Genomic DNA, 531150 nt, shown 5'->3' with positions numbered 1-531150 from the left:
GGGAAGTTGACTGGCATATGCCTGCGGGTTCAGGAAGCTGTAGAGCGCAAAGGTCCGAATTGAAGTCAGTTTTTATTTCGAACCGAAACTGATATGATTCGAAGCCTTGGATCATGGACGCGGACGTAATTTTAACGTGAACAGCTCATTGTACGATATTTATAGCAAGCGATACTAACACCAGGTAATAGTTATCGATATTATCGTTCGGATGATTGCAAAAGCAGCGTGATTGCGAAGCCGGAAGTAAAACATCACCTGCCAGGCAAAGGCATTCAATCGCCTAGCAGGGAGAGTAAAAATAGTCGCAGGCAATCTGAGGATCCACTGGTCTTCTTCCTCCCGGATCCGGTGATTACTCTTTCTCTTGGGGGGTTCCGTGAAATGGTAGAGGTGTGTGATGTTTGCTGCAGGAAAAAGATAACAAAGTTTATATTTATTGTGAGATGCTTAGCCTTGCTGTGCCTTTTGCTGTCCCTTTTTTTCTCGATGAGTTTTCCCAGCTTTGAAAGAGAAGCTATCAGCATGACAGTTATAGGCAATATCTCTTTTTTAAGTGATTCTGAGAATGTCCTGGTTTCAGTTACCGGATGGAGATGCTAAGTTCAGCTACGGATACAAGGCCGTACCCCGTAGGTCAATGTTTAGATGAAGACGCACTTGTATACCTTCCGGGTTTAGGTCCCGCATGCACTCGCCCCACGTGCTCTATCTTCATTTGGGCGCTGGAAGTAATAATCAGTCAGTAAACAAACTATCAAATCTGCATTTTGCTGCACACGCTTTCAACACTGCACGTTCAACCCCAGACGAGGATAGTATCTCCGGTCCGTATTTGTGTGCGCGCCTTCAGCCTGCATGCCCATGCAGCCTAAAGCCATTTGAATTTAGATTGGTTCATTTAAATTTTAACGTACCCATTTATAAGGTGTCAGCATGCGAGGGGAGTGGGGGTCCGGTGCAACAGCAAACTTTCAGCTTTCAACGGAAAAGTGTGCATAAAGTATTGCCAGCGAACGTGCTGGGTTGGGTTGTGGATGCCTAATACCCATCATCTTTTCCACCACCCGGTAAGATGCAGCTGGTTCAATTAAAGTGTTCATTTTGTTTTACCCTATTTTCTCTTGGGGTCTTACAAGCCATCACTAACTAGTGCAATTGGTAGTGGTGGTGGTGGTGGTGATGCATCTCACCAGGTGCACTTTCAAGGTCAGAAAACGAAGTAAGCGTTGAGGTTGGTTTTATGCTCTCTAAAAACTATCCCGATGCTGCTCGCCTGCATGTGGAGAGGGAGACAGAGCGAGAGAGAGAGAGAGAGAGAGAGAGAGAGAGAGAGAGAAAGAGAGCATAAATTAATATTTTGGTGAAAACAAAAAGCTGATCGCATGGAAGCATAAATCAAGTGCGCAGGCAGGGGAGGTTGGTTGGTGCTGACCTTTCTTTGTATGTGTGTGTATGTGCGAAAGGGATGCATATTTACGGTGGCGATATAAATATTCATTTGCGGGAGGCGGACAAACCAAAACGATCTGGCGGCCCATAGTTGGGCGAATGTTTGAATAGGGGCATTGGGATTTTGTTGGTCCTGTTTTTTTATTGTTAAAATTGATTTGGTCAACTGCTTTGTAAAAGCACAAACATTTGCTGAGCAAATGGAGGGCAGACCGTTCAAATATTTATTTATGATTCGAGTAGTGAGCACGCAGCACGAAACAATGACAATAACTTGTCCAAATGGAAATGAATGGAAAAAAATAATGGAAAGTCAAAGTGTAACCAGCAATTGTAGATTACATTTTTCTGAAATTTTGTTTCTAAGATCAGCAACTGAAATTTTCCAATTACCACCATTTTTTTCCTTGGAAAGCCTTTCCTCCTCCAAAAGCCTTCAGTTCATCGTACTATCACGCTCGGTGTTGTCTCAGTGTTTATGTTCATTGTAAATGATTGATTATTTCTCTCTGCTGCATTCTGTTTCCATTTCCCAGAACTAAAAGGCCAATTTGAGTGGAATGTTTTAGCTGATGCTTGGGAAAGTGAGAAAAACAGGGAAATAACACCTAGAGGAAAAGAAATAAAACGTTTTGTCCGGTCTCTCTATCTCTCTCTCTCTTTCTCCCCCTCTCTTTCCTCCTGGAAAAGCTGTGTGAGTTGAAGCGATCAATTTGCGTTAACAATACCGATCCTCATGCTTATCTGATGTGAATGTTTTTCGAATGTGTGGAATTTTCTAGCTCTATCCGGGTTTTTTTTAAATTCTTGTATTCAAGCAACAACGAGCATTCCTTCGATGTAGCAACAGTACATTCCAAAGCGATTACTTTGGACATTTCTTTACCACAATCAACTAAAGGTGAACCTTTATGGAATGCTTTGAATACCATTCGTCAAGTTTACACAAGAATGCACCCATTGGAACACAGTTCTGCCAAACGTCCCTTAGAAACGTCTGCTGAACTGCTGAACTGCTAGAACAGAATTGCTTGAATTTGCTTTCGCTCGTTTAACATTCGGTTCCGTTGCCGCTTTAGCTCTTTAAACCTTTAAACAATAAATTCAGCTAGTAAATTGCTCATTTGCAGTGCCCCATTTCCTCGACGGAACGCTTTGTTTAATAGATCCTCATAATCGGGTAAGCGCTTTCCTATTCATTTCATCACCTCGTCGGTGTGCTGCAACGTGCCAGGATACGTCCCCCAGGGGGGAATCTGTCCGCTTATTGTACTAGTCCAGTGCAAATGAAGCGTTCGATTGAGACATTACAAGGGGACGGGTTTCACCGCGATCCACTTTCGCCACTTTCTTCCAGTCCATCCAGTTATTGTTGCTTTCCGGCTTCTCTGTACGATGTCTTTGTGTGGAGTTTGGTCGAACGATGGCCGGTTTTTGGTGGTTTGGCGTCTGTTACGGAACTGCCCCGCTGAAATGTAAATCATACAGCGTGAAACGACTCGCGTAGCTCACGCTTTTGGGGTGTAGTGTGCTGTAGCCCCATCAATTTTGCATGAAATATTCCGCTTTAAGCTCTACCACTTGAGGAGAGGAGTTTGAGGGTGCCAAAGGGGAGACTTTCACGAATTGCTTTCGGGAAAAGGCGGCTCGATGCTGGTGACAGTGAGTAATACTTTCTCGAGAGAGAGAGGGGGGGATGAAACGATCACCCTCCTCCCCGTCGTTGTTTGAGTTCCCGCGTTCAATGCTTAAGCGATTATGTTTTATTTCCACTTTTCAGATACATCATTTGTATAGTCGAACGAGCGGCGTGCATTATTGAAGTTGCACAGCTGTATTTATTTTTGAAATTATGGTTTATGAGTTTTATGTTTTGTTAGCAAAACTTTCCATGAAGTTCGTTGGAAATGTTTATTGCTGTCCCGTTGAACAGGAAAGAACAGTGCGCTAACAATATAACGCAACGCAGCTGAGCCTTTTCCATTGAAAAGTATCAAGCGCGCGATTGTCATGTGGGTTGCATACCTTTAGGCTCGTTTGTGCTTGAAGCCGTTTTTACCCCAAAAAAGTACACCCGTTAGCATTAACTGTACAAAATCACTCTAACATTGGATGATTATTTGCATCCGGGAATGAATGCTATTTCGGGAACGTATTCAATCAGATTATTTAATGTGGCTGCTCTTACCTGGTCCATGTTTGGCTGGAGCTTTCGCTTCCACATATACCTAGTAGTCGGCAGAACAGAGTAGCTGTTGCACGTGTCTGTAAGCTTTCAACTACTTACAGTGTCGTACGGGCACGTGGCCTCGACTTGCAAAGTACATGCAGCGGAAAACTTCTGTTCCTGCTGTACCACGGTAGCGTGGTAGGGCTTAAATATGCTTCAGCAAGGGCGCAACTGTACTGCAATGGGGAATTCGGTACCATCGGTTGGCCGTGAAGCTTGTGTGCCGCACAAATTATCAAGCGACTGCCGAAGTGTCTTACCGGTAGTGTCTCCCGTCTTCGAACACATTTTCCATCCCTCTCTGCTTGTTTAGTCGTTCCACTATGTCCTCTATTGTCGTGCCCTGTCTCTGCTCGACAGCAAAATCACTCGACGCGGCGCGTGTTTCAGCTCCGGTGACCCCGTTGCACAATTTGCATTTAAATTTGTTCCCCTCGCTGCGTTGCCTGCTTGGTTGTAACGATTCTTGTAAAATGAAATTTTGCCTCTCCTGCATTGCCCGCTGCTCGATAATGCAGAAGCTTTTACTGTAGTGCCTGGCATCGTCTCGAGCTCTCCCCGCCTGACAAATCGTTTGTCATCGACTGTAGAGGTGCAGATTTATGTGGTATCGTTTCGGCAGAATGCATCGTAATGGTGTGGCGGGTTTGTCTGTGGCGCTGCGATGGTAAGGGGCATAAGTAGGGCAGGCGGGCCATAGAAACCTTTTCGAAAGTGTGGCTTGCTACGATCGCGAAAGAGTACGTTGCTTTGTATATTAGAGAGCGAGGGATGCTGTGGTGCTTAAATTTCGCCACAGTGCCACCAACACCATACACGCGGAGGATAGCTTTATAGGTACCAGAAGGTGGTGTACAAGCAGAAAATTGGAACATTCTTTTTAATACCTATTACCTTTCCCAAACCAATAAAGTGTGTTTTTGGTACCATTAAATCTAAGCTCGGATGTAAGAGCATTGCCGAAAGTTTCGTCCTGTCGCTATGACGCACATTGGGACGCTTTTGCAGGCAAGTTCGGTTGCCCAAATATGTTTCCCAAATAGCCAGCTCGTACTTTATAGCTGATTTAGGGCTGTTTAACAAAAAATCGTTCCTATGTCGTACTTTGTGGCTGATTAAGAGATAGATGGTACTTTACGGAACTATGGAGCTTTTTAACAGGCACATGGTACTCTTTGGAACTTTGCGGCTGATTAGCACTATGCGTAGGGTTCATGATGGAACTTGAAGGCTTGTTAAGAAAGGGTACTGAACTTGGTGGAACTTTATAGCTTTTTAATGCATGACATCGGTACAAGGTGGCTCTTGTCAAAGTGTCAAAGACGGACGCCGGCAATAATCTCATTGCTGCTGCACAAGTTAGATTCGTTAATTGAAGAATGAATATTGCGTGAAGTGATTGTGAATTATCAGTAAATTGTGTAAAATTTTGTGTAATCATCAATACAAAGGATTTAAAAATATACATATGTGTTTAAACGAAACAAATCTTGTTGTTTATTTCATCGATGACGCTTGCTTGAAAATAAAACACAAAGAAAAATAATCCCTGGCATCGTGGCATAAGGAAGCTGCTTAGGCGCTGTTTGAAAGACCCACATAGAACTTTGATGCTGTTTATCTACTGCAAAAGGCGAATTAGAGCAGCGATCTTTAGCGTGCCAAAATGTGCCAAACAATTCTGGGTATTTGGGTTGTAATTGAAAATTTCTTCCCGAGAGCCGCCTGGAGGACAATTTTCAGCATAACTGCACCAGATTGTCACAGTTACAAACGAGAAAGCATCCTTTCTTCTTTTTTTTTGTACAAATATTGGTTCTACATAAAAGGTTCACCTAAATGGGACGGGCTAGCAAAATGCAATCTAAATAGCACATTCTCCCTTTAGCACTGGAGGGCGTAAGCGATTCGAAGGCGTATCGGTTGCGAAAATTAACAGCAACAATGTTTTAATTAAAATCGATCGTCTGCAGTGTAAACGGTTTCCTCCCCTCGCAGTACACAGACTTCCATTCAAACTAAGCTGCTCAGCAGTGGAGGGGCCCGCTGCCTTCGATTTGCAGCAATCATGTTCGATAACGATTGCCAGCTCGCCCGTTGTCCTTTTTTTCTCTCTCTCTCTCTTTATCTCTCTGTGTGCTCTGCTGTGTGCAAGAAGCTTAAGCACGCTTTTGCTAGCCACCGGAGACCATCGTGGTAAAAGGAGAAATTTATTAGAAACCTGACGCTCGCCACATTCGGATGGCGCTTTTGTTCGGACGCTGCTGCAAAACCCCCCGTACGGCGACAAATGCTAACACGCTCGTTTGAAGAAGTTTTTGCGATTCAAAGCGTTCGGCGATAAATTCGCACCCATTTCACGCGATATGTGTGTGTGTGTGGGTTATCCTTTTAGAAGCGAAGCGAGCAAAGAATGTCGTTTAACACCGCGGTGTGCAAAGGAACGGCGCCAACTGGTCGTCCAAGGCCGTCCGAGGTGCTAATCTGACGCTTCGGCAAACCGCAAATGTGATTTCCCACTCCGATTTCGGGTCCGAGGGTCGAGAGTGTGCTTGCGGGCTGCAATCGATACTGCAAAAAGGCAATGACTTGGGATGCGCATCTGGTGCCATGTAAACGGCGTGCCAAGTAATACTTGTGTAGGACGAAAACCCCGGCAAATGGGGGTGAGTGTTGACTTTTCCCGCCAGCAGCAAGGAGTCTTATTGTTTCGGAAAAGGTTAGATCGTTTTCTAAATAGCTGTAGTGTAGCCAGTTTATCTAACTTTAATTGAATCAGCTTTGAATTTGGATTTTCATGCTCGTACAAACGACCAGGCGTCTCCATTGCTTTCCGTCTCAAGCGTGGTTTTATTTAATTACAACCCACCAACAGCAAAAAAAAATAAATAAAACCACCCTTTACACTTCTTTCAACCACAGCAATAAAAACCTTCTCTCCTTTGACCCTGTAATGAGCATAATAATCGTTATTTTTTTATATTTCCAACGTGTGCAACGAGCTGTGGCAATGTGGTTAGCCGAAAAGGAAAGGACCCAAAAGTTCGGTTTTAAAAATTCACCCCGCGTTCGGAACTCGGGGTCCATCCGGTTTAATTACCGGTTTTGACCACGCAGCGCCGGAAGTTATCCGTGCTGATAATTGTTTCTCTGGAAGCGCTTTTCGGTGTTTTGTGACTTTGGTCGTTCGCACTTCGCTCGCTTTCGGGACACCTGGGCTGGACACCTTTGCTTGGACCGAAAAGCGTCCTTTTAGTACAAAGTAAAGATAATGGTTACAATTTGCCCTTGGAGTGAGACTGCTAGTGGTTTTGATGGTGTGTTGTTAGTTGTCGTTAGTTATTGACAGTGTTAGGACACACTCCCATAAAAAACTGCCCTAAAGCCTGGCTGCTGCCCCACGAACGAGCGTTCGCTGTGGATCATAAAAAGTGACAAAATCCCACAAAGCATGTGTTACGTTACCCCCGCGAAAGCGATCATTAATTCCACTTAGCAAGCCGGCCACTGCTGTTTACCGAAGCGAAAGCCTAAGATCAATACACAAAAACGGAGCACACACACACACACCATCTCACAGACAGCAGCAGCTTTAATTCATCCCAACAGCGAGGCGGCCTCGGCTAATAAAGCGACCAATCGTTTGCAGTATTATCAGGACGTAACCTTTTATCTTACCCACCGCGTGTGTACATTTGTCGACAGGGTGACATGGCGAGGCAGAGTGATTAATAGTCGCCAACCGACTGGTGGGCCGGATTGACACGACCGTTGCGATGTAATGCGCAATCATTTATCATTCCACCTACATACTGGACTGGGGGGGAGTGAGCGGGGAAGCACCACCACATTGATTAGCCCGGTTTGCGCGTTCGGCCGGAGTTGCGACAAGTTTGTCGTTATTTTATTTACAGTTCATCTATTGCTCCATTTTGTGGGCGTGTTTTTTTGTGTGGGATAGATTTTGTTTTTGGATTAATTTTAAAAGGGCAGTGACTTTCGGTTTGGAGCTTTGATTTTTGGACAGCACGTGCAGTTTTGGAGCTTTGGATTAATTTAAAAAAAGGTCGCACGTCATCCGTGAGGTCTTTTTGGTCTTAATGTTTGTAGCGGAAGCACCTATTTTCCTGACGGAATGGAATGGCTGTTTAATGAAAATAAATGAAAAAACTTCCTTTTTTATAGCTCAAAACAAGCAACCAAAGCAAGGCTTTATTTAAAAAAAATTGTTGATATGTATTGAAAGAAAATCAATCATAAAATGAAAAAAGAGACACTCATTCGTATGATTACTTTTCAAATTTCCTCATGCAATAGACTTCATGTTGTATCTATTTGGAATCACAGCGATCAGATGTAATTTTTATTATTATTATTATTATTATTATTATTATTATTATTATTATTATTATTATTATTATTATCATCATCATCATCATCATCATCATCATCATCATCATCATCATCATCATCATCATCATCATCATCATCATCATCATCATCATCATCATCATCATCATCATCATCATCATCATCATCATCATCATCATCATCATCATCATCATCATCATCATCATCATCATTATTATTATTATTATTATTATTATTATTATTATTATTATGATTATTATTATTATTATTATTATTATTATTATTATTATTATTATTATTATTATTATTATTATTATTATTATTATTATTATTATTATTATTATTATTATTATTATTATTATTATTATTATTATTATTATTATTATTATTATTATTATTATTATTATTATTATTATTATTATTATTATTATCATTATTATTATTATTACCGTAAAAATACACGTTTTTAATCCACTACAACTAATTGCCTGAAATTGCCTTACAAGCGAGTTAACATTTTTTTTAATACTATTTATTTCAGCAAATGCAATTTTTCATCCATTAAACGACCCTTACCTGTTGATGCGTTGCGTACCAAAAAGCGGGAAAAAAGAAACCAACAATTAAGTAAATAAATGTAGCGTCATTTATTGTACCCGTTTTTACCTTTTACCCTCCAAAAGCCATTAAGCTCCTCGTTTAAGCACACCGAACCTTGCTTCCCTCCGCTCCGTTAGCGTGTGCGTGAGTGCGTTACCAACGGCGTAACCACTGGCGCTAACGAGTAGCGTGGCGCAAACACCGAAACGCATAATCGTTGCATGCGTAAAAGCTAAAAAAAGGGATAGTGAAAACCCCACCATCCCGAAAAACAAAAGTCAAACGCATACATCACCCGCACTGTGTGTCATGGAGCCCTCGTGCCGCGATGGGAATACTGATAAGCTAAGGGTAATTGAATTTATTGTAGCAAATTTTGAGTACGCGCTGAATTTGTACCCCGTTTGCGATCTGATAAAAGTAATCGCGCACCGGCGCACGCTTTCCGGCGCGGAACTTTCGCGGATTGGCCATTACGGTGTGGTATATTAAAGTTCTGTGGAAAATGCAATAAGTTTTGGTAGCCACACCAGCTATGGACGTGTGTGTGTGTGTGTGTATGCGTGCAAATGGATCAGTACACAAGTAGGACTGGCGCGAAACATTGGTAGTAGTCAAGGCTGTGTGGCTTTCCCGTTGTGGCAACATGGGAAACGAATGCTTTTAATGTTACTTTTACCATTTATTTCTTTTTCGCCCTCCCCATTTGATTGTTTTTTTCTTTTCGGAGTCTTTGGGAATGGCTTTTCCAGCTTAGTGCTCTCGCGCGCTCTCTCTCTCTCTCTCTCCCAGCAACATGGTACGGATGCACGGAACACCATAAATCGCCCCAGTGGGGTTCTAATTTTCCCTTGCCGCGTGTGCGTGTGTGTGTGTGCGGTGTACCGAGGTGTACCGAGCAGCACTGTGGGATAAAGTGAATTTTAAAATATAGTTTTTTTGCGGTCTCGTACGGGCTGAAGAGAGAAAAGGTGTACTTTAACAGGTTCATGCCACAGTTCAGAAACTTTTCAACCCCGCCAGCCCGAGGGGTCGCGCTTGATTCGGTCACAAACACCACCCTTCCTAACAGCTTCCTTCTGTTCTGCTTTAAGCTTTCTAGCTCTAGCTTCTTCTTCCACTAGACAGTTCGCTCTGAAAGGCCATCGCAGATGTTTGATATCCCGTTTTGCAGGTGAGCCCGTGTCTTGTGGGACCGTAACAGTTCGTGCACTTTTATCAATCCTCAGGCGTCGGTGGAAAGAGGCGAGCTATTAAATTGTGCACACTTCCTGTCACTCGGCATCGGGTGAACCCTTCCGGTGGCGCGGCCGCAGCCAAGGAAATGCATCATTGCGTTGACATAAATTTCATTTCCTTGGCGGCTGCTTTCACAAACTGCAGCAAAAGATTGTCCTGGCGATGGAAAAGGTTTAGTGTGTGGGGCGAAATGTAAGAAAAGGCTTTACTCAGCTGCAAGATGAAAAGGACTGGCAAACGGTTCATGCCGTTCGTGTTGGCGGAAAGTTTTGGTTTTGGGTGTGCTAGCAAGCAAGAAGATTTAACTGATTGTGGTTAGATTTTGGTTTTTGTTCCAAAACCGCCCTGGCCGCGTGGTCGATGAAGATTTAGAAAAAGGTCCTCCAAAATGTGCCATAAGTAGAGAGAGAGAGAGAAAAAAAAAAGGATAATAGAGGAAAGTATATTAGCAAAATATGAAAGACAAACTTTGTTTGCCATGATCCGTCCAGAAGTCGTTCCAGGGGAAGCAAATGCAAGATGTATGATAACAACTTTGGAGAGGAATATTAATATTTGGTACCCAGGGGAAAGATCCTTCAAAAGTCTTTTCGACGTTAACATCTTCCAATTAAGTGATATTTTTCCTTCAGAAAAAACGCTAAAAAAGTCAATCTATATATTTGCTTTCCTTTCCTATCACACGAAAATTCCGGCAATCTTGTTTGATCGTTGATAAAGAACTATCCGGAGCTAAGGGAACGAAAATTCATTTATTAATCCTTTGTTTGCTGTACTCGTATTTTTACCATTTTCCAACATTTCAAGCAATAAAATTATAGTAGCCCAGTGAAGCATAAAAATTAATATTAAAAATTCCCAACATATCCACCTTCCTCTTTTTAAACCAGGTTCACCGAAACATTTCACACACGACCCTGTCAACACGGCGGACGGCGCACGTGGTGAATGTTTTAATATTAATTTTGAGTTGATTCCCAATATTCCCTGGCCCCCTCTTTTCCACCGAAAAAAAAAAACAGGCAAGCGGACAGGATGGATGTACGGTGCAGCTCGCCAATGATGATGTACGGTGTGTTGAGTACGTCCGGCCGGTGACCTTGATTGATTTGATTGCTTTAGGGACCATTAGCGTATCCTCCTGGAACGGTCACTATTTGTTTCCTTAGCCGTTGGTACGGGCCAACATTGGCACGACCCGGAACATTGAAGCGCAACGTGGTGGAAGAGATGAAATTACAAATACGTCCCCTTCCCCCCGAGTGTGCGATGATGTGGTCCTGGTCAGTTTTGACCTTCGTTTGCGTTGCGGTGGGTAGATTTTACGGGGAAGTCAATCGCATGCTGTGCTGTCACGACTTTAATGGGCACGACAGCATTTCTTGAGGTAAGGCATCTCACGGTTTGTTTCCCATGTTTTTGGGGCCTCTTTTTCATGCTTTAGCATCATTGCATGTCACAGCAACGGAAGGACACACTCACACACTTAATGTGGTTGTTTTTGATAGGAGGAATAAATGAGAATCTCACCCACCAAGGGACACGCGCTGTTCGGTGAACCGTTCAGCTAACATTTCCTGCACCAAGCTCTAGGACATTTTCATTTCACGCGAATGTGCCTGTGTTATTATTGCAGGCTGAAGAGTTCCGGACTCCTTCCAGTGTTGCCAGAAAAAACAATAAAAACTCCACACAATTAGTTTTCGCAAGAAAACAGTTTCTTTTACGAAATACATAAGCAGCAACGATAAGGGTGTAAAAAATGCATTACATTTTGCGGCGAAAAAAAACCGTTAGCTGTGATAAACGATGCTGAACAACCCGGTTCTTAGTACAACTTATTACTAAGCATTGTAGCCGGTTCGTTGAATCAATCCCGCTGGATTTATAAGGTATAAAGGTGTTTCGTTTCTTTTCACGAATTCACTCACATTCCTCCCATTTATTTCTATTGTCAAAACCAACGAACGAACGTCACGCGTGCTCCACTTGAATGGAGCGTTTAATTCATCATTAAAATCGTAAAGCGTTTGGGAAGCGTTATGTCTATTGCCGGGCTTTAAGTGAAACCAGCCGGTCAAAGGAATGGTAAGGGCGCCCTCGTTATCCCTCATTAAACTTCGCTCAGACTTTGCTAATGGAATACATGGCTTTTTTGTTGTTGTCGTTCGTGCTTAAACTTATAGAACAAGCGGCTTTCACAAACACAATGCCTCTAGCCTTTTTTGCTGGTATTATTATTTGCTATTTTAGCTGGCTGAAAGCACCTGCGGCAGGGTGTTTTTGTGTATCGCACGCTGGTCGCAGACAACAGACATTGTTGGAGAGTATTGAAAGGAACAAGAACAAGAACATACATTTCAAATCCCCTTGTAGCAATGGGATTCTTTTCCAATGAACAAGGATGTCATAAATAGCGCAATATTGTGCTAATTAAATGTTTAAAGCAAAGGGAATCAGCATTACTTTGCTTAGGGATGCATCAAACGATAAACCATCATCCTGGCAGTGTTCAATCGAAACACGTATGATTATTGATATTTTCTACAACCACCTTGCATTGGACCGTTTTCTGTTTCAAGCCAACAAGCTGAAAATGGCAGCAGGTCAGTGGAACAATATTCATCATCCAGGCTGTATCCGTTTGACAGTTACAGCCCGCCATTTTGAATTGCACCATTTGTGTTCAAAGCAAGATGCATTTTAAAAACGCTTTGTTTCCTTTTTTTCATCAGATCTACTCCGGAATTGGTTCCGGAATCGGCTCCATGTTTGATTTGATCTGGAATCGAAATCGGCTCTCGAATCAGAATTGGCTCCTAAATTAGAATCGGTTTCCAAACGTCAGTTCCGGCATCGCCGTAAAAATAGGCGTTTTGGTCCAATTGATAACCGCAAAACTACGTATTGATAACCGCAAAACATACTTGTAAAAGATCCATTCTCATGGAGATTCCCAAACTGATTTCGCTTCTAAAACTTCTTTTTTCAATTGAAGAGCTAGTTCACATTCTCCGGAGCTAATTCTAATTCTGGAGTCAATTACGATTCCGTTATCGGAGCACATTGCGACTCATGAGCCGATTCCGCGATCGACTTCGAAATCGACTTCGAAATCGACTCCGAAATCGGCTCCGCAATCGGCGCCGCAATCGGCGCCGCAATCGGCTTCGGAATCGACTCCGGAATCGGAATCGATTCCAGCATCGGAATCGGCTCAGGAATTGATTCCGAACACGGAATCGGGTAGGTCCGATTCCGAGCTTCCACAACTAGTGAGAACTATCAACAAGACCACAGCAAAAATACAACGTCCCCAACAATGGAGTGGTACTATATGATTCGAGTAGTCGAAACCCTTAAAAGAGTGCTTAGTCTTTGAATATGGCTTAATAAAGCATCTTCTTCTGTTAAGCGTAACTTCCTATGCGGACATGCCGGTCCTATATACAGGCTTTCGAGACTTAATTCATTACTACGCAGTCGGATTGTCGATCGTTGCTACGGGGGGACGGTTCATTCTGGGCTTGAACCCATGACGGGCATGTTATTGAGTCGTCCGAGTTGACAACTGTATCACGGGACCGCCCCGGCTTAATAAGGCATAGGCTTTATAAAACATAGACAACTACATCCTGCTCCACAAAAGAAGAAGCAGAAATACTGAGGCTAGTTTTGCGTGTGGTTTTGTTTGGAGTTTTGACATGATTTCTGCCGCCAACTGTCAAACTCCATGTAAAACAACTGGCTAGGATCGTAAAACTCCCCATTGACAGAGTATGCTAGCTAGGTAAGATTAATTGCTTTCCAAAGCGATCGTTTTTAAAGCGCTTTATTTGTGTTTTAAATCGAACGTGCCCTTTTTGTGCATATACTCTATTTTCTACTGCTCACAGAGCTGCTGCACCTGAACCTGGATGTGTCAGAAAGCGGAAAGGAGCGAGTGAAAACTGAATTATATGTCGCTCAATTTCCTCCCTGTGTGTGTATGTGTGTGTGTGTGCACGTGTGCTGGCATGTCTATAGTGAAAGCATGACCCACTCTTCCTCCTCTTTCTCCTCCACCATCCCCTTGCATGGCCATCGGAAAGGGTTGCCGCTGCCGGTGCCGGACAGGAAGCAATATTATTCAACTCGTCGACTACTCGATGTCGTCCTGTGCTGTGGTGCGCGCTTTATGCTTTATGATGGTGACCGTTTGTTGCTATCGGGACGCTTCGATCCGGGGGGAGTTTTGGGACATGCAGCGAAGCGTGCAAAATTACGGCCCATCCGGCGTCGGTGGGGTTTTGTACAACATTTTTATTGTTATTTTCATTATTACTTTTTTTGTGTTAAAAATATACTCTCTACCAGCGGCCACAGCAAAACAGGCAAAGGCCCGTTGTTTTTACTGTCCATACCGCGGGGTGAAAAGGGAAAAGGGCTGGGCTGTGATGGATTTTAGTTTGGTAGACAGCAGCGCGATTTAGGAACGGGCTCCATCGAAGCTGTACGAGCATAAATAAAGGGTTGGCGGCACAAAATATACCGACACCTCGTGTGACCAGGTACGTAAAACCCCCCGGGGGAATTGGAACAGTTTCCGCGAGAAAGTGTAGCTCCCAGAATTTAATTACGCGAAACGCACTTTCGTTGTTGGAGAATGTATCGTATCATTTTGCTCCATTTACGTTCAGAAATTGAAAATAATTGTTTTTTTTCTCGATATCGTAGCAATATTATGCCTAATTTGTTATTCAATTCAATTCCTACTTACCACATAACAATCAGTCTCTTTTTAGAGAATTCAATATTCATGATTGCACGCTGTACACTTTGACCCTTTTAAGGACTAAAACATGTTTAAAAAATGTACATTATTTATACCCTCCTTTCAATTCATCTTTCAGCTACTCAGCAAAATAGTAGAAAGCTAAACTACACACCTGCGATGCGCAACAGCAAGTATGTGATCATGACGGACTTTTGATTAAACGTCCGAACCTGGATAAGGCCCTAAATTGTGTTTGCCCATAAATTAGACTTTCCCGGTTCCACCTGTCATTTGACGTGACGGGTTGAAGCCATCCTATGAAATCCAAAACGACAGCAAGCGGAAACACGCATGTATGTACCACAACCCGCTCAGCTGTGTTGAGTTATAATGCTCCCGTACCTTAATGGCATTGGATTGGCAAATTAGACTTTCCCCCGACTTTCGTACGACACACTCTGTTCTGTTCGTTATGATGCGTTCGCTTCAGGTCTAAACAGGGGACGACCGCAGCCGAACGAATCATGTCCTACCGCTCCCCCAAGGGCAACACATTATTTGTCCCGCTGACGCGCATGATGAATTGATCCGCAAGCGCGTGGAAATTAGCATGCTTCCCCGCCCATGAACACAGCACACAGCATTCCACGCGACTGGTTAGGCTGAATGCGACAGCACGCACACACACCACCACCAGCGAGACAAAAGGGAGTCGGCTGACCTCCACTGTTAACCTTCCAGACAGGGAGGATCAACGTACAGGGATGGGATTTAATATTTCGCGAAACTGTCTAATCAACTATCGTTTGGGGCGCCAGGGGAGTAATCAATCTTTGACGCATTTCACCGCAGGACCACCGTACGCCGGACGTTCGTTCGTTCGTTCGGACATATCGTGTTACGGTGAGCTCGTTCGGCCAAGACTCGTTTCGGACATTGCATCGCGAATGCTTCGAGCAATGAAGGACGGAACGGAGAAAGCGAAGAGTTGAGGACATTTGAAAGAAATCAAACAAGAAATCACAACAATATCAGATTATTTCTTCTCCCAAACCTTTCTCATTTTATCGCTTTGAAAGCAAATCTTTTTTCCCTCCGCTTACTGAAAGCGAGCAACCAATCCTTTGTGGGCTGTATTTTGATATGTTTACTCTCTTAACCATCGCACCGCTGGTGGGGTGAGTTTCCATGGAAATGATAAGCACTGCCCACGGGGCATCCAAGCAATCACTTGCTGAGCGCAGCTAAATGTGAGTACCACTTCAAGCGAAATGTTGTTGTGTGTCCATCGTACCTGTATACTATTGCACCTACAGTCATCAACAGCTAGTGGCTTCCAGAAGAGACTCCTGTTCCACCAGCAAACCAGTCAAAAAAAACCCACCACTCGAACCCGTTCCGCTACAACAAGCTCAATCCGTCGGTAAGGCAACAATCCGACGTACCACGCCAACCCACGCCAATAAACATTGGCTTCAAGGGTTGGGTTTTCATCGCCTGCCCCGCAATGCAATAAGTTCACGGGCATCGGCTAGAAACTGATTGCTTTTCCCGGACACGTGCGAGCGGTTGGGTTAGCGCGTAGTGTAGATAGAATTATCGTAAATTGATCCGAAATGTGTTCGCCATTTCCTGGACAATAATCAACGAGCACAATTGATTCGCACCCATGTGCTGTTGTGATCGTCCTGGGGTTTGTTTCAGTGAACCAGGTAGTAGATTGACCGACGGGTGCCGGGCACAAGGGTCAGCAGCACAACAACCGCGTCGGAAATGTACGCGAACGCGCGCGTGGGTTAAGTGGAGCAGGTTCCGATTTTGGTTCCGATTTTGGGCAATTCGCGGTACCGATTCGAACGGTGAGTTGTAGCTTTGATTGAGATTGTGGTGTTTTTTTTTTGAGCTTCATTGGTTTCTGATTGAGCTGCGATGGGAGCTATTTTCAGCTGCGATAGGAGCTATTTTGAGCTGCAATGTTGGAATAGAATATTTTGAAATTTTACCATTGGCCGGTCTGGGTTGAGGTACTTTTCTCATATTTTGTATTTTTAGCGTTTCCTTTTCAATATTTTTGTTGCTTCCCATGCATAGATTTACATGCTTTTGAGAGATAATTTAAGAAATTGAAAACATTAAATTTAAGGCAATAGAAATTACCGTGCAATCGTGTTACACACATAAAATATACACTTTGGGTTGAATTAGACAACGCGAAGGGATAGAGTTCTTTATGAAATTTAACACGCTGGTCATTAATGGGTTGATTAAGCAATTTTGAAATGACCCTAAATCTATAACGTTATCAGGCGCATGTAAGCCAAAGAGATTTTTCCCATATTGAAATGTAAGAAAAACGTATAAGAGCGCCAAACAATGTCCGTTATCATTGCCCATTTCATCCTGCCGCAACTAAGCGCCTGAAGGTATGCAATGCATTTGTTAGCTTTGCGTGAATACTAGCTTAGCTTATAGCTTTAACAATTTAATGATTTATGTTCCATACTGATTTTGTGAACTTTTCAAACATACACATATACAAATATACTTGAATAGGCAAATAATTGATCTAGATAAAATTGTCTACTTTCAGGCGCTAGTCACAAACAAATTGAGCAACCCATGCACCTGCCAAAATTAGGACAATAATTGACGTCTTATGTAAGTAATAATTTCTTTCAAGCTAGCTCTCACTCACACAAACACACACACCATTCGGTCGTCCATTTAATGACATATATTTATTTCAAATTTGCAAACGAATCTCGTATTCGTTTTCAAGAGTGCAACGAACAGAATGCAATTTGTATCACAACATGCCTGTTTCCCTACACGCGCGCACGCTTACAAACTACACAGTTTATGTCCAATTTAAAACACACTCGCTCAAACGATGTACATGTCCGATCGATGGGGACGTCCACTTTCCTGCCCAGTGTTGTGCATTTATAAAACCCCTATACAACGAGTAGCTGTTCAACATGATTTAAATAACCTACGATTTGTGACAAGAATGGACAAGTGGATTTGAATCGCTCTCTATATATGTTTATACAACGTTGTACGGTGCACAATGTGTCCGCAAGCCTAGCCAGTAACTGAAACCACCAATTGTTATACCTACGAGCATCACTTACAATCTATATGGGCCAGCGGCCGCCATGCTAACCGATGCTAACACGCACCTAAACTATACCCAACTGGTAGCAACGGGTGGCAACTGGGCCGAAGGATCGCCAGTCAAAAACGGACACGGAAATCATCCACACCACTACCAGCACCAGTGCGGTGAGCTTCCAGCACGCCAACCGCACCGTCCCAGCCGAGCAAACCGCGTGCTCGATCTTATCACAGTTCAGGAAGTGTCTGTCGGTGGACAGCAGCTTCGCGACGGTACGCAGGAAAAGGGCCGAATCATTCCGGCACTTGTAGCGGGCACTGTTGTAGACACACTTTTCATACCCGTACCGGGCGCTAGAGCAGCAAAAGAAAAAAGGGAAGGGGAGAAAAAGTAATTGGACAGGGATGAATCGAATTTCCTGACCGTGTGCCGGCTGAGTGGCATTACCAGCAAAAGTGCATGTACTGGAGATTCATCGATTGTTTGGTCGTTTTGGACATTTCCTCTTTGAGAATGCTGATAAACTTGCCAGAACACGCGTCCCAGTCGCGATGGACGTGCTGAAAGCATTCTCGATGCCGCAGAAACTCTGGAAAGGAAAAAAAATTGCCGAGAATTTAAACAGGTGCTTAATCCGCTGTGCAATCGGTGGGAAATGATTAAGGACCGCACGATCGACAGCTCGATCGAGGTTCATTGTAGCTTGTGAAAATGAGTTTGAATGCTTGTTCAACTCCCCGTCTTCAACATCAAGTGGAACATAATTTAATCTATTTTAAACATCGCTAGGAAACGGTAAGGTGCTGCTTGGCCCATTCTTAAAAGGCTCTCCATTCTTAACCCAAGCTTATCCGGTTAGCCGGTGGGTTTGGTGGGGGGTGGTTAGAAGCTCCAAGCATCGAACGGTTTGATTAATGTCTAGATTTCATGCACGTGCCATTCCTTCAGCGAGCAAGCTTTTATCAAGTGCGCCAATCCACTGACAAAGAATCCTTCCTTTCCCACACTCTGTTAGTTCGTTTCCTTCCCTGCTTTCACTCACTAAGTGGTTAGGTTCTTGCTTACCCTGCTGAAACGAGCGATCCCCGCACAGGAACTCGTACAATCGTTTCGCTCCGTACACCTCATTTTCGATGATTTTGCGCTCCTGCTGGTCGACGCACACGTTCAGATAGTGCTGAACGCATTCCATGCCCCGGTTGAACAGTCTGCGCGGAGAGAGAGAGAGAGAGAGAGAGAGAAAGCGGAAGGAAAACATTCATTACACTTCTTTGTGCGAATCGCAAACATTCCGGGCTTGAGAGTGTACAGTGCTGGCGAACCTCACAACAAGGAGCGCCGACAAGTAATGCAGCACGACTTACAGACACCGGTCGCTAATTTCTTCTACCGTGTCCGGTATCTTGACGGAGTACAGCAGCTCGACGGCAATCGTTGGGGAGGAGTTGCGGAAGCAGCTGTCCAGCATTTGCGAGATCTGGCCACAGACCGGCTCGGGCAGTGGGGCTGACAGCGTTTGAGCAGTCGCTGGAATGGAATGGAATCGATTGTTAGGGTATAGAATTGTTAGGAACGTTATTTTTTATTGAGATCAGTAATAGGTTCGATCATTATTTTTCACATCGAGAGAGCAATGAGAATTAAGAGCTTCAGTTTGGGAAATAATAAATACTATACTACTTCGTCGATCACATCCCAAGGGCAATGAAACAGCATCGAGTGAGCTCTTTAAGGAGTAATTTTGGTTCAATCTTCAGCCATCACCCAAGTTGCTAACCAGCGTAGACAGCTAATGTTGTTCGAGAGCGTTAATGAAGGTTAACACTTTGTCACGTCCATCCATACCCGCTTCGTGGAAGGTTTGGACGAAGTTAAGTTATTTCTTGGACAATTTGGAAGAAGGTACGGCGTTTCAGAACACAACGAGCAATTTAATATTGTTTCGTTTTTAGGCAATTTGGTACGATTTGTGATGGAGTCCTCCCTAGAGTTAATAATTCGAACAGAATTTTCACTCAAACTGTTACAACTAATTTATTGTTGTTCAAACATTCATCAGTAGGCAGTCGATGCTTTGTTTTGTATTTACAAAAGTGATGCAACTGCAAAAAAAAATCTTTAAAACAGACATTTTGAATAGACGCATTGAACAAGGGCAAGCTTGTGTTATGCATCTGAATCCATTGTTTGTGTCATATTTGTGTTAATTATTAACAGCATTGCAGCTTACACCGTATTGTCTTTACAGCGCACATTGTTGATTCGATGTTTTCAGGGCTGTGTGAAAAAACCTTTATCGCGTAAATACTAATTTAATTAATGTAATATTGCACCCGAGTGTTTGTGTTTGTGCGTTATAACAAATTAACCCAATTAGCAGTCCAGATCGTTTACCTTTTCGATTGAAACACAAAAGGGATTGTGTTGTGCTCTCCAATAGTCAATCCACTGAAGCAGAATCCGATCAAGGTGATTGATTCGATACTGTTTGTTAAACATAATTTCTCCGAAATAAAAATGGGAAAATTCCCCTGGTTACCATTATACCACTTTCAACGTGCTGTATACATAATTTCCACCTCGATCGAAATTAACTGGAAACATCACCACTCACACCCTGGAGAAAGTGCCCAGACCAGGGGCCAAATAGGCGAGCCGTGCACGTGCAGCTGAGCGTCGCTTGTGTGTATGTGCTTTCACCGACAAACAGAGCCACGCATTTTTGATTTTTCGCAATCCTAACGGGTTTCAGGAATCAGTGAGTGTATAAAAATATGAAACACGAGCGTATTCATCGAAGAACGCCACCGACAAGAAGTTTCAAAAAGGAATTGTTGACCTTTTTTTGCTTGATTCGGGTAGGAGATAAACCATTGCCGGCTCAGTGGGGGGCCATAGAAAGGTAGGTGCGTGTGGGCAAAACCATTAAACATGTATTTGATCTGCTTAGCAGACGCAATTTTGGGGCAAAGTTTGGTTGAAGAATGGAAGCATGTTGCTATCAAAAATAAATTAAACCACGATCCCTTCTTTGCGTTGATGGTAAACATGGCAAACGATGTACTTTTGACTTTCAAAGGTTCCAGATCAATGGGTTTCCCTTGATGGAACGATGATAGGTTTTATGGGCATTACGCTTTCTATAATCGTATTATGGCTTTATATTAGATGATATGTAATGAAAACGTATAGCGTGCTCTGAAGCTAACTAGTTCTCTGAAGTACATAATAATTCGCTTAACCTTAATTTAAAATGAAACTTAAGATCAAATTCTTCACCGTTTACGTGGCTTATGGTTTACGACTTATTGTTGATACTTTTTACTTCTTTAATTACTCGTTCTGGTGTTAATTAGATGGTGGGATGATTTGTGTAACGCATACCGTGTAAAATTAACCCATTAATAACAAATTAATGCTAATTGCTCGTGCTGTTGTGGTGTCACACACGTACCGGCCAAGGTGAGTGGGACCATTTGATGAATCAAAACTTGCAGCACATAAAAGCCAATCCTCCTCCAAGGCCCTTTGAAGTAACTCATTAATGCACAACAGAGCGCTCAACGGCACGCGAATAAAAATTCGTACGAAATGGTAATTAGTAAACCGAAGCAGAGTTGCGACCTGCATAACTTTAGGCGTTTGCTACGAAGCGAAGCAGCGCACGCTTTGATGCCGGTCGACTCAAAGGAGTTAAACATATTAAGTAACCTGTCAATCAAAACAGCCTAAAGGCATGCAATTTGCAAGACACAAAAGTGGGTTTTATTTATAGGCAACACGGTTTGTTTCCATGTTTGCGCTAATGGATGCAAGCATCAATCTAATATTGAGAAGAAGAAAAAAACGACTCTTTAAGTCTTGAAAGGGCTCAATTAAAAAGTTTGCGCTTAGCAATAAAAGGCTGCACTTAGCGGTGTTATGTAAACCTTTCGTACAAACTTAACTTACTCTTGCCAAGACTTGATGAAATTATAGACAAAAATAACCACCACCAAGCCAAGGCCGCGTGATTCCCCGAAACCTTTCCCAAACTTCTGGAAATAGTTTTTAACAAGCCTAATCGACCGCCAAACCATGCCATCTGGACGGCCCAAACTTTGACTTGACTTACAAAATGTCTTTGTGCCGAACTTTCATTGCCCGTTTGCCGCGCTCCCCATAATCCGCTTAACAAACCTTGGGCACTTTCGCTGCCTGCTACCTTGTTTGGCTCATTAAGTAGGGATACAGAGGCAGATTAATTGCGGGAGTCCCTGAACCACCGGAGTCCAATTCCTGGAAGGTCGGTAGTCCTCCCCATCGTCACATAATTAACGAAGGAATAAATCCAACGGGTGAGAGTAGCCCTCCCGGCGCCTAGGGAAAACACTTACCACACCGACACATCACCGTCAGCATAAATACACCGAATATCCAAATTTTAAAGCCCATCATTCTTAAACCGTACCACGTGCTCGTGTTCATGGTTGAACGAAAAAAAAACATCCTCACTCACACGCGCTACACTATTTGCACATGAATACTTTTTTGCGTGTGTGTATACACAACGGAACACTCGGTCTTTTATCTTGCACGGCCAGCCGAACAGTCCTTTTACTTTTCCGCAATTCCTTCCGCACTACACCCTCGCAGTCTCACTTTGAAGTGTCCATTTTTTAAAGGATGTCTCTTTCTCTTTAATGGTGTTCCAAGCGGTTTAAGTGGGCTACTTGCAACGTTTAGCATAAATCACATCACAAAGCACCGACGGACGGCCGGTGTATCTGCGTACCGGCTCAATAAACATCGCCACGCACACGAGTCAATCTGCTCCGCCCGCAGGAAGTGGGCCGTGTTTACTGGAGATGAGTAAGCAAGCACTGCTGAAGGATAACTGACACGTTCGGTTGATAGGATGCTGTACTAAATAGCCAGTGAAGGGAAGCGCTCATGAGTTCCTGCCGAGAGCCCCTATAGAGCTTTCGTGCTCGACACTCACACTCTTCGCTTCGGCGTTGCTAGGAAGCGCACAAGCAATTCCTTAAGGTAATGCAAATGTGCCGGTGCGGATGTCTATTGAATTGTTTGAATGTTTTAAAAGGAATTCGATTAGAGTTACTTTCTAGTCCGGAAATAAATAATTTATTTAAGATAATCCGGCAACGGTTTGAATCTCATTAAATCACTTTCAAATCGTACGCGCTGATGGTTCCGTTTAGGAAGAAAGCTTTAACTCCAACTCAAGAACAGATGGAGTAATCAGAGGATGATGAAAATGCCTTGTTTACATGCTTTTTAATTACGCTTGAATCAATTCATTTGATTACGTTGAACACACAGATCAGCCTACAGAATGCTTTTGATACGTTCAAGCAATTGTACTTCTCAAAAATATTTGTTTCCATTACTGCTGAATTGTTGCTCTCCTTTGTAATTTTATCATTTAATTTATATTCAAACAATAATGCAATCATTTACAAAAATATAAATCAAGCATTAGTAAATTTCAAGCTGTAAAATACAAAAAAAACACGGAAAATACATAATGTACAAAGATTCTTAATATTTTAAATACAGCTCAGCGTTGAGCAATGTAGCATCAAGTGGAGTAGTAATATAGTTATGTCATAGGCCGTTTAGATTATTTGTCAATACTAAAGTACGAAAGTGCACAGCAATGATGGAATCAAGTCGAAAAGCGATGAGTAAGCTACTCGTCATTACATACTCGTTATGGGACGCTTACTCACTGCCTCTTTCAGATGCTTTATTTTTTTTTCGGTCATCTCCTGCTACTAACTGTTTCACATTGAAGGAAAGACATCTTCAATGGTCTCTATTGCACCTTCCACCTTCGTGTGAATGATGCAGCATAAAACAATATCGAGTGAAGGAGCTATTGAACAGGGCTGAGACAAATCGAACGTCACAAGTACGAGCCAAAGATTAATTGTACAGCAGTCGTGCTAGTAACAATCAATAAATGTGCTGCTTTTTTTTGCTTGAAGGTCGTACCGATAGATGAGGCAATAGGCTGTATCATACATAAAATGTTTACTTTGTTTCTTATTTTGATAAGAAAATCTCCGAAAATTGATGAGCAATTCTTCGAAAAGCAAACTTCAAAAGCGTTCTTACATTCTAAACAAGGGGCCTTTAAAAAAAGGAAATAGAGTTTAAAAAAGGCATGCCAGTTCATAGGTAATTACAGGAATTGGTAACATGCGAGGGATAATCTTAAGCCATTAAGCAGCTTTTGAACCAATGCAAAAAGCATCTGACAAACAAGCGCGCAATATTGTCGGCTGGTGCAATACCTTGCTATATTCCATTCTTGCTGCTCTAATAAAATTGATAAGGGTTGTAAAGCCCATTTCCGATACCAATTAAAAGGAGCTTTTCCCCGGTTTTCTTCTTACAAATTGGAAGGAAGAAACACCAAAGAACGCACACCCTGCCGCATGGCCTACTGCAGTGTGCTGACAATGATAAAGAACACTTGTTGACACGTTTGTTCCGGCAGCTTTCTCATCACAGCAGTCGCGGATCAAAGTATGGAGTTAATTAAATTTTACCACGTTTTTCTTTGTGCTTTGTGCTGTGCCCGCAAAATCGTTTCGCCTAGCACAAACGAATTCGTAGAACTAAATTAGTGACGTTTTGACCCGATCACGATATCCGCGATTCGCTTTCGTTTCCGCCATGCCGCGATTGCTTTACTACGTTGGAAAATCGGATTAATTTCACTGTCAACACTGTCGCGTGCGTGACAGCAGACAGAAATCGCGCGCGCCGTTGACGACAGCACCAGTTGGACGGGAACAAAACGACAGGTCAGTGAGGCCACCACGGTTCACCAGCCGGTCTGAGAGTGCGTCACTCGAAACGGTATAGCTCTTGCGGTTTGTCCTACAATAGGGAGCAAGAAGAAGAAGAAGAAGAAGAAGAAGAAGAAGAAGAAGAAGAAGAAGAAGGGAAGGATTGTTGAGGCATTTCCGAACCATGCCCCCTCCCCTCTCCATTAAACGATTCCACTCAAATATCATCGGGATGGGAAATGCGCTCTCAAGTTCGTTCGTGCCCGTCCGTGTGCCTGCGTCCATGGTCCATGCTGGGCAATCAATATCCGAGAATCGGAGGACGAAAAACGACACATAAATACGGGCGATATTTGGAAAGCGATTTTTCACACCCCACTCCACCCGTCGGTATCGGTTTTCCTTCGTTTGTATCGGGTCGTCATCGAACGAGGCAGCATGCTTCAAACGAGAACGGGAGAGAGCGGGAGGATGTTTACTGTCTGTTATGTTCACATTTGTTTAGCTTAACGCTTATAACTGGTTGAGTTTTCCATTCTTCGTATTTTGTTTTGCTGGTGGAGCATGAAATACAAGAGTAGCTGTTAAAAAAAGGGATACCTACCAGTCCGACTCCACAGTCAGTTAGCGTCCAGCTGAGAGGACACGGGGTAGCAAAATATCCATTCCGGTAAACAAAAAAATCTCAATTCTCGGAAACACATTGTTTTCAAATTAAACTTATTTTTTCCTATGAAACGACAATGAAACATTTGGTGCTTTGTGCAAGCTTTGAGTACTTTTTCTTTCGCATGATTGTTAAGACGTTTTCTGCTTAATGCCAAACGCCCTCGTGTATTGATATCGGAAAATATTGATTGCATTCCAGTATGGAAACGGGTCGGGTCGGTTTCCTACGCAAAACGTACGAAAACTTTCTTTCTTCAGCTCAGCTCAGCTCGTTCATTAGATAATTGAAGTACATTTTATTCCTTTCCTTTTCGGCGTTGAGATTTGGATGCATTTTTTATAGCCTCGATGTGAAGCGAAATCCAACGATAATTGATTAGCGATGCAGCTTTTTTGTACAGTTTGTTGGTTCAACAATGTAATCAAATTAATTTCCTTCGATATCCACCCCGCACTTTCATTATAAAGCAAAGGCAAAAAAGCTAATAAGCACTTGAAGCAAAGTGCGCAAAAAACTACTTCAAACAAGTGGCGTGTCGTTTATTGTGCTTTTTTTTAGCATTAAGTTTCATGCCCAGCAATATCCTTATATTTATTTAATTCCTTTAACCTTTCACAAATCTCCAAAGATATAATTTTACATTAACGTTCCCCATGCCGTTGGAGCTGCTTGGAGCAATGCCGATTGGTTCTTGGTACGATGCATTTACGGCATCTTGATATGCATTTCTCGATTGTACAACTTCATTTCAATAGCACTGTGCCACACTTGGCAGCGAATAGTGCCATCCATTCGCACTATTTATGGCCGACCGATAGGACGATCATCCCGGCCACACTCGGGCCTGTTGAGAAGTTATGCGGACCGTTTGTCGTCGTTCTCGAGCGAGGAGTGTAATAGACTGCTTGCACCAACCCTTGGTCGGGGGGAGGGTTCGAGGGTTTTGCTATCGTTTGGCAATGTGTATCTCAAAAGCAATAGTTCACATTCTTCTGAGCCGTTGTGCTTTTGCGAAGCTTTCTGGGTGTGAATGTGAAATATGCCTAAAATGCGATGATTCAAAGTAAGTGAGTGTGCTCCTCCGATGCAAGGCGTGAGCATTTGGGGATTAAATAATAGATTTGTAGCAAAATTCTATTTTTACATCCCCATTTATTTTGATTTCCAATTATTATTAAATTGAAGCAGCTACTTATATAAGCAATTATTAAAACACAATCAACTTGGGACACGAAAAAGTGTAATCCTTTAAAAAAACTCACGAATACAATATAATACAGGTTCACACGCACGTGGCACAGAATGGATACAATATTTCAAATGTAACGTATTTTTTTAAATTAAATGTACGATTGAGTCCACTGTGCTTCACAGCTGCTAACCACTATGCATCAACGTTTAAAATTCCCATTTCAACTGTGGTAATCTGTACTCCAGCCCTTCTCTGTCTCTCTTTCTGTTCTTTACCGTAACGTAAAGGGCAATTTTAGCTCCTCCTTCTTTTCGTAACGCATCGTGTAACGCTTGCACAATGGAAGCGAAATGCAGAAAAATGCTTTTATTTAAATTCATTGCACAACTTGTTACGATGGGCAGTTTATCTTCTGTTTTATACATTGAGTATTTTTAGTAAAGTATGAGTAAACTTGTTGTAATATAAAATGTCTTTATTCAGATTACAGGATGACCATGGCTGACCTAACAATTGTAGATTTATCGTATGTTAGTTTACCGAATAACATGTTGTTTTATCAAGTTAAATGATGTATCATAATGCTTCTTAAGAAGAAAAATGGCTATAAAATTCAAATTTTTAACACATTTTCCTTTCTTCACAACAAAATTACAATAAAAACATCGAATAAAAAAAGTATCTTAAAAAAATCTATCAAACAAGTAAAAGTTTCTTCTTTTCGACATCCTTCTCACATCCGGATATAACGGTTCTCAGGGCGGGACAATTTTATTACTTCTAAACTGTTACTCGAACGGATAGATTCCAACAAATATCACTCCAATCCTCAACCCAAGACAACCCCATTAAAAATTAATTTTATTGATCACTGAAGATCGTTTTTTTTAGTCCGAGGACCACCATTTATTTCAAGCCTCCCTCAAACACACACACACACCCGTCCAGTCACCCTCACACACCCGCGCCGCAGCAGCAAAACCTAACCCCTCTAACACGTGTTTAAACGATCCTGTTCCAAGTTCGATCGCGCAGGGGCATGATGCATGCGCGTGCCAGATGACTTACCAACCGATGAGTTGTGCTGAAATTAGTCGAGCCGATCGGGGCCCCTCGTGCCCATGTGTTGTCTCAAGATCCTTGTATGCGCACCATTGCTGCTTTCAATGTTCACCCCGAAGACCGTGACGAGGCTCTTGGGGTGCAAGGCAATGGCATATCCGCAGGATCCTTTTACTCCACCTCCAGGACATGGCATACGTGTGACCACAAATTCCTGGAACGCATCGTGGGTAATCGTTTTGTGCCTTCGCGCCGACGACCCAAGCCCAAGCCGTCATCTGCATCATTGTAGTTTTGCGCTTTGCAATTCTTGCATTAATTCACCAAATGCTTATTCCAAGTGCGCTTCTCGTTGCCCATTCGCACCGAGCAAAGTGGGCGCACTTGTTTCGGCACTCCTGCCCAAATGGTAACGGCTGCAAACACCGTTCCTACTATCATTATTATTATTGCTTTGCCAGGGGGGGAAATTATAATAATATTCGATGCATCTTGTCTTCCCCTTTACGGTCCAAGCCCGGTACAAGCACACCTGATTGGCCGAACGGCACGTGCTTAGGAGGCTGCGATTCGTTTGGCTTGGCGTAGGCTTGCACACTGCACTGCCTTTCGGTTGCTATAGAAACGAAAGCCCGCTTCCCGGAGTGGGGATGAAGCCGAAGTGCCCGAGCTCGAAACGAACAATGGCAGGATCTTTCGATCTTGGGACCGAGTTCGAGGGAAGGGTGGAAGAAAACACAACGCAAAACGGGCCTGAAGCCTGAAGAATCAGGTGAATGAAGCAAAGGCCGTGAGCTCCGAAGCGTTCCGTAAGGGTATAAATACAAGCGGATTAAACCGAACCCGAAGTCATTGCGGAACGAACCCTTGCAAACGAACCGTCTCGAACTCATCTGCTCGAAAGATCCTGAAAAGCGTCCGGCCCGTGAATGTGTGCACATTACTAGCTGATCGGTGTTTGTTTGTGCCTTGCGTCAGTGTGAAGCATTCAGTGTTTTGAAGAACTCCCGTGACGAAACGATTCAGCGAACAGAACGTGGTGAAAAATGACAAGTGAATTTGGCCGACACGCTCCCTTCTACTACTACGGCCACGAACCCGCATGCGGCAGTGTAAACGTCAAAATGGAACAGCTCGAAGTGCCATCATCCTTAGCCGAGTCGAGCTACCTTAACTCGAACTACTCGTACGCATCCAACACCGTCACCACCACCTCCGCCAACAGCACCAACCTTGTGGCCCAATCGGCTGCACCCAATGTGGTGATACTGCCCGGCTTTATGGACAACTACCCAGACAGCTGGATGACCCCGAGCCCCTCGAGCTTTGGGTCGGAAAGCCCCGACTACTACTCGCTTGCCAACTCCCCCCAGCGTAGCTTCGTCGATGTGGAAGAGTACAAAGAAAACCTGATGGCCATGCAGCAGCAGAAACCCTCCCCGCTGCCGTCACTACTTCCCTCCGCCATACTTCCACTCTCGCCACCACCGCCAGCACCACTCGCCACCGTACAATCGGTACACCCTGCCAGCAATGGTTGCAGTACATCACCTCCCACCACTAACCTGCCGGTGAAAAAGCGCCAGTACAACCGGAAACCAAAAGCGAAACCGGAACCACCGAGCGGTGCCGAAACGGATGCCACCTCCCGTGCCGACCTGTCCTGTCTCACCTTCCCGAAGAGTCTGTTCCCCAGGGCGGCAGACCCGCACAACGTGCACTCCGAAGGCACCACCGGCGGTGTCGGTGTGATCGGCAAGCGGAAGCGCAAACAGGTCCCACCCCAGATCAAGAAGAAGCGCCGGCTGGCGGCAAACGCACGCGAACGGAAGCGGATGCAGAACCTGAACGATGCGTTCGATCGGCTGCGCCAGTATCTGCCCTCGCTCGGGAACGATCGGCAGCTGTCCAAGCACGAGACGCTCCAGATGGCACAGACCTACATTACGGCGTTGTGTGATCTGTTGCAGTAGTAGCCGCGCTCGTTGCTTTTGGGGCGAAGGTTCTGGGAGGCTGCATGCCCCCTTTGTACAGTCCACGGGTTGTGTTTGAAGCCTGCGGAGAAACGTATACAGCGAACGAAACCTAAAACGAGGCTACATTTTCTTCCCCTTGCCTGCCCGAATGCTCGCTTCCGTACGCTTTCGGGGAGCTTTCTTTGGGATATTCTGTGGGGTGATGCACCGGCGATAGCAATAAGGTTAAGTTTGAAGTGTAAAAAAACAAAACAAAACTGAAAAATCAATGTTAAATTATTTGTCTACTGTTACTTTTATTAATATTATTGATTAGTTATTAGCGAATAAAACAAACTACAAGTATGAAAATTATACCGCTATATGTGTGTGTGTTTTTTTATTGTTCGATATTTTATACTTATTTCAGCTCAGGTTTCCTCCCAATACAGCGGGTAATTCCCAACCTTGAAATCGATCGCTTGCTTCCTAAGGCTTAAGAATTCTTCACCCAAAACGGTCCTCCAGTGTTTGAAGGTGACTGACTGACTTGTGTTAGCGCGTCAACTTTCTCACGGCACTCGCTCTACCAAAGCTGCGGGTTGCGTTGAGATGACCGGGCCGTTGTATACCGCTAATGATAAACATTGACCAAACGCAAAGAAAGGGTGCGAATAAAGCAGAAGAAAAAAAAACACATACACACATCCGAAGAGGACCGTTTTTACGTTGCATAAGGGTTCTTGAGCGAAAGAAAAACCCCGTACGGAGATGAATTTTAAACAACGCTGGGTTCGTTCCTCTTGGCTGTACGGCCAAGTTGCTGCAGGCAGAAGAGAGGGAGCTAGCAAAAACGCCGTTAAGCGATTTGGTCGGTGCAAACGGGGGTTGACGGGTTATACCATTTAAATTATTGCTAATTTTGGTTAGTTTTTACTACGTAGCAGACCTTTGAAGGATGCTTTCAGTTAAGTTTATTGACTCTAGATATGCAGGAACTCTGGAGCTTCAAGAAAAATAAACAAGATATCTATAAAGACTCACCTAATACATCTATAAACCTTGCAAATTAAAAGCAAGATGTAACAAGCGCGCTGCAATTAATGATCTAGTAGCCACTCTGTCAACGACCACCCCGAGCACTGGCTTCCCGTTGTCAAACAACACTGTCACAACAAACGAGCTGCAAATTTCCCCTAAGCGGTGAGTACTTAGTACCTGTTAACGCAATTGCAGGTTTCAATTCACACAAAAGTGCAGGTACGGGAAAGGCCAGACCTTTTCAGACCCTTTGGGTGACATTATCCGTTGTTGCCTACTTGTCCATTTCCCCCCCTGCAGTGCGGCCCAGGACATTGTCGGCAACCGACAAAGCGACATCCCGCCAAGATCCCGCCCAGTTCCAGTAATCGACTTTACGGCGTCGTTAGGCGAACTTTACTGCCACGCGCTTCCATTGATCCTTTTTCGGGTTTTTTTCGGGTGGTTTGCGGAATACTTGTGGCATCATAAATTATGCTGCGATCGTTGGGCGGACGTCCGATTCGAAGCCGGTCCATATTTTGCGCAATTAAAACTGCTCCGTCACACCCTCCCTGAGCGGTGCCGAGTTGCAGTTCAGTTCATTGAGCGCTCATCTCGGATGGATGAGAAGTCAATATTTGCTCGCATTTGGGCGCCTGTACTACGAGGGTGCTGGCTGGCGCCGCTTACACCCGCCTACTTCGGTAAGGATCGGTTACAAAAACGGCAAACGCTCATCACGCTCGCTCGCTAATGATGGCTGGTCGGTTGGTTGGGGTGAGGCCCGAGGATCGTGACTCGAGAGAAAGCAACACTTTCCCTGTGGTGTCCATGGTATGGCCAACGGTCAGGGACTGTGTCCGTTTTGTTGGGTATAATGATCATCGAGTTTGAAGGATCCTGCTCTTGACAGGATGTAGGAGGGGTTGGCTTGGGTTGCGATACGTTCAGAAGTTATTTTGCTACATTAGCATGCTTCAGATCTTTGAAAACTTTAACGATATAGGTCGTGGAATAGAACAATATACTGTTGAAATGTTTTAAAGCAAGTTTTTCCAGGAAAATCTGTAACCAAACGGAGCTCTATATTTATCTCCACTTAGAAATGGATAGTAAATCTCATAAACCTCAACACACTCAATCATGCTCTTTTGTAACATTGAAACCATCCATTGTTCTGTTTGACAGTAGCAAACTCTTCAAAAACTCCAACATATCTCCCCTAAATCGTTTCCGGGTAGCAGTGTTTTTTTTTTTTTTTTTGCTCGATCATTATTATTTTATTGATCCCATTTGTGATCTTCAGCCTGTTCGATACGCACCAATATGTTACACCAACCGAAAGCTCGTCGTACGCCTGTCGTACGCTTCCGATTCGCTCGTCTATGTTGTGCTCTGAGCGCTAAGAAAGATTCCTATTTCCTACTGCTCCGTGAGTCTAGGTGCTCGCGAACAGATCACAGCTGTGCGCAACAGCAGCTCCGGTGTGCGTCGTGTGCCCAGAAACATCCCGAGTCTATTTCCTCCGTTTTTTTTTTGCTGTTGTTTTGTAACTTTTTCACTATATTTCTCTTCCGTTTGTCCCTAACCAACGGTGCAACATCATGCAGATACGAGCAAGAAGTCACGCACATGTTGCTTTAATATTACCAACTTCTTTGTAGTCTGTTTTTGCTTCCACTTCTTTCATTACCTTTTTTTGGTTGGTTGGTTCAAAAAGAATCAAATGAATTACAACAACTGCATCATAAAAAACACAAATCCTATTTCATCAAAACTAGTGTTCACAATTCTTGGGGGTGATCATAAGGAAGTTGAAATAATTGGATTAATTTTTCTTTCGCTTTTTTGGCTTCTTTCAAAACTGACCAATCTGCTAAGAAATTACAAAATTTTTGAAGCTATCTTTTGTTTTGCAAACAAAGCATCTGGCTGCAAAGGACCCGGAACGGGAGGCGCTAAGAATTGCACCGCCTTGTAAACAATATTTTTTTATTATTCAAAATCGACCACCAAAAGTGACCACCACAGAAGAAAGAACAAAGAGCCTCGGTCACAGTGGCCATATTTTGGGACTCTATTATCGGTTGAATTCATGCACAAGCCCTGGAGGCAGCAAGGATCTATCGGATCTAAACCGCCAAGATGCGTGAAAAATGAGAAGAACAAAATGCGCAAAGCGGGTGGTATGCCACCACTGGACAAAAGGAGCACAATAACATGCAAAACCCCGCTGATTGAGGTCCGCATAGATCTGGAGGGAAGTTGCCCTCATGCCCAGCGTGCAATTAGGATGGTCAGTGGCGGCTCTTTTCTTTTGTGCTGTGCTGGGTGTCTGTGTGTGTGGTTTGCGCTACTGGGATTTTTGATTGATTTGCCTTTGATACACGATACAACTGCTTGGAAATATCCTTGCGCCAGGGCACGGCGTGCGTGTCGGCGTGTTTTCAAAACATCACCGCCAGGATCCAAGCTAAGAAGAGGAAAGAGGAAAAATTAATATCTCCTACAGGACTTTTGTAGATCCATCATGCAATCGTGCATGTTTCGATAAGTATTGATATCATTTGAACCGATTACTAACCCTTCCCTGGCCGTATCCTTGGAGTGTCCGTCTCAGGTGTGCCTGGTGGCTGGTTGTGCTTCAGATTTGTACCACACCATATGTCCAAGGTAGGTTTCGGTTTTTCAGTCAGGACCTAAAGGGGTTGCACCGATTCAGGATGCACAAATGTTTTCGTCGAGTTTGAGTGAGTTTTTTTTTGGTTCTGTCCCCCGGGGAGGTTATTTTTTTTTTGTCCTATTCACCTTCGGCTCTTCTACTTTGTTACCTTTGCACCCTTACGCAACACGTGCGTAGAGCGCCAAATGCCGCCACGGGGAAAAAGGGTGTTTTGTTTTGCCCCGGCCTTTCGAGAGCGAGGTGTACCACATGTTATCGAAAAACGATGATTGAGGCAGGCGCTGCACTGAGTTGCTACGATGGCAGTAGTTTAATTGTTTAAGGCGTTCGGGAGACTTCCTTCCGAAAGCGTCAGTAGCTAATAGTTTGAGCCCTTTTCGAGGAAGTAATATTGATTTAGATTGTATATGGGGGGAGAGAGCCACTTTTTTCAGTGTTTTTCGTTGTAAATTTCATGCAAATTCGTCTGAGTGTAATGCATACTAACCAATTACAAATCATCCTCATAAAGAGTTAAATAAAGTAATTCTACAGGTCATTAGTTGCTTCCTTACGAGCAGGAAATAAATATTCTTCTTGCGCTAATCTATTCCTAAGTTAGTTCTCCTTTTTCTTTACTCTAAACCTATTCTTCACGGTGCTGTCAGTGGAAAGGCAACGGTTCTGCGCGAGCAGTAATGCACCGAAACCACTCATTTGTTTGAAATGAATTTAAAAAAGAAAACCTAAACCCAGAAAGGAAGGAAGTAATCTTTCCCGTTTAGTCTTTCTGTTTTCCGTAACTTTACACGGTGCATTATTCCTCGCGCGGGATAAACACTTACTCAAACCCGAAATGTAAGCCCCAACGATTCGTGTGAGCAGCCATATCGTTCGGTATGGCACTGCCGCATTATCCCCGCCATCCCAACCCTTACCAGTGACCTTAACCAGCGCACCGACAATTAACCCGGGGCCCCGGGTTCCCGAAAAGTGCCCAAATAATCGGCAACCACTGCAGGCAGTGGTACCCTAATTTGCCTGTCAGACAAGTCACCGAAACGGTGCAGGATGCGTCTTCCGCTGCACCAGAGCCGGCCGTCGCTAATGGTTGCCCGTGGCTGCGCTTTTGGACATGTTTCCCTACAGCCCATCAGCCTTTTTTCACATACTTTTCACTGCGCGTGTGTGTGTTTTTATTCGGCAAGCGCGATTATCGATAATCGCAGTTCCCGGCGCAGTTCCCCAGCAAAGTGAAACCGCTTCCCTTTTGCTGCCGTCTCCTACTGCGGAAGCTGCCACCGGAACGGGAACGGGAAAGACCATGCCAAGCCAAGGATGAATGGCCGTGCGTTTGGACTTTCTTCCACACACTCACACCGAATCGTATCCCCCCTTCGAGTTTCCGATGTGGCACTACCGACCATCGTATCGGAATTACGAAATTACGCTCGACTGTTTCGGTTGAGTTTTGGGGTGTTTTCGCTTAAATTATCGGACGAGCCCAACGCCTGATCTTGAAGATCCCTTAATTCACCTTCCCAGGTCCTGGTAAAGTCAATGCGTGCGGGAATGATGTTGGGTTTTTGGGGTTGTTGTTGTGTATACTTTTTTCTGTGTAATGAAAGGAGAAAAATAGCAGTCACAGTGGGTTTGATTGGAACTGCGGGTTGAACGTAGAATGAGCGACAGTACGCTGCGTATTCATTCAATCGGGCGAATCGGTTTTGGTTCACAATTTGGTGCGTTGCTTAATGCTGTGATGGGAATGTAGTGTTAGTTTCTGAAGGGATAATTTGTCGATCGCTGAAACAGAAATCACCCTCTTATTCGCATTGCCCCAGCCCGTGAGAACTTATCCCAACAATCGTTTGTTTGAAAGCTGCAATTGATGGACTTTTTTTGTACGTGCAGATCGTCCTTTCACCCCGAAAGGACACTCAACACTGATGAGAACTGACGTCCCAACGGGTAAAAACGGGCTGAGGACATGATAACGACAAAAAGAAGCTTGAAGCGATCATCATCACCTACTTGGCAGAAGAACACTCCGAACACACGCATCTCCGTATCTTGTTAAGCTAATGAGAATCCACTTTTGCGCTCAGCTTTGCATGCGCAAACGGAACGAATCTTCTAATCAATGGTGCGCTCTAATCACTGCTAGCACCGAGCACTGGGCCTTCCACTTTAACTTGTTACGACCACTTGCCCGACATCTTCTAACCAAACCCCCTAGAAGCCGTTCTCCCCCAAAGGACCCCGAAGTAACGTCTCATTAGAGATTAGGCTAGGCTTCATGAATAATACTTTGTAATTTGAGCGCTTCCCATTACCCACTGCTTGACCGACCGGCACGAGTCGCGTGTACCGAGCGTGACTTTAGGACGTGCGTGCTCAAATCGATAGAGCAAATTGGCCGCACACAAACGAGCGGGTTAGAACAGAAACAACAACCAAAACAAGTCGAGCAAGTGGAAAAAAAGGGGTAACACCATGGGTCCAGAACTGGGGTGGAGCTTGACATTGGGCGAAAAACAGAGACCGCCTGTTACGACCTGTTTAGAGCCTAATGATGGTCATTGTTAGTGAGTGCGGTTGGCACCGAATGATTAGAATGAGACACATCCAGTTCCTTCGTCGCTTTGCAAGATGCCGACATCCAGGGCTGCCCGTAGGCTGCCCGTACATCTTTCAAGAACCTCCCGGGGAGATGTGTTATATTAATCAGGCGACCGGCGGATCAGTGAAACGAATCCTTTCTAAGCGGCAACATACAGTCGATGATCCTCAAAGCAGCTTGTAGAAAAATGATCTTATAGCAGCAACTACAATACGTTTGAATAACCTTGACCGAGTCTTAAGATAATACAAGTTCCGGTGGAAGAATACAGTGCATCAATCTTCTTTCCCAATATCCGCTAGTCCCTTTTTGGGGTGCTTTTGTTTACTCTACGAAGGTGGTCTTTTGACGCCGACACCGAAATTAATTAAGGACATCGGCACGGTACGGTAATTAAACACATTTAGCGTGCTTTGCTAATGATGATGAGTGCGGAAAGCCCGCGCTACCCCTGGGCAGGATATCTCCGGAAGAAGTAATTTTCGAAGACGCGGCCCTTGATGATTGCTACTTGGAGGACTTTCTTCCCTTGACCCCGTAGAATGATGATCCATTCGGTGCCATTATTCGCTCGTTAGGATCGATGGCTAGAATAAGAAGATAGAGCTAAAGACAATCAAAAGAAACTGTGACTGCGAGTCCGGTGTTCTTGCGATATTGCAGACTACTCTCGAGCTGTTCTCACGTCTCGTCATGCGAGACGGCTTACCGTTGCAGTGAACGTTCTGATCCAGTCGAGTCTGATCCATTTTCCTCCCCACGCAGCGAACCCTCGAGCTTTGAGCCTCGGTTGAACGGTACCGGTCCCAGGACCACCAGTACGGTGCTGGTAAGGCTGATAAAGGAGTTCCCAAACGCCTGGGTAACCAATCCTCGGGGTTTTGGCTTTGGGAAGATGCTTGGGAAGGATTAAATTACACGCAATTTGACTTACTGCACCTTGATCATCGTGTCTTCTGTTTCGTCGCGCTTCTGCCTACCTGCACAGACAGGATACAGGCTGAAGATCTTGCGCCGTTTAAATCCTTTGCTTGTTATGCGTAGGTCAACAACACCTGATCCGCAACGGCGCTCCCCGTACCCTTTGCACGCTGATCGTACTATCAAGCCCCGTTGCACTTGTCCCGCGAAACGAAGCCGAGTTACGATCTTCGCCGTAGGAAAGTCTGCCAAAAAGAAACCCAAAGCGTATCCAATAGCAACGGTCATGTTCTCGTGCTTTAAAGTCCCAGCGCAGCAGAAAGGATGCTGCGAAGAGGAAAGAAATCGTGCGTAAAAGTTCCACGCACCACGACCTTTCAACCACAAAACACCTCCTGCGCGGTCACGGCACGGCCAGGACCAGCCAACAAAGGAACGGCACCACCGGAATCCGCTTTTGTCTGTCCGGGCGGGTGGCACCTTTACGTCAAACAAATTTATTAAGTGAGAAAATTTCTCCCCATGCGTAAATCACAACAAAGACCGGCCCACCCGACCCGACCGGTTCGATCCTGGTGGCCGCGGTTCGGTTGTGCCGAACCCCAGTTTCCTTTGCTCCTTCGGGTCCTCGTCCTCGAATGATGCATCTTTTGTTTCGTTTGGGACACCCGACCGTGTCGCGGATGCTTTTGTGCGGATCGGAGGATCGGTGTGGCTGCGTGTAAGGACAGCGTGATGGAATATTAATTGCCCGTTGCAACCGTGGCCAATTTTATCGCTTTATTAGACTGTGCACCACGCGAGAGAGTGGCCGTTGCTGGGATCTGGAGCATCTGGAACCACCGGGGCGTGTTGGGTTCAAAGCCAACGTTACCGCCAATGCCCGCGTTCGGTCAATACAATCATATCCCGCTGACCAGTTCGATCGATGAACAAAGCGTTCCAAGCCACGGTTATGTTCATCTAAATATTAGCAGGGATCCTTATGGGACCCGTGCATAGCACCAGAAATGCTTTAGGGAATGATTCTTTTTTTTCAGTATGCTTAATCCAAATTGAAACAACGCACTCTTCTCAAAACTGCCCAACAACATCAACGTGGGATGGGGTGTGCAAAAACATCATGTAAAACGCGTTCCTTCCCTTGCGCATTGCGCTATACGCCTTCGGGCTATTTAAAGGAATGTACTCTTTTCGGGTGAACGCAGCACACCCTTGTGCTCAAACGCACATAATTACCAGTATACACTTGTTTTTACAGGCCCCGGGGTAGGCAGGGCTTACCGGGCGAGCCGGTAAATCGGTTGTAATGCCATGTACACCGATCGCTTCAATAAAGCAATTCTTTCGACATTATTCTTTGGGCTATTTGTACGTTCTTATTCAATTAGGATGGGGTTTGTTTGAACTGTTGCGTTGAAGCAATTACGGCACGCTGTTTGCTACTCGTTTGGTGTTTTTTTAATGCGTTACGCACTGCCAGGAAATGTGAGGAATTGAACATGATGGTAATTGATTTGGTGAGGGCATTTTACTGAGCTTCTTACTGTATTTTAATTTTTTTATAAAAATAAAATAAAATCAGTTGTTCATAAAGGTGTCAAATGCTTCAAATAACATTAGAACACAAGCTGGTTGTTCCTCCCTCTCACCGTAGATTGGAATCCACTCATACTGCTCTGCATAACCTGCAAGTAATGGAATGGAAGATGTCTGACCCTCTATTCCACTATCTGCGTGCCTTCGTGCAACCCTACGGCAACACGGATTCTTTGCACCTTCGCTTCGCTCAATCAGAAACCACCTGAGCAGCGAAAACAATGACAAGAATGGTAGGAATGTCTGGGCGGCTCAGATCACACTCAGGCCCGCCCGACCCGTGTACTTGTTTAGCATAATGGCTTCTAAATGTGCGCGTTCGCGCCCCCCTCCCGTCGCGTACCGTTACCAGCGCGACCGTACCGCATACCGAACGGCTCGATTGCTGGAGCCGAACACTTGTGGGCAGCCTCCGTTGGCCTGCCAGCGCTCAATAGCGTGCCGTGATATGACCGCTTAAAGTGATCTTAGCCCGCCCCATCATGCCGATTGCTCGATTGCCGGGAGATTCCAACCGCCCCGAAGAGGCTACCTGTTCAAAAGTGCAAAATCGTCATTAGAAAAAAGAGACGCTTACATCGACCCATGTGTTTGCGGACAAACGAGACACGCGAGAGAGAGGTATTGGATATTGGGGAGTAGTTAAACTTTTTTGGGAAGGTGTTAAATTATCTTTTAATTTGTTAAATTCGACAGTCGGCAATCGCAAGATGTTCGTAAATCGCGTAAGAGAGTGTGGCATGTAGCTCGTTTTTCTTTTGGTCGTTTTTCTTGGAGCATTCTCGACCAGTTGGCATCTTAAATATAGAGCCATCAATCATACTTTGTACCGCACGCATCACCGAACGCACAATGTTGTCTCAGGCCATACAAATGGGCCTCAATCGCGGCGATGCAACCTGTTCCGGAAGCGTCGGTCAGTTTTTGTGCATCGAGCATCAGTGCAAATCACGGCATGGCAACTGATTGCCGAGGACCTGGCAATTAGACCGTTTGCGGCAGTTAGTGAACAACCGTTTGCGTCGACACCGATACTACCCAAATGCCGCCTGTCAGGGACAGTTTTCGGAGCTGGTTGCGGGCTCCTCTCTACCAGGGCCGTTAACGCATCGTCAATCTATCGAACGATCGTAATTGGTCGGACAAAATGCCGACGTGCCGTGGAGATGATCCGCTTTGGCGATTTAATCTCCGGGCGCGGGCGCCTTTCATCCTCTCGGACGCTGCCCTTGTTAGGACGCTGCCCTCAACAGTAACGGAGTGATGAAAACCGTGCACTTTACTGTCGGAAACCGCTCGGCGCTAATGCGTTCGATCGGTTTCGGGGTTTCTGGGCCTGTTCTGGAGCTCTGGTGCGAGTTGCATTAGTGCGAATTGGATCATTATCGCTACATCTTTTAAACTAATGCAAGTTCCTCGAAAGCTGAATCTCGGTCTCGGACTGTCGACAGCAGCAGGTCCTTCGCTCGTAGGCTGGCGTGGATTGGCGTTCTCTCACCCTTGCACATTGTACCTGGCTTCCAGCAGGACGAAGGGACGAACTTCAGCGCCACCAGAAGACGCCGTACACACTCACGCCGTACATCTCAAGTAGAGCCACTTCATAATGTCTCAATTTTGTTTGTTTTTCAAACTCCCCTTTCTTCCCTAACAGAAGCCTTCCTTCTCCTTACAAACACGCCTTTGCCTTTCGATTCCCATGAAAACTCAATCCATCACCCTTTCATCAAGTTTCTCTAGATTTCCATCATCCTTGCTTCATCGTCATCATCGCACCGCAACCCGGTAAAGCAATCCAGTTTCGAAGGGCCAAACCGCGGGACCCTTCAAGCATCGCAATCGATTAAATCCTACCCCTGGCTGCCTCCCGTTGCTATCGTCTGTTGTGCAGAGCGATGAGAAAATTATTGCCGCGGCAACGAAAAAAACCCTTTTCTCAATAATCTTAACCGTGCCTGGCGTGAAACTTCGCGGCACTTTCGTCAGCTTCGGTGCCGGTGCCGGTAACACATATCGCACCCTCGTTTAATCCTTCTGGTCCTCTGGGTCCTCTGGGTCTGTTTTCGGTTAAACAAACAAAGCCCATTTCCGAATCCTTCCCACTTGCACGCTTGTCCACGATCACCACACGATAACGGACCGATCTTTGCGCTCTGCTTTCGCTGTGGATGATGATGATGATTGAAGCTTTCGCAGCAAATTGGCAGGTTGCGCAAGCGAATCGCTTCTACGGCAGCGCAGCAGGTTTCCTCGAGGTGCCGTGCGCTATGGTGCCGTGTGGATGGAGGGAAACCCTTCAGAGGGATACAAGTGGTGCTGCCGGATGTAAGGATTATGATTAGCTTAATAAACTGCCCTGCAATCGGGACTGCGATTGGGATTGAATTGAGGTGATTGAGTAAAACGGCAAATTATAGACCGCGTCGTGTTTGGGTTCGCAGTTTCGGTGTTACCTTATGGGTTCAGGTTGTTTTTATTTGGTGATGACGATTCTAATGAAAAAGAAATAAAAAGAAACACATTTTATACAATATCAATTAGTTTCTGGGGTACTTTTTAAAATTGCCCTCGTTTGAGATAGAAACAGATATAAAAGACATAAAACAAACAAAACAAAACAATTAAAACGAACGTAAAGTATGATATATAGTTATTTAGTTGAGTATAGCCCATAATGAGTAATGAAAACATAAGTACAACATTTGAAGAGTAATGTCTTTATTCATCTCTACTTAAGATCAAACTCAGGGAAAGTCCTTTATGAACTAACCTTTTAAAAGCAACGACCTAGTGCCTCAATAACGCTAGTATTGTTGAAATGGGCGATTTATTGTGCATAAAAAAATCATAAATATATCGTTCCTCAATGTATGGGGTGAAACCCCGTTTTCTTCTAGTTAATCCCAACAGAAACAAGGTTAAATCTCATAGCCTGAGGTTATTGTAGAACAAACCGGTTATCGCAAATGACAATATTTAATCAAATGCTTACCATTTAGAGGCTATCCTAAAGAGGATATTAACATAATGAAATTTGAGCAGCTTAACTTGTCTTGAAACTAGACCACATTAATAGGCTGTTTGTAGAACATAATGAAATACCTTCCACCAATGTGTACCAATGTTCAACTCCTTTTCTGGGCGGTCACAATAAAATACTAATAACCTTTCAACCTTTAGACTTGAACCTGGAAAACGATCAATACCGATTATTGAATCGATCCTTCGTCCCGGGGAACAAACGCGTAAAATCTTGACCACCGCCTTTGAAAGAGAAATTTCTTCCCAATATCTAAAATTACGCCCCTAAACCGCCAACCTAAAACTCATTTCTACGAACCGGACCACTCATATATCCATCCTCATTCCACTGGCGCATCCTTCTTATTGCCCTTGATTTATAACTCTATTGGCTCCGTCCCGTTCCAATCGTTCCGCCGTCCACAATCAAGCGTCGTACCGCCTGCGTTAAACGGTGCTAACCGAATCGGGGTCATCGATAAATTTTATCGAATTTTAGCGTAACCTCCAAACCCCGGGTCCCAAATCGTGCCCGGTGGTCCTGCTTTGCCTTTATGTCACTGCTGCCCCTCGGCTCTGTGTAACCAGTTTCACGGTCCGAAGCGAAATCCCAATCGAAACGAATGATACGCTTCTTTTCTTTTCTTTTAAAAAAAGTTAAGTGGTAAGCAACATTGTTGTTGCGGTCACTTTTCACACCTTCCGATCTGCTGAAAGCTTAACGGTAACTGATTCTCTTTAGTCCCGAACTGACCATCTCCAAGACGGGTATGCTATATCTGCATCTGTGATAGCATCGAGAACATATTTCCAGAGCTTTCCAGTCTGCTTGCTCGCCCCCGGAAGCACGCCCGCTTTTCCTTCCATCACTGTCCGCCTTCTCATTACGGTAGCAGTAGATTATTTTTGCGCAAAGGATGCAATTAGTTAAAGCAACACTCGTGCCGACCGGGATCCACCCTCAACCTAATCCTCCGGTGCTCCTGCTCGAGATACGGAAGTGGTCCGCATCCTTTTGGCTAGTTTGTTTTGCCCTCCGCAAACCGATGATTTGCGGGCATGCGATCGCTTTTTTTCTTCGTTGTTTGTTTCGGCAGCGTTTGATCCAGTTCCGACACACGACGGTTTTGCGAAGGTGGCCCTAGACGGCCCCGTCTTTGTGGCCCTAATTGGTGACGGGCGGCGGCGGCGGCGTTTCGATGTCATATCTAAGGCAAAGGCGGAAAGGAGATCACAGACCCGCACACCGACTGTTTGTCCAGCGCACCGAGAGTGATGTTATGCCGTAGCTTCCGGATGGTGTGAATGCGTAAAGAGAACAAAAGCGATCAGGTAGTCGCCTTTTTTACGTGCATTTTCTTGCAAGATGTTTAATGACAGAGAAGCTATCATGATTATCAGAGAAAAATGCAGCATCAAGATCCACAAGATTACTCTCCAATTAGGCAAATGATCAAACCGATCGCCAATACTGTCACATTCAATGTCACCAACAAAACAACAGCGACTGAGCGAATCAATCATGTGCGAGATGCTTTGAACCTGCCGCCAATTATTAGCCTAATCTACGCACGTCAACCAATCTATTGGTTGGCTGGGAATGCGACATGGGTGTACCAATATTGAACCAACCCGCTGGTCTTCGCGTGCTGAGCTATTTCTTCAAGGTCAATTTCATACCAGAAGCCCTCAAGATCACTCAACCATAGCGCCAAAGGACATGGAATCGTTTCTACCCGTTTGCGATCGCGATCTGTAAGCGATACTTTAACGCTGGATTTGATATTGATCCGAGTGCTCCGACAAGGACGAAATAAAGCGCACTGCGAGCTACGGTCATCTTGCCCACAAACTCTAACAACTGTTACCAGGAGGGAGGAAACATATTCGATCGATCCTTTTTTCTCTCTTCTGGTCGATATCTAGCAAGCTAATTACGCTGCCGACTAGACTGGGCAGGCGAGATGCCTAGATGAAGATGAAGAAGAAGCAGTAACAAGAAAACAAATAAAAACCATCAAACATATGTCAGCACGTGCGCCGTCACCGTAAAAGGGAAGATCGCCGCCATACGATCACTCTGGACCGCTGGACCAAACGAAGCACCCGAAAGCAAAAGGAAAATAACGAGAGAGCAAAGTAATCTAGTTTCTCGGCCAGTCTGCGCTAAATGCATCCCATCTATTTTTGGATAGTAATCTAATGACCACGATGCGCTTCTACGTCTAGTCCTCAAACGAGAGGCGCACACGTGTCCACGCGCGGTCCGCAATGCATTGCTACGGGTACAATGTTGTGTTCGGCCTTTTCCTTGCTTCTTGCTGTACTGCACACTGCAAAGAGTTCCTCCGTCAGTTGGTGCGAGTCCCGAGTACGATCGCCAGGAAACTGATCCTTTCGCGTCAATCGTTCAGCTGCCATGGACAGGATTTTGGTTTCTTGCTTGCCTCACCCATGCACCCGAGGGTTAAGCTTTATTTTGGCAAAAGTATTTGCGAAAGTTCCCCTCTTCTTGAGATCACCTGTACATTGCAAACTTACTCAGAAAAAAAACAGACCCCTCAAAATCGGAAGTATCACCTGGAGGATTGAATTCTTCTTAAAATTGCTCATCCACTGGCAGCCTGTTTCCGGTTGCACCACGGGGATGCTTCCTTCGGGTCGCGCTATCCTTGCTGCGCGGTGACCGGATTTACATAACCAATTTCCGGTGCCGGGCGCTTTTCACACGCCTGCATCACTTTCTTCTGCGTCGACCTCTCTCCGGGGCGTTCGTTTGCATCTTCTGGCAGGCAGCGCACCAAAACCTCGGAAGCAATAAATAATTGGCCAGCGTGCGCAACCTAAAGGGTGCACAGGATTCGTGTTCCATCCGCGGCATACTTAATCCACCGGAACATATCCTAGTCAAACCGCGAAGCTACAGTGCTACAGCGCGATCATTTTTCCTCCTTGATCGTTCCGGATCATCACGAGCGTGACGGGGCAACATTTGGAGGCGTCCCATAGATCCTTACACCTCTTGGCGGGATGGTCGTATCCAGCATGGATGGGCTACACAGTTTATCGCCATCGCCGAAGTCATTTGAAGGGTTTTTTCTACTTTCTTTCTCTTTCGCGCTATTGCTCTACATCCACCCGTGCACATCTCCAACATCTGTTATCACACCGAGAAATCGTTTGCGTCCTCGCCTTTCACCTACGGCTACAAACGAGATCGAAAAATAACAGACCGAAAGACACGAAAACAGATCCTCGGAGGATCTAGGAAATTCATTTTTCGGAACTAGAAATTAAATTATGTTTCCTATTCTTCTGATGAATCCTTTCTCGCCGGCATGATAGTACGCTCAAACTGAAAGCCCTCAGAGCATAGGAAAAAAAGGAACGAATGGAAGGGTTTTGCTGTTTCCAAGGAAAACAGCCATCATTTCTGCCGATGACACAATGGCACTTTAAACGAAGGTGTGTGTATGGTTAGCAATTTAGTACTCCTTTCGGCATCCAATGTTTGGCCGAAACCGGAAATCGATTTTGACCCAGTTCGATCAGCCCGATCGTGCTGACTTAATGACTATCATCAACTGTTCAAACAGAGATCGTTCGACCGATCGCGGGCTCTCGGTCGCGGTCTTCTAGGAGGGAACGGTTGTATGTTTGCGAAAGGATTCCCTTCCGAACGTAATAATTAAACCAAACAATTAGAATGGTTTGTTGTTTTTCCCTCTGAACCAATGAATTAAAGTCTTTAATTTCGATGAGCTTTGATGATGATTGAAGTTGCTTTAGTGATGGCAAATATTACGTATTTTTTCTGACAAGGGTCCTCCGGATTGAAATTATTGGAAAGAGTGTCCCTTAGTTGTGCTTAAATGTTATCGTTTATCGAAAGTACAGGAATGAAAGCACATGAAAAACTTCTCAAACATCATGTTCACAACATCCTTTTGGCTTATATCCACAGCACATCCTTAACCAATCCATTCGCATCAATCAATCCAATCATCACCTTCAACACTTTGAGCGCTGCTGCACAATTTTCATCCAGTCACGTCCGCAACACATGGTTGTACAACCAACGTACTCCTGCAACCTTTGTACCCAATTAAACTTCCTGACAAGCATGGCAAACTGTAAGGACGAGAACTCAATTCGCTCGATCCTACCCACCACGTCCCAGCACTAATGCAACTCATCCAAAGCCAATGCCTAACCAATGCCTCACGTTGCAACTAGTCGGTCCAAAGCAGTTTCCTACTGTCGCTAGGACATCCCTAACCCAATCCGGCCAATCCTTTCCCTTTGTGTGATGGATTAACATCTCCACCAGTCATCGCCGTCGGTAGATTTGTTTGTTTTGCCCGCCAACCGATGCGGCAGTTCGGGGGGCGTTATTATTGAAAACAAAAACATCCGACGACGCCGTTCGGAGGCACCCGCTTGGGACTTTTGTATCCATTTCTCCCCGTCAAACACCATGGTTATGAGCACACGCTGGGATAATCATACGCACTGGACATCGGCGCGATACGCGCACATTTGAATGTATCTGTATTCTTTTTTTATTTCGTTGGATTGATTTCTTACGAACCTAATATCTTCATTCGACCTGGTCCGGCATAAGGTTTAACCGTTTTAGAATAATAATAAATAGCATTTACCGAAGCCACTCGTAGCCCGCTCTCAGTTCCTGGAACAGCGAAACCCAACGCATCAACCGGTCATTGGATTTCTAGTCCAATCCAGGGCCCTACGCATCCACCAGCTCGGGGTATCCTCGTCGGCCTGTTTGGGATCAGTGTTTGGTGCGTGTTTCGGTGCGGCACGCACTATACGGTACGTTGGCTGTGTGTGTTTTTTGTTGTTGTTTATTCCTCCCGCTTAATGCGCTACAAAGTTGTGGCCGTTAGATAATTATAGGTTTGCCGCCTTCAAAACTCGAACACGAGCACGTGAAGAAGTCCTGAAACCAAAAATAACTCTAAAAAGTGAACCTGGTCGCAACTGGCCGATGCTCGGGCATCTAGAGCTCAGTTGTCGAGGCAGTATGATCGATGTTTAGCTTATAGTAATGGGGCCTAAAGGAAGAGATTTGCTGCTGCAAAAAACAATGCCATTTTTTGTGCAACTAACCGTACAGTGACCCTCGCAAAACCATCTACCTGCCTTTATTATGACAGTTATTTGACACTGATAACCGTCCGTTGCCAATTCCTCTTCAGAGTGGAGGTTAAGCGAATCACAAAGGCATTAGCATGGAACGAGTTAAACGGTAATATTTTCTTCATCATTGGATGAATGCATACGAGATTGATTGCGTGGAATGCAATGGATGTAATGGACGTTTGTTTTCCCTTGCACTCGATGGCAATCCCGCCTCTCGACTCGGGTGCAACGTTCGAGAGTGGACATAAGCCCGTACTCACCCTTCGATAGGGGGTCGTTGGGTTGTTTGAGGCTTCCACTCTTTACCCGACCATGATACCGTTTGTCGGGAGGCATCCATACTCATCATGAAAATTTATATTCATAATGGTAAATTCTGAACCCGTTCCCATTTGTGTATCCTTCGCCTCTCCGTACTCGTACATTGCGCACAATAAAAAAGTCAATTTGCAAATAAATAATGTTCATGTTTGCTCAAGAAGCGAACCCACCGGCACAGCATCGGACAGTATTATGCAATGCTCGTAGTTTACCCTCCCGTTCTTTCTTTTTTCATCTCGTTCACTCGATACGTAATCGCCCAGCGCTAATTGTTTCACCGGTTGGGCGCAACATAACCCCATTCTGGCTCTACCCTACACCAAGCCTCGAGTTCAAAAAGTCAAGTGAAACCAAATCTGTCTCACCGGACCCCGAGATCGAGGACCGAAGCAAAGGGTGCAAACTTCAATGTCTGAACCAATTAATGCGTCAATCACGGACGGTCCAGGCACTGGTGGTACTGGTACTGGCCCGGTGCTACCAACTGCGGAAAGTCAATACGCGCAGGCCGAATCGTCCCATTCAGCTCTCGTAACAATCGGACGCTCGGCAAAGTCCGCGTTCCCGGGAACCAAACAACGGTCGTACGCGTAGTGTCCCTCTAGCAAATGTGTGTGTGTGTGTGCGAATATGATTGTTTGCACTTGACAAATAGTGGAAAATTTCGCGGGATTTGTTTAACCAGGACGAGCGCACGGAATGTAGGTGGTTCGAGTTTTCGCGCACAATGCCGGAATGATTTTCCATTTTCTCTCGCAAAGGAAGCCACAAACTCAGTTGGATGGGATTGGTAGTTGTAGAGAAAGGTAACATAAAGTTGGTTCATTAAACAGTCGCTTTTTCAGGTTTTTCTAATGTTATGTTCTAGTATAAGCTTTCATTGTTCAGGTCATTATTTCATATGGGTTATGGATAAAGCATTAACAATAATAAATGATAAGTATGTTTATTAAACTCACTCAACCAGCCTTCATGTGAAAAAATTGAGGTTGACTTCTGATATACATTAAAACTATCCAAACATTTCATCACATTCAGAATAACATTTTATACAAGCTGCAAGGACAAGGTCCTCCTTTTATGCTAAACTGTTCCACCATCCTCATGTATTTTTTCCATTGGACAAGCCACGCGACTGGCACACGCGTCGGTAACACAATACAATTAACATCGTCCGCCTTACAGGGAACGCAGCCATGCGTAAGGCTCTGTGAACACACTAGTGGCGATCGTGCACACACACCAATACTAACCATGCTAGTGAATATGCACTTTTTCCCCTGCTTCTCCCGTTGTTTTCCATTCCATTTTTCCTGCTCCTTATTTCTAAGCGAGCCAGTGAGAGTCAGTTGGAAAGCCACAGCCACAACTAACCGCACCAAAAGGTACGGCAGGCACGCAGGGTGCAAGGAAGCAAAGGGATCAAACCGATCGTGCCCTGTTGTGCGCAAAGGAAGGCGCATGGCTTACGTTGGCAAAGGAAGTGTGGAGAAGGGGGATTGAGACGCTTTTCTTTTCGCCGGTTTCTTTTGCCCCGAATCTGCTCCTTCTTTTACACACAGACAAAAGCAACAGTCTGCGTAACACACATACAAAGACACAGAAAAAAGTTGTAGGAAAATTCATCACCCAAAGGATCTGAGGGGCAACATATGTTGCCATTTCGGATGTGGCAGGCAACACTACACGGACACCCCAAAAAACCGATGAACAAGTGACGCCTTATGCTGTCGGTGGTTTCTTCCAGGTTGACGGTGGAAGGATCAAAAGGGGAAGATGAGATGAAAAACGGAGGAGCAAACGGTTCCTGTTTCTTCCTTGCCTTCCTTTGACGGTCACTTCCGGACCGGAGTTCTATTGCGCTGCAAGCTTGGAGGGGAACAAAACTCCTCCAATTTCTTCAATTCAACCATCACCGCCCCACTCAAGCAAGAACCGCACGCCGTAGGCACCCTCCAAACGATCGCTGCGAGCATTTCCAAGTAATCCTCACCGCCCCAAAAACCAAACCTGCACACGCTTCAGATGATGCCCATTTTGCGTGCCGGCAAATTATGGAACTAATTTTCGGTGATTTTGTTCGTTCGTTCGCTAAACCGCCGAGCACGCCAGGGCTAAACACGATCACGCTCCAAATTAAGTGCCTGTCTCGTGCCTGCGTCCGATCACTACACGAAACCCACCGCCTGGCCAACACGTGCCCGCCAACAACCATTTGCCACAATACCGACAAAAGCTGAGTTGAGCGTTTGTGTTCGTGTTTTTCCTTCAAATTTGATTGCTCCGTACTATCACTCGGGCGATAGGAATCCGACGAGATAGGCTCCCTGCGTCAAGCATCTGCGAACGGCGCTACGTCACATTAGTTCCAGTGTTGCCGTCTGTGTACCAGTTGGCAAATTTGTATGGCATGCTTCGAGTCTACCTGATGCTGCTAACGCTGGCTTGCTTATCTTATCCGAGCTCCGTAGAAAGCTTTGCTAGATTCGCTTCTTAAGAAGAGACGAGCCTGCCATCCTTTGTACCTTTTTTTCGACGGAGGCATCTGTCGGGGTCGGGCAAAGGGCCATACGTTACGTGATGTTTGTTTTGTTAAAATCTGCCCACAGACGCATCACACCCACGTGCTTGAGGTCGGGGATGGGTTGCCGTTTTTCCTTTCCTTTTGTGTGCATGTGACGTACATGTACCGAAAACCTATCATTTTCGGCAGAATGAAGTATCGTTTTGGCACCTTGCGTGCTTCCGAGGACTTTAAGGATCTTGAAGGATGCCGTTCACGATCGGTGTTTTGCTATGTTACGGTTGTTACGGACAATAGAGTTGGTTGATGGAATAAGGATAGGTAGAAGACGTCGGACGGTGCCTGATATAAAGTAGAAGTACTGCATTTTGTAGTATTATTTGTAACGTCTGCATAAGTTTTTCTCATACGCCTCATGCAAAGGCCTTACGCAGGGCAAAGGTACTGGAGGGCTGAGGTACTAACGAATCTCGAAGCCATGACGACAATAGTGTTACTAGACTCTGTAGAAGATTCATCATTAATGATAAGAAAAAATACAATATTGCATCCTTGAGTCATCAATATTGCGCATACTGAGCCATCCGGCATTCGATTAAAATGGGAATCGAACCCCATTCGATCTTTACAGGAACTGTTTAGTTTTCTATGTGACTACTTGTTTGTCCTCAGATTGAACTCAACTTGTAATCTAAACAATTCCTTAAACGAAAAGCGATTTTTGTTATGATTTGAATAAAAACATTGTTTGGTTTAACACCTTGTCAGATGTTATCTATTTTAAAATGTTCTAAAAGATACTTTTAGTACTCCGTAGGATAAATATACATTGAAATGTCGAATTTGCTTGAACACGTATAATTACTGTACTAAATGCTACGGTAATTTGCTGTGGTATGTAAAAGGCCGATCTCGTGGTACAGTCGTCAACTCGTACGACTTAACAACATGCCCGTCATGGGCTCAATCTTCCAATGGATCGTGCCGCCATACGTAGGACTGAATATCGTTCTAGGGGGGGAAATCAATTAGTCATTGAATGCAAAGCCCACGAGTGGTACAGGCAGGTCTTGACCGACAACGGTTGGTGAAGACTTAAAAGGCCAAATATAAGGTGCTAAAAGTCTACTACTAAGTGATCAATTTTGAATAGTTTACATTTCTTTCATAATAAACCCGATACGACCACAAATAAAATACATTATTTAGTTTCACATTTTCCATTAATGTATTTAACAGTTAAACAGCTTCATCTTATGTACATTCTCATCCTTAACGCGACGCATAAATAAACATAAATAAATTAACTATTGCATCCTTCAGATGGGCAAAAACACACTCTGGAGCATCTGCCATCGTTCCAACTGCAAACGGCGGCTAATCCAACAGTTCCGCCAGCGCACTGATGTAAGATTGGGCCATTTGTAGTGTTTCGTGCTTGGACAGCTGCCGATCATTTCCCAACGACGGCAGATACTGGCGCAATCGATCGAACGCCTCGTTCAGCCCCTTCATGCGCTTCCGTTCGCGTGCATTGGCCGCCAGACGACGCTTCTTCCGCACAACCGTCGGCACACCGCTGCCCCGCTTGGACTTGCTCTTTGCCGGGGCAACCGCAACCGTCACAGGGATGTCACATTCCGAACCGGCACTACTGCTGCTACTACTACAACTACTGCCGCTGCTATCATCGGACGTTAGGCTTTGCAGTAGTTGCAGACTCTGAGGGTCGGCCAGTGCTAGCGGACTTCCCTTGCCACTACTGCTGGTGTCAGTGCAGATGGAAAAGAGTTGTTCTTGCTGAAGGAAGCTGTCACTGCTTGTCACCGGCTCGAAAGACTCGGTACTGTTGCCGCTCGGTGCCGGATAGGCACTGTAGCCATTGTAGTAACTGTCGAGTCTGTTTTGCTCGAACGACGATCCGGCACTTCCCAAACCAAACTGTTGACCGTAGTACGATGGAAAGCTGTGCTGGTAGCTGAACACGTCTGCCGCACTCATGGTGTAACGCTGGTTTCACTATCTCTTTTCGCTTTGCTGCCGTGAAGAAGGACTGACGTTCAAGAACTGATCTGACTCGTCCGACCTATGGTGCCTTTTTATACCGCTCCGAGTGCGAGGCTTCTTTCGTTCGTCGGGCTTTTCTTCGGGTTCGGATCCGGGCCCCGAGGTGCAAACGAAGCGAACCGCGATTGTAAGCTCTTTTTTTCTACTGTACGTACTGCTGGTCCTTCTCGATGTTGCTTTACCGTGCTTCTTCCATCTTTCCATCCATCCAATCCATCCGTGGGTTTTGTGCTCGCTTCCCATAAAAAAACCCTCAAACACGAACGCGTGCCGTCCCCTTGCTGCACCAATCATCGGCTTCGACTGTTGCCTGCCACTGCGCAGAAGTCATCATCGGATGCCCCGAAGGCACCACCGTCAGGAATGGAAGCTCGCCCGCACTGATGCGCCCGGAGGGTCAAGGGTTGATCACATCGGGGCTAGCTTGTGTTGCGTTTGTGTACTTTTTCCAGCATCCAGCCTCTGCGTTTAATAATTCGTTCAGTTCCCACGAGGAAGCTGCTGAGATTTCATCAGCTTCCGTGCTTTATCCGAGCGAGAGCACGTTTCGGTATGAAAATGGGGATTTTTGGAGGATCAGGAGCCTCTTCTCGGAGTGGAAGGTAACGTTCTCACGAAACGGTCCACAAGATACTTCCACTTTGACCCTGAGACTTTTTAAAGACTGCAAAAAAGGAAACATAATTTGGATCTTGCCCCTCAAAAAAAAAACGCGGGGAGCTACTTAATGAGAAGGCGTTCCAGGATGCCGTTCGGGCTGAGTTGGCGGATATGGCTTCCAATATTTGCTGATCGTAGATAGGGCGTGCTGAAGCCGTGCGGAAATTAAATACCCGTCAACCAATTTCCTGTCCCAATGCCGAGCCGTGTAAGATTAATCGTAATGTCCTGCATTTCTGCACTCTACTTTGAGAACGTGCATTCGGTTCAGTGGAAAGGATTATGGTATTGGGTCCTTTCGGGACCGCCGAGTCCCAACCCGACGAGTGGCCTATTTTTGCTAGGACAAGTAATGTTTTCGTACACTCTTTCCCTTTTCCTTTTGATCTGCCCGATCCGGTATCATTGCAAGAATACCACACACAACCAAACACACGTATACACGCACTCCGTAGATCTCGATCCTCACAAAGCAAAAGCGACAAAAAATGGGCAGGTGGATTAGACCGTGCGCAAAAATGCAAAACCCCGCACGTGCTGGTTGACGGCACCCGGGTTTGTGCTACCTTTTGTCGTTGTATCTGGTGCGGCAAATCAAAATTCCCTTCGCTTTAAGGCCAGCTCGTGCACAGCGAACCGGAACCTGTCCAACGAATCGGAAGGGTCGAGACAAATGGGACAGCGACAAAACTGGTGGACAGCGCCGTGGTAGCACCCGTTGCCCTCAAACTGGTGATACTTTGATATTGATACGCTCTGAGAGGATTATAATTTTATGATTATCGATTTCCGAGCCCCTGCCAGTGGCACAGCTCGACCGAAAGTGGTGCGGAGTATGGGGGGTTGGGGGGGGGGGGGGGTGCATAACATTTTCCCCAGCCAATGTTTATGTCTCGAGCGTGCAGTTTTGACAGCGTGCAGGAGGTCTCTCGCGCCCTCGACGACGGCATAGTCCTGTCTGTCATGGTACGCCGTTGGCGATCGCCCAACGATCGTTCCGCAGTCGGTCAGCGAACTTGCGAAAAATTCCACCGACCGAACGGAAAACAAGGACCCTCGTGAGCGGAACAGGTGAACTGTAGCTTCGTACATGCTCGTCCTCGGAAAAAGGGACCAAAAGCCTTAAGATGTGTTACGCTGGTGTATGGTGCTTGCGGAAGGATAGAACGGCGGTGACAGCAATGGTAGCATTTATTTATGGTTGCCTCTAGCAACTGCTAGGTGAGGCAGCATTGGGCCTGGAAGGGCCAGCCGCAGGCATGTTGGGCGTGTGTTGTTTGTTGATATTGCCTTCCTACCGGGCGGAGATCTAGCGACAGAATGATAAACGGACTCGGTGGCAAAATGTGTCCCGAAAGGAGAAGAAAGGAAAAAAAACACGCTACCAAAAATTAAAATCCAATAAAACGCCTTTCGATGGAAAATCTTTCAAAGCTCCTCCGCACACAGTTCGTTAGTCTGGCGCCACCATTGAAGTATTTTTTCCCTTCCTCTTAGGTGTGTTGGCTCTGCAAATCTGATCTGCTCTTTCGCTGCCTATTGGGACAGGTCCTTTTAACGGGAGAATTTATTGCACAGAGCACCCAGGGACCTGCCCTAATATTGAAGCACGGCGTTCAATCACACACACACACACGGGCTCGGGCGTCTGAGCCCGACATGCAATGCCACCCACGAGTACGTCTGACCGGTCGGTAAAAGGATTAGGAGGTTTTAGTATTAATGTTATTCAATACCCTTGATCGGGAGGCTGCTCAGCCTCAACCTGAAGCAAGCTCTTTGATGGAAGAAGAAGGCAGCTTATGAGGCTTTGGGCCAGTACAGTGCTGGGCGGTATAGTTGTGCATTTGCAAAGGAACGGATAAGCTGGGATAAGCACATTGCAAACAAATTGCACACAGCACGAAGCAGGAATTATACGAGATAAGTGTTGAGTGTGCTGTATGTTTATGTTTATTTGTGTGCTTACGCGTTACAGTGAGTTTCAAAAGAACAATCAAACTGTGATCATAGCACAATGGAAGCTCATTTTACGGGTCAAGATCGCCCTTTCTCATCCATTGCCTCTTTTCTGGCGGTCACTGTACCCGGTACAATTTGTTCTAACGCACAGTGAAAAAAAGTGTGGGTTTGCGTCCTTTATTTGCCTGCCAAACTAATTGATTAGCCTTTGTTTTGATACGTTCCAACACTTTCAGCAAAGCGTAAAATTCAACACCACCAAAAACTCCCTCCGTATCCTTGTCGTGTGCACCGGTACGCACCCATACGCAACCTTCCTAGCAACGCGTTTTGCGTATGGTGCGTGCGTGTTCTAACGCAAAGCGCTTTTTTTTGTAATCATATTTGTTCTGATCGTTTTGTGTATGGGCTGACTTCTAGCGCCGACGCATGGTAATCGAATCGCTTCGACCGCTAACGGTTCTAACTTGGATCACCCGGGAGAACTACTTCTACCTTCTTGGAAAGTGACCTTCGGCCGGCGTTTGCGTTTTCGTTTGCGCACTCGCCTGCTCTACACGGCGTCTTTCGGACGGAGAAGTAAAGCTTTGCAACCCCGCAAGTCTGCAAGCTTATGTGACTTTTTAAGCCTTCGCTTTGCTGTACCCAACCGGCCACCCTGTCTACCGGAGGGAATTACGCTCTATTGAAGCTTCCGTTCTGAAGATGGGGGGAAAAAAGAGCTGCAGGAAGTGCGCTTGCTTCTAGTAGTAAAAAAAAAACAACGCAGGAAATTAAAATCACATCTTCCGTTGTTGGGGAGGTCTCGCAATTCGCTCCTGTCCTGGCTACTCGTTCTGTCCGAAACGTTTTGGTCACTTTCCTACTTGTCCTTTTCACTGTCCGTTTTTTTTTTCTTCTTTCAACGCTTGAAGCTCCCTTTTTTGTGCAATACCCTTTTTGCTCCTTATGCTCCCCTGTTGCTTAAACTCTCTCTCTCCCCTCCTGGGACGGGTGTAAAAGGTGCATTCGGATCATCCAAAAATTGCCCCCGGTCCAATATGGGCTCATGTTTCAGCTGTATGGGACGTTTGTGTGTGTGTGTGTGCGTGTTTTATTCTTTGACATCACTGTGCATCTTGTCTTTTCTAAGACCTCACACACAAATCGTCGTGTGTACCTGGGTCGGGCCGTAAGCTTACATGTGGTTTTGAGACATTTTCCGCACTACTGAAAACGTGTGCGGCTTGAACAAACGACTTTAAAGGCTGGTTGATACAACAGAAGAAGTAGAAAAAAACGCTCCCCACAAAAACCGTCAAACCACACACAGGTGAGAGAACGTGCATGCGGTTTTATGGTTTTAACATTTATGGTCATAATTAAATAATGTTCAAACGACCGTGTGGATTTTTTGTTGCTCTGGCAGAGATTTTTTCTCTCCACCTGCACTCTTCTGCGCAATAATCAAGCGTGAACAGCGTGTGTGTGTGTTTTTTTTTTTGTGTGTTCTTAGCGCTGCAAACACGAAAAGTGCATGCATCAAACGCATCAAATTTGCTTATTTTTTTGTTATCAATTGCCTATCGTCCCAAAATGGGTGATTTTTTGTTGCTGTTGTTGCTCTGCCCACTGCACCTGAACATCTTGCTTTCGGTAGACACTTTATAGCAAAAGCATACGGTAGCATACGCACCAGCATCGAGTGGCGTGGGCACTGCTCGCCAAACAATGGCCGTGGCAAATAAGAAGTACTCCAATTTTCCACTCCAGTTTTCCCATTGCCGTTTGACATTCGTTTCCGGGTTTGGTTTGGTGGGCATGGCACGCTGCAAGCAAAAACTATGATTAGACGAAACAATAGCGCCAATTATGGTTCTGACAAATCATATCACAGTGCACTGAGACAGTTTACTGGGACTCGTGCGTGTGTGTGTGGGTGTTTCCGGACGACACGATCGAAAACTATAATTATAAATCAATTTCTGCTCGTCCTTCAAATGTGCCACTCGAGCGCTCTCTTCCGGGATTCTGGGTGAATTGGAAGTTTTTTTTTGGGTGTGTGTGATTTTGTTCTAAAGCTTTGGCCCTTTTATCAGAGCCACACAGCCACACCAAATCTTCCACTTCCTGCACACAGTGCTCAAGTGCTCTCGTTTTCTTCCGCTTCGCAATAATTTTCACACACACCAGCGCGTTTCCATTGAAGAGTCTGGCGGCTATAATCACGCACTGTCCGTGATCCTTTTTGGAGCAGTACAATGGGTGAAACAATTATTATTTTCAAATATAAATGCTTTGGGTCTGGTCGGTGTGTGCAGATTCGGGGCCATCCAAGCATCGCCCTTGGTACGGTTGTATTGCTTCTCCCAAGACGTCGAGAGCTTGGCGATGCCACTTCAGGTTCGTCTACCTGTTCGCTGCTAGGATACGGTTTCTAGCACTTCTCTTATACACCAAACAAGCCAAAACATCAAAAAGAGAGAGAGAAAAAATCAACCTTCCCAACACTTGTCAGCATTCGGTGGCAAAAGATATTCTCTTAAGGGAAGAGAGAAGACCATCCCTTAGGTTAGGACCATCGATCGGGGGTTTTTTTTGTTTTGCTCTCTGCCTGAGTTTTAATTTGTATTTTTGTTCTATTTTCCTCTCCCTCCCACCGCGTTCCTCGCGCATTCGAGCCGTTGTGTCAATTCGGTACAACTTCAAATGAAAAATCCCAACCCCGCGGTGCAAACCCCGGGGTGATATAACTTTCGACCTCCAAATTCAATGGGAAAAAAGGAACCCAAGCGCGCGGTGTAAGGTACAAATATTATTTCTATTTCCCATCCCCTCTCCATCGGTTTCCCCTTGATCTACCGTTCGAATGGTTCGGAGCAAATTGCGGATCCTGCCCGTTGATAGAGATTTTATTTCCCACAACAAGCCAACACGCTCGGCTCGGTGCTGCAACAATTGCGGCGGATAGGGCACAAAACAAAACCACTGTTTGCTAAAGCGCAATCCACCCTGCGCAAGGCAGCGCGTTTGAAAGTTGCGGTTTGTGCGGCGGTTCGGTACCTTTAGAAGTGCTGCAGGAAGGCGTGTACGCGCCAAACAACTATCCCACAGCAGCAGCGACATTCATTGAGCGTTTTGATGGACAGTGCGCACTGGAAGACTGGTACGATGCCGCAAGCGACGAACCTGTGCTGCTCCGAAGCGCTGCTCTTGAGAAATTGTAACAGGTAGCAAAAGGATAACAAAAGGATATACCATGATGATCTCGGCACGATCAGGATGAGGGCTGTGGGACAACCCCTTTCCCAGAGGCCTTTAGGCCTGTCAGGTGCCGGTCGATCTTATCGATGCATGGGAAGCATTTTTGGAACGTCTCAAGATCCCTTTCGGGCGAACCAAATCGTCATCCAATTTGTAGGCGTGAGGCGTTTGTGAGGAAACGGCGCTAATCTTATCCTTTAACCGACCAAACAAGTGACAAAACCAGTGTCCTTCTCACGGTAAACATCGAGCAGACGGTTAAAGTGGTTTAACAGCGCAATAAAAGTGTAAATTTATTGACCGTTAACTTTTACTTTTACAACCAAACCACAGCCATAGGGTTTCATTTCGAAACCATTCAAACAAACCCACCGAATGGAGTGGGTCTGCTTCTGCTTCATTCAAATTTCGATTTCATTCATGATTTTCGACCCGGGGGCCGCCCTGTTCCTGTGCAACTTCCGTTTTTGCCGAACCGATCGGTTTCGATCGGTGGCTTCTTTGTTTGGTGGTTGGGGTTGCGTTTCGGCGCCGGATTCGTTCGATTCGTGCGGTGCAGTCGAGGCGTGTGAGAACTCGAGCTGAATGGGATTCTCAGAAGAGCCTCAGAAGCTCTGCTTGCCATCCTCAAACCGGGCAGAAGATCAAACAGATCGGTTATAGTTTGATTAATTCGATAACCGACAGGGGGAGGTTAGTCGGTTAGTCACCTGAACTGTGTCTTCGCCGCGAATCGACCGTTTGCAGAACCGTTTTAGGCAAAAGGTTCGCAAAAGCGTGTTTGGGATGCGCTTTTTTAGCAAAAGCAACGTGCGAAGGGCTATAAATCTTGCCGAAACTACGTTCTCATTTGTCAAACGATCACAAAAGATTATTCGGAACAAGAAAAAAGCAGTTTTTTTTTGGCAAAAGAACACTTAAAAACGTGTGTCATCAAACGATAAAGATTTTTGCACAAATTTTGACAAATTTGCAGATTCGCCAGTGAAAGGGGCACTTTTTTCTTAAAGTAATCCTTAGACATTGGAGGTATTTCGCTTGCTTTGGAGCCTAAAAACGTTATAATGCCCTCATCATCGGACGATTTTTCATTACCCACGCTTCAAACTCGGACTCTTTCTGTGAAACGAGCACACCCAAACGCAGAGAGGATCGTCATTTGAGGCACTATTGTTGCAAAACTGATGCATCGTTACTATTTTATGCAAAAAAAAACACAATCTCATCTCTTTCCAAAAGTCTTACACACACACCCATCAGGGGCTGGATATACAAACTTTCATTTTAAAAAAGTTCTCGCTGAATCCAATGCTGGAAAAAGAGGGTCAATCAACTTATGGTTTCATTTCTCTCTCGCGTTTGTCCGGCACACCGGCACCACCGACCTGTGCGAACCAAATAATGAAGACATCAACGATCACTAATAGGACAGCCGAATCCGCGAACCGCGAGCCGTACGGCACGGCGTGAAACCTCAACTCACTCATAACTCACGCGGCGCTGCGTGCCCATTAATTAGCACGTCAATGGTGTTGGTCCGGCCACTCAACCCTTACAGCCGCTTCGACGCTTCCACAGCCAGGCTGGAGTGGAGTTGTTTGTTTAACGCCTTCTAATTTGAGCTCCCAAGGATGGTGAGGGAACGCGTTTCGCTTCCCTGAAGGCAACTCCCAGCAAACGTGTTTGCGTTTTACGATGCAGTTTTACTTTGATGAGTTAGATTTTCCCGTTTATTAGTTTTCAGCTTTTTTGCTTTCATATTACACAACGGCAAAAAATCTCACTCCTTGCCCTGGCAAACCCTCACGAAGCGTTCTGGGAAATTTCAGAACACAAGAAGCATGTTACCCTTGAAGGGCTTCGCGACAAGGACTTTTTGGGCCGTCGGTTTTTGCTTGAATTTGATCAGCAGAAGACCGTTTTTTGTTTGTGATCGTCTGAAAGTTTATGATTTGATGGTGAATAGGGCCGTTTTTTTGTTGTTGATTGCTTAATTAAAACTTAAGCTTACGTTGTGGTTTTTGAGGGCGCAAAACCGCAACAACGCGCGAGCTGCACCGTTCAGCATGCAAATCGAAACATCTGTCGAGCATCGAACGCGTGTGCCTCGTGCTTGCATGTTGAGCAGGAGATAGAACAAGATTCTGGAACAAACAAAAACCAATGCTTTCGAGACGGCTACACTTGCAGGGAGCAAAAAGAGTTTATCTGCAAGCTTTTTATAATATTTTAACGATAGTGGTTTACGTTATCCACGTTATCCACTAGAACAATACTGATGAACTGATCTTTGATGCGCTCAGAGATGAGTAATGATGATCCTTTCCAACATGGCCACAATCCAACGGAACCAGCTCATGACTAATGGTGTAATGATGACTCCCTAGATCCTAGGGAGTTCCACTTATGATTAACTGTATCGACCTTTAGCTTCCTTTCCGCTTTCTAGTGTGCCTTTTTGAATATAACCGATAAACTTCCGGTGCTGTTCGGTACCATACCGACGCCCTAATAGACCGCATAAGCCACCGTTGTAGCAGAATAAACGATCGAGTGCGATCTGTATGTTGCCAATTGATTTCACGGTATGCCGGCTTTCCTGCAACTTTTCTAACGGTATAACACACAAATTGATGCTTCCGTTTACAGAGATCTGAGTCATTTTTTATGGTCAATCGTTTAAACCTTGCCGCTAGACTAGACCCTTGATTTTGTTTATTAACAAATGGGAGCATCCGTTTTGGAGGGCTTCCTTCGGGTTGGATTTGTTTACAAAACAAGCGTTATGAACGTTGACTAAGAATAATTAATCCCATCCAAGTCCTTCGTCGATCCAGCAAGCAAGCTTTCCGTTCAATAAGGCCAAACAACAGCGGAAATCAAATTTTCCACTAATTAATCACCATCCTGTTGTTCGGCCGTGTCTGTATTCCGTTTTTAGGTAAGACTGTGTAAAGTTTTTTTTCGGGTTGCAACTCATCTTTCTCGAGGCTTCATATCCGGTACTGCTTCTGTTGCTACTGGCATCTCGTGTGTGTGTGTGTGTGTTAAAAAAAATGTAAACACTTCGTTCGAGAAGAAGCGGATACACTGTCTTTGCGTGACTTCCAAACCTACCATCAGGGCTTCTACCTGTTGTAAGGCTTACCGACTTTACCGTGTCCGTTGTCCTGCGACAAGAAGATGAGCTCTTTTCTCACACTTTCCTTCTCACTCATCTGTGCGCAATATTTGTCAAGCACGAGTGCCAAAGTGATCCGAAAACAAAACACCACCAGGGGCGACCTGTCACCGGGTGAAAGTGAGGACATAATTCTAACCCATCGGAAGAACATCCTTCCCGGAGCGGAGCACAAAAACAGAACCCAACAGACAAAAAATGCACTTTCTTTAAAACCCCTTCTTCTTTGACACCCTTACATGATCGTGTGGTATGTTTTTTGGTCGCCCGACATGACCGGGTTCCTCCAGTCATACCGGCTACAGCAGCATCCCGAATTGTGAATTGTGTGCATTAAAAAACGATCAGCGTGACAAATGGTAGCTCATTTGTTCTGCCACCAACCTAGCGCCAACCTTTTTAGGGACCCCAGGGGCCCCGAGATGACACTATCACCTGGTAACGATCGGTCGATCGACCGTTGAAAATGATCAAGTGTCCGTGATCAACCTTCCCGGAAGCATCGATGATAGAACAAATCGTGTAGCAGATAATGGACTCGATCGAATACGTTAAAAAAGAAGTAGGTCCCTGCCAAGAGAAAGTGCTGAAAGAAATGAGTTCCTCTTCATCGTCCTTTGCGTATCGATTCGTACCTCCTTTTGGTTCGGCGCCAGCACAACCCAATACAGGACCCAGTAGCAACTCACATCTGCATAAGTAGAAATGTAGAGCACGCGCTCAAGTGCCCTCGACCCGCGGCCGATCGCGTTAATCCATTGCCGTGCTCTCCAGTGGCTGCCCACCCGAGTGGCAGCATGATAATAACTCGCCCTCTTGCTCTCAATTCAATTATCACGCCCCACAAAAGGGATCAGTTTATTGGAGCAATTACGAGCTGTTCAGGCTGACATGTGCTCAGCTTCCGAAAGCAAACCCCGTAATCCCATCCGAACCGAAGGTTGGTTAGCATTTGAGATACGGTGCGTTTCCATTGTTCACGACGCCTCGTCACGGTGGGCTCCACAAAAAAGGAGAATCCAAAAGAGCCACCACACACACACACAAAATAAACGGGAACTACCGAAAAAGTGTTATCCAAACACACCGGACTCGGCCAGTGGCATGAATTTACATATTCTGAATGGTTCCGAAGCCGCGATCGAGGGCGTCCAATCGAGAGGGACCCGCGCTTGATGAGAACGCGTGATGAGAACGAACGCTGATGATGATCAGGATGATTAATCGCTTTCCCGCCGTGCGCGTCGCGTCCGAAAGAAAGCGTCCATCACGCGCCATCAAACCATCCACGGAGTCTCCCCGCCCTCTCCACATCCACGGGGCTACGAGCGCTCGCTCGCCGCGCACTCATCACCCCGGACGTTTTGTTATGATTATTTTTATTGTTATTCTAACAAAAATAAGAATTTCGAAGCCTCATCGGACAATCGCACCAACAATCTTCCTTCTTCGATCCACTTCTGGACAGTTTCTTCTGCTTCTCGGCTGCTAGACACAGCCCTGGACATACGGGGAACCAGTACGGTACGGTGCGGTGGAGCTTGAAATCAAAAACAAAATCCTGCTCTAGTGGGTGCTCGTTTACATACTTACGCTGTGCTCGCGCAGTGCTCTTTAGGCTCCGTTCATTCGCTCCACCGTCGATCCACACTACTTGAACTCTATGGAATCTCCCCCGTCCCGGACTGGCGGGCTGCTCCGTTCGATTCCAGTCACTTCCAGAGACGGCGCATCGGTCTCCGGGACCTCACTTGCGCGTCCACATTCTTTGATTCTTCGTATCAGTCTCAGTCGCACTTGAGATGCCGGACCGGATCTCAAGCCCTCGCATCGCTCGGTCTGGGAGCACTCGCTGAAAATTGTCCGAAAATAAAAGGACCATCGGCAAACGGTTTCGGCCGACTTCATGGGGGAAGCACGTCATCCGAGTTGCCAAACTCCATCCAACAATGTTGGCACAATTTTTTTTTTGCACACTGACCAGAGGATGAGCTCGATGACGTGAAATGAAGCAAATTGATTCTAATTTTCCGAGCTCTATTGCCGGCACGCTACACACAATGAGTTATTGCGCGCGTGCACACACACACACACACTGCACGACATTAAGCGCTTCTTCCGTTCTTGGCCAGATTGTGCATATCCTGAGGCTGTTTGCTTAGCTCCTGCACGTTGCACAGCTCGAGAGTAGCAGCTTTTGTTTACTTCTCTGCAGCCAAATTACCTTCCCCCCGTTTGGTGTTCAGACACGAGGGCCGGGTTTCACACGCAATTCCCATGATTTGCATACGTAATGAAAGTGAATCAAGGGAAAAACTGGCGATCCAATCCGAGCGATACCGGTCACTATTAAAAGCAGACCGACGACGCACCGTAAGGACCGTTTCAACCGATCAAGTGTGCAGCCCCGAAAAATACCCACAGGCTGCAAGAAGCTAAGGAAGGAGGGCATTGAAGTGCACTCGTACCCGTGGAGCTCAAGAATTCAAAAGAAGGACCATCTCTACCCCGTTACCCCGAGCGGGCAGGCCTCTCTGGGCCACGGAAAAAAGTGTGTCTAAACACGAAAATCCTTCAGACTTGCTTTGGTTTTTTTTCCCCATCATCATTTAAGATTAACCTTAGAGCACTCTTGCCTCTGTGTGTGCCGTGTCGATTCCAGAACCATCGTCTTGCGCGCTAGAATGCCCTTACCTGGTTGGGACGTGCGCACTTTGGAAATTTCAAACGTTTATTAGATCTCGTTTTTGGGGCATCGAAATCGAAATCAAATCATGCACATTCACGCGACGGCAGATGGCTACTGGTGCAACTGTTGGAGAGCCCGTTGGCGTTTCAGGCTTGCCGCCCCACACTCGCCACTTTGGTTTCACGCCTTCGGTTCGGGTGCCTTCGGTTGGACGAACCGGTAGTACATCGTACCGATCAGCATCAGTGTCAGTGTCGTCTTCGCCACCTGTAACGTGGGAAGACCGAGCAGAACCGTCGTGATGACGAACTTTTTGAAAGGCCACATTACCACCGGGCAGGGAGGCAGTAGGGGAAGAGAAGGTAGGTTAGCTGCAGGCGTGCCGGATATACTTACATTCGCTCGGCCTCGAATTGTGCGGTTGTTGAAGTATCGGGACCACCCGCGAATGGACGGATCGTCGATCGGGATCCCATCCTTATCGGTTTTAAGCTTCTGTTCCGACATGCTGCTTTTTCGATGCTTGTACACACTCACACACACAGCCCAAGGGGAAAAGGAGCAAGCTAGAGCTGTCAAAATTAACTCTAACGTGGCAGAGCATGCTGCGAAATGCTACACTTTGTCTGCTTCTATTTCTAGCGCAACCTAGCAACGCAACACTCTGCAGTAGAGGTAGAGCGTGCTGCTGGTGATAGTTCAGTGTTTGTTTTTTTTTTGCATCTCACCCTTTCCAGTGCAAGATCTGATTAACGAAAGCAGGAAATATGAGAAAAGGGAAGATATCTAGCGTGTGGACGTTCCTGGAAATGCACCTTTTTCCAGCAGGAACCAAACCTATCATCTCAAGGCAAAAGTCATCTTCGCTGACGGAGACATTACCACGGTGACCTAAGAGCCAGCCATCCAGCAGAACCGACCAGAGCTTAAGAGCAGTGGTGCAAAAGGTGCGTCTTACTTTTTTCTGTTATGTTCTGGCGCTACTCAAGCGGAAAAGACTTCTTTTTTGCCCAACGTCACCATCGTCCTCCTCGGTGCTTTCCTTGCACAGCCAAACCGTACTCTCGGTGGCGTACTGGGAGTAGCTGTAATTTGATCACATTTTTCGTAACCTCACCCTGAGGGTGAATGTGCCAACCGGGGGAATAGTGGGAGAGTTTTTGTGTCCCACTTGGTTCGGAGATTGGTTCGGTAAAAGCTTGAAGATGTTTCTGTACAGCATAAAACGTTGATGTTTCGGTTTTTTCTTATATGTTTTCTCTCTTTCCCTCTCTATTTCTCTCTTACCCTCTCTTCATCTCTCGATTTATTTCTCCAGCATCAAAAAAGCATGCAAGCGCACTTTGCTCATCCCGCTTGATTCCGCAGCAATATGCACCTTCCCTAGCGCGATGTCAAACATTAAACTCCAATTACCAGCCTTTTCTAACAAAACCACCTGTGGTGCATGGGACGACAGTCCGTTTGATGCTCGGACTCGGTTTTGGTTGCTGCCTCGACGCTCCCGACGCATCAAAGCACGTGCGATTTCGGGCGTGATTAGTGTCGCTGGTGGGCAAACACATTCATTATTGGTGAGTTGCCTGGCGTGCCAATAAACACCGTGCACTACATTGTAGCAGCTTCTAAGCGACCTCAAACGATACCCCCAAAAGGCACCATTTTAACTGTGTGATTAAAAGCTACTCACCTTCATTACACGGTGCGTGGGCCACTGCGATTCCTCCCCAATGATTGATGACAGTGAGATAATGCAAATGCTTCTATTGCACCGAAAGGGTGTAAATGGGACACAAGCAGTAAAAAAGGAGGCAACAAATACGCCCCCCTTGTGAAGAAGAAAATACCCGTTGCACGGTGATGTTTGGCCACCGCTGGGGCCACCGTTTTTGATCGCTGAATTAGTGACGTCTCGTTTGGCAGCTTAACGTTCTAAACCACACACAGTTTATCTGAAACATGACACACCCGAGCCGATTCGCTCGGTCGTTGTTGTCTTTGCTGCTGCAATTCGTCGGCCCCCAGCCCTTGTTTGGCGATGATCTGCAGACAGGCTACAGGGGTTTGTGCAGTAGTTTTGGGGGCTCAGTGGGCGACTGGGATGACAAATGGGACATGTGATAATGTGCATAACGGTGTCTAAAGAGATGCTGGGATGAGAAGCAGTACTATTTAGGTCATGGTATTAGAATGTCGCACAAAAGTCTTTCATACGGAAGATTGATACGTTCTCAGTTACAGTTTATTAAAACATATCCAACCTATTTTTAGTTCTCGCTGTACAGTCACTCATTGCCCTTTTCCAACTGATTTCTAAAATATGAATCATAAAAATAAACAAAACTTTTATTCGATCGCTGAATGATCATCCTATCCTAGGGACACAAGCATTGTTTTACAAGTCAATCTAGCCCCGGGCCTACTGCGCAACCAGCCACAGGATCAATGGCGCTATCCTAATCATAGCATGGCTTCAATCGCCCGACCACCGACGACCATTAACAATTTCACACAACCATTACCGGGCACAGGGTTCCTTGTAATTTAAACGGCGCCCGCAACGCCATCGTACGACCTTTCGAGGGGACCACCCGGTTCCTTTGATTCCTGGTGCCACGAATACCTTGTCACGACTATTAAGACCACTTTCCCCCTTTGGCGGCTTGGCATGTAAATAACGCTAAACAAAAACAATAATCCCTTAGCACGCATCCCAAAAAAAAAACAACACCACTGCTCCGTTTGCGGGCCCGCAACGATCAAGGATGGTATTAAAATTTTATTTCTATCGTCAGTTTCTCTAATTTGTCGAAACACACCCACCGAATCGATCGATTGGAAAGCGCTCGGCCGAGCGTATCCTTTTTTCGGGGCGCCGAAGGAGACTGAGGAGGTCCTTTTTCCACTCGGCACTGAACCCTTTTTGATCGACTTTCCCCCGTTGGCGGTGGTGATCCTTGCGCGGCGATCGTAAAAGCTGAGTTATTAATCTTTGGAAGGTTAGAAGACACTCCCTTTCCAACAAATCCTACACGAAGCAAACAGGTAAAAACGGGAAGGGAAGGGCTGGAACGAGTGGCTGGAATGTTTATTTTTATTTTCCGAAAAAGAAATATTAACAAAATCCAGAGCCCCGAAACGATTACAACCCGCCGCCGATCGTACTAGCGTTTTATCGCACTCTACGAAGCGTTGCGGGCTGCGAGCCCCTGTAATTATCGGTCTGCCTGTTTGCTTTACCTGCTATCCTTGGGCATGGTATGGCCATGGTACGCTACTAATCAGGATTCCGCGCCGTGGCCGAGTCGCGCACTGTTTGCCGATCATTATTATATCACCGCAAGCTGTACATGCTCCTTCCAACGGTGCAATGATAAGCTGCAAAATAAACAGTTCTAATCCGTACTACTTTCCCCTCAGGGGGTGGTTGCAGTTTCGCTAATCCTGTGGTAAGGTTTTGCGCCAGCAGCTCGTTAAAACGTTTAGCACGTTCGCGAAATGTGCTCAATTATGTCTCTCTTCACGTGTATTTGTGTATTTGTAACGAGGTGTTAGTTTGACACGCAAATCGGGACAACGTTGAGTTGAGCTTCCATTCCTTATCGCCTGTTGGGCATGCAGTACAACCCTACAATCAAAACCAATTGAGATGAGTGCGAATGGAGTTCGAGGGCCTTACCACATGGATTTAAACATTCCAAAATCCATGTCCTTTTAATTTGCGTCACTGCGAAAGAAAGTCTCACAATTTGTGTTAGTTTGTAGCAGCGTGAAGGCTACAGGGGAAAAAAACGAAACGCAAACGACCACGATCGAATAACCGTGTTGAATTGTGTTGTGTGTATTGCATACATTCTGGCGCTTTGCTTCGCCGCACGCTCGTCGACATGTAGGACGCTGTATGTCGATTTTTCTGGGCGTTGCCTGCTCCGACTACGAAAACCGGAAGCACGCTGGCTGTAGTCGGTACGAACTGCCTGCTGAGAGGGTGGCGTACGGTACTGTTGATTCAACTAGATATGAATTAAGTCGGAGAAGTAGAATCTCACTTTTCTGAAGCTAAGCGATGAGACCACTACTCCACTTATTCCATATCGTGATATACATATACATTGGATGACGCCACCGCACACCTTTTCACACGGCACCGTTTTCTTCTTCTTCTTTTTGCACAAATCGCATGAGTCACGTCGCTTTCACGCCACCATTCATGGGTATGAAGTAGATCTGACAGTATGGTTGGACAGAGCACTGGACGGGAGCAGATGCGAACCACGAGTGAGGGTTTGGGTTGAGGCCGCATCTGCTCGGCCTTACAGTGCCAGTGACGAAAGTGCCTTGGTCTGTCGATGATCTAAAATACCCACGATCGTAGCGTGAACGTGTGAGAAGCCGGCGATGCAGCAGAGGAGTTTTCGTCGCAATCATTTTTTCGCACACAATTTGGCCACACTTCACTATTAACTGCCTATCGCATTCACTGCAACTGTAACAAGCGTTCGTTCAAGCACTTCAAGCACTCACTTCACACTGCCCCTTCTTGTGTGGGAGCATCGATGCCACATCGACAAACTCTCCAATCGTGTCACACCGGAACCGAACCGCCGGTCCTTTCCACACCAAGCGATCCACCGTAATAGGAGCAGTTTAAAGTGTACACAGCTTTTATAACCGATAAACGGATGGCCGTTTTTTCTTGTCACCTTCAGTGCCTACAGTGTGCAACAAGCGAGGCAGACTAGCTAGCCGGGCCCTCACCGATGTGGCGCGATGTGCGGACGACAGAAAGAGAGACAGAGCGCAACCGTTATCAGCCGCACCGCATGCTCCAGGATCACCGGCCCGTGTTGGGCCGGGACGGGGAGGGCAAAATCAACCCCTTCCGATCGATACCGAAATGGCCGCCCTCGGTCACAACTATCAATGAGTGTGTGTGTGTCCGTGTGTACGAAAAAACAAACCGTACCGATCCGTTATCAATCGCGTTCGAAGCCTGGGGCCATATCAAATAGGTAACGCACACCACCGTGGCACGGACAAGACCGCGGTTCCGCAAGATAAATGTGACTCAGTGTCGATGTGAACGTGCCATCGATATTTATACACACACGGCGCTGGTCACACAAGCCCGCGGCACCCGCGGTCCCCGTTCCCTTCCTGCGACGGTGTGAAATCACCGATAAGGAAAATCGCTCAACGTCACCTTCTCATCCGCGGGACGCAACGCTTCACAACGACTGGCCTCTGTGCCGCGGTAAGTTGTCCCTCCGCACCGGAATCACCTACACTTACCTGTGGGGCACAAGATATGGTATTTTTTGATCTTTTGTGTATGTGTTAGGGCCCCTGGAACTGGGCCCGGGCATGGGGTGTACGGTTATGCACACATGCGGTCTCGTTTCCGAAAAAAAGAACTATCAACGATAAGCGGCTTCGCGCCCGATTAAGCTCTCGATGCAAAGTCGGGCATGTCTATTTTATGGCTGAGGACAGTACAACACAAACTGAAGAAAAATGGTTCCGAAATTTCTCAAATTACTTTGCTAGTTCCGTAAGACGTTCGAACATTGGAATACGTCGACTTGTTTGTGTTGTTGCGAAATTGAACCATCGTGGCACACATACGCACACGCTTTATCAATACGATCGTACGATGAAGAGCTCGGGACTCGATCATAAGTTGCGCCATGAGTTTGCAGGTTTTACCAATCGCACGCAACGCACACAATTGCAAACCCTGGTACGATAGGAAGGGTCGGTACACGCTTCCCCAAGGAGATACAGAACCCCAACCCAAAACAATCTACCCACAGGATTAGTGGAAGAAGTCTCCGTGTTTGTGTGTTCCAGAAACAGTGATCCTTCCAGAAATCAAATGCATTTCCTGGTCCTTCCGAGCCACTGGCTGGGATTGGCTTGATCGGTAATATAAAGGAAGACATCTCAAAGTATCAGGTACACTCATCAGACATTGCGCAATACAACATAACGCTCAATGCACCGGTGGGTTGACGGCAGCAGGTTGATGCGACCCGCGAGCACATGTTGGCTTGGGAGGAGTTTTTGGGAGGGAAGCTTATCGGCGTTCTACCACCAAACATGCCGGCCGGATGCTTGTGCAATGGGGTTTCTCTTTGCACCCCTCCCCGGCCGATTCGCTGGGGAAGACGCAGGCAAGTGAAGCAGCGCAAGACACAAAGCCCCGAAGATAACGCCGTTTCGAAGTTGATCAACCTTGCGGAGCCGGGGGTATCATAAATCGAACCTGGAGGCTAGCTAGCTCGGTCCATAAATGCCATATAATCTTCATCGCAATGATCGGGCTTCTCGGGTGGGCTCAGGTGCGCAAACGCTGAGCTCCCAGAAGTCCCCAAGTTACGAGACGTAGGCATTAATTTGGGGCTTTATTTTGCGACCAGGCGCTTATCGCGAAACGATTACTGCTACGCGGATATTCCGCGAAAACATTGGGCACATCATCCAACGAAATTTCAATGCCTTTGTACACTAATCCTATAGATTAGTAGTAAATAGGACGGAGTCGCGTCCTTCGTTTCTGTGAAGAGAGTATGTTTGTTCAGGAGTTCCAGGACATTGACGAACGACTGATCAACTGCAAACTATTACCTTGATAGAAAAAAAGGAAAAATTTGATGATATCATTCTCAATAAATCTCTTTATCCAGAAGGCCCACCACGCTACAGCTAGCAGGCGCTTTTTGTACCGAAAAGTACCCCCAACAACAACGGGGCGAAAGGCGAAAAAAGGAATTTCTTTATCGTTGAACCAAAATGATTGATACACAACGCTACCATCTTACTTTTTTTTTTGTTCTGTTACACATGCTCCACATGCTTGCAGTACGAGCTCCGTCCGCTAGTATTGCGCAGCCGGCCGCCCTGCCCTTACCTCCAACCTCCATCCTCCTCGCCAGTGGTTTGCCACGAGGTGCACCTTGAATAAACAACGGACCTCAGTGTACCTGAGACCGGCGGCGGCATCAACTGATAAGATAAACGGTGCTGTGTGTATGTGTGTTTTTATGTTGTATTCATCTCGATTCCATCATCAACGTTATTTGCTTTAGCGGCGAGAATGTCTAAGGTTTAACGGCCCTACAGAACTTCCGAGCCGAATAGGCGATACGTCGTCAATACTGGAAGAACACGTCAGATGTGCTAAGATCAACCCTCTAAGAATGCGATCGCGACTTCCAAGCGACACCATCACATGACCATCGTGGCATCAGTTTGGTAAGAACCTGTTTCATCACTTCCCTTCCAAACCCAATGCCAATTTCGTGCGGGAACACGTTGCACAACGGTGGTGACCCGGGGGTTTACGAGTGGATTAATTGTACCGCGCTCGCTCGATAAGATAGCTGATCACACAAATCAATGTAATCACTCAGTGGGTAGGGGCGTAATCAACCCAGTGACGGCACCAAGCAGCACCAACTCCATTGCGAAGGGGTAGCGCAACGATAATGGAATATGGGATTACGCTGCATATTTTGTTCCTTCGGTTTATCCAGCTCCAAATCTTCAACTACTAGCCCGTAGAATGTACCCGTCAACGCACTCAGCCCACTGTCCTGCTTTCTTTCCGAATGTACTCTGTCGCGTGAAACGTTGTACTGATTTCATTTCATTTATTTCGCTTTCATTCGAGGGAAAACAAACATCAATGCTCCGTTTCTTTTGGGACGGGCGAAAAACATGTACAGTAGAGACCGGTAGAACAACGTAAATGACGGAACATCAATAGAATTGAGAAGCGGGTTTTCGAACATACTCCACAGCCCTTCCTTTTTCAGCAAGCGCAACTCCATAGACATACAAAAAAGAACATCGCAATATCATTTACATCCGATTCTTCTAGCGCATCCATTTTGTTTCTTCTGTTTTAATGCCCAACCACTTGGCTCTAAATATCTTCAACATACTCTCCCTACGATTCTTTGCGCTCATCCCGAACCCTTCCGATCGGGCTCGAGAAATCCTAAGCTACGGCTCTTCTTCAACTCATCGCTACGTTCGCCGCTACGCCGGAAGCGATTACAGATGGCCTGTACACTGCCGGACTTTTTCAGCGGTTCAGCACCGTCTCCATCCCGGCCCTCATCCTGCTCACCATCCTCACGGCCAGCCCGGCGCGGCGAACCGAGACTCTGCGCACTGCCCATCTTTGCCGCGGCCTCACCACTAATGTCCACCATCAGGCTCTGCCGACACAGTGCGGAAATGGCGTTCATCTTGCTTAGATCCTTGCTGCTGCGCCGCAGCTTCACCTTGCGCAGCTTCGAGGCGAGATTCGAAAGACCACCGAACCGACTTCCGCCACTGCCCGCGGCAATGGAACCGGTGGCCACTCCAGCCGTACTGCCCGTGCTGATACTGTGCCGCGAGCTTGCTCCCGGTGGACCAGGCTCCCCCTCAACGTACGACGATCCGGATTCGTTGCGTCGCAACGTGACCGTACCATCATGATCGGGCACCGATCGTGCTCCGATCACCCCAGCACTTGCACTCTTCATGAGCAGTGTCAGCTCTCCCTCGACCACACTGGACGAGGCCGTACTGGTCGCACTGATTTGACTGATCCGATTGCTCCACGGCTGATGCTCTGCTGCCTCCTGGGAACAACCGTTCCCGAGGGCCGCCCTATCGCCACCGAGCGGAGCACGCAGGAAGTCTTCCTTCGCTTTCTTCAGCTTCAGCGCTCGCTGGCTGAGCGGTACCAGTATGCTGCGGTTCTCCTCCAGCGGAGTGGTTGGTGCGGATTTCGAGAACTCCCCCGTACGTTGCTGCTGCTGCTGCTGCTCGAGATTAAGCCTCCGCCGGGCGATCAACCGTGGGCTGGGCGGTTTCAGTGCTTTCGAAGAGATCAGCACCTCCACCGCGCACTCTTCATTCGGTACGGATCGGCAGCGTGTGTACTTTTCGGTACGACCCGCCGACTTCTTGATGCTTCCCGTGCCCGTCCCCGTGGCGATGGGTGACTCGGTGCGCTTTTTGTACAGCCGTTCCTTCCGGATCGTGCCCGTCGCACTGGTGATCGTTTGGCAGGACGGAGAGCTGGCAATGCTTGCGGACGGGTCGTTTGCAACCGTTTGCTGCTGCTGTTGTTGCTGCTCTCGCGTTCGCTCCAGCCGGGATAACGTGTCACGCCTTCGCAGACTATCACAAGCGAGAAACGTCCCGAGCTCGGGTGAAGGTTCCTTTTCCGTTCCGCCACTGCCAAGCTCACGCTCAATCACATCCTTGCTTGTGCCCTCAATTTTGCTTGCACTGAACGACTTCAGCACTCTGGTCCGGTCTCGATCGGCACCAAACTCACCCCGGTTCGAGTCCGTACCGCGCTCTTTTTCCTCCTCCAGCTGTTTGAGCGATTTGCGCAAACTTCCAGCACTGGCCGACTTGGAGAGCTGAATCGTTTCCTGGTACTTTTCCGTCTGTTTGCGCACGCGCCGATCGAGGACGGGCGAGCGCCACGCGACGGGCGAACACGAGCCCGAGCTGTGCGGTGAGGCACCTCCCTTTTCGGTCGTCAGCCGCTGGTTGTACTTGGCGATCATGAGTCGAATGTTGGGGGAAAGCTCCTTGTTGGGCGCTTTCGACGCGTCCATGCGTCGCTGCATGCTGGGGGATTGTGGCAGCGGGGGCAGGTTGGTGACGATCTTCTGTTCCTGGGGAGTGGGGGACGATAGTACCACGTTTACCACCGTTTCGGGGGCATCGTTTCGATCCGATGCACCCGAGCCTGACTCCAGCTCTTGGCTGATGGCGACCGGTTGACCTGCGACTCCTCCCGCCGACAGGTTGTCACCGTCGACGGTGGTGAAGATTTTGCGCTTCGTTTTCACCAACACGCTGGCAGTGCACGTGACCGACGGCTGGATGGTCGACTGTGTCCCAACCTCCATCAACTCAACGCACGTTTCTTGGGGAGAAATAAGAACCTCATCCCCGGGAGCCATTCCAAGGGACGCATTCTGTGGTTGAGGTCGCTCCACCTGTTCAATCTTCTGTCCGGGCTTGATTTTCAACACATAAACCACATCTTCGCACACCTTTTCCCCTCCAGCTGGTGCTGTCGCTAGCTTCTCCATCGAGTCTGATGATGGCTTCTTCGCCCGGCTCGTCTTGCGCTTGGCTTTGCGCGGCACATCGAGCACATAGTTCTGCGGGCTGTCGTCACTGTCGCTCTCGGTTTTGCTGCTCTGCCGCGAGCCCATCCGCTTGATGCGTGCCTTCCGCCGGCTTCCGTTGCTGAGATTGCGCTGCAGCTTCTTGCCGGCGCCCGGTTCGCGTACATCCTTCTCCGGCGAGTCCAGCTTGCACTGGGCAGCTTGCGGTTGAGCGTAAGCCGACGAATCTGGTGATTGTGACGTAAGCGGAGCCGGTTCCGATTCCGAGCTGACCGGGAACCGACGCACCACGGACGATGGGTTCGGTTGCATCAGCTCCACCGTGTTGACGCGCACCGCATTACACACGAAGGTCGGCGTCACGTTGATGGTGGCCATGCTGCGGAACGAATCGTCCGTCCGCTGGATCGAGGACGTTGCCTGCGCACCAACGGCCGGTGTAATACTGATCTGGGGTATGTCCTCGTCCTTCGCCGAGCGGCCTCCGTTTGCCGCCTGCGCGGAAGCGTACTTCATGTAGGAGTGAAGCGATTTCTTCAGCTCGGCCACCGACCCGTTGATGGACTGCACGTTGCCGAGCACCTCGCCCGCGTCCCGCAGCGTACCGTCGTCGAAGCGATGCAGCTGGCGCAGCACGTCCAGGGCCAGATCCTTCATGTAGGCGAAAAATGCAATACTATCACGCGAGCCGGTCTCGACGAACTCGGGCAGTGTGGCGATCAGGGCGCGCAGCACGATCTTTAGCCGGCGCACCTCGTCCCGGTTGACCGAGTCCTGTTCGCTCAAGCGTATCAGCAGTTTGGTGGAGTCCTTCAGGATGGTACTGCTGTTGCTGGACGGTCTCGACGAATATCCAGGCCTGCGGGGGAAGAGGTAGAAGAGTGAAGAATGAAGCACACGATTATGTTCCCAACGTTATCCAAACCGACTTACTCTTTGGCTTTCTGGTTCACTCCTAGTGTGGTCGATTCTCGTCGTCGTTCGCCCTCTGGCGGCAGTACCGGCATCAGCAGTGGGTCAGCCACCTCCAGTACTTCGTCCTCAACCTCCACTAGGACGGCACCCGGTTCTTCTCGTTCAGCCGACAGCTCCAGCTCCGGGTTGGACGATACACGCCGGTTAGAACCGCTGTCCTTATCGACGTCCTTCAGCTCGTCGGCGTCGTTCAGCGAAAGGCTGGACGGTTGGTGTGATATGGAGGATGCCGAAGGGATAGGCGCTATGCTGTCCATCGACAGTGATCTTGCTAAGGCTGGTGACTTTTCTCCTGAAATTATGCAATTGAAAATGCGTTAACTTTTTGTTCATTCACTTATAACTAGAGATGGGCGAAATTCAGGTTCAACTTCAGAAAACCTGAGTGATTCTTCACAGCGATTCATTGAATCTGAATTTCTAATTTTGAGGTTCAATAATCTTCAAACTATTGCAAAGAATCTATTCTAGAGAAGAATCTAAAGTTGATTCTAAAGATTTATGAATCTTCAAAGATTTCTATGGATCTGTAAAAATTCATATGAATCTTCATAAATTCTTGAGTCTCCAAAGATTCAATCAGTCCATCAGTCATGTTTCAGGATTTATACGAATCTTTAGAGATTTTATTCGAGTTGCCAATCATTCATCACTAACGATTCATATGAATCTTTACGAAAGATTCATGAAGAATAACACCTACCAACAATAACCTACGGATCTACTTACGTTTGTTCTCCAGCACTACACCCCTCGTTTCAACGACCACCGGCGCATAGCCCGGATGCAACAGCGCAATGGTGGACGCTTCCGGCCCAATGCCTTTGGCCTTTTCCCACTCGAACAGCTTCCGGGTGAACTTGCGCGAAATGCCCTCGAACTTGATGAAACCCTTGGTCGTCTGCACTACCAGCTCCTTCTTGGGCGCCTCCGACGTGGTAACGAGTGCCTTCAGCTTCGACAGACCTTCCGCTTTCGGTAGATACTGCTGCTGGTGCTGCTGCTGGTTGTGGTGGTGCTGCTGCTGCTGCTGCTGTGCTGCCTGATGATGGTGCCGTTCCTTCTCGAGCTCGTCGGACGTTTTCGACTTCTTCACCGCACCGCCGGACGCTTTCGATTGCTGGCGCTTCATCGACGCTCCACTATCACCCTGGGAGGACTGCGTCGTATAGGACGGGACTTTGTTCGCTGCCTTCATTTGCTTCCATTCAGCTACAAGTAAGCGAAAAAACAACAAACATCAGATACACTCACAACGGTTTTGCCATCACATGCCCTTAACTTACACAACTTTTTCTGAAAATCTTCCGGCAAATCCTTTGCATCGGGCAGCTGCTTCAGTCCCTGCCCTTCCAGCTTGATCTGTCCCGTCTTCCACAGCTGCCAGTCGGTGATGGGTTTCTTCTTGGCATCCACGCCCGGCTGGTGCTATAACGAAAAAGAGCGCGCGAAACCTTTCAACTTCAGTCCTGAGGCCTCTCCACACATTAGCCGCGTACCTTGGTGCGCCATTCGTTGAGTTTCTTCTTAAAATCAGGCGTCAGATTGTCCTCCACGATCGGCGGTGGTTGGGCTTTGGCACCATGCATCCCTGCCGCCCCGGCAGCTTCCTCCTTCAGCAGCTGGTTCACTAGAAGCAATACTTATGGGAATATACCAACCCGCTACAATCGTAAGTACTCCCGATCTCAACGGAGTTTTGTCACGCGTTTTTGGATACTATTGTCCTCTCAATTGCTGGAGGCCATACTTACAGGGACTATTGTTCAGCATAACTGCGGCCGGGCGCATCCGTTCCCACTCCTGCTGCTTCGCATCGAACTCATGCTGAAGTTTCTGCTGCAGCTCCTGATACCGCCGTTCGATTTCCTCCCGCTGGCGCTGCAACGTCCGATGATGGTATTTGGGTGACGGTCGTCGCTTCGGCGTATTCTGATCCGACACATCGCCGCTCGAGTAGTCTGGCTCGATCAGTTCCGCAACCATCCGATCGGCGGGGCCGGCGAAGAAGCTAAACTGCTTGCCGGATGGGCTGCCCGGCAGCGAGCCGCAGCCATCCGGATCGAGGCAAATCCCGGCGTAGCTTTTGCGCTTCGGCGAATACTTCGGACCGGGCGATGAGGCGGCACCAAGTTGCGCAACCGCCACGTCCGATTGGGCCGCCGGGTCCGTGCTCAACACATCGATCGAGTCCGGCTGCCGGTGCAGGCTGAGCGGTTTGGGGGGCGATTTTCTTAGCTTACTAATACTGCTGCTGCTGCTACTACTGTTGGTGGTGGTGGTGGCGGTAGTGTTGTGGCTGGTCATGTTGGTGTGCTGGGAGTTGCTGGGTGACCTCGTCTCCACCGGGACTCCTTCAGGTACGGATTCAATTTCAGGTATGTGTTTGCTTTTGCGCGATCCCCGACCCGTGCCGGGCGTTACCAGGGTGGCCGTCGGTACACCCCTGTCCCCGCTGCCGCTGCGCGTCGTTCGACCCTCGGGCGCCGGTCGCCATTCGCCATCCTCGCCGCTGGAAAACGTGCCCTGCGTCCCCGGGATGGAGCTGCACGGGGAGTTTGGACCGCTCGGGGCACTGGTGTCACCACCACCACCAGCAGCCGCCACCGACCCAGGGGATGCTGCCGGTAGCAGCAGAAAGGTCGGTGTCATGGCCGACGACCGGTGGCCCGGTGACGCCTGGCTGGAGGAGAACGAATCCGACCGGTCGCGCTGCATCATCTCGCAGGCATCCATCGACTCGCACGGACTCGCCTCCCGGCTGCAGCCGACACTGTTGGAGGGTTTCGCGTCCCGCCGCGACTCGTTCGACTTGAGCGAGCCGCGGTGGTTCTTCACAATACCCTTCACCTTGCTCCAGGCCGATTTGTTCTTGTTCTGTAAAGGCGAGTGGAACGTTACATCAAGCAATGCAAGAAGATGGGAAGCACACAAAGCAAACAAAAAAAGCCGCCACTAACCTTATCCATCTGACGAATCGGTTCGAGAATAGCTTCCCCATCGAGGGACCGCGATCGGCGCGCATCCTCCTCCTGGCTGCTCCGTTCCGTGCTCTTCACCGAGTCTCGCTTGCCGTCTGAAATGAAGAAATTAAGATGCAGAGACAGCATGACACCAGCGCGTCTACCAGATCCAACTGAAGCAAAACCAAAAAAAACACACGCACACACACACACCACCCGCTGACGAATGGATACGTCTAGTAAACAATTAAGCAAATTGACGGTGTCCACCGACGCAGGCGGGCAGGCGGCGATCGACATTCCCGTCGCGTGCGCGCGCGCGCACACATATCTTGCGCGTCGTCCCGCCGCGTGGATGTCGCGCATCGGTTAGGTCGCGCGTAACGCAACCGAATGGGGACGGGACGCTATATTTAGCTGGCAAAGATCGTTCGCTACTGCCATTACACCCTTGCCGGACACTCTGGACATTATTTCACCGTCTATCACCGATCGGTTCCAGCGGGTTTCCGATCGAAGTAATGAAAGCGCGCGTGTGCGTGTGCACACCTAGAAGAAGTACTCGAAGTGTGTAGATCTCGACATTGTGAAAAACGAGCCAAACCCGGACCTCTTTCGATCTCCATGTGCCCGCGCCGATTCCACCAAGCCCCCCGCCTCCCTTGCCGAACGAAAATTCCAAGAACTCCACCCGGCCGGGCAAGGTTCGGCCGATCGGCGTCACTTCACCCATCCTCGAGTGCGCCATCAGGACCATATGTTTTCACTTTCGAAATCATTCGAAGCCATGCGCTGCTTCGCCCCCTATCCCGTCCCCAAACCGACGCAACCAACCCATCCACCCAAAATCCACGCGCTCTGGCGGCAGAGGACGCTATTGGCGTCGTTGCGAGCGTTTTTCTTGTGCGTTTGCGATGCCCCTAACTTTACGACTTGTTTACTTTGCGCTTAAACTGTTTATCGTGCGTTCGTCTGCATGTGTGTGTGTGTGTGTGTGTGTGTGTTTGTGTGCTTTTTTAGTGCGATTAAATGATCGTTTTCGTCGCGGTTCGGATTTTGCAACACTTTTCTCTTTCGGGGGAAGGGCGGTTTTCAATCGCTTAGAGCATTTTGGAACCGTGTTCCACAACACCTCCACTGCTCTAATGTCGCTTCCGCCCGTTATATACAATAGCATGATTGAATCAACATGTATGCTGCCTACATCTTTGTTAGCTAAAACTATTACCAATCGAATCGAGCAGCGTGTTGAAATTAAACGCAATGTGGTGTAGTACAAGCACAAACACCCATTTCTCGCAAGGAAATCGTTAAATCCACTCCATCCGCCTTCCTTTCCTAGCCCGCTCAACAGACTAGCCCGTACTTCCCGGGCTGCCCCTCACTAGTAGGCCCACGCCGGACTTAATCCGGCCACCAATGCGTAACGAAACGCTTTGAACTATTCTCGTCTGGGGGGGGGAGGCTTTTTTGTTGCTTCTTTTACTTTATGACCCGCGTACTGGATGCAGAGTGTGCCCCCTCTACTCCTTCCCCCCAAAACTCGTCTCGTACGTTGCGGAAAAGTGATCGTCATATTTATTTTCTCCCACCACGGAAGAGGCACGTTTACGATTTACGCGAATTCTCGCAGCACTTGCGCTGGTGCGCCGCGCTTTGAAGTCAGTCTGCTACCCGGCCACGGTCTGTATTTTTTGTAGGAAAAATGAGTTTCGAAATCGCGCTTTCCCGGCTGTAAAGAATCTGTTCCCAAACTGGGTAAAGGAAGGCTGCGAGCTGTGGGTAACGGAAGCGCGTCAACCCAAACACGTGCCACTACGCAACCAACTTGCAGCATGTGCACAAGAGTCAAATTCGCGTGCGTAAGCAAACCTATTCATTCAACACGGTGCGTGTGACATTGTGCTTGCTCCCCCCCCCCCCCCCCCCCTCCGCCTTCCACCACCGTGAGGGTGTCGGCGGTCAGGGTGATTATGCCGCGAGGTGTGCAAACTGCGGCGGAACAATCGGAACAGAGTCAACCGCATCCTTGGACTTTCTTGCCGCGGTGCATTATTTCTGTCACATTACACTCCTTCCGAACTCATATATATTGGGTAGGGTGACAAGGAGGGGGGTAGAGTAGGCAGAAGGGTTGCTGACTATTTTTACACTGACATCTAGAGCAAAGACCGAACGCCGACTCGGTGCATGACGCAGGTGAACTTTGACATCCTAGACATCCTGGGGGCAGCATCAGCAGCAGCAGCAGCCGACGCAAAACGCTATTAGTTTAATACGCATTAAACCCCATCACTACTTCTCTACCTCCCCCCCCCCCTCCTTCTTTCTTTCCACTGTCGATCAAAAGCGACGGGTGTCGGCCGATTTGAGGTGGCGAATTAATGCGTTTTCAATTTTGTTCACCATTAGAAATGCATTCGCGAGCAGGCTGCACCGGCCGAAACCAAATGGATCCATTCACCGCATTCAAAACAAACAAACAATCTAGGCTTGGGGTTAGGATTAGGCCAACGCTACGCCACGCGAGATGGATGGAACAATTAAATTAATTATTTTCCCACATGGTGCCCTTCTCCCTTTTCTGGCCAGCCCAACGAAAACATTCACCAGCACGAAACTGTGAGGTCAATTAGAAAGAAAAGTCCTACCAGGCCTGTTCAAGGTGCACCAAAAATAACCATCACCACTCACGCTTTGTTGTGGTTTTCTGCACAATGTGTTGGCATGTGATGATGATAAATCCCACCTCTTACCTCAATACAGGTTTGAGAAGGACTAAAGTCGACGAAAGATCATTTTACTCCAATAGGTATAATGGCAAAAAACGAGTAAGTGGTGGCATAGTTCCACCAAGGAGAAACGGGCCACAACTGCGACTTGCATATGGCCAGTTCCAATAGTATCAATCAATGACTGGCTCCAGGGTTTCTGGCACCAAATGGTTGGCTTCCGGGCACTAACTTCCCAAGCAGGAGAAGTTAATCTTTTACATAGCTCGCCAAGAACCAACTATTGAATCCGGCGCACTCCTTATCAGAACACGACTGCGACATGCATATGGCCTGTTCCACTGGTACCAATGGTTAGCTCCAGGGCACTACCTTCCGAAGTCCTAGTACTACTACCTAATGTTTCTAGCATTGGCCACCTTACTTTTCATACATCTTATCATCATCATCAAAACCGTGATGACAACAGTGCAGTTACACATTACATAGTGACATAGTACATCTACACATATGTCACGTTACACAGTTTGCTTAACATAGGTGACGCACTTACGTTTGAAATCTAATAAGCTTCTCGTAATCTAAATTTCTCCAGGTAGTCTGACGTATCCCGTTGAAGAACAAAGAGTTTCTGGCGCTTTGAGAATGCAAGTTGGGTACCCTCCTCGGCTCACTAGCCTTACAACCCTGCCCTGGCCTTTTAACATTAAAAAAATGAAGATCATGGTCTGATACACATTCCTCTGCTCTACCGATATTTATTGAAGAGTATCTAGATCCATTACATGCGGTCGGTGTACGTCGATCTTACCCCAGAACTATCCTCATAATGCGATTTTGTAACCTTTGAAACCTTTGAACATTAGTGAGGGGGGGGGGGGGGAAGGAATGTTAGGAATGTTCTCAAACAATCTCGCAAGGTTTGCACGTGTTTGCACGGTTTGGGTCGGTTTGCGCAAGTGGCTGCAACTAGCTGCCCTTACATCAACCAAACTTTCGTGGTGCTTCGTCTTATCGGGGAGCGTCACCGTACGCGTTGAATCATGCCACGCACACACACACACATGCGCCGCCCTCTTGCCCTCTTGAGAGTGTTATCAGTTTGCGTGAGTACATTTGGTTCGCACTTTTCCCACGTGATTGAATACGGAAATGCGCTGAAACTATTCAGCGGCTGTCGGAACTTTAACCAAAATCCGTCTTGGGAAGGTGAATGACCACTGCAAAGACAGCATTTACACCCATGTAGCTAATCTCTTACACCATTTTAATGATGTCTGTATCTATAGGAGCATCGTGTGGTGTGGTGTGGTGTGGTTCCTCAAATTCATCAGTTTTGCGCAAAAAACAAACACCGTGGTGTGTCACCGTGCTTAAGTTTCACACACCGGGTTTGGTTTATGTTATACAGAACCATCAAAGAAAAAAAACACACACACACAAACTGCGACTGCTAGAGAAAGCAACGATAGCACACACCCAAAAGAAAAAAAAAAGAGAAATGTGCGAAACTGCGCGGTGCGAAAAATAAATAAACATAAACACTCACAGACCACCCTCCCCCCCCCCCCCCCTTTCCCCTATTGGCTGTCTCCGGCTGTCTGACTCTGGCGATTCCGTCTACGGCAGCCAATAGGAAGATCATCTTGCGACCGGTTTGGCGTAAAACGTTCGCCCACGTGAGCTGGACGCGCCGACGTGTGACGTTTTGCGTATCGTCGTGCGTGTCCGCGCAGTCACAACTCCTGCTGGTCCTTCAAGGACACTCGCACAGAGGGGTTCTTCTGCTGCTAATAAAATCACTTGAAAAATCTTCGCACAAACACACTGATTGATTGTTGTTGGCCGTGTGCTACCGTTGAGCGCCCATGTTTGGGCGTGTCGTTGCCATCTTGCCAACGTGCCAACGGTACACGCACTGGCGGTTTTTCCTGCACTTTTGCAATGTTTTTTTGTACTTGTGCCGCTCTCTCTCTCTCTCTACTGCAGCTCATTATTTATGGCCCCCACACTTTGGTTTTTTCGCTTTGTGGTTGGGCCGGGTTGGGAACTTGGGAAAATATTTCTTTTTCCAAAACCCACCATTCCACGTTTTGATTTACGAGCACCCGGTACGGCTCCGTGTAGGCAAAAACGGGGTTTATGCGAGGTTTGGCTGGTTTGGCCACTCTCTCGCTCTGCTGCGCCACTGCACACTACCGCCGCGATCATCCCAAACACCCTGTTTCACATTTTCACACGTCCCGTGACTCCCGTTGGCGTGGCCGCACGGATCGTGCAAAGTCCATTTGCGCACAGGACGTGGCGTTACCCTGCTGGCATTGCTTACCCGAAAAAAGGGGGAAGCTGCATGGTACATGGGGAAAGGGGGGGGGGGGGGGGAGGGGGAGGGAGGGGGAACAGGAAAGTGGAGGAGCTTTAAATAAGCGTAGCTGGAATGTCTGCTGAACCGAACCCCGTCTGGTGCTGCGTAACTGCGGTAAGGGCAAGAAACAAACAGCCAAGAGTTTGAAGCAATTATTGCGCGAATACTTTTGGAATGTTTTGCACCCCAAAGAAAAAGGATTTTCTTCTCCTAAAGGAAAAAGTAGTCAGACCGGTGGAAAAGTCCTTTCATCGGTGTCTGCCGGCATGTTCAGCCGGCGTCACAGAATCGAGATCGCAGAACGAACCATCCTCTTGGGGCGCCGCGGCACGATCACACGGCAAAGATCATAAACAATCGAGCCGTGTGTGTGTGTGTTTCCATTTCCGTTCTGTTGATATACAGCTGAGAGCACATCAGTTCCGGTATGCCGATGTGCGCTTTTAATCTACTAAACGCTGCTCAAGGTTGAAGAGCATACCCTTTTTGCTGCGGCCCGTGACTCTTGAATTGCATACGCTTTGATCGCTTTTGTGCTGGCGTGAGCCGCCCCTCGATTGTTCGATCGGGTGGCAAAAATAGCACTTTATGCTTGCGAGCGGGGAAGTGTTTTTTTTCTTTTTCCTTTTTTTAGTTTTTTTGCTCCATTCGCTTCTCTGATAAACATCGGCACAAGGGGAAAACAAAAAAAAAACGGAAAGGTGTGAGTTGATGTAAACCAGAACACCCGGGGCCACTTCGCTGGATCGCGATCGTTTGGTGTGATTATTTTAAGCTTGTTTATTGTTTCCCTCCCCCCCCCCCCTCATTTTGAGGGGTTTTGGAAAGCTTCAGCAGCAGCAGCACCAGCACCAGCAGCGACGGTAACAATTTCCCATTTCCCACGGCTCGGCTGTGTGTGATCCTCGCTTCGACACGATCAGGTGCTCGATTCATGCATGTTGGAAAATTCGACCAACATTTACCTTCCCTCAATCCCTCCGTTGCTCCTTCGATTGGGGTCGATTCTTCTTGCTTGCTTGCTCTTTTCCTCCCTACGCCATTTGACCCACTTTCTTCGGCATTAATGATGCGCCGCTGTTCGGGTTGTGTCAATTTGAAAGTAAAATCACCTGTTTTGCGCTTCCTCCGTGATGCGCCCGCTCTCCCTTACCATCCTCTTTCCGCTGCTGTTGCACCAGAGCGCACCAGCCTAGCTGCATTAGCCACCTTTCCCTTTCCCAGCGCCCAGGAAAACTCGCTCCGGTTCTGTGTGTGTGTTTGTGCGCGCGAGTGAGCAAACGGAGACGCACCGACCGCAGCGACGGCGCAGCGAATTGGCGGGCGTTAAAAATAGCGCGATTATGTCATAGCATAGCTTGAAACCTTCCACTCTATCCTACCCCCCCCCCCCCCTCCCCCCCTTCCTCACGATTCCGGGGGTCTCTCCAACGGCAGACGTGCAAAGAAACGAACGCAGCAGCAGCAGAAGGAACTGTGCCGCCCAACCGAACCCGACTGGTTCCAAACTTTCATTCCCTTCGTAACAGGGCCGCTGGGAAGGAGTGACTGGTAGGGAAGGGAGGACATTCCTGCTGGCGCTTGCTCTGCCACCTCGTGTGAGTGTGTCCCGTGCGCCGGATCGCACATTAAACCCGGAACCCTTTTGGCGGGTTTGGCGGGTACGCAATGCACATACCCAAACACACACACACACACACACCCTTACACACCGATATCTGCGTGCGCACGCTCGTGATCGTCAAATACAAACAACAGCGGCACTCCCTTCCCTTCTTCTTCCCGCGATGGTGATCGCGTTCCGTGTGAGTGTTCCGTGGCGTGAACGCGGTCCGGGGGTTTATTTTTAAACCCCATTCCAACAAGCGCCAACCTGCACCGATCCACCCCACACGCCCGTTCGGTCAATGCCGTGCGCCGTACTGTGCCCGTCGGAACCAATGCGTGTGTGTGTGTGTGTGTGTGTGCTGCAGCAGCCGAGTAGCACAATTGGCAGACGCTCTTTTGCATCCCGAAACGTGGGCATTACGTCAGGGCCGCGTAACGCCCGGAGACGGGCGGCGGGACACGGGCGCATAATGGCCCCGGGGACGGGTGGGCTCTGCAAGTGCAATGACTGCTGCACAGTGTGCGCAATGCATCCTTTGCGGCAATGCGGGCGGGTGTGTTCGCACGATCGCTGTGTAATCGGGTTGACGCTGCCGCCGCCACGGCAAGCTTTACACACACGGACTGCTCTCACTCCACTCTACAGGTGTTGTTGGGACGGGACACCGCCGGAGCGGACCGAACCGACCCGAAAGAGTTTTAAAAATAAATCCCCCAAATTCCTGCAACGCTCCATTGGTGGCGGTTGGCGTTATTTCGGTACACGGTGGCAGAAGGGGTAACGAGTTCGAGGGGAGAGAGAGAGATAGGATGTGCTATGGTTTTTTTCACGAAGTGTGCTGAGGAACACCCCTCAAAACACTAGCCAAACATTCCCAACAACTGTAGCCGCAGGATACAGCAGGTGATGTACTCTGTCGAGTACATCCTGCTTGGTTGTACCAGAAGAACCGGATTATCTAACCATTTTTTCGGAGGTGTATAGTACAAGTGGTACAAGTAGGCATGATCCTCTTCTAGTCCACTCCAAAGTTAAGTATGTTCCAGACATTCAAACTGTGCATCACTTACACTGGATTGAATCCGGCAAATTGCAATGCGCTTTATGGTCTCATGAATTGCGTTTGACGCAAATCGCACACACTCCGCCAAGGCGAATGTTTGCTCTCGTCGAATGTTCCAGGCGCCAGGCAAGCCAGGGTACCGGGAAGCGAGTGTACAGATTAGTAACGATCTCATCTCCTTCAGAAAAGATGCTACAAACAAATCGGGGTTTACATCCACTTGGGGTGTTTACTGTTTTACTAGGGTGTGGTTGCAATCGGTACTCTGTCCCTCTCGGCTTGAGGAATATTAAGAGCAACATGATCTAGTTTAGTACATGCTGAGCATGAAGATTCTTGCAGGTTACTAAGCAACATAGTGATACCCTCACGAGACGTGATGTCTTTTTGTCTCCTACGGCACTGTATGACAATATGGTCGCAGCCGCCTAGGACCCGCACCACAACGAGCAGTAATCATCTAGGCCAGTGGTTCCCAAAGTGGTCCAAAGATATTACAGTCAGAATGCAATCTTTTTTTTCCTTTTTCATTAGCACAACACTGTTGTCGGTCAAGGCCTGCCTGTACCCACTAGTGAAGTGAGCTTGGCTTTCAGTGACTTATTGTTACCATAGCAGGATAGTCAGTCCTACGTATGGGAGCACGATCTATTTGGGGGTTGAACCCATGACGGGCATGTTGTTAAGTCGTGCAAGTTGACGACTGTACCACCAGACCGGCCCAAACCAGACCCAGTCAGAATGCAATAGTTGAACGCTTTTTAGTTGACATGTTGACGGTCCCGTCATATTCCATACATTTTATATCCCTTCGAGATGAATGTTTATTCCCAAAAGCGAATATTCTTTAAGCTACATATGCGATTTGCATATGCCGAAATTCTATAAGATTATTTTTTGGCTCCAATTAACAAAACTATTGATAAAATGGTGCCATGTGTTTCACGTGGTTTCTTGGAAACTTCATACCAACATCTTCATTAGTTTTCCATAACACGAATAACGCTCTAAGCTGACGATCCCTTGAAGATTCAACTTAGAGAGATAACACTGTACTTCATCGAATTATTTGAATTCAGTATTCTTCTAACAGCTGATGTCTTCCAAAACAGTCGGTGTCTTTAATCCTCAAGAGATATCAAGGTACAGAGGTGTTTCGCTTAATTTTTACTTATACCAAAGTCTATAGTCAACAGCAATCAAGCTTTCGTCCTATCAAAACCCTCAAGTGGCTCCCGTATCAAGCTCATTAGGGGTTCTAAGCGGATATTTGCAATGCCAAGGGCCACGCAATACACGTGGAAAATCTGGTACAAAACACATTCAACAAACTTTCTTCTTCTTCTTTGGCACCACAACTACCGTTGTCGATCAAGACCTGTCTGTACCACTATTGGGCTTGGCTTCCAGTGACTTACTTATTACACATAGCAGGATAGTTAGTATGGGGCTACGTATGGGGGCACACGCTCCTAATCGTAATGCAGATGTCTTTGGCTGTTCAAGATTGAAAAGATGTAAAAAGAGCCTAATTATTATTGATCCTGAGGGAATTCCCGATGAATGGATGCCTAGCATCAAAAAGTCTTGAAAAGTGGGCGCAGGTGCAGATTAAGCAGTACGCAAACTAAGCGACTCTTAGGACCCCGAAAAAAGGAACCCATCCCCCGCTCACAAGTACATTTGCTTTTCAATCTTTCTCTGGTTTAGAAAGTCTCTTACAACTTCTTGCTCGACTCTTCAGAAAGGCCTACATTCGTGTGACTGCTTAGAGCCTCCACTCGTGTCAATCCGCCAATGGGTTGGCGCTGGTCGCACCAAGTTTAAGATCCACTGAACTAGCTCATTCGACGAAATTACGACGCCACCCATTGGAATGCTTCAGGATGGTGAGCACTGTTCTTCCCACTCTGCTTAGCAATCCGAGCACCCATTGCCCATCGCAAGTTGAATGCAGTGCCTCCCCACCTAGACCAAGAATGTCTAATGATGATTTAAATGCAGATCACATTTCTTCCACCGTGGCAGAGTTGGTTCAGAAAATAAAACCGAAATTCCCCACACAAAACAAAAACACACCATCATACCCCCCGTGTGTGGAGGGTGTCTGTGTGTGTTTTTGTGTGAATTTTCTACCCGAAAATAGCACCACCAAAATGCAATCAAACCCTTTCACCAACATCAAAACAAACATCACTTGGTCCAGCCGCAGGGAAGTGTGTTCTTTCCTTCCTTCCTTCTCACAGGGCGTTGGAAATTCTCGCACACTTCACAGTTTTACCAAATGTTCACGCATCGATTTGTTATTGCCCTGCGCCAAAGTAGTTGCGTGCGCTAAAAATATGCCCACACACACACACGAAATGATCGTGGTCAGTCGCACGGGGGGAGGCATTCCTGAGTTCCAAATCAAACTGCGCGTGTATTAGGGAGGAGGATGATTGTTTGCAAAGTTGGCTCCCGTCAAACTCCGGCGCACTGCGCCACACCCCTTCGCACACCCAAAGAACCCCCCCCCCCCCCCTCTCCCCTTTTCGTACCACCCAACAAAGAAGTGCCAATGTAAGCAACCGACGATCGATTGACGCCCCGGAATAGTACCACGGGCGTGGCGGCCAGAAAGAAACGGAAAGGAATTGCTGCACTTACGTCTCTCTCGCTGGCCCGTCGCGGCGCCGGCTTCTTCGTTCAGGTCGGTAAGGTTTTCGGCCGAGCTGGCCAAACTGTTCTCACCGGGCGTGCCGGGAGCAGAGCCACCGCTGACCACGATGCCGGACGAGGAGCTGAACACGGAATCGCCCGAGCTGCCAACGCACGGAATGGACGGTACGCGCAGATATCTGGGAAATAGACGGGAAACAGTGTGAGCGTTAGGCGGTTGGGGGAGTGCCCTAAGGGACCTCTCTTGTTTGTGCCTCTCACCTGGCCACCTCGTTGTTGACCGGTATCATCATCGCTTCCGTGCTTTTGATCTCGTTCGCGGGCAGTGCGCTGGTCTTTTCCCACTTGAAGGCCGCCTTCACCTTCGTCCACTTGGACACCTTCGGCTTGAAGTCGGAAATGGCACTCTGGCGCCGGAGCGGATAGTTGCGGCCACTGCCACCACCACCACCACCACCACCGCCACTCTCCTTGCGATGCAGCTGAAAGTTACCGATCTCGTCGTTGATCACCGATTTGCTACGCTCTCTACGAAACGAAGGAGCAGAAAGGAGAGACATTACTGCCGACGAAGGGCCAACAACATCAACCAGCACTGTGTACAAACCTTTTCGAGCTGCTGCGCTTGCTGCTGGCAGAGTTACCGGCGGCCAGGATCGTTTCCAGCAGGGCCAGATTCGGTCCGATCTCGCTGTCCAGCAGATCATTGTCGGACGTGTCCTCGGGCAGTCCGACCATGAACGCGTCCGGATCTTTGGCCATCTAAAAGGGACCAGAAAGACAAAAGAAATATGGCACATTTCTGGACAGGCTTACACACAACCCCCCTTCCCTCGCCGCACATACCGCCAGCTGCATCAGTTTCAGCTTCCGCAGCGTCTCGACGTTCTTCAGCTGCCAGTGCATGCGCATGTTCTGCTCCTGCAGCGTCAGCATCTGCCCGATCAGCTCGTGCAGCCGATCGAGCTGGTCGATCGCATCCTTCGTCGACAGGGCGGCCGCCACCGATGGGCCGGCACGGTTCAGCAGCATCAGGAACTCGTTCGCCGACTCGAACCCGGGCTCGTTCCTGCCCAGTGTCGGCGCGTCCGGCGTATCGGGCTCCTTCGCGTTGCTCCCGGGTAGCGACTGGGAGTGGCACGGACCGGGTGGCTTCTTACACCCAACACCACCGCCATCCTGTACCGCCGTCGCCGGATCGCCTTCACACAGCAACCGCAGGAACTGTGCCTCCCGCTCCCGGTACGTGAACAGACGCTTGAACGGGTCCGTCTCGGCGTAACTGCCGGTGCAGGCGTACGCATCGCCCTCGACGACTGGACCGGACGGTGCAGCGGCAGCGGCGGCGGCGGCGACAGTTGGATCCGGCGGTGGTGTTGGCAGTGTTTCCCGCCTCGTCGAGTGCAGCGGCTGATGCTCACCGGAACGTTTGCGATGTGCTTTCACCTTTTCCTTCTCCTTCTCCTCCTTCCTCTCCATAGGCAGAGTGTCGTTTTGCAATCTTTATCACACACACACACACACGCTGATCTTTTCAACACAATCTCACTCACTTATTTTCACTGGGTCGGACAGCTCTGCAGGAAAGGAGGCCGAGAAAAAGATTATTTAAACACCAGAACCTGTCAACCTGTCCCCAGAAGCTATCACACAGAACTGACCGAAGTTGCCCTATTCTAACAAAACATCTTGAACATCGTTTCCATGTTACAAATGCGCCCCTTTTCCTGCACATTCTTCCACAGCAGCCCACATTTCGGGTTCTTTCTCTGGGAGGAGTAAACCGTGAAACAGCGACACGCTGTCAGCAAATTCCATGCTCACTTCCGGTTTCGATGCTCTGGAAGAGCTGGTAAGAGGTGTTGGCCCAACATTCGCTAGACAGTCTATATTAGTGATGGGTAAAGATGGTAAAAGTCTGGAGTCGACTCCGATCCGACTCCGATAAATTTGATATCGACTCCGGAAGGTAGGTCCGCCTTGCATTATCCGGAGTCGTCTGGAGTCATCGAGAGTCGCCCAGAGTCATTCAAAGTCAGAGTCGGCCGGAAACATTCGGAGACGTCTGGAGTCGCCCGGAGTCATTCGGATTCGGAGTCGTCCGGAGTCGTCCGTAGTCGTTGGGAGTCGTTCGGAGTCGTCCAGTGTTATTGGGAGTCGGAATCATTCAAACGAATCGTTCGAGTCGACTCCGATCCGACATCGATAAATTCGGAATCAACTTGGGAAGGTAGGTCCGTCCTGCGTGTCGTTCAAGTCGTCCGAGTCGTCCGGAGTCGGCCAGAGTCGGCCTACGAAACAAAAGTCTGTATACCACAACCAAAAGAAATGCCTGATCACACGCACATAAAACCACACGACTGCTGTTGACTCCGACCGATTCCGATTCCGATCGACTCTAGACAACTCCGAATGACTCCGACTCCAGACGGCTCCGGACGGCTTCAGACGGCTCCGGACGGCTTCAGACGGCTCTGGACGACTCCGAGCAGATCTATTGGTTCCATTTTGCCTAATCGGATAGTGGTCGGAATCGGACTAACAATAGCCGGAGTCGGATCTGAGTCGTTGGTGCGCTCCAGAGAGCACATCACCAGTCTATATCGCCCTTCAGAACACGGTTGCGATTCCGGCCTGAAGATGTCAACCAACCCACCACGACATCATCCACTCTCTTTTGTCCTCTCTCGATCGGAAGTGGCGCGCGCGCGAGGAGACGCAGCAGCATGTTTACATTCCAAGGCCATTAATGTGCACACTCACACACACACACACATACACTCCCGAGTGAGTCACGGCGAACCATTATCGGAGCCGGGATGTTACGCGGGTCCATCGAATGAATTACGAGCGTCCCGCCTGTCGCCCGGATCGGAAACACGCAGCTGCTTGCGGCCACTGGCAGTTCGGTGCGCGCGCGTGCTTATCGTATGAATTTCAAGAGCAGACGAACGGTTCGACTAGTGACTGCGGCGCAAACTGCTGAGGCGTTTGTTAATGAGTGTTGTTGTTCTTACCCAACAGCGCTAGACAATTTATTGAGCGGCTCCGCTCAACTATCGCGAGTTGCGAGTGGCAGAGGCCACACTGAATTGAACGTCCTCACTAATTGAACAACTGTCAATTACTCCCAGTGCATCGCTGCGTGTTGTGAATTCCTGTCCCGTGTAGTCTCCGGTAGCAGCTACCGCACTAAAACCACTAATCACTGCTATGGGCGGAAGCTAGAAGCGGGATCGAAGTAGTAAGGAAATGTATGTGCCGCCCCACAAATGTAATACGGTCCACCCCAATTAAGCCAAGGCACAACATCCTCTTACGGGTTGTGTTCAACCGGGCCGAGTTGTTCGAGCGCTGGCGAACGATCAAGAAACACCAGGCTTCTCCATGACCTTTTTGCACGGGACTCGTTGCACGGGACATAAATATGGTTGATCTTTTCCCGGATCGTTTGCCAGTGCGCTGTTTTTTGCTTCTTCTTCTTCTTTTCGGAGGTGATGAAAGCGCTCGCTAACACCCGGGGAAGGAGAGAGTGGCTAAAGAGGGAGGAACTGTTGGACAATTTCGTTTTCCACGTCCAACGCTCGATCGTCTAACGATCGTCACAAACACATTAAGAAATCACACACATACATCTGTAGGGGAACACGTGCCTGCTAGTAGTACCACATCGCCACATCGCCAAACTGTCTCCCTAAACCTCTCCGCCACGTCTCCGCCCGTTTGTCCCTGACAGTCCCTGGTTTGCTCCGCAGGGGCAAACACGCCTGCACACGGAACCACTTGATCGCGTTCAGCTCTCTATCATTTGTTGCCATAGCCGTACGGTGTAGCGGACACGCCGACCGACTCTCTCTCTCACACACACACACACACTCAAACTCGTGCACACACTGGCACGAAGTCACGACATAATAAAAAAAAACCCGTTCGGATCCGGTGCAAAACCGCACGCCCAGGGCAGGGGCAACTCTTGGGTTTTGGTAACATTTCTTGGCCTTTTCATTTTGGCCCGCTAGTGAGATTTCTTTATTAAGACTATTTTGCTCACCGTTCAATTTTTTTTCTTTTTTTTTAACGCACCGATTTTCACACACACACACACACACACACACACACACACCCGCACACTTACTTTGACTCACATTCACTTCCCGCTTTTGTGCGCCCGGGGGGGACGTGAAGGCTTTCAATTACACTTTTCTTGCTCCCCTTCTTCCGGGCGATCTCCACGAGCAAACCACTCGGCGTGATGGTGGGTGGGGGGTAAGGGATAGGGCGGAATGCGGCTTACGCATCGATCGTTATTACGCAGGCCGCACTAGAACGGTGCTGGACGTAGCGGCACCACCGGTACGCAATCCGGAACACATCGTGCGTCTGATGACCGAGTGTCTGCTGCATTGGTACAAACGGCACACGATCCGGTGGTGTGTGTATTGATCGTTGAGAGAAGGGTGGGTGGAGGGGTAGGTGGAAGGCACACACACACACACACACACACACACACACACACACACACAAAAACGGGCAAAAAATCCGGAGATCACAGCGATGCGTTGTGTACGGGGCGAGCGTTTGAACCGAACAGCGCGCAACCACCGAACCGAGCACACACGTACGGGACCCGCTCGACAGCACGATCAGCAGACGGTTGGCCGGCGCAGCATGAATTCCGTGACCGCGCACGCGCCTAACGGACGCGCCGATTGAACGTCGAGAGAAAAAAAAATAAAACACCGAAACCGAACAGTTTTCGTTGTGGCCTAAAAACCCGAACGCAAATGAAAGTGTAACCTCCGGCTCCTCCTCTCGCCGCAGTGGGATTTCCTGCAGGGGAACGGAATGGCAGCTGGACGAGCTACCGAGCAAGTAAGCGGCACTTGTAACACTGATTGCTAACGATCCGAGCGTTTTCGCACCCCCAAAAACTCTACTCAAGGACACAATGGTCCAGCGCCGTGGTGCCGTCTTCACATCGCAAACGTTCCCGATCGACTGGATCCTGATCGGGCTAGCTGCGATGGAAAAGCCAGGTCGGAAAATATCGGCGTCGGAAAACATACATACAAATGCATCTACTGTACGCATTTCCCTGCTAACCCTTGCCATCGGATCTCTCTGCAAAACATAATGCGCCGTGCATGTGTGTGTGTTTGTGTTTGTGTGGAACAAGTTCCATTTTTATTCTATTTTCCTAACACCGTGTATTGCAGCAACCAGTATGGCATCGGTTCACACACCGCTCAGGCCCCTCCGGACGCCGCACTCCGCTGCTCCTCCTCCTGCTCCGCGTCCTCCTCCTCGCCGGCGGCCGCGTCGGTCGTTTTCGCTGACCGTTTGCTGAACACGCCCTCCTCCGGGATGTACAGGAACGGGTTAATCTTAAGGTTTTCACCCGACGGTGGACTTTTCAGCAGCACCCGCGTGACGAACCGGCCTTCGCGCTTCGGTCGCATCGAGTTCACGTCCTGCAGCAGGGCGGTAAGGTTGCTTTCCAGGTGTGACGCTTCCATTTGTAGCTAAGCATACCGGGTGAAAGGGAATGGAAAGATGGTAATGAATTACCCTTCAAATTGGCACCCAAATTCGGGTTCACCAACTTACCGTTCCGATGCAGGCAACGATCGAGCCAAAGTCCTTCTGCTGCTCATCCTTCGCCGCACTGTAGTTGATGCCATGGGCGTACTTTTGGATCATTTCCGCCAAATTCACACCGAGCGTGCCGGACCGTGGGTTTGGGAACTTGTTCTTCTTCAGCAGCCCCCGTATCACGACCAGCTCGGGCAGAATGTTGGGATGGGCCAGCACGAACGGATACTCCGACAGCTGCAGATCGCCGTTCTGGATTTCCTTGATCAGCTCCATCCCGCCGACCAGCGTAGCGCCCGCATCCTTCGCTTCCTTCAGCGGATCCTGGCCCTTCGCGAACACGATGATGTTGCGGTTTTCACCGTGCTCGAACCGGTGCGGTATCGCCACCATGCGCTGGAAGTTGTCCACGAAGCGGGTCACCTTTTCGGCCTGCATGTTTAGCTCGACGTGCGCGTACAGCGGTGCATTGGGAAGGTTGTACACGGTCGGATGGTGCGTTTCCCGGTGGCACTGGATCGCTTCCTCCACCGTGTACACGCGCCATTTGTAGTACTTGCTGACCCAGCAATCGTCCTTCGGCTCCTGCTTCCAGCTGTCGTCGATGTGTTTGTTCGCTACATTCAGGTTGAGTCTGTGGTAGGGGGGAGGAAATTGATTTTTAGAAACAAGTCACTTGTTAATACAACCAAATCACATACTTTCCCTTTTTCCGCAGATCGTGCCGGATGAAGCCAACCTTTTCCACCACCTTCTTTACCTTCGCCTTGCGGGCCTTTTCTCGCGTGCCCTTGCGTGCGGCCAGATCAAGCGTGGCCGTGTGCAGCAGGCGGGCCCCCGCTACCATCAGCGGTGTCGTTGCCCACCGCACGAAACCGACGTTGGTGAGGGAAAGCATCCTGTGTTGTCCTGTGCTGGAGATTAGTTCTTTTTTCTCGCCAACGAAAATGCAGAAATTGTTAAATAATCACACAAACAACATGCGCGACCCGGCACGTCTGTTGACAACCTGCCCAAGGCGGCGTTTGACAGCACGGGATGAAGCGTTTGTTGTTGTCAGTTCGGTGGAAACGCTTCAGCATCGCGACTGTCAGTGGTGTGTGTTGTTTACAAATTTGCTGCTTCGCGAACTGCACGGGGCATGGTGGAAAATGTGGTAGCAAACCGACAAAAAGTGCTGGAAAAGTGGTGTGAAAAGTAAAAACCAGAAGCGTTGGGGTGCTACTGAGGCTGCGGGTTTTTGTGCGGGAATGTTAGAAGCTGTCCCAATCGCTCAACCGTCCCGTACCTCGCCAGCCAAAGCGTACCACCTCCATCGCTCGCAGTAAGAAGGAGAAGAAGAAGCAGCAAAGTCGGTTGTGGCGCGTATACAATCCTCCAGTGCCTGTGGTTTGCTCCCATTTTTGCACAGTTCACAAAGTTTGCCAAAAAATCACCGAAAACCGTTTCGCGCGGACGTGTCCAGAGCGATCAACGCCAGCCATGGGAGAAATGAACGGCGAGGGGCAAATCGAGGTGCTGGAAAACGACATACGCACGTTGCGAAAGCAGCTGCAGGAGAAGGTTCAGCAGCTGAAGACCTTGAAAAAGCATTTTCAGAAAGTGAGTATCGGTGGTGCCCGTAGAGCGGGCCAGCAATAGAGCCAGCAGAAGCCTCCGCTCTGTCGTCCGTTTGTCTATTGGCGGGCCTCGCGCAGGGTGAGCGTGAACGAATCTCTTCGTTTCATGGACACCCCCTTCTCACACACCATCGTCATCGTGACGTTGGCGGGCGGTTGCAAAACCACGGCAGACGACGACGACGAGGACGGAGCGCGAGCGCGAGCGCGAGTCAAGAATTGCGACACCCACCCAGCCGCACACGCGGGGTAGTCGTATCTTTTGCATTGGTCAATCCCCGGTGGCCTTGATAGTGGGAAAGCGTAATCACCACTTCTCGAGACATGGGCAGCGCCCACCTCCCGCGCTCATGCAAAGCAGCAACTCATGGCAGCCGCCGCCAATCGAACATTATCACCCTTCTTGCACAACCTTTTGCTTCTCTCTCTTCGTGCTGTGTGAACGTTTGTGTGTTTGCGTGTGAATTGTGCTAATTTCTTTCGGTTCTCTTCTACTTACAGAATTGCATTACCAAGCTGAACAACGATGAAATTGCACGGTACAGCCGCCAGATTATCCTATCCGAGATCGGGGTGCAGGGGCAGCTGAAGCTCAAGAAAGCCTCCGTGCTGGTGGTGGGTGCCGGCGGGCTCGGCTGCCCTGCCGCCCTCTACCTGGCCGGTGCCGGTATCGGCCGGATCGGCGTGCTGGACTACGACGAGGTGGAGCTGACCAACCTGCACCGCCAGCTGCTACACACGGAGGCGACGGTCGGGCTGACCAAGGTCACCTCGGTACAGTCGTACCTGGAGCAGCTCAACTCGCAGATCGAAATCGAGACGCACCACGCGCAGCTCACGAGCGAGAACGCGCTCGCCCTGCTCGAACCGTACGACGTGGTCGTGGACGCGACGGACAACGTGGCCACCCGGTACCTGCTGAACGATGCGTGCGTCCTGCTGCGCAAACCGCTCGTCTCGGGCAGCGCGCTCCAGCTCGAGGGCCAGCTGACCGTGTACAACTACCGCGGTGGGCCCTGCTATCGCTGCCTCTTCCCGACCCCGCCCCCGCCCGAATCGGTCACCAACTGTGGGGACGGGGGCGTCCTCGGAGCCATCACCGGTGTGATCGGCGCTCTGCAGGCGCTGGAAACGATCAAAATCATCCTGTCGAACGAGGGCGTACTGGCCGGGCGGTTGCTGCTGTTCGATGGACAGCAGAGCGCGTTCCGCAACCTCAAGCTGCGCCCCAAAAAACCCACCTGTGCCGTCTGCTCCGAGGCGCCCACACTCACCAAGCTGATCGACTACGAGCAGTTCTGCGGGATGCGGGCCACCGACAAGGACGCCGCCCTGACGCTGCTCGAACCGTGCGAGCGAATTTCGGTGCGCGACTATCACGACGGCTGGCTGGCGGCCGGTCGGGACCATCTGCTGGTGGACGTGCGCAACGCCAATCAGTACGAAATGTGCCAGCTGCCGGGCGCACCGGTCAACGTACCGATCGAGGACATTCTTAGCAACCGGCGCACGGAGGAGCTGCTGGCACGGGCGCAACAAGCGCAGCTACCGGTGTACGTCGTGTGTCGCCGTGGCAATGATTCACAGCTGGCGGTGCGGCACCTGGCGCCACTGTTCCGGGAGCGCAATCTGCCCGCGCCACGCGACCTGATCGGCGGGCTGCACGCCTGGACGAAAACGATCGATCCAAACTTTCCCATCTACTGAACGGGACTTCCCGCCTTATCATCATTTGTTTTGTAATATTTGTCTTTTCGAGCACAATAAAATCATAAACCACTGTTGGTGGCGCATAGCGCGACAGTAACAATATTGGCGGGTGGGCGGGTTTTTATTTTGAATTTTGTGTTGTCTACCTTCAAGTGTGCGTGCGTGTGCGCGTGTGTGTGCTCCATACATACAGCCAGCTGTCATCGGCAGTGCGACCTTGAAAAGGAATCTCTCGTTGGCCTCGAAAGTGCGTATCAGCTGATGATTTGCCGTGGTTCGCACAGTCCAGCGGTATGTGTTTCCGATTAAACAGTACGGCCAGTGCGGATCAGAGCTCTATGAGCAGCGGAACAGACGAGGACGACAAGGAAGATGAGGCTGCGGGTGGAAAGTTTACCGCCGAGCTGCCAATTGGCCGTGACCGGATACCGATCGTTTATCGGCCCGAGTATGGTGTACGGTTTCTCGGCCTCCAGAAGCTACACCCGTTCGATGCGGCCAAGGGTGGCAACATCTATCGGCTGCTGAAGACGAACGGGTTGATACAAACCGACGGGGATGTGTACGCGCCTAACGAAATCACGCTCGAGGAGCTGTTGGCCGTTCATACGCAGCGTTACATCGACAGCCTGAAGGTAAGGCACAAAGAGAGAGAGAGAGAGCCAAACGGGGGAAAACTCTAATTTTGTCACCTTCGTACCGCACTTTCAGTGGAGTTTAAATGTGGCCAAAATCGCCGAAATACCGCCGCTCCTGTTCGTGCCAAACTGTTTCGTGCAGCGAAGCTATCTGCGCCCGATGCGCTACCAAACGGGCGGCTCACTACTGGCGGCCCGTGCCGCCCTCGAATCCGGGCTGGGCTGGGCCATCAATTTGGGCGGTGGGTTCCATCACTGCAGTGCCGACCGGGGCGGTGGGTTCTGCCCGTACGCCGACATTACGCTGGCGGTGAAAATGCTCCAATCGAGCGGCAAGGGCATCGAGCGCATCCTGATAGTGGATCTCGACGCGCACCAGGGCAATGGGTACGAGCGGGATTTGATGGAGGATCGGCGCGTGTTCATCCTGGACATGTACAACTATCGCATCTACCCGCGGGATCAGCACGCCAAACTGGCGATACGGAGGGCGGTCGAGCTGAAGCCCCACACGGACGACGAGGAGTACCTGCGGAAGCTGAAGCAGTAAGTGTGTGTGCTCAGGAAGCGTGTGTGTGTGTGTGTGTGTGTATCGACAAAGGATGTCTCATTTTGGTTTCTTTTTCTTCCCATTTCCTTTCTAGCTGCTTAAGCCAATCGATTGCGGAATTTGAGCCGAACTTTATCATCTACAACGCCGGCACCGACATCCTGAAGGGTGATCCGCTGGGCCTGCTAGACATCACGCCCGAGGGTGTGGTGGAGCGGGATGAGTTTGTGTTTCGCAGCGCGCTGGAACGCTCCATCCCGCTGGTGATGCTGCTGAGCGGTGGATATTTGCGCAGCTCGGCACGTGTCATAGCCAACTCGATCGTGAACTTGCGCGACAAAGCTTTGCTGCCAACGGTCCAGTAGATGATGGGAACTGCTTTTAATGGAACACAAAAGTGTTAAAAAGAAAAGAAAAACGATATGTGATGCTATTTGTACTTAAAGACATACATTTTCCAACGCATTGGTGCTCTCTAGATGTGCATTTACATCTTTCTGTTCCATTAGATTGGATAAACCCCAAAGAGAATAGATATTTTTTTCCTATTACCAAGCTAATTGATAACCTTACTGTGCACTTACTTAAATTGTTCACCGTGAAAAATAAAATTAATCGTAAATTAAAGATTATTTTACATCCAGTCCGATACGAAATCCGATACTACCGTACTGCCTTGTGCACGGTGCGTCGCATGAACCATATCGATCAAGTTGCCCGCGGTTGCCATGGTAGAGCGTCGTCGTTGGTTGCGTTATGCATCTCGAAAAAAAAGTACCTTTCTCAGTTGCTGTTAAAGACGTCTAGCACGAACAAGCAGGTCGTTTCGCTTTTGGATTGTGGTGCGCTTCAGCTGTGGTCTATAAAAATGCTAAATTCTCTTTTCGTTAACCATCAAGATCAAAAGGAGGCGTTAGCTATCGAGCGTAGAAGACGCTTCGAAGAGTCGCGCAAGCAACGCATCTTCAATGCTAGACGACGCATTATCGGGGTAAGACCTCCGCCCAATTCGAAAAACATGATCGAAACGTTGCTAAATCCATGTTCTGCCATTGATTTTTTTGCAGGTTGACACCGATGCACTCGGCCTACAGGTACAGCAGAAGCATGAGGCCGAACAGGCCCAGGCAGAGCAGCAGCGCAAGTTTGCGGAAGAGATGCGCCGCCAGGAGCAGGTCCTGCTCTTGAAGCAGCACGAGCAGCGCCAGGACCGGGTGCGGGAGGAGAACGAACTGAACCGGTTCCGCGCATCGCACCAGAAGCCGGAACAGTCGCGCGACTTTGACCTGTTCGATCCGGACGGTTTGAAGAAGTCGCTCCCGGCCCGCCTCGGCGATGACGATCCACGGCTAACGATTTCCGGCGCCCAGAAGTTTGACGGCGAAGACCTGGAGGAGCGGCACCGCCGCAAGGTGCAGATCGAGCAGCAGCGGTCCTGGCTGGAGCAGCAGATCCGCGAGAAGCAGCAGGCCGAGCTGGACCGCCGGGCGGCCGAAACGTTCCTCGAGAGCTCGCTGATGTCGCGCGAGCATCGGCTCCACCAGCTTGCCTCCCAGGAGCGGTACGCGCGGGGCAAAATTCAGCAAGCGGTCAACGAGTTCAACCGCCGGCTGATGACCGAACAGGAGCAGCAGCGTTTGCGGCGCGAGCGCGAAGAGCAGGAGGACAATTTGGCCGAAATCTACAACAATCTCACGAGCGACGTGCTGACGGAGAATCCGGACGCGGCGAAAAGCAGCTTCGGCCCGAACCGGGTCATTACCGCGCAGTACAAGGGTATGTCGCCGGAGGAGATTGAGCAGGTATGGCGCACGCAGGACCGGCAGCTCGAGGAGCTGAAGCGCAGGCGGGAGCAGGAGGCCAACACGCGCAAGGCGTGGGATCAGCTGGCGAACGAGTTCGATCGCACGGTCACGCTGAAGGAGCGCGAGCTGAACCGACGGCGTCACGCGCTGGCCGAACAGATACGGCACGAAAACCGCGAGCTCTCGATGGAGCAGCAGCGCCGGGTGGAGTATCTCGACCGGGTGGTCTATCAGAACCGACCGACGGAGGCCTACTTCGATCAGTTTAACACCTGCACGCGATAGACCGTTAGCAGAAATTTTGAAATCGGTATTTTAAAGAGCATTTCCCGACATTGCTTTTGGCACGCGTTTTGTGTGAGTGTGATTGTAGGTGAATAAATTAACTTGTGCACAATTTCTCTTTTTGGCGGAGAGAGAAAAGGCATCTCGTACTACGAATGTTATAAATATCAATTGTATTACGACATTATGTTACGGACAATGTTGTTTTTTTTATCATTAGTTTGCTTTGTTTAAGTAAGCTAAAGTCTGATGGAATTGTAAGATTGCCTAGTGGGTGATGTGGACAGACGGGCAACAACGACCAACACGGGGCGTGTGGGGTGAATTTTGGGAACCACAACGAACGAACTTGTATCACCGATTACGATATAGTGATGGTAATGTGCTGCACCGTGTTTCTGGTAGCGTCCGTTCGATCATATCACCATTGCTGCTCCGATAGAATGTCGGGACGGACGATTCTTTTCACCCACCCCATTCAACATTGTGTCGGCTGTGTGGCAATGCTGAAAAAGAAAGAAGGGGAAAAAATGACGCCAAAATGTTAAACAACATACAGTTGCCATGGAAACGCATTTTGTGACGCAACGTGCTTTAGCAAGGGGGAGCCGAATGATAGTGGTGTTAGTGTTAAATGATATGCACAACATCGACAAGTATGGTTCATGTTAATAGTTTTATTGTAAGCATGCAAAAAAAACAGAAATAAAATCTTCACACTTACGGTATCGACGAGGTGGAACCTTGATTGAACAGCACGTCCGACCGGCTGTTGATGAGAAACACCAGCACGAACGATATCACCATCACCACGATGCCAATGGACAGCGTGAGCGTTTCGTGGGCGGGCGATGGCCGCAGGAAAATGCGCGCCGACATCTCCGACCACGTCGACTCGGTCCAGGTCGAGTAGCGGTAGGAGGTAAAGTCGTACGTTTCGTTCATGAAGGCGGGCGACAGGGCCAGGCTCATGTTTTGCGTTGTCCGGCGGCACTCGCCCGCCCCGCCGTACCCGGCCATCCACTGGTACGGCAGGTGCAGCGCGGAACAGTTCGCCTTGGTCGCGTTCTCCACCTTCTGCCCGAGCAGCAAACCAAGCACCCGGTACGTCCAGCCCGTCGCATCCGACGTCAGCGTCGTGTGCACGCTAATGTACCGGGAGGGCGGTGCTGGGTAGACGTGCGGCGTGTCCGGTTTCACCGTCGCCCGGAACAGCGGACAGTCGGCCGACTCGAGGAAGCAGTGCAGGAACTCGTCGATCAGCACACTGTTGGTGCCGTTGCGCTGTCCGTACGCGCGCCCCGTCAGCAGCTCGTAGATGCTCATGCCGATCAGCGTGGACGCGTTGCGTATGCGCATCTGAATCGAATCCTTCCCGTACAGGTCGCTCCGATCGCCCAGATCCAGGTCCTCCAGCTGCGTAAAGTCGTACTTGCGCGAATGGTTGCCGTAGCGATAGTGCAGGTTCTCCTGGTCGTCGTAGATCGAGTGGTAAAACCGATTGGCCGGCCGCGACGCAACGATCACCGCCGGGAAGGTGATGTTTTCCCGCAGGAACGATTGGGCTGACACCGGGGGCAGATTGGTCGTCATCACCGGCTGCCCTGCCTGGATGCCGAACCCGAACTGCTGGTTGATTTTGCGCAGCAGCTCCGCCACCTTGGTCGCCATCGGTTGCGGCGCCGCGTGGTACACGTGCAGGTCGGTCAGGTTGTCCAGCGCGCCCAGATCGATCATCAGCTCGATGTTGTCCATCGAGATCGGTTTGGTTTGGGTGCCGCGCGAAGGAAACGCACCCGTCTGCAGATCGTACACGAAGCGCTGCGAGCCGATGTAATCGTACGACTCGCCGTTGAAGAACAGAAACAGCACATTCCGATCGTTGCTGAGAAGCGCTTGGGAGAGGAAGTGGGCGACGGCCACAAGCACGGCGAACGGGACGACCGAATCCATCGCCCCGAGTCCCACGCCGTCGAACATGGTGGTGGTGTCGGTGCGCGTCGACACGAGCACTATCCGCTCCGGTCCCTCGACCCGCTGCTCCTCGGGCACGATCGGGCGCGGGAAGAGCGTCGCGTACACGTTCTTCCCCTGCAGCGGATCGCAGAACTTGGTGGCGGGGATGAGCGAATTGTACGAGTTGGAGCGCCGCATGCAGATGTCCGTGCTGACGGCAGCCGACATGAACGCTTTCACCTCGATCGCGCACAGGCTGCGCTGGTGCTGGTTCTCCAGATCGTGCGCGTTAAACTTTTCGTAGCAATCGAGCAGCTTCTCCATCTCGGACACGCCCGCCACGTAGAAGATGGGGAAGGGAAAGTCCTCCAGCAGCAAACCGCTGCCCCACGGGTTCCAGCTGTCCTCGGCCCGGTCCACGCTGCACCGCTGCTGTTGCTGGCCCGCCGCCAGCCCACTGTACTGGTTGGGGCAGCGCGACTCCTGGCTGAACTGCTCCAGCCCGCTGGCATTGTTCATCAGCACTAGCGCGGACACGTACGGGCCGGCCTCATCGCGCAGCCGGAGGATGTTCTCGCGCGTGTACAGGGCGGGCGGTACGATGGGCGCGTACGGCGGCGAAGGATGCTTCTGTACGATGAAATCAATGTCCGCCTTGCTGTTGATTAAATGCAACACTCCCACCGATCCACCGTTGCTTGCTGCGAGCAAACAAAGAGCAAACGAAGAAAGAGAAAGACATTAGTTACAGCTTTGCGAACGACGGCACTCCGCACACTTACAGCTGCAGCCGGTTACGTGCGTTCCGTTGAGGCGGCGAAAGCAATGCGCCCCATTCACCGGCGTGTACATATTATCCTTCATGCGCTGTCCATGGGCTGAAAATTACAAAAACAGATAAAGCGTCAATGATGCCTCCCGAAACGGCGGGTCCACTTTGTTGTTGCTGCTCTGACTCACCACCCAGGTCAATCTGTTGTAGTGCGACCCAAACGGCAACATACCACCAGCTAACCCGTTTCACGCCAATCAGTCCGCGCGAAAGAACCATGCTGTGGCACGGTCGAGCTTGGAACTATGCCCCGAATGCGCGAAAACGGGGGAAAATCACTTAAAATAAGCTACTAAAACTAATGCGAACGGACGGGCTGTTTCTTTTTGGGCCCCTGGCTGTGTTTACATTTCTGCCAAATGTCAAATCACAACTGACACATCGGGTGGAGAAACGTCAAGCAGGATTTGAATTTTTGTTTTCGACCGTTTGCGAGCCTGTTGTGTGCGTCCGTGAGTTGAGGCGTTTTGCATATTAGTTCATTCGGCTTTTTATTAAATAAAGCGTATTTGGTAAGTGTGTTTAAATATCAGCTTTAGAATAATACGTTCCTATAACTTTGATCTGCTCGGGGTCATCCTACGTTCTACAGAAGCGGCGTTTGATTCTTCGGTCCTTCCGGACCATCCGTCGATATGGATTTCTTTTTCGTTCGACAAGATATCCATATAAACGCGTCCAATCAGGGATCCACCACCTGCAAGCACATGATCTGCAAGCGGATGTTGTTTTTGATCGTCTTAACCGTTTCGAGCGTTCTGAAATGAAAGCAGCAGAGCGTTAGAAGACAGCGTAACCAATGAATCGCCCGATAGTGTAACGAACCTCTGCTCGCTTTCCGGAACGGATGGAATTGCATCGAGCGCCTCCACAAAGAAACTCCTGAAACGATAAACAGTTTAGCCAACCAGTCCGTGCAGCTCAGTGTGCCCAAGAAAAGCTTACTTTGCTGTTTCGTTGCTGTACACGCGCACCGCATCGCGAATCACGTTAATATCCACCGTCGCCTGCAACGCCCCGTTGACGTTAAACTTCTGCACGCAGGTCATCAAGCGGGCCAGCTCCTCCGCCACGGTCTGCACGATCGGTTCCAGGATGGGCCGCAACAGCGACGGCGAGATGGCAAAGATCTCCGAGTACACCGACACCAGATTGTCGAGACATTCGTGCGCGTACGGGCTTAGCTTCTCGGACGGACCGACCTGATCCCACTGGAACCGTCCCAGATACATGGACGGCTCGATCGTACCGACCAGCGGATCGCTCTTGTGCTCAACGTACATCTCCAGCAGGCTGGCAAACAGCCCGTTAATAGTGGAGCGTGAATTTTCAATCGCCAGTGTCGGTACCGGGAAGCTGTGGCGCGTGAAAAGGCTGCCCAGCTTCGGGAAGAAGATGCGATTGCAGTAGATGCAGTTCGACAGGCAGCACAGCAGCCGCTGCTCCCAGGTGATGGCCGGATTGGCCCACTCTCGCTTATCGCCCGTGCTCATCTGTTGCTGCAGCAACGCGGCCGGAAAGCCAATGAGCTGCGACAGCATCGGCGCCTGCTGCGGATCCTCGTCCGACCGTTGCAAGGCAAGCGTTTCGATCACGGTACAGAACGAGGTGAGTATCTCCTGGAACCGTTTCGATAGCTCCCGCTGCCCGTCGGACTGCGGCTCGAGCAATGGTCCTTCGCGCACTTCCGGCGTTAGGCAGGCGAGCTGCGCGTCATCGATCGCTTCCACGAGAATCTCCTGCAGCTTGGCGGGCAAACTGGTCGCCCCGGCAAACTCCGTCACCGACAGCTCCCACTGCTCCTTCTCGTGCAGCTTCTTTACCCGCTCGTTTGCCTTCTTCAGGATGGTGGACATGCAGTAAAGGCGCAGCTCGTCGATGAACTTTAGCACAATGTCGAGCGCCTCGTTCGGGAGATCGAGCCGGATCAGTGTGGCGTACGAGACGCGTACATACCGCAGACAGTGTGGCAGCCAGGTGATGAGAAAGTTTAGCGAAGGGCTGGAAGAGGGCCAAGCGGGCAATCCCTTTACCGCGCTCACAGCCGCAACGAGTGATCGGTGCGCGCTGGAGGTGGCCAGCAGGGCCGACCGGAGATAGGAGCAAAACTGTTCGATCGCTGTCAGGATAATGCGCTTAAAGTTGCCCGGCTTAGGTGGACTGGCCCCGCGCAGTTCGCCATTGAAGTGGGCCTGTCCCAGCCGCCACAGGTCCGGGAACTGGCTGGCCGCTATTTCGGTCATTTCCTCGCAGAACTGTACGCGCACAGGCGTTACGGCCGGGTCGGTGCGCGATTTCGACTCACTGCCGTGCGATTCCTTCCCCGAGTACTGTTCGTACGCCTTGAGGAACGTTTCCTCCAGGTGTTTGGCGCGTGCCTCGATCGCGTCCCAGGCCGGGTCATCAATCTTTAGCTTCCCCGCAACGCTCGTGCCCGCTTGCTGCGCTTCCAGACTAATCAGTGCCTTTATCATCTTCTTCTGCTGCTCCACGCCTTGCGGCATCTCCCTTATTTTGCCGTGCAGCTGCTGCCGGATGGCAAGTATTTTAATGTCCACCTCCTCCAGCACCTTGCGAAAGATCTGGAAAAAACGGAAGCGAATCAGAGATAAACTGCGCTGCTTTTCCTTCGCATCCCTCCAGCGTCCCTTACCGGCACCTCCGTTTTGCCAAACAGGTTCTTCACCCGCGCGTAATCATTCACCACGATGTCGAACTCGTTCTTGGCGGCCGCCTTTTCCACCGTGTTGGGCAGACAGAACAGAAACTTGTGTCGCGACATGGCCGACAGGGCGGCCCGGGTCGCGTCCGCCTTCTCCTTCCGCACCAGCACGTCCTTGAACAGCTCGTGCGAAGCGTCGATCGAGCCGCGGATCGTCACGTCCAGCTGCCGCACCGGCTCCTTCCCGTGCACCTTGTTGTCCTGCGTGATGCGATCGCGCAACGTCATCAGCGTGTCGAGCTGGTCGATCACCGAGCCGGCATTTGACTTCAGGAACGACAGCTGGCCCTCCTTCTGGCTTTCCACCCGCCGGCGCAGGTAGGACAGACCCGCCTTCAGGTCCTCGAACGAGGTGGCATGGTGGTTCTCGAGCAGAAACCAGCCGGGCGTAAAGTTTTCCTGCGACAGATCGCCCGACCCGTCCGGGAACAGGTCGCGCAGATCTTCCGGGAACTTTTTCTCATTGCCCTCGTTCGACAGGCCGAGCGGATCTTCCTGCGTGTAGCCGGTGGGTGCGAGGGACCGTCGGCCCCAGGCGAGCGATTGCATCGGCGATTCCTCGATCCACACGGCCGACTCCTTCATCGGGCCGATCGTTTCGTAGTACGCGCGGAACTGCACCGTGCACATGCCCGTGCCGCCGCCGCGTGTCGTCACGATGATGTCGCCCTTGCCCTTGGCCGCTCCCGTGCGGGCAATGATCTTTTTGTCCGATTTCCATTCCGCCGACAGCAGACAATCGCAACCGCAGATGGTCAGACCTGTGTGGAGGTGTGGAAAGACATCCGGGCGTTTACCCAAAGCCGACTCGATCCCGTCATCCTCCCCAAACCCCGCTTACCGATCAGATCCGTTGCCTTGTTGCCGAGAAATTCGCCACGTATCGTTACCCGCGTGCCGGGTGGACCTTCCTTGGGCGAAATGCCCGTAACAACCGGGCTTTTCACCATCGTGCCTTATCCAGTCGCTCTTTATCGCTTGATCAGATGATTCACAACGCCTCTTTCACTAGTGTTTTCTTTACCAAAACAATGGTGCACAGCGAATGTTCCCTCACCACGTTTGGATTGGATCGAGCAAAAGAAAAGTGAGCGAACTGGAAATTGAAAACTAACAATTATCACCTGCTTTTTGCGTACTTTACTGAAGCATTATGCAAAAAATCGCATTATCGGAATGCACTGTTTACGTGTTTTGGTCGTGTTGTTGTTGGTGTTGTTGTTGTATGCAGAACCTGTCAGCATCAAGGCCGTCGATCTCGCGGACATGCGAATGACAGTTGGTTAAATAAAATGATATTAATTTTTTGAAAATTATTCTGCTAAAAGGCCAAACAAATAAGATTTTAAAGGTACAAACCTAAATTAGTAATTTGACAACACAGCTTCATTACAGCTCGTATTGTTGCATTGTATTTCATTGCAAAGTTGGTATCCTTGCTCCATGCACTTTTCAATCCAAAGTAACGGCTTCACGGGGCGGCTCGTTTGCATGGTAACGCTTCGGTGTTACACAGCCCCTCGCATTACATCTGGGAGTTGTTACGTGCCTCGTAGCATTCCGTAGCAACTTCAACGGATTATTACGCACATTTAATGGAAACAACACTTCTTAGCTGATTAAATTGAACACAAATAATTGAATACAGTCAGAAATGATCCCTATCTAACGGGTGGTTTGGTCTCATTCGTTCTGCTCACTCTCAGAAATGAGCAAAAAATCGTCCAATGGTACACTCATCAGTCAACTGGCAGACATGATTCAGCATAAAAGTCAACAACACCCGGAACTCTACAGAAAATCAGTTTGTTGTTTTGTCTGCATCAAGAGTACACAAGCATATCGCTTGGTCTGATGCAATAAGCCTTGCAATCGTTCCCTACTGATCGCACCCAATAATGAATGAACCTCATGAAGTAATTCCTCCAAAATGAGGTACTTCTTATCTATCCATAGATATCCAGGGGAATGGAACTCATCAGATAATCAATGACATTCCAGCGCGTGTGTAATCGATCGTGTTAGTTTCGTCATAGTTATATTGGTCCTACATGTATGTGATTTAAAAATCTCACATTTAACATCACTACAACAGCTGACTCATAGCCCGTAGCGTAGAATGTAATGCTTATGCTCACTCCTTCCAGCAAAGTACACACACACACATTGATTCGCTTTTTTTCTCATTTTTCTAGAAAGCACATTAGCCCATAAAGAGACTTCAAGAATAAAAAAAACCGGTCTTCATAAGTCTTCAATCTTTGCTTACCACCTCGGCCAGAACCACCCCTTTCCAAACAATGATGCGTCTTCCTCCAGAGAAAAAGCACGAGAAGGGGAGGGATGCAAAGAGGATGTACGCAACAAAAGAGAACGCAAGGAAGAAACACGCACGCACACACACCTGCTGCTTCTTCGGTTCGGTTACCCCGTGGCTAGCTTATGCGTGCAATGCAGCGCAAAGCCAACCCGTTCTGGGTGCCAGGGGTGTCGAACACAAAACGTCCTCTCGTCTGTCGACGAACACCCCATCGTTTTGGGAAGTCTTGAAGCTACGTGTATGGGACCGATCGTTGCCTTCTTCGATCCGGTTCGACACCACTGCGTCTCTGTCTCTTCTTCGTGGTCTGGTAACCAAGAACCTGGCTCAACCTCCACCCCAATGTACATTACAGCAACACACGCACGCACGCACCAACACCAACACCACCACGGGAGTTTCTTGGTTTGCGTTAATCGACCACCCAAAAAAAGCTTCTACCCTCTTCCGTTGAACCATTACAGCGCGATCCACCGTCGACGGTGTCGATTCGGTGTCAGTCAGTCTGTACAGTTCAATCGTGGAGGCGATTTGGATTTGATTATTTATCCCACACACAGCCACAACACAGCGCACAGCGGGATGATGTAATTCGTTCGAAATAAACATCTCTTGCGCGTACCGTTCGCGCGACCGGCCATTTGGCGTAAGCATTGTGCACTTATACGCAAACGCACCGCCGAACGTAACGGACGCGAACGTTCGCGGACTGGAAGATATTACGTTTGTTTTCTAAAATAATTCAAAGTGTGACCAGTATTTCGGTTGGTGGTGGACAAAGTGTGTGGACAAAGCATAGTGTCAGTGGAGGAAAGGAAAAATCGCTTTAGCAAATCTTCACCCTCTTTCTGGAAAAAAAAAGATGGGACTGAAGAGTAAGCTGTTCAAGACGGGCGTGGTGCTGTTGCTGATAGCCGTTCTGCCTGGCCTGCCGCCGAAAACGGTGTTCCCGTTCAGGCCGATCAGCATCGTGCCGGCCCGACCGCTGGCCGGCGTGCTGGCCCCGAACCAGCTGCTTAACGGAGCGGAACGGCTGCACGAGGGCGGCCTCCAGCAGCCGGAAGGAATTGCGGTGCGCGGTAACGCTACCTACGTTACGGTTTACGGTGGCAAGATACTGGAGCTGGGCGACCAGGGTTCGGTGCGCACGGTGGCCAAGCTCGGGCCGGACTGTGGTAAGTGCAGGATGATGAGCGAATGAGCGTGCGAAAAAGGTGTTAATGCTGTTGCCCCTTTTTCTCAGTCGGCACCTACTCGGAACGGATCTGCGGACGGCCGCTGGGGCTCGATTTCGATACGAAAGGGAACAATCTCATCGTGGCCGACCCGTACCTCGGCATCTGGCAGGTGCACATTAAAACGGGCGACAAGAAGCTGCTCGTCCCGAAGGACAAAGCCATCATCGTGGAGGATCGAGAGCAATCGTCTTCGTCGTCGTCGGAGGCGGCCCGAAAGCTGCGCACCCGCCAACCGAACATCCCGAACGGGGTGGCGGTCGCGCGCAACGGTGACTTCTACTGGTCGGACACGGCGTCCGACTTTATCTTCGAGGACGCGATCCAGGCGCTGCTGTGCAATCCGTCCGGCCGGCTGCTGCACTACTCCCGTGCCGAGGGCAGGAGCCGCGTCCTGATCGACGAGGTGTACGGCGCGAACGGTGTCGTGCTCAGCCCGGACGAAAGCTTCGTGCTGGTCGGCGAGCTCGGTGGCCAGCTGATCCGGCGGTACTACCTGAAGGGACCGAAGGCGGGCACGCACGACGTGTTCGTCGACGGGTTGCCCGGTGCGGTGGACAATCTAAACGGCGATGCGACCGGGTTCTGGGTCGGGCTGGTCATTGCGGCCGACGAGAGCAATCCCTCGTTCGTCGGTATGCTGGCACCGTTCCCAAACTTGCGCCGGCTGCTGGTGCGTTTGTTCGTGCTGGTGGAGGCCCCGTTCCGGCTGTGGTACGACGCGACCGGCAGCGACTTTGCGCTCTGGGTGACGCATCATATTGGCCACCTCGGGGGGCTGGTGCCACTGTTCCCGGACCGTGGTACCGTGCTGCGGATGGACTGGGAGGGTAATATCGTGCTGGCACTGCACAACGACGACACGTCCAGCCATGTCATCTCGCAGGCCGTGCCCGTCCCCGGGACGGACCAGCTGCTGCTCGGCTCGCCCGTCAACCAGTGGCTGGGACGGGTGAAGCTAACGCCCGACACGCTGGCCGTGCTGAGGGGCGGGAAAGTGGACCGAAAGCAACCCGCAACCGAAGCGCCCTCTAGGGAGGAACTGTAGAATTGCGGGACTTCTTCTTTCCGGAACTCGAGCTCGTTTGCAATAAAACTCGAACCAAGTACAATTTACATTTATTTAAGTTTTCGCTTTCCTTTAGTTTATAAATATCAGTTTTGTTGTTGTGTTGTGTTGTTTGGTTGTTGGTTTTATTTTCTGCTTTGCTTATACCTCATTCATCTCTCCTTTTTCTTCGTTCCTTTTATCCTCGCTTTTTCCTACGCTACTGATAGGAGCTGGTTTGGTTCTTCTTCTGTTCGGCATTTTTCTCTCTTTTTTTAAGACGTACGATTTAATTAATGCTGTTTCATTTACCCATTGGCTTTTTTTCGTTTACTATTACAGCTTTCTCTTGCTTTTATCTTTGTTACTAGTTTGCAACTTGATTCTCTTCTTCTTCTTCTTCTTCTTCTTCTTCTTCTTCTCTTTCTTCTTCTTCTTCTTCTTCTCCTCCTGTTTCTTCGTCTTGTTTTTCTTCTTCTTCTATTTTTCTCTTTCTTCTCCTTTTTCTTCTTCTTCTCTTTCTTCTTCTTCTGCATCTTCTTCGTCTTTTTCTTGTTCTTTTATTGATTTTACTTTTGTTCTTTAAATATTCATCAGACACACAAATAAACACAATTTAATCAATCACACCTTCCCATTGGTTTTTTTTATAATAATGATCAATTAGAGCGATTTTTCCTCACCTACCGTCTCAGATGCCTGGCTTTAGCGTTTTCCCTTCTTTCCTTATCAGTTTTCTTTCGTTTTTTATTTAATTCTACTATATCAAGTCTTCCTGTTGAGTCTGGCGTTCTGTCTCTCTCTCTCCTCCTCTCTCGCCCTTTCTCTCTTTCTCTTAAATTGTTGGCTGCTTTGGAGAGGCTCTGTCGCCGATGCGAGATCTGTCTGTCGCCACACCCACCGCAAATGGTAATATTTTGTTTCCTTTTTATATTGTTATAAGCTTAACTACTTTCCATTCTTGTTTGTAAGATATTTCTTTGCACCACATGCGCATCCGTTCGTTACGAATTTCCGTTACTACCACCGGTGTTCGGTGTTGCGCACCACGTGCTTTCCTCCTTCACTTTCGTTATGATTAGTAGTAGTTTAGTTTCGGTAGTTTAGTTTAGTGTACTTATTTGCTGCCCCATCAATTGTTCATTTTTGCGCTCAAAACATCGTTTTTTTGCAGGGTTTTTCTCCCCATATGAATGCGGTACCGAAGCGAATTGTTGTTTCTTCCCTAAATTGCAAACTTCCAAAGTGTGAGCATTTTTTTTCGAATTTCCCATGCAAGTTATTGTGTTTTGTATGAATTTGGAAGGGGCATTAGGGGGTGAGCTATTGGGGGGAGTTTATTAGAGTTTAAAAAACGCCAACCTTTACTTTATATTCTTTACGTGTTACACACCAAAACGAGTTGCAAATAGGGTTCCACGCGCTTATATTCCGTCTTCCAGTCCTGTGTCCTTCGACTCTAAACGGGTTTTTTATCGCAATTCCTACACTGTTTAACCTGTTGCAATATTATAGTACGAACTGGTCGGAATGCCAATTGTGCTGCTTAATGTGATGTATTAATCTGCTACGATGCTTCTTACGCTCACACTAATTCCGCACCAACTAATCTTTGTAAGAACTTTTTTGGGATAAGGATACTCGCTTCCTTACAAACAAAGACGAACAAAAAATACACATTTCCTTCACATTTACAATTACAGGGAAAAGGGAGGAAGGAAGTTTAGAAAATCTGCGAAAGATAGTGTGTTAGAGAGAGAGAGAGTAATAGAGACAGAGATTTTGGACATTGCATTGTAGTTCTGTTTTTTACTTCATTTTTTTTTGTGTGTGTGGATTTATAATACTTCCGGGGTCCGGTTCACAATTTCGCTTTCCAACACCCGTTCAATTAAAATGTGGTGATATTGCGCACATTGTGATCGATTTAATTCACTATCTCTAACGAAGAGTTGTATTTACACAGTCGTGCATAAATTAGTACCGAATTGTAGATGTGTGTGTGTATGTGTGTGTTAATTTATTTTGTTCAGTCAAGCAACGCAACGAACCAAAAGGTTGAGAATGATTTTGTTGCACCCGTCTTCCAATATGCTGATAGTATGTACTTGATTTTAATGCTTTTCGTATATCCGTCAAGTTCAGAGCTGGAACATTCAATGTCATTTGTTTCGCTCATCGAGTACGAAAAGAAAAGATCGCGTTTCCTAATTGTACGATCATCATTCCATCCGTCATCGATCGATTGCGCGCTGCTTCTTTTCTGGTGTACTATTCTTCCCCATTCGTTATCATGTATTAACTTCGTTAAATCAAAATAGTTTCCATTAGCATCGTTTCCTGTGTGCGATGTGACATATATATATATTTTTGTAATGTATTTATATATGTAAATATGTATGTTGCCCCTACATGTCTAAATGTTTTAAATCGATCGATCGTGTCCGACGATAATGAATTGCTTATTGCTTGTCTTAACGCTAATCGCTGGTCGAACTTCCCCGTTTCGCGCTGCCTTGTGTGTTTTTTGGGTTCGTTCGAGAATAGAGGGAGCATTGGCGATTGGTTCTTCTCCCCAGACCGGTCTGGTATTGGTTACACATGGCGAGAAGAGATTACTGGTGATAATACTGTGTGTTGTGCACCTCTCCTCTTTACTCATTCCAGGGTGTTTTGTTCGATTTGTTTGTTTTCAAACATTTTCTTTCAATCTGTTTCTTGCTTTCCCGAACCTGGATGGAGAAAATAAAAACGAAAATAAAACATAAAACAATTCCCCACCGCCCCACCATTTCCCACTCAATAGAAAAGAAAAACAAAACAAAACTCAAAATTCTCATACAGCTGTACTTTATATAGGCATTAAAAATGAATCGATAATAAAGTTATCCCTTTTGTTGTTGTTGTTATAGCGTACTTTCCAAAAACACATACTGCGAGCGATCCTACTCCTAGTAGGCCGTTTAGTAGCACGCGCACCTCCAGAGCGTACACACTAGTGGCTTGTTGCCCCGCACCCATCCATCATTACGACTACGACACGTGTGTGTTTTGTTATTGTTGCGAGAGACTTACACTACCAAGTAATAAAATATTAATACACACACACACACACGCAGCTGTGTTTGTAGCATTTTGTTTTTAGAGAGACAATCCGTGTACACGTGTGCCGCGGGAAGGATGATGGCATGGGGCAAGGCTCAACAGTGTACGCACGCCCGGGAGGGAGTAGGCGCTATCGCCCTACGGTAGAATTTGATCGCGCCTTATGTCCAATAGTGTGTCTGTGTGGGTGTGTATAATATACGTACATTTGTTACGCGGCTTTGTTATTAAAACTATAATTCGATCCTATAAATATGTGTTTTTTTTCTCCTAACGTAATAAAATGAGAGCGCCGAGTGGTGGTAAACTATAGATCTAATAATAATAAAAAAAAAGTGTTTTATAACCTAAACGACGATATACGCGTGATAATAATTTATACAATTACAACGATACACACACACGCACACACACGCACGCACACATATTCCCTTACCCTTCATCCCTCCCGCCCTGCTTCATCTCTCAATTCCCTCATCATTCGACCCCCACCCCTTTTACTAAATTAAGACGCTAAACACATGGAATTTGTTTAAAAGAGTACACGCTCTTAAGACACACTCTCACACACATACACGCACACACACACGCACATACACACGCACAATCACGATCGATTCCAATTACAAGTACGATTATGTAGACGATGTACCAAAAGCAGTTTGTGTGTTGGGCGGGGGTCTGGGCGTTAGAAGAAGGTTCAATCTGCACCCGGGGATGACTGATGACTACAGATAGACACAGAGACACTTAAACTAAACTCATTATTGTAACACAGTATTTAAAAAAGAAAAGAAACAAAAGCATCTGCAAACATTCATTCGATTTTACGTGTTTTTTGTTTTGTTTTTGTTTTATCAAGCGCCTGCCTTCATGTTTTTTTGCTCTTCTTTTGCATTACTCTAATTGTATCATGCTGCTGAGTTTGTTTGTTTTTTTTTTCATTTGTTTTTCGGGTTTTTCCTCGCAGTTATCTCTATCATTTTGCTCTATCAATTGTCTGTCGTGCTTTAAAAAAAACCCCACATTTGGGTCACACGAGCGAGCACTACAGCGAGCACACAATAATATCATACAGGAGCAGACGAGAGGAAGTGAAGAAGTGGGAAACGAGGGGAGAGGACGCGTTACTATAATTTAGAGATTAGCTTTAACATATATACCGTAGGTGAAATACAATAATAGAAATACGATCACGAATCATACGATAAGATCCTGTACTAACACAGATAAATGCACTGGGACGCGGGATTGTATGCTTTTCGGCTCCATCATCTCGGATTCTCTTTGAACTTGCATGTGTGTGTGTGTGTATGTTTTGAATTTGTGGTTTGTGGAGCCCGGGGGAGTCCTTTTGTTGCGGTACTTTCGGTATAACTGTAATTCTGAAAACACCATCTTGCAGCAGTGGAGTGTGTGTGTGTTTGTACTTGTAAATTAGTAGTTTAACTTAGAAAGGGATTCCTTTTGCTTCCTTTTTGTGCACAAAAACCTGTCCCACGAGACACAATGAACGGGAAGTGTCTTTAAGACCTGCCGGGAGAGGAAAATATGCAACCCTTTTAATTTGTGCAGGAAGAAAAACCCTTTTTGCCAGAACAAGTTCCACTTCAAGGAGTAAATATGATTGCCATCGTTTTGATTTTCCGGGAAGATGCAAACGAACGTACGAATTGCCGGGTTAAAAAACAGTCTTTTTACGAGCAATGAAAGGCTAGCTATTTCCTTTTTTTTGTGCCGGTAAGTAAAGTGAGACAGCAAAGAACGAAATAAAAAGCAAATGAAAAGTTAAATGTATGCCAGTCTACAGCAGCAAGCAGCCGCTTGCTCTGTGGTTCGTACTAACTATAACAAGACAACCTAAACTAATTCAATCTTCACACACCGAACGATTTATGGCGGAGGAGTCATGCTTTCGCTGGACGAAAGCGGCTCCTCGAAACAAAACACGCAAAATAAAAGGAACAGGCGAAGAGGAAGCGATTCCTTCCGAGAGCTGCCGTATCGTAGCAGAGAATGGCTTAAGCTTACAGTATGAGTAGTGTAATGATGATATGACTGTGAGCAGGATGATCCACCCGAATCCTGGGTCTGGGGGGACACTCACGCCGGAACTGCTGCCCCAAAACCCCACCCCCAAGCCAGCTGAGGTGGCAATTAATATCAATTTTCTTCGATTGCAATGGACAAGATTGATTTCGTCTGCAGGTGTGTAGCGTGCAGTAGTAGAAAGCGCTGAAAAGGTACCGGCCAAATCAGTTGCACAATCCAAGCCACCAGAACGAGGACACGATATCAATCTATATTCGTCGCACAGAACCTAAACTAACGCACAATAATACTTGTAATCCCTCCGTGCAATCCCTCTGCTGGACCACCCCTCTGCAGTGGACCCTTTCTCCTAGGCGGCATTTGCATTGTCTGGGGGTGTGTTTTCATTTTTCATGGTTTACTGTGTGTGACGAACACTACCTCAAAACAGGGGAAAATTTCGTGTTTTTTTTCGAACACGTACAGCACACATACACACACACACACAAAGTCGCTCGACGCACACACACACTACTACTGACGCACACACACACACGCACAAACTGAAATGGCCGCAAGCACAGACACGAGATATAGGAGCTTACACACGACGCACACGTACACGCAAACACACATACCGACACACACACACATACACAAGCACACAATCATCCCCTTAAATCCGTATGAATTGTCCCCCCCTTCCTCAAAAAAAAAAAACCTTACACAGTAAAATACTATCGCTTATTACGCTGCGCAATTGCTTCGAACCATGTGCGCGCCAACCCCGCGTATGTATTGGTGGCCACCGCCAGGGTGCGTACCATCCAGTGTACCGGGTCGGCGGGAACCTTGGCTCCCTTACTTAAAGTGATTGCCGTGATTTGTTTAAAGTGATCGATATCAGCAGAACAGTTCCATTTCCAACAGTGCACGACGGACAAGGCGACGGAGCAAAGGCGGAGGCAAACCGCTATTCACCGTTATCCTTTTAGAAAAAAGCCCACTAGACTCGTTTCTCGGTTTTCCCCATTCTGTACACACACTGTTGTGTTTGTTTTGTTCGGCCCGAGAAATGTGTTTCTGCACACCCTGCACCCTGGGCGTTTCTAATTCACCATCAGCGTGTGGGATTCCATCGGCGCCGCCGAATCGTACAGCGTGTCGGTGTCCTGCGTCGGTTCGCCCTGTAGCTGGCACTGGTTGGTCAGCGTACCGGCACCGCAGTCGCAGAAAAATCTGAAACAAACGATAAGATTCGTACATTTAGCTTCTTCTAAAACAAACCAAACCTACACACACACACACACACACTTACCTATCATGGCGTATAAACTCAACGTCATGACCGGAGTGGCACGTTTTGATGCAATTCACACAGATTGCGTTGCGATCGGTGGTATTGCACGTATGGCAGCGGTAGAAATCATGCATCGGGAACGAGGTGTAGGACGAAATCTTGTACAAACACTGCCCGCCCGACACCGCCTTCTCCACCTCGTCCTGGTTGTTGAAGATCTTGTTCCCGCCCACGATCGGCTGCACGCCGCTCGCCAGGCACAGGCCGCCGAACTTGTTGTTGAAGATCTGGTTGTACTCGAGCGTCGCGGTCGCGTTGTTGGTGATCTCGACGCCCGCCGCCAGCCCGTCGAAGATCCGGTTGCGCTTCAGCACCGGGTGGCTCTGGGTCGAGATCAGCACGCCCGCCTGCGTGTTGCGGAAGATGTCGTTCTCCTCCAGGATGCCCTTGCCCCCGTTGAAGATGCAGATGCCACCGTCCCGCCCGTCGTAGATCTTGTTCCGCCGCAGCGTCGGGTTCGAGTCGGTCTTGATCCACACGCCCGCCATCGCGTTGTCGAAGATTTCGTTCTGCTCGAGCAGCCCGAGCCCCCCGTTGTACACCAGCACGCCCCCGTTCTGGCCGCCCCAGATCTTGTTGCCCCGTATCACCGGATTGCTGCCGGTGCGGATCTGCACGCCCGAGTACAGATGGTTGAAGATGTCGTTGTCCTCCAGCTTGCCGTGCCCGTTGTCGTAGAAGTACACGCCGACCTGCTTGCCCGAGTGGATGCGGTTCCGCCGCAGCACCGGCGTGCTGCCGGTCGTGATCCACACGCCCGCCAGCGTGTTGGCGTACACTTCGTTCTCCTCGATCAGCCCCTGCCCCTTCTCGTGCACGTAGATGCCGCCGTGCTGGCCGTGGTGGATCTTGTTGTGCCGCACGATCGGATCGCTCGTCGTGCGTATCTGTATGCCGGCCAGCGCATTGCCGTAGATGTTGTTGTGCTCGATCAGTCCGCGCCCCTCGCCGAAGATGTACACGCCGCCCTGGTGCCCGTTGTAGATCTCATTCTTTCTGATCGTGGGATTGCTGTTCGACGTAATCCACACACCTGTGCACGGGGAAGTGGTAGACACAAATTACGGGTCAATTAATCGAATTGCTTCTTGTCACAGCAAACTAGTGGTGGGAGCTCGGAATCGGGCCTACCCATTTACGATTCCGTGTTCGGAATTAATTTCATAACCGATTCCAATGTTGGAACCGATTCCGATTCCGGAGTCGATTCCGGAGCCGATTCTGGAGTAGATTCCTATGTTGGAATCAAGTCCGATATTGGAATCAATTCCGATTCCGAAGTCGATTCCGAAGTCAATTCCGAAGCATATTCTGGAATCGATTCCGGAGCTGATTCCGGAGTCGGTTTCGGAACCGATCCCGGAGAAGATTTCGGAGCCGATTCCGAAGCCGATTCCGGATCCGATCCCGGAGCGGATTCTGCGATCGGAATCGGTTCTGGAATCGGAATCGACCTGGGAATCGCAAGTGGCCCCGGTAACGGAATCAGAATTGACTCCAGAAATGGGATTAGCTCTGAAATAAGAATCAGTTATTGAATTGAAATAAGAAATTTCAGAAGCGAAATCAGTCTGGGAATCTCCATGAGTATGAATCGTTTACAAGCAAATTTTGATTCTTTACGGCTATCCATTACGGACACAGACCATTACGGACCAAACGGATCATCATTGGATTCAAATGCCTATGCTTATGGAGATGCCGAAACCGCACTCCGAAGTCGAAGTCAATTCCGATTCCGGAGCCGATTTTGATTCCGGAACTTATATCGATTCCGGAACCGATTCCGGAGCCGATTTCGACTCCGGAACTGATTCCGATTCTGGAACAGATTTCGATTCCGAAACCGATTCTGATTCCGGAGTCGATTCCGGACCTACTATCCGGAATCGATTCCAGAAAACTTCGGAGCTAGCCGGAATCGATTGCGATAAAAACTTAATATTTCCCATCACTAAAGCAAACCCCAGATCATCTTCCTGTGGCCGCTTGAACTTACCCGCAAAATTGTTGGAATGGATTTTGTTCTCAATAAACTGGCCCAGCCCGTTCTCGTGCACGTAGATGCCACCGGTTTGGCCGTGGTGTATCTCGCACTTCACCACAGTTGGGTTGGCGCCCGCCTTCACCTCAAAGCCCGCTATTCGGTTGTTGTGGATGTCATTCTTCTCAAAGTAACCCTGGAAGCGGAAAATGGAAAACAAAAAAACAGGAACGTGTGTTACAGCAAGCGGCAGAGAAAGGTGCACAAGCGACGACCAGCGTACCATGCCATTGTCGAATGTAAAGATGCCCACGTCGCGCCCGTGGTGGATGTGGTTTTCGCGCATGATTGGACTAGCGTAGTTCTTCACCCAGATGCCGGCCAGCGCATTCCGGCTGATCTCGTTGTGCTCGTACGTGCCCTGCGCGTAGTCCGTCACGTACAGGCCCACGTTCTCGCAGTCGCTGATGTCGCAGTACTTGATCAGCGGATTGGCACCGACGCCGATCACACAAACAGCGGCTCCAACTGTACGTAGAAAAGGGAAGGAGACAAATCGGTCAACGGTGCTCACGGTCTAATAGCTATCGATGCGAGAGACAGTATATACACTTACCAACCGATGTACTCCGGATGATGCAGTGATCGATCGTGGGGCTGCAGTTGTCGCTCACCTCCAGACAGTAGTGCTTGTGGTGCGGCACCGTTGACGTAACGTCCGGCGAAAACTTTAACGTCATATGCCCGATGTACGCATGCTTGGCGCCCTCCACAAACATTACCGTCGATTCGGACTCCCGCTCGAGAATGATCGACTCGGCCACGTTGCCCGGGGCCGCCCCGATCAGCGCCACGTCCGAATCGATCACCAGAAGCTCGCCCCGGTACGTGCCGCTGTGCAGGAATATTAAGCTACCGGTCGCCAGCGTCTCACCAACACCTCCGGCACCGGCGGTCGCCGCTCCTCCAGCAGCTGCTCCGATATCATCACCGTTGTTGTTGTTGTTGTTATTGCTATTGTTGTTGTTACCGCCCATACCATTGTTTCCGTTCCCGCTAGCGCCACCGTTACTGCCGCCGCTGTTGCCGCCCGCCGTGTTCTTCTCGTCCACATAGTCCAGCGCGCCCTGCACCGTGTTGAAGTACGCGATCGTGCGCCCCTGGTACCGCCGGTCCTGGTAGCCGGGCCGCACGTGTATGCCCCGGTACAGCTGCCGGAAGCTCTCCTTCCACGGGTTCGCGTAGTCCGCCTCGTCCGGCTTCACGAACACAAACTTACACAGCTCCGGGTTGAACAGCGGCAGATCGTACTCGTACACGTTCTGGTACAGGCGCTTCCACAGCTCCTTGTCGTTCGCGATCGTCTGGAAGCGCTTGCAGACGAGCGCCACCCTGCAGAGATCCTGCTCGTACAGGTAGGAGAAGATCGTGAGCAGCACCTCGTCCGGCATCTCGTACTGCAGGTAGTGGGCCGCCGACTGCATACACATCGTGCCCGCCATCGCCACCGACGCGGTCGCCATCGGCGGTGACGGGGTGGCCGGGGAGGTGAGCGCCACCACGGCCGCGGTCGCCGCCGGCCGGCAGGCAACGGAGGAGGAGGCGGACGAGCCGCCGCCCGTCGCGGCAAGCAGTGCGGCGGCGGCCGCCGTCGGCTGCTGGGGCATGGTGGCCGCTGCCATCGACGTGCCGACCTCGTTGCTGTTCGAGTACGTGCGCCGGGGACGCTTGCGGGCCGGCAGCATGTAGGCGGCCGCGTTCGGATCGTACCCGCCCGAGGACTGATACTGCTGTTGCTGCTGCTGTTGCTGCTGTTGCTGATGGTGATGGTGATGGTGAAGGAGCAGATTGCCACCATTGCCGCCGCTGCCAGCTGGCGAGCAGTTGTTGCCACTAATACTAGATGAGGAGGAAGATGCCACGCCACACCCTAGGCCGAACGGTGCGGACGGGCCGGCACTGGACGAGGAACATCCCGCCGACGACGAGTTGCCTGCCAACGCACCGGAGGACGATGCCGTGGACGAGGTAGACGTTGCTGGACCGTTACCACCACCCACGCCTCCTCCTCCTGCTAACCATCCGCCTCCTCCTCCTCCTCCTCCACCACCTCCTCCTCCGCCAGTTCCACCACCGCTAGCAGAGTCTTGCGCCGTCAGTGGGGACTTTTTGCGCAGATCGTATGGCGAGTTGGAGCTCTGCTTCACCTCCGACAGTGTCACAGAGGATACGGGGCCGGCCAGTCCGCACGTCGACGTGCCCGCCGCTCCGGCCGTCCCTGATATGGAAGTGGAGGAGGAAGTGCTGGAACCGCCGAACGCGGACGACGACGTGGCGACGCCTGAGGAGGAAGCAGCCCCAGTAGTGCCCGATCCGACGATCGCGTACAGTGAAGCCGATATCGCCGACAGACACTGCGACGAGGTGGTCGTGGAGGACGAGGTTCCAGCGGCACCGGAACCGCAGCCCATCCCCAGTGGACCGACCAGCTCCGCGTTGGTTGTGGAGCTGGCGCTGAAGCTGCCGCTACCGAAGCCGGCCATCCCTGCCGCCGATGTGCAGACACCGGGGGGCGGCGCCATCATGGACGAGGATGAGGTGGCCGAGGAGGAGGACGAGGATGCAACGGACATGATGCCGTTGATGGAAGTCGCACTGTTGCCGGCTGTCGCTAGTGCCGTTGAGGCGGAGCTTGTCGATGCGGACGATGAGCACGTGGCCGAAGACGACGCGGACGAGGACGTGGAAGGAGCGTTGGATGTGGACGAGCTGACGGAGGTACTGCTAGTGGTGGTGCTGTTGATTGTGGTGCTGACGGCTGTCGTGGGCCCGGTGCCGGCTGTCGGTGGGGCTGCTGCCGTCACGGCCGGACCGCTGCCCGCTCCGCCACTGCTGCCACCGCCATTGGACGACAAGGCTGCACCGACGTTCGGTGCTGGAATGTTCTGTTCGCAGATTGCTGGAAAGGGAGAGAAGAGAGTAGTATTAGTTTTCAGGTGGCCTATTATTAGTAGACAGAATTTAACCGTTTTGAAGTCATACAAACAAAGGCACAACAAAAAATGACTCTTCAAAAGTTAGGCTGACGATTCTGAACTGAATCTGTGTAAACATTAATAGAACATTGGTGAAATGATAGACCAATTTCCCCTAACAGCAATTATTTCTTTTTTGGATTAAAATAACATCATTCCACGGGACACCTCGACCAGCGGTGACATTCCTCTCCGGTTTCTACTCGTTCATCGTCCTCATTACTTCCTCCTGGACTGGACTGAAGCGGTTTGGAGGGTGTACGGGGAAGGCGCGATCGAGCAAAACACCGTCGCGTTCGGGAGAAAGTGATCTACACCGCCGCCGCGGCGACCGATTTATCCGAGGATCCTCCTCCGATGGAAAAATGTCGTGTCGGGAGGGATATTTTCAGCCTGTTCGACTTGCCTTTCCCACCCCTTACCGCCGTATGCGCGTTTTTTTGGAAAGGGAAAACGTATGAATACCGTCAAACGATGGAGACGACGACGGAGAGAGAGAGAGAGTGCTCCCTTCTTCAGTAGTTAGAATTTATTTCTGTACACACACAAAAACCGACCAGCGGGGCCCGAAGATGGTGTTCTCCGTGCGCCCACACAGTTTCTTTCCGGTCGACCACCTTCCACCTTGGCTCGAGTTTGTGTGGAACGCTCCCCCCCCTGAAGACGACGACCGCACGGCGCACAGCATCTCATTCGTGTTGCTGTCTGCGTGTGTGTATGTGCTGTATGCGCTTGCATTGCGCCGTGTTTGTCTGAATCCCATGTTTCGGGAGGGGTGTGAACGTGCGTGAGTGCGTTTATAGTACGACGGTGGCCCTTTGCCCCCTTTGCTCACTCTCCGGAAGCTATTAATAATGATACACAGGCCCACGTTTCGTGAGCCTAGCAAACGTTAAAGCTGTGGTGAGAACAAACCCTAAAAGGTAGCAAAGGGCTTACATTGTGCACCCAAGCTACTTCATTCGAGCTAAATCCCATGTTAATAATTACCAACGAGCGAAATATGCGAATGGTTTGTTACAATTCAATCCACTACCGCACTTTACAACAGTCTTCAACAGTCTTCCGCTAGCGAAAAGCATTTCCTTTCGGAGCCCCAAAGAAGATGGCAAAAAACACCGCAAAAAGGATGCACCACAACCAACGAGGTTCGTTTCTACTGCCGTTGCAGCTCTAAATTTAAAATCCGTGCAGATTTAGATCCGTCGCGTCGTGATGGGTGTTTCGCTGACCGCGAGTGTGCTTAAGCCATTTTTATGACAAACAGTTATTAATCCCCGTACCCCGTCTCCCGTCACCCCATGCCTTGCGTATGTGTGTCGCACAGATTTCATCTCTTGCTGACGTATTAGGACAACTTGCAGGTGAAGCTAAAAATAAACGAATATATTAAGCTGATTGTTATTACAATAACAAAACAAAATCATACTCATCTCACGTGCAGTAAAGTAGTACACAACTGTGCAGCCTATATTACATGCACATGTAGAATGCCGGATTAGCGGAACCAATCACCAAACATTCATAGCTCCACTTATGATTTTGCAATCACGGGCTGAAACAGGGCACACCCGGGTAGCGGTAAAGGCAAGAATTACCTCCTCCCCCATTAGCAGGCCGCCGCAGCAGCAGCAACATCGCACTCACCCCCCCCCCCCCCCCCTCGCCCAAAATACCGGAACCTCCCCTCCGCAATATCGCTTTAACGGCATCCAACCACCGGCGGCTAACTGTACACACGACGCACACGGGGAATTGCTCGTGAAAGTGAAAGTGGGCGGGGGGGGGGGGGAGGAAAAACGGTTCAATCATTTGAATAAATTTTCTAGTTCTTTTTTCCGTTTTGTTACCCGTTAGTACCCTCCACCGCTAGGTTTTTCCGTGTTCGCTTCGCTTGCACCGGGGTTTACACATTTACACGCAAACACAAACGCACTGGGGCGCGCACACACAGACACAGACACACAGGCACACTTGGTGTTGATTATTTTGGGCTCGGAAAAGCCGTTTTCGGTTGCTGGTGTTTTGTACACACACACAGCAACGCCAGCACATTTCCATGGGATGTAGCGTAAACTGAAGCGTTTTGGGGGTGAAGAACGGCACAGTTTCAAGTAGGGGGAAGACACAAGGGATGTTTTTCTTCAGTGCAATGGAGGGCTAATGGAGGACTAGCAAATGTTAATGCGCTTGTTGGCTAGGTAAGTCGCTAGTATTAAAAGAGTTGAATTTTCACCATCGCCTGATTAACCAATTTTAATTGCTACAAAATCAATAACTTTAATTATTGTTAAACATAGATTTTTTATGCAATAAACGAAACGAAAAGAGGAATGGAAACGAAATTAAAATGATCACATGATACATGCTTTTGGTCGCAGCATCAAATGTGATGCAGCACACGGCGAGAAGAGGCCAATTCTAGACTTGGCACAGTGCAAACGCAATACTAGCAAAACCAGCAAAAAAAAATCTGCTTGAGCAGTACACTAAAAACATGTGGCGGAAAAATATGAGTGTGCATAATACAATTTTACACAGGGTGGACGATTTTTCCTTATCGGGGGGCCACCATTTTACAGCATCCCTTTTCTTTGTACATGTTTGTGTGTGCGTTTTTTTTCCTTTCGTTCCATTTTCCACACCAACAGCAGGCCATGGAGCAGGCAACAACAGGAGAATCCCACAGCAACCTCGTCTATCCTCCGTGCCATATGGAAAAACCGTGCAACACGAATGTGGCGAGCACGGCGTGAGAGGAAAGAGGAGAAAGTGTTTCTTCACATCCTAAAAAGAAAATTCTGCAACTTTTTTGTTTTATTGTGGTTTATATTCCCACCTACTACTTACCGGAAGTTCTCGATGGCAGCGGTATTCGGTTGCCCTTTCGCCGGGATCGGCGAACGTACGATCGGGACGACGAGAAGGAAGCGCTCGGCATTTTGCTCGATTGACGCGCGTTAAGGAAGCAGCGCAATCACACACACAAAAAAGCACACACACACACACACACGCGGGGTGATACCCAAAAACGCAGCAGCAGCGCGTGTTTTACGCGAAACTTTTCCTTCGGCCGAGGTTGAAATTGCTTCCTTTTGTTGTCGTTGTTGTTTGCCTCGTCGCAGTAGTAGCGGGCACAACAATTCGCCACTATTACACACAGCTGGGACTGCACAAAGGGATTTTTGTGGGTGAGGGGAGGGGAAGAGACGGCCACACACCACTTCCTTTAAATTTGTTGCACGACTATTGATGCATTTTTTGTGTTTGTTTGCTGTAGCTGAAAACTGTGCGCACGGGACGATGACTTTAAGGGTGTACCGTAGCGCTTTTTTCCCTTTACTTGTAACTTCGAATTCTTGGCTATGTGATTGGATATAACACTGCGTATTTCGGTAGTCCACTTCACTGCCAGCAATACCTCCAGCTCCCGATCTTACACACCTGCCGGGATAGTATACGAATTTGGGCGCCCTATGTCCTGTGGCCTGGTGCAAGAGGGAAGAGAAAATACACGGTTGAGAAAAGTAGAAACACACACACACACACTTATACATATAGATGGCACACTGCTGTAATCAATAATGCCAGCGGAGTACAGCAGTGTTCACACTCATCTGCCTTTTAACCACAAACCACCACAGCACAGAAAGGATACGTTTTGCTCCGGCAGTTGGGAAATGTTCCCAGAAAGACAGAGTATCCGCAGAAAACTTTGTTTTGTAGATGGTTCTAGCAGCTCGATGCAAAGGGGCAGGACACAGAAGACGGAGACAGATTCGGAACGGTTTCTTTGTTGCGTGCCTAATTATAATTGCGCGTCCCGACCTGCTGCGATGCCATTGACTCTACCGTGCGTCGTGTATCCTTTTTGCTTGTACAACGAGAAAACCGCAACCAATTCCACCGCACGAACATGTGTGAAAGTGTGTGGATGATCGGCAGCAGCAAAGGTTGCTGGGACCCCGTTTTCAGGCTCTAAATCGCAACGAAGCAGCAAACGATGGCACGGGACCAAAAAGGGAATCCTCCCGGGAGTGGTGGGGGACGACGACACCCGCGTACAACCAGACGTCATCAAGCGTGTGTGTGTGTATTGTGCACGGGAGAGCGTTTGCAACATAGGGAACACATAAAGAAGAAAATAAACAATCCATTCACAATAGGAAAAAGGATAGTGTGCTTCACGCACACGCACACTTCCTCTTTGTTGGCAGCGTACCTGTGCCCAGCGCGCGCACACACACGCGACACACAATGATGCTGATGACGGAGTTTTTGCATATGTGTTTCCTGTTTCTTGGCGTTTCTTTTGTGATTTTTTTTTGTTGCATGTGCTCATTTATAATTTGCCTTGTGTATTTTTTTCGCTACACCGTCGCCGTCTGCCCTGAGGTTTTGGGCCTATTTTTTCCTTTCCTTTTTAATCCATTGGCACGCACGGGTTGGTGTACAACGTTGAATGCGTCGTACGTTGTTTTTTTTTAATCTTTTTTTTTTGTTTCCCTAAAACACACAACCAATGCCGCTACTGCTGCTACGTTTCCGTTTTGTTTTATTTGGCAGCACCGCACGGCCACACAGCCACAAACAAAGAGAATTTGTGCCTGCGCTTCTCGGTGGTGGTGGGCTGTGAGATGGATTTTCGCTCAAAGCAGGCAGTGACGTTTGCAGTGACAATGTTGTTGTGGTTCCTGCGATGCGGCCATTTTTAATGTTTAAATCAGCTCTCCTTTTTCAGCTGCGCTCTTCTCCGCTTCCCTCCTTTGCTTCGTTCAGCTCGTTCGGCTCTGTTTTCTTCCGCCGGCTGCTGGCTGCTGGCTTGCTGCTGCTGCTGCTGCTGCTGCTGCTGCTTCCACTGCTACCCTCTACCGTAATCAACCCTACCGTTCATCCAGCAAAATACCTTTGCTTCGTCAAGGCAGCGGGGAGATTTTAATGTGGATCCTTTCTCCCTTCATGCAGACAGAGCACTTCCCACCCCTTGACGCTTACTTCTGATGCTGTTGAACAATCCTGACTTTACCAATCCATCCTAGCAGCAGCACCAGAGCACTGTTTCCACACAATTTTCACATCCACGACCACGACCGACGGACGGTGAACGAACAACGGCAAGAGAGAACACATTGAAAAACGAGATGAATTGTACCATTTGCTGCGCACGATGCGCTCGCACACACACACATACACATACACACACAAACACACACACACCAGCGCAGCCACGCTCTCATGCAAGCTTTCCTTCCTTCCCCTTCACTCTAACGCACACGCATACACACTCAAGCGTACATACACCATACCAACAAAAAAAAAGAAAGAACGTAACTACCACACACTACTTTTTCGACCAATTTTTCGGTCACTAATTTACCGTTTCGAGCCCACACTTCACGACAGTCACACGCACGACATCTTCCGACGCCCGTTGTCGCACTTTACGACCGCGTACGGTGCGAAAATCGTGATGCAAATTGCATAATTTTCCACAGATTTTTCGCACACGGACAACTCCTTTCTCAGCGAGCAAAGGCAAAGTGTGTCTGGGCAGGTCGTACCACTGCACCACACGCCATCATGGTCTGTCGGGCTGACAAGCGTTCAATCGCATTCCTAATGGTTGACAGTTGAAGCCTTCGAATTATCGTTTTTTCAAAGATGATTGCAAAACTATCACTTAATTTTGCAATCGCTAAAAATGATAAAAATGTGCTGTTCATCACTGATTACATGGAATTGTTTCATTACCGAGGGATGTGTTGCATTGGGCAAATCTCTCTGTGGTGAATTAGATACCGTTGGTACATTTCTAAGCTGAGGTGAATTATCAGCGTGTTGAAATGAGACATAATGGTGGGTGTCTTAGATAATCTAATAGATGGCGCCACTAGCTCAAAATTCAAGCGAATTTAGACTCCGTCGAATCGATGAAGTTGCTTTAAGTTCAAATTGGAATAATTTCAGTTTCCCAGTTATTTAGACCGTACAATTCAGATTTGTACATGCATCAGACTATTTAAAACAGCACAGATTATTCAAACCATCTAATTTAATATGATACTTTTAATAAATGTTAATTTATATAAATATGTGTAAATTATGATAAGATTAAATGTTCAAAAAACGAGGTTTTTGCTACCAATAGAAATACAGTAAGAATTCAATAGTTGAACGCTTTTTATTTGGTATGCGTTTTAGTTGGACGCTCGATAGTTGGCCGACAGTTCAATTAAAAAGCATGCGTTTGTATGGAAATACCGGTTTTTGGAAAAATCACAAAAATCTCATGTCCTTTTGCGATAAATTTCAGATTTTTTTGTATGGAAAAACGTGCCAGCTAAAAAGCACATACAGGCCGAAGACGGCCATAAAATAGCACATATTGCGAATTTCCGCGTAAGCCAAATCTCGTGTTTCCAGCTAATATCTCTAACTTGCGTGTAATTTTGCAAGTATGGGGGTGATTTTAGACATTAAATTGATTATTAGATATGATTCTGCCTGTATATAAAAGTTTCAAACCTTTTGAAACAGTTTTTAACATTCGAATAAAGGGAAATTTTATGGCATTTTACAATTGATGTGCCAAAGTAGTACAAAGAACCGTCAAATTTAGATAACCGCGTATCTCCAAATCCGCGTTTAAAAAGTATCATTTATCTCGGGGACCGCCTGTATTCAATACTTGGCAGGGAATCGAAGTTCAACCAGTGAATTCAGACTGTTTGTGTTTGACAGATATAACCATTAAAATGTGTTTAACAACATGCCCTATTTAGATGTCTTTCCCGTATAGACTTAATACTGGTCGTGAATAGAATCAGTCCTTTATTTGATTCAGAATACAAAAGTTTCTCGATGATCTTATTCTTCTCATCGGCGTAACGAGCTACGTGATGATACCGGGTTATACAGGCTTTCAGGATTTATTCAGTCTGTATGATACTGGATAGTCAGTCCTTGCTATGGGGGGACGGCCCATATAAGACTAGAACCCACGAAGGGACATGTTATTCAGTCGTGCAACATAATTACTGTACCATGCAACCGCTCCTATGACCCGAAGCAGTGCTCTTCAACCTTTTTAGAATCACGGTCCACTTGGCTTTGAAAATACATATGCGGCAGCCCACATATATTTTGTAGACTTAACCGCAGTTTGTAGACTTAGTTCAAAGCATTTTAATCAAAAATATGTTTATTTTAGTTATGCCTGATGAACATTGATTCTTGATTGTGGGGAAAAATGCCGTAGACACTTTCTTCTTTCGTATTGAGTACGATTTTCAATTATAAATAACATTGCTGTTGATGCTCTCGCTGTCTTTAGAAATTCCTCCACCAACGCCGCTATCCCAGCTCACGCAACTGCTCGAATGGATAAGCGAGCAGCAGTTCGATTGGCGATGTTGGTTGGTCACCTGGGAACTGCTAACTACAAATTCCAACATCACACCAACACACACGCCGACCCTCTTGATTGTTTACACACAAGCGAAGGCAGCGCATTCTTTGTTTGACTTTCATCATAGTCGTTTGGTTCGCGAAGACGCACGGAGGCGTTCTCGTCCTTGCAGTAGAAAAAAAAACTCATACACTGTGGTACCTTTACGGGAAGAAAAATTGTAACACCAACTTAAGTAAAGTGTGATATAGTTGCTATAGCCCTTGAAACTATCTTAACCCGATCCAAGTCGAACCAAACACAACCAACCAATAATGCAGTGAATAAAGTGTGATGGGACGCGAATAGGACGCGCGGCTCCATGGCGAATCATCGTTCTGCAGGACACTACTGGTAAAAACGGACCCCCCAAGCATCGTCCCTCGGAAAATTCGCTCGGAAAAACGGAACACACGCACGCACGCAAGGCTGGAATGGAATTAGCACGGTAAATTGGTGTACAAAATATTTCATCATCAGTCATATTTCTCCCATGGTTGTGTGGGGTGTGTTGCTAGGGGGCTTTGAAAAAAAAAGAAGGAAGCAAAAACTCAGCGTCTCCCACCCCAACCCTAGTCTATTGGGTTTCGGGGCTAAAGCTGTGATAGATAGAATGAAAAGCAAGCGCTGCGTTGGAGTGGGGCAACCAAGCGACGCTCACTCGCCATTTTCAAAAGTGCATCTTTTCGAGTGTGTACAGCGCATTGAAATTTGACGCACCCTGACAAAAGGGTAGTCAGTCCCTAGGCTGAGGGTTTTTTTTACACTCTAGACAAAACAAGGGAAAATTGAGCTCCTCTTCGCATCTTACAGTGGGATGATGAAATAATGGACGGTGCCCCAGCATTTGGTTGATTAGCTGGTGGTGGTAGTGGTGCTGCTGGCGATGGTGGTAACGGGATACAAGCTCTCTTTCTATTTGTGTGGGAGTGTGTATTATCGCTGGTGCTGCGTACGAAAACACAACCACAGCATCGACACGCTGTGTGTGTGTGTCTGTGCAGTCAAAGGGAGTTAGCATAACGGATTTCAAATCATACGACGTTATGGAAGCGTAGAGAGTTTAGCTCATCTTGCGTTAGGGCAAGCAAGCCGTCAGTAGTGGGGGAAAGGATGCAGAAATGAGAAAAAAGAAATGGATGGAATGCGTCGTCACACTCGCGTCACGATTATCCCTAAAGCCATATTGCTGAAAAACTAGAAGCTATTAGCATACGAGACGCGCACACACAGCAACGCACAGCTGGTTGACGACATAGTAGCAGCAGCAGCAGCAGCAACACCACACAAAGCAAACAACAAACCTCATCCCAAGCAGGTCGAGCCCAGCCAGCCACACCAATACAGCCCTACGAACGAGGGGCGAGTTGCGTCGTCCAGCGCGAGAGCGCGACAGAGCAAACTGCGTTTGCGCGCGAGAGAAAGAGATGAAGAGCTTTAGAGTGAAAGAGAAGAGAGAGACAGAGAGAGAGAGAATGAGTTCAAGGGATCGGGGACCGTATTAAACACAACCTACTCTGCTGGCTGTGTTGGGTTCTGTTTTGAGCCCGCGGTTCGACCATCCAAACAAAGCGCACGACAAACGACCGAACGCGTACGACACGAACGGACACAGTGTGCGCGCGTCCGCATACAGTTGCAAGGGTAGCAAGCAAGCAAGCAAGCAAAACACTCAGCTCTTAGTTTAGGCAAGCCTTGCTCTCGGAAAGTCAACAGTAGTGACAACAAACCTGCTCGAAACGGAAGAAGATGGTCCTGCTTGTTGTTGTCGCTTAGAGAGGTGAAAGCAGTGGCGCTGTGCGTTCATAAGGCGATCTGTGGCGCACCGTGACGACGACCAAACAACAAACATCATCTGTGATATACAAGAGCGCGCGCGCGCGATCGTCCCGTCCATCATCAACACCATCACCACAGGCGCTCCTTTCTCGTCCTGGTGTGTAGTGCATTCCCGCATCATCCAATTATTCCGTGTGAAATGCGAGGAAAGCAATAGAAGAAAGCAACATTGTGACTGATAGTGGAAAGAGTGGAAGAGTTATAGTTTAAATGCCAGTTTAGTGTGGATAGCTTGTATGTGATTTTTTTTTAAATTATTTTGAACAACGGTGTACAGTAGCAAATGCTGAGCGAGTTAGTCATAATTTCGACGCTGCACATAATTATACATTTTAAGCAAAAATCTCTTAAGCACAATCACGACCAAAGGTAAGTCGGGGAGTGCAAAGGATGGGGTAACTGGTACCACTGAAAGAGGGTGAAGGTTGTTGCGTTTAACTCTGCTAGTGACTAAACTATCCTTAGCAACAGCTCTCCAGGGGGCAATGAACACGCGACACGGGAAGCAAGGGCATATCGGTTAAAAGGTTGTGGCGAATGTGTGCAAACCGTAAGCGCGGAATGATGCAATTGGAAAGGAAGAACACAGGCAAGACGAGCTGCGTTTTTAAGGTCTTTTCCTTCCGACGACACCAGCTGACATTGAACCGCCGCGGGTGTACACAATGAGAAGGCGTTGGGGAGAATGTTACAATCTTCCGTTTCTCGACGCGTTCAGGGCCGCAAGGCACAAGCGGGTCACGATGGAGATGCATATGATCAATCAATTTTTGCGCTTGTATGTGCAACTGAATTAATAGCTTTTTTGCTTATTTCTTGCGTTTTTGTCTCCCATCCCAGATAACAAACAAACCCTAGCCAAGCCATCATCACTCACGTTCATCACTCACTTCATCATCGAGCGCGCCTGTCGGGGCTGTTTGTGCTGCAAAGGACAACCAAATTGCAACCCCCTTCTCACCAACTGACGCAACATTTTCAACGACAATTTCTAAATACGAAAATTGAAATCCACCAGCGCAGAAGGGAGGAAAAAACACAGCTGCTCGCACGCACACAACCACCGCGTTAGCTTATGCGTGGAGACCTGCTCGACGTACCGCTGTGTGCGTGAACCGAAGGCTCGCTTCAAGTGTGTGGAGACCCCGTTGTGTGCTGTGGAGAGCGCAAGCCAGCACACTCGCACACACACACCGACACCCCGAACTCTACACATCACAGCAGCCCTGTTCGAATGTGCTAGATTTCGCAGCTCGGCCCCGTCCAACTCTCCACACGGGCCGTCATTGTAGAATCTAATACCGAATTGAATAGTTCTTTATTGCTGGACACTGGGGTGACGCAAAAGTGAGAGCCACAATCACGGAAGCATCCGGGTAAGTTTTGTCCCTTCTGTTTCATCATCTCCTCGCGGCGGATCTTGCTCTCGAAAATGTAAAACGGTGTGCTAGCGATAAAGGGTTCGAAAATGGTGAAAAGTTGCCGTGCGCTGCGCCGTGCAGGCAGCATGGTCACGCGGCAGCCATCTTGATTTTTTTTTGCTTGTGTGTGATGTGTGTGCGCGCGCGGTGGTGTGTGCGATCGGAATGTGATGTCAGCCCTGCGAGGCCTTTAGCATATTGAGCACAGTGTGGTGGATGTGTGATCCTGTGCGTGTGTGTACCCCCGTGAAGAGTAGTTTTGGAGCAAAATGTAAGGAAAGGAAGGCAGGGTTCATATTTACATTTCACGTTCCCTGCCAAGAAGAAAGATGTGCCGAAGAAAGTCAACAATCGTTTGTGCGTGAAAGTTGAGGAGGAAGTTAGGAACAGGGTAGGCTGTTAGAAAGTTGAGGGAATTGGGAAATTTATTTTCGTTGTTCCCAACGTGCCCGTGATGACGATTGGGCCAATCCACGCACTCGCCGTTTGGTTACGAGATGCAGTGAGAAGGTTCGCGAAATCATCACGCGTCTTCTCACTCGGGTGCCTGCTCACTGTCACGGATTCGGATCCGTAACATGTTTGTGCAAGATTGAACATGTTTCTTGCCGTGCGCGCGTACACATTTCAAGCCGTGGCACGCGTGTTTGGCACGACAAATTTAGCAGGGATGACGCATTTTATTCGTTGCTTCGTCTTTTGCTTCTTCCCTGCCCTACTGTTGCCAAGTGAAAACGGGAAATTTTTAGAAAAAAGAAACTAATTCAAGCAGCCCAACATCATCACCAACACTACTGCACTGTCTATGTGTGGTGTGTGTAGACATTTCAGTAGCGCAATCGCTGAACGAATTTTCTCTACACAAGCTCCATCAGTGTGTGTGTGTGGTGTGTGGAACGGTGGAGCTGATGATGGTGGAGCAATGTGTGTGCGTGCGTTGGCAGAGGTTGTTTTGTTGTTGTGTGTGTAGTATGTTTTGAAGGTAGCAATGACGAGTGGAAGAAGATGGAGCACACCGAAGCAAAATCATCTGTTTCGATGCGCGAAACAACATCGCGCGAAAGAGGAAAAAATAGGAGAGGATTATGATGAGATGGGGTGAAAGAAGAAAAACTGTCGATTTGTGGGGAGCTTCACTAAGTGGAGAGTTTTCACAAAATGCACAGCTAGCTCGAGACCAACTTTAAGTAGATAAATAGCAAATGATTGCTGTCACTGTTTCTGTGCAACATAAATCAAATGTGTAGTTTGTTGCAATTGGTCATAGAAATAGAAATGGCAGCAGCAACTATCTTACAATGAAGCTACTAGTTTCGGAATTATCGCTTTTATGTAAATTTAACCTGTACAATAGTTGAGCTGTGTTCTCTGTATCAAGCACTCTCCCCACTGTTGCAAATGTTTTAAATAGTTTGAGGGGTGTCCCTTTAACGCCCGTTTTTGTCACAACCCCTTTCGTCGTGCCGCGCTCCCCGGGGAAGGAAAGGAGGCCACAAAAAACGGGAATTAATTTACATACAATTCACCCCGTGTGTTGTTCTCCTTCCTTCCTCGCATTTATTTCTTTTAGTCCTGCGCACTCCTCCGTCCTCTTTCCCTCTCTCTCTTTTGCTCCCTTGGTGCACAATTTGCACAACAAATCATCACACCAACACATACAACAACCAGTTGTTAGGGGGGTGGGAGGGGGGGGGGGAGCGAGCAGCACGGAAAAGATGTTGATGCTGTTGGGGGGAAGTGGTAAGCTTTTCACCAGATGCTCTCTGAGTTGCTGTTGATTCTTTTGCTCATTATTTCTACCGTTCCTCAAATGGAGCAGTAGCAGCAGCAGCAGCAGCAAAAAACCCAGAAGCTCTGCTGCAAGCACTCTTTTGGCGAGAGACGACCATTGCTTCGCAGTCGAGATTCCTTCCAGAGCGTTCCTTCGAATGCAATAAAAGCGCATACCAAGCGCGACAGCACAGCGTCACAGCTCTTTGTCATTCGCACGCACACACACACTCACTCAACGCAAATAAACAACACTCGCGCTTGGGAGGTCAAAGAGGAGGTAGCTGGGGTTTTTTTTTTTGCATACTTGCCTGACCGATTTTGATTACCCTTTGCTTTGCACAACGCCAAATACACTGCTGTTGTGCGCATACTCATGCCTTTTTTTTTTGGTAAAGAAAAGTATTTTTATTCTTCGTAGCAAGCCGAGCCAACCCCATCGGAGTGGGTCACCATGGAAACGAAGAAATGTAGCGTGTATTCTTGGCCGTGCAATAGAACGATGGAAATATGCTTGTGTTGATGGTTTAACGGGTCGCTGGACGAGGACGTTGTTGCGATTAGTGGACGCGCGCGCCCCCCATCGCCATAGCTGCTTGCTTGCTGTGGATTAACAGCGCAGTAAGGTGCGAAGAAGATGGCGTGCGGTGTTGTGTCCTACTTTCTTTCCATGCGACAACACCATATCACTCCGCAATGGCGTTATTCCAACAACGACAACAGGACACGGACAGTGGTAGTGTCGACCTGACCTTGTTTGGATTCGGTGTAAAGTGCAACCCGCCGTGTTTTGTTTGCAGGTGGGGTGTAGGGGTGGGTGTTCCATCTAATTAGTTCATTGCCGATTGACTCACGCGTGCGCATTATTACCTTTTGGGCTGGTAAAATCCCGGATGCACGCTTTTTTGTGCATGTGTGCGTCACTCATATTTCCTGCTATTGCGTCAAAAGGTAGCTTTCGAACGATGGATACCCGACCATCGTCATCGTAGGGTCGAACCATCACCACCCGATACACGAGTATCACTTTTCAACCTCTTCCTTTTGTCATTGTCGCGGAGGGAAGGGTAACGGCGCGACCACGCGCTGAAAAGCTGTGTCATGCCCTTTCGAATGATGGCTCTGTCCGGGTGTTTTGTTTGATAAGGACAGAGTGAGAGTGGGGGGGTCGCTAGTTGTGTGTGCTGATGGTGCGACCGTGTGCTGCGCGTGATACGCACCCGGTTGGGTGTAAAACCCGAGAGCCCGTGGAGTTGAGTGTTCGACTGAGCCAACTCTAACCCACCAGAGGTCCAACACTTATCGCTAAGCAGCAGCAGCAGCATGGCACGACAGCGAATAGTCAGCTTATGTTACACTCCCGGCACACTTGCTTCTATTGTGCTTCGAAATGGTGCGCTACTTCCGTCTAGAGTTGCCCTAGATGTGTATGTGTGGGACGACGACGATGACGACGGACCGACTTGTTGTACGTACACACGTTTCGCTCCTCCGATCGCAGGGCAAGTCGTATACGACTGTAGTTGAAACTTTTGCACTGTAAGCATTGCTGAAAACGTGATCGTTTTCACGTAGCGCTTCTAACTGTATACTCTGTGTTTAGTAGGTACATGGGGTAGAGGTGTGGTTCAGCCGAGTAACCTTGTGCTATCAGCCCATGCAACAAACACACATCTGCGGCAAAGTTACGCAGTTTGTTTGCATCTACATTACGTGGAAAGATTTTAATACTCCCCATGGGATGTGGAATGGTTGCAAACCAAAACTGACGCACACCTCCTGAAGCGCTGATCGCTGATAAGCCGAAGCGGTGCGATAGTAAGATGTTGTTGGAAACGGTTACGTTTGGAGGAGTAATCGTCATCCCGAGGCAAAGTATGATTTCAAGGAAGCTGATAATTCTTGTAAAGGATTCTGAAATTCTAGGTAAAACCTCTACTCCCTGCATTGAAGAGTTCAGGAACGACTTCAAAAAGAATTAGGAGCTAGATTTGAAATTATTTGAGGAAAACAAACATACGTCATCGTACATAGCTGCATTTTGATAGGTTGCTTATCGATACAGATAAGATCTTAGCAGTAAATTTGGGACTTTGGACGCGCGCTCTCCTCGCACACGCCACACACTTCTGAGTAATTTTTAAAACTCTAAAAAGGAGCAGATGACTCGTTTCTGGGATATATGGGATATTCTGAATCTAACAAATTTATTATTTTTAGACAAAAAAAAACAAGAGTGTGTACCTTCTAATGATGTCTCTCGATGTGCTGTCGATAACAACGTGTGTCTAGCGTTCCCCGTACCTCACTAATGAGTCATTGGCCTGTTATGATACAATGGCTAGCCAGTCGTATCTAGAATTCCAATCTATTTCCCTGTCGCGACTACAGACCGAGGCTGATTTTCGGGTTGAAATATACAAACTATCCAGACTAGACGAACGGGGGGCGCCCTCGCTGCTAATGAACGGCGAACTACGCTACCCGTCGAGACACACGCATTAGCAGGTCACATTCTTTCGCCCGCCTACGTCCCTGCACCTTTATTATCTATCACCATTCCCTCCTGCCTTCATTCCTCCTCTTCCAATTCCTACCCGAAATTTGTCCCACACCTTGCTGCCTTGCTCCCAACCCAATGTTTTGCCCCGTAACCATTTCCTGTGTTTTGATTTTTCAGTTTCGGAAAAGAAGACATGCGCTTTAACCTTTTATATCCAAATTTTCCAGATTTCAATGTAAGTGTCGCGCATAGAAGCATAAAGGGGCACGGACGGAAAAGATTCCAAAGCAAGATCGCTAAAACTGCTGCTTGGCATAAAGAAGCATAGCGAGAAGCTGCATAAACAAAGAGAAAAAACAACAGGGTAGACAGACAAGACAGTTCTAGCCACGTATTCTGGTTGCTCCAAGCTCATCCTAGCTCTGGTTCTCTTGTGCACTAGTGTGTTGTGCGTTGGTCTGGTTCTTCCTAGGCCATTGTTCGGCGTTTCTGTTGCGTGCGTACGGGCACTGGTAGCGCGACGCGAACCAATTATTAGAGCAAATCGTTCACCCTGCTGGTTCTCTCAAGGATAGATTCCGTATCTGTCTCTTCCCGTTCGCGAAGAAGCAGCAGTGTGCGCGTGCCTTTTCGTTGCTACTCGTGACCAGATCCGCAGCGTAACCAGACCTTCTCCTTGAGGGATACACGCTCTCTCAGATCAAGGACAATTGGTCGAGAATTGTCAGCCATCGTGCAAAAGCTCCACCAGGTGCATACGGAAACACAGGCTCGGACGGAGTAAACCGAGGAAGAAGTAAATCGTCGGCTAACCATAAAAATCGTACGAAGGTCTTTTAGATCGATCGAGCTCCTACTCTCAAACCCGTCTCCTGAAGCGAGCGAGATCTAATTGACCGGTGTGTGCGAAGGACTAAGAGATTGTAGTTGAAAATACTGTCGCGAGCCGCCGCTTGGTTTGCTCGTTTGTAAGATCGCAAGAAAAAAAGAGGGGCTTGTGATCTCTGTGGTTCTGCGTGAGTCCATTCTCTCCTGCTGTCGCTAGCTTGTGCCGTTAACATTACTCTGCTCCATCACACGATTCTGGCCCGGTGCAAGGCGGGTGTGTGTGAGTACACAATTCTCCCACAGAGTGCGTCCGAGCGACAGACCGTAAAAAGAGTATTAAAGTTAGTTCGACGCAATCGCGGCCGAACCCAACTGGTTTATGCTCACGTAGAAGTCTCCGCACTCGGTTTGGGATAGAAACACCGCGCAACTGCAACCCTGTTGTTGGCTTTCTGAAGAATCGAACTGTCCTGTGAGCTGTGAAACGAAAGAAAACACAAACACACAGCCAGCAGCAGCAGTAGTGTAGTTAAGGCCAAGCGGAAAGGAGAGAGAAAACGTTGAGGGTTTTTTTTTCTGAGTGTCACATTTCAGAAGAAAAAAAGATTACGTGCAGGACGAGACTGTGTACTGCACACAGTCGGTGACTCACACAAGTCGCGTAATCGCCATACTTAGTACCGATCGTTTTGCAAATTCCACAATCAATCGAATAATCCGCAGACGCGCTACGCAAGTTTCGCCGGCGCGTACCCTATTGGATTGATTGTGTGCAGCATTTCATCCCCGTTTTTGACAAGAGCAAGATAAATCAACTTAGTAGAAGTCCGTTGGAGTTAGAATTTCCTTAAAAAAATTAAATCAATTTTTTTCTACGACAAATCGAATCTCTTGTTCTTGTTCTCCTTTACCCGATTCTCTCCCGAAATCCTCCAATCCTACCCAATCCATTAAAAAAACAACACCCGTTCAATCTCGCGGGGCGTCACTAACCGTACGATCAATCCGGACTTCCAAAATCCGTTTTGCTCTGTCGCGGACGCGCTGTGTTTGCAAACGATACGAACGGCATACGTTAAAAAATCCCCTCTCGGTGTTACCGAATACACACACCACCACCTACAACACGCCGTATATAGGTACTAGGCCAGCCCTCAGTATGTCTGTCCCTGTGAGCTGCTACTCTGTCGATAGCATGAACAACATCGACCAGCAGCCCATCGGCATCAGCGGCCATGGTCTACCCACGTCCTCCTCCACTGCCCGCATGATGACGATGCGGATGGAGGAAGACGATGACCACCGGCCAATGATGAGGATGAGCCCCGCGACCAACGTTCATGCGCACGACCAGACGATGCATCACGATCAGCGGATGTTGTCAGAGGAGGGCCGGCTTGGGACACCGGATGCTGCTGATGGAGTTCTGTTGGCGTCGCACGACTGTCGCCACGGTGGCCACAACACCAGCGCCACCGGCAGCGGCTCCATGCACTCATCGGGCGCGTCGTCGGGCAGCGAAAGTGCCAGCTATCACTACCCGCCGCATCACCATCATCAACACCACCGACACCGCCCGATGATGATGGATACCGTGGACGACGACGGTACGGCATGCGCCAATCATGACGATGGCCAGGACTTAGCGGATGCTGCCGGGGCAGCGGCAGCGGCTAAGTGCACCTCACCACAAAAGCACACCACCACCACCAACAATGGATCATCATCATCATCATCATCACCATCATCGGCACCATCATCACCGATGGCAGCGGCTGGTGGAGCAGCAGCAGCAGCAGCAGCCGCCGCAGCCGCCGCCGGAACAGCAGCGATGTCGTTCGAGGAGATGATGGCCAAGCTGAGCGAACTGCTCGCCTTGGAGCCGAAGTACCAACCGAACCTTTACCTGCCGCAACAATCAGTCGTAAGTAGCAAAAGCCTTTTTGTACCTTCTTTTTTGTATACTTTCTTTTCCTTTACCACCCTTACTGTCTCACCGAAGAAGAGAAGAAGAAAATTCGATCTTTCCAGAGGGGCATAGTCGTTGTCTCCATCAGTTTGGTTTGGTAGATCGTGGTTTGCATTTTTCAAGTTCAAATGTGCTTTGCTGCTCGCAGCGAAACACGACCACGAACGTGTGCGGTATGAGGTGTACCGATAACATTCCAAAATATTTCATCAGCAGGAGGAGAAAATCAGTGAAGAGTGGATTGGAGCAGAGAGGTGTCATGCGCTCGAAGCACACGAAAAAATCGAAAGTTTTAATGAGTGACGTTGCGTTCCCCACATACTCCACCGTGATTGGTGCAAAAAGAGCGCTGAAGCGAGCTGAAGTAAACGTCGTACATCCATCCATCCCCTCTAACAACGTACAAAAAAGCAGAAGCAGCATATTTTCTTCACACTCTCTCGAGCACCACACCCGACACACAGGTGTTGGAGCAGAGCGCGCGGAGGTGTGTGCTTCTCCATGCCTGAGGCGCGCGGGGACGGACCGTACGGCACGTGTGTGCCGCCACAACGACTCGCAGTCATGCTTTGCCAGCTGTTTTTCGCCTAAGACGATTAGGCAGACGGTGGTGGTGCAGCATGGAAAATTGCACGTGAATTATGGACATGCTTTTTAAAAGCAGTTGCCTTTTTCTTCGATAATCGTTTTAGCTGCAGAGAGCTGCACGAGAGACGCATATTTGCCAGCTCTGTGTGTGTGGCGCGTGCCTTTTGAAGCCCGTTTGCGGAATGATGATGATTTTGGTAATGGTTTGATAACGGATGATTAAACGAGACACCCAGCACCGCCGAGTTAACTAGCTTTTTGTGGTAAAGGCAAGTGGTGGTGTATCGTTAGACGATCCTTCTTTGTCACGAAATATGGTAAACAACATTGTGGTTGGTTGTATTGACACAACTGTTTGCGCAAGAGAGGAAAAGGGATATGTATTTGTTCCTGTGGTTGATTTGTTTTGCATATCTGGTTTTGATATCAGCCAACCAGACAGATATGTCGTGGTTTTGGGGTTCTATCTTTTCCACCGTATGTGTGGTATAGGGTGTTGATAGCTGTTTATGTCTATGAAATGAAATGTGTGAATCCTCTCAATCGGTTCAAGTTCAAATAGCGGCCGTGCATGCAATGTCGATCGATCAATGTACCAAAAAATGTAATGCAAATGTTTCTGGAATCAATTTGAACGCTTCAGTTAATGCGCGTGAATATGGGCAAGGAGTGTTGCAACAAACGGGCCGTAGATCCACATAGGAATGATTACAATATGTTGCGAAATTTCTGAATAACATCCAAATTGTTCCATCTAGCGAATGCTGGCACCATTTTTTTAATTTCCGCTTGGAATAATGGTACATTTTAATGTACGACACTTGAAGGATTTCTCCTCAAAAATGAAACATCCGTTGCAATCCTCTGTGTATCGGTTTAACCTTCTTCCTTCATTTTCGTCTACTGCAAGCAAGTTCACCCCCCAAAAAAACCTGTTTTGCAGACATCATGACGAGTCGTGGGCAATTCTTCCTCTTTAGATATGGACACATACACACAGCGATGTAGGAAACCGACGCTAAAAGGAACTGAAATTTGGTGCGTTCCGCTGAGTGTGTGATGGTGTGTTCTGTTGTGGGGTTAGAATGTATGCGTGTTATGCTCAACAGTCTCTCGTTCGTAATAGGGCGACAGCTTAGGGGGTGGCTGTTTTTTTTTGCACAGTTGCTCCCCACAAAGAAGCAAGCTAAGCGTGTTCGTGCGATCACGTAGTCACTTATTTTTAGAACCGGCTGTGTGGCTTGCACGAAGGAGGTGGTGGTGGAGCTCGTCCGCTATGTTGAGCGGTTCGAATTAAAGCCGTGCCTACCAACACACTACCGTGCTTAGCTAGCATGTGTGTTAGGGACATGCTGAGCATGTGTGTCGTCAATTAATCTATAGGACGTAAAATCGAATTTTCTGGAACAAAACATCTGCGTGCATATTACACCATGTTGTTTTCGTTCAGACTAATAAGTGTTTGTTTTTCCTTTAATGACGTTCTTTATTTGTAACCTCAGCAAAAGAGAGGTTTACCTGGTTGAAAAATTTGCATCGATTGCTACTATTATTGGTCCACAGGGACTGCAAAACAACGGCTGACTCTGCGGCCCTGGGCGCACGGTCTAGTTGCTGTTGTTGTTGAAATGTGGAAATACATGCCCATAGGAAGAGATAGCCAAACAAAAAATCACACACACACGCAAACACATCGGCCCATTTGTCCGTTACGCTGATAGCATATTTTATTATCGCTCCCCTAGAGTCTGCCTGTCTGATGGCATGACCCACTGATAACGGGCATGACACGGTTAAGGGTTGCCTTTTTCAAGACGGAATGGGCCAGGATAGGAGAGGAGGGTGTATCAGAATCCGAGCCCACCGACAGAGTGTTGTTTGCTTTGCAGAGCGTCTCTTAGCACCTCGATGCTTAGTTTGTGTCGTCACGTCTCGGCTTCACAGTGTCAAATCAATAACATGAACTTTATAGTCGGTGTTTACCCTTGGAGGAGGGAATGAGAGGTTTTTTTCCACATGTGTTGCTGGTGGTACACTAATTAGAGCAAATCCTCCCCTATACATCCGACACGACCTTCTCAATGATAGTTTTGGATTAAGAACGAACCAGCACACTTGAGGAAAGTATGATGGTACACGTTCCGTTTAGTTTTGCCGTCTTATCTATTCCAGACGGCATTTAGTTCGAATTGCTCGGATGAGTACAGAGTTCGCTAAAACATCATGCCATTGTGACTCTCACGAAACTCACTACACAAAGAAGAAGAGATGGTGCATTTCCTGAGTAGAGTGTCCTGACCAATCGCACAACACATTTAATCATAGCGACGGTTTATTTGTTTGCAGCATGAGCTTGCCGTTTCCATTTTTGTTTCACGTTATCAGTCATTCAATTTGGGGCGGATGGCCATTGGATGGGGTGAAATTAAACCGAAAAAGTATACTGCCAGTGGAACAGAAAGGTGAACGACCGGCAGCAAAATGGCGAGGACACACTAACTGATCTGTGTACTGTACCCAACGCTTCATCCTTGCCTCCAAACGCCCTTTTTGGAAACACGGGGGAGGTGTATTGCTATCAACGTCACCCCATCGAGTGAAGTGTGTGTGTGTGTTCCGTAAAGGCTGCGTGATAATGTGAGATAAAATAGAAATAATAACAGCTTTACACACGGCGTACTGTGCTGCGCGCACTGGCTGTGTATCATGTACGTCAGTCCGAGACCTGTTGTCTCGGCTGTTTTTTGCCAAGATAACCGATTAGGATGGCGGTTTGAGGGACAGAGAGATAATTGTTCCTACCACTCGACGGAAGATGATAGTGAGGTTGTCTTGACGAAATGATACAGGGCGGATGGGCAAGTCTTAGGGCGATGGCTTTTCTTCTGTTGTTCAATAACGTTTTGATACCAAAAGCGCTCAAACAAGGGGAGAAAGATCTCCCTTTGTTTTGAGAATGGACAATTAACTTCGGTGCTGATTTCCATGTTAAGGCGTACGCTAACAGACATCATTACCGCTTGTTCTAGTGTAACTAGGGCTTACCGAGCATGAATGGGACTTTCTGGACTAGTTAGGTTTATTGACGCAGCGGCCCCATGGCCTTCAGTTTCATGTGTGCCGCTTTTCTAAGCAAATAATTGCTCAGCCTAAGCCGGCTGCGTCGTGTTTCTATTTTCTACGCATCTGTTGCGTATCGTATCGTGCGCAATAAAACAACATCAAAAAAAGGCATGTGGCGCAGGAGGAAAGGCTTTGTTCTTTTTCGTCGCCTTACATCTCGAAGTACAACTTAGTGTGATGTACGGTACAATGCCTCTGTGGAGAGTCGCGCTAGCTAAAACATGAACTTACAATGATAATCATGCTACTGGTGCTATTACTCTTCAAATGTGGGCATAAATAGAACACTTGTTCGTTCTGCGCGACGTTTCGTTGCTTTTCGCTCGATCGGTGGAGCGAAACAGAGGAAGAATGGATTATGAAGCAGCACTATTCTTTGGTTTGCTGTAGTGCGCTTTCATGGCATCCGCGAGAGAATGATGTACAGCTCGCAAGTTCACTGGTACTTGTCCGTTAAACATAGCATCATAATTTCTCCCACCTACTGTTGCGCTCTCGGTCTTTGTGAGAATTTTCCTCCGTTCAGTTAGCATTGGATGTACCGTTTTTATTATCAACCAACCCACATGAAAGCAAAGAGAATCGGATAGAAAGAAGCAAGAGAAGTGAGTGAACGAAGACAATCGGAGGCAGTGTACTATATTTAAAAGATGAATTTACATATGAATGAAGCAGAAACAACGCATTTCAAAGATACACAAGCACAGAGGAGATGTAAGCGGAGGGACACAAAGCAAACATTGTTCTGGCCTGTGAAGAGACAGAGAGAGAGAGAACTATACAGCGGAAGCGTCATTTTATGTATGCTCTTGTGATCATCGTCCGTTGATCGGTCAGCCATTATGCACACAGGGAGAGAGAGAGAGAGAACGAGGGAAATGTAGTATGCTTTTGTTATGCGCGTCCACCTCTTTTGTCCGTTTGCTGATTTGGCCCCAAATCTCTACGGTTCAACGCGCCCGGACGCAAGAAGTGGGTGGATGGCCATCGAAAGCACAACCAATCCAATAGTAGCCTGGGGTGCTGGTAGAGTGCTTAGAATGGCTGTGAGTTGGTAGGCTTGGTTAGTTGGTGTAGGATATATTATTGTCGTTCATCGTTTTTTTCCGCCCGCCCGCCGCTCGCGTGCTCCCTTTTATACATTTATTGCGAGCGTGACCGTCACGGTAGGGCGATCTTCTTCGGCATGGCACCGTGTGTAGCATGTGAACATAAAGAGAAGGGTGATCTGGGACACAGTGTTTGCAGGACACACAATATGTGATTGTGTCGTGCATAGAGATTACGAGGAAAATGATTAAAACAATTATTCTCTATACAAAAGCGGTCGTCTCCATTACAGCCCGAAAGTGAATGGAATTGGATTGATGAATCATACTAAAAAAGATCAGTTTCCTAAATGCATCTAGCAAAGGGACACAGCAAACGATATGATGCTGCATCTATAATTATTTCCGCCTGATCGACTCATCGATTCTGACGCATTTTTGGTTTTAGGATGACGCCTGAAACCTCCACCCCCCAGACTGGATGCGAATTTTGGAACCGGTCGAACGAGTTTAAAACTGGTGCCAGTAGTGACTTGTTTGGGTCTCTTATGCGCGCACGTATATATGCCGTTCAATAGAAGGTTCGAAAAAGAAGAGACAGAGAAAACCAGCTCGTCGCAGGAAAGACGAGACGGCGACGCGAAACCATCATTACGTACGAGGGACAGACACACACACACACACAAAGAGACATTATAAATGCCCCATTAGTGTGTGCATGAATGTTCGTGTGGATTCTAGTTTTGCGTTTCGCTGTACGGTTTGACGTCCGTCCGCACCCGTCTTGTTATCGTCGTTTGGGTCCCAGTGAAGGGGTGGAATTGTTTGAGCAGGATCAGACAGGCAGGCAGGCAGCCAGGTAGTAGTAAGATGTGGTGGAAGTGAAAGAGAGGAAGAGGCAGAAACGAGCTATTCGAGATTTATTTTCGGTTTCAATGTCAACCGCTTCAATCCCGTCGTCGTAGGCTCACTTGTTCGCGAGGTTGTTGTGGGGAGTCGTACACTCCCTTCTCCCTTCTGTGTTTACGCGAGTGTTGTCGTTGATTTTGGACAGGCAACAGGCGCTCCAAGGGGATGACTCCGAGGTAATCGGTGCTTGATCCGATTCACTTCTTAATGCGTCTGGTCACACAGCTAATGGCTTCTGATGTTGGAAGCACGAAGCGGCAGAGCCCCACACACATCATCATCGCATATGTTGTTCAGGTCACAAGGTAGAGGTTGCTCTCAGAGTCGTTGTTCGCAGATGCATATCGTTCCCATCCATCGGTTGGGGATGGTTATTCATGCATGAAGTGTACAACACTTCCTCAGTCACTCTCTCCCCCACATATACGCACCCCGACGGCCTTTCAAGCAGGTCGGATTTAGTGTCGATTATTCAAATGTGCAATCGTGCGTTTTTTTTCTGTCTTCCTATTTACGGTTCATTGAGCAATTGACACTCGCAGCAGTTGTTAGTTGAACCATGGTCTTTTTGTTTTAAGACAAGAGCGAATTTTTTGCTCGAATAACACCGTCACACAACAGCTGGTTTTGGTAGTCTTAAAGCTGTCGTTGTCTACCTACGCTACGGCGTTTAATGTTGGCTTGGTTCGTCGTATTAAAAGTTCATGCCCCAAGGATGTCCTTCTCAGCAGAGTGTTGCTCTGTTGTTGCCTTCAGCTGACGAACATACGATGATGTGACTACATCGCACACACACTCACACACACAGTGCGATACACAGCTGACCGTATTTAGTTGGGTGAAGGATAACAGAAGCAAATACGTGCTGAGGGAGATTGATTAACAATGTTGTCAGCTGAGTCCTTCAAGCTTATCCTACAGCGAGGAAGGAGGAAGTATGGCAGTAGAGAGGACTCATGCTCTACTGCTGCCACCCCGTCAGGGTTGGTATTAATTTTCCAAATCTATGTATTATAAATAGGACTTTCAAATATGATTTGAATGCATCCTTGAATGAAGTGTGCGCTGGGTGTGTTGTTTCTTCAACGTGTTTAACATTCGGAACCAATAAAAGTGAAACTTTGTTGAACCGGTCGGTACGGCCAAAATAGAAAGAGACCTTATGTTGCGATGAACAGTGTTGTACCCTCTCTCTCTCTTACTCTCACTCTCTCACCCATCATTTGCCCTCCTTAAGATGGTGTGGTATGTGGTCAATTCGAAATACCCCTCACCAAGCGGGGAGAGGTGAAATTTGAAGGTTGGTGGGTACGATGAGGTAAACAGCGATGTTGTGGTGACCACAGTGTGTTGGTGCGAACTCCTCTTCTGCGGTTTACGGTCAGGTGTGTGCATGCGTGTGTTGCTTTATATGCGCAAGACAACATCCACGAACCACCATACCCCACCAGTCAACAACTTTGGGGAAGAGCAGCGGCGGCACCAGCTCAGCATCGTTGTTGACAATCTCTCTTCCATAAGATGGTCGGGAGACGTTTCGTTTCAGGTTATTTTTGACCTCATTTTTACATAATCACTACCACTACCACCTCGGTTTTGGTTGGTGGTGGTGGTATGCGAGCCGTTCCGTACCGTTTTCTCGCAGCAGCAACAGCATCAGCAGCAGATTGCTCTAGAGCAGGAGATTGTTGTTGTTTATATTTATGAAAAAAGAAATCTCTATTTCTCTTGCACTTCACCACTAACCAAAAAAACACTGATGGGCATTTTGTTTTGGGGTTCGAGGTGTATACATTTGGGTCCTGATTTTGCTTTGCTATGCGTCCAAGGTTGTTTAATATTTATGAACGCTTTTGGACAAACCATCCCCGTTGTTTTTTTGTTTGTTTATTGTTTACTGATGGTTTCCTCCTTCCTCTTCTGCGATTATCCTCCTACGACCTATGCTACGCTTATCCTTGACGGAGGCCAATGACACTGTGTGTGTATACTAATATATGTTTTCCTCCCCTTCTTCTCGCTTCACAGAATGGCGAAATCACGATCGGCACCCGCGACGGAGCGGCCCATGTGCTGCGCTGCCTGAAGGTTTGGTACGAGCTGCCGAACGATGTCCTGTTCGCTGCCATTAACTTGGTTGATCGCTTCCTGACCAAGATGAAGGTCCGCCCGAAGCACATGGCGTGCATTTCGGTCAGCTCCTTCCATCTGGCGGTGCAGCAGCTCAGCCTGCCGATCATCGACACGGAGGATCTGATCGCTATCTCGCAGGTAAGTGATCGTTTTTACTCTATTACAGCCCAGTAATAAGAAATATATATAGATCAGATACATCAGAGGACCATTCCTCTCTAGGATAGAATTGTGGTTGAGTAATTTAAACCCTGAACTCTGGGAATAAGAAACCATCATCACACAATCACTACCACGATAGAAGCAAAGATCTCGGGCAATTTTGTTGTGAGGCGCGGGATCTGTGAAGTTATGTATAAAACCTACTGCGTGTGCGTGTACCACATCATTCGCTCCTAGTCCCTCCCTCTGCTCTGTGCGATGTGGTGGCCCTTTTGCGTTGACTTGACACGCTTCGGATTCCAAGGGGCATGAAAATAGAAATCGATCGTTTTCGACTGAGTAAACACACCGACGGCCGGTGGCGGGGCGGGATGGTGGTGTTATTGGATTAAGGTTTTGTGTGAATCTTCAACTAAAATAGGGTGAAGAGGTAGAACGAGGGGAAGGGATGGAAGGTATTAAATGAATTGACATTTCCGCCCTTCCGCGCGAGGTAAAATGTTTATACAGTGTACAGAGGAGGGAGCGTTCACGCACGGCCATATAATGATGATGTTGCACTTTCCTATTGCCATTTTGTCGAACACAGCGGGCCGGTAGTGTGTTGATGAACGAAAATTAGCTGTGCACACACACCTCTACATGCGCGCTGTGGTGTGTTGAACCAAACGTACAAAGCAAACAAATAGGAGCTCTCTTGTTTCATATCTAGATTCAAGCTAGGCAACGCGCGCACTCCACCACTACCCTCACACGAGCGAGGGCGAGGGTGGTGTTGATTAGTGTAACAATAATCAACACCACCATTAAACCGCCCTACAGCGAGTAACATACTTGTATCACGCACTGTATGCATGCATTTGAGGGGCTGGCCGTTACCAAACTAATCTCTTCTTCCCCGTCTCCCCTCGTCCACACGTTCAGGCAGACAAAGCGTAAACAAACCACCCATCCGCGTTGGAGGAGTGTGAGTGTTGTGTACGCAAGCGGTAGAGGGATCGCGTATGATCGATAAAACTGTGAAGTACGCAAAACGTACCCGGGCTTCTTGTGTACGGCGGCCATCGCCCAACTGCAGATGTGCTTCGGGCACATGAGGGCAAGCCCAACGCGCCAGCAACGCATACCGTTGTTTGGTTATCAAACTCCCTAGGTTTAAAGGCGACGACCATGGTCAGCCAGCGACTGTTTACCATCGTCTATCCAACGCGTCGTGGGCTTGGTTTCTATTGGCATGTTCAAATCACTTAACACTTGCAACATTGAGTGTTGTTTCGGTTGCACTCTTGGTGTGTTGGTGCCTCTGCCTTCTCTTGTCCCTTTTTTCTATGTGTAAACATAGACATCATCGTGTGTGTAGTATGTTTGTGTGATGCATAAATCACCCTTGTCTTGATAGTCGGCCAACGACTGTTGCGGACACACAGTAGCAGTAAATGTAGCATTGGGAGAGGAGGGCACATACGTCTATCGAATGATTTCATCAACATGAGCACATACAGCAGTGTGTGTGTGTGTGTGCGCATGCATTTGATGTTTCAAGTAGAAGCGAGGAACGGTTGAGGAGTGGTGCTGAGTGGTGCAATGAAATAAATGCCATATGAGTTTTCGTTTAAATGGTATGAAATATCGTCTGAAGGTCTTTACGAACGACAAATTGTTGTTCATTATTGGTCGATAATGGTATAATAATAACTTAGGAAAACTGTTAATTAATGTATGTTTAATCTAATTTGCTTTATTGCGCCCTTTCTTCTATTCTAGTGCCGTTGTACGTCACGCGATCTGGTGCGAATGGCGGACATTGTCGCCAACAAGCTGGGCGTTCAGATGAACCTGGCCCCGGTAACGGCGCTCTCGTTCATCCGGCTGTTCTACTACATCTTCGAGAAAGCCGCGAATGCACTCGGGCTGTCGGAAATATTCAAATCCGCCATCTCGCTGGCCGATCTCGAGATGCGGCTGGAGATACTGGCGTGCGATGCGAGCTGCGCGAGCATTCGCCCGTCCGAGCTGGCGCTCGTGATGATCTTCACCCAGATGGATGTGTACGTCAGCGCAAACAAGGACAACGGGTTGGTGCACCAGCAGATTCACGATCTCGTTGACTACGCCATCCAGCTGCAGAAATTCTGTCGAGTAAGTTTCTTCGTCGATTTCTTCGTAACCTGTTGTTTGTAATAGTCTTTTCTATAATTTTAATATCATTTAAATTTCTTTCTTTACCCACTCTCTATCGGCACGTTTGCTGCAGATCCCGGACAGCAGCTTCCTTTACAGTCACAGCATTGTGACGAAGATTCTTTCGCTGTACAACGGTCAGCACAAGATCCCGTACAAGCAGCGGCTGGTATGGAAGCTTTCGTCCCGTACCATGCGCGTGCTGCGCCCTACTGACAAGTTGACCTCCTATTTGCCAACGATTGCCGAACACCACCATACCCATGGTCACATGAGCAACAGCAATCTTCGCTTCAGGTATGTGTCGTTTTTGGTTGAATTCTGCAAACTCAACGTCAAGTGGGAGAGGCCCAAGCCTTTTTGTCCCCAAGAATGGCCTCTCTAAAACAACCCCCTCTCTTCTTTCTCTTCTATTTCATCATCAGAACTGGCAGCGTAAGCTCCGAAGACGATGGGGAAGATTGGCCAACATCGCCGATCGTAGCAGTGTGTGAACAGTTTGTTGACGAGTAAAATGGCGCGCGGCGATCAGTCGATCGAACGATCGCTCGATCACGTACACACAAACACACCCTCTTATCTCTTTAAATAATTGTTTAGTATCGTATCGAGTCGGATGTATGGTTTGAATGCAACTTTTCGGAAAAATGACCGCATTCAGCTTCGCTCAGTATCGATTACGACGACGGATATGTAAAAGAATGGAGAAAGAGAGCGGTTTTGTTGCAACAAACTCCCTTCACATTGCTGTTATGACGAAAACAAAAAACAGAATGAACGTTTGTGACTGTCCAGACAGTGTTTTATGCTGCAACAATGCACGGGTGCGCTGTGCACAAACAAAACTTCAAAGTACGTACATCCCCCCGGCCCCCTCCCCGCCCCAAATATTTGACCAGCTTTCTGAAACCCTTGACCTACCATCGAGCAAGGTGGACTATGAAGTGGCGCCACGAAGCATCAAGGACGGGGTATTGGGGCTATCGGGCTTTGAAAGGATCCGCTATCATTGCATAGCAGCATCCCATATTGTGATAACATCATCGTATAGTGGACGGTGGCACCAGCAGAAGCAGCAGCAGCAGCAGCAGCGAAAAGAGTGATAAATTTGCTTTACTAAAGTTGACCAAGGCAATGTGGCAATAGAACGACGACGACGTGAGCACAGCGCGCACCCCAAAGAAACGATTGCACAGCATGTGGTGTTGTGCGCCAAGGAACAAATCGTAGCTTTGGTTCGATGTCGCTGGCGAGATTAACTGATGTTGACGCGGTTCGGAAGAGAATCAAACATAATCAACTGCATCCGTGCAAACGAAACGAATGGAGAAGCAAGTAAGAAAAGGACTAACAACGGGACGGCACACTAACATCAACAAGGCAAGGAAAGAGCGGCAACAACAACAGCAGCAGCACGTGCGGAGAGCACTACTCTTCGGTTGGTAAATGTTAATTTTATTTTGTTTTCCTCCCTTTTTTTGAGTAAGAAATTGCATACTTCTAGAACACACTTATTTGCTATAATAGTGTAGAACAAAAAAAGCGCAGTCAGAAAACAAAAGAAAAAAGAAACAATTTAATTCGTTGGATAAGATCTATGAATCGTTTAAGCGGGAGGAGAGAGAGAGAGTGGAGAGAAGGTTTAAGAAAGTCGCGTCGCGGAATAGTACGATAAAAGTAGGATTACATCGGGAATTGAGAATAACATGAGAAAAAGGAGAAACTTACGCGATAATGGAAAATGGTTACAAATGACATAACGCCAGCTCGCAGGCGGTTATCGTATATTTGGGGAGACAGGAAAAAACAGAAGAGAAGAAACAAACCATACTTGAAATGATCAACAATATCAACAAAAAAAAGTCCAAAATTAGCGAAACAGAAAAAGAAACAGCAAACAAAAAAAAAATACAAAAAATCTCTGAAAAGTTACGCAAAAGTATATGCAAGTATAAAAAGAAAGATAAAAGGAAAATCAAAAAAAGTACAAAATATACAAAACGGTTTAAAAAAATCCTAGCTAATAAGTTGTGTAGGATTTAAATGGCAGATGGTAAAGCAAGTGACATTTAACAACCACAGCAACTATATTTGAGGAGGGGGCGAATGCTCTTTTTAACAAACTATCCTTACCGCTGGGTGTTGTGTTTAGGCTGTTTAAAAGAGCATTCACCTGCTTATTAGGATAACAGCAGCAGCAGCAGACGAGAACGTACGACTATTAAGCAAGTCATGTTGGAACACACACACATACACGGAACGACGAGAATTACGCGACGCCAAAACACGAGAAATGAGAAAGGAGAATAACCGAAGAATAACAATCGGCACATAAGAGCTGTGCAAAACGAAATATGCGAACATCTTGCATTGCAAACAGCGCAGCGCAGTAGAGAACAAGCGTGTATGCTTTTGCCTACGGACGGTAGAAAGCGGAGCTAAACAGAGAAAAGGAGACACATCTAATAGGGAAAGAACGATAGATGAGGAGGGAGAGAAAGAGCATTTTTGTTAATGTTTACAAATGTTACTTTTTTCGTTTTGTGTACCACGTCAAAAACTGTTTTTTGGAATAATATTGATTTTCTCGTTACCTTTTTTACGAACAGAATTTCAATACACCACGATTTGCACATTTTTATTATTGGAGCAAGCGAAAGAAAAGGAAAAGGAAAGAGCGCTGCGAACAGTATAAAAGGCAGCAGCAAGCAGCAGCAGCAGCATCAGAACGACAGAGGACCAGATGCAGGAAGATTATTAATCAAAGCCACGAGCAGACATTGAAACCATCAGCCAGAAGCAGCGAGTTATAGAACCTTGGAAAACTCGTATTGATCGTAAAGCCAGTACTGAATGTGTTATTAGTTTGTAGGGAAAAAGAATCAACCACAACGGTGTTAGAAGCGAGTAAGCAGAACAGAATTTAAATATCCGGCCGATACACTACACCAGTAGGAGATGTTTTAATTTGCAAAAAACAAAACAAAGCGAAACTCATATACTAAACTTGTCCTTTTCTACGAAGGTGGTAGAGGTTCCTTTTAAAACTCCCGCAACCCCTTCGCTCTATATTCCACAAGGATCATCCGACTCGATCGTGCTTTGTTCGTTAGTTGCTCTACTTACGCTTTTCATTTTTAAAGTATAAGTAACCAGTAGCGTGTATTGTCACGGAGTCAGTCGACGAAACAAAAAAAAAAAAAAAAACGCAAGACAAAACGTACAAGATCTGCAAACTTCAATCATACTACGATTTATTGGACTCTAGTAAAATTTGCGAAATAGTCTAATGCTGATAGAGCGTGAGAGAGACCGGTCCGGTGTGTACCGGAAAATAGTCAAATATCCAAACGAATCGAAGCTCCCCCTTCCCTTTAATCCTTAGAAACAGAACGATTGAACCAGCAAATCAGCGACAGCATTAAGCTCTACTAAGTGCATGTTGCGTTTAGGCAAAGTTTTGAACACTACCAAGCTCAATCAATTGAAACAACAGGTAACACACTAACGCTACACGGTAGCGATAGAGATAAACTTGTCCCGTTTATTTCCCTCCCTCTCGGTCAGCTTATATTAATGTAATCCCCGACGATGTCGTAGTAGCACGTGTTGTTGTTTGTAGAGAATGTGTCTATGTGTTTTCGATAAATGTGGAATAATCGAGCCTAGGAACTAACTAAGGAAGGGGAACAACCAACCGTTCGTGGAAGTAAAGACAAGGCATGTAGCAAAGAAACCAGGACGACAAGAAAAGAATGTACACACAGGGATAAAAGCAGCGTGTTAGAAAAGCATTACAGGTTCACAGGGAATTTGCAAACAATTGCATGTATCGCCTCTCCCCATGCCTGCCCACATTCCATTTTGGTGGCACCACAATACGAAATGGATGTGCACGTGTGTGTGTGTGCGTGCGCGTGTGTTTTTAGTGTCACGGTTGGTTTGGTTTCGTCTTTGCCGATGCGATAAGCAAAAGACCGGCGTGCAACAAAACATACGCGATAGCGGTGAACCGTGTATCAGTTTTTACTGTCGGTTTACCTACCCTTCCTCCGTGTCGTTGTTGCTGCTCCACTTTCACCTCAAAAATCTTAGAGCCGCGCGCGGTTGCACAATTTTAAACTTTTGTGAAGCAGCATGAAAATACCGCAATTGATCTCGAATATTTATGTATATTATGTGTACTACGCAACCGCCGCGCCCCTCCCCCTTCCTTTTCACGTTTCTTTATTTGGTGTGGGATTGTGTGTACAGGCGCTTGGATGAAGGACGGAATCATTCCCCCCCCCCCACCCTTGTATGCTTGTTTCCTGTTTTAACACACATACACACGTAAGCAAAAGAAAAAACGCTTTTTGGAATAAGACAGGAAAATTGGCACACTTCTAGAAACGTGCTTATTTGATACTATAAAGAAAACAAAAACAAAAACACAGGGACACAATGTGAACGGTTTGATGAAGAAACATCCTTATTCACTAAAAGGCATGGAAAACGAACGAACGTATTTCCCAACAAGTGAGACAAAGCCTTGCCAACATAAAACACCATCGCCGTCGTACTATTACTACTACTAACTACGTAATAATAATAGGGAGCGCAAAGAAACAAGAAAACAAAGGAAACAAGAATCAAGGAAGCGTCTGGAGGAAAAAAAGGGAGCACGAAAAACAGAAATGAAGAAACACAATTTACAACAAAAGCGGGCACGCGTGCACGAAGAGAAGAAGGAGGAGGGGAGAAAGCGGATGTTAAAACGAACGTACGCAAACAGAAACGCAATCGTGTTTAGGAGCAGCAAAAAAAAGAAGTATTTTTTATCTGATAAATATTATTAATTTATGAGAAACAAAAACAAACGAAAACCCGACTTACGGTAGAAGAGCGGAGCAAACGGGGAGGAGAAAAAGAAAAAGAAAAAAATGTGATTAAAATTTATTTAAAATGAAGAAAAGAAGGGTGACAACAAACAGTGGAGAGAGGAAACAAGAGATCGAAAGCAAATCGAAACAAAAGAGGAGAAAACATGAAAGCTAGAGAAACAGAGAAACAAGAATGGAAGAAAAGCAAAAGGAGAGTATCAGGAGAATGAACAGAACAATGATGAAAATGAAAGAGCGAAAGAGAGATAATGAGATAGAGCTAGATAGAGGAGCGTAAAACGTAGCAAACCATGAAATAGTGGTGTAGTGCGGGTCAGTTTCGATTGAATTGTGTGTGTGTGGTGTATTGGGAAATGGGTGCGTGGGGGAATGTTGAAATTTGTGTTAGGTACAATTTATTCCATTCCTTGCTGCCTGCACCACGGGGAGGCGATAATACAGGCCGATCGGTCGATACATTCACCTTTTTTTGGCGTCTGATAGTATCTTCATCATTGTCTGGTTTTTCAGTTGATAATGGCATATATATTTTTTTATTTATTCTAATTTTGCCCCAACTGAACGAACAATGAATGTATGTAAGCAAAGTCGTTTTTTTTACGCTAAAGGTGCTCTATCACCTTAAACTTGTTTTTATATGTCACGGAAAAGCCTGTGCACCTCCCCGCCAAGAACACGCACACACACAGAGAAAGAGACAGCAAACACCCTGCCTCTGAGAGTCGTCATCCACGCGCACGCATGCAAATGGCACAAAAGAAGATTTGCCGAGCAGAAGAAAATCATGCTCGGTTCCACGTTTCCACGCACACTCATCGTGTAATGTAATCATTCTCGCCATCCTGCAAGAGAGCAGGATCTGCAGCAGTGCGCGCAGCGCAAACGGAGCGGAAGGAAGGAAGGACATCCTTCACCATCACCATTCCCTTTGCTGTTGTGTGCGCAGCTTCAGCTTGTTTAGTTTTTGCTTCATTGTTTTCGACATTGTTAAACAGAGAGAAGCGCATGATAATGCACTCTTTATTATGAATTATGTTGAATAATATTATAAAACCCACCTGCTTTTGAGCACGATACTGTTTTTGTATCTGCAAAGCCTCTTTTATTGTAAATTATTTCCCTATACACCCCCGCCCCTCATTGCGTGATCTTATCAGTGTATGAGGAGGATTTTAAACGAATTAAATTATTTATTACAACAAAACAAAACCAACATCCCATGATCATCATATCCCACCTACTCCATCTCCCGTTATTCCTTCAAAGGTATCCTTATTCCCTTATTGTACACAATCCCCAAACCCTGAAAGTTGCGAGCTCATTTAGCATCGGTTCCGATGTGTGGTGTGCGTGCCGAAACGACGTGTTTGGCATGCATCATGTGCGTGTGTGGATGAATGAAAAAATCGAACAAGAAATGCGCAGCCTTAAGTGAGTGAATACAAAACAACAAAGCCTGAAGGTGTGTGTGAGTGTGTGTGAATAATAGTCAGCTCAAACAGAAAAGAAGCATTAGAGTATACAGGAGAAAGAAGAACGAAGAGAAGATAAGAGAAAAGGAACAACAAGAAGAAGAAGAGAAGATAAGAGAAAAGGAACAAGAAGAAGAAGAAGAATAAGAGAACACGCTTGTGCAAAGGGAGACATGAAAGGAGAAAAGCATATACAACAACACACAAGACGACACACGCTATCCTGGGGGTGTGTATGTGAGTGTGCGCGCGCGCGCACTATCTGTCGTAATTCTCGTTCGTTTCATAGTAATTTTTGTATAGTTTTTATGTTTGTTCTTAATATATAGTAGCATCTCTATAATCGTTCACGTCTAAGGATGGTAGTAAATTAAGTTATATCCTCATCGCTTTCCCCATTATTATTATTTCCTCATCCTCTTACTCCCCCCACAATTGAGATGCAATTAGAGCAAAACTACTTGTGTGCAATCATTTCCCTCCTTTGGATCCCTCTCTGCGGGAGACACCCCCACCCTCCTTCCCTGGAGGAAGTTCATAGAACAAGATAAAACAAGAAAAAGGGGGTTTCGGTAGAAGAAGCTATGATATAATGGTGTGTGGGCCCCAAACATTTTCCTCTATTTTTTTTTTCTCATAGTTTAGTTTGGTTAGACGACTACGCAGATTAGGAAGAGCGTTTGTGTGCGTATGCGTGTGTGTGTATAGAAAGTCTAGTATGATGTGGATGCAAATGTGCATGTGTGTGTGTGAGTGTGTTTGTAAGTGTGTATGCGTCAGTATGGCTGTACATGACCACTTCACTGGAGGAAGTGCATAGAGATAGAGAGAGAAAGAGAGCAAGAGAGCGCGTGTGTTAGGAGGAAGAGCAGTTACAGGACGAGTTATCACAACTTTATACATTATCCCCATTTATACAGTATCAAATTCTCCTTTTTCTCTCTAATCGAAAAACAACAACAACAAAAAGTGCAAGAAACAGCGCGCTAGAAAACTTGAAAACAAAACTAAGTTTACAAATGTGCAGACAAAAAAAAAACATAATTAAACACACACACACGCCTTAACAATTTCCATTTTATGAATTAAAACCACTTAGCGCGTTAAGGGAATAGTGATTGTGAATCGTTAAAAGAAAAACACACAAAAAACCCATCGTTTTTAAGAATCTGTTTATGTGTCCTGTCTGTTCTATTTTTCTGTAATTTATTGTAACACACCTTTCTACACGATATCATCGCAACAAACAACACGAACACAGTTTCGCTCCTTTCACGTCTATTTTTAAAAAAGCCAACACAACCCTTGAGGGAGAGAACGAAAAAAGGCAAAAGCGGCAAGGAAAGGGAAGCTAGAACCACAAAAGAGAAGTGCAACATTAAGAAGTATAAAAAAAAAACGTGTAAAGTGTAGCTAAAAAGGAAAGAGGAAAAAGGATTAAGATGTAGTAGGCAGTGGATAAGCGAAAGAGATCGAAAAGTAGTGACCACGCCACGCGAATATGCCACCAAAAAAGGAAGAAAGTAAATGCGAGAACCGAGGTGTTAATATATGATGCAATAGAGCGAGTGGTAACAATAGAGGAAGAGAGCAAGAAGGCAAAAGAAAGAGCGAGAGAGAAAATGCGTGGTGGCATGAGTGGTGGAGAGGAAACGAGAAAAGAAAACGGAGATAGATCAGAGCCAAGAAGCATGGAAAAAAGAAGGGTTTGGATTTAGAAAAGAAGGTGTGAGAGAGAAAGAGAAAGCGATGTGAAATGTGGTGTGTGTTGTATTGTGAAATATACTATTAGTTGTACGGAGGGAGGAAAACATGCAATTAATAATATATATATATTGATGATGAGCAAAACATTTCTCAAGATATGGCAAATTTACTACTACTCTTACCTGTAAAACACACAGGTGAAAAAGAGAGAAAAAATGAGACGATGAGACAACACGAAACACGAAACAAAGAAAAGAAATGATACGTGAAATCATCATCAATAACAACAAAAAAGCCATTCTTAGGAAGGGAAGCGAAGAAGAAAAAAAAATAAAATCATTGATTTATTTATAAAAAAAAAACAACAACTTCTTTTGGTGTATTTCATTTTTATTTTCATAATTAAGAATTTTATGTTGTTTTAGGAAAAAATGAGTTGAGAGAAAACTGTGTGCCCCTATATTGAGCAAATTGAGAAAGAAAAGTGGTGGCCAATTTTGTTTGTTTACTTGCCCCACTATTATTTGGTCTTGCGGTGAGGGCACAACTACTGGAAGAGGAAGGGGGCGATACACCTCCAGCAGTAGGCCGCGCCGAGTTAGTGGCTCATCTCTATAACAACGCTTTTCGAGATTGATTGCTTGTGGATTCATTGGATTTGCTGTAAGTTATTGCCGCCTATTTGCACTCACGGGCGGGTGTGGTGGAGTAAAGCACGATTGGTACATTTTGCAGTTTATTAAAAAAAGAAAGAAAAGAAAAGAGCAATCACAAAACCGAACCTACCGAAGAGGAGGTGTCCCCTAAAATGTCTTTCAAGTATCTCAAACAGCCGAGGGCCGCATGCATGCATTGCTCAATATTCCGACGCTCGGCTGCTCGTGTAGTTGCTGCTGCTGTCCTCGGACGACATGTGCGACGAGGACGTTGGCCGGTCGGACTCGTTCTCCGAACAAGCGTCCATCGGGTCGGCCGATTTGCCATTGCAGTGCTTCTCCTCGCTGGCCGATCCGGGTTGATCGAGCTCGAGAAAGTACCGGTAAGCGTCCAGCGCTGCCTTGGGTGGAATATTGTGGACCGGGTGCGTCGGCAGCACCTCGTTCCGCTCGTCGCCCAGCACGAGCGGTGGGCTGTGCGTTTCGCAGTGCTGTGCGACGGCCAGTCCGCTGAGCGTGTAGCAGGTGTGGTACAGATCGGCTGGTCTACAGTACAAAAAAAAGCGCAGAAGAAGCGTTTCATTATAACGGTTGTGGAAAAGGATTGTGATTTAAGTTAAACACTTACTTGCCCGGCTTATCGATCAACCCGCCGTTGGGTCTTTGGCAGCATATCAGCACGTACTCCTGCAGCGCGTAGCGATTGAACAGGCTCACGTTCATGATGCTCTGGTTGCCTTCCGCCCGTGCGATAAGCCCCTGCACGATCGGTACGAGCGCGCCCTGCCAGAACGAGTAGCACCCGTCGACCAGCTTGTTCGTGCGGCCCTGAAATCCGCCCTCGTACGCCATCTGCCGGTTCACCGTCCACCGGAGCAGCGCCTTCAGGTCGCAGCGGTTCTCGCCCCCGAGCAGCATGAGGGCGGCCGCAGCACAGAACGAGTACCCGCCGTGCGCTTCCAGGTCGGGCGCGCCGCCAAACCCACCCTCGTACGTTTGGCATTCCGCGATCCAGCCGGACGTGCCCTCGAACAGCCGCTGCTCGTCCTCCGGCGTGAAGGAGCACAGCTTGGCGGCCGAGATGGCACAGTAGGCGCCGCGCACATCCACCTCCCCGCCGACGTGCATCCGGAAGGCGCCGTTGCTCTCCCGCACCGACCACATGAACCGTTTCAGCGAGGGCCGATCGATCGCGCTCAGTGCCCGGTCGGTGCCGATGATGCACAGCGAGTTGACGGCCGCGTACGTCGTGGCCAGGTGCGGATCCTGGCCCGGTCCGCCCCCGAAGCCGCCGTCCTTGCCGCGGCACTTGACCAGAAAGTCCACCACCCGGTCGAGCAGCTCGTGCGGAAAGCGCAGGTTCAGGATGCTGGCCGCATTCAGTATCCAGTACACCATCCAGGGCCGGCTACTGTCCAGGCTTTCGTAAGCGGTCGAGAGGCGCTCGAGTGACAGCTGCAGGTAGCGGGCATGGTCCCCCCGGAGCAGCTTCGGCAGGGTCGCGTCGAGGGCCGCCAGCTGCTCGTACCGGTCGTAGATCCGCTCGATCGATGCTTCGGTTTTTATCTACAAAGAAGGGCGGACGAGCGCGTGAAGAAAAAGCGGGTTTTCTATTTATAATCACACACGCGCGTATCACGCACTCGCAACGGCACCCAAAAAACCCCGCTGCGAGGCACGCACCTGATCAATGGAGGAAAACGTTTTCCGGCCCTCGTCGTTCGTTTGAAAGCGTTTGTACTGCGACAGCGTGCGGGGCCTCTCGTTCGATTCCATCCCGATTTTGTTCTCCCTTCGGGGGATCTCACCGTCCTCGTGCTCGTGTTGTCGGATGCCGGCACGTGCTGCGCGTTAGTAGTTATCAGATAGTGACTAACTTTTCGCGGAACCTAAAACGGGGCCAAAACAGCTTGCGGTACAATTTCGTCGTGTTTTTTTTTCTACTTCCCCTCGCGTTTGGTGGTGTTGGTGAATAAAAACAAAAACAGTCCAACTTTTTCTGGCTGTCACTTTCTGACAGCTGCTGGCGTCGCGTTTGACGTTTCATGACCGTCGCCAGTGCCTCCAAATCGGTGCGAATTTCCCTTGCCGGCGACGTCGTTTTTAAGTACTTGCAACGTCTTTTTGACGTTTTGCGACGGTTTTGCGACGGAAAAAGCTCGTCTGGGGCGTGTGTTTGTGTGTTGGTGGCCAAAAGCATAAACAAACTCCGCCTACCCTCCCCTCCCGGCATGTGTGCATCGCTCCACCGTCACTGAAGGGATTTTGGGTATGGCCAACGCACACGCAAAAAAGGCTTCATCCTAAGGTAATTACATTCCTCCTAATTGTAAAGTGGAAATTTTCTTCGATTTTCCTACGATGTTTGGGGTAAATAAAATTTTGTACGGAAAATGATTTCAAATCGGTGCGTTTAGGGTAGCAGGTTGAAAGGTGGTGAATTTGAATTTCAGCGGAAATTGATGCGAACTGGCTGTGGTATTTAACTGTTTTGAAAAAGTAAGATACGTTTTTGCATCTTTGTAGAGAACGGAAATTTTAAATTTTGAAAACTTTTTCCTGCTTTGAATCGTTAAAAGCGCATCAGTGTCTTGCCGTTGTAACGGTTTGCAACCGTCGAAAGTGAAAGCTTTCAACCGATTTCGAAATCTTTCTCCCAAAGTTCACTACAAACCGTGAACTGCTGTTGTGCATGAACTCGCGGCACTCATTTTCCCACTGGATCGGGCACTCATTTTCCATCGCAAAAAAAAAACTATGTAAAGAATAAACTTCATTCGGAACATTTCGGAGCATTCGGGCTAGCACGACCGTGAAATGCATTGGGTGGGCCACCGGTCCCTATCACCGAGCAGAAGGGTGCGTTCGCATCCTTCGCGTCAGTATCGTCGTGGATTCTGAACCGGCGTGAGCCTTCCTTTCGTACGACCGGACCGAAGTCCGCGTGCTTCAGCCAACGGGGACAGGACCGCGCTTCACATCCAGTCCAGTGGGTACGTCACCCCGTAGTGGTTCACCGTCTTGCTCGCAAAGGCAAAGGAAACCGCGAATATAAAGGTTGGAGTGAGGTACAAAGCAGCCAACGCCACAAAACCAAACCATTAGCGGGTTTAATTGTGAGACCGATCGGAATCGTTTTGAGTTCACAAACGGGGGAAGAGGGGAGGGAAGTCCTGTTCCTTCTTTAGCCTTTCATCCATCCATCCATTCCTTCTGTGGTGTCGTCTTCCGTAGGGAAACGAAGAATTCCCCCAACATTCCGGATTGAGAGGAATACTTTTTGTGCTCGCTTTTCCTATTTCCTATACTCGTTCACATTTTTTGTTATGGAAATCTACGAGGAAATCTACTGCTTCGTATGAATTAAAATCCTCCACTCAACCGAGCACATTCCATTGCTCGTATTTCAAGCTGGAAATGATTTTCTTCTGCTCTCCTTTGCGTACAAGTGCGTACGGAATCAATTAGCCATCGCAATCCCCCCCCCCCCCCTTCCTGTTCCATCGTTTTATAGGATCCCCCTTTCTTCCACTGAAGCCTGAAGGAAGGAATGGTTGAATCTCCACTACACAACGTCTCATGTTCACGGACGACGACCCCGGAGACGCATTTAATTGGAAAGTGCAATGGTACGCCATGTGATAACCCCCCCCTGATCAGGGAAGTGATTAATTAAAAAGCGTGTGTGTGCGCGTGTGTGTGCAATATAAACCGAAAGCTCAATCATATGTGGGATGTGCAGGCGTGTGTGCTTGTGTGCTGTTTTGTCCGTTAAAGATGCCTGCCCTGAAGTGCAGCTTGGGTGAATACGAAACGGTCCTGGGAAGGGAAGGCACAGGAAGCTGGCTTCACGCGATATCCCGTTACGGTGTGTGATTGTGCTACTGACCCAAGCGGCCTGCGAGCAGTAGGTTGGTTTGATTGCGATGAGTGTACCGAGCGATCCGAGTGAAGTGAAACGAAGGCATCTGCTAGTGACAGTTCTGGATAAATCAAACATTTACCTGGTTTCGCTTGGTGCAGGTCCACGAACCTGACCTTTTGCTGTTGCAGCGCTACAGGTATTAAAAATAGTTTTTTTTCAACATAAAACACATATCGCAGAGATATGTTGCAGGACAATGCTTTCGAACAATTTATTCGCGTCCAACGTGCTCCAACTGCTACCGTTCGGTGCGTTCACATGTTAATGACAAACACTTTGCGTATACGCGTATAAGCTTCCGTCGCTAAGGTAACCGACCTAAGCGTGTTTGTACGCTGCTAAACTTTCTCTAAAAAAGAGGATAAATCCTCTTTTATTTTAACCAGACCTTTGGAGGGCAGTGTTTGTAAAGCACATAAAACAAAAGCTTCGTACAAAACTTTTATCGCAAACTACAAAACCCGAACCAACACAACAAAAAAACCGTTCTTTTAATTTTAATTTAAATTACAAAAAAAAAACACGCTCCCTCCCATTCGGTCGCGCAAAACCCCCCAAAAAAGCCCCCCAATTCCCCTCGTAAGTAATGGAATATTTATTTAGCCATTCGCTATCCCTTCGACGAGAAAGTTTCCATCTCCCTAATGCTCGGCACACATACACTCACACACATATTCTAGCGGGCTTCTTCCTGCTGCGAAGTGTGACGGTATGCGGGGTAGGGTGCGTTTTTGATTAGTATTCCGGATGGGTGGTGAAAACTTTTTCTCCTTTGCGGGGGGGTTTAAAAAAAAAATGGCAAAAGCATAGATCCAGCGTTTTTCCAACGCACCGTTGCTACTAGCCGTTTGTTTGTGGTGCTTTCCACACACTCGCACACACTCTTGCACACATATTCCGCATGGACTCCTTGCAGTAGTGATAAAATCGATCTGTTTTCGGTTTCTGGGATTTGGGTTTCGGGTTCGGCAGCCCCACGGAAATCCCCCCAAAAGCAGAAGGATCAATCGCTGCCCGCAATGCGAACGAGCGCGCTCTTGGTATAAGCTTTTTCATTTGCAAAACCCACATCGCAGTAGGCGTACTCGCCATCCCATAGACAAACAGTCGTACTAATCGTCAAGGGAAACGGTGTCTCCTCTCATTGGTGTTTGTGGTCTTTTGCGCCGAGTTGTAATTGATAAGACCGTAACCGAGTGATGGTGCGCGGAACCTTCAACTCGTTAATTCGCGTGTGCGGAAGTTCATTTTAATTCTCCACCTCCCTCCACATAGTGCCATGGCATTTGTTGCTTTAATTGAATTCCAGCCCAACAAATTTGCACACATTCGCCGTTTTTTGCCGTTCCGTACCGGGTGAAGTACCGAGCAAGATTCGGGGAAGATCCGGGCCGCAATCTATTCCATTCCGCCGTAAGTCGTAGCTAAAGCGCCAGCAGGGGAAACAATGTTCTGTGTGGCAATGGGACGGATGGGTGGTATTCCAATTTGCATTACAATAAATATAAGCCGTTTAGCATGACAATAGTGACAGTAGTAGTAGTAGAAGTCTGGTGCCGAAATGATGATTAAAATGCTTTAAATTGTATCGCACCCACGGGGCGTTTTACGCTTTGCAGGAGGGTTTAATTTCCCTTCAAGACCAGGAGTTCTCGGGAGGGGTGGATGAAACCATTAACAAAACACAACTTACCGTGTGGCGAAGAATGCAGATTCCACACAAACACACACACACACAGTTTTGTGTGTGCTTTTTTTTTCTTTTCCCCCCAAAATTCCACGACGCACTCGTGCGCAATGATTGATGGAGATTCCATCGTGCCTTTTCCCAATCCCATTCCATTCCCTCAAGGTGCGCACACTGTACACTGTCTTCCGCAAGATCAAATAACTTGACCGCAGACGCACAAAAGCGCGTGCAAGCAAAAGAATCAGCGAAGCGTATCGCGCACAAAGTTTTAGCAAAGCTTCCAGTTGAGATGATTTCGACGCACTTTCTTCGCAAACAAACAAAAAACACACTGCAAACCGGCTAATGAACTGGCCGAGTTTGACCAGGAGCCGAACTATGGCCGAAGCTCTACCACAACAACAAAAAAAGGAAAAAAGAAAATGTGCCAACCAATGTGGTGGAAAAATGGAAGTTTTCTTTAGTTCGATTTTGGACGGGTCTGTTAAAGTTTTACAGGGTTTCCCACGATAGATTGGTTGGTTCCCACGATTTATTGGTGCGTTCCCACGATTTTTTGGTCATTTCCCATAATTTTTTGGTAGCAACCCACGATTTATTGGTCGGTTCCCAAATATTATTGGTCGTTTCCCAAATATTATTGGTCGTTTCCCAAATATTATTGGTCGGTATTATATTATATTATATTTGGGAACCGACCAATAATATTTGGGAAACGACCAATAATATTTGGGAACCGACCAATAATATTTGGGAACCGACCAATAAATCGTGGGTTGCTACCAAAAAATTATGGGAAATGACCAAAAAATCGTGGGAACGCACCAATAAATCGTGGGAACCAACCAATCTATCGTGGGAAACCCTGTATCTTTTGCTGGATGGAAAAAGGGAAACGGTGGGAAAGGCACGCAAAGCATTGAAGAAGAAGACGGGCAAATTGTGAGCTGAACGTGTTGGCACCGGGAAGTGTGTGTGTGTGTGTGTGTGTGTGTGTGTGTGTGTGTGTGTGTGTGTGTGTGTGTGTGTGTGTGTGTGTGTGTGTGTTTCGTATCAATTTGTTTGCATTTGTTGTGTGCGCCTACCAGTTGCTACGAGGGCACGACCGGTGGTTTGAAAATGGTAATAAATTCAAAAATCAACTCACAACCCTTCAAATCAAACAAGCTTAGACACAAACACACCCACACTCACACGCGCATTTGTATTTTCAATTGAAAGCGACAACACTTGCGTAAGCGCGCGCCCGCGCCCGTGTGTTGCGTACGTGCTTAGCGTCGCTCGGAGTGGGTTAGCAAAGGAAACTGTAGTAAAAAAGTATTTCTCTAACTGATTTTCCGTACACATTTTCCAGCGTCCGTTTTCAAATATGTATGAGATGTATGTTTGGCTTCACGTACGCAACCCGGTGGGAACTTTCGAGTGTTCGGTGGTTGGTCGGTGTGAAGCTTACGAAACAATCGCGCATTAGTATGCCTGTCAAGAATTCACACACCGAAGCGCTGGAAGGAGTTCACGTTTCGGGGAAGGATTTTACACCAGCAGGCAAATGAATTTATTGTTTGAGCTAGACAAACGCGTGTGCGTGTGGGATGTGTTGGCCGTCAGATGTGTTTGTTTTGATGACGTTTTAAATTGAGGAGTGTTTATAGAGTGGCTACAATGAGCGAACGCGCATGGGGAATATATTATTGACGCACGTTGGCGGAGATCGAGCTCGTTGTTGCAGTGAGAACGATTGTGAGAAGGAATATGAAAATAAACATAACAAAAAACGGTACCACTTGGGAAGCTTCTCTTCAGATGCAACTATTTCACTAATCAATCGTTTGAAATGCATGGGAGAAATTGTAATTGCAAGTATTTGGAAACTGTTCCAAACATACTTACTCAAAATTGCAATCAAAAGAGTCTATATTGCCATGATGCCATATTGTATGATTCAGTATGATTAACTGGCAAGAAACCCCGAAACGGACAAAGATACAACCCGGTTCGTTTGCTGATACTGGTTTAGTTTGCTTCATCCTATTTCTTATCCTACCAAGTTAAAAAGCTCTGCTTCCTCTTTCCATTCTTAAATCGAAACATCCTTCAATCTCAACGCACAATCTTCACAATAGCGTGTCAATCGCGTCATTTTTCTCCTTATATTTCGCGTGGATATGCCTACATGACTGTAAATGTGGTTAAGATGACAATTGTAGATATATGCCAGGCTATATAGGCTTTCGAGACTTGTTTAGTGGTTAGCCAGATAGTTAGAATCCTTGCTTCTTCTTCTTTTTTTTTGCCACAACAACTGCTGTCGGTCAAGGCCTACCAGTACCCACTAGTGAAGTGAGCTTGGCTTTCAGTGACTTATTGTTACCATAGCAGGATAGTCAGTCCTACGTATGGGGGCATGGTCTATTCAGGACTTGAACCCACGACGGGCATGTTGTTACGTCGTACGAGTTGACGACTGTACCATCAGACTGGCCAAGACATCCTTGCTACGGCCACATTAAGCCACTAATGCTCTAATTCACAACTCATACGACTCAATAACATGCCCGTCATGGGTTCAAACCTTAAATGGATCGTCTCCCCCTAGCAGGGATTGACTATCCTGTTGTGGGGTAAAGAATTCGGTCTCGAAAGCCTGTTTAGGCCGGAATGTCCGCGTAGTACGTTACGCCAAACATAAGAACAACAAGATGTTCTTTATCAACTTGATAATCCCTGATTTCCTTCACACAATTGGTTGACGATTTTTGTTTGACAAAAACATGGTTGTCGATTTTCGTTCAACACTTAAATAGATGAATAGCTATGTCGTGGGGTGAGAGTGCATAAATACCTGCAGGGTCAAGGCTACAAAAATTATCCAAGTAATCCGCATTTAGCAACAACACACTCACCAACATCCTCTCACTATAGAGTAACACTGATAAGTAGCTCTCTGTTGTGAGACGATTGAAAATGATTTTTTTAAATAGAATTGTTACAGGATGGATTGATTTAACAATTTGAATGAAAAGAGGGATTGTAAACTTTTATTTGAGTACTTTTGTAATGCAGATTCCGAGGATTTAGGCGTTTTATTTTAAACGAAAAACGACCAATCACAAGCTGAGTCGTACATTAATACATTTTTTTTACAATGAAACACCAAAAACTGTATAAAAATACAATGAGTACCCCGCTATCTTATCGTCTTGATGCACCTCTATTAATGACAAATTTTGTTGATGAAAAAAGAAAGAATGAATTTGGACCAAATTGGAGGGAAAATGAATCATTTTCATAAAAGTAGTATCCGCTAGAACCGAATGCTTTCTCTCTCTCTCTCTCTCTCTCTCTCTCTCTCTCTCTCTCTTTCTTTGTATCAATTTATTTTAACCTTCCTAAAAGCTCGATCTTTTCCCGACCTAATTGGCTGTTTCAACCATGTAAAAGCAAGCAAAAACCCATCACCAGCACAGACAAACAAAAAAGGCCTCAAAATCTGCAACCTTTGCTCTAATCATATAGCAACACAGTGTACCTTTCCAGCACAAAACAGCCCCCCTTAAAAAAAGGGGAAGGATAAAACATAATTACACCCATCTGTGTCAGGCTCCAGCGCCGTCTGCAGCCGGGCCCGGACCTGTGATGAATAGATTTTTCTATGTAGGTACGTCCAACCCGCCAACGCCACAGCAACGAATCGAATCGGTCTGTGGTTCACAATAAATGTGGATTGAAAGGACTGAAGAGAAAAAAGAGAAAAAAGACAGCGAATGTAAAATATTTTCATAGTAATTACGCTGCTAGTACACCGCTGTCACAATCACGGGTTCGTTAGCGCACCAAACGCAACGGGACGGCACGGTGCATGGGGTGCCTGGAATTATGTGGGTTATAATTTAATTTTACATTGCACAAAACCAGTAAAGAGAGAAAGAGAGAGAAAGAGAGAGAAAGGGAAAGTGCTCATCGTCGTACCGGCCCCGGGGGTTGTTACTAGGAAGGATGATAAACTCATCATCATCAGCATCATCGACGCGTAATTTCGGTCTCAAAATCAGTGGCCGTGCAAATGTGGTCGGTTTGGGTTTGAATAACATATTCCGTTCGCCTCACACTGTTGCCACTGTGGCAGCTGTTCTATCCGGTGTATCCGACGGTACGGTACACCAGGCTAACAAAAAAGGGATTTCAGTGTAGCGTGTAATTTTTGAGGTGAAAAGAAAAGGTTTGAGAGAGCGCACACGTGAGAGAGAGAGAGAGAGTGAGCGAAAGAGACATAAATAAAAAAGAGATAATGAGTGTAAGGTGCTTCGGTTCGCACGGAACCACCAACCACGGTGACCTTGAAAAAAAGGGGTGGGGTGGGGGGTGTTTTGGGGTCCTAAACAACCCCGGGTGCTGTCGTCAGCTTTTGCATTTGACGCAGGAAAAGAACGTAAGGCATCCCCAACCTCAGCACACTCCCATGAAGAAAGAAATCGGGGTCGATGTCCATGCTTTTCACACCGAGACACTTCAAAACCTCCATAAATAGAAGTTTCCAAAAAAAGCGAGCCCAAAGACCCAAAATAATCCAGCTCATTGGGCGATTGGTTTAGAAAGCAAGTTATTAATAGCATAACGGCACGCGAATGAGGCTACGTTTTTACAGAGGCGCACAGGTGTTATCCTTCCTCACCTTTTGTTTGTTTTGCATTACAAAAAACGTATTTTTTCTGTTTGTCATACACGGGGTGTAATTATCGGGTAGCACAGGACAACCGTGGGCAAGATTGCAGTACTCCGTGTCAACGCATTCTTATCACAAACACACACTCCCACAAAAAGCCTCCCCGCAAGCAATCGTACCGTTTCTATCAAACCGGGAAGTAATTTCCGACACCCATTAGCCGGGAGTCCGAGCGTCCGGAGGGTTTTTGGGGTCCGTCGATTGTGCTAATCGCGTGCAATTAAAGCCATACGCCACCCGATTCCATGTTGCTCTGCGCTTCGCTTTAGGGCGCCCTTTGCGCTTTGCTCGAACGCAGTGGGTTAGGTGGGCAGCGAGCAGGTGAAGGTGACCTCCTCCGATAAGCAGGTCAGGTTTTTTTTGTTGTTTTTTGTTTGAATAGTTTGCCCCATGGCATTATGCGTAGTCACGGTGAGGCGGCCGCAAGAGCCGCAAGGAACGTTACCACCGGGGATTCAACCATCGTTAAGAGTGTTAAATGCCATCTTGCTGTTGTTGTGCTGTTGAGCGCCGCAATCAAGGGTGTAAAAGCAAGAGTGGCAGTGCTTTTATTGATTTTGGGGAGGGGAGGGGGGAGTAGTGCACGATAACGGGATGTGATTATTCGTGAAGGGATAAAATATGAAGTTACAATTGAGTGGAATATTGTTAGCCTCGTTTGTGTTAACATCTGGAAGGAGGCACTAACTCGCAGGGGCCACAATTAAATGTAACCTTGTGGGAAGCTTTTCGGTTCATAATTTAGACGAGCTATTCTGACATTTTCTCTACGATAAGGGTCCACGATTAGACATTTTTGGTATTTTTCTTATCTGAATTTCCTTCCAAAGGCTTCTAACTGCACTCAACTGAGTATGACTTTACTTCATCATTATGCGTGTGTGAGAGAAAGAAGAGAAAACGGTTGATGGGTTTTGGCTAATGTCTTTTCCTAGACCTTGAAACATAAAATTACAACCTTCCTGTAATTACGCTTGATCCTTTCACCAGGCAAAATTAGCTACAATACACAGAAACAACAAAAAACGAGGCAAACTAACCCTAGCACCGCTTCAAATGAGGCTAAACACACGTCTATTGCTTCTTTTCGCTCAACCTGTACACACACACGCACACACACACACACACACACACACACACACACACACACACACACACGAACACACACACACACACACACACACACACACGCACACACACACACACAAACAGCTGGAAAGGATTGTTTCGCGCAAACATCAGTTGTTCACTTGTAGCCGGTTGAAATGCTTCCCGTTTTGTCGTCGGAGTCTCAAGGACACAAGGCCGGGCCTTTGCAGCGGCAGCACATAAAAGTCCGTGCTGATGGTTGAATGGATGATGGAGTGAGCTTGAGATGTGTTCCGGTCCGGTTTCCGTTTTCCGTTTTTCGCTCAAGTGGTGTCGATGTGAGGAGGAGCACTGGCGCGTTTACGCTCGAAGAGTACTGGAATGCATTGCAGGAAAAAAAATTGTGTAGCAAAATGTGTTTTGGGTTAAAAAATGGTTCAATTTGTGCTATAGTTTGTATTTCACAACCAGTAAATTGATTGGAGCACAACGCAAGGAAGCTTTCGCTGTAATGGAGACGCATGGTAGTTTACGCAAAGTGCATGGAGGCGCATGGTGGTTAACAAAAATGGCATCAAAAATCGACTTTCAAAAATAAATTAATCAACAAAAGTTCACTTCTCCTTCAACCTATAGCCAAAAACTACCAACTTCGCATAACTCCACTCTATCCCTATTTCTGTGGGCAAAAGTTATCACTTTCCCTCTTGATTCCAACGGCAGCGAAGAAACACTTTGGCATATTTTTTTCATGAGTGTTTTCACATGATGCACGTGTAAGCACCGAACCGACATGGCCACCACCCCGTGCCAAATAAATCATGGTACATTCAACCACCATCCTCTCACACTCAGAGCCGCGCTTCGAAACCAGAGCAACCGGAGGCTTTTTGGCAAATGAACGAACATCGGCTCGGCTTGGCGCTTGCCGGAAACGGGCTGCGTGTTCGTTCCGTTGCGGCGCAGTATTAACATCGTACGTGCTACGGTCTACGCTACGCTTGCGAGCTGTTTCACCTTTTCGTCACAATTTTGGAGGAAGTGGGAGCGTGTTTTTTTTTTGTTTCTTTTTTCACGTTCACGTCGAAGGTCATACGGTAGGGTGAAGCAGGAAGTGTGAATTTGGAATATGGTTTCAGTTGTTTATCATTCAAACCGACGAACCGTGTGTGGATGCACGGGGTCGAAAAGTTCATCCAATTGAAGCAACGAACGGAAACAAACGGAACAAACAGTAGCTAACCAGCTAATCAAAACTGCTGTCTGTAAGATTTGTTCAAATATGGAAGCGTTTGCATTGTAGCGCAGTGCAGGCGCAGGGCGGATTCTGCTATTCACCACACACACTGGCTGCTGCTGCTCCTCGGAAAGCTACCCTTATATGTAGTGGTCCCTTTGAATGCAACCATATCGTAGTCGTAGGTGGTAGGCGAACCTTACTCGGCCTTGGTGAGTAAGAGGACGTAGCTGTTAGACTCGCAACTGCAAGTGCAACTGTTCGCAGCACAGTGTTTCCGCTGTCTCGAGCATATTTAACAACCTTCTGCCACGGGTTTGGCCACGGTGCGGATGAGCATGTTGCTTTTTACGATCACCCGGGTTACGGCTGGTGTACGTGTGTACGAGTGTGTGTGTGCTACTACTACTAACCAGCACCTCGCATAAGGGTGATGATGAGCGGAATGCGTAATAACAGCCACTTTGTTAGTACTTTATCGTTCTCTGTTGAGTGGAAATCCGAAGTGCAACAACAAAAAGGGGGAGCTTTTTTGTGAGCTTTTGCTTGCTCGGCACACATTGCAATATAATGGGCTGTTCGTACAATGTTCACACACACACACACACACACACACACAAACACACCTACTTTCGCAAAGCACACTTGGATGCTGCAGCGCTGTAGCAATGAGTGATTTACACTTTTGATTTACTTTTGCCGGGTCGTTACCGCAAATCCGGATGTACAGAGCTCATTTTCCTGTTCCTTTGAGCATGATACAGTGAATTCTTAAGCGCTTTTACAGCCCCCTTTCCACTTAATAGACTGTGAATACGCCCAAAGTTGGAAGATTTTTAAACAAAGCCCAACATTTCTGTCAAATCACTCGATTAAATGATATGCCACGCACTTCCATATCAGCGACCACCATCTTCAATGGCTTCCCGTGTAAAGTGGTTCCGATTTACACACCAAACAGAAGAGAGAAAGAAAGAAAAAAACACCCAACTACAATGCCTGTGCTAATCGAGGCAAATGAAACTCTTCCTTTTCGTCCCTCCCTTTCTTATCATCATCGTCATCAACACTGTCGGCGTGATTGTCAACGTGATGTGTCGGCTTCATCATCCCTTAATCCGTTCCCTTGAACGGGGTGGGGGGGGGGGGGGACATTTGCCCGCGACGTAAACAACAATAGCCGACCCAAATTCGTCTTCCCGTTGCCACACACACACGCACACGCACAAACACACAGTCGGTGGCATGTTTTCGTCGCATGCTTCGATTATGGCACGGATGCGCGTCAATTCAATCGCCTTTCAGTATCGGAAGGTTGCGGGGAAGCCAAAAATAGGCACACCGACACAGTGGAGGAGCAGTGGAGAAGTCACAATAGCACACAGCAACCGACTGGCTGGCAGGGAGGGAGGGAACGAACCGGTAGTGCACCCTTGGAAATTCCGGCTGACGGCATGAATTATCGTAAATTATCATCGGCTCCGGGGAAGTTTTGTCATGGGTACAACTTTGTTTTGTTTGTTTTTTTTCGCTTTTCGGGGGTGATTCCCGTTCACACATTAGCCTACTAGGGATGTTTGGTTGTTTACAGGCTGAGCTGCGCCAGATACAAACAGTTGGTAAGGGTGACAAATGAAGATACATCGCTTTTGGAAGAGCAATTTTTGAAGTTTGTTTTTTTTTTTGTATATTTTGGGGGGAAAACACCTCCAAATCGAAGCGTAAAAGTGGTAGAGGCAGTGTAGATGAAGGTACATGTGCTCCCTTTTTACGTTCGTTTGAAGTCTTAAACTGCAAATCCTAACTGCCGCCATGCTCGTGGATAGTGTTAACGATCTTCGAACAACAGCGCTGGATCAAGCGCTGGATCAAACACGTTGAACTTGACAGGAAACTGACAAGCTTTCCCATGTCTTGCGATGAAAATGGCTACTGGCGTTCAACAAAAACACATGGCAGCCCCCAAACGTGCACTGTGTGTGTGCGTCTTTAGGTGCAACGTGCTAGAGGGTCGAATGTTCTCAGTCTGCTGTGAATATGACTTACATCATCCGTTTTTTTGTGTTTTCAGATCATTTTTTGATTGATATTCGAAGTGATGACATTGATGCTGTGCTGTGGAGTGTTTTTTTAGCAGCATTCCAACGCACGCGACAACAATCTTTACCCTTCCCGGTGATGACAAAGTTGCCAACATCAAACGAGACAGATTTCATTCGCGTCACTACAAACAACAAGCTTTAAGGTCGTTTTTTTCCTTCGGGTATCCATCATTTCGGTCGAAAACATCTAACAGCACATTTGCAAGGTTCGAATGACGAGAAGCGAGAACGTGACGCCTTTCTACCGGTAGTCCGGCATTGTGGAAAGTGTGCTATTCTGCGCGAGCTCGCACAACACAAAGCAGAACACGTTTAATGCAGGCAAATTCGTAGAAGTATAGAGAGCAAGATGTCGGTCGGACATCGGTGGACAGTAGAATGTAGAAACGTGTAGTTTGAATTCGATTCGAATAAATGACAAATTGATCCTGCATTGCTTGATCTGCTGGTTTGTTGGAGGGGAATTGCAAAAACAAGGCAAAAGCAACAAACTGTCCACATTGCTGCCCATCAACAGATGCTACCGGTTGATGCTAGCATGTTTGCTATAAAGGCATGCTATTTTGCAACATTTTGTCTTCCCCCATTAGCTATTCTGTCTACAGCTCAAAAACAAGGGGACCAAAACCGAAAGCTGCAGGAGAGTGAAAATGCTTTGCAAGTTCTATGGCAAAACAACAACAGTGATGACACAAATGGAAAAAAAACCCTCATATACAACATATACATAAACACGAATGGAAGGGTGAAGTAGTGAAGTAGTGCCTTCCGGATGAGCTGAATTAGACACGACACGCTGAACACAATCCTTTCCCCATTGGTTTCGGTACGATGAGATGGTTACGAAAGAGGCCCAGCGAGAGAATAACCCTCTATCCGTCCCCGTACCAAAGGCCAACCGCCTACAACGGTGCGCAACGCTGCTTTAAGCGCGATGCAATGTTCAACATGGATGAAACAGGAATGATTTATGATGCGTCATACACACATGCGCTACTCGCTATTCGTGGGTTCATGAAGGGGACAGGTAACACACGCCACGCTTGGTGACACTTTGCACCACGTTGCATCACGGTGCAGAGGTGTATGGATTTTTTTGTTTGTTGTTGTATCACTCCTGTCTGTGTGTCTGTGAGGTATTATTTCGTCCTTCGGTGGTTTTCTACCAACTGGCAACTGTGGGGCAAAGCTCAGCACAAAGGTGATGCGCTCCAGTGCAACATGTTTCGTTGCAGCAGGCATTTTATTCATTCCGAAGAATAATAGAAGCTGCTTTTCCTGCTCATTGAACGCGTGTAGTGGGTGTGTGTGTGTGTTGCTTTATTTTGAGTCGAGTAGTGATAACAATAGTATAACAATAGAAGAACTGAACCTAGACTAAATGATACGAAGCGGAACAATAATGCATTGTCTAATTTGCATTGGCTTTGGGTCACACAACTGTAGGTGGAACTGAACTGGAAAATTAGTTTTTAAATGGGTTTAACACGTAATGATACTAGTACAAGGATCAAATATTAGTAATAACCCAGCACAATACAAACTAATTAGTATTGGGCATTGGTAGCAAAAGCCTTGAGCTCTGAGCCCTACCTCATGTGCAGTTTTAAGCCATCGATGTTTTTTTTTCACTTTTTATTAAATAAAGCTAAGCCTTTTTTCGCATTTAAATGGTTCTTCCAATAATCTAATTTGTCTAATAACAAAACACCCCCTCGGGTCGGGCTCCGTTCGATCGCTCGGAACCGAAGCCCAGACAAGCTTCCCGTCGGGCCGAGCACAACCGATCAAGCCGTCCAATTAATTATCCGCACCTTGGCAAACAACACCACGTGCCAAAAAACAAACAAACATGGCACACAAACACACACACACACGCAACACGGACAGGTACGTCCCCATCCACCGCGTGTTTGCACCGCTATGCGAACAAATCAAATTTCCAAAACCCCGAAATGTCCTTTCGGTCGTGTTTGGAGATGCGGCTCGTTTACGGCACCGAAAGTGACTTGATTGACGAAAATCCATTTAGCAAAGGCAGTGTGAGCAGTAGATGCGGGGAAGTGGGGGGATGAGGTGAAGAGGGTTCCCCAGCACCAACGGTAGAAAGGTGTGTGCATGTGTGTGTGTGTGTGCTTCACTTTAAAAAGCCGCCCTCTTATCCGCACGGCAGAAAGCTCACGCAGGATTGGAAATGAGAGCACGAGCACGAGCTTTTCGACACAAAATTATAACGCACTTGCGAAGGCACTGACACGCGATGAGCACACACACACACACACACACACACAGACTGACTTACAAATTCGGGGGTTTTTGGGGTTGGAGGTGGTGTTACAAGAGGATGGAAGAGGATCTTACTTTGCATAATGGAATTATTAACAACGTTGATGATAGCCTCCGAATGTACGGTCTTCTGTCGTCGTCGTCGTCGTAGTCGTCTCCCCCCAATATCCGGTGGATTTGCGAAAGAGAGAGAGTGCTTTTACAAAGAGATGGAAGATAGAGCGGCACACACACACACGGTATGCAAGCGACCGGAAAAAAGGATCTGCTCTTCACTGCCATCATCGGTGTGATGGCTGGGTGGGTTGATAGTCGACACCCTGCCCACCATGTGAATTGTTGTGTACGGGAGAGTGTGCAGGTACAAACACACACATACACTAAAATATGGTTGGTTGGAAAGTTTCGAAATTGAATTTTATGCTTCATCTCCCTGTCCCCACGGTGGTGCAATGTGGATCGGTTTGCCAATCTGACGACAGAAAGGTGACCGCCGGCCGGACCTAATAGATCCGACCGGATGTACCATAGCCGGGGTTCGTTTCCGAGGATGGCCTGGGTTTCCTTTCCCCTCCCCCCCCCCCCCTCCCCCACCGAGATATGCACAGGTTGTCAAACATGCTTAGCATTGGAAATGATAATCCACCGCAACTCGACACCTCGTTTGAAAGTTTTCTTACCTTACCTTACCGTCCATGCATCACAGCTCGAGCTTGAGTGAGTGTGAGCGGGGCTGTGTTATTGAAATCTTCGAAAATGGACAGCTATTGGATTTGTCTGCCTATGTCACTGGCAGAAGTTTGGAATAATCAAGCAGGAAACAAATCTCGGAAACAACAAACCAAAGAGAGAGGGAAGAGTGTGTGTGTGTGAGAGAGAAAGCGTGGGAACAGCTCTTGATGTTGATTGAAAATGAATAGTATTAATAAGATTATAAGGCACACGACCTTCCTGGGGTTCTGCCGGGTCCAGTTACAGCTACGGGGTTTGGTTGTGTTGAGATGAGTTGTAAACGTATGTATGTGTGTTGAAAACAACTTTCATCAAGCTGTACTAACGACACAAGCTTGTTAGAAAGTTTTGAAAGAGATCTGCGTTGTGTTGAGTTTACAACTAAATTCAAGGGTTAAAAAGCAATTGATTTTACAGATAGCATACAGTGCAGGCGTTGTTAGCTCATTTGCCTGAAGGTATGCAATTGGCATGACATTGAGGACAGCTTAAGGTGAATCTTCTGAATACGACGACTGTACCACGGGACCGCCCAATGCATATGTTTGTTTAAGGTGAATATGGTTGTTTAGAAGAGCCTAGGGAAAGGAAGAGGAACTTAAAGAGGAACAGGAATAAACTTTATAATAATTTAGATTTTTTTTTGTTAAATGGACAATCATAAGACGTCCTCTTGAAAGCCTTAAAAACAAAAAAAAGTAAATGGATTTTTTATTCTACACAAATGACCTCACTTTCCTAAAAAAAAGGACTTTGAAAAACTTTCGAAAAGCAGCCATCTAGCCAAAACGCGCTATAATTTCTCCCATTAACTCTCATTCTATGGGTTCTTATGTTACGCTATACCTGCTTGCCAACGCTTGATTTCCTTGTCTCTTGTGTGTGCCAATGGTGCCGCAGGCTAAACTTAGCCAGGTGCTTCCAGACTCAGCAGCAGCATTAATTTTCATCAATTTATTCAAATCGCAGCCGCCCCCCCTTCGAGAAGTGTACAAATGATGGGGCTGCACGAGCGAGAACGAGCAGGGCAGGGAAAATTTGTATTCCATTATTACAAGCTTACGGGCGGTGATGGTGAGGCGATGATGTTTCACCAGACCAAACTCCGGCAAAATTAATGACATTCGCATAATCGTTTCACCGTTTTTCATGCGCTCCATACTTGCAATACATATGTGTGTGTGTGTGTGTGTGTGTGTGTGTGTGTGTGTGGTTGGTATATTTATCTTACCCATTTTTTCCATTTCTATTTGCAGAATAGTTCGCCCCGTATTCGCAAGCTGGCACATACCGGCGCCTGAAAGTTATACTACACGCCGCACACGAAATTCGATCGAACCGGCGATGGAAAGCCGATCCGTGGCAAGCGTTGGAAAATGACTCAATAACGTTGCGAGCGCACTTTGCGATGGCGTAGAACATCGTTACCATGTGTATGTGTGTGTTTGTGTGAGTGAGTGTGTGAACATATAGCGAAACTCACTGGTATACCGCGAAACGGTGAACCTTCTCCCGGCAAGTCAGTCAGCAGAGATACCGAAGCGCTTACCCGTAATTAAAGTCGCATCGGAGGGTGTTGAAAATGTCAGAATAATCGGGCTGGCCGCAATCGGATCAGCCATTCTGCGCGTCATCGCTACCCGTTTATCCTTGTTTTTGGTTTGTTTCTTTATCTCTCTCTGTTTCTCTCTTTCTAGCAGGAAGCTTATCCCCTCCCTAAGATAGTGGATTTACAATTAAAGAACGATTAGTGTACGAATGATCCGGCTGGAAGAGAAGAAATGTGCCGCAAAACGATGGGCAAAAGTGTGTGATTAAGTCGTTGCGGAAGGCCCCGTCACCCGGTGGCCCACTCGGTCGGTGAGGTGGCGTGTGTGTGTGTGTGTGTGCGTGAGGGTAACCGGGTGTGTGAAAAATGATTCCGCGCCATATTATTTGATCGACCAGCGCCAGCACAGGACCACGATGGCAACATCAGGCAGTGGTGGATGGCAGTGAATTGACCGTCAAACGTGTGTGTGCGTGTGTGGGTGTGTTTGTATGTGTGCGTTTTAGTGTGGCCCGGAGGCGCAGTAGGGGCAAACGAGGGGGGGGCTGGACGGAATTTCTACACGGCAACGGTAAACGGACGAGGCAGAAATCGTGAATTCGCTGGGTGCCTGCGTGCGTGGGGATCCACCCGGTGGCCCGCCAGACGCCACCATGGACGAGGTGCCGCCGCGGAAGAGTTCGCTGAGCATTGACCGGGCCGCCTTTCTGCTGCTGCGCGTCAAGAAGGCGTTCAAGAAGAAGCGCCAGCAGCGGAAGGACAAACTGTAAGTAGTCGTCCAGGAGGATTCGATGTAGAATGGGAGTTTGGATTGTTTGGATGCTCAAATTGGGGGAATTAGTAAATCAAAGCCTACTACTCTCGTTTCACTCTCTAGCTATAGCTGTTGAGCTCTGTTGAGAGTGCAATCTTCTAGGAAGGCTTCCGTTTTTTGAGCGTTGCACCTTTTTCCAGTATTCAGCTCCAATTAAGCTCGTTAGCATCGCAAGACTAAGGCAGCGGGTCAAGGCAGACGGTTGCTGCGATTCACCCTAAATGAACTTCATTTGCATCTGCATGAGCCCGGTTGTTGGGGCTCAGCTCCAAGGACACTGATGGGTAGATCGAATCAGAAACCCCCAAAAACGGAACACATGAATCGCAAAAAGACCTCCCCCCTCCGCCGGAAGTCCAGCTCATTCCTTGCTACTCTGGGTGTACTATGTTTTCAAACGGTTTCGATACCACCTGGTAGTGAATAATAAGGTTATGATTATCCGCCCCAGCATTCGCGCAGTCGAATCCTTCCGGGAAGCATGTCGTTCGAAAGCGCACGGTTCTCAAAAACCTTGATAACGTCGGTTCGTTGTTTGCAGAAGACGGAATAGAGGGGAATGGGGCCTGGAAGCAAGAGAATATATAATCCCCCCCCTCTCCGCGAGAACAACATTCCACGCTGCTTAACCGCGTTTGGCGGGTCGATCGATCGATGGCGATTGAAAAGGGCAGCTTACACACAAACACATCGCCCAGCAGTCAATCACTTTAGGGTTTTTGGTAAGACATTTTGGGAAGTTTTCTGACAGCAGCCCAAGCAACAACCCTCCCCCCTCCCTGATGACCTTGGCAGGTACAGAAAGGGTAAACACGAACATTTAAACCGATGCATCATTTAAAAAAAAACCGTCTTTTCCGGTTGCTAGAGTTCACTAAACTTCCTCCAGCTTGAAAGTTACAAGGTGTAGTGTAATGTGTACAAGGTATTTTTGAAGGAGGTCAAAATTTAAGGTTTTGATAGCGCTGAAAAGGCCAAAAGCCAACCTCTTGCTACTCCCAACCACAACCCAACCAACACGATACATCATCGACTTAACTACATGCAACTACACAAGTCCCTCATAGCGCCTGGTTCTCGGCGTCTGTCAAGCCATTATTTAGCGACCGCATTAGCATAGCGCATATGGTGAACACGCTTCGATTACAATTCAACACACACACACACACACACACACACACACACACACACACACACACACACACACACACACACACACACACACACACACACACACACACACACACACACACACACACACACAAACACAAACACACACACACACACACACACACACACACACACATACACACACACACACCTTTCCCTTTTGGTAGGATCCACTTCCAGCAAGAGTTTGCCTCCCAGCCAGGTGCAAGCACGAGACTGGCTGCCTGGTTGGTAACCTGCCATATGTAAGCTCGCATAATTTATTGCAGCTTCTTATCGCGAGTGCAAAAGGGGACCCCCCGTTAGGTGTTAGGTGTCGTTCGGGGCCTTAATGCCTGTGGCAGTAACATTGTAATGCACACAGAAACAACGGGCCGCACTCGTGCGAACGGTTTGTGTTTTCCCTGTGAGTTTGTCACCCACTAACGGCAGCATACAGCAATATCGCCGCGTCGCGTCGCGGATTATTCCAATCATATTTCCAGGCACGTCAGCAGCCACCTCCCCCCCCAAGGCAGCCATGATCCCGGGTAGCGTCGGAATAGAATTAACCTTTGCGCACGGTGGCATTAAGGAGGGATGTTCGGGGGGTGTTTCAGGGAGGCTTTCTTCGAGATATCCGTGCACAGGAAAGACAAGCCCCAACGGTCGTCCATCGGGATACACATGGCGTCCTTTCCCCAAATGGCCGCCAATGGTGGTGGTAGTGACGAAGGAGATTGATGTGCTGAACGGGGTAAGCGTTTCGGAAGCCCGACGAGCATACTTACGAGCAGCTACCGGGTAATACACGCGTTTTGTTTGGGCGGCATTTTTGGTTTGTTTTTTTTCCGTTCGGTCCTGAACAAGAACCATTTTGCCGGGCTTTCGGGTGTTGATAGTATAATTTCCGGATTGTTCCCCCACGTTTGGACATTTGCAGATTTTGCTCACGTACCCATAAGGAGGCCATTTATCATGGCCGCCTCGTTGCGGTGGCGTGCGGCTGAGCAACGGGGAACGGGAAATATTAGCTCGAAGCGAAAAAATGACCGTTATGACTAACTGGACTGGAGTCGTTTTCGTGTGCCGCGTGGTGTAGTAAAAGCCTTTCGATGAGCAAAAGGGGCTAAATAATTAGCTAACTTTTCGTACTTTACGAGTGCAGACAGAATATAGAGCAGATTAATGAATTATTATTATTATGTTACGTTACGATTGCGACAGAACGAAAGTGATTGCGAAAGCGCCTGAAAGGTAGGCTCTCCTCCTCACAGCAACCAGCTGCGTATTCAGCTGTTTTGTGTTTTTATGTTTGCCACATCGATAATACGCTATAATGTTATCCTAGCAAACCCCCGCGAGAACATCTGGCACAAAGGCCTGATGAATTTTACCCTCGGGATGTTTTAAACACTAATGAGGCTTTGATTAATTTACATCTTTTGCGCGCCTTCCGCATCCGGCCCTAATGTGTCGCGCCTGTTCAACTTTCAAGGCCAGCCGAATTTGGGCGACTGCCGAAGGTGCCCACGATAGTGCGCTCGAGGAAGTAACCGGAGACAACGGGCTGCGGGAAAGGCGGCATGGAGAGAAAAGTAAAAGCAAAAACAACATTATACAAATTACCATTCGTTTTTTTCTCCCCTTTCTCTCAATCGTCCAATTCCCAGATCTATATACACGTATCTGCTTGGCCAGAGGCGAGACATGTGAGACATGTTGAATGATGGCTTGCGCAGTGAGCAGATTCCCGGAGCAAGATTTTTCACTCAATGTGCAATAAATTTTCTTCACACGGTGCGATGCATGTGTCTGGTTGCTGGAGTAAATTGGCCCGGGGGGGGGCATGGTTTCTTTCTTCTAAGCCAATGATTAGTTTACATTAAAGTTACCGATTCGAACGAATGTGGGGGAAAGTGAGCGATTGAGATAAAGCGCTAGCGATAGCATGAGAGAGAGAGAGAGTGAGATGGAGATCAAATCAATTCATTTAGATTTAAAGACAGACATTTGAGGAGAGTTAATGGTGGCATTGTTTCTGCGAATCCTCCAAATGCCAGAGCACTCGACTCGGCAGTGGGTAGGGCAGTGATTTAGTTACTCGGAAGCAATGACCTATTAGGAAAATTGGTATACTTTTCCTTTACCATTGGCAGTATTCAATTCAAGCATTAGACAAGTGCTGTCTACTAATTGCTTATTGATTTTCCAATAACGATTACATAGAGTTGTCCTAAGAGTATAATACATTTTACAAAGTAGTCAAATGAATAAAAAGACGAATGAAATAACGCCTTAAAGTATGCAATTCTTACTACAAAACCCTTCTTTTGTTCTTTTTTAAACCCATACAAATCGATAATTGAGATGGAAATGCTTTCTAAACAATATTTTATTGCGCAAACTGGCGTTATCATATTTCTCCACTCATCCCGTCTTGAAATTGTCCTTTGACACTTTTCCTTCCGATCGAAATGCCTCTTCCACACCGTCGTACATTGAACTAGGGTAAATAATTGAACAACGTAAGTGTCACCGTAATCTATCGTCATCGTTTGCTGACAATTCGTTTCATTATAGTTTCCACCAATAAAATGTTGAAGCAAAATCAATTCCAGTACCTTCACCACCACCACCACCACCACCATTACCATCATTTCTAACAACTTTCCAATCCCCATTCTTCTTCCCCCGCTCTGTCTACTCTGCTGCGGTTATGTTTACCTTCTTGCCCAACGACACCATCGGCAAAGTTGGCTGGAGTTCCTATTTGTGGGTTACATTTACAATAAATCAAACGGAATTGATACGAGCAACTCGGTCCTTTCCACGCGTACCCGATCCCGGCCCGAGCCATCTCCTCCCCCCCCCCCCTCCCTCCCACACTCTGTGATCACTTATTCAGCTCGATAAAGCTTGATGACGCTTGGAATATAGGAAACTCGACCAAAGACATCGAAGTTGCACACTAAGTGGACGGCAAAACATCGAAAGAAACTTTATACGGTCGGTGCAATAAATCTCGGCGCCACCGTCGTCGTCGTCGTCGTCCGTAATCTGTCGTGTGCCGGGCGATGCCACTAGATGCAGAAAGGAAGTTGCACTGCACACTGCACACAGTTTATCGCTGCAATGTGGATGGTACAAAACAAGGGCGCATAGTACACCACGCCGTGCTGGGCTGTTGTTGTTCGAGTGGCAGCAACAACACCTAACCCAACCAAAACGTGTATCCGATACGTGCACTGCTCGACACGATTTCACACTCTCTCTTTCGCTCTCGCTCTCTCGCTCTCACGTCGACATTGCTGATGGTGCGTGTGCGTGTCACCAAGGTGAAATGTCACGCTGGGCATCAACCATGGCCAACGCTGTTCTCTGCGCAAATGTGCTCGTGCTCGTTGTTAAACATACATTTGCAATTTTCCCTTTCCGCCTCCTGCAGATGCAGACCAGGGTGGCTAGAAGGCGGATTACACCCGTTTACCCAATCAAAAGCCGAACAACATGGGCGCTGCGTTTTGAAAGGCTGCCCAGCGTTAATGGCATTGCCGCATACTGACCATCCACAGGGCAGGAAACGAAAACAAAAAAAAAAACACTTCCGAAGGCCGGCTGGAAAGGTCGGAAGATAATCGGAAATAATTACAACGATACATGGGACGACACAACGATGCGTGCCACGATCGCCATGTGTGTGTATGTGTAGGCTGGGGATGTAAACCTTGGAACCGGTGCCATTGCCATCGTATCTCGGGGACAACGGTGCTGTGCTCGTTGATAATTGAATGGTTGCTGTACTCAAAATTAACACAATGCACAGATGGTTTTTAGAATGGTGGTTGAGGAGAGAGGGGGGGGGGGGGGTGGTAAGGAAAGCCACAAGCGATGGAGTTGAATTAATGAACGAGCTTCAAGGGGGAAAGAGAAAGGAGGGGCGCCATTTGATTATGTTTTCACAAACCCTTCCGTACCGGCACCAAAAAACCCCCCGGTTGGAAAGGATGGCACCGGAGGCTTACGGAGATTTTCCATCCATACCGGAAAACTTGAAACACTCCTCCACGTCCTACGAACGCAAGATGAAAAGCACTTTTGATTTGACTTCAAATTGACCTGTCCCTTTTTGAGGGGGAGGAAGAGAGGGAGAGCAACTTTCTTCCGTTCGGTTTCGGGCTGCCTTCCGGACATTAATTCAATCGAACATTGAGCTCCATGGGACGTGATGGCGAGCTGTGGTTTGGAGAGGTTTCGAAACGTTTCATACCCAACCCAAAAATGGGAACTGCCCGATGCCTGATGTACCCGATAAATGGTCTGTTCCCTCCTTCGGCCCATTTTACCCCTAAGCAACTTAACTTATGGTCAATGAAAATGTCTTTTCGTTCGCCTTTTACTTTACTTTTTTATCACGTTCCACCAGAGAGAGAGAGAGGGAGAGAGAGCTTCCATTTCCTCGTTAATGGAGATTTCTTTCCCACGGTGCAATCAAATCGAAGGGGCTAGGGGCTAGACTTTTCCGAATCGTGGCCGATTCACGGAAACGCATGATCGATGGAACGGTAAGCTTAAAGATGAAATTGAAGTTGCTCTCTGCGAAAGGGAAAATCGATTGTTCAATTGAATGAAAAGGATCTTGGTTTTGAGGGGGCTGCTGGCTGGGGACTCCAAAAGCGGTACCTCCGGTGTTAGGAAAGGATTCGTTAAAAATATAAACCCTTCACGGGCTAGTGGTTAAAAAAAGATTGTTCGGGCAGATTACTCTTCCCGATATTGAAAATAAACTCTCAGCATCGCTCGTTAGGTTTGCGCTTTTATTGCACCGTTCGCCAGTAAGTAAGTGATTGGATATGATTATTGGTTTTGGGAGATGTGCTGGAAAATGTTTGAATTTTAACGATTTTTGGAAGGTTAATGTTATGAGAAAGATACGCCCGTTTCGGTGTTTAAAGCATTCTATGATGTCAATCATTTTGCCGCTGTAGCAGGCGCTGGCATTTTGTGTGATGTGGCATGCCAGTTAATTGGGTTGGCAGGGATCGCCTACTTGCAGACAAAAATTGGTAAATTGCATCGCCTTTTTAAACGCTAGAAAATGATGTTTGTAATGTAGGGGAAAGCGGGGCAAAATGGGCATGTGGGGCAAAATGGGCACCCTCTATTTAAGCATTATTTGACTACAAAGCTACTTTCCAATGCTCAAAATGTATTCATTAGAGTGTTTTATGAACACCATGTAAGTTTCATAACCCTAACACAACAAATAACCAAGAAAAGTGCAAAATAAGGTTTAGTAGCATATTGATGTAATTTTTGTCACTTCGAAAATAAGCTTAACCCAGTGTCACAGGGATGCGTTGAAGTTTTACATTATATATTATTAAAGATATGATATTTCTATACAATTTGTCTGAAGAAAGCAAGGCGATCGAATGCGTATTTTTACTAATATAACATAAAATACAAAAATGCTTCACGTGGGGCAAAATGGGCAGTTACGCTTGGGGCAAAATGGGCAGATACTTTTGACAAATGGCGTTTGGTGAGGCTATGGTGTTGTATTTGTCGCCTCAATAATGATAACAGACACAGCTTCAAAAGAATCGATTTTGTAGATTTAAACGTGTAAAAACTGTTTTAATTTTGATAACATATTTTTGGAAGAATTTTAAGGGCTTTCCTGACCAGCAAAACAAAAGATAGAACGAAAATACAATTCACGAAACGGTGCGCAAAAGCATAGACCATTACCTAAGCGCAGTTGTTGTGGCCCATTTTACCCCAGTGTTTTGACGTTTCACAGTTTGTTTACATATGCCCATTTTGCCCCAGGGCTATGCCCATTTTACCCCGCGTGTCAAAATAGCTTCTCGTAAAACATCAACTTTTATTTTACACTGTTTTCATGATTTTAAGTTGTTTTCATTCTATGTGGCAATTTTAATCCATAGATAAATAGTGGAGGCATACAATAATGCATGAATAATTGTGTTTTGTGGCATATTCAATGGAATATTCAGTAAACTGCTTAACATGCCCATTTTGCCCCGCTTTCCCCTACGTTTAAAAATGCTTCTCCTATACAATAGTCTTTCTGTTTGCTTCTTCCTTAAAACATCACCTTTTAGAATACACTTGAAGCAATTATTCAACCACACGACTCCAATTAAGACAACAATACACCATTTCGCCATGGTTTTAAAATCTTTAAATTATGAACATTATCCATACACATCAACGTGGATACCGTACTGAAATAATACACTGTAAGGCATTCTCCAAACACGCGCGAAGAGCTTTCCGTTGCGTATTAATATTTGATCGGACCCGTGTGTGTGTGTGTGTGTGTGTGTGTGTGTGTGTGCAGAAATTCGATCCCACACCCACCCACCCACAATTCATTATGTTTTCAATTTTGCAATAAGTTCAGAATATTCAAATTTCACCATTCAGCATCATTTCAGCATCAATCCAGCCCGGAAGGTGGGAAACTAATTAGCTCTGCCCGCCGGTTGTACCGGGCCGGGTGCTCGGAGTTGAGTAAGGATTTACTCGAGCTCATTTCTTTTCTGTTAACTTGTCTCGTCGCCCACTTCTCCGCTGGTTCTCATCGTTCAGCACATGAGTAATTATCGTTCGATTCGCGGAGCGGTGGTGTTGGAGCGGAGTGGGTTTACAATGTAAATTATTGCAACAGCTCGATTAATTAGCATACACGCGCGCAACGATAGGGCATTTGTCAATTGGATGGGTGAATTTAATTTTTGAACAGTTAATTAGGATTAGGTGTTTATTTAGTGAAGGGAGTTGCCGGCGGTATAAACGTAACCATATACGATTTAAGAGCACATTAAATACAGAAACTTCATTTAGAGCAACGAATCGCACAAATTATGATGTTTTTCAACGTCACAACATCGTCACAATAAGCGCCAATGAGCTGTGCATTGGACAGGGACATGAACAAATAAAGCCATCAAAAATATATGGTCCAGCCCCAGCAATGCTGCCGAAAGGAGAATGAATATAAAACAAACACACAGCACCAACAAACAACTTTCGTATCGTATGCGGAATGTGCCAGAACCCAATGGATGCGCCTGGTAGTTGGCGCGATAGTTTTTCCTTCGCGCACGCTGCTGCGTACGGCACAGTCTGTCAGCAAGTGTCTGCGTATAAACACGCTCACTAACAAACACACAAAAAACCCGATGGGTGTAAAAGTGGTTCGCATTTTCCATCACGCGATGTTCGATCGGATGGTAGCGCAGTCTCTTGCACGCATGAGACGCAAGTTTTGTTTGTTGCTCTTCGCGCAGAGAGTCGAGGCAGGCACATACAAAAATGAAGCGAATAACAAACTAACCCTTTTTTATTTGCTTCATTTTTGCTTTGCAATGGCAATGGAACTTACTGCACTACACTACTGTTTGCCGAAGCTTTGGGAGGAAAAGTTTTGTCTGCACGTTTCCCCGGGCAAGGCGCAAGAGGGTATTGGGCGAAGGAAGTGTGGCGCCATGATTGGCGAGAAATATTTACCAGTTGCTGAGTCATGGACAAATGCTATACGATTGTGCATGCTACTGCTGCTGCTGCTGCTGCCGTTTTTAATCCCGATGCCGTTCCGGAACCCTTCTGCAGTCGAATCGAGTGTTGAACGAAGGGCGAGTCATTGCCATTGCCGGTGCAGCACCGGGTTAACCGGCCGGATTGAAGTTTTGATTGGTTTTTACAGAACGATTATGGAAATGGATGGTTCATGATTGGTTGGCCCAGTTTATGGACGTGTTTCTGCTGTTGACACTTCTATGGCATAACGCTCTCCTCTCGCTTGTGGGTTTGGTTTTCTGCCTTACCTCGCACCAAGTTTCTTCGCACGATTTACTACTGAACCGAGGCAGTTATGATGGTAAATTTAAAGTGTAACTAGCTTGAAGAGCGAGTGCAAGATGACAAGTTGTTCGATGCAAAAGCTTACCCTGTGAAGTGTGCAAATTGGGTTTGTTTGGGTAGTAAATTGAATCGTGATAAATAGTTTTAACCCACTTGACAGGAGAGCGTTATTGGCGAATAAATTGCTTCCAACTTGTGGCTAGTATTAACGGAATCTTTTACATTCTTTTCGGATTGGATGATGTAGTTCAGATCTACGTTAGAGCAGAAGTTGCTCATCATCCAGCTATGAGGCAAACAACCAAACTTTGATCCTTTTTTCCATTTGTACAGCCCAACTTCCGCGAAACAAAAGTACGCTCTACCTTCACGCGTGTATCCTTTTAAGCTACGGCATGGGAAAATCCATCAAAGAGTTGCGGCTAGAGGTGGGTTTTCCCATCGAGCAAACAGAACCACGAGACGAAAGGGCTTTTTTGGCCATTGATACAAAAATAAACACATTACGAAAGGTCAGAAATGGTTTAGCAATGAATCGTCTAAACACAGCCGCCCTTTTCGTTGCTGTTTCCCGAAATCGGTGAACCGTGCATGCCATGTATTTGGGGTTAGAGAGAGAGAGAGAGAGAGAGGGGGAAATGTGAACGGTGCAAAGGCAAAGCAACAGCCTCAAAACAGTCTTAAGGAAGCCGATTTCACGGGGCACCACCACCATCACCACAAGCACCATGGAAAGCAAACGGTGCTCGAAATGGTTTACATAGGATTATGTGAGCTTCTTAAACTTCAATTCAATGTTTGCCGGCACTCGGGGTGGCCACTATCAAACACACTCGTGTATCGCTTTCTCTTCTGGCACAACAAACAACCCAAGGGAGCAGGTCCGCGGGGGAACGGTATGGGGCTCGATAGGCGCACCCGGTAGTGCGCGAAGGCCAAGAAGGATTTGCGCGCAAGATGACACAGAGTGGATTTGCGCTTTCCATATTCCATGGGTGGTTGAGCGATAGAAAGAGAGTGTGTGAGCAGGCCCGGGGCGGACGTGTCATGTGCTTTCCGTTCTGACGCTTGGCAAATACACACATAACTTCCAGCGCGTTGACGACACCCTCTCGAACGACGCGCGAGAAGAAGTCCTGTGTGTTGTTTGCCTTCAGACAACACTGCGACCGATCCCATTTTTCCTCCATCGTTTTGGGGGCCTGTAGCGCTTGCACACATTGGCAGGGGAAAAGAAAAGCGCTACTGTGTACGTATGGGCAGAATCGGAAGAAAAGAAAACAACATACCGGGTTTGGCCGCCCGCTGGGGGGACGTCCAAAGTGTTGATTGGTAGGGCGAAGAGCACGGTAGAATAGCTTTTCGAGAGCCGAACAACAACAATATTTGCATTTTTCAGACAAACATTACTGTTAGTTTGGTTCGCCATTTGATGGAAAGGAATTATTTATTTCGCCCATTTCGTCCAGGAACTGGTTCAAGCTCTTACTCATGTAAAAGACGGTATTTTCAGGATGCATTAACCGTCGATTGTGCTCCAAAGCTTCGGGGGTTCCATTTTCAATATTCCTACGAAGATGTCTTACGACCTAGAATAGAATAAAATGGGCGATGAGTGTCATTTTCATGGTAGTGTAAACCCCAAACTATGCAGTGGAATTTCTATGCTTACCGATCAGAACTCGACAAAGAGCAAAAACCTAGATTTGGAGACGATTCGGTTCAATCAGCAGCAATCGAGTCAACCAGTAAAGTATGCAAATCGCCCCATACGCTACTCCCAGCACGGCGATCAGTGGCAGCACGAGCAGCAGCACGACTTTGTTCGCCATTGCATCGTTCCTTGCCGGCGAACCGTCCGCAACGAACGGTTGAACGAAGCGGCCCCAAAGGTACAGCAGGGCCGTTTTCGTGTGGTTCCGCAGGAACGTCAGCATCTGGAGCGTTATCGGCAGCAGCAGCTCGGCAAGGTGCAGCAACATCGACAACAGCTTGCCGACCCATCCGTATCCAGCATCGTTCGTGCTTGTCTTGCTGGGGGTTTGCGGCGCAGTGACTTCCTGCATCTCCGGTGGCTCCGATTCCTGGGGTTTGGTTTCCACTGGCTCTTTGTTCAATGTTTCACCTTCCTGCTGCAAGTCGTTGGGTTTCCCGGCGTCTAAAAAATCCCTTGGCGCCCGCAGGTTTTCATCCTCCTCGCTGGAACCGTACCCGGCAAGGCGCAGGTCGGTCATGCTGCGACCTTTGCCCCGCTCCTGCTGGTAAGCGTCGAGCCATTCGTTCAGCTTCTTCATCGTGGAGGCACGCATCGAGGAGGGCCGGGAGGAGCGGCGAAGGCGCGGCGTGTACCAGCCGCCCGCAAACTCCGACAGCGTATCGTCAATGTCACCGTCCGTCTCGATACCGTCGCCGCCGGGATGCGAGAGCGTGTAGATGGGATGGTCCTGGCGGGGTCTGCCACGACCTTGCGTGCGTCTCACCAGCTCCGGGTAGCGGGCCATCGTCGTGCGCTGCTGCATGATGGCGGGCGGTACGCTATCCTCATTCGCGCTATCCCGCTCCTCGGGCGTTCCTCTGGGGCGGTTGTAATGGTGCAGATGCTGCTGCTGCTGCTGCTGCTGTTGCAATCGCTCACACAAAAGCTGATTCCGATAGTGGCGCTCATCGTTCGGATAGGGCAACTTACTCATTGTAGGGAATTTATAAACGTAATTAGCTGACCCAAAAGATAGCTGATCACCACGAAACTGGGAAACATTGAAGCCGAGCGCTCGTCTGGTGTCTGTGGAAACTAGATTGAGGGAAGTGACAAGTGTCAGCAGTGCCATCCAACCGAGAGTTATGAGCTCCAGTGCTTACTAGATGATGCCAATAAGCAAGTGTTTAGAAAAGTGTGGAATGAAATAAGCCATGTGATCTGTGCTTAAATTATCTATCTGCAAAAACAGAGAAAGTTGTTGTGCGAAGGCAAAAAAAAATGTTGCCCGGAGTTGTTTCCATCGAACCGCTCATTATTTGTCATCAACCGGAATCAAGACATCGTACGGATTCCTTTCCAAACCTCCCCGACGGGAGAAAAAGCGTCCCGCAGTGTTTCGTCGAAATCAAATCACCATGTGGGGGATCTTCCCGTCTATTTGCAATTTCATCCAAATCGGTGAAAAGAAATAGCAAGTCTCTCTTTCTCGCTTTTCTTTCTCTTTTGCACACACACACACACACTCTCTCTCTCTCTCTCTCTCTCTCTCTCTTTCTCAATGTCTACCGTTTCTGTGAAACCCCATGTGGATAGAACACTTGATCGATGTAAGCGTGTGTGAGAGTGTGTGGATAAAATTTCCGGTTACTTCATCCTTCGGGGTAGACCGGGCTAGTCTGGAAAATTACAGACCCGGGAAAGAAAAACGACATCCCTCCCGGCGCTAGCACAAGTGCCTCATCATTCGTACGTTGATGGCAACGGATGGGCACGAGTGCGGCCAGCAAAAGCGACCAGCAGAGAGTGGCATACACACACACACATACAAACGGAAAGAAATGCTATGAACGTCCTTAGGCGCTCGTGCCTGCCAGGCCACGATTCTTCGTACAGATCGTACATATGGCACTAGAGAAGGGGGGGAAGGGACTAAGTAAACATTGCCCGTTGCTACATGGAGCTACGCGTTGTTACGGGAGCTTGACGAATGTCGAACGATGCTGACTATCAGAGAGAATGAGATAGACAGTGCCAAAGAGTGAGAGAGAGAGAGTGAATTGCGAGGTAAGGAACGCTGTCAAAATGATACCGACTGTCGCGACTATCGACCGCACGTGGCTTTGGGGGCCGTGAAACGTAGCCCGACGGGGTTGCCCGGGAGACTGATGTGATGTGTTCGCGTACACTACGCCAGCCAGCCCCGTGGCTGATGTTTGTGCAGATCGCGCCTGTTCATGTTCGTTACCATAATGTGGTCGCATGCTAGATTGCACCATCCAGCGGATGATGATGGTCCTGGGCAACCGACAGCACTACGTGGGCACAGCGTCCTGGTGGTTCTGGTGGCGTCAAACTGTCGTCCTCATTATTCCCCCCTGGTACGTACTGGCAATAGCAAACGGTAGACATTCGGAGGAAAGTGTGTAGGTCGCACTGTAAGTTGTGGTACCGAGCGCTGGCCAAGGTGGATGGGTGGTGATTGGTGGTTGAGTGTGTGTAAACAGCTAACTGCATCAACAACAATCGTATTGATTGTTTCAACTCCGCAACATCAATTAGATTTGTTCGATACGGACATGTACCGAATATTCAAAGCTCTCGCGTAATGCCACTCAAACCACTATTAGATTCTAGCAAAATGTTGTCGTTGGCAACTATTTTAAAGCATCTAAATGCAAAACTACGGTTTTGCACATGTTTTTGTTAATTAAAAGTAAACTATAAACCATTCTGTGCTAACACTCATTTCATTCCCTCACACCAGTTGGTGAGAATCTTTCAATAAACGGAAATAGATCCCATGGAATGAGTTTACCGAGAACATCGTTTCTGGAATCGTTCCACCAGGAGTTGCTCTACTACTGCTTGCCTCACGGTTGAACCTTTCATTTATTTAACCGGAGCAATATGAAAAAGCAATCAATTAGTCACGAGGTAGAAGATTAAAACCCGACCCGGGTGCGAAATGTCTGTGGCAGTGCCTGGCACTGTCGTTGCTTTCCGAAACCGGTAACTCGTAGCGAAAGGATCAAACGAAATACGGTACGAGAAATCTGTTAAATTCACACTTCAAAGGCTGAGGCTCCATCTGCTATTTTAGCAGAGCGCTGTATTAATTTGACGCCGCTGAACCTTTCCGGCCACCGTTGAAAGGTGTGTGCACCACTGGTTGGTGTAGAGCGACATCTTTACGGTTCACCGGCGATCAGGCGATACTACACCCACTACAACCACTCACGGCTGCACACGGCGAATGTGTATTAATGGAAAATGAAACGAGCTGTCAAACATCTCGTTTCCGGTGGCCGATTACTTAAGCATGCCGGTCGAGCAAATATCTGCACAAAAATAAATAAAGGGTTTGTGATGGCACGATTCGCATCGCTGTTTGAGTATGCGTTCGAAATAATGCGATTGCAATGTTGATCGAAAAGTGATGCGCCAAAGCGGATTAAAAGAAAAACAAACTTTGGAGCTGTCAAGAGGTAAAGCCAAGTTTTCAGATGGTCTTTATTCACGTTGAAACGTTATTTGGGATGTTTCACCACAGCAAAAAAGAATTAATAGCATAATTTTACCCTGCACATTGCATACCTTCAGGCGTTCATTTGGCCAAATTGCATACATTTAGGCAAATGTATGTACAGAGCAGGCATCTTTTGCATTTTTGTCGCCCCGTATTTTATTTCGTGCCTATATTAGTCTCTTCATTGCGCTGCCACCGTCAAGCACCACCATTTGCATCGGCTCTTCTTCACTAACAACGTGCTATTTCTGTAGCATTTTTTTGGGGACAACACAACACAACAACACCGACGCTAAGAGAATAACAGAGCCAAAGTAGATTTCGTCAATTTTCTTCAATAACCTCAATGTCAAGGGGGCACAAACGAATCCAAAATTCAAACCATTAGCAGATGAGTGCGGCGACGACCGTCTGCTGGCGTCCGCTGTCAAATGTCCACCGTTGCCGTAACAAGCCGTAAACTTGACGATGATGGTGGAAAAAGAATACAGACACCGTTCCAAGCTAATAGACCCCTAATGTACACTCTGTCAGCCTCGGAAGGTACGGCAGAGCTGGTTTGGTAGGGTGCTTTTTGGCCAAAAAAAGAAAGTGTATCCTTCCCCTTGCGCCTATACTGTTCTGGCGTCGTTTCACAGCCACACACACAAGCACAACATATCCATTTTACGCGAATGTTGTCACTTTACTACATTGGAACTGACGTGGGCTCGTTCCATGCCCGAAGTAGACGCGGGGTCCAAATGTTTTAAGCTCCATTTCCTACCCAAATTGTCGTCCCGTAATTGACGAAGTTCACTTTTTACCAGCGTTCTTCAGTGACGGGGGCGAAATTTTCCTCCCTAGCTGGTTGTTTTGTGCTTCAGGTGTGTGTGTTTTTTGTTTGTTTGTCCCTTGAAGGCATTGTAATGGGTGAAATCGCGACGAATGGGAAAAGGGAAGCGCCTTCCGCGCGTGGTCTGATTGATGAACGTATCTCTTCCGGCTAGCAAAGGCAAACGATCGATCTTCATGAAGGTTCGGGCATTAGGTTCTTTGTCTCGTTGTTGGAGCACTAAAGGCAGGGCATGCACAACAAAGCTGTTACAAACATACAGAGGTCGATCTGGAGGCAAAAGGCTCGTGTTCTTCGTAGCATAAAATGATTATGTTCCGTTATGTAGACAGGTATTAAGCAGGGGGAATTTGGCTCACTATATCCGACAGAGATTTGTGCTGCCAAGCTGCTGCTAAGTACATGGATAATATGCACACGTATATTGGCTTAAGAATGGATTACACTTATCCAGAAGGAAATTGTTAATCCTCACTGTGCTTTGTTCTTATCCATACGAAAAATGAAGAAGAAATAAATAAGCCATCACAGCTTTGCAGTCAAAGTATTGCAGATTGCATACATTTAGGCGAATTATCTTCAAAAACCCCCGAAAAGTATGCAAAACGCAAAGTATTACTCGATTATCAACCATATTTGTTAGAATTAATTATATTTAACATCCACAGAAGCTTTTTATTTTCATGTTCGCTCATGTTCTAATGCCAGCACGCTCTAAAGTTTCAGCTTATTCATGAAGTATTCAACAGCTTACCGAGCCCCAAATGTAAACGAGCAAAAGATAATTAGCATTAGCGCTTGGAGCAGCAAACGACCAAAAAGAAAAGACCATCCTATACCCCACCGGTTGTAAGCGTAGAAACGAAAAAAAAACCCTTAATAATGCAAACCTCATTTCACAAAGCCGCGAAAGTAATGCACATTCGCCTTTAATGGAAACTTGGAATGCTCTTTGCTCGCATCCTGCCCGCTTAACAACAACGAACAGAAAAAAGAAGCAAGATTCTCCTTCTCGATCTCGGCTAAAAAGCCAACAGTCAGTCGGCAAGCAACCACGAACGCCGCTACGTGCGGGGGAAATCTTTCCCTCGTTACCGTTTTACAAAGTTGGGTAAAATTTAATTGAAATTGAAAGCAAACCCACTTCCTCGATCACTTTCGGGGTGCTTCGGCAACGGTTGCTTCTGGCTGGGCTGGGCTGGGATGGGTTAGGTGCATCTTTATTCCTGGTGCGCTTCTTGGATGCGCTCGGGTTTCAAAAGTTTCAACTGCCAAGTCTTCCGCCCAAGTCCCAACCGATCCAGAGCGGAACGTCCAGGGTTAGCCGCACAAGGGTGTGACGTTCGATTTAGCTGCCTGTAGCTTCACCGTACGCCACGTTCTGGTACAGGATCGGTTGAGGGATTACACGCACACAAACACACACACATGGACACACATATTTATAGGAAAATTGCTCCACGATCGATAGAACGCTGCAAACAAAGCAGAAATGAAACGAACCCGTTTTGCTGTCGGGTTTTATTTTAGAGCTTCCCAGTTTGGATTTCCAAGAAATAAGGGGGTTGTAGTGAATTGCCCTCTACTTTTTGGCTTGTGGGCTATTTTTCATCCTATCCAAATAGGAACCCAACCCGTTCGGGATTGGTAACATGCGCTCACAGGCAGGCAGGCAGGCAGGCACAGGGGGTTTTGTGGGGATTTTCGTCATAACGAATAAATTACCCATCCGTTCGCTTCATTTCTTCTTTTTGAGGCGTTTCGTTCCACTTTTTTTGTGTGTGGCCCTGCAAACGATGTGCATGCGATGTGTGGTATTGGTCAGAAAGATTTATTACCATTTGGTCGTCGGTCAATCAAAAGTGGAATCGTTGCCAGCGTGATACACAATATGATGTAAGCTTGTTTGGGATTGCTTTTTTTAGGATCTGCTTTTTCGAATGACCTTTACTTGCTTTTTTTGGATAGAAATTGCCGCTTACGAAGACTTGTTCACTAAACGATCATGTATAGTACGATCTTACTTAATAGACATTGGCAAAAAGGCAATATATTGTTATGCTTGCTTCTCTTTTCGTTTTTGCTCCTCCGTTAGATTCCTTAGCGCTTGTCGTCACTCCTCATCCAAGCGGGCAGCATGTCCCCTTGCCAGAGAAAGTCGTTCCCTTAGATCAAATATTTAAACGAGGGATTGAGAAATTTATCATCCGTCTCGTCCGGACTGGGCACTTCCCTCCCCTCCCCCGACAGAAAGATCCAAAATATCTCGAAAACAATTTAACCAACGCTGAGCGGGCTGAGCGGGACTACGGGTAGAAGAGCAGGAGCGGGCGAGCTGGCGCTTTTGTAAATTACCCTAGCTTTGACCTTTATCGCCTGTAGGTCACACGCATGGTCGTTTCGATTCCCCAAAGCCATTGACCGATGGGCATATATGGCTGGGCGGGCGTAACTATCCTTCTCAGCTACACCATGGCACTATGGCAGCACCGGGATGACACGTGCGGTAGAGGCGGTTGGGGCTGGGGAAAACTTTATTTTCACACACAGTCACCTTCTGCACTCTTGCCTTCAGGTACAGGGTAGGCACGCAGACAGGTGTGGGAGAAATATTTCTCTTGTTTATACCTCAATTAACCGACTAATGAAGGTTCCGCTTCCGGTTCGCCGGTCCTTGTCCCCGGCGTCCCACTTGCCACCAGTAAGCTTTTCCAATGAACCACAATTTAGTGTAAGCACGCATAGCACGAGGAAGCGATGACAGTTGGGTTGATAGGGAACAGGGAATTAAGATAGCTCAACCAACCAAACGGGCCAGACCGCCCACGGATAAACCGCCCTGGAACCTATGCACACAAAAACTCGTATAGTGGCCACCATTGCCTGAGGTGTGTGCTGACGAGAGAGTGAGTGTGTGTGAGTGTTTGCAGGATAAGCCGGGAAGGATGATAGTAAAGTCAGCTCGTGGAGCAGAAAGGGACGCGCTTATTTGAAGCTCGCCGAGATGGAGATGGAAAGTTCCTGGAAATATACGAACGATACGAATACATCTAACACACACGGTACCACACGGTGGGAGTGCTGTTGGGCGTGTTGGTAAAAAATTTGCATTCCACTACACGGATCACAAACAGATTTACAAGCTTCCTAGAAATGGGTAAAATATGGAGAAGGTGAATCAAAAGCACAAGTGCTGAATTATCTCTGGGTCATTTATTCCCTTCAGTTGGAAATTCCCGGAAAATTTCGTCGGAATCATTGAAACTAAAGCTAGAACAAATATCGGATTTTTTCTCTTTTTTTTTTTGAGAATTTACAAACATCCCAAAGCATAAATCGACACATCAAAGCGTGAACGGGAGGATTATGTCATGTGGATTGCATACTTTTGGGCGTGCCTACCCTGAAGATGACAGCTTAAAGCGTTGTGCTACTTCAATACGGTTCCAATCACTATTCGATGCTCGTAATTGAATTCGTTTTCGGTAGCAGGAATTCCTCCCACCCCCCAAAAAAAGGAACTTCAATCAAACCGGTAAACCTTAAGTGGGCAGGGTAGAAATCGAAATAATCCAAATAGGTTCGTCTGTGAACCGGACGGGGCCGGGCATACACGCTTTCCGATTTCCATCATTTTCCAGGATGTCGCGTCGAAAATGGTGCATAGGTGCGTGACCAATTCTGGGTTCAATGGTCGGGAAAATCTATTTATCGTCCATCATCATCATCATCATCCCACCCGCACTATCAGTGGCGAGGATAATGATTATTATGATGTAATATCCATTTTTGCGGAGTTTTCTTGCTTGGCGTACCACCACCACCACACGTACAGTAGCTTTGAATAGCGCTACTAGGAGAAGATAACATGAAAAAATACATCACGCCTAACACGCCATGTTCGCGCCATGCTGTTGATGGTTTGTTTCGGCGACGCTCCAACCACCCGCTACGGTGGGCCCCCTTCCTTCGAGTGTGGAGTAGAAAGTTGTAATCGATAAAGTTTCAATTTATCGCTCGTGGTCTCTAATCTGTAACGATTAATTGGCTCATGTTTCGTTACCAGTGCTCCAGTGGATGCCATCGAGCCTGCGGCCCCAAAAACGGGGTGGGCCGATGCGGTCGACTACACGCCGACTAGTCGGTCTTAGACGGTGGCAGTGGCAGTTTGCTGGATGAAATTAATTAGCACTTTAGCTAATCACTGACAGAGGCTGTGCCGGCAGGGGGAGATTGCCCCAGTGGTGTGGTAGGACCATACCGAGGTAGTGTGTGAGGTATCCCGTTGAAGTTATGGCTAATTGGAGGCTAAAACAATGATCCGTGTCGGGCATACGCTTGCAGCTTATGGTGCGATGCCCCGCCCGAACATAAGGAGAGCTGGACGATGGATGGCAGAATGATGATGTTGAAGGTGCCGGGCAATCGACATGCCCGCACTGGTCACGATTTGTACGCTGGACGGGCCGCTGTCACCGCAAGGCAATGCAGTCCCTGACATGTACGTGATCGATAATTAAAGCTTGCTTTGATGTGCTCGTAAAAGAGCGAAAGCCTAGCAACAGAAGGATTGGCAACGTTTGTGTCCGGTTGTTGGGCAATACTGCTATGGCTGCTTCGATTAATGGAGAGCGTTAAAGTTAATAGCGATAATTAATAAAGACGATTAGTTCTAGTTGTACATCTCGCTTAAAGTATCCCAAACACACACCCATACAAGCATGGCATCGTAAGAACCAACTAACTAGTGCCTGTCATCCAACTTCACTTGCAGGACCCTTCAAAATGTCGGTGAACCCCTCGGAGGAGCACGTCCAATTTCCGGCGGTCGGACGGCCGAAAAGAAGGCGCGGCTATCCCGTTCCCTCACCTTACCCCTGTTCAACTTCCCCGGTGCAGGTGCATTCAGCAAGGTGCAGCCACCGGACAACCCGATCTGCTTCAAGGCATCGTCCAGTAAGTACATCCCTGGGTGCACCTGGGTCGGAACACTAGCAATCTTGCCCATCGGGACAGTGCTTGATAGTTTCTTTGTTTTTCGCTTTTTTTCTCTCTCTCCTTTTCTAGACAATTTCCTGTACGAGTCGAAGCTTGCGACCAGCACAACCCCGATAAGCAGTAGCCCCAAGATCCTGTTGACGGCCGACGACAATACGTTCGACTATCGGCGCAAGTCGTCCGGCGGTAGCAGTATCTTCGCGGCCGGAAGCTCCGTAGTCGGACCGGCCGAACCGCACATCTACGAGTTCGACGAGAAGCGCTCGAGCGGAGATGGTTCGGTTGTTATCAGGTACGCCTTCCCCGATGTTGCCGATAAAGGTGACCCCCGTCAAAAGCAGGACAACCGAAGACAACCGGAAATGAGCTACAAAATGGAAGTAGATACAATCAACCTTCAAACTCTTGCGCTCCTAACAAGATGTGTTCTTAATGCACATATGTTTCACCTGACTTGGCTGCTTATGTCGTGTGGATTGCATAGTGCCAAGCGTAATGAGTGCTGCCCATTGCAGTGCGGATAAGCAGAGAACCTATATTATGTTTTTACTGCCTTGATTATCTTCCCCTCGCTCATTGTTACCATTTAAATTCTGTTCCGTTACAGTATCACCTCCCCCGGGATGTATCCGGCCATACCGACGTCAAAATCGTTCGGCATATCGTCGTTCAACTTTGTCAATTTTAACAATGCCGCCAACAGTGGCGGTAGCACCACGCCCCTGTTTGGCAACAGCCTGGCCAGTACGCTGGCCGCCGGTGGCTGCGGTCCGGGGCAGGGCGGTAAGCGGGGCAGCGATGTTTCCGTTACCGGCAGCGGGGGCAGCGGAAGCGGTGGGTCGGCCCAGATGATTAGCAATAGCACGAACAGTGCCATCTATCGGCTCGCCCGGATCATCAACCAGACAACGAAAACCAGCACTAACTGCCTGCAGCACACGGTCAACGATGATAGCGCGCGTCGTCTGTCGTGGGAACGGTAAGCCAGCACAAACGGGGAGAGTTCGGACAGCCTTAACGTCGTTTACTTGCCTTGCCTATTCTGTTTTGCACAGGCGGGACAAAACCAACAAGCCAATACCGCGGTCGTCCAGTATCGATTCGATGGTGGACGCCGTCTGGAGCGAATTCCCACCGAGCGTACCGGGCAGTGCGCGGAACTCCGTCTCCACCCAGATACCCTCCAACCTGAACATCTTCCTCGGGTCGAACCGGCGGGAAAGCATGCTCAGCCCATCGTCCAACCGGCGGTCGAAGCAGCAGCGTGGCATTTCCGGTACGTACCCAGCGTTCCAGAGTCCAATGTATATGGGGGAAGGAATATATTCATTCAGGGGGCCGAAAGTCCGCTCGTTCCGAGGCCGAGGCATGCAATCGATCCAGTTGCTGAGCGGTTGACGGGAACGTACATAAAACGCCACAAAAACCGTGCTCGCTTCCCGGATCCCGGTTCCCGGTCAGCTTGTTGAAACATCGAATTTCGCTTTGCGGCTGATGCGGGTGATGCCGCCCTGCCTGCACAGGTCCGTTCGTGACCAGGGAAGAAATATTTTAAACGTGCCGATTGATCGGCTCATCCGTTATTAGATTTTGTGTTTCTACGGGTGTTGCGTCCACAACAACACGGCCGCATGGGGTGACACGTTTTGTGTGGTCCGGCGATGCGGCGATGTGTCCCGCTGTGAACGAAATGCAATCAATCGTAACCGAGGCTTAAATTCGACCACCCAACATTGATTGGCGGTTTGTACGTGACCGTGAGCGACAAATGGAACCCTATCGCCCTTTTCGGTGACCACCAGTGATAGGTTTCCCCACCAATAAAATGGTCGGTTTGCATCGTGCCCGCTTACCGCATGCACTCATTAAGAGTGTTGTGTCTAATTTATCCGATGGATGTGTTTGCAAAGCGATTTTAATTGGTCATCACATGGCTAGGCACCATTTGCGATTAGCAGGAGCACCATCAGCCATGGTTCGGAAAGTACAAAGCGTTTTGCACTAACGATGGACACATTTGTACAGCAAATGAAATTGTACACTACTCCAAGAGAGCACTGCCGTCCTGCCCTGGATGACAGTGGGAGGATTGGATTTGCATATTGCACTATTGAGGAATGCTGAAGAAGCTATTCCCCCAGTCGGGTACGTGCTTCATGGCTGAGTCCATGCAGAAAAGGTCGAACGAAGCCGAGCTAGGAGAACCAACTTGAGCGTCCAGGGATGTTCGTGATGGTTTAGAAACAGCACTCATTAATCGCATCATTACGCCCGAGTGCCATGAGACTTCTCGTACTGTGAAATGGATTGTTTGGCTCGGTGGGAGTCCTGTTTGATCTAAACGAAAGTGCTGTAACAATCGAGGTGCTGCTACAGCAAGACAGGGATGAGGTTTAATTACTTTGATGCAGCTATTAGCTAAGCCCGCGGGGTGGGTTGGGGAGAAGCTGGCGATGGTAAAATGGAATGGGTAGGCTTCTTTAGAGTGTTACGGGGGTGTACTTGGGGGGGGGGGGGGGGGGTGTAAGTTCGGTGGTTGTTAGAACTTGTGTCAGTTTACTGTTGAAGATGTATAATCATTTGCTGTGGTCTGGAATTTAGTCTCAGTGCTAGCAAAGGTATTTCATGCCATACTTTGATTCTCAAACATATAGAATGAGCTCATTGATTAACATAGAAAAATCTATACATTGTTGAGACATGAGTTTTCAATGTATTCTTAAATAATACCAACCATAATTAATAAATAATTAATTGAATTTCAAATTCAAACATTTCAAACGGTCATTTGAACGATCGGCATACGCCTTTGAAACACCCTGTACGAATTTGACAGTTCGTCTTTTCGTTTATACCGTTCGCTCGTACTTTAGCCTTAATTTGCTTGCGGTGCTGGTACAAATTTTCACAAATCTGACCGTTTACATTAGCAGGTTGAGTAGCGGCAAAGCACGAAAGCGATTGTGCAGGTGTCTATACACGATCAGGGCTAAAATGAATGCCTTAAAAACTAAGCAATTTATTATGAGTTGAGTGTGGAAAAACACCCTCATGAGATCTATTCAATGAACCAAAAGACACCCAAACAATAATATGCTAAGCAAATAATGAAAAAGCACAATGAAAATGCATGCGCAGTCGTGTACGCTTACCTTAAGCTCAACTGGTTTTTTTTTTGGCTTGGAGGGTGATCGTTTGTTTTCATGCCTGAAGAGGTAGCTGCAGACGCGCAATGCTCAAACCCGACCGTACCGCAGCGAGGTAAGCGCCAGTCGCCAGTCTCACCTCTTGTAACTTCTGTGTAATCACGACGGCGAAGGTATTTGTGTGCTTCTCGCCAGCAGTGTGATCGTGAACGTGTAATTGTGTGCTATCTGCTAACTACTGGGCAACGTTTTGCGCGCGGATCGGTTACGAGCAAAAGCTTCCAGCTTCTGCAAAGCTCTGCTAACCATCCCCCAGAGGAAAAAGGGCAAAACAACTCAGCAACTCCGATGCTGCCCCTAGCAACCACAGAGGTAGCAACGAAATCATGCAACCTGTGCGAGGGTGACAACCTGTGAAACCATTCTTTCGGGAGTTGTTTTTTGCGATCGAGAACAGCTTTACAGCCAGTGTGTGCGTGTGTTTTTGATGTGTGTTTCTCCTTTTTCGTGTTCACCGCCGTATAAATCTTCAAAGTGAAAGTTGCCCGTGAATCCAGCGTCCCCGTGTGTGGTGGGGTTTCTCGCTTGTGTGGGCTCTTTGTGTGTGCTTGGGGCGCCCCAGTACGCGTGTTGCTTACACGTGAGAGTGTGTGTGTGTGTGTGTGTGTGTGTACCGAAAGAGTGATCTTGCTCCCCTCCAAATGCCCTTTCGGTCGGATCTTCTCGCAAGGATCGATCGGGCAAGAGCGTGTGTTCGCGTGTGTCTTTGAGGATCGCAAAAGTGGGCCAAATCACGACCGATCTCCATCTTTTTGCAACCACAATGCGCCGTTTAAATTCCTGTGAAGAAAACAACAATTGTGCAAATTATTACAAATTGCATTAAAAGCGAGCCCCCTCGCGGCCTGCAAGTGTAGAGGAAAGGTGCAGCGATTTATTTGCAAGTGTCGTTACGTTTGGCTGGCTTTTTGGGGCCCTGGTGCATCGTTGCAAGGTGTTTCCGCACATTCATCGTGCTTCCCCGTGCATAACTAACCTGCAAACCCGCGAGGAGGGCAATATTGCACGGGTTTGTGCACTCGAAAATGCGCTTGCGGTTTTTCGTGCTTAGGTGAATGCAAATCTTTCCCGTTTTCGTTCCAACGGTGGAACAGGTGGAGCAGAGGTGTTTGACGTGCCAAGGTGACGTGATCAAATTGAGAGAACCGTTGGAATTGGGGGGGGTTGATCGATTTTTGCGTGCGTCGTGAAATATGGTTCAATGAACGGCTCTAGATCCGCCGCTAAAGCATAGTGTGTGTGTGTGTGAAAATAAAGGCGAATAACCGCACCTGGAACCTGGTTGAACAAGCCACACATCGAGTGCCGAGCTGAACGGAAGCTGACTGAAGCGGATTTTTTTACAAAGAAGCTGGCAAAACATATTTAAAACCAGCTGCCGGTCAGAACAAAAAAAAAACACGCTGAAACTGCAATAAACTGCTTTTGTTGGAAGGTAATTATTGTTTTATTTTCGTTTTTTTTATTATTTTTTTTCACTCCAATAGCCTTTCCCGTTATGGGTGTACAGAAACTCATTTGGCTGTACAATGTATGCTAATTATTGCTGGTTAAGTTAGGGTCATTTAATGCTGTTGAGGGATTTTATTTATATTTTATCGTTCTTTGTTTGTCAGACTTTAAAAAAAAGTGTTGGAGGGTAAATTTAACCTAGCACCTATGCAACTTTCCCGCTCTGCTCACTGCTTTCCAAATTAGCGTTACTAAGCCCGTTTCGATTGATTACCCGAATTAGTCTAGTCACTTGCAAATTGGATAATCATTCACCGTTGAGTGACTCTCTCACGGCCATTTCACGACCGATCGGGCCGATAACAATCCAGGCACACAACGACAATCATAACAAATGTCCGTGTCCAGCCTGTCAGTCAACGCGCGCTGCATGCAGCTACATCAAATTGGCAACAAAAGCCAGAGGATCCTGGTCGGACAGGAAGTGTGTGTGTGTGGTGTATTAGCAGAGCGTATTGAACAAACACAATATGCGAGCTAATGCAGAAGCAGAGGGCTGCAACCGATAATAACTATTATCACCAGCTTTTGCCCCGCTCCAATAACATTGAATTTGATGTCCCTTTGGTAGTAGTAGTGGACGATGCGGAAGAGGTTTTGTTATCGGTTTCATTCTTGGATGAAAATTAATCGTTTAATTGAAGGACTTGGCGCGCGAAAGCAGAGATGGTTGACAGTTTTCCACGAATGCATTAACAAACCATTCTGCCGGGGAATGGAGCTATCTAGCCCAAGGTCCCATCTTCCGTCAAAATCACGCCCCAAAAACGCGTCCCGTCTTGAATGGACAGGAAGGGGTTCGAAAAAATTGTGCTAATCATTTCCTCCCTTTCGCGTCTAGACCAGCCAGGCAAAGACACCCGGGCGGGGTACAAGGCGCACATCCCTTCCGGTTGCTCAGTTCGAGCGCCGAGCCTTATATTCGCCAAAGGTTTCCTATTTCCAACTTGGCCTTCAGCTTTCGCTATACCGAGTTGCCGTACGTACCGCTTTTGATCACTTTGTGCTATGACCTTTTTATGCCCGTTTGTGCAACCCTTTTTAAGGTGTGTATGTGTGTTTTTTTCTTTTCTCTTTTTTTTGGGGTTTGTTCTCAACTTCCGGTGTTCTCAACGCACACACGGGTCGTAAAACCTTCCGCAACACCTTCCGAATCACGGCCAGAGCGGAAGAGCGCAAGAAACGGTGTATTCTTTTTTGTTACGCAAATCGTCACTTCCTTCTTGTTAGCACCATCAAAGGAAAAAAAGGGAAACGGGCGAGAGAAAAATGGGAAAGAAAAGGAAGTGTGTGTAATACCGCACGGAGATGGTCCGACGCTGCTGCTGCGTATATTACGACATTGGCGGGGCGCACACGTTGTGACAGCAGCCCTCACGCGATCGGACGCTGCCGTAGCGCCAGCGCGTACACGTGGAGTACGCATTTATCGGCGCACCGCGCAAGAACATCGCGTCCCGGTCGTTTCGTCATGATTTTCGCCGAACCCGGGACCGGGTTAAGGTAGAAGGGCCAACAGGCAGAAAAGGTTGTGAATAATCAACGGTAAGGTAATTCGCATTTGAATAAGCGCACCCATGGTTGCGCAGTACAGGAAGTGCGTTGGAACACTACAAAAGCAATGGTTTGCGCGTGGTATTTGGGCACTTAACTGACACTGCACGCTGACGAAAATAGTGAGATAATTGAATTAATATAATTTCATTTCACACTAAAAAGGCTCATTGTTTTGTGTTACATAAATCATTTTTCCAGCAATTGCCGCTTGTTTTACCGCCACCCACCGGTTTCCACAGTGCCCGGACGTTTGCCTCTCTATCCACCATCATCATGATGAGATGGTCAGTTTCGCCAGCTGCTGGCATTGTGTTTGAGTCTGTGCAGCACTGCTGCGAGCATATTAGCGTCGACGAATGGTCGGTCGAAAGGCGCATGCAAACGCACAGCACGTGCTGTACGCCTCGCCCCCCTTAGTAATGCCCTCACAGCGCTCACACGAGCATCGGTGTCGGTATCGGTATCGGACTCAGTTTCCGTCTCTCCATCATGCGGAAGTCGATGCTTTGGCTAACGTGTAGTCGTAGACGTGCGATAAGCGCATGAAATTACCTACAGCTTCCGCCCCCTTTCGCGCCAACACAGGCCCATGGTCTGGCGCGGTCTGGCCTGGCCGGTGGTGACGCGACGCGCAAGTCGCAAGCGTCGAGCATTATGGGATTTGATCTGCTGTTCCCTTTTGGCTCACACCTCCCAGTCCCAGTGATGGTGTCATATTTCGTGATAGAGGAAGGAGGTTCCCCTTTCCTTTCGGTGTGCCTCTATCTCTACCCCGAAAACTCATAACACTTCGCCGCGTAAGCTAATGGAAACGCTAATGTTGGTTTGGTGAGGAAGGCAAAATTTACGAATTATCCAGATATGCTGGTGCTGCTGCTGCTGCTGCCGCCGTATGATGAAACCTACAGAGAGCGTATGTACGTGGAATAGAATAACACTATAGGAAAATAGCTCCAAGTAATGAAGCCACTCATTGACTTCACATTAGAGTGGGTTGAATTTAAATCGTTTTTATCCAAAATGCATGAGAAAACATATCCTTGGGTGTTTGATTTAAAGCTCACTGATACGATTTGCCGGAGGAACGTGCGTGGTTGTGTTGGTTTATTGTCGTTCTTTTTATTTGAGTTTTAACCTATCCAAAGTAGAACTACGAAATAGAGCCTGTGGCTAAGAGGCCCGATACGTGGCGATACGATAGTTAATGATAGGTTCAAATCTCGCCTGGACCGATGTTTCTTCGCAATCTCAATGCGTTTACGTGAGCAGGTATTACGAGAAGAAACTGATATTATGTGATTGGCTTAGGCGCTCCATTAGGTTATCCATAACCTCTCAACAACAATGTTATCCACTTTTGTAACAACACCATTACAAGCTTTCCGTAAATATCCACTCTGCGTAATAATAATGATACTGAACATTATTTCCCGCTAATTATTGTTGTTATCTAAGCTGGATCGAAAATAATGCCCACCCACAGCCATCCATCCATCCAGCTCTGATGTTTTTGTATTGCGCTGCTGTAACGACACATCAAAAAAGGCAAAAAGGCTACTCCAACATGCAAAATACACGCACACAAGCAGCAACGCAATACCATAACTTGCGATCATAATTAACATCGTGTTTCTTCCTACCATTTCGGACGGTTACGGATACAGGCAAACGGCTCTCCCCGTGGTAGTGCCAAGATGCTGCGAAGAATAATTGGATTCAAGTGGGCAGGAGCAGCTCATCCCACTCACGCAACACTCGCCGGTCGAGGTTCTTACTCGCGCGACTGCTTGCTGGCCAATTGCCAATTGAAACAATTTAGCTACACTCCACAGCCCGCTCTCTTCCCTTTAATGGCATGCGAAAGGTGGTGGTGGTGGTGGTGATGGTGGTAGCTGTCCTTTGGTACCAGCCACCAGCGTGTTGCTGAAGATCATCGGGTTCACGCTGTGGATTCCATAACGCAATTATAAAATTTACTGCTTCCGGCACTGGTTCCGGCAAAACTCTGGTCCCCGGTCGTGGCATCCAGTGCGAGCGAAGGATCTAGTAGCCGGAGATGCGGGCCCCTGGGTGAGAGAGGAGTTGCTGCCATGTCCGCTTTCCTTTTCTTTGGTTTCTAAATTAGATTGAATTAAGAATGATGAGCGAGGACGCCTGGACCGGACACACGACGGGCGAGAACCACCATACAGATAATAAACAAGTGTGTGTGTGCGCTTGTGTTCGCGCGCCCGTTCGGAGACGTTAGCGAGACCTTCGGCCTGCACTTTCGAGACCAGTTCCACTTGCCGGAGGTATCCTTTTGTTTGCCTCCGAGGATGAGACGCTTCTATAGAAGGGAGTTGTAGGGAAGGTTCTCGATTTGCTTTGCTACGTTGTCTGTGTTTGGTCCTAGCCTCCAGTGCGTCATCAGTACAGAGATCGATTGTAATCAGAGTTTGTGGCGGGGTAGTGAGAGTAAAAAGAAATTACTAAAGAGAGAGAGAGGTTAGAAAAAATGAAAAAAATGATGGAACCAGATAACGAGAATATTTGTTACTTTTCACAGAAATTCACAGACTCTGGGAAGTCTGGTCCATGAGAGGTCAACTGCCAGATACGATGGGAAGGGGAAGGGGAAGAACCCGTGAGGCTTTTTAGCAAGGTTGATTTTCCATTACACTTTTTTACAGCCTCGGCTAGGTTTCCAGCCCTAAGCTGGGAAGGGCATCCCTTTGGGAGAAACTAATAAGCGCAGGAGAGTGGTGGGAGCGGCGTTGTGGAAGGTTTGGATTGGCCGAAAGTTGATTACGTACCGAAAACAAAACCTTGGACAGAGGCGAGAAGGATCGTATCGTCTCCGTGATTGATACAGTTTCATATTTCGATTTCGATTATTTTGGACCCCGAGCCCTGAGAGAAGCCCCAGCATAGAAAAGTCGCACGAAGCGCGCCCGCGTTCGGTCGGTCTCTGGGCACGAGATTGCACAAAGACCGGTAAATGTTGATTTATGACCCCGGGGTGTATGCATAGCTTTTGCTATTGCTACTGGTAGAGCGCTGTGGTCTTGCGTTTCAGCCGGCTGAAGCGTCTGGAAGCTGCAGACGACCACCACCATCGCGGACCATCATAGAGTACGGGGCATGTTGGTGCGTTGGTTGGTTGTTTTTTTGCTTGTTGCCAACGATGAAAATTCTCCTACCCGGTGATTGATGGGGATTTTATGAATCTGGACTTTTATTGGACTCAATTGAACGAATCTGGCTGGGCGCGCTAGTATGGTTTTGGTCTTTGGTTTGACTTTGAAATTCGTTTGTACGGTGGGCGGTGTTGCACGAACGGCCGGAAAGCCCTGTTGCTTCCGTGCAGCAGCGATAGTACGATGAAATGCGCTTTCTCAGTAGTGGTGGAGAATCTGTGGAGTCTGGTGCATTGCTTAACAGATCATTAGGCAGCCCCGTTCTACCCTCTCCTTCAGTGCGTTATGGTTCTCTTAATTAATGGTGCAACGATTGTGTGCTCTAGTCTGGCCTGGCGTTCTCGGTGAATGATGGCATTTTAATGAAATGATTGATCTGAATTTTGTTTTGAATGCTGCGTACGATGCGCATCTACTGAGCGAGATGTGCATCAGGTTATTAGTATTCATCATCGTGTTTAAATTAATCGATGTGATTTGTGTCCACATTTCGATCAATCATTTAGTCCATTGTAGCATGGTGTGAAGCGTAGCAATTATCTGATGCAGCCCCAATAAACATGCCTTTAAACGGCGAAACCTTCATAAATTCAGCTTGTTAAAATCGGTTTGTCTCACGAGCCGATAAGTTGCCGACTTTACTGCACACTATCATCAGTGCCAATTTATGCCATAGCCATTGGGACGACGACGGTCAGCAGTGGCGACATGAAAACACCGAACCCACCAACAGAGCACGCGCGCATATCCTTTTCGCTTGACGCAAACACGCAGCGCCACGTTCGGGGCTATCCTTTGCCGCAGCATTAGTGGTCAATAAAGTGCGCTTCTTAACGATAAACACTTGCCCTCAGTTTGCCGCGCGGTGTCCAATGGCTATCGCTATCCCAACTCTCCATTCCCAATCTGCTGCTGTGTGACCTGGGATGTAACTTTTGTCATGCGAGGGAATTTCCCCCGTGCAAAACCAGTCAAAAACTCCTTCCGCAGGCTTGCGGTTTGGCTCTGTAGTTTGCTTGACATAAACAATCGAACATGGCAAAGTTCGACTTGAGCCCACACACACACACACACACACACAGAACACTGGCGAACTCCAGGCACAAACTGTGTGTGTGTGTGTCCCTCGTTCGTCGGAAGGAACGGATCGATTGTGCCTTAATTAGAGAGCAAAGTTTATTTCCGACCATTCCGGGGGTTGGGTCTGGGTCCGGAGCTGGAGAACGCCAACGCCAGATGCAACTTTTGAGATGCGCTCGTGCTGCATGAACAATCACTCGAGTTTCCCTGTGGCGGTGCAGCGCTCTCGGTACGAGGTGCACGAAAGGGAGCGGAAAAGCAGGGGGGAACGAGAAAAGCGTGAAACAAATAATTAGACTCGAAAGCTCATGCTCATGAAAAGTGGGTTCACAATTAGTGTGATTAAATTAGTTGGACGGAAAAGGGAAGCAACACAAGGCAAAATATTGAATAATTGCAAAAGGATTTTACATGCACAACATAAAAATAAGTAATACAAAAAAAATGAAACATCTTTCAACGACCAGGTCATAACAAAATTAATTGAATTTTAGAGAAAAAAAAAGTAATTTTGCTCTTAAAAGCGAAAACAAATTGCGATTGCTTGATTTGCATACTTTCAGGAGTAATGGTAATGGAGAAAAAATACCCCGTAAAGTATGCAATGTGCAGAGCAATTGTGAGTAACGAGGCCGTTTTGAATGCTTCGAGAGGCTTCTTTCGCGAATTACGAGCGAAATAAATACGCCCGATGCTCTCTACTTAACAAAATCTGTGCTACAATCAGTGTTGCGAACGGTGATAGTCGTCGACATAAAATTTTACAAAATGATACTTTTTGAAGCATCGCATTCTAGATCCACGCATTCATTCGACAATCACGGACAAAAATATCATTTGACACGATGATATTTTTTCTGCTACAATCATTTAACTTTTTGATTTTGCCGTACCTCAAGTGAACTAGATCTTCATCGAAAATGGGTCCTTTTTTCGTGTTTTCGCGTGAATTTCTATACTCCTGTAAGAGAATACCATTTTCCTGGTTCACTGAGTGAAAATATCAAGTGGTCTAATGGCTTAGTATCGGTAAACGCACGATTAAGCAGTTCTGGATTCTCACTGAAAAATGTCAAATGACATTCATTCTACATTTTTTGCAATCATGTCATCGCCAAAGCATTGATTGTTAATGCACAAATGATTGTCGCTTTTGGAAAGTCGTGTCATGGTAACCATGAATATCATGATCAAAAAATGATTTTGACACCCGCTTACTGCGAATATCATAAAAACATGTCGACAATTAACAACACTGGCTACAATAATCGTAATGTAATGAAAAAATCCAGAAACTTGCACTTATCAATTTAGTGTTAACACATTACAACCTCAAAAAACGCATTAACCCAACTTATTGCCGAAAGTCGATGAAAAAAAAAACGACTAATGCTGGAAAACTGTCCGGGGATTGTTCGTGCTTCAGTGAAATCGCGATATTTCGCTTTCGATGCCATCGATCTCTTTTGCCCGTGCTTACCCGAAGCTTTCGCAATAGAAATGTGCTATCGTTGCGACTTTCCATTTTTCACGCCGATCACATGCCGCGTAACAACGTCAATATGGTATGGTATGGCCGTCTGTGCGGCGGGTATTGGCGGTTGTAAATTTTCCCAAAAGGCTAGAGAAAGGCCGATAAATTTTCCCAAATAATACCACCGACAAACCGACGTGAAACTGGCGTTACAAAAGTGTCCCACACGAAAGTACTGTCATTTACCAGTGAGGCGATCACTTCTGTCAAAGTAAGCTCTGTTCACTGCTGCTTCGATGTAAACAACTTTTCTAAATACAAATTGCGAAGGAAGTGTGAGGCAAGATTTTGTGAGAATTTTTGGATAAAACACCCAGGAAAATCATTTTATAAGTTTCCAAATCAATGCAAAACATGGGAGAAGTACATAAAACAATACGCATTGGAATTTGCGAAGAAAAACAAAAAGGGGATTTAGCAGTTTCTTCTCTGTGTTAGTGTAGTAAGCGAATCATTATAGAGATGGCGCTAGTGTTTAACGTATTTTCATTTGAAATCAGGAGACAACTTTTGAAGCTCATTTTTTTCGAAGTGTCACGTCGGTTTGTCGGTGATAATACTCCCGCACCGCGTGTGGTACAAATGCCATAAACCGATAACGCACATCCTAGCTCTCTCTCTCTCTCTCCCCCTGTAGTCCGTTGGACGTGCCTCACAAATCGACACTCCTATTTACTGTTTGTGTCTGTTCGTGGTATTTTTTATTTGGCTCTCCATCAGCTTGCATTGAGCTGTCGATAATGTTAATGCCGCCTAGTGGTAACGAAAGCAAAACTGAACGCGCTTCCCCCGTTTCCCCACCGAAAAATGGTGTTTGTGATGAAAATGAATCAACAATTTTCACGAGGCCGCAAATTGCTCGTCGTGGTGCAATTTTCAAGCAACCTGCACCACGTGCTGACGCGCTACAGCGCAAGCAAAACAGCACTGGCTCGGGGCGCGCGCGAGCGATAGAGAGTGTGTTTGGCCACCCAGTTCTAATGGGTTGCACGACCGACCACTTCCCACCTCCCATCGTACCTGGCGGCTATCACGAAAAGTTGGGCAGTTGTGTGGGCAGAAATTGTATGCACATTCTCCCACTTCCAGCCCACATCCAGTCCAGCTCTCTGCCCCAGTGCACCACGTGTGTACAATGCAATCAATCAAAGTGTGTCTATTGGGGGTTGGGATGGTTGGTGGGAAAAGAAGCCCCCCCTTCAGAACGGAGCGGAGGAACGCGAGCGTGCGTCTAATGAAGCGAACCGCACTAATCGGTCCCCTACCTCCGGCACTCCAGATAGTTGGCAGTGGCTGGACCTCTCGAAACGTCCTCACTAGTGATGCTCCCACGTTGATTAGATGGAGGCAAGTAAGGGAGGTGTTGAAGGTGTGCGTCATTATCGGAAGTAAGAAGGCACGATGGGGCACTAGAACATCCCTCCCCCGCCAAACAATGGCGGTAAGTGGCTCTGGCGGGTTGTAAAGTTATGCCGATCGCACAGTTATCGTTCGCGGCTCATTCTCGACTGCAACACAGCGCGGGTTCGCATCCCTAAACTGCATCCGAAATGGGAATAGGGAACACCCAGCACACATCCAAGTTCACATCGCCGCAAGCCTACTACAGCAGAGTATGAGCCCTCTCCACACTGTTGGCACAACAGTGACGTGTGTGGCCTGTGCTGTGATGAGGGCATCCTTCAGCAAAGTAGTTTCCGCAGCATTACACCGTTCAAGTGTGTTCCTGGCCTGCGCCAAAGTGCCTATTATAATAATATTGCGAATCGATTGCTCTTTGTGTGGTGCGTGTGTGTGTTTAAACCCTTTGCGTTAATTAGTTAATTAGGAGTTTTTTTTTTGCACTCCGCTACGAGTGGCGAAAGACCAGCGTCACGAGGTGATGGTGTAATGTGTTGAAAGCGTTCACCTTCCCCGGTCCGTGTGTGGGTGATGAAATGTGTATTTCCGGTGAAGCTTTGAAATGGCGCTACTTGGACGCGCGTGACCCTTAACACACTTTCCAGCTCAAAATGGAGGAAAGCAATACGACACCACCCACGAGCGGCCGGTGTAATAATGCTTTTGGTGGCTGGTCCGTTTAACACTTTTTGCTAATTGCAAACAGTGGATAGGGTGCTGCTTGCCTTTGCCTCCCACTGCCCCCCAGCCATACATTTCATCCGGTGCTGTGCTGCTCGAAAAGTGCAAAAATGAGCTTCCAATTTGATCGGGAGCTTCCGGTTCTGGTGTGGTGCCTGCCGGTGCAAAGTTGTAAGCGATACCAAACGAGCAAGTTTATTTTACATTTCCACACTGCTTGATATGGTGCACTGTGTACGGTGGGTGGGGTGAGAAGAAGAAATTATGATAAATGACCCTTACGTCTAGTAAGTTTTTAGCACACTGCTGCTCGGTTCTCTTGGTTTTGTTAGTGTGTGTGTGTTGTTGTGTGTGTATCTACATCGATCGATGATCGATGAACAGGCGGGAGCGGTGACTATATTCATACCAACTTGTTGAGATGGAAGAGCAGGTTGCCCGTCTAAAATATCATATTTTTGCAGTCGTTCGTGTCTTGGGCTTTGGGTCTTTAGGTGTTTGACGACATTATATGATTAAGTCGTACAACAAAAACATCGATCGAAGCGAGCAAGCATTTTTGTTTGCAGCTTAAAGTGTGCCCTTTGCTGGCTGCTGGCTGGGGATACACTTTATCGCGTTTGAAGGTTATTTATCATCCTTAAATTGCTCACTCATATCTGGGTGTATGCAAAAACGAGATAAGAGGTTGAACTTTGCTTTCCAATTTAAAACAATTTATACTCCAAACTCTCTGCACGTGCGCGAAATTATGTTCCGAACGTATTGCGTCTTAGAGTCAACGTTTTGCATAAAATATGACCCAAAGTGGCTGCAATGAAAAGCACACACTTGCCGCGAATGTACGCTGCGGTTGCGCACGCTTTTGTTTGGCATGCCGGTAATAAGATTTCGTTAGATTAGAGCCAACCGAAGGAGCCAAGCGTGTGGTGAATGATGTAGCTCGCATTAATTGATGCGCTGCTCGCCTCTTGACAACGTGGTTGACTTAATTCCGATGTAAATGGGCATTACAGCACTGCTCGCGTGTGCATAATGCTGCGAATGCGCTAATTACCGAAAGTGTTTGTCTTTCGGCACTAATCAAGTGCAATCCGCTCACTAATCCAGCGTAGTAACTGCTTGTGCTGCTAACTGCTCGAAGCGTGTCGAATAGTTTTGTTTGAATTTCTCACTTGCCCGGAACTATCCATTAAACATGCAGTATTCGAATTGTGTGTGTGTGAACCTGTGCAAACATTGGTTCGCGTACTGATTGCGTGTGTGTGTGTGTGTAATTGACAAAAAGAGATAATAGCAAGTTGGTAAGCTGCGGAAAGCTTTCAGATGAAACTATATGCCATCTGCCGGATAGAATCCAATTTCTTGTCCCCACTCTCTCTCTCTCTGTGGTGTGCGGAATTGCCATTGGCATGTTGAAGTATCGCAGCTATTCAGCTTCGCCCGATACACACACCTCTGGACAATGGGAGACCCATCCGGGCATTACTTATTAATGTCAATAATTATTCAATTTATATGCCATCAATTGGTAACCACCTACGAACCGGGAGCAGGAAGCAACGAGAGCTGTGCGTGTGGGCGCGGTCCGGTTATTTCTGCCCTTTTGTCATCCTTGGTGTTTGAGCGTTCGGGCCGGGCTGTATGGTACGGCGACAGTGACAGTGAAACCCATCCACAGTTCCACGTTGGTTGACACACGTACCAAGCACCAAGCTCTCTTCCCTTTTCCTACACAGTAGATCCGGTTACCGTGGTGAGAGAGCCTTGTCGATGGTTGCGCGAAGCTATCGCTTTGACAATACATTCCCCGCGCTTGTACCTCAAACTCTGGCGGTTCACTGGGAGGGGGGTGATTTAGAACCGCATCTCAATTAGAAACGAGGAATCGATTACATGCTATCGATCCTCCGGAGCACCCGTGTCCGGTGGTGTAGTAGTGTCTTGTCGAGCAGTTGAAGTGTTGTTTTCCCCCCGGTCGAACTTTGGCACGTGGAAAACCGTGCCAGCGACACACAGTTGGACGGTCCGATGGGAACGAACGAAACAGTGTCATTTTACATGAGCTTTATGAGCTTTAAGGTGATTCAGTTCTATCAAAGTTTTGCAGGTGTGTTAAAAATTCCCCTTTCGATACTGTTTGCAAAAAAAAATAAAGCACGAAATTGGTGCTCGCAATTAATTATTTCACATTCCAACGTTGGAATGGAACAGACAAAAACTCCATTGAAGGTTACTAATGTGTTCCTGGGTCCGTGTTTTTTTTTCGACTGCAACTCTACCGGCCAAAAGGCTATTACACTTCTGCACTTTGTTTTCCTTCGTTTCCGGCAACCAAATGTACTGAGAGCCAAAAATCATCGCTGGATGGCAGTTGGAAGGAAAACGTAAAACCAAAATGCGGTTTATTATGTTTGTTGCTCCCATTCGAGCAATTTTATGTAAATCTTCCGCACAAAAAAAAACATCACCCGACACTCGCTATGAAAAAGCCAACGGTAATGTTTATCGAGTGGAATGATTACATTTTCTACGATCGCTTATCGCTTTGAATGCGTTGCCTCTGTAGAGATACTTTATTTTATTATTTATCATCAGCGGATACTTAATACCGCTTGTTCATGCATTTTCAATACATCGATTAAAGATTGTTTTTCGGGATGAAAAAGGAAGAATTGTTCATGCTGCATCCTAATTGCAGAATGTGTATCATATTTACTGTGCTTCATTTAAAGCACCGGGAGCTGTTTACCCGGAATGCAATCTGTATAAAATAATCTGCATTTGTAAATTAATTAATATCTCCCGGATGTTGGTTGGGATGGTATGCTTCACGGAAGAAACGAAGCGACAGTCACAGAAACTGCTTCCAAGCGAGCTGGATGGAACGCACACGAGATTCCCCTTTCCCACGAATGGCGTTGCTTCCAGGCTGGTGATGAGCTCTCTGGAGCGTACCCACGACTTCGATCCAATTATTGAAAGTCCGATTCCGACTCCGAAAAAATGGGAATCACTAGTTCCGACCGGAGTCGACTAGAGTCGTCCAGTGTCGCCAGGAGACATGCGGATCGCAGTCTTTCGGAGTCGTAGTCGTTCGGATAGGAGTCTTTCGGAGTCGATCGGAGTCAGAGTCATCCCGAGTCGGTAGTAGTCGTCCGCAGTTGTTCGGAGTCGCGTTCTGAATCGTTCGGAGTCGTCCGGAGTCGCTGAGAGTCGTCCAGAGTCATCCGAAGTCATAGTCGTCCGGATCGCAGTTTTTCGGAGTCGTAGTCATCCGGAGTCGTCCGGAGTTGTCCGGAGTCGTTCAGAGTTGTCCAGTGCAATGTGCTTGTGATGTTTTTTGTCTTTCACTTTGTGCACTTCGTTTACAGGCTCACTCCAGGCGATTCCTGACGACTTCGAGCGACTCTTGATAATGCTGAACGGACCTACCTTCCAGGAGTAGGTTCCGACATTTTAGAAGTCGGATCGGAGATGTCTCCGGATTTTTGCCAACTTTACCCATCACTGCTCCGGACTGTTTGATTGGGAAAGCTTCAGAAGGCAACGAAATTTCCACTTCACACACATGCCTTTGCTAATAAATCCTTCCCTAGCACACAGACGCGGGCACAGTTTTCCCTCCGCGGAATCTGTAATTGAATTCGGAAGATGGAAGTGAAAGCTCACCAAACAAGCGCAGCGATCCAAAAGGAGAGACTTACTAGTGGTGGTGGGACATGGTTTGCACTAAAACCCTGCTGAGAGTGTAAACAACTTGTAGATGCATCCCCGTGGCACCACCAGCAAGAAGGATGCTTCTCCTGGAAGATGGAAAATCGATAACCAACTGAGCTGAGATTGCATGTGTCTTGCTCCGTTTTTGGTTGGAAGGCGCGGACTAGTGTGAGTGGGTGTGTAAGACACGGAATGTTTTGAAGTCGAAGAGATAGATAGCACAACAACAACATCACGTCTTCCCCCCACGTCACCACCCTGCTGGACTTCAAAACACTCAGTGCGGCGGGGAGGTGAGTACGTTAAGTGCAACACGTGTGTGTGCATATGTGCAACTCCCCCAAATAAACAAAACGGTGTTTTGTTCGTGCTTCTAGCGCATCTCAAACCCACATAGACAGACTACCACACGCAAACAAACAGCCCAACAGAGGATACACGGTGCGTTTGCTACAGGGGAGGCACATATGTTTTTAAATGTATCGGATTGTTTTTTTTTTTTGGAAAATGATTTTTAGAAATAGCTCATCTTTACTCTCTATCCCAAACGAATGCAAGTGTGTATGATTGGATTGCAAATGAGCAAAATAGGTTCCGAAGGCTGTTACGAAAATATGTCCAATTGGATTTGTACGGGTGCGTAAGCTCACTTCTACACGCTCACAACCCAGTGAGCTGCAAACATAAAACTTTAACTTTGTAGATTAGGCTTACAAAGCGTCGCCAGTACAGTACTTCTGTCGTTTGTTAAAAATACATTACACAAGCAGTAGACATGTGCGGTACATGGGATGGCTGGCTGGAGGGTGCAGTACAATAGAACGCGAAAAACAGGTCGCAAGTAGCTATAAATAGTACACAGTTTGTTAGAGCTTCACCGGTTAGCAAGAAGGGACCCAAACCACTCTCGCTGTGCCTTGATTGTGCTTGTTACGGCAGTTTTTAAAGACGTATGGCATTTAAGCTAGCTACAGCTACTTACTAACGAAATATGGCAGCTGCTGGTACGGGCCAGCAGTAGAACACGTGCGCGACCCCAGGTACGGTAAAGGACTCCCGAAGTGCTCAAAATCCGACCGTGTGCAAGCAACCCGAAAGGCCCGAGAAAATGTGTAAAATACGGCGATCGTTTTTCTTCTTCGGTAAGATTTTACACACCAACCAACCACACACACATACACACACGCTCCGGATGATGTTGGAGGAAAGCTTCACCAAAACGCACTTGCCCGTTTGTTTCTTCCCCCCTTTGCAGGCGGAAGGAAGCAAAGCAGAGGGAAGAGTTATTGTTAACGTTGTATCTCATCACCACCTACCATCCACCAGCACGCCCACACGCACACACGCACAAAAGCACGAAAAGGAAAATAGGCTTACCGGGTGAGAGACACAGCAGTGTACACAATGTGAAAATTTGCACATTCATTTCCGAGGAACTGCACCTGTTTCACCTGGGGTTTTTTTTCTTCTCTTCGTTTATTGTTGGCACGCTGCTGTCGATTATTAGACTGCCTCAAGAAAATGGCAATGATGGGGAAGCGAGAAAGAAGGCAGTGCGTGGGGCGGGATGTGGTTGGAAAATCGAATCAAAAATCCCCTTGCTCGAAAGCTTTGAAAGTTTGCTACTGCTGCTGCTGCACGCCACCATCAACCTTCCTACCTCTACCCCATTCATAAATATCGGATGCTTTTGGCAAGCTCCTCGGGGCTAACGACGTCTTTGCGCTTTTGAAGGGGAGAGAGAGAGAGCAGGGAATCCTGTTGGGAGTTGGCACCTGAAAATGGGCAAATAAAAAGTACGCTCCGAAATTATGATACAACCCCCCTGATGGCAGGAAGAAAGGTTACAGCGTCCAGATTGGTCCGATACACAAGGGGGAGGGGGGGGGGGGGGGTTCGGAGTATTGGAAAATGTCGAGGGAAAAAAGGACGATTTGTTAACGAGATTTCTGCTGAACGACGCAGGTGGTGTAACTTTGGGCGAGAGTTGTTTTATAAATTGTTGTTTGTTTTTAACTGCACCCGTGCTTCTTGCTCTGATTGTTGGTGTGTTATGTGTGTGTGTGTGTGTGTGTGTGTGTGTGTGTCTGTGTGTGCAAGGGCAGACAATATGATTCATTTCTCTTTTTAAAGGTCAACAATAATGATGTCTTTAGCGGAACGAGTAAGTGCAAGCTATTTATTAGATGTTTGCAGAAATATTAGGAAACTTTAAGGATCATGTTCGAAGAGATCTATTACTGGCTTTGAAAGTAACTAGCGAAACTTTAAAGGCGATTAATAAGGTGTGTCAGAGTTCTATGAATCATTAACGTCGGTACGTTTTGTTTGAGCCCCAAATATCAGACAATTCAATTACAAGTAATACATCATCTTATTACCAATATGAACAATTTCGATATTATACTTTATTGTATAAAATTGACAAATAACAGTTTATAATATTTTGCTCTCTTTAAGGACTCCAATGTAATGGACCTATATTTAAAATCTCTATTAGAAATTCCCTTACTATTCTTATTCGTTGAGAACCACTGAAAATCCTGTTGGAATAAAAAGGGCAAGAAAATATTCGCCTCCCTCCAGCCGCTCAAGCAAATCCACCATGTGGCTGGATAAAATCAACACAGAACACACACACACACGCTCGCACACCCCTTGTGAAGGGTGCAAAAGGGAGTGGAAAAAGGGAACAGGGTCGCTGAACAGCTGCAGCTGTTTCTGACCGTTATGGTGCGGCTTGTTTTCAAACACAACACCGTTCGTCTCGCGCCGTACCCGTACACGCATACTTCACAGCTCACTGCGTTGTACGTAAGCTTGATGCGCGGCCGTCGTTTGGTAGTGGTAGACGATGCTAGCCGCGCGTTCTCCATTGACAACGCTTGTGGTTGTGGTGGTGCAACATAACTTTTTTTTTCATTTAAGAACATCTCTACGCGAGTCTGTGTGCGTGTATGTGTGGGTAGAGTAGAAAAGATGCGTGAACATACAGCATAAAGCGGACACGCGAGAAGAGGGCATTTGTTTTTGTCAGTTAGAACGAAGAACGCGCGCGCGCGCACACACTCACCAAAGTGCTGATCGAAGCGAATTTGAAGGCTGACATTCAAATTGCTTACTGTGTTTTTCAAGATCAAGTGAAAAGTTCCCCGTTTTTGTGTTTTTAGTGCCATTCTGCAATGCCGTCTACCGGTAGGAGTCGAAAAAGCGAGCTGCTGTCGGCGCTATAAGCTAAACTAGGGTTAGGGGGTGCTTCAAGACGCGCGTGCGATCCGCCGACGCAGAAGTTGGTTACGCGAAAGAAAGAAGGGGTCGGCAAATGTGAACACGAGAAAGTGCAATCACCGATCGTTTGTGGTTCGCCGGGGCGCGTGTCTGTGTTTCTTTTCAGTTTGTGTGTGAAGTTTGAGCAATGCTTTCCAACGATGAAGCTAATAAATGAATCTAGAAAACAAGCGTCTCGAAAGTGAAACAAACAGGGAAATAAAATCCCAACCAACTCCACACACACAGATACGCGTGTCTCGCGCCGCTCCTCTTGCTTCTTGTTATGATGATCGTGTGCGGTGCTCAGTATGATGGTGCCGAGTTTCCACAAGTTCAATTAAAACTCACAAAAAGGAAGAGAAGCGAAAAAACAAACCTTCCCGTTATGGCTTTAACCAGGCAGTGCCAAGTGTTTTACGCTTGTAGTGGGTGTGTGGTGTGTCTGTGAAGCCGAAGGAAATGTTGAAAGTATTAAAAACGCGTTGGAAAAGTGTACATTTTTATCGTCTTGTGTTTGCACATAACACACACGCACACATGTACACTTACCGAAAGAAGCTCCCGCGTTGCTGTGGTGACGGGCTTTGGAAAATGTGAAACGTGTGCAGTGAAGAGGAAGCAAGAACGACGTCGTCGACAGTGCAGTGAAAAACCTTCTTCCCGCGCGCGCACACACGGTTCGAAAGATAACACAGGGAGGAGAGAAGAAACGCAGCGTGTATGTGTGTGGGAGGGCGTGCGGGGGCCCCGTGTGTTGTGGCTGAATGTATGTTGGAAACGTTCTCCACCTTTTTCCCAATGTATGCCCCGCATAACAAAAGGAAGAAAGAAACGGTTGGCAATTGAGCGTGGAAAGCAAATCGACAAACGACGTGGAAGACAAGAAGCTGAATGGATGGGCGGCAACGTAGCAAACAAAAAAGTGAAATTAATCGCGGAAAAATTGCTTCACTGTCTCATTTTCCGAATGAAATGAAGAGTGAATTGTTGTGCTGTGAGCAGTCGGAAAAAAACAGTGGAAGGAAAATCCTCCGTAACGATGGAAAGATGGAAAACCGAGGAGAAAGAGATAGAGAGAGAGAGAGAGAGAGAAGCACAGAAGAATGAGGATGGAAAACAAGCGCCAGTGAAAATCCACTCCCTTTTGGGGGCCTGGTGCCTATGATAATGTCGAGCTGAGTTCGAGACAAACGTGCTGCGCGTGTTATGGGAAGGGAATATTCATCTAACAAATGAAAAAAAAAACAAGAAAGAGGGAACCCACCGTCTTCTCCACTTCAGCTTTACATTAGCTGGATCGGTGTCAACATTGCCTTTCTCCCATATTGGCCAAATGGATATGCAAAAAAAAAAAAAAACCAAAAAAACAATTGTGTGCTACTTGGACCATGCAGCCTAGAACCGACCGTGTACCGAACGTCGCTCTGTCACCTTGGAGCTGTTGGTGTCGGCGGCGGTTATTTGAATTCAAACTGTCAAATTCCGTTCAGTTTCGGATTCACTTTCGTGCTGTGTTTGTCGCGCGTTCTATTTACGCTTCTCCCAGCCCACTTCGAGGGGTGGCTCTTTACGCTTGTCTGGCTTTAGCTTGGCTGTTGGCGGCAATGCATAGCCTGGGGCCGTAAAGCAGAATGTCAAATGATGTGTTTGCTCGGCGCACACAGAACGGGTTAAGAGCGCACGAGAGCTTTTTACCATACTGTACGCACCACCAGTTTGTTTTGATTGTTGCTTTCATAGCTAACCTTTCCTCTTTTTTCTCTTTCTCTCTCTCTCTCTCTTACGACACTCCGTTGAGATAAGGGTCTAGAAATGGAAGACATTGTTGTGCTGTCAGTTGTGGAACAAAAAATGAACAATTTAATGGTGAGGCGAGAGCCATGGGAAGAAGCAAAGCACCGTCACCGGAACCAAAAAAAGCTTGTCAAGCTTTGACAACCTCGACAGGGTTAAATCATCCGGATGTTGTCATGTTGCGGTTCGTCGCGTCAAAAATATTAGGTGTCCGACCGCCCGGTCCCGTAAGGCCCCCGCTGCCGCACTAACGGGTAGGTTGGCGTATTGCTTTCTTTCTTCCTCGTTGCCACAATTTTCCCGCCTCCAGCTGCGTATTGTTTGTATCGCTGGGGCCGGTGCAAAGAGGCTATGTTTGAAAAGGAAAGCTGCGGAAATTGTATTACTACCGCGCACGGTGCGAGACGTTGTTTTCTCCCACGCACGGCAATCGGCGGGGGGACGTACGAGCACGGCTTTCGCTCCAGTGGGGAAAGAGAAAGTAAGTTTCTCCACACCGTGCACGCGGGCGACGGTTTTTCCATCTCGCGATCGCAATGAAACGAGCTTTCCTCTTCGATCGTGTTAGATGCTGCATCGCATTACTGCTACTACTCCATTGTATCGGGGAGGGTGCAGACGACGACGAACACCACGGTAGTTTGCTGCCGCGTATCGCATTCATCTTTGCTTTTATGTAACGGATTAATTACATCTTTCGTGGTTCATGGGGTCCCGGGAACTGCCACGGTGCCACCGTCTCATTAAACTGTGCAACTTCGACAGACGGTGGGACGGTTCTTGCTGTACCCTTTGGTGTAGTCATCCTTATGTCACAACGCGCGCGCGCTATTGACAAGGCTATAATCGGCCACAGTTTTGAGCATTATTTGTGCACCGGTTACGACGTTTGGGAAGCAAGTGGCATGTAAATATTGGAAGGTTTCGTACCCCCGCCAAACGATAGAAATCCCTTGCTGGCTTCCGTGAACAGATTGCTATCATTTCTCGAAAGTCAGAAAACAAGTCATTGTGTTAAGCGTCGGACGATTTACTTGGGCTGCTACCGACGGGGGGAGCTGATCTAATCATTCCGTTTCGGAATGACAGCATAAATGTGTCCTTCCTCGAACGTGCCGAACATGTTCAAACAACTTATCAATCAAGCAGAATAAAACCCCGAAAATCCCTTCCAAAATGCGTTGCGCCGGCAGCCAACAACACCATCAAACAAATTCACGCCGTAAGCGAAACAAACACATAATAATCATTTCTGGCAACCTCGCAATTCTTCCTGGTCCGGGGCCGATTTGTGGGCCGTGTTCCAAGCGCCAAAAGCGAAGAAACCAATTTGTATCCCTCTTCTCCATGCCGGCGTTCCCCAGAAGGAGCCGGCTTTTCCCATCCGAGCATCCCAACCCTAAACACGATGGACGACGACGGCTCGCAGATGCCTCCTCCCGGATCGCTGGCGGGGCAACACCAACAAATCGACCTCAATTTGGCACCCGTTGGCAGCTGCTCGCTTGAAGATCGCTTCGCCAACTCACCCGCCGAACCGTCGTCAATCCTGTGACCTTGTTTCGCTTTTTGACAAACCAAAAACGGAAGAGGATGAAAAAATCGTCCCACCGGAATGGTGCGCTTTGCCACGGGCCCCTACATGGTACGGATCCATTAACAGCTGGTCCGAGAGGATGGAGGGAGGATGCGAAATGGGGAATATTTGGCTCGCTCGCATTTTCTGACCTACCCATCGACCCGAAGAAGCGTTCGTTGAGAGAGGAAAGAAGGAAAAACACCGTTCACCGATGAGTTTCCAGTTTCCCCACGAGGCTTGACCACACGGTGTCACGGTGAAACGGCAGAACACACACACACCCCGTACTGTGAAGGGTAGGGGAGCGGGCAGGAAAACTCTCGATGGGCAACCGTCAGGAATATGGGGCAGAGGATTCGCAAAGGGTCTCGTACTTTGATGGAATGACGTTTTGATACTTTTTGGCACGCCGCGCGTCTAATGCTTTAACGAAATTTCGAAGCAAACGATGCTGGATCGATTCTGCACAAAGGAAACGGGACACCTGGAGGAGGAGAAATCGGCTATTTAATCGGTGTGGCATTTTGAAGGTTCACCGCGGATGTACCGCGGCCTCTCGGTTGACTCCCTTTTTGGGCGGCATTTCTTTTGACTCGAAAAAGGACTCTTTCCAGCAGAAGGGGAAATAGCATAATTTACAGTAAAGATGGAAACGAAGCAAAGAAGTCAAGCATAAATCAAGGTTTGTGGGATCGGGTTTTTTGAGGGAGGGTGTCCCTTTTTCACTTTTCATGCTTTTGAGCCATTGGTGATGAATGTGCTGACTAGCGAACATACGAATAAATAGCGAATTTTACACATATATAGAGAGCACAGAAGGAAAATCCAATTTAAAGTATAATAATTTACCGAAGTGGTTTTGAGACTCGAACTTACATTTTCCCTGTCGCAAACCGAACACGCTTGCATTGAACCAGAAAGCTCCATGGGAGCCAGCACGCAAGCTTTCAATAAGAGCTGTAAATGTGTTTTGCTCCACTAAATGTAATGTATCGTAGCAGATACAAACCATTGTACCTTAACGGACAAATGTCCTGACATCAATATTTAAAGCTAATGTATATTGCCCGCGCCCTAACTAAGCCGTCACGCTTTGATTGAAATATTGAAGCATTGGACTGCCATCAGCGCGACCTGAGCGCGACTGTATTTGTAGCTTCGGTTCACATCAATCGTTCTACTCAATCAGCAGACCGAAATTGTAGTAATTCGATTACGTACATCTCGCTTCCTACCCCCCTCCCATTTTCATCCCCTTTTCCGAGCGCCTGGCCAGGTTCCAGGGCATCCACTAATAAACCTTGTGTGTGTGTGCCTCGGCACGACGACCCCGTGGGGAAATCGAGGTGTGCCTGCTGTCCTTTTCCCACCGTGTAACCCCGGTAGCTAATTCTGAAAGCAATTCGTTATCGGGAACTGTGGGGGCACGCGAGGCTCATCATTCATGGACCCTCTCTCCCTCCAAAACGACGACTTCAGGCGCCTCTCTTTCACCTCCACCGGTGGAGTGTCGTCTGCTTGGTGGAGTAATGATGTGACGTGACGAGATAAAAGTACGATCACAACACAACTAACAAACGCGGACCCCTTCGACACCCCTTCCCGGGTGGTCCTGTGCACATCGGATCCGTGCGGGTGCTGGTCGTCGTCCCATTGATTGTGAGTAATGGTTAAGCGAGCAGCAGAAGCGGCAAAATGACAACGAATAAAAACTTCACTACGAAAACTCTGCTGCTCCACCGGGAAAGAGCTCGCGCTCCCTGCCCAAACTTCAAACGGGAAAACATTTCGTACCGAAAATTGTGCTCCCTTCCCACCCCTCCCCCAGAGGGCAAAAGGAAATGAAGGCAGCATAAATGGAAATACTTTGGTGCGCGGTGGTACCATCGTACTGCGAATGTCACAAATTCCGACGCCAAATTCGGGCGCGCTGCTCTCTGCAATTGTAAACATTCTCGGGTAGAGCATTTCCGCCGCTGGGTGGATGGGGTGCCCCGTGCGCGCTCCCAAATGCCATCAACAAATCGAGTTTGGCACTTTCTCGTAGCAAAAGAGGAGGGAATGTTGTGCGCCATTTTGGGGTTTATTTTATTTTATTTCAGTCTCGTTGAGTGGCATTGATGGGAAAAAGATTTCAATCAAGCCAGAAGATTGGTTGGGGGACCTCCCCTTTTTGGAGGATGGCTGGAGTGCGGAAAGGAGAAGCCAAATGGGGAGAAATTGTGTGCACGCATCCCATAAGCAAATGAAAGGCCCCGGGAAGGTCGTTGGTGCAGGCGACAGCAGCATCCGGAACATGTTTTTGAACATGGCGGAAGAGGTGCGGAAGTTCGGTTGCAAAATACATCAACAGGCGGCTGACGACGGCTGGTTGGTGAAGCCGAGACAGTTGCGAGAAAAGTTGCAAAAATAAATGGATAGGTTTGATGTGGCCGCAGCCTGTTTCCTGGTACAGCAAAGGGTGGAGTGTGTACAGCCTGGAAACATTTGGCAGTAGCACACTTGCGCGCGGGCAAGACAAAAGACGCAAGTGAGCCTAAGGTTAACGAGCAAGACGTGCAAAAGAGAGGAACACAGGCAAGGGTTAAAAGTTGGTTGGCGGTGGAAAAGTCACAGGGAAACTTTGCCCGACCGGAGGAGGAAAGCCCAGTCGAACATCATCAAACATTTTCATTAACCGTTTCCTCGGAGGAAAACTTGAAGCTGCAAAATTATCCTCCCATTCTGATGGTACTACTGCGCTCCTCCGATCTCTTCCCATGCACCACTCCCCTCGGGTTTCTAAGATGGTCGTGTCGTTCGTAAACTCTGCTCTTACTACTAGTTTCCTAGTGCCGTCAAGTTGGTGCGCGGTGAAACTTCCCGGTCGGGTTTGTGCAAGTTTCTTCAGTACCGCAGCACGCAGTTCCCTTCGCTACTACCCCCTTGCCTGCCACAGTCAGGTGTACTCGGGGCGGCGGGTTCGTTAGCATGATGCTGCTGCTGCACCGTCTCCGGGGTCAAAGAGTTTCTAAATTTTATTATCCAACCAGTGTCATCAAAATCCGATCCCCGGGTGAGTGAGATCATCCGCGCCAGTGTGTTCCCAAAAGATCATAGCAAAGAGCCGGTAATCAAATATTGTGCAAACTGTCGGAAGTAGACGTGTAGACGTGTACAGAGCGCGATAAGCTTTCGCCATGGTGCCGGTCACCACACAGCTCCAAAGCTAAGCTCGGGACACACCGCAAAACTAGTACCACCAGCACCGTAGATGTGGTTTTTATTGGAAAAGTGCTCGCTGGAAAGTGGAAAAGATCGGCTGGTGGTGGAGGTTTTTGGTTGCTTTTGCGACAAAGTGAATTGGTTTACATTTTTACAGGACATTCTTCGTTTCTGATGCTTTGTGATTCACAATTGAATACACTTTGTGTCACAAAAAAATGCTATTTTCTCCCTATTTGCATTTTGTAAGGGATGCTGTAACCTTTTTAGGAGCGCAAATTGTAATTTATTTTTCCCCCCCCCTCAGAAAATGGACACCATTTCTGTGTAATTTTTCATTTACTCGATAGCAGTGCAAAGCAAAGCAAAATGAAATATATTTTCCAGTCACACAGCAAAACAGCAATTAGTTGACCGAACGAACCGACCGACTGCTGGCCCCATGCTCTGAGGCGATATGAAACATTGCGCGCTACGTGTGCGCGCCATATTTGCTGCCATCTTCCCATTTGTCGTTAGCCGTCTCTTGATTTGTGGAAAATCTTTGTTCTACTTTTATCATTACAACAACCTTCTCCTCGCTTCCTCAGCAGCAGCAACCCGCTGGGTATTGCGTGGTGCATAATTTCACCCACTGCAGCAGCGCTTCCCTGTCCAGCATGCGCCTGCGCTCTTTGTTGTGTGGAAGCTTTTGCCCTCCGTTTTTTGCGGACGACACGGTAGAATCATGACCCGAACGCCCCTTGAAGAGTATGCTCTCTAGTAACCGAAGCGGAAAAGCGAGCCACTTTGCTCGACGCGGATTAGCTAAGATAATGGATTTTTATCGCCCGAAAGGAATGTTTGTGTGTGTGTCCCCGGTGTGAGGTGGAGATGATGGGTGGGTTGGCAGCACCGGTTCGGTTTTAGACCATTCTCTTATCCCCTGGGTGGTATTGTCGTAGAATATTTGATCAGTACTTTGGTGTGGCCGTCGCTCGCTTTGCTACTCACTCGATGGCGGTAGCGAAGCGCTGAGCGTCTAATGGAATTAGGCAGCATTTTAAGGCTAATGAAAGAGTCCAGGAGGTCCAGGGGAGAAGTGAAGAGTCGTGCTAAAAGTTTGCTACCAGAGAGTTGGGTTATTTTTAAAAGTTGTTATATTTTTGTTTCGGCCCAGAGATAATGATCCGTACTCAAACAAACGCCGCTTTGGTGGAGGGGACTATCGGGAAAAAGGAGACAGTTCAGACAGTTGACCTTGAGCTGTTACTTTCAAAAACAAGCAAGTACTTTCCATAGTATCTTTTACACCGCACAAACATCACATGCATCACAAAACAGTAATGGAAACCTTTATTTGTGTTCGCTGTCGTTAGTTTTTGAACAAACTTTGCGTATTGTTTGTTGTTACTGAGCGCACACGTCTCTTCACCGGCGGCCGTCGTCCGAAGCGAAGCGTGTGTCATAAAACTGTACTCCATAGCGCTGTTTTTTGCTGGGAATTTAGTGTCGTGCTCGGCAAGGTTGGAGGTGGTGGTCGATGTTTGTGTGAAATGTCTACGCGTTCTACGCAAACCATTGGAATTGGGTGGTTTGGCACTAAAGTAATGTAAGATGGCATGTTTCCCAATGGGCGAGAACCGTACAATTTTCAGCTAGTATCGCAAGGCTCGCATCCTAACCTTATCCAGCACGAGGAAGCCTAGAGGAACATAAACCATAAAAGTACATTTAAATGACTTTGGCAGGTGTGAACAGAAGTTGTGCCGGGTTGTAAAAAAAAAATAATCGGAATTAATTAATAGATACCCGCAGCGTTCTACACTCCATTGGGGCTGCGTTGTTGGAAAAGCTCTAGCCTTACTAAGCGCAGGTGTGCAGGCAGGTTATGCCCACCGAGACAAGCGCTGCTTTTGCTGTTTTTCCCGACGCCTTCTCTGGGCCGGTAGTATCGCTGGGTAGTAGGTAGGCAATAAAATTAAACTTTTCGCAATTAATTGCTTCATGGCGCATGGCGAGGCAAGCACAGAACGCTTCGTCCTTCCAGCAGTGTGCTTTATTCTGTTTTCCCATCCATAGTATCCATCACCTTGGCATATAACCAAACTGCTGGTGGACGGGGTGCTGTGTTTGGGCAGACCGTTGAGCGTAGCCTACTTCTTCTGCTCGCTCATGTTGATGTGTGCTTCACGTGGCTAAAAAGCGCGCCGTTGTGTGATTTAGAGGCTTTCCAGGAAGGAGTTTTGTGTGGATGAAAACAGATCGTGCCTCACATCTTGCACATGCATCCCCATCCCCATCAGCAACACAGACGGGAAGACACAGCGCATATTAAGCAGGTTCCGGTTCTGCAACATGTGTGGTGCTAAAGTTCAATTCCCGCTAAATTTAGGCTCGTACACACCTGGTTTGGTGTATTTGTGTTTGGCACGCAGAAAACTTTAACAATCAACTCAAATTCAGCTCGGAGGCGGGATCGCAAAATTCAATCCCATCATTCTTTCCATCGTCCCAAATGAGCGAAAGAAAAGAATGGGACGCGTTGGGAAAGCACACAGAACTTTTTGAACCACAGTGCCACCCTTCGCGGTCGGTAATAGCGCACGTCGGCGTTAATACGATCGTGTGCTGTAAGCGTATAGCTTAAGTATATACAGAAGTCTTACGAGAAATCCCAGATCTGGCAGGCACGTACCGCACGTCTCATTTCAAGTTCTGGAACAAGTATAGGCTGCGTGCGCCTGAAAGGTAGGCTAGCCGGGAAACACCAACGTAAAAAATGATTGTTTTTTGTTGTTGGTGTTTGGGTTAATAATCTCTCTAAGGTACAAAGGCGCAGAGGAAAGAGTGTTTGCAGCTTCATTCCGTGAGTGAATCTATTGCTTACTTTCACAAGGTCATTTTACACGTTATTCTGCAAAATCGTAAAATTCTGTAAAATGTCTTTTTTCTGCTGTGCACCATTCATCACCGTTAACGGGCGTTTTTAATCGTTCCGAAAAAAGGTGTACTAAATATCAATATTCGGATGCTTCGGATGAAAGTTGTGAACGCGCGCACTCGCTGCAGAACAAACGGCAAAGCTAAAACTCTCGTTAAAGCTCGATAACAGATGGTGTACGGTTCATTCGCGCTTAGCAAAACCCATTAAAACACTGCTTGCGCTGCCCTCTTATTGCCGAACTGACGACAGTAATGGGAAAACTTGTTCTACAAGCGCTATGCGCCGCGCCCAGACGGTGATTTATCAATAAATTTGATTTCATGCAGATTTTTAAAATGAAATCCACACTTTATATTCCAAGCCTGCCTGGGGAAAGGAGGGTCATTGAGAAATAGCGGTGGACGACAATTCGGGTATTACATTTTACCGATTGCCCAATCGTCTGGGACGGCCACGTTTCTGTGTAAGCCCATCATCGTGGGGCTTACCGAGAATGAACCCCGGGAAAAGCTCAGTAACGATTGAAATTGCTTCATTTCGGCAGAACACGGCACGGGAGAAAGCATGAAAAGAAGAAGAAAGGAAAAATACAACCGAAAATCACGGTCGAAAATCGATGGGGATGATCTTTTCTCAATTACGCTCACTTGAGCGCAAAATGCTCTAAGCGACAGACCGGAGCACGCCGGAGCACAGCGCAACGAAAATCGGTAAATCACTTTTCATTCCAAGTTTCATCTCGACTCACACACTCGACTAACGCAGCGGGAGGAAAGTGATTTCGCGTCTACTGCTTTACTGCCATTGAACTTACAGCAAGTACGGCCCACACAGCAGCGAACCAGCTGCTTAGAAATTGTATTATCATCCGCTCTTTTCTATGGCCATTCACTGCCACCCTGTCAGTGGTTGCCAAAATTAGACAGTAAGGTACGGTGCTAGAGAAGAAGTAACCAAGAAACGTAAGGAGTAAACGTGAAGCAAACAAGGAACGTGAAGCAGCAAGGATTTTCGACACTATTACACTAAACGTAATGAAATGTACAGCACACATACACACTCACAAAGTAAGAAAAGTAGGCAACGAATAATTAACGAAAGTCCGAAGTACTTCCGGTTCGTTTGGTTTGGTTTGTATTGCTGGCCACCCCGTCATCCGCATCATCATCATCATCAACGGTGCCTGCCGGAAACGAAGCAAAGGCTACGTCCGTCGGTGGTTTTCTCGGTAACGCCTGCAAGGTAGGCTAACCGCACAACACCGTGGTTACAGTACAGCGCTCGCGCGCCACCTAATCAATTTCCTCGGTGCTAGCGCACGTCTTGACAGCTTCTTAATGCTTGCATAAGCTTGTTTAAGCCTCGTTTCAACGGTGTGTGTGTGTGTGTGTGTGGGGGGGGGGGGGCACAAACAAAGAAAGATACGGACAAAATAGATCGAGAAAGGAAACGCGGGCACAATGAACGGGACGAAAGGGTGACAGCAGCATGAACTGTGGATCGTAATTAAATTTTCTACCGGTCATGAACCGCGCACCCCGTGTGCACTAAGCATTGATCAAACGGCTCTACTGCTTCACCAGCGTCCTTCATCCAGTGTTTGGGCATTTATTTCCCTTCCAAATGCCTTCCTTCTGGACCTTAAGGCTTGATTAGGGTGTCGAGTTTCTTTTCCGTCCGGCCCCAGAGCCGAGCGCTGATTTGCAGCAGTAAATTTTCCGCCAGCCCTATAATTTACCGGCCCGGCTCTCGATAATTTATTTGGCAGACCTACTAGCAGTAACCTACCATGAAGCAGATTAGTGCAAGCTTGAATTGAAGCCTGTCGTCCGAGGCTCCCCTTCCTTTGCGGGAGTAATTTTCCGCGATGCGAAATCATTATTATCACCGGCCGTGTGTTTGGAACAAAAGTTTCGCCAAATCTGCCTAGCCGCCAGAGTGTTACTTCCGTTGCCGACTGCTTTTCGGCAGGTCCTCCGGATTAAGTATTTCAATTTGAAGCAATTTTCAGGCATTTTCATTCCTCCGAAAAGTTAGTCTTGGTAGCGCGGGCTCTATTTCTGGTGGCACTCGCCTTGGCCAGTCCACGGCACAAACAATAGCGAGTGCGAGAAGGTGCGCTTCCCCAACCCGATAAGAGAACGATCATGATAAGGGAGAGCCGGCTTTGTTTGCTTCTTAGTGTACTCATCCAGAGCTCATCCTGTGCCTGTGCTCGTAGATTGTTCGAGTTGTCGCCTTACCTTTCCTTATCTCACAGTGTGTGGAGCTTATATTGGTCTCCATTTCGTGTCCGTTCCACGGCGCTCCTGCTGCTGTTGTTCTCTTGCTCTACCTACCAGCCGACCACCTTCTAAAACCACCGGAATACCTTCCGGTGTGCGGTGTAATCTGTCAGCCCTCTTCAACCGAGGCGACAACCGAGGCAGGACGAAAAAGTGTGTCGCTGATTAAAAAATACCGTTCCACACCAGCACAAGGATTAAGTTTTGCGCCAAGGCGTCGTTCGTGTTTGTATTAAAGCACGGCGGTGTTCTGTACGGTTTTAACGCTTTAAAAAAACACAGAGCCAGGACTTTGGGATTTGGGGGTAAGAGTAGAGTGATGGTGGTTGTGTGCTTGGAATAAATTGATTCCAGCAGCGAGTCGAATTAAAGCATTTACTTTTGTGACGCCCGTGAAGGCGGCAGGAAAGGGAAACTTTACTTACGGCTCCCTATGCCAAAGACGCTTGCCCTTCTTATTTGCCTCCTTCATTGCAGCTAATCCTACTTGGAAAAGTCGAAAGATTAAGCATGTTTAATTGTTGGAAAACAAAATTACATCCAAACGTAAATATTTTACTTCATCCTGTCAGTGCTGTGGGCGTGCCTCTGGAGTGAGGAAGGGTGAGAATTCACAAAACTTTTCCAATTCGATGTGACCTCCTTATGTGTGTGTCTGTTTCTGTTGGTACAGGGTACAAGTCCTTCTCGTGTACTAGTACTGACCGTTTACTCTTTCGCACGGAGTCGTCGGAACGGGACGAGCGTCCTTCGTTCGTTTTGCACAAATTAAATCCTTTCGTTCCATTTTCCCGGTCCCGGCACAAGCCCCACGCAAGTTTGTGCCGTGCCGTGTACTTTGCTATTAGTTTGACACAAATCGTTTGGCACATCGGTACGTTAAATGGTGGGAATAATAATTCATAATTTAACCTTCTTTGCTCAGGTGCAGCCATGCGGGAGGATGTGGCGCATAGGAAGGAAGCACACTAATAACGCCACAAATGACATCCGAAGCAACGAGAGTGGTGCTCTCTCGAACACAAGCCCACCACCATCTCGTTCAAATCAGGACGAGTTCGTGCTTTCTGTGATGCAAACGGACGACGAATCGCGTTTTCTACAAGGGGGACGACGGTGAAAGGCAGCCATAACTATTCTTAGTAGTAGCATCCTTCAGGGAAAACTCTTGACAGAATTGTTCCGTGCAGTTTTATTAGAACCCAGTGCCGTTCCTGCAAGGGACCATATTCATACCGCTTGTGCCCGCAAGCGCGCTTTTCTAATTGAGTGTTAGCGGATAACGGTTGTGCTCCTCGGTTTGAATGTGACATCAAGCAGCGAAACGCCGGCTATCTTGCATCGGTAGCGCAAGCTACTAGCAATCAGTCAATCCTTTCGAGCACTTGTCGAGGCTGTCTATTTTGCGCATTCTGAGCAGGCACGAGTGTGTTAAGAACGATTTGTCAAACCGCCTTTTCCCTCGGCATGGAACACTCCAAGAAAAAGGGATCAGTCGAGCATTAAAAATTCCGTCTTTTCCCTTTTTTCAAACGAACCAAAAGGCAAAAGCTCTCTGGCACGTGTGTGTGCATTGGCCGGCGGGTGCATTGGCACGTTGCGTGTCACGGTATGTCACGGACAAAAATAGCGCCGTAAAGAATATATCGCTAAGTGCGCTTGATTTCCTCGGTACCAATTAATCGCTAATTGTGATACGTCATCTCGACACGCTCCGGTAAAGCACCACCTCTCATTAGGTGCTAATTCGAAAGGAAGGCCTGAAACTTTCCACACCTTACAACACACACACACACTAACGACGAAGGTGGTTTCTTTACTTCGCCACATCGTTCACGTTATTTTTGCCCACCGGGCGGGTGTAGATTTTCCTCAAAGTGTGGCAGGTGAGAGCAGGGGTGGAGGTTCCGTTTTATTGCTTCAGATCAGTGATAAACCATCGAGTTGCGTTGCCCACAGGCTCTCGCTGGATCGCCACCGGGAAGCGGTGTTGGTGTGTGAAGGGAAAACTGTGCCCACAAGAACACAGACTACACTCGTTAGTCCGACGTGATGGAGAGGAGGCCATCGAACAAAGGGTTATCGAGAGGGGGGGGGGGGGAAGAGCAGAATGACAAAATTAATTACCGATCGCGCGTACGTACGCGTACCCCCTTCCCTGTTTGATGGGTCACTTTTGGCACTCGAACAAAACCTGGGTGGGTGGGTCTGGGTGGCGAAAAAAAGGGAAAGGGTCCACACGATAGTGGTGCTTAATTTATGGTGGCAAATTAAATTAATAACTCAATTGTCGTGCGCAAAATTGCGGATGAGTGGTGGAACCATTGTGACGGGCACTTCATTCCTGTCACGCTCGTTTAGTGACGGATCCGGCTGATGGGGTGGTTTAAAAATAGCAATTGGTGTAGCTGAAAATAGAAACCATTTTGATAAAACGGAAAGTGTGTTTCTGATAATGGTAAGGTTGTTCGAACGGAATTCTTTGCCATATTTTGATCAATTTAACGCTGAAACTATTTTTCACCAACTTAATACAATTATGGTAATATGGTCTTTTTCTGTTATATTTTAACTGCTCTTTCCTCTACGAAAGAAGTAGTAAAAGTAACAGAGAAAATAATAATGGGCTACGCTCTGGCTTAACTTTACCGCATACGCATGTGCTTTCGCAAGCTGTTGCCAATTTAGCACACGAGCACAACAGGACAAGATTTTTCCAAACGATCAATCCCGCTGTACATGTGTGTGTGTGCATATCTGTGTGCAAATTTTACACTCGATTAGTTACGGAGGATAAAATATGGATGCTCGCATGAAGGCGCACCACGCTGTGCTGTAGGGCCATCCACTCTGCGAACGCTTCTCTTCGTTGGCGTAATTAAATAAATCAGACAACCGCCTGTCTCTGTGTGTTGGTGTATGTGTGTGTGTGGCCAAAACAAGGGACACACAATGACAAGCACCGGATGCGCCACATCACCAAATGTGCCAATGTGCGTTGCCGGGTTCAGTCCCACTCGCAACCGCACCGCCCCAGACTGACTGCGCTCTGTTACCAGGCCCAGGCCGTGTGTCGAACATGCTTTCAATGTGCCAAAGTTTCCCGATAATTGATTGCGAAAGGATTCCCCCGCGCGCTACGAGAGAGAGAGAGAGAGAGAGATAGAGAAAGTAGCAAGCAAAGGGCTGCGGGTTGTTGTGGGAAAAGTTTGCAAACTTTAATCCCGTGCGCCAGTGCGGTTTCCGGGCAGAAGCTTTCTACCCCCGGTTTGTAGCGCAGCACGTATACGCACACATACCGGGCAAAGATAATCAACCGATCCAAGCCACCCATGTGTGTGAGAGTTTGTGGTTGCTTAGCGCTGAGATTTATCGCTCCGGCAAGCTTAAAGCTTTATCGATTAAATTAAGCAAAACGTATGGGAAGGTGGCTACCAATTTGTGGTGAAGATCAAACGCGGAAGAGAATTCTTGTTTTTTTGGGGAGGAGATGGAAACTTACTCAAGAAAGTAGCTTAAAAATTGAACCGACACCGACCGGTACGAACGAAACAATAAATTACTAGCCCGGTTTGTTTTACCCGAAACGCCCACAAATGAACGATTTACGAGCACCAATTAGTAACCCCTTTTTATTCGGGTTGCGGGCGAAAACCGACGGCAGCTACACTCTCTTCCGTAAGCGAAATGGAAAATGGTTTTGGGAAAAATCCTGATAGCGGAATGTGCTTCATGCGAAGCAGCAGCAGCAGCAGCGGCGCTTGCAGAAAGCGGGGGAACCAATGTACTGCGGTATTGCATAACATTCAGGCGTAAATCAACTTTCCGCGCCAACGGTGGTCAGGTTGTGTGTACTGAAATTTTAAATTATGTCCCACTGCCAGGTTCACCGCAACGGTTATTTGGAAAGGAAAATAATGATCCTATGAGGATGAAAGAGAGAGAGAGATAGAGAGAGAGAGAGAGAGAGAGAGAGAGAGAGAGAGAGAGAAGAATTTACTTTCCTTGCACCTTTTTTATCATCGTGACAGGATCGAGATTTTCGACCAAAGCCGCCGTCCAAACCTCATCCAAACAAATGCGCCATTTTTGGTGGTAATGTTTTTTTTTTGCTACTCGCTTTCTCCTGCTGCTGCTGCTTTGTCAATGTCGCACCGAGAGTATCGCGTGTTACTGGAGGTGCTGGTTGGAAGCGATACAGCGTGCTTCGAGACCTTCGAGATATTAGCAGAAGAAGCTACTCGATCTTTTAATAAGACACCCAACGAACACACACACCGACAAGGGACTCCGTACACAGCGTGTGCTGACGTCAACGCCATAAATAAATAAGCCAAGTGGTTGTAGCACCAGCAGCACCAAGTTTTGCCCGTACTTAGGGGATGCTTTTCGCGCGCACGTTAAGGGATCACATTTTTATCAGTGCTAAAATGTTGTCGCATCGTGTGCGGTTTTCGTTTTGTCGAGGGTTTCGTTCCACTACGTGCGTTTTTGACCTTTGCCTCCTTCCCGTTCGTGGGTGGGGGGATGGGTGGGCAGGATGGGCACGGGTGGTAATCGCGCTAGAACGCTTCCCATTAAAGTCCCACGGCGCGGTGTGTTGGCTATAATTTATAGATTAATTAAATCGCATCATCTCTCCGATGGGTTCGTCGCTCATTTGGGGCAGCTCAACGGAGCACATGATTTCTGTCCCACCGCTGGTGGGATTGTGGGATTAGAATATACTTTTTTAAAGCATCTTATGATGTTCAAATGAACCCCAAAGTCCCTCAGGAAGGTTGGTGGTGTCGTCTTCGCGCGTCATCGCGCCCCGTGACGACAACAGTGAGCCCCCCTCAAACCAAAGGTGACGGTGGCAGAAGGTACTGCAGTGCGGATGAAGATATTTTCGCTTCACCAACATCCACAGAGGAGTAAGAGAGAGGAGGGACCGTTTCCTTACTGTGCAATCGAGTATTGTGAGTGGACTAGTGGAATCATCTTCCGGTTGCGCTTAGTTTATGGATTCCGGGGAACACATTCCGTGTTTACGATCCAAAAATCGTGCGGCGTGTGTTTCGCGGCTAGAGCGATTATCTTCCTGCCGGGACGGAGTGTGGATCCTTGCCCACTGCCCGCCCCCCCTACTAAAACACGTGGCCCGTATAGATTGGACTAAGCACAATCGCTCCTTCCAGGCAGCCTTTAAAATGTCGCGGTTTGTGACGAGGTGAAGAAGAAGTGTTTGTCTTATGTGCTGTGTTTGTGTATGACGGCCTCCAAATCCCAGTTCCATTTAACGCTGGCTCCGTTGCGTGTCGCGTGCGTTTGATTAGAATGGATGGTTGTCCCGGGGGAGCCTTTTACGTCGACGTCGATTGGGCGGGTGGGAAAGGTAGGTGGGACAAGGCTTTTGGGAACTTTTTTGTGCCACCGGCAACGCTGGTAAACACTTCCTAGAAGCAAAGGGAGCGACGGAGTAGTCTGTGAACCGAAGGGGGAATCCTTTGCGTTAGCGATGGTTCTGGAAACTGCAGAGCAGACACGGTACAGCACTAAGTGATTGATCACACGCGAAGGTTGTTTACTGCTGCTAAAGATAAAAGTGTTGCAAAAGTATCTGCCAACATACGAATCGCTTGCATTTTTACTAGCGAAGACAGCTGCACCCTTTTCTACAGTGTGTGGTGTGCCCCCTGGCTATAAATATCCTCTCAGCAGCTAAACCGATCGCCTGTGCCAAACACGCAACACTTCCAGTGTCACTAGTGCTTGCGCTGCTAACAATCGGTCACGAGCTACGGAAAGCGGAAGAGCACTTGCAAGGAAGTTTTTACATCCAGTGAGGCTGAGAAATTATTCATTTTCTAGCAAACTTTCCGTTTTCTATTTACTCGCACAAAGCCGCCGTACGTTAAGAGGATTACAACGACTCCCGCGCACACCGATCCTGGGTTTACCGTGGGCCACCTCCTTTCCACGATCGGGGCTCCTTTTTTCTACTCCTTTTCCTCGTCGCCATTATCGTGCACAGATCCATCACAGGGAAGAAACCTCGTTAGCTCCTCGCCATCACGCGGGAAAACAACGGCTGTAGGAGGGTCTATTTTTTCCGTTTTCTGTTCCTACTTTATGTGTGTGTGTGTGTGTCTGTCCATAGCTCCATTCGCACAACTGGCACGCTCAGGACTGGTCGAACAATTTCGAAACAGTTTCAATAGAAATTACTTACGCGAAGCTGACGCGAGAAGTGTGAAAAGCACCTCGACGACCATCGACGGGAAAGTTGTTGCGAAGGAGGGACCATTATCCGCTTTGTGCCAACGTCCGGGTTGCGATTTGTTTTGCTCGGTGTGGAAGGAAGAGGATGCTTTTTATGCGCCGGTTTCATGTGCAATCCATTTCCACGTCGTATCGGAATCGATTTCGATTAAAAACTGTACAGCGACAGAGGACAGAGGATGGGAGAAAATGGGATTGAAGGGCCAATTTTTACTTCGCGTAATTAAACGCGAATCGGATGGGAAGCTAGAAGAGCTGCTGCAGTTTTCCAAGCGACACAAAGCGTTGAATCTAACTGCAAGCTTTTTTTTCCAACATTTAATTCAAAAACTTGATGACTATTGAACGCTGCATCACTTCACAAGTGTTCTTAATGCTCTCTGAAATGTAAAAACACAATTAAAAATCAACAAAGATATATTCTACTGACAACGGGCCTTTACCAATGTGTCAGGCAACGAACCTTCATCGCTTCTCGTTCTTCCATGTGTTTTTCCGTAGACTTCAAATGTTGATTTGCTTTCCCGCGCTCAGTTGCCCCGTTTGTGTGTCGTTTCGATGCACATGATTTTGATTTGTAATCCTTCATCATATTACAGCCAGTCTAGCGTCCGTCAAGAGACAGTAACCCCTGAAACAAAAAACATAAACGAAACAAATGGAACGCATCCACAGTGCAAGCGGCAGTGATACAGCAACCGTTCGGCACGTTGTGCGTTGCGAGAGTTTTGACAGCCGTGAAGCCAAAGACAACAGCAGCAGCAGCAGCACATCATCGTCCTTCTACCAGGATCGAACGTCCTCGCGCACTGGACTCGCGGCCGACGGATGCTATTTCAATGCCGTATTCAACGACAGCAGCGAAACGTACGTGGACGTTGAGGAGGAGCCTTACGACGGGCACGCCCTAAAAACGGATTCCATCAACACAGCGGCAATGGTTCGCGTGACAGTTCCGTCAACACCGGTCGCCGCGGACGGATCGCATCCCTTCCGCCGGGGACACTCGATGCGATCGTCCTTCAACTCGCTGCGTGGGTTGCGCACGAAACTAAAGCAAGGAGGAGGCAGCACCGGCGTTGGATCTACCACAGTCAATGGACACAACAGCGCCCGACTGGCTTACTGCCATCTGCCAGCCGTCGGTGACCTGGCACGGTCTCCCTCGGCAGCGAGCACCATCATCGGCAAGCGCAGCAGCAGTCGCAGCAGCTCCAGCACCTCCGGCACACACTTTGCCCGCTCGGCCAGCGACGATGTGCGGCGCAGTTTGCGGAACAAGCTGCACAAGCTCAAAATCACCTACAACGAGCTGCGCCGGCTCCAGACCAAGGTGCTGCAGGACAAATCCTCCACCCTGGACGAATCGTCCGAGGTGGGCGAGTGCGAGAGTCTGCCGGAAAACATTCCCCCGAAAGCTGCCGCCCTGCTGATGGAAGGATTTTGCCGTGCGTCCGGTGTGCAAAGTTCGCTGAAAGTTCATCGCCGAGCGCCAGAAGTGAAGACGACCTCGGTGGCACGACGATCCAACTCACTGCGAGCGGCCAAGGAGAGCAACGTTAGTGTACCGTTTGTTTTCGTCAATCCAGTACCGGCGCGGGAAGACGCACCGAGCACGACGGGGATGACGACCGAGGGCACGACTTTAACAGTGGTCAGAAAGCGACACCAACAAGAACCAGAACAACGGCATCAACGCTCGCCAAACACTCCAATGTTCGGTGCAAAGGCGTCGCAGCAGGCGGCAAAGGTGACGGTTGAAGGTGAACTGTCAAACCAGCGACCCGCTGCTGACCAGCAGCAGCAGCAGCAGCAGCAGCAGCAGCAGCAGCAATCGTCATCACCCGAACATCAGCAGCAACCGTCACTAACCGTCACGAGGACCGCCACCATACGGAAAGGATCCGTGTGGGCAAACAATACTACCAGTAAGAGTCTCAATTGCAGTGGTGGGGAAGGTGGTATTGGTTGTGAAAGTTTTTCGTGGTTGGGAGGTGGGAAGGTGGGAGGTGCAAAAGCTGTTCAAACTTCGACAAGTAGGGGGAGATAAAAGTTGCACACTCAGTGCCAAATTGCATCCGTAGCCGGTGGGGCCATTCTTTCGTTTGGGCAGTGTCTTGAGAATACGGTTACGGAAACGCGGTGTTGGAGAAGTTCTTGTGGCATCGGAAGAACTTTCGTGCGTTGTTCTTGAGATGTGTTCAAGGTCGCTTCTATCGCAGCATAAGGGAGCGTAGTTTCAACGTGACATTTTGCACTCTCCAGCTTCAGTGTGACAGCTTCAAAGTGGACCTGTGGTAGATGTCGGTGCCTTTGTCCACTACTACTACTGCTGGGGATGTCTCATATTTCTTCCCACCAATAATCGACCCCATTGGTATTGGTCGTTGGTACTCCAACAATCGACCGAATCAGAAACAAAGTGATATTAAATCCTCAGTGTCCACTAACAAACAATTTAACATCCAGCCGATTTATCAATACAAACTAACAACAAATACCATATCGTGCGCTGTGTGGCCCGACCCAACTCATCGCCAACGACCCAAGGACGCTGGGATGGGTTTGTGTGTGTCATCGGGTTATTATGTCGGCGCCGTCTAGTGTTTCATCTCCAGACAGAGGGAAAATTGCGCTTTTACTGTGAAAACAACGGGAAGAAACGCAACTGCTGCTCAAACCACCCCGAATGACGATGCACATGGGACAATGGGAGCGGGTGTGAGTGGCTGCACTTTTGCCCTGGTGGTGGGAAGTGTGTTGCCCTGGTGCTCCTCCTGCCCTGTGGCTTGAAGCAGGGGTGGGATGTACTGCACTGACCAAATACAGCAGTGGGTGAACGGGAAGGGTAGGAAAGGGTTCTATTTTTAGATTGGAAAATGTTTCCACTTCCGGAACTGGAACTGCTGGAGACAACTACAGTGACGAAGAAGGGCGACGCCATTAGGTCATCGCTGTCTTTCTTTCCTTCTTATTTTTTTAGTGTCCGCCCTCAGAAAAGCTCACTTTAATACTGGATCGTTTTTGCGTCGTGTTGGACAGAATTCGATTTGAGCAATAGAAAGAAAAGTACATGACAAGTGTAATGGTAACTACCGTTAGTTACCTACTTATTAACACAGCAGATGGCTCGTTTTCTGCTTTTCTGGAAGTTGGAACTGTATGGAGCTTCCCTTCTTTTTTGGGACTTTTTTTTATCTACATTCTTTTGCACTCAGAGCGATTGATTTGATTACATACACACCCACCCATACCGGAAAACTGCGCTAAAAAGCTCATTGAAGGAAGCAATGTTGACAGTTTTTTGTGCGTTTTGTGCGTCGCATAATTGAAGCACTACGACAGCTGCCAAATGAAACATTCGCCTCCTGCAAGTTGATGGAGAAGTGTTTCAATTTTAATAATTGGTTCAATTTGCTAGCAAACTTCTCTCGACAGCGGAAAACGGAGGAAAAAAATGGATTTCCTTTCACTGTTTGATTGAAACGACACCACTTCTGGTGCACGCTCCTGTTCGAACCTGTTTTTTTTTTTGTAATAGCGCTTTTGAATAAGAAATGGAAAATCAATATCTCGCTTGTAAATTGTCCGCGCTTGAGGAAAAAAAGAGTGCACATTTTAATCCAAACCCCGAGTGTTGTTAGGTGCTTGGCGTGCTTGCAGTTTTTCACCGTGCTAAGCCGCCGCCGTGTCCATGTTCCAGCGGGCAGCGGGTACCCGGAGATCAACAGCTGTCAACGAGCTTCTCTGGACCGATCTCATCCATCCAGCTCAGCTCAGCTGTCGATTTGTCTCTTCTTTCCGTTGCCCTTTTTTGCCTTTGGATCAGTTAGTCGTACGCCTTTAAACCATTACCAACTTTTCTTTCCTTATCACTGACAGTGATAGGGTAAGGTCGTCCCTTCCCCGGGGGGGACGAACGAACCAACCGCAAAAAATACGTTGCTAAAAGGATGCAATTTATGGTTCCAGTCCGTTCGGTTCCAACGGCTCACACGCAGTAGCGAAAAGGGGGGAAGGGTCCTAAATGCAAAGTAGGGAAAAAGACTGCCGCTGCCACTTCGATTCATCAAGATGAATTTTCCACACCGTATATACCGTGTGTGTGGGTGTAAAAACTAAAAACCCCTTTAAAAAAAACTCCCTTTGCGCTTTCTCAGACACAAACTGCCGGCAGAGAGGGACGTAGAGTGGGAATGCAAGGACTACCCCGTGAGACGGTGCGATAAAAATAGTAACATTCAAACTGTGCACTTCTTCTTAGCTTGCGTGCTTTTCCATAGCCTGCTACGGTTGCTTCACTCACGAGAAGGCAAAAACGCACGGCACCAGCAGCTGCTGGCGCAGGAGAAGAAGAAAAGCTCTTGGCCACTTTCAGGCCAAGCGAAATGAGCTGAGCGAAAGGTGGTGCTGGGGGGTGGGTGGGGTTTTTCTTTTTATTTCAAGGTGTTTTGTTTCAATCTCTTCGCTGCGCGCGCTCTGTTCACCGTTTTCACGTGGCATGAAGCACCCTTTTCTTTCTTCTGTACTCACCGTCCGTACTCGAGACGGGAAAAGGACTGGGGCGGTTTGCACAGCGCCAGTTACGATGGTACAGAAGATGCTGGCGCCGGGGAAAAAGGATGGTTATTCCATTAGCGCAGCCTGCAGCAGCAGCAGGAGCACCAGCAGCCGCCCCAGGTCGGGATCGGTCCAACCAAACCGGTCGAAAGGATTGTTTCTTCCTTCAACGAGAAGCCACAGTGAGACGCGCTTTAAAAATATTAAATTTCCTCCCTTGCGCGGACGCCTCTTGTCCAGCGCCCTGCAGACATCGTCTCTGGAATTCTCCTCCGGGAGTTCGGGAGAAAGAGAGGAAGAAGTCTTGCTAAAGAAACCAACAGCATGCGACCGGAATGGTATGAATGCACCCCCGACACACACTGTATGAATGACGCTACATTAAGCCTGCAACGTGTTTTTGTCCGATGAAAGCCGTTCGCTGGTAAGTGTGCTTCTTTCAGTGATGTGATGCAGTGCGAAAGGATATCTGGAGATGCATCTTTTTGCGCCTTTGCGTATGTGGCGTTACGGCATGGTCCGAACAATAAATGCTTCAGATTAACACCATTCACCCAATGGCCTGGCTTTGTTCTGTCTACGCTGTCTGTCTTTCAACAGACACGTGGGTGGACGGTTTCCCAGCAGTACCTTGAACGCTTGGGGCAAAGATCACGTACCGCCAGCGACCAGGGCTGCCAACTGCTCCCATTCATTAGTGTGTGCCAAGGTGTTGAGGCACTGCTCGAAAATGAACTGCCCTTTTCCTTCTCCTGCCGCCTGTACGGCGCATTAAACGATTCGCCTATTTCGCCTCCCAGCCGTTACGGGGCCGTTGTTTCTTAAGCGACCCGTTTTCGCGGAATCCTTGGAGAAAGGTACCGCAAGCAGCAGGAGTAGGAGAAGGAGGAAGTGGTGAAACGGATGCGTCCGTGTTAAAATAAATTGAGAGCAATTTACAACTATTTCAAACCGTCTTGTTTGATAGCGATACGTGTCTTACGGGACAAAAAGGGAGCTTTCGGAAGGAAAAGCTCTGCCCTACCCAAACTCTCTCTCTCTCTCTCTCCTCTATTAAATAAAGGGTGTTTTTAGTGTAATTCAAATTACGCTGTGTGAGTCACGCAGCCAGTGGTGCTCCCATTTTCCCATCTGAATGTCGTCCCTCCAACGTAGAATTAATTTCGGTGTTTTTATGAAGTGAACCGGAAATGTACCATCCATTATGCTTGTTACACAGTTTTGTCCTTTTTGTTTGTTATTTAACCTGTTTTTTTATTTATCGTACGGGGTACGGGAAAACCATTTCTGCCTTCTTCTGTTTTGATTTATTGCTTTGTTTCACCTTCCTGCTTGGAATGTTCTTCCGTTCCCTTGTTTATCAATTTCATTTTTATGTTTTTATTACATTTTGTGTTGTTTTCTTTTTCTTTTCCTTTCTTTTCATTTGCCCCCTGCACGCTCGCCTCCGCCACAGAGATCAGCCTCCCGGAGCTGGTCACCCGGTCACTCTCCAACCTCGAGCTGCCCAGCTGCCGCCTGCCCTGTCCCAACCTTATACCACGCCCGGCCGAGGTACCGACCACACCGGAGCACAAATCGGCCGCCAGCTCCAGCTGCTCGCTGTCCACGCTCGAAACGCAAACGGCGACCGCCGGGGCATCGGTCCAGTCGTTGCCCATCGCGATCGCCACCGGCGCAACCAGCAGCACCGTCTCGCTGACGTACGAAGATGAGCTGTCCCCCGGTGGCTCGGCACGCAGAAAAACCAAACCAAACTCTCCGCTCGGGTCCCTGCTGGCTGCGGTCACCTCGCCCGTGCTGAGCCGCATCTCGAGCGCCAGCTCGCCGAACCTGTCCAGCAACGGTTCCACCTTATCGTCCCCGTCCGGCAGCCGGATGGAGTATCTACTGCCCCACCAGCAGCATCCGCCCGGTGCAGGGGTGCAGGGTGCGGGACCCATTCCCTCCCAGCAGAAGCACCAGCAGCAGCAGCAGCAGCAGCAATCGGTACTGCTGCCCAAGCACTGTACCGCACGGCAACATTCGCCCAAGATTGTGAAGAAAACGCGCCACCTATCCACCAGCTCGGCCGACGAGCCGGACGCGTGCGACAGGAAGGCGGCTGGTGGTGGTGGCGGCGCCGACAAACTGTCCTCGAGCCGTCACGTGGAGGCGGAAAGAAATGCGCGCAATGCACAGCATTTGCTGCTGCGTGCGAACCGGCTCACCGTGAGCGATAATCATAATTTAAGCAACAGCGGAAGTGGCAACACGGCCGGTACCATCATCACACCCGCCACGACCAACTCGGTCGATGTGCTGGCGGTTCACAATGCGAAAAGCGTTTCCCCGCTACCATCGTATACGCAGCAGCAGCAGCAGCAGCAGCAGCAGTCGGCAGCAGCACCACCGTCCTACTGGAAGCAGAAGAAGCTCCCGACCAAGAAGCAGCACAAGCAGCTGCAGGCGCAACTAGACAAGCTGACCCAAATTAACATCCATCTGCATGGTAGGGACGGTCTCCATTACGATTGCGCTTATGTAGGCTTTGGTAGGCGGGTGGGTAGGCCTTGCGAGAAGGAAGAAAATTCATAGTTTGCGTGCGACCGATTTGCTTTCATAATTAAGCTCAATTTGTACAGGATGCTTATCACACACAACACACTACACCACACCACCCACTGTAGTGTCGTGTTTGTTCGCTAACGCCGTCCACTGTTTGTTGTCATAATTACGACGCCACCCCGTGGGCCACACGTGCTAACGGAGCATTAGCTGCTGTCTATTTGACATTGTTTATTATCGTGGAGTGGTTTTTTGTGGGAATATTATTACTGTTTGTTTGTATAAACCCACGAATGACGAGACCCCCATCCAAAGGACTTTCAAGGGGAAAAACGATCTAATTGATTAAACAAACAAATCTACTGTAAGGAAAACACTTTCTAATCGATCAATTGCACCGATCGCTCAACTGCGACATTGTCAGTTCGTCATAAATCGCGACTCAATTAAGCAAGAGCGGCGCACTTTGCTCGCCTCGCGGACGCCCCATTGCGGACGTGATAAATGCGCATTTCAATCGCGGCGTATATTCATTCATTAAATCGCGCACACGTACTAGGGGATAATGTGGGGAGGGAGAGGGACCGGTACCCTGATTGCACGCGCCATCGACCGTATCAATATGCTGTTAGAGGTTCATCATTTATGCATGCGCAATTATCGCGATTGCCTCGGTGTTGCTGGGATTGCATCAGGACGACGACATCCGTCACCGTAACGAGAAGCGCGGAATTTCGGGACCTCCGGCTGCATAAATCATTAGGCACCGTTGTGGAGTGGCCGTCCAATTGCACCCACCCCGAAAACACATTCACACACACATACCGTTTGGTGGCGCTGAAGTTCCGCTTTGCAGTTCGCAACACACGTAACGAAACAGGACAGCTGTCATTTTCGATCCAGCTAGGAATGTGTCCGCGAATGATCCGAGCGGCCTTCCCGCACACATATAAATAGTGGGTTTCAAAATACGCCAAAGCAACCATGGCACCGATTGCAATAGGACATCGTTTGGGTAGAAAAACAACACACTTGAAGTGTGATACGCTCTGGTCTGTGGGACCAATCAATTATTCCCGCGGTGTTGCGGTAAACCGCGCGAGGTATGCTGAGTAGTGATTGTAAAGTGTGTAGTGAATGGAATTGCGACTACAAAGGTTAGCGAGGAGAGTGTGTGTCCTTTCTGTGTGCGTTAAAATTACATAAACAATTAAATCAAATGGTTTGGGTGTAAAATCTACATTCGATACGTATTGTAACGCTAGGAAAGGAGCTTTGTTATGCGGGTTCATTATCCGGAACGATAATTATGCATGAGCAAATGTGGGCGCCCGAATATATGCATTGTAAATCGGTTCGCGTGTTTATGTCGGTTGAAACGATCGAAACGACCCCCACACCATTAGCAGAGCAGGGAATTCTAACCCAAAAAAAAGCATTTTCTAATGTAAAACACTCTTTTCTATCCCGCAGCACTCTTCTCCGCCGTCGAACATGGCCACCTGGAAAAGGCACGCACCATCCTGGAAAGCACGGACGTGGACGTGAACAGTCTCAACAGCGACGGACTCACGCCGCTGGACGTGGCCGTGCTCAGCAACAATCGTTCGATGACGAAAATGTTGCTGCAGCAGGGTGCCATCGAAAATGCACACTCGGGTAGGTTTGCGCACTGCTATTTAGCTTTTTCTATTTGATGTTACGCTAGTTTAACCTTCCCACAACACCCTCGCTGCTCATAAATTTCCCCCTGAGATGGCTTGACTTTTAATTATTTCTTTTATAATTAAAAACTACTGTACACACTGTACTTCCAACGACATTGGCCGTGCATCCAGGTTTTGCCTGTCACACCTTGCCACCATGACCGCAACTACTTACGGTTAAAGACGCAATAGCACCACCCACACACACACTGACTAAAAATAGCTAATCCATCTCTCGGGGCGGCGTGCCAAAGACACATGTTGCTGCTGCTGCTGCTGCCGCCGGATGGAGACCTAAAACGAGCGCACAAAAAGACAAATGATCTTGCTCTTTCTTTTTTCGTCGACTGTTTTGACCTGATGTCACCACCCCCCCGGGTTAAACGATAACTACCCCTCCCCATCTTCATGGTCTAACTAACGAAATCACCTTGTCTCTTCCAATTAGTGCACGCGGCCAACAGCAACATGGGACTGCATCTGAACAATCTGCTCTGCGATGCCGAAGCGACCGTGCACGAGCTCGGGAACTTTGACGGCAGCCAGGCGGGCGGACTGGCCGGCAGCGAGCGGACCGGCACCGGGACCAATGCAGGCAAAACCACCTTCTCCAACATCATCGGTAAGTGATGCGGAGGGAGGAGAATGAAGATAATCTCTGGTTGCTTACTCGGTGGAAGAAGAAACGAGAAAGATTTGTCCGGGGGTGAAAGTGTTTGATGTTCATTACGAGGTTCATTGTGCTCAGATTGACCTGCCTTCCCTCCCGAAATGGTGGCTGCTCTTTCATGTTGATAAGATTATGGCAGTATAATGCGGCACGATTGTCCTTTTCGGTAGTGGTAACCTGATAACAATTAAGGCGCGTAAAGTGAACAACTGTTGGGAGGCGCCACCGCAACACCGCGGAGGTTAAGGTTGGGTAAGGTTAAAGTTTGTTTTGCAGCAAGCGTTTTAAGCGCCTTTTAAGCGGCCCATTTTGCGTGAGTCTTTCGCCTAGCCGAACGTGTCTTTGAAGATGAGGTTGAAAGGCTGTGTCGGTTTTGGGCAACGGCAACAACAACCACTCTTCGGCTCTTTGATATTAAATACCGTGTTACCGTGCCACGTGTTTATTGCAAGCCTACGCCTTTTGTACCGTACCTCAGTGTAAGGACACATCCTTCATACACACACACGTTCGCTACAATCTGCCGCACGGTAAGCTTCTCTGGCAAGCTTATTCGTCCGATTCTGACTCGCTTCGATTTTCCCGCTCTTCCTCAATGCAGCGCCTTAAACGATCCACCTCGAGCCGCAGACTCGCCTCGTCTGGATCGAGCCGGCTGGCGGCTATCATCTCCTCGTACCCTTGCTGTAGAAAGCCCAGCTTTACAAGGGCGGCTGCTCGCCGTGCCAGACACGCTACCCGGGCCCTCCGGTTCGCCTCGACCGGTGGTTGCAAAAGTTCCAGCGCCGTCGAACAATCTTCAGCCTATAAGAAAGGGGAGAAGAAGAAAGAAAAATCCGTCTTTTTATCCGAAAAGTTTATCCTCATTCCCTCGACCTCGGAGAGCGAGCTCTCTCCTGTATTGGGAGGTCCTCCGACAGGGACACGTACACAGCGCTGGTAGTTCTCGAGCGCCAAGTGTGCAGCGGACCGGTTCAGGAACAGTGCATAGTAATCCTTCGTAAGCCGTATGCCGGCACTGTACGCCGAGATGGCAGCCAGAAAGTTTCGCTGCTGGAAAAAGGTATCGCCGCGCTGCTTCAGCCACTCGGGATTTCGCTCGTCCGGGCGTAGATCGTCGTCGGCGAAGCCCACCGCACGGCGGGCGGCGGCCTGCTTGAGTGTCCACTCCTGTTCCGCCTGCTCCATCGATTCGCGCTTCGGCGTAACGAACGTTCGCTCGCTGAACGTTACCTCGAGCGTACCGGAGCGCCGAATTGCCGGTGGCGAAGAAGGACGGGGTTCCTGCTGCTGGTCGCAGTGCTGTGTCCCGGTTGCCCCAGCCCCCTTAGGTGGAGTGGGTTGAATGTTGGACAAACTTTCGCCCGTGCTCGGTGCAGAAGCTTTAGCCGGATCTGGACGGTACTGCTTTACCATCGCGAGCTCCATCCGCTTCAGCTCCCGCTGCTTCGACTCTTCCAGCAGATTATCGATGGCCGAACGGTCGGCTCGTTCCCGCTCGATCTGCCGATGGATTTCGTCCTTTTTCTTGCGGTCCTTCTCGATGGCTCGCTGCTTCGACTGCTGCTCCAAACGCTTCCGGTGCTGCTCCTCGTACTGCTGCTTGAGCGTGGCTCTTTCCGCCCGCGGTACATCCAGCTCGACCGTATCCCAGCACACGGTCGGGTCCTGCTTGACCAGCTCGAACACCACCTCGTTCTCGAGGATGCTGCAGTGGCTCGCGTCCGCGTCGATCGGGTGGGCCAGAAACAATTCCCAGTAGTGGGGTGGGTGGGAAATTTTCAGAAACTGCTCCATCGTGAAGATGTCATCCGGCTGAAATCGATTCGCCGGAAATGGCACGCGCAGAACAATGCTCACTACTGATTGGCTGGATGTGCCGGTGCTGGGGAAACTTCGCTGCTGCCAGGTGTAATTTTTAGGTATCAGTGGCATTATTGGGATGGGAATTTGTGTTTGCTTGGCGGAGAAGCAGAAATGTACCCGCGACTGTTGCCTAACAAGGACTACACGTTGACGGCACAATCAACAATGCGCTGGGCATGGCGTTGCTAAGGTAACATGACGAAGAGTATCGCCGTCGTTGTAGCGACTAGTGGCGACATCTCTGTTTTTGAAAATGGAACTAAAAATTTGAATTTGTGTTGGGTAGATTAACATCTGCTGTGTGTAGTTCCATAGAATTCTTCTGTGAAAAAGTCTTTACCAGGTACTGGTATAGAACAAAATGTGGCCTTCTAACCTAACAAATAAACTTAACAACACATTTCACTTCAAGTTCGTGTATTTACCGCCCCAAATCAACCAAACTACAGTATCCAGCGCAGGGCCTGGGGAGTTTCAACTTGTACCACCTCAAATTAACACAGAGCTGCTGCCCTTTATGCGCCACACACCCGTCCGTATTGAAGCCGGAAGAAAGGGATTTTAGTTGCTTTGGTGCTAAAGACTTTTTACTCCGCACACAACAAACACTGGACAGAGCGGTAGCCACCACCCACCACCAACCTTTGGTTTGGTGTTCGTTTTTTAAGGATAGGCTCCTCTTTTTGTTACAGCATTTACAAACTTTCCTAACTTTGACTACTGCTCAAAAGAACTGAGTGTAGCGAGTGAACAACGACCTCCACGCAATCCCTTTGCCGAAGAAATTCAGTGCTAAATGTAATGAACGAAATAAGTTGTACTGTTTCCCCCCCACAGGACACCACCAAGGGCTCAACGTTCCTTTCGCAGCGGGATGAACCAGTGGCCAGTGGTGTAGTTTTTGGGAGTAGAGTAGTGAAACTTTGCAATTGCAATTCAACGTTGCTGGAGGGTTTACATTTAAAGTTAAACCGAGTCTCCGAGACCCTTCTTCTGTTTGGAAGTTTTATGGCGAAAGCCAACCTGGTTTGGTGTCCTTCCTTTGCCGGTACGGCAACCACGAAGCGCTGGGCTGACTTTTTGGAGTGCTGTTTTAATTTGGTAGGTTATAATGCTCTTTTGTTGTTTGGAAGATTGAGTTGAAAGTTTCATAAATTGTTGTATCCTCACCTTGCTGCTTCCCTATGGCAAGGGGGTTTGTTGTACTCGGAACAGGGCATGTACTCGTGGTAGTACTTGTGTGGTCTTGTGTTGTACTACAACAGTTTACGTTTTTTATCCGAAACTTCCAACCTACATCACGTCCCTGTGGACATTGTCACGTTGAAGGATGATTCCTTTTTTGGGGGGGAAGGACAACCAAAGATGATAAGCAATGATGCGTAATTGGTCATGTGCGACGGCACTTGACATTCGATCGGAGGACTATGATATGATGAATTTATGCGATAGTGTCACACAGAAAAAAGGAAACGGGGGGACATGAGCGTAGTACTAATTTAATGAACTTCTTGCTTGTCACTCTGGCCGTGATCGTACGCACACGAGTGGGGCTGTGTGTGGAGCTCAAGGTCCTAGCGCAACCAGACTGTTTCCAGGAATGCGTTCTAGGAATGTTCACATAAAAAAAGGCTGGAACCGATACAAAACAACGAACCAATTAGTTTTATGCATTTGCGTTAAGTATAAACTATTAAACCTTCTTAAAATGAGGAAAGGAAGTGGTACACACACAGATCTTATTCAACATCACTCGTTCAACTGTGCAATAAAGGCACCGCCTCAAAAGCAATCCGGACGATTCTAACTAGCCATAAAAAATCAATAAAAAGCCACCTCTGTGTAGCGCTATCCCATTAAGATAGGTCGTGATTTTATTCCCCCTTCTCCCCCTCCTTCCCTGTACAACCCCCTCTCTCAGCGCGGCATTTCCAATCGGAATGGTTTACACAACGAAAGCTACTGCTCGCGCGGGGGGATTTTATTGCATAAAATATGCATCAAGCATATCAATCCTCGCCCTCTCGGGTGCTGGCTCTCGTGTTCGAAGTATCTATGCCGAAGCCTTGGCCCATCCTACCTAACCACACAGAAACCTCCCGCACGGATCTCTGTTGTTCCGTTTTAAAGCGTGGCAATAATCACATTACACCAGTGAAGTGAGTGGGAAATCTATTTCCCTAGCGAGCACGCACACACACAACATACACACACTCACACAATCTTCGCTTTTCTAGATGCAGATGGTGTAATTCAATGCTGTTTTTCCTCTGAGTCGGCAGTTGGGTGTAGCAGTAGGGTCAGATTTCGAAATCGGGCTGCATAAAAAAAAAACACCCGCTGCTGCGATTAGAAAATGCGCTCTGCGTCGGTGGAAATTGTGGAATCTTCTTGGCAAATCGTCAAGGGATACGCAGGAGGGACGGGGTGGACTTCATACCGTGCGAAGCAGTTCACAATAGCGGCATTGTCGGCAGCTGTACACCATCCATCCGATACGACGTGGCAATCTTTTATCCACATCTCAAACAGTAGCTCTGCTTTGCGCAAAACGTTTTCCTCCTTCGCACTCGATAATGCACTTTTGTTAGTCATATTTCGAATTCATTCCTTTGATGGGAACATCTAGGCGGTGTTTTGTTACAAATTCTCTTTACTTCAATGTTGAAAAGGTCACGGTGAAATGCTTTGCACAAAAAAAGGTTATCTCAAAAAGTCAATATGCTAACCATCATAATGCTCTTCTCTCCTCTCTACAGGTAGCAGCGGCCCCTCGGTGACGAGCTGCACCGGAAGCGAAATCGACAAGCAGGTGGGGCTGTGGGAGCGCCGCGTCAAGGGTCTGCGGCGGATGATACTCGGCTGGGAGCAAACGAAACCGCCCGATGTGCCGAACCGGATCGACATCGACGTGACCGGGTGCAGTGCGGTCAGCTTGCGGTTGTACGAACCGCTCGAAGGTGCCATAACTACCAAATTCAAAGGTGCGCATTGTTGTTGTTGTTGTGCAGCGGTTTAAACACCGATAAGCGCAGGACCACATAAAACACTTACACCTGTTCCCTTACACTCTCGTTCCCACAGTGCAATGGTCATCCCGGTCGGACTTTAGCAACGTGGTGGGCGAGCGCGAAATCAGCGAATGGTGCAGCTTCCACGGGTGCATGGGTGCGGTCTGCAATCTGAACGAGCTGATCCAGGGCCGGCGCTACTTCTTCCGCGCCTGTGCCGGCAACGTCAAGGGCTGGGGACCGTACAAACTATCCGTCCCGAACTGTGTCGTACCGTCGAGTAAGTAGGCAACGCGAAACCCGCAAACTGGGAAAACTGAGCGTTTAGAGCGAATGATTTAAACGCGAAAGCTTTTTGTAGGCGCTCTCGTACTGTTGGGCAATACAAAGTAGGCAAAACGTTTTACCAACAGAAAAAAGGACGTTAAATAGCCAAGAGTGGGTAAGATATACGAGCAGTGCCAATTGCGAAGCACTCTCGGCTCTGTTAGAGCGAACTCCGTCGTATAACTTGTGCTTAGTTGCCACCGGACAAAAAAAACACACACACACACACACACAGGGGCACGTTAATGCGTTCACATCCTTTTTCGTTAGCACATATCGCTCCTGTGGGTCCACTGGCCGCCGGACGCATGACCGGCAGCGCATGGTGACCATTTTCCCGCGGGGCAAATGAATGGTGTACGAGCGTTTCTGTGGTTCCTTGGACCATTGTTTTCCGCTCTTCTTCCATTGCCTGGCAACGCTTGGAAGTGTATGGGGGACGACCTCGTGGTCATCATTATTGGGACGATGTTTGTCGTGCCTGGCTGTGTTGTACGCAAGTGTTTTCGAACGCATGTGCTAAAAGTGTTCGGTGGCTGCCCCACACGTGGCATTCCCATGAGGCATATGTGAAAGCATATCGAAAGAGACAGAGAGAGAGAGAGAGACAGCGTTGTTGCCGGTGCTGCGGTAAAGGAAGAACCCTGTGGGGGGGGAGGAATGTTGGGCTGATACACTGCAAATTGCCCTTTTGCAGACCGTACCCTTGTGACCATAATTCTTACACCTTCGGGCGTTCCTCTCTTCGCTCCATTTTGCCAGGCTGGCGTGACGTCGAGAGCCGAGACAATCGATTCGCGGGCAAGCAGCGCAATCTGGACGAGCTGTTCAACGCGGTCCGGTTGGCCCGGCCCGAGGATGCGTCCGAGATTGCGCTGGACGGTGGGCAGCAGCAGAAGCGGGCGACCAAGAAGAAAACCACCATCAAGCAGCTGTTTTCGGCAGCGTCCAAGTTTCAGAAGAATCTCAAACGGTAAGTTGCCGGTCCCTTTCTTCGCTTAGCTATATACTTACACCTCTCTTTCACCGTTTCCAGGGGCATCTATTTGGCTTGCGTCCTGTACCACGAGGATAAGCTATTGCTCACCAACGAAGACTTCGTGCCGGTAATTGAGATTGATGAAACCTTCACCAGCAATTTGCACACCGATTTCTACTGGCTGATGAAGGTGAGAACCCGTCCGGGGAGGGGTCGCACTGGCATGACGCCACAGCCGGATGGCACGGGAAGCTAAATCAGTAAAAATTACGAACCCCATCCAAGCGACAGGGCTGACGGACTGTTTTCAAACACAGTCCCCGAGCGGCTGACATTTGCAGATGGGCCTTCCTTTCTCTTTTTCCGCCTAAAATGCGTAAAGTGTTGAGTGTGATTTTATTTATTCATCCCTTGCCAGTGGCACTGCTAGTGGCCGGTCTGCTTGGCGTGCCAAACACTGGGAAGGATTTTTATTTTCGTTTTGTTTGCTCTTTTTGCGCTATGCTTCTGGGACCTTTCATTTCCCCAGTCGCGCCCTCGGGGTGGTGTGGAATGTATTTTTCACATAACATGTTTAGCCCATCCAATAATTCTGTTTGTTTACGACGATTGGGTGGGCAGTATTGTGGTGGAAAGCCTCATGACAGGGAAAAATTGTTATTGACAACCATATACAAAAGCACACAACACAGCAACGGTCACGCGATGCAGTTTGCGGTGCAAATGAATCAATCAGGATGAGCAATTCGGTCTAAACCCGGCTTTTTGTTGTGCGAATTAAGTCTTTGCGTGAGTGCATGATGTGCTAAATTTTTTTGCTTACCGTTTTGTTTAGGTGGCCTGCACGTGGGACGACGTGAAGCTGCTGCGAATGGACATGGAACGGAACGCGTCGTCGGCGATCCACTTCCGCACGAAGCTGCTGTCGGCCGCCTGTCAGATGCAATCGGCTCTCTCCATTACCGATCTGGGGCAACTGTTCTATCGCCCGCTACGAGACGTCCACGGCACGGTGGTACTGTCCTGTGTAAACTGTATTAAGGTGAGCGGCGATCATCCACTCGCAAATGGATCTTTCACTCAACGCAAACCGTTAATGTTACGTCTTTTTCTCGCCTCTCCACTTTCCACAGAGCCCTAAAGCGGTATCGGTGCTCAACTCCCGATGGATACCGCTGAACAAAATCCACAAAAAGCTCGCCCTCTCGACGGAGGAGAGCAGCATCAACGAAATTCTAATGAACTCCATCCAGGAACAGATCAACTACCACCAGGTGTCGAACATCAGGCTGTCGAGGGGCCTGTACGTCGGCTACCTCAAGATGCAAAGCTCGGTGGACGTCATCCAGGTGGTGGTCCCGGTGAAGGCACCGAACGTTCTTCCGCACTGTAAAATACGCGACAATCCGCACGTGTCGGCGTAAGTGTTCCCTTTTCTATCGGACTCGCTGGTCCACTGTGTAACCTCCCGGAATAACCCGTGCTCTCCCCCTCTTTTTTGCCCAATTTCTAGCGAGGAATGGGAACTGATCAAGCAGCACAAACCCTCCACCATACTGGAGTTCCGGCCGAAGCATCAGGGCCCGAGCGAGGTGCAGCTTCACTTTCTCGAGATGCTCACGAAAGCCGTCCACAATCTGTTCCAGTACATGGACATCCCGGTCGATGTGGCGGTCGCCCATCGGCTGTACGACGTCGAGGTGATCGAGCTGAACGCGGACGTTAGCTTCCTGATCATTTGCCCGCCGGCGGAAAGTAGCTGCGCCGTGCCGGGGCAGAAGGAAAGCTTGCTGCAGCGCGGCGACCTCTTCTCGATGCCGATCCAGGCGTTCGAGATGATCCATCTGAAGACGTACCAGGGCAGCATCATACAGAAGTACTCGCGGCTGTCCTGCATCCTCGAGCTGGACACGATGCTGGCGAACCATCTGCACCGGGAGGCGTTCAGCAGCTCGGAGCTGCAGAAGGCGAAGGACCGGCTGGCGAAGCTGCAGGAGCTGTCGGGCGGCCTGAACACCATCTGGAAGGGCGTGCGCTGGCTGATGGATGTGATCGGGTATGCGCGCGACCGGGCCAACATGCCCGAGCTGAACATGAAGCAAATACTGGACTACAAGGCGGCATACTTTGGCAAGCTGCCGAAGCATCAGCACCAGCAGCAGGCCAGCGACGATCAGAAGAAGAAGGGTGGCAGCGAAACGCAACTGCTCCATCCGCCCGGCACCGCGCCGAACAGCTTCCACAAGAGCAGCCCGGGCAGGGGGTCGTGGCCGGGCCCGGCCGTCGAGAACACGCTCGGCCACAACGGACTGCTGGACGCGGAGCACTCCAAGTCCGAGCAACTGCTGAAGTACAACAGCGCCCGGTTTCTGAACGTTAGCCAGGCGGGCTCGCGCAAAAACAGTGCCGACTCGAACTCGGTCGCGACGCACAGCAGCTACTACTCGGTGACGGGCGTCGAGCCGGAGAAGGAGTTTGTCGTGATGCCCCGGTTGCCCCCTTCCAGGTCGGAAGATACGCTCAACAGCTCCCATCTGCACCATCATCTGCACCACGGCCACCACCATCATCATGGTGGCGAGGGAGGTAAAGCGATCGGTCCGGGTGGTGCGATGGGAGGAGCCGGTGCCGGAGGAGCAGGAGGAGCAGGTGGAGGAGCAGGTAAGAAACGGCCACCTACCATCTACTCCAGCTACTCGGCCACCTCCAGCCCGCTGTTGAACGTTCGCTCGCCGTTTCTAGTGCCGATGGGACCCGCCAACGCCGCCCCCAGCAGTCCGGCCGGCGTTCTCGTCGCAAAAGTTCCACCGGTCGCGGTAGAAGATATTGAAAACTCCAAACAGCAGCCACCCGTGCAGCAGACGGCGGCGACCAGTGCTGCAGCCGGAACGGGACAGCAGCCTTCACTAACGACGGGCGGGGCCGTGCCGTTCAAACTGCTGACGAAGAAATCGCGCGATCAAGCACTGAAAGCGATCAACTTCATCGAACGGGAGCAGCAGCAGGAGATGGAAATATTTGAAGAGACGAAACCCATCCTCACGACCACGTACCTTAAGCCCACGCTAGCAGCGCTGCAGAACGAAGCCAAATCCTCCTACCAGCAGCAACCGGACAGCGGTACCGAACAAGCTCCCCGCGAGGCGACAGCCCAGCTTCCCCCGGTGCAACCACCGGAAACGCTCACTCCCGCCGGTTCCGTTGCAATCACCGTCGAACCATCGCTACCACCCGCTACCGCCACCGATCTCGAGCCTGAATCAGGCGCATCGGAAGCACCACCCGGGACGGACGGAGCAGCGGCAGCGCCAACCGGTGGAGCTGCCGTAACGAACGCTACCAGCATCCTGCAGGTGTATGCGGCGTACGAAACGGGCCTACCGAGCGGGACGTCGCTAAAGCTGCGCGTAACGCCCAAAACGAGCGCCCGCGAAGTGATCGATCTCGTGGTGAAGCAGCTCAACATGGCGGTGGTGCTGAAGGGCCGCGAAGGACCGATCTACAGCTCGGAGCGGTTGGACAACTTCTGTCTGGTGGCCGTGATTGGTGCCCGGGAGCGTTGCCTGCGGGACGATTTTCGCCCGCTGCAGCTACAAAACCCGTGGCGCAAGGGCCGGCTGTACGTGCGGCAGAAGCACGATCTGCTGGCCGCTATCGAGCATTCCAACCGGGATACGGCGGACATTTAAAGGGCGGAAGGGCAAACGGCGCCATTGCTCTGAAGTGTGTGATAGTGCGATTGACTAAGTTTTCCGAATTTACAATTCGTATAGTTGTTGTTTTGAAATTTTGTTACAAAATTACCTTCCCCTCCCCTTCCCCCTCGCGGTCAGTAGCTTTAGGAAGCGACCGCGTATGTGTGTCGGACTTGTTTGTAAATTTGTTTGCACAGTTCTGTACATTTTGTAAAACCCTAATTAATGTAGCGATAGGAAACGGGAGGGAGGGGATAGAGGTGGAAGGCATGCAATGGAAATGTATTGCAAGAAGGGCATGACGCCCCTTTAGGACTATTTTTACCAACTTGACTAGCAGAGAAAGGGAGAAGAGAACACGTGTTTTAGAAATTGGGGAAAAAATCAAAATATTAAAAACGTAGTGTAGTACCGTTTCATCAGCTAATACAAACAGACTCAGAGGCAAAGGTGTTAATTAGCAAACCACATACCAAAAAAAAAAAACAAACAAACCGATAACGGCAGTTCCCCTTCCCTCGGGCGGTGCGGAAACGCGAGCTACGCGCAAACGCAAACGTGTTTTAAATGCGCCTCCAACGCTCTAGGACGCGCCTGACGCCGCAATGTTGGAATGGTTTTCCCGATGAAATAGATGGAAAACTAAAACCTAAAAAATCAATTACTCTCAATGGAAAAGATGATAGATGTTTTTATTTTATCCTTTTTATACGCGAGAGTAGTACTAGTAGTAGTGGTTGCGTGAAGGAAGGGTTAGGGAAAAGCCGTGCGCAGCCAGTGCGCCAGTGGTATGAGGGGGTGGTGCGAATAGTAATTAGGAGTAAAATATTAGAAAGGAGAGTAATTAGCGGGTAATACAAGTGTGTGTGTGTGAGAATGTTTGTACACATTGCGTAAACTAATGCCAGTGAATTGTGGGAGTAATGTAGAGCTATATATATAGATGAAAATAGGGAGAACAAGGCAAAACATCCTATTTCCATTCAAAACTGTTGGAGTGTGCAATTGCGGTACGAACAGCTGTGTGGAGAGCAAGGATTGTGGAGTTTTTTTTAATATTTAAATAATTATCATTAATATACCGATCTCACAATTCTGAATCAACATTTCACGCAATAGACCATTACAATTAAGGGATTTTTATCATCTACCAACAAGTAAAGTAAGAGACATAACATTCATTTACTATTATCTCATAGCCCCTTCACTCACACACCCACAAATACCAATAGGATCGAGCTTAGTGTACTTTTTACCACCACCACCACCTCCAGCAGCGAAAGCTACAGGAACAAAGTAATATCATACCGATGGGCAACGGAAAGCAAAACCCCCGCCCGCCTATATGTACCTATTTTTGTGGCCGAACGCCAGTGTTCCACACTCTACTAGATAGACCAATTGAGACAACGATCTTTGCCAGAATCGCAACAGCATCGACCAGCAATAGTAAGACAGCTTTGGAGACCCGTTTTTTGGCAATCGCCTCCAGGCCCTCCTCCCGGCGGTCCGCTTGCGTAGGTAAACCAATAGAATTGATCGATTTTTTTAGTGATATTTAGAAGAATTTTCATTCATGAAGTGCACCCAGGATTGTTAAACAGGGATGCGCATGTGAGGAGGATGGGGAAGCATGGGGACAATACGCTCAAGAGTATCCGATTTCAAAAGAAAACATACACCAATTACGCACTAGCGCAACACACGTACGGACATCATATATACGACAAATTTGATATTAATGTTGGTTGTTGAAAGTTTCAGGCACACGAGTGTGTGTGTGTGTGTTATTTTGTTTTTTTTTTTTGCGTTGGCCACTTCTTCTCCAAGAAGATAAAAAACGAAACCAAACCAACCGAGCTGATGTTAGGAATTCCAATCGCTGGTTGAGCGAGCATACTAGAATGATGATGGTGATATCCTGGGCGCACGTGGTGCTTTGGATACAATTTCTCCATATATATGTGTGTGTTTGCATGTGAGAGTGTTACAGGGTTTTCCAGGAGTTCTCATAGCTGTGGGACTTTTATTGACTCTTTCTTACGCGAAACGAACAAAATGTAATGGGAATTGGGCTCTTGTGGGACAAATCGAATAGGAATTTCAAAGGAGCCTGTGAATCATATCATATGAAGTTCACTTCCCATAGGAAAAAGTCAAGAAAGTGCCCCACAACTAAGAGAACCCTTGGCAAATCCTGTTAGATTGGAGAAACAATGCAACAATCGATTAATGAGACTAGCAGCAGCAGGGTAGTAGGATTTTAGAATGCAAGTACATCAATCCATTTTGCTGATAGCGGGGGAACAAACACACCAAAACACACGCTTAATTAGGAGCCCGAAAAAGAAAACCCAAAATATCCAAAACCGAATGAGACACGCGTGTGTGTGTTTGTATATTAGGGAGACGTAATCAGCATCTGAAAAACAGAAGGAAGGATTAACGGAAAATCATTAACTATTCATATGTGGTGTTATTTAGTGTTGGCATGGGGAGCGAAGACACAGAGCAACAAGCAGACACATACTAGGCAATTGAAAATTGCGTTGATAAAAAAGGGGCATGAAGATGGTGACACCGAATGGTAACCATGGTGAGCAAAAGCGTGATGTGTGCCCGTGAACATAGCTTCCCTTCCCGTCCCCCATAAACCATCCATCGTGGTAAGAGGGGTAGGCTCTGGAGTGCACCGCAGTAGTATCAGCTTTAAGGTGGATGACGTTGCATATTGGCCAGGCAGACCTGGGTTGGTTCGTTCGGGTTCGTGTCTAGATTGGTAACGAAAATTGAGAGCTATTTGAAGGTAAAACCGTGTCGTATGTGTCCCACCGAGGGAAGAAAACTAGGAGAAAAAATGCACCAGAAGATTCTATCCATGTTGATCATAGTGAGGCGTTGTTGGACCGGTTTTTTTTGTGTGTGTGCGACAAAAACATGATGACAAACAACCCAGCAAGAAGCTTACGGTAAGTCTTTGGACAGTTTTTCGGTTTTATGTGTTACGTAGAAGTTAAGTTTATTCGTCAATTCATGAAATTCGGAACACCGCTGTTGCCATGTCCCCGCTGACTTTACACACACACACACATACCCTTAGGGGGGGTAATTAATACTACAGCGTTCGTTTACAGAATCTTCACGAAGCTCACGCCCGGCTTCGGGTGTATTGCTCGCATGTGCAGCTGATAGTCCTGCCGCTGGGAGAACAGCTTGTGGCAAATCGTACACTTGATGCCAAAGTTTTCATTGCTTATTCTGTGCACCTCGTACTCGTGCTTCTGGTACTGGAGCTTCGTGCGGTAGGACATGTCGCACAGGTTGCACTGAAACCGCTGGCCCTCGCTCGTGATGGTGACGGCTGAGCCCGCTGTCCGGGCCGGTTGGCTTTGGTTGTTGCTGCTGGCAACGGCGACACCATCCTGCGCGGGTGCCTTCGTGCAGCTGTGGTTGTAAAAGTTGGTTAGCTCGACAAACAGATTGCCGCAGGCGGGACAACGGTACAGATGATGGTTCGTCGGAGCAGCGGCCGTGTCGAGCTGCTGCACTTTCGGTCGTTGCATCTGGGACGACGATGGGCGCTGGCTGGCCGGTTCTCCGTTCAGCGTCCGGGTGGGCGTGCCCATCGGAACCGGTTGATAGGAGACTGTCGTGGATTTTTTAGAATAATGAGCCGCCCCAGCAGTTGCATTCGCTGCGTTGGTTCGCTTTCTACTCTGCATCTGCGAACCGCGGTTCGGGATGGAAGTGTTCAGTACATTATTAGTACGTAGTGATCGTGGTACTGGTGTTACGATTGGTACAGGTGCTGGTTTCGGTGGCCGGTAAGGCTGTAAATCGATGTACGTGCCACCCTCCATGACGATGTGCTGCAGCTGACCATCGACATGGTACACATCGATCTGTGCCTCCTCCTGTTCGTTAGATTCGCCCTCCACACTGCCATCCTCCAGCACGATCTGATCGTCCGTGTTCACCTCCACCACGTTGTTCCCGGTGTCGATCAGCACCACCGGCGGCGGTTCGTACACCTCCACCAGGTTCGGTTCGATCGTGCTCACCGGAATCGACGACTCTACGTCCTCGCTTTTCTGCGTCTCCAGAAGCAACCGCAGCGCGTACCGGTGGTCGTGCACGTTCTGGTACAGCGTGTCGAAATCGTGAAGCAGCGCGATACACATCTCACACACCGCGCTCGGGAAGTCCTTGGCGGGCACCAGCTCCAGCTTCAGATAGGTTTTCACCAGCCGGAACAACTCCGCGTGAGATTCTTGTTCGGCCGCGCTGGGACCGATCACGTTCAGCAGATTAATCTCCGACAGACAGAAGCGGCAAAACTTCGTACAGTCCGCGCTGGGGCTGGCGGGTGAAGGAATAGGATTACTCTTTGTGTTGGTATACTTATGTAGGGTAATGGAAAAAGCGCTTTGCACTTACAGGGTTATGGTAGCCATTTCACCATTCGTTTGTTTTACCAATCCCGTGATTCGTTTTTTGATGCCGAATCGAAGCGCCGCTGGAAGTAGCCGTGGCTTGTTATTGTTTGTTGTTTACAAGCTTGCTGTCAAAATGCTACAGTGCTGGCTAAACGTCAACGTCAGGAAGAATGAGCTTGGGTCACACTTTGAGCGAGATAAATGTATTATACTAAAAAAATTAACTTCATGTTTTGTTTAACTCACCAAATCATTTTAATTTAAACTCATTATATTTTTTAAAATCTAAAATGCAAAATGTAGTCACAAATGTGCTAATAATATGGCACGCACTGTGCATGTTTACGTTTTTAAAGTGACGTTTCCTGTACGTGTGCTGTCTCAGCGCAGTATTCCTCCGATTTTCCTCCGAGGACGGCGAAGGGAAAGCTGTTGCACATTGATTATTGACGAAATTTTAGCTTTTTTTTGTTGTGAAATTAGTTAAATAATGAGTTTATTATACAATTAAACAGCTTCGATTAACGTGTGTAAGTAAAAGTACACCCATTTCAGAATCCCAATTACAAAAGCAATCATTTGCTGACAGTAGGCCGCACCTTTCCTTTGTTTTGCAGCAAGAATTTAAACACTCCTCACGACACTGTACTCGCTGGAGACTTTGCCCCAGGTCCAGGCAGGCAGGGCTTCGGCTTCGTTCTTACGCCCGTTCCACGAGCAGAGCGAACGCGTTAATCTTTCCATTATCATCGCCTCATGCATCGCTCTTATCAGTAGTGGCGGTGTCATTATCGGAGATTGCACTGGTTCCCGCCTCACACAGCGGGACAAGTTCGCGCACTGCCAGCGCCAGTCGTAATCAGCATCAGCTACCCGTTCGCTGCTAAGATATGGAACCTCACCTGCGACTAGTGACCGGGTCGATCGATCGGGTGTTCACCGGTCGCCAGCCGTGGCAGATTGTGGCCATCACGACGACCACGGTGCTGGGCAGCATCTGGCTGTGTCAGGTGCTGTTCCAGGAGGAGAGCCTGTACCGACGGGCGAAGAAGAAGGTGTTCAAGCTGGCCCGCCTCATACCGGCCGTCCGGAGGCGGGTCGATGCGGAGATTGAGAAAATTAACGCCGGCTTCATCAAGGACATCAGCCAGACGGGCAACTACTACACCGAGCTGCCGCACGACAGCATGGGCCAGGCGGAGATACTGAAGAAGGTGGACGAGTATCTCGATCTCGGCCACTATCGCTGGAAGGAGGGTTTTATCTCCGGCGCCGTGTACTACTACAACCCCGAGCTGATCAAGCTCGTGACGGAGGTGTACGGGAAAGCGTCCTACACCAATCCCCTCCATCCGGATGTGTTCCCGGGCGTGTGCAAAATGGAGGCGGAGGTGGTCCGCATGACGGCGACACTGTTTCACGGTGGGCCAGCGGCCTGCGGTACGATGACGACCGGCGGCACCGAATCGATCATGATGGCGTGCAAAGCGTACCGGGACTATGCGAACGATCAGCGCGGCATCACGAAGCCGAACATGGTGCTGCCCGTGACGGCCCACACCGGCTTCGACAAGGCGGCCAAGTATCTGGGCATCTACACGAAGGTGGTGCCGGTAAACGGCGACACGACCGAGGTGGACATTGCCGCCATGGAGCGTGCGATCAATCGCAATACGGTGATGCTGGTCGGATCGGCCCCGAACTTCCCGTACGGTACGATGGACGACATTGAGGCGATTGCAGCGCTCGGCCGCAAGTACAACATCCCGGTGCATGTGGATGCGTGCCTTGGTGGGTTTTTGATCGTGTTCATGAAGCGGGCCGGCTATCCGGTGCGACCGTTCGACTTTAGCATTCCCGGCGTGACGAGCATTTCGGCCGACACGCACAAGTACGGCTTCACGCCGAAGGGCTCGTCCGTGATACTGTACTCGGAGAAGGTGTACCGGCACTACCAGTACACGGTCACGACCGAGTGGCCCGGCGGTGTGTACGGTTCGCCGACGGTAAATGGGTCGCGGGCGGGCGGCATCATCGCCGCCACCTGGGCCACGATGATGAACTTCGGACTCGATGGTTACGTGGAGGCGACGAAGCGTATCATCGATACCACGCGTTACATCGAGCAAGAGTAAGTGAGAGACGGTGATAAATCAATGACTCACAGCGAAAGCAAATGGGTGCAAAAAAACGGATAAAGCTAATCCATAAAGCTCATAAAGCTAATCATTAACCCCTGCTTTCAGACTACGTGCCATAAAAAACATCTTCATTTTTGGCACGCCGGCCACAAGCGTCATCGGGATTGGATCGCGCGACTTTGATATATTCCTGCTCGGTGGCGAGCTGAGCAATCTGGGGTGGAATTTGAACTCGCTCCAGTTTCCCTCAGGGTAAGTGTGTTTGTGCGCTTGTGTTCGCAGCATTGCACCGGAACATTCTAATTCTCCTCTCTCTCTCACACACACACCAATCAGCATTCATATCTGTGTGACGTACATGCACACCGAGGCAGGCGTAGCGGACAAGTTCATCCAGGATGTCCGCTCGAAGGTGGCCCTGATTATGAAGAATCCCACCAAACCGGTCGAGGGCAAGATGGCCATCTACGGTGTCGCGCAGTCGGTGCCGGATCGCGAACTGATTGGAGATTTCACCAAGTGCTTTATCGATTCCATGTACTATACGCCCGTCGACCAGAAGGCTGCCAAGTAGATGACATTCCGATAGGGAAAGTACGTTTAACGTAAGGCAGAGGAGCCAAATGCAAACATCACAGGGCTACTGAGAGAGCGATTGTGAGAGATTTCAAAGCCGACTCAAAGTCGTGCCCCGTTACGCAAAGTATAAAGAACATTGTACGAAACGATCGAAATGCTCGCTAATTAGTTTATTCACCCGAACGTGCATGTAAGTCCACACCGCCACAGTCATTTTAATCATATTTCAAAGGGTGCATTTGCGTAGGTTTGCTGCAGATTGTACCACAGGTTCATGCGAGTTGGGTTTGGCGTTTGCTGGACCGGTAGCAAATCGTGCCCAATCGACAGGTACCCAGTGCCCGTCGCTCCGACCGTTGGCCACTGCACGTTCTGTAGCAAGGCGTCCTGCCCAGGGGTAGGATTGCTGTGGACGAACAAAAACGAGATAGTTAATAGTGATTGAACAAGTCTGCGGCTTTGAAGCCCTGTTTACCCCGTTTTGGCAAAGTTGGTCCACATCCGAACGACACGGCTGCTCACGGTATTCGCGTGGCTGTCGGGCGACACCGGCACCAGCATTGCCGCCGGTATGTGGAACAGGTACGGCAGCTCGTCCGTATGTATCGCACCCGGGTGCTGCACGCCGAACAGCTTCTTGTATAGATTCAAATCCCCGTCGTACGCGAACTGGTAGTAGTACAGCGGAGCGGGCGTCGTTTGCGCGTGCAGCCTGACCGTCTGATCGATGGCAAACGCAAACATGTGGTCGGACTGGTACACCGTCCACTCGTAGTCCAGGCTGGCGTCCAACGGTCGGCTCTGCCAGTAGTGCTCGCGAAACGCGCCGCTGATCTGACTCGAGGCGGCAGTACCAGCGCCAACATTCCAGAAGAACGGCACGAACAGATGAGGATTCGCATTGAACTGTCCTTTCACCGTGGGATCGATCGCATTGTCCAGCGCAGTGAAGAAGGCACCCTCCAGATCGGTGTACCCCACGAGGAACGGAACGCGATGGGCCCGGGTTCGGATCAGCTCGATCGGGCGCTGCCGTACGATGACCTCGTCCGGTGCGTCACCCGGCTCAACGACGGGTCCAAAGTCAAGCGGACGAAGAAACCGTGGCACCGGGATGGTAACTGTAGCCTCCTGGAAGGGAACGAACTGTTCCGCCGGAACGGTTCGCAGCCGCTCGACGTACGTGCTGCTGTCCGTGCCGAACCCGAGCGCCGACGCAATACGATCGGCATAGAAGCGTGGCCTTGTCTGGAAGGCGTACGGTACGAGCGCGGTACTGCTCTGTGCAATCGCCCGGTGGAACAACCCGGCGCCAGCGTCGGTCAGTACGAGCAGATGCACCAGGGCAGCGCCGGCCGAATTTCCAAAGATCGTTACACTGTCCGGATCACCACCAAAGGCGGCAATGTTGGACCGTACCCAGCGGAGGGCCTGCAGACAATCCTTCAGTCCCCAGTTGCCGGCCGCGTACCGATCGCCCGTACTCAGGAAGCCCAACGCACCGAGCCGATAGTTGAGCGTCACCAGCAGCACATTGTCTTGGACCAGCTTTTCCGGCCCAAAGTCAACACTGTTGCCCGAGTTGATGCTGTAACCACCGCCGTGAATCCACACCATCACCGGACGCAGGCCCACGAGCTGCTGGGTGTAGATGTTGAGGTAGAGACAGTCCTCACCGCCCCGCACCTGCCCGGGAACGACGGACACCTGCAGACACTCGGACCCATGGTTGCTACCGTCCCGGACGCCGGTCCACATTGCTCGTGGGACCGGATTGCGGAAGCGCAACGAGCCGACCGGTGGCTCTGCGTACGGAATGCCCTTGAAGGAATAGTAGGTGCAGAACAGACCGCAGGACTCCGTTGTGCCCTGCACCTGCCCGGCCGGACTGTCGATGATGGGCCGCGTGGGGTCACTCTGCGAACTGACGGGTGGAAGAAGGGTGAGCGTCAGGACGCTGAGAAACGCTAGGACAATGCCAAGGGCGCGTGGTTTGTTCTGTGTAGACATTTCGGTAAAATATCTGCTACTAAGGTCGCTATGTTTTTGGGGGACTTTTGGAATTGGAGCTTGTGTGTTGCCACTGTGATAAGATTGGCTTGTCGATTTATCCCACATTAGTGTTGTGCTCTTTGGATCGCACCCGCGACTCCAATCCGACTGCGACTATTGTTAGTCCGATTCCGACTCCGGCAAAATCCGAACCACTAGTTCCATCGGGAGTCGGAATCGTCCGGAGACGTTCGGAGTCGAAATCGTCCTGATTCCACCGGGTTCGGAGTCGTCCAGAGTCGATCAGAGTCGTCCGGAGTCGTTTTGAGTCAGAGTCGTCTGGATGCCACAGGTGTCGGAGTCATTCGGAGTCGTCCAGAGTCGATCGGTGTCGACCGGAATGGGAGTCGTTCGGAGTCAACAGGAGCCGTCCGGTTCAATGTGATTGTGATCAGTCATTTCATAACGTTGTGTTTGTGTACTCCGTGTATTCCGGACAACTTCAGGCGACTCCGAACGACTCCCGATGACTCCAACTCCGAACGACTCCGAATGTCTCCAGATGACTCCGGTTCAGAACGACTCCTGATGACTCCGGGCGATTCCGGACAATACCGAACAACTCCGTATAATGCAGAGCGGGCCTACCTTTCGGAGTCGGTTCCTACATTATTGGAGTCGGATCAGAATCGATTCCGGATTTTTGCCAACTTTACCCATCACTAGCCCAAATCTCCATGACGGCGATGATTTTATTAACTCTTGATAAGACACCGCTAGAGAGCTCTGTATGTTTGCTGAATTTCTGCTGTAAATTAACAAAAAAAAAAAAAACAAATAATTTTGCTGCCAAGCTACAACGTCATTCTACGTCATCCGCCTCGGGATTTTACATTAAAAATGACGAAGATTATCCCCATTCGCCCAAAAAGGCCCCCCCATAGTCACCTTAATTGCTCCTTTTATCGATGTGGTGACTTCTAACGGCGGGGTCTTATCGAATGCGCAAAAACGTGCGTACCAAACAATTACATTCTGGATTCGCCGGTACACCCATCTGGCCATTAATCCCGAGTCCCCCAAGTCGATGTTGATAATCCTCGAAAAAAAACGCGATTTACGGTCGTCCGATGGGACCAAAACAAGATAAAACATTGTACGAACCAACCCCTGTCGATGTTTCCAGGTGGAAGGTCTTTTGCCGATAATCTTCGAGATGCGTCTACACGACTTCTGACCACAAATGACGCTCATAAAACAAAAGATAGAACAGGCTGTCGTAAATTGAAAACAAATATCTTTTTTAATAACAGTACACACCCTCTCTAACGCTTATTACATTATTCAGATTATGAGGAGGAAGATGCGCGGACCCTCCCCAAGGGCTTAGTTTCTCGGGAAGCGGAACGGATCGTTGGCGTAGCGGGCCTCCAGATCGCGCCACACGGCCGTCCGCTGGCCGTTCGGGTTCACGCCCGTCACCAGATCGTGCCCAATGTCCATGTAGTGTACGGTGGCGGCCGTGACCGGCTGCCACTGGCGGCTCTGCAGCAGCGTGTCGACCGCGTTCGGCGTCGGATTGCCAAACCGGGCAAAGTTGGTGAACAGTCGCACGAACCGGTTGCTCACCGTGCGCGCATGGTTCGTCGGCAGGATCGGCGAGATGGTCAGATCCGTCACCGACCACAGGTACGGGATGTCGTCGGCATGCATTGCGCCCGGCCAGCTGCCCAGCATCAGCACGCGCTTCACCAGATTCAGATCGCCGTCGAAGCTGAACTGATAGTAGTAGGTCGGGGCGCTGGAGCGCTGTGCGTGCAGCCGCACCGTCTTGTCGATCGCGTAGATGAACTGCTGGTCGGTGTGGAAGGTCAGCCACTCCACCATGATGTCGTCGCCGAGCGGCCGGTCCTGCCAGTACGCGTTGCGGATGCCCTGGCTGACGGCGGCCGACGCGGCCGTACCGTGCGGGATGTTCCAGAAGTGCGGCACGAAGTAGTCCGGGTTGCGCGTGAACGCGTTCCACACCGTGCTGTCGATCGTGTGCTCGTACACCATGAACAGGCTCTCCATGCTCATGTAGCCGGCAATGAACGGCACGTGGTTGAACGTGCCGGCGTTGATGATGTCGATCGGCAGCTGGGTGAGGAACGTTTCCTCCGGCGAGTTGACCGGTTCCGCGTTCGGCACAAAGTCGAACGGCTTGAAGCCGCGCGGTATCTCGATGTCCAGCCAGCCCTCCTGCGTCTCGATCAGCGTCTCGATCGGGGTGTTGCGCAGGCTCTGCACCAGCGTCGCGCTGTCGTGCGAGTACCCGAACCGGTCGGCCAGCCGGTAGGCGAGCTCGCGCGGCCGGTACTGGAAGCCCCACGGCACCAGCGCCGTGCCGGACTGGGCGATCGCCTTGTGGAACAGGCCGCTCGCCTTGTTCGACAGCACCAGATAGTGGACGGCCACGCCGCCCGCGCTCTCGCCGAAGATGGTCACGTTGTTCGGGTCGCCGCCGAACGCGGCAATGTTCTGGCGCACCCACTGCAGCGCCATCACGCAATCCTTCATGCCCCAGTTGCCGGCCGCGTGCACATCGTCCGTGCTGAAGAAGCCGAGTATGCCCAGCCGGTAGTTGATCGTGACGACCACCACGTCCTCCGGCATCAGGTTGTCCGGGCCGTAGATCCACGAGTTGCCCGACCCGCCGGTGAACGAGCCGCCGTGGATCCACACCATGACCGGCCGCGACCCGATCAGGTTCTGCGTGTACACGTTAAGGTAGAGACAGTCCTCGCTGCCGGACACGCCGCCCAGGAAGCCGCCGGACGGGCAGGTGCTGCGGTGCTCGCTGCCATCCTTCACGCCCTGCCAGCCGCCGTGCGGCCGGGGGTTGCGGAAACGCAGCTCACCAACCGGCGGCTGCGCGTACGGGATGCCGTTGAAGGCAAAGTAGCTACAGAACAGTCCGCAGCTGGCCGTTATGCCCTGGATCTGGCCGCCGCTCGTGTTAATAATGGGCCGCGACTGTGAACGTTTTAATGAAAGGGATCGTGTCACTAAGAGGAGGACTACTACAAAACCGGCGAACTAAACTAAAGGGCGAACCTACCGCATCCTGCGCGTGCACCGCAAGGGCCACCAGCGATAAAACAACCACAAACTTCAACATCCTTTCTGCTGTCGCTTGGCGCCCTCGCAGTGGCCCAGTATTTATATAGGCGCTGCGCAGGATTGATCGCACGCTTATTCTATCCATTCCCGGGGTCAGATAAGCTTTATCTTACTGTTAAGCTTCCACAGGGGCGCACGGTAACACGTCGATTAGGCAAGACAAGGGGCCCGTACGATGGGCTTGTAACCGTCGCCATTGGTTGATAAAGTTGTTCTCAATCCCCTCTCCCATGTCGGTGAGGTTGAATTCCTCTTGCTTATCCTTTATCATGCTTGTGCGTATGTCCCCGATTATGATGACTCGGGTGGAGTGGGATTTTCCTTCAAAAACAAATCGTTAAACTATCTCACTGGGCGGGTGGAGCAAACACCATCAGCGTCACTGATGTCCCCGGGTGGTCTGTCCTCCATCCATCCATCGAGCCAGTAATCGGGGTAATGATTCTGTTGGAAAGATTAAAAACTGATACACAGAATCGAGGGAAAGTGGAATTGATGGAAACATGGCGACGAAGGACCTGTTATCTCACAGGAGAGCAGGACCGTTAAGAGTTCATTTAATCGAGTAAAATGCCCTAAAGAAAGAACATCCACATTCGGATGTGAATTAGTAAAATAACCGTGTGTTTCTTAGAAATGTTACGACAGACAGGGAAAGCAAGCATGAAGCAACTGGAATTTCAAAACGCAACCACCACCACGTGGCTTTTTAAACGGCAAAATTCGTTGCTGTCATTCTTGCACGCAAGCTCCAGCTGCTTCTGTCACCCGCCACCTGATGGCGCTTCGGTCAAGGTCGTACAACGTGCACGCATCGATGCTGTTGCTGTGAGAGAGAATCCCATTAGATAAACAATTAGAGTTTTGGTTTTGAAAGTCGTTAACCCTTGTTTGACTCTCATTGAAAATGCATTTAGATGCTTTACAATGTTTGTCTGAAAAAGAAAAAGAACATTATTAAGTTGGTTTCTTTCTGCAATACGCATGAACCGAAGCAGTGCCATTATTTTGTTTGTTATCTTCTCTTTTATTTCTCTGTGTTCACATGCTTTCTTCTCATTAAATTAGTAGTAAAAACAGTTTAACTACGGACAAAAAATGACAGAAAAAAAAATCCTTTCCTATCGACTCCATTGAGTAAAGATATACCCAGTTGCCTCATTGCAGCGGCGCTGAGGTGATGATGAGGTGCGCGCCGTAGTAACGACTACCGACCGACGAACGTAATAATCATGAAGAAACGTAATTATAATTTCAACCGAACGAGCCCTTCTCTGAATGGGAAAAAAACGGACGACAAGCCAATCTCCGCGAAGCTTAACTCAACTTGTTTTGTGCCTGCTTGCTTAGCTGTGATCGTAACGGAGAAGAGGAATAAGCCCGTCTACTAAACGTCCTACTGTTGTTGCTGCTGGAAGCGCCTAAACACGTCTGATTGCTGCCTGATGCACCGTGACACCTTCTTTTTGACGGGATGCGGAGGGAAGGAGTATTGCTGCACTTTTTGGGCTTTTCTCCCTCTCCCTCACTCTCTCTCTCTATCCTCTAACCATTCTCATTCGGTTGCAGTCTCACGAGTGTACACAGCGGGAAAGGGGACAATTACATTCTAAGTTGCCTGATGCGCTGAAGGATGCATCATCAAGGGGAGAGATGATGAAAATGTAGCAACACGGCTGCGGTTCTCTACATGGGAAAATGATACGATGTTTGTACGACACTGTGACAGAGCGGAGTGGGATGGGGGGTGGGAGGAAAGCAGGGAGGAAAAGGGATGAGTTGTGGTGATAAAGTGCACACCAGCACACGGAGGGGTGGGTGGGCGCGAGCGAGTCTTTCACTGTCTCACGGACGCCTGGCGGGGGAGAGTTTAGTGCGCTTTCGCCTTTCGCTGCCGGGGGCTCTGCTTCGGGGACGACTTGGGAGCACCCTTGGGGGAGTTTTCTGTTTGGAGGAGAAAAAAGGGGGAAAATACACAATTAGTGCACCGTTTTGCTTTCTGCTATGTCTCGTCAGAACTTACGGAGCTGCTTCAACGTTTCCGACGGGATCCATTCGTAGTCGACGTCCTTCGTGCTGGCGGTGCCGGTTTCCACGACCTTGCGGGCCGCCGTCGGGCGTTTCCGCTTGCCGTACGAGCCGAGGAACTGTTGGCCGAGCACCAGCAGCAGAATCACGATCGCGGCCAGGAACACGTACAGGAAGAACGTCTCACCGTCCAGCCCCTCGTCCACCTCGGTGATTTGGACGGTTTCGTTGAACACGGCCTCGCTGAACTGGTTGCCGCGGCCGTCACGGTAGTTGAGCGCAATGTTCAGTCCGAACGGGCGCCCGGCGAAGGATTCGGTCGGCAGGAACGAGTACGCGACGGTCGCCTCGTGGCCCGGCTTCACCTCGCGGTTGTACGGCACGGCGGAGAAGTTCTGGATGAAGTAGCTGAAGTCCATCGCGTACCGGAACGAGGCTTCCACCGACTCGACGACGAAATCCTCAAACTGGCCCTTGTTGGTGAAGCCGACCAGGAACTCTACCGGATAGCCAGCGGGCAGCTCGAGCTGCGAGCCGGACGCGTGCAGGGGCCGGGTGAAGAGCAGGTACGTGTCCGCATCCGGCGACTTGGTCGTTTCGAGATCATCCTCCGGCTCGGTTTCGTCTGCCACGACGGCGGCATCTTCCGTCTCCACATCGACCAGCTCCTCGTCCAGCTCGTCTTCCGCGGCAAAGGCGAACGGACTCGAACCTGCACAGAACGGGAGAGTGACGGAGTGACCGAGGTAAGTAAACCCGAAACCAAATCCCTCCCCGCACACGAGACAACAACGGGGCTGCCACGTTGAGCTCGTGCACTTGGGGGACGAGTTTTACCAATCCCCAGCCAAACTTACCGGTGTTCACCGTCAGCAGAACGGCCGGCAGGGCCAGCAGCAGCAGCACGAAAAACTTTTGCATTGTTACGGTTCAGCTTCTATACTCGCGGTAGGCGACGATGTATTTCGCTTCAGACAACACCACAGTGGCAAAAAACAGTATTTACAACTGGACGCGGCAGCAGAATAAGCGTACGGGCAGACGTGCGCTGCACGAAGTTACATTTAATGAAGTTGTATTTTGAAGTTATGTTGACGCGTGGAATCGCATCGGTATCGACTCGGCCACGTCCTAACGAACGTATTCGAGCAGATGTTGTGACGGCCATGGACTCGAGCACTTTTGGCAGCACGGTGCGCAAGGTGCATACATGCGCTAAAGGTATGCTGCTCGAGAAAAATTGTTTTATGTTGTGGATAAGAAAAACAGTGCATTTTGTGCATCTTGTTGTGAAAGAAATCACACGAAAAATTAAAACAGAAAAGGAAAAGCTGTTTTATGGTAAAATGTTAAACAAAAACCATTGCTGGAATGCACGAACCTTGGTTTACAAGTATTCGACCATTTGCTGTAACCTAACGGCGAAAGAAACTGTCAAAATCAATATGACAGTTGAATCATAACAATTGCCGCCGTTCATTGCGTTACGTTGTAAACAAATAATACCACAAAACTCGTGGTTCGTAACGTTTTCAGCCGGTAAAAGCCATTTATTAACGCTTTATTTTTCTAAAAGTATGTAAAAATAAGAACAAAAGTGAATAGCCTTCCCTTATTAACCGAAATTCACATTGCACCGGGGACTACGAATTACGTGATCATCAGGTCCAGCATGACGAGCAACAGCTTACACATGCTGCAACGTATATTTCCCCGCTGGCGAAGCGCACAAACATCGCTCTGCCGAACGATAGTGAACGATGCAGTGGCAACTAAACCCAAAACACCACGTGTTCGAAAGCCAAAGGCAACTGCAGCAGCATCAGCAGCAGCAGCAAACAGCACCACCGCCGCCGATACTGCCATACCGAAACATGTGCTTGAATACTTTCAAACCACACCCGGCATGGATGCGTCCGTGCTGAAACAATTCCCCCCCTCGATCCTACGCAAAAGCTCCCTCAGTACCGAACGCTTTTACCTAGCAAATCGCACGACGGCAGCACGCATCGCCGATGTGCTGACACAAGACCTACCGGCCGATCGGTTGCTGGTGGAGGTAAATCCCGGCCCAGGTCTGCTGACCGAACAGCTCCTGCAGCGTAACGTGCAAAACCTGCGCCTGTACGAAACGGATGCATCATTCGAAGCGCGACTAAACGCCACATTCAACCTGCCAAAGGATGCACTGCGGATAGGAGATTTCAACGGGCTGTGGCGATTGTCGTACCTGGACGGGTTCGACAATGGGCAGCGGGTGTGCGGCATGCTGAGCGGCATACCGCACAGAAAGTGGCAGGAAGAGGTCAGCTTTCGGCTGTTTTCGGTCATCGGCACGGTCAAGTATCTGCGCTATCTGATGAACTCTATCACGCAGCAGTCGGAACTCTTTTCGCTCGGCCGGTATGAAATGTTTCTCGTAATGTCACCGCTACTTTTCTCGGTAAGTTGAAGTGTTGTTTGTTGTGTGGTGGTCCCGGTTTAATAACACATTCTCCCTCCGCAGCACATTGCCTCCACCAAAGACGCCGGCTACAAGCTGTACCGCGGCGGTACGATCGTGTTTCAGCTGTACTTCGAGCACGAGTTCCTGGGCAAGGTGCCGAGCAAACACTTCCTTCCCTGGTGTACGACCGGCGGCACCAAGAAGCTTCGCACGCTGCACAAGAAGCTCATCGAGGACGGTGCGGAAGAGTGGTATCTGGTGAGGATCGTACCACGCCGCAACCTGTTCGACCATCTGCTGCCCGACAATCTGAGCCTGTTTGCGTCGTTTGTAACGCAGCATTACGTAAGCAGACGGAACCGCATCATCCCGTCGCTAGAGTGAGTAATGGACCGGACCGTCTACACCGAACGTTGTGAACGAATGTTTGCAGTAAACCTTTCGCTCCTCTTCCACAGACACTGGATACCGCACTGTGGAGCACGCCTAATACTAAACTCGAACTACACGCGCAAATCGTCGTCGAAAAAAGATCCCACCAGCGGTGTGCTACCCAGCCAGCTGTTAAAATCGGTGCCCCTGTCCTCGAACGACTATGTGGACAATTTTAACATTTTCACCGAATTTGGTGAGCTCACACCGGCGCAGGTGCTGACACTGTTCAACGAGTTCATCAACTGGTCCGAGTTTCACCAGTCCCCGTTCATGCAGGCGGTCGAAAGCCAGAAGCACAAGCAGCAGCGCTTCGCACGGTCGCTCGACGACGACGAGTCGGCCGACGAACCGGGCGAAGTGCAGCGAGCGAAAAGCAAGAAAAGTACAGACACACTTTAGAAACACACTAGTAGCTGGAAGCCCTTTTTATTTGCAGATAATACACAGAGGAATGGACCCCTCACCCCCCATCCCCCCTTTCCGAATGGGTAGTAGAGGTCGTAATCCAAGGCCCTTGGGAGATTACGGGCATCGTCCATTGTACATGGATTTGGTGCCATTCTGGCACAGCTTGGCATCCTTGAAGTAGACGGGCTGCACGATTTTCATCGCAACCGGCGCGTCCGTTTCGTCCCCATCCTCCATGTTGCGGTTGTTGACCGTGATCTCGAGCAGGTCGGTCGTGCCCGCGATACAGTCCAGCTCGAGCGTGGTAATGTTAACGCCAATCACCCAGCTGACGCGTCGCTCGATCTTGCACAGCCGATTGTTCTGGTGCAGCTTTACGCACTGCTCCCGGTACGGTACCTCGTTCCTGCCCGTGCACACGTTGCGCGTACACTTGACTATCATCGACGGGCGGGCCAGATCCACGTACTCGCCCGGCTGACAGAAGCCCTGCTGGAACAGTGGATAGCAGCTGTCCTGCGGTGGGGAGTACACGTATCCTGAAACGCGGGAAAGTGTGAGTGAGTGAAAATGAGTGTGCCGCTCGGGAGGGAAAGCGCGACCTATGCTCGACTTACCTGGACGGCAGTCACACACCCAATCATTGTCGTGATCGCCGGGGTAGAGAATTTCGTTCGTGCTACACTTGCCCGGTATATAGACGGGTGTGCGATTCTGTTTGAAAGGAATTGGAAAAAGGGGGAAAAGAAATGAGGGAAATGTAATGATATTTGTGCAAATTAATTGCATCTTTTTTGTCCTCTCTTTCACCCACTGTTTTTTTGCATTGTTCCCACTTTCGCCTTTTATGGGCTGGACTCATCCACAGTTCAACTTTCACTTCCGTGTCTGCCATTGTAGGTCAAAAGGGGAACTCAAAAAAAAAATGGTTTTTGTTGTGCCTTTTTTGTTTAAACAGCCAAATTGGCAAAACCGATTATTCTGCGCTTCAAAACCCTGTGCCCCACACGGCGTGCGATTGATCAATTCGGTAAATCCACTAATTATTGGCTCACTGTTCTCAAGGTTAACCTGTTCGATTGTTCATTCGGACTCGTCCGATGCTTCCTAACGCACACCCCGGGCCCAACCAACCATCCCACCGGTTCTGAGGGAGAGCAAGATACCGGTTTAGAATCTACGTAAATTCCACCAGGCCTGTTGCTTGATGCTAAATCCATGCATGCTTTAGAAACTGCAAAGAAGAACACTCTGAACGTGTTAAACACACCAATAAGGCCATTTCTATGCTTCACGCACACTTATTGATCGTTTCGGGGGTTTGTTTGTTTGCCCGTTCTGTGCCACCACCGCCACCGATGGATGATAACCTTTTGAGCCTTCCTTCCTTAGTGGCGCGTCTACTTACGCGGGCATTTTCCAAGTTCGGGCTAACCACTACATCCGCCGGAAAGGCAAACAGTTCCTGCGCCCCGACGGACGGGTGCAGCAGCACCGTCAGCAGCAGCAGCTGTACGATCGCAACGGTTCCGGCGATTGTTGCCACCAGCGGGGACGAGAAGCTTGCCATCATCGTGATCGATCCGTCAAACGCACCGGTCAATACACTACTGCGCAAGTTTCGCCGATCATCGAGCCAGCGCGCCCGCACACGCCCGGCTTTACCGATCGACCGCGAACAGACCGCGATCTTCCTCACCCTTGCGGCGCGCGAGGCTGCGTGATAAGATCGCGCAAAAGGCAAATCCCCCACACACTAAACAGCAACACAGCGAAAAAACGTATTTTTTGTTTGAATTGCGAACATCGCGTCCCATTTTTACTCGGAGCCGGAGATTGTGCGTTTCCGTGTGTATGAGTGAGTGTTGCGGGCCTGGTGGGGGGATTTACGTTTGAAACAGCGTTTGTAACTGTAAATTGTTTTCCATAGATTCCTGGTGCCATCTTCAAGTGCGCGAGAGTATTACAGTATCCGCAATTGTTGTTATAATAAAAGTGGCGCAAAACCTGTTTTCCCTGCCCCGACGTTGGCGTACGTTGACTTAGAATCGGACAAAAACCGACGACTCCACTCCATCGGTGACGTAAGTGGTCGAACGAGTCCACTGTCTAAGCTACTACGACCTCCCTCTCTCTCGCTCTCTCTCTCTCTCTCTCTCTCTGGCTCTCTTTCGTGCTCTTTCGATCTCTCTGCCGAAGCCGGCGGGACCATCGGCGAAGGTCGCCGGGCAGGTCGTGGTTTCGCGCCCTTGTAAACTGTGCGCCCGGTTTCGTTGCGTCGCCCTCTCCCCACCACCACTGAGTGTGTGCGTGTGTGTTTATGTGCGCACACGATCGTGAGCCAAGACAGGTTGCAGTAGGGGTTTCCCACCCAGCTCACAAAAACAGGAACTCCCTTGTGGTGTGTTGGGGCCTGTTTTGTTGGGGAGGCCACTATCATCATCATTCACTCGCTCTTTCTCTCGTTCTCTCTCGTTCTCTTCGCTGCTTCGGTGCAAGCTGCTGCGGGTGTGCGATCTGCTCGGGCCGGACCCGTCGGGAGTTAGTGCGACTCAGTTACCGTCGTGAAGCCGGTCAAGCAAGGATTACTTTGACCTTACCGTGCGGAGCCGCGTGTGGCTGTTTGGCGTTCGTTCGTAGCCCAAATATACGGACTGTGATTTTTTGTTCTACACACACACACACACACGCACACACGCACACCTCGTCGGCAGGAATAATGCTGAACACAGGTCGCATCTTCTGCCTGGTGCTGCTTATCGCCGGGTGTTGCGCGCTGCCCGCCAACACTAACGCTCAAACGAAACAGGACAGCAGCAACAACAACAACCGGACAACCGAACTGTTCGCCTACCCCGCCGAACAGTCGGCCATCGAGTCGAAGCAAAACGCACGGGTAAGCCACGCATCGCCTACTTCGCACTACTGTGTCGTTGTGTCGAAGGCTTTTTAGTAGGCTCATCTCGTCGCTGCTTTTCCTCTTTTGCAGAACCGTACCCCGATCTTTATCCCCAAGCAGTGTGCCGAAAACGAGATCCTCTATCCGGGCGACCACGAGAACGATTGGGTGTGTGACTGTAAGCCAAGTAAGTGTCGTCTGGCTCTGCTACCCACTGTGTTTGTGTCGCTCTACTGTTATCAGCAGCCTTTGGAGCTGCATATGTGTTCCACGGCAAGGCACGACGGTTCGGGGCATTTTTGTTTATAGATGATAGGATGGGGGGGATGTAGTTTGGCGACTGATTCACTTACAAAAATCCCCATTTTCCCCTCTGCTCTGCTTCACACAGCGTACGTGTACCATCCGGAAACGCAACAGTGCTACCAAATGTACACCCGCGGCTACTGTCCCTCGGGGAAGATCATCTACATCGAGCCGAAGGGCAAGCACCCGGAATGTGTGCCAAACCAGTGTGCCGACGGGAAGGTGCGCTTCATGAACGTGTGCGCGGTGCTGAACCAGGAGCATCAGCTGTGCCATCTGGCCAACATAAAGCTGGTGGTCGGCATCGACGAGGATACGCACGAGCTGGAGTGTGTTAACATTTCCGACGTACCGTTCAACCGGACGCTGCTCAGCAGCCAGCGGGAATCGGCGGGCGTATGAAGAAGCACACAGGAGTGAAGCACACAGTTCCTCCAGTGACGTATGCAGAATACCGCGTCGCAGTTTCCTTTTTAGCACCTTCGACAAATCGTTCAGTTCCCGATCCGTTTGTCCCACAACCGCGAAACATTCAAATTATAGCTAACCGCCGGCTTGATGTAAACGGAAGTAAATGCATGTTCCCCACGCTCGTTTCATCTGACAACGGGCATTGAGCTAGAAAAGAGAAAAAAAGAAGAATATATTACAATAAAGTGACTATTTTAGATGGAATTAGTTAGGTGTTTTAAGATTAAAAAAGAAAAACAAACCACTGAACCAAAACATCGGTTGGCCGTTGTTGAAATGAAAAGATGAGAACCGCAACTGCTCTCATGCGGTGAGAGTGAGTGATCGGCTCACAGTGAGAAAGATGCGAAAGGCAGTGTGGCCAGATTATTTTGCCGGATATCGGTAGGAGCACCAACATTTTATCGGTAGTTTACGATAGAAGCTAGGTAGGAGCTTAAAACTCGGTAGTTTTAGAAATTACAATATCTGTTAAAAATATTTGTCGAATGGGAGAAAGGGGGGTGGCATCAATCACACGAATGTAGGTCTTTCTGAAGTATCGAGCAGGAAGTTGTACGAAGGATTCTCCTCCAAGGAAAGATTGAGAAACATAAATCGTTGATTTTTGATAGGAGAAATTAAAAATCAGTTGTTTTAGGATGCTCATCTTTGAATAGGTAGAACTACAGATAGATTACTATTTCTGGTCACTCTGACAAAGGGCGGCTAGAAGATTCCGTTTGAATTGACCGTTTGGGTTTTAATGCTGGAGAGAACAATAACTATTTCAATTTACTCCGTTTCCTTTGCATGCATATAATTCTTTCGGTTAGTTCCAACAGCAACGAAGAAATGCTTTGACTATTTTAAAGCAAATATTCAAATTTTGTTTTAGAGCAACTGAAACAGTCAGAGTTTGGCTGACATGAGCCGAGCTGGAATCAAACTTGTTCGAAGCGGACACTTATCGACACTTGATCTATCGTCCAGGTGATCATAGAAACGCTGAAGAGATTTCCCGTACAAAAAACGAAGGAGTTTAAATGAATTAGCATTGTGTTAGATGAAAGCATACAGCCAGCCGACGTGCTCACGTGCTCTCTCCCTCTCTGCAGGGCCATCTCTGCAGGGCCCGGCTCTCTGCAAGGCTGATCCGATGCGATTTTATGGGTTTTGATAACGTCGGGCGTGCGATTTCATCGTACGACGTTAACTGTCAAATCCTATACAAATCTCGTCCGAACGCTGATCCGATGCAATTTTATCGGATGAAATTTATATGAGTGCTTACACTGTGCTTTTATCGTATTGCGAGAGAACGCTTCAACTGTTGTTGCTAAAGAACGGATGTTCGGTTTAGCCTGAACGCTTCCGGATGTGTGTCAGCATTTAGTCGTCATAGAAAAGTGCTAAAAAAGACAAAATATGAATACCCATAAATAGCTTGTGTACGCGGAGCTTTTTAAAATAAGTAATAATTTCTCTTCCGCAAACAGCAAGAGCGATCACAAGATGACCATAAAACCAGCAACACCATTCCGGGCAGAGCCACTTTTGCTTTCCTCCCCCCGCTGTTAATGAGCTTCCTCCGATTGGAAACATGCTCGATTTGCGCACCCGGTAGTAGTGACACTTTCAAATCAAATTAACATGCACAACAAGCACACGCCGCGAACGAACAGAAAACAGGTGGCATCTCTTTGTGGTGTGTGTCGAACGGGTAAGCAAACGGTGAGAACGGGCGGCTCCACCACCATCATCGCGGACACGTGCGTTTAGATGATAATGAAACACCGTGCCGAGCAGCGGCGCGCAGGCAGCAGGGGCCCACTTTTCCACTACCACCAGAGCCTGCCTGTGTGGTAACCAGTTTTCCCGGTTTCCGGGAGCGTGCAGCACTGAGCAACAATGTACCGCGCGGGCTGAGAACGACACGAGAAATGAGAAAGAGAGCGCGCGCTTTTGTTTAGCGCTCCCCCACGTGCGCAACTTGTTTTCCCAGAGCCGCACCCAGGGCTTCGCGCTTCCACCTTCAATTTCACCCGCTGCTGCTCCTCCCTCTCGGGGACCCAACACACAACCACATTCACATCCTCATTCCGTCACATGAAAAACCATTTCCCGAAACAACACCACTTCTTACACTGAATCACTCTCACGCACACACACGCAAATACACATTGTACGGATTGTATTGGTCGGAAAATCAATATCGCGCGCCCTAACACACACAAATACACCGAAAAGCCGTTTACCGTATCTACTAAAATGAATGTGTGAAGGGATGTTCGCGCATGTGTGTGTATGTGTGTGGGTTGCATTCTCTCATCGCAGTTTTCCCGCACTCTCATTTCGCTCACCGGACTTTCGCTCGCTCGCTCGGCTTCGGGCAAGCTTGTGGAAAATCTTGCACAGCTCGCACAGTTGCAGATTTAACGTTGCCAAGCTAGGAGGGAGCAGCAATACAGTAACTGGCACGGCTGGCGCACTGGGTTTATTGTTTTTTTGTTGCTGTTGTTGTTGTTTGTTTGCCTCTCCCGTCCCTCCCTCCCGGGAGTGACGCACAAGTGCGGTGGAAAAGAACGCCCCAAAAGTGGTCGTTCAGTGGTAGATTTTTCAGCGTAAAGCGGCGCAGCGTTTGTCCGTTCCGGTTCTCGTGGTGTCCTTCTCCTCTTAACTCGCGTTTGGTGGTGTTTTACTGGTAGGTGCAACTGTTCCCCCCACCACCCCCAAAATGCCTGAAATGCTCAGCTTTCCCCGGGGAAAGCAACCGCGAAGTGTTTTTATGTGTTTCGTGCTTGCCATTACTGTGACACCCATTCGGTGAAAGTGGCAATGGCAAAACGCGGAATTTGTGGCAGTAACAGCGAAATACCGAAAGGCAAAGGCTACTTTGGCTACGGGTGGAGTGTCGCGAAGGATGTTTCCAGTGAAGCTGACACACAAACCTTTCTCCCTGCCTGTGTACGAGGCGTGCGTGTGTGTGTGAGTGTGAGTGGGGAGCTTTTTTCCGTTCGCTCGCAGATGAATGAATCGTCCGAATGAGCGAAGAAGCTGCCGCTGCCGTCAAGCAAGCAAAGCGGAAAAACCCCTCCTGGCAATCTCACGCTCCCCGCGTACAACTCTAACTGTCAGTGTCAGTGATGTGGCTACAGCAAAGTGTGTGAGTGTGTGTGTACGTACGGGTGTGTATAGATTTGTTGCGATGATTCTATCTCCCTTCTTGCGACCGTGTGCCGATTTTCCGTTTCTTCCCTTTCATTAAAAACCACGCCACCTACTGCCATGTGTAATGTGTCTACTTCTCTGTATGTGTGTGTGTGTGTGTGTGTGTGGTTTGTGCGAAATGCCCCCAGGATTGCGTGCGGTACGTTACGGGTAGTATTGAGGGGTTGGATGGGGACGTAGACGGTTGAGCGAAGGGCGAACCGAAACGCCCCAAAGGAAATCGGCGCCGACCTCCTTATTCGTGACGACGGTCCTTTTTTTTCTTTCTTTCAAACGGCAACGGCACGATATATGGAAGGATCGGAGCACAGACAGCACACACACATACACACACACAAACAAACACATCCATACACCAGCGGTTGAAACGCGGCCGGGATAAGGCGACCGAAAATATATGCAAGTGAAGTTTATGCATAATTTATTTTTAGCTACAGAATTGTTATTAAATCGATAAATACCTTACTGGGAGGGGGAGGGGGTGGTACCCTTGGGACCTGGTGGCGAATGGGGCAGAAAACGGGCGCTGCCCGTTTCGCTGTTGCGTGATGATGGGCCGATGTACTTGCACGGACGATGTACGTACGGTCGATCAGACCGGATTGAATTGTTCTTGCCCGTTCGCGAGCCGGCTTATCGTGAACGGACGGACCCGTTTCTTACTGACTGTCACAATCATGTCCCGAACCTGTGTTACTCTGCCGACGAGATGGTATTTTTACTGCTTCGTAATCTGCAAACAAAACTACACACCACACAAAAAAGTGCATTAAAATCCTAATGAAGTACGGAGAGGATCCTTCTCGGGCCCACAGTTCCCGTCCTAAAGGGTCGTTTTACTCTCGACGGAACGATGTCATCGCATCAACGGCGATTGATTCACAAATCATCGACAGCTGCAATTGAGTGCAATCGCAGCAAATGAATAATGTGAGTGGTCTTCCGGAACCGTGCCAAAAAGCAGCCGTCGGCGTGCCGGATTTTCAGCCCCCCCGTCAGCCCATACAGGGTTTTCCAGGAGTTCTCATAGCTGTGGGACACTTTATTGAGTCTTTCTTGCGAGAAAAGAACTTAATGTAATGGGAATTGGACTCTATAGCACCCTTGTTGGACAAATCCGATAGGAATTTCCAAGGAGCCTTTCCAAAAAGCATGCCAAAGAGTTTAATTTCCATCATATGAAGTTCACTTCCCATAAGAAAAAGTCAAGGAAGAGTCCCACAACTATGAGAACCCCTGGAAAACCCTGTAAGAGACCGTTCGAATCCCACGAAACTCATAGTGGGGCCTGGACTATCGACTTTGCTCGTACCATTCGCTTCTACCTGCGAGGTGGTGTGCTGTGTCCGCAAAATTGATAGCAAAATGGCCATTGCATAACACCACTGGCATGCTGGAGCGATATTAGACACTTGTCGTTTGATGTCTTTTGAAAGCGACAAAATCGCTGCAAGTTCATTCCAACTTATCTGCGCTGCCCTTGTTCTACACGTTGTACCATCACTGAGCGAGCTCGTTTACTGTTGATAGAAAAAGGAGTTGATTATGTGCATGTTGATTGATTCGCGAATTATTATTGCTGCCGGACCGGAGCAAACAAACCGCCGCGCTGTTGTGTTTTCGCCCCCAGGCCAATCGATCGCGGGGAGGAAAAGACAGTAAGTTCATTACCATAAATTCGGTGCCAAAAATAGCTGATCTAGTCCTCCCTCCTGCCCCGGCGTCGTTCAACGGGCCACAACAGCACCACCCCATCAAACGATGTGTCCGCGTCTCTTCGGGTGACGTCCGATCTCGTTTTTCAAAGGCAAGGTAGGCCATGGGAGCGCAATAGTGTGTGGTTGAAGGTTACACGCTCTCTCTCTCTCTGCCGCACACTCAAAGGCCCCCCAACCGGCCCCACAAAGAATTTGTCCGTTTTTTTTATATCCACTTGCTTCCATCGAAATATTTTTCTTCTTCGGTCAGCTAAAGAAAAAGAAAGAAGATAAAGAGAGAGATAGAGAGAGAGAGAGAAAAAAAAGAGAAAGAGCGAATGGAAGGGATTTAAAAACTCACTTTCGATGGTAGGATGTTTGAACGAGGCGAATGATACGGTGTCATCCGTCGCTGCTGCGCCCCGGATTCTCGGCAGCTATCACACTGACCCGCGCTGCGAGCGTTTTGATGTCACACAACAACACAACCAAGCAACGGCCACTACGATGTGGAGGGCCTTTCTGTTATTTGGTGTGTAAAGCATGGTGTGTAGCTCGCGGTGTCTAGCAACCGCACAGCACAGCACCCAAGCAACGGGGCAACTTGTTCGACACGTTCTTGGACATCATCGGGGAAAATGCTAAGAGATGGACGACCGGTTTGTAAATGAGATGGAACGAGGATGGATGGATGGGGGTTTACACCAATCAAACGATGAAAAAATGAAGATTCCTTACATTCTTCTTCTTTCTCTTGCTTAGCATAAACGACCTACGCATGATGGTGGGTGCCAAGGTCAGAGATTTGTTAAGACTTACTAGACTACTGAACAACACAGACTTACTAAGCCTACTGGACAGGTTTTTACCTGCCAGGTTTTGATTCTTTTGGTTCTTTTGGAACGGCTTAAACCAGACGATTCATTTCCGTGTCATAATTAACTGACTTGACTTGGCATAACGTCCTACGCGGACATGTCCCGGCCTATGCAGGCTTTCGAGACTTAATTCATTACCAAGCACAAGCAAGCCGGATAGGATAGTCAATCCTTGCTACGGGAGGGACGGTCCAGTCCATTCTGGGCTTGAACCCATGACGGGCATGTTATTGAGTCGTTCGAGTTGATGACTGTACCATTGGACCAGCCCCCTGTCTGTCGCATCCTACCACTATCGAATATCGCTGATGTTTATCTATAATTATATTAAGCGATCAATCAAACCGGCTGCAACTGTTGACCTCCTTTTTTGTGAGCCTGGACATGAAGGTACGGTGGTCGAATTCATCGGAGCATTTCGTTGGTGTCTGGCGGTGTCAAAAACAGTGAACCGAAATTTTCCACGACCACCATGCCCCGGCCATGCCCCGTGGTACCGTTTCGTGTCGAACTATGTCAGACGACTGCGACCTTTCCTAGTTCCATCAACCAGAGATCAATCATGGCGATTAAACTGGATCAATAATGCACCAAAATTAAAATATGGTCGGTGGCATATTTTCGTCACGAACAAAAGGAAGCTACAATTAATGCTACACACTTATAGACAGTGAGAGTTGATAGTGTGAGGGAAAATGGAATGTAGAGACAGCTCTCAACACGAAAAATAGACCAATCAATTGCTCAACGCCGTAACGTCGATGTTACCGTATCTCGATTGACATTTCATGCAGCATCGTTGTGTAAATGGCATCCATTGTTAATGGATCGCGTACAATGCTGTTCTTGCTCCTTTTGCAAACGCTCAACACTTCAATGAGCTTATTGAGAAAAAGCCCGTGAACGAACGCGTATAATCGTGGAGCCTTTTTTGTGCCCCACTCTTACTAGGTTATGTGCCCCGGCGAAGAAGCAATATTAACGTGAACGATACAATGCTCGATACACGTAACCTTTCGCAAAGCTTTTCTGTTGAAACGCTCTCCACCAACAACCCAACAAAAGAAAAATGAACAGCTAAAGTGGGGTTTAAAGCAAGATGTGATATATAATTTTCCGATAACGACAGTCGGTCGCAGCTTTTACCCGCTGCGGCACGCAGACGCGCCCGGTCTCGAGTGTACACCTACCCAATCCTCGGGACAGAGAGAGAGAGTGCCACAAAAAGGATCAACTTTCCAAATCGACTTTTTCTATGATTGATCGGTCGGTGGGAAGGATATGGCGAAGAAAAAAAAACGATAATCGAACTGACAGCGTAATATTTAACACACTTAATGCAAGGGCATTAGACAGGGTAGGTGTGGGAAGAGGGTTGCAAAAACTGTGATTATTATAAGTTTGCAATCCGTTCTGGTTCACGCTTAAAGTATCTCGTTACTTAGTTAGTCGCAATGCTTCGATAGCAAGTGGAAAAGAATCTTTCCAAAGAAATCCTTCTGTTACGCCTTTGACGAGTGTTCTTATCTACACCCCTGCAGACGGTGCACGTGGGCGGCGGTAAAATGATACCGAGATACCGAGTACGCTATTCATTCGATGACACCATCGTCGTCGTCGTCGTCTGTGCCGGATGGTCGTTTCTCTCTCCACCACCGTTGGGCGCTTCCATATGGTCCCGTGGCTCATAATATCGTGTTGGCTGCTCCAACGGCTGATGAACCCTGGGCGATACGGTACTCGTTGCCAGGCAGAGCCCGTACTCCTCCAGCCACCCTCTGGTGGGTTGGAAATGTAGGGCCGAGGAAGGGAAAAATCAACTCTACATTGTGCTAAGAAGCATGCAGCAGCTAACAAAATTGTGCTTTTCCGCTCGATCCGTAGATCCGTGGCGAGATTTCTTTGGCTGCAGTTTTTTTTACCATTTTTTACCTTATTTTAGCATTTCTCTCTACAAATAACATTGCTCAATGGTGAGACTGATTTTGTAGAAAATCGCACAAAACATAAATTTAATTCAAGAATTTTAATGTTTCTTCTCAGTCAACCTGACAAACCCGACGATGGAGCCGCATGGTACTTCCACCAGTGGAGGTGAAAACACACTTGTTTGTCAATGGGACAGCATAATAAATAGAATGTCAGTCGCAGTCGCTCCCTTCCCGGAATTTGCATAACGATTTAATTAAGAGACCAGTCGGCTCAACTGGACACACTCGAGCGAACACTTCCTCGAACCCGGTCATGATTGGATGGCGATCGGGCGGCTGAACAAGCTTTCATAACAATTTCAAACAAGTTTTTTTTGCTGGGTGTGTGCTATATAAGTGTACACACTGTTTTGCACAAAATAATCGCACCGGATAGGGAAGCAATATTTATGCTCAATTCTATAGCATCGAACAACTTCATGATGGGCCAGCTGACGGCGCAAGTCTTGCAGGTGGCGAAGAGGAAAAGCATTTTCAACTTTTTGTGAATAACAATGAATGGAAACGACAAAACATCTTGCTTTGTGCTGCAAAGTACACAAAATATTTTTGTGAAGCAGAGTTTTTATTCCTTTAAATTGCCGTAAGAGGGCGCTCTTTAACGTCACTAAGTATCATAAGTGTATTCTTTTTCAAAACTCTACAAATTGCGAATAAAAAAGAGGCACATTTGATGGATTTTATGGAACAAATCTGTTCATATCTCTTCCAAACAAAAAACCGAACATTTACTGAACGCCTGTGACAGCAACGCCTGCACGTATGCAATTTACTAATATATGACACTACTTCCCAACCAGCCGAATGCCATTTGCGGTGGTGCTGTGTTTAATCAAGCTCGTGTAACCAACCGCAACACCTACACCGACCACGCGTGGAACTAATTTGCACACCACAATTTATGGCACCATGACGATTAATTATTAATTACCCAACCATCTGTAAAGATTGCGAGAATCGCCACACACACACACACACACATGCAAGAAGAAAAAAACATCACCAAACACACCAACGCCTGGTTTTCAGGGGACGTCGGGCAAATCGAGATGTAAACGATCAGGCATCAGTAAAGCTTCCATCCCACGGGCTTGTGCAGTGATCGGGAGGTGAAAATAGCATCTGCCGCATCGCCAGAGAGAGAGAGAGAGAGAGTGTGTGTGTGAAGAAGCATAACCGATACCTTGACATTGACGCTTTAATGACGCTTAGCCAAAAATAGCAAGCTGCACGGGTGGATTGAAGGTTTCTCGGTGCCGTGCCGACTATGTTCGTGTCCGAAACGGTGGCGTTGTGACGTAGGCCCGCGCAGAGGAGGACACATGTTTCACTAGCACAACGGTTTTCACTAGCCTGCACTTGCACCGCGGTTTTTGGTGGAAAACTGTTCCTGTTCCGGTCTTATCATTTGCATTTTTAACATGATGCTTCAGTTCGAAGTAAATATGTGTGTGTGTGCGTGTGGTTAGTGATCACCGATGGGTGTAAATGTACGCATCAATCAACAGCTGAGTAACAGAAGGACCTTCTGTCTGTCTGTCGAAGTCTGTTGGCACTCGGGCATCATCTCCGTATCGTCGCAGTAACCATTGCTGACAGTTGACAGATGGTGCAAGACCAACTCATTCAAACAACACAACGAGACGTACCAGAACAATCTGGTTCCGTTCTTTTGTGGAGTCCACCTTTAGTGACGAAAGAGTGTGTTTGTTTTCTTTTCTTCCCTAGTAGACGTAGTAGATTGGTCCTCCAAAAAAACCGAACCTGGTTTCTCTGGCGCCAACGTGCGCCATAGTTCGGTAGTGTGTGGAAACATAGTGAATTGTTTGCGTGATTGTGCGGTACGGCGAACAGATCCTTGAGCTTGCTTCAGTGTGCGTTTGTCGTGAATGTCGTGAATTCGATTGTGATTGTGTGTGTGTGTGTGTGTCTGTGAGCGACACCACCCCTGCAGTGACAAGTGTTTGTTGGGTGTTTGCGAGTGCATGTGGGTGGAAGCAGTAGCGCTTGCTTGACCCCCTGCCCACTGCCGAGGCCGACATCATGCATTTGCATTTTGAGAAAAACTCCAACACAAGATGCGACTGCCCGATACTGTCACTGTCCTGGATGGGCAAGGTGCCGGATGACATACCGGAGGTAAGTGTTGTTCGTCTGCAGGTTTGATAGCATCCGTTAGTGGGCTACAATTTATAGCGTTATTTTATAGTGTCTGAATTGCACCCGAAATGTTATGATGATGGTTGATGGCTGAGGTGTCTGTAACAATTTTCGTGTAGATTCCTTTTTCCAGGCGGTACTCCTGAAGAGTGGTTGCATGCTTTGAGTGCTCCAAACGGTGCTGACACCAGCCTGTCTTGAACCATTCTGTGTGTGTTGTAAAGATGTTAAACGTGCTCAAGAGCAAAAAGCGAAAAGCTTTCTACCCGCTATGGCTTCACGAGCGAACGGACGAAAGCTTGGCGCTAATTGGACAAGTCATTACACAAGAGGATCTATGATCTAAGCATCTGGTCTGGCACAAGTCACCACGCCGGTACAGTTTTTGGAGCATAGAAAAGTACAATTCTCCCAAATTAATACCCCCCTTTAGAACAGAACACCCATCACAAAACGGAATGTTGCTGTGACCTAGGCCGGGGAGAGGGTAGGTTGATAAGAAGCACGTAGATTGCTTATCACGAGTGAAAGCAATGCTCGGTTCAGTCAGTAGTAACCCATCACCATGAACAGATCAGTGGTGTTTCTTTACTTTGCATTGTTTGCCATTGTCCCGTTTGCTGCCGGATTATGCAATGTCGGCTTGGGGAAGCGCGTTTTCGGTAAGTTGTGGAGTGTGAAGAGTGTTGTAAAACATGGTTACGAAATGGTTCTACTTTTGTGCCGACCGTTTTCAGGGGACGTGCTGCTCGAAACATTGAGCTTCAAAAACTCATCAACCACCGAACCGAAACAGTTATCACTGGTGATCAGCTACCAGCCTAATGCGCATCTTGGCGAACAGATAACCTACAGCAAGACGCAGGGATCTGTTGAGTGTACTCTTGTAATTCCACAGGCAAAAAACAAGAAAGGACTGTTTCTGACCATGACAAGCCAAAACAATGTTACGGAACTGTCGGCAACGTTGGAAATCTACGGATTCCGCCAAGGGCAGGCAGTGAGAGTTAATTGAGCGTCGCGAACTACCTCCAGCACTTAAGATTTCCATCCACTGTCAAGTAATGTGTGAACGTTGTGAAAGTAAAAGAACCTTTAAAACATAAACATGCTTAAGAAATTAAAAATGTTCTCTCTGATCACTCTTTTGCTTCGCTATTTTGTTGCTTTATATCATGTGTTTTGTCAGGGGCTTACAGAAACTTCACAATCTTGCAATAATTTTGAGACAATCAAATTTAGCAATGCGTAGCAGATGTTCCCTTCTTGTTGATAACGTATTGTATTGACACGTACGACCTCCCGGAGCAACTTAAAACATGCCCGCACAATCTATGCTTGACGAAAGTGGCTTCTAACCTCTCTTTTATTGTTAATTCTTCATCTTAGAAGTCGTGATTACAGGAGAATCAATTTTCCATGGATTAGTATCCTATCTCTTTCTAGAGGACGTCGTTGTCAATGTATCAATATGCCGCAAAGCATGTGCTTCAAAAGTGAGATGTGTATTTTTTTACTAATTCAGACTGCGACAGTATTGAAGTTGAAGTTTTCGTATCCTTACCAAGTTTAGCCAAAAGATCTTTGGTTGTATCTTAACCGTGTCCGAGATACTGAGAGTTTTGATCGTCTTTACTAAATATCTGAAATTCCCTAAACTTTAACGCGTTGTCCGATAATGTACGACTACAGAGCACAAGTAAACCTACATTATGTTGTTACAGTTTGTGTTCGTTTTCGTAATGTCTGTAACATCCAAGATAATTAAAGGAACCCCCTCTAGGGATGTCCTCTAGGGAAGTACAGTCGATGTGTAACCACACAGGTCTTACAGATCGAGACAACCACAATTCGACAGAAACGGTTCAAAAGCTTTTGTCGTAAGGCCTGACTGCCCCCGTCTCGGGCTACTAATCGGATTAAGCGATGATGTGGTAAAATGAGAAACTAATCGGAAGGGAGGCGACAGCAGACACATGTTTTTTCCTTCTGTTTTCGTAGGGATTATTACACGTTGTTTACCCACACCTTCGATTCAGACGTTCGTCTGTACGTGGCATTGAAAAATGCCTGTCTGCGTCAATGCTGAGTGGAAACAATATTCCCCTTCCTGCCTTTAACCTGTGTGGAGTTGCACTTGATTCGCTCTTTGACAGGAAATATACGTGCCTCTTGTATCCATCGCAAGATCTGATGGTAATGAGCAGCAAGTCTCGCCCTGTTTCCTGTGTGATGAGAAGAGTAAACAAATGCTCCCATAAATGGAAAACAGAAGTATTTCAGGCATATCCCTTTGCGCTTTGGTTTGAAGCTTGAAAGGGATGCAATAATGTGTAGGAATATTCTCAGGTACGCCGTCCCATCGCGCTACACCTTCTCCCCATTCGTGCACGATATGCACATTCGGTAGAGATTAATGATTACTTTGAAAACAGACTCACCCGAGACACTCGTTATGAGTCCGTTTTTTCACCCCGTTTTCCCTCGTTATAACGAAGTAATCCTTAACGCTCAAGAGCGTCGGCACTGATACGCGCGACTGCACTCGAAAGACCCCGGAGTACACGCTCAGCAACCACCACGACAGTTGGGGCACTTTTGTTTACCCTCAGACTCAGACTTTTGCACGAAACCGCCCTAACGTACGGTACACGTTCCTCCTACGTCAACCACGGGGGAGACCATGCGGAGTGCGGTCAGGTGGAACGAAAATCTCAACCATTTGGCCCCGCTCGGTGGGCGTGCAAATTAGGAAAATTATTCGGCAACTTTCCGCAGCGACCGTGCACAAACCGTCCGGAAATGCTTGCCCGAGAAAGGTTGTTCCGGAATGTGCCAGCAGCAGCGGGATGGCAGGCAGCACGCTAAGCAAACAGAATACCATTGCCGTTTGACATACGTCCTCGAATACGTGTCGGCTCCAAAAAGGAGGCGGGAAATGATGACGTTGATTAAATTGGGTGTGTGTGTTGTGAAGATTGTGTATGTTGGGGTTGCAATGATAGCGATAGCGAATAGCGGAGCATGCAGCATTTGCATTTCATCGAGTTGCGTAGAGTGCATCTCACCACCAGCATCATCATCATCATCGCCACCCAGTATGTTGGTGGTAAACAATGACACCGGCTAGACATGTAATGAATGCGAACCACTCGTGTCGAAGCGACGAACGCCGGTGTGCATGGGGTTATGAAACGTTTTAACGATTGTCACCGTTTGGGAGGGGACTTTCGTACTTCTTTCGTATTTTGGAACGTCAGCTTGCATAATGTATTATGCGCGTACAAATATAGTATGAAGGATGCGGAAGTGTATTGCTTGCGTAAGAAGGAGGAAAGCTTTTCAATTGCGCAAGAGGCAATGGCAATAGTCCTGCAGGCCTTTTAAGCCACTGCCGTACTTGTCCGTTTGGTGAAAATAGTACCAAATCTGGCAGATACATACCTGTTTAGCTTTTTTGTGGTTAGCTCATGTTTTCAGGAGTAGTTTTGACTTGTTTCTCAAATAATTTTGTGGAGTTCTAAGGTTATTAATTTACTACAAGTGACAAGGGGAATCCCTCTATAACCCTTACTTTATCTAGTCCATCACTTTGTGACTTTTTCAATGATTCGTATCGAGCTGTCAATTTCAATAAATGAGAACGTTTTTCCAGCATAAAGCACGGATGTCATTTATCGCCACCTAAGTTGAACACTCATGCATTATAAAGCAGACACTAACATTAGCAAGTACCCGTCATCCTGCCTACCTCTTGCGCACGTGCGCCAGCCAGTGCTCTCCGTTTCGATACCTTTACGAGGGACGATGTTTTCCCCCGATACGATCCTTACGAATGCACCCAGCGTTGTTACTAAGTTATCCATCACACCCTTGACTGATCATCAATTTGAAGCCATCGTCCTGCCCTGTGCAACACAACCAACAGCCCTGTGCTCGGTGGAACTTTCACGTACACTGCGCGCTGTAAATTATTTGCCATAAATTATTAAAATAGTATATCCACCCCTCGTCGTACACACATCCACACCTACACAATTTAGTCCGCACATGCACTTTCACGTGGCCACAGCAGTGGCGCTTAGCCCGGTCTCGTAACGATTTCAATTCAATTTACCAAACTGAGCTCAAGACGTTTGTGGCATTTGCTTCTGGCAAGACGGTTTCGTACTGTTTCTCTACTCTCACGTTTTCCTGCTCGACTTCTTACCGATTGGGCAACAAACGTCTGAACGCAGGGGGGGACGAGGTGTATCACATTTTCCATCCGATTTGCCTGCCGAATTACCAACCTACGGAAAGCGTTCACCAGCGGGCACAATCGGCACAGGACAGCAAACCGTACACGGAGTCATTACCGATTCCTGCATTGACAGCTCCCGGCGACCGGCGCCCGGTCTAGTCTGGCGTGTCCGGACGTGTGACAGAGGATTTACCTATACGTCTCGTAACAAATGCACCACGAACGGCGAAAGGAAACATACATTCGTGTCCATTCCCCGACTAGGCCGATTTGGGTATGCCGTACCAAGCATGAGCATTGAGGCTGGATTGGCATGAGCCAGTGTGGCATTCGCCAAACAAAAATCGTTACAATCCTGCCCCGGCAAAGTGCCTCGACTGTTGATTGCCCACTCTCCCCGCTACTTAATCCCGAGACTTTATGGACGCTTTACACACGTACCGTGATGGAGTCCCCACGCTTCCCGGGTTCGAATGGAATAACTTATTCAGCAGAGCCAGCTCCTTTACCATCATGCCACGTGGCTACGCCGGCGGTGTGGTGAAGTTATGCACCGTTCACCAGCAGCCATCGGGCGTCGTCGGACTAGTAAGTCTTTGGCGATGTGGTGCGAGAAGCCTGTTCCGCCGTTTGCAATCCTTTTTGATCGGAGCGGGCCGCTCGCTGAAGCTTGCGACGTTCAGTACAGCAGGAAAGAATCCATTACATCATCGCCACTCCTTGGGCTTCGGGTGTGCAGCGGCGTCAGTCCTTGAACAAGCAGGGCCCAAGTGCCAAAGCCCCACCGTCGTAGTGGTGGTTTACTGAGCAGGGTGTGTGTGTGTGTTGTGGTGCTGACTGCAAATGACTTGAAGTCGTGCATTTACGCTCGTGTTTGCGGCTTACACTCTGCCCGGAATCGGATGTAATGCTTTCATCGATTGCTTTCCACCGTGGTCGTGCGAAAGTTGGCGACTGTTGGCTAGAATGTCTGTTCCATTTTTATTCTCCGCCACCGGCCGGAAGAAAAGGAATGAAACCGCATTTGGATGCGGACGGTACTCGTGCTCGTTGAAGAGGACAATGCTGGCCAGAATACGGATAGGAAGGTGAGATCATCGTCTTTCTCCATCGAAGAAGCGTGTGTTTGAAAATGTCCTTGTCTATAAATGTCCCATCGTGTGACAAGGCGACAACTGTGACAACGTTCGCAATGAAGCCTGAGGCAGAGGGGGGGGGGGGGGGGTTGGAATGCCCCATAAAGCCCACACTTTCATGTTGGCGTGTGGGTGGAACGGGGACATCATATGGCTTTACGGGCAAAAACCGTTCCGCAAACAGGATTAACTCATGATTCATTCAATTATCTTCAACGCGAACCATTAAGATGATGGCGCGCTCGCGCGCTCTTGGGCTGATGGGCGGTGCTGCAGCAGAAAAATGCCCATAAAAAGCTTTATTACGTCATTATTTAAAACTTTCGACAAAATTCTTGCGCACAGAGCACCCAGCAGTAGTTCAGAAATAGCCACAATTTGAGGAAATTCTATTCATCTTCACCCAGTCACACTAATTGTCGCCTTCGCTTCCGCGAGAGAGTGTATCACCATACTTCCGAGGCCGCTAATTGGCATCTATCCTGTTGATAAATTATTCAAAAAATAGATCAAAGCACCAAGGAGACGCATTCGTCGGGGTTTGGCACTGGCAAAACAGCATGTTTGCTGTCGCAGCTCACCCCCGCCATAAGCCATCCTTTCCTTGTCCTTTTGGTTTGGGGCTTTTTTCCGGTTGGTTAATGAAAAATGAATTAACTCGCTGCCATTTTACCTTCCTCCGGAAACTCCCAACAACAGTGAAGCAACAATTTCAGCTCCTTCCATTCCCCCCCCAATTATCTACCATCAAACGGTGTGTGTGTTCGGGGGCTTGTTTGGCTCCTTTCCAATGGGGGATGTTCCAAATTAAATTTCTGTTTTTTTTTTTGTTGGCCCCTTAAACACCAACACGGACGATGAAACGATGAAAAATCAAGTTGACAACAACAGTCGAGGAAAACCTCCGAAACAACAGCGCACCATTCCCTCCACTTTTCCTTCCCTACATGCCGATATGCCATCTCGATATTGGCCACTGACTGAAAATCGGTAGGAGGCAGAAATTGGATACTCAATTCCAGATAAATGGGGGGGGGGGAGGACGAAGTTTCTGCAACTTAAAAGAGCACAACAACACATCATACACACACACACACACCTACATACTCTTCTCCATTTTGTGATGAACAGGTGGAAACCACACGGGCGGACACCCTTCGCTGCCGAGTAGGGCAATTTTCCGGCATCGGCATCTGGAGGCAAACGTGGGACGTGACTCGGATGATCGCGGGTGTGTGTCTAAAACAATCTTTCCGAAACTCGGGCACGCCGCTTTTACGCCTCGGGACATTGCTTCTCGTTTCCAGCAGCAGGATGGGATGGGCCGGGTTGGGTGTTTGTGTTAGCATATGCCGAACCCCGTCAGCCCGTGCAGGCCGTGTCGCGAAGGGTTGTTTCAGCACTTGCCCGCAGGGAAGTCGTGCAAATTGTTGCGGAAAGAAAGGGGGTTGGAGATTAATGGCGACGCAAGAAAAGATGCGAGAAGAAACGTACAGACTGGCTGTGTTATGTTTCTTATATGTTGCTTTTAGAGAATTGGAGAAGGATGCAGGGAACTTTAGAACTGGGAACCGACCGCTTAATGATTGACTGTAGGGGTAAATGTACATGAAACGCTCATTTGTTTCCTATTGTCAGTGTGAAGAATGTTACCGGGACATGTGCCTTTAAGCCAAGAGAATAATCAAAGCCAAAGCTCTCATTAGCAAGGGCGACGAATTACTGCTACATACCTTGTGAACGATTAGAGTGTTCATGCGCAACGCTTAATTCAACACATTGTAAGGCCAATTTCATCGTTCAAACGACACCTCTACATTTCTTTTCAATTGTTGTTGTTCAATTCAATTGTAACTCTGCCTGTATCACAAAGGTAAAGCTTTACCCACCAATGTCGGTTAAATATGTGCCAAACGTTGTGTTAATTGAGGTGCTGCTCTCTCCACTTCAACCACACTCCGAAGCCACCGCACGTTCGCACCGGTCCTCGCTTCCTCTCAAACCCTGCCAGCGAAAATGTAATTAAATTTCCATTCCACCTCGACAGCACTCGGGTAACGAGGTGATAATAAATTCAGCAAATTGAGCGAAATGTGTTCAATTAAACAGAGGAACCCGCACCCTCGCTGATTCATGCACCGATCGTTTCCACCGGTCCACAGAAATGGTAGGAAAGGATTGAACAGTAACCTCGCAGCTGCGCGTTTAGTATAAAACACAAAGAATGCGCCTCTACTAATGCTTATAGAGCTCCTACTCAGTGCAGGACATTTCCTTTGCTCGCTCAAGACACTTTTAACTTCTTATCGAATAGGAAATAAAAACGATCAAAAGAAAATATTTGAAGTTGAGCACTCAGGTAGCGACCAAGACGACTTCCGCAAGACTTTTACAGAACAAAAAAGGATTAATGGATTGGCGTAAAAAGTGTTTCCTTTATTTGTTTCTTTTTTTGTTCGTGCTCTGTTTGAAGTAACTCTCGAACAAACGTTATTGAATAAATGTCAAAAGCTGTTAGAACAGCTGATGGATTTGCCCGTACCGGTTTTCTTCTGGCCGAGGCCGAGGCCACAAAGTGGATGAAGCCATGGCAACCCTCGTTAATATTGCAACTTCCCTTCTCAAAATAGGTCAATTCATGTTGACAATGCCACGAAGCCGTTTTCACTACGCTGCTAGCTTCGGCACATCGGCACTGTTCGAAATTCCTTCCCAATATCCTTTGAGCCACCGAGAGAGAGAGAGAGAGCCAAGTTCGTCATCAATCTTGCAGTGTGTTTTTCTTTCCCGCCCCCAACCCTATTGCTCCAAAAACCCATTGAGTGAAAACTAGTTCCTTCCCTTCTGCTGCGCACAACCGTGGACGAACGAGATGAATCATCGAGCGCCATGCTTGTGTGCAGCAGCGTTTTTTGTTCCTTCCAAAAGACTCTTTGCGCGAAGCTAAGACGTTTCTGTCAGAAGGTTGGTCCTTCATTTTTTTTCTTCACTTTTATGTGTGCTCCTCTCTAGTCCGTTGATTTTCTCCGCATACGCCCTCGCCGGTCCCTGTTCGACGAATAAACGACATCGTTCTTGCGAGACGTTTGCTCGCGCGTCGCCTTACTGTCCGACTCCCTGGGCGCGCGCGGGGCCCAACTTCCGACAGTCGGCAGGGCAGGGCTGCCAGTGAGTGGTTTTGAGTTATGAAAACATAAACATCGTTTCGCCCTGATGAACTTTTCACTATTTTCACTCGTGCCCGCGTTACGGGCACGATTATTCGAGGACAGATTTGCTGTTCGCTGAATTTCCAATATGCGGTAAGAATGGGAGAATGGGGTTGTTGGGAGGGCCAGAAGAACTGAAGGACTTTCACTTTTTTCTTCACCCTGTGAACACGTTTCCTTCGACATTCGACACACTTTCGGAGGGGTTCTTCATCTTCTTTAAATGCTCCCAATTGTTACTTCCCATCCGCATCTCATTTGCTGTGCTTGTTGTTCCGTTTGCTCTGGCGGAAGATGGAATTGCAATACTATGTAGGGGAAATTTGCGATTAAATTGTTGTAGGAAGTGGTTCATTACATTGCGCTACACGAAATAGTCTTTAATGAAACTGAAAAAGTCGCCTTTTTCGCCCCCGGTTTGGGAAAAGAAGCTATGAAAATTATGTTCTCCAGCATTTAACATTTTAAATCCCTTGCCGATAGATAGATAAAGTAAGTTGTCTCCATATTTTATCGCACCAGAGATCTCGTACATTGTTGTCCTCGTATAAAATATTCAACCAACGCCCGCCCCCGCCGACGTAGTTGTAATGCTGCAACACTGTGACCATTTTCTAACTTTGCCGAGTCCCAAATGTAGTTATACGATCGGACACAACTGCAGCTGCTGCCTGGAATTTGCGGGAACTTCCCCGAACCACGGACGTACTACAATGTGCAGAGCAATACGAGCAATAACAGCCTGTGGCCGTCGATGGGACCGAGCATCATCGGCACAATGGCACTATTGTAGTAGCCACATTGTCTATTGCAACGCTTTTCCAACGGGAGCAACGCTGGTGCATCCGTGCAGCAATCCCTTAACGATTGCTGCGGTAGAGCTTCATTTTATCGCACTTTTGTTCGTTCGTTGTCCATTGCGCTAGGCAACAAAAAACTGCTTGACAGATTAAATGTCCCGCGGTCAGCGGAAAAGCGTTGCAACAATGCAATTGTATGGTCGAATTGCTTGAACAGAAGTTTGACTTGTTTTTTGCGACAAAAGAATATGTTTTTTTATAACAACTGAATTTTTCATTGCAATGCAGAGGAGTGCGAGAGGAAAAAAACACATCTCTAGAGCTTGTTCGTTTCTCCAGATAAACGGTTAAGCAGGATTACAGTGCGATTTTTATTATTCCGAGGTTTTATTTTTAATTCCAAACAAATAATGAAAGCCTTATAAATCATGCAATTGATTTATAATCAAGAAAATTACAACCGACATGGAAATACTCGAAGGCTATTTGCATGAAATGTGTTTCGAAATACTATGGAAATGTTTCATTCCGGCCCTTCCATTCCATCATGCAGTGAATAAATTTGTTGCTCACCAAACGACCGCCGGCCCGTTTTCATTTCCATCAATCGTCCATCATCATCATTCTCGGCAGCCTAAATTAAGATCCCAAGAGAGATCCCTCCCACCCGGGCACTGGAAACACCGAAAAAGGATTAACATCAGCAGAGCTTTATTCACCGATCACAGAATGTATGTATGTGGTTGTGGGATGGATTTTGGTAACGAGATTTCCCCTTGCTACATAATATGCTAAGCTGATTTTGTGTAAGTAGCCGGAATTCAGTCAAGTGTGCCGCTTACTGCTAAGCCTCTGCGGAGTGTGGTGCAATCGGGACGAATAGAAACAGAAATGTGATTGAAATGGTTTCTCCAAATTGAAGCACCCGATATGAATCCGATTACTCACTCATCCACGTTGCACAAAATTCAAAACAATCCAGCACTGATCCAGATAGCTGGATACATGGGGGCCAGTGCCCGTTTCGTTTGTTTGGCGTGACTAATTTCCTCCCAGGAGGATGTGGAGAAATTCCTGCGGTAAAGGTTATCTCACCGTTTACCGTATCTATTAGCGCAAATAACGATAGCCCTGATACGTGAACGATAAGATAAGTTCCTATCGTTTATGTCGTACATGCGACGGTACAATACGATGGATGGTAACATTAAATTCACTACCAGTCTGTATTGATCTGTAGCTTAGTGTAGTGCACAATGAAACTTTTACAAACGTCGCTCGCGTTGGCAGCCATTTTGCTGCTCGCGTACTCTACACCAGCAGTTTCCGCCTGCAGCTCTGGAATAGGTGTCCGTGTCAGAGGTGAGTGCCAGAAAGCATAATCCCAACAAAAATGGAGCGGCTTATCCATTTGCCCTTGTGTATGATTGCAGGTGATTATGTGCTGCACACGATTACGCTTACAAAACGGGCCGCTCAAGAGCCGGAGATGCTGAAGCTAGAGGTGGACTATAAAGCTAGTCCCCTGCTAAACCAACAGATCACCCTGACCAGCTTTCAGACCACATCCACGACTTCGTGCACATTCACGTTCCCTGTCATCAATAACTCCAAACACGTGGCGTCAACCATACAAAGCAATATACCGATTTCGGAGTTTGTTTTAACCGTGACAGTGTACGGGTTTAATTATGCTTAAAAGTGATTCAGAATAAAATGTATACATATCTGCTTGTGATATAAATTGGTTAAGATCTTATACGGATTAACATTATTTTAACGTTTAAAGTGTGTCTTGTTGTGTTATCAAAACTGTCCCGTGTTATGATAAGATTACTTTGATAGCGATTTCCAATTGAAGAACTGTTTATCAGTTGGATTACCTATACGTTGGTTTCCTATATATTTTTGGAGTACAACATCCAAAAGCCCTTTAGACAGTGATCCATTTATAAATCAATTCCATCAACTACTTAATCTTATCACGGAAATTGAAATCTTACAATGCATTCTCCACATCGTGCGCAATAAAGCCCACGCGATAGACTTCCTACTTCCTTGCTGAATTAAATATAGCTGCACTAGAACTTCTGAAAGCTTTTCAAAAGTTGTGCAATTACTAAAAGTTTCACCGTAATTGTTCGACACGATTTGCAATGCTACCAAGCGAACTACAAAATGTAGTCCAATTTCCTTTTTCTTTCCTTTCAAACGCGGCTCCCTCTTGGTCGCCACGTTCCCAACACTGCCGTCCGTCCCTTCACGATCGGTTCACCCGATTCACAAAGAGCAAGTTTTGCTGATTAAACATTAAATTTGAATCGTCTTGACTAACTCATCATGAATCGGAATGCCGCGATTGCTTTTTTACATTGGTAGGTGGGGCTGCGCACGGCGTCCCCGTATGTAGTTTGAAAAGCGCGTTATACGATTTGTTACGATTTGATCTTCATGAACTTGAACACGAGTTGCATTTCAAAAGCAATTTTAAAAGTGCTCCAGCACCACCGCCAAGAGTTCTGAGAGTGATGTAACGATTCTTCATTCGAGACAAAAACCACGACCTTGGCGCGCATTGGACGAGGTTTGTTCTTTTGCGGTGTACCGCGCGGTTCAAACAATGCACGTTCGTCGTCGTCGTCATCTTTGGTGTTTGCCTTTGCGGCAGTGCCTTCCCTTACGGCAGCCTCGTTTGACAATAGTTTATGATAGTTTCACACTGTCGTTCCCCTTTCCGCAAGGACCAATCGTAGAGGGCAAGACCTTGCGATACTCTATTTCACATATACTACTGCTTATCCTGCCAATGGGTCCAATCTTTCTCGGAGACATATGGGCAAATGTGGGCAAAGTCCTTGGGACGAATGGCCTTTTATTCATACGTGAAGTTATGCGATCCGTTGTATTGCTCGCGTGCTATACATAGGACTGTTTCTAACCCTTCCGTAAACTAGGCAGACGGCAACTGGGCAACCGAGTGTGTGTGTGCGCGCGCTCGTGCACAAGGATACAGCTTTCGAGCGATTGTCCCCGTTTTTTTTGCTCATCATCACCTTTACCCGATCCTCACTACGGACAAATGCGCCTTACGTTTACTTTATCTAAGTGGTTTCTGCAATAAGCATTTAAACACAGAGCTCCAAACGTGTGTGTATGTGGTACAAAATGCGGGAAAGGGAGATCTGCTGTGGGTAGAAGAGGCTCATGGAGTAAATCACGAAATTTTCACACGCTTCGCTGACCTCGACATTCTCGTCCTCTCACACGAGCACACCGCGCTCGGTGTGTGTACGGGGTTTCCGTTGACACGCTGCCAGTAAAATGAAAGAAATAGAACCAACCAACCAACCACGATGTACTACTGCTACTACTACCACCTACTCCAGGGTACTCGGGTTTCTGCTGTTGGCATTCGTTTTCAAGGATGCGGCAAGAAATGTCGACCGCAGAATGCAAGAAGACGGACAAGGGTGTTTTCTCCCCCTATGCAACCGTTCCAACCATTCCCGGCTGAATGCGCTTTCTCGTGGAAATGTTTTTCTCTCTCTCTCTCTCTCACTCTCTCTCTCTCTCTCTCGCTATTCCATTTTTGCAAAGCGTGTTGATGTGGTTACGATTCTGACGACTGCCGTTTCAATGAACGGCAAACGGATATTCCTTGCAATTTCTGTCAGCGGTTGTAAATGGAACACGGAGCATCAACTCGATTACAACATTTTAGTGCAAAAACATCATGATTCATTTGATAAACATGGCCCTGATAACTTGCATTCACTGCTAATAACAATTCGAATGAGTGAGTACTCGTGAGTACTTCACATTTCCAGTAATGATGTCGTACGCTGGTAGTGCTGCTTAACAAAGAATGTAGATATTCTTTTGATGTTATTGAAATTACAAATAATGTTATGAATTGTATTCCTCTATATCGCACAAAGTCCTTCCACAACAAAAACCACCCTCCGCGATAACGAAATATACAATTTTGAAACGTTGCAAATTCAGCCACCGCTCATTCCACCTCTCGGAGTTGCTTCCTTGCAATACAACAAAAAAAAAACGAGCGAAAAAATCGATAGTGATAAAAAATGTAACCTCCCTCAAAAAGGTAAACGTAGCCGCGGCTCCCCCAAGATGGTAACTTCCCTTCGGTACGGGGAAACAGGAAAAACAAAACAGTAAAACCAAAGTGTACCATTTCGCTTTCACCGCTTGTTTTCTACGAAACGCCAAAGACACCAAACACTCTTGCAGTCAAATAACCAAAAAGTATGCTCGATGCTTCCAAAATGCTTGGAACGAGTTTTTTGGGACCTTTTTTTACCTTTTCATTTCATGCATTCAATATGAGCTTTTCTCGCGCCCTACCACGGAATAGGTTTGCCACTCAACTCGACTTTTCCATCATCATCATCATCATCATCATTGCTGTGACCCTTCAGGGCGGCGGTGTAATACTTCCGGGGTACGGGATGCGTGCAAAACACGGTCTGCCGTTATGGCAACGACAGCACACATTCCGGGGAAGGCGGCAAATAAACCATCCCGTGCGACGGGGCATTTCGTCGCACTCTTTCGATTCAACGAAATACCCCCGAAGGCAAACACTCGCCCGCTCGATGGATGGTGTAGCGCAGTGCCAGCCTGGTCTAGGGCTGGTCATCCGATTTAACCGGTCACTGGCTTTCGACGGCCCTCGGGGGGAGTGGTTGAGACTCGCTACTCGGACGGTCGAGAGAGAGAAAAGAAGTGAAAACTCATCGACATGAAAATCCAATTATGCGCAGCGAGTGTTTCTAGCAAGCAAATTTGAACCACCGCCGACGTGCAACCGTACAGAGCGTGTTTTCAAATGTGAAATTCTATACCCGGCTGGGCCGGGAAACACTTCAGCCCATCGGCGTCAGCTTCGAAACCCCGTACGCGTAGCGTAGCGCATGGCCGGGAGATGTTCCGGGGATCTGCCGTTGGAAAAGCGAACTCCAAACCAAAGGCCTAGAATTTGAGGAACTACCACTGTACACAAGGATAAGTGCATAGCCATGCCAAATGGTCGTTCTGTGATGGTACTGCAGCGCTGGTGGTTGACTACTCGGTAGCACGGCCCATCAGCCAATTCAGAACGGAACGACCGTTGCGCTTAGATTGAGCTGTTGCTGCCGATGCTTGATGAAGCGTTGGGAACACCATGCTGCTGTACTAAATCAAACTGAAGCGCTTCAATTTATGTACTGTACGTACACAGTGCGTTCGATGTATCAGAAGAACTAAGCATGATGCACTAATTCCACAAGGTTGAATTACGTCGTGAAAGAAGGGCCCTAAATCCATGAGAACACGATTCATAGAGGCGCATAGAGTATCACCTTTAACCTTTAGCCTTTAGTACTTTAAATTAGCAACCGTTTTGACCTTTTAAAGACCAAAGTGTGGGGCGAAATACGAGTAGCTATACTCCTTGTACCACCACCTACTGCTGCGTCATTGTAAAGTTTGTTTGATGATGGTCGTGGTCATATTGCTTCTCTTGCCATATTGCTTGTTACCATGATTAGCATGAAAAATGATTCATTCACCCACACACTTGCTCAATCAATCCACCCATGCACCACGTGCTGCGGAGAGTTGTGTCGGTGTACGCCAATTGAAGACTACACACAATGGCATGAAAAATTCATTCACATGCAAAGCGACTGAAGCGATCGGCGATAGGAATGAATGGAAAAAAGGGGGGACTGGGTGAATAATTCGAGCAAATTAAAATGAGATCTCCGTAACGCTTTCCTAGAACAAGCGCTTCTCGTTATTCGATGTGCTGGAATTCTCTCCAGTCGTTTGCGTCGTTTGCGGCGTCGATACACAAACTGAACAGATTGATGTGCGAGTTATGATTAATTTAATCAATTTCATACCACGATGGAGTTGCAAAAAAAGGGAAAATAAATAATCCTTCATAATATTTGATTGCAGCACTGGAAATTGCACCACAGTGTGGAACAATGCAAGTGTTTCTTCTCAATCCTTCACCCAAACCGACCCAAATGCGCTGTGCAAATGCGTTTTCCTTATTTATTTTCTCTACTCTACATCCCTCCCACCCCAACACGGCCACGGAAGTGGGTCAGTCGGAAAATTTTCTAATGGGAAATAATCCAGCAGCACCCGTTCGGTACACTAACTAACAAAACCCCGCTAACCCATTTGGGACCGGCGTGTTGGTAAGTTGCACCGTTTGCGCGCGCTAGTGGTGCTGCGTTGTTCCGGTTTGCTCGTTGGACGCCGGTTGCGCATTGGTCAACGAGAAAAAGGCGTGTTATCACTTGACAACACTCGTGTACGAACGCTCTCCTCTGCTAGTTTTTGTGGTCGTTCTGTGGAAAGGGGGGGGGGGGAGTGATTTTCCTCCGGACATGAGCAAACACAGGGCGGCGAACGTGCGCCCTGGCACGACGAGCCCGGCACCATCATCATCCGTTCGGTTGGAAAGCGGCGCCACGTGATCCTTGTTGTCCGGGTTGGTCCCTTTGCGAACAGGGCAAACGGGAACTGGCCTGGACTGGGGGAGTAGGCAACGGCAGATAATAAATTTCCTCCTCCGGCAAACAAACAACGGCCAATAAATTTCAATTTAATCAGCGTCAAGCAATCGGGATATGAAGCTAATGCAACCGATGGGGTAAAATGGACGGTGGACAGCAGGTTACACGCACGCCCAGGAACAGTGACATCTACGTCCCTATCGAGCTGGTGACTCATGGTATACATGATGTACCTGATGCAGGGATAATGGTTCTATGAATGTACCACCTCGTGGCTAAGGGTAAAAATAAACCTTCCACGGTGGCATGGGGTTGGGTACGGAGCTGTGTTCTTCGAAATGGCGGATGACCCTCGAGCAATTAGATAGATTGTCTAAACGATGTTTTACTCTGTCTCGTTTAACATGTCCGATATTATCAAACGTAGAACGAGCGAGTCTAGAACTTCGTTGCCAGTATCCTCAATTTTATTTAGTTCAACATAAGTGAAGCACTATTTCTTAGCAACATAAGTAGAATAGTATTGTTGCAGAATGCTTCATCCACTTGCGAACTTGCCTTTTAGTGACTTAAGGTAATTTTTACAGCACTTGGCTTAGCTGCCGGGTTCCTGGTAATGTTCAACCAACATCTTTACCCATTCCCGTTGGTTCCGTCCTGCGAATGACACCGTTCGACCCTATTCCCGTTATCCTTCCCTCTTTCACTGCTGCAATGCGCCTGTGTGACCAACCATCCCGCCCCTTCATAGTGCTGTAAAGTGTAGTTTTTATCACCGCACTACAACAGTGTCTCATTAAACTCGTTCGTTTAATGTTTCCTCATTCGCCTTGTTTTGTCTAACGGCTGACAACGCTTTTGCTCACTAACAATCAAAGCCCATCCCACCGCCAGCCCGAAACCGGGCAGTAAAAGCTTCATCAACAATGTTTCAATTAAGGTGTACGACACCACCACCACCACCACCACCACCAGTGCCGGACGCTGGCCGACCGACAGCATTAACCGTCGCTCAATTCCCGAGCCTGAAACCAGCGTCCTAAATGGCATCGCTTTGTTAAACGCACGCGCCTGCTGGTGGTGTAGCTTCACGATTTACTCCACGATTTCCGGCTGTCGATTATCGTTTGCCACTGCCGCGAGTCTCGGGCCCCCGCTGAAAATGCTCTCCACTCCTAGCCAGGTCCAGGTAAATAATGGCCACCCGGTATCCCGGTGGTGGCGGAGCATCATAATGGAACATCGTCCTATTTATAGTTGCTAAATCGAATTTCTTTTTCCACCATATCCCTTCGGCGCGAGAAAAATACTTTCACCACCCAGCGATGGTGTAGAGTACCGCCGTGCCGATCGGGGCTCGGAAAAGTGTCCTTTGGAATGACTTCGCAGTAGAGAGAGAGAGGGAAAGAGAGGATCTTTTAATCGATTTTCCCGCACTCCCTGGTCCCTACTCTAAATGCTAGTTCATTCTTGGCTGGGAATATCGGAGAGGGTGGCTATTGGCATTCCAGTGCGCATCGTCATTAGTTGTAACGGAAGACCCATCGGTTTTTGTAGGTCACCAGACCAGTCGTCGCCGCTGGACGCGTAAGATAAGGGCTTCCGAGAAGGGTGGACAACACTTCGCTTGACGGAAGCGTGGAACACGGGAACTAGGCCAGGCTTGAGGAACACGGCGACAAACAATGTACACTACAACCCAAAAGCAAATACACGCGCTCGCTTAAGAGGACGAATGTTTGCTGGTTGTAGCATTAGAATTACAACATAGGGTGCAATGTATAATAGCGGCACAATGGAGGGATGTTTTTAGAATAGCGGAAGGGAGAGAGAGAGTAAAGGAGTGGGGAGGGGAGAGAAACCCGATACACACCCGGTATGGTATGTTGTATTATTGACCCAACATTTACAGAATCAATTGAAGAGTGTGAGTAGCGTCGCATGGAGAATGATATTAGTCTGCGATTATACCTCTCCTTCCTGTGGCAGGAACCCGGGTCCAGCTCCACAATCTCGGACTCGAACCCGAAAAGCTAAACAAACAGCAATGGTCGCGCCGTTTTGTCGTACCACAGACGACATTGGAAGTGTAGCGTGACTGGCAGTCGTTGGATGATTAATGTTATGTTTGTAAATTAATCGTCCTTGCTGTGGATCGTCGAGCGGGTATGAAAGAATTCTCTCTGTTTTGGCGAAAAAAAAACAGAAGACTCATACACCATGTAATTTCCAAAGGATTTCCTAGGAACGCTGCAGAATTGTTGTACTGAATGGAAGATCTTTTGCAGAGTTAATGCTTCAACTCTGTCCAACGGGAACTTTCGTGTGTCCAAACAGTAAAAAATCGATCATGAAAGAATAGTCCAACTATGGAGATTGCTTGGTAGAGTTGCTCTTGCTGCACTTAGTTGGTGTGCCAGCCGGATATGCGAAATCCGGAACACCTATCGTCCATCAATCTGCCAAACGAAGGTTTCTGCGCTTGACAAGGCCTGCACAGTTCGTGTCAAAGTTGCAAAATATGTTTATGGCACGCAATTCGCCCTTTTCCACCGAAAGCGGCGTGTCGCGTGCGTACGGCGAGGTGCAACGTACGTGCTGATGTAGTTTTGACATTTTTCCAATGCCTGCATCGTACAGGGTCTGAAATTGCTACTAAACAGGGTGGGAAGCCGTGATTGTTTCGTTTCTGCCGTCGTCCTCCAGTGCAGTGATGCGTTGTAGTAATCGGTGTACTGTGGCAGGAAAGGACATAGGTTCTTATGCGTGACGCTAAAAGCGTCTCACATTCTGTTTACCTTCGCCATTTAAGATTTCACAACAGAGACCTTGTTCTGGTCTGACCAACTATACGGTTTCGATTTTTTGTTCTAAAGCGCATTCTTTGTTTGCCATTTCCATGAACTACAGGAAGAAGGATGGAAACTGAACCGTACCAACTACTACCAGGAAGGATGGCTAGCTACGGGGAACGTACGGGGCATTGTCGGTGTCACCTTTACGACATCGCACTGCAAGAAGAACGTCGACTACCCGCTGCGAACAAATTACAACCTTCGCGGGCATCGATCCGATGTAAGTGTGCCTTATTGCTTTGTTTTTCTTATAAAAGATGGATTACCCCATTTACTCATAATCCTTCTCTCACTCTCCTTCCCACAGGTGATCCTGGTAAAGTGGAACGAACCGTACCAGAAGCTGGCAAGCTGTGATAGTTCCGGCATTATCTTCGTGTGGATAAAGTACGAAGGCCGCTGGAGCGTGGAGCTGATCAACGATCGCAACACACCGGTGACGCACTTCTCCTGGTCGCACGATGGCCGCATGGCACTGATCTGCTACCAGGACGGGTTTGTGCTGGTCGGGTCGGTCGCCGGCCAGCGGTACTGGTCGTCGATGCTGAACCTGGACGCAACGATCACGTGCGGCATCTGGACGCCCGACGACCAGCAGGTGTACTTCGGCACTACCCAGGGCCAGATCATCGTGATGGACGTGCACGGTGCGATGGTGTCGCAGGTACCGCTCGGCTCGGACGTGGGCATTACGGCGATGGCCTGGTCGTGCGAGAAGTTCAAGATGGAGGAGGGCGAAGACACGGAACCGGGCGTGACCAACGCGTCGAAGCGTAGCTTCGTGCTGGCGGTCAGCTTCCAGAACGGGTACATCTATCTGCTGAAGTCGTACGACGACATCACGCCGAACCAGATCCACACGGGCATGAACGGCGAGCTGGGCATCGTGATGGAGTGGAGCAACTCGCGGGAACTGCTGGCCGTGGCCGGGACGGAGCTGGGCAGCCCGCACATGACTGATATCCATGGTGCTACGGTGTACAACAATCTACTCAAGTTCTATACCGAATCTGGCAATCTTCTCTACACCGCCAAAATTCCCAATAGTACGGTAAGTAATTGCGCGTGATCTTGCGGATCAGCTATACCGGAACTCTGCATTTTTACACCCTTTTTCGCACACAGTATCCAGTGTCTGCCCTCACGTGGGGTCATAATGATAAGCGCATCTTCATAGCGACCGGTACGCAGGTACATATAGCGTGGGTTTCCCGACGGGTCGCGTCGTTGCAGCTGTTCTGTCGGCTGAAAGTTCAAACTTCGCTCGCTTCCGAAGCGCTGCTGCCAAGACTGCCCCTGCCCGGTCGGATAAAGGCTCTGATCGGCAACCTGTTTGCTCAAACCATACGGGTAAGTATGCGAAGTAGTAGATGGAGACGGGGTAGTATATTCCACATCAATAAACAACAAATAAAATATCTTTTTGCCATCTCTACGTCCAGTGCTGTGTTCCCGATTTGAAGTCACTGCGTGAGTTTGTCTCGCGTCCGCCCGCCTGCTCGACGCGGCTCCACTGTACGATGATACGGCATGATGACGATTCCAACCAGAGCTCAGGGACTTGCTACACGCTCTATCTGGAGTTTCTCGGCGGGCTTGTGCCGCTGCTCAAAGGCAAGCGAACCTCCAAAATACGGCCAGAATTTGTGATATTCGATCCTCAGGTTGATGGTGAGTAGTAATGACGGTAGTCATCGCCGCATTCCCCTTCTTAACCGATCCCCACTCGCTTTGCTCTTCAATCTCGCACAGAAGTTTCTACATACTGTACATATTCATCTGATTCGACAACCACTACGACTACGACGAAAAGCGCTTCTACGTCCAGTCACTCGACCACAGGCACGAACGGTCGATCCGACAGCTCCGAGAGCGACATTGACGAGGATTGCCGTAAGTAGTTACGGGTTAGGCGGGATCTACGGAACCCAATGTTTACCCGTTGCACTTCTTCTAGGATCACCACGATTGGATCGAAAACGAAAGACCGGGACGAAAAAACGCAATCCCAGCAGTAACGACCGATCACCGAATCAAAATTCCGACTCTACGGAAAACAATGAAGATCTGGCTTATCTCGACACACTACCAGAGGTACGGAAGTAGTACGTGGCGCTGTACGTTCAGATAGTATCATTAAATTTCCATCTTTTTTACATTTCTAGCACGTAAAGTTAGTCGAGGTGACATCCAACATCTGGGGCACAAAGTTCAAGATACATGGGCTGGCGAAAACGCTACCGGCCAATCTCGGACAGGTGACGTACAAAACGTCGCTGCTGCATCTACAGCCCCGCCAGATGAAGCTCGTAATAACGGAGCTGCGGGACGACTTTCCCACCGGGCCGGATCCTAACTTTAATCCCAACATTTTCTCCGAGGACGAGGAGGACCAGCAGCATCTGCTGCAACAGCAGCAACAGCAGCAGCAGCACCAACACCATCAGGCGCACCAGCATCAAGGGCAGCACCATGCACAGCACCATTCCAATGGAACGCACCACGGCCCCTCGTTGATGTCGTCCGCGCGCGAAAGCTGCGGTGCGAGCGCACTCAGCCGAAAGTTGCTGACCGAAAGTGCCCCTCCGATTGCGCCGATGTCACCCCGACCGAATCGATTCCCGTCCCGGCCAAGACGCCAGCAGCAGCATCAACCGTCCGCACTGGCCGGCTGCTCTGGCTCGTCCTCCGGTGGGCTGGCGCGCAATGGGGTCCCAGGACTGGGACCATTGGCCCGTGCAGAATCGTACGAGGATGATACGGACGGCGGAGAGTCCACGACCGTCGTGGTGGTGAGCGATCTGCACAGTGCTGCCGCACGAACGCCGCCCCGGCAAAGCATTGGGTACAGTCTCGTCAGCCGTCCATCATCCGCCTCCAGCAATCAATCGCGCGTCGCCATCAGCCCGCTGTACTGCGAAGGTTCCGTGCCGACGCTGCAGTCGCCCAAGAATGCCGTCGCACCGAGCGACATCATCTTTGACCGGCCGCCAGCCGGACAGACGACACTGATGAGCTACTCGAGCAATAACGACTACATCGGGAGCTTGGTGCAGGTGAAGAATGCGCTCGTTTCGTCCGACCATCACCATGGGCGCAGTACGATGAGTGCCGGCATGCCGCTAAACTTGAACCTTAATCTGGATCGTTCGGAGGCGGGTGGCCGTTCACTGTGCACCAACGGGAGCAGTAGTGGGCGGGACTCCCAACCGAGCAGCGCACGGAGTACACCGAAAAAGCAAAACCTCAAGTTCATCGACGAAGCGTCGACGCCCAGCACATCGGCAATGGCTGCAACCATCGTTCCTAACCCGGTACAGGCTTCACCTAGTCCTGCCACGGCACCCACACCCGCCACGACGACCAGCACCGACTCGACGAACGGTCTTGAAACGCTCACGTCCGAAACGGTAGGCGGCGGAATGCATCGAACGCCCACTGTTGCCTCCATGATGACGTTTATGCCAGCGGCCGGTTCTTCCAGCGGCACAGCAACGACTCGCATTCCAGACTCGATCACGCGTAGCTGCAGCGTAGGCTACCTGGACAACATGACGATCGTGCCGGGCGAAGAGGCACTGTCCATGATGCGACGCGACGCACCCTACAAGCGGCTCGTACTGGTGGACAAGAAGCGCCAGAAGAAATACAAACGCAACCTGGACGAGCTGCGCCAGGCGACGCGGTTACGGGTGGATGCGAAATCGAAAAGCCTTGACTCCTGCTCGGACATTCTCCAGGAGGTGCCCAACCTGAACCGCGATCTTATCAACCTGTTCCGCCAGATGCCGAAGGTGAGCGAACTGTCGGAGAACGAAACCGAATACTCCTCGTCCGATCAGCTGATGGGCGGCGGAAAGCCTGGCCCGCTGAAGGAAGTGAACGGTGTGGTCACGCGCAAGGGTGCACCGATGAAGTTTGGCCCGGGAGTGTCCGGCCCCGGGGGTTCCAAGACGCCGATACTCAATCGGAAAGAGAAGCCCAAAAGCTGCTCCGTCTGCAGACAGATCTCGCCGACCGTTAATTCCACCGAGCCGGTCTGTGTTAAGTGTCGCAAGAGCGGCAACAGCCATCAGGAGGTGCCGGCTGATGAGCTGACGAAGAAAGACGCTACTCTGGGCGGTAACGCGACGACATCCACTTCCAACGAGGCGCATGTGATAGCGAACGGACATGATGGGCCGGTAAGTGCTGGAAAGCCACCGCAGGCACCGCCCAAAGCGAAGCGTACCACTCTGGGCCAATACATTCGCTCCGCGTGCAGCAACCACTACGGAGACCACTCGAGCGGGAAAGATCCGTCCGGTGCAGGCTCATCCTCGGGGAAAGGGGGAGGCTTTTTCGATCGAAAGTCCAACCACCAGCAGCAGCAGCAACAGCAGCAGGTGCCGGGCAGCGGTAGCGAATGTTCGGCAAGCACTTCCGAGCCGGCACCGGCTGCTCCGTCCAACAGTACACCATCCCGCTCGGTCGCCAGGATCGTGACGAGCTTCACCGACAGTCCGCTGTTTTCTCGCCGCAACCGGCAGCCGAAAGCGCCGGATGCCGACTCGAGCAAACCGCAGAGCGAATCCAACACGCCGATTCTGCTGCGCTGGAACGCAAACCGGCACAACCGGCAGAGCAAGGCAGATTCGCTCGATTCGCCGAAAAAGCATCGCCGCAACGGTAGCTGCCCGGGACCGAGCAACGAGTCGACCGATGGAGGGGAGTCGATGGGCACGGCCTCCACGTCGTCGCAGACGGACGAACCACGGCCGGGTGGATCGGGTGGCGGCCATACCGGCCCGGCCGGGCTCATTAGCAGATGGCGGGATATGGAGGAGGGTGGCCGCCAGTCTACGCCACCGGCATCGCCCGCACGGTTGGCGCGCAGTTCGCCCGCTTCGCCGACACCCAGCAAGAAGAGCAAACGGCACCAGAGCGCCTCACCGATCAGGCACATTCTGAACTCGCCGCTGCTAAACCGTCGCCAGCGGAAAAAGCAACACACCGAAAGCTCCGACGATGAGAATGGTGGAAGTGGCGGTGGCAGTGGTAGTGGTGCTGGTGGTGCTGGCAGTGCTGGCCCCAATCATAGCAGCCCCAGCAACCATACGGACGACAGTAGCGGCAGTACGAGCGCGAAACAGTACCGCGATCTTGAGACGTTCCAGAAGGCTCAGCTGCGCCAGAAGGTACGTAGCAGGCGGTGACTTCACTTTCGTGGTGTAAAATGTAATCTTACTTGCAGCTGAAGCGTGGGAAAATTGAACCGAACGGTGTGGCCAGCTCGTCCCAGTCGCCCGCACCGGTACGGCGTGAGTTTGTGATGCACAACAAGGCCCCGATGTGGAACGAGAACAGCCAGGTGTATCAGCTAGACTTTGGCGGACGCGTTACGCAGGAGTCGGCGAAGAACTTTCAGATTGAGTTCCGCGGCAAACAGGTACGTGTCGGTTGCTCTGCTTCTGGGCAACTTACTGATCTAATGTGCTTTTTTGTTTCTCTCTACTACCGTAGGTCATGCAGTTTGGGCGGATTGATGGCAATGCGTACACGCTCGACTTTCAGTACCCATTTTCGGCACTGCAAGCGTTCGCGGTCGCGTTGGCCAACGTTACCCAGCGGCTGAAGTAGGGTGCTTGGCTTCCATTTTCGCAGCAAATGTTGTAGCACACGCTCATAAACTTTGAAATCGCCTTAAAACCATTCAAAATCCCCGCCCCCAATACTCCGGTGATCACGTGGAAGGACAAGCTAGACAAGCATACGCAGGCAACCGAAAGGAGAGCTCTACATATCACAAGCGGCGTAGACGAGAACAGGCAGTGAAAGTTGTAGCATTCGTGTGTGGTGTTACTCCATGCGCTTCATCAGACACAACCGGGTATAGCTTGATATATGTATGATGTATCTGTAACGCTTCATTCCACTTCCCCGGTGTGAGCTTTAACCATCGTTTGTCGTTCGCTGTTGTGGAAAACGTGCATTCATCCCCCTACCCGGCGCCCCATCGCTGCATCGTACTTTACCTTTGTCTGTATTATATTTCGCCGTCTCGTCACATCAATCAACTCCATCTAACCGCCAACACGTTACTCCCCATGTCGATCGTTCTCATCGTATCACATATCATTAACATTAGTATAATAATGCATAAGCAAATACAAAACTCATCATCGTAATACGGTCGCTATAGGGAGAGAAAGCGAGAGATAGAAGAACGCAAAGGACGTCAGATTCGAAATGTACTTACAAGAAAACGGAAGTATAGTTGCCAGAAGCCTTGCATTCGGTATGTGGCATCTGGATGGGGAAAGGGGAGGGATTTTTTAAAAACGCATGAGCAAGTTAGAAGCTTTCCTGAACACTAGTTGAGACGATGCTGCCGTGCAGCGGAGCTAGGGCGGAAATATACACTAACGGTTTTTTGATAGGAACGATTCGAACCTGCGGACCCGAACCCGGACACAATTAAAATGCCACGCTACCAAGTGGCGCCAACGTTGTTAGATAAACATCCAAAAACTTAGCTAAAAATCAAGTTTGTTTTTTATAAACGAAATGTGCTGTGCCGGCAAACGACAAACGCAAAAACCCAACCCGCGAAAGCGTGCCGTGCGTTACAACGCGTTACTTTTCGCGATGCGCTAACACGTTGCGGAATAAGTTCCGCCGATCGGCGTGCAAGCATAACGTCCACTACCTAATGCTTGGTTTTAGTATATTCTCGCTTTAGCTATTGTGGTGTGGTGCAACGTTTACGCTATTTCTATCACACTTTATAATCTTTGTTGTTACCATGTCTTTAAACGCTTTGAAACGCTTTTCTTTTAAAAAGCTAATATAATCTCCACCGTGTCTTCTAGTCTCTAGACCAGCCAGAGTCGCGTAAGACCGCACTCTTGTGTGTCGCGAGAGTGTGTGTATGTTTTTTTTTTATATTATTTGTTATTGTACTTAGAACAAAAGCAATGGGGATTGAAACAAATCAGGGTGGTTTTTTGTAGCAAATGTAAATAATATGCTATGAAAGCATTGCAATTTTGTATCGATACGGAAAGCACACAAACAGACACAGCTAGGATATCATGAGCATCCAGCTCCTCTTTTTGGTCTCGTTGTATATATCATCGATGCGTGTACATGTGTATGTTGTGCGTAGTTCAATTGCCATTGATAGTCATCCATTACCATTTGTGTGCACTCGACGTTACGCAAGGCCCAATACACGCTTATCCTTAAACTGTTTTTAAACTCGTAAGAGTGTTTTTATTTTAAAATTTTCTCATAGTTGTAAGATACTTGTTGGTATGTTTACATTAGTTTGAGTTGATCTCTGCAAGGGCTCGGCCATCTTATAACTATTCCAAGTGCTTTGTAAAATCGCTTCCGTTATGTTTCCTTTCCCCGTTTGTTTGTTTATGTTGCTGTTTTGTGCAACAATAATGTTATGATTTGGATTTATAATCATTGTTTTTTTATAAAACTGTATTCTCTTTTGTCCTTGTATACACTATCTTGCTACTACTGGCTGTACCATTTTCTAGTCCTTCGCTTTTCGCTGCTTGTTGAAATGTCAAATCTAGTCAAAACCATACATTTATAAACGATAAAAACAGATGCATCACGATTAGTTTAAATTTCCCCTAAAGCTTTTCCTCGCACACCTAAACATTTGCAACACTACTACTGTCATTATGGTGGATTTTTTGAATGGAAATCGTCGTCAATGTGTAAACCTAAAAAACAGTTTCATTTCCATTTAGCGCGCCCTACATATCCACCCAACGTTATATTATTACTAAGCAAAACGAAAAGAAAAATAACAATACAAGACAAAATACAAAAGCCAAATATGAAAATCCATCCAACGGTGTATCGTTTGCATATCGCTCGCGTACGCATACAGGTTTACAGTTTTGTTTGCTATGCTTTTTTTTTGTATACTGTGAGAAAAAAAACTGTAATAACACACACACAAATAGTTAAACAGCAAACGAGCAAGCATGTAATCAATGTTGACATAAGAAATGTTTTACACTGCATACGTCCGCCATGTGGCTGCCAGTTGTTCCCGAAAAAAAAGAAGTAGAGCGCGAAGAATAGTAGAAGAGCAGATAAGTAGTGGGGTAAACGAACTAAGAAAATATTTTTAACACCATAAAGCATAGGGAAACAAAATACAAAAATACTCAAAAATTATGTTGTAACCAACTACAGCAGTGCTACCAACCTTTGTACATATTTTGATTCGTCGTTGTACAGTGGCCGGTGAATTTTTCGTGCAATAATACCTTATTATTTGAGGCTAACAAACTCTACAAAAGCTAGATGTTTGTTTTTTTTTTGTTATCTATGTTAATACATAAAACATAAGCGTGATGCAACTTTCTACCCAAAACGCGGCGCACTTTACGCTTGGCATGGGGTTTTGTTACATTTTTTACAACCAATAAAAGAGCCTACAGTATAATTCCTTCGTAACACATCCATCCAGCTTGACGAGACTTTCTTTTAGTGAGCAGGATGGCAGGCTTTCGAGATCTGCGTACGGCGACACCGCTCCATTAGACGAAACACATACTACACGTGGGCAGCGGAGTACGCTATGAGCAAAATCATGTTTTTACTTTAGCTTCGGAAACGAGCATTTGTACGCAATTACAACAACACTCAAGCGAAGGGGAAGGTCGTATGCGATGGACTTAGATAAAGTAAAAAACTGTACACCAACTGTGCGTGTAATGTAGCGCATCGCATTTTGGCCAGATGAATAGCTTTCGATAGGTGGAATGTATTTGCTTATGGGGAAGTTGGTTTATATACGGCGGTGCAATTTGGAATTGGCTAGGATACAATAGGATTCTAGTGAAATGAAATGTAAACTGAAAAAAAAATCACGACCGAAGATATAGAGCAGAGCGACGACGACGAACGGAAAAGAAAGTGGCATTAACCGTAACACATTTACCAATTGCCACCTGGAGCTTGCTCGAAACGATTATATGGATGCGATAATAAAGACATACCGTTCAATGTTCGAAAAAGTAAGCAGTGTGTTTTGATTATTCCTTTTCATTTATTTATTGATTATGTATTGATAATTTCACAAATGATTCTATTCGTTTTCCTAATTGTGTAACGGTCAATTCAAAACTCCGACATGCCTACTACAATTACAGGCGGTCCCCGAGATACACGGTTAATGGGGACCGAAAACGGCCGCAAAATACCGCGTATCTCGAATTTCCGCGTAAGTCGAATCTCGTGATTTCCAGCTAAAATATCACAAATTTTCGTGTAATTTTGCAAGTAGGGGGCGGTTTTAGTTACTTTATGAATTATTTGATATGATTCTGACTGAATATAACTGTTTTAAACCTTATGAAATAGTTTTGAACATTCGATCAAAACGGAAATTATTTGGCAATTTGCAATTGATGTGTCAAATCAGTACAATTTGTTCAAAGAATTGTCAAATTTAGAAAACCGCGTATCTCCGAATCCGCGTATAAGAGGTACCGTGTATCTCGGGGACCGCCTGTAACGATGTAACGCATAGTAACGCCTCTATCCATCGATGTCCGACAGAGGCGTTACGGAACTTTTTGTCTTTCCTTGCACACCATTTTTTCTCAAATTTATTTAAAAAAGAAACAGCGTCTTTTAATGCTGTTTTTCCCTTGGTTTAATAATTTTTTTGAAACTAAAATTAACGAACTTTCATTATTACCATGACCGACAAAGCACCCAGTGTTCCCCTTGTGTTGTTGTGATGAAAAATGTCAACAAAACGAACAACACCGGCTCTTGCATTGGTTCCTTTTTCTTTTTGCATCAATTTACTGCCGTTTTGCCATATCTGTGAATTATTATCAGGCCCGCAGTAGGAAGATTAACCATTCGTTATGTTGTGCCTGCAAAGCTATCGGTTTGGACGCAATTTAGCTAAAAGTATACCATCATTTCTTTCCCGCGGTTGTACAACCACACCAGAGAGCACTGGAACAGATCGTAAGTTGATGTTGCACACAATTTCAAAAGCGATAGTTTGTTAAATCTTACCCCTATCAACACTCTTTGTAGAACAAATGGCAAACCCCCACCCGGAAGAACCAATCATCGTCGAGAAGGAAAACAACATCACACTGATCGGTATCAACCGGCCGAAGGTGAGAAATGCCATCGATTCGATAACGGGCCGAAAGCTATCGGCCGCAATAGCAGAGTTCGAGGACGACCCAAAGGCGGACGTCGGTGTGCTGCACGGTATCGGTGGCAGCTTCTGCTCCGGGTACGATCTGAGCGAGCTGGCCGGGCAGCAAGAGCCACAGCAGGCACTGTCGATCGTGCACCAACCGGAAGGTGTGATGGGTCCGACGAGACGCATGATCCGGAAACCGCTGGTCTGTGCCATTACCGGGTACTGTGTGGCCGGTGGGCTGGAGCTGGCGTTGATGTGCGATCTGCGCGTAATGGAGGAGAATGCCGTGCTGGGGTTCTTTAATCGCCGATTCGGCGTTCCATTGATTGACGGCGGCACGGTTCGCCTGCCGGCACTGATCGGGCTTTCCCGGGCGCTGGATCTGATCCTTACCGGTAGGACCGTTACCGCTAAGGAAGCGCTCGACATTGGCCTCGTGAATCGTGTCGTGGCGGTCGGGGCAGGCCTTGGCCAGGCGTACAATCTGGCGATGAGCATTGCTAAGTATCCACAGCTCTGCATCCGGCACGATCGGGATGCCGCGTACTATGGTACGTTTTCGGCGGAATCCTTCGAGCAGGCACTGGAACGGGAGGCAGCGAACGTTACGGTGGAGCTGCTGCAGGAAGCGAAGGAAGGGGCGGACAAATTTCGGCAAGGAATCGGTCGCGGCGGTAGCTTTAACGGAATCAAGGAGCGCAAGCTGCCGGATTGGGAACGGGCGGAGATGAAGCACGAATCGAAGCTTTAGGCCTATGGGTGGGTGGGCTGGTTGGTAGGTGTAGTAGGCTGTGGAAGAAATGGATTTTTTTAAACAATGTACAGTGCAGCGAGGATGCATAGAGAAAGTTGGAATGTAGTGCTACTGTAATTACGAAATTGTTAAGTTTGCCACATGTTAACAGTTTAGAGATGAGGAAAACGCACGCATAAAGGTATGTAATTAAGCGAAGAAAAAAGTATCCTTATAGAAAATGAGATATCAGCAAGAAAAAAAGGAATTTGCCTCTCCCCGACGGGGAATCGAACCCCGGTCTCCCGCGTGACAGGCGGGGATACTGACCACTATACTATCGAGGACATGTGCTGAGGGGAGTGCTATTTTCGGATTGGTTGTCGCTGTCTGCCATGTTGGGCTAAAAGAGGTGATGGAAAAAAAACCCGACATTGAACCACACATTGTCTGCCAAAAGTGATTTGTCATCAGAAGGAAAAGAAAGCAAATGAAAACACCACAATTTATCTAACAATTGGTTTACTAAAAGTTCCTTTTCTTGAACCAATCTGAGCCTCAACGGTCAGTTGTCACATTCTTGTTCACGTGTACGTACACATGCATACACACACACATACATAGGGTTTACTGAAAGGGTGTTGTTATTGGAAGAGACATTCATTTCCACATTCACATAATTTCCTTTTTCTCAAACCCCTGCCGAGTGTAAGTGATTTTAGCCGACAAGCTGCTTGATCTACACAAACAACGAGAATAGGGGGACACAGTGTGTTTTTTCTTCTTTTTGTTTTAATAATAATGCATATAATCTACATCTAGGACAGTGGATTTCTACTAACAGACACAGTGTGTGAGAGTTGATCGCTTCTGCTCCTAAAAAGGCATGCCACTCTGTCTATCTCTCTCTCTCTGTCTACGTAGCGAGCACGTGTTTGAGGTCACGATTTAGTGTGGACACATGAAAAAGTTAGAAAAACAGTTTGCTGAGATGATTCGAGATACAGGTGTGTACAGAAAAAAGGGACGAGAGTAGTAGTTTTGAAACCTTCCGAATGTGTGCTGCTGCAGGATTAGGAATCGTGCATACGAATCAGTTGTAGTGGTAGTAGTAGTAGATAGTAACTAGGTCCTCCATTTTTTGCCTTCGTTCGTACTGCATACACATCTATAGTCCATGCAGGTTTTAGCATAGAGAGAAGGATAAGTATCTTTTTATATCGTGTTGTTCTTACACTTGTTCATCGTTTTCCAATTAGAAGTATAAAATTAAAACAGCAGAAACACACACATACATACATGCACACACACAATCGCGTGCTCGATTCTTTCCGGCAATTCTTGTTTTTTTGTTTTGTTTTTTGTTTTAATATAGTTTAAGTATATTTATAGAACACTACCCAAATTTCTCAAACAGGCCCCACTCAGCCGTGGGCCCTTGTACGTCTTGTACGGAGGCGTCGCCCTGGGAGCTGTAAGGACACGTGTACTTTTCTAACGTTTGTTGTTGTACGATTAGTGATTGATTGTGGCGTCTTTTGAGGGAACCCCCCTTTTTCGGCTTGCTGGGATTGAATTTGTTTGGTGCCGCTGGAAATCGGTACTGTGGATTTTATCTTCCAACGGGCATTTTCGGTCTAGTTTCGCCATGCAGCATATCATATCGGTATCTCTGATCGTAATAAAATTCGAATCCTCGGAATTACCGTTTCAAAATTATCGTTCCTTTGATCATCTTCTTCCGCTTACTTTGCAATGAAGGGTCAACAAAAATATATATATTACCGTGTACGTATGCTTCTGTGCTGTTACGTTATTAAAGAATGTTTTGATTTGTAAGTGTGTGTGTGTGTGTGTACATCATATTATACGAAGATAGCTGTTTTTGATTCTGTAATTAAGTTTAAAAAGAGATTAATGTTTCTGAATTATCTTATTTTCCATCTGTTGGTTCGATTACTAATCGCCAATTTGTGTTTAAACATTCATACTTTTGTTTGTTTGTTGTTTTTTTCATTTTCTTTTCATTCGTGTTTTTGTAAAATATTTTCTCTTCCCCCAGCCCCCTCCCCCGTTTATCCTCCTCCTCCTTTCTTTCGATCGGCATTCTCGCATTAATCGTTGGCAACACGTGTTTTAAATTACTATGTTTGCTTTGATGCCGCACACAGGTTGGTTCTTCACAATACAATACATATGCTGGGTTGGTTAGTTTGTGCTGGTACGAGATTTAGAATGAGCTGTTCCTCTTCCCTTTATTGATTTCGCTTCAACTCCCATCGCCAACCACAAGTAGGCTGTGGTGCAGTGAGTATGATAAAAAAAAATAAACAAATTAATAATACCAATAGTTTGATCTCGGCTTGAAAAAAAATGCACATCTCAATGTGGCCAATAGCGTTCAAAACGTTTGTTTCTTCTAGATATTGTTCGTCCGATTGGTCTTACCACGCTATCTATATGCCCCCCTCGAACCCCACCTTCTCTCTCCCTCTCTCTCTCTTGTCAGTCCGTACGTTAAGATGCTTTTTATCTGAATCAGTTCACCATATCTCGTTGCTCGTATCACTTTACAAAAGCGTAGAACAACATTTAACTGCATCCCCACGTCCGCGTCCTCTAGTATAGCTCTTCCCTGTCATCTCTCACAAACCACTTGTGATCTAACCAAACCAACCACCAACATTCTTTCGTGCGCTCTTTATATTCGGAAAATTGCTCACCACACACACACACATCCACAGGACTGGAAGGACAACAAAATGTAAACACACAGAAAAATCATATTTTCTTCTATACAGTAATCACTTACTGTTGCCACACACTCACACACGATTGCTGAGTATCCTCCTGGCCAGGGTGTGTGTCCCCTCTCACGAGGACGGTCTCTGGATGCAGTAGTAATCTATGTTCATATGCTGCTTTGTTTGTATTTTCTTCAATTTTGTTTTAATTTTATTTCATGTACCTCTACTACACACCTAACACCGCTGCATGGACAGGTTGATGGGTCGTTCGAAACACGACCGAACACGGCACAGAGGAGTGCGTGTATCAACATCATTCCTTCTCTTCTTTCTCTCTCTCTCTCTGCATATCGTTATGGACGCGTCGCGCTTGCTGCGATTGACACACCAAAAGAGCGAATGGATCCTTGCACGGATGCTGGGTGTCTAGGTGAGGAGGAGACACACCCCTCGCAGAGGGAGAGGAAAGTAAAAACAATAAATTACTAACTTAAAGCTAAGCAAAAAAGCCCGCACACCCCAATACACACGCCCCAGACGGATAGGATATATCGGTGTGGTGTGTGTGTCCTGTGTGGCTTCGAATTTTGCGCCCATCATCCCCCTCCCACAGCTACAAACTATTTAACCAAAAAAAAAAAAAAAAACTCTTGACCCAAATCCCACGCTTGCCAACCTATACTGGAAAATTCACTAGTTTCCGTTTTGAACTGTGTGTCTGTACTACATACGCGTCTATAATATGTATGTACGTGCGTGTATATGTGTGTTTATATGTTAAACGCACGTACACACACACACACGCACACATTACTAATTCGAAGGGTATATTATTATTAAGCATGTGTGGCGGGAACATACATATCGAAGCTAGCCAGCGCAGCCGTCTCCAAACATTGAAGACGAACCAACCAAAACAGCAGAAAAGCCCTCCTGTTCCTTCTTGCTCCTATCACAAAGTCATGTCGCATCGGCCTGCGAGAGACGGGGGGGGGGGGGGGGGGGAGAGGAGGTGATGGCGCTGACGATGGTGTGGGGTGTGTAATTCATTTTGATTCTCCTGTGCGCCGAAAACTAAACCCAAAAACCAAAACCTACGATAGACCGGGAGCTTTTTGTGGGGCAGAGCAGCAGGAGAGGGGGGGGGGGGGGCCTGAACAGTGTTTGTTTTAACAATTTCTTCCTTCCTCGCACAAGCTGAGCTTGTTAGACAAAACAAAAACTTTTTTTGCTGTTCAGTTGATGCCGTAGCACTGCCGGCAAACGATGGAGTTGCGCTCCAGCAATGAACTCGTCCAGCTGTGAACTTGATGAATTCAAACAATCTGCGCGCCTTCCCTCAAGCATTACTCCTCTTTTCAGTAACAATGACCCTGTGTGTGCTTTGTTTGTTTTCTGGCCGATTCGCTCCGCTTAATAGTACACACGCAGTTTGTGTAGTGTAGCAGCCGTACGTAATGGTCTAATTTGTTCGTCCTTAAACCAATTTGTAATTCCCATTTTTTTAATTGTTCAGGTAATGCAATGCGCCCTTTCCTAATCTCGCTTCTGGTGCGGTGCGGACTTGTGTTAGTATGGAGATGTTTGTGTGTGTGTATGTGTCTGTGTGTTTTAAACGTATTTAAACTTATGAACCAGCCTTTTGATGTTATCCTCATTTTTGCTTAGAGCATTATTTCATGTACCTTCTATATTCGCGCACACCCGCGCACTTCAGTTCCTACCGATTTTTTCTCTTTTCATTCGATTTCGCTCCTTATCACACACACACAGCATGTGCTCTCTCGATCGATCTTCCAAAACATAGCCTTCCCCTTCCCTTTTCCTCCTCCTTCTCCTTTTAATCGAGAATGCACTCTTGTGGCGCTACACACTATGAATTCCTTCCGAAGATACGTGTCCGATTCGTCACACCACCCCCTCTCCCACTACTGTCGGACGGTCACAACAACAACAACACTGTCGGTGGCACCACCACCCCGAGGACGGGGACGGGTGTGGTTGATGTTTAGTCCTCTTTCTGGTTGAGAATGGTGGCGTGCTTCACCTCGTACTGGTCCTGATCCTTGTCGCCCCAGCCCCAGGTCGGGTGGCTACCGTCGCCGGTGCGCTTGACGCGCTTTTCCACGATCTCCTTCGACACCGTCTTCAGATCGTACGCCCAGCCAATCTTGGCGAAGAAGTCGATGAACGCCGTCGTCAGGTTCATTCGGTAGTTGCCCAGCTCGGCCGTCTTGTAGTCCCACGGGAACACGTGATGGTAGTTGTGCCAACCTTCGCCAAACGCGAACGAAGCCACCGTCCGATTCTCCGAGGGCGAGATGCTCCTAGAAGCGATTGCGGGAGAGAAACATAAAACGAAGCCACGTTTAATAATTGCCGCTGATAAGAAGGGTAAAGACAAACAAATCACCAGACAGGAAAGGTGATAGTGGGGAAGGGGAAGAAGCAACAGCAAGACAGCACGAGGGGGAGGGAGGGGGGGGGGTTGACCTTTGTATATGTTTTGGCGATACATTTGACAGCCATGGGAAAGTGTGTGTGTGTGTGTGCCTTTCATGCAAGGCGTGGGTTGAGGGGTAGGTAGCGAATTACTCACTTATCGTACGGCTTATCTCCCCACTTGTGGGCAGCGCTGTTCACCAGCCAGGTCACGTTCAGGATGAATGTCCAGCGGAATAGCGTGGCAACGAACCAGGCGTTGGTCCAGGTTTCGTTCCAGAAGTACACCGGCGTAATCGTGGGCAGCACGAAGCAGGCCAGTGGCATCAGGATCATGTAGTGCCTGACAGGGGGGAGAAGGAAAGGAGAGAAAGTAGGTAAGTGTGAGTTGCGTCATAACCAATGGACACGCTCGATCGCCATCGGAGAGCACGTGGCGTTCCAACAATTCCTTGTGCATCATTTCACAACATTCAACCATGTTGCGAAACACAAAATAAGATGAAATGAGAGCGAGAGAGAGAGAGGTGAAGAGACACTTACTTGCGTTGGAAGCGCAGCACCGGGTCAGCTTCCAGGTCGGCAATGTCCAGCTGCTTGCCCTTGGCAATGACTTCCGGATGCTTGCGGCACAGCAGCCAGCCGATGTGCGAGAAGAAGAAGCCACGGGTCGCATTATGCGGATCCGCATCCGTTTCCGAGTATTTGTGGTGCACCCGGTGGTCGCGGGCCCAGTGCAGCGCGCAGTCCTGGAACGCGATCGTGTTAAACACGGCCAGGATGATGCGCAGGGGCAGCTTCGCCTTGTACGACCGATGGGCCCACAGACGATGCGCGCCAGCCGTAATGCCCAGTCCGGACACGACGTACAACACGAATGCTGCAGGAAGCGAAGATAAAACAAAAAACAAAGGAAAGGTGTGAGTGGATGGACGCCACAGCAATAGCGCACGAAACGCACGTTTGTATAACACGTACGATTATACGGACAATTAATTGACAACCACAACTTACCGAACGCGATGGTGTAGAGCCGGGCCGATGTCAGCATTAGAAAGGCGCCGTACACGGCGGCCAGATGAAGGTAACCGAAGGCAATCACATTTCTCCAGACCAGCTTGATCTTGCGCTTCTCGGCACGCTTCAGCGGCGTCACATCCTTCGCCAGTCCGCCGTCGATCGTTTCGGCGTCCAGCTCGTTCAGCACACCGGTTGCCTCCACCGTTGCGTTTGGGGCCATCTTTCTTCGGTTTTAGTATATGTTACGCCCTTGGTGGTACACGTCGTTTTCTATCAACCTTCCAGGCAAGCTGCAATGGAAAATGATGTTCAATACATTATTAGCTACACCACTCACTAACCATCCCCCTTTGGATGAAGCTAATGCCCTTTCCCCCGCACGTGCTGCGGATACAGTTTTGCATGACACCATCAAAAATGGACTTGTGTGTGCATCGTGTGTGTATCTGTGTGTATGTGTACTTTCATAAACTGTTTTCTTTACTTTTGTTTTTTGCATGCAACGCAAAAAAGGTCAGGGCCATCAGTATGTAGCGGAGAGCGCTAAAGCCAACAGAACACTCACTTGCTCTCTTTCTCTCCTTCTGTTTCTCCACAATTAATCGATAATATTCACAGCAGTATGACGGACAAAAATACCATCACATGAAAATCGCTATCCATCCAACCTATCCTCTGCATGGATAGGATCAATTTTTGTTCAATTGGAAAACTACAGCGCTGGGAAGTGGGTTCTCATTAATGATTTTAATCATCAATCATTCAAACATTCAACCACGTGCCTTCTTTACCACGATGGATGCAATGGGGACTTGGACACCAATAACCCAACACCACCATAAACAGCCAATTGGAAACGAAAGTCCATTCCACTAATTTGCCCCCCAAGGGGTGAGGGAGTAGGAGAGGGACACGTTTATTATTCAGGAGCAACAGATGGTTTGGGAAAACGGGAAACTTACACGCCGTCAATGTCACACACCACGGTGTGGTTTCGTTTCCCGTGGGAGCCAAATAGCACACGACACGCTCGCCTCTGCCTGTCTGTATTTTCCCACCGGAACCTAAACTATGCAAAAAGGCAGCAATTTTCAGTTAAACACCCACCCCTTATCAAAACTCTTATCAAAAACACACACACAATCACACACGATGCAGCAGGAACAAACACGATGGATTAGTCGATAATCGGGAAGCTACTGCGATCGTTGCGCTGTCGGTGATTTGTTTTAAAACGCAGAACAAAAACAAACCAATTTCACACGGATCATATCAACGTCAGACAAAGAGAACCTATATCAAAGCAACCAAACTACGCACGCAACATACTCGTCGTCGTGTGTCGCGCAAACGACGCATGCATGGCGCGTACATTATGGACGTCCCTCCCATCGACAAATAGGAAAATTGGAGACGCAATTTCCAGCGCCACAAATAACACCACCCCACTACCACACCATCAACCATATTATTTGCAGAAGAGTGTTGCTGTTCAAATCACTGCATAAAGAACTTACACTAGAAGCAAAGAGATGTACTATGCTATCGCTATTAAAAGGAGTTGAATACTACAATTTAAAGGCTAACTACTGCTGAATGCGTAGTGGTCGATTTCGTTGTCCCCGTTTCTGCAGCAATTATAATAAAATGGGAATTCTGCAGATTTGATGACGGTTCGGTCGTTAGGTGCACTGCTACTACTATACTCTACTCGGTCTGTTTAGGTGTGCTGCAGAGCACATCGAAGCAAAACTGAAAACGTTCGCCAAATTCGCAACAAGAAGACCCACCGCCTGCTCTGTTCTTTCTCTCCTCTCTCGTTCTCTCTCTCACTCTTTCATGCCATACATTAAATAGCAATCGCTCTTTAGAGATATAGATGAGCTCGTTTCTACACAATTATCCGGATGTTTCAACGCACAGAAAAGGGAGAGAGAGAGAGAGAGAGAGAGCGGAGAGGCTAGAAAGACAGCAATGGACAAAACAACAAACAAACAGAAAACAGGGAATATTTTATGAGAAAAAAATTATGTAAACAAACTTTATCCGATCGAACCCCAGCGGAACCAACAAATATTAGGGAGAATTACACCCAATCGAAGGTTTTGCGCGAGGTGCGAATGAGAGGCACACAAATGTACGGTCGGCGATGGGGTGTTGTGTGGATGATTTTGCCAAAACTCTCCAAAACTCCACACACACAGTGGAGCAACTCTCTTGCTCTCTCCACCTTGGTTGGTTCTCTCGGAACACATCATATGGAAAAGTGGAAAACTCAAGGCTGACAGCATTCAGCAGCAGAATATTGCGGGGGGTGGGGTGGGGTGGAAAACCAGCAGAGAAAATCTCTCAACCATCCCCCGCGCCGCGTTTGGATCGATAAAATGGAAAGGGAGAGACGACGACCCCCGACGACATGATGTCGTCGCGCCTAGCTCTCCCTCCACAGTGCTGTGTTTCGGCTGCGCCAACAAATAAAGAAAGCCAACACCCACACCACCCTTGGACGTCTGGGTAAGGGAGATGTTGCGGCGCGACGAATGCAAAAATCGATATCGCTCCTTCCACCACGCACGCCGAGGAGAGAGGCAGGATTCCATACCAAAAGGATAGTAAACACAGCTGATTCCATTAGCAGCACGCGCAGGAAGGAAAATGGATGCCGCAAATTGATCCTGATGATGATGTGAAAGGCAACGAGGAATTAATTTACTCCACATACTGAGTGTTTCTTTTTTTGTTTTGTGTTTCCCAGTTTTTTAGAGTAATGTAGTTAATTATTTTAATACGGTGAAAAAAAACAAAGACATATTCTTCATTAGTCCTTGCCTTAATTACCATTGAAAGACCACCTGTGCTCCTCTTTTTCTGTGCTGCGCCACCACTAACCACACCACACTCTCGATGCCATTAAAATCCGCTTAAGAACCAGCTGTGCGGAGAAGTGGTACGCATTCCTTAGGGTTATGACGCACTTCGCGTTTAAAATCACTACGCACATGCGCGACCGTCTGTTTTTTCTCCCTTTTAGAAAGCATGAAAACATTAATTAAACAGCGGCGCAAAAACAAACTCTTGGACCTGCCCCGAACACCGAAGTTGGCCAAAAAGTCATATTTGGAGTAGTAAAGCTGCTCTACGTGTACGTCAGGTGCCCCAGAGTGCTCCTATTGCGCAGGAACCGGCCGGCTTATTAACATTCTACGCAAGTAACTTTGCAGCAGCGCAGCGAGCCGCCACGTGTGGTGTGCTGGAAGCAACAAACAACGGCAAACCTTTGGCGGCGTACCATTTTAATAATTACACTGACGACAGCAGCTCCCCTGAATGGCCTCCGATTAGGTCCATTAAAGTTCCGAAAGCCGTTTTGCATATGATAATGCACTTGTCCATTTCCTTGGATGGATGAAGAAGCTAAAAGGCACACACACACAACTGCTTCTAAGCCCATTACGCACGCGCGGTCTCTTCCGTAAAAACTTGAAGGGCATCCAAAGCGTTAATGGGATGCTTCCTATACCATTCATATGCTTTTCAATAATTAAATCAGGAAAAGAACACCCCTGACTTTGGTTCCTACTGCAAGGTGTGTAGGTTCACATTCGTATCCCCCATCATCACCAAAAAAGCCAGAGCTGCACACACCAACGAACTTACTGCTTGGGGGCGTTTTTATTTTTAAAAAGCCACACCGTTGCCAATTTTATACTGCCAACGGATTAGCCCAAGTGAACAAACTATCGATCTTCGCGACTTTTGTTGGCAATGGCACCCTCGCCGATAATGTAAATGTGTCGTGTTTCGCTAACCTCGGTGCAAATAACTTCACATCAGCAGTACCGCACACAGCGTCACTCACTTAATTCCTGTTGCGCTACCCCTTCCTTAAGGCTCGATGTTCCAAACGGTTGCACGGTCAACAAGGTACTGAAATACCGATCAGCTAGCTCGGACGAATCAGCCCTAATTCACACACTATCCTTCCCCCCTCGGTAAGATGCGAAGAAAGGCATCCTTCCTGCTCACCCGTCCCTGCCTGACTGCCATGCATGCAATGCTACTGATAAGCAAAGCGGCTCTCCCATCGCTCTAACCTACACCTTGACGACCTCACCTCATCCCAATCCAGCAAGGGGTCAGGTCAGGACACACACACGGCAAGTGCGAGTGCAAGAATAACGCTTGTCCTCCCGGGCACGTCAGTTGCAGCACGTTGCGAGGCACTGGTATGGCACCTGGCGGCCCGGTTGCTCGTCATCCGTTGCCCGATCACGTCAAATCACGACCCGGCGTCATCGATCAGGGGCCGCGCGATCTGATCTGGCGCGATGTTGCTGCATCGTTTCAACGTGACGCGCGCCCCGAAGGTGCCTGCTGCTGCTGCTGCCTCTGTTACTGTGTGGTTTAGGCTCCTCTCTCGCTCTTCTCCTCCAACCAGCGCACGGAGGGAATCACAGCGCAATTACCTCTATACAAACAGGGAGAGGTCAATTGGAAAGCCAACCCGTCAGCTGATTTCGCCCCTTTCGTAAGCAAATTTCGCCGCCTTATCTGTCGCGGATTGGACGCGCACAGGAGATTCGCAATACCGTCCCCGCACTTCCAGAGGTCGCTGGATTGTTAAGCAATTGGCGAATTTCGCATCCATGGCGGCAGCGTCAATTGGTCCAGTGGTGCCAGTGTGCAAGCTAACTAAAACGAGATACGGGAAATGAGGCACAATATCTGTCCAAAACGATCGTCAGCATCGCATCAGCACACGGTCACGTGTCTCTCTCGCCGGTCCATTCTAGGCTGTTGGGCTTCCATGCTGCTGCAATACTGCAGTTAAGCAGTTACCTTTTGAATAGTGTGTTTGTTGCGAGATTCATGTCACCACAAAGGTTGGAAGAAAAGCACACAAAGCACACGACGGACAGGGCGACAGGGACATAAACTCCGATCAGTGCTAAATTAAATTAGTCTGACCTTTCCTTTCCTTTGAATCTCTCAACCCTCCTCTCCTTGGTAGCTTGTTAAGTTCATAGAATTCACGGCTACATTCAGCCGGATGAACCGCTTCTTTGCGTGCTTGAAAGGATATTGTGATCCAGGGGTCTTGATCTTCACAATACTTGCTAAAATTTCATCACATTGCAATGACCTTGTAACCGACAAAAACAAACATTAAGTGAAGAAGTAAGACAAGCACATACTGATAAGAAAACTTTCAAATTCAGGATGTTTTACTGTTGAGAGAAAACGTTAATCGGCTGCCAAATTAACTAAATCCAGAGCAACAAAGCAAAAAAATCAAGATCCGCAATTAAAGACCCGCAGCTGCTGTTGCTCTCGTACGATCCACCACCCGCCACCAGCCGGATTTGGCTTATCGCTGGACTAAATGGTGAAATGAATAGTGTGCGCCCGCTTGTACGGAGAGAAATAAACATGTTTTTTTTTTACATTGGTAGGCTCATTGAAAAAGAGAAGAAAAAACACAACCATAGACATGTTTTTCTACACACCATCAAATGTGCAACGCGACAGGCGATCTTTACTGTCGCGTTTTGTTTTGGATGGTTTTGGCTGGATGTTGTGATTACGACAGAACGCGCCAAGACACAAGCTAAAAACAACGCTAATTCAGAGAGCTTTGTCTGGACAAAAACGTGCTTTATGACAGCCAACCACCATGGTTAAGAGCGAGCAGCAGCAGGCTCGTTTTATAGCTTTAAGTTTAAACCAGACAGAAATAAAACGTTTACCACACAGCAACTTCTTACCACTGTCGCTCGATTGGGCAACAACTTCTTTACTCTCCACAAATGCACGCAAAAGCATTCGTGGAACGGTGTGGCCAACCCCCAAGAAGGTGGTGCTTCTTCCAGGCTAAATTCTTTGCTACACCACAACCTTACGTGTTGTTATTGCACTTATTGCACAAAGCAGGCGCTGGATGGATGATGGTTACAACTAGTACAGCAGCATCGCATTTTTATAGCCCACATTTAAAACCATCAGAGGTACCACACACCATCACGCACCTTTTCAAAGAGAAATGGAACAGTTGCGCGCGTGCCTCATTGCCAATTCTTCTTCGCACTTGCAATTGCACACCTTGTGTGTCGATCGAGCGAGCCCTTCAAACTTCCAGAAATTTTGACACGACCAAGGCGAGCATTTTATTCTTCCCCTCCTCCCACCCCGTGTCTAGAGAGGTGTATGTGTGTGCTTGATTTCTCTGCTCTTTGGACACGGTTCAATCGATTTGCACTTTTATGCAACGGTGCGCAAATGGAGCGTTTTTTGTTCACGTTGCACTGCCCTTTTGCCCAAAAACGATGAACAAAGAAACTACATGCACACGCACGCACGCACACACATGTGCGATGCGAATGGAAATTTAGCCTAATAATTATTTCGCCCATTAAATGAACTTTTGGCAAGCGATTTCCTTTCCCCGCGTTGAATACCGTGTGTCACGGAAAGCGAACAATCGCCAACAAACTGTCAAATGACGATCATTCCCCCCTGTGATCAGACACCATATGAGGGACAAGCAAGGCAAAACTCGTCAGGCATAGATCTGAAGTTCGCCATAGCAACCGGCGCGTTGGACCAGCATAGCCACCAATGCTTTTGCGTACCTGTCGCTGGTGAAGAGGTGAGAGGCCCACGGAAACGTACGCGCGCTCGACGACCGTAAGGGAAGTGGGCAGGGGGAGAAACACACATTTTATGCTACATTTCTAAAACCCTCTTCTCTGCAAATAAGGGTCCACTTTTCCCCGTGTGGCACAGCAGCATTTCCTACATTCGGCGCGTACACACATGTTGTGGTGGTGAGTGCGCAAAACGCATTTCCAGGGGAGAGAGCCAACGAAACGGAAAGCGCGTGCTCATTCGCCATCGTGCGGGCTTGAAGGGGATGGTTGTTGGTTGAGGTGAGAAACATGGCGAGACGCATACAGCATGTTACCTTCTTTCTCACAACGATTAGGTAAACGAAGAAATGCGCCGCTATCAAAAATAACATTTCTATGGATTGCCCACGCGCAAGAGGGGCTAAGGAGGCGAATGGGCCGTTGCAATATGCTCCCAACTAACCTCATACCCCCACCGTATGCTCTCTGTAAGCATGCAAGAGCGCAAAAACGAGTGCTGCTGCGCTCACCTGTTGCTTATGCAACGCGCACTGCCGCGCTGCAAACTGCATTTTACCTATTAGTTTTATGCAGTTTGTGTTTTTTTTTTTTGCGCTTTTGGTCTAGAGCGCCCACCCCCGGTACATGCTACTTTTCCTGCCTGGTCGTTGTTTTCACTTTTCAACCATTTATTCGCAGGGAAGGCGAGGAACGATTTTATAACTTAGGTTACCTCCCCTTCATGCTGTACACTGCTCTCTCTCACTCGCTCCTGCCGAAAAAAGTGGTATTATTCTCCAAACATAATCAATTTCAATCAATCGTCATATTCCGTCCTCCTTTCCTGCGGTTTTCTTTTAAAACCACACACCTACACGCATGTACTGAAGTACTTTTGCGCCACGGATCAGGGCTGTATTAGCATACAGAGGAGCTGCTGCTGTGCGGGGTGCTTTGGCACGTTACGGGAGTGAACGACACAAGCACAGCCAGCGCGCGTAAAAATAAACCCAATTTAGCAGATTCGCCCCGTCGCCTGACCAGCGGGCAGGCAGGCAGCAATACACCAGGGCGCGCTCCCGTGTGCTTTGAGAGCAGTGAAGCAATCTGCATTCGTTTCCGTCCGGTAATGATGGGGGGTGGGGGGGCAGCAGACAGGGCATGCTCTATTTTTGCTTGCGCGCCAGTACACTCACTGCGCGCGGGTGGGATCGATCATCGTCATTGGCGGGCTGTATATATGTCTGTGTATGCAATGCGGACAGCCTAGAGCACATGGGACACCTTCATGATACTAAACAAATTCGAAAAAGAAGGTGCTCTCTTCTTGCTAGCCCCGCGTGCTGCATTGGTAGTAGCGACTGGGAAGCAAGTGTGCTCGACACACATGAGCTTCCGCAGCCGGGCGCAGAAAATGAAGAGGAAATCATATACAGGGTTTTCCAGGGCTTCTCATAGTTAGGGGAAAACTTAATCGACTCTTTCCAATAAAAAAAAATCTTTATGCCATGGCAATTGCACTCTATAGCACCCATTATGGACAAATCCAATAGGAATGCCCAAGGAGTCTGTCTAATAAGGATGCCATATAGTCCAATTCCCGTCATATAAAGTTCATTTCCAATCAGATAGAGTCAAGGAAGTGTCCGACAACTATGAGACCCCCTGGCAAACCCTGTAAACAACCGGCGGTGTTCCGCGATGGGCCCGTGGTACTTCAGGCGTGCAAAATTTCGCTTTCTACAAAAATATGACAAATTAAGTGTTTGTTAGTTTACTTTCGTTTGCTACCTTCTCCTATTAGATTTCACTACAAAACCCTTCATTGTCGAACCAGACTGTCCAGATTTGCGGTGGAAAAACTTGTTAGCAACTACCCTTAGCAACTACCGTTGCATCCCCATCCTAAGTAGGCTCGCCAATAAAGCAAGTTGATGACTGTCCACTTTCAAAAGGGAGCAAAATATGGCAAGAAGGGAGCAGCAGTTGTTGGGGGGCGGCGATCTATGCAGAACGTACTTATCACCTCTGCCTGACACACACACGTTGTTGTTATCGATTCAGCATGTTGCACACGAGATAAAGAAAGATGAGGTTTTGCACCACCCCAGCCCTCCCATATTATTGTGGGGGAGATGTGCATTTCAGGCATGCGTGTGTCTGTTTGCATTCGCGGATCTCGCTGTGTGTTCTTCGAGGGACAAAACACAACCATTTTCCATGGCCAACTCGCACACACACACGAAAGCTGCCTCTTTACGTAATATCGCATCATTTTTCACACCCTTCACACACAGCCGCTCCTTCCATATGAAATGTGACCTACAACTCACCTCCTTCCGCTCCCTCTCGCTCATGCTCAAGGAGGTGGAGGTGGCGTGTGTGTGTGTGTTTGCGCTTGGAAAAGACGATTTTGTTTCATTATTCATTTTTTTGTTTCGTTTCGTGCAAAATTCGCCAAAACGTCATGAAAAAAACATCTCCACCATGACACAATCAACACAACGGAACTAGAAGAAGGCGGTGGGGTGTAACGGGGCCTAGCAACATCCGATGATGGGGTGGGGGGGGGGGGGATTGGAAAATTCGCTTACAAATTGATGGTTGCGATTTTTGGACAATGGGAAATTTTAATCTCTTTCCTCCACCCCTTAGAGGTTGCTTGATTTCCCCGAAACATACACACACGAACACACAGCGACAAACGTTCACAGAAGGGGGAAGGGGGCGGCGTGCATGGAGAATGCCAATTCGGCCAACCGGAACATGGGGATTGTGCTGTTTTTATTCTTCCTCGTCTTATTTTTCTTGTTCGTCGACCCGTGCGCCGGTATTGTGTGTGTGTGTCGCCAACCAAGCAAAAGTGGGATGATGGAAAAGCCAGCTCGCCACCAGACAGGCACCACCACCATCACGACAAAGCACACCTTTCTGCCTTTCTTCGCCGAATATGGCGAACAGCACACACTTTCAATTGTCTCTTTTTTCGAAGGGCGCACACAAAAACGCATTCACACACAGACACACGCTGGATTGAAAAGAGTTTTTAGCACACCAAAATTCGTTTTCCCTCCCGCCCGCACACACGCCGCACACATTCGCGCACACAAACACTTTACACTATTGCACACCTTAAGCAAAAATACAAAGGTTATTACCGTTTGGGACACCGGAAGGAAAGGCGAATTTCCTTCACAGCCTACTGCTCTGCTCAGCTCGAGAGGATCAGCGCCGTGTGTGCTGTATCCTGGGAACGGATACCAGACCAGCCACGAGCATGCAAAAACTGCCACCTACTTGCACACACACACACGCGAAATGCGCAACACAACACAACAGATGTTGCGGATAAAGGTGCGCGCTTGCTTCTCTGCCGCTGCTGCTGCTGCTGCTCCAATCGGCGGTTGACAATTCGTCGAACTGAACTGCTTAGAATGGAGCGCCGAACGTTATATATGATGAAAGCACGCGCGTTCGACTGGCATCATAGTTGTGTTGGGCCGCATCGAACGCCCCAGCACACTGAGAATGGGTGTGAGTAGCGTGTGTGTGTGTGTGTCTGTGTCTGAGAGCGATCCCATTCCCCCATCACGTCATCCGCGCACAGCGCAACGCTTGCACATAGATCAAACGAAGAGAAAGAGAGAGAGAGAGAGAGTGGGAGGGAGGATAGAAGAGCGGTGCGCCGGGAAACAAAAGCAAATGATCCCTTGCCGCTTATCAGCAGACCGAAAGTCCTGAGTCTCCTTCAGGAGTCAGGAAAGCACGCCCTGTACAGACAGACCCACATACACACACACACGGTCCGGTCAGGTAACGCGAGTGTTTGCGGGAGCGGGACAGCAAACGTTAGCAACAAACGTGGAGCAAGAAAGTGAGACCCGCTGCCAACGCCGGTATTCTCTCTCGTTCCTGCTTGTTGTCCTTCCGCAGTCCCCAACCGACATTGCCACCTGCTTCCTTTCCCTAAAAATGGCAAGAGATCTCTCTCTCTCTCTCCTTCTCTCGCTTGACCCACAGTAAAGGGTCTTTATCAGTTGAATGCTTCAGCCACACAACAATTACGCTTTCACCAGCAACACCGGGACCGGCCAACCCAATTGGTCGGCGCGACCGGTCGCGCACGTACACGTTTGCTTCAGAATTTGCACAACACCCCTTTGCTCTACCCACCACCACCACCACCACTGGGCGTGTACTCACCTTGATTCTTGCGGCTTATCAAAATTTTGGCAAAACCACAGCAGCAGCAGCCCAACACGACGACGACGACGGTGGCGCGACACAAGGCCTACTACAGAATGATGCTGCGGCTTCTTGACAATCGCAACTCCCGCGGTTGCACTGCACAGTTTTCACCGATACCAAAACGAAACCACACACGCACGCACGCACTCTCTTCGATCGCTGGAAAGAGCCAACAGCAGATTCCTTTCCCGAAACGACGGAGCGCCTTTGGAAAAGCGGTGCAACACCGTATTCAGCGGACCACGCGCCGTGCCAAGCTGCAGCCAGAGCGCACACAAACGCTTTTCGCGACCAGCCACCGAAAAGGGTTAAACGGAAATGTGTACCGGGCCAGTCCGGGCGAACCGCGCGAGGGGAAAATGTGCGAAATCGTACGATATTCTGCTGTGCTGTGTGTGGTTGCCTTGATCTCGCACACACACGCACACAGCGCGCGCCGCTCTCGTACACAACTGGTGGGAGAGTGTATTGGTATCGTTTTGTGGTGCGCTCAACGATAAAAAAAAAAACAACAAAAACTAAATTGCGAACGAGCAGGGGCTTTTGGCCGTTGCATGCACTAGAGAAAGAACTTGAAATGATTTGGGTGCAGTATGTTGAGTGGGTGGGTGCTATCTTTTTATTTTTGTAACTTGAAATTGTTTTATTTTCCAGATCAATGGACTTTGACACGGTCGTTGGTCCGATTGGTGGTTGTAGTACGCGGGATTATCGGCCACTCTTCCGCCGTAAGTAGGCATTTCTAAAGTGGCTTTTGGCATTGTCTTGCTGTCCTCAATTCAAGTTTTCCGCACGTTGCAGCCGCGAAAAACAACATCGCTTCAGAATGAGCCATCATCCCTATACTCCCTCCTATCGTCTTGGCGGTGAAGTTACCGACCAGATTAAAAACCTGAACCCGCTCCCGATAGCGACGAATGAGCCTATAATCTGGTAAATCTATGTGTGCAAATTTCTTTCTTCGCATTCTTTTTACAAAACCGGCTTGACACATCATCGGCTTTGTGTCAACGCGGTTCCTAGAGCGCGTCGATAGTTGGTGATAAGGAAATGGACGCAAATTGCGTCGAGGCCGAGGTCGAAGCTTTTTTTGGACTGCGATAGCCCAAGCTTTAGCCTGCTTAATCTGTAGCTTAACCGAAAACTGGTTCTCACGCTCATTAAAAAAAAAACGCCAAAAATTGCCCAAAATTGGGGAAGGAGAAGAATAGCGTTGCATGCGCGTGAGGGAATCCTAATGAAAGGTTGGGCTGATAAAGGTTTGGTTTGTTTTCGACGGTTTCATGCTATCTGCAATCAGAGTGGCTTATTACGCGATTGCCCATCACAGGTGTGCTTTATCTTTGGCGCACCTCATCGTCCCCCCACCCAGCCCCGGTGGCTATGATTTATTGGCCGTATGTGTATGGCACAGCAGATGGGAATCACGCGTCCGGCAGGTGAAAGAATTTCATGATAGGCGGTAATGTGCATTTGAGACCCGGAATCCGGGGCATGGGATGGAACTGGAACTATTGCCGAGCTGAAAGTCAAACCGGGTGGACGTCATCGATTAGCACGTTTTCCTCCCCATCCAGCGTATAAGGACGTGGATCACGTGTAAAACGGAATTGTTTCACGGTCAGAGATCATTATTCTATTTTTTTTAGCATTGTTTACGTTGCTGCCTTTCCATTTCTGAACACAATCCCCAGCGCCTAATCGGCGTCATCGGAATTGTGCCCCGAACCGTTTATGCGCAATACGAGCCGCTGCGATCGCGACGACATTATTGAACGATTCTGTGCGGCATTTCATGTGTTTATTTTGCATATCAGTAGTTAGATTTTGCAAACACCAAGCGCGTCAACCACAGCGCCATTTGAATCGCCAAGTCATACCAAAAAGCCGCAGCATTCGGCTATGTTGATGGTTTGTTATAGCGTTTTTGCACACACACTGCCGGGCTAGAAAGAATGAGAAAATATGCCGGTTACCAACGGCGCACCGTGCGCAAGCGGGACAGCCACTGGTAGACGTCGAAATCGGCTGTTGTTTGTTGTTCGCGAATGAGAAACGCGCGCGCGAGCGAAGGAAGCTGCTGCCGGCGACGCATTGCCAAGAGAACGCGCACGCAGCCGACGGACAACGGAGAGCGCAACACATCACGCCATTCATCCCCATTAAATTCCGTTCTGTGCAAACCCGGCAAGGGGCCCATGCTCGCACCCAAACTGAGTCATGCGTCCCCTCCCTTGGCACATCTTGACACACTCACACACACCAACAAATGTGTGTAATTGTTAGGTAGTGTCCTAACGGGTGATGCGTCCCGCCGCCCAGCGCACCGCGGCAGCGCTGCATAAGTAATGCGTACACGTGCACGTGTGACGTGGTGCGATGCGTTGCTATTGACCTTCACAGCATCGGTACGCCTCGCGCCATTTCGCGATGCGCTTTGGACCCGATTGCATGCATCATCATGCTGCTAGGGTGCAGCGCGTCATCCCTAGAACGGTTCCGGCATCGGCTGTTTGGGGTCGTAAGGTGGTACAGCCCCATGCAATGCAGCTGTTCCGTTGGGTAAGAAAACGGATTTGCAAATTGCGTGCGGATTGCATAATGCCGCTGACGGAGTAGCATAACGTGTCGCTCGTGGGCTTAGAACGGGCAGAACTGTTTTGTAAGCTACAGTAAATAGCCATCGAGCTGCTTACTTCGACAATGAATGCCTCGGGAGGGAGGGTTTGGTACTTGTAGCTGCTTCAAACATATTTTTACCTTACATTGATCGGTCTTTTAATTGATACTAGATGAAATAACTTTTCGCTTTTGATGCGAGAATTATGTTTTCACAACAAACAAATATCGACTGTAATTTTTCTACTGAATTATTATTGCTTGCCTTTGTACAGTCTGCTGGCAACACGGCCAGTCGTTGTGTGCAACTGTCAACTGGCAAAACGTCAAAAAACTGCATTTGCCCGGATCTGGATCATTGAAGGGGAGGAGGAGATGTGGCGGATTGTCAAAACAATTGAAGAAAAACGAAACCAACTTCCCAAAAGAGCTGCACTGTGCGCAGTTTTTAGTCAATAATAATTAAGTAAAGCTATCCTACGGTCAATAAACTCTACTACTACAATGCCGGTAAGTTGGGGAACCTTTTGGGCAGTATTAAACTCCGGACATGGTTGTCCTGGACCTGTTAGCCCTTTTGTGCCGAGGGCATTAGTCATCACAATGGCCCCAAACCCTAGTCGGGGTGTGTCGTTGATAGCGCAAAACATCCTAAAGATAACAGTAGTGTTGGGCGAAGAGATTCATGATTTGACCCTCCCCCCGTTTGCAGGCCTACCATTCACAGATAAAGGATTACTCGCAGTCCGTGGGCAATATGGCCATTCTGCCGATCCGGACGCAGGCCCGCGGGCCCGCTCCGGTAAATGCCAGCCTCGAGCAGGACATCATCGACGAAACGCTGTACTACTTCAAGGCGAACGTGTTCTTCCGCACGTACGAGATCAAGTCGGAGGTGGACCGGGTGCTGATCTACATCACGCTTTACGTGACGGAGTGTCTGAAGAAGCTGCAGCGCTGCGCGAACAAAAACCAGGGCCTGCAGGAAATGTACACGCTGGCCATTTCGCGCTTCGACATTCCGGGCGAGGCGGGCTTTCCGCTGAACGCCGTGTACGCCCGGCCAAACTCACCGGCCGAGGCGGAACTGATGCGACAGTATTTGCAGCAGCTGCGCCAGGAGGTTGGCATTCGCGTGTGCGAGCGCGTCTTTTCCGGCGAGGACGGAAAGCCGAACAAATGGTGGCTCTGCTTCGCCAAGAAGAAGTTCATGGACAAGTCGCTCTCGGGACCGGGCCAGTGAGCCCGGGGAGAGGTCCCTTTTAATTATGTTTATGCATTCGTGTCCCAACTGCTTTTCCGTTTTTACATAGAATAAATTTCGCGTAAGTTCTCTACACGCACGCGTCTTCCGAATGAGGCTTTCTGCGCACTACGCTTATTACGGGCTGGGAGGCTTTATTCTTCAGTGTTAATTATCTGTTATTATACATAGTTGCTATCCACACGGGACGTGCTGGGCTGCCCTAACATCACGCCGCTGCTTCGCTCTTAACGGTACAGGTAGTCGGCGTTGATGTTGGTCGCGATTTCTGACTCCCACTTGTCGCCATTGCTCAGCAGCTTCTCCTTGTTGTACAGCAGCTCCTCGTGGGTTTCGGTCGAGAACTCAAAGTTCGGCCCCTCGACGATGGCATCGACCGGGCAAGCCTCCTGGCAGAAGCCACAGTATATGCACTTGGTCATATCGATGTCGTAGCGCGTCGTGCGCCGGCTCCCGTCCGCACGCTCCTCCGCCTCGATCGTGATGGCCTGCGCCGGACAGATGGCCTCGCACAGCTTGCACGCAATGCAGCGCTCCTCGCCGCTCGGGTAGCGGCGCAGCGCATGCTCGCCACGGAACCGCGGGCTGAGCGGTCCCTTCTCGAACGGGTAATTGATGGTGGCCGGCTCCTTGAAGATGTGCGCCAGGGTGACGGCGGCACCGCGGAACAGCTCCGTCCAGAAGATCGTTTGGGCCGCACGGTCGGTAATGTCGTTCATGTCCATGCTTTGCTCCTTGTTGTTCACGTAGTAGTACTCTTCCGGTTTAATTGCAGCGGGCTTGGCCTGCGAGCTGTAGCACCGTGCGGCGGCGGTCGAAAACGAAGCCGGACGGATCAGTCGGCTGCCTAAAAGCACAACCACAGGATGAAGTCAAGGCACGAAGCCAAGGCAAACAATATCATCCGAGCTCGGTGATGGGAGGACACCCGCCCGCACTTACCCTGTTTGGCCAGCGAGAAGATTTTTACGGCCGACATGGTTGCTTCCGTCGTATTCCGCGATTCTTGTCCGGGAGTTGCACTATTTGCAAACGATTGCAAAACTTTTTTCGGCTCGTTTCTGCTTTCGAGAGAATTTTGACAGCACCGTGTGAAGTTACGTAAATTTACAAATGGATTTCCATCACGTTTGTTTACAATCGTGCACAAGGTATGTACAATAATATTACGAAATTTATTACTACTCCATATTTATCTTTGAGAAAGGCAATTAATCTCATATTAAATATTTGAAATCGTGTCAAAATTGATAATTAGTACCAATAGCCAGTGAAATAGAATAAAAAATAATTATTTTACGCTCATATCACAGCTTCACTATCTTTCTCTTGCCCATTTAGTGCGGAATGTCAAAATCTGCGCTGTCAAATGTCACAAAATTTTCAAAGCCAAAAAGAAAAAGAACAAGCGCGTCGCAAAGTGATGAGTTTCGGTGTTTGCTCCATTGTAAATCTGTACCGGAAAAGTTCCCTTGCTCCCAACCCGATCACAATAGAAACCACAAACCATCGTCCCTGCACAACGATGGATAGAAATTAGGCTGCATTTGCCGTTCGCGGGTGTGTTTTGCCGTGTTGTTTTGCATGCCCTGTGTGATGGTTCGGATCCGGTGGGCTTGAGGGGTAGGTGGGATGTATTTCCCTCCCTCTTTACCAACACTGTAGCTGCCACACAACATACACAAACAAAACTTGGCGGTGTAGCGTGTCGTGGTCGGAGGAAAATCGGAATGAAAATTCGCCAAAATCGGTTGGTGTTTGCGCGCCTTGCATGAAAACGACTGACCGCAGCATTCTCCTGCTAGATGCTTTAGTCCCAGTGCAGCTTTGTGGATAGCAAAAGGTCGACAACCGTTTTGTGTGGAAAAAATGAATTCCGACCCAGCGACTGCCGGGGTCAATTTGGAGAGCCTCCAGATTAAGGATGATCTGTTTAAAAGTGTAAAGTGCTATATCACAGGAACACTTGACCCGAAGGTGAGTATTACGATGCGTGAATGCGTATGACTTCCCTCCTGAGGTTAATGCTGCTATCCTTCTTTTCAGATAACGAAACTGCTCGAAGATGGCGGTGTGACAATGAGCAAGTTCATGGACTTCAGCACACTGCTCGTGTGCGGAGACAACTATGACGAGAACGAGATTACGGAGGCGGGCGAACTGTACGACATACCGACGGTAACCGAGGCGTGGGTGGTGGCCTCGGTACGGCTCGGCCGTTTAGCCTCGACCAAGGCGTACTTTCCGCTCAAGTCGGGCATATTTTGTGGCCTTCGGTTTGCCGTGACGCAGGTGGATCTGCGCGATCTGCGCAAGCTGTACGCGGTGCTCACGTTCCATGGCGGCACGTTCAATAGCCGGCTGGACCGTACCACCACGCATCTGGTGTGTGGTAGTGCGCGAGGTCCGGCCTACACGAAAGCCCTTGCGTGCGGTACGAGCGTGCAGATAGTGACGCCCGACTGGGTGTCGGACTGTTTGAAAACCAGCAGCCTCAAACCGCCGGCCGTGTACCATCCGAGGCTGTTGCGCGAGCAGGTGTACTTCAAGCAGGCTGGACCGATGGCGGGTCCGAAAGCGACACCGGAAAAACAACCGCTGAATAACATTTTAGGGTTCGATTTTGAGGAAGGGCTAGCGAAAACGGAAGTGCCGACGAACGGTAAAAAGGATGATCCCAAGCCTGGTCCGAAACAAGGGTCGCCTGTGACAAAACAAACGGCCAGCGGTGCAAACGTGAGCCATCTGCAGTCGGGAAATCCGCGCTTTGTCAGGGCACAAGGCCCACAGCAGCAGCAGCAGCAAATCCAGCAGCAACAATCACAAAGACTTCGTGGACCTGTACCCCAAAGTCCGAATGTGCAGCAGCAGCAGCAACAGTTGCAGAAAGCTCTACAACAGCAACAGCAACAACAGCAACAACAACAACAACAACAGCAGCAGCAACAACAGCAGCTACAGCAACAGCAGCAGCAGCAGCAGCAACAGCAACAGCAACAGCAACAGCAACAACAGCAGCAGCAGCAACAACAGCAGCAGCAACAGCTACAACAACAGCAGCAACAGCAACAGCAGTTACAACAGCAGCAGCAGCAACAACAACAGCAGCAACAACAACAGCAGCAACAAGTTATTATGAGCTCAACAAATAGTAACATTTTGCAGCAATCGTTACAGCAACCGCAACAAAACGCCTCAACTCCGCAGACGCTGCATCAAGCGAACATGAACTTCCAAACCACATCGGCCCCGAGTGGAACGATAATTCAGCAAATAATACAAACCCCCATGCAAAATAACTCCCAACAAGCCCCCCAACAGCAGTCCCAGGCGGCAGGCAAGCAAAATATACAAGTCCTATACAAAAGTGGGCCCAATCAGCAGCAACAGCAGCAACAACAGCAACAACAGCAGTTGCAGCAGCAGCAGGCAGGTGGAGCGGCACAGATGCAGCAACCTCAGTACAGCCAGGCTACCGTAACCACTACGCAGACCGGGCCCGATGGTCAACAGAAGCAGATCGTACGACAAATTACGATCAATCAAACTCAGCTGCAACCGCCAGGCCAGCAGCAGCAGCAACAGCAACAACTGCAGCAAGGACAGCAATCGATTCAGGTTTCGCAGTCGCAGCCATTGCAGCAGCAAATAATACAGGTGCAGCGCACGGGCATGAATCAGCAGGGACAGCAGCAGCAGCAGCAGCAGCAACAAATTCAGTACCAGCAGGGCAATCTAGGCGCTCCCTCTACCCCGTCCGCCGCACAGGGACAGATGGCAATGATGGGTAATAATGGTCCGCAAACTCCAACCGGACAACAGGGCGGGCAACCGAAGTTCATACAGCAAACCATCATTCATCAGCCCATGGGAGCGAACTATCAGACCGTTACGAAGCAGGTGGTTTTGGAGCAGCAACCACAAGATCAGCAACAAGCGCAACCTATACAACAGCAAGTGCAAATGCAGTCGATGCAGCAGCAACAACAACAACAGCAACAGCAGCAACAACAACAACAGCAACAGCAGCAACAACAGTTGCAACAGATGCAACCACAGCAAATGAAACCGGGACAACCACAGGTGGTGCAAAGAATCGTCCAGCAGCAGGTGTTTCAAGGGCCGCCTGGGTCTGGGCAAGCTGGAGGCCAGAATATAGTCATCATTAACCAATCCACCAACCAGCAGCAAATCATATCCGGTCCTGGGGTGCAGCAAATGAATCCCCAGCAACGGCTCCAGTACATGCAACAGATTCAGCAACAGCAGCAGCAAAAACAGCAGCAACAAATCATTGTAAGCAGTGCGGGTCCGATGACTTCCAACCCTCAGCAGCAGCAGCAGCAGCAGCAACAGCAACAAATGGTTCAGCAACGCACCATTGTCACGTCTCAGGATGGGGGAACCGGTGGTCAAACGGTAATGCTACAGCAAAGGCCACAAATGATACAAGGTCAGCAACCCCAGCAACAACAGCAGCAGCAGGTGTCGCTTCAAGGACAGCAACAACCTATGCAGCAGCACATCATTCAGACTTCTGCGGGTGGCCAACCGCAAACAATAGTGGTGCAGCAACAGCAACAGCCATCCAGCTCGATCGTACAACAAGGTGCCATGGCACAGCAGCCCCAGCAGCAACAATTGATCATAAATCAGCAGCAAATTATTCAACAAACGGTTGTCCCTAACCAGCTGCAGCAACAGCAGTCACAGCAACAGCAGCAGCAGCAGCATCCTCAGCAGCAGCAAATAATACAGCAAACGATTGGACCCAACGGTACACCACAGATGATACAGCAACAGCAACCACAGCAGCAGCAGCAGCAGCTTCAGACCGGCGGCATGCAGCAACCGATAATGCAGCAACAAATCATAGCGTCGAACGGAGGAGGTCCACCAACGCAACAGCAAATGATGGTAGTCGGAAGTACGGGCGAGCAGCAAATGCTTTCCACAGGTCTTGGTGCCAACGAAATGATGCAGCAGCAGCAGCAGCAACCGCAGACACCGACCCAACCACCGGGCACACCGCAGCCGCAATGGACTCCCCAAAGCCCGCTGCAACAACAAGCACAAACCGGTGTATCGTTCCAGACACAATCTCCCCAAACACAAATGCAGCAATCTCCGGTCCAGCAGCAACAGCAGCAACAGCAGCAGCAGCAGCAGCAGCAACAGCAAGGAGGTGCTATGATTCCCTCCGGTGCGACCATTGTACAGCAAACGATCGTGCAATCTCCGCAAGGGTTAGCGCCCGGCCAGCAGCAGTTTATACGTACCACACTAAGGCCGCCAATGCAGCGGCAGCTGATTCAGCTCGATGCACAGTCCCGGGAGGAGTTGATGAAGCTGGATCCCGCCGGACAGCAGGAGTACATTAACCGGCTCCAGGCTAAGCACACGCTGATGCAGCGTCAGCAGGCCGCCTTTCAGGGCCGGCCGGGCCATCCGGGTGCACATCCGGGCGCCAGGCAGCAGATCGTTATTCGCAGTCCCATGCCGCCCGGTCTGAACCAACAGCAGCAGGTCCGCTGGCTGCACCACCAGCAGCAACAGCAGATACAACAGCAGCAGCAGCAGCAACAGCAGCTCCAAAACGCTCGCCAAGTCGTGGTCCGACAGCCCGGTGCACCGGGGCTCAGTCCAATTACGCAGCAAACCGTCGGTCCCGGCCCGGGCATGGGAACGTCCTATCCAATCGACCCGAATGCTACCCCAGCACAGCAGCAGCAGCAGCGCCTGCAGCAGCACCGCCTGCTCCAGATGCAGCTGCAGCGTGAACAGGTGCAGAAAAATCAACAGCAGGCAGCAGCTGCTGCGGCGGCGGCAGCTGCCCAGCAAGCCGGATCGTCGCCGCTGCAGGGTCAAATGATGTCACCACGGGCGGCTGGTGGCTTCGCACCGGAAGTGGTAGTCGGAGCGGATGGCAGCACGATGGTAGTGCAGCAGCAAACGCTCGTAGGACCGCAGCAAGCGGCGGGAGCACAGCATCCTCCCTCCTCGCAAGCGTCGATCGATGCGACCGGAGCGGCGGTAGGTTCGCTGCAGGCCGCACAACAACAGCAGCAGATGCAAAGCAAAACGAAAACCGCCCTGGCCAACATGCTGTCTAGCCGGTTGGGCAATGGAGGTACGGTACCGGCCGGTGGGGCCAACACGCTAGTCGACGGCAGCAGCGGACAGAGCGGTGGCAGTGCGGAACCTTCGGCAGCCGGTACGCTGCGGTTGATGACGGCGCAGCATAATGCGGCACTGCAGCAGCAGACGATGGGACGCTCGCCGCAGGAGCTGTTGGCGCTTCAGCAGCAACAGCAGCAGCAACATCAAGCCCAGCAGCAGCAACAGCAACAGCAACAGCAGCAGCAACAAGCTCTCCAGCAGCAACAGTTACAGCAGCATCAGCAGCAGGTTGTGCGCCGCACGCTCGGCAACATTACCAACAGCGGGATGCCAGTTGGGGCCGGTCCCATGGTAGTAGGACCGCCCGGTGGTGGTTCAGTGGTGGTGCAGACGGCGGGTGGCGGTCCCGGCATAATCCCGATACCGCCCGGCGCCCCCGGCGGTCCCGGTGTGATGATGCAGTCGGCTGTGGCAATGAAGGGCGGCCCGGCACAGTTCAGCCCCGGACGGCCGACCCCTTTGCCGCGGCCGCAGTACTACGGCCACAATCCCAATCTCAAGCTGCACCCGGAGCTGTTCCTGCTCGGCTGCACCTTCCACATCATCGAGTACGACGAGCTGCACAGTGCGGCGGAGATAGAGGAGTGGAAGACGATCATCAAGAAGCACGGCGGGGAGATCGAATCGCACTACGGGCCGAAGGTAACGCACGTGCTCTGCCGTACGCAGCGGCACGGCGTGGTGATGCAGGCCATCCGCGATGCGAAACGCTGCATCACCACCTACTGGCTGAACGATATCGTGCTGAAGCGCCAGCTGCTGCCCCCGTGGCAGGCGCTGCACCTGCCCACGCCGGCCATCTTCGGCAACCAGAAGCCCGCCACCAAGCACAACATGTCGATCACCGGCTTCGAGGGGGAGGAGCGGCTGCGCATCAAGCAGATGATCGAGGAGTCGGGGGCGCGCATGACGCCCTACTTCTCCAAATCGAACACCGTGCTGATCTGCCGGCAGAACGAAAACCAGAAGTACAAGTTCGCGAAGGAGTGGAACATACCGGCGGTCAACACGGTCTGGCTGAGCGACATACTGCTGGGGAATCTGAACGCGATGCAGCAGTGCGACGCGCCGAAGTATCAGCAGTTTACGCTCAGCTGCCACTTCCGCGTCGACTACAACCTGGTGATGCATTTGATGAGTAAGTAAACGTGGTTACGGGTAGAAAAAGAGGACAGGATAACGGGATTGACCTCTTGTTGTGCAAACATCTCATCCGCAACAGCCGCCTGGAAATCGCCGATAAATCTAACGCAGGAATCGCACGAACGTGTGAAGCGCACGCTGAGCGAGCTGCCGCCGCCGGTTAGCGGAGCGAAGAAACCCCGCACCCTGCCCCCGATGGAGCCGATTCCGGCGGAGATCGTTTGCCAGCGGCAGCCGGCGCCCGATGCCATACCGCACGTGCTGTTTTCGCAGGTCGACAACAGCGAGGGACTAGCGCACGCCGTAACGTAAGTACATCTTACCCCGCCCGGGGCAAATTGCTGCCACCAGGATTGATCTTAATGTTCATTGTTGACTGCCATTTCTGCATAAAGCAGAACGCTCGGCGGCAAGGTGACGAACAACGCGACCGAAGCGACCCACCTAGTGATGACGCGGGTCGCCCGCACGGTGAAGCTGATCCTGGCGCTTGCGACCGTGCGCCATCTGGTAAGTAGCAAGTGGGTGTCGGACAGTGCGGTGGCGGGCCAGTTTCTGCCGCTCGACAACTACCGGCTGGACGTGGGCGAGCTGAACGAGCAGTTCAAGTGCGACCTGCACCAGGTGCTGGAAGCGCCCGGCCGCACCAAGCTGTTCGAGGGCAAGGTGTTCTTCGTGACGCCGCAGGTGAAGCCGGCCTGCAAGGATGTGCGGCAGATGATCGAGCTGGGCGGCGGTGTGGTGGAGAAGAACCCGCGCACGATCAAGCGGATACGGGAGGCGAATGCGGAGAAGCCGGGCAGCTACGTGATCGTCAGCTGCCCGGAGGATCGCATCATCATACAGCCCTTCATACAGAAGGCCAAACACGCGGTCTGCCAAATCTGCACCACCGAGTACGTGATGCAATCGATCATGCAGCAGCGGCTGTGCATCGAGCCGCACATAATCAAATGGGAGCTGGGGTCGTAGGGGGGGCTGGGGCGCGCTCAACGATTGTAGTGAGCGTAGGAACACACACACGCATACGCATAGACGCGGTAGCACAGTAGATCATGCTGTGTTCGTGAAGAAAGGTGGAGCATAACTAATTGCAGGAAAGCAATAATTCAGGGACACTAAACCACCAAATGGCGGTGTATGTGTAGGTGTGATGTGGGAAAGATTTTAGTAGTGTAATTATCTATTTTTAGCTTGGCATTAGATAAAGCCTAGATTGTGCAGCGGGAGAGCCGTGCGATGAGAAAGAGATAGAGATAGAGAGAAAGAGAGAGCAATATGACTATCAAGCAGAAGCGTCCGTCACAGGAAGCCCAGCTCGTTTGTGAGGAACGCTAGGTGATATAGCGGAAAAGCTGAGCGGAGAAGCAGCTTCACTCACAAACCCCAACCCCAGCCGAATAGAAATGGTCAGTAGGATGGTGTAAATGTCCCTAGATTTTAAGGTTTCCTTCAAGTTTTCTTTTCAGATTTTAGCGTTCCACAGAAGATGAATAAAAGATTATAGATTTGAATACAATGCAAGTGAGAATAATAGCAATGTCTGCATGCCGTTATTGGGGTTTGCTGTGAAAAATGGGTAAACATTCAACTGTCTTGTGCGCAAATTAAGTAGTATTTTTTAATTTTCCTTTTTTTTGAGAGACCACAGTATGGGGTGATTTCTGGAGCAAACCCCTCCAAAAAAAGAGCCATTTGTTTGGTGTATAAATTGACAAACCTTAATCAGGCGTATCGAACAAATGATAATTCGTTTCGGCGGAAATCGAATCTCCTCAGTCCCCCCCCCCCCCCCCCCCCCCGGGTGATGGGGAGGGAAATGTATCATGCAGAGCAGTAAACTGGTGGCGCCTGCGTGATACCTAATAAGATGGGACAATATTCGCAACAAGACGGAAATGGATACCTCTCAGTGGGATAAGCCCCTTGAACAAAAATGCGCAAATGGGGAAAACGGAGAGTGAGAGCGAGAGAGTAAGAGGATCGTTAGAAATTTTATATGTTATTAGCAAATCGATAAAGGCACAAAATTATTCAAACGATCGAACGTGTGTGATCAACGTTCCCCGTCGTCTTCCAGCATTTGCATGCTGCGGGACCGTGCCGGTGGTGATGCGGTGTCATATGTCGGTGTGGCGATTCACTAGCAGCAGCAGCCGGTAGCCAGGATTGGCACTGCTTTTGACAAATTAATGGTGCCGTCAACGTGCTAACGAAGGCAACGTTAGCTGGCCAGAATTGGCGCCGGTATCGATTTGTGCGCAGCTCTCTGGATGCGGATGTGGCGCGCTTGTTGTGGATGCGGAATGCGCCAGATTTGACCGGGATTATTGAGTATGCGGCATGTGGCAACACATACACACACACTCTAATGGTTGGACCGTAAGCAGCTTCCAGCTTCCAGTGTTATATTTGGCTGGTGTTGGGGCGTGGGCCTTTATACTTTTATTTCGTTATTTCTGGCTCCGCTTTCTTCGTTCCGCAGCGCAAAAGCTGCCGCCGAAAGAAGCGCCACCGTCGCGTATAAGGACTGGCAAGCAGATTCCGCCCCAAACAGAAGCTACCGGTAGACGCTAAGCTGGCAGATAGTATGATATATGGAGACCCGGTGGAATAACACGCCGGACACACGCTTCACACCTCTTGCCCGGGGCGTGTGGATATCCACGCCATGGGTGGCAGCATGCTCCGGGGAATGGTAGCTGGAGGTAACGGCGATGGGGGGAGCTTCGAGAATCTTTTGGAAGTGGGTGAAGATGTCACATCGGCAGACAATGTTGTGTGTTGCTTTTTCCTTTCGCACCATCTCTCTCTCTCTCTCTCCTCTCCCCTTGCTCGCTTGGTGTTGGGAACATTAATAAGCCGTAAAAACTACAATTCCATCCACAGTTTTATGATGCAGTCAATTTGATCTCCGACGCCATTTAAATCTATAATGCCTAACGCTTTTGCATAAACGTTGGCGCCAGCGATCGAATTTCTTTTGCGTGCCGAGTGTACCTGCCCCCTAGAGGAATGTCTGAAGTCGTTCGTGTCCGCAAATTCGTTTAACCCGGACGCGTCGTTCTCTCTCTCTCTGGTTCCCATTGATCCCACACGGTAAACATAAGTCATAGAAAGCATGGACAATGGAAAAGGAGGAATTAGACTCGATCTCTTTGCAAGTTACGGTTGTTGTGCCTATTTAGAGGAAGAAGCAACTCTTACTTCAACTTCACTTCAGATTCTTCCAACAAGTCCCTAAAATGATTTTGATTTTCCTCCTGCTCTAAAATCCAACACACACACCCTATAAGAATGGTAGCAGAGACCGATTGGACCGCAATAAAACGGCGATCTTTCGCGAGGGGTCTCTGATCTTCTTAGGTTTCATAACGCTCCAGGGCGTCCCAGAACACGTGCTTTGCTCGCACGACGTGCCTGTGACACACCTTCACCACTCCGGTGTTGTCACGAGCAGCGTGGTGTGTGGGAAACGGTGCTGAATGGGGGGGGGGGGGGGGGGTGGATGCGAACGAAACGATACACTATAATATTATCCTTCCCGTGTAGTAGGCAGATAGGCGCAGACGAAGAAGCTGCGAAAAGCAAAACCCCCAACGGATCATTATCAATGCAAATTGAACGGCAAAAGAGAGATGTATAACAGAACAACACACCCGTCGCCCATTGCTTGGTGGTGGTGGTGGAGGTGGACGCGAATAACCTCCGTTAAGCTGCGGCATCTCCATCTTGCAGACGAATGCTACAACACAACACCCCCTCATCCCGTGCGCTGTTCGACGATCGATGCACGATCGCGCGCCGGCCCCGAACGGGCTGCGATGCGCGAACAGGCGAACGACGCGAGAACACCCGCGTCCACATTTAAGCATGCGCTAGTGTGGCCGGGATTTTTATTCGCGCTTCAGCTCGCCGCAGTGCACGTAGTGCGTACACGGGTTTCGCTACGGTTTAACCCCGCGGAAAGTTCCTGCTCGTGAGCAAAGGGTTTCTGCTTGTTCATTACACTATTGGTGGTGGTGCCTTCGCTTGGATATTGTAGCAACCATTCAGTGGATATATTCAGCAGTACTTAAGGGTGTACGACCGTTTGATCGTTTTAAATTGCGTCCAAGAAACGATGGCTCGATTTGCGCCACACCTAGTGCTATCGGTCGTGCTGATGGAGCTGTGCCGTGGTTCCTTCGCTGCGTCGCTCAGTGGTGGCTTACCGAACGCGGCAGTGTCTCCGTGTCCTGCCATCTTCCAGTACGCAAGCGACAGCATTAAGCAGCAGATTTACGGTATCATAGACACGCGTGAGCAACCGGTGGATAAGGTGGGCACGTTGGAACTGCATCTTTCCATTGCGGGCGAACTTCACTCGGTAAGTGCACGCGAGCAACACGAAGCTGGCGGTAGATCCTACCAGCACGATACTCTCTATTGCAATAAAACCGTTTTCTTCCTTCTACTGCTTGAAATTTTGCAGAAATACGTCGGTTCGATTGAAGCAATCGAAGACAGTGCGCAAATTTTGCAACAGTTCGGCAAAGGCCGCGGCGTGACGTACCGCGTTAATTTCCCCATCCAAGAGCCACTGCCCAAGGTCACGAAGGTGATCTTCAACGATCGTGAGCTCTGCACGGGACCGGCCGATCGTGGCTCGTTCGTTAGTGCGGTGACCCTACGACACTTCCTGCGGTCGGACTCGTGCAAGGATAAGTGCGACCGTACCAAGCTGGTGGTCCCGACGTCCCTGAACCTGAAGCTGACTCCACCGGCTCCAGCACCGGCGGCCGGGACAGCGATCGCGCCCCTTCCAGTGGCTGGACTGCCGAAGGTGGTGGTGCCAAAGGGTGAAGGTGGTCCCGTTTCTTCCTCCTCCACCCCGCAGCTGACCGGAGATGCGCCGGCCGTCCAGCACGAGTACCAGCGCACGATCGAGCGCAAGGAGGAAACGAACAACCCGCAGGACAACAGCACCTCGGTGAAGTACATCCGGGAGGAGATCACGTACCGCAAGCAGGTCATCTCGCCCGGCGGTGCAACGGCGGCACTGCAGGCCGACGAACTGCGGCTACCAGCGTTTGTGAGCGATAAACTGACGTAATTTCCGTTCCACCTGCGTGCGGAACAGATGAAGCAAGCATCGGCGATCGGTTGCTCTATTCCGACCAGATCCATTTCTGGTTCACGGCTTAATATCGTTTCAAATGTAAAGCTTGTTTTTCTTTTTTGTTTAGTAGACCACAGAATAAAGACACCGCGCGACGACACGCGGTACACAACACAAAACTTGCGAGATATCTGTGATAATGTACTTATATGGTGCTTCCTGCTGTAATCTGAATGGCAGTATGTGTGTGTGTGTGTTGTGTTCGTGTCTTCGTATGCATACATTAGGCGGTTCTCCCCGTCCGTCCGATCAACCTGTTTCCAATCGAAAGCGATCGCGGAACGAGTTTTGGTCGTAACTAATCTCCGTCCGTGAGTCACAGCGCTTTATGGGAAGAACCACGGTGCGGTGTGATATACGGGCGCGCGCATGCGGCTTTGTCTCTGCCGGCGGGCTGGCTGGACTTCCTTTATTTTCCACGATCTGGTCCGATCGTGGGTTTCGGTAAGGTGGTAGAACTTTTCGCTTTCGTTCAAGGTTTTTGTTTTTTTTTTTTTTCAAAGAGTGGTGGAAGTTTCGATGGACTGCGTTGGAATGGATGGGCCCAAATGAAAACGCATTTGAAATACCACTTTTGCAAAACACACTTCCCCGATCAGTTCCGATCGGATGAATTCCACTATTTTTACGAAATAAGCGAAACATTGTGTGAATTAAAATTTTTGAGATTTGGAACCCATGTCGGGCATGTTGGTAGCACTACAATTAAACATAATGTCAATGTATCAATACGCATGCACTAGAATCTTCAAGATGGATGAATCAATCTGAATGTTACATTTTGGTATTCATGAATCACTGCAGAACCATGAATCGTAAAACATTCATGAATTTCTATAGATTCGTGTAGCTCGTTTCAAAGATTTTGAATCGTGTCACAGTTGTTTTTTGTGCCAAAGTCGAACTTGTTCAATTTCTTCGTTTACTACTAGCATTTAGTTCTCGACTCGTTTCGGCGTGATTTTATGCACAGAGTCTTAATTCGGCCTCCTTTCCGAGTTTCGTGAAAAGGATTCCTGTCTTATACGTTGTAATTGACCTAAGCGAGCCCCTTCACTCGAAACTCACATCCGCCCGTGCGATGAACACTGCAAACGTTGTCTTTTAAGAGTTTCTTCAATCTCCAGAGATTAATAAATCTTTAGCGAATATGAATCTTTGGAGGTTGATGAATGTTTACAGACTCGAGAACCTTACAGACTTTCATCAATATTTTAAGATTTGATTAGTGTTTTGAAATACTTATTACTACAAATTCACATGAATGAATTATTATGGAAAACTCATTAAATATAACACTAGTGTGCTATAATAAAGCACGTGAATGCAACACTCAGTGCCTCAATCGGAGAACCTTAAACATAATTTAACTTAAACTTTGGTTTGAGGTTTTTTTGAGGGGTTTCTGATTGAGGCACTGTATATATACAATGCGCTTATTCTTCGTATTCGTCTTCGTCGTTCTTTGAGCTAAGATTCCGCTGTTATACCACTGATTTGCACTTTAAGCAAGCTCTAATCAGGTAAAGTGGTAAGTGCTGTAAATACAGGATAATCCTATGTATAAAGGATTGTTCATCACTCGTGAGATGGTTTTCAATCACTTGTGCTGTGTTCTCAGGGGTTCAGGGGTTCTCATGCATGTGGGATACTTTCATGACTCTTATAAGGAATTAACCTTATTTGAAAGGAATTGCACTCTATAGCACCTATACTTTTGGATATTAGGAATTTCCAATGAGTCTGTCCAAAAAGGGAGCCATAGAGTCCAATTCCCTTCATATAAAGTTAATATCCCATTAGAATAGTATACCACAGCTATGAGAACCTCTGAAACCCCCTGCAAATGCTGTTCAGTGTGGATACTGATTCGGAAACCCTGTAACAAGAATCCTTGTCGAAATCAGCCTAGCGGGTATGCAATCTGCATGCACATTAGGGCACACTGTACACGTTAGTTCAAGTTCTGTTTTTTTTATTTCTTCCATAAAAAAAGCAACTGAAGTTTTTTTCAGTAGGTTATTATTACAAAAGTATATTATTTAAAACTCTCTGTTTAAGAGGCGAATGATGCCAACCGGCTCAAAGTCTCTATAAAAAAAATAAAACTCTCTTTTCATACAATAATTATCAATGTCATTCAACATTTGCGCACTGTTTTACACACGCGCTGTACATTAAGTGTAGCTATTTACATCAAAATGCAGGATATATGCTGTCTGTGAGCAATATTTTCAGACTTTGAATGTACAAAAGAAAAAAAACATTACCTTAATCGCCTGCTTTCTTATAGAAGTTTACTGTTTTATTTGAGTGTTCTTGTGTTCGGTTCCAATAACAGTTCCAGAACCATATCGGACGCATTTTATTATATTTACATCGTCTATTAAATACAACCTTACTACGCACTATGCAATTTATTTTCTTTGCTTAGTATTGACTTGACATGTTCTTACCAACAAACGTTCTTCATTTGCGTTTGTCACTAACCTAAGTGTCGGTTGCCCACTGAGCAGGGGAGCGGGACCTGCAGACATGAGTCACATTGGGGAGAGGGAAGGGAGGAAGGGGGGGGGGGGAGAGTGATGTTCCGTTTTGTTCTGCTTGCTCAAGGCACTGGCAACTAGACTAAAAGCTCTCCATGGAGCATAATTTCAGTATTTCAGGTGTGGCTGCAATTCCGTGTTGTGGCCGCGTGGGGCGTCGCGTGTGGTTCACAGTTGCAACAGTGTAACCCTCCCTTTATGTTAGGACGATGGATCTACCCATTGTCCACCCTAAAGCATCTTTACCACTCTCGACAGCCAGTAACGGAACGGAGCAATATCCGTGTACAGTACGTACTTGTCGCGGGCGCAGGTGAGCGTGTTCGGATCGTACTGGCCGACCGAAACGATACCACGAATGTAGTACCTCGAGCCACGCTTGATCACCAGCCCACTGCCCGAATCGCCAGTGCACGGCACCGAACCATGCCCGTCCGCGCAAAATATCCTCGCATTGCCGGCAATCAGTCGCTCCAGGTTGCGGGTGCACGTTCGCCGATCGACAACCGTGGCCGTAACGTAGCTCGGATACTTGGCATTGCCGTCCTCGGTGACGCCCCAGCCCGACACGAAACCCTTCTGACCGACGATCTGCTCCAGGTTGTCGCTTTCCTGCCACAGACAGATCGGCCGCACGAGATTGTTGTACGTGAGGGGCTGATCGATCAGCATCACGGCGATGTCGGTATCGAGCAGTATCGAATCCTCGAAGTAGTAATCCTCGTGGATGAAGATTTTCTTCACACTGCGCTCCTGCAGATCGGCATCGAAGAAGTTGTCGATGTTGTGCATGCCCGGCACGGTTGTCAGGTCGTTCGCACTGCGCGGGTTGCCGATCGAATCGTACATGCAGTGAGCGGCCGTTACCAGGTGCCGCTCGCCAATGATCGTACTGCCGCATATGTACTTCGGCTTCGCTGGGACTCCGGTGTCGAAGATCGGTGCCGCCCACGGGAACTGTCCCTTGGGCGAGCGGATTCCATTGATCGAGAGACGGTTAAACACGGCGGCCGGTTGTCCGCAACCACTACAAAAGGTCAGATAGAAAAGGAAAGTTACAGCGTTAGATTCAATCGTTCCTCGTTCGAAAGCTTCCTGCTACTTACATGCTGGCCGAACCACCCGCTTCCGTTGAGCTAAAGTCTACCGACGGTCGTTGCGTTTGTACTGGTTGCGGTCTGGGCGTTTGCACTGGCCTTGGCCGTGGTTGCGGTTGGACCACCGGCTGCTGTTGCTGCACCGGCCGGTACACTGGTGCCTGTACGGCCGTATTTTGCTGGGGCTGGAACTGTATCGCATTGACGTTGTTGCCACTGTTCGCCAGCGGTTGCATCTGCGTGAAGAGTGTGTGCTCCAGGTTGATGGTGGTCACGATATTGCCCGTCGCCTTTTGCCCGGTACAGATCGTCTGCCCGTTGACGCTAATGGCCAGCACGCTCGGGATGACATTGTTGAACGGGAAGTTTACGCGATACTGGGCCGGCTGGTTGCTGTAGATATCGCGGAACGTTTCCTCCCGCGACTTCACCAGCGTGATCGATCCGACGTTGTTCTGGAAGGTAGAGCAGAGCAAATGCGATGAATATTTAAATTATCTATTTACTTCATTTGGGTTTCGGGGTGAAGCAATGATCTTCTAATTTACGACACGAAGGAACAGACAGCGGAAGCCTCAGCGCAAACGGCGGATCTGCCTTTGCTACTCAAATTATGGTCATTAGTACGCGTACGCGGGTGTCGACAACACAGGTTTGCGAAGGAACGATCATCATATTTTAGAGTGTGCTTTGTTGCTTTTGCTAACCGAACCTTCCAAAACTGGTTTCTCCCTCTCTCTTGAGGTTGACAACAGGCACAAAACAAAAAAAACTGCGTAAAATCATGATTTTTGGTTTTACCCGGTGCTGTGACACGAGATGACACCGCAACCCCCTCCCCACCATCTCGCCACTAGCCAACGCAAACGAGCGCCGCGCAGGGAATCCCACCTTATCGACGGAAGATGGTGGTCTTGGACCAGCGCTAGTCATGATTGATAGAATACACAACACACCGCTTCGTCCGGTACAGTGGGTAGGAATTTTAAAACATAGCTCAACTTTCCCCCAGCACGTAGCAAGCACTCACGGTACTCGGGTTATGGGCAGGGAATTTCAATCACCACTCAATAGGGGGGAAAAAGGGGGCCAACGTATGAATCAAACTCCCGCCCAGATGACTAAACGGTTGCTGGATTTTCATGCAGGAAAAACATGGCCGATCGTGCGTGTGACATTCGTTCCACCAAACGGGTTTGTATTGGCTGGAAGGTCTTGGCCAGAAAATGCCAAACGGTCAGCGGTGCGCGAAAATCTAAATTTAATTTTTCCTCCCAACATCTTGCGATCGTGCGCGGGGGGGATGCGTGGATAGTATCAAGGTTAGAGCAGATAAAGAAGCCACATTTCGGTGTGGGCGATGTTTTTCTGTGGGTTGGGAAACCGGTTTGTGTAACATTTTTTTGGGAAGAAAATTGAATATAAAGTATGTCTCCAAGTATCCCTCCCCCCGGGTGGGAATGGATGGATGATGGTGGACTGAACAAGCTTTTCGAATCATCGAACACCATGATGAGCACCTGAGATGAGATCTTCTTCGCTGTTTTGAGCGTGGCCTTAACATGATCTCCCCGATAGAGCGATCTTACACGTCCGCCTTCCATTGAAGATCGTGGCTGACGTCTAGCAGATCTGGTACAGGCTTTCAGTTATTTGTAGAACGTTAAGTTGTTGTGCAAATAGTCAACAATTCCACATGTCCATTCGTTCCTATCAGTGATCACGTCAACTATTAGGGTGTTGTTTTAAAGTATGCTTAATTTAAATGTCACATTACACCTAAATGACGCTCCCCCCAATATCGTCTGCAGATCGTGTCAAGTACCAGTTCTGAGACTCCTACGACACTGTACCGGCAAAATCGAACGACCTTTACTACCGTCGACGATGGTTGGTTGGGATCGTAACGGGAGGGTATCATTACTGGTTTTTTTTTGTCGTGCCGGACTCGGACACTTACCTGCGGTACGGCGATAGCGATCGACAGGTCCACGTTCAGCTTGACCAACTGACCGATGCGCAGACCCTGCAGCTCGACGTAGCCAAACACCTGGTTGGTGCCGGGATCGAGCCGGTACGAGAACACGTCCGGGCACGGCGACCGCAGATACTGACCCTCGACCGGGCTGTGCGCTAGCGGGCCCAGCAGCAGCAGCAGGCAGGCGCACGTCCGCAGCAGCAGGCTGAACGGGGGCGAGCATCGCGCCACCCAGCGTAGCTTTGCGTTCATTCGTACCGTCGTCAACATGACGGTGATGGTGTATTTGCTGCTGGTGGAGAGAGTACGGTTTGTGTGCACTACACGCGCGTGTCACGAGAGGAGACAGCTGGACGGTGCCACTGCTACAAACTGCTTGAGGAAAGAAACTGCACACCCAAACTCTACTGCCCGCTCATAATTGCCCCTTAGCTGCACAAAAACTCTTCAAACAACACTAGACACTGTCACACGAATCGTTCAACTAAGCGTCATGCACACCTTTCCGTGTCCGGTCACACTAAGGAACTAAGCCAGCCGCTGTGGCAGGTTTTACCCCGCACCGTCGATAGAATTGGTGGTACGTTCTAACACAACATTCGGTGCGTGAGCAAACGGGTTAGAGATGAACGCTCTACACGCTAAACGCTAAACCACATACTCCGGTTTGGGCACTCCGGTTCGGATTACTACTCTGCCGATTCCCTGCGCGATCTTCTGCTTATCGGTTCTCTCACCAGCCGCCGGAGAGATAAAGACAGATAGAGCGAGAGAGCGCCTCCTAGTGACGTGATCCTCACACACACGATCGTTCTTTGTACGCTGATAATGCGAGGTCGCGGCTTTGCGAATCACGCGGCACGATACGACGACGAACCGTTCGGTCGAAGCTGTTGTTACACACTGACACTGGGCACCGCGGGTAGAGCAGCGAGTGTGTCTCACCGTGCGCCCTGCTGGTGGTGTTGGTCGGCCAGGTCGACGCGCTGTAGGGACGCACAGGGTAGAGCGTGTGCGGTTGTGGGCTGGAATTTCGAGTGCCATCAAGCGCCACCGGTTTATTGTTCGCTACTAACACCACCGCAGCCTACTACCGGTTAGCGCTCGGCGGTCGGTTTTTCATCGATCGCGTAGTGCATGTGTGTGTGTGTGTGTGTGTTTGTCCCTGTCGCAGGTCCCGGTATACACACCCGCGGTTTCATCTCGCCCGTATTTTTCACCATCCCTGTAATGTGTACCCGGCCTTTCAAGGGGCCAATCGCTTGCCTTGTGCGCCTGTGTGTGCGGGTCGGCATCTTGTGAGTGACGCGCCGTTTGGGGAATTACCCGCCGTATGGGTCTGGCCCTTCTGGAGAGTGTCGCTGTCTTTCTTTCGCCCCGTGCGCTGGCTTGCGGGGCGTACAGCAGCAGTGGTCGCAGAGGACACCGCGGGTAGTGATGCTCTCGGGCGCTCGGACGCTGTTTCCACTGTCCCTAAGATTGTCCTGGTGCGCGGAGTCTGGCGAGCTGAATTCATTAATGAACACTACCTTGGGTGGGGAATTCCAGCACCTGCACCTTTTTTTCTGTTTTGTTTTGATTGGCTTCCGTTTGCAAGAGAAAAGGGGTGTGTTTGTGCCCTTTTTAAAGAGCCCCGGTTAGCCCTCTTCACTGATGCTTGTGGTTTGTTTGGGTGCAATGAAAAGCATACCTGAACACTCACTCCAGCAAAAAGTGCATTGGCACCTGTTGCATCGTGCCTACAAATTCCTTCAGGAACGCATTTGAAACCTTCTCGTATACACATTTGTTCCAGCATCTTCTATTATACCTGTACAACGCTGCATACAAGACACGCTGGGTGGAATTGTTCGTGAGATTACATATATTGTGAAGTGCATCCACGCGGTGCACATCACATCCTCAATAATGCAGCTTGTGATCGTATGCACTATTAACGTAGCTGCCCGCGAGAACGATAGTATCAGTGCGAACCGCGCCAATCTATTTAGATTCGTGAGATTTTCAATCGCATTTCAATTCTCTCTCACATACACATACCCTCGTACTATGTGGCACACTGTTAGTGTTATGGAATTTTTGCTAGACGCATCTCGTGCTCGTTATGCATCCGAAAGATCGCATACTCCATCGATGGAAGCGTACGCGATCGTAGCTCATATGCGCGTCAATTATTATGATTTTTTTCAAAATTAACTCACGAAATACCGTAGAATCATTTTTCAGGTCCCACCTCTAACATCGTTTTGCTATAAATACTATACAAAATAAAGAAACTCGTCTTATTTGCATATCTGGTTAGATGTGAACAGCCAGAATGAAATCCGGTTTTGAGAAAAGTCAAACTTCAACCAATTTGGAACTGAATACAATGACTAGTTTCTATAATCTTCTACACGATTCAAAGACTGTTCCTAGATCCATTTTTATCATCTCCGAGCATTGCCCTAGCAGCCTCAGCGAGAGCTTTGAGGAGGAAACTGTAGCACAAGAATTTGCGTGTTCTGCTAGCTAATGTCTGAAGGAATTGAGAACCAAAAGTTAGAGAAAACCAAAGAATACATTGGTTCAAATTACAATAGCAGTTCGTTTGGACAGCACTAGTTCTACTCGTAGAACTCGGCCAAAACATACTCTATCTAAACGCAATCTTTTTTTCTTTTGGAACTCCTTTGTGAAGACGGTTTGTGCGTTCCCGAGAAATCCGAGTAACTCAAATATCAGCGTAAGTCGAATCTCGCGGTTTTCGGCCAAAATACAATTGATAACTCGGTAATTTTTATTTAATTTAGTACCTTTATACACTTTCTTTCACTCATTTGATACGATTCGTGCCGAACATTCTGATAATTTTGGCTTTTAAGTGGATTAAATTCATTAACAAAAATGCAATTTATACTGCATTGAACAGTTCTTGAAGTAAATTATATTGATTTGATGTTTGATATGTTAAATTTAGAAAACCGTGTATCTCCGAATCCGCGTAACTCAGGATATTGTTTGTTTTTTTTGAGACTTAGAGGAAATGGCCAAACAGGTTGTTGTGGACAACATTGTTCCTTGCAAGCTGTTAGGTTCAAACTGCTAGCTCAAATTCCAAACTCAGTACATTTAGTTTCTTGTAACAATTATCAGCAACAACATTAGACAAGACACGCAAGTCTGTTTGATTGTTTCAACGCATTCAAGCGGTTGCGGCTGGATGAGAGGCGTTGTGTTGATGTTGGAGCCTTTAGGAACCTGGTCAGTGGCATGCTTACCCGTTTTCATCCAAACTTTTAAGTCTTCGGTCGAACATGGAACCATTTCCTGTAGTGATGTTAAGTCGAACACACTGAATTAACACCAGAATCAGATCTTCTATTCATGGGAGAATTATTCATCAATCATCTAGCATGCAAAATGCTATTTTATTTTATAGGAAAACGCACAGTGTTCGCAAAAAATTGCGAATAATCTAAATCGATGAATTCGGTCGGATGAAACATTTATTAGAACTGAGAACAGTTTTCATTCTTTCGCTTGTTAGAGCAAGCAAATCGTTTGACTTTATTTGTTGTTGCGATGTCTAGTTGTACTAACAATTCGATCACCGGGCGTCGGCGATCAGGGTTGAACATACATTTATTGGAATCGGATGTTGTGGCACCTTGATCACACGCCTGGCCACTGTCGTTTATGGTGGCAGTTGGATTGTCCCCCAAACTAGGATGAAGCACAGGGAACTACTTCTACTGCTAGGGGACAACTAGACCGATGGATAGATCGTGTGCTGCAGGCTAATGGAGCTTTCGGTGTTGCTGGCTCTACGGCCAGCGCAGATCGTTCGTCCATTGACGCGAATGGCCACTACGCTCGGGAGGATATTTTTGTACGGGAAGTTCACGCGATACCAAGCCGGTTTGTTGTTCTTGATGTCGCGAACAGTTTGGCTGGTGGATTTGTACAACGAGATCGATCCGACGTTGTTCTAAAAGAAAGTATAAAAAGATGCTTATATTTTCAAGCCAATTTCTAAGCGTTTTACAATTTTTAATATGGACAGTCGAAACCTATGAGAAAGAAATCTACTCGGTTTCTGGCTAATATTAGTAGGACAAAGATCAAACGTTGAGGAAAAGGAGATGCAAACTGATTCTCAAATTTCTATTGGTCATTGCCTATTGATTCACTGTTATACTGTTTGCAAATTAATAGCTATATAGTTTAAGGCCTAGGGCTCCAATTGAACACTTGGTAACGAACTGGTCAAGTTTAAGTTGAAACCCTTAATTCGGAAATTCCCACGAGCCGTTCAACTCTGCGAAAATCTGCTGTGCCTAGTCAAGGCTACAACAGATAAAGAAACAACCTCCAATATTGTGTGATGTTTCGCTCAAGTTGTGAAACCGGTTTGTTTAACTTTTTTGAAGAAAAAAAAGATGTGTATTTTTGAATATTCAATGTGTTTCGTAATAATGGGCAACAGGGAAAATGCCGCTGTTTGAATATTCTAGTTGCTCCGTTGTTTTCAGTGCGAGGACAAAAGTGAGTTTTAGTTTAGTGATTAGATTGCGATTTCCTATCGATAGCTAGATGTTAGTTGTTGTTAGTAGTCCAATATTAGTTTGATTATACCAAAAAGTGATAAGTGATTGTTTGAGTGGTTAAATATTTTATTTTAGTGGCTTCCTTTAAGTCAGAATTATCTTTTTTTAATGAGTTAGCTTATTTAATTTATTTATTGAATTTGATATAATTCATTAATATTAAAAAAAGGCTTTTCCATAATCACTTTTTATGCTATTTACACGTCACATTGGGTCCACGATTGCAAGTGGTTCGTGGACCACCAGTTTTGGGGGTTTAAATTTCATGTTTGATAGCTCTTGAAGCTGGAGGCTTACCTTTCGCACGATGGCAGCGATCCTCATAACTATCTGGAGTGTGATCGCCTGATTGGCGCGTAGACCTTGTAATTTCACATAGCCAAAGGGCTGTTTGGTATTATTATCCATCCAGTACGAAAACACGTCAGGACACGGTGACCGCTGACCCTCTACCGAGTTGTACGTTAGCAGACCAAGCAGCAGTAAGCAGGCACACGATCGCAGCAACAGAGAGAACGGTGGAAAGGATCGCACCGCACAACGGAGGTTGCCGTTCGTCCGTCCGTTCAACATTTTAGTGTATTTGTTCTCGAAGATTGAAGAAGAAAGTATGACAATAGTAGTGATCAAGGTTCTCAAAATGCACAAAACTGATAAACTATCACACTATTTGATGTACGATTTTGTTCTTTTGAATCCCTGCAGGCACGCCTTCCTACCGTGTACGATCGCTCCTAACGTTATTATTTTAATGTAAATTTACTTTTTAAACACAACAACATAACGTAAATTATCGTTTTTGTACCAAATTTTAATATCAATCTTATTACATTTGTAATAGCAATAGTACTAAGAATTATGATACATGTATCCCTTTTTGGGTGATGATAATACCAATTTTGTGTGTGCGAACTGTTGCAAAGCGGATAAAGTTGGCAAGAAGGATACATTTCTGATCTATTGAGACTTCATCACTCTCGTCAGCCAGTACCGGAACGGGGCGATATCTGTGTACACCACGTACTTATTGGTTGCACACGTGAGAGTCTTGGGATCAAACTGTCCAAACGATACAATTCCACGAATGTAGTACCTCGGGCCACGCTTCATTACGAACCCACTGCCCGAATCGCCTGTGCACGGCACCGAACCATGTCCGTCCGCGCAGAATATCCGTGCTTTGGCGGCAAATTGCAGCTCCAGGTTGCGATTGCAAGTCTGCCGTTCGACAACGGTGGCCGTAACGTAGCTCGGAATCTTTGCTTTTCCATCCTCGGTGACGCCCCAGCCCGACACGAAACCTTCATCGCCGACGATCTTTTCCAGGTTGTCGCTATCGGACCACATACAGATCGGCCGTACGAGCTTGTTGTACGTGATCGGATCATCGAGCAGCAACACGGCGATATCGGAATCGACCAGCATCCCATGCTCGAAGAAGTAATCATTGTGTACGAAGATTTTCTTTACACCGCGCTCCTGTAGATCGGCTTCGAAGAAGTTGTCGATGTTGTGCATCCCTGGAACGACTGTTAGGCCACTAACATTTTGTTTGATGCCATCCGAATTGTAGACGCAGTGAGCGGCCGTTACTAGGTGCCGCTCGGTGAGAATCGTACTGCCGCATATGTACTTCGGTTTCGACGAGCTGCCGGTGTGGAATATCGGTGCCGCCCACGGGAACATGCCTTTGTGCGCATGTATTCCGTTGATCGAGTAATGACTGAATCCCTTGTCCGGCAGACCGCAATCACTTAAAGTTGGAGAGAAAACAAACAAAATGTATAGAAGGAATGAGCTATTCTGGAGCTAAATAAAGCCTTTTGTTACTTACAGACTCTCTGACTCTTGTTCCAATGAGTCGTCTTCAATACTTTTTACATATTCTATTTTTTTTCGTTGCCGTTTGACCGGCTTAACATCCTGCTGTTGCACTGGCCGCGTAACAGGTGCTTGTGTGGTCGTCAATTGTGTCACGACGGGTGGATTTTCTGTTGTCTGGAGTCTTTGTATCGGCGCGATATCATATAATGTCTGATACACAGGTGTTTGTGGGGGCTGGTATTGTATCACATTCACGTTGGTCCCGTCGTTCGTGCTTACCAGGCTTTGCGTCGACGGGTATAGTGTGTGCTGCAGGTTGATGGTGGTTACAATCTGGCCGGTCACTTTCTGACCGGCACAGATTGTGTGACCATTGACGCGAATTGCCAGCACGCTCGGTTTGATGTTTCTGAATGGGAAGTTTACACGATACCACGCTGGTCTGTTGTTTTGGATGTCGCGGACTGTTTCGGTGCTGGATTTATACAACGTGATCGATCCAATGTTGTTCTGGAAGATTTAATAAGAATGAACATTTCAGATTTACGTTAACTAACCTAAAGTAAACTAACCCTTGAAATGGGTGCCATTATAAATAATTCCTTCTAATAGTCAGAGACTTACCTGCGATACGGTGGCAGCGATTGTCAGATCTACCTGTAGCGTAATCGCCTGATTGGCGCGCAGACCTTCCAATTTCACATAGCCAAACGGCTGATTAGTGCCCTCTTCCACCCAGTACGAAAACACATCTGGACACGGTGACCGTTGACCCTCGACTGGAGTGTACACTTGCGAGCCAAGCAGCAGTAAGAAGGCGTACGTCCGCAGCACCAAGCTAGACGGTGGTGAGGATCGTACTGTGCAACGACGACTCACGTTAATGTGCACCGCTAACATTTTGGTATATTAGAATTATGCGAGTTCAGAAAATAAACTACACTGATATTTATTACTCGAAAGCGCGAGAAAGATCCTTTGATCCTAAACATTCACGTTTATAAATCACTCATAGCACAAGATCAAGACATTTTCACACTTTTCCCGTACTTGAAACAAACGTCTAGATGAAGTCTCTCATCCAAACTTTCCGTGTCCGATCACAGTTAACGTCTGCCAAACAACTGACATGGTTCATCTTACAGCCGGTAAGATGCGCTCCCCCCAAAAATAAGAGTTATGCAATTTGAGTTAGCGAACAGGCTCTTTTCGAAACATTAAAATGTTGGTGAATTTGTGAAAAACCATACCACTCGTTCGGGATACGGCAAAATCGCCGGCCGTTTCCTAACGCGAATTGGGTAACATAGTCGTGGAGGGGTATTATACCGTCTCATAGCCCAATTTGATGCTCTGTGGTTTTCAACCGATGCGTAGGGAATAAACGAATGCCTCGCAGTACTGTTTACGATGGACTCGGTCCATACAACATTTAAGAGTACCATGAGTACTTAAAACAAGAATAATACAGAGCAGCTTAAAATCCAGACCCAAAAAAGCTAAAAGGCAATCATTTAACTAACACTGCTTATCGTTTCCCTACCTTTTCGCCTCTCTTCGAGCGAATGATCGTGTTCGTCCCTATTCTCCTCTCACATCACACAATTCACACTCTCTTCTCTTATGACATTCCTGTGCCACGGTCTCCCCACTTAAGATGCGAATATTTGGACTGTGTGCAAAGTGAGGTTTGGAATTTCCCTTGCCACCGTCTTTTTTTTCTATACTATCACCACCGCAGATACTACTACCGGTTAGCGCGCATGGTTGGTGGACTCTTCGTTATCGATCACACTATGTATCTGATGCGTGTGTATCTGTTACGCATAAATGATTGGGATGGAGCGATCCATGAGACGATTTGCTTCTCGTTACTTTTTCTTACTTTTATACTATTATGAAGAGTAATGTTTTTCGTGTTCTGTCATCTATACTGTCTATACCTGAAAGAGCTCAAAATTCAAAAAGGAAAGAAAAGCATTCGGGTTCAAATTACAATCTTATAGCTTTATTGGGCACGTAAGCAATATCGTTTATTTGGTAACTAGATTCGTTAGAAGCCAACTTAATCCTCGTGGCCAACCTAATACTTTATTATACCTTTGTTTTTTTGGTTTTGTTTAGTGTTTAAAATTCCAATATGGGCTGGAATATCCGTCCGTCCGTGTATCATTCCATTGCCAAACAGTGGGGATGAGTCAAATTTGAAATAATGTAGAGCCAAATAGGAGAACGATCAAAGGTCAAAGTTTAAAAATAGAATTGTATGTTACACAATCTGAAAGATATCTAGTACAGACGGGTTTAGCATCGATCCTCAGATGGAACAATGCTTTCAATCACAATTGGTATAGGAAACGTCTTTTTTTTGTTTGCAAATACCTAAAAGGACATAATTCAATCTGATCGATGATCGGTATTTCAAAGTCGTAAAAAGATTGTCCCTTTTTTTAAATGGATCGTAAAACCGCACTCTCGGAAATAGATAGCTTGCCGTCGGCGGAATGCTACCAATGTTCTAAGCCGTCGAGTTATCGCGTATTACGTCGTTAACCGTAACGCCGTTGCTGAACTCGTTCGCGCGCTTGTTGTACGTCACCACCTTCACCGTGCGATCGTGCTGCCACTTGCGCACCAACCGCCAGCCACCGTACACCACGGCCACGAACAGCACGGTCGCAAAGATGGCCACCAGGAACGCTAGCATACCGAGCAATCGGTCTACATCCCGCTCCAGATCGTGCAGCTGGCCGTCGAGCCGCTGCTGATGCAGCGCCGTCTCATTTCCCTGCCCCCGGATCGTGGAGAAGAGCGCGTACATGAAGTAGATCGTGTTGCGGCCGAGATTGCGCAGCACGGTCATGTCCCGCTTGATGTGGTTCATCGTGTACTGCGGCTCGAACGCATCCGTAACGTAGGAGTCGGTCACGTGCGTACCGTTGATGTAGCAATCGCGCGGATCGCTCGTCGAACGGATGTGCGTGCGGTTAAGGTACGCATTCAGCTGATCGTAGTAGGTGCAGTTCCAGCGGTTGAACGACAGCGACACCAACTCGAGGAACGGAAACTCATGCCCCAACCGCTCGTAGCTGATCAGCTCGCGCAGATAGTTGAAGTTAAGGCTCAGATACTGGAGCGAGCGCATCCGCGACAGATCGCTCACGTTCAGCCGCACAAAGTTGTTCTGCGACAGGTCGAGATTGAGGATCGAGTCCGACGCCAGCAGGCCACCGATGTTGTGCTCGCTTAGGCTGCAGTTCTGCAGCCGCAGCGTCACCAGGCTGGGAATGTTGCGTATCGAGTACTTAAGGTTGTAGTCGAACTTGGACACATTGTTCGAGGAAAGGTCCAGATACTCGAGCTGGTTCATCTCGTGCAGCCCGACGATGTTGTCCAGGTTGTTGTGCGACAGGTCGATGTGTTCGGCCCGGTTAAACTTGAACAGGTCCGCATCGTAGATGTTGTTGTGCTGGATCTGAAGCGCGCGCACATTGAACGATTTGTTGACGGTGAGCGTTTCGATGTGATTGTTGTCGATCTTCAGCAGGGCGATCTCCTTCGTCTCAATGTACGGCATCCGGCGGAAGTTGTTGTCGGACAGATCGAGCTCGTAGATCTCGTCCACCATTGTGATCGGATCGAACAGGATCGGGGGCAGAAAGGCGAGCTGATTGTGATCGAGCAGCACCGACGAGAGGTGATCGTTGAAATGAAATTGGTTGGGTGCGAGCGTTACTAGGCAGTTTTCCCGCAGGCTCAACGACTCGAGCGCGTACAGCCGATCGAACGCTTGCCGTTCGAGGGTGTGAATCAGATTGAAGGAAAGGTCCAGCTCGACCAGCCGTATCAGCGAACCGAACGTAAGGTTGCTGATCGTCTGCAGCCGGTTGTTGGACAGGTTGAGCGTTTCCAGCGAGTAGAACTTCAGGAAGGTTAGCTCGTTCAGCTCCTCCAGATTGTTGAACGCCAGGTTTAGCTCGAATATCTCGTACCCATCGCCGACGATGCTGCTCAGATGCCAGTGCACCTCCTTGAAGCCCTGCCGGGACAGATCGACCTCCGTTTCATTTTGGCGAAGGTTTAGCGTGTCCTCCGTTAGGAAGCCGTCCCAGTTGGGCGAATGGCGGTACTCTTCCATAAGCGTTCGATGGCGATCACGCTTCATACTGACACACTCGTCGCCGCGTGATTGGTCGACCGACAGCAACGAAACAATCCCCGCAAAGAGGTACGCTATTGTGCATCTGAAAAGAGAGTAGAACCGTGGTTTAAAAACAGGAAAGCGATGATTACACTACACAAAAAAACGGTAACAATGAAGGGAGAAAAGTTTGCACGAATGCTGACAACCAAACCCATACCAGCAACAAGGTAATGGGAGCTGCAAAACTGTTTGAATGATAAACCATTTTATTCATCGCGCGCGACCTGCATCGTAGCGGACGATATCGGAGCTGCAGCACAGAACGTGACTGCCCAACAACTACCGGGATGATTGTTTGTTGGGTTGCTTTTTTTTGTAGCAGCACATCGAAACTCCTCTTTTGTGATAGAATGTGCAAACACAGCGGTGTGGCAATTAATTAATGCATTGATTTGAAAAGGCTCCATTGGAATCCGTGTAGTCGTGCTGTTCTTCATGACGTTTATGAACGATCGATCATCACGTAATAATTACACATTTAGTGTAAACCAATAGTGTGCCCATGACTGTTTGCCTAGCTAGCAGCACAACGAATCGACAGCACACCGTTTGTGGTTGCTCTAGGACTTTCCATAATAGCCGTAACAACAACAGCCGTAAACGTTGAAGGCTCTTCTGATGTTACATTCTAAGGTACAGCACAACAGCAGGAGGTGGATGTGGTACGTGCGCGTGGGATGTGCTGAGATGAATCTGAACGTTCGCCACATGCATGTACGTAGAGTTTTTTGATAAAATGACGCTATCAACAGCACGTATCACGTTTCCGGTAAACAATTTAATTTTATCCATTAATCATTACATCAATTCATCAAAAGCCGTCCATTAGGAGTCATTCAAAACACTTCAAATCGACCGATCTGTAAACGTAATTGATTGCAATGGCGCAAAAATGGAAAGATTTCATCTGCGGGCAAACATTGAAGCGACGAACCCGTTGCCTATAGCAAATCGAACGATTTCCCTTCAGCTGTCATTTTGTTGAACAAAAACGAAAAAAGAGGCGAATTTTTGGCCTCCTTTATTCTGCGATCACATGGGGATAATGTGTATGTGTGTCATAATCATTTCATTTTTCATTCGAACGCCCCCCTTTGCGGGTCCGGTGTGAATCTGCCATCCGTTTTATCAGTGCACACGGAGTGTGGAGAATAAAATTACAGTCAATTAAATTCACTGGACAAGTCGTGCATGCTAATGATATTATAACACGGCGTGCCGGTATGGCGTGCTTGTAATGTACGTCATCCGCGCGTGTGTGTGTGTGTTTGTGCTACTCCCGGGTCTTCCGGGCCCACTCGACCTTGATTAGTACGAGCCTCCTCCTCCATTGTGGCATCGGGATGGTGATGAGAGCACAAATTCTAATGATGCGCCAATGTTTGTTTTCGTTTTCACGTGGTTGTACTCTTTCCGGGTTTCAGCCGTGGTGTGATCGAAATACGCGGCGCGGCAGGAAGTCACCGAGAGAGATACACAAAAGCGCGATTTGCGTACTGGATGCCGGTCGCCCATCGGTACACCGTAAATGATAGTTTAGGGAAGGAAGAGTAAGCAAGTTACGATAAAGCGAACCATTGCTTCGCTGCTTATGGCATGGCGAAGAACACAAAGCGCGATACTGTGCTTCTCGGTTGCGGTATATCTTTCGTACGTGAGCCAGATGTTTACAGAAGCTCCGGTTGTTTGGCAGCAGCGATAAAGCAGTCGCTGTAAGGGCACAATTGCATGCATGGAATACATTGCTTGTGGGTATAAAGACAATCTTGCAAATCCCCTTTAGCACGCCTCTCTAGGTGTTCTAGTGAATTCTCGATAAAATAAAATCCACAACAATGCTGCTGGAAGGGTGGGTTTTGAAGCGTGAAGTAACATTTATTAAACTTAAACAACCATCTGACCGTACCCTTGATCGCGCTGTCCTCATCGGCACAAATAAACACCAATCTACAGCTGATTCCTTTTTGCGTTCCTTTCGTTTCGTGTTTGTTTGTTAGTTTGTTTGCGTTGTTTGTTTGTTTGTTTGCCCTTTTGAAGCCTTCCAAGGCCATCATTTGAAAAGCCATTAATTATTTAAATATTTTAAAACAGTATCTCCATTAAACGTTGTTTACCCATCGACATCAATCTTACCTTACTGTAAGCTGCATGTTTGTTCCTTTTCCCGCGCTATGGGCTGTGCACCGCTAGACGAAAAGTGTCAACCGCTTTTAAGGATGACCGAACAGCTTTCTCTTCTGCTGCGCCCCAAACTGCACACGTGCTCGATGGAACCTGGATAGGTAGTTGATACCCGAAAGCTATTTCCTGTTCGTCGCTTGCTTTAATAACTTAATGCGAAGTCGTTGTGTGCAACCAAACGAATTCACCACTTGGCTGGCCAATTAATAACAATCATTTCTCAGTCACCTTTAACAAAACTTACTGCTGGAAAGCATTTAACACACACACACTTACACGCACGCACATACACACAGCACTTGTAAAGTGAGAGTCGCGAAGGGAAACAGTGCAGTAGGCTGATCACTAATTAATACGAGAGCACCTATAATCGATTGTTGGCGTTGAGCTGGAGACTAGTTGATGTTAAAATCGCTTGCGGATCGTGCTGTAGAACATGAGCCTGTGAGAACAACCGGGTCAAAAACTGCAGCTGCGTGTTTATTGCACTTCTATTGCACATAAAAATCGATAAGCATCTCTCCAGCTTTGCACAGACGATCGCGCTGAGATGCTTCCAATCACTTCAGAATCACTTTATAGCACGCGCGTACACTCACACATACACTTTTGCTCGATAAGATGCTCGTTTGCAAATGCATGTGCATCTCCGTCCCGTCCGAACACCGAGCAAAGATGGGTTTGTCTAAACTCCCCACCGTCGTCTGGTCTGGTCTTGTCAGCCGCACCGTGTGCGGTGCGCAGTGGGCAACGGTTGAGCGCGTACTGATCGTACCGGATCGATCGCACGGGGGGATGTTATAATAGAACATTGAAAGCAGACGGGGAACGTACCGGCCGTGCACACGCTGCGCGAACCCCGCTCGAATGCGCGAATGTGTGTCGTTGTTGGGGACCGTTTCGGTCGGTGTGCTGCTGATGATAGACGGTATCGTAAACACACACGGCCGTGCTGCATGCGTATGGGTTAGGGGAGGGGTTGATAGAATCACGTATACACTAATGCGTTTTGTAGTACATTGGAGCCGGTGGGATTTACGTGTGCTTCATCACTCAGGAATTGGAGTGTGTGGCTGCAGGAAGTGTTTAGTAGAGTTAGTTTGCAGAAGATACCAAGTGGCTACAAAAAGAAATGGGCTTGGAGTGAGGTACTATTCGAGTACTGTTCGAACTCAAATTACATTACAGTTATTGGCTTGCTTCGTAGAGATCACATTACATAAAGAACAAGGGTATTAAAATTAACCCCATAGTAACTTCCCTATTTTGGTTTTGTGTTTTTAAAAATTAAGCCTTTAGTTGCATCTATATCTTCTCTATGAGGATTGACGCTGGTATACGAAGTGCATAGCTAATGCATCAAACATCGAACCAAGCGTACATGAACGTACGTGATGCGATGAGCTTTTTGCCGATGGCCCACAATGGCACGCGATATTGATAAACCGCCTAGTGTGGAGGATTCACAACTCGTATTTAAACCACCACAACAGCATTGCGCGTGTCTTTAATATAGGTAGGTGGAGCTCTTCCTTTTCATTTTTTGTTTGCGCTTTAAATGCTTTAACCTTTACTTGTTTGTTTTTCGTCATACAACAATGCAAAGTTAGTAAATAGTGATTTTATTCTTCCCATAACGTTGTTAATGTTTTGACTGCACTAATTAGTTGTTTCAAGTTGTTTCCAAAAAATGGCTCCATTATCTGTCAGTGCGCATGTGTGCATGTGTAAAACTGAAATGTATATTATGTGATTAAAATGTAATTAAGCGAGATTTAATGTTGGTTTTGATCAGATAAAACATTTGTAGATTTTGTGTGCAATTGTGGCAACGGTTATTTGTTATTTCATGCTATCGCGTTCGCTAAACACGTGTCAGTTTTTGTAGCTTGGTTGGGAGGGGTTGGGATTTCTTTTATTTTTGGTATTTCTGTTGTATATTTCACTATCAGTGGAATGCATTACCGTTGCAGCACAACTCTGTATTAGCGGCTTGGATTGATTGTAACAGTGAAGTTAAATATAAATCCTTTGTTTTATGTAAAGCGCTATTGCTACAACAATAAAAGTTATAAATAACCAGTTTAAATTTAAACATCATTAATATATAGCTGTAAACAATGCAAACGACTAAATTAGTAATCCACACGTTACCTTACCGTTACAACGTTAACGATCGCGTTAAACAGAGTGAAGCGCGCATTGCATACCTTTAGGCGTTTATGGAATAAGATGTTCGCTAGCGTTATTTTTGAATTGTCACTTTATTTACGTTATTTTCTATTACTACGTTTTCGCTTTTCGTACATTTCTTTTCAACACGCTGTTGTGCATTTTACGTAAATCGTTTGAAAGTTACATCAAAACTATTCCTCCCTAAACGAAATACCAATGCTACCCTTCCGAGCGGGGACGGGAAGCTTTTTATAATCGCATTTTGGCAATCGCTTTGCCGACACTAACGCAGTTTGCAAAATAAAATCGTGTAGGAAACGAAAACACAAATACTCAAATTACACTACTTTGTGTTCGCATTCGCATCAACCAGTGCGACACAGCCAGTCAGGCTGCCTTCGAGGACGCATGTGGTGAAGATGGTGGGTACGCATTGTGGTACAAATAAATAAAACTTATAACATGCTCCGGTGCGAGCCACACTTGCGGGTCGCGGTCGCCTGCTTCCTCAGACCCAGTTTCCTCAGTCCATCCCGCTCGGTTGCCGGCTGACCGTGATATCCAGTGGCGACTGGCGCTTGGTACTACCGGACAGTACGCTCGACTCTTGCGCATCGATGTCGCGGATTTGGTTGGAGATACGTTTCGTGCGTGGCGGTGGTACCGGTGCGTTCGCTTCCACATCGCCGTGATGGGCCACGCCAGCACCGCCCATGTTCGCGATCGGTTCCGTGCCGTGCACACCCTTCTGCGTCTTTTCCCGGTTCCAGCGCATCAGCGCCTTTATCCGCCCCCCATGATAGTGATAAATATAAAGTGCAGCAAATCCACATAGGACCAGAAAAAGCGATATAATCGCCACCAGTGGGCCCATATACTTGACGCCCTTCGGTGGTTCCTCCTCGATCGGTTGCTCGCCCTCGGCCGGTTCCGTGCTGGAGTCGGGAGCCCGGGTCGGTGTCGGCTTCTGGCTCGGCCGCAGCGGAGTACGATTGTCCTGGCCGTCCTTCTCGCTGACCGATACGTCCGCACAGGCGCGGAACTCTTCCTGGGGGCCACAGCCGACCGCACCGTTTCCATCCGGACAGATGCCCCAGTTGTTGCCGGCGACGTACTTCCACTGCACCACGCAGTTATTGCAGTTTAGATCTGGTGGAAAGACGGATATCGATTAAAAGGAAACGCATTGTGAACGTGGGCAGACAAAAGCCACATACCTGCGGGAAGTTCTGCCTTCATGTCGTAGATCCGACTACCGTTGCGGGGGTAGAATCGCGTCTTCAGGTCGTTCGGATGCGGAATGCTCGGTGTACCGCTGACGATGCGCATCAGATGCTTGTCCAGACAGTCTTGCTTGGCCTGCACATTGTCACAGATGCGGAACTCGAAGTATCTGGCAATAGAAGGAACGAACTTTAGTGAGAGACCCATACGACGTACCATTGGCAAAAACACTTACCCCATGTGGCTGGCAGTGAGCTCGACGCGTAGCGTGATGGTGGTGCCGGGTTTGTATCGTCGCACTATCACACCCTGACCCCATTTGCCCCCGAACTCGTGCGGACGCGGCAACGGTGCATCGAACGGATCGCCACACTCCCCACACTTGCCCTCGTTCCTTTGCCACTGCCGGTTGAATCCGCCACAGTACAGCTCGTGGTCGTTGTAGTTGGGCGGGGTGGAAAATCCGTACCGCCAGGCCGAGGCACGGCTTGGTGGCTCTATTAGGCGGCCATGTCCGGCGGTGGGATCGATGTTTGCCGCCAGCAGAAGACATAAAGGCACAAACAGCACACTCAAGGACACTTTTCGTCGATTGATCATGGTGCTGTGTTGTTGTTGTTTGGAGTTGCTTCGTTTCACGTGAATTGGAATCTCGCTAAGCGCTGCAGACTGTCCGAGGCCTGCATGAAGGAACAAAAGCACAAAATTACACTCCTTGAAATACAAGCACTTTTTAAGGTATAATGGAACTATAACAAACAGTTGGACCTGGTCCGACCAGGTTCCTCCAAGCGTTTGCTCCAAACGTCACTGTCACTACCCCGAACCGACACCGATGAACCGTCGATCGCAAATGAAGTCCCAAAAAGTGGTCCACCCCGATGTAAGGAAGGGTCCGCGCTTCAAACCCTGCCAAACCTTAAGCCACTCCCCCACCCTTCCCTACTCCAACCTAAGCCGGAAAAAGGGAGTGAGCAGGTATGGCCGTACACAATTTGATAATAGCTCGCACAAACCAATCCGTCCACCGCCGTTCCGATACGGTTCCTCCGCCACAAAAAGCGCATCTTCCGCGTGCTTGCGGCACATACCGCCTGTGCACTCAGGGCACGGCGCCGAAGCATAAACGCTGCTTGTGTACGCACGCCGTACACGCGGGGGAGCGGAAAGAAGCGGAAAGAAGCGCATACAGCATAAACATGCTCGCACCCGCCCATAGGAGGTGTGCGCGCGCGCTCGCTCTGGGTGGGTGTTGGTTGTAGGGTGTAGAAAAATAAAAAAAAAACAAAAAAAAAAACGCACCACACCAAACACAGAACAATGGGTATGTGTGTGGCAGGGCAGCGTCAAATACCTTCGCGGGCAACACTTGCGCGTTTTGCGCGATGGTTGGCATGGAAGGAAGTCGGCAGCGTTTTACGATGTGCAAAATACCGCACTACTACTGGAGCTACTACTACTGCTACTACTACTTCTGCTTTCGATCACTTCCTTCCTGATAATGGGGTGCCCACTGCTACCGGTATTTTACACCGTGCGGATATCGGGTATGACGCGTCCGCGGTCAGTGTGTAGTGCGTGTTTGCTTACGTATCTCAAACATGTGTTTGCACTAAATCTTGTAGTGTATGACAGCTGCACCGGTTCACAGGTGCTCTCTCTCTCCCTTGTGTCCGGTTACATCGTACGCAATCTTTAGTCTTTCACATAGCCCAAGGCAAACGGTTATTGCTTTCACTTTAATGCCTTCACTTGTCTTTGCTGCTCAACTCCCCACGTTACGCAAAAAACTGATAAGAATGGAAGATTTGACGTATGAGATACCATTTCCCATCTTACACCGGCGAGACGGCGTGCTTAATGTGTAGGCTTGATTGCGGATCACATACGGTCGCGGTTACAAGATCCTCAAACGCGGGTTTATCGGTTGCGGATACTCGTGCGACAATTGTGCGACAACAATGGGGCACGCTGGGAGGATTATTAGGCTATGACGACGAGCTTACAGCGGTGGCTTACATGTTACGGCAAGCGGTGGTTTACATAAACTGCGAAACCATTTTGTGTCACCGATGCGCTTTTTAATTGTGTTATGTGATACTAAGATTAGAATGTGTGATGTGATACTAAGCGAGCATTGTTCGGAGAGGAGAGAGAATATGGGCGAGAGATCAATTTTAAACGATTACAGTATTTCTACTATTAAAATAGTTTGTAGGATGTTACATTTCAATTATAAATCAACTTTAACTGTCACCAGAACTTAAGTTTATGTGTTGATGGCATAGTACAGCACTCTGAGTTGTTTTGTTTCGCCAATTACCCACTAGAGGGAGCCACTTTATGGCGCTGCTGTTCTCGCCGGCCCGTAGATTGTACTACACAACACCAATTCGGTTCGGTTCGTTCCCACCATGACTAGCCGAAAATAAAGATAATTACACCCGTGTCCAAACCCCGTGTGTACGGGCAGCCGAAAAAAATAAAATAAAAATCATATTTAACCGTCACCATACCAAAAGCTCTCACTGTTACATTTGAATGTGTTGGAGCTGCAGCTCTACACACGCGGTTGCAGATATCGACTACTGCCCCTTGCTCTGTGCCCTCCCAACACTACCTATTCGCGCTGACCCCTTTCCCACGAGTGCAACCCTTTCGATGCGGTACAAGCCCCGTAAGCTCTGACCGCCAACGCTTGGTACACACAGCAGCGTTTTGCTTTTAAGGTCCAGCCCCACGACTCACCTATAAATTGCAACGTGCTACATTCGGTGTGGTGTGCCGGCGAACAGAATCCACCACAAGCTGACATTGAAAAGTAGTGTCCAACTGACCGTTACCAGCAGCACGGAGGCGAGGCCAGAGTGAGAGGTGAAGTGAAGACCGGTGAGATGTATGCAAAAAAGATGTCTACTGTCCGTTGACAAATAGCTGTTTCCGATCGGCATACATTTAGCGGGCATTGTTCCCTGGGCTGAGGGTGTAGGTGTGTGCGCGTTTGTTAAGCTGCAGTAAACCACCCGGTGAAGGTGCTTAGTACTGGGCAAGAATATGCGTAACTGGTGGCAAACCAACTATAAGTTATATACACAGCAAGAGTGCGTGATCAGAACTGTCAAGCTCTCGTCACTGGAATACAGCAGCAAACTGACAGCTCCGTTGCGATGTGAAAGAACGAAACGAAACCCTCTGAACGATGATGATTAGAGTCAGCGAATTCGTGAGCCTCGATCGGATTATAATTAGAGCGAGAGTGAGCAAATCGGAGGACAACAGATTTAAATTACAGTGCCGAACGGATCATGCAGATGCATCTTGATTTAATGCCGTTGGATCGTGATGGGAGCTTTGTGCAATGGTTAGCATGCAACGACCTGAGCGGGGACTTAGTTTTGACACATTTGGCACCACCAGAAGTAGCACAGTTCGTGAGTGTGGCTTCAGTTTGTTTGTTGTTTAATGTTATGCTTAGTATTTTTGCTGTCAAATAAATCCCAAGAAAACTGAAATCCGACCACCAGCAAAGATAATTTGAAGGTCGTGTCTAACGCTAACCGCATGATTGATATACAACTACAACCAAACTACAAAAACACACAATGCATCTCGAAGCCAGCCTAAACGAATCGAAATGATGGAAGAGTTAGTCGTCTCTATTTTGCGTTCATTTTCTTTTGCCTTCATTTACGGCAAAATGAAGCTAATTCAATTGACGACCGTTAAAGTAGATTGTTTGGGAAAGAAACCGCGAACCGTATGATCGATGATCATGCATGGGTGATTAGCGGTAGTGTACGGTGGGGTGGCACGTTTGGGCGCCGGCGGCAAGGCACAATAAAATGCATTTTATTTCGTGTTTGGGTAGGCACAATTTTCATGGATATCTGAGCCGGAAAAAAGGGATGAAAAATTACGAATATAAAGGCAAACACAGTCCACCAGCGGTTGGCAGCGGTAAAGTACGCGATCACTTGGTTATTGATTGAGTTTCGTACACACAAAAACAACAACAGAAAAAAAAACTTAATCATCTTTTACTTAGCGAGTGTGCGGTGGTGTGCCGTGGAATGGGATCGTTTCACTTTTACGTGTCAATGAAGCCATCGGCGATCGTAAAAATTAGCCACTCAGCTTGCCCCCGAAGGAGGGAAGTGTTTTGCGAGTGCTTTAAACTTGAAACGAGAGCTAGTGTGTGGCGGAGTGCGCTTTCCACGTTTGAATGATAACTCAGTGCCCATCGTTGTGCGCGAGGAAAATCTGTGGCAAAAAGGTGCTTGAATGGAAAGGCCAATGGAAAGGCCTCGTGCCGGAGGCGATACGATATCTCTCTCGCCCGTTCGAAAGCCGATCAACATCAACGTCAGATAGGCGCGCAGTAGCTTCTGGGTGAAGCAACCGCTTGATGTCGATAAGCACCATTAACTTGGATACAAACTGAGCTACGGACTTGTTACAGCAATCGTTTGGCTTGAGTGTGTGTGTGTGTATGGTTGGATGGGGAAGAGCAGATGGGACTGGATGATAGTGCAGATTAAAAGATGATCTGTCCGTCGAAAATTAGGCTTCAAATTGCTCAATTACCCATTCACTGATTGAAAATCTTAATGCAATCAACTACATTTTTATCATAGTAACAATTTGAGCTCAGAAATTATTAAACGAGCTCTACACAGCTTATAATTTTGCCTATTTGTATCGCCCGGCACGCGTTCGATGGGTTGGCAGTAGTTCCACCCGCAACTCTTGCGTAATGGGTGTACTTTTTAGCGATTAAAACCATCAAAACCTAACTCCGGTGGACATCAAATGGATAAACGAGGACGCCTCAGCACGACGTGTAGAATGTGTAATGCTCCGGCTGTAATGCTGCGTGCTTCGTGGATGAGCAGGTCGGGTGAAACACAAACGCCTACCACGAATGTGGTCGCCCCGTTGCCATTGTTGATTGATTGATGGCAATGTTGGCCACATGGACTGCATTCGTCGGCGGGCCAGTCGTACAATACTCGCATTGCGTAAAACCTTCAATTTTTGTATGCCCGCACTCGTTCGCCTATGCTGGGTGTTTTATGTTGATGTATTATTTTCTTCACCTATTGACCACCAACCAATTGGATTTATCGAGTTGCGTACAGCTTGCTTCAATCCTTCCGATTCCGTCTGCTGCCATCTCGACACCTGTACAGCAAGTCAACTTATTTCCTGCACACACTTCGAGAACTGCTTCGTGTTGTTACTTTAAAGCTCAAGTGCTGTAGATCACTGTTGCTCAGTTCCGCTGATATAAGTGAACGGAGATCTTGGTACAGTTCAACCGCTCTGGTCTCTCTGGACCCTTCCACTCCAGTTCGTCACTTACTACTCAACAGCGGGCTCCGTAAAAGGTGTGGTCCACCTATAAGCTAGCGGGGGTTCATGCCGTACGAGCGATTGAAACTGTTTCGTGTAAGCTTTTTTTGTATGCAGTTTTTTTTTAATTTCTGGTGACCTTAAACAAAAAGCAGGAGAACTGGCAAGTCGTCTACGGGACTGGTGCCTTTAGTTGCTGCGTCATCAAGCCGCATGAAATTCAGCTGAGCCTTGTCATTGAAAAATACTTTCCGGAACGGACTATCAGCGGATGAAGCGAGCGCACAGCATGAACGGTCTGGTCTGTCGGGCTAAAGGAATAGCGCGCGATGACTAAACCGGGGTTCGGAACGAAGAACGAAGAAAAAACAACAGAAAACAGTTTAAGAATAGGTTCTGTTTCCGCTCGACTAAAAGTTCTAACCAATCGTCGATGAATCACTTTGGAGCTTGAAAACAAGATCCCTTCTCTTTGGCAGCGGTATCGATCGATTTGGCTTTGATTAATGATACTTTTTTGATATTCTAAATCAGTGTTATTGTTTATTTTCGACGGATTAAAACATGCAATGTTCAAACAGCAAACAACGAACTTTTTGTTTTCAGGTTCGTCGCTTGTTGAGTCTTTTGTGTTTTGTACCATTAAAAGTCGTTTGTTCACGGGAGCTTTTTTGTGCTTTAAGCTTTCCGCCATAGAGACAAACCAAGCTGACCCAAGCGGCTTCAGGAAACACGGGTAAAAATTGTACTACCACCCAAGAAATTCGACCGTGAGCGGGATAATGTCAACCTAATTCTCCGAGCCGCACGGTTTGCACCACATTGAATACGCCGCGCGGTGCAATTATATCAGCTACAGCCGTCTTCCGCTATCATTACCGACGCTTTGCAGCCACTGGATAAGTCACCGGCCAGATTGCCGGGTTACCGACGCACACACCCCGAACCATTCACTGCGTTCGTTACCAGCACACCCTCGGTCGACACCCGACGACAGCAGACAATGAGCTGCCAGAACTTGCTGTTGCTGCTGCCTGCTGTCGGATCATTATCGTCAACAGTGATTACGCCTAACGAAGCTTACACCAGGAGATGACGTTGTACTAAGCCACTGACTAGGGGAAAAACATTAAAAAATGGTTGCATCTTTCCTTCTGCACCCGATGCCACCTAATAGTCACATTGAACTCTCCCGGGGTACATCAACACCGATCGCAGTAAGCGGGAGAAGGGGATTGCAGACTGGCAAAACAATTAGACAACTTTCTTCGCCGGCTTGTCATCGCCGGCTCATTTGCACCTCGCCAGAGCTCATGTAAGGGCTCACAGTCGACGGACAGACAAAAAAAAACGCATCAAGCGATTTGAAACCCATTCCAAGCTCATTGTTCGGTTCGGTTGGGGAGAAAATGGTACAACAATCGCTACGCGTCAGAGAGCGCATCAGTTGCATCGTCTGTTGCATCTGCAGTGCGGTGGAGAAACAATGCCCCGAACGGATGATTTAAGCGAAAGAAAATAGCATCCAAACGTTGTAATACAGTCTTCTGTAGTAGACATTCTGTACAGACCTGGCATCCCTGACAAGGAAATGAAGTTGTGGAGTAGTGGAGGGAGCGAGCAATGCAGTCAACACCGTCACTGTTGAACCGTGTGGAAAGCGGTGTGGTCGGTGAGAAGTTGTTGCGGTTGTTGCGTGCATTCTTCCCCTCCCGAATTCCCATTCCCGGATGCTGCGGTTTTTCTTTCCCTTTCAAGCTTGAGAGGCTTTGTGCACGGTTTCGCCATGCTGCAATCGGAAGTGGTTTTGTGGCGCATTTCTTGGGCACCTTGGATTCAGCGAAGGTTGAAATGAAAACAAAGTGTCAGAAATTAAGCTAATTTATTGAACAGAAAGCAGAAAGGTTTTTGTGCGTCCTTTAGCCGGATTGATTTTAAATAGTTGGCTATTGGGTAGAGCGTGGCAATAAGTTTGTAGTTTTTATGTGCAGGCAGTTGAGTGTTTGCGTTGGCGATGATGAAACACCCGGTGTAATGCACTTTTCCCATAAGCAGATGGGCATGAACGTGGGCATGAGAATGGTTCTGCGTCAGAATAAGGCAACGCACGTGTACAGCACGTCGATTGTATCGTTGCCTTGTTCAGCCTGGCCTTTGATTTAGCTTTATCGATTATTTTGTTCATTATCTAGTAAATGCTGCAATTGTACACTTTTGTACCATGTTTGACATGATATTTCTATCAAAGTCCTTCAAACGTATCAATAATAAAACATAAAAAAACAGTGTTTCATAAGTCTCTGTCTGCTGGTGCTGGGGGCCAATTCCACCGGGGCGTATCCGGCACTATCAAACCATCTCAGACACAGTCTTACTTGATAAGTCCAAAAACAAAAAACAAGTTAACCGGTTCCCTCTTGCTCTGACCTCTTACACAACCTCCCGCACGGTGAGCGGCCCACAGACAGTTCCGTAAACAGTCTTCAGTTTGATCCGTTTTTTTTAAACACGAAAATCCTTTGGCTTCGGTTTCACCTTCATGTCATAAGATTTAATCGCCCGCTCACTCTTCTGCCTGCCTCCATCCCAGCTCTTTCTACTCTGGGCTTTCATTTTTCGGCTCATTTTGGGCTGGTTTCGTGTCGTTTCGAAAGCCTTTCTTGTCACGACCTTGTGCTGTGTGTCGCTTTTACCTATCCCCGCAAATGATAGCCACGGGACAGGAAATATCCATAAAAAAGCTGCCCAAATTCAACCCGGGTCGGAGGAAATATCACCATTCACCTACGACCACCGATTATGAAGTCGGTGAGGAAGTGAGGAAGGTATATTAAACAAAACTTAAAAAAAGCAATTTTATTCACAGTTTTCTTTTGCAAAATTTCAGCAGTTTGTGACGATGAGTGAATTGTACAAAATTATTCACTGGAACGATGGCTGTATCCACTATCGGTTGTTCGTCAAAGTACGGCAGGTGCATATAGTAGTGTGATCACCATTCAAAACCTGTTTACTATGTGTTGAGTTGCATTATTAATGGTGGGTGCAGATTGACAGCAGCTAAATAATTGCTTTAAAAAAAGGTAGTATAAGGAAATCGGCAGCATGATAAATTTCTTTTGCCGGAGAAAGTCGGAACAGATTTTGTGAAGAACTAAATATTTTATATTATTTTTAAGGTAATTTGTTTGTAATTTTTTTGTAAGCAAGGTCTAAAAAAGAATATTTTCTAATTCGTTAGATACTGTTAAAACTAATTTTATTGTTTTATTTTACCATGTGTCGAACGTTTTTCATCCCGCCGCCACAAACGTATAACGTGAGTGAAATTTTAATTTATAACCACATGCTCCTTCACTCCTCTTCGGCATTCTTCTGAGCTGACAGTGTCAATTGACTACGGCCAGCGGACAAACGGATCCCACCGAACGGCCAATCAGCCAGTGTGGGATCGATTTTTCACCTTTCGCTTTATAGCCTTTTCATCCCACTGCGGCAGCCTGTCCATCACCACCCTGACCTGGGCAGCAGCAATGCCCAAGTGTTCGGGGAGAAAGGCTTTCCCTTTTCAATAGCACTTTCTGCAGCCCGCCGGAGACCCGCAGGTTGTCATTGGCTCTGCCTGCCTGTTGGCGCACTCTTCAAAAGACAAATAAAGTGAATTTTCGCCAAAATACAGCCAACGAAGAGGATCATTTCAACAGTGCCCAGACAACAGCCCAGAAAAAACTTTACGCAACAGCGCAACGAGCCCATTTAGCTCGCGACGATGAGGAACTCCCATCCGCTCTTTATAACCGAACCACACTTTCCACGCGGGTTAAGTGTCACTTTCCGCAGACAACAACAGCAAAAAAAACGGTATCGCTTCAGGTTCGCACGGTGTTGCGGTAAGAAAAATCTTGCCCCTCTTCCCATAAGAGCATACCTGCGTGCATCCGGGCGTCCGGGGTTAGAGTACGCGTGCTGGAAAGATTTAAAATTATCTACATCCCATCCGCAAAAGCCACAAAGACGACAACCGCCACGGGACGAGCGCATAGTAAGACAATGTCATGTGTATGCTGCGGGTAAGAAACACCGAGTGAGGGGAAGTTCAATGTTTGGAGCTAGATGCCATCCACAACCGTTCCCACCGACAGCGAGGGAGCGGAGCGTTCGTCTTCGGCAATAAAGGTGAGCGCGCAAAGTACCGTGTGCGCGCTTTCTCATCACTTTTGATGGTTTAAATGCATCTGGGCAGACTGATGCGTAAGCGCACCGTCACACACGCCAGTAAGATTATGTTGAGCGGCCGGCAAGATTGAGTCCCCGCGTGCAACCTCGCTTTGAAGTTAGAAGATAACCTACCAGCACAACCGTAACTGCAAAGTAATGGGCTTTTGGTTTGGGGCTGTGTTTTTTTTTTTTGGGAGGCTTTGTGGGTGGTGGGTGGTCTCTAAAAGCTTCAGTACGCCCTTCAAGGACACGTGGTGTTTGATGAATGCGGGAGGAAACATGCATAAGCGTTCAATTTCGTGCTACCACCAACCAACGCCACACGAAAAGGTTGCCTTCGTTTGAAGCGACTGGAGTGTTCGCTGCTTCCAAGCTGCCTCCCAATAGCCTCCCGTTACTCTACCGTCGCACGAAAACGGTGCACCTAATTCGCTAATTAGCATTCAAGGCTCGGTACCGACTGGCGAGAAGACGAAGAACGGATTCGATCGGTTCCGTACCGCGTGAGTCAAATTTGTACACTAACTAGACCCGCACACATCGCTTCCAATGGATTCTCGATCGCAGGCGCAAGCTAATAAAACTGTTTACTTTTTGGACTGTGGGCCGCGGCCATCGGGAGACTTTACGCATGATTAATCGATGCTGGGTTTCGATGTTGGTTCGTGGTGCGAATTTGAAGTGTTTCCGTGCGACTGAAGGGGAAGAAGCTTCTATTGCTTTTGATGGAGGATGCTATTGCTGTTTCACAATAAAAGATAGCATCATCGCATGTTATTGTTCGGAGGGTTCTAGTAAGAGATGCTAAATCAACTACTAGCACCATGGGAAGCTGAATGTTTAACTTTCCCATCATCATCTGGGACATTTGCATACACTCTTACTGTTTGGAATCGTAGGAATGGGAGAGATCTTCTCTAGTTCATTCTATGGAAAGTAGTTTTGCAAGCGAAAAGAGGGAACCTGAATAGAATGTTTTTTTTTTTGCATCATAATAGTGAAGAAACTCAACGTCCGGAAAGAGTACACTTAAGTTGAGGGTATGTGAGACTAGCGATGATTTGAATGAGAATGCTTCGAAAGATAGCAACTGATCCTCTGACTGTCTAAAATTGGACACAACGCATGAGAAAGAGCAAAAGTTGCGCAAAACAAGAGCACTCCTCGCAGTGCCGTCTGACCTCCCGGTTCACCTAGAGGTACTGGATGACTTTAAAAATACTGAAACCGAATTACGAAAGCCACGGCGGCACAGCAATCGCCATGATGGAATCAAAATCAACCACAACAGCAACTGAGATGAAAGATGGCAAAATTGCGTGTCAATAGACGCGCGCTAGGCACGGTAGAAATGCAAGAAATAGAAAGATCACGATTGATCCATGACACCTAATTATCACGTTACGCCAAACACAGAGGTAGCTCGGATACGCAACTCCGTGCGCTTAGAGAGGCGATGAATATTCATTCGCATACTGGACCTGGAAAGAACTGGACCAGGTGAAACGTAGTGGAAAGAAAAGTGCTACGAAATGATGAGCCGTGGTAGGAGACAGACTGTTATAATGAGGGTAATTAGAGGTCGATCACATCTGCTTTCCAGCAGTAGTAGCAGCAATCCAGTTTAAGCAACAGTGGAGGATCTTCAAGTTTAGCAACTTTTACGAGATGAGATGCAAATCCGTAGCCCCACCGGATGGCATACAAATGACTATAACACTTTCTTTATTGAACTTATAGCCCTCGCTCGTGGTGTCTAACCTGTCCAGCCAAGGTAATGAACCTAAATTTTGCTACACGAATGATCTGTTCCACTTTCCAGCAAAAGGGCAGCTCGAAATGTGCCACATTGCGTGAAGGAAAATTCTCGCCCATAGGAAAACGGCACCGTTGCACACAAGGCTGCATCCAGCAGTGACCTCCTTTGTGTGTGTGTGTGTGTGCCTTTCTCTTGCACTCTTTCGCCTCGCCATCGTCCAAAGAAAGCAGGAAGTAGTGTGCCTGGGGAGGACTTATTACCTTCCTGGAGGAGGCACACTACACGCGACATCATCTCGCAACGATCTCGCAGCATGGAAAGTCGAAATGTCACTGGCGGCTAGTGGCGTGTCTGTTTGTGGCCCACTGAGCTACAAACTGGTGTAATGGTGTGGGATTCGTATCGTCATTGCCTTCCGGTTATAGCGGTTGCCAAACAAATATTGTACACATTTCACCAAAGCTTTTAGCTTTCCAGTCGGAAATGGAGCAAACAGTCTGGAGAAACTGACCGGGGAGGGGGGATTTCTTGTTTGCCTTTTCAAATACGCTGCACCCACACGAACCTAACGGAAGAAGGGCTTATTCAATAGAGATTTGTTTATTGCTTCATTTGTAAAATAAAAAAAGCATAACGTGAAGTGACCAGTGAAACGTAGCAATGTACACAGTTGTCGGTTCGGCTTTGCCGTAGATTGATACCTACGCATTAGCGAAACGATCGCCACGATCGCTTCTTGCGCTAAACGTTCCTTCCTGAAAGGCGCGACACCATGTAAGGCAAGACCAGTCGACGTTCAATGACCGTAACATTGACCGAGAGGAGAAAAGATGGTTTATTTTGCTTATGTTGTGAGGTATATTTGAGTGTTTAAGATTTCTGCCGAAAAATTAAAGGTGTTCCAGTGGGGCAAATATCCGCCGCTGAAGGGCTTTTCTACCACAAATACAATATTGTGCTTGGTGTTTTGTAGGAATTTATATGAGTGTTTGCATGCTGCTAATAGCAGTTTGCCGGGAGAGTATAAAAGCTTCACAAAACAGCAACTTGACCCATTTAGGTGAGGGTTCAATGGTAAATAAAAGAAATTAAGTTGAATCCCCCTCAATTCTACTGCCGCTCAAAATGCACTACTACGCACACAGCCGCGACACTATCGCACGATGCAATCTCTCACGTCAGTTTTAATTAAGCCTGGCACGCACATTTATTAAACCTTCACTCAGAATTTCGTGCAAAGGTTACACAAATGATAGAAAAAAGAAGAAAATGTTTGAATTAAGAAAAAAAACACTCTCTTGGTTGCATTTGTGTCGCAACAGCCGACAGGAGTTGTTCTGTTTCAGTTCTCTTCTGTAAAACACACCTCATGCCTGTCTCGGAGAACTTGTTTCTGCTAGTGGCAAGCAACAAGTTTCTTACAATCACAACCTTTATGTTGCCTTTTTCTTAGCTTCACGTTCTGCCTATCCCACAGCCGCCTTTTCCTATTGCTATCAACACGCTCCGCCTTTAGTAACCGTTTTCGTGGCAGCTGCATAAAGCTTTCCGTTCATGTTGCTTTCCTGTACAGAACAGGCAGGTTTGTGGTCGTCGCTCTCGTAGCATTTTTTCCCCACTCTCCTTCTATTTCCACCGTTTTCAGGCACGGCTTGTGCCTGCTGTACGGTAGCTAAGTGGATTCCAGACGTCGTACAATTGGCGATACTTAAATGTCAGCAGCCTTTTAAGAGCAGATTGGCTCCACAGCGGCGATGGTACATCGGATGCGGTTGATGCAGTGTGGTATTAGGGAGCTAAACCTTCCCAAAAAAAGAGCCCCTTTTACTTTTGCAACCGGCCCGTGTAACCGACATCCGCTCTGGAGTGTTTTGTTGTTTCGATTTGCTGTGCAAAACAGAAACACAGAAAGAAGCTTTTAAAATAAAGTGAAGCTTCATGCAATTGTACTCTTCATATGTAAACCTCCAAACTGATTCTCTTTCGTTGGCCTAACCTTTGCGAATGACTGTCATTCCCCCTTTTTCCCTACCGTCAATGGCGTTGTGTTCCGAATTTACTTTGCAAAAGATGATATCGATTGCAGTGCACGAATACTGTGGTGCAATTCGGAGGGCGGGAGGGTTTAGCATGAAACATGAATAGCAAACAGTGCACCAGACGGCCGTGACGTACTTTTTAAAATGAAGGCACGGCTTTGCAGGGTTTTCCAGGGGTTCTCATAGTTGTGGGACTCTTCCTTGACTTTTTCCTATTGGAAGTGAACTTTATGAGATGGGAATTGGACTATATGGCATCCTTTTTGGACAGGCTCCTTGGAAATTTCTATTGGATTTGTCCAACAACGGTGCTAGAGTCTAATTCCCATGGTAGAAAGTTATTAAGTTAAGTTATTAAGTTATTAAGTTATTATTCCCATGGCATAAAGTTATTTTCCATTAAAGAAAGAGTCAATAAAGTGTTCCACAACTATGAGAACTCCTGCAAAACCCTGTAATCCACAAGCCATGTTGGGCTTTGTTTAGTTAAAATGTATATTAAAGTGCATTTCCATTTTCTGAGTTATTTTCTCTGTTGTTTGATCCATTTTTTTTCTCTTTTTTTCTAAAAGAAACACGAAAATGCTATAAAATTATACAAATTATCCAGCTCTAAGCTCGGATAATAATTGATAGAAAGCTTCAAAATGTTTTGACCGACTTTTTGACCGACTGAGACCTGCACACACACATGAGACACGCCTGCAACAAATCTGCATTATCCGAGAAGGTGTTAAAAACAAATAACAACACCACACGCCTCGGAATGGATAAGAAAAGTAAAAGTAGCGCGAAACACACAAATCATCCCCATTGAACAGCACCGCAACAACACGCGCTCACTTTCTATCGTATTGAACCCGCGGTCTTGCTGCCGCTTGCCACCGCGTTTATCGACACCACACAACACAAGAGCCCCACTTTTTTCCTATGTTTTATGCACCCAAGGCACACACACGATACAACATCGCGGTTGTTTTTATACGGTTTGTTTCTTTTTTTTTGCAAAGATCGCCCTCGATCTGTCTCACCTTCTCCTCTCGCAAAACCGGTTGGCAGGAAACAACCCTTCCAGCGGACGTTCACTTTAGCGCACGAAGAACGTGCGACAAGAGCGGTTTTCTTATGCTCTCGTTCGTTCGATTCTGAACGTGTGCGTGTTCTACTTACCCCACACTGAAACGGTGCATAAGTCTCTCCTCCTTCCTCCCGCGTTGACTTTTGTACGTACGTACGGACACCCTAGGTTGACAAAACTTTCCTTTTCGTAGGCTTCGTGTGCCGAAACCGTTGACGTTGCCGTGTTTGCCGGTCACTTTACCCCCCGAAACGTCGGCTCTTGCACCACAGTCACTTCACAAAACAGTTGCTGCAGCTTGGTTGAACGAATTTAACCACTTTTGAACCGGTTTGCTGTGCGCTTTTTCAGGTTGACTGGTCTCCCCACACCGTGGCTTCTGGTTCTAGTTTCTTTTTCTTTAGCGGGTCTGGTAATTTTCGCTTATTTCCTTCATCTGTCGTATTGCTCTAATATCACTAGGTACACCTGGTCGGTTGTTTGCATCACCAAATTTGCATCGAATTAACCACCGCGGGCTTTTCACTATCAGTAAACTAAAGCAGCAGCAGCACTTGTGTGGGATTTTTCTTCGATCGCCCACCCAAATGCCCACCACCGAGGCACGAAACTCACATGCGTGACCTGCGCGTCGAGCACGTCTAATTTCACGCGCGTACGCAAACCCACTATCGCGTATGCGTATGCTGCTGCCGGTGCGTGGGGTTCGTTGGTCCGTTACGAGCAAACGTTTGTGCGCGACTGAGCAGCGCAGTCGGTCTTCGGGCGTTTCTACCGACGAGTGCAGTGGAAGCGTTTCATTCAGCATGCGTGTAAGGAGTCGTCACAGAGCGGCAAACGGAACGGATAGCAGAGAAAAGCAGTAGGCCAACCAAGAGACCCCTAGAAGACGAAGCCAAACACGTTTGCTCCCTCGCGAGCCTCCCATCAGTCGGAGTTCGGAGTCGGTTTTCTTCGCCGAAGAGCCTGGCTGGTACGACTTCGGCGTGGTGGGGACGCCACGAACACGATCTTTGTGTTGGGCTTCTCTCGCAGGGGTTTTCGGACGCTGTCGTAAATAGCGGAACAGTTTGGATTACTATTACACTAATGAGTTGCGTTTTTGCTCGCGCTCGCGATAAACAAGTGATTCATATTTTTTTCTACAGAAATTAAGACTCGCTTTAGTGCTATGCTATCGCATTCGCGGCTTTTGCTACGGGCTCATCGGGAAGCTAATGTGGCTTAATGTATTCATTCCCAATCAGTAATAAAAACAGATGTTTAGGATATTATACACATTCCAATTCAATGAGCGGCGGTTGCGTAAGTGAGCCTGTTTAAAAACAGCAGAAAATTCGGATACGATAAATTAACACTCTGTTGGCAATGGTAATTATTTGTAGAAAAATAGATTCTTGTCATATTCCAGAGTCCAGTTAGTAAACTTAATAACAATTCATTTACATGCGTATTGCAACATCTTCTCACCCATCATAAATATTCCCTGCTACCGTTAAACGCTTATCAAAATCATTTAAATATTGCTTCCTCGACCCCCTTACCGCCTGCTGCTGCCATTGTGCAGTGTCGTACTTACGCGCCTAAATTTTGGTTTCCGAACACCATACCCTGCCAGCTAGAATCGTTCGATCTGCTTGTGGTTTTCGTACTGCTTCAAATTGGGCAAATTGTCCCACCACAGCTGCAGCCGGTGCTGCAAGATCAGCCGGAACCAGGGCGTTAGCGGTGCATCCAGCCGTGCGATGGCATCCGTCAGCCCACTGCGCGGAATGTATCGCACCTCGCTGACCTCGCTGTCGTTTGGCTTCAGGTCGACATCTTTCTGCAGGAACAGAATGTAGTCGATCTCGTGCTCTCCCCACGTCCCATCGCCCCGGTCGGCGTAGTGGATGCGGGTGATGTAGTGGAAGTTTTCCGGCCGTGCCTGTAAAACGCAAATTCCATTTAAGCAAAGCATTAATTGATACCATTTTAAAGGGCGGCCTTCCCCTTACCTGTGCCATTGGAATGCCAAGCTCGTAGTTCAATCGTCGCTGGGCAGCGCGCCGAATGCCAAGGGCATTCAGCTCCTCCCGCTCTCCCTCGATGTCGTACAGCGGATGGCTGCAGCAAGCGTTCGTGTAGCAGTCGGGAAATGTTATCTTCGTTCCCGTTGTCATGGAAATGTAAAAATCATCGAAAAACGAGCGATCATCATAACCATCGTCGGTAGCGTTTGAATTATTCATGCGTGTGCCAGCAGCCGTTCCGCGCGTGACGTAAGGAGAAGAAAGGAAACCGGGTTGGCATCCGCGAGAGATCCGCCACCCAACACTAACGGGCACGGTCGGTGTGAAATCGGTAGGAGAAAGTGGCGCGCTATCGTCCGAACGTGCGATGGGTCGCGCGGGCCTCTATGTGTGTGTGTGTGTGCGTAAGGCCCTATATCACTACGTACCTTTTCGACGGATCTACGTTGCAGCAGCATATCTCCGGCACTGTTGAACAGGAAGACACTGAACGCACGATGCAGACGAATGTTACCGTCGGGATCCACCCGGTGGCAGTCCCGCTTCGAGGCACTTCCGGTGGCCTGATCGTGATCGTTCACCAGGATACACTTCTCCTCCAGCGCCTGTTCCTGCAGCTTGGCAGAGCTGGCCGTGGCCACATTTGAAAAGGAACGGGCGGGAAGAGGTAGCCTCCCAGCAGTCCGCAACCACGAGAACAGCATGTTGAGGGATATTGGCGCTTCACGACAGCACAACTTACACACTACCCTGCAGTACGGTCGAATGTTGAATCAAACTAGCGCGTGAGAGGGGGGAAAACCAGCAGAAAGCTCGTAAAACAGAAATTCCTTCGCACCGAGCTCCGAAATCATGGACTTATTTACGTTGCGGTACGAATTGTTATGACAGTTCTCGAGGTTGAATTTAAATGTCAGCGAGCTGCTGGACTAGTACCGGTTGTTTATTCGGTAAAGTGGTTCCAAATGCAGTAGACACGAGTTTTAGAAGATCGAATCTATTAAAATGAACATTCTACAACGTCTTGCGTATTTTTCTGTGCAAATATCGTACATTTTCGTACACACCGCCACTGTTGTTTTGATCTCGCAAAAGGCCTTTTCGCCAGCAGTCACTGTAAACGTCATCGAAGGTGTGCGGTTAAGGGTCCTATACACGAGTGGAAGATTGACGAAAAGTTGGTTATTGTGAACAGTTGTTTTTGATAAAATACACAAGGAATCGCCTTCATTTAGGAAGAATATTTATGCAATACTACTATCTTGTTTTTATTATTCATAAGAATTCCCAAAACCGCAAAATATCATTTGTATGAGTATATTACTAAAAAATTTATTGCACACTGTAGCCGTGAACTAGCACCTTTGGCAAAGTGCTATCGTGGGCTGTCAATATTCACTTGACGTCGTTGAAGCAGCGAAAAAATTGGTAATCAATCTCATCAAATCAAAAGCAAGAGAGTTGCGATACTATTCGGTAAATAAGTGGAGAAACCCCTCGCAAAGGGTTTCCATCTAACTCTGTGGGTTTTTCCGTTGCATCGATCCACTTGCTAGTCGGACGACGTGCTCTCTTCCCTAAACATTCCTAAACGGCCGAACCATTCACGATGGTAAGTAGCAGCAGCAGCGGCAGTAGCTGACGGATGATTATTCCATCTCATCAGCAAAATACCACCCCCTCCCACCCCGTACCCTACCACTTCCCATCTGCACCCACACGCGCTGCTATGCGCTGGAGCCTACATAGCCGATAACAAACTTCCGTTTGGTCCACCCACAGATTCGCTTCATACTGATACAGAACCGTGCGGGCAAGACGCGGCTCGCGAAATGGTACATGAACTTTGACGACGACGAAAAGCAGAAGCTGATCGAGGAGGTGCACGCCGTGGTGACGGTGCGAGACGCCAAGCACACCAACTTTGTCGAGTTCCGGAACTTCAAGATCGTGTACCGCCGGTACGCGGGGCTGTACTTCTGCATCTGCGTCGACGTAAACGACAACAACCTGTGCTACCTGGAGGCGATCCACAACTTTGTCGAGGTGCTGAACGAGTACTTCCACAACGTGTGCGAGCTCGACCTGGTGTTTAACTTCTACAAGGTGTACACGGTGGTGGACGAGATGTTCCTGGCGGGCGAGATACGGGAAACGTCCCAGACGAAGGTCCTCAAACAGCTGCTGACGCTGAACTCGCTAGAGTAAGCCACGCCACATCATTTGTTATTTTTCGCCTGCTGTTTTTCCTCCTCCTTTCTTTCGCTGGCCCTCGTAGCCGGTTAAACTATTCGCACTTTACTGCCGATACACGTGTGTGTAGAAGACGACGGAAGACGCGCACAGCATTCCAAAAAGAAAGAGTAGCGCAAGTTGTTTAGTAGAGCTCGCCTGCTCGGAAACGTATTTGAGTTGTTGAACAACAATGTAGTGCAGCAGCAGTAGTAGTAGTAGTGGTAAAGCCATATTTTGGGGATTTCGAAACCGATCCCGGGACCCATCTCCCATATTAGCTTGACGGAGAGTGTCAGCGTTTATGTTGTATCACGTTTTCGTATCGAACCATTTCGAGCACGTTTACCATTTAAGCTTCTCACCGGACCTGTATGATATGAAAGCGCTAACAACGCATGCTTCCGCACTAATCGGAGACAAGCAGACGAACATTACATTCAAATCACCCCCAATTTGCCCCAACGTTTGCGCTGAAAAGAAGTCGTGACGTCGTTTTGGTTTCGATCACTGCACTCTACCCCCGTACACTACGGACGATGCGGCCGTGTTGAGTGTTGGCAAAATATTTCTAGTAAACGTGCAACGAACCACACACATACACACACTCCGTGCGTGGTGGGTGTTAAATAATTCTGCACGAAGCTCACCAAAACGCGAAAGGTTAAATTAATCGAAACAAACACAAAAGAAAAGAAAACAAAACAATACACTATTAAATATGTAATGAAAGGTAAGGCAAATATTATTATAGTATAATATAAACTATTACGATATATTAACGAAAATGATCTGTATTTGCGTAGTAATCGAATAAACAGAGTAAAGAGCAAATCCGTTGGACAACTGTTTATTGCAGCTTTGTCTCGTGTGTATTGAACGAACTGAACGAATTGTGCTAAGAAAGTAAGTAAAATATGTTGTACAAATTAGAACCATACATACTAACACGCTATGTATGTGTCCGTCTATTAAAAACATGAAACTTTTCAAAAGGCACACGTGTTCTACGCCTAATCCTACTGTCCCGTTCTCAGTCTAGTCATTTCCACGGTCGGGGTGTTTTGTTGGACGCTTTCCCAGTCAGTCCCAGCTGATGCAAGGCCGTAGCGGAAGCGGACCTCCCATTCATCATCCCGCAAGGAGGAACCGTAGCTTCGTTCGTCCCAGTGCCACGTTCACCACTTTTCCGCCCCGTCGACTCCTTTTTCGATTGCTTTCGACAGCTCGATAGTACCTGCTCTAGTCGTTTGAGATCGTTCGGCGACGTTTGTAGCAACAGTTCGATGTAGTTGTGCAGCTGCTCCTTGGGGATACTGCCAACGGTCGATTCCGTTGGTTTTCTCCAATTATCGGCATCCCCTTTTCCACCGCCCGATGTCTGGAGGGAATCATTTTCATCGGTTAAAAGGGAGTGTTTTAACGAGCGAACTCCATCCAAACGATCTTTGTCTAGGTGTTCGAGGGTAAGACGATTGAATTTGGCGCTAGTCGTCTTTCCCGCCTCCTGCTCGAGCAGTGTGCAGTGGTTGCCGGTACTGCCGATCTGTCTGCCCGTACTCATCAAAAGATCGCGCGTTTGCTTCCACTGGTTTTCCATGATCGAGTGCACCTGCACGGCAATGTCGGCCCGGCCACAGCGTATCGTGCGCAGCTCCTCCTCCAGCTCGTGTATCCGCTGGGCGGAATTTGCTAGCTGCAGGCGGTACAGTGACTCCTGCTCGTTGCACCGTTCGGTGAGCAGCTCAATCTCTTGCTCCCGTTTCTGGTCGATTAGTTCGATTTGACGCTTCGCTCGATCGGTAAGCGTTCGTTCGCGGGTACGCGATTCCTCCTTTAGCTCTTCTTCGACGGAAGCGAGCTGCTTCTGGAATTCCTTCAGCTTGTCCGACACGACATCCTCGAGCTGCGATTGGTAGTACTTTTTCAGCGTGAGTCGTTGCAATTCCAGCTCTTTAAGTAACTTTTTCTAAAATAAAAGAAAATTTAGTTTTACAACATGGATCTTTATCTTTTTGCGCCCATCTGCTTACCGATTCTTCTTGCAGCATTGCGTTCTGTTCCTTTACGTGCTTCAGCTGATCCTGCAACGTTTCATTCTCCCGCGTCACGTCCGCAAATCTCTTCCCCAGCGCGTCCGTCTTGGTCTTGAGCGCACAAAAGTCCGCCCGCAGCCGTACGCCATCGGCAAGCTTTTGCTTTTCCGCCGCCAGTTCCGAACCGAGCTGCTCGTTCGCTTTTCGCTGCTTTCCTAGCTGCTCTCTTAGCTGCCGTTCGTTGTCGCGACTATTTGCCAACCGTACTTGCAGATCGTCCAGCTGCTGTCGATGCACCTCTCCAGCGTCTCGGCTAGCGGACACGAGATTCTCCACCTTTATCTCCAGATTATCCTTCTTATCTTCCAGCTTGCGTACCAGCGTGAGCGTTTCTGCCAGCTCCTTTTCGAGGAAGAGGTTCTTGTTTTTAAACTCTAAATTCTCCGCCATCATCTTCTCGTGCGCATCGATGTGCTTCAGCTCCATGTCCCGCAGCTTGCCGGTCAGGCGGGACGTTTCCTGCTCCAGCTTGTCGATGATCGACACCTTTTCCTTGTCCACCGACAGGGCGACGGAGATTTTCTCCTCATACTCGAGCAGCTTCATGTGCAGCGATTGAATGTTGCGCTCGCAGTGCTGCCTTCGCAGTCGCTCTTCCTGCAGTACCTTTGCGTAGTCGGGCTGGCCACCGTTCGTACCGTTCGTTTGCCAAATGTCGCTCAGGTTTAACAGTGGCTGACCGTTTTTCCCACATGATTTGCTTACCATTCCACCAGCACCACTGGCGGGCACGTTTCGGGGCGGTTTCTGAGGGACGGGACCACATCCGGAGGAGCCCGGTTTCGTGAGCCCGTTGAAATCGTTCCGCGTAAGCGATGGATACTCTTGCAGGGAGAGACTGTTGAGATCAATCAGAGATTCTTCCGGACTGTGGGTCGTAGCTGCTCCGTTGTGCTGGTACGCATGCTGTGGCTGTTGCCTTTGCTGTGATTTATGTGGCTCATCTTCCTGCAGAAACCGATCTATTTCGTGCAGTATGTACTGTTCCTTCACAGGTTCTTGGTGGTGGTTCTGGTGGTGGTTCTGGTGGTGCCCGTGGTGCTTGAACGGAGTGGAAGCCACATACTGCTCGGTTCGCTCGGCAGCCAGCGAGTAGTTGCCTATCCCTGCCATCGTGGACCCGCCGCTTCGCTGTGCAAAGGATGCATAGGACAGGCAATCGACGCCCAGGTCCCAGGAACAGTTGGCTGGGGTTCGAGGCGTCGGTGTGATGGGCGATTCGCAGTTGAAGAAATCGGGCGGTATCAGCAGCAGCACGTCTGTTTCATCCGAATCACTCATCACATGCTGATGTGGGGGGGCATGCAGAATCACTCTTTAGCTAAAACGATACACTACTTTCTAGCTTTACAGCGCTGTTACAGGCCGTAAGATTGTAAAACCAAAGCAAACGGTCATGATGATGGTGTGCCACAACAGTAGGACACAGAGAAAAAATAACAAACAAAACACACAAGCCGCTGTCCGTTGATGTCAGTTGCTGGTACCAAACAAACCGTTGCAAGGGGGTTATCTATTTGGGTGCTGCATCACTTTTGGATGGGATTTTTACCTTGGCTAGAAGGTTATTGGTAACTAAAATAGCACCAAAAGCACCAGAAAATCGAAAAATTATCCATTTTCAATGATTTTAAAGCGTTTATTTGATTAAATTCGTCATACTTCAATAGTCCCAAGTAACAATTTGGATACTTTGGGAGAAAGTACTTTTGGGTCCGTTTCCCCAAGAAACTCTTTTGTTTCGAACAATTGGTGGAATATAGGAAAATTTTCCAATTTTAGTAGTTTATCAAACAAATAACTAAATTAATAATGCGGAAAATTACCCCGAAAACCTCCAATCCGACAGCGTGCTGCCATAGCGTGTGACGGGCGAAAATTCGCCCGTACAAAAATGCTCCTTGGGTCCCCGGCTGCCGGCGAATTCTGTCAAACAAACCTCATTTGCCGTTTGCCTTTTGTGACGCTTCTACACTACTCTGTCTGTTCAGCGAAGGCGACGCGGTGCTGCCCCTACAGCTCAATTGTTCCGTGAATTTGCACGAATCCGCATCTGGCGTTACTTGTTCGTTCGTGTACGGAGGTGAAGAAAAAGTTTAACAACCACTAAAATGGCTGACGACAAGAAGGACCCGAAGAGCTCGGAATCGGAGCACATCAACCTGAAGGTGCTCGGGCAGGACAATGCCGTGGTGCAGTTCAAGATCAAAAAGCATACGCCACTCCGCAAGCTGATGAACGCTTACTGCGATCGGGCGGGACTGTCGCTCCAAGTGGTACGCTTCCGTTTCGATGGACAACCGATCAACGAGAACGACACTCCAACGACGCTGGAAATGGAGGAAGGGGACACAATCGAGGTGTACCAGCAGCAGACCGGCGGCGGAAATCGTTCCAACCAGTAGACGAGGGAAGGTGGCGGAAGGACGGCAGCCGGAGGAGAAGGTCACAATTGCACGCGCTCTCTCAGCCGCTACTACCACAGCCATGAGAGAAGAACACATCATTGGAGGGGGAGCCATGCAGCAGTGACGAGATTTAATGTAAAACAAACAACTAATTTAGCGCGTGGTCTTCTTGCTCACGTGAAATAAACATTCTATATTAATAACACCATATTGTTTTTCGGTTTCCTTTGGCCTTGCTGTTTTATTCGGGAGGGAAAAGGTGTGCGGGCTTTGCGAGCGGTAGGAGGGAGAGGAGGGAAAACGGGGAAGGCGCGCAAAAGGGAGTTCTTTTCGCCGAACGTTGGCATCGCGGCATCATCTTTGACAGCCGCCACAGCAGTTGTGTCAAAACTCGATTTGGCTCGGCGGAGAAGGTTGGAGTAAAAAAATAAAAAGAAGCTCTCGGCTCTCCGGCGCACACACACACACACACTGCTTGCCCAGTTGTCCACTTTTTTGGTGTGTGATTTTTCGACAGACGATTGGCGCACTGAAAACGGCAAAATTGTACGCGAAAAATGGCTGATGCAGAGGTAAAAGCGATTCCGGCTCGTCCGTGCCGTCATGGCTTGCTGTGTCGGTTCGCGACAAGTCGAGATTTTCTCTCATCATTGTCGTGTTTTTTACTACCCCCTCGTCTCGATTTGCCGACGCGGCTGGCTGACTAAGTTTTTTTGTTCATCCCTTTTCTCCCCGCCTCCCGCCTTCCATAACAGCTTGCTAAGGCCCTGAAAGACTTGCCGAACCGAGTGCTGAACGTGCCCATCGAGGAGCGGCCGGAACTGTTCCAGAATGTGATTGCGGTGCTGCCAAATCCGGGTAAGTGACGGCTGGGGGGGAGTGACGTGTCGCGTACCGGTATGCCGTAATCGTGCGCCTGCTGCCGTCGCTCTGTTGTGATGGTGGTGTGTCCCTCTGCCAATTCTAACCTCAATTTCCCTTGTTTTTATCTCCGGTGATTCGACTGTGTACGTGTGTGTGTTGTGAAATTGTGCCGTTTTCTTGCAGGAATTAACGCCACCATCGTGCGGGGAATATGCAAAGTGATCGGCACGACACTCACCAAATACAAAGATCCGGAATCGCAGGCGCTGGTGCGGGACCTGCTGGTGGCGGTGCTGAAACAGCATCCCGACCTAGCGTACGAACACTTCAACGCCGTGCTGAAGGCGCTGCTGACGAAGGATCTGGCCAGTGCGCCACCGGTGAAGGGAGCGCAAGCGTCCGCCCTCGCGCTAGGATGGGCCAACCTGGTAGCCCTGCACGCGGACCACGAGACGGCCGTGGGGAAGAAGGAGTTCCCGAAGCTGCTTGACATTCAGGCCGGCCTGTACCAGCTGTCCCTGACGTCCGGCATGCAGAAGGTGTCGGACAAAGCGTACAGCTTCGTGCGTGATTTCTTCGCCAGCTGGGACGATGGTCTCGCCCAGCGCTATTTCGATCGGCTGCTCGCGACGGAACCGTCCAGCGGCGTGATTGTGATGCTGTGCACGATCGTGCGGTTCATGCGGGAGGAGCGAGGGGCGGAGGCGGCGGAATCGTTGCTGACCCAGCACAAGACCAAACTGTTGGACCATCTGGTGAAGGGTTTGATCACGGTGAAGACGAAACCGCACGCGAGCGATATCATCGCCTGCTCGCCACTGCTCAAAGCCATCACCAAGGACGAGCTGAAGACGGTGGTGGTGCCGGCGCTGCAGCGGTCGATGCTGCGGTCGGCTGAAGTCATCCTCCGTGCGGTCGGTGCAATCGTGAACGAACTCGAGCTGGACGTGAGCGATTACGCGCTCGATCTAGGCAAACCGTTGGTGCAGAATCTGGCCTCGAAGGAGGAAACGGTGCGCCAGGAAGCGGTCGAGTCGCTGAAGCAGGTCGCACTCAAGTGCGGCACTGCCGGTGCGATCGAGGCATTGCTCAAGGAAGTGTTTGCCGTGCTGAACGGGTCCGGGGGAAAGATTACGGTGGCCGAGCTGAGAATAAATCTGCTACAGGTTGGTGGAAATTATTTAAAAAAATGGCTCATTTCCAATGTCTAACTCTCTTTCGCTCACTCTCGATGATTCCAGGGTGCCGGTAATTTAAGCTACAACAAAATTCCACCCCAAAAGGTACAGTCCATCCTGCCCGCCGTTTGCGACCAGTTTTCCAAGGTGATCGAGGCGGAAATACAGGAGAAGGTCGTGTGCCACGCGCTGGAAATGTTTGGCCTGTGGACGGTGTACCATCGCGGAGACATTCCCAACAAAATCGTGCAACTGTTCCGGAAGGGTATGGAGGCGAAGGCACAGACGATCCGCACGAGCTACCTGCAGTGGTTCCTGTCCTGCCTGCACGATGGCAAGCTGCCGAGTGGGGCCGACTTTACCGCGACACTGTCGAAGATCGTGGAACGGGCGGCCCAAAGTCCGGCCCAGACGCCTGTCGTGTCGGAGGGTGTCGGTGCCGCCTGCATCCTGCTCCTAACGAACGGTAACGTGTGCGAGAAGCTGAAAGACTTTTGGAACATCGTGCTCGACACGGGCAAGTCACCGTTCCTCAGCGAACGGTTCCTCTCGACCACGAACGCGGAGACGCGCTGCTACGTGATGGTAATCTGCGAGCAGCTGCTCATCAAGCACCGGAGCGAGCTGAAGGGCGGCGAGAGCGCAATCGACCCGCTGATACGTGCGGCCACGATTTGCGCCATGTCAGCGCAGACCAAGGTGCGCCGGTACTGTCTTCCGCTGGTCACCAAGATCGTTAACAGCGAGCAGGGCGTACCGCTGGCGAAGTGTTTGCTGGCCGAGCTGACGCGCTACGCCGAGAGTAGCAAAATCCAGTGCGAAGGGGAACCGCTGGAGGAGGGCGTACCGCCCGCTCAAGCCCTGGTCGATGCCATCTACACTGTGTGCAATGTGGAGGGTGTGGCGAACCCGGACGCTCAATCGTTGGCGCTCGGGGCGTTGCTCTGCTCGCACCATCCGGCAGCCGTGTCCGTTAGGGGCGACCTCTGGGAAAGCATTCTTGAGCGGTACGGGCTGAATGGCAAGCAGTTTATCGCGCTCAATACGGCCCAAATCGAGGAGACGTTCTTCAGCGGGTACAAGGCGACGGCCATGTACGAGAACACGCTTGCGACGCTGTCGCGCATCAGCCCGGAGCAGATCCTGTCCGTGCTGGTGAAGAACGTGACGGAGCAGCTGAACAACTCGCGCATGTCGAACGTGACGGACGAGGAGTACTTTACCTACCTGACGCCGGACGGGGAGCTGTACGACAAGAGCGTCATACCGAGCGCGGACGAGCAGATCCAAACTGCGCATCTTAAGCGTGAAAACAAAGCGTACAGGTGAGAGTGGTGGTGGCGTGGTGTGCTTTTTCGTTTTGATCGTTGCTTACCTTTTCCATTACCCCCCCACTTTTTAGCTACAAAGAGCAGCTGGAAGAGCTGCAGCTGCGCCGCGAGCTGGAGGAGAAACGGCGCAAGGAAGGTACGTGGAAACCGCCGCAGCTAACGCCGAAGCAGAAGGAGGTGATCGACAAGCAGCGCGAGAAGGAAAACGCCATCAAGGCACGGCTAAAGGCGCTGCACGACACCATCACGACGCTGATCTCGCAGATTGAGGGCGCGGCCAAGGGTACGCCGAAGCAGCTGCCACTGTTCTTCCCCGCCCTGCTGCCCTCGGTGCTGCGCGTGTTTTCCTCGCCGCTCGCCGCACCGGCCATGGTGAAGCTGTACTTCCGCCTGAAGGACATCTGCTTCGGCGAGGAGCGGGCGGAGCTGGGCCGCGACATTGCGATCGCCACGATCCGGCTGAGCAAGCCGCACTGCGATCTGGAGGAGAGCTGGTGCACCGCCAACCTGGTCGAGCTGGTGAGCGACATACTGGTGGCGCTGTACGACGAAACGATCGACATGTACAACGTGCACCGGGAGGAGGAGGGCAGCAAGCGGTACCTGCTGGATGCGCCCGCCTTCAGCTACACGTTCGAGTTTCTCAAGCGCGCCCTCACGATGCCCGAAGCGAAGAAGGACGAAAGTTTGCTGATCAACGGCGTGCAGATCATCGCGTACCATGCGCAGCTGAAGGGCGACACGGTCGACGGGAAGGATCTGGCCGACGTGTACCATCCCGCGTACATGCCACGGTTGGAGATGGTGCGGCTGCTGCTGCGGCTCGTGCAACAGCACCGGGGGCGGGTGCAAACGCAGGCCGTCGCTGCACTGCTGGACGTGGCGGAGAGTTGCTCCGGTCGCGAGTACACTGCGCGGGCCGATCTGCGCGAGATCGATGCGCTGCTGGTAGCACTGCAGGAGGAGCTGGACGCGGTGCGGGACGTGTCGCTGCGCGCCCTTGCCATCATGATCGATGTGCTGCCCTCGATAGCGGACGATTACGAGTTTGGGCTGCGGTTAACGCGCCGCCTGTGGGTGGCGAAGCACGATCTGTCGCCGGACATTAAGCTGCTGGCGACGGGCATTTGGCAGGACGGCGGGTACGAGGTGCCGATCGTGATGGCGGACGAGCTGATGAAGGACATCATCCATCCGGAGCTGTGCGTGCAGAAGGCGGCGGCGGCCGCGCTGGTATCGATCCTGGTCGAGGACTCGTCCACGATCGAGGGTGTGGTGGAGCAGCTGCTCGAGATCTACCGGGAGAAGGTGGTCATGATACCGGCCAAGCTGGACCAGTTCGATCGCGAGATCGAGCCGGCCATTGATCCGTGGGGACCGCGGCGTGGTGTCGCCATTGCGCTGGGCAGCATTTCGCCCTTCCTTACGCCCGAGCTGGTGAAGAGCGTGATCCAGTTTATGGTGCGGTACGGTTTGCGCGATCGGCAGGAGATTGTGCACAAGGAGATGCTGGCCGCGTCGCTGGCGATCGTCGATCACCACGGCAAGGAGAACGTGACGTATCTGCTGCCCACGTTCGAGTACTTCCTGGACAAGGCGCCGAGCAAGGGCGCGTACGATAACATCCGCCAGGCGGTCGTGATTCTGATGGGTTCGCTCGCGCGCCACTTGGATCGCGAGGACGAACGCATCCAGCCCATCATCGATCGGTTGCTGGCGGCTCTGGAAACCCCTTCGCAGCAGGTGCAGGAAGCGGTGGCCAACTGTATCCCGCATCTGATACCGGCCGTGAAGGACCGGGCGCCGGAGATTGTGAAGAAGCTGCTGCAGCAGCTGGTCAAGTCGGAAAAGTACGGTGTGCGGCGCGGTGCCGCCTACGGCATTGCCGGCGTGGTGAAGGGGCTCGGCATTCTGTCGCTCAAGCAGCTGGATATTATGTCGAAGCTGACGCAGTACATCCAGGACAAGAAGAACTTCAAGTACCGGGAGGGTGCGCTTTTTGCGTTCGAGATGCTGTGCAGCACGCTCGGCCGACTGTTCGAGCCGTACATCGTGCACGTGCTGCCACATCTGCTGCAGTGCTTCGGTGACTCGTCGGTGTACGTGCGGCAGGCGGCGGACGAGTGTGCCAAAACGGTGATGGCCAAGCTGTCGGCGCACGGTGTGAAGCTGGTGCTGCCCTCGCTGCTGAACGCGCTCGATGAGGATTCGTGGCGCACGAAAACGGCGTCGGTCGAGCTGCTCGGTTCGATGGCGTTCTGTGCGCCGAAGCAGCTGTCCTCCTGCCTGCCCAGCATCGTGCCGAAGCTGATGGAGGTGCTGGGCGATTCGCACATCAAGGTGCAGGAAGCGGGCGCCAATGCGCTGCGCGTGATCGGTAGCGTGATCAAGAATCCCGAGATTCAAGCGATCGTTCCGGTGCTGCTGACGGCGCTGGAGGATCCGTCGAGCAAGACGTCCGCCTGTCTGCAGTCGCTGCTCGAGACGAAGTTCGTGCACTTCATCGATGCACCGTCGCTGGCCTTGATCATGCCGGTGGTGCAGCGCGCCTTCATGGACCGGTCGACAGAGACGCGCAAAATGGCGGCCCAGATCATCGGCAACATGTACTCGCTGACGGACCAGAAGGACCTGACGCCCTACCTGCCGAACATCATCCCGGGGCTGAAGACGTCGCTGCTCGACCCCGTGCCGGAGGTGCGCGGTGTGTCGGCCCGTGCGCTCGGCGCCATGGTGCGCGGCATGGGCGAATCTTCGTTCGAGGATCTGCTGCCGTGGCTGATGCAAACGCTCACGTCCGAGTCGAGCAGCGTGGACCGGTCCGGCGCGGCCCAGGGCCTGTCCGAGGTGGTCGGCGGGCTGGGCGTGGAGAAGCTGCACAAGCTGATGCCGGAAATTATTGCCACCGCCGAGCGGACGGACATTGCGCCGCACGTGAAGGACGGTTACATCATGATGTTCATCTACATGCCATCGGCGTTCCCGAACGACTTCACGCCGTACATTGGGCAGATCATCAACCCGATCCTGAAGGCGCTGGCCGACGAGAACGAGTACGTGCGCGACACGGCCCTGAAGGCGGGCCAGCGCATCGTGAACCTGTACGCCGAGTCGGCCATCACGCTGCTGCTGCCCGAGCTGGAGAAGGGCCTGTTCGATGACAACTGGCGCATCCGGTACAGCTCGGTGCAGCTGCTGGGCGATCTGCTGTACAAGATTTCGGGCGTGTCGGGCAAGATGACCACGCAGACGGCGTCCGAGGACGACAATTTCGGCACGGAGCAGAGCCACAAAGCGATCATCCGCAGCTTGGGCGCCGACCGGCGCAACCGCGTGCTGGCCGGGCTGTACATGGGCCGCAGCGACGTGTCGCTGATGGTGCGCCAGGCCGCGCTGCACGTGTGGAAGGTGGTCGTGACGAACACGCCGCGCACGTTGCGCGAAATCCTGCCCACGCTCTTCTCGCTGCTGCTGGGCTGTTTGGCCAGCACGAGCTACGACAAGCGGCAGGTGGCCGCCCGCACGCTGGGTGATTTGGTGCGCAAGCTGGGCGAGCGCGTACTGCCGGAGATTATTCCGATACTGGAGCGGGGGCTCAGCTCGGACCAGGCCGACCAGCGGCAGGGCGTCTGCATTGGGCTGTCCGAGATAATGGCTTCGACGTCGCGCGACATGGTGCTTACGTTCGTGAACAGTCTGGTGCCGACGGTGCGCAAAGCGCTGGCCGATCCACTGCCCGAAGTGCGACACGCCGCGGCAAAGACGTTCGATTCGCTGCACACGACGGTCGGTGCCCGGGCGCTAGAGGACATCCTTCCCTCGATGCTGGAAAGCCTGGGCGATCCCGATCCGGACGTAGCCGAATGGACGCTGGACGGGTTGCGGCAGGTAATGGCGATTAAATCGCGCGTGGTACTGCCGTACCTCATTCCCCAGCTAACGGCCAAGCCGGTCAACACGAAAGCCCTCTCGATACTGGCGTCCGTCGCCGGGGAAGCGCTCACCAAGTATCTGCCCAAGATACTGCCCGCCCTGCTCGCTGCCCTGGCCGGTGCACAGGGCACACCGGAGGAGGTGCAGGAGCTCGAGTACTGCCAGGCGGTCATCCTCTCGGTCAGCGATGAGGTGGGCATCCGCACGATCATGGACACGGTGATGGAGTCGACTAAGTCGGAAACGCCCGAAACGCGCCGTGCCGCCGCCACGCTGCTGTGCGCGTTCTGTACCCACTCCCCCGGCGATTACTCGCAATACGTGCCGCAGCTGCTGCGTGGCCTGCTCTGGCTGCTGGCCGACAGCGATCGCGACGTGCTGCAACCGTCGTGGGACGCGCTGAACGCGGTCACAAAGACGCTGGACTCGGCGCAACAGATCGCACACGTGACGGACGTGCGGCAGGCGGTAAAGTTTGCCAGCAGCGACCTGCCGAAGGGTGGCGAACTGCCCGGCTTCTGTCTGCCGAAGGGCATCACACCCCTGCTGCCCGTGTTCCGCGAAGCCATACTGAACGGGCTGCCCGAGGAGAAGGAAAATGCGGCCCAAGGGTTGGGCGAGGTGATTAAGCTAACCTCGCCGGCCTCGCTGCAACCGTCGGTCGTGCACATCACCGGGCCGCTCATCCGCATCCTGGGCGATCGGTTCAATGCGGGCGTGAAGGCGGCCGTCCTCGAAACGCTCGCCATCCTGCTGCACAAGGTGGGCATCATGCTGAAGCAGTTCCTGCCCCAGCTGCAGACCACCTTCCTGAAGGCACTGCATGACCCCGCTCGCCTCGTGCGCATCAAGGCGGGCCATGCGCTGGCCGAGCTGATCGTCATCCACACGCGGCCCGATCCACTGTTTGTCGAAATGCACAACGGCATCAAAAATGCGGACGATTCGGCGGTGCGCGAGACGATGCTGCAGGCGCTCCGCGGCATTGTGACACCGGCCGGCGACAAGATGACGGAACCGTTGCGCAAACAGATCTACACCACGCTGGCTGGGATGCTGGACTACACGGAGGACGTTAGTCGGGCGGCGGCAGCCGGTTGTTTCGGTGCGCTGTGCCGCTGGCTAACGCCCGACCAGGTGGACGACGCCCTAACGAACCATCTGCTGAACGAGGACTATGGGGATGATGCAACGCTGCGGCACGGCCGCACGGCGGCCCTGTTTGTCGCGCTGAAGGAATACCCGGCCGCCATCGTGCTGCCGAAGTACGAGACGAAAATCTGCAAAGTCATCACGGGGGCGCTCGTGTCGGACAAGATACCGGTCGCGATGAACGGGGTGCGGGCCGGTGGCTATCTGCTGCAGTACGGCATGGCGGACGACGGGGCCAAGCTGTGCACCGCCCTCATCGCCCCGTTCGTCAAGTCGATGAACCACAGCAGCAACGAGGTGAAGCAGCTGCTGGCCAAAACCTGCACCTATCTGGCGCGCGTCGTGCCGGCGGAACGGATCGCGCCCGAGTATCTGAAGCTCGCCATTCCGATGCTGGTCAACGGAACGAAGGAAAAGAATGGGTACGTGCGCTCGAACTCGGAGATTGCGCTGGTGCACGTGCTGCGGCTGCGGGATGGGGAGGACTTCCATCAGCGCTGCCTGACGCTGCTCGAGCCGGGCGCACGGGAATCGCTCAGCGAGGTGGTCAGCAAGGTGCTGCGCAAGGTGGCAATGCAGGCCGCCGGCAAGGAGGAGGAGCTGGACGATACCATTCTCACGTGATCAGCGTTCGGGCGTGGCAAAGGGAAAGGCGCAATCAATCCGGAAGGCGGCAACATGGGGTGGCATAAAACACAACGACGAGGAGGAGGAAGAGGAGGAGGAGGAGGACGATGGTGGTGGCTGCTGTCACGTTTGAAGCAGGCCCACCAGTCGCTAGTATCCATTTTAGGTAGCCCCACCACCATCCACAGCCATCGTCATACTATTCGTTTTGTATTATCGCAAACAGTACGTACCATTGCAACTATTACCAGTACTATTGCTATTCAAACTGTCGTACAATATCAGCCCCGGAGAATAAACTACATACAAGCGTACCTACCGGTTTATTAGGAGGATGTGGCAATTACCGAAGGTTCATGGTGACACAATTTCATTTCAAATGTTGTTGTTTGTTCCCCCCACCGGAAGATAGATTAAACAACGGTTAAACATTATGTACTCAGTTTTATTATTTGTATCACTAAAACTATCAGTTGTCCACTGTTTTTGTTTTAAACATTGAATGTATCACTACCCTCTGTGGCCTGTTCCTATAGCCAACCAGTCTCTTGTTGCTGTTCCATTTGCGTTCATACTAGTTTTGTCTTTCTGATAAACACAACCACAATGATGCTGCTAACACACATGCTAACGATAACGATCAACATTACGCGCGTTTGAAGATTGAAGAGCCGTTTTTTCTGTATTTAAAACTCCGGCGGAAAGTATCCAATTGATCAACAGTAGAGAGACGCGCTTTTTTGTTTTAGAAAATAACAATTTATCGAAATATTGCAACGAAAATTCCGTACTACGAAACAATGTACATACACACACATATACAGAGGCGGAAACAGTTCCAAAGAAAACAACGAAGTAACAACAATCAAAAACAGAAAAAAACAGTTACAGGAAATCTTAGATTAAGCTCGTAAAAATCACAATCTCATTGTTAACGGCTGGGCCGCGCATTTGCTGGTGTGTCGAACCCCCGCCGTGGGGTGTTGCGGGTTGAAACCCCCCTTCCCCAATTTAGACAGGAGCCACCCAACCACCGAACCGTCGTTCTAGCTCTTTGGCTACCGCAAAGATAAGATGATCCTGTCCGGGGGCAGCGACAATCTGGAAGAGCAAATGCAAATTCAATTCACCATCGCCACAAGACAACACGTGTGCCGTCTCCCCCCGTCCCCCCTTACCTGTACGCCGATCGGGAGCTTCTCGCGATCGAACCCGACCATGCAGGAGGCGGCCGGCAGCCCGACGGTGTTGAACACCATCATGTACGTCGTGTCGACCAGCTTGTGAAAGATGCGATAGTGCCGGTGGGCCGTGTTCGGAAAGCCGGGATAGATGAACACCCCGTCCGTGCCGAGCAGATCGATAAAGTCCTTGCGCAGCTTCTCCGTCTGCGCATCGAGAAAGTCGAGCCGGGACTGGGGTATGTAGTTGTTCACGATGTGCTGCATCGGGCCGATCATGACGGAGGGCAGATCGGACTTCGACATACCGAGCAGATACTTGAACACCTCGCGCTTCATCGTCGTGTCCGGTTTGCCGTTCGCCTGCGGGCTGTAGATCGTTTCCACGTTCTTCATGCGCAGCATCTTGCACACCGAAATGTCCAGCGTCCAGCGCAGCCGCTTGAGGTTGACGCGCTGTGCGTTCAGGTGTGCCGCCACGTCCCGGATCGCCTGCACGATGTCGGCATCGATCGGGCGCGTCAAACCGGACGGTCCATCGTTCTCCATGTAGTAGCATTTGAGCGCCCCGATCGGTACCGGTTTGTGCAGCGTGACGGGCGTACCTTCCGGATCGCGCATCGCTTCCAGCAGGAGCGGCAAATCCTCCGCATACCGGCACATGGCGCCCGGCGTGAAGAAGCTGCCCCAGTTCTCATCGTCACAGGACGGATGGTGCCCGTACGGTGACACCACGTACGGTGAGGGTTTGTGCCCAAACACGCCGGTAAACATGGCTGGTAGGCGCGAAGAGCCGGCTATATCGGTCGTAACGCCGAGCAGCGATCCGGCCGCCGCAATCAGTGCGGCCTCACCGCCGGACGATCCGCCCGCAGTACGCTGCAGGTTGTACGGGTTGCGCGTTAGCCCCGTGCACTGGTTGTACGTTTCCCAGCACAGGCACAGTTCGGGCGTGTTGCTTACGAGCAGCACAATGCCACCGGCCCGCTTAATCTGGTGCACGACGGGCGCGTCACTTAGTGCGACCTTCTTTTCGCGCAGCTTTCGACCGGCCGTGTTGCTCATGCCCTCGACGGCTAAGCTTTCCTTGATCGAAACCGGCAGTCCGAGCAGGGGTTTGGTGCGAGCTAACTCTTCCGCGGGTCCGAGCGTACCCTTCGCCAGCTGACGGTCGACTTCCTGTGCCTCTTCCAGTGCGGCTTCGAAACGATCCTCGACGATGGCGTTTAGCAGCGGGTTGACCTGCTGGCACCGCTGGATGTACGCACGGACCACGTCCTCGCTGCGTATCTCGCGCTTGCGGATGCGCTCGGCAAGCACGGTGGCCGACAGGAGCAGCAGCGGATCTTCGATTGGTGGGAGCTTGCGGCGCTCTATCCGACCGCTAACGCACTGCGAGTAGGGCATGACGAACCAGCTAAACACGCACATGGCTGCACGGAGCAGCCTGCGTATAGCGTAACTCATCTGTCTGTGGAAGCGAGAGGAGGATAACGATTAAAGGAGCGGCAAAGGAACCCGTGGGGATGGGTCAAACATTAACAAAGGCTGGATATGATGGAGGTCGTAGGAATTTCGGTTTTGTGAATTCCAAGCTTCTCCCAAAGCGTTCATGAAGAGTTCAAGAAATTTCCAAAGGGGCGGCATCAGCAGTGTTAGTCATGTGGGAATTAGTGCCTTATTGAAGACTTTAAAATCTCATTAAGTTCGTCTGTCCTCCAGTGTAGTTTATCTCCAGCAATTCACCTTAATCTCCATTATCAGGTACCACTTCACAGTCTATAATTGTCCCTTTCGCCAGCATTTAATGGGTTTAACGATCTAATAATACACTCCACATAAAATTCTACCCAAGTAAACGATTGGTGAGCTGCTACGAATGGAATTTTCTATTGCATCCTATCAATACCTTCGAGGACCACCCTCGTCGGTCACACGTGATAAACATCCGTGGAACGATTGAAGAGCGTACGTAAAGTACGACACTTCAATGAGGATATGTTGAGCCTTGTCTTGAGTTCGGGCATCCGCACGGGTTAACACCATGTGCTGTTTATGACCGGACATTTGAAAATGACCTTCAATTAGCTCTCCGTCTATAAACAGAAGGTAGTGCAAGGTAAGCTGCACAAGAATTCCGCAGCGAATACCGGTCAAAGGGTGTAGCTTATTCCAGCAGCTACTGGATATGCCGGACAGCTTACAAACTCTCAAGATGTTGGAATTATAAACTTGGGGGGACATTCGGTCCAAAAGTTGCACTTAATGCTCAAGAACCATTGAAGCCATTCTTTATAATTCACACGATCACACACTATAACACACGCTTTATCTGGGTCTGGGTGTATTTTCCATAACCCTTTACTCAACCCCCTCATCTGTCTGTTTGTGGGAGGGACCAAAGTGCGCATGTAGTGCAATAAATCATGGTTTTATTGATTTGCAAACAACCGTGACGACGACGACGACTATGTGGACGTCCAATGTAACCTTGAGCCACCGGCGATACAAGTTGGATAATTGAAGAGCATACAGAAAATCCAATACGAAGCACATATACACAAAAAAAAAAAACAAAAACCCATGACATTGAAGTGCATTATTGTTTTACAGAAAGGTACTTGAATCTTTCGCCGTCGCGGACGTACAACCACACAAAGCGCGTCGTCACTATCAGACCGCGATGCAGAGAATAGGCCCCAATTGATGGGGCAAATCACAAGCACACAAGCGAAAGAATGGAGATGATGAAAACCAAGAAAAAAATGAACACTAACACACAAACTCGATCTTTAACGTTGTTGTTAGGAGTTTTTGCGGTTCGTGATCGATATTAAGATCAGCTAAAGCTTGCCCGATTCTGCCACTCTGCCAGCGCGATCACGATGCGGGCTGATAATGTAGGGAGAACAACAAACCGAAGTAGCACGCAACGCAGAGGAGTGGGAACCAGAAACACATAAGCACAAATGCGCATCATTGTTATGGAGATCACTGCCCTGCTTTCATATAGGAAACGGTCCAGAGAGAGAGAGAGAAAGAAGGCAAAAAACCTGTTACGATTCGTACGCCGATTACACAGTATCGTTAGATTTTTAGACTTTTGTTTGTAGCACAAACACATTCGCACACTTTTATCTGCCCAAAATACCTTTTTTTCTACTCCTTATAGGTACACTGATTAGATCGAGATTTCGAACACAGTCACTGCAAATTAACCGGGCACCACCGCCGGAAGCACCACCTTCTTGGAGAAAGTGGCCACCTGTGCTGGAATGTGGAACTTCTTCGTATGCGAACACTGAACCAAGCACGCACGCACGCCCGCCACGTCAATTACATTGCGAGCAATTCGCGTCTGTAGCAACTGAAGCCAGACGAAGATCAACGCACGCGCGCCCCTGTGTGTAGAGCTCCAGTGGGGTTTAAGCAGACTGACCGATCGCGATGCCGTTACAGCAGGTTTCGTAACTGCTACGAACGATGGCGAGTTACAGCAGTTGAAGCCGAACGATCGTGCCGTGTTCGGTGTTGGTGGTTGTGTTGAAGCGTCATCGGAGATCATCATCACCGCGTACGCTGCTCCACGTGCTCGCAGCTCTCCCCACAACTGGGTGTGCCGAGGACGATATGCCTGGGAGTGGGGCGTTGCGTTAAGGCTTGGCTGGAAGATTACAAGTTTTGGGTGCTCAGTAAAGAGGAAAGCTCGGCTTGTTAAGATTGCTTGCATGGAGCTACAGCGAGGACAGCGAACGGGAGAGATAGAGAGAGAGATCGCGAGAGGATCGTTGGCCGTTTGGAGAGTTACTCGGTGGAGCTCAACCTGCTCCGCGCGGGTGCATCACACGATAACTCTTCCTTGGCAAACTCCTCTTCCTTCAGATCTTCAAGGTCTTTCAAGAGCTTCGATAAGACGGGATAAAAAATCCTAACAATCCGACAGAAACCATTAGTCTAAATGTGTAGTTTGAAGATGTAGTGGTAACGACATGACATCAGAAAAAAGTATATATTATACCGAAACGGTACCGTGTAGCAGGAGTTTGGACGAAGAAAAATGACACCGGACATGAAAAAATATCCATTACAGCGGTTAACACACCGATAAAAACACGCACGTTGAAATGGATCATCGCACAGCGGCAGTTGGTAATGTAATAAACACTCGTCTTTCCAGCATCCAGTATCCCCACCAGGCGAGTGTGATACCTAATGTGCATTTAATAGCAGCTTTTTGGATATGGAGCGTGTGTAAAACAATACCCCCCTCGCCAAACACAATGGAAAAGGGTTACACACAGCATCATCACAGGATCAGACTCACAGGCCTCACCGCCAGTCTCGAATATCTCACGAATTTTGGTTCGGTCGGAAACCACATTACGACAGCCGCAAGCTGTTGCTGAGCCATTGAAAAGCTAAACAATTTAAGAGCTACTGTTACGGAAAGGGAAGATTAATTAATGCACTTCGCTAAAATCAGTCCCAAATTCCCTACCCCTCTGTTGCCAACACAGAAGAATGCAGAAGTCACCTAATGGCTAATGGGGTGCCACATGCTCTCAACCCGTCGCTTCGGAGAGGGTGATCGTAGAGTTTATCTAATGACAGGCAAATTAATGGTGCTGATATGCCTAGCCGTAGCCACCAGCTGATAGATTTGTAGCCTCCAAGCAAACAGCTAAGAGCGCAGGTGATTTAAAATGAATTAGTCAGGTGGAGGACCCGGAGAAGAAATGAGGAGGGGGATATGCGATGGGAAGTGGGAATCGCCGTCCCCTCGGATTGTTTTAAGCTGCTTAATGATCAGTCGTGAGGTCACGAGAAAACGGTTCGATTGAATTCTCAAGTGTTGATGAGCCCTGCCGCGGGTCACAGCAGGGAGTAGGACATTTGAGGTCAGTTACCAATACACGATAGTGACCACTGCGTAGGACTGTTCGACCATTCCCTACCTCAGCCCACGTTACGTCGATCACAGAGTAATATGATCTTTGTTTGATCTCAAGGCAAGATATGTTGTAACGAGATGTAGCGCAAAAGCTTGCTAGTCCACAAACGACCCACAAAGTTCGACGACATCGAAACTGGCGAAACTAACGTCTGATTGATAATCGTCTGTCGCATTTTGTTTCAGGTTTCACTTTTGAACCTTTCTCTCTCTCTTTCGATCAGCTAAAATCGTTCACTTGGGTAGGGTATCCCTTTGGGTGGCCCTTTCCAGGCGCACACACTCGTCGATCGTTGATCATAATGAGGGTGGTGGTTTGGCGGCAAGAGTGAACGTCCTTGGCAGACCGGCCGGTTGACCTGGCCGGCTGAACGTTGTTGTACCTTGCGTGTTTCATAACTGCACGCCGATTCATGCAATTTTCCAAAACGCTCGCTGGCGATGGAGTGGCTGGCACTGAAGGGAACTTGCCAAAGTGCGAATGGCGACAACAGCAAGAGACAGAAGGGAAGAGATCTTTTACGTCAGAGTTGCTGGTAAACAGAGCTAGCAGCCATATCCTATTTGTTCCTCGCAAGTGTACAAGTGTGCCCTCGTGCGTCTGTTTGATCGTGTCACGACCACAAACATAAACTGTCCTCTCCCCCCCACCCCCCTTCGAGTGCGATGGTGACAAGGTCACAAGGCCCACAAGCCCTCAGTCGACCTGGGGCACCCCTTATGCAACGGGGAAAAGGTGTGTGAGATGTGCATGTGATAGCTGCCTATCGTGTGACGGTGGGCTGAAACAATATGAGCTAATGTTTGTTACGAACAAGTTCGCGTCGATCGTTCGATAATTGCGGAGAGATGTTTGTTAACGAGAGGTGATTGGACAAACACACGTGGAGGTTTTAATTTTCAAGACATCTTCCAAAGTACATATACGCGGTTATGATCATAATAACTTTGTTCAATCGTTTCGTACGTTGGTTAGTAAACAAAAGATAAGAGTTAATTTAACCCAGACCCAACGGATTAGTAATCGCACGATCAACAACCAACAAACGAAACATTATCATGCTGATAAGCGACATATTATCGAACCAGTTACACCATATTGGGGAGGTTGGTGGACCATTTTCTACGCACTTGGCCGCACTATGGTTCATCGGAGGACTATCGGTAACCTTCCTGCCAGTGATACCAATCGCACGCCTCCAGCTGCATGCTGAGATGAACATATAATTTGTGTTTGATCGCAGCATCGCCATGCATAAATGCATAAATATGCAGATGGTTTGAATTTTTATATTTACATATTTTTAAAGCTCTAAATGTCCCTTCTGAAAAACATATAAAAAGCAGGTTACAAAGCTAAAATGTCCTTCAAATGCCAACCGGCTACCGCCAAGCCTGCAGCAAAACGATGTGTGTCAAATGCTGCTCTACCGACAGGCTCGTCAATTCCAAGAACCGTGTGCCGTTTATATGTGGTTTGTAAGATAAATTACTTAATTTGTACCGGGCACTTGCGTACGGCTGTTACCACCACCATTGACAACATCTTTAGCGGCCGGAAATGCAATCTCTCGTGCGTTTGACAAAAGGAACCATGCCACTTTATCACCCCATCGTGTAGCACATTATTTGATGAGCATTTTGTTGACGAGTTAGCTCACGTGCCCGTATGCCGCCGAGGAGGTGTGAAGCAGTCCGGTCAACAATCAAAATTGCTTTGTTAGGTTATTTACACTTGTGGGGCGCTTGTGCGCTTTGCTTATCCGCAGGAAAGGGGAACCACGTTTGTTGCTGTTGCGTTCTTTGCATTTCTACGCAACGAACGTGCGCTGTATGTGTGTATAAGAAATGCATTATGCATTTCTTATTGCTACGCTGTGCTAGAACTATTCTACTAAAATACACACAGCCAGTATTCGATGCAATAACACACACACACAGCCAAACATTATCGTAGTTAGTTAAATGCGTTCATCGTGCATTTGAATTATTGGTTCAGTGCTGAAATGCTGCCTGCAAAGCGTATGCATCACAGCAACCGAAGTTCAGCACCGAAACTGACCTATCTTTCCGTTTTCCTTCCCTTTCTTCTCGTACCCTTCCCTCTTTGTTTCAATGTTTGCGTACATGCGATCGATAGCAAAAACCAAAGCTGTTGACCGAATTTATGTACCATCGTCGAAAATTCGTTTTTGCTGTGGATGTGGTCGCTTTTTTCCTATAGGGGTTATAGCCATAATTTGTTTATTTTTGAGGTTGAGTCCTCTCCTCCCCATCCTAGCTTTATACATACACACTGTTCGCATTGGGAGTTCGGTGCCTCGGTATACTTGGATCGATATTTCTAATTCATGACAATCACACGAAAATTACATTCCACTGTTTTTTTTGGCAAGGGAAGCCCGGATTGGCGCAATGGTTTATCATCGTGGCAGGCCATACACACTTATTAGTTTCGATACAGTTTCCTATAGCCCTATGTTGGCGTATGAGAGAGAGAGAGAGAGAAGGTGAATGATATCAATTTTCGATTAGACACCAACGATCCGGGGAGACGACGATTGCTGTCGTGTGTCGTCTTTGGATGTGTTTTTATGTACGCAAGCTCACACAGACGCACGTATGTCTTGCGAAACAATAGCAAAACCGGCGGTTCACTTTCACCTCCTTTTTCTGTACTGAGCAGCTGATTCGCCACCGTCGGGTGCTTTTTACGGGGGTTTGGGTTCGGTCCGCAATCATACCCTTACACACCGCGGACACGGTTATTTATGCTGAAGAGGTGGCCCACAACGAAACGCCGATTGAGGTTGGTTTAAAGCTCTGCTGGGGGTTGGACAGCGAAAAAAAAATTGGGTTTTCCACGGCACGGTTCATGAGTTTTGCCGTTGACTTTTCATCTGAGATGGAAAGGCACACACCAACGAAAAAACACGGCTTTTAACATGACGGCGACGCGCAACTGCACTGTCTTGGAAAGCACGAAACACGAAGATGCACAAGAATTGAACACAAAAGCAGCACACACACACACACACACACAGAACAACTTACTGGTTGCATTCTCGGACCACCTTACGGTAGCACTTGGCGTAGATGAGCCGCAGAAACTCGACCAGCGCTTTCAGCGGCGAACTCATTATTGGGGATGATTCCGGCTTGAATTGCATTGTCACACTGGCGTATGCTTCCTGCGGTCGCTTCGTGCGGGATGGAAATGCACATTTAATACTGTCTGCTCCCAACCGCGCTGTTCCCGGAGCCTTGCTTCCTGTGGAGGACCTGACGACGATGCGCGCAAACAGAAACGAGTCTAATAGCCAAATGCGGCTGTGGGACTGTTGTTTTGTTGCAGAGAAGCGTACTCACGAAGTTGCAGGTCGGTCGGACCGAACAGCCCGAAGCTGACGTTAGCGCGCGCCGTCTCTACCTGGTGGTGCGAACGAGAAAGCGGGAATCGCGGGGCGCACCCTGTCCCTGGTGCGGACACGTTTCACCCCCTGAGAGAGCAGATGCGTGCTGAATAACCTCCTAACGCCATCGGTGCGGTACTTTGTGTGAGTGAGAGTGAGAAAAAGGTGTGGAACGATAGAAAGCCTCCGATCGCAGCGAGCTCTGGGTTAGGGGTGTCAAACTCTTGCTTTCCGGTGTTGCGTTACAAAAGCTTTTAAATAATGAATTTGTTTAGTTTTACTTACAGAGAAAATGTGTTTTACTTACTCGTTTTTGATCTCTAATATTCAAAGAAATGAGCGAGTTTGTCTTAAAAACAATTGCATGCTATAAAGGATAAGATATTATAATTATTTATTTTACCTAAAAAACTCCATCTTTGCTTTAGATCCATATGAAACTTGAACTACACCGAGCGTTCTGTGGAGGAATCTAGCCTCTCTAGCCACCCAAATTTCGGCTCCCGTTGGATAGATTTACCAAAGGACGCATTGTGCTCTTTCTTTTCTGGTCGTTAAACATTTTCAGATGCTTTTCATAGCGATTCAGCTGTTTTTTTGACGCTGTACAGATATCAACTTCAATTTTCGATTTTGGTCGCACAACGTACGCTTTGTCGGACGGCATTGGAACACGTGCCCGCCCTACCCAATCTCTATCGCCCAGGTGCCCAGTGTCTCTTTCTCCCTTGTCTAACCATAGGGCCTCGTCCAGCTGGTCACTTCTTGCCGATGGCAGACTGTCCATCGTTTTGCGCTTGTTAGCAGGCATTTGTTTCATTTCAAGCTGCTGGCGTTCTTCACGAGACATCGCTTTCAATTCGGTATTAACATTATAGATCGTTCGAAACCAACCATGGATCAATTCTCCTGCTCGCTTGCGGTTTGCATTCGTTTCGTCTGGATGTTTGTACAGATACATGACCGCCTTGCCGATGCCGGACTGCTTAAGGTACGATTTTTCGATGGTAGGGAATTCCCCCAACATCTTGAGAATGCCTTCACGAATTTGCAGACATGGCAGCGCTTTGCTGGGTAGTGGTGAGATCCAATCCGCCAGTACGTTCAACACATTATGCTCCAGCAAGGGCAGCTGCAGATCTTTCTTGATCAATTGCGACAGGAAATGCTTCAGGAGGGCGATCTTTTTTGTGGCCGGTTTATTGGCGCGGTTGAGCTGTCGGTCCTGGTCGGCGGCCTGTTGCATCGTTTCGAGGAGCACCAGTATCTGATCATCATTTCTTTCTGCTACATCGATATCGCTACCGGTGCGACGGTAAATGTTATTCTTCCTCTTGAGAATCATCATCAGGTCAAAGTCCGTCATAAGCTGCTTATTTGGCGAACAATCTTGGATGGTATCTTCAGGAGAGGAATGTAGACAGAATTGTCTGCCGGCTGCATGTCGCTTCTTGGAAGTAATTTCTTTCCGCTTGCAGTTGAACCCAGATTCCATGTTTCCACCCCGATTTTTTTTCTTGCAATGTAATTACACCCGCGGAATGCAGCTGGGACAAAACAGCACTATTTCTACAACTTTCTTCGCGAAGAGAAGATTTTACACTACATGCCACAGCTAAAAATGTATCGAGGATATTTCCTGGAATAGACAATAATTTTCCATTGCCTGCTTGTTTACAGCGGTGTTCGGCGCTTTCGCTGTCCGCAATTTCCCAAACACGTCCAAAGTGATGTTCACCCGACCGACCACCGTGCGATTTTGACAGGCGGCATCAATGTGTTTAAGGTCGCGCGTTGACGATTTCTCAAAAGTGCAAGTTGTTAAGCAAGAAGAAGAAGTTGTTGTTATCCCTCCACGGCAAGTCGGTGAGTGTTGAATTGTGCTGACTGTAATTCCCAATCATTTGCAGCGATTGTTAGTGTGCAATCGTTAAAAAAAGCCATTTCAATTCAATTTCAGCACAGAATCCACAAGTAAAGATGTCCATCCTCGCGTACAACGGTGGCTGCGTGGTGGCCATGAAGGGCAAAAACTGTGTGGCCATAGCCACCGATCACCGGTTCGGCGTGCAGGCCCAAACCATCGCGACAGACTTTGAGAAGGTGTTCGAAATCAATCCCCACATGTATCTCGGCCTGGTCGGACTGCAAACAGACATCCTGACCGTGTACCAGCGGTTGCTGTTCCGCAAGAACCTGTACGAAGTGCGGGAGAACCGACAGATGACGCCGGAGCGATTCGCCGCGATGCTGTCAAACTTCCTGTACGAGAAGCGCTTTGGGCCGTACTTCATCGAGCCCGTCATTGCGGGGCTGGACCCGAAAACGTACGAACCGTTCATCTGCAACATGGACCTGATCGGATGCCCGAACTTGCCGAACGATTTCGTGGTCGCCGGCACCTGTGCGGAGCAGCTGTACGGTATGTGCGAAACGCTCTGGAAGCCGGACCTGGAGTCGGACAGCCTGTTCGAGGTGATCTCGCAAGCGCTGGTGAACGCGTTCGATCGCGATGCCATCTCCGGCTGGGGCGCGACGGTGTACATAATCGAGAAGGAGAAGATCACGGTGAAGAAGCTGAAGACGCGCATGGATTAATTTGGCCGCTGGCAAGCAGATTGCTTTGGTGGGCAGGGGAGCTGGAGTTTTTACACATTACATGGGGAGCTTTGTTTACTTGGTAATACTTTCCGTTTTCATTTAAGCTCGATCAATACGTTTGTAATACGATCAATAAAACACGTCAACGAAGGGGACGATCCTCTGTTTGCGAAGACGGTACGCGAAAGTCATCTTGTCGCATCGGATTGTGTAAAGGAAGAAACAAAATTCTACGTACACACGTAGCTGGCTGGTAAGTAAGTTTCGGATCCATCCGGGGGCAACGGGCAGGGGACAGAGTGGTGGAAAGAAAAAGGGAATAGCTTCACGCTAGTCGGCATAGATTTACATAAAGCGGTGGTTTATTTCAAGTGATTTGGTTTGTTTCTCCGGTCGGTTAGCGTTTTCTTACCCAGTTTCATATATCTTTTTTTTACAACGAAATACTGCGCACTCCAGGATTTGATGTAAGTTCATTAGTATACCGTTGCATACTAGATGTGCTCTGCAATCTGCATCAAACCCATTTTCTACAACTCATCGGTAGCAGTAGTAATAGTAGTAGTTAGTAATAGTAGTGGAAGCAATAATGTATTTTACTTCTGAAACTCGTTGCCATATTAACTTGCACAGGAATTGAACCATTTCCATCATATCGCACTCCCTTCGGTACGGTTAATAGATTTACCATTGATTCGATTTTGCTTCGTTTTCTTCTACGGATTAAAATCATTAAACGCAACATTTGACTAAATGGAATAAGAAGCCATTTCAAACATACTGATGCGTTGAAAAAGGAAAAGAGAATCTTACAAATTGTCAAACAATAGTACTAAAAGACACCAAAGAAAGCTCGATGAGTTCCGGCCAGCCCAAGCTGACAACCAATTTTCCAAACGCTGCTGACACCGTTCTAATCAGTCTTGTTGTATGTGTGTTTTTTTAACGACAAAAAAACATCCAAACGTGAATTCGGCACCAATTGCACGGGAACGTTGTTATAAATTTTGAAACACAAAAACACCAATTAAAACAGCCAATTGTGAGATGTTGTGGTTTTTTTTTAATTCCATTTTTTAATGTCCTTCCACTTCCGGCGGTGCCACTGCTAACACGCGGTTACAATGGTTATTTTTTTTGCCTCGAACTGCACATTCTGCTCACCTGAATGCGCCACAGTTGATTTTTAGATAAGCTTAGCTAATGGGAAAGTAAATTCGTCCTCTTCTGTCTGCCTGCTAGGCTGATGCTACTACTACTTACAACACAAAGAAATTATGCCAGTATTGACTCAAAGAACTGGGTACGTAGAAAGTAAACTTACAATGCAAAAAAAACCATCATTCCATCATTTAAATCCTATTCCCAATCACGCAACGTTCGCTAATGACGCCACGTGGCCCACATGGATGACTTTCCGTTATACCTTCGTGACAGCATGGTTCTCTATCTTACACGCGCACTGTTCCTGGCGCCCTGCCTTGTGATGCTTACAGATGATATATGTATATTTAATTGTATATATATATATATATATTTGAGTCTATATATGTATAAATAAGCTGTTCTCTTTTACATACAGGACCATTCTGCATAATGTGATCCGCCTTCGCCATGATTTTGCCCCTCCCCTGGGGGAAGCTATCTCGCTGATAATTACTTATTATTTCTAAAACCGTTTCAAAAAGCGCTACCCAACATTCCCACTTGCCTGCATAATTTTCTTCTTCCGTTTTTCTTTTTAGCATAATTAAAATGCAAAAAAGCTGCAGCTTATTAGACGGTTTTGCTTTTGCCGAGGTGGTTGCGCAAAGATAACTAATCATAGCGCAAATAATCATACCGGTATAGCAGAGCGTTTGTGGCGTGTCCTGATGATGCGCAATAGTACCATTCTTATTGGCCATTGGGAACTGCTGACCTACTGCTGAGGCTGTACAAATGGCACACCACAATCGCTTGCGTAAAGAGCTTTCTTGTCGCCATATGCGCACACGCGAGAGTGTGTGTGTGTGTGTGTGTGTGTAAAGGGCCGTTAAATTTGACTGGCAAAATTTGCGCTTACAAAAGTTACGGTTCTGGGTATTGGTTTGTGTTGTAAATTTTTACTACGCGACGGTTTTCGTCCGCTTCGTCGCCTTCCGCAAATCGATTGAATTTAGTTTGAGTATATTAGTGAGATTTCGAATTATGTTTCGTTAAAATGCTGCATCGAACTGCATGTAAAACTCATCCCTATCTCTCTCACTCTCTCTCTCTCCCTGCTCGCGCTACCATTTCCAATCGACTGTTTGAGCACATTGATGTGATGATGATGATGATCGTGATGCTGGGTGATCTTTCTCTACCTTCCACGTGGTGAGCTATGGCGGGAGGATCCGCTCCGCGTGTTTCCTCTGCTATTATGTGTATTTAGAGTTTATTGTTTCCTTGGTTTGCTGTGGTTGGCCCTGCCTTTTTCTGCACCACAATACACAACTAGTATATTTAGCTACTATATAAGAGCCACAATACCGCACGCAGCTGCCAAATCGGCAAGCGGCGTAGTATAGAAAGCGAAAAATCGGTCTCATGTTAATATTGTCCTGTGGTTTACAATACTTGTTTGCTGCAAATGGTTCCTGTAGTATTATCATTCTTCTGTTGTGATGTCAGTTTTTTATTTCGGTAGATGAAATGATGATTCTTCTACATGTGGACTAAACTTACGTATGGCGTGTTTTTTTATACACCACTTTATTGGCCCCGTTATCGGAGAGCAATATGGTGGCAATGTGATGGGGTTTTTTTACCTTCTTTTTGGGAAACTTTACTATTTTTGGGTGGGGAGAGTGTAAAATCGCTCAAAATACCGCTCTTTGGTAGCGCCGAAACGGTAGCGTTTCGCGTGGTTGTGGGGATTGAAAATATAGATATTATATGTACGTTTCTATGCTTCAATAATGTTGATATTCTTTGCCCTCTTCTCGTAGCAGCGAGATCATATACAGTGTGATATGATGCGATTCGGATTGTTCCATTCAGTGGTCAGCAAGTGGTCAGGATATGCGTTTTTGTTTGCGATACAGTCTACACACATGTTGCAGAGTAGTAGTAGTGGTATTAGTAGTGGTAGTAGTAGCGGTAGTAATAGTTATAGTTTGGTTCAGCTTGTGTGGAACCGATTGGCAGCGGTGGATGCGGGTGAAGCGATCATGAGCTGATGATGCGGATGAGACTCCTTACGGGTGGTTAGCAAAACCCCTTTTTTATACGCGTAGGTTATAGATATAGATAGTTATAATAGCATTAAAGCTGACGGATGCCAACGAACGGCACCACATAGGGGCGAATGTGGCTTTGCTGTTGGTCGTGAGATGAGGATTGATTCTTTTGCTAGCTTGTTACGATCCTACACTACACACAGTCGTATGTTGGGTGCTATATGTACAGGCGTTTCTGCAAGTTTGGGAGATCATCCCGCAGAAACCGAACCGAATGCTTATTTAACGCTAAATGCTAACGAACCGACACGCTAATACGAATGAGACGAATTTAGATTGAGCTTTATACAGAAGTAACGAAACCGAACATAAATGGCGAATGAATTGTTGTGCGCTATGTCCCCACGCTTCGATGCCGTGAAGACACCCATCTTAATGCTGCATCTGGAGGCCATTGATCTGCGCCGCGTTTATGTACATCTCCCGGTCCTGGTCCGATATCATCGAGTAGTTGGCCGAGTCCCGGTCCTCCGGTATGGTGGCGGGCGGCAGAAAGCTGCTGTGGTTGGAGTGCGAGTGCACTACCGGCATGCCAGCGTGCTGCGGCATGGCGAGCGGATCGTGCAGCAGCTTCGAGAACGTGTGGTGGCCAGCCCCGAGCCCCAGATGGCCGTAGGGCGATTCCGCGTTCTTCATGTACGGCAGCCGCTTGAGGAACTGGTTCGAGGACGTCGCGTACCGCACATCGTTCGGCAGCGTGGTACGCTGCGGCTGCTGCATCTGTTGCCGCGAGCCCGACTGGGCCGGCGTGAAGGAAGTCTGCGAGTGGTAGTGGTGGTGCTGGTGCTGCTGCTGATGGTAGCCGGCGGGCAGGGGCATCGTGCTGCACTGGGGATAGTCGGGCCGGTGCATCTCGGAGGCGGTGCCGCGCGTTAGTGGCAGCGTCGCGCTCGTACCGTCCTTGTTGAAGCTCGACATCTTCATGTTGGTCGAGCGGCCGAACGGTTCCTCCTGGATGGCGGGCGGCGGGGGCGCTTTGATGATGGATTTGTACGGTCCCGAGCGGGGCCGTATGACTACCTCGTCGCGCTCCTCGCCCGAATGCACCCCGCTCGACGTTTCCGACGGTGCGTCGCGGCAGTCGGGCGGCGAGGTGGAGCTTTCGGTGGAGGTGGAATCGGAGCGGGGCGTGAGCGCTTCGGTCGGCATGCCGGAATCGGCCCGACGGAGGCAGCGGGGCGTCGAGCCGGGACCCTAGTGGAAGGGGAGGAAAATTCAAAAATTAGGAAAAAGCGGAAAATGTTACATTTTGTGTGTGTGTGTGTGTGGGCTACACCGTACCGAGTTTTCGAGATGGTTGTGAACGGTGACGGTGACCGGGGCCAGGGGGCTGGCGAGCTGTTCCGGCGATCGCATGAACGTTTCCCGCGACACGGTACGGTTGAGGGGCGGTTCGAGATCGCGGGTGGACGCGTACGTCACACTGTCGTCCCGCACGCACGCCAGCAGCTTGCCCTCCTCGGACGTGTCGTCCGCGTGGTCGTTCGCGCTGCCGACGAGCGTGTTGCTGTTGCTCGCCTCGTCCAGCAGATCGCAGTCGTCCAGCTGGGGCGGTGGTGGAGGGGGCGGAGGGGGCGAACCGGACGGGGCCGGGTGTTCGTACGGCCCGAGGTGCAGCAGATCGCCGGTGGGGCCCCTTAGCGTAGCGTAGTCTCCGTCATCAGCTTCCCCCGCAAGACTGGACATACGTAGCGTGGTTCCACCGGACGGATTGCTGTCACGGGAGGAACGGGGGCGATAGAAAGGAGGTTAGAGTGCGGCATATTGAAAGAAGCGGACGCAATTGGATTGACAACACACAAACGAAACAAACAAAGACAAGCATTCTACAAACAATCGGTGGTGCAAATGATAAACCGCGGAATGGTGCGCTTTTTTGGGAACTAAACAGCTATTCAAACTAAATGTCAAGTTTCACACACGATGGACAAACAAAGAAACACACAAAAAACACACAAGGAACGAGTTGAAACTGGTAAGAAACTTGTCTTGTGTATGCTTTACCGCTTGCTGCCATGTTCGTGTGGACCGTGTGCGTGTTCGGAGGACGTACTGGTTACTTCGTTGAATGTTACTTTGAGCTTCGGCGAGTTCGGCGCAATCTTCGGCCAGTAGATCGTTTCCTCTTCACCGCCCGATCCCGACCCGGGACCGCCGGGGCCACCGATACCGCCCAGCCCGGGGCCACCTGCCTGCAGTCCCGTGACGATGGGGGTGCCGTTCGGTGAGCGAAGACTACCATTGCCCCGCAGCAACGGTTGGGCAGACGGACCACCGGCCGTTCCTCCCAGCCGGGCACCCTCCAGCGGAGGCAGTTTGAAGTGCCAGCGACGCTTCGCCGTCAGCCCCAACCACAGGACGATCCACAGGAAGATGTGCAGCACTGAGCCGAGAGCTAGAGAGCGTTGAGCAGATGAGAATAATGAGTCTACCACTTTAGCAGTACACACCCGCCAGACGACACACTTACCAGCGGCAAGCACCGCTCCATCGAGACTTCCCCGGTAGGTCGCGCACAGATCGTGCATTAGCGGCGCCTTCACCACGGCCAGCGCCAGCACGAAGCAGAGCGACGAACAGTGGGCAAAGTAGGCCCACACGTCCGCACTCTGCTTGGCCGTGATCATGCGACGATCGCGCACCCTTGCCGCCAGCTTCCCGTGCCCGTACAGATACAGCACCAGCGAGGAGGCGATCGTCAGTATGAGCGCCAGTATCGCCAGCGCGATCGTAACCGTCCCGTTCAGTATGAGCGCGGGCGCTTGCAGCGGCAGCGCCTGGCCGAGCGTTTGCAGCTTGTACAGCACGCTCGCCCCGGCAAAGCTCAGCAGTATGTCCGCCCCGTTCGCGATCATCTGCAGGCTGAACAGGCAGGCGAACGATTTGGACGTGTGCCAAAAGACGGACGGATAGCGGACGGCCCAAACGGCGAGCGCAATGGCCAGATTGACGAACTCCATGCTCGGCACGGTGCCCCAGGCCGCCTTTGCGCTGAACTGCCGATCGATCGGCGAACCGAACAGCTTGGCCAGCAGGGCGGGAAAGCCGGACAGCTGCATCGGATGGAGGGTAAGATTGCCCGGGGCGGCTCCGATGAGAAACGCCGGCTTTATCTCCATACCGTGCTCGTCCTTGATGATGAACTCGTCCTCGTCGACGCTCGGGATGCTTTCGATGCTTTCGAGGCTTTCGCTGCTAAAGCTGTCCGGCTCGGAGCGCTTGCTTTTGCGGCTGACGGTGCCAGACTTGGCCGGCACACCTGGCGAGGCGCCTGCCACTTTGGGTTTGATCTCGATAATCTTGGAGTTGGTCGTGACCGGTGTGGAGGGAATGATGTTTTCCGGCAGGTTGACCGGTTTCAGGATGTGAATGTCACTGTCCTTTGCCGTGGTGGTGGTGCTAGTCTTTTTGGTTGTCACACTCGCTCCAACGGTTGTAGTTGGCTCGACGGTAGTAGTAGTAGTAGTGGTAGAAGTAGTAGTAACAGGACGCTTTGGATGACTAGAATCGGATCTTGGAGCGGTCGCTTTCGTCGTAACCGGTGCGGGCACTGTACTCAAGTTGGAAGGCGAGCCTCTGGCCTTACCCGTTCCTGGCTTCTTGCCGGCTACGACTCCAGACGCTTCGATCAGCGTCGGTGTACCCTCGGGTTGATTGAGCAAACTCCAATCCAGCTCCTGCTGCTCTTCCAACTCCAACCGCGTGTCGATCTCTTCCCCGTAACGATTCCTCGGCTCCTGATGGTGGTGGTGGTGCTGTCCGTGATGGTGACTGTTAGCATGGTGTGCTTTCGATCCCTTCCCACCACCATGTCCCGCCTTGCCGTGGTTCGCGGTCGAATGAGCAGCCTTTCGATGATGCCCATTGCGGGTGGGCTCCTTCCGGCGGCTTTCCCGGCTGCTGGCACGTTCGTAGCTTCCCGCACTTACCGTCGTACCCGCCCCCGGTCTCTGTCTCGGTGCGATCGTGCTCGTCGTCGTGATAAGATTGCGCACCGGTGGCAGCGCATGCAGCGTGGTGGTGGCCGGGTTCGCTACGCCCGCGTTAACATTTTCCACCGTGGCAATAGCGATCGAGGAGCCGCCACTGCCACCCCCGTACAGTGTGCCACCCCCGCCCATCTCGAGTGCCTCGTGCGTGCGAAACTCCTCGTCGCGAGTGTCGAGCGAACCGATGCCATCGTCGTAGTCGGAAAACTTTTCCACCAGATCGCTCTGCTCGAAGTATCCGTTGCGGTACAGCTTGCGCTCCAGCTCGCTCATCGGCGGCCGGCCGGTGGTCGCGTTCGGGTAGGTCGGGGAGGAGGTCATGAAGGAGAGCACCACCAGCCGGTCGCTGTGCGTGACCATAAAGTCGAGATCGGTGCGCCAAACGTGCTCTGGAGTAGAATGGAGGGAAGAAAAAAAAAAAGGAAACGACACGATGAGATGGAGCTTGATTGAGGAAGGATAGTGCAATTATTAGCATTCAGCATTACTCAGGAGGGGATAGGGGGGAAAGCAGCAAATAAATTAGTTTCATTTCCGCCGGGAATTTCATCAGGATGCATCCGGAAACGGTAGGAAAACTCCCAATTTCCCTAAACTGTTTAAGATCAGAAGAGTTGCAAGTAAGACTGATTTGTACCGCTCTGGGACTCTAGCTCCCAGCCGTCATCATCATCAACATCGCCCTCGTCATCCGTCCACAAACACACACACACATACACCGATGACACACTTCCAGTGGGAAAATAGGTTTAAAAATTCTCTTTCAAGTCCCTAAGCTTCAATGGGCAGTAGCAACCTCCTGTGCAACATGAGTGAAGCCGAATCAAACCGTTCTTCGGAGCGCTTGAAGCGATGCATAATTCACTAACGGTGCGACAAACTATCATGTCCCCGCGCTCTTGGCCTCTTGGACGTTGTTTGTTGTCGAGATGGCTACCAGGCTTATGGCGTTATGGCAATTAAATTGCAACGGAAATCGAGGTCGAGACACTGTGTTGCCCACACGCCTGCATCGCTGAACGAAGTTGCAGGGTAGTGAGATTTAAACGAGTTGAGGTGAGAGAGGGTTTGCGATGTGTTTGCACAAAGGATCTCCATCGCTCCGTGCGCTGCTCTCGGGCTGCTGATGGGATTGAGGTGGCGTACTTTGTTTGCAGCCTCGTGCACGCTTCATTGAACTTTGATGATCGAACGTGTAAGCTGTGGAGGCTTATGAAGTGGTCGGTCAATATTTGATTAGATGTTGGGATGGATTGAAGAAAAAAACGAAATCCTCAGACCCAAGTTACTCGTGCTTTGAGACACACATTTCTAAGGCAGAAGGTAATGCGGGTAACAAGTACTTTATTTAACCGGCAGCTAAGAGATTACGACAGCAAGGAAGGAGCTACTGTTTACTGTCTGTTCAAAGCGCCCCCCAATTCAAATTGAGACGTCTTTAAAGGTCTTCAAAAACACCCCAGAAAGTGTCTTAATAGTGTGTATTCTTTAATATGAAATTTAAATTATTAACAGTGTTATTCCGAAGCATTGTTAAACATGGATTGAACTGTTGAAAACACACCAAACATTCCACGCTCCGCTCCGTTTACGTTTTACCCGCACTTGAAAAATAAACACACGGCCAAAAGCGAACGGCCGAAAGCTTCTAATCGTTCAATTTGACGCTAAGCTGTCCGGTGCGCGTGAACGCGGAAAGTAATAACAAATTGCTTGGGGCCCTGGCCACATTCCACTGGTAGGGGGGTATTATTTCTCCCTGTTTCATTATACTTCCATTTTGTAACACACACACACACACACACACACATTATAGTACAATGGATTCTCACCATTGAGACTGTTCTTCCTGTTCTGACAGTCGCCTGTAAGTTCCTACGGTAGTATCCTTCCCCGGGGCTACTGCTTATTGGCGGTAAGAAAGCGCCATGTTGGCAAGTGGAATGTAAAAGAAAGGGAAAATTTTATATTCACTAGCAAGAGAAGAAAACGAAGAAGAAGAACAAAACGAACAAAGCTTGTGGCGTTAAAATATCGTGTCGTGGTATACGAGAAGAAGAGACAAAAAACAGCAAAAAAAAAACCAACAACAACAGGAAACGTGATTAATTAAACGTCATCATGGTAACGGACGGTGAGGCGTTTCTGTAGACACAAAGTGGGCTTTGAGGGTTTCTGCTGAAGCGCGTTTTTTCCCTTATCGATGAAATCCCCGGCCCATAGTGGCGTGTTTGTTGGGAGTGTTTTTATTTTTTGCTTCCGCCTTTTTTTTAAACACATAATTTACTCGACCGTCGCGTGATTCGGTTTGTTCGTGGGTGTGAATGGGATTTTTTCCCGGATCCCTCTAACCGTTACATCGTTGTTTGGGACAAACTTCTGCTTGCGGGTGCCCTTTTTCATTTAGAAAGACCCGTGGTGGTAGTTAATGCTGCAGATGCGCTTCACGATTTGCGTAATTGCGTATCAAGTGCGCTTTTGGTTTGCGTATCGTGTGGCACGCTTTTCGTGTTGTTGCTTTAAAAGCTGGTCATAAAAGGGACGATAAAAAGGGCTAGTTTAATGTTTTAAAAGAGCAACATTTTACTGTTTACGACGTATTGCATTAGAATGAAAGGAAATAGCAAAAAGAGCGGTTTAAAAGCTGTTAAACAGATAATAAATATAAGATTATATTTAATTTATTATACGTATTCCTGCTCCAGACTAAAATTGCAGTTAAATGTATAATATTCAGCACTTAGAAAATTCCAACGAGGTGTTTTTTTTTTGTATTTTAAACATTATAAAGCAAAGTAATTTCCATCCTTCTGGATGATGAAAACGGATCGCCGGTAAATTGAAAGCAAACAAATGGATAGAACGGTGCTGCACCGTTCTCACCCACGCTCACGGACAGACACACTACACTAGCCGGGTCCGGTGAAGCGAAATGATGTGAATGGAAGTCATTAGTTCTAATTACATTTTTCCGTTGCACAATTTTGCAGCTGTGCCTGGTGCATTGGCTTGCCAACCCGTCGAAAGGGGGCGGCTCCATTACTGATGGAGCGCAAAGATGGAGCCTGTCTGGCCCCGGCTAGGAAACTTCCAGCCCAGTTCAGAGGTGCTTGAAACGGTCAACCGTTACTGATCTTGTCTGATGTAGAAAAGTGCATGTTTCACTCCCCCCCTCCATTTCTATCTCATTGCGTTCGAACTCATGCCAGTCAATAATGGGCGCAAAAGGCGAATGAGTGGGGTAGCAAAGAGTCATTTTTTATGGCTCTGTTTCCTATTACGGGACGATTTTTTTGTGTGCTGTTGCGCTCCAACAGATAGAAGCTAAAAATAATCAGCTTAATTACGTTGAAGCGAACGTTTCCTCGGTAGCAGCTGTGGTGGTCAGCCGACTGGTGTACTTTCGCATACTTTCGCTGCACTTGAAGTGTCCGTCTGTTAGGCTTAATTAATGAAACCCTTGATAAAGGGGGAAGTTTTTCACAGATTGGTGGTAGCTTGAGGATTACAAAAAAAGCAAGATGAGAGACAAGTGAGCAAATACAAAAAAAAAGCGCAAGTTAACTATCTTGCCCTTTCTGTGTTTGCAGAAGAGCATACAATAAGAAGATAGAGAAAAAAACTTGCATCAACAACGAAGAAAGTTTGTTTCAAATTACGCCAACGCATTACATTTGCTTTCCAACGTACTTTTCCGCACGTTTCACGAAGCATTACGATAGCAAACCGTTCTGCAGCACAAACATTACAATCGTTCTTCAATGGTTCTTGTGCAACCGTAATCAGATTCGCTTTGTAGTCACCAAAGCTCGTTTCCTTTCCAATCCGATCGGGATCCCAAGAAAACAGCAAAGTGCAGTAAAAACGCAAGTCCGCTTGTGCTACATCCGCACACACACCCCGGACCGTGTAAGTAGCCCACCGACGGCAAGTGTAAAACTCAATTTCGCACGTTCTCTTTGCGTTTGTGTCTGTGCGTGTGTGCACTGTGTGGGCTCCTTTTAGTTCCATTTTCCCATAATTTATAACCTCAAAAGCTGCCCGTCGAAACGGAAACAACCCATCTTTGCCAACAACGTTTGAAACGATTCCATTCGACGCTCAGTATGCGCGTGCCGGCAAACAGTGCAAAAGATGCTTGTGTTCCGTGTTTCCGTTGTTGGATGCAAGAAATGCACTTTGTCATGTGGGGTGGCAGTGGCGCTTGTAGAAAGTGTAAAGAAATAGCACCGCCGCACCTCTGTTCCGGCAAGGAGGAAGAAGAAGGAAGCAGCCGATCCGAGCATGAACTGGTGCTTGTTTTGCGATGATCAGGATCGATATTTTAGGGTGTTCGGGAGGAAAACAGGGCTAAACGTGAAGCTCACAGCAAGCAACTTCCTGGGAGCAAAAGGAGTAAAAAAGCAAAAAGCGAACATTGTTGCACGAGCAGGGTATAAATATTGTTACACCATTTATGATGCTTCCCGTGCATGGGGCTGCTGCAAAAAAACACGTGCAAGAAACGGGTCGCCGGGTGAGTGAAACAGTCGTGTTTCAAAGTTGATACGAGTGTAGCAAATCTTGTGGCGATTTTGCTGTTGTTGCAACAGGCAAAAAGCGTGATATCTTGATTCGATATTCGCTGCTTTTAGTCGGTTGTACAGTTGTGGTGTTCACATTGTTGCCTCACCCTTGTAAGCTTTGCCGGTGTCGATGGAATTGAATCTTTTACGATGCTTTTAACGGTGCTCCGAGTTGTTAAAGGGTGGCATTTGATGCTTGCGTTACGACACCATCGGAAAGTGGGTCAGTGTACAACAACAAAAAAAGAAGAAATATTTACAACGATGCAACAATGACACATATATTCTATTTCATGCAATAAAGTATGTGTTGAAGAAAGTAAAAATACAAATAAAATTATCATAATGAATGTCCAATGTGCAATAAGACATTATCCATTATACTAATCCATTAGGGGAAGTTTCACCATATGGTTACTCAATAGGGGGAACTAAACCATCCAAACTCCATAAGTAATAAGATTAAAGTCCATTCAGTTTTTATTACCTTCAGAATCCTCCTAGTGACTGACCCTTCACCTAGATCAACTCTCTATCCTTCCTCCTTCTCTGCCATCTATTAAGCAGATTCAGTGTTTAATGTCTCAATCTTGGGGATCGCTTTATCCGTTCGACCTTTTCGTGTAAGAGCACGTCCACGAGCGAAGTTGGGGGAATGGTCAGCGCTGAACAAAAACTAGTTCTGAGCTTCGGTGTGTGACGTGGTAGTAAAACTCCCCTAGCATCCTGTATAGCGTCAGTGACGTTAGTGACACTTGGGAATCATGCGAGAAATGGGTAGGAAGCAGCAGCCAGACCGGCAGGAGCGGCAGGATGCAATTAAAACTGATCTATTTCTGATTAGGAGTTCGGAGAAGAATGGGACCAGCTCTGTCTGACCGGTCAGTGTGGTGCAGGGGTGAAGGGGCCTCGGGTCAGCTGGAGCTGGTTCCCACACCCGTACAGGTTGATACGTTTTACGCCATTTATTATCTGCTTTTATCGGTAGTTTTTCGTTCGCTCGAGCGGGCAAAGTAAACGAGTGGGAGTTTGGGTCATGTAATTTGGTTAATGCTGATTTATATGACTTCAATAGCGGGTGGCAAATTCAACGGGTGGCTTTGCGAAAAGGAGTTTTACAGCCATGTTGTAGTGAATGAAATGGTAAAGCAGTAAAACACGTGCATTACCGTGCGTCTCCATCGAGAAAACATATATACCAGGCGTCTCCATTGTGAGCAGAAAGGTTTGAAATGCACCTTAATAATTATGGTCGTATATTTAGTTAATCCTTTTACACAGGAAATTATGTAAGAGTAGAAAATAAACTTGCTAGTGAACTGCGTTTACTACACAAATGTCCCTTTTTATGCGTAAAACTCGCCGGAAGATCGGATTGTTTATGTTTGGATTTTATTCATCTTAATTAAAAGCATGGATTTAGCCGTTGCCACTTTCCCCAGTTGTGCATTTTCACAAAGGACCGGGTGACACCTTAAACATGAACCATATGTTACCGTTCGAGCGACTTTGATTTGGGTCCCAGGTCAGGGTTGCGGAAAGGATTAACGATAATTCGATGAGTTGCTGGACGGGTTTGTCAGGTAAGAAGGTAAGAATGCCTAGGTACCGATCACCCTCAACACTTACTGCCACGCTGTGCCGGTTTGGTGGCAATCGAAATAATTGCTTCCCAAAGGTTAATCCTCTTACACTCGGCCCTTTTCACCGGAAGTTGGCCTTCCCTTTCTTCTAATAGACTAAAGACGCTGCCTTCCACGCGGCAAGCGGTCTGGGGGGAGCGTTCGGCTGCGAGTGCGGTCCGGGTGTAAACTTTCCCAGCATCTATTCAACTCATCCGTGCAACTCATCGCCCCGCTCTTCGGGCTTCCCCTTCCCACCGTGGGCCAACAGAGGTGGGGCATTTAAATCGCACCAATGGGTGACGTAACTGAGCGGTTCCGTCTTTTTGATACTGTGTGTGTGTGCTTCCGTTTTTATTACGAAGCAGGCAAGCAAGTTAACGGTGTACGCGCTCGGGTGAAGGCATGCAGATGAGCACAAACAATAACATGACTCGCTGCAGAACAACATTGTTCCATTCTCGTAGCATTTTCTCGCGGTAAGCAGATGAATTTCGGGATGCAGTCATAAAGGAGAGAGCGGGGTTTTATGCCGCGGATGAGAGGGTTGGTTGAAGCGGTTTGCCAACCCTTAGGCTAGTTGTTTGCTGAAACAACATGCAGACATTACAAGACATGAAGTTCTTTTTTTGTGTTGTTCCTGCTGCTGCTCCAACATAAACATTGTGCAGCTTCTTGGTAGTACACAGCGCCGAAGATGGTTGGAATAAATTTCAGACCAAAGGCGTTTATCGTTTCCGAAGAAGTTTACGCTTCAATGTAAAACTCTACTTTTATGCATTTAAACCTGTCCCTCCGCTCCGGCGGCAGCGAGATTCGTCCGGACTGTTTTGAAACGCGAACCAACCGAACGAGCAAAAGGAATCGGAGCATCAATTCTTCTCCAACCATTGACACGATTGCGTGGTTTTGCTTCCACTTTTCATTGAAAGGCATAAATCGTGCAGAAGTCAGAAAGACGCAGCGCACTCTCGGTATGCCGACAGGGCTCTTTAGCTCAAATTGAGTTTACTTTTACCATTGTCATTTTAAACAGATTTTAATGATGTGCCTTGTTCTGACCGTCGTTACGGCTGTGGCTAGCAAAGGTACACAATTGCGTTTCGCTGGGAGGGGGAGAAAGCGTTGTGTCTCGGCTGTGTGTTGAAGGATTAAAGTAGTGTATGATTCCTACTAAAAGAGACCCGGTTTGATTTGATGTGGAGTAGATAGAGAGCAGAACAGTCTTTAACAATTCCGTACCGTTTTTAACTGGCGTTTGGATTTAGGTTGACGTTGGATGAGTTAGTATGAAAATGGTCATGATTTATGCATAAGCATTGTTTCACCGAAACAGAAACCCAACTAAACGCTCTCGAGCTCTATGTGTCTGTGCCGTGGTCTTTCTTTTTTTTTTTTAGGCCGTATTAAATTTGAATACTGTGATGAGCTTCAACTGGTTGAATGGAACTCCGAAAGGGAAACATTTGCTGATGTAGCACGGTCAATATAAGCTTGTACTTAATTCATGCAGTCCCTTTGGAGTAGCAGAAATAGTTCTTTATAGTAGTTTTAAAGCCACATTAATTATGTAAGCATATTGTACGCATATTGCCAACTTTAATCAACTCTTGTAGGTGTATATTTTACGCTTAATTCTGGGTCTCAAAGTCGCATGAACAAAAATTCCATCTTCTTATCAATCATGCTGTTTAGCATAATTTTAACCCTCAAAAATACCCCCCCCAAAACAAAACCCTCCAACAATAAAAAGCAAGTGTCAAGATCTTTGCTTTGATGTGTTTTTGTTAATCCTTTTTTTTCGGTTGTGCGCAAAACCCGCAGCATGTTTAAGGAAGTGATTACGCAAAATCAGCACTTTTCCCACGGTTTAAATTTTCGTTCTGTAAACCGAAGAAGAGTGTACGGTTTTGGGCAACAGCACAAAAAATGTATCCCGTCCTCAAATTATGATCTCTCGGGAAGGGAGTAAAAGTTGACGGTTTGTTAGCGTTCAGCGTCTTCAAACCTATCCTAACAACACCGTTCTTTCCGTACAGTCTTCCGCAAAAAAGGACATCCCTGTGTGTACCATTGTGTGTGTGCCCGACAAAAGTTAAGAAACTTTACCTAAAGTATCAAACATAAAAAATATGTCTCACAAGGGACAGAAATTTTTGTTTCGGGGGCCCAAAAATGGATCGCCCAAAAGTAAAAATTCTACCGCTCGCTTCCACTGTAGTGTGTTGGTTGCGCGAAGGAGTCAAAAAACGGAAGCTCATTTTTTCTGTTAGCTTTCGCCATTCGAACGAAGATAAGTGATGGATGGATGGATGAATGGGTGCAAAAAACAACGAGTAAGTTAAGGACATTGCTACTTCAAGCGGGTGACTTGAAGCATCACATTGAAAGTAGTCCTTCACCTCTTTTCTCGGTTGTAGTGAGGGAAGAAAAAAAAACAACCACAGCGACTCTGCTGGGGGTTTATGCCCTTACTTGAACCGCGAATGATGTAAGGGAAAGGGTTATGGTTTTGAATGTACGCTGGAGTGATGAGACAAAAAAAAGAAATGTTGAAGAGAAATTGTAAGTAACAACAATACAGCCCAGTAGCAGAGGTCTGATTCTGAGAAAAGTGCAACAAGCAGCAGTAAAGTGGATGACTTGTTGCCGAAGGAGTGCGATGGAGTGGCGCATACTTAAGCCTTGGTAGCTTTTGCAAGATTGAACGTCACATGTTTTGCAACATTTACTTGTAATTTGTTTCCCTTTTGCAATAGTGTTGCCGTTGTTGTCTTGCTCTTAGTAACTCGACATCGGAAGCAAACTGTTTGCAAAGTGCGTGCGCCACGTGCTATGCCAGTGAATGTTTACCTCAAACTTAACAGCCAACAAACAATAACAAAACCATAGTACATGCGGGCGTGATTCAATTATAAGTTTATCTTGATTGATTGAAATGTTTCCCCCGCTGTCGTGTGTCGTGTGTTTTACTCGGTTTTGTACGCCCACATTATCTGATGTTTTCTGAACTTGACAAAACAATTGGGGTGGAGTGGTTGGTTGGAGGTTAATGGGATGGTGTGTAAAGTTTGAAACAGTTAGTTTAACGATTGATCTGAGCTGGGATGGTTTTGTTTTCCCAGGATGGGTCTCGTGAGAGAAGATTCGGCACATGTTGGAAAAACACCCTGTTTTGTACATCGCGTAGTGCAACCCCAGATGTACAAAAAATAGGTTCATTGTAAAAAAAGTTTCCTAAAATTCTATGAAATTTAGCAACTACTAAGTACTTCAAAAACTGATACACTGTTAAAGCATTTTTCAAATGGCACGCCTTGTCGACAATGACTGAAACGATTAAGCGCACACAACAGAAAGCGTTCTGCCTCAAAGAAATACTCACGGAAAGGAAGGGATCTCCTCAATCCAGCCCTCACTCATTTCCCCTTTTGATGCTCCCCCTGCTAGTGCTGTAGATTGTGACACACCGGATTGACTTTTTCCGCCCAGTCATCCCGTTATTTAATTACTGTAGTCCGTGAAAAGTTAGTCCAATAGACTGTCAGGCACGTTGGAAGGATGGCACGACGACAAAGATGGCACACGCACTTGCCGTCCCTTTCAAAAGAGCTCTCAGCGCGACGGAACTGGAAGGTGTGAAGTGGTACGCTCTTTCATGTTGCTCATTCTGGTGGAAAATCCTTACCGGAAAAGCCTATCACGAGCTTTGCACTGCACGGCTCCAGGGCAGAGTGGCCGTATCCGATTCCCGGCTTTTGCTCGCGTTTTGGGGAGGTGGACGAGAAGATGACTTCCTTGCGAGAATTGGTTGTTTTTTTTCTTCTTATCACCTCAAACTCCAACTCAAACTCTACTGCATTGCAACGCGTGAAAGGTGTGTAGCGTTGTAGAAATCTGAAGAGTGCTTAACAGGAAACCAAGCGTGTGGAGTTGTAGGCGCGCAGTTCTAATGGTGAAAACCAACTGGGAGAAAGAGACAAAACGCGCAGCATCGTTTTGGAGTTTGAAGCGAATAGAAAGAAGAAAGTCGGGTGGGAAATTTACCGCCCCCCCCCACCCTCCCTGCGGGCTGATAAGCACAGGCGGGATGGATGGCTGGGAGTGTCGGTTAAACGTTTCCAAACCCCGGCCGACAGGGAGGATGAGAGAAAAGCCCTGCTTTCTGACACCATAAGCCTCTAGAGCAAAAAGGGATAGAAAATTTTGAAAACAACGATGCCGGCAGCATCGCTGAAGATTGAGGTTGAGGTTATTATTTTATCAACATTAGAGCAGAACGCGGGAATGGGAAAACCGCAACCTAAATCAGCCCTTTGTACGAGGCGGCGCTGCAGCTTTTGGGAGCGTCGAAATTGGGGATAGAACCGATTAGAGCCTGTGCGAGCGAGTGTGGCAAAGCGATACGAGCAGGGAATTAGTGTGTGGCCGCCAGAATTTATTGTGACGTGCCGTGTGTTTTGTTGTAGCGGTGGGAAATGGCAGTTAATGAGATTTGCGATGAGTGGTTCGGGTAATCGGTAGGGGCTTGCGAATGTGAAGGGTGCAATTTTTGAATGGGAAAGATGGGAAGGTGTAGCAGCTTTAGGCAATATGCTAGACATTGAAATTACTTATTTAAAAGATGTGCTTAAATGATTAATTACTCGAGGGCAGGATTCGACGAACGGTATGATATTCTCTCTGTGTTTGATGTAAGGAAGTAAAGCTTATGTTACCCTTTGAACTCCAATTTAATACAAGAATGGGTCTACTTCCAGTAATGGACGGTGCATTTCATCATTAACATCGATCACAGCGCAACATGCACATTGCCAATAAACACAACTTATTACTTTTTGCTCCATGTTTCAATTGTTACTGACCTAGATTGAGAGGCGTTACACGACGGAATTGCAACTGCCAAGGTGCAGCACAATATACATCGCTTTTTATTATGTTTTTAGTTTGTGAAGCGAAGCCCATCTTTGTGTTGGTGTGCCAATTCCGGTGCTTCAGTGCTGACTCATCAGAAATTCCAGGTCAATGTGTCCACTTCGATTGCTTGTTTTAATTTGCCCACCCCTTCCGTTCCCTCACAGCTTACCTTTTCCCCAAACGGCATAGTCGATACGTACACTTCCTCGTCTTTTGGAGCGTAAAATAAAACCGACCTGCTTACCGCCCTTGCTGGAGGGATCTGGATCTGGATTGCATCGTGCAATTTTTATGATTTTTTCACCCAACTCCGTAGTGTTTGTTTCCCCTCGGTACAACGCAGAAAGGAAGAATCGTACTATTACACCACAGCAAACAACAACATCCCTTTGTGCAGTGCGGGGTGGTTGCATACGGGTTGCAGTCGCTTTCGGCGTTATTGCGTCCTTGCAGAGAGCATGGTTTGCCAACAGGACACACGCCTCGGTGTGTTTTTGTGAAGCATGTAGTGTGCCGTTGTTTTGCAAACTGCCGCAGGCTTATGCCGAGCTGTGTGGATGTGTTTCAGGCTCAATTTTCGATGTCATCGTACGAGGGGTGTCCATTGAATGACCTTCCAAGTTGATAGAGCAGCAAAACCCATAAGGGAAACAGGGGAACAGGAGCCGATGTTGAATGGGATTGATTGAGTGTTCGAAAGGAATGGAGAGCAGCTTTTTCTTCTAATAATTGTGGCTGACTCTTGCCACAGGACTAGCGAGTTATGCGAGGGGATGGAAAAGGGGACTCACTGTTGTAGTAAAATAATAACACTACATGGGAATTGTAAATCAAAGGGCAGGTTTATTTGGGGATTGTTTGTTTTGGTCTTCCCCCGCTGGAAGGATGCTATTATAAGTTTTTATTTGGTGATACATGGTGAAGGAAACGGTCGCCCCAGGGGAGCAGTCGGCAATCGGCGCCGGAGATCGGACCGTAAAACAAAGCTCGTTCCCCCTTCGTCAAGGACATGTTTCTTGCGATGTGAAGTTCGTGCGAGGAAATGGTTATATTGCCCCCTTGGATTTGATGTGGACAGGGGGGATAAGATGACACTTTACTCCCCCCCATACCAGTGCGCCCTGAAGGATGGCTCATTTCCGTAGGCGATAAGCGAACCTCTTGGCTCTTGATAAGGCCACCGTGCGTTGAACCACGGGAAACGAAGTTGTTTATTTCTATTCAGTTTATCTGCCCGTGGCCGGATGGAAGGGCAACAGTACTGGTGGAAATCCCGTATCCGAAAGACACCGGAATAGCTTGAATACGATGTTATCCTTAGTCGACAATAAGGCCTTTCCTTCCCTTTTCGGACACAGGCACATCCGCAGAAGATGCGCACCCTGTGCCCGCAGGGAATCTTGTTAGTGTTATCCAAAACTTTACGACATTTTCGAAAAATGGTTCGTACACAAAACACACAAAAAAAACGTACCAGGAAGGGAGATACAGCTTCGGTAGCAGCTGCCACCAACTCACTCTCCCCTACACGGGCCACGCCGAGGAGTCAGTGACAACTGCGTTGGCTTACAACAGCACCGGATGCCGCTCGTTTGAAGGTTCAGTTTATGATTGAACATTCTGTAATCATACTTTGAGGAGGAGAAATGGTTTCCAGAACGGAACGGACAGGACACGGGGACGGGTGGAGGTAATTGCGTAGAAGACAATTTAAAACATCGCCGCAAAATGTTTTACTTTCAAAACCGGCACTCCTGGCCTTTATCCCTTTTTGCGCTCGTCCTTCCGTGCGGGGCAAATGTGTGGGTATAAAAAACAAAACTCGGATGGATCAAATAACGCGAAAGCTTCCACCAACTCGCCGCGAGCGGGGTGCGAAACTTTCACGGTGTAAACTTTGTGCACGGCGCATAACAATCATGTCTGTTGGCTAGAGCTGTTGCCCTTGGCCGTCTCGTCCCGGCCGGAAAGGAATTTTCTATCGAATCGGGCGTGGGCTGATTGAAAGGTTTTGGGATAGGAATTTTAATTAGGATATTTTTGAATTTGCTCTTTTGCGCTGGTGGTTGTGCTGTGCCGGTGTGGGTGAGACGAAGCGAAAATGGATGAGTTTGTCGGTGGTATTAAGTTGTTTTAGCTGAGGGCAAGGTTACTTTGCGATGCGATAATTGTGAGAAAAGGGGTGTGAAAAGATGAATTGGTTGAACGTTGTACTGAAATATCCTTTGAGAAAAATTGTGAAAAGAATGCAATTTATGGGAGTATTTGTAAGGCTCACTCTACGGCTGAATTCTAAAGGTTATTCTTCACAAAAAACAATCAAAACTTGAGCACCTTAGGAATTACTCATTCAGTTTTATTCACTCACAAAAGTGTTAAAAGACCTCTCAAAACGATTGTCTCCTTTGTAACAATTTCATTGATCGTTATCATCATCGTTATCATCGTCATCACCAGCAGTGCAAGAGCTTTTATTCTTCAAAAAAAAAAAAAAGCGAAAAACTACTGCTCTTTGTGCTGCGCACCGAAAGTGTAGCGGTGAAAATGCAATTTGCATTTAAAGCACCTTATCTTTTTCTCAGCTCACACAGCGAGCACAATAATGCGCGATGCACTTCAAACGAGCAATATTTATGCCCTCCCCCCTTCCTATGGTAAAAATAAACAAAATGCCACAATGGGTCAAACTGGGTAGAGAAAGCGGAAAAAGCGCAACCACATTGACAACAGGGCGCGCGCTTGTTTCCCCGAGACAAACAGGAAGCGATTTTTCACCTTGATGAAACTTCGCCCCGGATTCGCAGCGCACGGCGAGCACGGTTTTCCTACGTTGGCATGATGGTAAGCACATCGCAGTGTGAAGCGGAAAGAGAGAGAGAGAGAAAGATGATGCGAAATGAGCTAAAATGTCTGCGGAAAATACAATTATGGTAGCGTTTGAGGAAATAATATCGCAAGACCAAGATGCCAGACGACACGTCCACGGAACGAACCGTCGTTGTGTGTAAAGTTTCTTGTGAGGCAGATGAGGTGAAGGGAGACCCGGTCGGTCGTTTATATGTTTTTCAACTTTTTATGGTTTCCTTTTTTGCAGCACTTTGGTTAGTTTGCTTTTTTATTTTACGCTATTTAATTTCATTGAATTAAAATCATTTTGTACTTTCGGTGTCAGTTTTTGTGTCAAGTCTGATGTTGGTTTTCATGGTTTGTGATGAGTGTGATGAGTAAATAAAGAGGTATAATAAACACCCTAACTCGACACTGTAGGCTATGGCAATAAAGGAGAACAGCTGAGACGAAAGAATGAAATTGAGAAAAAATTCGAATAATTATTCTGTAACTAAGACAAGAACGAAAAAATGAAATCAAAAGTAGAAAAAATCAACAAAACATAAACTGTAGTATGCAAAACAGCGGGCAAAGTATTTAAACACACGCACAAGGTGAGAGCAGAAGCAGAAGGAAAAGCTGTTAAGAGGTGCAAAAACAAAAACAAAAAAACGAAGCAACAACAATAACACCATTACTCTGATAAGACATAATCCTCTCCAAGGAAGCGAATGGTGTTTTTGTTTCTATTAAAGAACAAAACAGGAACGGTCTGGCGGTGGTTTTTCAGCCAGCGAGATTCCATCTATTGCTGCTTCCACTGTACAAAAGGATCTGGTCATTGGTTGTTGATTTCACTGTTTTGCCCTTTCTATTCCGATTGGACTGCTCTGTGTATTGTGCTGTTTTGTTTTTACTGTTTTTTTATGTTTTTCATTTTGATTATTCCTCTATTTCCCATTTCCGCAAAGCAAAGCGAAGCGAGCGAACGTGTACGTCCTTTTTATAAAATTGGATCATTGCCTTTTATCCTGTTAGTCCTTGATTGGCCGTTAGTTTAGCATCATGGCACGGGTCCGTCCGATGGGTTAGTTTGAAGATTTTCCGGCACCTCCGGTGAGCTGTGTTTAGTGTTTTTGTTTTCTATCAACCGAGTCCCTGCAGCAGGACATGCCGCAGAACGATCTGCTTCAGAGTTAATGAAGAAGGAGTGTTTCGATTTTCACTTTGTTTTCATTTGAAAGAAGAATAATTGAACAAGAGATAGTTTTGCTTCAATCAATTTCCTCGCCCTCGTCGATGGGAGATTGATTTTCTTGAAGACTTTAAAGCCTGGTGCGGCCTTCACGCAATAGATGATTATTAAATTTGCCCTTAAAGTAGACCGTTGAACAGTAGAATTTAAAACCCTGCTTAAAAGGGGTTTCTTGGTAAACCTTTTGTTTCCAAATCGTCCAATAATCAGCTCACTCAGGGCAAACGCCTTGAACCGCAGTGAAAATTCTATCAAAATGCCACCACCAAAGGTGGTAGGGTCTTACTTCCAAGAACCAAACCCATCATCATCATCGTTGCTCATTACACTTCCTTCCTTCCGCCCATTTGTAACACCAGCATTTTGCTGCCCGGCTGGGAGCCTATTTGATGTGCCAATTTCAAAGGATTGAGATTTGAATAAACCTCACCATTGCACATTTCACCAGCACAGCTACCACCATCCATTCATGCGCACGGCGGTTCTGCTCGGGTGATGATGATGAAGGTGCTCATGCATCTGGCATGCCACCATAGGTGCTTGTACCATCGTCAGGTAAGCAACAGCAGTCAGACAGACAGTCAGAAAGGCATCATTAGTTATGCAAATGCGGCCGGCGCGTACTGCAGAGCGACTACTGCTCCACGTGCTCCAGAAATATCTCTTTGTGCTCCGGGGGCGATTGTTCGGATTTTATCGGTCACCAAGGTGCCATGGGTTTATCTCGAACGATTGTGGCAATTTCGTGCAATTCGAAAGCGTTCGAGACTACTGAAGCGGGAGAGATTATCCTGCGTTGTGTTGTGCCGCACGGTGAGATGTGAAAATGGGATTTATTGGGCGCTTCGGAGGAGGCAGACCTTAATGCAGGAGAAATGTAAATGACACACAAAACGAGGCGAATGATTTAAGTCTTAACCGTATGGGTCGCATGGAAAGTGTCTGATGTGAAGCTAAATATGTACAATCAGCGAAAGTCAAAACAAGGGAATGGGAGTAAATATGGATGTTGTACAATAAAAAATGGAAACCATCCTCTATAACATAGTTTGCTTTTCCGGTTGACCGTAGTTGTATTCTGCATTAAAGATTCATTCACCAAACAAGCCTGTTGTAGCTATGAAACAAACAAGCTCAAGCACTTTTGCATGCACCCGCAGCACCCGTTCGGCCCATTCGGTGCCCGTTTGCTGAAATGCACAAATTAAAGTGAGCAAGCAATACAAACTGATCATGTTTGTTTCGTCGAAAGTGCAATTATGCTTCGTTACGCACTCGCACCGGCCCCCGCAGAGCCAGCTCGTCTGCAGTTCTGACTGGGTGGCATTTATAATTGAAACCGTTTATCATCGGTTGGTTCACGTTTTGTTCGGAAAGCTTTGCATTGCAGGCAGCGTTTTACACAGTGCGCCCGGGAGTGGAGGGATGCGTTTGGAGTGAGGCGTTATAAAAGCGTAAATTATATCGTAGCCGTTAGCAGTGCGGGGCAGCGCTTGTGGTCGATTGTCTTCTAAGTGGCCAGACACGTTGATAGTGGAAGTGTATGGAGTGTTGAGATGAGAGGTAGCAGTGTTTGCCTTGGGCAGTGCATAACGAACTTACTGTATTTGATTTATGTTGCCAGTTCGATAGTGAGCGGAATAAAAACAAACTATTTGAAACGATTTGATAATGTATATTGTAGTTGAAAAGTTTTACAACTATCTGTCATCTTTTAAGCTATTGTTTTAGTACACTTATTCACATTAGAGTCGAACTTGCACTCTTTGAATGTATCGCGCAGGTGAGATTACATTGAAAACATCAAGAAAGAACGGTTCTTATTAACTCGCTTGTGCTACATCTATACTCCCCAAAAATTACCTAGAAGGAGAAACCTCCATTTCCTAGGCCCACAAAAAAGGGCGACAGGAAATGAAAGAAGAAAAATCAATTTGGTGTATACTTTCGTTCGGTTGAGTTACCTTTACGATTATAAACTTCTCCAGACGTCCAGAATCCTGATCCGGACTGTCGACGGTGGTGAAGAAAGCAACCCTAAACCGATACCGCTGCCATGGGGTTGGGGGAAGGGTCAAAAGGGTTAAGAAAATTAAGCCCTAATGCCTATATTCGAATGCCCATTACGCAGGAGGGTGAACCCGTAAGCTGACCCGTTCCCGTTCTCGTTCCTGTGGATGTTTACATTATTCAAGGCATCTTGTTGAAGCTTCCTCCCGTCCAATGTAGTAAGGTGTTGAAGAAATGAGAAAGAGTGAGAGCTACATACTAGAAAAGTATGTACTATAGCGGAGGCAAAAAAGGGGAGTCCTATCATGGCCCATCACTCACCTCTACCCTTCGTTTCATGGGTGAATAAGAAAATATGGATTCAATTTATCAATTTCCCTCAACCGAAACTGAGTTGTTTTTTTTTCTTCTATTGGGGAGTGCTACCGCAAAAAAACAAGTTTGATTGGGCCGATGTTGATCGAGGTGCCGGAAGCACTAAGAAGATGCAATTGGGTGGAAGGATATTTACATAATAAGATGTATTAATGCTTTTGGTAGGCATAAACACCAAATATTTATCAGCGAAGTGCGGTGTTTTGATAAACATGTTGTAAACTGTATAACAATACAAGATAATGTTATTTTATCAGAGAATTTATATGGCTACTGGTATAAAACAAACATACAACAAATGAACAAACATATGTTTTACGCTTAGCGTCTCGTCTGCCAAAAATGTTTGTGTTCCACCAAGTGAACGTTGCCAGGCGTGTACTCCCGTGTAATAGTTGCTATTTTCTCCCCACAGGGTATACTTTCATTCCGAATAAATACACGTTCCATACGTAAGCGCCTACGGCAAAATGGTTGGCATTTCCTTATCGCACCGTCAGCTTCCGGTAGCTCGGGGAACCAACTTCGTATTTCATCGTCAGACGACGACGAGCCCCGGCACACGATGTATACCACACAACGCCCATCTCACACACACACACAGACACATACACACACACACACACACACACAAACACACCAAAACCCGGCACCCAGCAGACAAGCGTGGCACAGGTATTTACCGACGGTTTCGGTGGTTTTCTGCGGCAAACGCAAAGGACATTCTTTCTGACTTCCGGCAGCTCAATCACGGCCAACGGCGGGTAAGCGTACGGAACGAGGTGAGGATATGTTTATGCGAACAATTTATGTTTCCTCTACGGGTGAAAATTGGTGCCAGTGCATGGCGGTTTGGGCAAAACCGGGCACGCTAGTGCTAGATGGTAGCGGGCATGATGGTTGTTCCTCCATGCTTCATTTGCATTGGCCGCTAAGTCGGTTCCTGTCGGTTGCTTGGGGGAGATAGTTTCGCCAAAATAGAAGTTTGGCTACGCCAGGTAAAAACTTTTCCCTTGCAGTGCATTAAACCGAACGGATGGAAATGATGCAGCTTTTTGTTCGGGAAGTAGCAGAGGTAGGGAAAAACTTAACCGGAGGCTTCCTTACCAGCGGGATCTTCGGTGCGGTCTGTTGAAAGCAAACTATAGACAAACTCTTGCAATTATGCTGGTTTTTTGTTGGGTGATGTATTTCCACGAGCCACCTGAGCGCCGTTGAACAGCCAGCTCATAGTTTTGCTGGTTTGAAATTCATAGAATCGTAAGAGGAGCTTTTTAAGTTGGGGCTTGATGAAATAATTAAAATAATTTTAAAAGAAAGAAAATTGAGAAGAATTTCTTGTCGTGTAGAATAAAAAAAACTACACTTGTATTGCTTGAATATTATTGAATATCCATCGTAAGGCAAGCAATAAACTAAATCTTTCCAAATGTTGAATTCCATCAAGAATTTAATTTGTTTCAAAAACGTGACATCCCTGTCAGGTGTATTAAAAATAGTCTGCCGGTAAATCCTCTTATCCTTACCAGCCTTGCCTTATTCACTTTACTCTAACAGCACCAGCAAACTTGCTGCCGAGGACAGATTTCAACCAATCAGTTTCAGTATTGAAGCCTGTGGTACGGTTATTTTCTACTGATCAGCACAACCGGAAGCAGCATCATGTTGACAGCTGTCGTTCGTTAGCTGTTCGATTTTTTTTTTGCGCTTTGGATCGTTTCCTCACAGTAGGCGAACTAGTTGCGAGAAAAAAGGGAGAGCGAAGCTTAGGTAATGGAAACTTGCAGGTGTTTTCCGTCATCTGTTCAGCAAAGCTGATGGGAGATATTGAATTTAGAGTGCAAAACTAACGTGACAAGAGTTTAGCGCGAATTGCAACTATTGTTCCGTAAGTTTCTTTTCTTTCTTAGTTTCTTGAACAAAAAAAAAGCGTATGCAAAGTTATATTTGTTGCCCATTAGCAAACATTTAAAACTTCTACCACTGTCAATAACCTTTAGCCATGTTTTCGACCAAGGAAGGGATCCTTTTTACTCCCCCTTTTACTCCCTACGATTCAGAATTGCTTCAGAAAAATGTAGCAAATTGCTGTTTAAAAGCCATTAATTTACGGCTACTCGCTCGGATGCACATTCTTGAAGAAAATTGTCCACCCAGTACACTGCCGATGCTATCTCGCACTGTATCGATTTTCTATTCGCAGCCGTCTCAAACCCCTTTTTTCCACCGGTTGACTTTCAATTCCTGTGCGAGTTTCCCACTTCGGGGCGTGTTGCGTTGGTGTCTCCGCGATGTACCAGGGGGAGGGGAGCAAGAAGTGATGTGTTTTATGAGAAAAGTTTCTCCCGGCTGATTTCCCCCGGGGACACAAGCCTTGTCGTCCCAAAAACCTTTCGAATGAGGCCAAAAGGGCACTGTCGCAGAAGGGCGGTGTGTGGGCTTGTACGTGTACGATGAAAGGGAAAACGATGGAAGAGAATGAGAGAGTAAAAGGAACACGGATGACTTACAATTACATTTTAACGTTTTGGGTTGATAGGAGAAAGAACGAAAAAAGTATAATGTTTTAAGTGTTTGAATTTTGTTTTGCAAATGTGTGAAACAGCGAGAAATATTTGCAAACGCTTTGAAGTTGAGTATGAAGTTCAACCTGTGAGTTACTCTCTCCTCACTGTATTCTGGATGTATTAAAATGTGATTGATGAAATAAATCACCATCCATAATGCCGATGCCTTGCACCTGCAACTGCCTCCATGTTTCCGTTTAAAACCCCCTGCTCAATCCTCTGTGAACAAGTGTTGACGTTCAGCAAATGTCACTAAAAATCGAAAAATAAATGGCTTGCTCGTAACCATGCCTCTGGACGGAGGCAAACGTAAAACCCGGCCTAGAAATTGCGCGCTGTAAATCAATTCTGACAGCGCGTAATAGACGTGCAACCACCGCTTTGGATCCTGGCCGGCCTGGCGAAATACACTTCCGGGCAGTGGTAAGGGAATGTATGTCCACCGTAAGACCGGCAAGACGAGCGAGTGAGTGAGCGAGCGTATGCGCGTGAGGGAACGTGGCCAGATGGTGCCAATGCTTCGGTGCCCGTAGCACCGTAGCTAATGTCAAACGTGATTGGACGGGGATTGCAGCCCGTGCTCTGCGCAGAGGATCTCTGCAATGTGCCCACTTTTACCGCACCCTCTGCATCTGTATCGACTGTCGATGGTTGATGGTTGCGGGCCCTGGACATGGATTACTGTGTGTGTGTGTGTGCGTGTACCTTTCCCCCGGATGGCTGCAGGAAAACGCGAAGAAACTTATTTTTAAATCATGATGGTGATTTTATTCTTCCAAGGGGAGATGGAGTTGGAGTTCGAAATGCGAAAAAGTTTTATCGTACAAACCCCTGGTATAAGAAGGGTGTGCTCAATGGGGGATGAGAAGTACGAGAGATGTTGGGCGAAAAGTTCGCATCGATGTTACCGATAAGCGAACATATTTAACATGGCTTTAGTGGGGAATTTTTTAGTGCCATTATGCTAAGGAATCATAAGGCTCTTATGAGCGGCGTCTCCTAGAGGGGTTATTTGGGATGAAAAATGAAGATCTTTCGGTGCAAGTAAACATGACAAAACCACGAGGTAAGATAATTTTACTTAAACATGGCTGTATGTTGTGTTGTTTAATAATGCTTTAAAATATTATTTGAGTACTTTTGAAAAGCATGCACAACTGTTAAGCAACACACCATGTGCATTTCAAGCAACTGTGTAACTAGCTAATGTAATAATCTGTCCAAACGATAATTCACCATAATGAGCGTGATTTAAGCTACGAATAGGATTAGTAAACATTCTGCATTCACTGGTGCCGTTCCGAGTGGGACGTGTGCCTCACGAAGCGATACCATTTAAACTGCAACGACTAGCTTTATCCAATTAGGCTAATTTGTAAATGAAATAATGCGAACACAAGTGCCCGGTGGGAGGCCTTTCGCAGTAAAAATAATTACAGTTGACGATGGTCGAAAAGCTACACACAAATAGGAAATGCAACAAATGGATTAAGAATGCAGTGGAATATTCTAGCAAGGGAAGGAAACGTGCTTGTTTGTGCATAATTTAATATTAAGGTAAAATACGCTTGCTTCAACAGCTTGTTGCTGTTTGGGTGCATTTTAAACTGTGCAATATCGATCTTTGTTTTGCTCTGTCAAAGTGTGTAAATTTCAGTACAAAAGCACACAAAATCCAATTATTGGCATTACGAATGATCATGCCAGTTCGGATCGTAAACAACCACCGGTTTTTTGTTGCATTTGCTCAAACCTAATTAATTTCATCACTCAACGCTACCGTTAACGTGCGTGGCGGGAAAGTGTCGTTGGGTAGGAAAATTTAATTATTACAATAATAAAGCATGACAGCTTCCACATCGTTGCGATGCTGCTTGACGGAGGATATCATCGTTGACAGCGATGGAAAATTACCGCTTCTCGCGTGTTTCTACGCCAAAGCCTTTTTAGCCGGTGGGCGAGAGAAGGTGGGTGGAAAACCGGATTATGACACCGATACGCAGTGTGGTTGTAAGTTAAGGGCACGGGCCGATTCGGGCAAACACACGGGCTCAGTGGTAGATGATGCTGGGCGCTAACAGCTCCGCAAAAGCTCTTGGGAGGGTGTGCTTAAGAAAAGTCCTCCCAGTCGGGGGGAGCGCTTAGCAGGTAGCGTAACAAATTGGGGAATTACATTTTACACCGGCAAACAAACTAATCGACCCACCCTCCCCATCTCCCCATCCAAAAGGAATCCGGTGCACTAGCCACTTCCGGTCGGGTGCGGTATTTCTACGCTCGCACCGTGTACGATTCGGGTACTGTTGTGGATAAGAGAATTTCTGAAATCGTATCTCGTTAGCACACACATACTCATGCTTGCAAACGCCACCCAGAGGGTGAAACTCGGCCGGAAAAGCGTAGAGTCTCTGCACGCTCTGGAGAGTTTCGGTCCGTGCGTTACAACTGCACATTAATTCATTCTTATTTATTGTCATCTTTAATTTCAGTTAGCTTTTCCATTAGAAAGTTTCGCTGGTGAAATAGTGCTTTCCGTTTCCGGTCGCGCGTGGTCTGGGTGGGTGAAATAGCGTGAAATCGTTAGCCGGTTGGAGTTTGAAGAAGTCGGAAAAGTAAACCAAAAAGCTGAATAAATGCTTTGGCAAGCAAGCATCTGCATGTGCGGAAGAATGGTGCGCTGCAGATTGTTTATCGACTAAAGGGGGAATACATACGTAAGTGGTTGGAGTTGGTGGCAACACAGACACACACACAGAGGTATACATACACGTATATGTATAGAAGGAAAGCATGTGGTAATGAGCAAGAAAGGGCGGTAAGAAGTAATATGATGGCTTAATAAAGTTTTGCTTTCAGAGCACTTTTTTGTGGGGTGAATGGGAAAACTCCCCTCAACGGGGAAGAGAGAAAAAATGGCACAGAAAGAAAAATGTGCTTTAGAATATTTTTCATAAAGATCAAGCCATAAGAAAGAAAAAATACAAACACCACTGGATTCAAAAGCTATTTACGATTTTCTAGAGAAATACTAAAATTTCACCCGAACAATAAGCAGAGTATAATCGCACACAAACGGGTTGCAGTATTCCCGGAAGCGACCGCGTTCTATTACCACTTGATCCTATTTCTATTATCGCGCTTGGGCGTGCTTTTTTCCGATGAAGGTGCGCATTATGTAATTGGATTTCCCGGTATAATTTCGCGCCCTCAAGGGCAAGGCTTAGGTACGCTTCATTCGCTGCGGTAAGGTTGCGTTTTAAAAGCCGGTTTGGTGGGAAAATGGGTTCCAAATAATTCGCCGCACACTGTTGGCAGGAGAGGTTTCACCGTCAGAGCCGTTTTGTGGTTGGCTTTCTAGGAAAATACCCTACACGTTGATGTGTATTTCAATTTGGTTGAACAACGCGTTTCCATGAAAAGAAGCTTGCTCCGTTCTTCTAGGTGAATGAGCGTCTGAGAAGAATTTATATTGAATGTGGAAAGCGGAGGCGTAGGATGATGAAGAACCAAACCGGAGGTGTTTGTTTTATAGAAGTTATTTTGGAAAAAAAATATAGAAAAATCGCATGTACATTACCTCTTGGTAGTAGTCCATTTTCGATTACTTTTGCCTCGAGCAGTAACCGGGGCAATAGTAGACAGATTGCCGTGATGATATGTATGAAAGCTGAGGTTGGGCCACCATGAATCCACAGCGAGCTGGAAGGGAGAAATAATTTAATTTTACATTTACTAAAATGATGATAAAATTTTACATAGTTATTATCGTATTAAGAGAAGTTGCGCACTATCCTTTCTTTTCCTTGCTTCCATAACTCTCACAACCGTGTGCCGTTCCCTGGCAGGAAAAAAGAGCTTCATATGTATGCATTCATCCTTAAGTTCCGCTTCTCAGGCAATGATTTATAGTGCAGCAGCGTTTGCATAATTTCTTTCAGGAACGATCTGCTAGCTAGCTGCCAGCACGGTACGGTTTATGCACGTGCTTTGATGCAACGGCACAACATGACAGAAGCGAAAATAACGCGACGATGATAGAGAAAGCTAGATAAACACGGGTGCATGTTTGCGACGCCTAGCCAATACATTACTCCTCAGCGCAGTGCTGTGTGGGCGGCAAGGAGATGGCAAAAGGTAGAGTCTGTATATGCTAAGCAGGATGCAAAATAGTGCCACTCAAACAGCTCCGGGGCAGAACCGGTATGAATTAAGCAGAGTTGTTTCCATTATCAGATGGTTTGACGGTTCTCGCAAACGCCGGACCAGGGCAGGGAGGATGCGGTGTATGGCAAAGATTAGATTGATAGGGTGAAAATGAGAGAAAATACTCGGCAAACAGTAATGAAAGTTTTTCTATGGTGATACTGGGTTGGGAAAGGGGTGTGCAATTTGTTGATGCCATTCTGCTGTGTGTATGAAGCATGTGAGCATAGCAGAGGAATGAAGCTCCTTCGTAGTATTCGTCTCACTTTCTTTATTATTCCTTTTGGAAATAGAAAAACTTCGTCCTACTGGGAGCGAGTGTTTGTGCCACCCGTAACGAAAATCTTTAACGTTCTTATGCTGGCTGCATTCGATTAAGCGAAAAATAAATAATCAAATCACACCACACTGCAGCAGTGACTGCCAAAGCAGTCAGCGCCTGAAAGTAGACTATTCGTTTCTCACCATCTGTGCCCGGGTGGGAGCGTGTGGTTTAGAATTTATAGTTTGGCTCTGGCTGTGAAGGCTCGCTTGTCGACAGTCGTGTACCGTTTTACCGACAGATGGTACCATTGTTATTAAGAATCGGCTGAAGACATTCATCAGGCAAAACAGACAGTAGCATCTTCAGCGTGGGAAGCTGTGTACCATCCACGTCGAAATATTAAACACAACCGAATCGGTAGAGCAAGAAGCTCTAGCATTCGCTCGGGGAGGGGAAAAATGGCATCTCCCGCGTTGGTGATTGCAAATTTCATCGTGAAATGGTGCGGGAATACTCCTTTTCGGAGGTGAAATGGAAGAGGATTATGGAGGCTTAGAACGCTGCTAGAAACGGTGAAGGATTAGTCGATGGCGCGGGCATATCTATTGGAGAGACTTCCATCACAAAGTCTAGCTGATTTTGTGCGGTTTTCAGAATTCCCGGCATTGACTTCTTAGCCTTCGGTGAGACGAGTATACACGAGTTAGTTTTAATTAAAGTTGGGTACTGGTGTTACCGAATGCTAGCGCGTCTCATTAGGACGTGTCCGGTGGTGGCCCGGAGCAGCGAGAGCACGCCGTTGGTACATGCTGTCAAGCGTATCGTGTTGCGCAAGAGCTTAGTCACTCCAGTTTGCTAGTGCTGCAGGAGCGTCAGTAGTGTAGCGGGAAAGCTACAGCGATGACTTCAAGCAGCCGAATCGCGTTTCGGAAGCAACCTGGACGCACACAACGGTAGCCGGTGAGGAAGTCATCAAAAGTGCTGATACTGCAGCGTAATGAGAATATAATGAAAATTGTTCTGCTTGTGTTGTGACGACGGAGTGATGTCTCCGCTGGAATAGATTCTGATGCCGCGTCTCGTTCCATTAATTGTCTAACAAAGCAAAAACAAACACAATTAGGAGCGCTTAAGAGATTGGCCTTCATGCCTTCGCAAATTCTAATGCTGACTCGGTTCGAAATGTTTCAATTAGGCTCTTGGGAGACAAAACTTTCGCTGCTTAAATAAGTCAACGCAATCGAGTAGGTGGAATGAAATTGTGTTTGCTTCAACTTACCGCAACGTTCCCTCGAACGCTTCCTCTTCCAGTCCGTCATGGCTGGCCGGAGCAGAACCGTGCCAGAGCTTGGTGCCGGAGGCCAGCTTCATACCGTCGTTCGCTAGATTGCCCACGCGAAACAGTGCCGAGGCGAGCAGCAGGGGCAGAAACAGGACGACCAGTCCGCAGAACACGATCTGTATGTCCAGCTCGGTTGTAGGCTTTTCGTACTTCCAGCTTAGCGCGGACAGGCCAATGTATCGGTGGGTGCCCTGCACGATCAGGTAGCCCTGTAACAGCGTCATCAGTATACCGTACCAGATGGACCAGAGCGTGTTGAGGTGCAACCGCCGACGCCGATGCTTTGCCGGGTCGGCCAAATGTGTCTGACGCCGAAGCGAACCAGAATTGGCCACGTACTGAGCGGAGGTGTTGTTGCTCGTCAGCACCACGCTGCTGTGCGATATGCTGGAGTTGAGACTTTGACATTGCTTCGATGAGGCGGTCGAGGTGGCGGTAATGTTGAGCAGTGATCGGTTTTTCTTCGAAACCATTGTTATGTCTCCCCCGTTCTCGTAGCCCACCAGCGAGCCGGTTATTGACATTGTGTGTTTGTTTTCTTTTCGTGAACGAGCGACAGCACTTTAGGTCCTAAGGTATTTTAGAAGTTCTGAGGGATGTCGTGTGTTTGTTTATAAGATGGACTTAATGATGATACTAATAGTGCGCTACGTTACGATACTATAGACTACGGTGGTGGTTTACGGGCGTATTCTAATGTCGCCGGTGTTTGACAGAGCAAAGACTAGAGCGAACAAAGTCGTTGTTGACGTTGCACAAGAGTGCATGTTATGAGCCTTGGGTGCCGAATGGTCGGCCGCACCGTGGAGATATGCTCGTGGCTACGTATTCTGGAGCAATCCTTTCGGTGGTTGCCGTCGATATGTAGAGTGCATCATCGCGTCGCAGTTTACGGTTGACTTTGGCGGGAGATTCGAATCTATAAATAGAAACAGATGGGAAGGAAGATTAGTTAATGTAAAGTTTTGGTATTAACTATTGAGTTTCTGAAGTTTAGCTATCTTTGGATTTGGAACATCCTTATTTTAACAATCAACAATCGTTGAATCTATAGAACATAGTAGTAGTCGTAACATTAAAGCCATTGTTTTATAAACCCGGAAGATTTGCTGTTGTTTTTACAGTACCTTATTCCAACCCAGAAATTTAATATAAAACATACCCAAAGTACAGGAGAACACATTACACCATTCCATGTGTTGTAAAAGTCCCGCTCAGATTTGGTGATTTGTGGCTACAATGTTTGCAACTTTTTTTGCCATCTGCCCGTAATCGATGTCAATTTAAGAAGAAGGTAACGAAATAAGTCTTCCGACCAAAAAGGAAAAAGGAAAAAAAAAACAATACATGAGTTTTCTACCGTTTGTCGCAAAGGTTTATCGTTGATTGACGAAGGTGCACACTCCCCATCCCCCACGAAAAAAAGCACAACGGTAGTAAAAAGGTCCAGAAATCCCACATCTACACCGACCAATCATTGGTCCAATGAACCCACCCACCGTACGTCCGTTTTGTTATTTGTGCCGGATTCGCATTGTAGCTGGACGGTCCTCAGTAGACCCAAAAAGCGGGCCACACAATATGGTTCACTTCATCATGAACCATTAGCCCAGATGTGGTGAAGTCCTAAAGTTTAGTCTACATTTTTTCTGCTTTGCTTCTCCACCGTCCAACCGGTAATGGATGTAGTGTGCTGAAGATGGTTGAAATAAAAATAATACCACTAATAGAACACTCCCCGCTTGTGCAACTTCTGCCAAATTACTTCCAGCCAAGGCTTGGACTAAAGAGAGAGAGAGAGAGAGAGAGAGAGAGAGAGCGTGTACGAGCAATGGAAAATGTTCTGGAAGCAAGTTGAATTTCAAACCGGCGGGGACAAGCTTCTTGCTGTTTTATTGTTTGTTTGTCTCGCCCCAGGTTTTGTTTGGCCACTCGTAAAACGTAAATCGTAGTATGGCGTGAGGGAACAATAAAGAAACAACACAACAAGCGAAAGCAAAAAAATAAAAACAGAAACATCACAGCGTCTCGATTGCAGCAGATTTTCATTCACACCGATCGATCGATTTTCAGCGACACTGGAGTCGAACGGCAGGATGAGGTGCTACACGTCTGGCAGAACGGTGAAACAGGAACATGGGGATATAGATGGAGAGGAAAAAATTGTTTTACTTTGTGATACTGTGCATGCCCGATGCCGGCTGGCTTGCGGGACAGGAGTTGGAAGGGAAATGAGACGAGGTAAAAATAAAATCAGCAATGACCAAAACAGTTCACAGCACCGTATGGAAATGGCGATACCGGTTTTCTTTTTTACAGTATACGTGCAGGATGGAAGAGTACAATGCTTAGCAATGATGATGATGCTTACAGCGCAAGGGAAATACACTATCAAGTGGTAAGCTTCGCAGACGACATTTTTTGTTTGCTCCGTTGTGCTCAATGATGATGACGATTTTTTTCAACGATAATGATGATTGTGTGGTAGAAGATGTTCTCTGCAGCACATAAGCGTTCGTCGTGTGGGAGTGGTTGCAAGTTTTTGTGTTTTTTTTCTTTCCACCGAACTTGAACGTTTATTTACATAATTCAATGGCGGGGACAAAAGTTTTTGCTGGCTAAACTTAGGTGGCGTACAGCACAACTAGAAGCATCAGCCGCGAAGTATTATTCTTGCTTTGTTGTTCCTTATTTTGTGCATTTTTTTTGCTTCACCAAACGAAGTAAACAATTCAAATGCAACAAACCGAGTGTAGCGAGCAACGGCAATAAAGCTTTGCGAACTTATTAAAAATACCGACAATAGCTCCGTATGCTGTCTCCGACGCTCCATTCTAGGGGGCTTGGTATGGAAGCTTTTTCTCTTGTGCAGTAGTTGAAAGACACTTTAGAGTGCATTCTTCTACTTCTACTTCTACTTCTTCTTCTACTTTGATTGCAATTCAGCTCGTTAGAGCACGCATAAAAGCATCGTTGATGGTGATGATTTACGGTAAACTCATGATTCAATAGAACGGTAAACGATGGAGTAAAGAGCTTGCTCAAGCATAAAAGAGCTTTGGCGGGGTTATTACACGGAGGAATGAGTTGGTTCTTTTGAAACAGATTTTTATGCAGCATTTGTTTGAAGTTTGATTGGAGTAGATTTTTTCTTTGGTAGAGTAGTAGAAACAGCTTCATAGTTGTTGGTTTTAAATATTATAATAATTGAATAATAGCTTGAGCATCTTTAAAACAGTCTAAATTTTTAGTAATATCAGCATATGAAAAATAACGAATGAAAAATCAGTAAACCGTTAAAACTTTTCAACATGTACGCTTCCCAGAATGACTGCTGTCCGATAAGTCTCAAGTGGTAGCCACACTCTAGAACCCATTTCGAAATTGCTTCACATTTTTAGAACTGCAGAGTTGCACCGGTAGATAGAAACGGTACCCCAACAGCCACTTGTTGACGGGTTTCTTGCACAACATAAAGATCGTAACTTTATTCCCTGGCAGCGGGACATTGAAGGCAGTGCACCACCGTAAGACGAGTTGGAAGAAAGTTGGACTGCATCGGTACTGCGCGACGACTCGAAGTGATTGATGGTCGGAGCTCCTGCACGCGGTTGGTAATGGGCCCAGCGCTTCTGGTCTAGCGCTTCCGGGCAAAGAGACCAACTAAAAGCGACCTACTTTTGCGTTACCGAACTGCCCGTTCGCCGAGCGGATATGCATTTTCCCGTAATGGGTTTGATGGCACAGGCTGGTCCATTTTTTCGCCTCCTATTTCTCGTTTGGAGTGGAGCACTCAAACGAAGTGCTTCACAAAAAACGGCGCTCCACTTGAGAGGACTCCAAAACTGTGCCACGATAAGGACCGGCGATGATGGTCGCTATTGCACGGCCGAACGCCAACGGCAGTGTGCTGGTGTGGTACATAATCGGAAGAAAGTTTTTCGTTTCACTAATGAAAACATTAACTCCACCGTTCGCCCTCTCTCACTCTGTAAAGTTTTTCGTAAGAGTTTTACCTAGAAAGCATTAAGCAACAGCATGTTTGCAACATAATTGAAAGAGAGTAGTGGAATTATAACCACCCACAGCATAGCAGAATATTTGTCAACAGCAAGCGGATATTTTTGCATAAGCGGTACAGCGGAGTACAACTTCTAGAGAAAGCCTTAAAGTTTAGCATACCGCTTGCGAGTGAGACAGTGTGCCCTAATTAAAAAATCAATAGCAATTAGTTGTCCATTTTGTCACTCGCCGTCTGTGAAGTGTTGAATGCGTCAGCTCGGCGAGTTGAACGGGAAAATGGGCTGGAAATAATAAGCCAATCAATTATCATTAACGCGCGGAAATCATCTCCAAACGAAATTCCTATGCAAACAGACGGTATCAACTCCCCAAACCCGGTGCTGGCGAAAGGGATATTAATGGTTATTCAACGTCTAAATGGCGCGTTTGACGACTGAGAAAAAAACATGAATGACACGTTGAGTGAAATCGTAAACCAGTTATGGGAGATTAAACGTTGACACTTAAGCTGATTATCTTGATGATTTGATTAAACGATTAACATTGTAAAAATAGAATTGGGAAAACTGAATCATGAACATTTTTATAAAAAAGTACCACTGTTGCATCTAATTAATATTACAAGGGTAGGATAGAGTCAGTACAACTATTTCTAAATAAGCAGATGCTTTTAATGTTGTAATTGAATTTATCTGTAATGTGTTCATTGCATCTTATTAACAAAATGTTCAATTTGAAAAAAAAACCTCCCAAAAACACACAGCAATGTAGAAAAGGCTTTGATGTGTGTTCAGCACACTACATCTCTTCAGTCACCCGTTTCATTTCGTTGGACTGTGATTGATGAGGCCGACGCGTAATTTGATACTCGTAATTGACCGCACTGTGCCACCCTTTGCCACCCCCAACGGCCGAAAGCGGGGAGTGCTGGCCCGTAATAATTTCATTAACCATTCGTTTGGCCAACCGAGCCTTCCGGGTTTGCGGTGTGTGTACGCCGTGGAGCAGTGTATGTGAGCCATTTTCCCGTTTCCTGGTTCGAAGCCACGCTACCACTACAGCCCGGTTGCCGCTTCTTCGCACGCGGAAGTGAAAAATTGCCACCGGAAGGCGACAGAGCAATATAAATTGTTTCAGCAAATAAAAACCTTTTGTGGTGGACGAGCGAGCGAGGGGAGCGGAGGTGCTAGTGGGTAGGGGAAAATTGTGGAAATAATTTTTAATAAAATTATCCTCCCTTTGCGCCCTGGCTGTCTTCATTGTGAGCCCGTGGAATGAAGTTTAAACACCAGGATCAGGTTCATTCCCTGACAAACAGTGGGCCAACTGGAGAAGGGGGTGAACAACGATCAAGTTTCTTTGTAAGCCTGAACCTGACCGCAGGAGGTGTACAGTTCCCCAAAATTAATTACAGCATAATGCAGTCGATAATCCTATTAGTAAGTGTCATAATCAAGCCACATCCAAACGGTGGGACAGCGGTGATTTCGTTTAGTGAGCGACAGAAACTGTCAGACGATGAGAAATTGATTTTTTTAATGCGGTTTGAGCGATGCCAGTGTTAAAATGAAATAATAACGTGCTTTATATATTTACTGCTCGTTTTACAGGCAACGTTAGCGATGAGAGCATCCCTGTGATACATTCAGCGACTTTAATCGCCTAAATGTAGGCAATACAGATACTTGAGAATCGATACAGCCCTAGTGTAGGGCGTTGTGAATGTATAGATTTATGTTTACATTTTTTCATTTTCATTGATTTTTCTATTGATTTTTAGAGCCGTATACAACCGAATTTTAAAGCGCTACACATAAAGACGTTACCCGCTTCCTTGCATCAGCAATAAATAGTAACATAAACATTCACACCTTAGGCGGGTGCAAGAGTCTGTTCCGGGTGGAAGATAAAAGTCTTCAATTCAATTATGGGGAGCACAATTTCCCCACCCTACCATTTACCTTCCCGTTTCCTCATACCACACCACACCACCAGTAAATCTCATTACTGAGCTTCATGTTCTGCCAGTAAAAAAAAAAGAATGGAAGTCCATTGCAAAACAAAAAGTCTTCGACCGACCTAAAATCCAGCAGAAAAATGGCAAAATCATCGAAAACCTACAATTACATTGCGGACAAAGCCTTAACCAAGCGGGAGGGGTCAGGGTGTAAGGGGCACTGTTTACCTGCTCGTACGCGAAACTTGCTTCGCTCTTTGCACGGTAAAGCCGGGCCTCGCTCGGTGTTTATTTTTTATGACGCTATAATCTCGCCGAAATGGGCACTTACTGTCCTGCGGCGGGAGGTGTGGTTGTGTGTGTGAGTGGAAGATTTTATGTTTTATTTATGTTTTGTTTTGCCCCACTTACGGTGTTTGGACGGCAGTCTTTACTAGGGCGAGCAGCATTCACCCGCCACCCGCGTTCCGCCAGCAAAAAACGGGCAGCAAGGAAGCAGCACGACTAATAGAACGATCAAGTGCTGGTGTTGTTTGATTTTGAGCCGCTCGACCGACTTCCTCCCCATTCCGTTCGTGTCTCATCGAATCGCGTCTCACGTCGTAAAAGAACACGTGACACGCTCCAGTGACCTGCACGATCCCGACCTATTCTCTGAGGCATCGTTGATTAGACGAAGATATTTTGACGTTGACAGTGAGAATGTTAACGGCGCGAAAGAACAACAAAACAACAGTCCAAGGGCAATCATTTCAATTTTGCAAGATTGCCAAAGTAAACAGTGCGGGAAGAGTAGGCGCGAGAAGATTTCAGCGAACAGAATATAATTGAAAATTAAAACTCGTACAAAGATGGGCTCGGGTATACTGGGGAGTTTTGCTTGGGTAAATATTATTGGTTGAGAGATTGTTGAGACACAATTTCAATGAACAGTTCAAAGATGTGCAAACCTGAAGGTTATACAGTGAAAGTTTCATCTCCTTTTTCAAGGGGGAATCGAACCCCAACCGGCCTTACAGAAGACGACACGTCCTTACCATAAACCAAACCAGCTATTTTTTCATTTAGAGAATATTTAAGAGACGCATCGCATGTTGCAAATTATATTAAAACATACCAAGGACCGCTAGGCTTTGCATGTCCAAAAAACTCCAACACGTGATGTCTACACATAGGAAAGTAATAGGCAAAAAATAGCACGCACTGTTCCGCAACAAACGGATTAAGGCGCCATGTTGTTTGGAGTCCGACTAAAAGATTCAATTTTTTCTTCATTTAAAACCGAACTGCCTACAACATCCGGGCAGAATCCTCCGTACGCGTTGATTGCTGCATTTGTTTACATTTGTACTCTCAATTGCATCATCATTCTGGTTCATTTTTCTCTCCCGGCCGACGTTAGTTTGATGTCCTGTGAGACCGATTTGCTGACAGTGCAGACATGCTGTCAAAACAAGGAAAAATAAATTAAGCATTTGTAGCAGGGATCGCTGAAACATCAGTCCCGAAATGCATGCCACGTACTAGTGCCAGGATTCAGAAGTTCTGACTGTGTAACGTTAGCCCACACCGACCGAACCCACAGCCGGATGTGGGGATAATAAATAAATATGTGACGGAATGCTTTGGCTCTCGGGTTTGGTGTGTTGTACGGCCAGCTGTTGTAGTTGTCGTTCGTCAGTCGTCCGGAAGGACGTCAGACGAAGCGACACCATGTGAAGGTAATGGAGTTGACCGGGTAGCAAGAAACAAGGAAGTCGCGCAATGACGGACCATTAAAACTCGCTTCCATTGAGAATCACAGAGGGAGCGTAGCCATATCGTCCGTTCCGATCCCTTTGCTCGGTGTTTTATCCCCAGCTAAGTCGTCCCTTCTCGTACACGCTCCAAGCTCCCCATCTGTCATACCCCAGCCAAAGCTAAACCGTTCGGTTGCGTGCAGGATGGGGAGATAAAGGAACAACATATCCATTACTATCATAATCTACATCATCATCAATGTTATCATCATCCTTATCATAATCAGCCTAGCCTTGCTTATCGTCTTACACACCCTTATGTGTACGGTTGATCCGCTCGGGAAAGCGCATCGCCCCGGAACGTTGATGGCGTTTGATTCGTTTTCCACTTTTATTTAAGATAACGAATGCCAGTATCTATGAGCGAGTGGAGGGAGAAGGAGGAAGGGCGAAAGGGAAAGATTTGGCACAATATAGGGGAGGGTTGCTTGTGAGAATTCTTTTCGAGTAAACGATACGCCGCTTGTTTACCTCTTTTGAGGAGAGCAACATCTCTTGAAGAATCATGCGTTTGACAGACACATATCAAACATACGGAAATAGAAATTATTTCATTTCCTGTGTGCTAGGTGGTTGAAACTTTGCGGGTAAAAAACATGTCTATCGATAAATGTGGTTTTAACATAAACATATTTGTCTAGAAATTCCACACTGCATGAATAAACCCACAAAATTGAGTTTTAGGCAAACATGTGACTTGGTTTCCATCTATTCAGTTTTTTACATGAAATGTTGTTCAACTTTGTGTTTAGATGTTCAGCAAAATCTCTGCAATAGACTGGATTTAAAAAAAAGCAAATCCATTCTGATGCTACACCCTTACAGTCATGAGGGAAAAGACGATACTTCCCGGTCATATTTCATGCCCGTTTGGCCTGGCACACAGATATTGCTCGAGATTGAAAGGGATCTTTCGTGTGGGTGTGGGTACGATAAACGCCAACACGGCCAGCACATTCTATCCGGCGCGAAAAGGGCCACACCGCTCCACGGAGCCAAAAATGTTGCAATCGATTTTCGTGCAGTCATTTCGTTCGCTTTGAACCTGAAAGGATCTGCATGATATGAGGATTTTATTTTCCAATAAAAATCACCCATATCATAGGGTAAGAATGTGAGGTAGTAGAAGATGAAAAAACTCTTGGTTGGAAAAGAAATGGGGATAAAGATTCTCTTCTGCCCTCCACCCCCTGACAGTTCCCAAAAAGCCTTCATTTTATAGATGACCGATTGGTAGGGCGGCGAAAAAGGCGAAAGACGTGATGCATTCCAGCCACTTGCGAAGTGGCATTTGTCTCCTTTCTATATTTTTACTATGATTTTTTTGTCTGCTAACCCTCACCCCCTGCTATTCACATCGTTTTCTTCCACTGTACGTGCAAAGTAACAACGTGCGGCAACTGTGTCTGCAACAGTAATTCAACGTGATCAGACCAGGGTTGCAAAGAAGCTTACATTCCAACCGGGACAATAGCACCGTCAACGTGGACGTGCCGTGAAGCATGGTCACGAGGACCGGGCTGCTCCATCGATGTTGCACAGTTGCAATTGTCGAACGGTTGCACTGAACGGTTCGTTTGCATGAAGGATGCAGGTCGATCGGTTACGTAGCTCCTTTCCTATCCGTTCGTGTCTGTTTTATCCAACCCACCCCTCTCTGCCCCGTGTCAGTGCACCTGATCGTTCCGAGTGTCGAGCGGTCGTGTCTGGTTCTCCCGGCGGGGTTTACCGTTTTTGAATTGGCTATGAAAATATTGAATTTAATTCCACTTACATAGCGCATCCCGGGGGATAGGCTCTATCGCTTCGGGATGCAAACCGCTGCTAGGAACGGCTTTCATCGAAATCAATTAATTTTAATGAATACCTTTTACTGAGGCTTTTTACTCAACGGTCAAGCTCTTATGTACCAAAGCATGATGCAAAAAGTGACCATTTGCAGGTGAAAGAAAAAAGGAGCAACACAAAAACTGAAACACAAATAGTACTCGTTCTCGGTTCAATTAAAACTTGCGCACGTACCTTGCGACGAGAAATACAAAAAAAATCGCGCAAGGTTTCGACTCTTCCAGCGGTACTTGGCCGGGAAACTCAATTACGCTTGTACCGGTGAGTTTTGCTGCTGAGTTTGCATACTCGGCGTTTCCACGGCTTCGTAAACATAGTACGGGAGTGTGGGGCACGCAAATTGCATCCGAAATGCATTCCTGTGCAGCTGATTTGATTTCTTCCCGTTCCGTGGTCCCGCAATACAACGTGGTCCGTCCAGCACCAGTGAGAAGGTGTGAACCTGAAACAGGCTCAATTTGGTCCGGTTGGGCGGCGGTTTTTTCCATTCGTTGTATGTCGCGGTCTGGGAATGAAACCATCACCACTGCGCGTTTAAAGTGTGCAAACATCAACGGGCTGTCATCGATGCTGGGTGGACAACAAACCGGTGGGTTTTGGGGTTGAAAAAATAAAATCAAAACTAGCAAGCTTTCGGACCAGTGATGACGCGATCCTTACCGGCTAGACGGCTGGGCCCGATCGTTATTCACCATTCAAATGATGATGTTTCGCATTGATTCCGGTCGTTGTGCAAAGTGAGTCAACATTCGTGGGGACGGATTTTTTATTCTGTACTGTCAAGAAACAGCACATTTGTGTGAGCTTTTTTCTCTTCACCTCTGCCGCTGTGGTCTAAAAACCGCAGAAGCTGCATGGAACGCGAACCCAATCGCGGTGGGTTATTGCACCATGGGTCTGCAACTGTCGTTTGGTTGGCTGTGTAGAACCTAACCACAAAAAGCGAGTGCAAAAAGTCAAAAACCTCCGCCCGGTTGCCGGTACGGTTGAATGGTTGGTGGTTTTGTCCAGCCCGTTGTCACGCTGTTTTACAGTGAGTATTTGTTTTTTTGGAAAGCAGTTTTAAAATCTCGTTATAAAACAGTTACATACGCTTGGAGTTTTTTTGTTGGTGTTCGTTTGACTAGGAGTAGTCACGAAACTGCTGAATAGAGGGGGGTAATATATGGGGTTGAGGCTTATTTTAAACACATGACTAGAACATAGATGTAATAGAAACACAACGTTTGTGTTATTCAATGAGAAGGGCCAGAAAAACTCAAAATTGTTGCTTTTATTTCCAAAAACGTTATATTAAAATTACATATGATTTTTTTCATTTTCACCTTGCCATGTAATACTCTTTAATGTTTTAAATATTTATTACATTAGCTCAATTTTTGCGATAATTGCTTTACTAACAACAATAGATTAGATTGTTACAAGACTTTAAACATTGTAAAATGCTAGCAAATAGAAGACTCTCCCTACGAAAAGCTTTAATATGTCCAGAATCGCAGTGGAGTGTCGCAATGAGAAAGGTGTATTTTCAATTTACGATTTGCACTAGAAGCAGGTATGTATAAAACATTAATCCAATTTCCAACCCTCTACTCAACCGGCGAAGAAGAACCAATCAAACGGGTCGTATCATTTCCAAACCCCAAAGCAAACCGGACGCTGGAATCGTGCAGAAAGGACGAGAAAAAGCCTTGCAGCATTCAGGCAGGTGGCGTGGGGATCCAAAGCAGCAAAAGCAGCAGCAGAACTACTAGGACTGGTGGAGTGAACATCCCAAAACCCCGCCCGACAAACGTGACAAACGGCACTACTAAAGGATAAATTTCATTTGTTCACCAACGCCACATAGCCGGCGGTGGGTAGCGCAAAGCCGTTGGATCGTAATTTAGAATGCTGCATTCGTCGTCGTCGTCGTCGGGAGAAGACATCCTCGCAGGGTTTGGACTTCGATTTGAGATTGGGTTTACCCTCGGTGTGCAGAAATCCTGCAAGCGACCGTTGAAAGTGCACCTGAGCCGGGTTGTCTTACGTCGAGTTGGACGGGTATGGCAATCTGGCGAATGTCTCGGAATGGTCATTGAGAGTAGGTGGATAATTGATAAATCCCGTGCGAAAGCATCTTTTGATGGAGTGGAGGACGGGAGAAGGAACGGAACGTTGATTATTCAACTATGGAACTATGATTTCAAGGGTTGGCAATCGTACCATTACAACGGCTGGAAGCAACTGAAATTGCAGTGGGAGTAATATTGGTTGATAATGGATACTATTTATGAGTTAAAATTGAAGTCAAGGGAGCATGTTGTATATTCTTGATTTTTGTAATTTGATACGTGAAAATGTATGCTTTATTGTTAAACATTTCTCGGGCTTTGCAAACCATACGCCGTTTGGTAATTGATATAATTTGAAATAAACAAAAGTAGGTAGTGAGTTGTTTATTTTCTCAGAAATTTAAATAAACCAAAGCTTTTCCCTGTTACAATGTTACCATGGAGACGTTGGGTTGCTTTCCTGACAAACGCTTTGCGTCTGCAGTAGACTGACAGTCCATCCATTGAAAGACACACGACGAGTGGACCTGCCGCCATACACATTGGCTGCCATGTAAATTAGCAACAACCGCGTGTATGGTGTAGTGGCAGGAACGCTGTTTCATTAGTGCTTCGAAATAAGCTAAACAATTACGATGATTTAATGAAACAACCCGCCGCGGTACCATCCGAAAGGCAACCAGTGGCGCTTATAGTGTAGCTTTTGAACCCAGTTTCCTTCGGTTGTCTACCGCGCAAGGCTTCCGTGAACACCGGTGCAACACAATTAGCGGCGTGGTTACGAGCAGCATGCCGCATGCGAGCTCGCTGAGCTCCATTGTTCACCATGGGCAGGCTGTGGTTGGATCAAGAGCAAACAAGGTCTGCCACAAATGGTTTGCTGTAATGAACATAAACAACAACACACCGGCAAGCGCCGGCGATGGCTCTGGATGCTGGGCGAATTCTGTGAACTGGGGCAGAACGGTAATGGATTCGTCGCAAAACTGACGCACCGAACACATCGCACTCACAATTGACATTTCGTTACACGCCAGATGTGGGCATTCGGAGCGCTCATCTAACTTCCATCATTGCTGTTTTGATTAACATTTCGGTGCCGGTTTGGGGAATCGAACATTGTTGCACGCATTATACTGTGTGTGAGAGAGGGAGCAAATGTCCAGCAGGGAATGATGTCGCCTTAATATCAGCTGGCAAGTCGAAGTAGTTGAACTTTCGACGTTTCATCGAAACGCATGGTATCAGATTTCGTTGAACGGGTGGTCGGTCTGTGGATGGTCTACGTGCAAGCATCCCTTTTTGTTACGGCACAACGGTTATACAACTATCATTACAAGGCGATGTTACGTGTTGGGCGAAAAGGAGCTGGAGCGCACATTGCAATCATTACTATCATTGACGTGGTACAGTCGACGAGACACCAAATGGTCGTCCCTGAACCATCCTTTGAAAGGATAACGAACGAATAGTCACATCTCGTCGTAACAAGCACTGCAGCAGCAGTGTGCAGGAGCAGATATGTAATACCTTTTGGTGCACTTGAATCAGTAACACGGAATGGAGCCCCTTTGCGCCCAGTGCCACCAACCGATACAATAGGATGCACCAGCGCAGACTGAGAGTCACTTGAAGTTTAATTCAATTACTGTACGGTGAATGACTTCGAATATTCGCATACAAACACCCACACACACACACCCGCGTGTGTTGGCCAGTTGGTGAATACGGTCGTACGCAGCGAGCACATTCCTTTGGCTGGTTGGTTGGTTCGTTGGCACTGGTTTTAAGGGTTGAGCTTTAAATACCCTTTGGCGGATTCGTCAGGCAGCGTTCGTACGTTCTTACTGGTGTGACTGAGAAAAAGTATGGCGACTGCACGCTAACCTAAAGGGAGAGCTTGACCAAAGGGATCAATGATGAAGGTTTTGGCAAAAAAATAGAAGAAGACTCGACATCGTCAGCTCAACTTCCGGACGAGAGGGACTGCTCGTAGCTCCGTTAGACGACTGCTATAACGTGCTAGATCGAGTGTTTGTCGATTCGATGGTCCGATAATGTTTCATCCGTGGTACGCCGCTCACGGAGACATTTTTGGAGGATTTTCCAGGCTTAACCCATCCCGCATTGTGTCTAGTGTCGTTTTTGGTGCTTTAGGGATGGTCATTGTAGATAGTTAGCCCGATGTCCCGACGTAGACTGTGTGTCGATTAATTTTTAATTTAATGCGATTTAACTTGCTTTAGTGCTATGCTGTAAGTGATAGCTGAGGCGTGTAGTTTGTTAGAGAATCTAATAAAAGCAAAGCAAAAACTAAATGAAATAAGAGAGAAAAAGATAAGCTTTGAAACGAAGCCACAAATAGTTAGCCTTTTTTATTTAAAAATTAAATCTAAGTGAAGAAGAACTTGTTTCCTTAAGGATCGACGCCGAAACACAACTGAAACATTATCTATTTAGTGTAGAAACTTTTCTTACCCATTACCTGCGGCAAAACCTTACGCAGTTGAGACAACGAGCAATGAGCACAAAGTTTCAACAGAATAAAATCGAATTGATTTTGCTTGATTCTCCTCGGCGGTGTTACTCTGCTGGATGCTCTGGGTCCGGGAGCGATAAAACTTTCGCAGCGCATTGCGGAAATGTACCGCAAAACTTTCACTTCAAGTGACCAAAACCATCGTTAGCCATAAACATGCCAAGGGTGGATCACAAGCAACGGAAAGGAAAGACGAATGGGGTAGAACTTTTTACCCACACTGGGAGGAAAAGAGAAGGATCGCTTATGAAAAGAGGAACCCGTTTGTTCCAATGTGTTCCCAACTCGCAGGACGCAAGGTCATTTATTTGGGATTAGTGTTGCAGCATAATTATAATCTATGTCCGGGAGTTAGACGGGCGATGGGAAGTGGCACCGTAAGTTATGCAATTAGTTTTGCTTTTGCAACCAACGCAAGAGGAGGATTTATGTTTGCCCTAATAAGCACAAATGACGACGATGGAACGAAACTGCTGAGCCAATATTATTGCGCTCGGTATGATTTGAATGAAAACTGTATCCATTTTGTGGAGGTTGCTATTATTTGTGACGTTGCCATGTGAGGTGGATTATGAAGGGTATTAATAAACTGCCAAATGAAACAGTAAGGTAATATTTTAAATAGCAATAATATTTATTTCTACTGTAACTTTTGCCTTGGTGAAAGCAATTAGCCGCGTGTACTGCCGTTAAGAATGGCTTTGCCTTTTTTGTAGGGATTTTTTCACCCCACAGTCATAATTCTCTTGTACGAAGATAGTCTTTTTTGAACCAAACATTTCCAGACGGCTGGGAATTTTATTGATCGCACTTCATTGACAACAGACGTTGCAAGATAGAAGAGGGAGCATTGCTGCGTTCTGCGTCTATCTGGTCATTACTGTTTGTCCGCCAAAGTTCCCTCGAATCGCATTATGAGAATGAAAGCACAACCTAAACCAGTGGGTCGGGTTTTACTAGCCATGGAGAAGTTCTTTTCATGTGTACAGAAGTCAAGAATCTAATATGTCCGTAGCTGTGGAAGCATTCACCTAAATTTAACCATTTTATAAGTACCACATTTTGCGATGTTATTACGAGCACACGAATGTACGGAGAAAAAGGCTAGCAATATGAAACATCAGCAAACACATTAGAAAACACGTGCAAAAAAACAAATCTCCTTGGAGTTTAAGTCTACTTATACTACCAGAACGAACTGTCATGTAAGAAGATATTCGACATATGTGTACGTTTTTTACGAGACAGTGCGCGACATTTCTTCTTTGCGCTGGAGTGAGGTACCAGGAATGTTAAATTAAAAACGGGCATCTCTTTCAGTAAGCGAACTGAGCGAACATTAAACTCGAGTGTTAAAGAGGTTTACAATTAAACGATGGAATGACAAGTGTGCATGAAAAATACGTCACACAAAGAGCTGAGAATAATTATGTTCATTGCTTCCTGTGGCGTTCCTTTATGCTGTGGCGCGTAGTTATACCGCACTCGGGTCGTTGTTTCACGCTGAAGAGCATTTTAATTTCACGTTTTTCCATTCAAAAACCCGAAAAAGGGGGCTGAAACGGGTTGAATGAATGATTTGAAAATAGCTATTTTTCCTGACACCAGCACAATAGAGCCGTGGCATGGCTGTAAGGTAGAGGACAATAAAATAAAGCCAAAGTTTTCCTTTTTTCCATTTTCTTCAGCCGCTTTCAATGAGTTGCCCCTTCGGTGTATCATAATACCAACGAAACAGAAACACCCCGGGGTACTGTTTGAAGCAGAGTAGTGCACAGTGGGAAATTTCGTAGAAAAGATTGTGAGCGGAAGCTTGGCAAAACCGCAGCGTGCCAAGACATCGGCGAGCTTGATGGACAGTGTAATTGAGTTTGCGTGGCGATAGCTGGCAGGGAACGAATGATTGGGATCCTTTTGAGTTGACCAATTTATGGTAAGGGATGAACGTGTAATGAATCACTCGTTCGGCTGTGTGGGTCGAAGTGGAGAAAATAAATAAATCATCCAACAAAATGGGCTGACATTTACGCCCATCACCGAGTTAATAGGGTGAGAAGAGAGTATTTGTGCTCGTTTGCTAAATAAATAGAGGATCATACACACCATTAACGAAAGTATGAACTAAGCGCCTAAAAGTATGCAAATCATAAATGATCGATTGAACTATATGCAGTGAGGAAAACCTTAAGCGATTGGGACCACGTGGGAAGAAACGCAGCAGATGATTATTTTGTTGACATCAGCATAAGCCGCTAGCAAACACAATTTAACTAATGCATCTCTATCGATGGAGACTCCCAATGTGAATGTGCGCCGTACTCTATCGTCTGGAAAATTGTGCCGGAAAGCACACCCTCCACATTGGGGTTCGAACGAACGAGAACGAGCGACGGCCAGACAGATGCATGGAGGTAAGCGAGCGCAACATAGCGAGATAGAAGGGCTTAAACCCTTGCTGATGATGTGTAAGAGAAAGTGACACTGACAGTGACACTGACGTCGTTGTTGGAAAATTGCATTGCAGCAGCTCCCACCAGTGGAATGAGCACCATGAGTTGAAGGAACAGGTTCTTATTTCTTGTTTTGCCTGAAACAAAGGAAGAGAAGGGTTCCTCTTTCCCTTGCGCCGACCACGTGAAACATTCACTTTCGATGTGAAGGATCCCTTTTTGTGTAAAGAATTTATGAATTGCAGACTGGAAGCTTCCATACGTACGGGACGGGTGTGCTGACGCTTGCACATACACCATGTGATGGCTCACATTCTACACGGGACACTCCACGTGCTGAAAAGGGGAGAGAGTTGGCGAAACACAAGAATGATTTGTTTTGTTTTTGCACACAATATTCGACCACGGACGACGGCTACTGTTGCATGCTTGCAGCCACTGCACGGCATGTAGGCTAAAAAGTAAACTCAAAATGGCCAGTCGAGTTGTTAATAGAGTAGCGTTTTAGAACCGTACCGTATTTTCACGGTTTATCCTTCTGCTCGTAGAGTGTACTCACTAGGAGGAACGGTAACCTTCACCACCGTGGTTTGAATGTGCGTGTACGATTATGCGTTTTCATACCTCTGCACGACGATTCAGTGCAAAACACACAGAAAGGTAACAGCGTGGAGTTGCCTGGTGCTGACACGCTTGACACATGCACACCAACACAAGTGTGGGCGGCGACCCTTTCACAAGGTGGGGTGGATCTAGCCAGTGCCGGTAGACAAAAGCAGCAAGTGGCTGAGGGTGATTCACTGAATGGCATGACGCACCGAACGTGGGGAGAGCATAATTGTTCAGGCATTTATGCTCCGACATTTTCCCTTTGGGCATCCTTGGACCATTCTGGGTTTTGTGCTTGGTGCTTGGTAGGAGTGGGAGCCTTGTAGCTACGCCCTGTGATCATTGCAAACCAAGCGTTGCTAGGCTGAATATGCGTCAAGTTGAGCGAATCCAAACCCAACCGTTGATGCTTTGCAGAACGGGAGAAAATGGGTGGTCTGTCAAAAATGTGAGAAAGGAAAGATACCGGCGTTTCAGAGGGAGCATCTCCGCTCCTTGACAGCGACGTGGTCGTATCAAACGTTCGTCAAGTTGACACCTTGGATGTTATTGTTTTTTGATGTGCCTTTGGCTGATGTGTGTGTGGGGATGCTTTTGATTGAAGGTTATCACTTCGAGTGGGACTTGGGGCAAGGGTCAGTATAAAAGATGTTGAAACTTGATGAGACATGGGGCTAATATAATTTCACACGATTGCACATGTTACTATACCTTTGCTACAAATAACCTGAATAATTAAAAAAACTGTAGTTTTTTACCAGTTTTGGTTAAGAGTATACTTTTATTTAAAGGTAGCTAGAGAATTCGTTTGTACATTAATTATTCAAAACTTCTAAAATGCCACACGACGTACGGGATGGTGAAAATAATACGAGCCAAAAACAAATAGGCTGATGTGAGCAAAAGCTGCTACGGATGTGAGCGAGAAGCTGCTGTAGAATAAATAATACGCTTTTCCGAAACTCACAGAAGAAATTTCACGTATGCAAAGCGCGTTTCGGAACATTTCTACAAATTTTCACGTGGGAAGTTTGCAATGAGAGCAAAACAAAAACCAAAAACAAAAGAACGCAGGTGATGAAAAGTTGCAAATAACGTTGAGAATAATTTAAATATTCATAGGACGAGTATTGGAGCTTTTAGACGTCAATAGTAGGAATACTTTAACCGAAGCAACAATTGAATGTGAAAATGGGACGTAAAGAATTGCTCAATTTAAGGCGCTCAGCAAGAAATGCTGTACAAAGGCAACCCATTGAATGGGCTTGAAGCAAAAGTTACCCAGTTATTATCGCTGACAACTGTGCTTTATCGTTTACATTGAAATCACTGATAATTTATACTCCGTTTTAAAATGTAAACTCTTGCGTTCCGTTCTCAAGCTCTTATCTAACGCTCTCTAGCCACGCAAAGCAGAGCTAGAAAAATGGCAGCAAAAAGAATCAAAGCCCCTGCTGTACGGGGAATGTAAATAATCGTATTGCCATCATGTTGCGCCTTGTATGTTGGATCAATTCCAAAACAACGCGAAAGACAGCCGAGCAAAGGTTTGCGCTACCACGCTTCACACACCAGCCAAAATCCGGAAGCGGAAGAGCCAGTGCCACACGATGGGGGCCAAAACGATCGCAACACAACGGGTCGTTACCGTCGCTCGCGATGACTATAAATGGTTGAATTAAAATCTCGGCACGAAAGCAAAATAAATAATGTGCCCTTTGGGGGAGGGTGGTGTTTCCTTCCTATCCACTTGCTAGCTTGCATCCCTTTTTGGAGCTCACGGTACCGCGTAGTGTCGATAAGTGACCGACCATTTCACTCCCGCCCCGGTGCAAACTCGTTTCGCTAGACGGGAAACGCATTTCAAAATGATGGTTTCGTCTCGCTAGGATGACTCCCAAGAGTGAGGAGGGATGAGTTGGTACAGGAGATGGGATCGTCTGCTGTATGCCATTCGATAGTGGGGTTTATGATGTTCATTCAGCAGGAGTAGGGCTCCCCCGTGAACCGGCCGAACTGTTACACCGGAAAGAGGCATATAAATGGTGGAAAGGCCAAAAAGAAAGTTCGTGCGTAGGATTGCGAATAAGGTAAGGTGTCAGCAAACGTCGTCAAGCCATGGTGGTATGAAAGAGCTGGAAGAAGGACTTGAAAGGATTAAAAATCCATTCTCGAGATGAATGCAATTGGATATGCCGAAGCATGAAAGGACCATCCCGCCTTAGCATGGTCTCGTTTAGCTCCCGGCTCAACCGGATCGGGTCAGATAAACTTGCAGGAAGCTGTGATTGTTTGTTTGCTTTTTTCTGCCCCGGGTGAAGCTTAGCCATTCCAAGAAAGCTTTCACCCACAATCGGCGTTCGAGAGAAACCAAGCTACAGCCTGAGTGAAGGATGTAATGATTTATGTCCACTCGTGCCACATTCAGCTTAGCACGGTGGGAACTTGATTATTTTTATCCTTCTTTTCTATTGCATCCGTCGGTTCCTTACTTGCGTCAACGATCGAACGTCATCGCTCAGTAACACGACACCGTTCACCTCAAGGATGGTCCCATTCTGTCAATCGGAGCTGCAGCCGTCTCATAAAAAAGCAACCACTGTTCGTGACGCTTCGACGATGCGCGGAAAGCGAACAGTAAAGGGTAAAACGAGCTTCGAAAGCGACCGATGTTATACACAGAAGTTTCAGGAAAGTGCAATGCAAAACACTTTGAAAGTACAATCATGGTACTTTGGCGCTAGCAAGTGTCCTGTTTTCCCCCGGCCCGATGGCAAACAGTTGTTCAAACACTTCCTCGATACGTTCGCTCCTGACGACATGCATCCAGGGATTGCTGATGGAAAGAATGTTCACAACAACTCCGTTCGACAGCTGTTGTTTACTGCCTGTACGCTACTTCCCAACCGGTCTGCCGGTATACCATCTGATTGGGTGTTTTATGATGCTCTGCTCGTTGCATTTCTTTTCAAAAGTTTATCCTTTGGATCGACCCTACACGATTGTAAGTACACCGTGAACCAATCTCATGTTGAAGCTAGGGTATTTCTGTTTCCTCGGTCCTGTTTTTTTGGTTTTTTGGCATCGGTGGCTGGAAGATTTCCTTTCGTTTATTTGAGCATTGTTTATCTTCTTTGTTATTGGATTGGAATCACCCTTTTAGGAATGGTTCGCAATGCAACTGCATAACTTCAGGCGCATTGATTCGGAAATAGTGATGTTTGCTCTCTTATTTATGTGCTTTTGTAATATCAACGAAGACCATGCGAAGACCAGTGAATAACTTAAGATGACAATTGTAAATAAATAAAATAAACACGTTTACGTACGACATTCTATACTCTAAAAAAAAGAATGCCAAGTTGCAGAAGAAAAATCCAATGCACTGGAAGTTTTATAAATTTGGTCAGCTCTAGGCTGGATGAAATATGGGAATTCATTTTCGTACTTTCGTTTTCGTATTCGTGATGGTTTTATGATTCCAAAATAGTATAGGGAACTTTTGACACTAAGAATCTTTCTTTCTTACTCTTGAAGAAACAAGCAAAACGCTTTTTCTGGGCAATTTGAGTTGACGACAAATCAAACATTTAATTGCTGCCTTAACTTCCTGTCAAGGATATTGCAATTTTGTCACGTCGTTTAATGCTTCTCGCTGGTGTGCTGGCGACAAAAATCCCAACCGAAACACAGAGCAGATGCAAACATTCCATCCATCGCACGGCAGAAACAAATAATTCCCCTGTGACAGCCACCCACTTCGGGGTACAATAAATCAATAAAATTCATAACGAACCTCCTCGCCGGCCTTAACGCTCCAACAGGCGGGCATTGTGACAGATCACGAACGGAAAGGACGAATCCGTATACGTGCAGTATGGTGGATGGGTAGGTACAGGGATCCCTTAGCTCATCAGTACGGAATCCTTCAAGTGTAATAAACGAATTTTCTCCTCACACCACCTCCTCCGCCGCCTTCCCCTTGCTGGGAGTAAAAACAAGGCCATGGCAAAGTACCTTGGTCGTCCATCTTGTTGAGGGTGGCATTTGAATGTGTTTCGCTTTTATATCTCCCAAAAACTCCCACCATAATCCTAACTGGCGGACGAGCTGTTCGAATCTGGGTACTCTGTGGCACGTACGTTGTGTTGCAATAACAAAAAAAAAATGCTTTGTGTACTGCTCAAAAATGGTGTATATGTGGTAGGCAATAAAAAAAATTACCACCTGTGCCAACCGACATTCCTCACCCTGAGATTCGTCAAACCCTCGTGTAGCTTTCATAGGGAAATTCATCAAAAATATCGCTTCCACATCACCCGCTCCACATTTTCACCCATGCAATGTGTGTCGTTTGTTTTGGAAGCTTCATTGTGCGGGCGGATCGTTCAATTTCATCTTCTTTAGTCGATTCTAGCATCGCCCGCTGTTGACTGCCAGATTAAACAAAGACCGAATGGTTCCTTTCACGTGAATGTGACGTACAGGGGGTGGTTACTGCCATACACCCAACAACAACACAGCACACATACACACCGATATTTATCCTTCCCACGCACAGGAAACCACAGCATGTTCATGCATATTCGCGCCAAATAGAATGTCTGCAGCGGACACCCGGCCCGACAGGATCTCCGAAGTGGAAGGTGTTTATGCGTTATGCGTTGGAGTGTTGGGGAGGTTGATGTTTTGATGAGGCAGCTTGGTTAGTTCCGTAACAATTTCCATAAAACGAAACGGCTTCCCAAAAGCCATTGATCGACAGTGGTGAATGGGAGGGTGGATTTATTCCAGCAAGAGCCCGGCTGGCTAAAGAATAGACAGCACTCCAAAAACTGAACGAGGACGGGACGGGTATCTTTTGTTGAAAATTAGAAATATTCTTGTGTGCGTTACCAAAGTGACACCCGGTGGAATCGATTGTCCTTTGCGTAGTATCACCACTCCTCCCTAAAAGCACCACCACAGCCGGTTGGGAAGCTCGGAATGATAATAAAAAGGGAACTGTTTTTGTGTGTGTTGTGGGGAAGGTTCCCTCACACGAGCGTTTAAACATTAAACGAAAAATTTAACCAATAACCATCCTACCGATCGTCCCCTTCGTGCTACGCTTTTAATGGTTGGTTTGTGTGTGTCTATGTGAAGGCAGGTTCTATGTTGTGGCTTAGCATTAGAGTATTCGTTTCCCATTTCCCGCAGGCGTTAGTTTTTGTGGGTTGCATATACACTGGTTGGGGACATTCTTTTTTGTATCTCAACTATGGTTGCCATCTATGTATTGCGTAGCAAGAAATTGGCTTTTGTGACTGAAATCGGGGAGAAAATTCTTCGCTCCTTTACATCAATCCTTTGCTGGGAGCAGGAAGTGGGAAGAAAGTATGGAGAATTTTCTTCCATTTATTTTCACAGTCAGAACGACGTAGATGGATTTAAATCCTATTTGAGTGATGGAATTTGATGCTCGTTTTTTCGGCAAGATGACATTGAACGTGATATTGAGTTGAAAACGAATATAAAGTAGGTTTACGATTGTACATGCAGTGTTGTAATGTGTTTGCAGCTGAAGCCAACATTTCTGGGTGTACAGTTTGCTCGAGAATGTAAAAAAAATCTTCTTTACAATTATGTTAAAAGGTTTTTTACTTTTTTTCAATAATATTCTCATTAAACTTCATCGTATTAATATTTCAACATCGTGCTGGGAAATCTGTTTGAATTACCGATTATCGTTTTTGAAAAACGTAAAAAAATGATGTAATGTCGCTGGCGAAATATGAACAACATTAATTACAATAAGCCCGTAGGATGTAATTTATTTACGTGTAATTATCGATCAAAAAGATTGAAAACTCAATCGCTGATAGAGCCATGAAGCTCAATTCGGGCAATCATGGAATGGAATTTTGATGCTGGATTTTAATGACATTTTACAGCCTCACGTTTCTGAGTGGTTTAAACCTGTCCGCCTGCAGCCCAAACTCGTCCTGCTCCACATGAAGCATGAAATGATAAATGAACGAATTGATCAATGAAGTACCGTTCGTCCTTTAGCCGTTGGTCTCGCCTTTTGCACGTCCTTTCGCCCTGGAGCGTACCTTCAAGCCATGGCTCGTTTGATCGAATTTGGTTTGCCTCCTCAAATCCAGAACACCAGACCCATGCTTGAAACGTGCACCAAGTGGAGCGTTTCGATTTTCATGCAGTTTTGGCAATCTGTTTCGAATTTTGGTTTCTTTGAAGAATCGCGTTGAGTAGCGCTGTTCGCCTCGTATACGTTAGAGGGAATGATAATTTTGACCTCTTCTTTAGAAAAAAAGAGCCAGTGGATGTAACATGATTGAAGACAAATTGCAAACAACAGTGACAGTACTGTCCAGGATCTTTAATCTAAAGTATGTCCTTTTTTATTCCTATTTCGAAAGTATGAAGGCGCATAAAATAAATCAGAAACTTTCCACCACATGAAGCATTACGAGTGCATTTTCGCTTGCCGGTGGGCACGTACTGGGTGAGTTATAACCTGCAAATGGATGTCAGTGCTTTGAGTAAATGCATTCAGCACGGGAGTGTACAAACACGCGCTTCCGGCTTCTGCACGATGAGTTATGGCTGTAGCCATTTTTCCTCATCATCTCTGTATTCTCTGGATTTTCACAACGATTCGAAGCATCTCGAACGAATTATGGACAGCCGAGGGTGGAAAAAAATACAGTGTTTGCCTTCGCAATGACATGCTTTTTCTATGTTTTTCGCTTCCACCAAGCCGCTTGGCTGTGGTGAACTGGATGGACGGTGAGATTATTAATGGAGCTTCCTTTAGCATACAACGGATGCTGTACGGCGGTACACACATTTGGTCTGACGAATTGCCATCATGTTGCAAGCAAACAGCAGTGGACGGGTTAATTCCAACGTGGACGTGGAGGATGATCCCTGCCAACCCCAGGCAGCTTTGTGCCCTGGTGCATATATGAGATAGTAAGGATCTACACACACACACACACAGACTTTTCGTCCTCTGCCGCTCAATTGCGGGGAGGGATAATTTGCGGGACAAATTTTCACCGGCAGAGCAAACAAACTACTAACGATTAAAATTTCATGAGCTGGAGGGCTTTCTCCAGTGCCGGAGGAAAAACTTTCCTTATCATCCAATTATGCTTCGCACCACTTGCTCCGACTAGATGAAACATGCAATAGTTACACACACGCATACTAACCCAGCTCTGTGTTAGGCATAGGATATGAGAATTTTCCCTTAGTGTTGGTGTAGACGCATGGAACTTTTCCCATCCTTGCCGAATTTCGAGTTGCTCGCAAATTAATTCATTTTCACCGCTATATTCCTGCGACGGATGAAGAGCGAAGCGACAGTGTTGATAGTGTGTTTCGCTCGTTCCATTTGTTTGCCAAAACTACCTTCCCCGCTCGTGGTAAGGTTACACAATTTGTTATTAGCTGTGAGACCGAAAAGTACAGGAGGGGTTGTCACTGGGATGGAAATTAAATTCAAAAAGCCCTGCACACAGGTTGTTCGGGCGTTTCTCTTGTAGCACCTCGTCTCTGCCTGTTAGTGAAGTACTGGTACTGGTATATCTTACCGCGAGTCAACGTAAGAAAATAGTTAAGGAATGATAAAATTGTACCGCAATTCATCCACATAGGGGTTTGAAATGGTGCTCGCTGAAAACGTCCGGTCAACCACTCGAACCTAGTATGTTCGTTTCCCCCGCTTTCCTTCCGGGGGAGTATACATGAACGGGGACAAATGGCTTTTTCTAGGTTGTTTGTTGTTTGCTTTCTCCCGTGCTGGGTTCGGTTTTTCTACCCTGTCCTACCACATGTATACAACGGGTGCACGAAACGTAGGACGTTGTGTTGTATACTTTTGGCGCGTTATTCCGTCAATAACCATTAATTTGATTACGCTCGACATGGAACAGATAGCGGTGGAACAGAACGTAGTGTAGAGAGAAGATTGAGGTTTGTTTGCTTTCGATGTTAGTGTGTATGTGTGTGTGTGTGTACTGGTGGGTGGACAAATGAGTGTGTGAATGAGGACGAAGAACGCAATTGGGCAGGAGTGTTGTGTCATTAATAGAACAACGACCCGGTTTTGGCTTATCCTTTGACCCAAAGGTATGGTTTGTATTCGTTTCCTTCATTTGAGGTAGTATGTGTTAAAGGTTCAGTTGTTTGTGTACTAGCAAATCACGTACACTCATGCTTAATTTTAGTTTCACTACAATCAAAACGGTTAGCTTTAAGAAGCGCTTGGAGAAAGATTTATTGCCACGTGATTTATGGGATAAATGAGGTAGCAGTTTGGAAGTGGGTCGCACGCAAACAAATTTACCATAAAGGTGGATAATTCTTTAGTAAAACAAGAGCTTTAAAATAAATAGGGAAATATTATAAATGATTTATTAAAATAGAAAAACTATGATAGTCTTTATTGATTTTTTCCAAAATTGCATAAACATATGCGGTGTTAGCTCAGGTAAGAAAAAGCATAAGAATAATATGTCATAGCTCTCCATTTTAGATTCATTCATTACATAGAAACCATGAAACTTTTAATCACTTGCACATGTTCCTTTCTAAAACGGGCATCCGCTTTTTATAAAGCAACTTAATCAACTAAGGATTATGTTCTCGTCTCCTAGCAGTAAATGTATGCACGATGCTCAAAACGAAATATCCTGTGTTTGTTTGTACAGCTTGATGTGTTTATGTGGCGTGGCTCTTTTACATTCTTGCGCTTGTCTTCAAAACACTCATTTTTAACATTTCCCCAGCATTTTCCCGTCAAAACTGGGTGATCAAGAAGCAACACTTTCCATTTACCAAAATAAAACCTTAAGCAAAGATGACAAATGTGTGTGAATGCTGATCGTCACCCTGGTCGGTACAAGGTTTTGTGATGTTACGTTAAAAATACAGTAAAAAAATAAAAGCTAACGCTCGTACCGGTGCCTCGTAAGGTTGCTGATACAGAACAACAACTCTATAAGCCAGCTAGCGGCTCGTGCGCCTTGCATACCGATGATTGACATTTCAAATACCGTCACGTATCGTCGGGATTGCTCACGAACTCTTCTGAGGCGAGAAAGAGGAAAAATAAGTTCGCACCTTTTATCGTGCCCACCTTTAACCCGAGCTGATGAGCTTTTTCCACGCAGGCAACTTTGTTCACGCAAATGTTGAATAATCTTGTCCCTCGCTGTTTGAAGTGAAGAGGTTTGGTTACGTATTCCAGCCGACAAACGGATGAAGTGTAGGAGGAGGTAAAAATCAATCGACAGGAAAGTCATCGCCCTGTCGTGCGGAAGGTAGGTAGTACGTTTCGGCAGTGCGTTGTAAATTTTTGAATTCAACTCACGAAACCGATTTCCGGTAATGGTATTCCGGTGGGTTTGGCGAAAAATAGGCCAAAGTTATTGTGCGTATCTAATGAAAGCATCCATATCTTAATATGTGCGCCAAACGAATACTTCTGATGTTATGAAATGAGTGTGTTGGAAAAAGGGGAAAGCAAACACCTACCTTTACAGCACGATGCACACTTTAAGCGCTAGCCGGATCGGATACTTTTGCCTGTGGAAAAGTAAGAAAGCCATTTTCTTATGATGTTTTTAGCTGTGGACAAACCTTACCAATACAGTTGAAAGCAGCTTAAAAATTGAATAGGAACCATAACAATCTACAGACTCGAACCAAATTTATTGCATTCCAAATTAATTTATTTCCCTTTACTTCCTCTGAATGATATCAGATTAGTTTATACAATTTGCGTTTTTGATTTTTTTTAATCTAATCAAATATATGTGATTTTTTACTTGTTAAAGTTTTTTAACTTAGTTTTTTCAGTTTAAATCAATTTTTGTATGTGTGTTCTATTATCAACTTGCTTGCAGTTTGAATGACGATTTGAACATCATTATTCTTATGTTAAAGGCTGTTTGTGATTTCATCCGGTCTATAGAAGCTTGTCTTTCAGGCGTTTTCACCATTTTCAGTGAATTTATCGTCAGATGTACATGTTTTTATGTTTGTGGTAGCTAACGTTAGTTTGATTGCTAGATTCTAAGCTTTCTTGTGTCTATATCTACACAGTACAATGATAGGTTTATTTGGTTGTTTAATAAATAAACGAAGCATTTCAAAGTTATTCATATAAATGATGTCATACGACTAACGGATTTACAAGGATAAATCGTACATAGATATATCAAATCAACTTTAATAATTATAATGATCGTTTGAATAAATAAAGTAATATTTAGATTTGTTATGTTTGTTTGTTGCTTGATAGTAATTAACAACGGCGGAGGTATCGAAGCCAACACAAAATTTAATCATTACGCTGAGTAACATCCAAACTTAGGTGGAATGTTTATGGCAGTAGGAGCCTAAAATATTGGTAGATTATGTAGCACTAGAGAAAACATTCGAAGTTTAATATTTTATTATAAATAATTCAGCCGAGCGTTATCTCTCACTGAAACAACTAGTCAGAAATGATGTTGCAACATGACGGAACCAAAAACAGAAACATTACTACTTTTCAATTGACCGAAAAATCATCTACACAATCTACAGGTATCGAGCGTATCATTGCGAATAGTATACTCTACTTAGCACTAGCGTACCGCTCACTACCATTAACCAACTTTAGTCTTTTTGCCGGGAGGTGGAATCGTCTGATCATTCTCTTCACCGGAACTGTTTCCTTCGTCGTCAATCGATTGTTTAGAACTGCTCAACGAGTCGTCGCTGACTGCCGCTATTGCTCCATACCTTGCACTATTTTTCGAAGTCTTCCTTCGCACATTGGCAGAAAGAGAGGTTAAACTACTGCCGGTGTTACTTATAGTGGTGGTAGGCCGTTCCATACTGTCTTCCGACTTGGTGCAGTCATCCAGGCTATCCTGCCCAAATTTATGATCCTTGGAGGATTCGTCCGAACCGAGTGCACTTTTACCGTGCTCTGTGTCGCAGTTACTCTCATCGGAAGGATCCTCAAGCACGTGATTACTGCTTTGCTGCTGCCCAACGACTTTGATAGTGGAATTTCCATTGCTTGCCTTAGATGCGTCCGGTTCTGCAGGTTGCACGGTTTCGTTAGGATCTTTTAGTGCTTCGTCGGTGGCAGATTTGCTGGACTCTTCCGGTATGTGCTCTAGCAGATCCGGCTGCAACTCACTGGCAACGTAATGTGTCCAGAGCGCTAGCTCCACCTTATGAGGTGTCCATGTTTTCTCGTGAGGCATGAGTGCTGGTTTCGGTGTTTCGAGTTTGTTCTTTTTTGGAGGTGTCGCGCTCAACGAATCATCATTGGAAGAGGTCGAACTATCGTCGTCCGTGTCGCCATCTTTACTGGATGTGCCGTTGCCTGACGTGCCCTTGGAAGGAAGTGTTCTGCTGCTGCTGCTGGACGGCTGTTCGGCCGAGCTGTCGTCTGGATGACATTCGCGATTCAGTCGATCCGTCGTGGTCTGGATGTGTTGCACGAAGTTCATATACTCCCGTGTTGTGTAGTCGATGCCCTCGATTTCAGGTATTGCCATCAGACATTCGTCTGCCATAAAGGGGGCATTTTCAGGAGCGGCTGCAGCTAGCAGGGCAGACGCCATCGTTGTGCCGACGCCCTTCAGATTCGATAGTGCTGTAATGGCCTGTTCCAGGTTGGGCAGCTTGCGGAAAGCTTTCCTCGTTTCCGTTTGCACCGCCCGGGGTGTGTTTACTTTGATCAGATAGGATAGCTGCGGGTAGAACTTGCCGCGCGTTTGCTTCCATTTCATGGTTTTGACCAGCTCCTCGTGTACCATGTACTGATCTTTGCCCCGCTTCTTGATTAGCTGGGGAAGTTTGTTTTGATACCAGTCGTCCAGGCGGATCAGCTCGTCTGGTTTTTTGCATTTGTTTTCCGCTTTCAGCTTCAGCACCTGTGGGTACAGGGCAAGGACGTAGTCAAACTGTGCCGATGTACCTTGCGAAAAGAACGTAGCCGTGTCCTTTTTCGACATCCTTACGATGAGTTTATAGGTGAAATGCGATCCAAAAACACCCAAGAATAGCTATCCGAAGAGTGGAGTGAATGTGAACTGAAACTGTGAAAGGAGAAGTAGACAACGGATAACATATGACAATTATGTTTCCCAGACAGCAGCTGCAACGCTGCCTGTTCGTCCATTGGCACACTAGAATGCAAATTAGTCCGTACAATATTGTATGTTCTTTCCCTACTTCTCAATGCAATTGCTGGAAATCTTCCCCAAGAGACTTTCGGTACGTTTATGCAAAGGATTAATCCTATATGTAGACGCTACCAAAAGACCCGTGTTGCGTTTCATATGTTCTGGTAATTATTACACCGGTTATGGATCTCGGCAAAGTTTCCCTGCAACGAGCGGGTTAAACGAAGCCGTTTCCAAGTGAACGTCAGAAAATGAGTCCTTTATTGTTTACAACAAATCATTAATCACCCAACCCGTTCGTCTGCCGGGTCTATTCAGGCGCAAGTGCAGGCGTTGTAGTTTGCCTTTAGGGAAAAGGTAGGCACTTACACCGCCACAAAAATGGGTAAAATGGGGAGGAAGAAAAACGCAGACAAAAGTAATAAAAAGGCAAAACTTTATCTACTAAGCTTATCTCTTGTGGGGTTATGAAACGACGCACTCCCCTTTCTGAACAACAGTGGCTAGATGACGCCGGTTCACGCGAACGGAAGCGAAAAAAGCGAACAAAGTGGAAGCAAAAACACCGAACCCTTCTACTAATAATGCCGGCGACTTTAGTTTACGATACGGTGGCAAACGAGCCATTATTGCACACGCGAAAAACAATGGAAATGAGCTGGGACCAGTGCGATGGGACCTGGGTGTCCTGGCTCCAAAGCGTCAGTGCTAGCAGAAGAGAGAGACGGTGCTTGCTTTGGTTCATAAATATCCGATTCTTTTCCGGTTCATTTGAAGACGCTAGTTCCGGGCTAGTGCTTTCGGTCGATGGTGCATTGGCCGGCTTTAGTCGCTGGGGAGCCCGCTCGTAAAGGGAGCTAGAGTTGGATGAGTAATTCTATAAATCTTGCCCTCCAAACCCCAAGCCACCGATGGCATAAAGTTTGACTACGAGCGGGCGATTGTATGCAATGAAATGGGGTGGCTAATGAAAATGTTGGTCGATAACGCTTTCATTCTCCATCGCCTAAATGTTTGCACTGTACAACCGGAGGAAAGTCCTACAATCCGTCAATCAGTCAGCTATCCGTTGTTGAGTATTTTTTCTCGTAATCTTAGGTTAGGAATTAACCACAACACTTCCCTAGTCCCTAGCACTGCTTCCTAACAACATCAAATTAGATTTGTGCAATCAGCGATAGCAGCATGAGGTTAATTATGGTAAATTTAATTAGATTTCGCTGTCCAGTGCGAAGAGCCTCTAGGTTCGAGCTGAAACGTAGTTTTCGTCCATCGACACACCTTACAGACGCTCTAACTATATAGCACAGCAAACCGCTCCCCATTCACATAAGCATTAAACATTAAAGTTCAGCAGGAAATCACATGAATCCCCTTTTCCAACCGTTATGAGCCCTCAGAAAATCCAATCAATAACAAATAAAACCGTTCCCAATTTTCTTTTCTCTCGCTTTCTATTTTTCTCTCCCAACCTGCTGCCACAGGACAGCAAATAGTTATCCTACTGCACTCGCTCAAAGTTAGATTACCTCCACCGCAAGAAGTCTTTTCAGTTCAGTTGCTCCTCAACATGCCTTCCGTCCTGATGTGCGGCGATACTGAAGATCGATCGATTTGAGTTCAATTATTTTTTGTTTGTTCTACTGCACACGTACGGAACGCACAGAAACTCGCTGAGGTTTCGGTTTCCAGGCAAAGTTTCTTATTTCAATTTCCCGTTTGTGGTTTGCGGAGACTTTTTTCAACGTCTTCGAACAGTGTCGCTGTGTCAACATGCACAGAGCTGCGCGTCGTCCCTTCGAACTAGCTCGGAAACTTTAATTTAGGTGTCATTGGCACGCACCAATTGTCATCGGAACGTTGAAGCGGAAATGTCCGCACCGCAGGAACGATTGACATTTTGCTTGGAGGGTGGAATGGCAAGTATTCGTGGTGAAATAAGGCAAGACTAACACGTTCCCGTGTTATGTATATTCGTTTAAAAATCCAAACCAAGCCAGCTCAAGGAGTAATTTTGATGTGCCAATTGCCTACTGTGAGGCATATTCTTTTCTACGATATACGAATGGAATCATTATCTTGAACTAGTCAAACATGTATTTCGTTGCTAGTAACCATTTCGACTATCATCTATCAGGAATTGAACAATGTTTAGATGCACATTCCAATACACTTCATCTGAATATACTAGCGATTTTTATACTGTAACTAAACGGCAGACGAGGATGGATGCTGTACATTCTTTCAAGCCCTTGCATGGTTTCAGACGATAGCGAAGACCGGCGTGTTCTTGAAAGCTTCTTTAGCTGATGAATTTTCAACCCAAAATACCACTGAACCCATTCAAGCACACGCCGTGAGATACTCAAGCGACAGACTGAACTCTGCACTTTCTGATAAGCTAAGAAGCGCTTCGGTTGTGATCCTTGGGTGAATTTGGCGCTTCGCATGTCACACGATTCTAGAGAGGCCATTAATTCTCAACTGTCTGCCAAGTGCTGTTGGCGTACCAGTGTCTTGTGCTGCACACGACTTCACCACAGCTTTCGGATGAAGCATAAAAGGATCTTAAAATAGTAGCAGAATGAAAAATGAAATTTCGCGCTCGTCTCTCGGGCAAACCGTTGATTCCAATAACCATGTTGTGCATGAAGACATTACTTTGGGGTTATTTTAGAGCACATGCAGTGCACCAAAGACAACGATGCATGATATTTCTCTATCATTGCTGCGCCTTGTTTGTTTCCGTACGCTCAACGAACGATAACTCATATTTAATGGGTAAGCTATGGTGATAAATATGAATTAAACACTTGGTTATCACGTCTTTGTTTTCCTGAGGAAGACCAGAGGGAAGAAAAAATTTAGTATCTTCCTTTGACTGTATGTGTACTTTAAAGTTTGATAAAACGTAAGTGCTCTTTAAAACGGATCATCTTTACCGATAGACATGTTGATTGAAAAGAGGTTCATATCCAGGAGGATTATCATGATGAATGGTTTGTTTGACATGATGAATAATGTCTTCAGCCTTTGCAGTTGGACGATATGAATAAATTTGCTTTACTGCAGCTAATCAAGATCCGAATAATCATAACACAACTTAAATGAACAATCATTTCCTTTTGCGTTTCGTCAATCCTACGTCAGCGAACATACAAAAAGTATTTTTACATACGTATTTTGCATTCTAGTATTGCCATTGGAATTAATTTAAAAATATTTTTTTCGTATATTCATGAAGTTTACCTTTTTTATTGTATGTTGAAATGTTTACAGTTGTTTGCTTCTTAAGTTGTCGTTGTAATGTGTTGTAGAATTTTCATTTTCGGTGTACACAATGAAGACAAAAAATGATCCACCACGATTTATATAAGCACTTTCACTATAAATGTTTATAAAAAATTCTTTTGCTTTATCTCTCGCTTAGTTTGCATGTTTTAGACTAACCGATGTTTTACTATTTTTCGATTATTATTAAATTAGGGCCACGCTGTAAAAGAATGTTTCATAACTTTGACTAAAAATGAAACGATTGTTTTAGAATTTAACAAATGTTTAAATAATCAAAGTCGGTTGGATATTTAACACTAAGTAGCTCCATTGAACACCGTCCTGCATGTTCTGCAGCATACGCTCATGCTTGTTTTCTCGCGCATACAATTCTCTCGCGCTCGTACACGCTCTCTCAGCTGTACCACACCACGTCATGGCGCTAATGGGTGTGCGTCGATATTTTTGCACGTTTTACATACGGCCGTGCTCGTTCGATGATCTCGGCTGTGGTTTTCTTTAAATAGTCTTCTCAAGTAAATAAATAGAAGGTGCCACGCTTGTAGCACCATGAGGAGCGCATACCACCCTTGTCAGCCTGCACCACAGGTGTGCGATATTGGAAATGCAGCAAACAACCGTATGGAACACTCTGACCCTTGCTCCTTCATCCTTCCCACTGCGATAGATAGAACCACTCCACGACGCTTCTGTTTGCATTGATGAAAGGGAAAAGCCGGTATCAGAAGGTGGCCTGGGATGGGGTATGCCGATCGGGTAGAATTTATCGCGCGAAGATTTCTCAGACCGGCAAAACCCACAGTCACACAAAACAGCAAAATTAGGTATTGATTGAACTGTTTTCAGTGCATTGCAAAGAACATGTTTAATTAAATTAATCTTTTTCTTATAATAATGATTGACGCCAATGCTCAATGCACCAAGTACACGTAAAACGGGTTGCGAACAAAACAAAAAAATACCAAAAAGAAGCACCATGCAATCAACGTAACAGACCGAAACCACACTAACACATCCAAGTGGAAATGCACCGAAAAAAGATAATTGAACAAGTGTTTGTTTTACACAAAACGTTTGCCACTCTCATGTAGGTAGCAAAAGAAAGACACGTTTTTTTTTCCATTCACACATTACGCACAACTCTTATGTTGTCCCGCGAAACATAGTGCGTTTTAATCAGGTCCCATTGTCACTCTCCATCAGGTCCATAAAGACAAATCTGCTCTCGCACAGGGAAAACAAAGCCACCGAAAACACAAGTGCACCCTCAAGTGCCGTCACTGACCGTCAATTGCACCACTAGCACAGCTGCCTTTTCGGTGGGTCCCTGAATTGGTTGCAAGCGCCACGAAACTACGGTCCCGGGAACACGGACAGCGACACACCACGACGGACACACGGTCAAAAAAATCGATGAGCAGCGCAGCTAACCCTGGCACACACGCACACACGAGGAGAATCGGTTCCGGCAGGCCGGAGTCCGTCGTGTTGTGTGCTGCTGTTGTGTGTACGGGGAGCGCACACAGGCTATACGGTTTCGGCGTATTGCTGCTGCTGCTGCTGCTGTCGCGTTCACTTTACATCCCACCCTCCCTCACCGGAACCGGAAAGATGCAGCAGGAGGATGGTAATACGTTCGAATTTCACCCCCGGTTTGCACGAGCCAAAACCACGGGACACAGCAAATTTGTACACTCTTTGCGTTGCGGAATTCACGTAAACTTTCGCAGTGTAGGTAGGAGCGAATGTGTTGTGTGCGAAGACGTCAAAACTGTGCTACCCTTGGTCCGCGGTCTGCCCGTAGTGAGAGCTGTGCGCTGTTTTATGCTCTCACTGGCTCTCTTTCGCTTGGGTGCTGATATGGGGTGGAGGGGTGAGTTTTCTCTCGCAAAATTTCAACCGACCGACGACACTACTCTAGGGGGTTGTTTTTGGTGCACAAGCGGTGCAAAGACGTGATGAGGCGATGGGGTTTGCTATTCGCTCTCTCTCTGCGGTGCTGTGTGGTTGTGTCTGCGCTATCTCGAACTGGCTGCAGCGCTGTGGATGGTGAAATCATCGGCAACAGAGTCAGGCCCGAACGGTGGTTTTTCGGTACAGGGCCGAGCTGTGCTACGTTCTCTTGGCAGCCGCAATAATGCTCTTGTGTGACTGTGCAGCTCTCTGCGGCACTCTGGCACACTGTACTGTGCAAGATGGCGACCGACACTGTTCGAAAAATCGATTGGTATATGTGTAATATGAGCAGGTTTTATGAGATTAAACGGTTTTTTAAAGTGTGTAAATGTTTCACCAACAAACAAAGAGCAACAATGGCACGGGAGTTGTTTAAACGATTTTCCAATAGTATCAAATTTACAAAAATGTTTTGTGCTGTGTTGATTATGTTGTGCGCATCTTCTCACGACACAATTGCAAAACATTCGTTACTTTTTGAATATATGTAGACGGTTATATTGAAAGTGGCAATAAGGTAAACACAAAAGAACCATTGAACATTTTGGTTCAGGAAGGGCATGTTGTTTGGTAAAAGTTTGAAAAACTTTACTGTAAATATTTCGCATCATAAAACAACAAAATGATAAGTTTAGCTAGTAACAAGAAACAAGTAAGCTAGATAAACATTTGTTGTGATTGGAAATAGCAATGAAATTCCGGTCCAAAAACTCTAGAACCAAAGCTGCTAACCCCAGACACATAACTATCGAATTCAACAATTGGGAACGAACGCACCATGACGACCGGCAACTCCATCACCATGTGCTCGAAGCATAAATTCGATATTCACTTGTTGGTTGGGTGCAAAACGGTGCACTCCTTCTTAAAGCGACCAACCACAGAAGGAAACCTTCAAGTGGACACCAATGCTTCTATTGTTCGGTGTGTATGCTGCTTACGCCATACCGTTCTGGCTCGGTTGAAGTGGCAAATAGCAGGACGCAAATGATGCAATAACAATATTTCTTTAGGAACCACTTATGGTTCTCGGTGGTCATTATGCATGTTTTCCGTGTGAAGAGCATGATGGTGGTATTTGGCCAGTGTTTTGGTAATTGATTCGTTAGCTTGAAGTGGAACGCTAGATGCTTGTTCTGAATCGAATGGAGATATGCTTTTGATAAGCGAATAGTTTGTGTAGCCATAAATATAGAAAAATGTTTCAATGTTGATTTTAATAGACTCTCAGGAATTTAGAAATTACTGTGTACATATTTTTCAGATAGGTTATTTACAGTTTAATTATTTGGTAAGCTGCTTTCAAGGAATCAAATAAAACGATACTACTTACCAGTGAGAAGGGAAGGTCCACCTTCAAATGTGCAGGAAGAACCCTGAAAGAAAGTGGAAAAACATAATTCGTTAAAATATTATAAAATAATAGGAGGCCTCATCGTTTGCACTGGCAAATGGAATTTCAGTAACGGTGCTGGAATGGTGCATAAATTATGCCAAAAATAAACCTTCCGCATGGAAACGCATTAACAGGGAAAAGAAAGAAAAAAACATCAAATTTGCTTGCCGCGGTGGATATTATGCTTCCGGGGAAATGAGATATAAAACTTAACGGAGCCTTCTTAAACACATCCGGGACTCATTGTGGGGTTTAATGGCAAACGAGGTTAATTTTTGTTTATAGCATTGCCTTTATCTATAAATTATGCACTGAAGTTAGTTATGTTAGTTTGCTCTTGTGGTTTGTTGTACTTGAAAAGAAAGTTTTGTTATCTTCTCCTGACTGGTTTCTTAATAAGAAATAGTCATATCACCACTGGAAATGTATGCAAACTATCAATCAAATATTTTAAACTTCAAAGTACATATGTGTTATGTTTTATGTATGTTTTTTTGTACTATCTCACAGTGTTATCAGTCATGCCAGACATTGGACGAAAATTGGCTTGAAATCATTAAAACCACCAGGAACATACACATTTTACTTGAGAACACGATTATTCGTTCTTCCCTCGCTGTCGCTGGCCATTCTCATGCTGCTATGTTTGAACATGCAAGTAGAAGGTAACGTCTTGTGGGAAAGGTTAAAATCAGGTAATCTGTATGCATGGAAACCGGTCCGAGGAACAAATTGAGGCATTTTGTCTTATCGCTGAACCCAAGGTAAGTAAAGTAGATTGAAATTTTTGATCGATGTTGACCCAAAATTAATTTCATTATCCATGCAAGAACGGAATGTCCATGCAAGAACGGAACGCAATGAAAATGATAATGTCAAATTTCCACAAACATGTAATTCCATTTTTGCCTTTTTCATGGAGATTGAGCAAATACTTTTAGGGTATTGTAATATCATCTCATCATCATCTTCTCGGCAATTAAAGCATGTTACTGTAAATAATTATCGAGCAAAATAAGATATTTAGATCATATTTTTGTTTTACTACGATTCTCGCTTCCATCAATATCCACCCATCAATCGCTGCCAATTAATGCATGACACATAAAACACGTAAACGCCATTTTCTAACCCAACAATCAAATTGCCAGCACGGTAATCAAATAATCCATTGACAGCGGTAGCACTCGCACGCTTAAAGAGGACGGATATGGTACTTCATACAGTAACGATTTTGAGCACAATCGGAGCCACGGGGGTTGCTGTCCTTTCGTTCTCCCAGCGATGCCGTGCTGCCCCTTTCGACCAAGCCAACTGTGACAACTCATTCATTACCATCATTAGTTAGTCATTCACGGTTCTTCACGCCCCGGAACACACTTTTTTCTAACTCGCGTTTTAACTAAGGGTACCCAGGAGCTAGGACCTAAAAATAGCACGAGTGTGGCACACAGCAGGACGTCCGGAGGGAACGTATCGAGATAGGACAAGTCCATGTAACAGTGCACACAGTAAACACATGCAGATTAACTTCTGAGGGAGACCGTGGTGGGCACTGTCAGGGTACAAATAAATGGTTTTAGATCCTGCTGTTGGGCTTCAACGAATGGTGCCACCGAGTGCCTGTTTGCGTGCAGTGGGTACAGCGAATGGGAGCAGAAAGATCGCACCAAGTGTTTGAAGGTGATGACATATGCAGGTCGAGTGTATTAAATTTTAACATTTCTCGCACTACACAGGAGCGTAATATGAGCTTCCAAAACCGGGGAACACAAGGGTCCTAGATAGCGAATGTGCCATATTCGATGTGGGGTGCCATTTAACCACGATTCCCCTTTGCTTTTACGGGCTTGTTGTAGTGGTTATGAAATATAACCTCAAATAGAGTCTTTGTTCCAAACTCGGGTAAGGTCGTGGATCTTTAGGTCTTCCTAGAAAGAGGGTCATCGATGTGTCAAAAAAAGGTAGCATCAGGAATGAACCCACAGACGAAAACATGCGTAATGGGAGTTATAAATTATTCATTTGCTCCGGTCCATTGAAGGCTACAATCGTCACCAGCGATCGGAGAGCGATTGTCACACAAGTTCAGGCAGTCTCAGGCCGGATTAGGTACTCAGATGCCGGAACCATAACATCCCGGTTCCTTCTGGCAGTCAGATGAATAATTGAACGCGGTCGACTGGTCTGCGCAAGATTCTAGCCTAGAAAACAATTCGATGATAAGCAGCAATCGAGGTCAAATTGTACGATGGCCCCGATTTTATTGCCCATCGCAATTGGTACGCTCTTCCGGCATTCGTTCGGAAGCAGAGGGCTACATTATTCGGTGGGTTGATAATCAACAAATCGAACTGGTTGGAACGAACGAAAGTCGTTGCTCGGTATTGCACTTCCGCAGTCACCATCCGGCAGCAAGAAGTAATTACTTTAAAAGTCTTTGGGCACGCACAAACAGAGAGCACATGCAAAGGGGTTCTTGGCCGTTCGTGGCATATTCTGCCGGTCGAATCAGATGGATGCCGGTTGAAGGTTGGAAACAGTTTTTATCAATCGATAAGCAGCTGCATCGTAGTAGCTTCGTGGTTTGGATACAAATATCGCAGTTTCGGAGCGAAATCGAGGGGATTATATTTTATTCCTTTCGCTTCCTCTCACTTCAGTGGCCTTACGTCCAGGCTGTTTACACTTCCGAGCCGTCTTAAACATCGGAATCAATTTGCACCGTTGCCGGCTGTCAAAAAAATTGATAAGAAATCAACCCATCGCATGGGACGACACACGTGCAGGGGATCAAAATGTTTCACCCCTTGCGGGGCGTTGCCGCCGGGCATATTGTACGTTGAAGGGATTTTGCTTGTAGTTATTCGTTAATGCGCCACACCCTCTCACTGCCAAAAACTACACTCCTAATCCGAAAGACCAGGATTACAGCTCGAGTCGCATAAAGCATGATAAAAATTGCGTGCCAGACTGAGTGCGCTATGCTGCGAGCGGGTAGTGTCAGAAACACACAAGGGGAAGAAAACACATAATGAAAATGCGTTCCAGCTGAAAGGACATGAAAGTGATCTGCAAAGCAACAAAAAAAAAAAGAAGGAACGAGCGGGCTAAGATTCAACCAAAGGTAAGCTGGTATTATGCTATGAGCGCATGAGCAGGTGAGACTCTCTGCAAGGAAAAAAAAAAAAGGAATACCGTGCGAGCAGACTGTGCAGAACAGAGTTCTATTGAAGAATCATGTCCGGTGGTCGGTGGTGCCGGGCTGGTGGAACTTTATCCATTTGGTGCACCCAAATGAATTCAATCGCTCCTACAATCGGGACTAATGCGAGAAGTTGGAGCTTCCAGCGAACGTAAAGGCTTTTCGGACGAAGACTCTTGCGAAGACGATGCGTGCACTGGAGTGTAATGTATGCGCAACGGAACAATCGGAACGAGTCTTACACGGTCTTATGTCTGGTTGATTACTGCAGAAGTTCGCCAGTAAAATGGACGAGAAACTTTTGTTTGCATTCTGTGGCAGGAAGTAGTGAACAGCGCTGGGAAACGCTACGGAAGCCCTGGGGCGGATTCACCGAGAGCAGGAGGATTCGGTAAATTAGGGAATCTTCACAAGGACTTACTCGTTTCGTGTGGTTGTGTGGTGAAGTTTGATAAGAAGGCTATAGTTCGGTTTTGGCAGGGACGATGTTTCCTGTCTGGAATGGGTCGCGTGTGATGAGTCATCCCATTGCGTTCGATCGATCGTTACAGATAAATTAGGATTTGTGGGATCAATAATCAGATGGCATTTAAGAAAGTTAGTTTCGATAGCAGGAAGCAGATGATCTCGTGTCGATTGCCATGCAGTTCATCGGCGCAAAGTTTATCAACTTGACTAATGGCGAAGGAAACAGACTTGGAATGGGTATAACAGAACAGCTCCACATTTGGTAAAAACCATTGCAGTAAACAAAACCAAGAACATCGTTAAATCTGGCAGGGTCATAGTAAAATTTGATTTAAAAGTAGAACAAACAAGGGCCTACGAAAAAATGCGCAACATATTGTACGCTTCCCATCTGTTGCATTTTAAAAAATCAACAACTTTCAAATTAAAGGCACGTTGCTCTACCTACCTGCGTTGACCTCTCGAAATCCTACGCCTATACTTCATTTACCATCTGCCGGTGGCTCTAGCGTTAGTTCATCGCTTGCACGATGAAGTGAGTCCCATTAAGGGATTAGACTATGCGTGCCTGTAACGCGATCGTTTGATAGTTTCGTTAAACTCTCCAACATCTCCCTTCGGTAGCCACCGTTCGACAGTTTGGCAGGGGCTCCCTGTTGAGTTGGTAGAGTTAAAAACATAAACAAAAAACTCTCTGCGTCCAGCGAAGAGCGATGAAACTGCCTCTCGGCCTAAATACAAGCACCTGGTCGCTGCGTATATTGGAACACGAGAGACCGACCAACGTTCGCACACCCGAAGGTACCAATTAGAACGACCAACGATTGGTAATTTTGAAAACCGGGAGTTTTTGATGCGAAACTGCGTTGTGCAAAACATGCATATAGTGTGCCTTCTGTTCAATTGTAGGGCTGGAAACGAAGGAAACCTTAACTGCTGCGATTGACTTGACCGATGCCAAAGGAAGGGCGCGCGCGCCCGAAGCATCTTTTGCTTTGTTTTGCCTCTTTTGCTGTACTTTCGCCCTTTTTTGTCTTTCCATCCCGCAGCATTCATTGTGTTTTGCGCATCCTTCGCATGGGAAACTGTGCATCACAAGCATCGGTATTGGCTGAATTTATGTTACACAGACGCTTCCCGGGAACGGTTTGCGTCCTGTTTTGTCCAAAAAAACCTCATCCTCTTTGAAGCGTCCACCACTGAAGTACCTGCGCGGGCAACGGTGGCAGGTAATCGACCTGGCCAAGCATGAAATGAAGAAACGAACAGTAAAACAACTCAAATAGAAACCCATCCTGTAAGCGTCTGTTGTTGTGTGCCGGCTGCTGGCCGAGATCGTACTTGCCCGGCTTGGTGCATAGGTTGCAACCTGATTTAAACTCCACCAACCAGATTCATTCCCTGCCTTCGGATTGCAGCCCCCGAAAGGATGCACGGACGTGGTGGCAAACGAAACTTCGGCACAAAATAAGATCCACAAACGAACGGTTCGATACGTAAAGATAGCTCGGGCGACTGCACGGCCGTCAAGAAAGAGTGGAATCATCATGTCGTACCGTAGCCGACACCGTAGCAGCGTATTTTTGGAAGCTGTAACGCCAGGACCGGTCGACCGGTCATGTCGAAGAGCGTGCGCAGCGGTAAGAAAGGGAAGGGAACAGGGACAGAAATCGAAGCAATAACAAAACCGGAGAGCAGATGTTCGTGTTCTCCAACCATCACCATACGCGTCGCCGGTTGCTGAAGGTACAGATTGATCGAGGTTTCGGGGGATTTTATTTTTATGGGTTACATATTTTTTGAGGTTAGCAGCGGGCATCGGACGAAAGGATAAAGAATTGTTGCCTAAACGATGTGCCCAGGACAGCAGTCGGTTTGATTGCTAATGTTTTTATTCCATCAGGAATGGGTTGTGTCTGTTTTCTTTTTTCGTATTCACTTTAAGCTCTTGACATTGTGTCAATTTTGTAAGACGGTCAGCTGAGAATGTTTCAAACCATTGAAATTTAGAAAAAAAAAACTCCTGGCGAGTGTCACGTAATCGGTTGAAGACTTTTGATGAGTTAAAATCGATCGCTTTTTTGTTCAATACGCCCGTATCCACATGTTCGGCTTATTGCATATTGACAGGCTGTTGAGCAGCTGGCCCGCATAAAGGGGCAGGGTGTTTGAATTTTAATTCTGAGGAGTTGTCCACGGGGTGTACGCATCGGCATACTAAAGCCCGACAGCACGAAGTCATTAGTTGAACATGTTGCCATACTTATGTCGGTTTTTAAACTCATTCATCCATTGTGAGGATCAGCATGCCAGTGGGAATAGTGTATGAAGGAAGGAACTTCCAGCCACCAGTTGGTTGGCGGTTTTATTGACATCAAAAATAGCGTCCGTGGTTCTGGCTGCGGTTCGGGATGCAAACGTCAGTGTAGCAGCAGGATAATGAAAATAGCATACATACACTGCAGCAAAGCGAGCCGTGCTGGTCATTGGTGTGCTGTAGTTTCGTGTAGATTCTAGTGCGCCCCGGGGAGTTATTACACGCAAAGTCACTTTGGGGGAGATGCTTTTCAGGAACGGGTGGATACTGCAAGCATTGGTATGACTACCATTGAACAACGAACAAGAGGGCAAAAAGTGAGGCACAGGACATGCAGCGTGGTTTGTCCGAGCGCTAGATAAGTGGACAGTATTTGGGAGTTGGTGGTGGTTATTTCAAAATTTATGCATTTACAACGGTGCGAGATTTTATGAACGGCCTTTGCCTGCAAGAGGACAATATAATTTAAATGCCATACGAACGGACGATTTTTTACCAGGTGAGAATGATCGGGATGATGCGTTCAGTTGAGAAATATGAAATGGTGAAATGTACCCTGCTACATATTTCGTAATCGAAGAAGTAAAAGTTTCGATTAGACGAAACCCTTTGCCAGATTAGTATTAAAGTTCCTGCCCCAATAAAATAATTCCCTTCTCTCATATTGCCACGATAAACCTTTCAGCATGGACAGTAGTTTATGTGGCGATGTGTTTATGCCCTTGCACTATAAAACACAAACGGGGGTCTAAATTTGATCATCATCATCCCTACTGCTCGCCCGGCCCTTCCGACTCGCAAACCATTCGATCGCATTACTTATTCACGCACGCTTTTCGGTGGTTTTTAATGTTTTGTTTAGCCCGCCCGAGCTCGTACGGTGGGTGCAAACCGTTGTCTCTGATATGGTTGGATAGTTAGGGCGCGTTGCGGTTTCGGCGATAGGCGGGGTAACACCATGTGGGCGCTAGAAATTAATGCTGCCGAGCTCGCTGCGCAACACCTTAAAAATATGCATCCGCACACCATGGCCTACGCCACCGATTGTTTCCCTGTCCCGGGTGGTGGAAGTTATTCGGAAATTAATTATGCTGAAATTGTTTACAGCCCCCCGGGGGGAGCGGATCTGAGAGCACGAAAACATTGGTGTAATCGGGTTTTGTGCATTGAGTGTGACTGGAAACTCGATGATGATGATGATGATGGTCGCGTGTGGCGTCCAGTACGTTAAATACCGTTCGCGGTATCGCTCCAATGGCTGGTTATCCTACCCAGCTTCATCCAGGGATGCTGTTGGTCATCGTGGGGGATTTGTTATGGTTTTTTTGCCGTGCGGAAGTGCATTGCACGTAAATAAATGAATTAAAAAAACGATAATTTATGCGCGAAAAGTAAAAACATGGAAAATAACAAAGTATTGCGCCTGGTGGAATCGATGGATAATCATTCGGTGGAGTTATTTTTCGACATCACAAAGTGGCGTGTCATTGAAGAATGAAGTTCGTTTGATCATGATCGTTTAATGAGAGAGAATGTAATGTTATGCGCGTGGCGGCATAGGCAGATAATTTCAGAATATTGATTTCATTTGTTTTCCACTCGTGAAAATATGTATTTTAATTGACAGTCAATAAGAACCTTCCCACATCAGTCGGTGTTGATTTCATCATCAAACAAAAAATAGCCTCTAGCTATGGATACATTGAATGAATTCGATAAACAAAAACGTGTTTTGAGCATCCTAAATGTCACCAAATGGTGTCACGGTTCAAGAATTAGTGGAAACAAGTTTTACTTACGTAAAATAATCAACGAACGCTATTTGTGGAATCCAACCCATGGCAGGGGGCTATCAATTTCACCTGTTACTCAGAATTTCGTAGAAAATACCCATTTATCGAACAGTCTGCTGCAAAGCTATCCGATTAGCTACCCACAAGGTTGGCTGAGCGCTAGCGCAAAAGCGTAATATGATGAGGCTGTACTTTCCAGCGCTCCGAACGATACTTGCACTAAGGGCTGTTAATCAATCAGTATATACCAAAGCCTTAGGTGACAAAGAAGCAACTGTTGGCGTTCACCATTGTCTCAATGTTGCATAATGTAAAACTGATGAGTTACGAGCGAGCGACACACACGCTGCCTGACATGTTTCGTTTATCTAGAAGCCCACCCAAAAACGCAAGCTAATGTCACCATTCCGGTGCTGCTATGGGTAATTTTCGCTAGAGTTACTTGCGACAGGGTAATCCAATATGAGCGGCTTGAATTTGATACCATCCTTCCTTGGCCGGGTGTCTGGCGGCGGTCCCATTGCGTTACGAAATGCTCTGCCGGCAAGTGGTGGCCGTGGTTCTTGCTGCTTGTATCTACAGCGATGACTTTCTCATCGTTGAAGTCAAAAGGCTGGTAACATGTGGACGTACGTTGACTTTTCGCACGAAGCAAAAGACTTTCCTGTGTATTGTCACACATTTTCGGCCTTACGGTGTGGATAGCATCCGGCCGTTGGGAGAGTCTGTTCAATGCCGGGCATAGGCAACTCTGGCTTCGTTGCGGGTAAACATTAGGAGCAGAAAATTGGCAAGCGAAACCAAGTCGAGCTGGTCGTTATCGGACGGTGTCAGAATGTTCGGTCACTTGGAAATGGCTTTTGAAAATAAAATGATTGATTACAAAACTCGCTCAGTACGATCGCTCGGAGCGATGAGCTTTGTTTGGGTTAGAGATGCTGAGTTGTTTTGGGAATTCGTTGCAGGGTAGGGCGATGGCTGGAGAACGGTTAAGGTCGTTCCGCCTCGGGACCTAATTAAGAATGATGAAGCAATTAAAATGGACGGTAATTGAATCCAATGAGCAACGACAACATTGATATATAATTGGAGGATAAGCTGGAAGGTGATGGAGTAGCGAGATACAAATAAATCGTACGAACGTGTTGTGATTACGTGCCTGAAATTTCCACACCGAATAACATTCGTGTTGTTTTCTGTGAGGGGTATTGGGTTAAATTATTCATATTTAGTCGTTGAAAGTCATTGGTCGAATAGTTTTACTTGTTTCCTCGCTTTTATACCTAGTTTCAACATCTTTAATTTACAGTCTATTCCTTATCGTTTGAATGCAAATCATATTCTTTCAAACTTTGAACATAAGCGAAAGTTGAACAGAATATGCTTGTACCTTCTGCATCCTTTCATCACAAATATGTTTTCATACCATAAACGAATTATACTTGTCCCGGCACTAGCCGAACAATTGTACAGGAACTTCGGCAAGAGCACTGCCAACGGTGGAAGGTGCATTTGCATTCGCATTCAGATGCAGATGCACCGGGACTGGGGTTGCTATTCGGATGAGTCAATAAACGAGCATGTCTACAAGATCCCGGACGCATTTCCACACGACCATGAGGCTCGACAACAGCAGAATCTTCGTCTTCTTCGAATTCTTGTTTCACCGGAACATCAACCACAGACCCTGGCATGGCATTGCTCACTTGCTGTAACATAGTTGCAGATGAAAATACTCGGAGCCTTCGAACGGAGCAGTGTCAAACACTGACCGGGATAAAAAGGGAGCCAGCCTTGCTTTCTGGCAGACACACAAAAACCAGAAGGATAATCCAGTGTGAAGTATGTTTCGGTAGGGAGCAAAGGTTCGTTGCTTACCGTTTTGCGGTTTCTATTGTGGTTGCTGTGGTTTCTCTCCGGTGGTAGCGGTGTGGTGGGTGTAGTAGAATGAGGCGAAAGAGTTTGATGATGGAGAAGTCGGTTACAGGTGCTATGGGGTAGTGTTTGATACAGACATCTTCAGAAACTACCGTTTTCGTGAACCGTTTGCTTCACGGTTGCATATTGAATAGAATGAATATTTCATCCGTATCTGTGGGTGTGTCTCGTCCCGGGCGAAAGTCGTCCCTTATTTACGAGCGTTGAAAAAACATCCTCCAAACTCAAGCACGAAGGGGAAAAAGAGCGTTGATGAAATTTCGATAGGATCCACTTGAGTTTTGCAATTTCGAATTACAAATAGCTTGTGCAAATATTGAATCGACACAGGGGTACCAATCTAACTCGCAGTCTAGGCTCGTTGTCGACGTTTAAAACTGCCTGATAGAACGAAAGGGACGAACATATTGAAGGGAAGAGTCACTTTAAGAACGATGCAAAATGTAAGAAGTAACTCAAACAAAAGCCCTAGAACCTTTCCTTCCTGCTGAGTGGCTAAGTGTGTGTGTGTTTCTTTTAAGACACTCAACAGCTACACATTACGTTCATCAACTACACTTTACACAGTTCATTCCAATTCGTTTGATGGCTATCCGAGCCCTTGTCGACAGACAGCAGACATCAAACAAACTTTGGCGCAAAAATTAAAGTAAATTAAAACTCCGTCAGCTTCACTGCAATAGGCTGCTTTTCGGCGGATCCCCCCTTAGCCCAACAAAATGATTCGCCCATAAAATTGGAATCTATCTATGTAAGTGTCAAGCGGGTACTCTCCTCTTTAACTGGGTAAATTGCTATCAAGAAGAAATCGCTGAAAATGTTAACTTTTGATCTTGGTGGTAGTAAAGCCGTCGTAGGATCTCGACTCTTCGGTAAATGTGTGTGGAAATTACTCTTGAAATCGAGAACGACTGTTACGTTGCGCGTGTCAAAACTTCCGCTTGTGGAATGAGGCCATCACGGCAAGAGAGGGATAAGTTTTACGACAAAGATTTCGGTAGGATTGGTGGCTAGAACAAACGACAAGAAAGCGATACTGCAATGTGTATGGGTTAGCAATTTCGAGGCGATATCGTGGTACAGTACTCTTACCCTAGTGGCATAAGAGAGAGTGTTTTGGTGGCATTGTCGTGGTAGAGATGTCTTCTATTGTCAGCACATAAACCGTATCTAGAAACTGAACAATCGCAAAGAACGAGAGGGTGTGGTAAGTAAAATGAAAATGAAATTATGACTTCGATTGCTTGCCGAATCAATATAAGATCCAGTACGAAGGATTCATCCTTTCAATCAAACCAAAAGGCAAGGTCAAGAGTACAGAGAGAAGCAACCCAATTACCACGATTTCCTTTGGCACATCAATGCGGGCTGTCATCAAGGGATATTCCATCACCTAACGAGTGTTTCTAGCTCCAAAAAGACGTACTACAACCATGTACGATTCACAGACATTACTTCACAGCATCCAGTCTAATCGTCATTCAGGCACACTACAATTTGAAGGATGTGTCAGGTCGGTGTGTCGGCAAATTGGCAAACCGATATCGGTTTCTGTGGTCCGTTCTTCCTGCCCTCCGGCCAGCCATGCTATTTAATGCCCTCGGGTGCGCAATAAATGAGGAAATCGAATTTAAATTGAAATCAATTGACAGTCACTGATTGCGCAGCGACCTATCGACCTATCGGTGCCTTCCATTAGTCAGGCTTCTGCACACAAACATACATCCTTCATGGCTGAAAGCAGCGGATGTTGAAGGGAAATCAGTTTCAAAGTACCGACAACAGGACCACCTCGAGGGCGAAAAGCGGAGAAGAGCAGCAGGATGAAAGCTTGCACCCACCGAAAAGCTTCTGATGAGACCCAGTGACAGGCGTACGGTCAGGAGTGTTTGACATTCCAGTCTGGCATCCGAACGACCCGGCCCCGACTAGTAGGCCGATCGTACGCGGTTGAGGTGAAATTTTCATCGGAAATGAAATGAAAGCTCGCTTCCGCAGGGCGTTGTGATGGAACTGATCTCTGTGTAAGGGAACGATGTGTTTGGCAAACGTTCGTTCGGCAAGTTGGTGGTGAATGATGAGGTGAACATTACTGGTACACCAGCAACTAATGAAGGCATGAGGATGGTCAAAACTTCATTAGATGTCCTAGATACGGAACAAAGAAAGCAGGTCATCTGAGAACGTAGATTGAGCAAATTCATATTGTAATCTATTTACTCTTCTTGAGAGAAAGCTTGGTGTGGAGCCAGCAAAATGCTTTAATGTGCCACATACGCCGCAAATTCGCACCTCAAGTACGAATATAAACGGGCATTAAAATTCGTCAAAAATTCAAGTGTATTAATGAAACAATTCAAGAGCACATGACAGCTGCGGTAACCCACCCACCCTCGGCGATGGCAGAGTTTCCTTCTCTTGCTGTCATTTGTGTGCCAGCCAAAAGGTGTCCTTTCCGCACACTCGGGCACAACTGTAGCAATTAGTCGTCTGTAGGGCTTGGTTGAAGTGCATTGCGGTACCCGATGAACATACGAACACGGGAACGAACACTTCACAAATGCCAACACGAATGCAACCGTACTTCAGCAGCACTCGTCAAAAGCGGTCCTTTTTTGCCTTTTTCGAACGAAACGAGATGGAAAAAAGAGAATCAAAAAAGTCCCCATTCTAACCAGGAAAACAAAACCGTCCCATTTCATCATGATGCCAATCATCATCAGTTATATTATTTATACCCAGCGGCGTCGTACTTAATATCAATAATTTTACACATCCAAAAACGTACTGTGTAAAGTGTGTGTACTCGACACTGTGTATGGGAACGTTGGGAGGATTGCATGAAAGTCCTAGGGGTGGACAGAAATATAAATCAACATCATCTATTCGGTTCCCTATTCACAAAAAAGAGACATTTTGTTCAACTTTTTACACTCGTCGGTGTTGGGTGACTTTTTTCGAGTGTTCTCCACTCACACACCCACTTTAAAGGCACGGTCGGGCGGGCGTAAATCAAACTTTTATTCCATCACAATTTCCTCTCTCTCGCCCACCGGATGGTGTGTCCAAAGCAGGGCATAAAAATATCACATCACTCCTCTATTTCTAGTGCCGCAGTACACAACAAACGCCGGAATGAAAAAAAAAACAAAACAAAACAAAAATGTTTGTTTCCTTTTGCCCGATAAATGCGAAATAAAGTATAAAAAGGATAACGCCACCGAACACACAAAAACAGTTGCACTTCATCCGAATAGCCAGCCGCGCACAATGTGCCTGGGTAAAGGAATGGAATCAAAAAGTTATGCAGCAGAAGCAATCTACCGCCATCGGCCATGGGAAATATGTGCACGTGATTATACGTGCCGGTTGATAGGACAATAATATAACTTCAAACGGGCAACGGAACAAAACTTTTGCGTATATTGGGTGGAAAGGAGCAAAATACAGAAGACAAAACAATAGCAACAACAAAAATCGTACGCGTCGAACAAGTTGCCTAACATGAACGCCCATCATGCCCCGCCGCCAGCAGGCAGGCAGAGTTGAAATATGTTTAACGTGACTTTTTGCTTATGATGGTTTCATGATATTTTTGTGTGTGTTTTTTTGCTCACATTCCCGATCCGCGCCTGGTGGCAGAACAAGGTGCAACGAATTTATTTTCCTTCTTTGGACGTTTTTATTTCAACATTAGCCATTACGCTTTGAGACACACGTGTGAGGTGAATTGGGAAGTTTTTTTTTGGTTTTTGTTGAATGTTGTACGCTACGCTAGCAAAGAAGTGTGTGCGTGACTATGTATCATACGGTGTCCTTTGCAGCCGAAGCTTAGAAAACATAAAAGGGTTCAACTAGCTCGGGCAAAGATAATTTGATCCACAGTACCAGAGTACCGGAGGCTAGTGCGAAAAACCGTCGTTAGGGTTAGATTCTACGAGCATTGGTCGTGCACAATGCAAGATATTGTGTACAAAAACATACGAAGATGAATTAAACCTCCCAGCACGTGAGCATGGCAGCACATTTTGGCAAACAAAAATAATAAAAAAGGGGTTTCATCATTAGCAAGGATTTCGGGTGCGGTGGAAATGGTCTGGTCGCTCGTTTGTCGTTCGTGACCGGTGAATCATTTTCGGCGGGTGGCAAAATACGACTCCGGGAAAGGCCGGGAAACATAATTTTGAAAAGTGTGCAACATTTGTGCAACGTGTGAAATTGCGAACGCTTGGTCACGGTACGCTCCATGGAAGCAGCATGGTGGTGTTTGTGTTGTGTTTTGTTTTTTCTTTGCTGGGTCGGGAAAGTTTTTCCCAATCCCTTATCGCAGGCGCTGCGGGCTCGATTTGTAGAATAGGGCAGTGGTAGTAGTTCTGTGTGTGTGTCTAGTTTTCGGCAGGAAAAGAAACGACGCTCGGGAAAATGTGCAGATTGCAAATATTTATTCAAGGGATAAAAAATAGGACGCTTGAAAGAGGGCTCAGAGTTTTGAGCACAGAACTTTGCGAGGATAGATACACGGGTAGCAGACACAGTGCCCAAAGGTTCTCTGTGGCCATTTTGCAAAACAACTCGAAAAATCGGACAAGCAAGACACAATATATCCCAATCGATTGAATCGATTCGAGGAAGATCGGTGTAAAAAGAAGATAGCAATCGGAAACCTCACACAAACTGTCATGACTACGGCAGGAGCATTTTAAGAAGATCGAGGAATTGGCATTCTGAAAATGATGTTTTTGTTCCTGTAGATATAAAAATCGATAGACACACCAGAGAAGCATTGAGCGCGAACATCATCAAGTAGCGGGATCGTTCAAAACCAACGTCCAAAGAAGAAACGTGTACGTTTTCTAGATACGGAAGAATTACGGAAGCAGCGATTTCCACAGCCGTGGCACCCAGCATAAACGGAAAAGCATCATTGAACATTAGCCTTTCTCGGTTTGCTTTTGGGGAGCTGAGCGGGCGAAAAATTGGTTTGGCTATTCTTGTCGGATAATCTGGATTTTCGGCCGAACTTGGCTGCCGAACAGTGGACGACAGTGTGAGTTGGGGAGTACGTAGTCAACAGAATTGAAAGCTATGAGGAAAATGTGAGGAAGTGAAGATAAACACAGTGGGTCTGAGTTGGTCGGTGCAGTATTGTGGAATTATTATTATTTTACGCTAAGTTGGTGAAAAAGGGTAGCCAAAGGGAATGAAACAAAATTGTTGGAATGTTTCAGTTTGTTTTAGATGATTTAAAGGCTTTTTCAAACGTAAGGTTTGATAAAAAAGGATAAAGAGAAATAAACTCCAAAATAACAAAAAAACACACTTCAAAATCAGGTCACACACTAGAGGTGAAACTAATCATATTTCATACAACCCGTTGACACTAATCTGCTGCGTACAGGTTGGTTCAATTTAGATTTCAATTTAGATATAACATCCTGCGAAAAGGGAAAAAGGTGGCTCCACATGGACAAACGCACTGCGACCGACCATAGGGAGTTGCCAGTGATTCATGGTTGAACGGAAATTGATCAATTATTCTACTCCGCTGCCATCAGAAACCAATTTGTAGGGAAGAGAAACTTCAGTGCAAGCAGGGGCTTCAGGATTAAAGGATTAAATATTTCAAACAACGAAATAACTTTCCTGTTTTTTTGGACTTATGTTTCAATGGAAGAGGTTAGCAATAATTACTAGGCAAGCGTAGTATGCGTTTGCTGTTGTTTCATGCTTTTAAAGTGCCAACCCTCGCACGCCAGCGGAATAGTCGCTGTCGATGAGCTGGAAAATGCATGACTTTCATGCTAAAAGCCAAAACCATCGCGTGTACCAGCAACAATGGTGGGCTAACATTCGCAAATATTCACACCTTTATGCTTGCCACATGCCGGAGGCCAGTATCCGACCCTACGATCAAACACAAAACAATGCTGCTCGTCTATTTCCAGATGCAACATAGTCATGGCAGTACGTTGCCGGAAGTCAGGACCGATCGATAATGGCACTGGCTGCAATTTTACCCATCGGAGTGGTCGTATGTTTCCTGCCCGTTCGATGGTCATTCATTTGCTCAATATGAAAACTCCAAAAACAAACGCAAACGAAGCGGGCGAAACAGGCCTATTCGCAGGGTGGCAGTTTTTTGCGTGACTTTGCAACGGAAAGGTGGCAAAAACACGAATATCTCCCAGAAGGTTCCGATTGCTGGACACTTCTCCATTTAGATTCAGGATGCTTTTCGACATCGGAGCTTACGGTGGAGCCATTCAGGTACGGGGCACTGAGGGCGGATGTTTCATTCATGTTGCATTCTCTATCATTGACGCTATTGTGCTGTTGCACTATCGCGTGGAATCACCGTCATCGTTCATGTTCGGTTCGCGCGTGGGGCAAGTCATGGCATGACCCTTTTGGAACGTCAAAAACAACCTACAGACTGTTTTTGGGGTGGACCATCTCGAACAAGCTTTTGAAAAAATACAAAAACCATTAGTGCCCGAATGAATGGCTTAGAGTGCAACTTATTGCAACATACTTGCGCCTAAATGTATGCATTGCGCTTTCTGTAACGTGCTTTTTAGGCTGCAGTGAAAGCGTACTCAAAAGCACTACATCGATAGCAGAATTGATTAATTCTTCAGCAACGCAAAATTGCACTCAACTCCCGGCCGCATACTTCACTTAATGATGCAAAATGTTGAAATTAGCTCAGCTTAGCCTTTCAACAAACAGAGCGCAACAATTGATAACAGCTCCCGTTGGCGGGGAGAGGCAGTTGTCAGCGGGAGTTTAATTAGTCACATTTAAAGCGATGTTTCGATCGGCTTCAGCTTGTCACAGTACTTCTCTTCCATTCCTTTTCCCTGCATGCAGGAATGCATTCCATGCTCTGCTATCAGGCACGTTCAGCGCTGCCAATAAGAGCACAGCGACACAAAGAGTGTATACCTTCAGGCGTGGAAGCTTTGTAGCACACTGTCCACGAGTGATACTATTCATCCATTTGTTAAATTCCATGCCAACGATAATCCGCCTATCGAAAGCATTTACCGAACAAAACACAGGCACTCTGCTGTGTGATCGAAAAACCTTCCACCCAGACGGCAGGACGGGTTGCGCAAAAGCTTACTGTCCTGATAATGTACGTACATTGTGGCACTTTTTAGATGGTTTCCGCTACGAAGCAAAATGCAACGAGAGGTACGGGCAGACATACGGGCAGATGCAAATGCATTATTCCGGTGTTTGGAGCTTGGCTGCAAATTTGTTTCCGTTTTGTTTTTAGCGTCCTATGCATATGTTGCGAACCAGTTGGGCGGATATAATCGGTGCCTAACTGTGGGTGCATGTAGGCTGTTGAATATCGTTATTTTTTGTACGTTCACTGCTTTTTAGCTTAAAAAACAACAGAATGTATACATAAAAACTGAATCCTGTACAATTCGAGAATCCCCTGGATTGGAATATAAAATGTAAACTAATTAGTTTTTGCTAGTGGCAAGGATTGTTTTGTGTTTTTTTTCAAAAGGCACGTTTGGACCGTATTGCAAATTGTGATGTGGATGTGTTAAATGGAATTAAATTTCTGACCATCGTAAACGGTTGTTGCGGGATGGATTGAATTTCCATACAAATCGTTCGCCCAGTATAACAACAAAGCCTAAACGGTGGAACAAAAGCAATTTAAATCATTTTAAACGAAGCGATGCAGGGGAAGATTATTGAGCTTTTTTAGTATTATTTATCGAAATGAACATTTGTGCTAATTAACTAATTGCGAATCGATGATGCAAAAGTCCTGTTATTTGTTACTATTTTAATGGTAAACCCGCTTGGAACGTGATTTTTATATTTTGTGCTTGTTTCTTCTAGTTTTAAACAACTTTGTGTACGTCTTTTTACAGTATGCACTGCAATTCACTTTCTCATAACATTGCGAGAGATGAACACGTTGAATTCACGTTCAATAAAAGCCACCAAAATGATTTCAATGCTCGTGCCATAACCATAACTTGCTTTCACGCATTTCCCTTATCGGCTGCGAAGATAATCATTAGCGCGTAATGTTAATCGTAAATTTCGCTGATCCAGCGCGGAAGCACGCTAAGAAAATCTTTCGTCTGCCTGTTCGGTACGAACTGTTAAAAGTTGTTATTCGCATTTTTCGGTCGTTCACCGCTCACTGCTCATCATCATCATCATCACCGTCATCCTCTTTGCACCGCCTTATCGCCAGTAACATGATTGGCTCTCCTGTTTTATCCAATACTGCCTGCACAGTTATCAGCAGAGACCGATCGGTGGGCGCGGGAAAAAAAGCCTTCCGTAAAGAAAAGCGCTTCCCACAGTGCCTTCACACACACGCGCAAGCAGGGTAAATGGTAGCTAATGATGGTAAAAACTATGGCAGTACCGTGGCTCACCGAATGGGCCTCTAAGCTTCCATCGCCGTAACACCGGGTTAAAGCACTATTGCCTGGCAGCCTGCACGACGACGACGACGTGCTAATGAAACACATGTAAAAGTGCCGGTACGTGATTGCAATAGTGAAGCTCGTTCTGGGGTTCTTTTATTTTTTGTGCCTTTCCTTCCACACCTCCAAAGGCCGGGGTACCAATCTGCCTGACCAATTTCCTGCACGTGGAAAGATTTCATCCAGCGCACGCTTCGGACTCATGGGCCTTTTTTTTTTGGATTGTTTTGTTGGAGCCTCCGGTATACTCCGTGTGATACCCTTTTATGTGTGTGTGTATGTGTATGTCGGGTGTTATTTTCCCTTTCAATGGAGCACACCGAATGGTAACATTTTGCTAGTGACTCCTTTCATTCGGACAATTTGGGAGTGTGTGGGAGTTTCTGTTTTGCCAGCAAACATCAGACGGGTTGAGAAGATTCTGCCTGACGTTGAGCTGAGGACAGTGGGCAGTGGCGTAGGTAGGGTGAGTAATCGGCTTCAACATGAAGGCATAATGGAACCCTGGGACTAGTTTTCCACCGAACTATTAGCAAGCGGACGTGTGTGGGTGTGTCTTACGGTTTCCAAGCAAGCAAATATTTTATTTGCTTCTTTATTTGCTACACTTTGGCATACCTGCTTGGTTCTCTCAGGGGAATGTTGTCGGAATTCAAATTTGCTTTTTGTTAAAGTATTGTCTAAATTTCGTAATCTCTTCCAGCAAATCCTTTGCTCGTCAACACCGCCTCCCCTTGAAGAGAGAAAAGTTTACATCCACATACAATAGATTCACACACACAGAGAAAAAGAGAGTCAGAAGAGATAAATTATTCAGTCCAATCAGTCACGGAATTACGCTGAATCGTCATCCGTGCGAAGGAATGCGTCATCCCGGTCAGGTGGATGGATGGAAGGAAGTAAAAACAACACCGTAACCGAAACCTCGCCAGTAATATCGTCCCTGAGTGGCTTGATATAATTTACCGATGGAATTTAGGAGGAAATGAATCGAGCGGGGCGTGCAGAAGGGAACTGCGAGATCATTGGCCACACCTGCGAATAGGGACACTATTACCGGAAAGTGGTTTCGTCAGCTTAATAGACCTTTCGCACGGAAGCTGATGGTGTGATGCTGCGAATGATGAATTCGATGAAGCCCTCTCACCTGACGAAGGATGAAGGTTTGGAACACATTTCTGACCTAATTATTGTACGGTGTTGGTTTTTTTTGCCAACAAGCGAACTGGTTTGGGACGAGTTGGTAGGGGAATAAAATATTTTCCCACGAATAAAGAGCTTATACGTTGTGCACAGTGTGAATAATTCTTTGAATGAAATTAATTGGAATTTAAAAGCATTAAGCGCATTTTCAGGTACAATATTTATTGGTCCTCTGAATGTGCAGCAGAGATTGTTGTGATTGAGCGGAAAAACGAAATCCGATCCGAATAATTTATGACACGATGTCCGAAGCCTGATGCCGAATAGAGTTTAAAAATTCATCATTTTCCACACATTTTCAGTGCCCATTAACGTTTCAATTTGTATTTAATACTTTCCGAGAGAAGTCCAATGATGTTCGCAGTTGACAAGTTTTGTGTTGTTACAGCTTGTGTTTATTGGCAGTTAAACGTAACAAACGCTTCACAGTGGAGCAATTTCATGCGAAGGGATTATCATATACATTTAATTAAAATGGGAAGCAATAAATCGAATCTGTGTTTTGTATGGCTCCATTCAATTGAAGCATTTTATGACACTGGAACATAAATTTGCAATTACAGTGCAGTTGCAATTGAATAAAAAAATTATTGGGGAAGGCGACAGTATTCGTGGGAACAGATTTGGCACTGGATGGTTGAGCTATTTTTGGACGCATAATTAAAACCGTGCAATGTCAACGTGGTTCATTTTTTCTCATGGGTTTGAAAATGCATTCGATGACCTTGGTTAAAATTAGACCTGAATAGTTTGATGGCTTGAAGGATGTTGTCAACATGGAATTAAATTACGATTTCAATAGGGGCTATTAAAGAAAAATGCTACATTTACTTACGTTATTTTTTAAGTTAACGAAAAGAGTACTACAGTCTTATAGCAACACTTTTTGTAGCACTCTTTTTAACCCTTTCACGTGTCAACCATTCACTAACGTATACCTACTATAATAAGGACTCTAATTCTTGCACAAACATTCACAATCACACACGCACTTAGAGCTTCACGCTTATTACACTCACGCTTATTACCTTTCAAGAGGTTTATTACACTGTTTTCCTCTTCAAGACAATTCAGATTGCCGAAAAAACACACTAAATTATTTAATCTCCAGTTTTCACGCTCACAATCACACGTACCTGTAATGGTCACGCTAATTACGATACCTTCACTTGATTGTAACCGACACTTGGGCACGGTAGCCGATATTCTTGTTCGCTTCCGTTCTGCAAAACAACTGCAACAAACTCACTACACGATGACGCACATTGACGCACGTGACGCTTCCTCGCTTCCAAAAGGGTGTAGCAACCCAGCGGGGGAAGGTGTTGCGGTCTATATGCCACCTGCAAAGAAAGGGGGAGGAAAGAAAATCGATTCCCTGAAGGTCAGCACCCGGTGTGAAACAAAATCGCAAAACTCTAGAACACTTGACACAAGGCACAAGCCCTTCCTGGGTCGATCCTGGGGCCACTTTCGCTAACACAGCAACCCGCGAGCACATGGCAACGGCCAAACTTTAGCATAAAGCACACACCACCATCGTTAGAAAGCACACCACTGTGCTACTGCCGCTGTCTCCGTCGCCGGGGCGTTTGGAAATTGGATGTAAACTTCCTTTCGAGCGATCAGGTGCATCGGAGCAGAAAATGAGGCAACTTTCCAGTTTTCTGCCGTCTTGAGAATGCTGTAGAGGTTTATTTCAGCGTGTTTTGTGTGGTACACTTTTTTCGGGGGATGGTGGTTGCCAATGCTGCGTCCGTTTCCATACACAACTGGGATCTGAGTTTGAAAACTTCCCACCGCTGCACAACCGAAAGAAAGACTCAGTTTGTTGTCAGCTTGACTTCACTCAATTCGGCTCGAAGGAAAATCACTCATAACATTTGCATAATCTTTTGCATGCCGAAGAGGGGAAATGTTTACGCGTTGGCGTAAATATTTTTTACACATTTTTTTGCTTCGGCGCTTTGCCAGCGCCACGAACGATTCACGGGACAACGTTTCATCTAACCATCAAACGATAGGGCTAATTTAACGATATTTTCGTTTTTTTGCACTTCTTTGCTTTACAACCATAAACACACAGCACACACGACCCGCTCAGGTTTGCATCCTGTTAGCGCACATCCTCTTTGCTGCTACCCTTATCCGCCTACTGCGAGGAATATACATTCCATTAGGCGGATGCCGAATCGTGGCAGAAAACGCACGCGGAAACAAATCTTGCCCCACTGCCGGGGGGAAAGGAATGTGTCCGCGCGTTCGCTGGAATCCTTTTGCGTCGTGACAGAATGACAACACACTCTCACACACACCCACACACACCCACACATACACTGTGCACGAATCAAAGGATGCGTTGATTTCGCTTGAACGGCAAGAAGCGCGCGCGCACACAAACACAAATACGGCCGGCCTGAAGAGGCAGCGACCGGCAATTGCACACTCACTCACTCACCCAAACACATACACAGAGGGAGATACACCAAACGATGAAGATACCTTTTGTGAAAAGAAGGACGACGGAATACGCTGTGTGGGTGCGAAAATGCGCTTTGCACTTTGCACGCCCGCTCACGAGGGGTTTCCACCGAAGAATGAAAGCAAGCGTGCTTGAGCATCGGGGCGAGAGCATAGAACATCGCACGGACTTCGCACAATGGGTACGCCGTTTGCTGGCGATTGGCTAGAATTGGAATTTGGTGTGCGGTAGGAGGCTTTTCGACAATTAAATTGTTTGTTATTTACAAATATGTATTACATTTTTCGAATGGTTAGAAAGGGTAGGGGTGCAGCACAAATTAATGCCTTTTAGCGCACTTATTCGCCATAGAAACAACATCTTAAATTAATTGAAATGAACCATTGTTTGCTGAAATATATAAAAAATTCGATGAATTAAAAAAAATAATTTGAAATGACGCAAGCAATAATGTAATTTTTCATTTGGATTTTATTTTACAACCCCGTACACGTTATGTCCATCCTGCACCGCACTGTACACACTGCTTGTCTCTCGCAACGCTCTCTCAACGCTTCGACCCAAGCGGCATCGCTGAGAGAGAATTGAGCTTTTCCCGTTGTTTCCCCCCCTGACATACCCACGAACGGTGTGTTTGTTTCTACGCGATGCGTTATTCTCTGTTGTTGTTGTTGCTTTTAACACTGTTACCACAAGAGCTTGAAGCAAGAAGCGTTTCACACCATCACCGTCTCACCCAGACTTTGGTGTTGTGATGCGTTTATTTGTACCCCCGCCCCTATGTTCTTCTTACCCTTACCGCGCACCCCATACATTCTGACTTAGAATTCAAATCAAAGCGAGATGGTCTAACTGAATTTGGAAAAGATGAGTGATGGATGTTTCATTACGATTGAGCACATATGTTAACACAAAATTAACAAAAACTTGAACTAAAGTTTAATGAAAAAAAAATAAAGGTTTCCGGCATCGGTATAATGATATAAAAAATAATTATATTAACAACATGTATATAATGACATATATATAAATATATATATATATATATATATATATATATATATATATATATATATATATATATATAACATATATATAACATATATATATATATCATATATATAATATATAATATATACATATATATAACATATAACATATATAAACATATATATATATATATATATATATATATATATATATATATATATATATATATATATATATATATATATATATATATATATATATATATACAGATATATATATATATATCTATATATATATATATATATATATTTTTTTTTTTTTTTATTTTATATATGTTGTCCATATAGTTATGGTAAGCGGTAATATATTTATTCAAATATACATTTATGTACATGTTACTTTTTTTTTGAATATTTTTTAACATGTTTTTAAAACAAACTTACATGTTTATATTAAAAAAACATTATCTTGAAAAATTGAAAAATTAACAGAGTATATTGTCTGTTTCACTTAATAACACTCATATAGGAATACATAAAATGTATTAATTAATTACACACGTGCATGTACATGCTTACTAGTTAGATTACCGTTGTACGTGTATGTAATAAAATACATTTTTATCATTATTATGTTTATAATTATTTTTCTGATTATTAAAAAAACACTTATTGTTTTAATTTAAACCACTTTGAAAATAGCAATATATATGATACAATTAGAACTCGCCAATTGCATTTATATCATATGTCTACAAAAAAAGATAGATTATGTTTATTAAAAAGACATTTTTTATGCAACACGACTAATGTCTGCGTATTTTGTCATGTTTATTCTTTTATACAATGTGGATTAACTGACTTATTCTCATATTCATATGAACAACTCGGATTTTTTTGTATTCAATTGAAAAAGCAGACTTGCAATTGGCGAGGTTTGAATGTATTTCGCTTCGTCACATGACAGCTCGCATATCTGTCTAGTTAGAAACGTAAACAAACACGGACAACCGCCCGTAAAGATTGTGTGCAGAATAATCGTGAAATTTTATGTGAAAACTCGAGAAAAGGTAAGTGTTCTGTGCATATTTCAGTAAATAAACTATATTTTAATGCTTGAACACATTATTCCACAGGAAAAACATCATTTCATCCCGAAATTTGGCAACATTCGTCCGAGTATGGTTGAGCAGCTGTGTGTGTGTGTATGCCGACGGAATACGACGCCGGTAAGATGAAATGTTTTACTTTTTAAATCACAATGAATTGCAAAAATAATGCAGATTTAATGATATTGATCTTTGTTACAGTTTCTACATCAATCACTAAAGCCGGCTGTGATCGTGATCGGCACATTCTCAACTGGACCAACACACCGGTCGTTGTGTATCTTCAAGCAAACCAACGTTGCCATACACCACAAAATAGCATGGAAAGGAAAGTATTATAAAATAATATCACATATGAAAGCATTCTAATTTTTCCTTGTTATTTTTCCACTGCAAACAGGACATTGGATCACCGCATCGACAAGTGGTTTTTATGTGCAAGTGTTGTTAAGAAGTGTGTTGTACGGTGTATTACGTGTTTTACTTTATTTGTATCGCTTTGCAAGTGGTACAATTAGTGCGTTTAATCGTTGTAATACAGCTAACATAAGATTTACCCGAGCATTAGAAGCGGCAACAATACATGTGCCTGACGCAGAGACAACAACGCCGTCGGCATCCGTTGATACCATCCAAAGTGATGGTTGAAATCGTATTTAAACGTGTAAAACCATGTATTGGGGCATGTAAGTATTGAATAATAGTTAAATAAAATACATTTTATCGTTGTACTGGACAATGTGCATCGAAATTAAAAAAAAGTGTGTGTGTTTTTGTTTACATCCGAATACAGAAACCACAACGCAACTGTGGTTCGAGCACTCGCTAAGTAACGCTTGAGCTTTGAGCTTTCATTGAGCTTACATAGAATGTTACACGCTACCTGCTCACTAAGGACTGCTATCGAGCAGTGTTATGAGCAGGTAGCGAGCAGTAACGCTTCCATACAAAAATCGCGAAACGTAACGCTCCAATGCTATTTGGGGAATGGCGCGCGCGCTCTCTCTCCCAAATAGCATTGGAGCGTTACGTTTCGCGATTTTTGTATGGAAGCGTTACTGCTCGCTACCTGCTCATAACACTGCTCGATAGCAGTCCTTAGTGAGCAGGTAGCGTGTAACATTCTATGTAAGCTCAATGAAAGCTCAAAGCTCAAGCGTTACTTAGCGAGTGCTCGAACCACAGTATAGCGTTGTGGGTTCTGTATTCGGATGTAAACAAAAACACACACACTTTTTTTTTAATTTCGATGCACATTGTCCAGTACAACGATAAAATGTATTTTATTTAGCTATTATTCAATACTTACATGCCCCAATACATGGTTTTACACGTTTAAATACGATTTCAACCATCACTTTGGATGGTATCAACGGATGCCGACGGCGTTGTTGTCTCTGCGTCAGGCACATGTATTGTTGCCGCTTCTAATGCTCGGGTCTGTTTTTCGTTAGCAGTAGCACAACGATTAAACGCACTAATTGTACCACTTGCAAAGCGATACAAATAAAGTAAAACACATAATACACCGTACAACACACTTCTTAACAACACTTGCACATAAAAACCACTTGTCGATGCGGTGATCCAATGTCCTGTTTGCAGTGGAAAAATAACAATGAAAGATTAGAATGCTTTCAAATATGACATTACTTTATAATACTTTCCTTTCCATGCTATTTTGTGGTGTATGGCAACGTTGGTTTGCTTGAAGATACACAACGACCGGTGTGTTGGTCCAGTTGAGAATGTGCCGATCACGATCACAGCCGGCTTTAGTGATTGTTGTAGAAACTGTAACAAAGATCAAGATCATTAAATCTGCATTATTTTTACAATTCATTGTGATTTCATGAAAAAGTAAAGTGAAAAAGTAAACTAAAAGTGAAAAAGTAAAACATTTCATCTTACCGGCGTCGTATTTCGTCGGCATACACACACACAGCTGCTCGATCACACTCGGACGAATGTTGCAAAATTTCGGGATGAAATGATGTTTTTCCTGTGGAATAATGTGTTCAAACATTAAAAGTTTATTTACTGAAATATGCACAGAACACTTACCTTTTCCCGAGTTTTCACATAAAATTTTACGATTATTCTGCACACAATCTTTACGGGCGGTTGTCCGTGTTTGTTTACGTTTCTGACTTGACAGATATGCGAGCTGCCATGTGACGAAGTCAAATACATTCAAACCTCGCCAATTGCAAGTCTGCTTTTTCAATTGAATACAAAAAATCCGAGTTGTTCACATAAATATGAGAAAAAGTCAGTTTATCCACATTGTATAAAATAACAAACATGACAAAATACGCAGACATTAGTCGTGTTACAAAATGTCTTTCTAATAAACAAAATCTATCTTTTTTTTTTTTGTAGACATATGATATAAATGCAATTAGCGAGTTCTAATTGTATCATATATATTGCTATTTTCAAAGCGGTTTAAATTAAAACAAACATCAGTGTTTTTTTTTAATAATCAGAAAGATAATTATAAACTTAATAATGATTAAAATGTGTTTTATTACATTTATGTACAACGATAACCTAACTAGTAAGCATGTTCATGCATGTGTGTAATTATTTGATATTTGTTTGTGTGCTCCCAATATGAATGTTATTAAGTAAAACAGACAATTTACTCTGTTCCTTTTTCAATTCTTCAAGATAAGGTTTTTTATTAATAGAAACATGTAAGTTTGTTTAAAAAAACATATATAAATATATATATGTAAATACACAAATATATATAAATATAAATATAGAAATAAATAAATATATATATTACAACTTATATATAATATATTATACATATTATAATATAATTTACTATATGAATAAATGTATATATAAGTATATATATATATATATATATATATATATATATATATATATATATATATATATATATATATATATATATATATATATATATATATATATATTTGTATATATATATATATATATATATATATATATATATATATATATATATATATATATATATATATATATATATATATATATATATATATATATATATATATATATATATATATATATATATATATATAGGTGTGTGTTTATATATATATACTTATATATACATTTATTCATATGGTATATATATTATATATTATATATATTAAATATAACTTGTTAATATAATTATTTTTTATATTATACCATATTATTCCGATGCCGGAAACCTTTAATTTTTTCATTAAATTTTAGTTCAAGTTTCTGTTAATTTTGTTATAAAATATGTGATCTGAATCGTAATGAAATATCCATCACTCATCTTTTCCAAATTCAGTTAGACCATTTCGCTTTGCTTTGAGTTCTAAGTCAGAATGTATGGGGTGCGCGGTACGGGTAAGAAGAACATAGGGGCGGGGGTACAAATAAACGCATCACAACACCAAAGTCTGGGTGAGACGGTGATGGTGTGAAACGCTTCTTGCTTCAAGCTCTTGTGGTAACAGTGTTAAAAGCAACAACAACAACAGAGAATAACGCATCGCGTAGAAACAAACACACCGTTCGTGGGTATGTCAGGGGGGGAAACAACGGGAAAAGCTCAATTCTCTCTCAGCGATGCCGCTTGGGCTCCCTCTCGTTCTCTCCGCTTCTCATCGCCCGCCGCCTACCATGCTGGCGATGTTTTTGCGCGACGCGTTCGGGCAACCCGACGGCTCACATTATGCTTATGCTTGGCGTTCACGCTTTTATGCTTGCCGCTCTACAATCCGACAACCGTCGGTACCGCGGGAGCGGTTTGTTGTCGGTAAACAAACCGAAACGACAAGGACGCGTGTTCGGGCCGGTACCCCGAACTGCCGGTTCGCCGGTCCGGTTGGATGATTAGCGCAAAAAGGTCTCCTTTGTTTTACTGTTGCCTTCAGCCCTAAGCTCGAAATCTGACTTTTTTTGCTAGCGGTATCCTTGACGTTAGAAACGGCACCGAACACCCACCTAAAACACGAACAAAACCGGCCGGTTTGTGAGCGAAGGGAGTTCAAGTTCATGCGCATTCATTCTGCATTTTGCATCCTGCCCTGGTAGGGAGCAAAATCCGGCATATCGGATCGGTCGGTCGTTCGAACGAATCCTTGAACCTTGTTCCGCTCTGGGATCCGATGAACGTTGGTTTGGCAATTGGGCCGAGGGGAAGAAAGTGCAGGGAGTGGGGATAACCGGGGCGAGAATTTCGCCATCTGTTAAATTGCCGCTGATTTGCTTCGTTTCCAGGAGGGTTTGGGTATTTTCAGCAACTTTTTGGTTTTGGAGTTCGGCCGAAAGTTGGAGGGTACAATATACACCCATTTGCATATGCATTAACCAATCGATTCCGGGGGATAGTGGAAAGTTTAGCAGAAATCTCTCGCAAGTGGTGGTATTGGATTCGTTGAAACAAAAGTAGAATAAAGATTAGTCGTTCAATTACTGAGTGGGAATGAATCCAAACGCATTGGATATTGGATGTGAGCAGAATATTCAATTGAATGCGCAATTTTATTCAGTTTGGTCAACCATTTGATAGAATATTGACAAAGTTAATTTTATATGTTAAACACACCTCACATTATGTTTTTGCGATGAAATAATAACTTAAAAATAAGCTTTTTGATCCAATCCCCCCTGAAAGCCTGAAAGAGGTCTTGCAGAGTGCCCAGATATTCCCACGTATAATTACGCATCAACTTTCGTCGGCCCGTTTGCTTTGCAGTTCTGTGGCTTCTACTGAGTACGAGTCGAGTAAATTGTGCTAAAAAGTTCTCCACGACGCCTCTCGCTGACACGCATGTAGCTAAAGGATCCTGTTACACTCTCCAGCTTTGCCATTTTGCAAACAAAAAAGTTGCCAAAAAACGAACCGCGACCACATCAATTACCGTCCGTTTCGTTCCTGTCGCCCTTCATTCATTCTTCAAGAGCATGTTCTTCCAAAGGCTTCCAGAGATTCAGATTACAATGGCATTGGTTGGTTGTACCTGGTGACAGGAGTGACATTACCGTCCGTTCGGTGATGCGTAAAACTTCTTCCTTCCCGTGCAACGTGAACGAACGGCGTCGTCCCGATGGCATCTTTCACCATCGCCTTGATGTGGTCCCGCGTTAGTCTCCTGGTAAGCCGGTTCAGTCACATAAAACGACATAATTGCTACTAATTACAAGTTATGCTGCACCCCGTCCAACCCTTTTTCTTGGGCAAATTTTCTCCGCATGCACTGACCCCTTTCTTCCAATTAGAATGCTGCAATCTCTTTTGGCGGTTGCGAGGCTTTTGCAACCTTTGTTGCCTGATTTAATTACAGACCAGTGCTTCAACAACAACCGGGCTGCTAAAGTAACATTTTATCACATTCCACGTGTGCCTTGTGGAAAGGAAGCTGTCACCACGTTTCGGGGGACATTGAACTCACGTCGCCGAAGAGAGCAGCAGTAGGTCAATGGCGTACTAACGGAACGCCATACGCCTTTTGCGTAATACGCAGGGGAGCGATACGTTGCGAGCGAGTTGGTTTTGGGCGAGAAAGTGGCATTTCTTGTTCTCCGTTTTCGGCGACAAATCCTTCCTTTGCTCCCAAGAGGATGCATTCTGACACAGTTACATACTTTCGGCGTAGAAGAAGCCCGCAGCAGGTAGCCCGTGTGCGCTACCTGTTCCTTTTTTATGCGTGTTCTGGTCCTTTTATTCCGCCACCCTTTCTCCTTGTTGAATTTCAAACAGCCGTTGAGTGTTCTTGGAAAAAAAACGGCACGGCCTGCTGCTCCGTAACTGGGTAGGGCCTTCTACCAGCGGTTGTGTCTTTTCAACGCAAGGCGCAGTAGGCCATCCTCTTGACGCCGTTTTTATTTCAAAACGCTCCAAACGAACACGTGCTGCTTTGGAAAGCACATTTAACACGTGGATCTGGTTTTCGGAGTGCAACTTGAGTTGAAGACGAATGTAAATGAACAAGTGCACAATCCGTATAAAAGAGGTAGCAAGGCGAGCTTCCCTCGACGGATGGCAATGAATTTAATTAAAATGTTATCAACGTCCTCAGCACGGGTAAGTGGCGTTAAGCGTGGAGTGACGTTTTTTTTGCTGGAACGGTGAGAAAGTGCATCATTAATGCAGTGGCGAATCTTCACACGTGGCCCAAGAACCAGAGTCCATTTCGTTTTCTCGTTCCAGCTCTCCACTTACCTAACGGGGTGCTCAGTTGATTCTCATGAAGTTGATGAAAGATAATGTTTAAATTATGCTGTGCGCGTCTGTGGGGGAAAACGGCAGGACCCAGAATGGCGTGTTAATTGTAAGCATTAGCACACTTCTTTCCCATTTTTCTATGACTGAGATTTAAATAATAAAGAGTAATTTATTTTGTAATGAGTGACGAGTGAAGAGTTTCAAAATAAATGAACAGTGGTGTAGCTTGAAGCTCAACTTCAAATACATAGAAGACACATAGAAGATCCGAGAACATAGCATCTTCTTTCTAATGTCCTTTCAAGCTTCTTCGTCCTAACCGACCTCTCCGCAAGAGACACCTGCTGTTTTATGGGATTCATGGTCAAGCTTCATACGCTCTTCATCGCTGAAACTGCTTTTTCAGTCCAGTGCACAAACAGCAAACAGCAAAAAAAAAGGATCGAGCGACGAAGGATGTTTAAACACATTATAGGAAGCACCTTGCCAAAATTTGATCCAACTAAACAGATCCAACAGCAAACGAACGAAGGCAAATAAATAATAGCCCCTGAAAGGTTTCTCTTTTCTTTCTCCCCCTGAGCCAAAATCGAACCGATCTGCAATAGAATGAGAGTCCTGTCGTAAAAGCACCCGACGGGACGTGTAGGCATAGGGAGCATATTTTATGTGTTTACGTAGGATCATCGCGACCTCCTTCAGATTGTGCGTGAAGATAGTGTGTACACGGGGCCGGTTCTGCTAGGAAAAAAGCAAAAGTCTTATTTTAAAAATATTTTGTGCTTTTATCCAACAAGCATACGAACGGGCAGGATCTTCTACCAGGTTATTTATTGGTTTAAGCAAATTGGTGCCACATTTGCAAACCGGCCATGTGCGAGTAGTCCTTTTAGACTCTTTAATCTGCTGCTGCACCGAAGCCTGAGTGTGTGTGCTTGGGAGTCATAAAGTGTACGCTTTATGGGACGGGGGAAAATGCGCGTGAAAGTAATAATTGCACACTAAATTGATTCCCATTTGCACGCCCCTATTTGGACACGGACAGGGGTGCGTGGTGGTTGGCTGTGGTTTAACCCCTCTGCTGCAAGCGTTCCAGTCTGGTGTCTAGATAATTGCTTCATTTTTCTGGGTTGTTGTAATTGAAGGGTGGAGGGGGTTTTGGACAGGATTCAGTAGAAAAGGGGTGCAGCGAGAAAGAAATTCGATCTGTTTTGGAGATGGAGAAGACACTTTGTAATAACATCAAGAAGCAATAAGTTTGTCTTTTTAATGGATTGTTTCTATTGTGAATTCTTGTGTGTTTTTAATGTAGTATTTGACGCAAAAATAACTTAAATAAAAGATGTAAAATTATAAATATTGGTTAGGAGTATTTAAGAAATGTAAAAAATATTGCTTTTGCCATCTATACTATACACATTTACTGGAATAATCCATCCAGTATGTTAAACATTAAAATTTATTTCCTCCTCTCATAATCCTCTTTCCCTGTAATAGTGGAGCAAAAACGGAAGTTGAAAAAACGGAAACAAAAGCTTAATTTAAATATGAAGTATTTGATTTCGCTCCGACGAAGTTCGACGCACAGGACATCATCTCATCAGAAGAAATGAGGAGCAAAAAAACGTGCATACATTTTCAAAACGGTGAGCAAGGGAAGCAGAAAGCAGAACAAGGGCCGAACAGCTGTGGAGGAAACTTTACCATCCAACTTCCAACAGCAATGGTATAAATGTAAAATTTATTTTACTCATTCCTTCCACCCATTTCCACCACGTCCCGGTGGGCGGCGCTTCACAGCCGGTTCCCCGGCTGTTGATTACCGATTGCTTGATGGACAACACTGGTCGATCCCGCTGCCAGGTGGAAAAATTAAACGAACGGTCTTTCCAATTCCTTTACCCATCTCTCGGTGCGCTCGCGTTCGTTTGTACAAGTTCTCGCCGCATTTCCGGTGCTTGTTTTGCGCCTGATGAAGTGAGTGTAGTGAAAGGAATGGAATTGAGCAAAAAAACAAGCAAACGACGAGTAGGAAATCAATCCAACCTGTTCGATTAACAGTAAATCAACAGCGAACGCCATTGACACACTTGGTACGGTGTAGTAAATATGGTGCATTGGAAATTATTAAAAATGCAGAAAGGATGAAAAGCACGACTGATGAGCGCGTTCCAGATGGGTCTAATGTTTGTATTTATGAACGACTTCATCATAAATCAGCAGCGTTTGTGTGTGTTTATTTATCGCTCGACGAAGCTTTGCTCATGCCATTCATAGAGAAGCTGCCATTATGCAGTTTTCATAGATAAAACCTCCCCAAAAAAATAGGAAATTACTTGCTTTATTTCCCGCCAAGTTCTTCATTTCAACAAATGAAAAGCGTGAAAAATGGTGACCCATTTTTCATCTGAAGTTCCGTGGTACCTTGGCATTATTTTACCCTCTCCTTCCCAATGTTTTTACTTAAGTATTATGGGGGAAACGAAACCTTCATCGCAGAACCGTCTCCGTTGAAGGAATCGTTTAACCGCGTTTGCTAAAAAAACGTATACCGTTTGGGCCGGAAATGGAGGCTCATTTTTGCGAAAATCTGGATTCAGACGATGATTTACGATGCTCGAGAAATGGGTGAGAAAAGGTGTGTGAAACAAACACACACACACCGCAAGGGTGTTGTGACTATGAGGCATCAAGGCGTATGATGAGACATGAAATGATGAGGAAATGTGGTTAGAAAAATCTAGAAATATGTTTTTTCCCTTAACATCTAACAAATGCTTGGCGACCTTGGCAGTTGAACTGAATACAATCACTGCCACTACACCAACATCATGCTCATTCCCAAAAGAAGCCAACCCCACGGTGCGACTGGTCAGTGTGGGAGTGTAAACAAACGTCACCGTTTCGGGGGAAACTTTCCGCCTACTGTGTTTATCCAAAAATAACAAGAACAAAAAAGATGTCTTCCCTTTCGCCGCGGTAGCACACCTTTTGTACCGTCACAACACGCATGGCGCACGTTGGCGCAATCGTCAGCACGCTGTGCCCGCTTTACAGTGTAGTAATGGCGTATCCCCCGCCCCCCACCATCCAATTGGTAATTTTGTTCCTTTTGTTTACAAAACTTCCCTCCCCGGAACGGAAAGGCAAATGGTGTGATGTCTTCCCATCGCAGGAGGCATTGCAGCAGCAGCAGCCGTTTCGAGTCACGTGTTTGTTCGGATAGATTTATTCGCTTCGGAGGAAGTGATGTTGCACCCGTGCTCTGTTTTGATTTCGGCTGTGAATTTGTTTTTATTTGTCCTATATACTGAATTCGGTCAGTTCGCACCACGTTCTACTGGTGCCAACGTACGCGGGTTGGTAGATGGCGTACCAAATGGGAGCAACAGCCTAAGACAACGGTTTAGAGCCAGAGGGAGAGAGAGGATTTCATCTAAGCAGAACCCAATGGTAAGTAATTCAATCAGTGACAGATCTTTAAAATTAATTTTAGCAATCATGTGCCCTGGGCGAAACTAAAGGAAAACGAGATGGCTTTTTGAAGACATCGCTGTTAATCATAGCTTTTGTTTAGCGTTGTTAGTTAGAACAATAAATAACTTGAATTAGCTCCACCTCAATGATATGCATTGCTGTACTGAGCGTAATGGACGCGCAACACCAAGAGACGATGAGATGACCGTCCGGAACATTGATAAGCATAATCCAGGGGGTTTTACTACATACCAACAGGACTGGGGAATGTTAGGAAGGGGAAAGCAGTTAACAGTACACTAGCTACACATACACACAGAAACAATTTGCATGTCTATACTTTCTACGTGGCGGTTAGGCGCTGCATTGCATTCTTAACATCATGCTTGCCATCATAGCACGGCGCTGTATCGTAAACCGTTAACAAGCCCGGTGATAACTGCTAAAAGCAACAGAAAAAAACAACCTCGTATTATTTTGTTGCAATATACCTACACAAACGCCACAGCTGCGTTTAATATGTTTTAATCGCTTTGTTTTCCTACCGCGAGGGCGCTCGCCCCCACGTAAGCTTCTTTAGTTACAATTTGAAAATCCCTAGCATTAACACCGTCGTAAAAGGAGCACACAACACTTCGCAAAGACGCATTGAAAGCATCGCCTAGCCAGAGTGCAAACGAACCTCAGGGTGCGGAACGACGATTCGTTGCTAAACGCTTCAACAATGCTCCTTGAAAGCGTGCAGACATACGTAGACTATACGCGGCAGTAGGTTTGCTAGTAATTGCTATGCTTTTGTTCGACTTTTGCGTTTGCATTGGCGGATCACACGGTCACACCGAGGGCGGGCTTTGTGCCGAGCAGATCGGACAGCTTTTGCTGATAGGTCCCGACGACGGCCGGATCCACGATGCCACGGTTGCGGAAGATCAGCTGCAGCGCGTTTAGGTATTGCATCTCGGTAAACTGGGCGCCCTTTTCCACGATGGAGGTGAGAATTTCCTACACGACAGGCAAGAGCGGTAAGGAAAATGGTTAGTGAAATAAGGTCATAAAAGCGATGAAGCGATGGATGTATACCTCCGGATCTAGGTAGAACATTTCGTAGAAGGACCGTGCATAGTCCAGGGCCACCTCACGCGACGCCGTAATGCTGCTCAGCGTTTGCTGCAGTGCTAGCGCATTCCGGCACATTCGCTGCACGCCCGAATGGTCGATGTATTCCATCGAGTTGGCGGCCATGATGAGAATGCGGGCGGCCAGATGTGCCAACCCTTCGAAGACGTACTGCAAAAAAGGGAGAACGGTTATAAAAGACCGCTGTCGATCGAATCCTCCATTCACTTACCTTCGTTTTCCGCGGGTGCAACGTGGAGCTAAGCGCTTCGTCCATGTCCGACAGTACCTTCGTTAGCTTCAGCACCTTTGCGTCCGGTTCGAGCGAATCGTTCTTGTTGGGATTGTTCGCCTTGTACCGATCGGAGGGGCTCGAGCGCAGGTAATGGAAACACTGCACGCGCACCTCCAGATGCAGCACCAGCAGGCACGTGTTGGCGAGCTCCTCAAACTCCAGTGCCAGATTGATCAGCACCTTGATCATACCGTCCTTCACTATGACCGGACTGTTCACGATCGTTGCCGTACCGGCGGGCGAGGGAGAGCCGGGCGTTGTGACCGGTGAGGCCGCCACCAGGCCGTTTACGATCGGTTTCTTCAAATCGTGGGCAAACTCGGTGATGCGACTCGCAAACCATTCCATGCTTTCCTGCAGTATGGCCAGCTCCTTCAGCACGCCCACATCGGACAGGATCTCTTGCTGGGAGATGCCGCCCTCGCCGAGATTGCTCGTAAGCATTTCCGCCTCGCGCACGTTACGCTGCTGCACCTGTGTGGGACTTTCCTCCTCCGAGGGTTCCGTCTTCATTAGGCGCTTTTGCTGCAGTTGCCTCAACCGTGCGTTCGATGACTTTAGATCCGTCCAGTTGGGAAGCGATCTGAGAAAGAGGGGGAAATGAAAACAAACCTTGGTTAAGGATGCCAAAGTTTCGATGATGTGCAAACGTACTTCAAAAATCGTGTAATATCGTCATCTTTAAGCCAGGCGACACTGTAGATTCGTTTGTCCTCGGTTTCTGGCTGCACAATGCCACGGTACGCGGCCTGACACGTCTCGCGGTACGTCTTCAGCAGTGAGCAGACCATCTTCAGCAGTTCATCGGAGTAGGTGGGAAGATCTTGGATGAGTTTCTTCGTTTCAGCAATTCCTGCGGAAGAGAATGATTTAGTTCATCGAATAAACGGAATTCCATCTGACAAACGTAACAAATACTAACGATTCTCCACGATGAGAGTGTTCTGCAAAAGTGGACGCGTTAGGCCGAGCCGTTTCATTTCCTCCGGACTGATGATGGTTCGCCAGGCGTCCTGTGCTTTCGAAAGCGACTCGATCGTCAACTGCAGATTGCGATTGTGGCCCCGTGCCAGATAAGCGTCCTTCACGTAGTTTGCCAGGAACGTGTTCAAGCTGCACGGTTGCCTGTAAGGGAGAGAAACATCCTATTAAAGCCACTGATTCATCTAACCATCAGCCAACGTTACGTACCCTGACTTGCACTTCATAAAGCTTTCAATCTCCTGGATGTATCCCATCAGTGGTAGATAGATCTTCCGCACCAGGGACGCATCCGCCGGGCAAACCAGCGCTCGTTCGCGCTTTCGCCGTTCGGCGGCAGCATCTTTCCCGCCGAAATAATACGGCTGATGCTGATGGAAGCTGCTGTTTAGCAGATGAGACGAGTTTGCACTGACCGCCGAGCTGTTGAGCAGCGCCTCTTCCTTTGGTGTGCTGTTGGACACGTTCGACAGGTTGCGCCGGTGTTCTTTTGTCCCGCCCGTGTCTCCATCCGCTGTCTGCGGCCCGCCGGCGTCGGCCGTGTGAGACGATTTGTCAAAGCGAAACAGCAGCTTCTTGCCCGGTGTTTTTCTACGACTGAAGAAAGCGTTCACGTTCGTCGACTGCTCGGCGAACTGGCCGCGCAGCAGCAGCGCCTCGTCGCCGCTGTCGTTCTGGATGTCCAGATAGTCGGTGAGCACGAGCTTGAGCACGGCCTGGGCCTGCCCCCAGTACTCGATGATGTCGTAAGGCTTCACTTGCGGAATGTTGTATCGTTGTATGACGTTTCCGTAGTTACGGAGCGCTTGCTGGTGCGCGTTGGCGATCAGCTTAAACTGCTTGAACACCAGATCGAGCAGCTCGAGTATCGGTACCGGTTGAGCGGGCTGGGTAGGGTCTGCACTGGACGCACCGGAGGGCGTCCCGTTGCACGTGGCAACGGTGCTAGATGATGGAGTGCTAGTGATGCCGAGCGTTGTCTGCTGTTGCTGCTGCTGCTGCTGCTGATGCGTCTGTGGCAGATGCTCAAGCGAATTGATGTGCTGAGTTGATTTGGTTACGATAGCTAACAGTTCGCTTTGCATTTGTACTTTTATTGACTGTCGAATAAATGGAACAGTTCAGAAATTAGGATGACAACAGCCGAGAAAGCTATCGATTCACTCACTCACCTCAATCGATTCAGGCACTTTCTGTAACAATGCAAAACATTCAACAATTATACTCAGGAAGTATGACGAATTGACATCGGGATCTAGCAGCTCCGTATCTTCGATAATTTCACTTTTATCCACATCCAAAAACCCTGAAAACGCAAAGCGAACAGCAAATTAGTGGAATAGATACAGGCGCTTTCTACACAAAAAACGGGGCTTACCATTCTTGGAGATCTCAAACAACGCCTTGCGCGCTTTCGTGTTCGCTTCCACGCGTTCGGCCGAGCGGCGCAAAACGTTTCGCTGGAACGGTGACGTGCCGGCCGCGTACTGGCTGTTGCGCCCGGACGCTTGCCGCTGGAAGTTTTGCAGCACGTCCGCCGTGCTGGACACGTACAGATGTTTGTTCAGCTCCTCCAGCAGCTTCCCGTACAGCTGCTGGCGGCGGTTTTGAAAGTCCTGCCGCAGATCGTTCAACCCTTCGACGCCCTTCAGCTTTCCGTCCGTCGTTTCGATCGACGCCATCAGCAGCTTGGTCGCGTGCAGGTAGTGTTTCTTTGCCAGGAAAGCGGTCAGCTGTGCCGGCACCTTCCGTATCTCGGTGATCTGGTCCAGCATCTCCAGCACGTATTTGTGCTGGATCGCATCGGTGTAGAGCTTCTTCAGCTCGTCCCGGCGGCAGCGCAGCAACTGTTTGCAGGACTGGAGGTTTTCCTTCACCACCTGTATCCGCTCCCGGGAGGCCGTAACTTCCGTCGACACCTTGCCGAACAGCTGCATGACACGCGTGAGGTCGCCATCGCTGCGAGACACTAGCTCGTTCAACCGTTGGTCAGTTTTGCGGAACTCTCGCTCGATTTTGAGCTTCTCCCGCTCGCGCTGCTCGTTCGTTTCGCTGGCATCGAGGGTTTTGATCACGGAAACAAGCAGTCCGCAACCGCTCTGTTGGAAGGACGGTAAAGAAAAGGCAACCGATTAGCTGATTGGACACGCAAATGCAAACAAGAGGCAACTGAAGCAGCAACATTTATCTTATCGCTAAAATTGTTATGCCAAGCGAGTGCACTGCCCACAAAAAGATGATGTCACTAGCTATGGAGGACAAAGGGAGGCAGCCAATTGTGGTCGGTCGGTCGACGTGGTTCTCTCACCATTTTGGGTTCGTACTGCCCGCAGCGTTCTACCCAGAATGGCTCACAGAAAATACGATGTGAGCCTTTACGCAAAATGTGCACAATTAAGGGAAAACCCACTGGGAGCTCTTTTTGTCGTGGAAATCGTACGCACTATTATGATAATAAACAAAACTTCCATCAAAAATTGCACGGGTGCATTTGACAGCTGCGGTGCGTGAAGGTAGCCCCTTTGTGTAGTGGAACCGTTTGTTTTCGTTTCGCTCACTCGTGCTATACCGCTCACGCTCAGGGGAATCTAACGGAATGCATCATCCTATCGTTGGCCCATTTTGACGCTGGTCGAGATGACGCACCACCACTAGCACCAGCAGCAGACAAATTGATTGATTGCCACCCACTATAGAAAATAAACACAGCATCTTCACGAAAATGGCTTTACACGCGGAATTGAGGGCGTTTTTCGTGCAACCTTTAACTCGTGGCTGTAGCTAGTGGTAAAGCGTACTGGAAAATCGTCGGTAGGACAATAAAATCGTGAATATTTACCGTTTCTTTGGTATATTTCACTCCTCTCGGAGGTTTCACTGGCGGAGAGTCCATTGAACGAAAATACGAAAACAAACGCAGATGAAAGGTAGGTGATATTGCGAACGCTGACGGAAAAATATCGATCGTTCGTCTGACAGTTTGGTCCAGGGGTGTCAAACATTTTCAAGGTCAGCAGTTTTAAAGGGAAAAATTTACAAACAAATCAAATACGACACACTTTTGCATGTCTGCAGTAAATAATTCAAAGTTTAACGATAATTAAATTGTTTTTTTTTTTGCAAAATCAAAAACCGCATAAAGTAGAACGTTGATTATCCGGGGACGGATTAACCGGCGGGCGGCTTATCCGTGCACATAAAGTTGACAAACGTGGCGAATATTTGCAGCGATAGTTCAGTTAGTTTACAATATTTGTGTACAGCTATCTAGAGTCTGGTGATATTGTTGAGCTTCATTTTTGTTCATGAACAGCTGTTAAATCTATAGTTATGGATTAAAATAATATTCTAGTAATGATAATTGGATTGATTCAAGGTGAATTGTTGGTAAAACCAGTGAGCTTTGTAATTTTTATACGACTTTGACATTTTTTTAACTATTATCCGTGGAAATCGATCAACCAGCAACCGAATAGTCCCTAGCTGCCCGGATAATCGACGTTCTACTGTAATATATTTTGATCACGCTTCAATTGTTAAATGTTCTTACCTCAGTTCAGTATACCAAGCAAAGTGGGTATAGGGACTAGGTGGGCTTATAGGTTTGGCGGGAAGGCCATATTGGACGAACGAATGACAGGAGGGGATTCGATTGTGATACGTAGTTTTTCACCTACACTACGACACATCAACCAAAACAGTCATTGGAATTCACACGCATACATCAACAAATGATCGAATCCCCTCCTGTCATTTCGTTTTCATTTTTCTACAACACGGCTGTCAAATTGTTCGGGATAAGCCCACCTGTATAATGAACCCACTTTGATACCAAGCATGATGAAAGCTTGGACTCAAAGCATTTAAGAGAATGAAGTAATGTGGAAACTAATTTAACACATCTGGTTTGTTGTTGCCACTTCACCACATTTGATTTGCTTCTTCTTATTGGTGTAACAACCTACGTGGTCTTGTCGACCTATACAAAAAATCGAGACTTATTAAGCACCATGTAGCCGAGTAGTCGGTCCTTGCTACTGGGGAACAGTCTATATGAGGGGTAAACCCTCAACGGGTATGTTGTTAAGTCGTGCGAGTGGAAAAGTGTACCATGGCACAGCCTCATGGCATTATATTTTATATTATATAACAGAACCACAGACATGCAAAACATTTGTGCAGTAATCTACTTTTATACTTACAGTCGCAACACTTTATTCTACTTAGCATTTTTGCCAACAACTCGTTCTTAGTTTTTCTTTCCATTTGTAGACAATAAATAAACCATACGAACATGTAAAGTTATTCCATAATTAGTTTACTGCTTTATTTACTGTTTCAATGTTTCCATCATGTTTTTGTATCGATTCCATTGTTTGTATTGTTTGCATTCCCTCACTATGCCGCCTCGTCTCCGAACCGATAGCTAACACCAGCCACTTATACTTGTTATTTAACTTTCCTTCGTTTCCTCTGCTATGTTTGTTTGCCTTTTTCTCTTTGGACCCTATACAATGTTAATTATATATCTAGCGCTTTAGACGATAGTGTTGTTGCTGTTAGCTGCATGTTAGTACAGTGCTCGTTCCCTTCCTTCCGATCCGTGTTCCATCCCTTGCGCTGTCATGAAAGTAACGGACCGTATAACAGATCGCGTCGCTCCTGCTAACATTGCTGCTGCAGAACCACTCTCTGAGGAAACAGTATAATGTCTAGCTTTTTTTTTGTGTGTGTTCTGATTAGCCCTCTGGTTCAGAGTCGGTCCAGTGGTTGTTCTATACGTTGTTCGCTACGCAGTTTAACGAAAGTTTAACAGAGTGTATAACACATGCGGTGTTCGATTTAACGTTCTGAAGTGTGATGAATAAAGAAGATGCTTTCAACACGTATGCTGAGCACGTTTTTACAGTGTCACGCGATTAAGGGAAATAATTGAAGGCTAGTATTGCTCCTCTTTCAGTAAACTTATTAAGTAAGCGCACATGAATGATTGCGAAAAGTTCAAAACGCTAGCACTCCAAACAGTGGTAGTTGGGTTACAATTAAAATCCACTATCGAATATCGCAGCGCACGATCAGAATCATTTGCAATAAATAAATTGTTTGTTCATTTGTTTTTGCTTCTTTTGTTTTTTGGTTTCCATTTTTGGGTTGATGCTTTCCTGACTAATTTTTGTTTTATTGTATTTCCTGGCTTTATTCTCTTCCCTTCTTCATTCTCTCTTTCTCTTTTCCATTTATTTTATCCGGCTAAACGCACGCACGGCAACACACACACAACACACACACACTCATTTGCGGCGCAGTTTGTTATTAAAGTTATCAAATAATGCTAATATTTTTATGTAATAATCACACACATTTTGCTTATTCATTCTATGGTCTTTCCCTCACCCTTTCCCTCCCGTTTTGTCTACCACATCGATAATGCTCACAGAGTTCGCTTTTCGACAAGGATGATTAAATTGTACAACATTTCTCTTGTTCGTTATGTCCCGTTGATTTATGCAGTATCTATGACGCTCCCATTCTGCCCATGCCTTGGTACAGTAGATGTGAAGGAACGGATCAACTGTAACAGATCCTCAGCCATGCTAGGAGATTTAGACACGCGACCTCGCCAACAGGATCTTTCCTTCTTACTTATATGTGTTCTAAATCGCGTATCCGGCAATGTAAGTATTACTATTATGTTTATATCTCATTTAGTTGTTCAATAATATTCTTTCTTCTCAGTATATAATAGATTGACTTCGTCCACTTGTTTCGATATTTTGTTGTTTTTTTTTTTCGTTCTTGTATTTTAAAAAATCGTTTTTTAAGGCCATTCCTGTTCTGAATTGTTTGATAGTTTACCGAGCGTGTACCGACAGAGTCACGTTCATCTCGGGAAGATCACGATCGTGAGGATGGCGACAATGAGATGTTCGAGGAAGCGAACAGTGGATGTTGAGATGGGAAAGATGAAAAGATTTGTCACTCATGCAAAATGGAATAAAACAGTTGTTGAATTGAATAGAAACTGTAGCTTCAGACGCGCTTCAGATAGTATCCGTGCATTTTTAGAAGCCATTGGATGAGAAGTGTGCTAAAACAATTCAGAACAGTTTCGTTTATTTTGATGTTTTGTTGTATTGTTTCATTGTATTTTTTATTTATGCAATATTGCGTTTAACGAACGAACGAGTATGTGTGGATCAAGACAAACATTTACAACGAACCCAAGACTGAAAGAACATTTACAAAACGGACCACTCAACGGTGCCAGCTTTTACATTCTAAAAATGTAATTAAAAACGCCTTATAAATGGTGCAGAATGGGGGTGGGCGATGACCATCTTTACAAATGGTATGCCAACTATGAAAGTGCTCATTTTTTGTTCCTTTTTTGTTCGGTTGTCAATCCGATCCTCTTACTTTGTCTTTTTCGTAAATTTGTTTGCTCCCTTCCCATTTGCCTACGTATGCCCCGATTTATCCCGCAACTTCCCATCTTATCCCCAAATATCGCTTCGTGTTTATATTGTATCCTTCACTGTTTGTTTTTTCGCCTTTCCTACTTTCGCTCTTTTAGCTTATTTAAATTAACGTTATTTGGTATTATATTTTTTTTATTAAAATAATGCATGCGCAATTATTGCCGTCTTTGTTTAAAAAAAGAACGGTAAAGAATTGCTTGGGCAAAAAAAAACAAAAAACAAAACAAACATACCCTACTAGTGCACATCAATCAAGTGAGAAACAAAATGTTATGATCACATAATGCAAGGAAAGGGGGGGGGGGCGGGGGCAGGGGGGGGGGGTTAAGTGTACCTGCTTCGCTTTAAATACAAATGGTCCGTCAATCATACCGTCGATCGAGCATGACAGTTTGCCACTGCGAGAATCTTTTTGAGATCTCGTTCAAGTGTGTGCTTACCACTTGAAAAGGAGGTGATCTCGTGATTGTTTGTGAAACCTGTTCAATATTCAATAATCAACAATCGATCGGCGGTAGAATTATCGGTTTGCTCTACCAGTAAATAGTAATAAAAATATAGAACGGCACAATAGGCTTAACTTTGGTATTTTTGAGATTGGGTTTGAAACCGAAATATTAACCGAAGTAAAACAATGCACAAGTACTGCCATTTTAAATAACGAATTTAAATTACACGAAAACGTTAAAATTGAAACGAGTACAAAAAATATTCGCTTTGATAAAATGTACCACACATAGATGTGTCATGTGCAACTGCAAGTACTTTATATAATTTATTCCCTTTACCTAAGCAGAAGGTGGACTACAAACATGCTTCATGCTTTGTCCTACTGCTTCGACAAATGAAGCGTACGATACCGTTTATAAGTGAGCAGGTTGGACGCCACTGCCGTCAGTGAGAGACGGAGTGCACGATGGAGAGTAGCCACCTAGTACTAGCTAAGTAGCATAACATGAGATGATCTGATGGTGGTTACATATTTTGATGACGCTTTCACGTAACTACGACGGTAGAACATTTAATTATTGCTTTCGTTTATATTTGTTCACTTTTATTGTGTGATTTCCTCTCGATCTCCTTTTCGCTCTTCTGCTGAGCCATCGTTGATAGATTTGTGCTTTCTTCGCTTTATGCTACCAGAATGGTGTAGTGAGCAACACTTGACATTCTGAAAGTGTTATTCCATCTTGAATTTTATAAAAAAAAGTTGTTTGTTTGAATGGTAAACATAATATTAGAAACGAACGATGCGAGATAAATACTGAACTTAAAAGATGTTAAAACAAAAAATGGTGAGTTTCTAAAAGAAAAGACACGAAGGGTGATTTTTGTGCACTAATAAAGGTTTGATTTGCAGGTTCGTTTCTGTACGAACATTTTTGATTGCATATTGCTGATGCAAACGGTACCCAATGGGAGTGGAAAACCCCAAACGTGCTATAAAGTGGGAGATGCGTGTGGTTTGTTGGTTTGTGCAAGATCCTCTACTACGTGAGCACTGAACCAGAAGGTACAGCCAAGATGGTTTTGTGGTTTTTCGATTTTCTTGATTTTTTTACGAATTTAGATCTAGTAGCCATAGCAACTGTGCGCTGACAAGGGGAGTGGTGCAATGGAGCATAGAACAAGAGTGTATGTTGTGTGTGTGTGTGTGTGATCGATCAAGATAGACGGATATTTATAATCAAAATGGAAGAGAGCTAGAGAGAACTAGAGAGATAGAGAGAGTGAGAGTGTGTGTGAGAGAGAGACAGAGAATT

At 47.4% G+C, this 531150-nt stretch overlaps 48 protein-coding genes, 2 long non-coding RNA genes and 1 other non-coding gene across 89 annotated transcripts; 22 read left to right on the top strand and 29 right to left on the bottom strand.

The window, feature by feature from the left end:
* Positions 1-17359: 17359 nt before the first annotated feature.
* Positions 17360-23166, bottom strand: LOC120952846 (uncharacterized). Its single transcript, XM_040372383.2, has 5 exons — positions 22143-23166; positions 19131-19293; positions 18832-18974; positions 18214-18355; positions 17360-18119 (listed from the first exon to the last, which is right to left on the bottom strand). The coding sequence occupies exons 1-5, from the start codon at positions 22252-22254 to the stop codon at positions 17831-17833; spliced, it is 849 nt and encodes a 282-aa protein (XP_040228317.2). The 5' UTR covers positions 22255-23166; the 3' UTR covers positions 17360-17830.
* A 3977-nt stretch (positions 23167-27143) lies between these two features.
* Positions 27144-29870, top strand: LOC120949868 (protein atonal). Its single transcript, XM_040367436.2, has one exon. The coding sequence runs from the start codon at positions 28537-28539 to the stop codon at positions 29461-29463; it is 927 nt and encodes a 308-aa protein (XP_040223370.2). The 5' UTR covers positions 27144-28536; the 3' UTR covers positions 29464-29870.
* Positions 29871-50580: 20710 nt separating this feature from the next.
* Positions 50581-52328, bottom strand: LOC120950569 (protein atonal-like). Its single transcript, XM_040368706.2, has one exon. It carries the CDS (start codon positions 51304-51306, stop codon positions 50683-50685), a length of 624 nt encoding a protein of 207 aa, XP_040224640.2. The 5' UTR covers positions 51307-52328; the 3' UTR covers positions 50581-50682.
* A 13516-nt stretch (positions 52329-65844) lies between these two features.
* Positions 65845-92644, bottom strand: LOC120951836 (uncharacterized). Of its 10 annotated transcripts, none has more exons than XR_007452084.1 (13): positions 91678-92406; positions 88473-89203; positions 88234-88388; positions 87888-88154; positions 87615-87805; positions 77194-77309; positions 75988-77110; positions 75733-75875; positions 75520-75661; positions 74963-75445; positions 74192-74525; positions 66348-74117; positions 65845-66186 (listed from the first exon to the last, which is right to left on the bottom strand). XR_007452084.1 is itself a non-coding variant. In XM_040370800.2 (12 exons), the coding sequence occupies exons 2-12, from the start codon at positions 89103-89105 to the stop codon at positions 71075-71077; spliced, it is 6630 nt and encodes a 2209-aa protein (XP_040226734.2). In that variant the 5' UTR covers positions 89106-89203; positions 92549-92644; the 3' UTR covers positions 65845-71074. The 10 variants fall into 10 exon arrangements, 8 of the variants coding, with proteins under 8 accessions (XP_040226734.2, XP_040226737.2, XP_040226730.2 ...); XR_007452085.1 differs by having other exon boundaries at positions 65845-66173; XM_040370800.2 differs by lacking the exon at positions 91678-92406 and adding an exon at positions 92549-92644 and having other exon boundaries at positions 65845-74117.
* A 129-nt stretch (positions 92645-92773) lies between these two features.
* On the bottom strand, positions 92774-94230 carry LOC120951841 (39S ribosomal protein L1, mitochondrial). The gene is made up of 3 exons (XM_040370812.2): positions 93920-94230; positions 93234-93852; positions 92774-93148 (listed from the first exon to the last, which is right to left on the bottom strand). The coding sequence occupies exons 1-3, from the start codon at positions 94114-94116 to the stop codon at positions 92873-92875; spliced, it is 1092 nt and encodes a 363-aa protein (XP_040226746.2). The 5' UTR covers positions 94117-94230; the 3' UTR covers positions 92774-92872.
* An 85-nt stretch (positions 94231-94315) lies between these two features.
* On the top strand, positions 94316-96649 carry LOC120951839 (adenylyltransferase and sulfurtransferase MOCS3). The gene is made up of 2 exons (XM_040370809.2): positions 94316-94820; positions 95339-96649. Exons 1-2 carry the CDS (start codon positions 94701-94703, stop codon positions 96542-96544), a joined length of 1326 nt encoding a protein of 441 aa, XP_040226743.1. The 5' UTR covers positions 94316-94700; the 3' UTR covers positions 96545-96649.
* Positions 96650-96723: 74 nt separating this feature from the next.
* LOC120951842 (histone deacetylase 11) lies at positions 96724-98302 on the top strand. The gene is made up of 3 exons (XM_040370813.2): positions 96724-97182; positions 97259-97731; positions 97830-98302. Exons 1-3 carry the CDS (start codon positions 96841-96843, stop codon positions 98098-98100), a joined length of 1086 nt encoding a protein of 361 aa, XP_040226747.1. The 5' UTR covers positions 96724-96840; the 3' UTR covers positions 98101-98302.
* On the top strand, positions 98163-99886 carry LOC120951840 (RIB43A-like with coiled-coils protein 2). Its single transcript, XM_040370810.2, has 2 exons — positions 98163-98726; positions 98803-99886. Exons 1-2 carry the CDS (start codon positions 98163-98165, stop codon positions 99823-99825), a joined length of 1587 nt encoding a protein of 528 aa, XP_040226744.2. The 3' UTR covers positions 99826-99886.
* An 86-nt stretch (positions 99887-99972) lies between these two features.
* Positions 99973-102987, bottom strand: LOC120951838 (nicastrin). The gene is made up of 4 exons (XM_040370808.2): positions 102742-102987; positions 102564-102659; positions 100550-102482; positions 99973-100331 (listed from the first exon to the last, which is right to left on the bottom strand). Exons 1-4 carry the CDS (start codon positions 102830-102832, stop codon positions 100304-100306), a joined length of 2148 nt encoding a protein of 715 aa, XP_040226742.2. The 5' UTR covers positions 102833-102987; the 3' UTR covers positions 99973-100303.
* A 143-nt stretch (positions 102988-103130) lies between these two features.
* On the bottom strand, positions 103131-106565 carry LOC120951837 (exocyst complex component 2). The gene is made up of 5 exons (XM_040370807.2): positions 106177-106565; positions 105267-106096; positions 103559-105195; positions 103439-103495; positions 103131-103371 (listed from the first exon to the last, which is right to left on the bottom strand). Exons 1-5 carry the CDS (start codon positions 106283-106285, stop codon positions 103296-103298), a joined length of 2709 nt encoding a protein of 902 aa, XP_040226741.2. The 5' UTR covers positions 106286-106565; the 3' UTR covers positions 103131-103295.
* A 1455-nt stretch (positions 106566-108020) lies between these two features.
* Positions 108021-110006, top strand: LOC120951538 (adipocyte plasma membrane-associated protein Hemomucin-like). The gene is made up of 2 exons (XM_040370313.2): positions 108021-108830; positions 108899-110006. The coding sequence occupies exons 1-2, from the start codon at positions 108518-108520 to the stop codon at positions 109936-109938; spliced, it is 1353 nt and encodes a 450-aa protein (XP_040226247.2). The 5' UTR covers positions 108021-108517; the 3' UTR covers positions 109939-110006.
* Positions 110007-112771: 2765 nt separating this feature from the next.
* LOC120947738 (F-box only protein 11) lies at positions 112772-127010 on the bottom strand. 6 transcript variants are annotated; one of them, XM_040363357.2, is made up of 7 exons: positions 126789-127010; positions 124304-124941; positions 119035-121377; positions 118702-118946; positions 118434-118614; positions 116393-117467; positions 112772-116313 (listed from the first exon to the last, which is right to left on the bottom strand). In XM_040363357.2, the coding sequence occupies exons 2-7, from the start codon at positions 124392-124394 to the stop codon at positions 116184-116186; spliced, it is 4065 nt and encodes a 1354-aa protein (XP_040219291.2). In that variant the 5' UTR covers positions 124395-124941; positions 126789-127010; the 3' UTR covers positions 112772-116183. The 6 variants fall into 6 exon arrangements, with proteins under 6 accessions (XP_040219291.2, XP_040219292.2, XP_040219287.2 ...); XM_040363358.2 differs by having other exon boundaries at positions 126799-127010; XM_040363353.2 differs by having other exon boundaries at positions 126831-127010.
* A 1955-nt stretch (positions 127011-128965) lies between these two features.
* On the top strand, positions 128966-151992 carry LOC120950564 (cyclin G). 2 transcript variants are annotated; one of them, XM_040368696.2, is made up of 7 exons: positions 128966-129348; positions 131580-132115; positions 138401-139185; positions 146928-147170; positions 148959-149333; positions 149449-149672; positions 149801-151992. In XM_040368696.2, the coding sequence occupies exons 3-7, from the start codon at positions 138421-138423 to the stop codon at positions 149886-149888; spliced, it is 1695 nt and encodes a 564-aa protein (XP_040224630.2). In that variant the 5' UTR covers positions 128966-129348; positions 131580-132115; positions 138401-138420; the 3' UTR covers positions 149889-151992. The 2 variants fall into 2 exon arrangements, with proteins under 2 accessions (XP_040224630.2, XP_040224631.2); XM_040368697.2 differs by lacking the exon at positions 128966-129348 and adding an exon at positions 130490-131108.
* A 569-nt stretch (positions 151993-152561) lies between these two features.
* LOC120951415 (protein farnesyltransferase subunit beta) lies at positions 152562-160074 on the bottom strand. The gene is made up of 3 exons (XM_040370113.2): positions 159777-160074; positions 158722-159659; positions 152562-158639 (listed from the first exon to the last, which is right to left on the bottom strand). The coding sequence occupies exons 1-3, from the start codon at positions 159867-159869 to the stop codon at positions 158294-158296; spliced, it is 1377 nt and encodes a 458-aa protein (XP_040226047.2). The 5' UTR covers positions 159870-160074; the 3' UTR covers positions 152562-158293.
* Positions 160075-160967: 893 nt separating this feature from the next.
* Positions 160968-259786, top strand: LOC120947817 (uncharacterized). 4 transcript variants are annotated; one of them, XM_040363564.2, is made up of 15 exons: positions 160968-161150; positions 177575-178192; positions 198120-198301; positions 198413-198635; positions 198951-199322; positions 199399-199619; positions 246116-246301; positions 246797-246970; positions 251644-251868; positions 251969-252175; positions 252985-253195; positions 253259-253391; positions 254037-254243; positions 254335-254621; positions 254715-259786. In XM_040363564.2, the coding sequence occupies exons 2-15, from the start codon at positions 178080-178082 to the stop codon at positions 256888-256890; spliced, it is 4917 nt and encodes a 1638-aa protein (XP_040219498.2). In that variant the 5' UTR covers positions 160968-161150; positions 177575-178079; the 3' UTR covers positions 256891-259786. The 4 variants fall into 4 exon arrangements, with proteins under 4 accessions (XP_040219498.2, XP_049461049.1, XP_040219500.2 ...); XM_049605092.1 differs by having other exon boundaries at positions 160969-161086; XM_040363562.2 differs by lacking the exons at positions 160968-161150; positions 177575-178192; positions 198120-198301; ... (1 more) ...; positions 198951-199322; positions 199399-199619 and adding exons at positions 219034-219408; positions 238135-239463; positions 243552-244586.
* On the bottom strand, positions 188698-190145 carry LOC120947820 (uncharacterized). The gene is made up of 2 exons (XM_040363569.2): positions 188958-190145; positions 188698-188874 (listed from the first exon to the last, which is right to left on the bottom strand). Exon 1 carries the CDS (start codon positions 190111-190113, stop codon positions 188986-188988), a length of 1128 nt encoding a protein of 375 aa, XP_040219503.2. The 5' UTR covers positions 190114-190145; the 3' UTR covers positions 188698-188874; positions 188958-188985.
* On the bottom strand, positions 246978-249671 carry LOC120947818 (dynein axonemal assembly factor 4-like). The gene is made up of 2 exons (XM_040363567.2): positions 247949-249671; positions 246978-247822 (listed from the first exon to the last, which is right to left on the bottom strand). Exons 1-2 carry the CDS (start codon positions 248951-248953, stop codon positions 247568-247570), a joined length of 1260 nt encoding a protein of 419 aa, XP_040219501.2. The 5' UTR covers positions 248954-249671; the 3' UTR covers positions 246978-247567.
* Positions 259787-259863: 77 nt separating the features above from the next.
* LOC120947819 (uncharacterized) lies at positions 259864-261513 on the bottom strand. Its single transcript, XM_040363568.2, has 2 exons — positions 261334-261513; positions 259864-261255 (listed from the first exon to the last, which is right to left on the bottom strand). The coding sequence occupies exons 1-2, from the start codon at positions 261348-261350 to the stop codon at positions 260025-260027; spliced, it is 1248 nt and encodes a 415-aa protein (XP_040219502.2). The 5' UTR covers positions 261351-261513; the 3' UTR covers positions 259864-260024.
* A 197-nt stretch (positions 261514-261710) lies between these two features.
* Positions 261711-264207, top strand: LOC120949890 (sphingosine-1-phosphate lyase). The gene is made up of 4 exons (XM_040367473.2): positions 261711-261862; positions 261950-263463; positions 263579-263725; positions 263810-264207. Exons 2-4 carry the CDS (start codon positions 262223-262225, stop codon positions 264045-264047), a joined length of 1626 nt encoding a protein of 541 aa, XP_040223407.1. The 5' UTR covers positions 261711-261862; positions 261950-262222; the 3' UTR covers positions 264048-264207.
* On the bottom strand, positions 264021-267246 carry LOC120949889 (juvenile hormone esterase-like). The gene is made up of 2 exons (XM_040367472.2): positions 264528-267246; positions 264021-264458 (listed from the first exon to the last, which is right to left on the bottom strand). The coding sequence occupies exons 1-2, from the start codon at positions 266168-266170 to the stop codon at positions 264272-264274; spliced, it is 1830 nt and encodes a 609-aa protein (XP_040223406.2). The 5' UTR covers positions 266171-267246; the 3' UTR covers positions 264021-264271.
* An 80-nt stretch (positions 267247-267326) lies between these two features.
* Positions 267327-269253, bottom strand: LOC120951995 (juvenile hormone esterase-like). The gene is made up of 2 exons (XM_040371039.2): positions 269145-269253; positions 267327-269059 (listed from the first exon to the last, which is right to left on the bottom strand). The coding sequence occupies exons 1-2, from the start codon at positions 269202-269204 to the stop codon at positions 267431-267433; spliced, it is 1689 nt and encodes a 562-aa protein (XP_040226973.2). The 5' UTR covers positions 269205-269253; the 3' UTR covers positions 267327-267430.
* Positions 269254-270209: 956 nt separating this feature from the next.
* Positions 270210-272379, bottom strand: LOC120948150 (translocon-associated protein subunit alpha). Its single transcript, XM_040364174.2, has 3 exons — positions 272092-272379; positions 271230-271946; positions 270210-271150 (listed from the first exon to the last, which is right to left on the bottom strand). The coding sequence occupies exons 1-3, from the start codon at positions 272153-272155 to the stop codon at positions 271077-271079; spliced, it is 855 nt and encodes a 284-aa protein (XP_040220108.1). The 5' UTR covers positions 272156-272379; the 3' UTR covers positions 270210-271076.
* A 235-nt stretch (positions 272380-272614) lies between these two features.
* LOC120948149 (dimethyladenosine transferase 2, mitochondrial) lies at positions 272615-274524 on the top strand. Its single transcript, XM_040364173.2, has 4 exons — positions 272615-272809; positions 272900-273677; positions 273741-274060; positions 274139-274524. The coding sequence occupies exons 2-4, from the start codon at positions 272907-272909 to the stop codon at positions 274512-274514; spliced, it is 1467 nt and encodes a 488-aa protein (XP_040220107.2). The 5' UTR covers positions 272615-272809; positions 272900-272906; the 3' UTR covers positions 274515-274524.
* LOC120948151 (uncharacterized) lies at positions 274510-276190 on the bottom strand. The gene is made up of 3 exons (XM_040364175.2): positions 275932-276190; positions 275141-275237; positions 274510-275062 (listed from the first exon to the last, which is right to left on the bottom strand). Exons 1-3 carry the CDS (start codon positions 276094-276096, stop codon positions 274638-274640), a joined length of 687 nt encoding a protein of 228 aa, XP_040220109.1. The 5' UTR covers positions 276097-276190; the 3' UTR covers positions 274510-274637.
* Positions 276191-276743: 553 nt separating this feature from the next.
* On the top strand, positions 276744-278403 carry LOC120948152 (uncharacterized). Its single transcript, XM_040364177.2, has 3 exons — positions 276744-277419; positions 277513-277609; positions 277814-278403. Exons 1-3 carry the CDS (start codon positions 276844-276846, stop codon positions 278128-278130), a joined length of 990 nt encoding a protein of 329 aa, XP_040220111.2. The 5' UTR covers positions 276744-276843; the 3' UTR covers positions 278131-278403.
* Positions 278404-280551: 2148 nt separating this feature from the next.
* LOC120961712 (uncharacterized) lies at positions 280552-315953 on the top strand. 3 transcript variants are annotated; one of them, XM_040385700.2, is made up of 11 exons: positions 280552-280882; positions 287707-288114; positions 306973-307137; positions 307225-307968; positions 308043-308267; positions 308360-308588; positions 308670-308810; positions 308875-309011; positions 309083-312094; positions 312151-312345; positions 312420-315953. In XM_040385700.2, exons 2-11 carry the CDS (start codon positions 288019-288021, stop codon positions 312534-312536), a joined length of 5061 nt encoding a protein of 1686 aa, XP_040241634.2. In that variant the 5' UTR covers positions 280552-280882; positions 287707-288018; the 3' UTR covers positions 312537-315953. The 3 variants fall into 3 exon arrangements, with proteins under 3 accessions (XP_040241634.2, XP_040241637.2, XP_040241633.2); XM_040385703.2 differs by having other exon boundaries at positions 287704-288114; positions 308673-308810; XM_040385699.2 differs by having other exon boundaries at positions 287704-288114.
* LOC120961722 (uncharacterized) lies at positions 280896-286498 on the bottom strand. Of its 3 annotated transcripts, XR_005752724.2 has the most exons (4): positions 283468-286496; positions 283081-283377; positions 282722-282929; positions 280896-282142 (listed from the first exon to the last, which is right to left on the bottom strand). It is a non-coding gene; the product is annotated as an uncharacterized LOC120961722 (long non-coding RNA). The 3 variants fall into 3 exon arrangements; XR_007451794.1 differs by having other exon boundaries at positions 282722-283377; positions 283468-286498; XR_007451795.1 differs by having other exon boundaries at positions 282735-283377; positions 283468-286498.
* Positions 288661-289234, top strand: LOC120961719 (uncharacterized). Its single transcript, XM_040385712.2, has 2 exons — positions 288661-288797; positions 288873-289234. Exons 1-2 carry the CDS (start codon positions 288701-288703, stop codon positions 289148-289150), a joined length of 375 nt encoding a protein of 124 aa, XP_040241646.2. The 5' UTR covers positions 288661-288700; the 3' UTR covers positions 289151-289234.
* On the top strand, positions 298727-299275 carry LOC120961720 (uncharacterized). Its single transcript, XM_040385713.2, has 2 exons — positions 298727-298885; positions 298957-299275. Exons 1-2 carry the CDS (start codon positions 298780-298782, stop codon positions 299220-299222), a joined length of 372 nt encoding a protein of 123 aa, XP_040241647.2. The 5' UTR covers positions 298727-298779; the 3' UTR covers positions 299223-299275.
* A 719-nt stretch (positions 315954-316672) lies between the features above and the next one.
* Positions 316673-319637, top strand: LOC120961715 (putative enoyl-CoA hydratase/isomerase YngF). Its single transcript, XM_040385707.2, has 2 exons — positions 316673-316916; positions 316989-319637. The coding sequence occupies exons 1-2, from the start codon at positions 316811-316813 to the stop codon at positions 317855-317857; spliced, it is 975 nt and encodes a 324-aa protein (XP_040241641.2). The 5' UTR covers positions 316673-316810; the 3' UTR covers positions 317858-319637.
* Positions 318115-318186, bottom strand: Trnad-guc (transfer RNA aspartic acid (anticodon GUC)). The gene has a single exon. It is a non-coding gene; the product is annotated as a tRNA-Asp (tRNA).
* A 410-nt stretch (positions 319638-320047) lies between the features above and the next one.
* Positions 320048-335244, bottom strand: LOC120961713 (acyl-CoA Delta-9 desaturase-like). Of its 4 annotated transcripts, none has more exons than XM_040385705.2 (5): positions 334878-335244; positions 324043-324338; positions 323572-323908; positions 323186-323371; positions 320048-322913 (listed from the first exon to the last, which is right to left on the bottom strand). In XM_040385705.2, exons 2-5 carry the CDS (start codon positions 324266-324268, stop codon positions 322595-322597), a joined length of 1068 nt encoding a protein of 355 aa, XP_040241639.1. In that variant the 5' UTR covers positions 324269-324338; positions 334878-335244; the 3' UTR covers positions 320048-322594. The 4 variants fall into 4 exon arrangements, with proteins under 4 accessions (XP_040241639.1, XP_040241638.1, XP_049461050.1 ...); XM_040385704.2 differs by lacking the exon at positions 334878-335244 and adding an exon at positions 333833-334117; XM_049605093.1 differs by lacking the exon at positions 334878-335244 and adding an exon at positions 327908-327974.
* A 2637-nt stretch (positions 335245-337881) lies between these two features.
* LOC120961718 (actin-related protein 2/3 complex subunit 3) lies at positions 337882-338901 on the top strand. The gene is made up of 2 exons (XM_040385711.2): positions 337882-338051; positions 338254-338901. The coding sequence occupies exons 1-2, from the start codon at positions 338046-338048 to the stop codon at positions 338782-338784; spliced, it is 537 nt and encodes a 178-aa protein (XP_040241645.1). The 5' UTR covers positions 337882-338045; the 3' UTR covers positions 338785-338901.
* On the bottom strand, positions 338872-339919 carry LOC120961717 (NADH-ubiquinone oxidoreductase subunit 8). The gene is made up of 2 exons (XM_040385710.2): positions 339748-339919; positions 338872-339652 (listed from the first exon to the last, which is right to left on the bottom strand). Exons 1-2 carry the CDS (start codon positions 339782-339784, stop codon positions 339033-339035), a joined length of 657 nt encoding a protein of 218 aa, XP_040241644.1. The 5' UTR covers positions 339785-339919; the 3' UTR covers positions 338872-339032.
* A 257-nt stretch (positions 339920-340176) lies between these two features.
* On the top strand, positions 340177-347647 carry LOC120961711 (PAX-interacting protein 1). 2 transcript variants are annotated; one of them, XM_040385697.2, is made up of 4 exons: positions 340177-340782; positions 340852-346123; positions 346208-346436; positions 346524-347647. In XM_040385697.2, exons 1-4 carry the CDS (start codon positions 340675-340677, stop codon positions 347098-347100), a joined length of 6186 nt encoding a protein of 2061 aa, XP_040241631.2. In that variant the 5' UTR covers positions 340177-340674; the 3' UTR covers positions 347101-347647. The 2 variants fall into 2 exon arrangements, with proteins under 2 accessions (XP_040241631.2, XP_040241632.2); XM_040385698.2 differs by having other exon boundaries at positions 340178-340782; positions 346527-347647.
* Positions 347648-349629: 1982 nt separating this feature from the next.
* Positions 349630-351424, top strand: LOC120961716 (serine protease gd-like). Its single transcript, XM_040385709.2, has 2 exons — positions 349630-350497; positions 350603-351424. Exons 1-2 carry the CDS (start codon positions 350252-350254, stop codon positions 351221-351223), a joined length of 867 nt encoding a protein of 288 aa, XP_040241643.2. The 5' UTR covers positions 349630-350251; the 3' UTR covers positions 351224-351424.
* Positions 351425-353560: 2136 nt separating this feature from the next.
* On the bottom strand, positions 353561-362241 carry LOC120948927 (serine protease gd-like). 2 transcript variants are annotated; one of them, XM_049605579.1, is made up of 3 exons: positions 361797-362241; positions 354942-355387; positions 353561-354862 (listed from the first exon to the last, which is right to left on the bottom strand). In XM_049605579.1, exons 1-3 carry the CDS (start codon positions 362070-362072, stop codon positions 354067-354069), a joined length of 1518 nt encoding a protein of 505 aa, XP_049461536.1. In that variant the 5' UTR covers positions 362073-362241; the 3' UTR covers positions 353561-354066. The 2 variants fall into 2 exon arrangements, with proteins under 2 accessions (XP_049461536.1, XP_040221729.2); XM_040365795.2 differs by lacking the exon at positions 361797-362241 and adding an exon at positions 356893-357958.
* A 128-nt stretch (positions 362242-362369) lies between these two features.
* LOC120948926 (serine protease gd-like) lies at positions 362370-365189 on the bottom strand. The gene is made up of 3 exons (XM_040365794.2): positions 363948-365189; positions 363334-363833; positions 362370-363252 (listed from the first exon to the last, which is right to left on the bottom strand). Exons 1-3 carry the CDS (start codon positions 364221-364223, stop codon positions 362457-362459), a joined length of 1572 nt encoding a protein of 523 aa, XP_040221728.2. The 5' UTR covers positions 364224-365189; the 3' UTR covers positions 362370-362456.
* Positions 365190-365828: 639 nt separating this feature from the next.
* On the bottom strand, positions 365829-370571 carry LOC120948925 (toll-like receptor 7). The gene is made up of 2 exons (XM_040365791.2): positions 369661-370571; positions 365829-367567 (listed from the first exon to the last, which is right to left on the bottom strand). Exons 1-2 carry the CDS (start codon positions 369675-369677, stop codon positions 365842-365844), a joined length of 1743 nt encoding a protein of 580 aa, XP_040221725.1. The 5' UTR covers positions 369678-370571; the 3' UTR covers positions 365829-365841.
* Positions 370572-371953: 1382 nt separating this feature from the next.
* LOC120950318 (uncharacterized) lies at positions 371954-388275 on the bottom strand. Of its 2 annotated transcripts, none has more exons than XM_040368267.2 (4): positions 387646-388275; positions 373343-373787; positions 373101-373276; positions 371954-373032 (listed from the first exon to the last, which is right to left on the bottom strand). In XM_040368267.2, exons 2-4 carry the CDS (start codon positions 373705-373707, stop codon positions 372407-372409), a joined length of 1167 nt encoding a protein of 388 aa, XP_040224201.2. In that variant the 5' UTR covers positions 373708-373787; positions 387646-388275; the 3' UTR covers positions 371954-372406. The 2 variants fall into 2 exon arrangements, with proteins under 2 accessions (XP_040224201.2, XP_040224203.2); XM_040368269.2 differs by lacking the exon at positions 387646-388275 and adding an exon at positions 373868-374009.
* A 653-nt stretch (positions 388276-388928) lies between these two features.
* Positions 388929-390730, bottom strand: LOC120950319 (isopentenyl-diphosphate Delta-isomerase 1). The gene is made up of 3 exons (XM_040368271.2): positions 389994-390730; positions 389551-389697; positions 388929-389480 (listed from the first exon to the last, which is right to left on the bottom strand). Exons 1-3 carry the CDS (start codon positions 390267-390269, stop codon positions 389172-389174), a joined length of 732 nt encoding a protein of 243 aa, XP_040224205.1. The 5' UTR covers positions 390270-390730; the 3' UTR covers positions 388929-389171.
* A 220-nt stretch (positions 390731-390950) lies between these two features.
* On the top strand, positions 390951-392643 carry LOC120950275 (AP-2 complex subunit sigma). Its single transcript, XM_040368183.2, has 2 exons — positions 390951-391177; positions 391348-392643. The coding sequence occupies exons 1-2, from the start codon at positions 391175-391177 to the stop codon at positions 391771-391773; spliced, it is 429 nt and encodes a 142-aa protein (XP_040224117.1). The 5' UTR covers positions 390951-391174; the 3' UTR covers positions 391774-392643.
* On the bottom strand, positions 392632-395354 carry LOC120950274 (rootletin). Its single transcript, XM_040368182.2, has 2 exons — positions 393831-395354; positions 392632-393766 (listed from the first exon to the last, which is right to left on the bottom strand). The coding sequence occupies exons 1-2, from the start codon at positions 395172-395174 to the stop codon at positions 392840-392842; spliced, it is 2271 nt and encodes a 756-aa protein (XP_040224116.2). The 5' UTR covers positions 395175-395354; the 3' UTR covers positions 392632-392839.
* Positions 395355-395833: 479 nt separating this feature from the next.
* Positions 395834-396509, top strand: LOC120953164 (small ubiquitin-related modifier 3-like). Its single transcript, XM_040372884.2, has one exon. The coding sequence runs from the start codon at positions 396005-396007 to the stop codon at positions 396296-396298; it is 294 nt and encodes a 97-aa protein (XP_040228818.1). The 5' UTR covers positions 395834-396004; the 3' UTR covers positions 396299-396509.
* Positions 396510-396739: 230 nt separating this feature from the next.
* LOC120953162 (eIF-2-alpha kinase activator GCN1) lies at positions 396740-405700 on the top strand. The gene is made up of 5 exons (XM_040372882.2): positions 396740-396873; positions 397057-397159; positions 397349-398331; positions 398407-399668; positions 399746-405700. The coding sequence occupies exons 1-5, from the start codon at positions 396859-396861 to the stop codon at positions 405381-405383; spliced, it is 8001 nt and encodes a 2666-aa protein (XP_040228816.2). The 5' UTR covers positions 396740-396858; the 3' UTR covers positions 405384-405700.
* Positions 405701-405810: 110 nt separating this feature from the next.
* Positions 405811-414863, bottom strand: LOC120953163 (fatty-acid amide hydrolase 2-B). 2 transcript variants are annotated; one of them, XM_040372883.2, is made up of 3 exons: positions 414573-414863; positions 406565-408038; positions 405811-406487 (listed from the first exon to the last, which is right to left on the bottom strand). In XM_040372883.2, exons 1-3 carry the CDS (start codon positions 414686-414688, stop codon positions 406398-406400), a joined length of 1680 nt encoding a protein of 559 aa, XP_040228817.1. In that variant the 5' UTR covers positions 414689-414863; the 3' UTR covers positions 405811-406397. The 2 variants fall into 2 exon arrangements, with proteins under 2 accessions (XP_040228817.1, XP_049461535.1); XM_049605578.1 differs by lacking the exon at positions 414573-414863 and adding an exon at positions 409719-410823.
* Positions 414864-416676: 1813 nt separating this feature from the next.
* LOC120947675 (proteasome subunit beta type-3) lies at positions 416677-417719 on the top strand. Of its 5 annotated transcripts, none has more exons than XM_040363210.2 (2): positions 416677-416797; positions 416892-417719. In XM_040363210.2, exons 1-2 carry the CDS (start codon positions 416707-416709, stop codon positions 417527-417529), a joined length of 729 nt encoding a protein of 242 aa, XP_040219144.2. In that variant the 5' UTR covers positions 416677-416706; the 3' UTR covers positions 417530-417719. The 5 variants fall into 5 exon arrangements, with proteins under 5 accessions (XP_040219144.2, XP_040219146.1, XP_049461540.1 ...); XM_040363212.2 differs by having other exon boundaries at positions 416692-416797; positions 416872-417719; XM_049605583.1 differs by having other exon boundaries at positions 416733-416797; positions 416897-417719.
* Positions 417720-417872: 153 nt separating this feature from the next.
* Positions 417873-508987, bottom strand: LOC120947672 (protein tincar). 3 transcript variants are annotated; one of them, XM_040363204.2, is made up of 10 exons: positions 508713-508987; positions 507090-507597; positions 486797-486839; positions 477560-477610; positions 450672-451653; positions 448502-448623; positions 423266-425173; positions 422800-423190; positions 422077-422509; positions 417873-421989 (listed from the first exon to the last, which is right to left on the bottom strand). In XM_040363204.2, the coding sequence occupies exons 5-10, from the start codon at positions 451256-451258 to the stop codon at positions 421168-421170; spliced, it is 4263 nt and encodes a 1420-aa protein (XP_040219138.2). In that variant the 5' UTR covers positions 451259-451653; positions 477560-477610; positions 486797-486839; positions 507090-507597; positions 508713-508987; the 3' UTR covers positions 417873-421167. The 3 variants fall into 3 exon arrangements, with proteins under 3 accessions (XP_040219138.2, XP_040219136.2, XP_040219137.2); XM_040363202.2 differs by having other exon boundaries at positions 508757-508987; XM_040363203.2 differs by lacking the exon at positions 477560-477610 and having other exon boundaries at positions 508757-508987.
* Positions 477718-485657, bottom strand: LOC120947673 (uncharacterized). 3 transcript variants are annotated; one of them, XM_040363206.2, is made up of 3 exons: positions 485106-485657; positions 483463-483733; positions 477718-480126 (listed from the first exon to the last, which is right to left on the bottom strand). In XM_040363206.2, the coding sequence occupies exon 3, from the start codon at positions 480040-480042 to the stop codon at positions 478678-478680; it is 1365 nt and encodes a 454-aa protein (XP_040219140.2). In that variant the 5' UTR covers positions 480043-480126; positions 483463-483733; positions 485106-485657; the 3' UTR covers positions 477718-478677. The 3 variants fall into 3 exon arrangements, with proteins under 3 accessions (XP_040219140.2, XP_049461538.1, XP_049461537.1); XM_049605581.1 differs by having other exon boundaries at positions 483463-483706; XM_049605580.1 differs by having other exon boundaries at positions 483463-485657.
* Positions 508988-510701: 1714 nt separating the features above from the next.
* Positions 510702-511587, top strand: LOC125906522 (uncharacterized). The gene is made up of 3 exons (XR_007451901.1): positions 510702-510795; positions 510862-510954; positions 511036-511587. It is a non-coding gene; the product is annotated as an uncharacterized LOC125906522 (long non-coding RNA).
* Positions 511588-520988: 9401 nt separating this feature from the next.
* Positions 520989-525853, bottom strand: LOC120949419 (exocyst complex component 4). Of its 2 annotated transcripts, none has more exons than XM_040366703.2 (9): positions 525748-525853; positions 524287-525007; positions 524081-524214; positions 523119-524008; positions 522850-523052; positions 522582-522780; positions 521865-522510; positions 521597-521803; positions 520989-521518 (listed from the first exon to the last, which is right to left on the bottom strand). In XM_040366703.2, the coding sequence occupies exons 1-9, from the start codon at positions 525799-525801 to the stop codon at positions 521342-521344; spliced, it is 3231 nt and encodes a 1076-aa protein (XP_040222637.2). In that variant the 5' UTR covers positions 525802-525853; the 3' UTR covers positions 520989-521341. The 2 variants fall into 2 exon arrangements, with proteins under 2 accessions (XP_040222637.2, XP_040222638.2); XM_040366704.2 differs by lacking the exon at positions 525748-525853 and adding an exon at positions 525217-525394.
* Between the last annotated feature and the right edge of the window lie 5297 nt (positions 525854-531150).

Source organism: Anopheles coluzzii, chromosome 2, assembly GCF_943734685.1.
Source record: "Anopheles coluzzii chromosome 2, AcolN3, whole genome shotgun sequence".
Classification (NCBI taxonomy): Eukaryota; Metazoa; Arthropoda; class Insecta; order Diptera; family Culicidae; genus Anopheles; species Anopheles coluzzii.
Note: the sequence above shows the minus strand (reverse complement) of the source record. Positions and strands in the feature narration are given on the sequence as shown.

What these genes read in the sequence shown, in the direction of transcription:
- LOC120951415 (XM_040370113.2), bottom strand. Translation starts at nt 159,869, where the DNA reads ATGGAATCGAACGAGAGGCCCCGCACGCTGTCGCAGTACAAACGCTTT. An exon ending in CGTTTTCCTCCATTGATCAG is followed by an intron (nt 159,660 to 159,776) that starts GTGCGTGCCTCG and finishes CCTTCTTTGTAG; the next exon opens with ATAAAAACCGAAGCATCGAT. An exon ending in TTGATCGATAAGCCGGGCAA is followed by an intron (nt 158,640 to 158,721) that starts GTAAGTGTTTAA and finishes TTTGTACTGTAG; the next exon opens with ACCAGCCGATCTGTACCACA.
- LOC120951836 (XM_040370800.2), bottom strand. Translation starts at nt 89,105, where the DNA reads ATGGAGAGGAAGGAGGAGAAGGAGAAGGAAAAGGTGAAAGCACATCGC. An exon ending in GACGGGCCAGCGAGAGAGAC is followed by an intron (nt 77,310 to 87,614) that starts GTAAGTGCAGCA and finishes TCTTCATTTCAG; the next exon opens with ACGGCAAGCGAGACTCGGTG. An exon ending in CGATTCGTCAGATGGATAAG is followed by an intron (nt 77,111 to 77,193) that starts GTTAGTGGCGGC and finishes TCGCCTTTACAG; the next exon opens with AACAAGAACAAATCGGCCTG.
- LOC120952846 (XM_040372383.2), bottom strand. Translation starts at nt 22,254, where the DNA reads ATGTTTTTTTTTCGTTCAACCATGAACACGAGCACGTGGTACGGTTTA. An exon ending in GGATCGCTCGTTTCAGCAGG is followed by an intron (nt 18,356 to 18,831) that starts GTAAGCAAGAAC and finishes TTTCCTTTCCAG; the next exon opens with AGTTTCTGCGGCATCGAGAA. An exon ending in CAGTACATGCACTTTTGCTG is followed by an intron (nt 18,120 to 18,213) that starts GTAATGCCACTC and finishes TTGCTGCTCTAG; the next exon opens with CGCCCGGTACGGGTATGAAA.
- LOC120949868 (XM_040367436.2), top strand. Translation starts at nt 28,537, where the DNA reads ATGACAAGTGAATTTGGCCGACACGCTCCCTTCTACTACTACGGCCAC.
- LOC120947672 (XM_040363204.2), bottom strand. Translation starts at nt 451,258, where the DNA reads ATGTCAATAACCGGCTCGCTGGTGGGCTACGAGAACGGGGGAGACATA. An exon ending in TGGAGCGGTGCTTGCCGCTG is followed by an intron (nt 423,191 to 423,265) that starts GTAAGTGTGTCG and finishes AACGCTCTCTAG; the next exon opens with CTCTCGGCTCAGTGCTGCAC. An exon ending in CACGAACATGGCAGCAAGCG is followed by an intron (nt 422,510 to 422,799) that starts GTAAAGCATACA and finishes CTCCCGTGACAG; the next exon opens with CAATCCGTCCGGTGGAACCA.
- LOC120950319 (XM_040368271.2), bottom strand. Translation starts at nt 390,269, where the DNA reads ATGCTGTTCTCGTGGTTGCGGACTGCTGGGAGGCTACCTCTTCCCGCC. An exon ending in AACGTAGATCCGTCGAAAAG is followed by an intron (nt 389,698 to 389,993) that starts GTACGTAGTGAT and finishes ACGGGAACGAAG; the next exon opens with ATAACATTTCCCGACTGCTA. An exon ending in TTGGCATTCCAATGGCACAG is followed by an intron (nt 389,481 to 389,550) that starts GTAAGGGGAAGG and finishes TGCGTTTTACAG; the next exon opens with GCACGGCCGGAAAACTTCCA.
- LOC120961720 (XM_040385713.2), top strand. Translation starts at nt 298,780, where the DNA reads ATGAAACTTTTACAAACGTCGCTCGCGTTGGCAGCCATTTTGCTGCTC. An exon ending in AATAGGTGTCCGTGTCAGAG is followed by an intron (nt 298,886 to 298,956) that starts GTGAGTGCCAGA and finishes GTATGATTGCAG; the next exon opens with GTGATTATGTGCTGCACACG.
- LOC120951840 (XM_040370810.2), top strand. Translation starts at nt 98,163, where the DNA reads ATGCTATTTGTACTTAAAGACATACATTTTCCAACGCATTGGTGCTCT. An exon ending in CTAGACGACGCATTATCGGG is followed by an intron (nt 98,727 to 98,802) that starts GTAAGACCTCCG and finishes ATTTTTTTGCAG; the next exon opens with GTTGACACCGATGCACTCGG.
- LOC120947820 (XM_040363569.2), bottom strand. Translation starts at nt 190,113, where the DNA reads ATGGCACTGCTGACACTTGTCACTTCCCTCAATCTAGTTTCCACAGAC.
- LOC120948926 (XM_040365794.2), bottom strand. Translation starts at nt 364,223, where the DNA reads ATGTTAGCGGTGCACATTAACGTGAGTCGTCGTTGCACAGTACGATCC. An exon ending in TCGCTGCCACCGTATCGCAG is followed by an intron (nt 363,834 to 363,947) that starts GTAAGTCTCTGA and finishes TAAATCTTCCAG; the next exon opens with AACAACATTGGATCGATCAC. An exon ending in GAACAAGAGTCAGAGAGTCT is followed by an intron (nt 363,253 to 363,333) that starts GTAAGTAACAAA and finishes TCCAACTTTAAG; the next exon opens with TGATTGCGGTCTGCCGGACA.
- LOC120949419 (XM_040366703.2), bottom strand. Translation starts at nt 525,801, where the DNA reads ATGGACTCTCCGCCAGTGAAACCTCCGAGAGGAGTGAAATATACCAAA. An exon ending in AAGTGCCTGAATCGATTGAG is followed by an intron (nt 524,009 to 524,080) that starts GTGAGTGAGTGA and finishes TTTATTCGACAG; the next exon opens with TCAATAAAAGTACAAATGCA. An exon ending in TTTATGAAGTGCAAGTCAGG is followed by an intron (nt 523,053 to 523,118) that starts GTACGTAACGTT and finishes TCTCCCTTACAG; the next exon opens with GCAACCGTGCAGCTTGAACA.
- LOC120949889 (XM_040367472.2), bottom strand. Translation starts at nt 266,170, where the DNA reads ATGTGGGATAAATCGACAAGCCAATCTTATCACAGTGGCAACACACAA. An exon ending in ACCAACTTTGCCAAAACGGG is followed by an intron (nt 264,459 to 264,527) that starts GTAAACAGGGCT and finishes GTTCGTCCACAG; the next exon opens with CAATCCTACCCCTGGGCAGG.
- LOC120950564 (XM_040368696.2), top strand. Translation starts at nt 138,421, where the DNA reads ATGTCTGTCCCTGTGAGCTGCTACTCTGTCGATAGCATGAACAACATC. An exon ending in ATCTGATCGCTATCTCGCAG is followed by an intron (nt 147,171 to 148,958) that starts GTAAGTGATCGT and finishes CTTCTATTCTAG; the next exon opens with TGCCGTTGTACGTCACGCGA. An exon ending in AACAGCAATCTTCGCTTCAG is followed by an intron (nt 149,673 to 149,800) that starts GTATGTGTCGTT and finishes TTTCATCATCAG; the next exon opens with AACTGGCAGCGTAAGCTCCG.
- LOC120948150 (XM_040364174.2), bottom strand. Translation starts at nt 272,155, where the DNA reads ATGCAAAAGTTTTTCGTGCTGCTGCTGCTGGCCCTGCCGGCCGTTCTG. An exon ending in TCTGCTGACGGTGAACACCG is followed by an intron (nt 271,947 to 272,091) that starts GTAAGTTTGGCT and finishes CGTTCTGTGCAG; the next exon opens with GTTCGAGTCCGTTCGCCTTT. An exon ending in GGAAACGTTGAAGCAGCTCC is followed by an intron (nt 271,151 to 271,229) that starts GTAAGTTCTGAC and finishes TCCTCCAAACAG; the next exon opens with AAAACTCCCCCAAGGGTGCT.
- LOC120961715 (XM_040385707.2), top strand. Translation starts at nt 316,811, where the DNA reads ATGTTGTGCCTGCAAAGCTATCGGTTTGGACGCAATTTAGCTAAAAGT. An exon ending in AGAGAGCACTGGAACAGATC is followed by an intron (nt 316,917 to 316,988) that starts GTAAGTTGATGT and finishes CACTCTTTGTAG; the next exon opens with AACAAATGGCAAACCCCCAC.
- LOC120951841 (XM_040370812.2), bottom strand. Translation starts at nt 94,116, where the DNA reads ATGCTTTCCCTCACCAACGTCGGTTTCGTGCGGTGGGCAACGACACCG. An exon ending in GATCTGCGGAAAAAGGGAAA is followed by an intron (nt 93,853 to 93,919) that starts GTATGTGATTTG and finishes CCCCTACCACAG; the next exon opens with ACTCAACCTGAATGTAGCGA. An exon ending in TCGTTGCCTGCATCGGAACG is followed by an intron (nt 93,149 to 93,233) that starts GTAAGTTGGTGA and finishes CGGTATGCTTAG; the next exon opens with CTACAAATGGAAGCGTCACA.
- LOC120948151 (XM_040364175.2), bottom strand. Translation starts at nt 276,096, where the DNA reads ATGATGGCAAGCTTCTCGTCCCCGCTGGTGGCAACAATCGCCGGAACC. An exon ending in CGAACTTGGAAAATGCCCGC is followed by an intron (nt 275,238 to 275,931) that starts GTAAGTAGACGC and finishes CCTTTCAAACAG; the next exon opens with AATCGCACACCCGTCTATAT. An exon ending in GGTGTGTGACTGCCGTCCAG is followed by an intron (nt 275,063 to 275,140) that starts GTAAGTCGAGCA and finishes CCCGCGTTTCAG; the next exon opens with GATACGTGTACTCCCCACCG.
- LOC120949890 (XM_040367473.2), top strand. Translation starts at nt 262,223, where the DNA reads ATGGAACCTCACCTGCGACTAGTGACCGGGTCGATCGATCGGGTGTTC. An exon ending in ACGCGTTACATCGAGCAAGA is followed by an intron (nt 263,464 to 263,578) that starts GTAAGTGAGAGA and finishes CCCTGCTTTCAG; the next exon opens with ACTACGTGCCATAAAAAACA. An exon ending in TCGCTCCAGTTTCCCTCAGG is followed by an intron (nt 263,726 to 263,809) that starts GTAAGTGTGTTT and finishes CACACCAATCAG; the next exon opens with CATTCATATCTGTGTGACGT.
- LOC120961717 (XM_040385710.2), bottom strand. Translation starts at nt 339,784, where the DNA reads ATGTCGGCCGTAAAAATCTTCTCGCTGGCCAAACAGG. An exon ending in CTTCTCGCTGGCCAAACAGG is followed by an intron (nt 339,653 to 339,747) that starts GTAAGTGCGGGC and finishes TTGTGCTTTTAG; the next exon opens with GCAGCCGACTGATCCGTCCG.
- LOC120951842 (XM_040370813.2), top strand. Translation starts at nt 96,841, where the DNA reads ATGTGTTTCCGATTAAACAGTACGGCCAGTGCGGATCAGAGCTCTATG. An exon ending in GTTACATCGACAGCCTGAAG is followed by an intron (nt 97,183 to 97,258) that starts GTAAGGCACAAA and finishes CCGCACTTTCAG; the next exon opens with TGGAGTTTAAATGTGGCCAA. An exon ending in TACCTGCGGAAGCTGAAGCA is followed by an intron (nt 97,732 to 97,829) that starts GTAAGTGTGTGT and finishes TTTCCTTTCTAG; the next exon opens with CTGCTTAAGCCAATCGATTG.
- LOC120961716 (XM_040385709.2), top strand. Translation starts at nt 350,252, where the DNA reads ATGGCTCGATTTGCGCCACACCTAGTGCTATCGGTCGTGCTGATGGAG. An exon ending in TTGCGGGCGAACTTCACTCG is followed by an intron (nt 350,498 to 350,602) that starts GTAAGTGCACGC and finishes GAAATTTTGCAG; the next exon opens with AAATACGTCGGTTCGATTGA.
- LOC120947818 (XM_040363567.2), bottom strand. Translation starts at nt 248,953, where the DNA reads ATGCCACTGATACCTAAAAATTACACCTGGCAGCAGCGAAGTTTCCCC. An exon ending in TCGAGAACTACCAGCGCTGT is followed by an intron (nt 247,823 to 247,948) that starts GTACGTGTCCCT and finishes CCTTTCTTATAG; the next exon opens with GCTGAAGATTGTTCGACGGC.
- LOC120951837 (XM_040370807.2), bottom strand. Translation starts at nt 106,285, where the DNA reads ATGGTGAAAAGCCCGGTTGTTACGGGCATTTCGCCCAAGGAAGGTCCA. An exon ending in TTGGCAAAACGGAGGTGCCG is followed by an intron (nt 105,196 to 105,266) that starts GTAAGGGACGCT and finishes CGTTTTTTCCAG; the next exon opens with ATCTTTCGCAAGGTGCTGGA. An exon ending in GTTCCGGAAAGCGAGCAGAG is followed by an intron (nt 103,372 to 103,438) that starts GTTCGTTACACT and finishes CTTTCATTTCAG; the next exon opens with AACGCTCGAAACGGTTAAGA.
- LOC120961712 (XM_040385700.2), top strand. Translation starts at nt 288,019, where the DNA reads ATGCATTTGCATTTTGAGAAAAACTCCAACACAAGATGCGACTGCCCG. An exon ending in TTCGCGGGCATCGATCCGAT is followed by an intron (nt 307,138 to 307,224) that starts GTAAGTGTGCCT and finishes TCCTTCCCACAG; the next exon opens with GTGATCCTGGTAAAGTGGAA. An exon ending in ATTCGATCCTCAGGTTGATG is followed by an intron (nt 308,589 to 308,669) that starts GTGAGTAGTAAT and finishes AATCTCGCACAG; the next exon opens with AAGTTTCTACATACTGTACA.
- LOC120961711 (XM_040385697.2), top strand. Translation starts at nt 340,675, where the DNA reads ATGAATTCCGACCCAGCGACTGCCGGGGTCAATTTGGAGAGCCTCCAG. An exon ending in CAGGAACACTTGACCCGAAG is followed by an intron (nt 340,783 to 340,851) that starts GTGAGTATTACG and finishes CCTTCTTTTCAG; the next exon opens with ATAACGAAACTGCTCGAAGA. An exon ending in GGACTAGCGCACGCCGTAAC is followed by an intron (nt 346,437 to 346,523) that starts GTAAGTACATCT and finishes TTCTGCATAAAG; the next exon opens with CAGAACGCTCGGCGGCAAGG.
- LOC120950318 (XM_040368267.2), bottom strand. Translation starts at nt 373,707, where the DNA reads ATGATCAATCGACGAAAAGTGTCCTTGAGTGTGCTGTTTGTGCCTTTA. An exon ending in CTCACTGCCAGCCACATGGG is followed by an intron (nt 373,277 to 373,342) that starts GTAAGTGTTTTT and finishes TTCTATTGCCAG; the next exon opens with ATACTTCGAGTTCCGCATCT. An exon ending in GAAGGCAGAACTTCCCGCAG is followed by an intron (nt 373,033 to 373,100) that starts GTATGTGGCTTT and finishes TCTTTCCACCAG; the next exon opens with ATCTAAACTGCAATAACTGC.
- LOC120951839 (XM_040370809.2), top strand. Translation starts at nt 94,701, where the DNA reads ATGGGAGAAATGAACGGCGAGGGGCAAATCGAGGTGCTGGAAAACGAC. An exon ending in TGAAAAAGCATTTTCAGAAA is followed by an intron (nt 94,821 to 95,338) that starts GTGAGTATCGGT and finishes TTCTACTTACAG; the next exon opens with AATTGCATTACCAAGCTGAA.
- LOC120948149 (XM_040364173.2), top strand. Translation starts at nt 272,907, where the DNA reads ATGACGAGCAACAGCTTACACATGCTGCAACGTATATTTCCCCGCTGG. An exon ending in TGTCACCGCTACTTTTCTCG is followed by an intron (nt 273,678 to 273,740) that starts GTAAGTTGAAGT and finishes CTCCCTCCGCAG; the next exon opens with CACATTGCCTCCACCAAAGA. An exon ending in CGCATCATCCCGTCGCTAGA is followed by an intron (nt 274,061 to 274,138) that starts GTGAGTAATGGA and finishes CCTCTTCCACAG; the next exon opens with ACACTGGATACCGCACTGTG.
- LOC120950569 (XM_040368706.2), bottom strand. Translation starts at nt 51,306, where the DNA reads ATGAGTGCGGCAGACGTGTTCAGCTACCAGCACAGCTTTCCATCGTAC.
- LOC120951838 (XM_040370808.2), bottom strand. Translation starts at nt 102,832, where the DNA reads ATGGTTCTTTCGCGCGGACTGATTGGCGTGAAACGGGTTAGCTGGTGG. An exon ending in GCACGTAACCGGCTGCAGCT is followed by an intron (nt 102,483 to 102,563) that starts GTAAGTGTGCGG and finishes GTTTGCTCGCAG; the next exon opens with CAAGCAACGGTGGATCGGTG. An exon ending in GGTTCCACCTCGTCGATACC is followed by an intron (nt 100,332 to 100,549) that starts GTAAGTGTGAAG and finishes TTTCTTTTTCAG; the next exon opens with CATTGCCACACAGCCGACAC.
- LOC120951995 (XM_040371039.2), bottom strand. Translation starts at nt 269,204, where the DNA reads ATGTTGAAGTTTGTGGTTGTTTTATCGCTGGTGGCCCTTGCGGTGCAC. An exon ending in CGGTGCACGCGCAGGATGCG is followed by an intron (nt 269,060 to 269,144) that starts GTAGGTTCGCCC and finishes AAACGTTCACAG; the next exon opens with TCGCGGCCCATTATTAACAC.
- LOC120961719 (XM_040385712.2), top strand. Translation starts at nt 288,701, where the DNA reads ATGAACAGATCAGTGGTGTTTCTTTACTTTGCATTGTTTGCCATTGTC. An exon ending in CTTGGGGAAGCGCGTTTTCG is followed by an intron (nt 288,798 to 288,872) that starts GTAAGTTGTGGA and finishes GACCGTTTTCAG; the next exon opens with GGGACGTGCTGCTCGAAACA.
- LOC120948152 (XM_040364177.2), top strand. Translation starts at nt 276,844, where the DNA reads ATGTGCGCACACGATCGTGAGCCAAGACAGGTTGCAGTAGGGGTTTCC. An exon ending in AGTCGAAGCAAAACGCACGG is followed by an intron (nt 277,420 to 277,512) that starts GTAAGCCACGCA and finishes CCTCTTTTGCAG; the next exon opens with AACCGTACCCCGATCTTTAT. An exon ending in GGTGTGTGACTGTAAGCCAA is followed by an intron (nt 277,610 to 277,813) that starts GTAAGTGTCGTC and finishes TGCTTCACACAG; the next exon opens with CGTACGTGTACCATCCGGAA.
- LOC120953163 (XM_040372883.2), bottom strand. Translation starts at nt 414,688, where the DNA reads ATGCAATTCAAGCCGGAATCATCCCCAATAATGAGTTCGCCGCTGAAA. An exon ending in GTGGTCCGAGAATGCAACCA is followed by an intron (nt 408,039 to 414,572) that starts GTAAGTTGTTCT and finishes TCGCTTCCACAG; the next exon opens with ACAGATGAGTTACGCTATAC. An exon ending in AGCTCCCGATCGGCGTACAG is followed by an intron (nt 406,488 to 406,564) that starts GTAAGGGGGGAC and finishes TTGCTCTTCCAG; the next exon opens with ATTGTCGCTGCCCCCGGACA.
- LOC120961713 (XM_040385705.2), bottom strand. Translation starts at nt 324,268, where the DNA reads ATGGCCCCAAACGCAACGGTGGAGGCAACCGGTGTGCTGAACGAGCTG. An exon ending in GCTCTACACCATCGCGTTCG is followed by an intron (nt 323,909 to 324,042) that starts GTAAGTTGTGGT and finishes CGCTTCCTGCAG; the next exon opens with CATTCGTGTTGTACGTCGTG. An exon ending in GGAGATAAGCCGTACGATAA is followed by an intron (nt 322,914 to 323,185) that starts GTGAGTAATTCG and finishes AATCGCTTCTAG; the next exon opens with GAGCATCTCGCCCTCGGAGA.
- LOC120953162 (XM_040372882.2), top strand. An exon ending in TGCGGTGCTGCCAAATCCGG is followed by an intron (nt 397,160 to 397,348) that starts GTAAGTGACGGC and finishes GTTTTCTTGCAG; the next exon opens with GAATTAACGCCACCATCGTG. An exon ending in TGAGAATAAATCTGCTACAG is followed by an intron (nt 398,332 to 398,406) that starts GTTGGTGGAAAT and finishes CGATGATTCCAG; the next exon opens with GGTGCCGGTAATTTAAGCTA.
- LOC120947817 (XM_040363562.2), top strand. Translation starts at nt 238,194, where the DNA reads ATGGAACGCATCCACAGTGCAAGCGGCAGTGATACAGCAACCGTTCGG. An exon ending in CATCGAAAATGCACACTCGG is followed by an intron (nt 246,302 to 246,796) that starts GTAGGTTTGCGC and finishes TCTTCCAATTAG; the next exon opens with TGCACGCGGCCAACAGCAAC. An exon ending in ATTTCTACTGGCTGATGAAG is followed by an intron (nt 253,392 to 254,036) that starts GTGAGAACCCGT and finishes CGTTTTGTTTAG; the next exon opens with GTGGCCTGCACGTGGGACGA.
- LOC120948927 (XM_040365795.2), bottom strand. Translation starts at nt 357,180, where the DNA reads ATGTTGACGACGGTACGAATGAACGCAAAGCTACGCTGGGTGGCGCGA. An exon ending in TCGCTATCGCCGTACCGCAG is followed by an intron (nt 355,388 to 356,892) that starts GTAAGTGTCCGA and finishes TCTACCTTCCAG; the next exon opens with AACAACGTCGGATCGATCAC. An exon ending in GCGGGTGGTTCGGCCAGCAT is followed by an intron (nt 354,863 to 354,941) that starts GTAAGTAGCAGG and finishes GACCTTTTGTAG; the next exon opens with TGGTTGCGGACAACCGGCCG.
- LOC120953164 (XM_040372884.2), top strand. Translation starts at nt 396,005, where the DNA reads ATGGCTGACGACAAGAAGGACCCGAAGAGCTCGGAATCGGAGCACATC.
- LOC120947675 (XM_040363210.2), top strand. Translation starts at nt 416,707, where the DNA reads ATGTGTTTAAGGTCGCGCGTTGACGATTTCTCAAAAGTGCAAGTTGTT. An exon ending in TATCCCTCCACGGCAAGTCG is followed by an intron (nt 416,798 to 416,891) that starts GTGAGTGTTGAA and finishes ATTCAATTTCAG; the next exon opens with CACAGAATCCACAAGTAAAG.
- LOC120950274 (XM_040368182.2), bottom strand. Translation starts at nt 395,174, where the DNA reads ATGAGTGATTCGGATGAAACAGACGTGCTGCTGCTGATACCGCCCGAT. An exon ending in CAATGCTGCAAGAAGAATCG is followed by an intron (nt 393,767 to 393,830) that starts GTAAGCAGATGG and finishes CTTTTATTTTAG; the next exon opens with AAAAAGTTACTTAAAGAGCT.
- LOC120951538 (XM_040370313.2), top strand. Translation starts at nt 108,518, where the DNA reads ATGGGACTGAAGAGTAAGCTGTTCAAGACGGGCGTGGTGCTGTTGCTG. An exon ending in CAAGCTCGGGCCGGACTGTG is followed by an intron (nt 108,831 to 108,898) that starts GTAAGTGCAGGA and finishes CCTTTTTCTCAG; the next exon opens with TCGGCACCTACTCGGAACGG.
- LOC120947673 (XM_049605580.1), bottom strand. Translation starts at nt 480,042, where the DNA reads ATGTCGAAAAAGGACACGGCTACGTTCTTTTCGCAAGGTACATCGGCA.
- LOC120947738 (XM_040363357.2), bottom strand. Translation starts at nt 124,394, where the DNA reads ATGCCGAGCGCTTCCTTCTCGTCGTCCCGATCGTACGTTCGCCGATCC. An exon ending in CATCCGGAGTACATCGGTTG is followed by an intron (nt 118,947 to 119,034) that starts GTAAGTGTATAT and finishes TTCTACGTACAG; the next exon opens with TTGGAGCCGCTGTTTGTGTG. An exon ending in GAGTTTATACGCCATGATAG is followed by an intron (nt 116,314 to 116,392) that starts GTAAGTGTGTGT and finishes CGTTTGTTTCAG; the next exon opens with ATTTTTCTGCGACTGCGGTG.